At 44.7% G+C, this 404,895-nt stretch overlaps 10 protein-coding genes, 2 long non-coding RNA genes and 3 pseudogenes across 23 annotated transcripts; 7 read left to right on the top strand and 8 right to left on the bottom strand.

Moving 5' to 3' along the window:
* Positions 1-12,556: 12,556 nt before the first annotated feature.
* Positions 12,557-43,403, bottom strand: LOC121291231 (zinc finger protein 208-like). The gene is made up of 3 exons (XM_041212309.1): positions 43,269-43,403; positions 32,020-34,445; positions 12,557-16,050 (listed from the first exon to the last, which is right to left on the bottom strand). The coding sequence occupies exons 2-3, from the start codon at positions 33,985-33,987 to the stop codon at positions 14,938-14,940; spliced, it is 3,081 nt and encodes a 1,026-aa protein (XP_041068243.1). The 5' UTR covers positions 33,988-34,445; positions 43,269-43,403; the 3' UTR covers positions 12,557-14,937.
* A 469-nt stretch (positions 43,404-43,872) lies between these two features.
* On the top strand, positions 43,873-49,082 carry LOC121291934 (zinc finger protein 271-like). The gene is made up of 2 exons (XM_041213618.1): positions 43,873-43,977; positions 47,145-49,082. The coding sequence occupies exon 2, from the start codon at positions 47,617-47,619 to the stop codon at positions 48,550-48,552; it is 936 nt and encodes a 311-aa protein (XP_041069552.1). The 5' UTR covers positions 43,873-43,977; positions 47,145-47,616; the 3' UTR covers positions 48,553-49,082.
* Positions 49,083-60,082: 11,000 nt separating this feature from the next.
* LOC121291939 lies at positions 60,083-63,969 on the bottom strand. Its single transcript, XR_005946122.1, has 2 exons — positions 63,819-63,969; positions 60,083-62,438 (listed from the first exon to the last, which is right to left on the bottom strand). It is a non-coding gene; the product is annotated as an uncharacterized LOC121291939 (long non-coding RNA).
* A 161-nt stretch (positions 63,970-64,130) lies between these two features.
* Positions 64,131-363,181, top strand: LOC121291937 (zinc finger protein 91-like). Its single transcript, XM_041213621.1, has 3 exons — positions 64,131-64,284; positions 347,287-349,100; positions 360,018-363,181. Exons 2-3 carry the CDS (start codon positions 347,811-347,813, stop codon positions 361,545-361,547), a joined length of 2,820 nt encoding a protein of 939 aa, XP_041069555.1. The 5' UTR covers positions 64,131-64,284; positions 347,287-347,810; the 3' UTR covers positions 361,548-363,181.
* Positions 83,710-98,226, bottom strand: LOC121291938. Its single transcript, XR_005946121.1, has 3 exons — positions 98,009-98,226; positions 96,885-97,038; positions 83,710-83,852 (listed from the first exon to the last, which is right to left on the bottom strand). It is a non-coding gene; the product is annotated as an uncharacterized LOC121291938 (long non-coding RNA).
* Positions 97,051-110,025, top strand: LOC121291936 (gastrula zinc finger protein XlCGF71.1-like). The gene is made up of 3 exons (XM_041213620.1): positions 97,051-97,069; positions 98,564-98,606; positions 106,096-110,025. The coding sequence occupies exon 3, from the start codon at positions 106,539-106,541 to the stop codon at positions 107,226-107,228; it is 690 nt and encodes a 229-aa protein (XP_041069554.1). The 5' UTR covers positions 97,051-97,069; positions 98,564-98,606; positions 106,096-106,538; the 3' UTR covers positions 107,229-110,025.
* On the bottom strand, positions 129,351-129,451 carry LOC121292085 (annotated as a pseudogene).
* Positions 147,778-154,998, bottom strand: LOC121291924 (annotated as a pseudogene).
* On the top strand, positions 157,487-162,370 carry LOC121291927 (zinc finger protein 271-like). 2 transcript variants are annotated; one of them, XM_041213603.1, is made up of 3 exons: positions 157,487-157,609; positions 158,621-158,708; positions 160,415-162,370. In XM_041213603.1, the coding sequence occupies exon 3, from the start codon at positions 160,884-160,886 to the stop codon at positions 162,237-162,239; it is 1,356 nt and encodes a 451-aa protein (XP_041069537.1). In that variant the 5' UTR covers positions 157,487-157,609; positions 158,621-158,708; positions 160,415-160,883; the 3' UTR covers positions 162,240-162,370. The 2 variants fall into 2 exon arrangements, with proteins under 2 accessions (XP_041069537.1, XP_041069538.1); XM_041213604.1 differs by lacking the exon at positions 158,621-158,708 and having other exon boundaries at positions 157,585-157,609.
* On the top strand, positions 170,041-214,767 carry LOC121291232 (annotated as a pseudogene).
* LOC121291930 (zinc finger protein 431-like) lies at positions 220,694-250,825 on the bottom strand. Of its 5 annotated transcripts, XM_041213614.1 has the most exons (6): positions 250,799-250,825; positions 239,976-240,049; positions 234,486-234,648; positions 230,795-233,328; positions 227,743-227,851; positions 220,694-224,348 (listed from the first exon to the last, which is right to left on the bottom strand). In XM_041213614.1, exon 4 carries the CDS (start codon positions 232,844-232,846, stop codon positions 231,899-231,901), a length of 948 nt encoding a protein of 315 aa, XP_041069548.1. In that variant the 5' UTR covers positions 232,847-233,328; positions 234,486-234,648; positions 239,976-240,049; positions 250,799-250,825; the 3' UTR covers positions 220,694-224,348; positions 227,743-227,851; positions 230,795-231,898. The 5 variants fall into 5 exon arrangements, 4 of the variants coding, with proteins under 4 accessions (XP_041069548.1, XP_041069546.1, XP_041069547.1 ...); XR_005946120.1 differs by lacking the exon at positions 234,486-234,648 and having other exon boundaries at positions 233,192-233,328; XM_041213612.1 differs by lacking the exon at positions 234,486-234,648.
* Positions 270,019-285,950, bottom strand: LOC121291928 (zinc finger protein 271-like). 5 transcript variants are annotated; one of them, XM_041213605.1, is made up of 2 exons: positions 285,862-285,950; positions 270,019-275,997 (listed from the first exon to the last, which is right to left on the bottom strand). In XM_041213605.1, the coding sequence occupies exon 2, from the start codon at positions 275,515-275,517 to the stop codon at positions 274,330-274,332; it is 1,188 nt and encodes a 395-aa protein (XP_041069539.1). In that variant the 5' UTR covers positions 275,518-275,997; positions 285,862-285,950; the 3' UTR covers positions 270,019-274,329. The 5 variants fall into 5 exon arrangements, with proteins under 5 accessions (XP_041069539.1, XP_041069542.1, XP_041069544.1 ...); XM_041213608.1 differs by lacking the exon at positions 285,862-285,950 and adding an exon at positions 284,961-284,982; XM_041213610.1 differs by lacking the exon at positions 285,862-285,950 and adding an exon at positions 280,349-280,376.
* Positions 289,902-309,970, bottom strand: LOC121291925 (zinc finger protein 271-like). 2 transcript variants are annotated; one of them, XM_041213602.1, is made up of 2 exons: positions 307,590-309,970; positions 289,902-292,853 (listed from the first exon to the last, which is right to left on the bottom strand). In XM_041213602.1, exons 1-2 carry the CDS (start codon positions 309,525-309,527, stop codon positions 292,056-292,058), a joined length of 2,736 nt encoding a protein of 911 aa, XP_041069536.1. In that variant the 5' UTR covers positions 309,528-309,970; the 3' UTR covers positions 289,902-292,055. The 2 variants fall into 2 exon arrangements, with proteins under 2 accessions (XP_041069536.1, XP_041069535.1); XM_041213601.1 differs by lacking the exon at positions 289,902-292,853 and having other exon boundaries at positions 306,080-309,116; positions 309,639-309,970.
* On the top strand, positions 326,539-332,339 carry LOC121291933 (zinc finger protein 271-like). Of its 2 annotated transcripts, none has more exons than XM_041213616.1 (2): positions 326,539-326,574; positions 330,077-332,339. In XM_041213616.1, exon 2 carries the CDS (start codon positions 330,548-330,550, stop codon positions 331,493-331,495), a length of 948 nt encoding a protein of 315 aa, XP_041069550.1. In that variant the 5' UTR covers positions 326,539-326,574; positions 330,077-330,547; the 3' UTR covers positions 331,496-332,339. The 2 variants fall into 2 exon arrangements, with proteins under 2 accessions (XP_041069550.1, XP_041069551.1); XM_041213617.1 differs by lacking the exon at positions 326,539-326,574 and adding an exon at positions 327,350-327,482.
* A 1,533-nt stretch (positions 363,182-364,714) lies between the features above and the next one.
* Positions 364,715-374,370, top strand: LOC121291929 (zinc finger protein 271-like). Its single transcript, XM_041213611.1, has 2 exons — positions 364,715-364,758; positions 371,817-374,370. The coding sequence occupies exon 2, from the start codon at positions 372,284-372,286 to the stop codon at positions 373,301-373,303; it is 1,020 nt and encodes a 339-aa protein (XP_041069545.1). The 5' UTR covers positions 364,715-364,758; positions 371,817-372,283; the 3' UTR covers positions 373,304-374,370.
* The last annotated feature ends 30,525 nt before the right edge of the window (positions 374,371-404,895 follow it).

Below are 404,895 nucleotides of genomic sequence, written 5' to 3' on the forward strand. Positions count from 1 at the left end.
CCCAGACTGTGAAGTTCCTGGGGATAATTTGGAATAAAGGGGAACGAGAAGTTACCGAGAAGGCCAGGGATAAAATTCAGGCCTTCGCAGTTCCTCACACGCAAAAGGACGTACAGCAATTTATCGGACTATTTGGCTTTTGGAGGCAACATATACCACATTTGGGACAGATACTGAGACCATTATACCAAATTACCAGGAAGAAGGCAGAGTTTGAATGGACTAACAACCATCAACTCGCCTTCGAGATGGCCAAACAAGCGATACAGCAGGCTGTATCCCTAGGAAAAATACAGTCAGGACCGGTCGAATTGCAGGTTTCGGCACAGGGAGACTATGCAAATTGGAGTCTATGGCAAAAACAAGGACGCGTAAGGAAGCCGTTGGGGTTTTGGTCTCGTAAACTACCCCCGGCGGGGGGGAGGTACACCCCCTTTGAGAAACAACTGTTGTCCTGCTACTGGAGCTTGGTGGAAACCGAGGCCCTGACAGCGGGACACGAAGTAATTATGAGAACGGCTATACCCATTCTCCCGTGGGTAATGAGTGATCCCACTACACATAGGATAGGGACGGCCCAAGAAAGTAGTATCATCAAATGGAAATGGTATGTGTCAGAAAGGGTGAAGACTGGGCAGAAGGGGGTGTCAGTCTTACATGAGCAAGTGGCGGAGGCCCCTGAGGGAGGGGAAGTGAGATTCGAGGTGATTGAATACACAGAATCACCTGTGAAACTTGGGAAAAGGTACGATGAGCTGACGTCGGAAGAGCAAGCCACTGCTTGGTTCGTGGACGGCTCGGCTCAATGGAAGTCAGGACGGCGTAGGTGGAAGGCCGCTGCGTATAATCCAAAGCAAGGGATTACATTGGAAGAATTGGGAGAGGGTAAGAGCAGCCAGTGGGCCGAGCTCAAGGCGGTGCATATGGTAATCATGCAGGCCGGAATTATTGGGGTACACCTATTTTCCGATTCATGGTCAGTAGTTAACGGGATGACTCAGTGGATGCCCACATGGCAGGCCAATCAGTGGACAGTGGCCCCGGGCTGCGCACTGACCATTCACACCCGGGTGAATATGTGTTCCGAAGGACAGTGTCATGAGGGTGGTATTGAATGGACTATTATTACCGCCAACGACGAAATGAGGATTACCAATGGGACGCCAATCACTGGCAGAGGCCCAATGGACTGGTTAATCAGGGGAGAGTCTGGCATCCCAAAACATCAACCACCTTCCGACTGCCAGTCATACCCGAATGTAACCCTAAACGGCGACGACGGGCATGGTACGATACCTTGTTAGGAGGGGCAGGGACAGTAATGGGGATATCCAATGCTATAGACTCTGAAATGACCCGTACTAAATTATCCAGTACGGGGCAAGCAACTGCACAAGGCCTGTACACTATTGGCCGATGGATGCCGTCGGCCATGATGACGCAGGAAGAGACTGCACGAATTTTGCTGCATTCCTTAAAATGGGAATTGGACGTGTGGGATTCGACTCAACGGCTGTTCCAAAATTTTACTGTACAGATGAACTGGACAATTTGCGGTATCCAAATGCTGCATGCACATTTGCAAAAAGAACGATTTTTACGAATAGTCACTTCGCCTAATGTTCAGGCCTGGCGAGGGGTGTGGAACGTATCTGAGAAATTATGGATGAACACCTATCCGGACAAAACATGGTGTAATGCAACGCTGTGTAAAGGACATTTTGTAACCTTGAATGTAACTGATTTTGTGACGGTGTGCCGATATTACGTATTGCCGGTCATTACATCTGATGGATATTACTTTCTCAAAACAAAAGGGAATTGGTTCAGTCCGGACACCAATCTTACCTATGACTTGTCCGCGTGTGAGCAGGCGGATCAAGGAAAGGCCTGTCTGTTGATGGATCGATATCGAGACCCGTGCCTTACAGAAGACACGGCTTTGTGTGAATGGATGATTGAGGCACCCCGAGATATGATGTGGCAGATTGGTCCCCATACGCTCTGTGTGGCCACTAGTCATGCCCATGCCTTACTCCCGACGACCCCTTTTTCAGGTTGCCTTACTGGCATCTATCGATGGCGGTGGCAGAACCATACTTACCTATTGACCAATTACAGCGGAACGCAACACCTCACCACTATGCAGTGGCAGGTATGGCTGCACCCTTGGAGTATCTCGCTAGAGCGTTTTAAACAGGCCCTCGATCGCTCGGAAGAGCTAAAGCAGATATTGCGACAATGTTACCCGGGTGACTGTGTCCACCTTTATACATGGCCAAAAGGTAGTACACGCTGCTCATGTAGTAGAGGTGGAATCCGCCCATCACTGGTGGGATCTGTTCAATGGGCTGTCAACTACGGCACGACGTTCCCTATTTCCTCCGTTGTTCATTTTAATCGGAGTTTTAGTGATTCTGACCTGTTGTAATATACTGACCTGTACGTATGTTTGCCGTGTGCGGCAGCAACTGGAACAAAACATGTACATGTTATAACAATGTATTGCTTATTATTATGTATTTGTATAATCGTTACATGTATTGGGCCAATCAGTGGAATGTAATATAAGGGGTTAACATGGTGTCCCAATACATGCAAGATTGGATCCAGGCACCAGTTGACCTTGAACACAAGACGTTGCTAAGAGACTTCCTGTTATCTACTGAAGGGAGTCGGAGCCGAAACCGCATGGGAACAATGCCCAGTACTAAACAATGTGTTGGACGAGTGCCCAACGCGGACTCAGTGAACTCGGCAAGTAGCGCATATATAAGCCTGGAAAGTCCCCAGTTCGGGGAGTCTGCTCCGGGTTAAGCTAATCGCTGAGCGTGGGTCACAGGCGGCACCTCCGCAGAACTGACGGCTCCCAGTTCCAGTAATTCGTGGAGTAAGTATATAGCCAATTATGCCAGACCCGTTGTGAGTATCGGACCTGGTTTCTATCCTATATAGGCTAGGTAGGAAACAAGCAAAATAAAATAATATTATCCTAGCAAGCTAGTCTCCTGTTCTTTGTTTCCGCATCAAACTACCCGCCTGCGAACCTGATCCTCATAATTTCTTAGAACAAACACTGACACCAGAGGGCAGTTGATCTTTGATGAGTTGAATAGCCACTGTCAGGTAGATTGTAAATAGAACGGGGGCGGGGTGGTATCACACAGCCTTGCTTGACACCAGTCTGGATTTTGAAGGCATCTGCTCCAGATTTACCACTCAGGATAGCTGCAGTCATATCATTATGAAGCAATTGCAGGATTGTGATGAAGTTTCTTAGACATCCAAATCATTGAAGCACAATCCACAGAGCCTCGTGATTTACTGAGTTAAATGCTTTGTTCAAGTTGAATGTAATGAAGAGTTCCTGGTGTTGTTCTCAAGAGGTTGAAAGCCTTGTCACAAACAACACACCTAAAGAGTTTGTCCCCTGTTTGAGTCATCTGGTATTTCAGCAGAGTCGAAGACATCATAAAAGTTTTATCATAAACTACACACTTGAAGAGTTACTCCCGTGTGTGGATTCTCTGATGGAGCAGGGAATAGGATGACCTTGAGAAGGATTTGTCACACACCTCACATGGAAATGGCTTCTCCCCACTGTGAATCCATCGATGTAGCATGAGCATTGATGACTGTGAGAAGATTTTATTGCACACCTCACACTTGAATGATTTCTCTCCCGTGCGAATTCTTTGGTGTATCAGGAGATTTGAGGATTGTAACTGCATGACTACATGAGAGAAACCATTCAAGAGTGAATTGTGCGACCAAGCCTGCAAACAGCCATCACCACTCCTGAATCACAGATGCATTCACACAGGAATGAAGCTCTTCAGGTACGAGGTGTGCAACGAATCATTCTCAAAGCTATGGAACCTCAAAGCTATGGAGTCACAAACCTCTCCTGAAGGGTTTCTCTCCTGTGTGAATCCTCTGGTGTTTCGGGGGCTTGAAGGTGTGGTTAAAACTTTGTTGCAAATCTCACACTTGAAGGGTTTCTTCCGTGAGTGGATTGTTTGATGTAGCAGAAGACTCCTGAACTGCATGAAAACTTTGTCACACACCTCATACTTTATCGCTCCTTCCCCTGTGTGAATACGCTGGTGTGCATGGGGATTTATTAACTGTGAGAATGATTTGTCGCAGACCTCGCTTGTGAATGGTTTTTCCCCTGTGTGAATGCATTGATGTTGCCAGAGGGTCATTGGATGTGAGAATGTTTTGTCACATATTGCACCTGAATGGCTCCTCCCCGGTTTGAACATGTTGGTGTCTGCGGAGGTGCCATGAATTCAAGAATAATTGGTTGCATACCTCGCATATGAATGGTTTCTCCCGTGTGAATGCGTTGGTGTTTCCGGAGTACTGATGAGTCTGAGAATGATTTGTTGCACACCTTGCACATGAATGGTTTCTCTGTTCGATGATTGCGAGAATGATTTATTACAGACCATAAGACATAGGAGCAGAAATTAGGCCATTCGGCCCATTGAGTCTGCTTCGCCATTCAATCATGGCTGATAAGTTTCTCAAGACCTCACATGTGAATGGTTTCTCCTCTGTGTGAATGTGTTGGTGCATGAGGAGGTTCCATAGCTTTAAGAATGATTTGTTGCACACCTCGTACCTGAAGAGCTTCACTCCTGTGTGAATGCATCTGTGATTCAGGAGCGTTGATGGCTGTTTGCAGGCTTGGTCGCACAATTCACTCTTGAATGGTTTCTCTCAGGTAGTCATGCAGTTATTTCTCAAATATTGGCCAGGATCTACCTGCGGTGTCTAAACTCTCTGTATTCTCTGGTGTTGTACAGTGCAATCCTTCTGTAAAACATGAAAAGGAAACATGATTTCCTCCAGCTCCCTCTCCTCTTTTGCTGACTCCTCAGTTAGAGATTGTTCCACAGTGAGTGCCAGTCTGCTATTCCCCTGTGTGGGGGATCAGATTGAAGTCCTTTCTTTTTCCTCACTTGACTGTCACACACCCTCTGTTTCCAGCAGGGACACTGGATAGTGACCAGAAGCAGACAATGTGGCTATTTTCTTTCCTCCACCCTGACCCCCATCTTCCCAGGCACCATGAGGGCAATGGAAAAGACAGTGGGGCAGAGTGTAAAACGGGCTATCAATTTACTATGAGTTTGAGTTGTGTTTAATATCAAAATGACTGATGAGAAATGTTAATTCAATGGAAATTTTTGAAATTTCTCCCCTTGTTTTCCAAAATTATTTGAAGGAAACACACTGGGCTGGAAGCGCTAGAAGCTAAGGAAAATCTTGCTTCAGTGTATCTGATTGAAGGGTTCTGGTTTATCCTGGGAAATTAGATACATTGCACTCGCTCAGACTGCACATCCCAAATTCAGTTATCAGGCACAGTACTGGGCAAGACTATCAAATCCAAGCCCAGGCTTTTATGAAAGGCCGAGACCTTCAGGTAAAATCTTTAAAGAAGGCATTAAAAGAGATTTCAATAAATGTGTCTCCAGGTATGGCAGCCGAATTGCTATGGTGCTGGATTAACAACCCAGAAATTGTGAATTCAAATCCAACCAGAGAGTTACATACATAGAATTACAGTACAGAAACAGGCCATTTGGCCCAATTGGTCCATGCTGGTGTTTATGCTTCACATGAGCCTCCTCTCACCTCTCCTCATCTCACCCTTTCAGCGTATCCTCTGTTCCTTTCTACCTCATGTGCGTATCTAATTTCCCCTTAAAGGCATCTTTGCTATTCATCTCACCCACTCCACGTTGTGAAACTGAATTTAATAAAGTTTGGAATTTGAGGAATGGAATCAAAATAAAAACATGAAAACTTTCAGGTTGTCCTAAAAATCCAAATATTCTCCTTCAGGGAAGGGAACCTGCTACAACTGCCTGGTCTGGTCTACATGTGACTCCAGTCTTACGCACCATGGTTGACTCTGAATTGTCCTCTGAAGTGACCCAGCAAACAATGATAAACAATCACGACAAAGTACAATAATTAGAGGAAAATCAGATTTATCTGGACAATCCTGGCATTGCGTCAGAATAAGATTAACGTGATCTTAGCCCAGTGAAATGTGTAAAGTCTCTCTTGCCAAGGTCTGAGGACAAGTACCCAGGTGAGGAGAGCTGCCCCACAGATTGGTCAAGTAGCAGTGATACTGAAACATCCCAGACTCCTCCGTCACCATCCCTGGGTACGTCCCATCCCACTGGCAGGTGGGAAGTCCTCAATATTGGCTCCATCGGCAGCATTTTCCCCCCATTGGGGGGGGTTGCGCGGGTGCAGGCGGGTGGATTCCCGATTAGTGCCCCCAGCTGGGGGTGTGCCGTCATTTTACATAGGCGGGCCAATTAAGGAGGGAGGAGCTGTCTTTCAATTGGGGTGTCAAATCCAGCCCCTTCTGCTTTCTGTAAAGTGGGCGTAAAAAGTCCAATGGCACTATTTTGAAGAACAAGGGCATTATCGCTGGTGTCCTGACCAACATGAATCCCTCAATCAACACCATGAAAAAACAGATTACCTGGTCCTCATCACACTGCTGTTTGTGGGAGCTTGCTGTGTGCACATTGGCTGCCACGTTTCTTACATTACAAATTATTTATTTCTGTAGTGTTTTCAGACATCTGGTGGTCGTGAAAGCTCTATATAAAGAAAAGTCTCTTTTTTTCTTTTCTGAGGAGGTTACAGAGATAGGGGGTGGTGGGAGCTCTTGGAGGGATTTGAAAACACAGGAATCATACAGATCCCAAAACACAGACAGAACTGACCATTCACAGTCCACAGGATAATAACCAGCTCCCAACATGCACACACAGAACCTAACAATAGGAAATCAGTAATAATCCTCAGACACTCGGCACCTCCCAGATAATTACACCTCACCTTCTCATGTTCAGTAATGACCCATCAACAAAACTCAGCCTGTAAGTCAGAAGGGAAATGCTTCCAATAAACACATTTAGTATCCAACACACAGCTCCAGTCAAACAGTTCAGCACAAAGCACCAAGTAAACAGTTCTCTCAGCTGATCTTCTCACAGCATAAGGGGCATTTCCACACCTGATTCCCCACAGGATAGTCAGACTGACTAAACATTAGTGGAATATGATGCTATGCAAATTATTAAAGTTTTGTTCCTTCACTCACCGTCTCCTCACTTGGTTTTCAGTCCCTACAGGAAGTGAACCAGGTGTGGAAGAGGAAGAGGAGAGAATGGGCAGAGTGGGTGGGCTCTCTGATTGACATCTCTCACAGCAAATTCAATAATGGCTGATTTCATTGTAATCGCATTCCTGCCTACCCCCCATAATCTTTCAGCCCGTTTCATATCGAGAATCCATCTACCTCTGCCTTAAAAACATTCAAAGACTCTGCTTCCACCGGCCTTTGAAGAAGAGAGTTCCAAAGACTCATGACCCTCTGAGAGAAAAAGTTCTTCTTGTCTCTGTCCTGAGTGGGCCACTCTTTATTTTTAAACAGTGACCCCTAGTTCTAGATTATCCAACAAGAGGAATCATCATCTCCACATCCACCTTGTCAAGCCTCCTCAGAATCTTATATATTTAAATCGAGTCACCTCTTCGTCTTAAAACTCCAGCAGAAATAAGCCTAGCCTATCCTCTTAAAACTCCAGCAGAAATAAGCCTAGCCTATCCAACCTTTCCTCATAAGACAATCTGCCCATTCCAGGTATTACTCCAGTAAACCTTCTCTGAACTGCCTCCAACGCACTTATATCTTCCTTAAATAAGGTGACCAATACTGTACGCAGTACTCCAGATGTGGCCTCACTCAAGCTCTATAACTGCAGCATAACCTCCCTACATTTGTATTCAATTCCCCTCACAATAATTGATAACATTTATTAGCTTTCCTAATTACTTACTGTACCTGTATACTCACCTTATGCGATTAATGCAATAGGACATCCAGACCCCTCTGAATCTCTCATTATTTAGATAATATGTTTCTTTTTTATTTTTCCTGCCAAAATGGACAATTTAACATTTTACCACATTATAGTCCATGTGCCAGATCTTTGCCCACTCATCTAACCTATTTACATCCCTTTGTAGCCTTCTTGTGTCCTCTTCACATCCTACTATCCTATCAATCTTTATGTCATCAGTAAATTTAGCAACCATACCTTCGGTTCCTTCATCCAAGTCATTTATATAAATTATAAAAGTTGAGGTACCAGCACTGACCCCTGTGGCACACCACTCATTACATCTTGTCAACCAGAAAAAAAATCATTTATGCATACCCTCTGTTTCCTGTCAGCCAGCCAATCTTCTATCCATATCAATATGTTACTCCTTATACCATGAGCTTTTATTTTCCACAATAACCTTTGATGTGGCACTTTATTAAATGCCTTCTGGAAATCTAAGTACAGTACATCCACCGGTTCCCCTTTATCCACAGCACATTACTCCTTCAAAAAATTCCAATAAATTGATTAAACATGATTTCCCTTTTACAAAACCATGCTGAGTCTGCCTGATTGCCTTGAATTTTTCTAAGTGCCCTGTTATAATATCTTTAATAATAGAGTCCAACATTTTCCCTTTGACACATGATAGGCTAACTGGCCTGTAGTTTCCTGCTTTCTGTCTCCCTCTCATTCGCTATTTTTCAATATAATGGAACCCTCCCCGAAGCTAGGGAATTTTGGAAAATTAAAACCAACGTATCAATTATCTGACTAGCCACTTCTTTAAGACCCGATGATGAGGTCCATCTGGACCCTGGACTTGTCAGCTCACAGTCCAACAATTTTCTCAGTCCCACTTCCCTGGTGATTGTAATTTTCCCAAGTTCCCCCCTCCCTTCCATTTCCTGATTTACATCAATTTCTGGGACGTTACTTGTATTCTCTGTCATGAAGATTGATGCTAAATACCAGTTCAATTCATCTGCCATCTCCTTAATTTCCATTATAATTCCTCAGATTTACTTTCTATCAGACCAAAGCTCACTTTATTCACTCTTTCTTTTTAAAATATCTACAGAAACCCTTACTATCTGTCTTTATATTTCTAGCTAGCTTTTTTTCATTCTCTAATTTTTCCTAGCCTTATCAATCTTTTGGTAATTCTTTGCTGTTTTTTATATTTTGTCCAATCTTCTGACCTACCACCCATGTTAGCGTTATTATTTGCTTTTTAAGTTTGATACTATCTTTAATTGTTTTAGTTAACCACAGATGGTGGGTCCTCCCCTTGGAATTTTTATTTCTCGTTGGAATGTATCTATTCTGTGCATTCTGAAATGTTCCCTCAAATATCCACCACTGCATCGCTATTGGCCGAACCTTAACCTAATTTGCCAGTTCATTTTAGCTAGCTTGCTTTCATGCCCTCATAATTGCCCTTAAAGTTTAAAATACTAGTCTTGGACCCACTCTTCTCTCCTTCAAACCGAATGTAAAATTCAATCATATTATGATCACTGCTGCCTAGAGGTGCCTTCACTGTGAGGTCATTAATTAATCCTATCACATTGCACAATACTAGGTCTAGTATAGCCTGCTCTCTAGTTGGTACCAGCACGTTCTAAGAAACTATCCCGTAAACATTCTATGAATTCTTCATCTAGGCTATAGATTTTCCCAGTCAGTATGCAGATTGAAATCTCCCATGATTATCGCCGTACAAGCTCCCCTCACTTCTGCCTTTATACCTAGTGAATGGTTACTGCTAGGCGGCCTGTAGAACATTCCCACAAATGATTGCTTGTATTTATCATTTCTCCCCAAACCATTTCTACATTCTGGTTTCCTGAAATTAGGTCATCCCTCTCTATTGTGCTAATACCATCATTAATTAAAAGAGCCACCCCACCATCTTTTCCTAGCTCCCTGTCCTTCCTAAATGTCACGCATCCTTCAATACTCAGTCAAATCCCAGTGGTGAGAATTTCTGCTTCTAAGAATATGTCCAGCAGATTTATGACCTTCATTTGATAAGTGCCTCTTCACATAGTCCAACTTCCATCCATCTTCCCAATTCCTGCCAGGAGAGAAGTCACTGATATTCCAGCTTCAGCACAAAGTTTCCAGATCAAACTCATATCAGGCACTGGATTGAGATATTCCCCTCAGTTGTTCATGAATCTTGTCTCTAGATCGTTGAGGCTCTGTTTCTATTCTCTCATCCAGCCACTCTCCTTTGAGCATGAGGCAGCATTTCCATTTGGGATTTCCTGCTCTGTTGGTTGATGCTGTTTGCATTTGTTTTGACATGGCTCTTAGTAGGAAACGATGTAAATAACCTTCATAGAGCTATCTAAACCAACAAAATATCCCTCTACCCAGGCTGAAACACATACAAACTGAACCGAATTCCAATCTCCTAATTAGTTCACTAGTTAACAATCAACTGCACTTTAACTGAGAAATTGCTACTCTTGAACTGCTAAAAATTATGGAAGGTTGGTTAAAGTTAGGTATCTGGCATAAAGTGGCATAATGTGACTGGAGGACTGCAGAGTTTCGATGATGTGAGTACTTCCTGAGACTCAGTCTATATCAAAGAACAAATTGACATTGATACAGAACAGAACAAAGACGGTGAGTGAGACGTCCAGAACACACTGTTAACGACCCATTTAATAATGCTCAGAAATGTGAACTGACAGTCAATAAATAATGAGTTTTAGAAAAAGCCTCTCCCATTGACACATTGGGGGAGCAGTAACCCTGTGTTGGTCCTCTGTGATTTTTCTTTGTAAAGAGCTGGAGAGACTTGAACCAGGTGGGGATCCAACAAAGGGGCTTCCACTTCCCCTACTGTGGAGCTCATGTCTCTGTGTTACTGGGGTGGAAGCAGCAGTCACTGTGTGGGGGGAATGGTCAATGGCAGCAGCAGAGCAGACCATGGGATCTCACAGTTTTCACACACTGCTCACTGCCTTTAGTATGAAGGATTCTGTAGATCCTTGTGTTCCCGCTCCACACTGGATCCTTACCCTCCAATTTGATCAGCAGCATCTCTGCTGGACTAACAACAAACCCAGAATTGTATCTCAGAAACAAATATTTGCACCAAAAGAACTCACAGTCCCTCAGAAGCTACTTACTGTTCACAGCGAGTCAGACAAACTCCTCCGATGGCGGCTCCTTTTCTCCACATTCTCCCACTCCCCAAGTGCGCTCTCTTCCTGCACTGTCACTGGACGAGCTGCCAGCCAATCAGGTGTTCCCACATGGCCTGGCCGCATCAAGTGGGATCAGGCACCAGTGGAAATGCAGCCATGTGCGGTATCACATCTGCATGAAGCAACAACTGATGGAGTAGCAGAACACTGTCCACATGCCATGTGAGTGCTGTTAATAATCAAATATGCGGCAGCTGGTGTTCAGCAGCACAGGCGCACAGCTTCGAGGGAGCTTAGGACCTGGGTGTCTATGTAAATAAATCATTCAAGGTGGCAGGACAGGTTGAAAGAGCGGTTAATAAAGCATACGGCATCCTAGGCTTTATCAATAGGGGTATAAGGTACAAAAGCAAGGAAGTTATGTTAAGCCTGTATAAAACACTGATTCAGACACAACTGGTGTATTGTGTCCAGTTCTGGGCACCACACTTCACAAAGGATGTGAAGCCATGAGAGACAATGCAGAAAAGATTCATGAGAATGGTTTCTGATTGGAGATTGGAGAAGTTGGACTGTTCTCCTTGGAGAAGAGAAAGCTGAGAGGAGATTTGATAGAAATATTCAAAATCATGAGGGGTCTGGACAGATTAAAATAAGTTGAAACTGTTCCCATTGGTGGAAGAATCGAAAACCAGAGAGCACAGATTTAAAGTAATTAACAAAAGCAGCAATAGCGACATGATGACAAACTTTTTACACAGCGAGTGGTTAGGATTTGGAGTGCACTGCCTGAGAGGGTGGTGGAGGCAGATTCCATGGAGGAATTCAAGAGAGAATTGGATCATTATCTAAAATGAAAAGTGTGCAGGGCTACGTGGAAAAGGCAGGGGGGTGGCACGAGGTGATTTGCTCCTTCAGAGGGCCAGCACAAACAAGATGGGCAGAATGGTCTCCTGCTCTTTCTGTGCTGTTATGATTCAATGAGAATCAGGACAAGGGAGACCAGGAGCAGGGGTCTGCCTTCTCAGGTGACTGTAAAATATCTCATGACAGTAGGTTGTAGAAGAGCATGACATTCTTGATGTCCTGGCCAATATGGATCCCACAATCAATATCACAAAAACTGGTTATGTGGTCATCACCACTTTGCTGATTGTGGGAGCTTGCTGTGCACAAATTGGCTGCCATGTTTCCTACATGAAAAGTGACTACACTTCAAAAAGCACTTCATTAGCTGTAAGGTGCTTTCAGATGTTGTGTTTATGAAAGTTGATATATAAATCCAAATCTTTCTTCCTTAGGGAAATGTTATGCTTCCTGTGAACTAGGAATTATAAACCCATTGATGAAAAATGTGTACCAGCCCAGTGACATTGACCAATTTTTTGTGTACTAGACTCTTAATGTAGGCTCCTGAGTGTTTCAGTGAATAGGAACACACCATGCTGACAAATCAGGTAGATTGGGTTAAGCTAAAATAGATGAAATTATTGTGAGTTATGAATCTATACAGACAATTGATTAAACAGCAGACGAACAAAAACACAATATTCAGTTCGCATCAAACTTTGAATCAACCAAAATAAAAAATACATTTGAAAATGACTCAAGATCTTTCCCAGAACATGAAATGAATCTTGAAGAGTGTAAGGTGAACATATCACACCGTTATTACACTGAGGTATGATGGGGACTCAACTTGACTCCCTCATTATACTCAGGATAGTAGTCCTTCCAGACAGGAGAGTACAAACATTCCCCATGGTGTTAGTCAAATGCCTGTCACCTGAAGAGGATCTGTCTCTAATTCAAATCTTCAACTAAAGCAGGGACCGATTTTACCCCATACGCACTCCCAACTGCTGGTTCACTTTACTAACACACAAACACACAACACATTCATATCGGGAATCTGGAAAATATTCACACATCCAAGTCAATTCCAGAACATTGGGCTCAAATAAAGTCAGCTGTACGAAGCTCCTGTGCCCAGTCCATTTGGTTCAAGCTTTGTGGATTCCCAAAGATAAATCCGGAAGGTACAGGACATGTGGTGGGAAGAGAAGCCCAAGAGATCCAACAATATGCTGATCATCATGACATGTGAATCTTTTTTGAAGTCACTGGGGCCAGCAATAGACCAAGGGGACAAAATCCCCTTTGTTGGTATTTCTCTTCTTAAGGATGACAATGCCATCTGTTAATGCTGGAAAGAACATTTTGAACAACACCACAACCATGAATCCACAGTGACAGCTGATACCCTCCAGTCTATCCCCTGTGCCTGTGGTAGAATCCATGGGTAAGTCCCCATCAATGGGAGAGCTGCAACAAACAATCAAACAGATAAAAAACGACAAAGCCTGTGGCCCTGATGGTATTCCAGCTGAGGTCTTCAAAGCTGGTGGACTTCTGCTCACATCAAGGCTCCATGAACTCATCCTACAGATTTGGGAGGAAAAGGAACTCCCTCCGACTTCAGGAATGTGACAATTGTAACTATCTTCAAGACGGGAGATAAACATGCTGCAGAAACTATTAAGGTATTTCCCTCTTGTTCATAACAAAAAGATCCTGACACACATTCTCCTGAATCACCTACTTCCAGTGGCTGAGGAAACCCTCCCAGAGATACAGTGACATCCCCTCCTTATATCTCCTTCTTTGTCTCAGTGTTAATTTTTCTCTGATTATGTCTGCATGAAACACCTTGAGACATTTTACTATATTAAAGGTGCTGTATAATTGCAAGTTGTTGATGAAGGGTTGATGCCCTCTTTCCATCTCATATTCCCTCCAATCCTCAAGGTATCGACCTGGAGGACAGACTGTGGACATTGATTGGCCTCTAGTGCTCTGTTCGAGTGGCCATTCAGCATGTGTAGACCCAGACAGTGAATGTTGTGAGACAATGGAGACTGTCACATCCGAGACACATCCTGCCCTCCCCCTAACTTCCCAGCTGGGGTCACTGATGAGGAACGGGATTCCTGGTTGATTCTCCCCCTCCATATATCAGAGATGCTGAGGTTAATTGAAGTCCCTCCATTACTACCCCAGAAATGGCTCCTCTCCTGGGTGCTTGTGCTGGTAGATCAGAAGCTGAAGCCTTTCTAACCACTGGGTGTTTGACTGCCTTCTTGGTCAGAGTAAGAATCAGTGACTGACTTGCACCTGATGCTGCACTGAAAGGATGCTGAGTTTATACAGGAGCTTCTATACATATTGATGTCTTCTTTTGGTGATGTTTGGTGATCTGGTCTAAGGTTAAATTGGCCTTCTTGAAATGATTGGACTAGTGGTTGGAGAGGTTTGAGACTGACGCTGCTGAGACAGACAGTGCTTTGGAATGACAGCTCCCGTGTGAACACTGGAGGATAAACAACAGCCAACTCTCAGTGTAACGGAAGCAGGTGACCCAGCTCCAGGTCTATATGGGGATGTCGGTGTATGGTGAGAGAGGAATAGATGAAACAATCCTGACACACGTCACACTGGAAGGGTTTGTCTCCCGTGTGGGCTCACTGATGTTCCAGGAGGTCTGGCAACTGTGTGAAGGCTTTATTACAGAACTCACACCGATAGGGTTTCTCCCATGTGTGAGTGTGTTGCTGGCTCAGGAGATACCCTGACTGTGTGAAAACCTTGTCGCACACCTCACATCTGAAGGATTTCTCGCCATTGTGAATCCACTGGTGCTTCAGGAGATCAGAGGATTGGGCGAAAGCCTTTTCATAAACATTGCATACGAAGAGTTCTTCCCTTGTGTGAATCTTCTGGTGTTCTAGGAGGGTCAAATACTTCACCAAATCTTTATCACAAACCTCACACATGGAGGGCTACTTCCCTGTGTGGATTCTCCGGTGGAACAGGAGGTTTGATGACCTCGAGAAGGATTTGTTGCACACATCGCATGCGAATGATTTCACCCCAGTGTGAATGCGTTGGTGTGTACGGAGGGTCGATGACCGTGAGAATGATTTGTCACACACCTCGCACTTGAAGGGTTTCTCGCCTGTGTGAATCCTCTGGTGTGTCAGGAGGTGGAAGGAATGAGTGAAAGCCTTCTCACAAACCTCACATCTGAATGGTCTGTCCCCTGTGTGAATCCTCTGGTGTGTCAGGAGGATCGTAGATGTCACAAAAGCTTTATCGCAAACCTCACAAGTGAATGGCTTCTCCCCTGTGTGAATGCGTTGATGCACACGGAGGGCTGATGACCAAGAGAATGTTTTGTCGCACACTTTACAAGAGAATGGTTTCTCCCCTGTGTGAATGCGTTGGTGTGCGAGGAGAGTCGCTGAGTCCAGGAATGATTTGCTGCACACCTCACAAGTGAAGGGTTTCTCCCCTGTGTGAATGCGCTGGTGTGCGAGGAGGTTCGATGACCCAGGGAATGATTTGTTACACACTTCACACTTGAAGGGTTTCTCCCCTGTGTGAATCCTTTGGTGCGTTAGGAAAGTTGAAGACGTCCGAAAAGCTTTATCACAAAGCTTGCATGTGAATGGTTTCTCCCCTGTGTGCATGCGTTGGTGTACACGAAGGTTTGATGACTGTGAGAATGATTTGTTGCAAACATCGCACGTGAATGGTTTCACCCCAGTGTGAATGCGTTGGTGTGTGCGGAGGTTCGATGAGTGTGAGAATGATTTGTCACACACCTCACATGTGAAGGGTTTCTCCCCTGTGTGGATGCGTTGGTGTGCACGGACAGCCAGTAACCACGAGAATGATTTGTTGCATGCCTCGCACCTAAATGGTTTCTCTCCTGTGTGAACGCGTTGGTGTCTCCTGAGGGTCGATGTGTCCGAAAATGATTTGTTGCATCCCTGACACGTGAATGGTTTCTCTCCAGTGTGGATGCGTTGGTGTTTCACGAGTGCTGATTTGTGTGTGAAAGCCCGGGCGCACAGCTCACACTTGAATGGTTTCCCTTCCATGTAGGCGTCCTTGTGTTACAAGTGATACAACCGATGCACCTTGTGCATTGGGAGATTTTATGAGCCCTTGGCTTAACAGTGGCTGTAAGAGATCCGCCTTACGTGTTAGGAAGTCTTATGAGCTTTTGGAGCCCTCCTCACACACTTCACACTTGAACAGCCTCTCACCTGTAGGAATGAGTCAGTGGTCCCTGAGGTTCGATGAATGATTGAATCTCTCACCACACTTGGAACCCACTCACACTTCTTCCCAGTCTCACTGACCAATTGCCCACAGCCGAACCTTCAAAAAGGTTGGTTCTGATGGAAGACTCCACACCACTGACCAGTTTCAGATCTGATGATCTGTCAAAGCTCCCCTGACCCGACTGATTTCCAGATGATGGTTTCACTGCCCAACCTTCTCTGTGTTGAGCAATGCTGTGAAGGGACTGGATGTCTTCCCACAGTTGTGCAGTTGTTCCTTGGATGATAGTCAGGATCTATCTGTGGTGTCTATCCTCTCTGTAATCTCTGGTGTAGTATGGTGCAATCCTTCTGTAAAACAGAAAAGGAAACATGATTTAATCCAACTCCCACTCCTCCTTTGTTGAAGAGGCTGACTCCTCAGTTAGGGACTGTTCCACAGTGAGTGCCAGTCTGCTATTCCCCTGTGTGGGGGATCAGATACAAGTCCTTTCTTTTTCCTCACTTGACTGTCACACATCCTCTGTTTCCAGCAGGGACACTGGATAGTGACCAGGAGCAGACAATGTGGCTACTTTCTTTCCTCAACCCAGATTCTCATCTTCCCAGGCACTGTGAGGACAATGGAAAAGACGGTCGGGCGGAGTGTTAAACAATTCACTGCCAATTCGCTATGAGCTTGCGTCACTCAGGAAAAATGTTAATTCAACGGAGATTTTAAAATTTCTCCCCTTGTTTTCCAAAATGATTTGAAGAAAACACACTGGACAGGAAGTGCTAGAAGCTAAGGAAAATATTCAGTCAGTTCAGCCCAATTGGTCCATGCTGGTGCTTATGCTTCACACGAGCCTCCTTTCAACACCTCTTCATCTCACCCTATCAGCATATCCTTCTGTTCCTTTCTCCCTCATTTGCTTATCTAGTTTCTCCTTAAAGGTGTGTACGCAGTTCACCTCAACCACTCCATGTTGTGTAACTGAATTTAATAAATTTTGGGATTTGTTGATTAGAATCAAAATAAAAACATGAAAACTTTCAGATTGTCCTCAAAGCCCAAATATTGTCCTTGAGGGAAGGGAACCTGCTACAACTGCCTGGTCTGGTCTACATGTGACTCCAGTCCCACACAACATGGTTGACTCTGAACTGCCCTCTGAAGTGGCCGAGCAAACAATGATAAACAATCACTACAAAGTCCAATAATAAGAGGAAAATCAGATAAATCTGGACAATCCTGACATTGTGTCAGAATAAGATTAATGTGATCTCAGCCCAGTGAAATCTGTAAAGTCTCTCTTGCCAAGGTCTGAGGACAAGTACCCAAGTGAGGAGAGCTGCCCCATAGACTGGTCAAGTAGCAGTGATACTCACTGAATCGTATCAATCTGGAAACATCACAGACTCCTCCGTCACCATCCCTGGGTATGTCCCATCCCACTGGCAGGTGGATAAATCTCAATATTTACTCCATGGAGTCTCATGGCTTCAGGTCAAAGAAGTTCAAGGAAAACTACCACTCCCCTCCCAACTGATGAATGAATACTTCACCATGTTAATCATCACTAGGGAAGTAGACCAAGGGCAGATCCCAAAACTGGGTATCCAAGAGGTGCAGTGAGCCATCAGCAGCAGCAGGATTATATTCCACCACAATCTCACAGCTTGGCACAGCCCTCATTCCATAATTATCATCAAACCAATAGATCGACATGTCAGGAGCAGCATTGGTTCCCTCTCTGCTGCTTGCCTCTCTGCCCACTGCCTCCTCTCTATCTGGGCTGAGATCAAGAACTACCCCCAGCCCCACCTCCCACTCTGTCCATGCAGGGAGGGGGACTGCGCCTGAAGGTGCATCCTTCAGTGCTCCTTAACATGCTGAGTTTGAGCTAGTGTGCAGCCATTCCTATCCTGCTCTGCTGCCAGTTATAGGTTATAACCCTATCTCCCTTTACAATAAGTCTGCCCCTCACTGGGAGACTGCTTCAGAGTGAGCGTCAATGGGATAATGAACCATGAGGGGAATCATGCTGCTCCTATTGAACACCTGCTCACTTTCTGTCTTTTTACACAACGAAAATCAACAACAACAACTTGCATTTATATAGTTCCTTTAACATAGCTCCATGACCCAAGGTGCTTTGCAAGAGCATTAAAAAAATTTGGGAGCTTGCTGTGCACACATTAGCTGCCACGTTTCCTACATGACAAGTGACCACACTTCAAAAATACTTCATTGGCTGCAAAGATCTTTGGGGCATCTGGTGGTTGTGAAAGGCTCTACATAAATGTTAGTCTTTTTTTATTATGTTTTCTGAGGAGGTTACAGAGATAGGAGGGTGGGAATTCTTGAAGGGATTTGAAAAGACAGGAAATATCCAGATCCCATCACACAGACAGAACTGACCATTCACAGTCCACAGGATAATAACCAGCTCCCAACATACATACACAGAACTCAAGAATAGGAAATCAGTAAAAATCCTCAGACACTCTGCACCTCCCAGATAATTACACCTCACCTTCTCATATTCAGTAATGACCCATCAACAAAACTCAGCCTGTGAATCAGAAAGGAAATGCTTCCAGTAAACACACTCAATATCCAACACAGCTTCAAACAGTTCAGCACAAAGCACCCAGTAAACAGCTCTCTCAGCTGGATCTTCTCACACAGCATAAGGGGCATTTCCACACCTGATTCCCCACAGGATAGTAAGACTGCCTGAACATTAGTGTGGATATTATGTGTTGCAATTATAATAAATTCTGTTCCTTCACTCACCATCTCCTCACTTGGTTTTCAGTCCCTACAGGAAGTGAACCAGCTGTGGAAGAGGAAGAGGAGGGAATAGGCAGAGTGGGTGGGCTCTCTGATTGACGTCTCTCACAGCCAATCGTAATATTTCTGGTGCAACACGAGTTTCCTGAAATTTGGGAAACTGACCAGTGAAACGGAGGTGACTTTGAGCAGCAGATCAGGCGGGGATTTAAACTTGTAATTGTACCATCTGAATAAAACCTCACTTATTTCAGCTGCTGTCTCAGTTCCTTCTGGTAAATGTTTGACAGAGATTTCTAGTGTGGGAATAGTATTCTTCATCCTCAGAGACTTTCAAACTGACAACATCAGTGTAGGATGTGTAGCCTCGGATGTGTTTGACAGCAGATCAGAAGAGGAAGCTACAGCATCCAAGGCTGTGATGACTTGCAATGGCAGGATCAGCACATGCACATACTTACCTGGCAGGGGAGAGACCTTCATCACGGTTCTGCCAGGGAAAGAGAAACGGCTATAACCAGTCAAACTCCTTACCATGGGGTACCTAACACCATCCGAGTCATGGTGAAGGGCAGCGAGCAAGGAACAGGAATGGATAGGACCTTCTTCACCAAGAGGATCCTATTCAAGCTGTGTGGTTTCGAGGCTACGGAGATCGACTGCCTACTGGATTTCCCCAGCGCAGGTTTCTTTGATGTGACCTTCAAGCAAGTGGCAGCTTGTGTCAAACTCCTGAAGGTGTTTGAGGAAAAGAAAGACCTGCCAGAAATGAAGATCCTGACGGCGGAACCGCTCTTTGCTCTACCGTTGCAACGAGAACGGGTTGTGACGGTGCATCTGTACAACCCCTACGTCCCTGTCACTGACGTGCTCACCTTCCTTACCAGGTACTTTGATAAGGTTGGGAGCTGCACTGAGGTTAAAGATAATTTGGGGATCTGGACATGTAAACGCCAGGTTAAAGTAACGCTCAAGACCGACGATAAGGGAGCCGTCTTCCACCCCCCTTCCAGATTCACTATCGGGGGAAGCCGTGGCTACCTTGTCTACGCTGGGCAACCCAAACTTTGTCACTCATGCGGCAAGTCTGGTCATGTGGCGGCCAACTGCAGTGCTGTCCTCTGCAAGAACTGCAAACAGGAAGGGCACCAGACAAAAGATTGTAAACAGGCTAAGTGCTGCAACCTGTGTGGCGAGGCAAGTCACCTCTACAAGACCTGCCCCAAACGTTGCCGTACTTATGCACAGGCAGCCAAAGCCAACATGGGGGAAGCAGAAGAAATGCCTCGTGTCACTCCAACTACCAAGGCCCCCAGGGAGAACAACGGGACAAAGGAGGACACAGAGAGAGACAAGGTGAAGGAAAAGATTGAGACAACAGAGGGCCAACCAACAGCACTGCCCCCTGAACCTCCCAATCCTCAGGAGACCGAATCAACGGAGGAGGAGGAGGCAGCAGTGGGAAAGCAGCAGGGGGAGTGGCAGCTGGTGAAGAGAGCCAAAAGGAAGAAGGGGCTAAAAAGAAACCAAGCCACTTCCCAGACAAGAGTCAAGAGGCGTCTCCTATCCGACACAGATAACAAGAGCAGCAGCTCTTCGGACGAAGAAGGACCAGGGCGGCGCCAACAGAAGAAGCGGCAAAACGCTAGGGAGTTGGAGGATGAGACACCCGAGCTCCAGAACATTGGAGACAATGAGGAGACCTGCGCACTCCAACTTTGCCCACAACCCGAAGAGGCCAGTGCATCACAACCCCAGGAATCTGGGAACAATGAGGCGCTCAGCGCACCCCAGCTCCGGGAAGCCGGGAGCAGCAACGCCCCAGAGGGGGAGAGGATTGGAGAAGCTTCTCCAACAGAGGACATTTCAAACCCCGCTCTCTGCACGGACCCCCAGATGCCACCCGAGCAGAACACCGCCAATGGGGAGGTTCAGGACGCTTTCCTCAGCCCATCCAAAGTGAAGCAATTTGAGCACACTACGGGCATGAAGGAGCAGACCAAAGGTCTGGAACTCTCAGAGACAACAGGTTTGGTAAGCGACTAACTGCTTTAAAATGGGTGTAAAGATTGTATCCATAAATGTGCGTAGCATTAAATCTACTACGCGATGTGTTGCGACCTTGGACTACCTTGCCAAGGTCAAAGCTGACCTGTTGTTTCTGCAGGAGTGTGCGATACCGCACCTCAGCTCCTACAGGCAGTGGTCACGATGGTGGTCCCATGGGCCATCGATCTGGTCGGGAGGAAACGACTCTCGTTCCTCCGGCCTGGGTATTCTGCTGCAGGGAGGCAGCTTCACCGTCTCCCAGGTTAAGGAGGTGTTGGCGGGCGCCTCCTCGTAGCAGACATAATGTACAAGAATGCTCCACGTCTACGCCCCGTCACAAGGGGCTGAGCGGCTGGAGGTTTTTCAGCAGCTCCCACTGCTGCTGGCAACCTCCAGGCCGGTGATTCTGGACGGTGACTTCAACTGCATCGTCGATGCGGCTGGACGAACCGGCAGGGCTGACAGCAGATTGGACGCTACGTCCAGATCCCTGATGGAAACAGTAAAGGATGCCAAGCTGCACGACGTCTTCAGCAACCCTGCAGACGGAGCGCAGCGTAGATACACCTGGTCACGGCCTGACGGGTCCGTCTGTTCCAGGATAGATTTCCTGTTTCTGTCCCATGCATTCGCAGTCAGATCTACTGACGTCAAGCCGGTGTTCTTCTCTGACCACTGCCTCCTACTGGCTGACTGTCACTTAGAGAAGGACCAGAGGGTTGGCAGGGGGGCATGGAAGCTAAACGTGAAACTGCTGACCCCAGAGAACATTGAGGAGCTCAAGAGGGATTACAAAGGTTGGAGAACCATGAAACCCCACTTTGAGTCACTGACACACTGATGGGAAGCGATCAAGGGAAACATCAAGAGGTTTTTCATCGTCAAAGGCACCCAGAAAGCTAGAAAGGAACAGAGGGAAATGTCCCGACTTCAGAAAAACATGCAGAATCTGCTCCGGCTGCGGTCGATGGGGGTCGATGTCAAGGAGGAACTCCAAGAGGTGAAGAGCCAGCAAGCCTCGCTCTTTGCCTCGGAGGCCTCCAAGATCATCTTCCGTTCCAGAGTCCGCTCTGTGGAGCAGGACGAGACATGCTCACGTTTCTTCTTCCAAAAGGCACACAGAGAGAGCTCTGTGATTAGCAGCCTGAAGGAAGAAGATGGCTCAGTAAATTCATCGCAGTCCGACATTTTGAGGATCAGCAAATCCTTCTATGCCAGATTATATGACGTAAAGCCCACAGACAGCACGGCCTCCCAGTCCTTCCTGTCCTCTATCACGGAGGTCTTAGATGACAGTACACGGGAGAGTCTGGACAAAGCGCTAACTCCTGACGAACTGACTGAGGCCCTTGAGTCCTTTGAGAAGAATAAAACTCCTGGAAGCGACGGCTTGCCAGCGGAATTGTATTCGGCTCTGTGGGACTGGATCAGCCCGGACCTGCTAGAAGTGTATGAGAGTATGCTCTTGGCCGGCAGTATGTCAGAATCCATGAGGAAAGGCATTATCACCCTCATCTACAAGCACAAGGGGGAAAGGGAGGAAATTAGAAATTGGCGACCCATTTCATTGTTGAATGTGGACTATAAGATTTTGTCATCGCCATTCGGGTCAAATCCGCTCTGGAATTGGTGATTCACCCTGACCAGATCTGCACTGTGCCGGGCAGGAAGATCTCTGACAGCCTCGCGCTGCTCAGGGATATGATTACCTATGTACAGGACAGGGGCGTGGACACCTGCCTCATCAGCCTGGATCAGGAGAAGGCCTTTGACAGAATATCGCACACCTACATGGTGGATGTGCTCTCCAAAATGGGGTTTGGGGAGGGAATTCGCAATTGGATCCAACTGCTCTACACTAACATCAGTAGTGCAGTCTCAATCAATGGGTGGGAATCAGATAGCTTTCCTATTAAATCTGGAGTCAGGCAGGGCAGCCCCCTCTCGCCTGTTCTTTTCGTGTGTTGCATAGAACCCTTTGCTGAGTCCATCAGGAAGGATCCGGGCATAAGAGGAGTGACGATCCCAGGTAGTGGAGGAACTCAGATCAAAGTCTCCCTGTACATGGATGATGTCGCCGTTTTCTGCTCAGATCCGCTGTTGGTGCACAGACTTATCCACATCTGTGACCAGTTTGAACTGGCCTCGGGAGCCAAGGTAAATCGTGGGAAGAGCGAGGACATGTTCTTTGGGAAATGGGCTGACCGATCCTTTGTCCCCTTCGCTGTCAGGGCTGATGGCCTGAAGGTGCTGGGGATATGGTTCGGAGGGACCAGGGCACGCGTTAGAAACTGGAAGGAGCGAGTGTCTATGGTGAAAAGGAAACTGGGCTTGTGGGTGCGACGCTCCCTCTCCATTGCAGGTAAGAACCTGGTCATCAGGTGTGAGGCACTCTCGCTGTTGCTGTACGTGGCACAGGTCTGGCCCATTCCACACTCCTGTGTGGTGGCGATCACCCGAGCCATCTTCCACTTTATCTGGAGGTCGAAAATGGATTGTGTCTGCAGGGAAACAATGTAAAAGCCTCTAGATAAAGGGGGAAAAAACGTGCCCAACATCGCCCTCATACTGATGGCCACCTTTGTGTGCGGCTGCATCAAGCGGTGCGTAGACCCTCAGTATGCAAACACCACTAAATGCTGAGGTCCTACCTGTCCCCAGTGTTGCGAAGGATGGGTCTGGCCATGATGCCGCGGAACGCTCCAAGTAGTTGGACCGCGCTGTACCACCTGTCCCTCGTGGGAAAATTTATGCAGAGAAACACCTTTGACCACAAGTCCATCAGGCAGTGGTCGGCATGTAACATCTTAGAGGCCCTGAGGGAAAAGGAGAGGGTGGATCCTGTGGGATGGTTCCCTGAGCAGACTGACAGAGTCATTTGGCAGAATGCCTCATCACCAGAACTTTCCAACAAACACCAAGATGTAGCTTGGCTGGTGGTGAGAAAGGCCCTCCTTGTAAGATCCTTCCTACACGCCAGGAGTCTCACTCCCTCTGCACGTTGCCCTCGAGGTGGCTCTGGTGGGGAAGAGACCGTTGTTCACCTCCTTGTAGATTGTATCTTTGTGAAGAAGGTCTGGAGAGAGACGCAGTGGTTTCTGTCGAGGTTCATCCCGAGCAGTTCTGTGACAGAGGACTCTGTGCTCTACGGGCTGTTCCCAGGGACACACACCGAGACAAACATCAACTGCAGCTGGAGGATCATCAACTCAGTGAAAGACGCTCTTTGGTCTGCCCGAAACTTGTTGGTCTTCCAGCGCAAAGAGTTGTCCCCGACCGAGTGTTGCAGACTGGCACATTCCAAGGTCCAGGACTACGTGCTGAGGGACACGGTTAAGCTTGGGGCAGCCGCCACAAAGGCGCAATGGGGAAGGGTCGCTGCCTAAGACCTTTCTGCCACAGTGCACTGAGGGGCTGGGAACTGTAAAGAGCCCCTCAGGTTGTACAGCTTAAAATGAATGTCTGCCAATGATTGTAATATTCATTGTTTGTACTGATACAACTTGTGATTCATGTTGTAAAAGTTGAACCGGATTGTATTTTCGTAATGGTGATTTTGAAATGGTTCGAAATGTTTTTGAAGATTTCTGAATAAAGTATATTTTTGCAAAAAGAAAAAAATCAGCACATGCACAGGAGTGAGGGAAACAGGAGAGAGGTGCTGGGGAGGGAGGGTTGAGGGGGACACAAGAGGGGCACTTGAAGGGGAGAAAGAGAGAGGAGAGTGGCTGGATGCTGGGGGTGTCTCTGTGAGTTGCAGTGATTCAGTAACTCAGAGAGAAAAGTAGGATTAGTCCACTTCTAGTGCATTAGAAGTAGTGCAAGTCCACTTCCCATGATAAAAGCAAAATACTGCAGATGCTGAAAATCTGAAACAAAAACAGTAAGTGCTGGAAAAACTCAGCAGGTCTGACAGCATCTTCAAGAGAGAAACAGAGTTGATGTTTTGAGTCTGTGTGACTCTTCTTCAGAGCTAAAGAGAAATAGAAATGTGATGAAATTTATACCATTTAAGAGGGTTGGAGCATGTGAAGCTGGATAGGTCAGTGATAGGTCGGGGCAAAGGAGAGATTGACAAATATGTCATGAACCAAAGGACAAGGGAGTGTTAATGGTAATGGAGGAGCTAAAAGAGGTGCCGATAGTGGCAAAGGTAAGAAAGCAAGATGTGATAATAGCAGAACAAGGGTAAGCACTCTGAAAAGAACATGAACAAGTAATAGATGGCCCTTGTGGGCGTTGGGGCCAAAAGGATCGAAAATGGGATAAAACAATGAATTAATAAAAATAAATAAAAAATAATTTAAAAAATAAAAATAAGTGGATAAAAAATAAAAATGAATTTTGAAAAAAAGAAATAAGAAGGGCTTGGGGATGGAGGAGAGAGTTCATGGACTGAAGTTGTTGAACTCAATGTTAAGTCCAGAAGGCTGTCAATTGGAAGATGAGATGCTGTTCCTCCAGTTTGCATTGGGCTTCACTGGAACATTGCAGCAAACCATGGACGGGTATGAGAGCAGGATGGGGTGTTGAAATGGCAAGTGACAGGAAGATCTGGGTCATGCTTGCGGACAGACTGAAGGTGTTCCGCAAAGCGGTCACCCACTCTGCGTTTGGTCTCCTCAATGTAGAGGAGACCACATTGGGGGCAGCAAATGCAGTAGACCAATTGAAGGAGATACAAGTGAAGCACTCCTTCACCTGAAAGGAGTGTTTGGACCCTTGGACGGTGAGTGATGAGGGAGGGAGGAGGTGGTGCGCCTTCTGCCATTGCATGGGTAGGTGCCGTGGGAAGGGGATGAAGTGGAGGAACTGGAGGAACAGCACCTCATCTTCCGATTACACACTTTACAGCCTTCCGGACTTAACAGAGTTCAACAACTTCAGACCATGACAATTCTGTTCTCTATCTTCACCCCTTTTTTCAAAACTCATTTTTATTTTTTATCTACTTATTTTTTTTATTTTTTATTCATTGTTTTATCCCTTTTCTTAATCCCCCTTTTTATCCCATTTTCGATTATTTTCCCCCTCCACCCCACTGCCCCAAGGGCCATCTATTACTTGTTCGTGTTGTTCTTTTCAGTGCTTACCCTTGTCCTGCTATTATCATATTCTGCTTTCTTGCCATTGCCACTATCAGCACCTCCTTTAGCCCTTACCACTACAATTAACACTCCCTTTGTCCTTTCGTTCGTGGTATCTTTGTCAATCTGTCCTTTGTTCCCACCTATCTCTAGCCTTCTATCCAGCTTCACCTGCTCCATCCCCCCTTAAACAGTATAAATTCCATCATATTTCTACTTCTCTTTAGCTCTGAAGAAGGGTCATACAGACGTGAAACAATGTTTGTTTCTCTCTCCACAGATGCTGTCAGGCCTGCTGAGTTTTTCCAGCATTTTCTGTTTTTGTTCCATATCCCATGAGTTGATAGCTGACAGTCCTGCTCTGTCCAGGCTTTGCTTCCTCTGGTGGTTCAGCTCCCCTCCGCTCCAGTTTGTGATTCATAGTATTCACATCATCTGATTCCTCTCCCGGGATGCCCTGGTCCATTCGCCTCTCCCGGGACGCCCCAGTCCATTCACCTCTCCCGGGATGTCCCGGTCCATTCGCTTCTCCCAGGACGTCCCGGTCCACTCCCCTCTCCCGGGATGTCCCAATCCACTCACCTCTCCTGGGATGTCCTGGTCCATTCACCTTTCCCGTTTCCTCTCCTGGACTGTCCCAGTCTAGACCTTGTTTGAGAGTGATATTGTTCAGTGTGCAATACATGAGGATGATTGTGACCATTCTCTCTTCTGCTCTGGGGAATACTGCAATCCACCCCCAAGTGTAGCCAGTACCTGAAACAGTTCTTCAACATCCCACTAGCTTCTCTCTGTGAGCTGCCTCAGAGAGGCATTAATAAACAACACCACCTCCTCAGTGTGTGGTGCATGAAATGGTGACATCAGCCATGGAAGAAAGGGATGGACCTTGTTCCTAATCAGCTGAACATCAGGTCATTCACCTTACCCGAATATGGGTCTGATGTCCGAGTCCCTGACAATGAAAGCATTGTGGGATGATCCAGTGTGAGTGACGTTCACATGGAGTATTCTGATGGACATTACACACTAAACGAAGGAGGGGAATTGTTTTCTGTTTAGGTAGCTCTGTGAGTCTCCTCGGGTGACCTTCAATGTCATGTGAGTGTTATCAATCACTCCCAGCACCTTGGGGAAGCAGCTATTCTATAAAACTCCAGTCACCTCTGCTGCTGCTCTGAGTTTTGTATTGAATTTAATGGTCAATTACTCTGCGGAGTCATTTACTCTCCTCTTCTCCCCTTCCTCTTTCTTTCTCCTCTCTCACCTCTTCCTAACTCTTCACTTCATTCTCAACCTTTTTTCTCCTCTCTTCCTCTTTCCTCCCATTCCTCTCTCGCTCTATTTTTCCTCCTCCAATATTACAAAGATGAAAGGAATAGAGAGAAAGTTCACCATTTTAAACTCTATCATAAATGAAAAAACAAAGCAGAAACTCCATACAATATTATTGAGATAATATAATTATGACTATATTAAAGTATTGTGAACTATTTCTCCTGTTTATGGGACACAACTGAAATAAACTATTATCTGTGGGCCTGTAGTTTGCTGAAATATTTGCTGGCCATATCATGTTGACTAGAGCCATGAATATGACTGACTGTTGGTGCCTGAATGCCCAAAAACCCTGAGTGTAATTTGAAGAGCCGCCTCAAACAAGGGCAGCAGGTGTATGGGAACACCATCACCTACAAATTCCCCGCCAAGCCACTCACCATCCTGAAACTTGAAATGACTGTCATAACCCATTTTTTGCAATTTGTATGTTTCGAGATGCAGGCTTTGAATCCAGTATTAATCAGACCACCAAGTCTCAAGAGGTTTTTATAAAACTAAATTAAACATTTATTAATACAAGGAAGATTGTAAGCACATACATATGTCTACAAAATTACCACAATAATAACTACAAAAATCTCTCAATTAATCTGACTCCCCGTTACACCTCTGTTAAGGCCAAAGTAAAACACAGATTTAAACAGACCCCTGGAGAAGCACATTCTGGATAGTCGCATTCAAAATGAGTTTCTTTCAGCTCTGGTACCTTGCAAACAGCAGTTTGAGGCTTACAGGCTGGAGGCTTTAGATCTTAGAATCCCTTCTCTTTTTCCAACAGCTTTCTCTTCCTTTGTACATATTTTCCTCTTTGAATGCAAATTCTCATTGTATTACTAGGTTTTTTGAACTTTACCTCTTCTAATAAAACTCTTTCATAACACCAATTATATTAGTAAGCTTTGGGAAAAGTAAATACATTGTTTGACTTCATCTGGCTAGGTGTAATATTGCGCTCATTTTTTTGAATGATTTATTTAAAAATGAAAATTGCCCCCTTCACACTTCACTTTGTAACTTCCCTATGTTTACCGAATTACCATTTCAAACCAACTTTTCTTTTATACATCAAAGCCTTCAGACCAGCTGGCATTAATCCAATTAAGACACACACACCTATACTTAGACACAGACACCACTAGAACTCTATTTTTAAATAATTTTCAATAACATTATTATATCTTATTGATACCATACTCAGCGTATTCCTCCCAGACAGGACAGTACAAACATTCCCCATGGTATTAGTCAAACACCGGTCAACTGAAGAGGATCTGTCTATAATTCACATCACCAACTAAAGCAGGATCTGATTCTACCCCATACCCACTCCTGAGAGCTGGCTTACTTTACTAACACACACACTCACATCAGGGGAAACTCTCTCAGAATACTGCAGACAGAAGTTTCTTTAAAATCCCTGTGCTCTCAATTCCAATGGTCAAAAATGACACCGAACTTTAGTGACAAAGGATGGAGTTCATTTCCATCTTACAAACACTGAAGAGATCAAGAAAGGTTTGCAAATCTGGTGCACTGCAGTCACTGCAAACTGTCGATCATGTGTATCTGTGGTGGTCAGTTTAGTTTTGGCACGGAGGTGACTGAGGTAAATGAGTTTCCCATCTAGATAGTATTTAATACTGACACCAGAGGGCAGTTGATCTTTGTTGAGGTGAACAGTCACTGTCAGGTAGATTGTAAATAGAATGGGGGCTACAACACAGCCTTGCTTGATACCGGTCTGAATTTTGAAGGCTTCTGTTTCAGATTTCCCACTCAAGACAGTTGCAGTCATATCATCATGAAGCAATTGCAGAATTGTGATGAAGTTTCTTAGGAGCACAAATCATTGGAGCACAATCCATTGAGCCTTGCAATTTACTGAGACAAATGCTTTGATCATGTTGATGAATGTAATGAAGAGTTCCTGGTGTTCTCGACATTTTTCTTTTCTTTATTTGTCAGTGAGATGTGGGCGTTGTTGGCTGGGCCAGCATTTATTGCCCAACCTTAACTGCCCTTGTTCAGAGGGCATTTAAGAGTCAACTACACTTTTGTGGGTCTGGACTTATATGTAGGCCAGATCAGGCAAGAATTTCCTTCCTTAAAGGACATTAGTAAACCAGATGGGTTTTACAACAATCAGCAATGGTTTCATTAGACTTTTATTCCAGATATTTATTGAATTCAAATTCCACCATCTGCCATGGTGGGATTCAAACCCGGGTCCCCAGTGACAGTACCACTATGCCACTGCCTCCTCCATAAAGGGGGGATTTGTCTGGAAACAAAGGCCATATTAGAGGTTCCTTTGGAAGGTCTAAAGCCAAGTCAAAGTTCTCAGTGATGTCTGTATCACTTGATCCATGTGGGAGACTGATGCCCGCTGGACAGATCATCGACTTGTTCGATTGGTGATGAACAGGCACCCAGCAACAACACATCACGAGGTCCAAAAGTCCAAGAGGAAGTAGATTAATGTTTCAGCCCTAAAACAGCCCGACCAAAGAGAGGAATTCGAGGTGCAGCTCATGACCAATCTGGAAAATCTTCACACATCCAACTCAATTCCCAAACAGTGGGATCAAAATAAAGTCAGTTGTACTAAACTCCTGTGTCCAGACCATTGGGTTCGAGCATCGTCATCACTGGTTCCACGAACATGATGCTCAAATATGTGACCTCCTGGAACAAAAGCAATCAGCCTTCATTGCCTGGCAGAACAACACAAAGTCACAACTCAAGAAGGCAGCATTTCAACAGCTCAAGGCTGATGCCCAAAGATAAATCTAGAGGACAAAGGACATGTGATGAGAAGAGAAAGCTCGAGTATCCAGATCATCATGACATGTGAAGCTTTTCTTTCGAAGCCACCAGGGCCATCTAGAGTAAAAATAAAGTGCTACAGGTGCTGGAGACCTGAAATAAAAACAAAGTGCTGCAGAAACTCAGCAGGTCAGGCAACATCTATGGAGAGTAAAATTCGCACAGATGCTGCTTGACCTGCTGAGTTCCTCCAAAATTTTCTGTTTTCATTTCAGGGCCATCTATAGATTAAGATAAATGGGAAAAGTCTCCTTCATTCACAGGATGGTGTTTCTCTTTTTAAGGATGACAATGCCATCTGTTAACGCTGGACAGAAGACTTGGAACAACTCCTTAACCATGAATCCACAGCGCCAGCTGATAACCTCCAGTCTATCCCTCAGTGCCTGCGGTAGAATCCATGGGTAAGTCATCATCGATGGGAGAGCTGCAACAATCAAACAGATGAAAAACAACAAAGCCTGTGGCCCCGATGGTATTCCAGCTGAGGTCTTCAAAGCTGGTGGACTTCTGCTCACATCAAGACTCCATGAACTCATCCTATGGATTTGGGAGGAAAAAGAACTCCCCCAACTACAGGCATGTGACAATTGTAAGTATCTTCAAGAACGAAGATAAATCATGCTGTGGAAACGATTGAGATATTTCCATCTTGTCCATAGCAGGAAAATCCTGGCATGCATTCTAATGAATTGACTGTGAATAGAAGCTCAGAAGCTACATATATTCTATGAGAAGCTACATATATTCACACACTGGGCCCTGTCCTTTGAAGACAAAAGGAGCATTGTGTCTTTTCCAAGTAAACAAAAGCTCAGGGTACAGCCATTCCCTGGTTGGTTCTCCAGGGTAATCCCATGACCAGAGTCACCCTGCCTGGTTTAAATTAAGCAAAGTTTGGCAGTTAACTATCATTTACTGTTGCATTCTCCTTGGCAACACTTCAACCAGAGTACACTTGCCAACCAATCAGCACTTCCTTCTCATGAGTATAAATTGTTGTTCCCTTTGCAATTTGGGGTTCTTGTGAATTGCTCTGATGAGTGCAAGAGGAAACGCTTCGACAGCATGTCTCCTTTCTCAACAACACAGTGAATGTTGCGGGACAATGGAGACCACCACAGCCGAGACACATCCTGACTTCCCAGTCTTCCCAGCTGGGGTCACTGATCAGGAATGGGATTCCTGGCTGATTGTCCCCTTCCATTGACCAGAGACATTGAGGCTAATTGAAATATCTCCATTACTACCTAAGGAACTCATACGAATCGGGTTTCTCCCCTGTGGAAGTACGTTGATGGACCAAGGGACACTGACTATGTGAAAGCCTTGTCACACACCTCATACCTGAATGGTTTCTCACCAGTGCGAATCCACTGGTGCTCACAAACATCGCACCTGAAGGGTTTCTCCTCTGAGTTCGCTTGTGTTCCAGGATGTTTGAAGACTTCAAGAGAATTTTATTTGTAAATCTCACACTTAGAGTCACTCCTGTGTGTGAATGTCTGATTGACCAGGAGGTTCAATGAGTTTGTGAAGGCTTTGTCACACACCTCATTCTTGAATGGTTTCTCTCCAATATGAATGTGTGGTGATTCACCAGGCCTGAAGATTGTGCAAAGCCTTCATTACACACCTCACGCTTGAACAGATTCTCCCTGTGTGAATATGTCACTGTTTCATGAGCATTGTTTACGGTGTGAAAGCTCAGTTGCACACCTCACGCTTGAACAGCTTCTCCCTTGTGTGAATGTGCCGGTGACTTAACAGGCCTGATAACTGTGCAAAGCCCTTATTACACACCTCACACGTGAACGGTTTCTCCCCTGTGTGAAGGCGGTGGTGTTCACAGAGAGTTGACAACCGCGAGAATGATTTGTCACACACTTTGCATGTGAATGGTTTCTCTCCAGTGTGGATGCGTTGGTGTACAAGAAAGTGAGATGAGCGTGAGAATGATTTGTCGCACACCTCACACTTGAATGGTTTCTCCCCAGTGTGAATGCGTCGGTGTTGCACAAGCGCCGATGACTGCGTGAAAGCTCGGTCACACAACTCACATTTGAATGGTTTCTCCCCAGTGTGAATGCGTCGGTGTTGGACAAGCGTCGATGACTGTGTGAACGCTCGGTCACACATCTCACACTTGAAGGGTTTCTCCCCTGTGTGAACTCTCTGGTGCGACAGGAGCTCAGACGATTGGATGAAAGACATATCACAAACCTCACACCTGAAGGGTTTCTCTCCTGTGTGAATGCTCTGATGTCTCAGGAGCCTCGTAGATCTCACGAAAGCTTTATCGCAAATATCACACTTGAAGGGTTTCTCCCCTGTGTGAATTCTCTGATGATCCAGCAGACTTGATGACCGTGAGAATGATTTCTCACACACTTCACACTTGAATGGTTTCTCTCCAGTGTGAATAATTTGGTGTTCACGGAGGTATGATGGCTGAGAGAATGATTTGTCACACACCTCGCATCTGAACGGTTTCTCCCTTGTGTGAATGCGTTGGTGGACATGGAGGTATTTTGACCTTGAGAATGATTTGTCACACACCTCACATCTGAATGGTTTCTCCCCTGTGTGAACCCTGTGATGCTCCAGGAGATTTGATGACGTCAAGAATAATTTGTCACACACCTCGCAGCTGAATGGTTTCTCCCCGGTGTGAATGCGTTGGTGTGTGCGGAGGTTCGCTGATGTCGAGAATGAACTGTCACACACCACACACCTGAATGGTTTCTCTCCTGTGTGAATCCTCTGATGCTTCAGGAGATGTGATGACTGAGAGAACGATTTCTCACACACTTCACACTTGAACGGTTTCTCCCCTGTGTGAGTGCGTTGGTGTTTACGGAGGTTCCCTGACGTTGAGAATGATTTGTCACACACCTCACATGTGAATGGTTTCTCCCCGGTGTGAAGGCGTTGGTGTGTGCGAAGGTTTGCTGATGTTGAGAATGAATTGTCACATACCACACACGTGAATGGTTTCTCCCCAGTGTGAATCCTCTGATGGTCCAGGAGATGTGATGACTGAGAGAATGATTTGTCACATACTTTGCAAGTGAATGGTTTCTCTCCTGTGTGAATCCTCTGATGCTGCCGGAGACTCGATGCCTGAGAGAATGATTTCTCACACACTTCACACCTGAATGGTTTCTCCCCTGTGTGAGTGCGTTGGTGTTTACGGAGGCTCCATGATATTGAGAATGATTTCTCACACACCTCACATGTGAATGGTTTCTCGCCTGTGTGAATACGTTGGTGTTTGCGGAGATTTGATGAATCCGAGAATGATTTCTCACACACCTTACACATGAACGGTTTCTCCCCAGTGTGAATGCGTTGGTGTGTGCAGAATTCCGAGGATGACAGGAATGATTTGTCACAGACCTTACACCTGAAGGGTTTCTCCCCTTTGTGAATGCGTTGGTGTGTGCGGAGTTTCGACAACTGCGAGAATGATCTCTCACACACCTCACATGTGAATGGCTTCTCTCCAGTGTGAGTGAGCTGGTGTTTCACTAAGCCTGGTAACTGTGCAAAACCCTTGTTACACACCTCACATTCGAATGGCTTCTCCCCAGTGTGGCTGTGTTGGTGATTCTCGAATGTTGATGGATGTGTGAAAGCTCGACCACACACCTCACACTTGAATGGTTTATCTTCCATGTAGCTGTCGTGTTACTGGTGGGACAACAAATGCACCTTGCGTGTTAAGCGATCTTATGAGCCTGTGGAGCCCTCCTCACACTTGAACCTGTAGGAATGGGTCAGCGGTTCATGAGGCTCGATGAATGTTTGAAGCTTTTACCACATTTGGAGCCACTCACACTTCTTCCCAGCCTCACCCTGACTGATCGCCCACAGCCGAACCTTCAGAAAGGTTGGTTCTGATGGAAGGTTCCACACCACTGACCAGTTTCAGATCTGATGATATGTCAAAGCTCCCCTGACCCGACTGATTTCCAGATGATGGTTTTACTGCCCAATGTTATCTGTGTTGAGCAATGCTGCGAAGGGACTGGATGTCTTCCCACAGTTGTGCAGTTGTTCCTTGGATAATGGTCAGGATCTATCTGTGATGTCTATCCTCTCTGTATTCTCTGGTGTAGTATGGTGCAATCCTTCTGTAAAACAGGAAAAGGAAACATGATTTCTTCCAACTCCTTTTGTTCCTTTGTAGAAGGTGCTGACTCAGTTTTTTATGTATAGTTTCATGGAATGTGGGTGTCACTGGCTTAGCCAGAATTTATTGTCCATCCCTAATTGCCCTTCTCAAGGAGGCAGCAAGCTGCCTTCTTGAACTGCTGCACTCCGTGTGGTGTAGGTACACCCAAAGTGCTGTTAGGGAGGGAGTTCCAGGATTATGACCCAGCGACAGTGAAGGAATGGTGATATATTCCCAAGTCAGGATGGTGAGTGGCTTGGAGAAGAACTTGAAGGTGGTGGTGTTGCCATGTATCTGCTGCCCCTGTCCTTCTAGACGGAAGAGGTCACTGGTTTGGAAGGTGCTGTTGAAGCAGCTGCAGTGAATTCCTACAGTGTATCTTGTAGATGGTACACACTGCTGCCACTGTATTGGTGGTGGAGGGAGTGAATGTTTAAGGTGGTGGTTTGGGTGCCAATCAAGCGGGTTGCTTTGTCCTGGATGGTGTTGAGCTTCTTGAGTGTTGTCGGAGCTGCACTCATCCAGGCAAGTGGGGAGTATTCCATCACACTCCTGACTTGTGCCTTGTCGATGGTGGACAGGCTTTGGGGGTCAGGAGGTGAGTTACTCACCACAAAATTCCTAGCCTCTGACTTGCTATTGCAGCCACTTTTTTTAGTATGCCTAGTCCAGTTCAGTTTCTGGTCAATGGTATCTGCTAGGATGTTGATAGTGGAGGATTTACAGTGATCCCACAACCAGCAGATCAAATTTAAGCTCTGTAGTCCTGCCACCTCCAGTTGTGAATGGTGGTGGTCAATTAAACAACTGGTTCCACAAATATCCTGATCCTCATTGATAGGGGAGCCCATCACATCATTGCAAAAGATAAGGCTGACGCATTTGCAAAAATCTTCAGCCAGAGCTGCAGAGTGGATTATCCATTTTCGCCTCCTCCAAAGGTCTCCAGCACATCACAGATGCCAGTCTTCAGCCAATTCGATCCACTCCACATGATATCAAGAAATGGCTTAAGGCACTGGATACTGCAAAGGATATGGGCCCTGACAATATTCCGGCAACAGTACTGAAGAGTTGTGCTCCAGAACACTGGAGAGGGTGCAGAGGAGATTCACCAGGATGTTGCCTGGGCTGCAGCATTTCAGCTATGAAGAGAGGCTGGATAAGCGAGGGTTGTTTTTGTTAGAGCAGAGAAGGCTGAGGGGGGACCTGATAGAGTTATACAAAATTACGAGGGGCATAGGGTAGATAGGAAGAAACTTTTCCCCTCAGCGGAGATGTCAATAACCAGGGGGCATAAATTTAAGGTAAGGGGCAGGAAGTTTGGAGAGGATTTGAGGAAAATTTTTTTCACCCAGAGGGTGGTTAGAATCTGGAATACACTGCCTGAGGGGGTGGCAGAGACAAGAACCCTCACAACATTTAAGAAGTATTTAGATGAGCACTTGAAACGCCATAGCATACAGGGCTACGGACCAAGTGCTGGAAAGTGGGATCAGAATAGATAGATGCTTGATGGCCAACATGGACACGATGGGCCAAAGGGCCTGTTTCTGTGCTGATAACTCTATGACTCTAACTAGCTGCTCTCTTATTTGAGCTGTTCCAGTACAGCTACAATTAATCCCAATAATCTGGGAAATTGCCCACCTATGTCCTGTCCAAAAAAAGGCAGAACAAATCAAGCCCGGCCAATTACCACCCCATCAACCTACTCTCAATCATTAGCAAAGTGATGGGAGGGGTCATCAACAGTGCTATCAAGCGGCACTTACTCAGAAACTCACTGACACTCAGTTTGGGTTCTGGCCAGGCTACTCAGCTCCTGACCTCAATACAGCCTTAATCCAAACATGGACAAAAGAGCTCAGTTTAAGAGGTGAGGTGAGAGTGACTGCCCTTGAGTTCAATGCAGCATTTGACCGAATGTGGCATCAGGGAGCCCGAGCAAAACCGGAGTCAATGGGAATCGGGGGGAAACTCTCTGCTGGTTGGAGTCATGCCTAGCACAAAGGAAGATAGTTTCGATTGTTGGAGTCAATCATCTCAGCTCCAGGATATTCGCGCCACACAATAAACCATCTCTAACAAGAGAGAATCTAACCATTACCCCATGACATTTAATTCCATTACCATCACGAAATTCCGAGGGAATACCATTGACCAGAAAATGAACTGGACTAGCCATATAAATACTGAGGCTACAAGAGCAGGTCAGAGGCTAGGAATCTTGTGGCGAGTAACTCACCTCCTGACTCCCCAAAGCCTGTCCACCATCTACAAGGCCCAAGTCAGCAGTGTGATGGAATACTCCCCACTTGCCTGGATGAATGCAGCTCCATAAATATCAAGAAGCTTGACACCATCCAGGATAAAACAGCCTGCTTGACTGGCACCCCATCCACCACCTTAAACATTCATTCCCTCCATAGGGGCAGCAGTGTGTCCCATCTACAACAACTCACAAAAGCTCCTTCATAAGTAACTTCCAAACACACAACCACTACCACCTAGAAGGACAAGGGCAGGAGATCCATGTGAACACCAATACCTGCAAGTTCCCCTCCAAGCCACTCATCTGACTTGGAAATATATCGCCATTCCTTCACTGTCGCTGGGTCAAAATCCTGGAACTCCCTCCCAAACAGCACTGTGGGTGTATCTACACCAACATGGCCTGCAGCGGTTCAAGAAGGCAGCTTACCACCACCTTCACAAGGGCAATTAGGGATGTGCAATAATAATGGTGGATTAGCCAGTGACACCCACATCCTGTGAAGCATTTTTTAAAAATAGCGATGATAATGCTAATGAACATCAAAGGGAGATGGTTAGATTCTCTTTTGTTGGAGAAGGTCATTGCTTGGTGCTTGTGTGAAGTGAATGTTGTTTGTGAATTATCAATCCTGAATGTTGTGCAGGTCTTGCTGCATATGGACAGACTGCTTCAGTATCTGAGGAATCATGAATAACACTGTACAATCATCAGTGAACATTGCCACTTCTGACCTTATGATGGAAGGAAGGTCATTGATGAAGCAGCTGAAGATGGTTGGGCCGAGGACAATACCTTGATGAACCCCTACAGTGATGTCTAGGGAGTGAGGTGATTGACCTCCAACAACCACAAACATTTTCTTTTATGCTAGAAATGACTGCAGCCAATGGCAAGTTTTCCCTCTGATTCCTATTGGCTACACTTTTGTTAGGGGTCCTTGATGCCACAATTGGTCAAATGCTGGCTTGATGTCAAAAGCAGTCACTTTCACCTTCCCTCTTGAGTTCAGCACTTTTGTCTATGTTTAGACCTGTAATGAGGTCTGGAGCTTTTTAGCTCTGGCAGAACCCAAACTGAGCATTAGTGCACAGGTTACTCATAGCACTGGTGATGACCCCTTCCATCACTTTGATGATGATCGAGAGTGTACTGATGGGGCAGTAAGTGGCCAGGTTGAATTTGTCCTGCTTTTTGTGGACAGGACATATGTGGGTAATTTCCCAGATTGATGAGCAGTTGCCAGCGTTGTAGCTGTACTGGAACAGCTTGGCGAAGGGCACAGCAAGTTCTGGGTACTACTGCCGGAATGTAGTGTCCACTGCCTTCAGCCATTCTTTTGCTATCATGTGGAGTGAATCGAATTGGCTGAAGACTGGCATCTGTGATGCTGGGGACCTCCGGAGGAGCCTGAGGTGGATCATCCACTCGGCACTTCTGGCTGAAGATTGCAGCAAATGCTTCAGCCTTGTCTTTTGCACTGATGTACTGGGTTCCCCCATCATTTGATGGTAAGGATAGTTGTGGAGCCTCCTCCTCTGGTTAGTTGTTTAATTGTCCATCAGCATTCATGACAAGAGGTTGCAGGACTGCAGAGCTTAGATCTGATCTAATCTATTCCTTGTGGGATCACTTAGCTCTATCTCATGCTGCTTATGCTGTTTGGCATGTAAGTAGTCCCGTGTTGTAGTTTCATCAGGTTGACACCTCATTTTTAGATATGCCTGGTGCTGCTACTGGCTTTCCCTCCTGCACTCTTCATTGAACCAGGGTTAATCACCTGGCTTGACGGTAATGGGAGAGAGGGGATATGCTGAACTATGAGTTTACAGATTGTGGTTGAGTGCAATTCTACTGCTGCTGATGGCCCAAGTGCCTCTTTTGAGTTGTTCGAAATCTATCCCATACCTAGTACAGTGGTAGTGCCATACAACACAATGGAGGGTATCCTCAATGTGAAGACGGGACTTGGTCTCCACAAAGTCTGTGCGGTGGTCACTCCTACCAATATTGTCATGGACAGATGCATCTGTGTCTGCTAGATTGGTGAGGAAGAAGTCAAGCTGATTTTTCCCTCTTGTTGGTTCCCTCACTACCTACCACAGGCCCAGTCTAGCAGCTATATCCTTCAGGATTCAGCCAGTCAGTCTCTACTGGTGCTACAGAGCCATTCTTGGTTATAAAAACAAAAAACTGTGGATGCTGGAAATCCAAAACAGAAACAGAATTACCTGGAAAATCTCAGCAGGTCTGGCAGCATCGGCGGAGAAGAAAAGAGTTGACGTTTCGAGTCCTCATGACCCTTCAACTGTTGAAGGGTCATGAGGACTCAAAACGTCAATTCTTTTCTTCTCCGCCGATGCTGCCATTCTTGGTTATGCTCATTGAAGTCCCCCACCTAAAGTACATTCTTTGCCCTTGCCATCATCCAATTGGTCAACTTGTATTCAACATGAAGGAAGCACTGATTCATTAGCTGAGGATGGGGGCGGTGGTGGCAGGGGGAGTGAGGGTGTGGGGTGTGGTAGGTTGTAACCAGCAGGAGGTTTCCTCACCTACATTTGACCTGATGCCATAAGAATACATAGGATTGGAGTCAATTTTGAGGACTCCCAGGGTAAATCACAACTGACTATATCCCGCCGTGCGTGTGACTTCTGGTGGGTCTGTCTTGCCAGTGGGACAGGACATATCCAGGGAGAGTGGTGGTGATATCTGCGATATAGTCATACGCACTGAATCAAGCACTGCAATGTCAGGCTGTTCCTTAACTCGTCTGAGAGAGAGAGTACACCCAAGTTTGGTACAAGCTCCCAGATGTTACAGAGGAGGACTTTGCAGGATCGACAGGGCTGGGTGTGCCATTGTCTTTTCCAGTGCCTAGGTTGATGCCAAGCGGTCCACCCAGTATCATTGCTTTGTGATTTTGTGGTGGTTTGTTACAACTAAGTGGCTTGCTCAGCCATTTCAGAGGACAGTTCAGGGTCAACCACATTGCTGTTGGTCTGGAGTCACATGTAGGCCAGACCAGGTAAGGATGGCAGATTTCCTTCCCTAAAGGACATTAATGAACTAGATGATTTTGTATGACAATTGATGATGGTTTCATGGTTAACATTACTGAAACTAGCGTTTAATTCCGGATTTATTAATTGAATTTAAATTCCACCAGCTGCTGTAGGGGGAGTTTGAAACCAGGTCCCAGAGCATTCACCTGGGCCTCTGGATTACTGGTCCAGTGACTACACCACCCACCACCGTCCAGTTAGAGACTGTTCCACAGTGAGTGCCAGTCTGCTATTCCCCTGTGTGGGGATCAGATACAAGTCCTTTCTTTTTCCTCACATGACTGTCACACTCCCTCTCTTTCCGGCAGGGACACTGGATAGTAATCAGGAGCAGACAAAGTGGCTACTTTCTTTCCTCCGCTCAGCCCCTTAATTCAATGAAGATTTTGAAATTTCTACCCTTACTTCCCAAAATTATTTGAAAAAAACAGACTGGACAGTAAGTGCTAGAAGCTAAGGAAAATATTTCTTCAGTGTAGCTGGTTGAAGGGTTCTGGTTTATCCTGGGAAATTAGATACACCGCACTCGCTCAAACTGCACATCCCAAATTCAGCGAACAGCCACAACACTGGGAAAAACTACCAAATCCAAGCCCAGGCTTTTGGGAAAGACCAAGGCCTTCAGGCAAAATCTTTAAAGAAGGCATTAAAAGACAGTTCAATAAATGTGTCTCTGCACATCCCAGATAATTACACCTCACCTTCTCATATTCAGTAATGACCCATCAACAAAACTCAGCCTCTAAATCAGAAGGGAAATGCTTCCAATAAACACACTCAATATCCAACACACAGCTCCAGTCAACCAGTTCAGCACAAAGCACCCAGTAAACAGTTCTCTCAGCTGGATCTTCTCACACAGCATAAGGGGCATTTCCACATCTGATTCCCCACAGGATATTCAGACTGCCTGAACATTAGTGTGGATATTATGTGATGTAATTATTATAAATTCTGTTCCTTCACTCACCGTCTCCCCACTTAGTTTTCAGTCCTTACAGGAAATGAACCAGCTGTGGAAGAGGAAGAGGAGAGAATGGGCAGAGTGGGTGGGCTTTCTGATTGACGTCTCTCACAGCCAATCCAAATATTTCTGGAGTTTCCTGAAGTTTGGGAAACTGACCGATGAAATGGAGGCGACTTGAGCAGCAGATCAGGTGGGGATTTAAACTTGTCATTGACCCATCTGAATAAAACCTCATTCATTGCAGCTGTTGTCTCAGTTCCTTCTGGTAAATGTTTGACAGAGATTTCTCACGTGGGAACAGCATTCTTCATCCGCAGAGGCATTCAGACTGACAACATCGTGTGGCATGTGTAGCCTCGGATGTGTTTGACAGCAGATCAGAAGGCAACGATTATGTGCAGTGTTGGGAGCAGCACATGAACAGGAGAGAGGGGCACAGGAGAGAGCAACAGAGAAGAGACTGATATTAAGATTCAGCCAGTGTTAGTGGAGTCACCCTGTTGCTCAGGGATTGAGTCTGACTTTGGGATTGACTGAGTTCTCAAAACATAACCTATGCTTGGGAAGTGATTGTCACATGGAGATTGACTCCATGGTGACCAACTCTGTGGAAATAACATAAGGGACAGTTCAACAGTGGGACTCGTGGGAGGTTGGAGGGGAGTGCTTGTGTGAGCAGAGGGTGCTGAGAGCAGAGGATGAGCAGACGGGGGCTGGCAGTGAGCTTGGAGGGGAAAGTGAGAGCAGAGTGGGGACGCTGGGATCAGAGGGTGGCTGGGGTGGGTGGCCAGTGAAAGTCACGGTGTGGTGACAGCGGAGCTTGTTCTCCGACAAAAGGAACATCCAAACGAGTTTCCAATGAAAGATCATCTCGAGCTGAAATGTGAACTCTGTTTCACTCCACAGATGCTGCCTGACCTGCTGAGTATTTCCAGCATTTTTTTGTTTTGATGCTAGTTTTTAAAGTACATAAACAGACCATTCGGCCCAACTGCTTTCCACCGGTGCTCGTGCTTCACGAGCTTTCTCCCTACCTATTTTACCTCACCCCGATCAGCATTTCCTTCTATTCCTTTCTCCCTCATGTACTTAACCGTGTTTCCCATCAAATACATCAAAACTATTTGCCTCGACCCTTTCCTATGGTAGCAAGTTTCACATTCTAATCATCTCTTGGGAAAGCAGTTTCTCCTGAATTCCTCATCGGATTTATTATTGACAATCTTATATTTCTGGCCCCTAGTTTTGGACTCCATCAGATAAGTGGGAACATCTTCTCTCCATTTACCCCCAATTCTTAATTTTATAATTCATAATTTTAAAGATTTCTATTATGTCATCCCTCAGCCTTCTCTTTTCGAGGGAAAAGAGTACTAGCCTGTTCAGTCTTTCCTGATAGTTACAGTCTCTCAATAACATCCATATAAATGTTTTTGCACCTTCTCCAGTTCCTTTATGTACTTTTTCAATATGGAGAACAGAACTGTGCACAGCTCTCCAAGTGTGGTCTAACCAAGGTTCTGTACAAGTTCAACATGACTTCTCTGGTTTCAATTCTATTACTCAAAAAATGGACCCCAGAGCTATTGATTGATTTTTGATATAAAATGACCTTGTTGACCTGCCTTGCTGATTTTACCGATTGATGAATCTGTAGTTCTGCACTTGAACAACTTGTAAATACGAGCTTTGGTCCTCCCTAATCAATCCAATGGAAATAATCTGTCCACATGAAGTCGTGAACACAGACTGTTGTTATTTTAAAACCGTCATTAAATCACTCCATAGTCTACACTGCCCTAAAGTGCCCACACCCAGCTCTTCAAATACAATGGCAAAATACGGTGAATGCTGGAAATCTGATATATATTCAGAAGATGCTGGAAATACTCAGGTCAGGCAACATCAATGGAGAGAGAAACAACCTCTCTGCAGCCTGTGACATGCCCGACCACACTATCCTCCTCCTCCAACTCTTCTCTGTTGTCCAGTCAGTGGGACTGTTAACACTTGGCCCACTTTTGCCTCTTCACTTGTAGCCAGAGAATTTCCTGCAATGATTAATCTTCCCACCCCCATCGCTCTGGAGTCCAAGGGTCTATCCTCAGTCCCCACCTATTTCTCATCCACACGCTGCCCCTGTGTAAAACCACCTGATGACCTGATGTCAGATTCACAGAGGGTCTCTTACAATCTGTCCCATTTTACCTCGAGTCAGAAAGAAATGCCCCTCACCACCAGACAAAACAGAAAACTAGTAGTAAAGGAATGGCAAGCAGACAGCTTCAAGAGGGAGAGAAATGATTTGAGGACCGGGCCATGGAGCGGAGCACCTTAGATCTACAATCTTAACTGGGGCAGGGTCTAAATGGAGGACAGGCCCTTCAGCACCAGTAAGGGAGATGGAGTCAAAACTGGGAGAGTCAAACTTTTATACTTTTACTCCACAGTCTGGAGAAAACAGTCTCTCACCTGTCACAGAAAACCAATGTAGTCCCATGTTATCCATTTAACCAAGTTGATGGGAAGAGGTTAAACTACTGCGACCCTGGTCCCCGCCGCCTGGGGCTGGGATTTACAGGTGCGAACCTCCAATTCCAGCCCAGCCCAGCCCACGTGACAGGCGCTCAGTCTCGCGCTATCTCAGGTTCGAACTCCCGAACGCTGGGCGCCAACCACCGCTGCACGAGTCAAAACTACAACCCCCATCATGCACCGCGACTGAGTCACCACCATTTCACACCGCCGCTCCTCAGTGCGCAGCCGCTTAATCGCATGCGCCATGGGTAATGTAGTCTGGACCAGGTGATCGACTGCCTCCATAGTGCCTGCGCAGAAAAGCCGCAGGCAGTTAAAAACCCGCCCCTTTCTCTGATTGGTTTGGACGAGTGATTGACATGTTAATTAGCTCGATATTTCTCAGATCGAAAATACAAGCCAAATACTGGTTGAAAAAGCACTGAAGAAGATTAAATGGACTTGAAATGTGCACTCTGTTTTTTTCTCCGTAGATGCTGTTAGGCCTGCTGAGTTTTTCCAGTATTTTCTGTTTTTATTCCTCAGTTCTAATTGGCTGTGAGAGACGTCAATCAGAGAGCCCACCCACTCTGCCCATTCTCTCCTCTTCCTCTTCCACAGCTGGTTCACTTCCTGTAGGGACTGAAAACCAAGTGAGGAGATGGTGAGTGAAGGAACAGAATTTATAATAATTACATCACATAATATCCACACTAATGTTCAGACAGTCTGACTATCCTGTGGCGAATCAGGTGTGGAAATGCCCCTTATGCTGTGTGAGAAGATCCAGCTGAGAGAGCTATTTACTTGGTGCTTTGTGCTGAACTAAGATAAAAGCAAAAAACACATTCCAAGGTCCAGGATGACTTGCTGAGGGACGTACTAAAGCTTGGTACCCCGCAAAGGTGCAATGGGGAAAGGTCACTATCTAAGACCTTTCTGCCACAGTGCACCGAGGGGCTGGGAACTGTTGAGAGCCCCCCAGGCTGTACAGCTCAAATGAATGTACGCATTGAATACTAATTGTATTATAAATGTATTGAAGCACCTCAGAGTGCAACATTATGTATGTTGATAATTCCAATACCATTATATAAAAATAAAAACAAAAAAACTGCGGATGCTGGAAATCCAAAACAAAAACAGAATTACCTGGAAAAACTCAGCAGGTCTGGCAGCATCGGCGGAGAAGAAAAGAGTTGACGTTTCGAGTCCTCATGACCCTTCGACAGAACTTGAGTTCGAGTCCAGGAAAGAGCTGAAATATAAGCTGGTTTAAGGTGTGTGTGTGGGGGGCGGAGAGATAGAGAGACAGAGAGGTGGAGGGGGTTGGTGTGGTTGTAGGGACAAACAAGCAGTGATAGAAGCAGATCATCAAAAGATGTCAACGACAATAGAACAATAGAACACATAGGTGTTAAAGTTAAAAGTTGGTGATATTATCTAAACGAATGTGCTAATTAAGAATGGATGGTAGGGCAAAAGCAATGAAGGTGAACAAGGCAACAGAGAGATCCGGAAATCTTGTCGCAGAGAGGAACATACCATCCATTCTTAATTAGCACATTCGTTTAGATAATATCACCAACTTTTAACTTTAACACCTATGTGTTCTATTGTTCTATTGTCGTTGACATCTTTTGATGATCTGCTTCTATCACTGCTTGTTTGTCCCTACAACCACACCAACCCCCTCCACCTCTCTGTCTCTCTATCTCTCTGCCCCCCACACACACACCTTAAACCAGCTTATATTTCAGCTCTTTCCTGGACTCGAACTCAAGTTCTGTCGAAGGGTCATGAGGACTCGAAACGTCAACTCTTTTCTTCTCCGCCGATGCTGCCAGACCTGCTGAGTTTTTCCAGGTAATTCTGATTCCAATACCATTGTCTGATTGTCTGCATTGACCATATTGAAATGATTGTAATATTCATTGATTGTATTGAGGCACCTTGTGATACATGTGTAAAAGTTGAATCTGATTGTACTTTTGCGATTGTGATTTTGGAATGTTCTTCTAGATATTTTATGAATAAAATATATTTTTTTAAAAAATGATAAAAGCAAAAATCTGCGGATGCTGGAAATCCAAAACAAAAATAAAAATACCTGGAAAAACTCAGCAGGTCTGGCAGCATCTTTTTACTTAGTTCTGTTGAAGAGTCATACGAACTTGAAATGTTAACTGCGTTCCTCTCTACAGATGCTGCCAGTCCTGCAGTTTTTCCAGGTATTTTAATTTTAATTTTTGCTTTGTGCTGAACTGTTTGATTGGAACTGTGTGTTGTATATTTAGTTTGTTTATTGGAAGCATTTCCCTTCCCTTCTGTTGATGGGTCATTATTGAATATGAGAAGGTGAGGTGTAATTATCTGGGAGGTGCAGAGTGTCTGAGGATTCTTACTGATTTCCTATTGTTGAGTTCTTTGTGTGTTGGGAGCTAGTTGTTATCATAGATTCATGGAGTTATACAGCATGGAAACAGGCCCTTTGGCCCATCATGTCTGTGCTGGCCATCAAGCACCTATTATTGTAACCTGACCTCATTATAGCCTTCGTTCAAACATGGACAAAAGAGTAAACTCTTGAGGTGAGGTGGGAGTGACTGCCCTTGACATCAAGGCCGTATTTGACTGAGTGTGGCATCAAGGAGCACTAGCAGAACTGGAGTCAATGGGAATCAGGGGTAAAACTCTCCACTGGTTGAAGTTATACCTAGCACAAAGGAAGATGGTTGTGTTTGTTGGAGATCAATCATCTCGGCTCCAGGACATCACTGCAGGAGTTCCTCAGGGTAGTGTCCTCAGCCCAACCATCGTCAGCTGCTTCATCAATTAACTTCCTTCCATCATAAGGTCAAAAGTGGGGATTTTTGCTGATGATGGCACAATGTTCACCATTCGTGACTCCTCAGATACTGAAGTAGTCCATGTCCAAAAGCAATAAGACCTGGACTATATCCAAGCTTGGGCTGACAAGTGGCAAGTAACATTTGGGCCCCACAAGTGTCAGGCAATGACCATCTCCAACAAGAGAGAATTTCACCATCGCCCCTTGACATTCTATGGCATTACCATCAATGAATCCCCCACTATCAACATACTGGTGGTTACCATTGACCAGAAACTGAACTGGACTAGCCATATAAATACTGTGGCTACAAGAGCAGGTCAGAGGCTAGGAATCGTGTGATGAGTAACTCGCCTCCTGACTCCCCAAAGCCTGTCCACCGTCTACAAAGCACAAGTCAGGAGTGTGATGGAATACTCCCCACTTTTCTGGATGAGTGCAGATCCCACAACACTGAAGAAGCTGAACACCATCCAGGACAAAGTCCATATGGACAAACGTTCACACTCTTCACCACTGATGCACAGTAGCAGCAGTGTGTACCATCTACTAGGTGCACTGCAGGACCTCATCAAGGCTCTTTCAACAGTACCTTCCAAATCCACAACCTCTACCATCAAGAAGGACAGGGACAGTAGATGCATTGCAACACCACCACCTGGAAGTTCCCTTCCAAGTCACATACCACCTAACTTGTAATGATATTGCTGTTCCTTCACAGTCTCTGGGTCAAATTCCTAAAACTTACTCTGTAAGAGCACTATGGGTGTACCTACGCTAGATGAACTGCAACGATTCAAGAAGGCAGCTCATCATCACCTTCTCAAGGGCAATTAGGGATGGACATTAAATGCTGTGGCCTAGTTAGCGATGCCCACATCCCGTGAAATTAAAAGTTTAAAAATTGTGTGGAGTCATCCCCTGCAGCAAAGGAGGAGAGGGAGTTGGAGTAAATCATGTTTCCTCTTCCTGTTTTACAGAAGGATTGCCCCATACTACACCAGAGAATACAGAGAGGATAGACACTGCAGACCGATTCTGACCATCACTCAAGGAACAACTGCACAACTGTGGGAAGACATCCAGTCCCTTCACAGCATTGCTCAACACAGAAAAGGTTGGGCAGTGAAACCAACATCTGGAAATCAGTCGGGTCAGGGGAGCTTTGACATATCATCAGATCTGAAACTGGTCAGTGGTGTGGAGCCTTCCATCAGAACCAATCTTTCCGAAGATTTGACTGTGGGCGATCATTCAGGGTGAGGCTGGGAAGAAGTGTGAGTGGGCTCCAGGTGTGGTGAGAGCTTCAATTATTTATCGAGCCTCATGAACCACTGACTCATTCCTACAGGTGAGAGGCTATTCAAGTATGAGGAGGGCTCCATAGGCTCATAAGATCTCCTAACACAGAGGGTGCATCTTTTGTACCACCTGCAACACAAGGACAACTACATGGAAGAGAAACCATTTGAATGTGAGGTCTGCAATCGAGCTTTCGCACATCCGTCGACATTTGAGAATCATCGACGCAGTCACACTGGGGAGAAGCCGTTTGAATGTGAGGTGTGTAACAAGAGTTTTGCACAGTTATCAGGTCTGGTGAAACACCGGCTCATTCACACTGAGGAGAAGCCATTCAAATGTGACGTGTGCAATAAATCCTTCTCTCAGTCATGGGCCTTTGATGCACACCGACGTATTCACACAGGGGAGAAGCCATTCACATGTGAGGTGTGTAACAAATCATTCTCGTTATCATCAACTCTCCGCAGGCACCAACGCATTCACACAGGAGAGAGACCATTCACCTGTGAGGTGTGTGACAAATCATTCTTGGAGTCATCTGAACTCCGCAAACATCACCGCATTCACATGGGGTTGAAACCATTCATGTGTGAAGTGTGTGAGAAATCATTCTCGTCGTCATCAGATCTCCGCAAACACATACGCATTCACACAGGGGAGAAACCATTTACCTGTGAGGTTTGTGAGAAATCATTCTCGTCATCGTCAGATCTCCGCAAACACGAACGCATTCACACAGGAGAGAAACCATTCACATGTGTGGTCTGTGACAAATCATTCTTGAGATCGGAGAATCTCCGCGATCACAAACGCATTCACACACGGGAGAAACCATTCAGGTGTGAAACGTGCTGCAAATCATTCTCACAGTCATCGCATCTCCTCCGGCATCAGAGGATTCACACAGGGGAGAAACCATTCAAATGTGAGGTGTGCAACAAATCATTCTCAGATTCATCGACTCTCCGCAAACACCAACGTGTTCACACAGGGGAGAAGCCATTCAGGTGTGGTGTGTGTGATAAGTCGTTCTCGATGTCATCCAGCCTCCTGCTCCATCAGAGGATCCACACAGGGGAGTAACCATTTAAGTGCGAGGTTTGCAATTAATGCTTATGATGACTTTGATTCAATGTGACACCAGAGCTTTCACACAGGGAAAATACTCTTCAGGTGTGACACATGTACGGGAGTCCCCCGATTTTCTGAAGCAACGGTGGATCCACACTGATGAGAAACCATTCAGGTGTGAGGCGTGTGACAAGGCCTCACCGATGATACAACGGATGGTAAAGGCCGAGATGTTCAATCCCAGAGGGAAATATGAAACAATGTCATAACCCATTTTTTGCAATTTGTATGTTTCGAGATGCAGGCTTCAGTAATTCAAGACCACCGAGTCTTGAGAGGTTTTTATAAAGCTAAATTAAATATTTATTAATGCAAGAGAAATTGTAAACAGATACATACGCCTACAAAATTACTGCCATAATAACTACAAAAATTCCCTAATTAATCTGACTCTCAGACCCCTGGTAAGGCAACAGTAAATCTCATAGATTTAAAGAGACACCTGGCAAAGCACAACCTGGACAGTCGCATTCAAATTAGTTTCTTTCAGCTCTGGGTCCTTGCAGACAGAACTTGAGGCTTCTCACACTTGTTGAATCTTAAAATGCCTCTGCCTTACACACAATCTTCTTTCTCCTTAATACATATCTTTCTCTTTGAATGTAAATTTTCCATTGTATCACGAGGCTTTTAATTTTACCTCTTCTAACAATAACATCCATTCATTCCATTGAAAAAAAATAAACACATTGTTTGGCATCTTCTAGCTAGGTGCAAGATTTCACCCATTCTTTTGAATGGTTTATTTAAAAATGCAAATTGCCCCCTTGATACCTATGTTTCTAAACTTCCCCATGTTTGTGTAATTACTATTTCAAACTTACTTCTTTCGATACACCAAAGCCTCTAGACTATCTGGCTTTAATCCAGTTAAGACACACACACATCGACACAGGCCCCACTAGAACTCTATTTTAAAATAATTTCCAATAACATCATGATATCTTCTTGAGAAGACTCAGCCAGCGTATCTCTTGGTCCATTAATACACTCACACAGGAAAACCCCATTGGTGTAAGTTCTGTAATAAAGCCTTCACACAGTTGTTAACCTCCTGGAACATCAGCAAACCCACAAAGGAACTATCTAACCAAGTTTGAGCCAATCTGTCATCGGAGTGTTAATCCCTACACAACTCACTGCAAAGTAAGTTCAGTGGTATTGGGGCACAGAACAAGAAGCAGCTTTCACTCACGTGAAACAACTAGTGACGACAAACCAAGTGCTGAGGTACAAATGTCAATGGTGAAGTTGCCCTGCAGTGAGATGCCAGTGAAACAGGACTTGGAGCAACCCTCATGCAGCAAGGACAACCAGTTGTGTTTTTATCCAGAGCATTAACACAAACTGAAAGACGCTATACACAGATTGAGAAAGAGAGCCTGGCTTTTGTCTTTGCTTGTGAGCATTTCAACCAGTACCTGTTTGGGAGAGAGAAAGTGATGGTGCAGCCTGACCACAAGCCACTTCAAAGCGTTTTTGTCAAACCACTTCCATATGCTCCAAAATGTTTACAAAGATGTTACTTTGTTTGCAACAGCACGACATGCTCTGGAAGTCATCAACCCAGCAGAGACACTGAATCTGACAGACACAAGCGTCTTGCTCAGATCAAGAAAACTACACAATAGGATGCAGCTCCTCAAATGTTACAGGAAGTTGTGATGAAAGGATGGCCTGAAAGCATCAAGGTCACACCTGTTGCTGTAACAGAGTACTGGACAGAGATTAAGTGATCACCCAAGATGGCATCTTGTACAAAGGGACTGGGGTCATTATTCCTAAAGAGATGAGAAAAGAGATGCTGATGCACATCCGCAAACATTAAACGCACTCGTTAAAAGTCAGCTCGCTTGGCAACTTGGGTCCTGTGTGGAGAAGTTGTTACCTTGATCATACACGGTGAAAGTGAAGGACCAGATCTATCATCACAACCACAGACATCTACGTGCAACCGGAGAAGCTGCTCCTTCACAGCAGACAGCTGATGAGGCAGATCTGATTTCACCAACTGAGCAAGGAACTGAATGACCATCAGTGCCAGAGGTCAACCATTCCCCAACAAATGCAACAGATCAGTGGCAACAATTACCACAGCAACAACACTTGCCACGGCAACAACATTCCCCAGAGAGATAATGTCACCTCAGGAACCAGCGGACACTGGATGAACAGCCAACAACAACTCACGCACGTACCATAAGAAAACCTGAACACTTTAAAGATTGTGTGTGTGTGAGGACAGACGGAATTGGAACAGACCAGAAAGAAACAAAGTGTTCATGTGTGAGAATTTTCTTTATGGACTATGGCTGTGGAGTAACTTGTAAATGATAGTGCATGCAATTTTTTTTTCTTTTTAAGAACGGGGGTATATTTGGATAAATCCCTTTTTACATTGTAGCTTCCTACATTAATGTGACATCTGATGTCACTATATGTAAATAAAAGTTTGAGGACAGTCACCATTTTACACACCACATGGAACATTGTTTAAAATTCAAATGGCTCCAAATATTTCTGGAGTAACATGAGTTTCCTGAAGCTTGGGAAACTGACTGGTGAAATGGAGGTGACTTTGAGCAGCAGACTAGGTGGGATTGAAACCTGTCCTTGTCCCATCTGAATAAAACCTCACTTGTTGCAGCAACTGTCTCAGTTCCCCCGTAAACATTTGAGAGAGATTTCTAGTGTGGAAATAGCATTCTTCATCCTGGGAGGCTTTCAAACTGATGACATCAGTATGGGATGTGGAGTGGTGGAATCAGCAGATGCGCAGGAGAGAGTAATTTACTCCTCTGCTCTCTTCCATTTCTCTACCTCACATCTCTCCTTCCTCTCCAATCCACCTCCCCTCTCTCTCTCTCTCTCTCTTTCATCCTTGTCCTCTATCCTAACACTGCTTCCTCCTCAATCCTCTCTCTCCTCCTATCTCACTTCCCCTATCTCTCCCCTCCAGCAATAGGCAGAAATTTGCCACTCTCATTATTCCCGTCAGGGACCATGATCATTTACAAAAACAGAATTACCTGGAAAAACTCAGCAGGTCTGGCAGCATCGGCGGAGAAGAAAAGAGTTGACGTTTCGAGTCCTCATGACCCTTCGACAGAACTAGGTGAATCCCAGGAAGGGTTGAAATATAAGCTGGTTTAAGGTGGGGGGGGGGGGGGGGGGGGGGGGGGTTGGGTGGGGGGAGGGAAGTCGAGGGGGGTGGTGTGGTTGTAGGCAAAGCAGTGATAGAAGCAGATCATCAAAAGATGTCACAGACGGTAGAACAAAAGAACACATAGGTGTCAAAGTTGGTGATATTATCTAAACGAATGTGCTAATTAAGAATGGATGGTAGGGCACTCAAGGTATAGCTCTAGTGGGGGTGGGGGGAGCATAAAAGTTTTAAAAATATTTAAAAATAATGGAAATAGGAGGGAAGAAGAAAAATCTATATAATTTATTGGAAAAAAACAAAAGGAAGGGGGAAGAAACAGAAGGGGGGTGGGGATGGAGGAGGGAGGTCAAGACCTAAAGTTGCTGAATTCAATATTCAGTCCGGAAGGCTGTAAAGTGCCTAGTCTTAAGATGAGGTGTTGTTCCTCCAGTTTGCGTTGGGCTTCACTGGAACAATGCAGCAAGCCAAGGACAGACATCTGGGCAAGAGAGCAGGGTGGGGTGTTGAAATGGCAAGCGACAGGGAGGTTTGGGTCATTCTTGTGGACAGACCGCAGGTGTTCTACAAAGCGGTCGCCCAGTTTACGTTTGGTCTCTCCAATGTAGAGGAGACCGCATTGGGAGCAACGAATGCAGTAGACTAAGTTGGGGGAAGCGCAAGTGAAATGTTGCTTCTCTTGAAAGGAGTGTTTGGACCCTTGGACGGTGAGGAGAGAGGAAGTGAAGGGGCAGGTGTTACATCTTTTGTGTGGGCATGGGGTGGTGCCATAGGTGGGGTTTGGGCATTAGGGGGTGATGGAGGAATGGACCAGCATGTCCCGGAGGGAACGATCCCTATGGAATGCCGACAGTGGGGGTGAAGGGAAGATGTGTTTGGTAGTAGCATCATGCTGGAGTTGGCGGAAATGGCGGAGGATGATCCTTTGAATGCAGAGGCTGGTGGGGTGATAAGTGAGGACAAGGGGGACCCTATCATGTTTCTGGGATGGAGGAGAAGGCGTGAGGGAGGAGAAGGCGTGAGGGCGGATGCGCGGGAGATGGGCTGGACACGGTTGAGGGCCCTGTCAACGACCGTGGGTGGAAAACCTCGGTTAGGGAAGAAGGAGGACAAGTCAGAGGAACTGTTTTTGAAGGTAGCATCATCGGAACAGATGCGATGGAGGCGAAGGAACTGAGAGAATGGGATGGAGTCTTTACAGGAAGCGGGGTGTGAGGAGCTGTAGTCAAGGTAGCTGTGGGAGTCGGTAGGCTTGTAATGGATATTGGTGGGCAGTCTGTCACCAGAGATTGAGACAGTGAGGTCAAGGAAGGGAAGAGAAGTGTCAGAGATGGACCACGTGAAAATGATGGAGGGGTGGAGATTGGAAGCAAAATTAATAAATTTTTCCAAGTCCTGACGAGAGCACGAAGCAGCACCGAAGTAATCATCGATGTACCGGAGAAAGAGTTGTGGAAGGGGGCCAGAGTAGGACTGGAACAAGGAATGTTCCACATACCCCATAAAGAGACAGGCATAGCTGAGGCCCATGCGAGTACCCATAGCCACACCTTTTATTTGGAGGAAGTGAGAGGAATTGAAGGAGAAATTGTTCAGTGTGAGAACAAGTTCAGCCAGACGGAGGAGAGTAGTGGTGGATGGGGATTGTTCGGGCCTCTGTTCGAGGAAGAAGCTAAGGGCCCTCAGACCATCCTGGTGGGGGATGGAGGTGTAGAGGGATTGGACGTCCATGGTGAAGAGGAAGCAGTTGGGGCCAGGGAACTGGAAATTGTTGATGTGACATAAGGTGTCAGAGGAATCACAGATGTAGGTGGGAAGGGACTGGACAAGGGGAGAGAGAAGGGAGTCAAGATAACGAGAGATGAGTTCTGTGGGGCAGGAGCAAGCTGACACGATCGGTCTACCGGGGCAGTTCTGTTTGTGGATTTTGAGTGGGAGGTAGAAGCGGGCCGTCCGAGGTTGGGCGACTATCAGGTTAGAAGCTGTGGGAGGAAGATCCCCAGAGGAGATGAGGTCAGTGACAGTCCTGGAAACAATGGCTTGATGTTCAGTGGTGGGGTCGTGGTCCTGGGAGAGGTAGGAGGAAGTGTCTGTGAGTTGATGCTCAGCCTCCGCGAGGTAGATGTCAGTGCGCCAGACAACAACAGCACCACCCTTGTTGGCGGGTTTGATGACGATGTCAGGGTTGGACATCGGTTGAGAGAATGGAGTGCAGTAAGTTCAGCGAGAGAGAGATTAGAATGGGTGAGAGGAGCAGAGAAATTGAGACGATTAATGTCGCGCCAACAGTTCTCAATGAAAAGATCAAGAGAAGGTAAGAATGCAGAGGGAGGGGTCCAGGTGGAGGGAGAATATTGGAGGTGGGTGAAAAGATCCGTTGAACTGGGAGAGGACTTCTGCCCAAAAAAGTGAGCCCGGAGACGAAGACGGCGGAAGAAGAGTTCAGCATCGTGCTGAGCCCGAAATTCATTAAGGTGAGGGCATAGGGGTATGAAACTAAGTCCTTTGCTGAGCACTGAACGTTCAGCATTGGAGAGGGGAAGGTCAGGGGGTATAGTGAATACACGGCTGGGGCTGGGATTGGAAGATGGGGTGGGGACGGAGGGACAGGCAGGGGTACCCTTTTTCAAAGCTGCGCGTGCCCCCAGTTTCATTTTATTCTTCGGCTCATCCGACGCCTCAACAAGAAACTCTTTCTCTTTCTCTCAAGTGCTAAGGAACGCAAGCTCCAACAACTCATCGACACCAACACCCGTCTAGGACCCTCCACCCCTGCCTGTCCCTCCGTCCCCACCCCATCTTCCAATCCCAGCCCCAGCCATGTATTCACTATACCCCCTGACCTTCCCCTCTCCAATGCTGAACGTTCAGTGCTCAGCAAAGGACTTAGTTTCATACCCCTACGCCCTCACCTTAATGAATTTCGGGCTCGGCACGATTCTGAACTCTTCTTCCGCCGTCTTCGTCTCCGGGCTCACTTCTTTGGGCAGAAGTCCTCTCCCCGTTCAACGGATCCCTTCACCCAACTCCAATATTCTCCCTCCACCTGGACCCCTCCCTCTGGATTCTTACCTTCTCTTGATCTTTTCATTGAGAACTGTTGGCGCGACATTAGTCATCTCAATTTCTCTGCTCCTCTCACCCATTCTAATCTCTCCCTCACTGAACTTACTGCACTCCATTCTCTCAGGTCCAACCCTGACATCGTCATCAAACCCGCCGACAAGGGTGGTGCTGTTGTCTGGCGCACTGACCTCTACCTCGCGGAGGCTGAGCGTCAACTCACAGACACTTCCTCCTACCTCTCCCAGGACCATGACCCCACCACTGAACATCAAGCCATTGTTTCCAGGACTGTCACTGACCTCATCTCATCTGGGGATCTTCCTCCCACAGCTTCCAACCTGATAGTCGCCCAACCTCGGACGGCCCGCTTCTACCTCCTACCCAAAATCCACAAACAGAACTGTCCCGGTAGACCGATCGTGTCAGCTTGCTCCTGCCCCATAGAACTCATCTCTCGTTATCTTGACTCCCTTCTCTCTCCCCTTGTCCTGTCCCTTCCCACCTACATCCGTGATTCCTCTGACACCTTACGTCACATCAACAATTTCCAGTTCCCTGGCCCCAACCGCTTCCTCTTCACCATGGACGTCCAATCCCTCTACACCACCATCCCCCACCAGGCCCGAACAGAGGCCCGAACAATCCCCATCCACCACTACTCTCCTCCGTCTGGCTGAACTTGTTCTCACACTGAACAATTTCTCCTTCAACTCCTCTCACTTCCTCCAAATAAAAGGTGTGGCTATGGGTACTCGCATGGGCCTCAGCTATGCCTGTCTCTTTATGGGGTATGTGGAACATTCCTTGTTCCAGTCCTACTCCGGCCCCCTTCCACAATTCTTTCTCCGGTACATCGATGATTACTTCGGTGCTGCTTCGTGCTCTCGTCGGGACTTGGAAAAATGTATTAATTTTGCTTCCAATCTCCACCCCTCCGTCATTTTCACGTGGTCCATCTCTGACACTTCCCTTCCCTTCCTTGACCTCACTGTCTCAATCTCTGGTGATAGACTGTCCACCAATATCCATTACAAGCCTACTGACTCCCACAGCTACCTTGACTACAGCTCCTCACACCCCGCTTCCTGTAAGGACTCCATCCCATTCTCTCAGTTCCTTCGCCTCCGTCGCATCTGTTCCGATGACGCTACCTTCAAAAACAGTTCCTCTGACATGTCCTCCTACTTCCTTAACCGAAGTTTTCCACCCACGGTCGTTGACAGGGCCCTCAACCGTGTCCAGCCCATCTCCCGCGCATCCGCCCTCACGCCTTCTCCTCCCTCCCAGAAACATGATAGGGTCCTCCTTGTCCTCACTTATCACCCCACCAGCCTCTGCATTCAAAGGATCATCCTCCGCCATTTCCGCCAACTCCAGCATGATGCCACTACCAAACACATCTTCCCTTCACCCCCACTGTCGGCATTCCATAGGGATCGTTCCCTCCGGGACACGCTGGTCCACTCCTCCATCACCCCCTACTCCCCAACCCCCACCTATGGCACCACCCCATGCCCACGAAAAAGATGTAACACCTGCCCCTTCACTTCCTCTCTCCTCACCGTCCAAGGGCCCAAACACCCCTTTCAAGTGAAGCAACATTTCACTTGCATTTCCCCCAACTTAGTCTACTGCATTCGTTGCTCCCAATGCGGTCTCCCCTACATTGGAGAGACCAAACGTAAACTGGGCGACTGCTTTGCAGAACACCTGCGATCTGTCCACAAGAATGACCCAAACCTCCCTGTCGCTTGCCATTTCAACACCCCACCCTGCTCTCTTGCCCACATGTCTGTCCTTGGCTTGCTGCATTGTTCCAGTGAAGCCCAATGCAAACTGGAGGAACAACACCTCATCTTCCGACTAGGCACTTTACAGCCTTCCGGACTGAATATTGAATTCAACAACTTTAGGTCTTGACCTCCCTCCTCCATCCCCACCCCCCTTCTGTTTCTTCCCTCTTCCTTTTGTTTTTTTCCAATAAATTATATAGATTTTTCTTTTTCCCTCCTATTTCCATTATTTTTAAATCTTTTATGCTCCCCCCACCCCCACTAGAGCTATACCTTGAGTGCCCTACCATCCATTCTTAATTAGCACATTCGTTTAGATAATATCACCAACTTTGACACCTATGTGGTCTTTTGTTCTGCCGTCTGTGACATCTTTTGATGATCTGCTTCTATCACTGCTTTTGCCTACAACCACACCACCCCCCTCCGCTTCTCTCCCTCCACCCAACCCCCCCCACCTTAAACCAGCTTATATTTCAACCCTTCCTGGGATTCACCTAGTTCTGTCGAAGGGTCATGAGGACTCGAAACGTCAACTCTTTTCTTCTCCGCCGATGCTGCCAGACCTGCTGAGTTTTTCAAGGTAATTCTGTTTTTGTTTTGGATTTCCAGCATCCGCAGTTTTTTGTTTTTATCACCATGATCATTTCTCTGGTTGGTACCAGCTCCCTGGGTAATTTTTAATAAACCAGCGTTAAAAATCCAGAACGTTCACTTTATACTTGATGAAACTTACATTTAAAATTTCTGATACGGTCAATTTCAGCTGGATTACACTGATAAAATCAACACAAACTGGCATCAGCTCCTCAGCCACAACCTGTGCACTTGTGGATGTTGCGTGGTTTGTCAAGGAGTTTCACAAAAATAGACTTTTTTTAAAAAAACTGAGACCAATTGAAGCAGTTTTATTTAAGGCTGGTACACTGTGATCTAATTGGCTTCATGATCAATGCAGTGTGTAAATATCTACAGGAAAATTTCTTCATTTTACAACATGTTTGTGTTTCAATAAATGGTGGGTGGGGTTTGTACAGGGAGCCCAGAGCCTGAGGAATTATTCATGTGGCCCTGACAACAACTTTAATCCATGTTCATGGAATAATCCATCTGGACCCACTTGTTCTCTGAGTCAGAGGGTTGTGGGTTCAAGTCCCACTCCAGGACTTGAGCACAAAAAAATCATGGCTGACACTCCAGTGCAGGACTGAGGGGTGGAAGAGATTAAAGAGATAGTGAAGGGAGAGGCCATGGAGGGATTTGAAAACAAGCTCAAAAACTTCACTAAAACTAAAACTGAGCTTTCCTGTGTGGGCTAGAGTGGGCTATTCCTCGAGTTTTATTCCTGACAGACAGTTAGAACTGTGCCTAAACAATAGAACTTTCATGAGTGAATGAAAGCAGAATGGTTAATCAGCAGTACTGATTGAAGACAATCCCTTAAGATGTCCATTCCAACTGACACCAGGGACTTTACCACCTTTCACAGCTTCAGGAACCCAGACACAAAGACACACTGACACCTGCAGCTCTAACTAGTTACCACTTTAAATCAAATCAAACTTTCAGGCTGCCAGTTTACAGAGGGAAAGGCATTCTGTACACAGATTTGAACATATGAACAAGGAGCAGGAGTAGGCCGTTCTGCTCCTTGAACCTGCCCTGCCATTTAATAAAATCATGGCTGATCTGACAGTAACCTCAAATCTGTATCCTGCCTACCCCCGATTACATATCATCCCCCTTGCTTACCAAGAATCTGTCCATCTCTGCCTTAAAAATATTAGACTCTGCTTCCACCGCCTTCTCAGGAAGAGAGTTCCAAAGACTCACAACCCTCTGAGAGAAAAAAAAATTGCCTCATTTCCGTTTTAAATGGGCAACCGTTTATTTTTAAACAGTGACCCCTAGTTCTAGATTCTCCCACAATAGGAAACATCCTCTCCACATCCACCCTGTCAAGACCCCTGAAGATCTTATATGTTTCAACTAAGTTGCCTCTTACTCTTCGAAACTCCAGCATATACAAGCCTAGCCTGTCCAACCTTTCCTCATAAGACAACCTGCCCATTCCAGGTATTAGATTGGCAATCCTTCTCTGAACTGCTTCCAACGCACCTACGTCCTTCCTTAAATAACGTGACCAACATTGTAAACAGTACTCCAGATCTGGTCACGATAGTGCTCTGTATAACTAAAACATAACCTCCCTACTTTTATATTCAATTGTCCTTGCAATAAATGATAACATTCTATTAGCTGTCCTAATTACTTGCTTGAAACTTAACGCCTTAGAAATGAATGTAGTACAACAGAAATATAAGTTATTATCAGCCATTGCTTATTTAGCACTTTCGTGTCTGAATCAGAAAGTTGTGAGTTCAAGTCTCAATCCAGGGACTTATGTACTGAGTCTGACACTCCAGTGCAGTACTGAGGGAATGCTGCACTGTCAGTGGTACCATCTTGCAGATGAGTTAAACCAAGGCCCTGTCAGGTCAATGTAAAAGATCCCATGACACTATGCTATGGGGGGGTGCGGTGGTTACCCCTGAAATTCTGGCCAATAATCTCACAATTAACGTCACATAAACAAATGACCTGATCATTATCACATTGCTGTTTGTGGGAGCTTGCTGGACACAAATTGGCTGCCATGTTTCCTACATTACCACAGACAGTACATTTCAAAAAGCTCTTCATTGGCTGTAAAGTGCATTTAGAAATCTTGAATTTGTAAAGTTGAGATAAAACTGGATTTTTTTCTTTCTTGGGGAAATCAGTGACATTGACCAATATATTGTGTACAGAACTCTTACTGTCAGCTCCTGAGTGTTTCACTGAATAGGAACATACCCTGCTGACAAATCAGGTAGCTAGAGTTAATCTAAAAAGTGAATTTATTGTGAGTACAGAAGATTGATAAACAGCAGCCAAACAATATTCAGTTCACACCAAACTTTGAATCAACCAAAATAAAGCATTTGAAAATAACTCAAGATCTTTCCCAGAACTTGAAATGGATCTTGGAAGAGTGTAAGGTGAATATATTACACCATTATTACATTGAGGTATGATGGGCTGATGGAACTCAGGCCCCCACTCCCTCACAATTCTCAGGACAGTAGTCTTCCCAGACAGGAGAGTACAAACATTACCCATGGTATTAGTCAAACATTCATCACCTGAAGAGGATCTGTCTATAATTCACATCACCAACTAAAGCAGGGTCCGATTCTACCCCATATCCACTCCTGAGAGCTAGCTCACTTTACTAACACACACACACACACACATCAGGGGAAACTCTCTCTCAGTACTACAGACAGAAGTATCACAGACGCTTTAAAAGGTGTTACCCGAAAGTTGCCAATGAACAATATATTTCTATGTGAGAGTGTATTTCTCATCCTTGGAGTGAGAAAGTCAATTTACAATAACTCGGCAGCAAAGTCTTTTGTACTTGAAAAGGATAGGTTAGTTTATTTCAAAACTCTTGCTCTGGAAGTTCCTTAAGGAAAAATGATACAACTCACAAATACACACAAAGATTAATTACAGATTAAGATAAAACAATACTTATAAACATTGGTTCCATTTAGTCTATATTCGGTACAGGCCTGATAGGTTTTGAAATCGAGATGTTGCATTGTCAGAAGTGAAGGTCTTGGTATTGTAGAGATGTCTCTGCAGCTATGATGGTTTCTACTGTCAAATTGCCTGAGATTGCTTTAACAGGTGAGATTTGTAGGTGGAATCTGATTTACAGGGAGGAGAGAAGGTTCCTTCTGCTGGTGTGGCACATTTAGCTACCTAATTACTTTACATCAGACGAGGATCTTTCTTAGATGCCTTTCTCTGTCTCTCCCTAGGTTGAACCATCTTCAAGGTGGATCTGCCTTTACCAGCCCTTTTCAATGCTTTTTGCAGGCAAGACAAGATGACCACTATTACCATGTGACCTGTACAAGAAAGCCCAGTCACTTTCCAAAAAGGCATGTGGTAATTCCATTACAGTTATCCGAAGTCTCCTTACCCCGTGAAGTGATCAAAGGGCCAAGGTTGTTCACGCTTTACAGTGACTTTTTAGTTTTTTTGTGTTTGGTGGAAAAGCCATCAAGTCAATGAGCTTCTCTTTACTCTTTTGGACCACTCATTGAATTTTAAAGGTATATGTCTGAGGATGCCTCCTCTTTGTCTGGCTGAAGGGGTTACAGCCCGAATCCAAAAGGAGAAAATCACATGACACTTGGAGTTTATTTTGGAAACAGTTTTAAAACTCAGTCCAACATTTACAAAATGTGACTTTCAAAACAATTCTTCTAAAAATTTGTAACATCAAAACTAGACATTGTAACAGTAATGGAAATCTGGAACTCCACAGAAAAATTTGACCTGGAAGTCAATTGAAAATTTTAAAACTGTGATTGATAGAATTTTATTAGGGAAGGTTCAGGGCTACAGAGCCAAGGCAGGTACAGATCAGCCATGATATACCTGAATTACTTAAAAGACTGGAGGGATTACTCAGGTTCCAACATTTTTTAAAGTCCTCTCCGTTTCCCCTCCAATCTCATCTCCAACAATATTTGTTCTATTCAACCTCCAACAGAGCTTCTGAACCCATACCCTCTCTATCACAAAGATCACTTCCTTCCCCCTGTGTGAGTGTGTTGATGGACCAGGAGATACGCTGACTGTGAAAGCCTTGTCTCACATCTCACATTTGAACAGTTTCTCTCATGTGAATCCTCTGATGTAGCAGGAGCTTCGATGAGCTCGAGAAGGATTTGTTGCACACATCGCATTTGAATGGTTTCTCCCCGGTATGAATGCATTGGTGTACGTGGAAGGTCAACGACATGGAGAATGATTTGTTGCACACCTCACAAGTGAATGGTTTCTCCCCTGTGTGAATACGCCAGTGACTCACCAGGGTCGATGACTGTGCAAAGAGCCTGTTAGAAACCTCAACGCTTGAACGGTTTCTCCCCAGCGTGGTTGTGTTGATGATTCATGAGTGTTGATGATTGGGCGAAGGCTTGGTTGCACATCTCACACTTGAATGGTTTCTCTACCATGTAGCTGCAGTTGTGTTACAGGTGATAAAACAGATGCACCTTATATGCTAGGAGATCTTATGAGCCAGTGGATCCCTCCTCACACACATCACACTTGAACAGCCCCTCACTTGTAGGAATGAGTCAGTGGTTTATGAGGCTTGAATGATTGAAGCTCTCACCACACTTGGAGCCCACTCACACTTCTTCCCAGCCTCACCCTGACTGATCGCCCACAGCTGAACCTTTGGAAAGGTTGGCTCTGATGGAAGGTTCCACACCACTGACCAATTTCAGATCTGATGATATGTCAAAGTTCCCCTGACCCAAACGATTTCCAGATGATGGTTTTACTGCCCAACCTTCTGTGCTGAGCAATGCTGTGAAGGGTCTGGATGTCTTCCCACAGTTGTGCAATTGTTCCTTGGTTGATGGTCAGGATTTATCTGTGGTGTCTATCCTCTCTGTATTCTCTGGTGTAGTAAGGTGCAATCCTTCTGTAAACAGGAAAAGGAAACATGATTTCCTCCAACTCCCTCTCCTCCTTTGCCGAAGGGCTGACTCCTCAGTTAGAGATTGTTTCACAGTGAGTTCTAGTCTGGTATTCCCTTGTGTGGGGGAATCAGGTGCAAGCCCTTTCTTTTCCTTACATGACTGTCACACACCCTCTGTTTCCAGCAAGGTCACTGGATTCTGACCAGGAGCAGACAACGTTGTTAATTTCTTTCCTCCACCCAGCCCCCATCTTCCCAGGCACTGTGAGGACAATGGAAAAGACAGTCAGGCGGAGTGTAAAATGGGCTGTCAATTCACATGTGCCATGCTGGTGAAAACCAGTCTTACTCTTAGACTATGTGTTTAATATAAGACACTCAGGAGAAATATTAATTCAATAGAGATTTTGAACTTTCTCCCCTTGTTTTTCACAATTATTTGGAGAAAACACACTGGACAGGAAGTGCTAGAAGCTAAGGAAAATATTGCTTCAGTGTAGCTGATTGAAGGGTTCTGGTTTATCCTGGGAAATTAGATACACTGCACTCGCTCAGACTGCACATCCCAAATTCAGCTTTCAGCCACAGCCCTGGGCAAAACAATCAAATCCAAGCCCAGGCTTTTGGGAAAGGCCAATGCCTTCAGGTAAAATCTTTAAAGAAGACATTAAAAGGCACTTCAATAAATGTGTCTCCAGGTATGGCAGCCGAATTGCTATGCTGCTGGTTTAACAATCCAGAGATTGTGAATTCAAATCCAACTATGGAAAGTTACATACATAGAATTACAGTGCAGAAACAGGCCATTCAGCCCAATTGGTCCATGCTGGTGTTTCTGCTTCACACAAGCCTCCTCTCATCCCTCTTCATCTCACCCTATCAGCATATCCTTCTGTTCCACGCTCCCTCAAGTACTTATCTAGTTTCTCCTTAAAGATATCTATGCTACTTCTCTCAAGTATGATGTACCTACAACCTTTATTAATATTTGAAGTTTATTCAAAGTCTGATGTACCTTCTGTTTCATCTCACCCTATCAGCATATCCTTCTGTTCCTTTCCTCCTCATGTGCTTATTGAGATTCCAGCAAGGGGCTAGCAGACAGGTCTGCTGAGGGGTGAGGGACCATTCCCAAAGTAACCTCCGCAGTCACAGAGTGATGATCCCAACACAGAGTCATTCACAGATCACAGTGTCATTTCCCAAATCACGGATTCAATCACCGTTCTCCCTCTATCTCTCTAACTCTCCCTGTTGTCCCTCTTCCCCTGTCTCCTGTGTCCCTCTGTCCTGTGTCCCTCCCTACTGTGTCTCTCTCTCTCCACTGTGTCTCTCTCCTGTGTCTTCCTCTCTCTTGTTACCCTCTCTTCTGCGCCCCTCTCTCCTGTACATGTGCTGATCCTACCACTACATATCATCACTGCCTTGGAATGCTATGGGTCTTCCTCTTCTGATCTGCTGTCAAACACATCCGAGGCTACACATCCCACATTGATGTTGTCAGTTTGAAAGCCTCCGAGGATGAAGAATGCTATTCTCACACTAGAAATTTCTGTCAAACATTTACCAGAAGGAACTGAGACAGCAACTGCAATAAGTAAGTTTTTATTCAGATGGTACAATGACAAGTTTAAATCCCCACCTGATTTGCTGCTCAAAGTCGCCTCCGTTTCACTGGTCAGTTCCCCAAGCTTCAGGAAACTCATGTTACTCCATAAATATCTGGATTGGCTGTGAGAGATGTCAATCAGAGAGCCCACCCACTCTGCCCATTCCCTTCTCTTCCTCCTCCACAGCTGGTTCACTTCCTGTAGGGACTGAAAACCAAGTGAGGAGATGGTGAGTGAAGGAGCAGAATTTATAATAATTATTTCACATAATATCCACACTAATGTTCAGGTAGTCTGACTATCCTGTGGGGAATCAGGTGTGGAAATGCTCCTTATGCTGTGTGAGAAGATCCAGCTGAGAGAGCTGTTTACTGGGTGCTTTGTGCTGAACTGTTTGACTGGAGCTGTGTGTTGGATATTGAGTGTGTTTATTGGAAGCATTTCCCTTCTGATTTACAGGCTGAGTTTTGTTGATGGGTCATTACTGAATATGAGAAGGTGAAGTATAATTATCTGGGAGGTGTAGAGCATCTGTGGATTCTAAATAATTTCTTATTGCTTAGTTGTGTGTGTGTGTGTTGGGAGCTGCTTATTATCCTGTAGACTGTGAATGGTCAGTTCTGTCTGTGTTTTGGGATTTGTATGTTTCCTGTCTTTTCAAATCCCTCCAAGACCTTCCACCACCCCCTATCTCTGTAACCTCCTCAGAAAAGAAAAGGCTGGCGTTTATATAGATCCTTTCACAACCACCAGATGCCCCAAAATGTTTTACAGCCATTGAAGTACTTTTGAAGTGTGGTTGCTGTTGTAATGTGGGATGCCTGGCAGCCAATGTGCGCACAGCAAGCTCCCAAATTTTGTTAACGCATTTACAAAGTGCCTTGGGGCATTAGACAATGTTAAAGGTGCTATATAGATGCAAGTTGTTGTTTTGTTGTTGTGTAAAATGTAAAAGTGACCAGGCGTTCAGTAGGAGCATGGTTCACTATCCTACTGGCCCTCGCCGTGAAGCAGTCTCCAGTAGTGAGGGGGCAGACTCATTACAAATGGAGATAGGGTTATAACCTCTATCTGGCAGCAGGTCAGGGTAGGAATGGCTGCACTCGAGTTCAAATTCAGTGTGTCAAGGAGCACTGAAGGATGCACCTTCAGGCTGTAGACCCCTCCCTGCATGGACCGGGTGTGGGGTGGGTTTGAGGGAAGCTCCTGATCACCAGGGAAGTGGTACTGAGCCAATTTTTGCAGCTGCTGGCTAATAAGTCCCCAGTTCCCGATGCACTTCATCCTAAAGCCTCAAGAGAAGTGGCTAGTGAGATGGTTGACGTGTTGGTTTTAATTTTCTAAAATTCCCTACGTCCAGAAAGGTTCCATTAGATTGGAAAATAATGAATGTAACTCCTTTATTCAAAAAGGGAGTCAGAAAGCAGGAACCTACAGGCTAGTTAGCTTAATATCTGTCATTGGAAAAATGTTAGAAGCTATTATTATATCAGGGCACTGAGAAAAATTCAAGGTAATCAGGAAGAGTCAACATGCTTTTGTGAAAGGGAAATCATGTTTAACCAATTTATTGGAGTTCTTTGAAGAAGTAACGTGCTGTAGATAAAGGGGAACTGGTGGACGTCCTGTACATAGATTTCCAGAAGGCATTTGATAAGGTGCCACATCAAAGGGGACTGCAGAAAACAAAAGCTCATGGTGTAGTGTGTAACATATGGCATGGATAGAAGATTGGCTAACTAACAGGAATCAGAGAGTAGGCATGAGCGAGTCATTTTCTGGTTGGCAAGATGTAATGAGTGGTCTGCCACAGGGATCAATGCTGGGGCCTCAACTTTTTACAATATATAGAAATCATTTGGATGAAGGCACCGAAGGTATGGTTGCTAAATTGGCTGATGACACAAAGATAGGTAGGAAAGTAAGTTGTGAAGAAGGCATAAGGAGGCTACATAGGGAAATAGTTAAGTGAGTGGGAAAAGATCTAACAAATGGAGTATAATGTGAGAAAACATAAAATTGTCCATTTTGGCAGGAAGAATAAAAAAGCATTTTATCTAAATGGTGAGAGATTACAGAGCTCTGAGATTCAGAGGGATCTCAGTGTCCTCGTGCATGAATCACAGAAGGTTAGAGTGCAGCTACAGCAGGTAATTAGGAAAGCTAACAGAATGTTATCATTTATTGCGAGAGAATTTGAATATAAAAGTAGGGAGGTTGTGCTTCAGTTACACAGGGCATTGGTGAAACCACATCTGGAGTACTGTGTGCAGTATTGGTCTCCTTATTTAAGGAAGGATATTAGTGCATTGGAAGCAGATTACTAGACTTATGCCTGGAATGGTCTTTTGAGGAAATGTTGGACAAGCTAGGCTTGTATGCTGTGGAGTTTAGAAGAGTAAGAGGTGATTTGATTGAAGTGTGTAAGATACTGAGGGTGAATGTGGAGAGAATGTTTCCTCCTGTGGGAGAATTTAGAACTAGGGGTCACTGTTTCAAAATAAGTGGGCACCCAGTTAAGACAGAGATGAGGAGAATTTTTTTCTCTGAGGATCATGAGTTTTTGGAACTTTGAGCTGTACCTCAAAAGGAAGAGAGTCTTTGAATATTTTTTAAGGCAGAGGTAGATAGATTCTTGATAAGCAAGGGGGTGAAAGGTTATCGGGAGTAGGTGGGAATGTGGAGTTGAGGTTACAATCAGATCAGTCATGACCTTACTGAATGGTGGGGCAGGCTTAAAGGGCCGAATGGCCTCCTCCTGCTCCTAACGCATATGTTCATATATGTCTCAGCCCAGATAGGCGGCAGTGGACAGAGAGACAAGTGGCAGAGAGGGAGCCAATGCTGTTCCTGACATGACTACCGACTGGTTTGATGATAATCATGGAATGAGGGCTGTGCCGGGCTGTGAGATTGTGGTGGAATACAATCCTGCTGCTGCTGATGGCTCACTGCACCTCATGGTTACCCAGTTTTGGGATCTCTCCATCTACTTCCCTGGTGATGATTAACATGGTGAAGTACTCATTCATCAGTTGGGAGGGGAGTGGTAGTTTTCCTTGAACTTCTTTGACCTGAAGCCATGAGACTCCATGGAGTCAATATTGAGATTTCCCCACCTGCCAGTGGGATGGGACATACCCAGGGATGGTGATAGAGGAGCCTGGGTGTTTACAGATTGATATGATTCAGTCAGTATCACTGCTACTTGACCAGTCTGTGGGGCAGCTGTCCTCACTTGGGTACTTGTCCTCAGACCTTGGTAAGAGAGACTTTACAGATTTCACTGGGCTGAGATCACCTTAATCTTAATCTGACACAATGCCAGGATTGTCCAGATCTATATGATTTTCCTCTTATTATTGGACTTTGTGGTAATTGTTTATCATTGTTTGCGAGGCCATTTCAGAGGGCAGTTCAGAGTCAACCATGTTGTGTGGGACTGGAGTCACATGTAGGCCAGACCAGGCAGTTGTAGCAGGTTCCCTTCCCTGAAGAACAATATTCAAGTTTTTCAAACAACTTGAAAGTTTTCATGTTTCTTAAAAGAATTTATTTCACAAATTCCAAAATTTATCCAGTTTCTCAACATGAAGTGGTTGATGTGAATAGCAAAGATATCTTTAAGGGGAAATTTGATAAGCACTTGAGGGAGAAAGGAACAGAAGGATATGCTGATAGGGTGAGATGAAGAGGGTTGAGTGGAGGCTCATGCGAAGTAGAAACACCAGCATCGACCAACTGGGCCGAATGCCCTGTTTCTGTATTATAATTCTATGTATGTAACTTTCTGTGTTTGGATTTGAACTCTCAATCTCTGGATTGTTAATCCAGCACTAGAGCAATTTGGCTGTCATATGTGGAGACACATTTATTGAAATATCTTTTAATGCCTTCTTTAAAGATTTTACCTGAAGGCCTTGGTCTTTCCCAAAAGCCTGGGCTTGGATTTGATAGTTTTGCCCATGGCTGTGGCTGATAGCTGAATTTGGGATGTGCAGTCTGAGCGAGTGCAGTGTATCTAATTTCCCAGGATAAACCAGAACCCTTCAATCAGCTACACTGAAGCAATATTTTCCTTAGCTTCTAGCATTCCTGCCCAGTATGTTTTCTTCAAATAATTTAGGAAAACAAGGCAGAAGTTTCAGAATCTCCATTGAATTAACATTACTCCTGAGTGTTTTTTATATTAAGCACATACTCTAAGGGTAAAACAGGTCTTCACCAGCACGTCTGGAGCTCACAGTGAATTGAGAGCCCATTTTACACTCTGCCCGACTGTCTTTTCCATTGTCCTCATGGTGCCTGGGAAGATGGGGGACTGGGTGGAGGAAAGAAAATAGCCACATTGTCTGCTCCTGATCACTATCCAGTGTCTCTGCTGGAAACAGAGGGTGTGTGACAGTCAAGTGAGGAAAAAGAAAGGACTTGTATCTGATCCCCCACACAGGGGAAAAGCAGACTGACACTCACTGTGGAACAGTCTCCAAATGAGGAGTCAGTCCCTTCAGCAAAGGAAGAGAGGGAGTTGGAGAAAATCTTGTTTCCTATTCCTGTTGATCAGAAGGATTGCACCGTACTACACTAGAGAATACAAAGTGGATAGACACCGCAGATAGATCCTGACCATCACCCAAGGAAAACTGCACAACTGTGGGAAGACGTCCAGTCCCTTCACAGCATTGCTCTACACAGAGAAGGTTGGACAGTGAAACTATCATCTGGAAATCAGTTGGGTCAAGGGAGCTTTGACGTGTCATCAGATCTGAAACTGGTCAGTGGTGTGGAACCTTCCATCAGAACCAACCTTTCTGAAGGTTGGTGCAGCAGTCTGGGAAGAGTGTCCTGCAGTCAGTTCTTGTTGAAAATAACAAGAATGACACCACAAGATAGCACGAGAGAGCGGTGGAGAGATTAGAACCAGTGCGAGTGCTGGCAGGCTTCAAAAAGTGACATCAGCACAAAGATGAGAGCTGATTGGTGAATAGTTGATGTATTTTTCTCCAGTTTCTTTCTCCAGTTTAAAATAGACTAAGCTAAGGAAAGATAAGAGTTCTAATTTCTATTCAAGTTCATAAATAATTTAACTTTTTTCTATTGTATTTAACTTAAAGTAAGGGGTTTTTTTCAACTAGAGACATGGCAGGGTAGCTTAGTCCCATGTTATGTACCGCCTGCAAGATGTGGGAAGTCCTTGACACTTCTTGCATTCTGATCGACCATATGTGCAGGAAATGCCACCAGCTACATCTACTTGAGCTCCGAGTTTCGGAGCTTGAGCGGCAGCTGGACGCACTGAGGTACATCCGTGAGGCTGAGAGTTTCGTGGATAGCACATTTTTAGTCGTGGTCACCCCCCCACAGCTGACAGAAGTGCAGACAGAGAGGGAATGGGTGACCATCAGTCAGATGAAAGGTGTCAAGCAGGTAGTCAGGAAATCCCCAGGGTGCATCTCGCTCGAGAACCGTTTTTCTGTGTTGGAAAACGATGAGAGTGACAGTTCCTCTGGGGAGTGCAGCCACGCTCATGGCACTGTGAGTGGCTCAGTTGCACGGGGGTGGGGGGGGGGGGGAGGAAACAGAGGGGAAGAGCAATAGTGGTAGGAGACTTGATAGAAAGGGGAACAGACAGGCATTTCTGCGGCCATAAATGTGACTCCAGGATGGTATGTTGCCTCCCTGATGCCCAGGTTAAGGATGTCACTGAACAGCTGCAGGGCATTCTAAGGGGGGAGGGCAAACAAACAGATATCGTGCTATAGATTGGTACTAGCAATGTAGGTAGAAAGAGGGATGAGGTCCTGCATGCAAAATTTAGGGAGCTAGGAAGCAGATTAAAAAACAGGACCTCAAAGGTAGTAATCTCTGGATTACTTCTGATGCTATGTGCGAGTGAGTATAGGAATAGGAAGTTAGTCCAGATGAATGCATGACTGGAGAGATGGTGCAGGAGGTAGGGCTTTAGATTTCTGGGACATTGGGACCATTTCTGGGGGTGGTGGGACCTGTACAAGGCGGACGGGTTGCACCTGAACTGGAATGGGACCAACATCTTTACGGGGAGATTTGCTAGTGCTGTTGGGGAGGGTTGAAACTATCTTGGCAGAGGGGTGGGATCCTGAGAGGAGGTTCAGCAGGGGAAGATGCACAGCCAAAATTAGAAGAGAGAGCAAGTGAATCTGGAAGGTGGAGAAATTATAGGCCAGTTAAGGCACAAGAGAGTTTGGCAAGGTTGGATGGTATTTATTTTACTGCAAGGAGTCTGACAAATAAGGCAGATGAGTTGAGGGCACAAATTAATACATAGAAGTATGATGTCATTGCTGTCACAGAGACATGGTTGAGAGAGAGGAGCAGGATTGGCAGCTCAATATTCCAGGATACAGAGTCTTCAGGCGAGACAGGAAAGGAGATATCCCAATATTGATCAAGGAATCAATTACAGCAGTAAGGAGGGATTACATCTTAAAAGGCTCCTCAAATGAAGCCAGATGGGTAGGACTTAAAAACAAAAAATGAGCAATCACATTGCTGGGAGTGTACTATAGGCCCCCAAACAATCAGAGAGAAATAGAAGAGCAGATATATAGGCAAATTTCAGAGAAGTATAAAAATAGTAGGATAGTAATAGTGGGGGATTTCAACTTCCCCGACATTAACTGGGTTAGTTATAGTGTGATAGGTTTGGAGGGAGCTGAATTCTTAAATTGCATCCAGGAGAGCTTTTTAAGCCAGTACGTAGAAGGTCCTACAAGAGAGGGGACAGTCCTGGACTTAATTTTAGGGAATGAAGCCGGGAAAATGGTAGAGGTATCAGTGGGGGAGCATTTTGCAGATAGTGATCATAACTCCATTAGATTCAAGGTTGTTATGGAAAAGGACAAGGATGGGCCAGAAATCAGAGTTCTAATTTGGGGGAAGGCTGATTTTAATAAGATCAGATATGATTTGGCCAGAGTGGACTGGGAGCAACTACTTTTAGGTAAATCTGCATCAGAGCAGTGGGACTCATTCAAGAAGGAAATAGGGAGAGTACAGGGCCAACATATTCCAGTAAAGATAAAGAGTGGGACCAACAGATCCAGGAAACCCTGGATGTCGAGGGATATACAGGATTGGATAAAGAGCAAATGGGAGGCTTATGGCAGATACCAGAGGCTCAAAACAGCGGGAACCCTAGAGGAGTATAGAATGTGTAGGGGGGAACTTAAAAAGGAAATTAGGAGAGCAAAGAGGGGGCATGAAAAACATTGGCAGGTAAAATAAAGGAAAATCCAAATTTATTTTACAAGTACATTAAGAGTAAGAGGATAACTAGGGAAAGAGTAGGGCCCATTAAGGACCATAGTGGTAATTTGTGTGTGGAGCCGGAAGACGTAGGTGGGGTTCTAAATGAATACTTTTGTTGGTGTTCACAAGTGAAAGGGAAGATGTGGGTATGGAAATCAGGCAGAAGGACTGTGATATAATTAAAGAAATTAGCATAGAAAGGGAGGAGGTTCTAAGTGGTCTGGCAAGCTTAAAAGTAGCTAAATCTGGATTAAATGTATCCCAGGCTGCTGAGTGAGGCAAGGGAGGAGATAGGGGTGCTGGCAATAATTTTCAACACCCCTCTGGCCACAGGAGAGGTGCCAGAGGACTGGAGGACAGCCAATGTGGTAACGTTATTCAAGAAGAGAGGAAGGGATAAACCAGGGAACTGCAAGCCAGTCAGTCTAACCTCAGTGGCGGAGAAAGTATTGGAAGCAATTCTGAGGGACAGAATTAATCTACATTTGGAGAGGCAGGGATTAATCAAGGACAGTCAGCATGGTTTTGTTAAGGGGAGGTCATGTCTGACAAATTTGATTGAATTTTTCGAAGAGGTGACCAGGTGTGTAGATGAGGGCAATGCATTTGATGTTGTCTACTTGGACTTCAGCAAGGCTTTTGATAAGGTCCTGCATGGGAGACTGATAACGAAGGTAAGAGCCCATGACATCCAAGGCAGTTTGGTAAATTGGATCCAGAATTGGCTGAGTGGCAGGAACCAGAGGGTGCTAGTCGAGGGGTGTTTTTGTGACTGGATGCCAGTGTCCAGTGGGGTTCCACAGGGATCGGTGTTGGGTCCCTTGCTGTTTGTGGTACATACAAACGATTTAGACTTGAATGTAGGAGGGTTGATCAGTAAGTTTGCGGGTGACATGAAAATTGGTGGGGTGTAAATAGGAAGGAGGATAGCTTTAGATTACAGGAGGATATGGACGGTCAGATGGGCTGATCAGTGGCAAGTGGAATTTAATCTGGATAAATGTGAGGTGATGCGCTTGGGCAGGACAAACAAGGCACGGGAATACATGATGAATTGTCGGACTCTGGGAAATACCAAGGATCAGAGGTAGTGGGACAGCTGGATAAGGTGGTTAAGAAGGCAAATGGGATAATTGCCTTTATTAGCTGAGGCATAGAATATAAGAGCAGGGAGGTTATGCTGGAACTGTATAAAATGCTGGTTAGGCCGCAGCTAGAGTATTGCATGCAGTTCTGGAATCCGCATTATAGGAAGGATGTGATTGCACTAGAGAGAGTGCAGAGGAGATTTACCAGGATGTTGCCTGGCTGGAGAGTTTTAGTTATGAGGAGAGATTGGATAGACTGGGGTCATTTTCCTTGGAGCAGAGGAGAGTGAGGGGGGACATGATTGAGGTGTATAAAATTATGAGGGGCATAGATAGGGTAGACAGGAAGGAACTTTTCCCCTTGGTGGAGGGATCAATAACCAGGGGGCATAGATTTAAGGTAAGGAGCAGGAGGTTTAGAGGAGATGAGGGGAAGAATTTTTTCACCCAGAGGATGGTGGGAATCTGGAACTCACTGTCTGAAAGGGTGGTAGAGGCAGAAACCCTCATAACATTTAAGAAGTATTTGGATGTGCACTTGTGACGCCATGGCATACAAGGCAATGGGTCTAATGCTGGAAAATCGGATTAGAATAGTTAGGTACTTGTTTGACTGGCGCAGACTCGATGGGCTAAAAGGCCTTTTTCTGTGCTGAAGATCTCTATGACTCTATGAGCTTTGGCTGTGGGCTATCAGTCAGGGTGAGGCTGGGAAGAAGTGTGAGTGGGCTCCAAGTGTGGTGAGAGCTTCTATCATTCATTGAGCCTCATAATCACTGACTCATTTCTACAGGTGAGAGGCTGTTCAAGTGTGAGGTGTGTGAGGAGGGCTCCACAGGTTCTCATGAACACACAAGGTGCATCTGTAACAACCTCTATTAAGACAAGGGAGCCAATGGAAGAGAAAAGATTCAAGTCTGAGGCTTGTGATAAAGCTTTTGTGACATCTTCAAGACTCCTGACATGCCAGAGAATTTACCTGGGATCGAAACCCTTCAGGTGTGAAGTTTGTGAAGTGACTTTCACCAAGTCCTCCAATCTCCTGAGACACCAGAGGATTCACACAGGGGAGCAACCATTCACATGTGAGGTGTGTGACTAATGATTCTCACAGTCATCCAACTTCCTCAACAACCAACGCATTCACAGTGGGGAGAAACCATTCACATGCAAGGTATGTGACAAATCATTCTCGCGATTATCGGACCTGTGTGTCCACCAATGCATTCACACCGGGGAGAAACTATTCACATGCGAGGTATGCAACAAATCATTTTCAGAATCCTTGGCTGTCCGGGAACACCAACGCATTCACACAGGGGAGAAACTGTTCAGATGTGAGGTGTGCAACAAATCATTCACGCATTTATTGACCCTCCGCACACACTAACGCATTCACACAGGAGAGAAACCATTCCAATATGTGACAAATCATTCTCACAGTTAGCGAAACTCCTGCTCCACCTGACAGTCCACGCTGGGGTGAAACTGTTCCCATGTGAAATGTGTGCAAATCATTCGAACCCTCCACGTATATCAACACATTCACACACAAATGACAGTTCAAGTGTGAGGTATCCGACAAAACCTTCACAAAGTTATCGAAACTCCTGGTCCATCAGACAGTCCACACAGCAGAGAAACCATTGAAGTGTGAGATGTGCAACAAATCATTCTTACAGTCATTAAAACTCCAGCTCCATCAGAGGTTCCACACAAGGAGTAACAATTCAAGTGTGAGGTTTGTGATAAAGCTTTCTTGACATCTTTGGTGTGAGATATCGGTGTGAGTTCTGTCAGAAATCCTTCACACAATTGTTAGTGAACTCACACTGGATCTACCTAGCCAGGTTCTAGCCAATCTGTCATTGGAGTGTGAATGTCTACATTATCTCACTGCAAAGGATGTTCATTGCTCTTGGGGCACAGAACAAGAAACAGCATTCTCTCGCATCAAACAACTCGTGATGACAGCGCCAGTGCTGAGGTACTGTGATATCAATGATGAAGTCATCCTGCAGTGAGATGCCAGTGAAACAGGACTTGGAGCAACCCTCATGCAGCGAGGACAACCAGTGGTGTTTGCATCCAGAGCATTAATACAACTTGAATAATGCTATGCTCCATCAGTCTACTCTCAATTATCAGCAAATTGATGGAACAATGTTGACAATGCTATCAAGCAACACTTAGTCAGCAATAATCTGCTCATGCTCAGTTTGGGTTCCGTCAGGGCCACTCAGCTCCTGACCTAGTTACAGTCTTAGTTCAAACAATGACAAAACAGCTGAACTCCAGAGGTGAGGTGAGAGTGACTGTCCTTGACATCAAGGCTACATTTGACTGAGTGTGGCATCAAGGACCCCGAGCAAAACCTGAGTCAATGGGAATCAGGGGGAAAATCTTCCACTGGTTGGAGTCATACCTAGCAGAAAGGAAGATGGTTGTGGTTGATTGAGGTCAATCATCTCAATTCCAGGACATCACTGCAGGAGTTCCTCAGGGTAGTGTCCTAGGCTCAACCATCTTCAGCTGCTTCATCAATGACCTTCCTTCCATCATAAGGTCAGAAGTGGGGATGTTCGCTGATGATTGCACAATGTCCGACACCATTCGCGGCTCCTCAGATGCTGAAGCAGTTCATGTCCAAATGCAGCAAGACCTGGACAACATTCAAGCTTGAGCTGATAAGTGCCAAGTAACATTCGTGCCACATAAGTGCCAGGCAATGACCATCTGCAACAAGAGGGGATCCAACCATTACCCCTTGACATTCAATGGCTTTACGATTGCTGAATCCCCCACTATCAACACCTTGGGGGTTACCATTGACCAGAATCTGAACTAGACTAGCCATATAAATACTGTGGCTGCAAGAGCAGGTTATGGTCTGAGAATTCTAGGGTAAGTAACTCGCCTCCTTACTCTCCAAAGCTGGTCCATCATCTACAAGGCACAAGTCAGGAATGTGATGGAATTTTCTCCACTTGCCTGGATGAGTGCAGCTCCATCAACAGCCAAACAGCTTGACACCAACCAGGACAAAGCAGCCCACTTGATTGATACCCCATCGACCATGTCCAATGTCCATTCCATGCACCACCGACGCACAGAAGCAGCAGTGTGTACCATCTAGAAGATGCATTGCAGCAACTCACCAAGGCTCCTTAGACAGCACCTTCCAAACCTGCGATCTCTACCACCTAGAAGAACAAGGGTAGCAGATACATGGGAACACCACCACCTGCAAATTCCCCTCCAAGCCACTCACCATCCTCACTTGGAAATATATCGCCATTCCTTCACTGTCGCTGGATCAAAATCCTGGAACTCTCTCCCTAACAGTACTGTGGATGTACCTACACCACATGCATTGCAGCGTTTCAAGAAGGCAGTTCACCACCATCTTCTCAAGGGCAATTAGGAATGGGCAATAAAAGCGCTCTCAAGGCCAGTGACACCCACATCCTGTGAAAGAATTTTAAAAATTGAGAAAGGCTGCCTGATTTTTGCCTTCCCTTGTGAGCATTTCAACCAGTACCTGTTTGGGAGAGAGAAAGTGATGGTGCAGTCTGACCACAAGCTACTTCAAAGCATCTTTTTCAAACCACTTCTATCTGCTCCAAAATACTTGCAAAGGATGTTACTTCATTTTCAGAGATATTTGGAAGTGAAACCAGAACACTTTAAAGATTGTATGTGCAATTCATTTGTGGGACAGACAAAATTGGAACAAACTAGAAAGAACAAAGAATTTTTTTTGTTCATTGTGATCATTTCCTTTATTGATTATCTATGTGGAGAGACATACAAACAAAAAGGGAAATGTTTGGATAAATCCCTTTTTACTCTGTGGCTTCCCATATTAATGTGACCTCTGAGGTTATCATTTGTAAATAAAGATTTGAAGGCAGTAACCATTTTACACACCACATGGAACATTGTTTAAATTATTTGGCTCCAAATATGAAGCTTGGGAAAATGACCAGTGAAACTGAGGTGACTTTGAGCAGCAGATCAGGTGAGGATTAAACTTGTCATTGCCCCACCTGAATAAAACCTCACTTATTGCAGCTGCTGTCTCAGTTCCACCTGGTAAATGTTTGACAGAGATTTCTAGTGTAGGAATAGCATTCTTCATCCTTGGAGGCTTTCAGACTGACAATATCAGTGTGGGATGTGTAGCCTTGGATGTGTTCGACAGCAGATCAGAAGAGGAGGACCCACAGCATCCAAGGCAGCGATGACTTGCAGTGGTGGGATCAGTACACGCACAAGAGAGAGGGAGACTGGAGAAAGGGATAATTTCCTCCTGGTTCTCTTCCTCTCTCTCTTTCTGTAGATCATTTTGAGGGTGGTTAGAATTAGTTTTGAATTTTCTGGAATCAGGTTTTATTAAAATCATTAAAGCCAAGAGTGTTGAATGAATTAATAAAGCAAGGTCAAGGAAGCCCTTTTGAGACACAGGATAGTGGCTTCTTCAGCCATTTTGTATCCTACATTATTGTGTCACTGTCTTAAAATTAATTCAAAGCATTGCATAAGCCTTGATTGTTTTATGTATTTAATAAGTTATTAGCAAACTATGTAATTGATTTGATTGATGTATTTTTAGTTATCCATATAATAATCAAACAACAGGAGTGATTAATTGATTTTGAGGAATGTAAGTTTTAAACTCTCAATTTTGCAAATGCGAGCAGTTTTCAGTTAAAGTATGAGGAGGACATTGCAAGAAAACCCCATGAGGAAGGAACACCAAGATACTGAGGTATCTAGTCCTAATGAAAAGGGCTTTGTTCAAAATCATATTAAACCTGGTAGAGTAAAGACGCCATTGTTCTTTATGGATGATACATTGCCATCCTTTTGAACTGGGTGTTATCAACTGGAAGATGTAATTAAAAACCAATTAAATCAGCTCAGTGACAGTCAGGTCCAATGGCCTGGCCAGTCATGGCCTGACAGTCACTGGGGTGAGAATCAGAAAAGAATAGAAGTATGAAGTTTTGCAAAGTTGGAGGGGTTCCAAGAGAAAGACTGAGGATTTAAGAAGGCATGAAAAGACATTTCAATAAATGTGTCTCCAGGTATGGCAGCCAAATTGCTATGGTGCTGGATTAACAATCCAGAGATAGAGAGTTCAGATCCAACCAGGGAAAGTTACGTACATAGAATTACAGTGCAGAAAAAGGCCATGCAGCCAAATTGGCCCATGCTGGTGTTTATGCTTCACATGAATCTCCTCTCACCCCTCTTCATCTCACCCTATCAGCGTATCCTTCTGTTCCTTTCTTGCTCATGTGCTTATCTAGTTTCTCCTTAAAGATATCTATGCTACTCCCCTCAAGTGTGGTGCACTACAACCTTTATTAATATTTGAAGTTTATTCAAAGTCCAATGTGCCTTCTGTTTAATTCCTGTCAACTTCAGTCAGAGGGAGCTAGCTTCAAGGACACGTAACTGGGTTATGAGTCCTGCTCAACCTCTGAATAAAAGATTGAAACCAACCAGAATTATTACCTTCACCTTGACATTTTTTACAATTATTTCTTAAATAGATTGTAATTTCCTGGATATTATAAGGGCCGGGGTGAAACTCTTGAGTAAATGTTCTCGCCAACTGCAGTAGGGCTCTTGACACTTGAATACAGAACTTGAAATGAAGATGATTAAAGACTTAAGCACACACAAATTTATTCTAAGAAGAAAGCATGGAACTGTGATCACTATATAAATAGTATAAATCCTGAAGAGAACAATTAGCTAGTTGTTATTTCTTTAGGAGATTCTGACGTTTAGACTTTACTTTTTATAGCATTTCAAAAGAAAGTCAGGATATCCGCCAAACATTAAAGTAATATTACCTTAATCCCCGCATATATGAGATTCACTTGGTTTAGAACAGGTCAGAAGTCAATCTACAAGAATCTAATGAATCTGAAAAATTGGGTTTGGGTTGAAATATTTATAATGAATTTTGCAGTTGTATAATTGATGTTCATTGCATCAATAATAGACCCCCTCTAATTAACATCCCATATCTGGTGAAAAGACTACCTATTATAATCAGGGTGCCCACTCAGTTTCTAGGAAATGTTATTTTGAATTAATTTGTGAAAACAAGACTTTATGTAACAATCATGTTAGTCAATGTTGCTTTGTCAGGCTAGTGTCCAGCAAGATAATAAGACTTGAGGCCGAGCATTATTTTATCTGACTGTGGTTTCAATTATCAGGGATAGCATTGTACTAGTGTAATGACAAGAACCATAGGATTATAGGTGTGTGTATTTCTTTTTGGTGAATTCACATTGTTGTGAAGGGAGTTAACCTTCCTGTTTTGGCAAACTAGTTTGGACTCCTGTTAAGATATGTTTTACTGTGAGTTTACCCAAAGTAACTGCTAATCTCATACTCCTGGATTAATTCCATCTCATTTGACTCTTATTCCTTCACACAACCACTCCTGTTGTGAAACTGAATTTAACAAATGTTCGAATTTGTGGAATAAAATCAAAATAACATGAAAATCCAAATATCCTTCAGGGAAGGGAAACGGTTATAACTGCCTGGCCACAGGAGAGAGAGAGGGAACACAGGAGAGCGCGAGGGGACACAAGAGACAGGGTGTCATGCTATGACTCTGGGAGTGACTCTGTTTTTGGGGTTTAAGCTGCACTTGGGGAGTGACCCAGGGACTGGGGGAGAGTCTATAACTGAGAGATTGACACTGTGACTGGGGGGAGTGACTTGAGGAGTCATCCCTCACCCCTCACCAGATCTCTCTGCCTGATGCCACCTCCCTTGCCTGACCCCTCGCTCTGCCCCTCACCCCTCACCTCTTGCTTGACCTCATGTCCCTTTCCAGGATTTGGGAGGCAACACCACAAGAGGATTTTGGAGAGGAAAGGGAGGTTGGAGATGGGATGGTAGTTTGCAAGGTCAAGGGTTGGTTTTTTTTTGAGGAGTGGGTGATAACAGCAGATTTAAAGGAGAGAGAAAGCATTTGAGGAGGGAGAACCATGAGCAATGTCAGCTAACATGGGGACCAGGAGGGGAAGTTGGGTGATCAGTTTAGTGAGAATAGGATCGAGCGAAACGGAGTTGGGTCTCATGGACAAGATGAGTTCAGAGGGGGTATGAGGGGAGATAGAAAAGAAACTAAGAAAGATATGAGTTCAGGGCTCGGGCAGGGAAAGCATTAATGGAAGTTTGTCCAGGTGGACTAGTGGAAGGGAGGGAAGTGGCAGAGGCAGCTGATGTGATTATTTCAATCTTATTTCCCTGAGTAGATAAGTCAATAACCGGGTAGCAGAGATTTAAAGTAATTGATGGAAGGATTAGAGGGGAGTTGAGGAGTAATTTTTTCACCAAGAGGGTGGTGAGGATCTGGAACTCACTGCCTGAAAGGGTGATAGAGGAAGAAACCCTCATCAATTTTAAAAAGACATTGGGATATGAACTCCTCCACATTTAAAATGGGGATGGAATAAATTCTCCACGTTGACACTGTCCCATCAAACACTCACTGAGAAGTACGCACGGGTTAGATACAGAGTCAACCTCCGTCTAAGCTGTCCCTGGAGCGTCGGATTAACCTGGCTCACTCACACACCCGGATAAGGATCAAGACTCACCTGCCTCAGTTACTTAGACACTCCTGAATGACTGATCTTAATTTCATCGGATGGTGTGCCTGGGAGGTGGACCCACGCTGACAGGGGGAGAGAGTCCTCCAGACACAAGGGAGCAGCAGTGAATTCGCCCTCAAAACGTCACAAGTAGCCTCAAAAAAGCAAAAACGGCATCGAAAAGTTCAAGAAAGGTTTAGGGTGTAATATGATTGGAGGAGCTGCAGCACAGAGAGACAGAATCTGTGATTGGAGGAGCCGGAGCACAGGTGAGTCAGAATCTGTGGTTGGAGGAGCTGGAGCACAGGTGAGTCAGAATCTGTGGTTGGAGGAGTTGGAGCACGGGAGATACAGAATCTGTGATTGAAAGAGTTGGAGCATAGGAGAGACAGAATCTGTGATTGGAGGAGCTGGAGTCCGGGAGAGACAGAATCTGTTTGGAGGAGCTGGAGTCCGGGAGAGACAGAATCTGTGTTTGGAGGAGCTGGAGCATGGGAGAGACAGAATCTGTGATTGAAGGAGCTGGAGCACGGGAGAGACAGAATCTGTGATTGGAGAATTAAAACCAAAAAATTTGCAAGTTGAAGAGAGAGAGAAAGAGACGGAAACATTTCTCTTTAGAGAGCAGAACCTCAGAGTTTGGAGTCAATGCATAGTTGACACTTTTCTCCCCTCCCTTTGGAATGATTATTTTTTAAAATCCTTTTTGAGTTGTGTGTTTTTTATTGATTGGGGGGGAAGGGGCTTTTCTGGCAGCAGCCGGTGAGGATGCACTGAGGTGGGTCTTTTAAAAATTATTTATAAATAATCACTCCCTTTCCCACCCAACCCCTCTCCCAGTTAGAACAGCCCTGCTACTTCTATAGAAAAGAAACAGAAAAGATGAGACTTGGGATCTCGGCACCGTCATCAGTGGATCTGGAGAAGGGAGGGAGGACAAGATGGTGGGGGATCCAATGCAGATAAAGCAGCTCCGGCTCCGACTGAGGGAGAGAGGGAATCTGAGAGGGGCAAAGGGAAAGGAAGAGAGAACGAATACGATAGGGAGGGAAAGGGAATGTGAAAATGAGTGAGGGACGGTAATGGAGTGGAGGAATATGAAGGTGGCGAGAGAGAGAATGTGAGAGAGAGGGACCAAGAGAGAGAAAAGGAATGTAGGAGGGAGGAAGAGAGTGAGCGAGCCAGTGTGTTTGTGAGATAGAGGGCAAGAAGAGACACCGAATAAGGTGGGGGGGGGGTGGCATTTCCGGGGGAAGACAGAGACAGAGGCAACTTTTCTGATCTGCTGTGAAACACACCCGAGGCTGCACATCTCACACTGATGCTGTCAGTTTGAAAGCCTCCAAGGATAAACAAGGCTATTCCCATACTAGAAATCTCTGTCAAACGTTTACCAGGTGGAACTGAGACAGCAGCTACAATAAGAGGTTTTATTCAGATGGGACAATGACAAGTTTAAATCCCCACCTGATCTGCTGCTTAAAGTCGCTTCCGTTTCACCGGTCAGTTTCCCAAACTTCAGGAAAGTCATGTTACTCCAGAAATATTTGGATTGGCTGTGAGAGACAAAAACAAAAACAGAATTACCTGGAAAAGCTCAGCAGGTCTGGCAGCATCAGCGGAGAAGAAAAGAGTTGACGTTTCGAGTCCTCATGACCCTTCGACAGAACTTGAGTTCAAGTCCAAGAAAGAGTTGAAATATAAGCTGGTTTAAGGTGTGTGTGTGGGGGGCGGAGAGAGAGAGAGAGAGAAGTGGAGTGGGGTGTGGTTGTAGGGACAAACAAGCAGTGATAGAAGCAGATCATCAAAAGCTGTCAACAACAATAGTACAAAAGAACACATAGGTGTTAAAGTTAAAGTTGGTGATATTATCTAAACGAATGTGCTAATTAAGAATGGATGGTAGGGCACTCAAGGTATAGCTCTAGTGGGGGTGGGGAGAGCATAAAAGATTTTTTTTAAAATTAAAAAAAATTTTTTTTAAAAAAAATAATGGAAATAGGTGGGAAAAGGAAAATCTTTATAATTTATCGGAAAAAAAAAGGGAAGGGGGAAACAGAAAGGGGGTGGGGATGGGGGAGGGAGCTCATGACCTAAAGTTGCTGAATTCAGTATTCAGTCCGGAAGGCTGTAAAGTGCCTAGTTGGAAGGTGAGGTGTTGTTCCTCCAGTTTGCATTGGGCTTCACTGGAACAATGCAGCAAGCCAAGGACAGACATGTGGGCAAGAGAGCAGGGTGGAGTGTTAAAATGGCAAGCGACAGGGAGGTTTGGGTCATTCTTGCGGACAGACCGCAGGTGTTCTGCAAAGCGGTCGCCCAGTTTACGTTTGGTCTCTCCAATGTAGAGGAGACCACATTGGGAGCAACGAATGCAGTAGACTAAGTTGGGGGAAATGCAAGTGAAATGCTGCTTCACTTGAAAGGAGTGTTTGGGTCCTTGGACGGTGAGGAGAGAGGAAGTGAAGGGGCAGGTGTTGCATCTTTTGCGTGGGCATGGGGTGGTGCCATAGGATGGGGTTGAGGAGTAGGGGGTGATGGAGGAGTGGACCAGGGTGTCCCGGAGGGAGCGATCCCTATGGAATGCCGATAGGGGGGGGTAAAGGGAAGATGTGTTTGGTGGTGGCAAGATGCTGGAGTTGGCGGAAATGGCGGAGGATGATCCTTTGAATACGGAGGCTGGTGGGGTGATAAGTGAGGACAAAGGGGATCCTATCATGTTTCTGGGAGGGAGGAGAAGGCGTGAGGGCGGATGCGCGGGAGATGGGCCGGACACGGTTGAGGGCCCTGTCAACGACCGTGGGTGGAAAACCTCGGTTAAGGAAGAAGGAGGACATGTCAGAGGAACTGTTTTTGAAGGTAGCATCATCGGAACAGATGCGACGGAGGCGAAGGAACTGAGAGAATGGGATGGAGTCCTTACAGGAAGAGGGGTGTGAGGAGCTGTAGTCGAGATAGCTGTGGGAGTCGGTGGGTTTGTAATGGATATTGGTGGACAGTCTATCACCAGAGATTGAGACAGAGAGGTCAAGGAAGGGAAGGGAAGTGTCAGAGATGGACCACGTGAAAATGATGGAGGGGTGGAGATTGGAAGCAAAATTAATAAATTTTTCCAAGTCCCGACGAGAGCATGAAGCGGCACCGAAGTAATCATCGATGTACCGGAGAAAGAGTTGTGGAAGGGGGCCGGAGTAGGACTGGAACAAGGAATGTTCCACATACCCCATTAAGAGACAGGCATAGCTGGGGCCCATGCGGGTACCCATAGCCACACCTTTTATTTGGAGGAAGTGAGAGGAGTTGAAGGAGAAATTGTTCAGCGTGAGAACAAGTTCAGCCAGACAGAGAAGAGTAGTGGTGGATGGGGATTGTTTGGGCCTTTGTTCGAGGAAGAAGCTAAGGCCCCTCAGACCATCCTGGTGGGGGATGGAGGTGTAGAGGGATTGGACGTCCATGGTGAAGAGGAAGCGGTTGGGGCCAGGGAACTGGAAATTGTTGATGTGACGTAAGGTGTCAAAGGAATCACGGATGTAGGTGGGTAGGGACTGGACAAGGGGAGAGAGAAGGGAGTCAAGATAACGAGAAATGAGTTCTGTGGGGCAGGAGCAAGCTGAGACGATCGGTCTACCGGGGCAGTTCTGTTTGTGGATTTTGGGTAGGAGATAGAAGCGGGCCGTCCGAGGTTGGGCGACTATCAGGTTGGAAGCTGTGGGAGGGAGATCCCCAGAGGAGATGAGGTCAGTGAGATTCCTGGAAACAATGGCTTGATGTCCAGTGGTGGGGTCATGGTCCAAGGAGAGGTAGGAGGAAGTGTCTGCAAGTTGACGCTCAGCCTCCGCGAGGTAGAGGTCAGTGCGCCAGACAACAACAGCACCACCCTTGTCAGCGGGTTTGATGACAATGTTGGACCTGAGAGAATGGAGTGCAGTAAGTTCGGAGAGAGACAGGTTAGAATGGGTGAGAGGAGCAGAGAAATTGAGAGACGACAATCAGAGCTCACCCACTCTGCCCATTCTCTCCTCTTCCTCTTCCACAACTGGTTCACTTCCTGTAGGGACTGAAAATCAAGTGAGGAGATGGTGAGTGAAGGAGCAGAATTTAGAATAATTATATCACATAATATCCACACTAATGTTCAGGCAGTCTGACTATCCTGTGGGGAATCAGGTGTGGAAATGCCCCTTATGCTGTGTGAGAAGATCCAGCTGAGAGAGCTGTTTACTGGGTGCTTTGTGCTGAACTGTTTGACTGGAGCTGTGTGTTGGATATTGTGTGTGTTTATTGGGAGCATTTCCCTTCTGATTTACAGGCTGAGTTTTGTTGATGGGTCATTACTGAATATGGGAAGGTGAGGTGTAATTATCTGGGAGGTGCAGAGTGTCTGAGGATTCTTACTGATTTCCTATTGTTGAGTTGTGTGTGTGTGTGTTGGGAGCTGGTTATTATCCGATGGACTATGGTCAATTCTCTCTGTGTGTTGGGATCTGGATGTTTTCTGTCTTTCCAAATCCCTCCAAGATCTCCCACCGCCCTATCTGTCTAACCTCAGAAAAGAAAAATAAGACCTGCATTTATATAGAGCCTTTCATGACCACCAGATGTCCCAAAGTGCTTTCCATCCATTGAAGTACTTTTGAAGTGTGGTCACTGTTGTGTTGTAGTAAACGTGGCAGCCAATGTGTGCACAGCAAGCTCCCACAAACAGCAATGTGCTAATGACCAGCTAATCTGTTTTTAGTGGTTTTGATTGAGGGATTAATGTTGGTCAGGACATCAGGGATAAATCCTCTGTTCTTCTTCAAAATAGTGCCATGGGATCTTTTACACCTATCTTAGAGAGAGCAGAAGGGGTTTCGTTTGAGATCTCATCTGAAAGACGGCACCTTTGACAGTGCAGCACCGCCACATTCCTTTTGTGCCGTACTATTCTATGATTCTGTGTGACTCTATGAAGGTTCTTGGTTACCATCCCTGGCTCTCACTGTCATTTTCCTATGTTTGTCAGGAATAGGGACACTGTGCATTGGAAGAGGTACAAGCTCCACTCACAGGAGAGACCAGTGACAGGAGAGACCAGTGACACCCTGCCTCAGCTCATCTCCTGCTGAAACCCTCATCCATACCTTTGTGGGCTCTAAAATCAACTATTCCAATGCTTTCCTGGCTGCTCACATCTTGCACTGTAAACTTGAACCCCTCCAAAACTCTGCTGCCCTTGTCCGAACTGGCACCAAGACCCATTCACCAATCACCCCTGTGCTCTGATCCTGGTCAAGCAACATCTCGATTTTAAAGTTCACATCCTTGTTTTCAAATCTCTCCATGGCCTTGCCCCTCCCAATCCCTGTAATCTCCAGAGGAATTCGGCTGCCACATTTGGAGACACATTTATTGAAGCAAACACAGAAAATGCTGGCAAAACTCAGCAGGTCTGACAGCATCTGTGGAGCGAGAAACAGTGTTGACGTTTCGAGTCAGTATGACCCTCCTTTAGAGCAACAGAGAAGTAGAAAGTGGGGTGGAGCAGGTGAAGCTGGATAGAAGGCCCGTGATAGGTGGAGACAAAGGAGAGATTGACAAAGACAAAGGGAGTGTTAATGGTAGTGGTAAGGGCTAAAAAAAAAGGGTGCTGATAGTGGCAAAGGTAAGAAAGCAGAATGTGATAATAGCAGAATAGCTGAAAAGAACGACATGAACAAGTAATTGATGGCCTTTGTGAAGGTGGTGAGGAAAAAAGGATCAAAATGGGATAAAAAGGGGGATAAAAAATAAAAATTAATTTTGAAAAAAGGGGATAAATAAGAGGTGAAGATAGAAGAGAGAATTCATGGTCTGAAGTTTTTTAACTCAGTGTTAGGTCGGAAGGCTGTAAAGTACCTAATCAGAAGATGAGGTGCTATTCGTCCAGTTGGCATTGGGCTTCACTACAGCAAACGCAGCAAACCAAATTGAAGGAAGTGCAAGTGAAGCCCCAAGGAGGGTTTGGGCCCTTGGATGGTGAGGAAGGAGGAGGTAAAGGGGCAGGTGTTGCACCTTCTGTGATTGCATAGGAAGGTGCTGTAGGAACGGGATGAAGCGGTAGGGGTGATGGAGGAGTGGACCAGGGTGTCCCAGAGGGAATGGTCCCTACGGAATGCTGAAGGGTGGGGAGGGGGGGGTTGAAGGGAAGATGTGTTTGCTGGTTGCATCATGCTAGAGTTGGCAGAAATGGCGGAGAATGATCTTTTGAATGTGGAGGCTGGTGGGGTAAAAAGTGAGGACAAGGGGGTACGTATCATGGTTCGGGGAGGAAGGGAAAGGGTGAGGGCAAAGGTGCGGGAGATGGGTCGACACAGTTGAGTGCCCTGTCAAACACAGTGGGTGGGAAACCTTGGTTAAGGAAGAAGGAAGACTTGTCAGAAGCACCGTTTTGGAAAGTGGTCTCATCAGAACAGATGCGATGGAGGCAAAGGAACTGAAAGAGTGGGATGGAGTCCTTACAGGAAGCAGGGTATGAGGAGCTGTAGTTGAGGTAGCTGTGGGAGTCTGGGTTTGTAATGAATATTGATGGACAGTCTATCACCAGAAATTGAGACAGAGAGGTCAAGGAAGGGAATGGAAGTGTCGGAGCTGGACCATGTGAAGTTGATAAAGGGGTGGAAATTGGAAGCAAAATTGATTAAAAAAATTTTCCAGGTCCAGATGAGAACATGAAGCAGCACCGAAAGTCATCGATGTACCGAGAAAAGAGTTAAGGGAGGGGGCCTGAGTAGGACTGGAACAAGGAATGTTCCACATTCCCCAAAAAGAGACAAGCATAACTGGGGCCCATGTGGGTATCCATATTTGGAGGAATTGAGACAAGTTTAAGGAGAAATTGATCGATGAGAGACTAGTTCAGCCAGATGGGGGAGAGTGATGGCAGATGGGGATTGTCTGGGCCTCTGTTCAGGGGAGAAGCGGAGAGCCCTCAGACCATCCCGGTAGGGTATGGAGGTGCATAGGGGTAGGACATTCATGATGAAGAGGAGGTGGTTAGGGCCAGGGAACTGGAAATTGATATGGCGTAGGGCATCAGAGTAACTGCAGATGTAGGTGGGAAGAGACTGGAAAAGGGGAGAGAGAACGGGATCTCTCTGTTTTTGAAATTTCTTTAAATGCAATAAAGATTTTACCTCGGCCTTTCCCAAAAGCCTGGGTTTGGATTTGATAGTTTTGCCCAGTGCTGTGGCTGACAGCTGAATTTGGGATATGCAGTTTGAGTGAGTAAAGTGTATCTAATTTCCCAGGATAAACCAGAGCCCTTCAATCAGCTACACTGAAGCAATATTTTCCTTAGCTTCTAGCACTTCCTGCCCTGTGTGTTTTCTTCAAATAATTTTGGAAAACAAGGGGACAAATTTCAAAATCTTCTTGAATTACCATTTCTCCTCAGTGTTTTTATATTAAACATACTCTAAGGATAAACTGGTCTTCACCAGCATGACTCAAGCTCATAGTGAATTGATAGCCCGTTGTACACTCTTTCCCATTGCCCTCACGGTGCCTGGGAAGATGGGGTCTGGGCGTAGGAAAGAAAGTAGCCACGTTGTCTGCTCTTGATCACTATCCAGTGTCCCTGCTGGAAACAGAGTCAAGTGACAGTCAAGTGAGGAAAAAGAAAGGACTTTCATCTGATCCCCCACACAGGGGAATAGCAGACTGACACTCACTGTGGAACAGTCTCTAACTGAGGAGTCAGCCCCTTCAGCAAAGGAGGAGAGGGAATTTGAGGAAATCATGTTTCCTTTTACTGTTTTACAGAAGGATTGCACCGTACTACACCAGAGAATACAGAGAGGATAGACACCGCAGATAGATCCTGACCATTACCCAAGGGACAACTGCATTACTGTGGGAAGACATCCAGTCCCTTCACAGCATTGCTCAACACAGAGAAGGCTGGGCAATGAAACCATCATCTGGAAATCGTTTGGGTCAGGGGAGCTTTGACATATCATCAGATCTGAAACTGGTCAGTGGTGTGGAGCCTTCCATCAGAACCAACCTTTCCGAAGGTTCGGCTGTGGGTGATCGGTCAGGGTGAGGCTGGGAAGAAGTGTGAGTGGGCTCCAAGTGTGGTGAGAGCTTCACTCATTCATCGAGCCTCATGAACCACTGACTCATTCCTACAGGTGAAGGGCTGTTGAAGTGTGAGGAGGGCTCCACAGGCTCTTGCAATATCCTAACATGCAAAGTACATTTGTTTACCACCTGTAACACAAGGGCCGCCACATGGCTGAGAAACCGTTCAAATGTGAGGTTTGCGACTGGGCTTTCACACAGAAATCAGTGCTCGTGAATCACCGACATGTTCACACTGGGGAGAAGCCGTTCAAGTGTGTGGCCAAGCCTTTGCAAACTCTTCGACACTCGTTTATCACCGATGCATTCACACTGGGGAGAAGCCATTCACGTGCGAGGTGTGTGACAAATCCTTGTCGAAATCATGGAACCTCCGCAAGCACCAACGCATTCACACAGGGGAGAAACCATTCACGTGCGAGGTGTGCAACAAATCATTCTCACAGTCATCGGCTCTCCGTGTACACCAACGCTTTCACACAGGGGAGAAGCCATTCACGTGTGAAGTGTGCGACAAATCATTTTCAAATTCCTCTCACATGCGCACACACGAACGCATTCACACAGGGGAGAAGTCATTCACATGTGAGGTGTGCGGCAAATCGTTCTCACGGTCATCGACACTAATTGACCACCAACGCATTCACACAAGGGAAAAACCATTCACGTGCGGGTTGTGCAACAAATCATTCTCGCGGCCAACAACCCTCCTCGAACACCAATACATTCACACCGGGGAGGAACCATACACCTGTAAAGTGTGCAACAAATCATTCTCGGACTCATCGACTCTCCTCGTACACCGACGCATTCACACAGGGGAGAAGCCATTCACATGCGAGGTGTGTGACAAATCATTCTCACAGTCAGCAAAACTCCGGAAACACCAGCGGATTCACACAGGTGAGAAGCCATTCAGGTGTTAGGTTTGTGAGAAAGCTCTCACCCACTTCTCTGATCTCCTGATACACCAACAGGTGAATTATTTGATGTGCACACATGAATGCATTCACACAGGAGAAATATTCACGTACGAGGGAAGAAATCATTCACGTGCAAAGTGTGCGACAAATCATTCTCGCTGTTAGCGAACCTCTGCGCACATCAACACATTCACACAGGGGAGGAACCGGTCACGTGTGAGCTGTGAGACAAAGCCTTCACACATATAAGAAGCTGACTGCACCATCAAATAATTCACATGTGAGAGAAATCCTTTAAGAGTGATGTTTGTGATAAAGCTTTTGTGACGTTTATGAGCCTCCTGAGACACCAGAGGGGAGAAACTATTCCGGTGTGAGGTGTGTGACTAAACCTTCACACAGTCATCAAACCTGCAGGAAAACCAAGGCATTGGTGTGATGTGCACAACAAATCCTTCTTAAGTTCATCATACCTCCTGCTCCATCACAGGCTCCACAGAGGGGAGTAATCCTTAAAGTGTGAGGTTTGTGATGAATCTTCGCCCCTCCTGGGACACCAGAGGATTCATACAGCAGAAAAGCTCTTCAAATGTGGTGTTTGTGACAAAGTTTAAACCAAATCTAACTCATAAACCACCAGTGGATCCATTCTGGTGAGAAACCATAGAGGTGTAAGGTGTGTGTCAAGGCTTTCTTCCAGTCAGTATATCTCCTGGTTCATCAAAGCACTCAGCAGAGAAACCCTATTGGTGTGAGTTCTGTAATAAAGTCTTCACACAGTTGTCAAACCTCCTGCAATATCAGTGAACAAAAACTGGAGACAAACCCTTCCAGTCTGATGTGTGACAGGATTGTTTCACCTACTCCTCTCGCCGAATACCAATGTTTCCACATGGGCTTGGAGCCAGGTCACCTACTTTCATTACAGAGAGTTGTCTGTGTTGTTTACCCCGTTGTGCTCACACAGGGGAGCTGTCATTCCAAAGCACTGTCTGTCTCAATAGTGTCCGTCTCAAACCTCTCTCACCATCACTCCAATCGTTTCAAGAAAGCCAAGTTAACCTTTGACCAGATTGCCAAATATTACCAAAAGAAGACATCATACAGGAGCTTCTATACATAATAAACTCAGCATCCTTTCAGTGCAACGCCAGGTACAAGTCACCCGCTGACTCTCACTCTGACCAAGAAGGCAATCAGATAATCAGTGGTAAGAAAGGCTTCAGCCTCTAAACTACCAGCACAAGCACCCGGGGGAGGAGCCATTCCTGGGGTAGTAATGGAGGGAATTCAATTAGTCTCAGCATCTCTGGTCTATGGAAGGGGAGAATCAGCCAGGAATCCCATTCCTCATCAGTGACCCCAGCTGGGAAGTGAGGGGGAGGGCAGGATGTGTCTTGGCTGTGACAGTCTCCATTGTCTCACAACATTCACTGTCTGGGTCTACACATGCTGAATGGCACTCAAACAGAGCACTAGAGGCCAATCAATGTCCACAGTCTGTACTCCAGGTCAGTACCTTGAGGATTGAAGGGAATGTGAGATGGGAAAGAGGGCATCAACCTTTCAACAACTTGCATTCATATAGCACCTTTAATATAGTAAAACATCCCAAGTTGTTTGGGATAATCAGATTGACATAATCAGATAAAAATCAACACTGAGACAAAGAAGGAAATATGAGGAGGGGATGTCACTGTGTCTCTGGGAGGGTTTCCTCAGCCACAGGAAGTAGGCAATTCAAGAGAATGTGTGTCAGGACTTTCCCTGCTCTGGACAAGAAGGAAATATCTCAATAGTTTCCACAGCATGATTTATCTCCCTTCTTGAAGATAGTTACAATTGTCACATTGCTGAAGTTGGGTGGAACTATCTTCCTCCAAATTCAGAGGATGAATGAATGGAGTCTTGATGTGAACAGAAGTCCACCAGCTTTGAAGACCTCAGCTGGAATACCATTGGGTTCACAGGCTTTGTTGTTTTTCATCTGCTTGATTGTTTGTTGCAGCTTTCCCATCGATGGTGACTCAGCCATGGATTCTACCACAGGCACTGGGGGAATAGACTGGAGGGTATCAGCTGTCACTGTGGATTCATGGTTGAGTTGTTCAAAATATTCTTTCCAGAGTTAACAGATGATATCGTCATCCTTAAGAAGAGAAACACCATCCTGTGAATGAAGGAGATTTTGTCCATTTGACCTCAGTATATAGATGGTCCAGATTTGCATGTCATGATGGTCACAATATTGTTCTAACTCTCAGGCTTTCCCATCCCACATATTCTTTATTCCGGATTTGTCTTTGGGCATCAGCCTTGAGCTGTCGAAATGCTGCGTTCTTGAGTTGTGACCTTGGGTTGTTCTGCCAGGCAATGAAGGCTGATCGCTTTTGTTCCAGGAGATCACTTATTTGAGCGTCATGTTCGTCGAGCCAGTCCTGGTGATGATGATGCTCGAACCCAATGGTCTGGACACAGGAGTTTAGTACAGCTGACTTTATTTTGATCTTACTGTTCAGGAATTGAGTTGGATGTGTGAAGATTTTCCTAATTGGTCGTGAGCTGCATCTGGAATTCCTCTCTTCAGTCGAGCAGTTTTAGGGCTGAGACATTGATCTTCTTCCTCTTGGACTTTTGAGCCTTGTGATGTCTTGGTGCTGGGTGGATGTTCATCACCGATTGAACAAGTTGATGATCTGTCCAGCAGGCATCAGTCTCCCACATGGATCGAGTAATACAGTCATCACTTAAAACTTTGACATGGCTTTAGATCTTCCAGAGGAACCTCCAACATGGTCTTTGTTTCCAGACAAACCCAAAAAAAATGTCGAGAACAACACCAGGAACTCTTCATTACATTTATCATCGTGACCAAAGCATTTAACTCAGTAAATCGTGAGGCTCTGTGGATTGTGCTCCAATGATTTGGAAGTCCAAGAAACTTCATCACAATCTTGCAATTGCTTCATGATGATATGATTGCAGCTGTCTTGAGTAGGAGATCTGAAACTGAAGTCTTCAAAATCCAGACTGGTGTCAAGCAAGGCTGTGTGATAGCCCCCATTCTATTTACAATCTACCTGACATTGGCTATTCACCTCATCAAAGATCAATTGCCCTCTGGTGTCAGTATTAAATACCATCTAGATGGGAAACTCATTTACCTCAGTCACCTGTGCCAAAACTGAACTGACCACCATACATACACATGATCTACAGTTTGGAGATCACTGAGGTGTTGTTGCCCACTCTGCAAACCACTCTCAATCTCTTCAATTCTGCATGTGTTTGTATGATGAAAACAAGCTCCATCCTGTGTCACTAAAGTTCGGTGTCATTTCTGACGATCGGAATTGGGGATCAGACTAAAGCACAGGATTTTAAAGAAACATCTGTCTGTAATATTCTGAGAGAGTTTCCCCTGATCTGTATGTGTGTGTGTGTTAGTAAAGTGAGCCAGCTCTCAGGAGTGGATATGGGGTAGGATTGTACCCTTCAGTTAGTGATATGAATTACAGACAAATCCTCTTCAGGTGACAGATGTCTGACTTATACCATGGGTAATGTTTGTACTCTCCTGTTTGGGAAGACTACTATCCTGAGTATGGTGAGGGAGTAGGAGGTTAGTCTCTACAGACTCGAGTTCCCTCAGCTCATCATACCTCGATGTAATAACGTTGTGATATGTTCACGTTACACTCTTCCAAGATTCATATCATGCTCTGGAAAAGATCTTGAGTCATTCTCAAATGCTTTGTTATTTTGGTTGATTCAAAGTTTGTTGTAAGCTGAATATTGTGTTCTTCCTTGTCCGCTGTTTAATCAATCTTCTGTATAGGTTTGTAACTCACAATAAATTTACTTTTTAGCCTCACTCAAACTATCTGATTTGTCAGCATGGTGTGTTCCTATTCACTGAAACACTCAGGAGCCTACATTAAGAGTCCTGTACACAATATATTGGTGAATGTCACTGTGGGCTGGTATACTTTCTCCATCAATGGGTTTATAATTTCCAGTTCACAGGAAACATAATATTTCCCAAAGAAAGAAACCAGCATTTATATATCAACTTATAGAATCTCAGAGTGTCCATAAGCACTTTACAGCCAATGAAGAGCTTTTTTGAAGTGTAGTCACTGTTGTAATGTAAGAAACGTGGCAGCCAATGTGTGCACAGCAAGCTCCCACAAACAGCAGTGTGATAATGACCAGATAATCAATGAAGTTGATTGCATATTGACATCAGGGATTAAATTTACTGTCTGAGCCACACGAATAATCCCGCAGATTTTGGGCTTCCTGTACAAACCGCACCCATCATTTACTGAAACACAAACACGATGTAAAATGAATAAAGAAATTAGACTGTAGATGTTTACACACTGCATTGATCATGAAGCCAATCAGATCACAATGTACCACCCTTAACTAATAACTACATTATTCCTCCATCAAAGTCATTGATCAATATAATGAAAAGCTGAGTCTCCAGTACAGATCCCTTGGGAACACCACTGGGCACATCCTGACAATCGGATAACATTCCCTTAATCCCTACTCTCTGTCTCCTATCTCCCAAACATATTGTCAATCCATGTCACAATGTTCTCTCCAATTCATGCACATTCATCTTGGTGAACAATCTCCTGTGCAGAACATGATCAAATACCTTCTAGAAGTCCATATAGACAAACCTCCATAGGCCCTGTCCAGCATGTTAATGATCTCCGCAAATTGTTTTATAAAATTGGTCATATTGGTTACAATGACTTGCTGCACAAGAATACAATAACAGCGATAACAATCCAGAGAACATGATGAACCTAAGAAATAGGAGCAGGAGTAGGCCATTTGGCCCCTAGTGCCTGCTGCACCATTCAGTATAATCAAGGCTAATCTACCTCAATCCTACCTTCCCACACTATCCCCATAATCCTTATTCCCTCAGCATCGAGAAATCCATCAATTTCAGTCTTAAATATATTCAATGACTGAACATCCACAGCTCTCTGGGAGAGAGAATTCCAAAGATTCGCAACCCTTTCAGTGAAGACATTTCTCACCTCAGTCTCATCGACTGACCTCGACTTCTGAAGCTTAAATGACAGGTCGAAACAAACCTTCTACAGCAACAAACTCCCAAGTGTCAGCTAGCGAGTGATATTTCCGCTGTCACAGTCAGTGCAGTTCCCTTTCCTTCACTCAAACTGGTTGTGCAGTCTCCTGCCTCACAATGACCCCGTTTATAAACTATTGTGATGTCTGATCTCATTGGGAAATGTGAGGGTGAGCCTTGTCCTGTGATTGCATGGTTTGACCCATCCACTTTGATTAAACAGAGCTTGATTTCAGTGACAATGACTCATTGTGCTCAAATACAATAACAGGTTTCCACTCCATTCCAACCCAGAGAACAGGGTGCATGGGTGATGACAGGGATGGGATTGTTTGATTCCTACCAATGATGTTACGTTGTTGTACATATTTACAGCAACAGGAGGAGGCCATTCAGCCCCTTGATCCTGGTCCAATTTAATTCCATGATGGATGATCTGCATCTCAATCCATTTCCCCATCTTTTGATCCTCATCCCCTGATAAACCTAAGAACATCAGATCAGGAAGTTGGTATTCAGCCCCTCAAGTCTGTTCCACCATTCAATTTGATTGTGGCTGATTTGCATATTAACCCCATCCACCCCATTTAGTCCCATATTTCTTAATACCCTTCCTGACATCCATCTCTCAATCTAACTTTACATATTATCAGTGGACATTTCAAAGTACTGACTATGTTTGAGGTGTGTAAATTGAAGACAGGAGTTAAAGGGACAGTATTTGCGTGGAAAGTGGAGGTGACATTGTTCCCTGAGCGTTGGGATGGTGCACAGCTTGGGAGAAACATTGCATTGGTTTGTGTCAGTGCAAAGCCAGTGATAGAGTGGGAAGGGGCCAGATGAGAAGTTAAACAGAAAGTACCCAGATTGTCACAGAATGTGACACTGTTTAGAGAAAGAGTTTTGACATTTGTTTCGGGACCAAAGTTTACTCCGCCCCAGATGGACTGGAACCCACAATCCCTGGCTTAGGAAGCCAGTGCCTTATCCATTAGGTCACTGGGGCTGGACAAGATGGGATTGGTGATTGTAACTTTGACCCTTTGTCTCGATGTAATCGCTGCCAAATTTGATGTCTTTTTATGGGCCGGCCCGTTCTTTTCATCCACAACCAGATTGGATCAATTCCAAACATTCCAGCAATGAGCTGACAGGATCGAGATTTGCTTTTTTGTGTGTCAGTAATTAATGCTGGCAAAGTGAAGATTGTCTGTGAGAAGCAATTGTCTTTCCAAAAGTTTCCTTGCTGGCCCTGACTCGAAGTTGGGGTTTCCCTAACTCAGATTCCCGGCCAACTCCTTGACCTCGCTGTCTCACCCGGTCTCACGACTCTTATTGTATCGATCACAGAGAAGGCAATCGCTGATCACTTCCATGTGTTACTCAGCACCCACATCCTCCTTCCACATTCCAGGTCTACCTCCTTCTGTATCCGTCCCTGGTAAAAAACTATCCCCAATTCACTAACAACTGCACTCTCCAAATCCCAACTGTCTAGGCCTTTGGGCCTCCATTCACCACAACATTTCTGCAACTACTGATTTAGTCATCCCCCACCCTCACTTCCACCTGAGATGCCCAAGTCCCCAATAAAACCATTCCCGTCTCAAACTGGCCCTTTCGTCGGGTACAGACTTCATATCCACTACCTTAAGTCCAAGAGACACAGACTTGAAAGGTTAAAGTGCACAATTGGTTAACCATCCACTGCCAGTGGACATCCAGGGACAGTTTAGATGGAGCTTGACTCTGTAGCTAACCCTTGCTGTACCTTCTCTGTGAGTGTTTGATGGGACAGTGTCAACATGGAGAAGTTACTCCATCCCCATTTTAAAAATGAGAAGTTATTCCTTCAGGTTCATATCCCAGAGTTTTTTAAATGTGATGAGGGTTTCTGCCTCTGTCACCCTTTCAGACCGTGAGTCCCAGGCCCTCATCACCCTCCGGGTGAAAAAATTACTCTTCAACTTCCCTCTAATCTTTCCATCAATTACTTTAAATCTCTGCTGCCCGGTTATGGACCTCTCTGCTCAGGGAAATAAGTTTAAACAATCCCATCAGCTGCCTCTGCCATTTCCCTCCCTTCCACTAACCCGCCTGGACAAACTTTCATTAATGCTCCCCCTGCCCTAGTCCTAAACTCACATCTTTCTCTAGTTTCTTTCCTATCTCCCCTCATGCTCTCTCTGAGCTCATCTTGTCCGTGAGACCCACCTCCTGTTCCCTCAACCCTATTCTCACTAAACTGCTGATCATCGAATTTCCCCTCCTGGTTCCCATGTTCGCCAATATTGTTCACGGTTCTCTCTCTTTTAAATCTGCTGTTATCGCCCCTCTCCTCAAAAAAGGCCATTGCTCCCTCTGTCGTTGCAAACTACCATGCCTTCTCCAACCTCCCATTCTGCTCCACAGTCCTTTAACATGTTGTCGCCTCCCAAAGCCTGGAAAGGGACATGGGGTCAAACGAGGGGTAAGGGGTGAGCAGCAGAGTGAGGGGTCAGACAAAGTGGGGGTGGCATCACGCGATGGGCGAGAGGCAAATTGAGAGGTCTGGTGAGGAGGGAGGAATTTTTTTCCAAGTCACACCGACAGTCAGAGTCAGTCTCTGACTCACTCCCCAAACACAAGTTGCGCACTTGCGCAAGACTGTTGCTGTCTCCTCTGCGCCTCCCTACCCTCCAGTGCACATCTCTCTCCTGCTGATCCCACCACTGCACGTCGTTGCTGCCTTGCATGCTATGGGTCTTTCTCTTCTGATTTGTTGTCAAACACATCCGAGGCTACACATCCCACACCGATGTTGTCAGTTTGAAAGCCTCCGAGGATGAACAAGGCTATTCCCACACGAGAAATCTTTGTCAAACATTTACCAGGGAAACTGAGACAGCAGCTGCAATAAGTGAGGTTTTATTCAGATGGGACAATGACAAGTTTAAATCCCCACCTGATCTGTTGCTCAAAGTCGCCTCCATTTCACTGGTCAGTTTCCCAAGCTTCAGGAAAGTTGCTCCAGAAATATTTGGATTGGTTGTGAGAGACGTCAATCAGAGAGCCCACCCACTCTGCCCATTCTCTCCTCTTCCACAACTGTTCACTTCCTGTAGGGATTGAAAACCAAGTGAGGAGACGGTTAGTGAAGGAGCAGAATTTATATTAATTACATCCCATAATATCCACACTAATGTTCAGGCAGTCTGACTATCCTGTGAGGAATCACATGTGGAAATGCCCCTTATGCTGTGTGAGAAGATCCAGCTGAGAGAGCTGTTTACTGGGTGCTTTGTGCTGAACTGTTTGACTGGAGCTGTGTGTTGGATATTGTGTGTGTTTATTGGGAGCATTTCCCTTCTGATTTAGGCTGAGTTTTGTTGATGGGTCATTACTGAATATGAGAAGGTGAGGTGTAATAATCTGGGAGGTGCAGAGTGTCTGAGGATTCTTATTGATTTCCTATTACTGAGTTCTGTGTGTGTGTGTTGGGAGCTGGTTATTATCCTGTGGACTGTGAATGGTCAGTTCTGTCTGTGTATTGGAAGCTGGATGTTCCTGTCTTCAAATCCCTCAAGGAAACCTGCTCCAACTGCCTGATGGGCACAAGACATGGGTTGTCGCGCTGTGACTGCAGGAGTGACTTGGGGAATGACTCTGTGATGGGGGCAAAGGAGTGTTTGGGGGAAACACCCACAAACATGAGCTGGGGAACCCATCCCCCCATTTCTCATCCACGCGCTGCTCCTGTGTAAAACCATTTGATGACCTGATGTTAGATTCACAAAGGGTCTCTTACAATCTGTCCCATTTTACCTCGAGTCAGAAAGAAATGCCCCTCACCACCAGACAAAACAGAAATCTAGTAGTAAAGGAATGGCAAGCAGACAGCTTCAAGAGGGAGAGAAATGATTTGAGGACCGGGCCATGGAGCGGAGCACCTTAGATCTACAATCTTAACTGGGGCAGGGTCTAAATGGAGGACAGGCCCTTCAGCACCAGTAAGGGAGATGGAGTCAAAACTGGGAGAGTCAAACTTTTATACTTTTACTCCACAGTCTGGAGAAAATAGTCTCTCACCAGTCACAGAAAACCAATGTAGTCCCAAGCGGAGGTGGGGAAGAGGTCAATGGGGTTAAACGGCTGAGATCCTGGTCCCCGCCGCTGGGTTTACAGGGGCGCACCTGCAATTGCAGCCCCGCCCACGTGACAGCCGCTCGGGGTCGCGCTTTCTCAGATTCGAACACCTGAACGCTGGGTGTGAACCGCTGCTGCGCGCGTCAGAACTACAACTCCCATCAGGCATCGCGGGCTGCGTCGAACCTCATCCAATTCTGTCCATCCTCACTGCGCAGGGTAATGATCCGACTGGGTGAGAGCCTGTCTCCACAGGGCCTGAGCGGAACCGGATGACCCATCGTTGGAAAACAAAAACAGAATTACCTGGAAAAACTCAGCAGGTCTGGAATTCTGTTTTTGTTTTGGATTTCCAGCATCCGCAGTTATTTTGTTTTTAATCCATCGTTGGATTGGCTGAACCGAGTGATTGACATATTAATTGTGGGCGGACTTCGCTGGAACCTGTTTCCGATTGGCTGTGAGAGACATTCTGTCTTTTCTCTTCCTCTTCCACAGCTGGTTCACTTCCTGGAGGGACTGAAAACCAAAGGAGGAGATGGTGAGTGAAGGAACAGAATTTATAATAATTACATCACATAATATCCACACTAATGTTCAGGAATTAATATCCAGTGATTGAATGAGCAGGGTTTATACAGGTTGTATCCCATAATATCCACACGAATAAGAACATAAGAAATAGGAACAGGTGTGGACTGTTCAGCCCCTCGAACTTGCTGCGCCATTCAATAAGATCATGGCTGATCTTGTCTTTTGATTTCCACGTTCCCATCTAACCCCCATAACCTTTGATTCCCTTACCTAACAAGAATCTATCTACAACAAAAACAGAATTACCTGGAAAAACTCAGCAGGTCTGGCAGCATCGGCGGAGAAGAAAAATGTTGACGGTTCGACTCCTCATGACTCTTCAACAGAACTGAGTAATATTAGGAGAGGGGTGAAATATAATCTGGTTTAAGGTGGGGGGAGGGAGAGGGGAGAGAAGTGGGGGAGGGGGTGGTTGTTAGGACAAGCAAGCAGTGATAGGAGCAGATAATCAAAAGATGTCACAGACAAAAGAACAAAGAGGTGCTGAAGGTGGTGATATTATCTAAATGAATGTGCTAATTAAGAATGGATGGCAGGACACTCAAGGTACAGCTCTAGTGGGGGTGGGGTGGAAAGACTAACAGGGCATAAAAGGTATAGATTTAAAAATAATGGAAATGGGTGGGAAAAGAAAAATCTATATAAATGATTGGAAAAAACAAAAGAAAGGGGGAAGAAACGGAAAGGGGGTGAGAATAGAGGAGGGAGTTCAAGATCTAAAGTTGTTGAATTCAATATTCGGTCCGGAAGGCTGTAAATTTCCTAGTTGGAAGATGAGGTGCTGTTCCTCCAGTTTGCGTTGGGCTTCACTGGAACAATGCAGCAAGCCAAGGACAGACATGTGGGCAAGAGAGCAGGGTGGAGTGTTAAAATGGCAAGCGACAGGGAGGTTTGGGTCTTTCTTGCGGACAGACCACAGGTGATCTGCAAACCGGTCGCCCAGTTTGCGTTTAGTCTCTCCAATGTAGAGCAGACTGCATTGGGAGCAATGAATGCAGTAGACTAGGTTAGGGAAATGCAAGTGAAAGGCTGCTTCACTTGAAAGGAGTGTTTGGGCCTTTGGAGCATTTCCCCCAACTTAGTCTACTGCATTCATTGCTCCCAATGCGGTCTCCTCTGCATTGGAGAGACCAAACGCAAACTGGGGACCGCTTTGCAGAACACCTGCGGTCTGTCCACAAGAAAGACCCAAACCTCCCTGTCACTTGCCATTTTAACACTCCACCCTGCTCTCTTGCCCACATATCTGTCCTTAGCTTGCTGCATTGTTCCAGTGAAGCCCAACGCCAGCTGGAGGAACAGCACCTCATCTTCCGACTAGGCACTTTACAGCCTTCCAGACTGAATATTGAATTCAACAACTTTAGATCTTGAACTCCATCCCCACCCCCTTTCCGTTTCTTCCCCCATCCTTTTGTTTTTTCTAATCATTTATATAGATTTTTCTTTTCCCACCTATTTCCATTATTTTTAAATCTATACCTTTTATGCCCTGTTAGTCTTTCCACCCCACCCCCACTAGAGCTGTACCTTGTGTGTCCTGCCATCCATTCTTAATAAGCACATTCATTTAGATAATATCACCACCTTCAACACCTCTTTGTTCTTTTGTCTGTGACGTCTTTTGATTATCTGCTCCTATCACTGCTTGCTTGTCCCTACAACCACACCACCAACCCCCCCCCCCCCCCGCCCTTCCCCCCCACCTTAAACCAGCTTATATTTCACCCCTCTCCTAATATTACTCAGTTCTGTTGAAGGGTCATGAGGACTCGAAATATCAACTTTTTTCTTCTCCACCGATGCTGCCAGACCTGCTAAGTTTTTCCAGGTAATTCTGTTTTTGTTTTGGATTTCCAGCATCCACAGTTTTTGGTTTTTATATAAGAATCTATCTACCTCTGCCTTAAAAATATTCAATGACCCCACCTCCACCTCTGAGACAGAGCGTTCCAAAGTCGCACAATCTGCTGAGAGAAAAACAATCTCCTCATCACTGTTCTAAAAGGGTGACCCATAGTTCTGGACTCAACCACAAGGGGCAACATCCTTTCGACATCCACTTTGTCAAGGTCATTCAGGATCTTGTATACTTCAATCAAATCACCCCTCACTCTTCTAAACTCCAGTGGAAAGAAGCCCAGTCTGTCCAACCTTTCCTCACAAGACTACCCACTCATTCCAGGTATCGATCTCGTAAACCTGCTTTGAACCGCCTCCAATGCATTTACACCCTTCCTTAAATAAGGAGACCAGAATTGCACACAGTATTCAAGGTGCAGTCTCACCAATGCCCTGTATAACTGAAGCATAACATCCTTATTTTTATATTGAATCCCTCTGGTAATAAAGGACAGCATTCCATTAGCCTTCTTAATTATTTGCTGTACCTGTATACTAACATACTAAAGAGTGACTCATGTACTAGAACATCTAGATCCCTCTACACCTGAGAATTATACAGCCATTCTCCATTTAAGTAATACTCTGCTTTTTTGTTCTTCCTGCCAAAGTGAACAACTTCACATTTTCCCACATGAAACTCCATTTGCCAGATCTTTGCTCACTCACTCAACCTATCTATATCCATCTGCAACTTCCTCATGTCCTCTTCACAACATACTTTCCTACCTATCTTTGTGTCATCTGCAAATTTAGCTACCATGTCTTCACTCCCCTCATCTAAAACCTTGATGTAAATCGTAAAAGTTGGGGCCCCAGTCCAGACCCCTGTGGTACTCCACTCATCACATCTTGCCAATCAGAAAAAGACCCATTTATGCATGATCTCTGCTTTCTGCCAGCCAGCCAATCTTCTACCCTTGCTAATACGTTACCCACTACACCATGCACTTTTATTTTCTGTAATAATCTTTGATGTTGCATCTTATCAAATGCCTTCTGCAAATCCAAGTACAGTATGTCTACAGGCTCCCTTTTATCCAGTGTGCATGTTACTCCTTCAAAAAACTCCAATAAATTGGTTAGACATGATTTTCCTTTCACAAAACTATGCTGACTCTTTCCGATTGCCTTGAGCTCTTCTAAGTGCCCAGTTATAACCTCCTTAATGATCAATTCTAATAACTTCCCCACGACAGATATCAAGCTGACTGGCCTATAGCTTCCTGTTTTCAGCTTCCCTCCCTTCTTGAATAGATTATATTTGCTATTTTCCAATCTGATGGAACCTTTCGAGAATTAGCAAATTTTGGAAAATTAACACCAACTACCTCATTAGCCACCTCTTTTAAGACCCTAGGATGTAGTCCACTGGGACCCGGAGAATTGCCAGCCTGAAGATCCATCGATTTGCTCTGTACCGTTTCTCTAGTGATTTCAATTTCACCAAGTTTCTTTCTCTCATTTACCTGATTTACAGCTATTACTAAATATTATTTGTATCCTCTGTGGTGGACACAGAGCAAAATATTTGTTCATTCTTCCGCCATTTCCTTACTATTTACTATTAACTCCCCCCTGTCACTATCTAGAGGACCAACACTCACTTTACTTACTGTTTTCCTTTTTAAGTACCTGTAGAAACTCTTGCTATCCATTTTTACATTTCTAGCTAGCTTCCTCTCATACATTTCTTTCTTCTGATTAACCTTTTAGTCATTCTCTGCCATTCTTTATATTCTGTCCAATCATCTGTCCTGCCTCTCATTTTTGCGGAGTTGTATACTTTCTTTAACATCTCCAGTTAACCACGGATGGTGGGTCCTCCCCTTAGAATTTTTCTTTATAGTAGGAATGTACTTATTCTGAATACTCTGAAATATCCCCTTAAATGTCTGCCGCTGCTTCTCTATTGATCTATCCTCTAGCCTAGTTTCCCAGTTCACTTCAGCTAGCTCAGCTTTCGTCCCCACATAATTGCCCTTATTTAAGTTTAAGGTATTAGTCTTAGACCCACTTTTCTCCCTTTCAAACTGGATGTAAAATTCAAACATATTGCCGTCGATGATACCTAGGGGTGTCTTTACTCTGAGGTCATTACTTAATCCTGTCACGTTACACAATACCAAATCTAATATAACCTGCTCTCTAGTTGGTTCCACGACATGCTGCTCTAAGAAACTATCTCAAAAACATTCGAAGAATTCCTTTTCCAGGCTAATACTTCCAATCTGATTTTTCCAGTTTATGTGTAGATTAAAATCATCCATGATTATTGCCATCCCTTTATCACAAGCACACAATATTTTATCTTGAATACTTTGTCCTACACTGTGGCTACAGTGGCCTATAGACCACGCTGACTAATGACTTCTTCCCCTCCTATTCCTTATCTCCACCTAAACCGGTTCTGCATCCTGATCTCCTGAACCAAGGCCATCTCTAACTATTGCACCAATGCCTTCTTTGATTAACAGTGCTATCCTTCCACTTTTACCTAGCATCCTATTCTTCTTGAATGTCATGTACCCTTCAATATTATGTACCTAATCATTGTCGTCCTGCAGCCACGTCTCTGTAATTGCTATCAGATCATATTTATTTACTTCAACGTGGGCCATCAATTCATTTACTTTGTTATGAATGCTACATGCATTCAGATAGAGAGCCTTCAGTTTTGTCTTTTTGTTACCTTTGTAACATCTAGTCTTGACTGTTGATATATTCATAGGTTTTTTTCGCTCTGTCCCTTCCTGCCATTCTCTGACCCTCATTTCTCAAATTACTATTTTGCTCTCCTGTCTTGACTCTACACCTTGAATTGCTACTTCTACCCAAACTTGATCCTTCACCCCTCTTGTTTAATTTAAAGCCCTCTCTACTTCCCTAGTTATGTGATTTGCGAGGACACTCGTCCCAGCACGGTTCGGGTGTAAACTGTCCCAACGGTACAGCCCCCACTTTCCCCAGTACTGGTGCCGTTGCCGACAAACTGGAACCCACTTCTCCCACACCAGTCTTTGAGCCACGCATTTGTCTCTCTAATCTTATTTGCCCTATGCTAATTTGCACATGGCACAGGTAATAATCCAGAGATTATTACCTTTGAGGTTCTGCTTCTTAATTTGGTGCCTAGCTCCTCATACTGACTTTGCAGAACCTCTTTCCTCATTCTACCGATGATATTGGTACTTACATTGACTATGACAACTGATCCTCCCCCTCCCACTGCAAGTTCCTTTCCAGTCCTGAGCAGATGTCCTGAACCCTTGCACTGGGCAGGCAACATAGCCAATTTTCACTCTTTGCTGCAGAGAACAGTGTAAATCCCCCTCACTTTACCATCCCGTACGACCACTACATTCCTTTTTGCTCCCCCCGCTTGAGCGGCTTCCTGTACCACAGTGCCATGGCCAGCCAACTCATCCACTTTGCAGACACCGCTTCCATCCACACAGGTTGTGAGCACCTCAAACCTGTTTGACAATTGCAAAGCCTGAGGTCCCTCCACTACTGTCTGCTTGGTCTCATTATTTGCCTCACTGACAGTCATGTGCTCCTGTCCCTCATTGCTGACCAAAACAGATGACCCTCTTCTAAGACTGTCTTCTGGAACAAAGTGTTCAGGTATTTTGCCCCCTCCCTTGTGTTGCGCAGTGTCTGCATTTCAGCTTCCAGATCAATAATCCTGATCTGGAATTCCTCTGGCTGCTTATACTTCCTGCAGACATGTCTGCCATGGATCACCTTGGCGTCCAAAAGCTCCCACATCTCACAGCTGTAATATAACACCTGCCCCGCCATCCTACCTTATGTTATTTAGTTGATTTACTTTAATTACTTTCTTCCTATGTATTCTACAATTTACTGTGTTTATTGAATACAAGTAACACTGACAACTAAAGGTTATACGCTTCTTAACTACAAGTTATGTGTTTTAGATGTTTCTTTAAATTACTTTATTTTTATTGCATTTTTTATCTTGTTTGATTTTAATTTTAAAGTTTTCAAATTTTGGTTTATCATTTTAAAGTTTTAGTTCTTTTCATTAATAGATCTACCTTAACTCACCTGTCCTAAGCTGGTTTCTCACACACTGTGCCTTAGATTGAGCACTTAACGGCCAATCAACTTACTAGTTTCCTGTGATGTCACAGTTGCTGTTTTCTTTGTTCCCTGACTGCGCCCTTTTCAAACTGAAGCCCCCGCCGTAATGTTCAGGACTGAATATCCAGTGAGTGAAGGAGCAGAATTTATAGAGATTGTATCCCATAATATCCACACTAATGTTCAGGATTGAATATCCAGTGAGTGAAGGAGCAGAGTTTATACAGATTGTATCCCATAATATCCACACTAATGTTCAGGGCTGAACATGCAGTGAGTGAAGGAGCAGAATTTATACAGATTGTATCCCATAATATCCACACTGATGTTCAGGATTGAATATCCAGGGAGTGAAGGAGCAGAGTTTATACAGATTGTATCCCATAATATCCAAACTAATATTCAGGACTGAATATCCAGTGAGTGAAGGAGCAGAGTTTATACAGATTGTATCCCATAATATCCACACTAATGTTCAGGACTGAATATCCAGTGTGATTGAAGATTGCAGTGTCAGGAACTGGGGCTGATGAATAAGCCGAAAGCAAGACCATAAAATTGGCGCCAAGTCGAAACATGAAGCAAAGAATATGATTTAGTAAAGTGGCAGTAAGTAAATAAACGTAAAATACTACGGATGCTGGAAATAGAAATAAAGGCAGGAATTAATAGTTTAATAGGTTATACTTCCCTGTTTCACCTATGGACAAGAGAGTAGGCAAAACCTAGACTGGATTTTGGCTTGTAGGTTTATCTTTTGTGTGCTTTTTGGACTTAGGGAAAGCCAGCTTCACTGGGGCTGTTTAATTCTGTTTACTACCAGCTATTCTTGGTTTTAAACCTGCATGTAGTCCTCTGTACTGCGTTCACTTGGTTCAAATTGGACAGTGTTGACTGTGGCATGCCTGAGTGAGTGCAGTGTATCCCTTTTCCCAGAGTAAGCCGCTTCAACCTGATGCAAGGTTTTCTTGCACTTAGTGCCCAGCGTGTTTTATACAAATAATTCTGGAAAATGAGGGGAGAGATTTCCAAATGTTCATTGAATTAACATTTCTCCTAAGTCTTCTTTATATTGAACACACATTGTAAGAGTAAAAATGGTCTGCTACAGCACGACATGAGCTGATAGTGAATTGATAGCCAGTTTTACACTCCACTTGACTGTCTTCCTTGCAACACCTGGGACTGGGTGGAGGGAAGAAAGTAGCCACATTGTCTGCTCCTGGTCACTATCCAGTGTCCTTGCTGGAAACAGAGGGTGTGTGACAGTCAAGTGAGGAAAAAGAATGGACTTGCATCTGATCCCCACACAGGGGTATAGCAGATTGACACTCACTGTGGAACAGTCTCTAACTGAGGAGTCAGCTCCTTCAGCAGACGAGGAGAGGGAGTTGGAGGAAATTATGTTTCCTTTTCCTGTTTTACAGAAGGATTGCACCAGAGAATACAGAGAGGATAGACACCACAGATAGATCCTGGCCATCATCATCCAAGGAACAACTGCACAACTGTGGGAAGACATCCAGTCCCTTCACAGCATTGCTCAACACAGAGAAGGTTGGACAGTGAAACCATCATCTGGAAATCGGTCGGGTCAGGGGAGCTTTGACATATCATCAGATCTGAAACTGGTCAGTGGTGCAGAACCTTCCATCAGAACCAATCTTTCTGAAGGCTGGGCTGTGAGCGATGAGTCAGGGTGAGACTGGAAAGGAGTGTGAGTGAGTTCCAAGTGTGGTGAGAGCTTCAATCATTCATCAAGCCTCAAGAACCATTGACTCATTCCTACACGTGAGAGGCTGTTCAAGTGTGAGGTGTATGAGGAGGACTCCACAGGCTCATAAGATCTCCGAACACAAAAGGCAGCGACATGGAAGAGAAAACATTCAAGTGCGAGGCGTGTGATCGAGCCTTCACAAAGTCATCGACGCTTGTGAAACACCGACGCATTCACACTGGGGAGAAGCCTTTCAAGTGTGAGATTTGTAACAAGGGCTTTGCAGAATCATGGGGCCTGATGAATCACTGGCGCATTCACACTGGGGAAAAACCATTCACATGCGAGGTATGCAACAAATCATTCTCAGACTCATCAAACCTCCACGCGCACCAACGGATTCACACAGGGGAGAAACCATTCAGGTGCGAGTTTTGTAATAAAGCTTTTGTGACATCTTCGAGCCTGCTGATGCACCAGAGGATTCACACAGGTGAGAAACCATTCAGGTGTGAGGTTTGTGAGACCGCTTTCACTTACTCTTCCGAACTTGTGTCGCACCGGAGGATTCACACTGGGGAGAAACCCTTCAACTGTGAGGTGTGTGACAAATCATTCACCCGGTCGTCAACCCTCCGTGCACACCAGTGTATTCACACAGGGGAGAAGCCATTCATGTGCGAGCTGTGCGACAAATCATTCTCGGATTCATCAAACCTCCGTAGGCACCACCGCAGTCATACAGTTGAAAAGCTGTTCACATGCGAGGTGTGTGACAAATCGTTCGTGGAATCATCAGATCTCCTGCTGCATCAGAGGATCCACATGGGAGTAACCCTTTAAACGTCAGATTTATGACAAAGTTTTTGTGATGTCTTTGACTTCCTGGGACACAAGAGGTTTCACACAGGGGAGAAACTCTTCTTGTGCGATGTTTGTGACAAGGCTTTCACCCACTCCTCCAATCTCCTGAATCAACAGCAGACCCAGACTGATGAGAAACCATTCAGATGTGAGGTATGTGACAAGGCTTTCACACAGTGTATCACCTGGTCCATCAATACGTTCACACGGGAGAAACCCTATTGGTGCGAGTTCTGCAATAAGGTCTTCACGTGGTTGTTGGACCTCTTGGAACATCAGTGAACCCACGCGGGAGACAAACCCTTCCAGTGTGTGTGTGTCAGGATTGTTTCACCTACTCTCCCTCTCACCATACACCAAGATTTCCACACGGATTTGGAGTCGGGTCACCTGCTTCTGTTACATTGAGAGTTGTTTGTGCTGTTTACTTTCCAGTACTCACACAAGGGAGCTGTAGTTCCAAAGCACTATCTGTCTCAGCAGTGTCTGTCTCAAGCCTCCCCCATCATCAGTCTATAAATTTCAAAAAGGCCAAGTTAACCGGATTGCCAGACATCATCAAAAGCAGATATCAATATGTATAGAAGTTCCTGTTTATGCACAGGTGTCATCACCTTTGGGAGGATTTCCTCAGCTACAGGAAGTAGGTGATTCAGGAGAATGTGTGTCAGGATTTTCCCTGATATGGACAAGAGGGAAATATCTCAATAGTTTCCACAGCGTGCTATATCTCCCTTCTTGAAGATAGTTACAATTTTCACATTCCTGAAGTCAGGATGAGGAGAGTTCATATTCCTCTCAAATATAGGATGAGTTCATGGAGTCTTGATGTGAGCAGAAATCCACCAGCTTTGAAGGCCTCAGCTGGAATCGGGGCCACAGCTTTGTTGTTTTTCGTCTGTTTGATTGTTTGTTGCAGCTCTCCCATCAATGGTGATTCACCCATGGACTCTATCACAGGCACAGGGGGATAGACTGGAGGGTGTCAGCTGCCAATGTGGATTTATAGTTAAGGAGTTGTTCAAAGTGTTCTTTCCAGCTTTAACAGATGGCATTGTCAACCTTAAGAACAGAAACACTCTCCTGTGAACGAAGGGGACTTTGTCCATTTGACCTTGTCAAATTGGCCCTGGTGACTTCTAAAAAGATTTGCGTGTCATGATCATCAGCATATTATTGGACCTCTTGGGCTTTCTCTTCCCACCACATGTCCTTTATCTTCTGGATTTTTCTGAGGGTGTCAGACTTGAGCTGTTGAAATGCTGCCTTCTTGAGTTGTGACCTTGGGTGTTCTGCCAGACAATGAAGGCTGATTGTTTTTGTTCTAGGAGGTTACATATTTGTCATGTTTGTCAAGCCAGTCCTGGTGATGAAGATGCTTGAACCCAGTGGTCTGCGCATAGGAATTTAGTATAACTGACTTCATTTGATCCCACTGTATGAGAACTAAAATTGATGTGTGAAAATGTTCCAGATTGGTCACTAAATTCCTCTTTTCCATTGGGCAGTTTTAGGGCTGAGACATTGAACTTCTTGTTGGACTTTTGGGCCTTGTGATGTCTTGGTGCTGGATGGATGTTCATCACCGATCAAACAAGTCGATGATCTGTCCAGCAGGCATCAGTCCCCGACGTGGATCGGGTGATACAGACATCACTTAGAAATTTGACTTGGCTTTAGACTTTCCAGAGGAACCTCCAACATGGTCTTTGTTGCGAGAAAAATGTTGAGAACAACACGAGGAACTCTTGTTTATATGTTGCGACATGATCAAGGAATTTAACTCAGTAAATTGCAAGGCTCTGTGGATTTTACTCCAATGATTTGGATGTCCAAGAAACTTCATCACAATCCTGCAATTGCTTCATGATGATATGACTGGAACTGCCTTGAGTGGGAGATCTGAAACAGAAGTCTTCAAAATCCAGTCTGGTGTCAAGCAAGGATGTGTGATAGCCCCCATTCTATTTACATTCTACCTGACAGTGTCGAATCACTTCATCAAAGATCAACTGCCCTCTGGTGTCAGTATTAAATACCATCAAGGTGGGAAACTCATTTACTTCAGTCGCCTCCCTGCCAAAACTAAACTGACTACCATAGATACACATGATCTACAGTTTGCAGATGACTGCAATGTAGTCCAGTCCACAACAGATTTGCAAACCTCTCTCGATCTCTTCAATTCTGCATTTGTTTGTATGATGGAAATGAGCTCCATCCTGTGCCTAAAGTTCAATGTCTTTCTGACCATCCGAATTGAGAGCCAGAATAAGGCACAGGGATTTTAAAGAAACTCTAGTATTCTGAGAGAGTTTCCCCTGATGTGAGCGTGTGTGTGTTAGTAAAGTGAGCCAGCTCTCAGGAGTGGGTATGGGGTAGAATCTGACCCTGCTTTAGTTGGTGATGTGAATTATAGACAGATCCTCTTCAGGTGATGAGTGTTTGACTAATACCATGGGTAATGTTTGTACTCTCCTGTCTGGGAGGACTCCTGTCCTGAGAATTGTGAGCGAGTGGGATGATTCTCTACAGACCTGAGTTCCCTCAGCCCATCATACCTCGATGGAATAACAGTGTGATATGTTCACCTTACACTCTTCCAAGAATCATTTCTGGGAAAGATCTTGCATCATATTCAAATGCTTCGTTATTTTGGCTGATTCAGAGTTTGGTGTAAGCTGAATATTGTGTTGATGTTTGGCTGCTGTTTTAGCAATCTTCTGTATAGATTTATATCTCCAAATAAATTCATGTTTTATAAGTTCCACTTAAACCATCAGATTTATGCGCATGGTGTGCTGCTGTTTTATCAATGTTCAATATTGATTTATAACTCTCAAACTCACTTTTTAGCTTAACCCAAACTACCTGATTTGTCAGCATCGTGTGTTCCTATTCACTGAAACATGCAGGAGCCTACAGTAAGAGTCGAGTACACAATATATTGGTTAATGTCACTATGGACTGGTACACTTTCTCCATCAATGGGTTTATCATTTCCAGCTCACAGGAAGCATATTGTTGCCGTAAGAAAGAAAGAATTGTTTTATATCAACTTTTAGAAACTTGAGGCATCTGACAGTACTTTACAACCAATGAAGTGCTCTTTGAAGTGTCATCACTGTTGTCAGTTTGAAAGCCTCCGAGGATGAAGAATGTTATTCCCACACTAGAAATCTCTGTCAAACATTTACTGGGGGAACTGAGATAGCAGCTGTGATAAGTGAGGTTTTATTCGGATGGGACAATGACAAGTTTAAATCTCCACCTGATCTGCTACTCAAAGTCACCTCAGTTTCACTGGTCAGTTTCCCAAGCTTCAGGAAACTCATGAGAAAAGCAAAATACTGCTAGAAATCTGAAACAGAAAATGTGGGAAAAACTCAGCAGGCCTTACAGCATCTTGTGGAGAGAAAAATAAGAGTTAACGTTTCAAGTCTGTATTACTCTTCTTCAGAGCTAAATAGAAGTAAAAAATGTGCTGAAATTTATACTGTTTAAGGGGATGTGGAGCAGGTGAAACTGGATAGAAGGCCAGTGATAGTTGGAGGCAAATGAGAGATTGACAAAGATGTCACGAACAAAAGGACAAGGGCTGTGTTAATAACAGTGGTAAGGGCTAAAGGAGGTGCTGATAGTGGCATTAAGGTAAGAAAGCAGAATGTGATAATAGCAGGACAAGGGTAAGTACTCTGGAAAGAACAACATGAACAAGTGACAGATGACCCTTGTGGGGCTGGGGTGGGAGGAGGGGATGGTGGTGGGGAAGAAAGATCAGAATTGGATAAAAAGTGGGGATAAAACAATGAATAAAAATAAGTGGATAAAAAATATAAAAATTAAAAAATAGAAATGAACATTGAAAAAAGGGAGTAAAAACAGGGGTGAGGATAGAAGAGAGAGTTCATGATCTGAAGTTGCTGAACTCATTGTTACGTCTGGAAGGCTGTAAAGTGCCTAATCGAAAGATGAGGTGCTATTCCTCCAGTTTGCTTTGAGCTTCACTGGAACATTGCAGCAGGCCAATGATGGACATGAGAGTATGATGGAGTGTTGAAATGGCAAGCGTCAGGAAGGTCTGGGTCATGCTTGCAGACAGACGGAAGGTGTTCCAGTATGCGTTTTGTCTCCAATGTCAGGGAGACTGCATTGGGAGAAACCTCCCGACACTTCTGACACTTTCTTTCCTTGACTTCTCTGTCTCCATTTCTGGTGATAGACTATCCACCAATATTCATTACAAGCCCACCGACTCTCACAGCTACCTCGACTACAGCTCCTCACACCCTGCTTCCTGTAAGGACTCCATCCCATTCTCTCAGTTCCTTTGCCTCCATTGCATCTGTTCCGATGACGCCACTTTCCAAAACGGCACTTCTGACCTGTCTTCCTTCACCGAGTTTCCCCCCCCCATTGTGGTTGCCAGGGCCCTCAACCGTGTCTGACCCATCTCCCATGCCTCTGCCCTCACACCTTCCTCTCCCTCCTAGAATCATTACAGGGTCCCCCTTGTCCTCACTTTTCACCTCACCAGCCTCCGCATTCAAAGAATCATCCTCCGCCATTTCCACCAACTCCAGCATGATGCCACCACCAAACTCATCTTCCCTTCACAACCCCCCTTTGTTCGCATTCCGTAGGGACTGTTCCCTCCGGGACACCCTGATCCACTCCTTCATCACCCCCAGCACCTCATCACCACCTCCCCACCCCCCATGACACCTTCCCAGGCAATCACAGATTGTGCAACACCTGCCCCTTTACCTCCTCCCTCCTCACTGTCCAAGGCCCCAAATACTCCTTTCAGATGAAGCAGCGCTTTACTTGCACCTCCTTCAATTTGGTCTACTGCATTCGCTGCTCCCAATGTGGTGGTCTGAACATTGGAGAGACCAAATGTAGACTGGGTGGCTGCTTTGCGGAACACCTTCGGTCTGTCTGTAAGCATGACCCAGACCTTGCTGGCGCTTGCCATTTCAACACTCCATCCTGCTCTCATGCCCACATGTCCATCCTTGGTCTGCTGCAATGTTCCAGTGAAGCCCAAAGCAAATCGGAGGAACAGCACCTCATCTTATGATTAGGCACTTTAGAGCTTTCCGGGCTTAACATTGAGTTCAGCAACTTCAGACCATGAACTCTATCCTCTATCTTCACCCCCTTTTTCAATATTAATTTTTACTTTTTATGCATTTTTGATCCACTTATTTTTATTTTTCATTTTATTCATTTATTCATTGTTTTATCCCCCACCTTTGTCCTATTTTTTATATTTTTTCCCTTCCCCCTTCCAACCCACCCCTACAAGGGCCATCTGTCACTCGTTCATGTTGTTCTTTTCAGAGTACTTACTCTTGTCCTGCTATTATCACATTCCACTTTCTTACCTTAATGCCACCATCAGCACCTCCTTTATCTCTTACCACTGCCATTATGTCCTTTTGTTCATGACACCTTTGTCAATCTCTTCTTTGCCCCCATCTATCACTGGCCTTCTATCCAGCTTCACCTGCCCCCCACCCCCCCTAACACACACACACACACACACAAACAGTATAAATTTCATCACCTTTTTACTTCTCTTTACCTCCGGAGAAGAGTCATACAGACTTGAAACGTAAACTCTGTTTCTCTCTCCACAGATGCTGTTAGACCTGCTGTGTTTTTCCAACTTTATTTGTTTTTGTTTCAGGAAACTCATGTTGCTCCAGAAATATTTGGGAATTGGCTATGAGAAACATCAGTCAGAGAGCCTACCCACTCTGCACATTCTCTCCTCTTCCACAGCTGTTTCACTTCCTGTCAGGTCTGAAAACCAATTGAGGAGATGGTGAGTGAAGGAACAGAATTTATTATAATTACATCACATAATATCCACACTAATGTTCAGGCAGTCTGACTGTCCTGTGGGGAATCAGGTGTGGAAATGTCCCTTATGCTGTGTGAGAAGATTCAGTTGAGTTTCTGTGTGTGTTGGGAACTGGCTATTATCCTGTGGACTGTGAATGGTCAGTTCTGTCTGTGTGTTGGAAGCTGGATGTTTCCTGTATTTTCAAAACTCTCAAGGAAACCAGCTCCAACTGCCTAATGGGCACAGAAAGAGGGGGCACAGGACATGGGTTGTCATGCTGTGATTGCAGGAATGACTTGGGGAATGACTCTATGCTTGGGGAACGACTATGACTTGGAGATTGACTGTGATTGGGGGAGGACTGTGACTCGGAGATTGACTCTGATTGGGGGAGGACTGTGAGTCGGAGATTTACTCTGTGACTGGAGGAGTGACTGTTGACTCAGAGATTTACTCTGACTTGAGGAATGCCTGTCATTCAGTGATTGATTCTGTGACTGGGCAGAATTTTCCCATCCTGCTCATGGTGGGTGCAAGTGGAGGATCTAACGGTAACCAAAAAAAAATGTAATCCTGCCAATGTGTAAACGTTTATCCTGATGGCAGGTTAATGGCGGGTCAGGTATCCCGCTGACCAGTGGCGTGAACACCATTTCCTTTCATTACCATCTCATGAATGCTCATTAAGTCTGCTGCTTGCTGGAATCATGTGTCATCTTCCAATCAAGCAGGAAATTGCTCCAGTCTGAACCACATTTGAAAAAGGGTGGCATGCAGCGGTTGGACCTCACTTAGCCCACGACTTCAAGCTGAGTGCAACACAAATAGCTGACCTGTCCAGTCTTGTGATGCCAGTGGAATGCCACACTGCTGGCAGTGTCAGGTTGGACTGCTCCCGGTGGATGTCTCTATAGTCACAAGAACATCACTGTTCACCGGGACTCAGACAGGGCTCAACATTCAGCCAGAGACCAGCATTTCGACTGGAGTAAAAGGGATAACGGACACTTGGGGGGCAAAGGGACAGGAAGGCATTAAAAGGGCCTGGGAGAGAGGGCATGATGGAAGGCAGAGGGGCAGGAAGGCTTTGCAAGGGGATGGAGGAGGGAAACAAGGGAAGGCAGAGGGGAGACCAAGGCCAGGGGTGGGGGAGTTGGTGGGGAAGCTGGAGCCCGACAAGGGATACTGAAACACTGACAAACATGAGGTTGGATGGGAAACGACATGAATAAATGGATGCACGCAGACTCTGGAATAGGAAAAGAAGTGGGGGTGCGTATGTGTATTAATTTGTTGTTTGGCAACAGATGAGGCACATAAGGGATGGGTCACACTGAGACTCATGAAGGAGAGAGTGGGTGGGAAAGGAGACAGTGTAGTGCTCAGTCATGAGGGCAGTGGGAAACTCATTGAAAATCATTGTCCTTGATCTATTAGTTACAAGTGTGACAAGTTTTCTGGATGGTGCCCAATTGGAATCGACCTAATTCACCAGTAATTGGTTTTAACTTTTGGGTTCGACTGAGGCTTTAAACCAACAGGATAAGACAAGAATGTTCAAGTAGCAACTTCAAAGAAATTTTATTTAAAGAGAAAAATAAATTGATACAGATTTGTAACATAGAATTATGAAGTTATATTATATTATATAAGAATTAGTTAAGTCGAAATATATAAGAATCATACAATTAAACTTTCACATTTTTAATACATAGAGCATGTGTCTGTAATTACAATCATTTGATGTCTTTTTCCTTCACTAGATTAATTTTTATCACTATAACTCAAACGAAAACAAAGACATACTTATCAGATCCAAAAGACCTCTGTAACTTTCGATGGGGTGATCAATTCTACGGAAATGTGTATCTCCTTCCACCTTTTGAATAAGTATCCTTCAATCAGAATATGCTAAACTAACAGTGTCCCTGGAGGTGGGATTTTTAACCCCCAGGGAAAGTTCAAGACCCTCCCTCCCCATGTGTTAATGTGATCTTGTCACCCTTTGATTGGCTTTAACTTAATTAGTCTTGGCCTTTGTGTGTAATTAATCTTGATGATAGAATAATTAACTTTTCAATATGTTACCTTAATCTGATTTCAAACATAGAACATTTTTACAAACTTTTGGTTTCTAAATTTTCTTCTAAACTGCTTTAACGCATTCTTTTCAATCATTTTTAGTTTAATTTATATAAGAAGCCTTTATATTAATTTTTAACATAAAATCCCTTTAAGAACGTACCTAGTATTTACTCGTGTAAGTTTGAAAACCAACCAAAACTACTAATTAATTAATAATTCCTCAATTATAATTGTAACTGAGGCTCAATCTTAATTTTTGGGCTCGAGTCCAACTATTCATATGAGCTGATGGATCAAGGTCATTGATAGTGGTCCTTATCTGTTACCAGAGCTACATACATACTGGTGCAGATCATTGTCTTTAAACTGTAGGTGTAATCGTATTGATGTAGATAAATTCTAGAAGGCTGACCTTCCTTCCATCGTAAGTGGCAAGTAACAATCACGCCACACAAGTGCCAGGCAATGACCAAGTGGAACAAGAGAGAATCTAACCATTGACGTTCAATGGAATTACCATCTCTGAAACCCCACTATCAACATCCTGGGGGATACCATTGACCAGAAATTGAACTGGACTAGCCGTATAAGTACTGCGGCTACAAGAGCAGATCAGAGGTTAGGAATTGTGTGATGAGTAACTCATCTCCTGACTCCCCAAACCTTGTCCACAATCTACAGGGCACAAGCCAGGAGTGTAATGGAATACTCCCCACTTGCTTGGATGAATACAGCTACCACAACAATGAAGAAGCTCAACCATCCAGGACAAAGTAGTCCACTTGATTAGCACCCTATCCACAAACATTCGCTTCTTCCACCATCGACGCACAAAATGTACCATCTACAAGATGCACTGCAGGAATTCACCAAGGCTCCTTCATCAGCACCTTCCAAACCCATGATCACTACCATCTGGAAGGACAAGGGCAGCAGATCCATGGGAACACCATCACCTGGTAGTTCTAACGGGGCTTTATGCACCTGCTTGGTTGTCTGCCCCTTCTGATGGAATTAGACCATATTCACGCAAGCCATGCATTCTGGGTAGAATGGCCGCCATTATCCCCATGGAACAACTTAGAAACCGGCCATTCGACTCTTTGCACGTCCAGCCGATTAGTTGCTGCCCCTTCCTCATAAACTGCAGTTTTTTTATTTTTCAGGTGTTGATGTGATTCCCTGTTGAAAGTGGGAATATTGCTCAGTGTCAATTTCTCTCTGATTTACGCTCTTCTGATCTGACTTGGAATATTTTACTGTATTAAGGTGCTATATAAATGTCAATAATTGGTAGCTACAAGGAGCTGAGATAGAGATCAGCCATGATCTAACTGAATGGTGGAACTTTCTGGAGGGGCTCCTCCTGTTCCTATTGTCACACAGGTAGATTGGGCACATGAATCTCATATTGGAGCAAAATTGTTGACTGTAGAATTGAACCCAGCCAGAGTCAGTAACTTCTGGGGAGGAGAGGGACAGTAACTAGTCAGTGTAAAACTTAACCCAGTCAACGTCGGCAACTTATGGGGATGAGAGGGACGGTAACCTGTGAGTGTAAAACTCAACCCACTCAGAGTCAGCATCTTCTGGGGTGGGAGAAAAATTGACCAAAAAGAAATATCTTGCAGATTCTGTGATGGGTTTGGATTTCAGCACAGGGGGGAGGGAGAGTGTGTGGGATAGAGATTCACAGCACTGGGTGTACAAGAGAGGAAAGAATGTTCCAGAGAAACTAGATTTGTCTGTTCTGAGCTTCTAGCCTTTGTAGCAAAAATAATGTTTAATAATTAATTTTTAACCCAGTTATGTTTGATAATCAAGCAATCAAATTATTAATCTAATAACAATCTTATATTCTATTTAATTGTAATCAATGTCACACTCTGTTCCCATGTGACTGCATCTTTGTCTGTGAAGATGTAGCTGTAGCTGTATTCCTTTCTGACAGGTGTAACATACCACATAGTCTAGGCCCATGTGCAAAACTATGGTTCTGTGGTTCAATTACAGTTATTTCTGTGTAGACAATCAAGGTTGAATAGTCCGGTGCCTGAGCTGGGACCGGACACAATCTCCCTGACTATTAAAACTGGCCATTGAAACTGCTCTGTGACATCATTCCTGGCCACTGTGTAATTGTCCTTTGTGATTTCACTTGGAGACAGGTTTCTGCCCCTGGTTACGCCCCATCAGTGTGATGTCACCCTGGGAGTTTGGATTTCAGTGTCGATGTGATGCCAGGTACGTAGGCTGTACATCCCAGCGACTGGCTGATTGAATCAAACAACATGCTCCTTTGGCTGTTCATAATAGGCAGATGGGATTCAACCAGCCCGGGCTTACAAAACCCAAAAGAAAATGTTTACTGTCAGATGTGATTCTGCGATTAGATAGCACTTGCTGAACAATCCTGAGTGTGCTAATAGCAACTGTCAGGTAAGGTATGGCATACTCATAATTTAAAATATGGACCTTATTCAATATGGACATTGAACAGAGAAGCTGTTCAAATATTTGGTTAGAAAGAAGGTCACTGTTTCCACAAAATGTCCACTGACCATCAGGCGACACTACTGTGTGGATTCCAGAACCCAGTCAGGGAATTGACTCTCTGTCTCACAAAGAGAAAGGATTGTGTCTGTCAACAGTGGCAGCCTGAGTGAAGCAGCAGCTTCTAGAACAATCTGAGCAGAATCAGTGTCAGTTTAAAAAAATATAAAAGCCATTAAACTGCCGTTCTGACCGCAGCCTCTGAAGCTTCAGGACACAGTAAGAAGGAGCCACATTCTACAGACAAACCAAGGAGCAGATGACTCTCCACATGAACATCAACACACACAAGAACTGACTCCATCAATTAAAGAAATTACCAGAAACCAACTTCATTCCTTCAAGAGGATTCCTACAAACCTCCTGTACCCCGGCAGTTGAAATCCCTCAATTCTCCTCCCACCCCCACCCCCCAATTCCCCCCACCACCTTAAACCAGCTTATATTTCACCCCTCTCCTATTTTTACTTAGTTCTGTTGAAGGGTCATGAGGACTCGAAACGTCAACTTTGTTCTTCTCCGCCGATGCTGCCAGACCTGCTGAGTTTTTCCAGGTATTTCTGTTTTTGTGTTGAAATCCCTTAATTGATCCTTTGACTAAATAAGAACTTTCATTAGAGCTGCAACTTTGAACATCAGGCAAGTGATATTTGAACAATTCCCTTTTTTATAATTGTAACACTATCTTTTACCCCTGTACTTGTCTAGAGTGTTAATATGAGTGAATGTGTGAGTGGGTGAAGTAGTATCCATTTTTGGGCTTTTAGTTTTATTGTTTAAAAATAAACAATCATCTTCCTTTCCTAAAAGAAAGAATTCCTGAATGTCTGCTGCAATTCTTGATGACACACTCATGTACCATTCCTATTCTTTAACTTCATTGATCACGGGCAGTTTGAAAAGGGAACAGAAATTGTCAGCAGTTTCCCTTCCAACCTGACCATGACACTGCACTAACTACAACTTTAAGATAATCAGTCAAACACGTAATGTGGCTCATTTATACCTGCTACAAGTGCCATACTTTCATACGGAGGGACTCTTCTCTGCAAACATAAGGAATATGTTAAAGTCTTGCACCATTTTTGAATTACCCAGAATGTTAGGGAGCCAATATTTCCCCATGTATTCTCCATGGCAACGTCTTGACCAACCAGAGTTGACCTGCCAACCAATCAGTGCCCTTCTCTCCTATAGTATGAATTGTGATCATTTGAAATTTGGCATTCTTGCATTTGTCCTGAATTTAAGATGAAAAGCTTCGCAACATGTCTCTCTTTTCAGCAATCTGGAAATATTCTCTGTCATGTTCGTGCCCACAGGCAGTGTGTGTGACAAGATGGAAACCTTACAGGTGGGAAGCTTGCTTCACAAGGCTGAAGCCTATGAAAACAGGTAGGTATATTGAGGGAGAGAGAGAGAGAGATCGTGTAAGTGAATCCCAATACTTGGGGTGGAAGGAGTTGGTTCATGATTTCTGGAGTTGTGGCTGGGAGGCACAGGGAGATAGTGTGCAGGGGAGGAAATGGTGGTTGGGTAAGAGAAGACATCACTGATTGTGAGGACAGGGAGCAGTTTATACTAGGTAGTTTTTTTGGGCCTGGAGCAAACATTCCTTCTCCTCCCCTGATCCACAAGCAGTGCTGTAAAGACAATCACCTCATGGATTCAATTCTTCTCACCACTTAGCCAAACCTTTGACCTGGGAAACCCGGACATTCTTTCCCACAGCTGTTGCTGCAGCAATCGGAGGGACTTCCCAGCCTGCCCCAGGAAAGTTCCCTGATGGCAGGAATGCATTCGGGAGCCAGCCCAAGGAAGATCCACCCCCCCCAATATTCCCAGCTTTCCCAGTTCCAAGCCCTCCAACACCGGGCCGGTAAAATTTAGCCCAACGTGTCAGCCTCCAGGCCCATCTCAGCTCCACTCCTGGGGCTTGAGTTGCCTTTGTGACCAAAGCTGAGGCCAGGTCTCAGTGGGAGCCCCTCCCTGCAGCTGTGTTCTTGGAGCCCTGAGAGACGACATGACTGGATTTCACACAGCCTGCTGGGAATGAAGGAAATGGCCTCTTGGTCATGATAAGGATGACAACTCATTAACATGTCATTCTAAGTTATAAATATGTAAATAGGAGAGTTTGACATTGGAAGTTCCTCCAAGCACCGTTGTCCCTTTCTAGCCATAGGTTTCTGGTGCTCTACTGCTGGATGAAACACTAGAGTACAGCAAATTTCATTCCTTTTGAGATACAAACACCTCTTGTTCCCAATATTCTCCTGCGATCAGTCCCTGTCCACTCCCGTCCTACTTTATCATTTCCTTGTGGAATGTTGGGAATATTGGGATTTCCCACCTTTATCCCTTCAATTTCTTTATTTCAGCTCATCTTTAAACAGCTGGATTGTCCAACAGATATTCATGTATTTCCTGCCAGCACATTTCCAGGAGTGTACAAGAGACAAGAGAGTGACAGCAAAGAGGTCGGACATGTCCACTCACACTCATCACCATCCATCTTGTCCACACCTCTTGCTGTGCTGGTCAGATGGGGAAGTGCTGGTCAAATGGGGAAATGCTGGATTTCCCCTGAAATTGAGATACCGGCAGGTTTGTTGCATCAGAGAATCACTCGGAGTGAAAGATGATGAAGGAAAGGATCAGAAAATGTAAAGCTTTGAGGAACTGGATTCTGAACAAAATGAGGCTCCTCACTCAATCCAGAACACGAGGCCTGTTCCAAAGGAATTGGAAAGCAAACAGCATGAAGAGAACTAGCACAGAAATATTGAATAACAGGAAGATGTGAATTGTAGACATGAGATGAAATTTGACCCTGCAGGAAGGAAGGAAGGAAGATGTCAATCTGTAATAACTGGGACATTGAAGCTCGAATGTGCTGAGTCATGGACTGAATAGAATGATCACTTTTCCCACTCTTATATGATCTACTTTCCCACTGCTGTTTATGGAGTGGCTCGGCCCCATTGGATGGGTTTACAGTGAATCTCAGCATTTGTTCCTGAGACCCAATTTGTTGAAATTTAGTTGATGATCACATTCCCTCTCCAGAGGCGGGTGGCACAGAGCAGACCAATGTACGGACACTGGTCAACGCTGAATCACTGAGCTCATTTGTAGAGATTATTTTCTCCTCTTATACCTCACCCAGAGCTCGATGGAGACACAAGGGACAACTCCTGGTCCCTTCAGTCACCATTCCAGTAAATGCTGAGCCTGATGGGGGAACCGAGGCCCTGTCCCTCTGAAGTACTTTGATGACATCTCCATAGCCGTGGAAAGCTTCATCTGACTGATGGAGAATCCAGTCTCTGGCACTTCATGAGTGGGAGGACGATGCCCTCAAATGGACCAACACTGCCCTTGTGTCTGTTTCTCTCACCAGCAGCAGGACATCCCTTTCTAATCTCCTGGATCAAAAACCAGGCTGACCTTACTGATTCCTGGGATTCCTTTCCTTAGTTTCCAGACTTCCCTGCATTCTGTTGTGAAGCCAGGTGCAGGCTCCAGACCCAGTGGAAGCAGAGTGGGATTGAGGGGCAGGGCAATTTGTTGGGACAAACCTCAGGAACTGAGGAATAAGGTGAATGTGGGGAATTTTGGGAGGTTTGTTCAGTGAAATATCCAAGAGAATCTTTGGGTTCTTGAGGAAATGTACATCTGAGAGGGAGTGATCTTAGTCACATTGCGCAAGGGAGGATTTACTGACAAGCTATTGGATAGACACTTTCTGCAGTTCACTAACGTGGTGGTGGAGAGGCATGAGGGAGGGGCTGGAGGTTGGGAAGTGGGTGGTTTGAGTCGGGGAAGGGAAGTTATGATGGGGTGGGGGGGAAAGATGGGGTTTGGAAAAGAAGGGGAAGGGGTGGGGAGGAGAGGGGAAGTGGGGAGAGCTGAGCCCCCCATGCCGTGAGGCTGGCCCCCGTGTGGAGGGCTGGCTGGGCCCCTGTGTTGTGACGCTGGCCCCCCATGCAGAGTGCTGGGCCCTGTGCTGCATGCTAGCTGGACCCCCATGTTAAGGGCTGGGCTCCTGTGCTGAGAACTGGGACCCTGGGCTGAATGCTGGGCACGTGCTGCAAGCCGGGCCCATGAGCTGTGAGCCCAGCCCCTGAGCTGCAAGCCCAGCCACTGTACATTGTGCTGCACTGTATCCACATGGTGCAAGCTGCCCACCACACCCCCTGGCCTCCCCCCACCGCCCATGAGTGCTGAGTGCCAGGCAGAACACCGGGCTGCGAGCCAGTTGCCCAGGCTGCGAGCGGGCCTGGCCCCTGTGCAGTCAGCTGCCCCCCAACCACCATGCTGCGTGTTGGGACTCCGTGCTGTGAGCCAGGCTGGGTCAGGCCTCCATGCTGCTTGCAGGAGTTCGACAGAAACGGTACACAGTACAGGAGGTTTACAGACCTTGGAAAATGTTATTTAAGTAGTTTAATAGAAGAATGTAAGATTTGATATTATACTTGTGGAGAGATGTAGAGTAAAGGGTTAATGGTCAAGTTAATGAGACCATGATGATATAAATGATGTAACTGTGACATCAATAGTCAGATGACCAAGAGGCTCCAAGAGAGCTTGGTACAGAATAGTCTGTATCCTGAATACCAGGTGCTTACCCTGAGGTCTTTGTAAATGGTTCTTAATAAACTGTTTGAAGTGAAACTATATCGATTATCTCAAGTCTGTCAAGCAAAATCTCATCAAGGTACGGTAAAACCAGAAAGTATAGGAATAGTAAAACCTCACTAAAGCTCAGCAATCGCATCAAAACAACTCCCTTTCCTCCTTTGCTGAAGGGACTGACTCCTCAGTTAGAGACTGTTCCACAGTGAGTGCCAGTCGGCTATTCCCCTGTGTGGGGGATCAGATGCAAGTCCTTTCTTTTTCCTCACTTGACTGTCACACACCCTCTGTTTCCAGCAGGGACACTGGATAGTGACAGAGCAGACAATGTGGCTACTTTCTTACCCCACCCTGACCCCCATCTTCCCAGCAGCCGTGAAACTTCAGGTTTATCCTGGGAAATTGGATACACTGCACTCACTCAGACTGAACATCCCAAATTCAGTTATCAGCCACAGCGCTGGCCAAAACTATCAAATCCAAGCTCAGTGGGAAAAGCCGAGGCCTTCAGCTAAAATCTTTAAAGAAGGCATTAAAAGAGTTTTCAATAAATATGTCTCCAGGTATGGCAGCCGAATTGTTCTGGTGCTGGATTAACAATCCAGAGATTGAGAGTTGAAATCCAACCACGGAAAGTTACAAACATAGAATTACAGTGCAGAAACAGGCCATTCAGCTCAATTGGTTGATGCTGGTGTTTCTACTTCATACGACCCTCCTCTCACTCCTCTTCATCTCACCCTGTCAGCAGATCCTTCTGTTCCTTTCTCCCTCATGTGCTTATCTAGTTTCCCCTTAAAAACATCAATGCTATCCATCTCAACCACCCCATGTTGAGAAATGGAATTTAATAAATGTTGGAATTTTTGATCAGAATCAAAATAAAAATATAGAAACTTTCAAGTTGTCCTAAAAACCCAAATATTGTCCTTCTGAGATGAGAACCTGCTACAGCTGCCTTGTCTAGTCTACATGTAACTCCAGTCCCACACAACATGGCTGACTCTGAACTGCCCTTTGAAGTGGCCGAGCAAACAATGATAAACAATCACTATAAAGTTCAATAATAAGAGGAAAATTAGATCTGGACAATCCTGACATTGTGTCAGAACAAAATTGTGATCTCAGCCCAGTGAAATCTGCAAAGTCTCTCTTACTAAGGTCTGAGGACGTATCCAAATGAGGAGAGCTGCCCCACAGACTGGTCAAGTAGCAGTGATACTCACTGAATCGTATCATTCTGGAAACATCCCAGACTCCTCCGTCACCATCCCTGGCTATGTCCCATCCCACTGGCAGATGGGGAAGTCTCAATATTGACTCCATGGAGTCTCATGGCTTCAGGTCAAACAAGTTGAAGGAAAACTACCACTCCCCTCCCAAATGATGAATGAGTACTTCACCATGATAATCATCACTAGGGAAGGAGACTAAGGACAGATCCCAAAACTGGGTATGCATGAGGTGCAGTGAGCCATCAGCAGCAGCAGGATTATATTCCACCACAATCTTACAGCCCGGCACAGCCCTCATTCCATGATTATCATCCAACCAACAGATACATGTCAGGAGCAGCATTTAGGAGTCCAGACTTGAACCTAGTGAACATATTACAGAGGACTACATGCAGGCTAAACAGCAAGAGTAGCAGGTAATAAACAGAGCTAAACAGTCCAACAAGCAACAGATCAGAGCAAAGCTCTGTGGTCCTACCACATCTTGTCGAGAATTGTGGACAACCAATCAAGTAACAGGAGAAGCAGCTCAATGATCACCTCCATTCTCAACCATGTTGGAGCCCAGCACGAATGTAAGACACAATCATGGAAAGTTTATGGCACAGAAAGAGGCCACTTGTCCCATTGCGTATGCACTAGCTGAAAAACAAGCCACCCAGCCAAATCCCACTTTCTAACATTTGGTCTATAGGCCTGCAGGTTACGGTATTTGAGTTGCATATCCAAGCAATTTTTAAATGGGTTGAGGGTTTCTGCCTCTACTACCCTTTCAGGCAGTGAGTTCCAGACCTCCGCTACCCTCTGGGTGAAAACTGTTCTCCTCCTCTCCCTTCTAATCTTTCTACCAATCACTTTAAATCTATGCCCCCTAATCACTGACCTATCTGCTAAAGTAAATAGGTCCTTCCCATCCACTTTATCCAGGCCCCTCATGATTTTGTATGCCTCAATCAAATCTCCCCTCAGCCTCCTCTGTTCCAAGGAGAACAACACCAGGCATTCCAATCTTTTCTCATAGTTGCAATTTTCCAGTCCTGCAACATCCTTGTAAATCTCTGCATCTCTCCAGTGCAATTATATCACTTCTGTAATGCGGTGACCAGATGTGCACACAGTTCTCAAGTTGTGGCCTAACTAATTATTTATACAATTCCAGCATAATCTCCCTGCTCTTATGTTCTAGGCTTATAAATGAAAGGATTCCATACGTCTTCTTAGCCACCTTATTGACCTGTCCTGACACCTTCACGGATCTGTGGACATTCACGCCAAGGTCCCTCACTTCCTCTACACCTCTTAGTATTCTCCCATTAATTGTGTATGCCTTTGCACTGTTTGATCTCCCCAACTGCTTCACCTCAGTCTTCTCCGGGTTGAATTCCATTTGCGACTTTTCTGCCCACCTGACCAGTCCATTGATATCTACCTGCAGTCTACAGCTATCCTTCTCGCTATCAACCAAGTGGCTAGTTTTTGTGTCATCTGCAAACTTCTTGATCACACCCCCTACATTTACATCCAAATCATTACTATGTACCACAAAAAGCAGGGGACCTCGAACTGAGCCTTCTGGAACCCCAATGGAACAGTCTTCTAGTCACAAAAACACCTGTTAGCAATCATCCTCTGTTTCCTGCCACAAAACCAATCTTGTATCCAGCTTGCTACATTTCCCTGGATCCCATGGACTTTTCTGTGGGACCTTGTCAAAAGCTTTGCTAAAATTAAGGCTGACTAAAGTTGGACAGTACTGAAATTAATTGCTGGAAAGCAAATGTTAAAGTGACATTTGTTTCAGGGCAGTGAGTGTTGGAGTGACAGTTTCTTAGGACAGGATTAATTCCCAAGATTGTTCATTAACGTGACAGGAACATTAACCAACTAATCGACAGAGCCAAGGCGGAGATTTAAAATGAGTAGTGACCTGGCTCTCACTCTGACCTCCTCCTGCTCGATCTGGTTTTTCACTTGTTTTTCTTTTCAGAAGTCAGTTGTTCATCAATCTGCCATTCACACCTCCTCCAGACACAACTTTTTCTTCTTTATTGTTCCATTGCTCTTTCAGAGAGCTGACAAGGATATGAGGGACAGAATGGTCTCACTCTGTGCTGTAACCATTTTATGATTCTGTGTTTTCCACTCCCTGTGGCTATTTCACATACAGTATTTGTCTGATGCAGATTCAACAGGTATAAAAAAAAGATTGTTAAATTTTGAAATGATGACTCAGTTAAAATCTCACTTGGTCATTACTCAAACAAGAACCAGGTCCCCAAGCCAACTGGAATTAATAACTACCCTGTGTAAACATCATCCGTGTGAAAACCCACCCATCTGAAACCCACTCCTCGGTTTGAATCTCACTGCGTGTGAAAGACCCCTTTTTGAAACACCAACCCTGTGTGAACAGCCTCCATTGAGAAACTACCCCCTGTCTGAACTAACCCCCGTGTGAAACATCAGTGTGTGAAAGAACTACCCTATGTATAACTGCCGCTGTATAAAACTTACCCCTGCCCTGTGAAACTCACCCCCCACCATGTGAAACACACTCCTAAAATCTTTATATTAGAGCGTAAGAAGCAGAAGTAAGCCATTCAGCCCATCGAGTCTGCTCCACCATTCAATGAGATCATGACTGATCTGATAATCCTCAACTCTACTTTCCTGCCTTTTCCCCATAACCCTTGATTCCCTTACTGTTTAAAAATTTATCAACCTCAGCCTTGAATATACTTAATGACTCAGCCTCTACAGCCCTCTGTGATAAAGAATCACACAGATTAACTACCCTCTGAGAGAAGAAATTCCTCCTCATCTCTGCCTTAAATGGGTGACCCCTAACGCTGAGATGATGCCCTCTGGTCCTAGACTCTCCCACAAGGGGAAACAACTTCTCAGCATCTACCCTGTCAAGCTCCCTAAGAAACTTATATGTTTCAATAAGGTCGCCTCTCATTCTTCTAAACTCTAATGAGTACAGACCCAACCTACTCAACATCTCATAAGAAAATCCCTCCCTACCCGGGATCAACCAAGTGAACCTTCTCTGGAATGCCTCCAATGCCAGTATATCTTTCCTTGGATAAGGGGACCAAAACTGTTCACAGTATTCTAGGTGTGATCTAACTCATGCCTTCTAAACTGTTAGCAAGACTTCCCTATTTTTATAGTCCATTCCCTTTGAAATAAAGGCCAACATTCCATTTGCCTTACCTATTACCTGCTGAACTTGTATCTTAGCTTTTTGTGATTCATACACAAGGACACCGAAATCCCTCTGTGCTGCAGCTTTCTTCAGTTTTTCTCCATTTAAATAATATTCAGCTCCTCTATTCTTCCTGCCAAAGTCCATAACCTCACACTTTCCCATATTATATTCCAGCTGCCAAGTTTTTGCCCACTCACTTAACCTGTCTCTATCCCTCTGTAGACACTTTGTGGCATCCTCACTGATTGCCGTCCCACCTATTTTTGTGTCATCCACAAACTTAGTGATAGTACATTCACTTCCCTCATCCAAGCCATTAATGTATATTGTAAATAATTGTGGCCCCAGCACTGACCCCTGTGGCAATCCACTAGTTACAGGCTGCCATCCTGAAATTGCCCCCCTTATCCCAACTCTCTATTAGTTAGCCAGTCCTCTATCCTTGCTAATATACTACCCCCAACACCATGGGCTCTTATGTTATTAAGTAGCCTTATGTGTGGTATCTTTTCGAACACCTTTTGGAAATCCAAATATATTACATCTACTGGTTCCCTTTTATCTATCCTGCTTGTTACCTCCTCAAAGAATTCTAATAAATTTGTCAGGCATGATTTCCCCTTCATGAAGCCATACTGACACTGTTTGATTATATTATACATTTCTGAATGCTCTGCTATTACATCCTTTATAACAGACTCTAATATTTTCCCAATGACAGATGTTAAGCTAACTGGCCTATAGTTACTTGTTTTTTGTCTCCCTTTTTGAAAAAGGGTGTTACATTGGCAGTTTTCCGATCCTCTGGGACTTTCCCAGAATCTATGAATTCTTGCGAGGTTAGTACCAGTGTATCCACTATTTCTGTAGCTACTTCCTTTAATATCCTAGGATGCAACCCATCAGGCTCAGGGGACCTATTGGCCTTTAGCCCCGTTAATTTCCCTGGTACTTTTTCTCTAGTGATAGCTATTGTATTTATTTCCTTATTCCTTTTTGCTCCTTCATTATTTAGTATTTTGGAAACTCAGTCTGAAACTCACATAGCGGAAACAACTGCTCATTGTCTACCTTGTCAAGCCCCTCAGAACCTTATGCGTTTCAGCAACATCACTTCTCATTTCTTCTAAACTCCAATGAGCATAGGCCCAACCTGCTCCACCTTGCTTCTTCTGACAGCTGGTTAATTGCAAGAATCAACCTAGTGAATCTTCTTTGAATTGCCTGCATTGCAATTATATTCCTCCTTAAGTAAAGATACCAAAACTGCACATAGAGAAACAAGGTTAACATTGAAAGCGGCTGACCGTCCGTCAGCCTGCAACAAAATATGACAGACGCTGACTAATGGCGTCAGCAGTTCCCACAATCCCCAGCGCCCCAGAAACCGCTCTATCATTTTCCCCAGGCGCTGGGAGTGCGCATGCTCCCCAGGCGACCCTGATTCAGCCTCTGAAACCCAAAACAAAAACAGAATTACCTGGAAAAACTCAGCAGGTCTGGCAGCATCGGCGGAGAAGAAAAGAGTTGACGTTTCGAGTCCTCATGACCCTTCGACAGAACTTGAGTTCGAGTCCAAGAAATACCCGCATTCGTTGTTGCTGAGGCTGCGCTCGGCCCCGCTCAGTTTCCTGAAGCCGCACCGAATGCGCATGTTCTGTGCTGTCAGGTGGCCAGCGGGGGTTGGGGGTGGGGTTGGGGGGGGGTGGTGGGAGGTGAGGGAAAATGCCCTACCTACGCTTGCGCGGTGCGCCCGTTTTGATGGAACTAGACCGTATTCACCCACGCCATGCTTTCTGGGTAGCATCATCCTCCATTATCCCACCTTGAAATAATTTAGAAACCGGCCGTTCGGCCCTTAAAGCCAGAAGTCATTTCAGAAGCAATTGGCTGCTGCAATAGTGGATCATTTGTATGGGCGAATAAATTAAAAAAGGTTCAAAGCGTCTCTTCCTCAAACCCGTTTCTCTATCTCATGACCCTCTGCTGGCGGACGTACACTATTCAATAAGAGGGAGAGCAGCATCTCACAGCATCAATCAATGACAAATGACAAGGAAGAAAAACACGCCGTTTTAAAAGTCATAACGTCGATCTGTTCAGAATCTGCTGCCACTCCAACAGAGCAACTCTTCCCAAGTATTGCAGTACATGCTTGAATTGCCCTTGATAGAAAAGGCTGCATTGGTACAGAGGCTTCCGTGCTTAACTGCTGTTTCTCCCTTCACACAGATGTTGTCAGACCTGCTGAGTATCTGCAGAACTTTCTGCTTTCATTTCACTCCCAGAGTTTTGGGCGCTTTCCTTATCCTCACACCTCTGTGACTGTTCTTGTGTGTCTGTACTTTGCAAAGTGGAGTGTTGGATGCAATTTTGATAAACTTGTAGTTGCAGTGGATAAAACGTGAAAATTGAGAGAGTTGGTGGGGGAAATTACTTAGTCATTGCACAGTTGAATGCATTTGAAGGAAAACTTTCACATACAAGCACTTTGCTGCACATTAAATAATTTTAATCATAAGCAAGGGAGAGCACAAATGCAGTCCCCCACTACCACAAATTTTGCAGTCGAGTATCCCACATTTGGAAACATCACAGGCATCAGTATCTGCAAGAACATTACAAAACATTTCAAAATGACCATCACAAAAAGTGAAATAATATTCATGTTTTCCACATAGATCATGCTTAAATACAATCAAGGAACATTACAATCATTTCATAATGGTCATAACAGACAGTCAGACAGTGCAGTGGTATTTAAGTTGTCTACATAGATCATGTTGCACTTTGAGGTTCTTCAATTCAATTGTGATGCATATAGTATTCACTGCATACATTCATTGTGAGTCATAGAGCCTGAGGAGTCTATACAATTCCCAGCGCCTCGGTGTACTATGGCAGAAAGGTCTTAAACAGCGATCTTTCCCCATTGCGCCTTTGTGGCAGCTGTCCCTAGCTTTAGTGCATCCCTCAGCACCTAGTCCTGAACCTGGGAATGTGCCAGTCAGGGACAACTCTTTGCACTGGAAGACCAACAAGTTTTAGGCAGACCAAAGAGCGTCTTTCACCGAGTTGATGATCCTCCAGCTGCAGTTGGTATTTGTCTCAGTGTGTGTCCCTGGGAACAGCCTGTAGAGCACAGAGTCTTGTGTCACAGAACTGCTCGGGATGAACCTCGACAAAAACCACTGCATCTCTCTGCAGACCTTCTTTGCAAAGGCACATTCCATAAGGACCTAAACATCTGTCTCTTCCACACCACAGCCACCTCGAGGGCAATGTACACAGTGGGTGAGACTCCTGGTGTGTAGGAAGGATCTGACAGGGAGGGCTTTTTTCACCACCAGCCAAGCTACATCTTGGCACTTGTTGAAAAGTTCTGGTAATGAGGAATTCTGCCAAATGACTTTGACAGTCTGCTCAGGGAACCATCTGACAGGATCCACCATCTCCTTTTCCCTCAGGGCCTCTAGGTCATTACATGCTGACCACTGCCTGATGGACTTGTGGTCAAAGGTGTTTCTCTGCATAAATTTTCCCACGAGGGACAGGTGGTATGGCACGGTCCAACTACTTGTAGCATTCCACAGCAGCGTGGCCAGACCCATCCTTCGCAACATCAGGGACAAATAGAACCTTGGCACATAGTGAAACTAGGTGTTTGCATACTGAGGGTCTACGCACCGCTTGATGCAGCCGCACACAAAGGTGGCCATCAAGATGAGGGTGATAAAGGCAAAATGCTGTGGATGCTGGAAATCTGAAATAAAAACAAAAAATGCTGGAAAAACTCAGCAAGTCTGACACCACCTGTGGAGGGAAAGACAGAGTTAACACCTTGAGTCCATATGACTTTGTCAAAGCCTTCTTCTTGAGGGCGATGTTGGGCACATTTTTCCCCCCTTTATCTCGAGGCGAACACCACCACACAGGAGCAAGGAACGGGCCTCATTCTTGCAGAAGCAACCATGATCATGGACTCTCCACTGCCAGGTAAAAATTGATAAGAACAGAAATTACACTTGAACTTAACCAAAAGACCATGAGGCTTTTGCAGATAGTTTCACATACATGCATCTTCTGTGCATGTTCAATAATTTTAATCAGTCTGGAAAACACAACTCTCCGTATCATTGTTTCCCTCCTACCAGGTAAGTATATTTTATTAGGTTCACATGCTGCCAGCCCTCATCGAGCACTGCCTCTCACAGTCACACACGCTCAGTTTCAAATCATAACCACATCCCGTTCAGAAGCTGTTGCCACTCCTAAAGGCCAATTCTGCACGGCAATTGCAGTTGTATGCTTGACTGTTCCTTTAGAGAAAAGGCTGCACTGATAGAGAGCCTTCCAACCTTATTTGCTGTATTTGTTAACTGTATTCCTCTCTGCAGATGCTGTCAGACCTGTTGAGTTTTTCCAGCCATTTTTGTTTTTGTTTCAGATTTCCAGCATCCGCAGTATTTTGCTTTTATCTTATTTGCAGATTGCCCTTAAAAGGAAATGAACCGCCCTTAAAAGGCAATGAATGCTGCCTGCAATACGAAGATAAAAGCAAAAAACTACGGATGCTGGAAATCCAAAACAAAAACAAAAATAACTGGAAAAGCTCAGCAGGTCTGACAGCATCTGCGGAGAGGAACACAGTTAACGTTTCGAGTCCGTATGACTTTCGAGTCTGTATGACTTTTCAACAGTTCTGTTGAAAAGTCATAGAAAAGTCATACGGACTCGAAACGTTAACTGTGTTCCTCTCCGCAGATGCTGTCAGACCTGCTGAGCTTTTCCAGGTATTTTGTTTTTGTCATGCAGTACCAATATTGTCTATTAGGTGTCGCCGCTCCCTCACCTCTCAGGTTGAGTTCTGTCGAAGGGTCATGAGGACTCAAAACGTCAACTCTTTTCTTCTCCGCCGATGCTGCCAGACCTGCTGAGTTTTTCCAGGTAATTCTGTTTTTGTTTTTTTTTTGACTCCTCACTCTCCTGACAAGGCAAAGGACGAGAAAAATCTCAATCTGTTTATACATTGTTTTTAATATAGAGACAGAACAGTTGATACAGCAACACTGCTTAAACCACATGGACAAAGAACTTGAAAAATCTGTCATGAAAATATAATAATTTTAATATTATTGTGATTTATTGTAAAGGTAAGTTAATCGTGGGGTTTTGATTAGTTTCTCTGTGTGGATGTGTGTGCGGGCGTTTTAATTGAATTGCAGAAAGCTATCTGGAGCTTTTGACCTATCAAAAGAGAAGCTAGGTTTGAAATATAAATACATAAACATGGTTGAAGTTTCAGGATGTGAGGTGTGAAGAACTTTTGCATTTTTAGATAAACCAGAGTAGTTTGAATTTCAAAGAGATGATGGGGATGTTACAACTAGCCATAAACGAGGTGTTTATTTTCCGAAAGATTACTGATAATATGAGTACTATGGAAGATTTATTTTATTGGAAAAGTAAAGTTGCAAAGACATATTGGAACAATGGAACTTACATTAAAAAGAGAAAAACCTGTATAAAGGAGATGAGGCTTTCCATAAGGAGGAAGGCATTCTAAGATCTGACAAGTGTGAAGAGCCTCCAGCCTGCATGTATCAAGTTTCTGTCTACAGGAACCGAAGCTGACAAAAATCACTGCAAATATCACTGTACAGGTGTTGTGTGTTGCTTTGCCTGGATCTGTTGCAATCTATTTTGTTTTACTGTTGCCTTAATGGAGGTGTAACTGGGAGTCAGATTAATTAGGGGAGTTAGGAGTTATTATAGTAGTAATTTGTGGACCTGTGTGTGTGTGCTTAAAATCTTTTCCACTATTAATCAATGTTTAATCTACTTTTGTACAAAACCCCTAAGACTTGGTGGACTTGTTACTACTGGATTCAAGCATGCATTTTGAAATAAAAATACAAATTGTGAAACAGTTGTGGCAGCTGTTTTAAATTTCCGTCTGGGGATTTGTGCATCTCAGCGTTTACCATTCACTGTGCCATAACATTTTATTCTGTTTTTGCATTTTTTTAAAATGTAGAGATAGAACAGTTAATGCAGCAACCCTGCTTAAACCACATGGACAGGCAGAATTGGTTTGAACCGTATGCTTGTAAAAACCTAATCTCTTGTTCACATTGTCAGGGATAGACGTTGGGGAAGGATGTGAAACTTTAGATAATAGAACAAGATTAACACTTTCAACTCGGGCTGTATTCCCTGGGGTTTAGTGCGTTGACTGGTGATTTGATTGAAGCTTTCAGGATATTAGCAGCAATAGATGGTGTCTCCTATTGACATGTAGGAGCAGAATGAAAGAGTGCTGTTGTTCTTGGTGTGGAATCAGTAAATAAAAGCTGAGAAATGAAGAAAGACTTGACTTCAGTGATCTGTCATTCACCGCCCGGCCATCTGAGCTTTGACAGCCTGGCTGATAGATACAAGATGGGATGACTTGTCACAGAGTCATCATGTTCTGGTAGAAACGTTGGCAATATGAGGTGAGAGTGGGGTCACTCCAGCCTCTTCAATGAAAATGTGACCATTTCCTGAGAGAACATTGTCATTTCCAGGGAGTTCGAGGTTCGGTTCCATTGGAATGTGACTATCCTGGAGCCTCAGGGAGTAGGGGAGGAATTGCCGAGAGTTTTCCTGAAATGGTCACATTCCAAGAGACAGCATTCCTAGGTGGTGGGACAGCAGCGTGAGTTGATGCTGTCTGCCGGATGAGACAAGCTTGATGGATCTGATAGAAATGTACAAAATGATGGGTAAGTGAAGAGTATGTGCAGACTGTGCATTGTATCTGAGCCCTGCCTGGTGTGTGATTCAGAGATTTCACCCAGTCAGTAGCTGAGCCCAGTGACAATCCCCAGACTGTAATTCCTCCATTAGAGAATTCAGCTCTTCCTCCATCTGTTCCTCACTAGGATTCGTGTACAAATCGGACGACTCGCACAGTTTGTTAATTTTCCTTCCATGTTTAATTCCCGATTTTAAACTTCTCACATTTAAGTCACTGAAATAAAACATAAGAATATATGAAAAATTACAGACAGGAAAAGATACTCTGGTCCGTCCAGCCTGTCCCGCATAAATGCAGCAAAATATATCGACTTCTCCAGCCCAACCGAGACTGTTACCTCCTGGGAGAGACCAGAAAACAGATTCAAAACCAAGGTTCATTTCAGAGAAAACTTTCTGGGGAATTTGTAAGCTGTCCAAGGTTTTATATTTTATTTTAGTCGGCTTTTGTGTGCTTGCTTAATTTGGCCATTTTATACTCACATCAGGTGACCAGAAAAAGAAGCAATGTTATTGCTGTTAACCATTTACAACAAACTAACCCAAAACAGTGTTACAAAGCAGTCGCTGACTAGTGTAAGTTTTAGGTCCTATTCAACCTTAAATTCCAATTTTGTTCATTTGATACTTAACCATACAGGCAACAGGAGACAATCTGGTGAAATAATGCAGGAAACTTTACTTCAGTTATAAATTAATACGCAACAAAGCAGGGCAGCAACATGACAGGCGTACTACTATTCTCGCTTCCTGATTCGGCTTAGGGCAACACTTGGTTTCTGTTCTCTCCCAATCTTCTGCTTCCCTGCGGACAGCAGGTTCTGCAAACTTCAGTTTCAAACTTGGTGCGTGCCCTGGCCAGAGAAAGCTGCTGCTTATTAACTCTTTCCAAGCCACAACATACAATATGATCAATGATGTCATTGCATTCTGATTGGTCTATATGAGGAGAGGCTATTTCTTAATTGGCTTAAGGGGTGCATGGTCAATCTGTGATTGGCCCCAAGGGTGATGGTCATCAACTGATGTCACTTCCCATTATCCCCTGACTGGTTCCTTAAAATGCCAATTACTTATAGGGCCATCCTCCTCATTAAAATTTGTTTCTGTTATTTTAATAATGTCTTGCCAAAATAAAAGAATGTTTTATGATATCTTCCTTGCCCATTTGTTCAGGATAAGGGGAAGTATGCTGTTATGCCCTCATGAATGATACCTTGAGCTTATTGTCTCAGACTTTGCTTAATTGGTGCAGGTTCCTCATTAAATCAGAACCTTTCTCAATGACTGTTTTCGAGGCCATTTGCAAGGTGATGTATTTCTCTCTGTGGTTGCTGGTAATTGGAATTAGTTATTTTACTTTAAAACAAAGGATACAGTAGAAAAGTTGCTTATAACCTTAAAACTGTGTAAACCTAATACAGAAGATTACATAATACTAATACAAAAGCTTACAAAGTAGGTAGTATTTAAAAGTTATACAGTGTGTATAAAATACAAGTGCATAGCAATAATTAGTGTCTAAAATGTGAAGTAGTAAAGTCTCCTTATACATTCAGTTAATACATGGTCTTGAGTGATAAAAGTCAAAGGATTATGCAGTTGCAAGACTAATCTTACACTGTTACAAGTTAACTCTATTAAAGAGAATACATTGAGGCAAATGTAATTGCTTTCTTCTAAAACACTACAAACTAAAACTAATTTAATGTAGAACACAGGTGTTGTTATTCTTTCCTTGTCTCCACACAATAAATCCCTTCTAACTTTCCTTTGTTGATAACATCAGGTTTTGATAAGGATTGAATGATGTGACAGGATGTAAACTCACCTGATCAACCTAGAAGGCTGCATGTTCTCGCAATGTGGCTCTGTGATAGAGATAAGTACAAAAGGGGCCTCTGCAGAAGTTGTCTTGTAATTAATTTATTAGTGTGTTACATTTCTTCTGTCTAAAATCCTGTGATGCACCTCTGTTAAGTGAAGCTTAGCAGAGTCATATGATATTAAGATATTAAAGTCCTCCATTGGTTTGAGTTTAAACAGAGTAATATATTAGATTAACTGATTAATATACTTTGTCTGTAAGCTAAACCAAAACTAATCATTAAACATCAATTTACCTACATTAGCATCAGATGATTTCATTAGAATGAAGTGACTCAATTACTTGGGTAATTGAACAATAAGTAATTAATAATCGGTAGTTAATTAGAAGTCGCTTTATGTAATTTCTATATTTCTCCATTAGCATTTCTTATGAGAGAATTAAAGTGCTGTAACAGCTGGGAGAGAAAAGGCATAAGTCTTGGACTCCCTCTCTAGCAGGAACACACACTGTCTTTGACTGTTGAGTCTGTTTTAATGAATGGGACTCATGTAAAAACATCAAGAGACATAGCTTAAAGGAAGGCTTTGTTTAAGTTTAAGACAAAGTGCATAATTAGCCAGAACTAATGGAGTTAACCCTTATCAGATTATTGACAAATTATAAACCAATTAGCCATTTCCAACAATTTGGCTAAAGTGAGATTATAACATTTCTTGAATATAATAAAAGGATTGTAGAAACCATCTTTATGTAAATCAAGTGTGGAAGAATTGGTTTAGATCTTCAGAGGTAGGTGAGCGTCCTCCTGTCAGCGTGAAGGTTGTTTCCAACAAACCTCAGGGACAGGTGAGTATTGAGTGTGGTTATTCCTGGGACTGGTTCACTGACGGATTACCTGTCAGTAGAAATCCCAGTAAGGTGTAGTGCTTCTCAGAGGCAGTGACAGTTTCTCTGTTGGTGTGAGAAGCTGAAGCTGTTGTCCACTTCTCTTGGATTGATCACCCATTTGAAAATGTGGAGTTGGTAGAATTTCATTGATAAGTAAACTTTATCATTCAATAATATCATGTCTGATCTGATTGTAATCTCAACTCCACATTCCCGCCTACCCTAGAGAGCCTTTCACCCCCTTGTTAATCAAGAATCTATCTACCTCTCCCTCAAAAACATTTAAAGGCTCTACTTCTACCACCTTTTGAGGAAGAGAATTCCAGAGACTCACAACCCTCTGAGAGAAAAAAATTTCCTCATCTCAGTCTCAAATGGGTGACCCCTTATTTTTAAACAGTGACCCTTAATTCTAGATTCTCCCACAAGAAGAAACATCCTTTCCACATCCACCCTGTCAAGCCCCCTTAGGATCTTCTATGTTTCAATCTCAGTCCCTCAGCACTGGCGTTGTTGTCACTCATTGATTGATGTGAGTGAAAGCTGCTCCTTGTTCTGTGAGCATCCTTTGCTTGTGTAGAAACTCAGAGTCTGATGACAGATTGGCTAAAGCTTGGTGAGGGAGACCCTGTGTGGGTTCACTGATATTCCAGGAGGACCAACAACTGTGTGAAGTTTTTAATACAGAACTCACACTTATAGGGTCTCTCCCCGGTGTGAGTGCATTGATGTGCCAGGAGATACACTGTGTGAAAACTTTGTCACAAACATCACACCTGAATGGTTTCTCCTCGTGTGAATCCTCTGGTGTTCCAGGAGGGTCAAAGAAAGCTTCATCACAAGCCTCACACTTGAAGGGTTTCTCTCTTGTATGGATCCTCTGATGGGGAGGAGGTTTGATGACTGTGACAATGATTTGTCGCACACCTCGCACGTGAACGGTTTCTCCCCGATGTAAATGTGTTGGTGTCTCAGCAGCCTCGAAGATATTGGAAAAACGTTTTCACAAACCTCACACTTGAAGAGAGTTTCTCCCCTGTGTGACTCCTCTGGTGTATCAGGAATCTCATAGATGTTGGAAAAGATTTATTGCAAATCCCACAATCCTCTGATGGAGCAGGAATCTCAATGAGTCAGAGAATGATTTGTCACAGACCTTACACTTGAATAGCCTCTCACATGTAGGAATGAGTCACTGGTTCATGAGGCTTGATGAATGATTGAAGCTCTCTCCACACTTGGAGCCACTCACACTTCTTCCCAGCCTCACCCTGACCGATTGCCCACAGATGAACCTTTGGAAAGGTTGGTTCTGATGGAAGGTTCCACACCACTGACCAGTTTCAGATCTGATGATATGTCAAAGCTCCCCTGACCCAACCGATTTCCAGATGATGTTTTCACTGCCCAACCTTTGTGTTGAGCAATGCTGTGAAGGGACTGGATGTCTTCCCACAGTTGTGCAGTTAGTCCTTGGGTGATGGTCAGGATCTATCTCCGGTGTATTTATCTGGTGTAGTATGGTGCAATCCTTCTGTAAAACAGGAAAAGGAAACATGGTTTCCTCCAACTCCCTCTCCTCCTTTGCTGAAGGGACTGACTCCTCATTTTGTTTTTATTTATACTTTCACAGGATGCAGGGGTCGCTGGCTAGGTCAGCTAATTGGCTTTGAGATGGTGGTGGTGGTGGGCCACATTCTTGAATCACTGCAGACCATGTGGTGTAGGTACACCTAGGGCCATGGAGAGAAATCATGGGCCATGGTACTTCTCCTGTTTCTGGGCCCCTAATCTCTGCCATAACCACCCCCTTTAACCCTCCCCCTCACACCCTTCAGGCACCCAGAACTGTGAACCATAGTCACAGTGGGGTCAAACTGTTTCAAATAGCTCTATAAAAACCTCTTGGCTTTTGTACTCTACACATCTATTTAAAAAGCCCATAGAAAGCTCAGGTTTCAGCATGATAGATGTTACAATCATGGCTTTTTCAGACAATTACACACAACTTGGTTCTTCATACTATGCAACCAACTCCACTTCTTTGACCCTGCCCCTATGAAATATCTGGACAGAAATATCCAGAAGACTTGAACCTAACAAGAGCCACAAACAACAATCCCATGTAAAGTGAGAATATCAGAACTAACAGTGACATATTCTATTGGTCAATGATTCCAGCTTTCACTTCCAAGTTTAAAAATTGCAAAGCCTTCCAGTAAATTAGCATCAACCAAGTCACCTGTAATAATGTGCTATTTCTATCCACACAAGGGGGCTTTGTTAACAGAAAAATTACACTTTACATTGAGTGATAAATATTTTCTAATTTTAAATTGAAGCTAACCACACTCAAATGCCCAGAATGGAGAATATAATAGGAGAGAAAACTACTGCAGAAAGCTATAAATCTGAAACATAAACAGAAAATACTAGAAATACTCAGCAGGCCAGGCAGCATCTGTGGAGAGAGAAACAGAGTCAATGTTTCAGGTCCACGATCTGACGATGGCTCACTCACTACTCTGTCTTGTGCAGATGCCATACATGCTGAACATTTCCAATACCTCCAATTTCTATTAGAGCAAAAATAACCCATTTCACCAGCTCTCCAAAAAGCAATCAGATTCCTGTGAGCCCCTCATTCCCCTTCAGCAAAACTCCCAGCAGCAGCTGCCTGAGATCTGGCTTGGAACAACACTAAACATCAATTACAAAATACATTAAGATGTGAAGAAAACATAAACAACCTGCTGGGCAAAAACAAAATCAATGTCAAAGCAATAAGTTGATCATTTTAAAAAATGAGTAGCCAATAAAAATGTGCATTTAAAAACTGTCAAGCAGCAGAGCGAAATAATAAAACCTTTTTTGCCTTCTCGCTTAAGAAGAAGAGCTGGAAGAGAGAGCGAGAGAGAGATAGAGCTAGAATAGGCCCCAAGTCCTGGTCACAGGGAAGGGGGAGGGGACCAGGGCTGAGCTAAGGAGTTGGGTTTAACTAACATTGAACTTGTGTTTGTTTCTAGTGGCCCACACTCTGAGGTGGCCTTGGCAGAATTCCTATGAAAGTGGGGGTCGGATGTTCAGCCTGGATGATCGTCCTCTCCCGGCCTGGTCTGTGGATAGGTTTTTGGGGAGGGAGGAAGAAGAGAAGGGGGTTGGTGCGTGTCCTCACACTGAGCAGACTTGTGTGTATCTGGTTTATTCCCAATCTCAGGGTTCTCTCACTCACTTACACACTCTCTCTGTCGCATTGACACATGTGCACTCTCTCACCCACACACTCACTCTCTCCCACACTCTCGAACACACTCTCTCAATGTCTTTCACTCACGCTCTCTATCTCATTTACTCCTTCACTATCTCACTCACGCAGGGGAAGCCAGGGCTACAGCCACCAATGACTGAAGGCAGACTCAGTGAGAGGTAAGGGAGGGATGGAACAGAGGCCAAGGCATCCAGAACTGAGGGCAGTCTGGGTGGAGAGGTCGGGATGGGAAGGGCCAGGGTCACAAACACCACCAACTGAGGGAGAACTGGGTGGAGAGATTGGGGTGGGAAGGGCCCTGTGAGGGTAAACTAAACATAGTGTCAGGAAATTGGGATAGTTTAAGTAAGTTATATTTGTAGTTGTAGGTGTTAGCAATGAGCTTTAGCTTTAAAGTTTAAGTTTGATTTATATTGCTGTATGTGTTTTAAGAAAGGTCAAATTGAATTTTAGTTTCACTTTAAAAGGGTGCTTACATTTCTAATGACGTTTTTATGACTCCTAAGCAGAAATTAAACAAACACAACAGTAGAAAACTGGTTGTTGCCTAGCAACAGGGGTCCAGAGAGGCAGGTCTCACCCACAGACACGCACACACACAAAGCTACACACACAAAGTTCGTTTTGGAAGCTGTTGGAGTTCAGCCAGTTTTGAAGATAGCTGCCGGAGAAGCAGGCTAGAAGGGGCAGATATCCAGCTGTAAGCTAAAGTTGGTTGCAAGTAGCTGTCAGAGAGAGACTGGAGCAAGAGGGCGCAGATAGCCAGTCTCAAGCTAAAGAAAAAACCTGTGAATTCAGGGGAGTGGAACAGGAGAAAGTCCAAAGTAGACCTTCCAGTCAAAGAAAGCACAGGAACCTGGAAAAGATCCTGTTAAGAGAAGTTAAGAGTGAGGGGCAGAGAGAAAGGCTCGAAGCTTTAAAGAGTCAAAAGCTGCAGAAAACAGTTTTAAAGCAAGAACAGCTTGCAAGAGGCCAGAAGGTCCAAAGAGACAACTGAAGGTCTGCAACTCTTTGCTATGGGCATGTGAAGCAGTTGCTGACAGTTGAGTTGGTGATAGCGAGTGTGTGGGAGACAGCTTAAATACATGTGGTGACCCAGGGAAGAGGAACATCGGAAGGAGAGTTCAAATCCCTGGGGGTGAACCCTTGCGGAAGGCGTCTGAGGGAAAGCATCAGTTTGGTAGAAGATTCCAAAGCGAGTTCTTGGAGAGTGGAGATTGGAAAGCCTTGTGTGAAGGACAGAGTTCAGTGAGTCTGGTTGGCTCACAGTGTGACAAGGATCTGGGGAGAGCTGAGGAGAGATCCAGAACATCTGGTTGGGGTGGCATCTACCACTTGATTTCAGAGTGTGGTGTATCTGACTCCAGATTGCCTATTGGTAAATGGACTGTGTATTTACTGTGTACATTAAAGTGTAAGATAGCTTTGTACCTTGTGTTATCCTTACAAATTTGTATCTATCCATAAAGGAATAGTCGTGGATGGAGTATTGTAATATAGTTTATCTTTTCTTGTTTGAGAAATGTTTTATTCTTTTGTTAAAAGTTAATCAGCTGATTCCTCTGACTCTGTTCAGGAGCTACTCTCCATGTATCTAAACAAACGAAAAAAAGTTAGTATTTTATCAAGCTGTGTTCCATTCTGGGGTCAGGCTTGTCCAGGAGTAACCTTAGCTGGGATCGTAACAACTGAGGCACTAGGGGTTTTACCTGACCTTGTTCTCCACCAGCTCTGAAGAAGAGTGAAGAAAGGATCAGCTGACATCACCCAGGCAAAACGCTGCAGATCAGCAAAAAAGGAGGAATCGACAAAAATGGCACCTCCTACTCAGCACCTGATTGGCTGCTGTTCAGAACAAGAGCAATCATTGGCCAAATGGCATTTCAATCAGGATGGTTTATGCACCAGATTGGCTGCTTTCAATAATGACCATCCCGATTGACAGGCTATTGGCCAATGTGTCCAGGAACCTCTATAGGCTCAGGCCCCAGTGATCAGCACCGTCTGTACCCGCCTCACCTCGACCCAGCTTCTCATATTTAGTAATGACCCATCAACAAAACTCAGCCTGTAAATCAGAAGGGAAATGCTTCCAATAAACACACTCAGTATCCAACTCAGCTTCAGTCAAACAGTTCAGCACAAAGCACCGAGTAAGCAGCTCTCTCAGCTGGATCTTCTCACACAGCATAGGGGGCATTTCCACACCTGATTCCCCACAGGATAGTCAGACTGCCTGAACATTAGTGTGGATATTATGTGATGTAATTATTATAAATTCTGTCCCTTCACTCACCATCTTCTCACTTGGTTTTCAGTCCCTACAGGAAGTGAACCAGCTGTGGAAGAGGAAGAGGAGAGAATGGGAAGAGTGGGTGGGCTCTCTGATTGACATGAAATGGAGGTGACTTTGAGCAGCAGATCAGGTGGGGATTTAAACTTGTCATTGTCCCATCTGAATATAACCTCACTTATTGCAGCTGCTGTCTCAGTTCCCCGATAAACGTTTGACAGAGATTTCTAGTGTGGGAATAGCATTCTTCATCCTCGGAGGCTTTCAAACTGACAATATCAATGTGGGATGTGTAACCTTGGATGTGTTTGACAGCAGATCAGAAGAGGAAGACCCACAGCACCCAAGGCAGAGATGACCTGCAGTGGTGGGATCAGCACATGCACAGGAGAGAGGGGCACAGGAGAGAAGGGTACACAAGAGATGAACAAAGAGATGGGGGAGGAGATTGATCCACACTTCGGGGAGTGATTACGTGTTGGGGGTATAACCTGTTTTTGCAAGTAGCTGTGACTTGGAGATTGACTCTATGACTGCTGGAGTGACTTGAGGAGTGATCCCTCACCCCTTGCCAGACTTCTCTACCAGCCTCTTGCACATTGCCTAATGCCACCCCTCACTCTGCCACTCACCCGTCACCTCTCACCTGACCCCATGTCCCTTTCCAGGATTTGGGAGGCGACAACACATTCAAGGACTTTGGAGAGGAAAAGGAGGTTGGAAATGGGACTGTAGTTTGCAAGGACGGAGGGATCAAGGGTTGTGTTTTTGAGGAGAGGGGTGATAACAGCAGATTTAAAGGAGAGAGGGACAAAATCTGAAGAGAGAAAACTATGAACAATATCAGCTAATGTGGGGACCAGGAAGGGAAGTTGGGTGATCAGCTGTTTAGTGAGAATAGGGTCAAGGGAACAGGAGGTGGGTCTCAATGACAAGATGAGCTCAGAGAAGGTATGAGGGGAGATAGGAAAGAAACTAGAGAAAAATATGAGTTCAGAGCAAGGGCAGGGGGAACATTAATGGAAGTTTGTCCAGGCGAGCTAGTGGAAGGGAGGGAATGGCAGAGGCAGCTGGTGGGATTGTTTCAATCTTATTTCCCTGAGCAGAGAGGTCAATAACCAGGGAGCAGAGATTTAAAATAATTGATGGAAGGATTAGAGAGGTTTTGAGGAGTAATTTTTTCACCCAGAGGGTGGTGAGGGTCTGGAACTCACTGTCTGAAAGGGTGATAGAGGCAGAAACACTCATCACATTTAAAGAACACTGGGATATGAACTTGAAGGAATAATTTCTCCACGTTGACACTGTCCCATCAAACACTCACACTGAAGGTACAGCACAGGTTAGATACAGAGTCAAGCTCCATTAAAACTGTGTTGACGTTTCGAGTCCTCATGACCCTTCGACAGAACTAAGTAGAAATAGGAAAGGGGTGAAATATAAGCTGGTTTAAGGTGTGTGTGTGTGTGTGTGTGTGTGTGTGGTGGGGTGGGGGGGCGGGGTGGGCCTGAACAAGAACTGCCCAGATTGTCTAAGAAGCTAAACAGAAAGTTCCCTTACTATCACATTGTCGAGAGAAGGAGATTTGTTTCAAGACCAAACTTTAATCCATCCCAGATGGGACTTAACCCATAATCCCTGGTTTAGGAGGCTAGTGTCGTATCCATTAGGCCACTGGGGCAGGACAAGATGGGGTTTGGTGATTGTAACTTTGACCCTTTATCTCGATGTAATCGCTGCCAAATTTGATGCCTTTTTGTGGACCGGCCCTTTCTTTTCATTCACAACCAGATTGGATCAATTCCAAACGTTCGAGTAATGAGCTGACAGGATCGGGATTTGTATTTTGTGTGTCAGTAATTAATGCTGGAAAAGTATAGATTGTATGTGAGAAGCTATTGTCTTTCCAGAAGTTTCCTTGTTTGCCCTGTCTCAAAGTTTCAATGATTTCCCCAACCCAGATTCCCGGCTGCCTCCTTGACCTCGCTGTCTCACCTGGTCTCACTACTCTCATCATATCAATCACAGAGAAGGCCATCTCTGATCACTTCCATATGTTACTCAGCACCCACATCCCCTGCACCGTCCCCCCCCTCCACCCCACACACACACACACACACACACACACACACCTTAAGCCATCTTATATTTCACCCCTTTCCTATTTCTACTTAGTTCTGTCGAAGGGTCATGAGGACTCGAAACATCAACTCTTTGCTTCTCCGCCGATGCTGCCAGACCTGCTGAGTTTTTCCAGGTAATTCTGTTTTTGTTTTGGATTTCCAGCATCCGCAGTTTTTTGTTTTTATCCATTAAAACTGTCCCTGGATGTCCACTGGCAGTGGATGGTTAACCAGTTGTCCACCATAGCCTTTCAAGTCTGTGTCTCTTGGACTTAAGGGAGTGGATATGAAGGCTGTACCCGGGGAAAGGGCCAGAGTGAGAGAGGGGAGTGGTTTTATCGAAGACTCAGGCATCTCAGCTAGAGGATAGGGTGCGGTTGAGTAAATCAGGAGCTGCAGAAATGTTGTGGTGAACGGAGGCCCAAAGGCCTAGACAGTTGGGATTTGGAGAGTGCAGTTGTTAGTGAATTGGGGAAGTTTTTTTCCAGAGATGGATACAGAAGGAGGTAGAGCTGGAATGTGGAAGGGGGAATGTGGGTGCTGAGTAACATATGGAAGTGATCAGAGATGGCCTTCTCTGTGATTGATATGATGAGAGTAGTGAGACCAGGTGAGACAACGAGGTCAAGGAGGTGGCCGGGAATCTGGGTTGGGGAAATCACTGAAACTTTGAGACAGGGCAAACAAGGAAACTTCTGGAAAGACAATAGCTTCTCACATACAATCTATACTTTTCCAGCATTAATTACTGACACACAAAATACAAATCCCGATCCTGTCAGCTCATTACTCGAATGTTTGGAATTGATCCAATCTGGTTGTGAATGAAAAGAAAGGGCCGGTCCACAAAAAGACATCAAATTTGGCAGATATTACATTGAGACAAAGGGTCAAAGTTACAACCACCAAACCCCATCTTGTCCTGCCCCAGTGGCCTAATGGATACGACACTAGCCTCCTAAACCAGGGATTATGGGTTAAGTCCCATCTGGGGTGGATTAAAGTTTGGTCTTGAAACAAATCTCTTTCTCTCGACAATGTGATAGTCAGGGAACTTTCTGTTTAGCTTCTTAGCCAATCTGGGCAGTTCTTGTTCAGCCCCTTTCTCATTCTGTCTGGCTTTCCAGTGACACAAACCAATGCAAGTTTCTCCCAAACTGTGTACCATCCCAACACTCAGGGAACAATGTCACCTCCACTTTCCAGGCAAATACTGTCCCTTTAACTCCTGTCTTTCGTTTACTCAACACCCAAACACAGTTACTACTTTGAAATGACAACTGATAATATGTAAAATTAGCTTGAGCAATTTATGTCAGGAAGGATATTAAGGAATATAGAGCCAAGTGGATGGATGGGGTTAATATACAAATCAGCCATAATCTAATTGAATGGCAAAACAAACTTGAGGGGCTGAATGGCCTCCTGTTCCAATGTTCCTAAGTTTATGAGTGGATCAGGATCAAAAGATGGGGAAATGGATTTGAGCTACGGATGAACCATCATGGGATTGGGCTTGAGGGGTAAATGTCCTCCTCTTGTTGCTGTAAATGTGTACAGCAACATAACATATTATTAGGGGACAAACAATCCCATCGCTGTCCATCACCCGTGCACCCCTTTCTCTGGGTTGTTACTGAGTTTGAGTAAAATAGGATTTATAAGAAGGGAAGAATTAGAGTACGAGAGAAAGCTTGCTGGAAATTTAAAAACAAATCATCAGATTTTGTTAATTCTTTTCTTATTTAAATATATATGCAATGTAAGTGTTGGTCCTATAGAAAGTGAGTCTGGAGAAGTAATAATGGAAAATATGGAGATGGCAGATGACTTGAACAGGTATTTTGCATCGGTCTTCACTATAGAGCATACAAGTAACATCACAGAAATAGCTGGAAATCAGAAAATGGAAAGGAGAGAGGAACTCAGGAAAATTACAATCACCAGGGAAGTGGTACTGAGCAAGTTGTTGGAGTTGCAGATTGGGTCCTGATCGATTTCATCCTATGGTCTTAAAAGAAGTGGCTAGTGAGATAGTTGATATGGTAGTTTTCATTTTCCAAAATTCATTGGATTCGGGAAGGTTCCATTTGATTGGAAAATAGCGAATGTAACTCCTTTATTCAAAAAGGGGAGACAGAAAGCAGGAAACGACAGGCCAGTTAGCTTAACATTTGTCATAGGGAAAATATTAGAACCAATCCTCACTCTGCACCAGATTTGTACAGTATTGATCTCCTTATTTACTGAAGGATGTAGATGCATTGAAAGCAGTTCAGAGAATGTTTACCAAACCACTACCTGGAATGGAGGGGCTGTGTTTTGAGGAAAGGTTGGACAGGCTCAGCTTGTATTTGCTGGAGTTTAGAAGAGCAAGAGGCAACTTGATCGAAACAGATCCTGAGGAATCTTGACACAGTGGATGTGGAGAGGATGTTTCCTCTTGTGGAAGAATCTAGAACTGGGGGTCACTGTTTAAAAATAAACAGTCACCCATTTAAAAGAGGAGATTTTTTTTCTCTCAGAGTCTTTGGAACTCTCTTCCTCAAAAGGCAGTGGGAGTCTGTGAATATATTTAAAGCAGAGCTAGATAGCTTCATGATAAACAAGAAGGTGAAAGGTTATTGGGGGTCGGTGGGAATGTGAGGTTGAAGTTACAATCAGATCAGCCATGACCTTAGTGAACGGCGGAACAGGCTTGAGGGGCTGAGTGGTCTACACCTGCTCCTAATTTGTATGCTCATATGTTAAATATGGCACCAGGATCTTTTACAGCATGAGGGGTGGTGCCTTCCTGCTTGATTAATTATGCATTTGCGAGAAGCATAGCCAATGAGCTCAACAGTGGAAGATTGCAAGTGTTTAAACATCCTGTCACCCAGCAGGAATCACACCGACTTTCCCACCCACCACCGGACTTAAGACTCCAGTCCTGCCCATGAATTTCGATTCTCTCTTTATTGATGCTGCCAGAAATGCGGAGGTTTCCAGCACTTTCTATTTTTATTTCAGATTGCCAGCGCAGTATTTTGCTCTTCTTTGATGAAAGCAAACCTTTACTTAAAAATTGTGACCAATTGAAGCAGTTTCATATAAGGGTTGTACAGAGGGCTCTGACTGGCTTCATGATCAATGCAGTGTGTAAACATCCACAGGATAATTCCTTTACTCATTTTACAACGTGTTTCAATAAATGGTAGGTGGGATTTGTACAGGGAGCCCAGAATGTGTGGGGCTCAGACAATATGTTCAAACCCTGATGTCCTGGCCAACATGGATTCCGCAATCAACATCACAAAAACAGATTATCTGATCAATATCACATTGCTGTTTGTGGGAGCTTGCCGTACACAAATTGGCTGCCACATTTCCTACATTATAACAATGACTACACTTCAAAAAGCACTTCATTGGCTGTAAAGTGCTTACAGATGCCCTGAGTTTGAAAGTTGATATATAAAGGCAAAACTTGGGCTGGAATTTTTCGGTCCCATCACAGTGGGGACAGGGCCATAAAATGTGGCGAGCCATTCTAAATTCCATTGACTTCAGCAGGAGGGTAAAATCCGGATACAGTAAAATTCTTCCCTTTCTCTCTTTCTTAGGGAAACATTTTGCCTCCTGTGAACTGGAAATTGATAAAGTATACCAGCCCACAGTGACATTGACCAATATATTGTGTACAGGACTCTTGCTATAGGCTCCTGTTTCAGTGAATAGGAACACACCATGCTGACAAATCAGATAAAAAAGTGAATTTATTGAGAGTTATAAATCTATACAGATGATTGATAAAGCAACATGCAAACAACAGAGTATTCAGTTTACATCGAAATTTAAATCAATCAAAATAACAAAGCATTTGAAAATGACTCAAGATCTTTCCCAGAACATGAAGTGAATCTCAGAAGAGTGCAAGGTGAACATATCACACTGTCATTACATTGAGGTACGATGGGCTAAGGGATCTCAGGTCTGTAGAGACTCCTCCCCAGTCCCTCACCATACTCAGGATAGTAGTCCTCCCAGACAGGAGAGTACAAACATCCCCCATGGTATTAGTCAAACACCCGTCACCTGAAGAGGATCTGTCTATAATTCACATCACCAACTAAAGCAGAGTCCGATTCTACCCCATACCCATTCCTGAAAGTTGGCTCACTTTACTAATACACACACACTCTCACCACAGGAAACTCTCAGAATACTACAGACAGAAGTTTCTTTAAAATCTCTGTGCTTTAGACTGACTCCTAATTCCAATGGTCAGAAATGACACCGATATTTAGTGGCACATCATGGAGCTTGTTTTCATCATACAAACAAATGCAGAATAGAAGAGATCAAGAGTGGTTTGCAATTCTGTTATGGAGTGGACAACAACACTGCAGAGATCTCCAAACTGTAGATCATGTGTATCTATGGTAGTCAGTTTAGTTTTGGCACGGAGGTGATCGAGGAAAATGAGTTTCCCATTTTGATGGTATTTAATACTGACACCAGAGGACAGTTGATCTTTGATGAGGTGAATAGTCACTGTCAGGTAGATTGTAAATAGAATAGGGGCTATCACACAGTCTTGCTTGACACCAGTCTGGATTTTGAAGGCTTCTGTTTCAGATCTCCCACTCAAGACAGCTGCAGTCATATCATCATGAAGCATTGGAGCACAATCCACAGAGCCTCACAATCTACTGAGTTAAATACTTTGATCACGTTGATGAATGTAATGAAGAGTTCCTGGTGTTGTTCTCGACATTTTTCTTGGGTTTGTCTGGGAGCAAAGACCAAGTTGGAGATTCCTCTGGAAGATCTAAAGCCAAGTCAAAGTTCTAAGTGATGTCTGTATCACTCGATCCATGTGGGGGACTGATGCCTGCTGGACAGATCATCAACTTGTTCGATCGGTGATGAACATCCACCCAGCACCAAGACATTACAAGGCTCAAAAGTCCAAGAGGAAGATCATCAATGTCTCAGCCCTAAAACAGCCTGACCGAAGAGAGGAATTCCAGGTGCAGCTCACGACCAATTTGGAAAGTCTTCACACGTCCAACTCAATTCCTGAACAGTGAGATCAAATAAAGTCAGCTGTACTAAACTCCAGTGTCTGGACCATTGGGTTCCTCCTGGAACAAAAGCGATCAGCCTTCATTGTCTGGCAGAACAACCCAAGGTCATAACTCAAGAAGTCAGCATTTCAACCGCTCATGGCTGATGCCCAAAGACAAATCCGGAAGATAAAGGACATGTGCTGGGAAAAGAAAGCCCGAGAGATCCAGCAGTATCTGGATCATGACATGTGAAGCTTTTCTTTCGAAGCCACCAGGGCCATCTAGAGTAAAAATAAAGTGCTACAGGTGCTGGAGACCTGAAATAAAAACAAAGTGCTGCAGAAACTCAGCAGAAAAATTCCCACAGATGCTTCTTGGCCTGCTGAGTTCCTCCAGCATTTTCTGTTTTTATTTCAGGGCCATCAATAGATCGAGATAAATGGACAAAATCTCCTTCATTCACAGGATGGTGTTTCTCTTCTTAAGGATGACAATGACATCTGTTAACGCTGGAAAGAACATTTTGAATAACTCCTCAACCATGAATCCACAGTGGCAGCTGATACCTTCCAGTCTATCCCCCAGTGCCTGTGGTAAATCCATGGGTGAGTCACCATCGATGGGAGAGCTGCAACAATCAAACAGATGATAAACAACAAAGCCTGTGGCCCCGATCGTATTCCAGCTGAGATCTTCAAAGTTGGTGGACTTCTGCTCACATCAAGACTCCATGAACTCATCCTATGGCTTTGGGAGGAAAAAAACTCTCACCGACTTCGAGAATGAGACAATTGTAACTATCTTCAAGAAGGGAGATAAATTACACTGGAAACAATTGAGATATTTCCATCTTGTCCAAAGGAGGAAAATCCTGCCACGCATTCTACTGAATCGACTGTGAAGAGAAGTTCAGAAGCTACATATATTCTATGAGAAGCTACATATATTCACACACTGGGCCCTGTCCTTTGAAGACGAAAAGAGCATTGTGTCTTTTCCAAGTAAACAAAAGCTCAGGGTATAGCCATTCCCTGGTTTATTCCCCAGGGTAATTCCTTGACCAGAGTCACTCTGCCTGGTTTCAAATTAAACAAAGCTTGACAGTTAACTGTCACTTACTGGTGCATTCTCCATGGCAACACTTCTACCACAGTACACTTGCTAACCAATCGGCACTTGCTTCTCATGCATTATAAATTGTTGTTCCCTTCACAATTTGGGATTCTTTCGAATTGCTCTGATGAGTGCAAGAGGAAACACTTCGACAGCATGTCTCCTTTCTCAACAATACAGTGAATGTTGCAGGACAATGGAGACCATCATATCCGAGACACATCCTGCCCTCCCAGCTGGGGTCACTGTTCAGGAATGGGATTCCTGGCTGATTGCCCCCTTCCATAGGCCAGAGATACTGAGGCTAATTGAGGTATCTCCATTACTACCTAAGGAACTCATACCAATAGGGTTTCTCCCGTTTGAGCATGTTGATAGACCAGGAGACGCTCTGACTGTGAAAGTCTCGTCACACACCTCACACCTGAATAGTTTCTCCCCCATGTGAATCCATTGGTGCTTCAGGAGATCAGACGCGTGTTAAAGCTATCTTACAAACATCGCATTTGAAAGATTTCTCCCCTGTGTGAGTTCATTCGTGTTCCAGGATGTTTGAAGGCCTCAAGAGAATTTTATTTGTAAATCTCACATTTAAGAGTCACTCCCATGTGTGAATCCCTGATGGACCAGGAGGTTCGAAAAGCTTGTGAAGGCTTTGCAAAAAAATCTCATACTTGAATGGTTCCTTCTGATGTGAATGTGCTGGTGATTCACCAGGCCTGATGATTGTGCAAAGCCCTCATTACACACCTCACACTTAAACTGATGCTCCCCAGTGTGAAATCATTGGTATTTCACGAGTGTCTCTGACAGGGTGAAGGCTGAGTCACAAAACTTACACTCAAACAGCTTTTCCCCAGGGTGGATGTGTCAGTGTTTCATGAGCATTGCTTACTGTGTGAAGGCTCAGTCAAACATCTCAAGTGTGAACAGCTTCTCCAGTGTGAATGTGCTGGTGACTTAACAGACCCGATAATTGTGCAAGGTCCTTATTACACACCTCACACGTGAATGGTTTCTCCTGTGTGAGTGCGTTGGTGTCTGCGGAGATTTGATGAATCCGAGAATGATTTCTCACACATCTCACACGTGAATGGTTTCTCCCCAGTGTGAATACGTTGGTGTTTGCAGAAATCCGATGATGTTGAGAATGATTTCTTGCACACGTCACAGGGGAATGGTTTCTCGCCGGTGTGAATACGTTGGTGTGCGCGAAGGCTCGATGACTGTGAGAATGATTTGTCACACACATCACATGCAAATGGCTTCTCCCCTGTGTGAATGAGCCGGTGATTTAACAGGCTAGATAATTGCACAAAGCCCTTATTACATACCTCGCATGTGAATGGCTTCTCCCCTGTTTGAAGGCGTTGATGTATACGAAAGTGAGACGACCGCGAGAATGATTTGTTGCACACCTCGCACTTGAACGGTTTCTCCCCAGTATGGATGCGTTGGTGTCTGCGGAGGTTTGATGATTCTGAGAAGCATTTGTCGCACACCTCACACTTGAACGGTTTCTCCCCAGTGTGAACGCGTCGGTGTTTCACGAGTGTCGATGACTTTGTGAAGGCTTGGTCGCACACCTCACACTTGAAGGGTTTCTCTCCTGTGTGATCTCTCTGGTGTATCAGGAGATCAGACAATTGGATGAAAGCCTTCTCACAAACCTCACATCTGAAGGGTTTCTCCTCTGCGTGAATCCTCTGGTGTGTCAGGAGCCTCGTGGATTTTGCGAAAGCTTTATTGCAAATCTCACACTTGAAGGGTTTCTCCCCTGTGTGAATCCTCTGATGAACCAGGAGATTCGATGATGTTGAGAATGATTTGTCACACACCTTGCACCTGAACGGTTTCTCTCCTGTGTGAAGGCGTTGGTGTGTGCGGAGGTTCGCTGACGTCGAGAACGAATTTGCACACACCTCACATGTGAATGGCTTCTCCCCTGTGTGAGTACGTTGATGTTTACAAAGATTCCCCGATGATGAGAATGATTTCTCACACACCTCACACTTGAAAGGTTTCTCCCCTGTGTGAGTGCGTTGATGTTTATGGAGATTCCCTGATGATGTGAATGATTTCTCACACACCTCACACTTGAACAGTTTCTCCCCTGTGTGAGTGCGTTGATGTTTATGGAGGTACCCTGATATTGAGAATGATTTCTCACATACCTCACACGTGAATGGTTTCTCGCCTGTGTGAATGCGTTGGTGTACGCGGAGATACAATGGTGAGGAGAATGATTTCTCGCACACCTCACATGCGAATGGTTTCTCACTTGTGTGAATGTGTTGGTGTCTGCGAAGATTCGATGAATCTGAGAATGATTTCTCACACACTTTACACGTGAATGGTTTCTCCCCAGTGTGAATCCGTTGGTGTGTGCAGAATTCCGATGATGATGAGAATGATTTGTCACATACCTCACAGGGGAATGGTTTTTCCCTGGTGTGAATGTGTTGGTGTCTGTGGAGGCTCGATAATTGCAGGAATGATTTGTCGCACACCTCACACACGAAGGGTTTCTCTCCTGTGTGAATGAGCCGGTGTTTCACCAGGCCTGATAACTGTGCAAAACCCTTGTTACACATCTCACATTCGAACGGCTTCTCCCTGATGCAACTGCATTGGTGATTCCCAAGTGTCGATGAATGTGTGAAGACTTCGTCACACAAATCATATATGAATTGTTTCTCTTCCATCTCGCAGTCCTTGTGTTACTGGTGGGATAACAGATGGACCTTGCGTATTAGGAGATCTTATAAGCCTGTGAAATCCTCCTGATACACCTCACACTTGAACAGCCTGTCACCTGTAGGAATGAATCAGTGGTTCACGAGGCTCAATCAACCGTTGAAGCTCTCAACACACTTGGAGCCCACTCACACTTCTTCCCAGCCTCACCCTGACTGATCACCCACAGCCAAACCTTTGGAAAGGTTGGTTGATGGAAGGCTCCACACCACTGACCAGTTTCAGATCTGATGATATATCAAAGCTCCCCTGGCCTGACTGATTTCCAGATGATGGTTTCACTGCCAAACCTTCTCTCTGTTGAGCAATGCTGTGAAGGGACTGGATGTCTTCCCACAGTTGTGCAGTTGTTCCTTGGGTGATGGTCAGGATCTATCTGTGATGTCTATCCTCTCTGTATTCTCTGGTGTAGTACAAACAGTCCTTCTGTAACACAGAAAATGAAACATGATTTCCTTCAACTCCCTCTCCTCCTTTGCTGACGGTCTGATTCCTTAGTTTTTTATTTATACTTTCACAGGATATGGGTTTTGCTGGTCAGGCCAACATTTATTGCCCATTCCTAATTGTTCTTGAGGTGGTGGTAGTTAGCCACCTTGTTGAACCGCTGCACTCCATGTGGTGCAGGTACACACACAGTGCAGTTTGTGGTGGGGGGAAGTTCCAGGATTTTGAACCAGTGACAGTGAAGGAACAGTGATATATTTCCAAGTGAGGATGGTGAGTGACTTGGAGGAGAGCTTCCAGGTGGTGGTGTTCCCATGTATCTGCTGTCCTTGTCCTTCTAGATGGTAGTGGTCATGGGTTTGTAAAGGACTGTGTAAGGAGCTTTGGTGAGTTGCTGCAGTGCATCTTATAGATGGTAAACACTGCTGCCACTATGCGTTGGTGGTGGAGGGAGTGAACGTTTGTGGTTGGAGTGCCAATAAAGCTGACTGCTTTGTCCAGGATGGTGTCAAGCTTCTTGAATGTTGTGGGAGCTGCACTCATCCAGGCAAGGAGAGAGTATTGCATCACACTCCAGACTTGTGCCTTGTAGATGGTGGAAAGGCTATGGGGAGTCAGGAGATAAGTTTCTCACTTGACTGTCACACACCTTGTTTCCAGCAGGTACACTGGATAGTGACCAGTGGCTACTTTATTTCCTCCACCCAGCCCCCCCCATCTTCCCAGGCACTGTGAGGTCAATGGAAAAGACAGTTGGGCAGAGTGTAAAATCAGCTATCAGTTCACTATGAGTCCAAGTTGTGCTGGTGAAAACTAGTTCTACCCTTAGCAAATGAGTTTAATAGAAAAAACACTCAGGAGAACTATTAATTTAATGGGGATTTTGAAATTTCTCACCCTTGTTTTCCAAAATTATTTGAAGAAAACAGACTGGACAGGAAGTGCTAGAAGCTAAGGAAAATATTGCTTCAGTGTAGCTGACAAGGGTTCTGGTTTATCCTGGGAAATTAGATACACTGCACTCGCTCAGACTGCACATCCCAAATTTAGCTATCAGCCACAGCACTGGGCAAAACTATCAAATCCAAGCCCAAGTTCTGGGAAAGGCCAAGGCCTTCAGGTAAAATCTTTAAAGAAGGCATAAAAAAACTTTCAATAAATGTGTCTCTGCACCTCCCAGATAATTACACCTCACCTTCTCATTTTCAGTAATGACCCAGCAACAAAACTCAGCCTGTAAATCAGAAGGGAAATGCTTCCAATAAACACACTCAATATCCAACACACAGCTCCAGTCAAACAATTCAGCACAAAGCACCCAGTAAACAGCTCTCTCAGCTGGATCTTCTCACACAGCATAAGGGGCATTTCCACACCGGATTCCCCACAGGATAGTCAGACTGCCTGAACATTAGTGTGGATATTATGTGATGTAATTGTTATACATTCTGTTCCTTCACTCACCATCTCCTCACTTAGTTTTCAGTCCCTACAGGAAGTGAACCAGCTGTGGAAGAGGAAGAGGAGAGAATAGGCAGAGTGGGAGATTGATGTCTCTCACAGCCATTGAGCGATCGAACTCGTTGCAATCCCACCCGTAATTAACTCAATCACTCAATGCAGCCATTCGGAGACGAGAGGGCGCGACTTTATCGATGCAGGGCTCCTCCCGGCTGTTGCAGATAGACAGCGGAAACTACATTCCCTTAGCAGCATGTGGCCCCGCGCCTGCGCAGTGAGGAGCGGCAGGATGGAATCAGAGGGAAACACAGCCCGCGGAACCTAATGGGAGTTGGTGTTCTGACGCGCGCAGCGGCGGTTGGCGCTCAGCGTTCGGGGGATTCGAATCTGAGAAAGCGCGAGACCGAGCGGCTGTCACGTGGGCGGGGCTGGAATTGGAGGTGCGCACCTGTAAATCCCAGCCCCCGGGCGGCGGGAACCCCCGTTGGACCCCCTTCACCCTCTATTCCCCCCCATCAACATTTTTCAGGATAATATTCAGAATTGAGAGATTGTAACTATCAGGTAAGATTGAACAGGCGGATCCCCATTTCCCTAGAAAAAAGAAGGCTGAGGGGTGACATGATAAAAACCTTTAAAATGATGAAGTATAAAATTAAGAATTTGGGGGTAAATGGAGAGATGTTCCCATTTGTGAGGGGGAGTCCAAAACTAGGGGCTAGAAATAAATCCAATAATGAATTCAGGAGAAACTTCTTCACCTAGAGAATGATTAGAATGTGGAACTTGCTCCCACAGGGAATGGTTGAGGTAAATAGTTTCAATGGATTTGATAGGAAGCCAGTAAGTATATGAGGGAGGAAGGAATAGAAGGATCTGCTGATAGAGTGAAATAAAATAGGGAGAAAGCTCATGTGGAGCATGAACACCAGTAGAAAGTAGATGGGCCAAATGATCTTTCTGTGCTTTAAAAACTAGAATCAAAACAAAAAAAAATGTTGCAAATACTCAGCAGGTCAGGCAGTATCTGTGGAGAGAAACAGTTAACATTTCGGCTCGCGATGACCTTTCATCAGAAACTCGGTTGCATGTTGGGCAACTCTTCCTTTTGTCAAAGAGCAACCCCCGGTCTCACCACCCTCTCCCGCTCTCACTGCTCCTGCCTCCTTACCTTCACTGCAAATCCTGCTCAAAGCAGCAACCCCCCTCCCGCCGACCCCCCAGGTCCCATGGTCTAAATGTCCCTTATTTGGTTTTCTCAGATTTGGTCACCCTGGAGTCAGTCTCAAGTCACAGTCACTCCCGAAGCACAGTGTTACTCTCTGAGCACAGAGTGAATCCCAGAGCACAGAGACGTTGCCAAAGTCACTCCACAAATCCAGCTGTCACTCCCCAAGACATACCCAAAATCCCCAAGTCAGAGTCACCCCCAGACACACAAGCCAGTCCCCAAAGATTGGCTCAATCTCCTCTCTTACTCCCTCCCATGCACCGTCTCCCATGCCTCTAAACCTCCTGTACCCCTCCCTCTCCCATGCCCCCCTCTCTCCTGTGCTCCCCTCTCTCTCTCCTGTGCCCCTTTCTCCCTGTGCACGTGCTGAACCCATCACTGCACATCATCGCTGCCTTGGATGCTGTGGGTTTTCCTCTTCTGATCTGTCAAATACACCCGAGGCTACACATCCCACACTGATGTTGTCAGTTTGAAAGGACCAAAACACTCCTTTCATGTGAAGCAGCATTTCACTTGCATTTCCCCCAACTTAGTCTACTGCATTCGTTGCTCCCAATGCGGTTTCCTCTACATTGGAGGACCAAACGCAGACTGGGTGACCGCTTTGCAGAACACCTTCGGTCTGTCCGCAAGCATGACCCAGACCTCCCTGTCACTTGCCATTTCAACACTCCACCCTGCTCTCTTACCCACATGTCTGTCCTTGGCTTGTTGCATTGTTCCGGTGAAGCTCAACGCAAACTGGAGGAACAGCACCTCATCTTCCGACTAGGCACTTTACAGCCTCCCGGACTGAATATTGAGTTCAACAACTTTAAATCTTGACCTCCCTCCTCCATCCCCACCCCCTTTCTGTTTCTTCCCTCTCCCTTTTGTTTCTTCCAATAATTTATATAGATTTTTCTATTCCCACCTATTTCCATTATTTTTAAATGTATTCCACCCATGGTTTATTTCACCCCACCCCCCACTAGAGCTACCTTGCTTATCGTGCTCTCCAATCTTAATTAGCACATTCTTTTAGATAATATCACGACCTTTAACACCTCTTTGTTTTTTTGTCTGTGACATCTTTTGATTATCTCCTCCTATCACTGCTTGCTTGTCCCAACAACCCCCCCACCCTTCTTCCCCCCCCTTAAACCAGCTTACATTTCACCCCTTTCCAATTTCTACTTAGTTCTCTTGAAGGGTCATGAGGACTCAAAACGTCGACTTTGCTCTTCTCCGCCGATGCTGCCAGACCTGCTGAGTTTTTCCAGGTATTTCAGATTTTTTTCGGGAAACTTATGTTGCTCTAGAAATATTTGAATTGGCTGTGGGAGACGTCAATCAGAGAGCCCACCCACTCTGCCCATTCTCTCCTCTTCCTCTTCCACAGCTGGTTCACTTCCTGTAGGGACTGAAAACCAAGTGAGGAGATGGTGAGCGAAGGAGCAGAATTTTGCATCCCATAATATCCACGTTAATGTTCAGGCTGTTGTTGGTGGGTCATTACTGAATCAGAGAAGGTGAGGTGCAATTATCTGCAAGGTGCAGGGTGTCTGAGGATTCTTAGTGATTTCCTATTGTGGAGTTCTGTGTGTGTGTGTGTGTGTGTGTGTGTGTGTGTGTGTTTGTGTGTATTGGGAGCTGCTTATTATCCTGTGGACTGTAAATGGTCAGTTCTGTCTGTGTGTTGTGATCTGAATGTTTCCTGTTTTTTCAAATCCCTCGAAGAACTCCCACCACCCTATCTCTGTAACCTCCTCAGAAAAGATTTAAAAATATTTAAAAATAATGGAAATAGGTAGGAAAAGAAACATCTATAATTTATTGGAAAAAACAAAAGGAAGGGGGAAGAAACAGAAAGGGGGTGGAGATGGAGGAGGGAGCTCAAGACCTAAAGTTGTTGAATTCAATATTCAGTCCGGAAGGCTGTAAAGTGCCTAGTCGGAAGATGAGGTGTTCCTCCAGTTTGCGTTGGGCTTCACTGGAACAATGCAGCAAGCCAAGGGCGGACATGTGGGCAAGAGAGCAGGGTGGAGTGTTAAAATGGCAAGCGACAGGGAGGTTTGGGTCATTCTTGCGGACAGACCACAAGCCTTCCGGACTAAATATTGAATTCAACAACTTTAGGTCTTGAGCTCCCTCCTCCATCTCCACCCCCTTTCTGTTTCTTCCCCCTTCCTTTTGTTTTTTCCAATAAATTATATAGATTTTTCTTTTCCCACCTATTTCCATTATTTTTAAATATTTTTAAATCTTTTATGCTCCACCCACCCCCACTAGAGCTATACCTTGAGTGCCCTACCATCCATTCTTAATTAGCACATTCATTTAGATAATATCACCAACACCTATATGTTCTTTTGTTCTGTTGTCTGTGACATGTTTTGATGATCTGCTTCTATCACTGCTTGTTTGTCCCTACAACCACATCACCCCCCTCCACTTCTCTCCCCCCACCCAAACCACCACCACCACCCACCAAACCACACACACGCACACCTTAAACCAGCTTATGTTTCACCCCTTCCTAGGATTCACCTACTTCTGTTGAAGGGTCATGAGGACTCGAAACGTCAACTCTTCTCCGCCGATGCTGCCAGACCTGCTGAGTTTTTCCAGGTAATTCTAGGAATGGCTGCATACTAGTTCAAACTCAATGTGTCAAGGAGCACTGAAGGATGCACTGTCAGGCTGCAGTCCCCCTCCCTGCATGGATGGGGTGGGGGGGTGGTGGGGCTGTGGGTAGTTCCTGATCTCAGCCCAGATAGAGAGGAGGCAATGGGCAGAGAGGCATGTGGCAGAGAGGGAGTCATTGCTGCTCCTGACATGTCTTTTGATGATAATCATGGAATGAGGGCTGTGCCAGGCTGTGAGATTGTGGTGGAATATAATCCTGCTGCTGCTGATGGCTCGCTGCACCTCATGGATACTCAGTTTTGGGATTTGTCCTTAGTCTACTTCCCTACTGATGATTAACATGATGAAGTACTCATTGATCAGTTGGGAGGGGAGTGGTAATTTTCCTTCAACTTGTTTGACCTGAAGCCATGAGACTCCGTGAAGTCAATATTGAGACTTCCCCACCTGCCAGTGGGATGGGACATACCCAAGGATAGTGACGAAGGAGTCTGGGATGTTTCCAGATTGTTACGATTCAGTGAATATCACTGCTACTTGACTAGACTGTGGGGCAGCTCTCCTCACTTGGGTACTTGTTCTCAGACCTTCACAGATTTGACTGGGCTGAGGTCATCTTAATCTTATTCTGACACAATGCCAGGGTTGTCCAGATCTATCTGATTTTCCTCTTACTATTGGACTTTGTATTGATTGTTTATCATTGTTTGCTCGGCCACTTCAGAGGGCAGTTCAGAGTCAACCATGTTGTGTGGGACTGGAGTCACATGTAAACCAGACCAGGCAGTTGTAGCTTGTTCCCTTCCCTGAAGGACAATATTTGGGTTTCTCGGACAACCTGAAAAATTTCATCAGTTTGTTTTTATTCTACTCCACAAATTCCAAAATATATTAAATTCACCTTCACAACTTGCAGTGGTTGAGGGGAATAGCAAAGGTGTCTTTAGGGGGAAACTAGATAAGCACACAAGTGAGAGAGGAACAGAAGGATAAGCTGATAGGGTTAGATGAAGAGGAGTGAGAGGAGGCTCGTGTGAAGCATAAACACCAGCATCGAACAACTGGGCCGAATGGCCCATTTCTGCACTGTAATTCCAAGTGTGTAGCTTTCTGTGGTTAGGTTTGAATTCTCAATCTCTGGATTGTTAATCCAGCAGCATAGCAATTCACTTGTTATACCTGGAGACACTTTTATTGAAATGACTTTCAATGGCTTATTTTAAGCCAATGTGTTTTCTTCAAATAATTTTGGAGAACAAGGGGAACAATTTCAAATCCTAATTGAATTAACATTTCTTCTGAGTGTTTTCTATATTAAACACATACTCTAAGGGTAAAACTGGTCTTCGGCAGCGCAACTTGAGCTCATAGTAAATTGAGAGCCCGTTTTACACTCTGCCTGACTGTTTTTTCCATTGTCCTCATGGTGCTTGGGAAGATGGGGGCTGGGAGCAAGAAAGAAAGTAGCCATGTTGTCTGCTCCTGGTCACTATCTAGTTTCCCTGCTGGAAACAGAGGGTTTGTGACAGTCAAGTGAGCAAAAAGAAAAGATTTGTCTCTAATCCCCCACACAGGGGAATAGCAGGCTGGCACTCTCTGTGGAACAGTCTCAAATTAAGGAGTCAGCCCCTTCAGCAAAGGATGAGAGGGAGTTGGAGGAAATCATGTTTCATTTTCCTGTTTTACAGAAGAATTGCACCGTCCTACACCAGAAAATACAGAGAGCATAGACACCACAGATAGGTCCTGACCATCGCCCAAGGAACAACTGCATAATTGCACAACTGTGGGAAGACATCCAGTCCCTTCACAGCATTGCTCAACACAGAGAACATAGGTGAAACTGTTATCTGGAAATTGGTTGGGTTAAGGGAGCTTTGACATATCATCAGATCTGAAACTGGTCAGTGCAGAATTTCCATCAGAACCAACCTTTCTCAATGTTCAGCTGTGGGTGATTGATCAGGGTGAGGCTGGGAAGAAGTGTGAGTGGCTCCAAGTTTGGTGAGAGCTTCAATCATTCATCGAGCCTCATGAACCACTGACTCATTCCTACAGGTGAGAGACTGCTCAAGTGTGAGGAGGGCTCCATAGGCTCGTATGATCTCCTAACACATAAGGGGCATTTGTTGTAGAACTGTTCACAAGGAGAGCTACATGGAAGAGAAGCCATTCAAGTGTGAGGTGTGCAACCGAGCATTCCCAAAGTCATCAGGTCTGGTAAATCACCAACATGTTCACACTGCGGAGAAACCATTTACATGCAAGGAGTGTAACAAATCATTTTCACAGTCATCAAATCTCCTAAAACACCAACGTGTTCACACAGGGGAGAAAGCATTCACGTGTCAGGTCTGTGACAAATCATTCTTGCGTTTATCATGCTTCCGTGTACACCAACATATGCACAAAGGCCAGAAACTGTTCCAATGTGAGGTGTGTGACAAAGCTTTCACACAGTCATCAGGCCTCTTGGCCCATCGGAGGATTCACGCAGGGGAGAAACCTTTCAAGTGTGAGGTTTGTGATAAAACTTTTCCGATATCGACAAGGTTGCTGAAACATCAGCGCATTCACACAGGGGAGAGACCCTTCAGATGTGAGATGTGCGACAAACCATTCTCACGGTCATCGAACCTCCACAGACATCAACGCATTCACACAGGGGAGAATCCATTCACATGTGAGGTGTGCAACAGATGCTTCTTGCGGTCAGCACACCTCCGCATGCACCAACGCATTCACACAGGGGAGAAACCATTCATGTGCACAGTGTGCGACAAATCATTCACTGAGTCATCGAACTTCCGTGTACACCAACGCACTCACACAGGGGAGAAACCATTCACATGTGAGGTTTGTGACAAAGCCTTCACACAGTCATCGAGCCTCCTGGTCCATCAGAGAATCCATACCAGAGAAAAACCCTTCAAATGTGAGGTTTGTGATAAAACTTTCATTACATCTACAAAGCTCCTGATACACCAAAGTGTTCACACAGGAGAGAAACCCTTCAAATGTGAGGTGTGTGATAAAGCTTTCATTACATCTACGAAGCTTCTGATACACCAGAGGATTCACACCAGGGAGAGACCCTTCAAGTGTGAGGTTTGTAAGATGTCTTTCACCAAATCGGCCAAACTCCTGACACACCAGAGGATCCACACAAGGGAGAAACAACTCAAGTGTGAGGTGTGTGCCAAATCATTCTCGCAGTTAACACATCTCCGTGCACACCAACGCATTCACACAGGCGAGAAACCATTTGTGTGTGATGTGTGCAAGAAACCATTCTCGCAGTCATCAAACCTCCGTGCACACCAACGCATTCACACAGGGGAGAAGCCGTTTACCTGTGAGGTGTGTGACAAATCATTTTCGCATTTAACAAATCTCCGTGGACACCAACGCACTCACACAGGGGAGAAGCCGTTCAGGTGTGAGGCTTGTGACAAAGCCTTCACGCAGTTATCGAGCCTCCTGCGCCATCAGACAATCCACACAGGGGAGTAACCCTTTAATGTGTGGCTTGCAGCAAAACTTTTGTGCATCTTCAACCCTCCTGGGACACCAGAGGATTCACACAGGCGAAAAACTCTTCAGGTGAGATGTTTGTGGCTTTCACCCACTTCCCTGATCTGCTGAATCACCAGATCCATACTAGTGAGAAATCATTTCAGGTGTGACAAGGCTCTCACACACTCAGTGTATTTCCTGGTCCATCAATATACTCACTCAAGGGAGAAACCCTATCAGAGTTCTGTAACAATGCCATCATTATTAAGTTGTTGGACTTCCTGGAATATTAGTGAACCCACACGGAGACAAATCCTTCCAATGTGACGCATGACAGGATTGTTTCACCTACTCCTCTCTTGCCACACAGCGACGCCTCCACACAGACTTGGAGCCAGGTCACCTCCTTCCGTTACACTGAGAGTTGTCTGTGTTGTTTTCCCACCCCCCCCCCCACTGTATTTACACAGGGGAGCTGTCGTTCCAAAGCACTGTCTGTCTCTACGGTGTCTGTCTCGAACCTCCCCCACCATCAGTCCACTCATTTCAAGAAGGCCAATTTAACCTTAGACCAGATCGCCAAACATCACCAAAAGAAGACATCAATATGTATAGAAGCTCCTGTATAAACTCAGCATCCTTTCAGTGCAGCATCAGTTACAAATCATTCACTGACTCTCAGTCTGGCCAAGAAGGCAATCAGATGTCAGTGGTTAGAAAGGCTTCAGCTTCTGATCTATCAGCACAAGTATCCAGGGGCGGAGCCATTCCTGGGGTGGTAATGGAGGCACTTCAATTAGCCTCAGTATCTCTGGTCTATGGAGGGGGAGAATCAGCCAGGAATTCCGTTCCTCATCTGTGCCCCTAACTGAGAAGTCAGGGGAGGGGCAGGAGGTGTCTTGGCTGTGACAGTCTCCATTGTCTCTCAACATTTACTATCTAGGTCTGCTGAATGGCTACTCGAACATAGCACTAGAGGCCAATCAATATCCACAGCCTGTACTCCAGATCAGTACCTTGAGGATTGGAGGGAATGTGAGAGGATAACAGCTTTTATTTATAGAGCACTTTAATATAGTCAAACATACCAAAGTGTTTCATAGAGCTGTAATCAGAGAAAAATTAACACCAAGACAAAGAAAGATATTAGGAAGGGATGACCAAAAACATGGTCAAAGAGGTGGGATTTAAGGAGGGTTCTAAAAGAGGGGAGAGAGATAAAAATGCAGAGAGATTTAAGGAGGGAATTCTAAAGATCTCTTAACACCCAAGGTTCTCCTGTTACAAGGACTGAACTCACTCCTCTTTCTCCATGACCTGGGCAGCAGCATCTTCCTTGATAAAGACAGATGTAAAATATTCATCCAATACCTCAGCTATGTCTCATGCCACCAGGCAGAAATCCCTTTTTGGTCCCTAATTGGCCCACTCCACTTCTTACTATTATATGCCTTTAGAAGACTTTTTTGTTCTCTTTTAAGTTAGCTACCAGAATTTTCTCATGCTCTCTCTTTACTTCTGATTTACTTTTTCAAACCCCCTCTGAACCTTTGATATTCAGCCTGGTTCTCTGTTCTATTCTCCACTTGACATCTGTCCTAAGCACACTATTTCCCTCTTCATCTTAATCTCTATCTCTGTCATCCAGAGATCTTTGGATGTGATTGAAAGTTTACGGCACAGAAAGAGGCCCATGTTGTCTGTCCTGGCTGAAAAATAAACCACCAACCTAATCCCACTTTCCAGCATTTGGTCTGTAGCCCTGCAGGTTATGGTACTTGAGGTGCCTATCAAGACACCTTGTAGATGAGTTTGCCCTGCCTTTCCTCTTCAGGGGAATATACCTTGGGCAGAATTGTCCGTGCCCACTGGCATCGGGCATGTTTGGTGGCATGAGCGGACAATATGGCGAGAAGGCCAAAAATCGGTATCTCAAAGTTTGCAATTGTCCGCTCAGCACATCCATGGCAGGCATATTTCTATTAACAGACATCGGGAACCTCATTGTAATACATCAGCGTATCATTATAAGGCTAGCCTGCCGGACTCATCCCCTGCTGCTGGATCATCCGCCTACATCGGTGTGATTGTATGCCAAGGTGTTTTACAACATATAAAAGGCATGCACTTGGTCACCTGCACTTTGAGGGGAACTTGGAGGTGAGTACACAGTAATGTGCGGAGCGCTCACATGCAACGCCTGTTGGACTTCAAGGTTGAGGCGTGTTGGGGGGATGACAAAAGGTGCCCTGCGGGCGAGGCAACTATGGGGCAGGGGGCAAAGGTGGCCCTGCGGTTAAAGGTCACGCATAAGCACACGGGGATGGGCGAGGGAAGCAGCCACGCATTAGGATGCCTTGTATAAAGTGACCTTTGCTCTGCAACTGAGACAGTTCAGGCACAGCCATTGATATGATTGGAGTCAGGCTTCTAGTTGATCTGCCCACTCAAGCAATGCAGAGGCATCCAAGTGTCACCAAATGCTCCAGGGCTTTTCACCCCTTGGGCACAGACTGCAAACTAATGAGGTTTTTAGTGGACTGCAGAACAGTTGGACGACTGGGCATATTGTACAATCTCCTCGCTAAAGCTGGCCATGGAGCAGTCACTGGTGGAGGTGCTCACAGCCCCTTGCAATGTCATCACCCCAGTTTGGAGCTCCCCATGTTTCAAGCTAACAGTGCAGACTTGCAATGCGGGTTAGGGGAATGCCTGCGCCTAAGCTGAGAGCACAGCTTGCAGTCCAATGGGCAAAGCTGCCACCAATCGATCGGGTGGAGTGGGGCAGAGGAATGTGGGGTTTTGAGCAGCAGTGCAGCACACTAATCTCTGGCCATCCAAGTGACTAGCATTCTCCAGGACGTGTTAAGTGGCCTTCAGACTTAACCAAGAGAGGTTCTTAGTATACCCATGCCAACCCATGCATCTCTTATTTTCATCCTGAGTACATTAGGATCATGGAACCTGGTGAGCTAGTTGAATGCCTTGTGGTGTACAGAGAACGAAGATGATAGAGAAGAGAACGACTGAGGCGTCTGGCTGCACAGAGTGGGGAGCAGCACTCTCTGGAAGAAGGGGCTGCTGCAGCTCCTGCACACGCTGCCGAAGACCCACAGCGAGCTGTTGTTGGTCAGGGCCTAGCTAGACCCAGGATCAATAGATGCTGCCTTTCATTCCTGTCGATGACCGAGAACCAGTGTCGCCGAAGTGTGCACATTTCTGGGAAACTGGTCACATCTGCCAGCTGCTGCAGGATTTAGCGCCACGGGGACATGGAGGGCATCCACTGCCAGTGGCCATGAAAATGACAGTTGCACTCAATTTTGACACCAGTGGCACCTTCAGGGCTCCACAGGTGACCTCTGTACGATCTCACAAGCCTCCAACCACAAAGGCATCCATGTGGTCACGGTTGCCATTTTGACGAGGGCACACAACTTTGTGTATTTCGCCTGGGACCAGGAGAGCCAGGATGCAAGAGCGATTGGATTTTCCCAGAACTTAGGTTTCCCACAAGTGCAAGGTGCCATCCACTGCGACTCACATGGCGCTCAGATCTCTGTCACAACATGTGGCCAACTATGGGGTTCCATTTGCTGAATGTGCTGCTTGGTGTGCAACCACCACAAACGCATCCTACAGGTCTGAGCATGGTTCCCAGGGAGTGTATTTGACTCCTATATTCTCAGCAGGACTCAGAGCCCTGATGTCTCCCAGGGTGCACAGAGACTGCAGGGCTGGCTCCTCGGGGCCAAGGACTATCCACAGAGGATGTGGCTGATGACACCTGTGCGGTGGCCTCAAACAGCAGCGGAGCTAAGGTATAACGAGGTTCATTTGCAACTCGCAACTTGGTGGAGCAGATCATTGGGATGCTGAAAATGAGGTTTCGTTTTCCTGAACTGGTATGGTGGAACCTGCAATACAGTTCACAGAGGGTGTCACGCATTGTCGTTGCCTGCTGCGTCCTTCACAACCTGGCAATGGGGAGAAGAGCTGGCTGAGGAGGATCTGGAGGTCTCCTCCAGTGAGGAGGATGTCGACGGTGATGAGGATGACCAGATCCTCAAAGACGATGATGAAACCCTTGTACTGGCCAAACAAGGCAGGCGCACTCGGGAGGCCCTCGTAGCTGCTAGATTTATGGAGGATGATGAAGACATGCAGTGAGATCCTCACATTGCATCTGAGAATGTCTGACTCCTGCCTGGCCATGGGCAACTCGCTTGTGCTCTGTGATCAGGGTTATATCATCGAGGTGCAGCCATGAAACTTCAAACGCACCTGATCCTTTGTCCATGTTCAGCACCTGAGCCCTTCAGGAGCACAGCATCACTGGTCACAGGTGCTGAAGAGATGGGGGCCAGCCCCATCTTAAGGGTGCTGAGAGCACACTGAGAGAATGATGGAACTCTGTGACACCTGCCCACGCCATTCTGGCAACAACGACAAGCACCTTCGAGGTGCAGATATCAGTAATGTGTCCAGGGAGCGTGAGGCCGGACCATCACTTTGGTCTGAAGGCTGAACAAAGCACAGGGAAGAGGCCCTGGACTGAGACACCTGCCTTATTTTGTGTAGAAAGGTTTCACATCTGAGTGACATGAACACTGCTCATCAGAATATAAGGAGCCAAAGGCAGGGAGTTCTTGGGAGTTTATTGACAATAGTGAACATTATGTACAAGTGATTAACACCCGTGCCCAGGCTGTGCTTCCAGATTAGTCTCAAGTTCTGGTATGATAGCCAAGTGGTTATGGTACTAGGCTTGTAACCCCAAGATCAAGAGTTCAAATCTCACCATGGCAAATTATGAAACAATTTAATTTCATCTGGGCAGGGAAAAGATCCAGATTAGTCTCAAGTTCTGGTATGATAGCCAAGTGGTTATGGTACTAGGCTTGTAACCCCAAGATCAAGAGTTCAAAGAGCTTGGCCTAAATAGCCAAGTGGTTATGGTACTGGGTTTGTAACCCCAAGATCAAGAGTTCAAATCTCACAATGGCAAACTATGAAACAATGTAACTTCATCTGAAACAGATGGAAACATGTTTACTCAAAAGAGTATCAAGAGTTCAAATCTCACAATGGCAAACTGTGAAACATGTAACTTCATCTGAAACAGATGGAAACAGGTTTGTACTCGAAAGAGTATCAAGAGTTCAAATCTCACCATGGCAAATTATGAAACAATGTAATTTCATCTGGGCGGGGAAAAGATCCAGATTAGTCTCAGCTGCAGCTTGTTACTGCCTGAACTGTGTGCTGTTGCTGTGGTTGTGCTTGGTGATGGCTGTGCTGATGCTGCTGCTGCTGCTATGGGGTTTCTAGTGGCTGTCCCTGCTGCTGTGGGGTTTCCAGTGGCTGTTCCTGCAGCTGTTTTACTGTGGCTGTTCCAATTATTGTGTTACTGCGTTTTCTCAAGCCTTCTTCCATCCTCTGTTGTTTGGGGCCTGGAGGGCCTGAGGCCTGCAGGAAAGAGAGAGAGAGGAGGTGCTGCTGCTGCAGGATAGGGAGACCAGGAGGCAAGGACTATTTGGTTTAACATCCGAGGTGGGTGTCTGGACTTTTGTTTGGTGGGGGCTGAAGGCAGTTGTGTGTTTTGTAGAGAGAGGAGAGAAGACTGCTGCAGAGACTTGGGGGAGAAGAGGTGTGAGTGTTATTTAAAATCTTGCCAACCCCCCTGTCTCACTCTGACCATGTCTGAGTCCAGATAGCTGGTGCTTCCTGGTGAAGAGGGACAGGGCTGATTCCTGTGTGCCAGGCAGTATCGGCTGCCTGGTGAAGACATCGCCTGCCTGGTGAAGGCATCGCCCTCCCCCTATGGAAAGAACATTGAGGCCCCCCACTCACACTCCACTTCACTGTGTGATACTCACCTACCCTTTACCTTTTCCTTCCTGTGTTTCCCTGTCCTTTACCCCTCTCCCTCCTTTCTCTTTTCGTCTTCCCGGATGGGGAGGTTACACCATCCTTTCCCCCTCTCCTTAGAGTGGGATATTGTGGAATATATAGCTCAGGGTGGGTGTGGCTCATCCCCTTTGGCTGCGACAGGGTCACCTGTAGCTGGGCCTTCCCGGGTGACTGTGGAGGCAGTGACGTCACCAGTGGCAAGGCCCCCCAAGAAATCTTATGCGAGTGCAGCTGCTTCTGTGGCCCTGTCACCTTTCCAACTCCTCACCAAGGCCCTGTGGATGAAGAGCTACACCCATCCCGAAATGACGATCAAGGCATGAGTAAAGGCTATGGCTGGGGTTGTCGGCCACTCGGCCATCGTTGTGGCCTCGAAGATGTACGAGGTCAGAGCAGGCGGTGCACCTGGCCCTATAAAAGAGACTCACTGTGGGTGGGATGTTTCTGGCGGTGGACCCCTTGGAGGCCACTGCCCAGAGGATCATCATTTCCAATATCCCGCCCTTTATCCCCCAGTGAGCCTCACCTCTCATCTGTGGGAGGTTAGGTCAGGGGTTGCACCAATCCCACTTGGTCTCAAGGATGTCCCCTCCGACACGTGTATTCCTTCTGGCGCCAGGTTTTCGTCTGCCTGGCCCAGGAGGAGTGTGTGGAGGGTGCCTTTAATGTGGAATATGAGGGGGCTGCCTATGAGTCTTCTGGACTGCGGATGGCGTGCGGTGCCATGCCTGCAAGGAAGTGGGACACATCTGTAAGAACTGCCCCGCCTCCAAGGCTACCAGCACCATCCAGGCGGCTGTCGCTGGCACCACCGCTCCTCCCCTCTGCCACTGCTCCATCTTCCTGCAAGGGGAGGTGCCACCAGCAGCCACCGCCATCTCGGCAGTGGTGAGTCGGAGGGGAGAGACCCTGCGCCATAAGAAGGCCTGGAGGATGACCCACCACCTGGAGGCATACCCCACCCCAAATCCACCCTGATCCCCAGAACCATGAAAACACCGGCATGGAGGTAAAAACATCATCCGGCCCTGGCAACATGTCTGCGCTTGCTCCCGGGCCCGTGTACGACTCATGTGCTTGGCCTGGCATCGTCCCCGTGCGGGTTCCCTGGCCCGTGTGCGCCTCAGCACCATGTGCTGGGCCTGGCATCGTCCCCGTGCGGGTTCCTGGGCCCATGTGTGCCTCAGCACCATGTGCTGGGCCTGGTATCGTCCCCACGCATGCTCCCGGGCCTGTGTACGACTCAGCACCATGTGCTGGGCCTGGTATCGTCCCCGCGCATGCTCCCGGGCCTGTGTACGACTCAGCACCATGTGTTGGGTCTGGTATCGTCCCCGTGCGGGTTCCCTGGCCCGTGTGCGCCTCAGCACCATGTGCTGGGCTTGGTATCGTCCCGCGCATGCTCCCAGGCTTGTGTACAACTCAGCACCATGTGCTGGGCCTGGCATCGTCCCCACGTGGGTTCCCGGGTCTGGTGGCAGTGGGGCGTGCGACCTCGAGCCGGTGGTCTTACTAATGACCTAACCCCAGAGGGTGGAGTGTCTGGAGGAGCTGGATGATGCGATGGAGGTCTCCTTAGCCCCAGCCTACCCTGGAAGAGATGCCACCCCTCGGAGGGGGAGGACCTTGCGACTTGCCAGGCTGGATTTGTCCCCTCCCCCAGTGAAGTGGTGGTGGCATCTCTGCCTTGTAAGTCCTCGCTCTGCCCTCTAAGGGGAGCCCAAACCCTCGTTCCCTTGCTGCAGCCTCCTGAGTAGGGCCCCTTGGGGGCCGGTGAGGGTAATGCCCTTGTGGTGGTGACCCAACCCAAACCATCTTGTGCCTCCAAGATGCCATCTGGCCTGCCAGGGGACTGTGGGAATCCCTTCATGGCCCCTGCTGGGCGATGGTGCTGAGGAAGACCTCCCAGTTGCCTCCCAACCTTAAGCAAGGCGCCTCCGTCCTAGGTCTGGAGCTTTTTCTGGACTCGCCGAGCGTTATTGGTGCCTGGGGGAAGCAGGGATTTGAGCTGCTGCTGCCCTTTGGCCCATATTCTCAAGAGGAGACCAGAGAGGACCCCTCTGCCCTTGATCCTGGTGGAGCTGACTGGCAGCTCTGAATCAGCCCATGTATTCAATACGGGAGGGGTTAACAGGTCCAGGTAGCAGGCAATCAAGGGCGTCGTCCGACCGGACTGTCTGCCCCTCTTCCATGGCTATGTTCTCTGCCTGGTTTCCCTAGAGAGGGAGCATGCGGTGTCCGCTGGCACCGTCGAGGCCTTCCATGCTCGGTGGGGACTGGGATGCTTTATAGACCTTTTAATCACGTTTTGATTTGATATTGGTAAGTTTCCTTTGCATTTTGTCTTTTGTTTTAGTAGTTCCCCTTTAAGGGGCTGCTTTTACTTTGTCCCTGATTTTGTTAATTTGGTTTAATAGTTTTGACTCAAAGGAGTTACATTTTCTTAACCTTTCTAACCCTGCCACTACATCTTGGTGCTCCCGGAGCATGCACAATGGAGGTGGGGGCAGCCTGCTGACTGTGATGACCTTGATGGGCGTCTTCTGGAGGGCCGAGACCTGGGGCCTGCTTTCGGGGACCCTCCTCGGCTTGTGGAGCAGGAGCTGCTGGGGTCACAGGAAGAGGGGATTCAGATGGACCAGCCATTCTTGGGTGGATGGCCCCGGGGTGTGTACCTGCTGATTCGCCTCCCTATGGGTGCCCAAGTGCTTAGCTGACTCCTTGAGGAGAAGGGGTAGCTGGAGTGAGATCAAGCTGTCCCGTACTCCTTTCATGTACACACTGTTGGAGGCCAATTATGATGTCAGCGATGGAGTTCAGCCCGCACAGCAGTGCAGGAGCGATGTCCTGGACCAAGATCTCCATGGTGGCCGCCATCCTACCAGTGTTGATCTCAGTGCGTTGGCATTCCAGCACTCTCACCTCAGCCTGAAGATGGATGGACTCCTCCATCGTGCCTTGCAATCTGAGGAGTGCAATGAATATCACTTCCTGATGTTCCTGAGCTTGCCTTTGCAGCTCCAGCAACTGTGAGATGACCGAGCCCAGAGGCTTGTCATCTAACTCAGACTCAGCAAATTTCTGGCCTCCAGCAGTCTTCCGAGTGCCGGACACCTGGGAAGTCCCTACCGCCACTTGCTGTGGATCAGACAGTGCAATGTGCTCACCAGGTTGTGATCCCAAGGCACTCTAAAGCTCGGTCCCACTGAGGTGTGTCTCTGCGCTGGTGGAGGGGTGTAGGTACCTTCAGATTCCTCTTCAGAGGTTTCTTCAGGGCTTGATTGGAGGCCCTGGGTCATGGACTTCAATGATTGTTTCCCCATTGTGCCTGCGAAAGCAAGGAGAGATAATTAGTGCATGGCAGTAGCCTGTGAAATAGGACACATCATTCATAGCATGGTTGTTGATGAATGTTGCACTGCTGGATCCTCACTTGGTAGAGCACCGCCGACCTCACTGTCAGCGTAGAAACGGTCCGATTCATCGCTGGCCTGCTGGATGGCTCTGTTTTCAAGATCCGTGAGGACCTTGATTTCAGGCATTCCTCCACTTGTAAGTGACCTCTCCCCCTTGTGTGCCAGCTTGTCCTGCATGAATTGAGATGGAGATAGTATAAGGAGGATGGCTGCCAGGTCAGATGATAAGTATGCCTGGCAAGTGTAGGTGGTGAGTGGTCTCATTGACGGGATGAGGTCAAGGAAGGTGTTGTGAGAGAGAGTGAATAATGATATCCCTTGAACTGGCATTGAGTGATGTGTGATGGGTTTGTGAGTGTGTGAGCTGAGAATGACAAGAATAGTGACTTACCCTGGCGGAACGGAGGCGATCTCTCATTCTCTTGTGGCACTGGGTGGCTATTCTCTTTTGCAGGGTATTGGCGCTGACCGCCATTGCTACTGCCTTGCGAGCTGGATTTTAGTGATGTTGCTGCCCACCCTGTGGCCAGGACGGTGTAGAGGACATCATAACGAGATAGAGGATCGGCCATGATCATATTGAATGGTGGAGCAGACTTGAAGAGCCGAATGACCTAATCCTGCTTCCATTTTCTATGTTTCCATTATGTCCAAAAAGCGCTCGAAGGACGCGTCATTGAACCTGGGGGCTGCAGTCTTTTTGTCTTTCAGGGCCATGTCTTCTTTGCAGCAGTCGTGGACTAGAAGCACTGAGAGGTGTACGTGTGGCTACACTGAGAGGTGTACGTGTGGCTGCACTGTAAATATGGCGCCCGGCGTGAAGAAGTGGCAAGCTGATGGCGTCGTGGTTGAATGAGAGCCCGCCTGCCATGGAAACGGCGTGTTTCCTGGGAATGCATAATTAATGCAGCAGGTTTGGGATGATACCCACCTGCTACTGCACTTGGTACACATCAGGGACAGTTCTGTCCCTTGACTCTGCCTGATCTATCTCACCTTCAAAGACAGCCCATTGTTCAGCTACAGTTTTTTCTTGCCAACCTTTGATTCTAATTTATCTGGGTCAGATCTATTCTCACGCCATTGAAGTTGGCTTTCCCCCAGTTAATTATTCTTGCTCTGGATTGTTCCTTGTCGTTTTCCATAGTCAACCTAAACCTTATGATACAATGATCACTGTCGTCAAATGTTCTCCAACTGACACTTGATCCACTTGGACTTCTCATTCCCAGGAACCAGGTCCAGCAATGCCTCCTTTCTCATTGGAATGGAATCATACTGCAATGGAAAATTCTCCTGAACATATTCTAGGAACTCTTGATTTTCTCTCTATCTATCCCAGTCTATATTCAGATAATTAAACTCTCCCATTCTAATTAGTCTAGAATTCTAGCATCTCTCCGTAATTTCCTTGCAATTTTGTTCCTCTACATTTTTCCCACTGGTTGGTGACCTATAGACTACACGGAGCAATGTAATTGCACCTTTATTGTTCCCTACCTCGAGCCAAATAAGATTCTGTCCTTGAACCTCTGGGACATCCTCTCTCTCCAGCTCTGCAATTTTCTCCTTAATCAGTACTGCTGTGCCTCCTTCTTTCCTTCCTTCCCTGTCTTTCCTGAACACCTTGTATCCAGGAATATTTAACACCCAGCCCCACCTTCCTTTGAGCCACACCATATTTCCGCGTGGCAATCTGCACCGGCAGCTCACCAATCTTATTTACCACACGCTGCACATTGTCATACATGCACTGTAACCCTAATTTAGACTTTATTATTTTCCCTCTTACTCTGAAGCCAGCTAATAACTTACTATTTCCTACTCTAGTGCTACCTGTCTCTCCCAGTACTCTCTGCACCTTAGTGTTCCTCTCTAGTCTATCCTCCTGGTTCGCACATCCCAGCCAAGTTAGGTTAAACTCTGTCCCCAGTGGGACCAGCAAATTGCCCGCAAGGAAATTGGTCCCGGCTCTGCTGGGGAGTAACCCACCCGGTCTGTACAGGTCCCATCCCACCCAGAACTGATCCCAATGTCCCAGGAATCTAAAGCCCTCTATCCTGCTCCATCTCCCCAGCCACACATTCGTCTGATTTATCCTCCTATTTCTATACTCATGACTTTTACTGGGATTGATCTAGAGATTAGTACTTTTGAGGTCCTGCTTGCTGATTTCCTAACTAGCTCATTAAATTTTGACTGCAGGATCACATCCCTCTTTCTACCTGTGTTGTTGGTACTGATGTGGATCATGGCCTCTGGCTGTTCACCCTCCCACCCCTTAGGGTGCTCTGCAGCCATTCAGTGACATAATTGACCCTGGCAGCAACGAGGCAACATACCATTCTGGATTCACACCTGTGGCCACAGGAACGTCTGACTGTTACCCTAACTATCGAATCTCCCATCGCTATTACTCTTTCAGTCTTCTATGTGTCTACCTGTACAGCTGAGCCAGCTGTAACACCATGGACTTGGCTCTGGCTGCACTCCCTAGATCAACCATAACTTTTGTCAGCATTCAGGACTGAATACTGGTTGGAGAGTGAGATATACTAGTGGACTCCTGCACTAGCTATCTTCCTGTCACATCTTCCCTGAAAACCCTAACTCTAATTTCACTGTTAAGCCCTCAGTGCTGGTAAAGAAAGCCAGATTTCAGGAGTGGGTATGGGATACAATCAGACCCTGCTTTAGTTGGTGATGTGAATTATAAGTAGAACATCAGGTGACGCATGTTTGACAAATATCATGGGTGCAGTTTGTACTCTCCTGTCTGGGAGGACAGCTATCCTGAGAATGGTGAGGGAGTTGGGGTGAGTCTCTACAGTCCCGAGTTCCCTTAGCCCATCACACCTTGATGTAATAATATTACACTCTTCCAAGATTCATTTCGCATTCTGGGAAAATCTTGAATCATTTTCAAATGCTTTTGGTTGATTCAAAGTTTAGTGTAAGCTGAATATTGTGTGCCTATTGGTTTCGTAATCTTCTGTATAGATTTATAATTCACAATAAATTCATTTTTAGCTTAACCCAAACAACCTGTTCTGTCATCATGATGTGTTCCTCCTATTCACTGAAACACTCAGGAGCCCACAGTAAGAGCCACAATATATCCATCAATGGGTTTATAATTCCCAGTTTACAGGAAACATAACATTTCTCTGAGAAAGAGAGAAAGAATTGCATTTATATATCAACTTTCACAATCTTGGGGCATCTAAAAGCACTTTACAGCCAAGTACTTTGAGAAGTTTGGTGTTTTGAATCTCTGATTCATCAGTCATCTGCTCCAACAATGTGGCAATGTGTCAGCCTCAGTGCTCAAGACTCTGGAGTGAGACTTGAACCCTCAACCTTCTGATTCAGAGACGAGAGTGCTAACTAAGCCATGGCTGACAACTTATAATATTTCTGTATTAGATTCACTTTCTAATGGGTAAAGTCTCAAGACTGTATACAGAATGCTTTTCGCCCTATATACTGGCAGCCTGAAAGTTTGATTTGATGTAAAGTGGTGACTAGATAGACTTGCAGGTATCAGTGTTGTTTTTGTGTCTGGGAAGATGGGGGGCTGGGTAGAGGAAAGAAAGTAGCCACATTGTCTGCTCCTGGTCACTATCCAGTATCCCTGCTGGAAACAGAGGGTGTGTGACAGTCAAGTGAGGAAAAAGAAAGGATTTGCATCTGATCCCCCTACACAGGGGAATAGCAGACTGGCACTCACTGTGGAACAGTCTCTAACTGAGGAGTCAGCCCCTTCAGCAAAGGAGGAGAGGGAACTGGAGGAAATCATGTTTCCTCTTCCTGGTTTACAGAAGGATTGCATCGTACTACTTTAGAGAATACAGAGAGGATAGACACCGCAGATAGATCCTGACCAACACTCAAGGAACAACTGTGGGAAGACATCCAGTCCCTTCACAGCATTGCTCAACACAGACAAGGGTTGGGCAGTGAAACCATCATCTGGAAATCGGTCAGATCAGGCGAGCTTTGACAAATCATCAGATCTGAAACTGGTCAGTGGTGTGGAGCTTTCCATCAGAAGTAGACCAGGTGAGAGCTTCAATCATTCATTGAGCCTCATGAACCATTGATTCATTCCTACAGGTGAGAGGCTGTTGAAGTGTGAGGAGGCCTCCACAGGTTTCTAAGATCTCCAACACAAGGTGCATCTGTTACAATCACTGTTAACACAAGGGCAGCCACATGGAAATGAAACAATTCAACTATGACATTTGTGTTAAAGCTTTGGTGACGTCTTCAAGACTTCTGAGGCACCAGAGGATTCACACGGTGGAGAAATGCTTCAGGTGTGATGTTCCCATCTTCTATCGCACCAGAGGAGTCACACAGGTGAGAAACCCTTCACGTGCGAGATGTGTGGCAAATCATTCTTCAATTCATCGACCCTCCGTAAACGACACATTCACATGGGAGAAACCATGTGTGAGGTGTGTGACGAGACTTTCATGCAGTCAGCTTATCTCCTGGTCCAGCAACACACTCACACAGGGAAGAAACCCTGTCAGAATGAGTTCTGTAATAAAGCCTCCACACAGTTGTTGGACCTCCTGGAACATCAGTGACCCCACATGGGAACTACTGAAACCAAGTTCTTGCTCAAATTGTCGTCAGAGTGTGAACCTCTACGCAAGTTCACTACAAAGGATATTCAGTGATATTGGGGCAGAGAACAAGCAGCAGCTTTCATTCACATCAAACAACTAGTGACAACAACACCAGTGCTGAGGTATGACGGTGTCAATGGTGAAGTTGCCCTGCAGTGAGATGCCAGTGAAACAAGACTTGGAGCAACCCTCATGCAGCAATGACAACTAGTTGTGTTTGTATCCAGAGCATTAAAACAAACTAAATGACGCAATGCACAGATTGAGAAAAAGAGCCTGGCTATTGTCTTTGTTTGTGAGCATTTCAACCAGTAGCTGTTTGGGAAAGAGAGAAAGTGATGTTAGAGTCTGACCACAAGCTACTTCAAAGCATCTTTTTCAAGCCGCTTCTATCTGCTCCAAAGTGTTTACAAAGGATGTTACTTCGGAGGACAATAGGAAATATTAGGAGGGGGTGACCAAAATATATGTTCAAAGAAGTGAGATTTAAGGAGGGTCCTAAAGAAGGGAAGATATGTAAAAACACAGAGAGGTTTAAGGAAGGAATTCTAATGATGGATCCTGATTGGTAGGGATATCAATGGTCAGGTTAAGGGAGTGGGGGATTTAGGAAACAACAAAATTGTGGAACACAGATCTCAGGGGGAATTGGGGCTAGAGATGACAGGGGTAGGCAAGGGGTGAGGTCATGAAGCAACTTGTACTTGAGCATGATAATTTTAGATTGGAGGGACTGGGAACCAGTGTAGGTCAGCGAGCACAGGGGTGATAGGTGTGTGAGTTAGGATAGAGACGGTAGAGTTTTAGCTGACCTGAAGTTTATGGAGTGTGGAAGATGGGAAGCTGGACAGAAGAGTATTGGAATGGTGTAGTCCAGTTTAGAAACAACAACAGTATGACTGAGGATTTCAACAACAGATTGACTAATATGAGGGTGGGGGTGTTGGAAATGGGTAATGTTACAGAGCAGGAGAAAGTGATGAAGTTGTTTCTAACTACTCTATCAACTTGTTTAATCACCTTTAACACCTCAATTAGATTATGCCTTAATTTTCTACATTCAAGGGAATGCAAGTTCAGTCTTTGCAACCTCTCCTCAAAATTTAACCGTTTTAGCCCCAGGAATATTCTGGTGAAACAAAAACAAAAATACCTGGAAAAACTCAGCAGGTCTCACAGCATCCCTGGAGAGGGAATACAGTTAACGTTTCGAGTCTAAATGACTCTTCATCAGAACTAAGGAAAAATTGAAAAGAGGTGAAATATAAGCTGGTTTAAGGAGGGTGGGGGTGGGACAAGTAGAGCTGGATAGAGGGCCAATGATAGGTGGAGATTGCCAAAAGATGTCATAGACAAAAGGACAAAGAGGTGTTGACAGTGGTGATATTAGCTAAGAGATGTGCTAATGGTGACATTAAGAGTAGAAAGCAGGACGAGCAAGGTACACATAGTCCAAGTGGGGGTGGGGTGGGGGGAAGGAATCAAAATAGGCTAAAAGGTAGAGATAAAACAATGGATGGAAATACATTTTAAAATAATAGAAATAGGTGGGAAAAGAAAAATACATAAAAATTATTGGAAAAAGGTGAGGGGGGGGTGGTGGTGGGGATGGAGGAGAGAGCTCATGATCTAAAGTTGTTGAACTCAATATTCAGTCCGGAAGGCTGTAAAGTGCCTAGTCGGAAGATGAGGTGCTGTTCCTCCAGTTTGCGTTGAGCTTCACTGGAACATTGTAGCAGGCCAAGGATGGACATGTGGGCATGAGAGCAGGGTGATGTGTTGAAATGGCAAGCTACAGGGTGGTCTGGGTCATGCTTGCAGACAAACCGAAGGTGTTCTGCAAAGCGGTCACCCAGTCTGCGTTTGGTCTCTCCAATGTAGAGGAAACCGCATTGGGAGCAGTGAATGCAGTAGACTAAATTGAGGGAAGTGCAAGTGAAATGCTGCTTCACTTGAAAGGAGTGTTTAGGCCCATGGACGGTGAGGAGTAGGGAAGTAAAGGGGCAGGTGTTGCACCTTCTACGGTTGCAAGGGAAGGTACTGTGGGAGGGGGTTGAAGTGTAGTGGGTGATGGAGGAGTGGACCAGGGTGTCCCGGAGGGAACGATCCCTGCGGAATGCCACCGGAGGGGGTGAAGGGAAAAATGTGTTTGATGGTGGCATCATGTTGGTTTTGGCGCAAATGGCGGAGGATGATCCTTTGAATGCAGAGGCTGGTGGGGTGATAATTAAGGACAAGGGGGACCCTATCATGGTTCTGGGAGGGAGAGGAAGGTGTGAGGGCGGATGCGCAGGAGATGGGCCGGACATGGTTGAGGGCCCTGTCAACCACCATGGGTGGAAAACCTTGGTTAAGGAAGAAGGAAGACATGTCAGAGGAACTGTTTTTGAAAGTGGCATCATCGGAACAGATGCGATGGAGGCGAAGGAACTGAGAGAATGGGATGGAGTCCTTACAGGAAGCGGGGTGTGAGGAGCTGTAATCAAGGTAGCTGTGGAAGTCGGTAGGCTCGTAATGAATATTGGTGGACAGTCTATCACCAGAAATTGAGACAGAGAGGTCAAGGAAGGGAAGGGAAGTGTCAGAGATGAACCATGTGAAAATGATGGAGGGGTGGAAATTGGAAGCAAAATTAATAAATTTTTCCAGGTCCAGACGAGAGCATGAAGCAGCACCGAAGCAGTCATTGATGTACCGGAGAAAGAGTTGTGGGAGGGGGCCGGAGTAGGACTGGAACACGGAATGTTCCACATACCCCATAAAGAGACAGGCATAACTGGGGCCCATGCGGGTACCCATCACCACACCTTTTATTTGGAGGAAGTGAGAGGAGTTTATGGAGAAATTGTTCAGCGAGAGAACAAGTTCAACCAGACGGAGGAGAGTAGTGGTGGATGGGGATTGTTCGGGCCTCTGTCCGAGGAAGAAGCGAAGAGCCCTCAGACCATCCCAGTGGGGGATGGAGGTGTAGAGGGATTGGTCGTCCATGGTGAAGAGGAGACGGTTGGGGCCAGGGAATTGGAAATTGTTGATATGATGTAGGGTGTCAGAGGAATCGTGGATGTAGGTGGGAAGAGACTGGACAAGGGGAGAGAGAATGGAGTCAAGATAGCAAGAAATGAGTTCCGTGGGGCAGGAACAGGCTGACATGATCGGTCTGCCAGGACTGTCCTGCTTGTGGATTTTGGGTAAGAGGTCGAAGCGGGCCGTTCGAGGTTGGGAGGGTACGAGGTTGGAAACTGGAAGGAAGGTCTCCAGAAGAGATGAGGTCAGTGACGGTCCAAGAAACAATGGTTTGATGTTCAGTGGTGGGGTCATGGTCCAGGGGGAGTTAGGAGGAAGTGTCTGCAAGTTGATGCTCAACCTCTGCGAGGTAGAGGTCAGTGTGCCAGACAACAACAGCACCACCCTTGTCAGCAGGTTTGATAACAAAGTCAGGGTTGGACCTGAGAGAACGGAGTGCAGCAAGTTCAGAGAGAGACAGGTTAGAGTGGGTGAGAGGAGCAGAGAAATTGAGATGACTGATGTCACGCCGACAGTTCTCAATAAGAAGGATCAAGAGCAGGTAAGAATCCAGAGGGAGGGCTCCAGGTGGAGGGAGAATATTGGAGACGGGTAAAAGGATCTGTCGAACGGGGAGAGGACTCCTGCCCAAAGAAGTGAGCACAGAGACGAAGGCAGCGGAAGAAGAATTGAGCATCGTGCTGAGCCCAAAATTCATTGAGATGAGGGCGTAAGGGTATGAAACTGAGTCGTTTGCTGAGCACTGAACGTTCGGCATCAGAGCGGGGAAGGTCAGGGGGTATGGTGAATACACAGCCGGGGCTGGGATTGGAAGACGGGTTGGGGACAGAGGGACAGGCAGGGGTGAAGGGTCCTGGATGGGCGTTGGTGTCGATGAGTTGTTGGAACTTGTGTTCCTTTGCATCTGAAAGAAAAAGACAAAGTTTCTTGTTGAGGCGTCAGATGAGACAAAGAATAAAATGAAACTGGGAACAAGAGCTGCTTAGAAATAGGGTGCATCGGTGCTGCTGGAGGGACAGGTTGAATGTGTTCATATGGTGGCGCATTGCGCTGAGTGTGGATCTCAGGATGCGACGAGAACAGCAGTCTGAGGAGCGTTTATGTCCCGGAGATACGTGTAATCCTGGGTGGGTTCGAAACATGAGGGATGGAACTTAAGTTGAAATCCACGTGGGGTAAGTCGGAGAAGGAGACAGTCACTGAGGAAGGAAATATGGCTGTGAAAGCGAGTTTTAGTAAACACCTTGTCAAACACCAGGAGAGAAATGGAAAACAATGAAGGTGAACAGGGCAAAAAAGAGAGGGGAAATCCTGTCGGAGAGAAGAGCAATACTTCTTCAAGGTAGGCATTCCTTGAAGAGAAGTGGCAGTCAATTAAACACTAAGATAAAAGCAAAAAACTGCAGATGCTGGATATCCAAAACAAAAACAAAAATACCTGGAAAAACTCAGCAGGTCTGACAGCATCTGCGGAGAGGGATACAGTTAACGTTTCAAGTCTGAATGATTCTTCATCAGAACTAAGGAAAAATAGAAAAGAGGTGAAATATAAGCTGGTTTAAGGGGTGGGGGTGGTGGGACAGGTAGAGCTGGATAGAGGGCCATGATAGGTGGAGATTGCCAAAAGATGTCATAGACAAAAGGACAAAGAGGTGTTGACAGTGGTGATATTAGCTAAGAGATGTGCTAATGGTGACATTAAGGGTAGAAAGCAGGACGAGCAAGATACAGATAGCCCAAGTAGGGGTGGGGTGGGGGGAAGGGATCAAAATAGGCTAAAAGGTAGAGATAAAACAATGGATGGAAATACATTTAAAATAATGGAAATACGTGGGAAAAGAAAAATATATATGACATCTTTTGGCAATCTCCATCTATCACTGGCCCTCTATCCAGCTCTACCTGTCCACCCCCCCACCCCCACCCCCCCAACCCCCAGCCCCCCGCTTAAACCAGCTTATATTTTATCTGTTTTCTATTTTTCCTTAGTTCTGATGAAGAGTTATTCAGGCTTGAAACGTTAACTATTCCTCTCCGCAGATGCTGTCAGACCTGCTGAGTTTTTCCAGGTATTTTTGTTTTTGTTTTGGATATCCAGCATCCGCAGTTTTTTGCTTTTATCTTAATATTCTGGTGAATCTACGCTGCACTCCCTCCGAGGCCAATATATTCTTCCTGAGGTGCAGTGCCCAGAACTGAGTTCTCCAGATGAGGCCTAACTAGTGTCTTGTACAAGTTCAATATGACCTCCTTATTCTGTCCTCCATGCCCCCGTTAATAAAGTCGAAGATTTATTAACCGCTCTCTCAACATGCCCTGCCATCTTCAGTGACTTATACACATATACACTGAGGTTCCTCTGTTCCTTCACCTCCTTTAGAGTTTCTCCCTTTATTTTATACTGCCAAAATGAATCACCTCACACTTCTCTGGATTGAATTTCGTATGCCACTTGTCTGCCCAACCCACCCACATGTCCATGTCCTTTTGAAGTTCAAGACTATCCTTGTCGTAGTTGACAATGTTTCCAATCTTTGTATCATCTGCAAATGTTGAAATCATGCCCTGCAGACCACAGTCTAGGTCATTAATATATGTCAGGAAGAACAAGGGTCCCAACACTGACCCCTGGGGAACTCCACTACAGACCTTCCTCCAATCTGAAAACCAACCATTTATCACTACTCCCTGTTTCTTGTCACTCAGCCAATTTCTTATCCAAGTGCCTACTTTTCCTTTTATTTCATGATCTAGAATTTTGCTCAGATGTCTATTGTGTGGCACTCTATCAAATGCCTTTTGAAAATCCATATATGCCATATCAACAGGGTTGCCCTTATCAAACTTCTATGTTACTTCCTCAAAAAACTCCAAGTTAGTTCAACATGATTTTCCTTTAATGGAAATATATCACTTTTCCTTCACTGTCGTTGGTTCAAACTCCCTCCCTAACAGCATTGTGGGTATACCTACACCACATGGATTGCAGTGGTTCAAGAAGGCAGCTCACCACCACCTTCTCAAGGGCAATTAGGGATGGGCAATCAATGGTGGCCTAGCCAGTGATGCCCACAACCAATAAATGAATAAAAGAAAATGAATCCATGCTGGTTTTCCTTAATTATCCTGTACTTATCTAAGTGACTCTTGATTTTATTCTGTACTATAGTTTCCAGAAGTTTCCCTACCACTGAGGTCAAACTGACCTGTCTGCAGTTGCAAGCTTCATCCTTGCACCCTTTTTTGAACAAGGGTGTAACATTCGCAGTTCTCCAGTCCTCTGGCACCACCCCATGTCGAAAGAAGACTGGAAGGTTATCACTCGTGCCTCTGTAATTTCCACTCTCACTTCACTCAGTAGCCTTGGATGCATCTCATCCAGTCCTGGTTCCTTATCAACTTTAAGTAAAGATAGCCTTTCTAACACCTCCTCCTTCTCAATTGTAAATTATTCAAGTGTACCAGTTACTTTCTCTCTCACTTCAGCCTGGGTAGCATCTTCTTCCTTTGTGAAAACAGATGCAAAGTACTAATTTCATACCATCACTATTTCTCCTGCCTCCACGTGCAGGTCCTTTTTTTAAATCCCTAATTGGCCCTACTCTTTCTTTTACCACCCTTTTCTGATTTGTGGGGAGTGAAGACATGGTAGCTAAATTTGTAGATGACACAAAGATAGGTAGGAAAATATGTTGTGAAGAGGACATGAGGAGTTTGCAGATGGATATAGATAGGTTGAATGAGTGGGCAAAGATCTGGCAAATGGAGATTAATGTGGGAAAATATTGTTCACTTTGGCAGGAAGAACAAAAAAGCAGAGTACTACTTACATGGAGAATGGCTGCATAATTCTGAGGTGCAGAGGGATCTAGGTGTTTTAGTACATGAGTCACAAAAAGTTAGTATGCAGGTACAGCAAGTAATTCAGAAGACTAATGGAATGCTAACCTTTATTATGAGAGAGATTGAACATAAAAGTAAGGATGTTATGCTTCATTTATACAGAACATTGGTGAAACAGCACCGCGAAAACTACCTGCAGTTTGGTCTCCTTATTTAAGGAAGGATGTAAATGCATTGGAGGCGGTTCAAAGCAGGTTTTGAAGCATACAAGATCCTAAACAGCCTTGAGAAGGTGGATGTCAAAAGGATGTTTCCTCTTGTGAGTGAGTCCAGAACTAGGGGGCACTGTTGTAAAATAAGGGGTTGCCCTTTTTAGGACAGAGGTGAGGAAAAAATTTTTCTCTTTGAGGGTTGTGTGACTTTGGAATTCTCTACCTCAGGAGGTGGTGGAGGTGGAGTAATTGAATATCTTTAAGGCATAGGTAGTTAGATTCTTGTTAGGTAAGGGAATCATAGGTTATCGGGGTTAGATGGGAATGTGGAAATCGAAACACAAGAAGATCAACCATGATCTTATTGAATGGTGCAGCAGGTTTGAAGGGGCTGAATTATCTACCCCTGTTCCTATTTCTTATGTTCTTATTTGTATGCTTATTTAGCTGCATGACAGAGTGTCATGGGATCTTTTCAATTCACCCGAGAAAGCAGATGGGGCCTTGGTTGAACTCATCTGACGATGGTGTCTCTGACAGTGCAGCACAGTACATTTTTTTAATTCATTCGTGGGATGTGGGCATCGCTGGCTAAGCCAGCATTTATTGCCCATCTCTAATTGCTCTTGAGAAGATGATGGTGGCTGCCTTCTTGAACTGCTGCAATCCATGTGATGTAGGTACACCCACAGTTCTGGGGAGGGAGTTCCTGGATTTTGACCCAATGACAGTGAAGGAATGGCAATATATTTCCAGGTCAAGATGGTGTGATACTTGGCGGAGAATGTGCAGGTGGTGGGTGTTCCCATGCGTGTGCTACCCTTGTTCTTCTAGATGCTAGCAGTCGTGAGTTTGGAAGATTCTGTCTAAAGAGGCTTGGTGAGTTGCTGCAGCACATTATGTAGATGGTACACATTGCTGCTCCTGTGCGTTGGTGGCAGAGTGAGTGAATGTTTGTGGAGTGTCAGCCTCAGTGCTCAAGTCTCTGGAGTGAGCCTTGAACCCACAACCTTCTGACTCAGAGACAAGAACCCACAACCTTCTGACTGAATCTAATACAACAGAAATATTATAAGTTATTGTCTGCACCTGACAATAACTTATAATATTTCTGTTGTATTAGATTCAGTTTCATAGAGGTTAAGTCCCAAGGCTGTGTACAGAATGCTTTTCCTCCTGTGAACTGACAGCCTGAAAATTTGATTTGATTTAAAGTGGTAACTAATTAGAGCTGCAGGTGTCAGAGTTGTCTTTGTGTCTGGGTTCCTGAAGCTGTGAAAGGTGGTAAAGTCCCTGGTGACAGCTGGAATGGACATTTTAAGGGATTGTCTTCAATCAGTACTGCTGATTAACCATTCTGCTTTCATTCGCTCATGGAAGTTCTATTGTTTATACACAGTTCTAACAGTATGTCAGGAATAAAACTCAAGGAATAACCCACTCTTCCCAGGAAAGCTCAGTGTTAGTTTTAGTAAGGTTTTTGAGTTTGTTTTCAAATCCCTCCATGATGTCTCCCCTCCCTATTTCTGTAATCTCCCCCACCCCTCAGTACTGCACTGGAGTGTCAGCCATGATTTTTTGTGCTCAAGTCCTGGAGTGGGACTTGAACCCGTAACCCTCTGGCTCAGAGAACAAGGTTGTGGGTTCAAGTCCAACTCACGATGGATTATTCCATGAATGTGGATTAAAGTTGTTGTCAGGGTCTCAAGAATAATTCCTCAGGCACTGGGCTCCCTATACAAACCCATCCACTGTTTATTGAAACAAAACATGTTGTAAAATGAGTGAAGAAATTATCCTGTAGATGTTTACACATTGCATTGACCATGAAGCCAATTGATCATGAAGCAAGAGTTAGGAGAGTGGAAGAAAATGAAAATGGAGAGTGGGAGGAAGATAGCGCAGAGATAGGAAAGAGGAAGAAGAGAGAGAGGGAGACGGGAGTTAGGATAGGCAGGAGAGGTAGGAGGATGAGATGAGGTGGATACCAGGGGCTTTAAATTATTCTTGTCCTCTCCCTTTTTCCTGCATCCCTCTCTCCTGTGCCCCTCCCTCCTGTGTCCTTCCGTCCTGTGCATATGCCGATCCCACCACTCCATGTCATCACTGCCTTGAATGCTGCAGGTCTTCCTCTTCCTGATCTGCTGTAAAATACATCTGAGGCTGCACATTCCACACTGATGTCAGTTTGAAATCCTCCGAGGATGAAGAGTGCTATTCCCACACGTGAAATCTCTGTCAAACGTTTGCCAGAAGAACTGAGACAGCAGCTGCAATAAGTGAAGTTTTATTCAGATGGGACAATGATAAGTTAAAATCCCCACCTGATCTGCTGCTCAAAGTTGCCTCCATTTCACTGGTCAGTTTCCCAAACTTCAGGAAACTCATAGATAAAAACAAAAAACTGCGGATGCTGGAAATCCAAAACAAAAACAGAATTACCTGGAAAAACTCAGCAGGTCTGGCAGCATCGTCGGAGAAGAAAAGAGTCGATGTTTCGAGTCCTCATCTATGGAAGGGTCATGAGGACTCGAAACGTCAACTCTTCTTCTCCACCAATGCTGCCAGACCTGCTGAGTTTTTCCAGGTAATTCTGTTTTTGTTCAGGAAACTCATGTTGCTCCAGAAATATTTGGATAGGCTGTGAGAGATGTCAATCGGAGAGCCCACCCACTCTGCCCATTCTCTCCTCTTCCTCAGCTGGTTCACTCCCTGTAGGGACTGAAAACCAAGTGAGGAGATGGTGGAGTGAGAGGATAGGCATCACAAAGAGATCCTGACCATCATTGATGGCAAAACTGCACAGTTAGATGGATGAGAAACCATTCAAGCATGAGGTGTGTGACCAATTCTGCACACAGCCATTGACATTCTTGAATCATCAACGCAGGTGAAAAGCTTTTCAAGTGCGGGGTGTGCAACAAATCATTCTTGAAATCATGGAACCTTCGTTTGCACCAATGCATTCACACAGGGGAGAAACCATTCACGTGAGGTGAGTGACAAGTCATTCTCATTGGCATTGACCCTCCATGCACACCAACACATTCACAAGGTAGGGAAACCATTCCCTTGTGAGGTATGTGACAAATCATTCTTGCAGCTAACGAGCTTCTGTGTACACCAATGCGTTTACACAGGCGAGAAACCATTCTCCTGCGAGTTATGTAACAAATCATTCTCCTTAGTCATCTCAACTCATGCCCTAACGTGTGCATGCTGGGGAGAAACCATTCACATATGAGGTATGTAACAAATCATTCTTGGACACATCGTTCCTCCACATGCACCAATGCATTCACACAGGGGAAAAACCATTAACATGTGATATGTGTGACAAATCATTCTCATTTTCATCGAGCCTGCTGGGAGCACCAACGCATTCACACTGGGGAGAAACCATTTATGTACGAGGTGTGCAAGAAATCATTCTCGTGGTTAACAAACCTACGTGCACACAAAAACATTCACACAGGGAGGAAGTGGTCAAATGTGAGTTGTGTGACAAATCCTTCACACAGGTAAGGAGCCTCCTGCAACATCAGGCAATCTGCACAGGAGAGAAACCCTTCAAGTGTGAGGTTTGCAATAAAGCTTTTGTGAGGTCTTCGAGCCTCCTGATACACCAGAGGATTCATACAGGGGAGAAACCATTCAAGTGTGAGGTTTGCAGTAAAGGTTTCTCAGTATCTTGGAGCCTCCTGAAACACCAAAGGAACCACACAGGGGAAAAACCCTTCAGGTGTGATGTTTGTGAAATGGCTTTCACCCAACCCTCTGACCTCCTGAGACACCAGACGATTCACAGAGGGGTGAAACCCTTCCAAGTGTGAGGTGTGTGACCAATCTTTCACACGGTCATCAATACTTGTGCAACACCAACGCATTCACACAGGGGAGAAACCATTCGCATTAACGTGTGCAAAAAATCCTTCACACAGTCATCGACACTTGTGCAACACCAATGCATCCACAATGGGGAGAAACCATTCAAGTGCGTGACAAAGCCTTCACAAAGCGTTCGAAGCTCCTGGTCAACAATCCACACAGGGGAGAAACCCTTCAAGTGTAAGGTGTGTAACAAATAATTCACGGAATCAGCGACCTTTCGTGTACATCAACGTATCCACACGGGAGAAACCATTTATGTGCAAGGTGTGTGACAAACCATTCTTGTGGTCTTCGGCCTTCCATGTACACCAACGCATTCACACCAGGGAAAAACCATTTGCGTGAGAGGTATGTGACAAATCATTTTCTTAGTTATCAAACCTCCAGAGTCACCAACATATTCACACAGGAGAAACCATTCAACTGCAGTGGGCAACAAAGCGTTGAGTCAATGTCCCTCCTGCTACATCAGAGGAACCACGCAGTGGAGTAACACTTCAAGTGTGAGATTTGTGATAAAGTTTACGTGAGATCTTCAACTCCCCCGAGACACCAGAGGATTCACATGGGAGAAACTCTTCATGCGCAGTGTTTGTGACAAGGCTTTCGCTCACTCCTCTAATCTGCTGAAGCACCAGCAGATCCACACTGGTGTTAAACCATTCAGGTTTGAGCTGTGTCAGCGGTCAGCATGTATCCTGGTCCATCAACACACCTACACCGGGAGAAACCCTATTGGTGTGAGTTCTGTAATAAAGCCCTCACATAGCTGTTGGACCTCTTGGAACATCATGGAACCCACATGGGGGACAAAACCTTCCAATGTAACATGCGCCAGGATTGTTTCACCTACTCTCTACACCCTACACCAATGTCTCCACAGGGTTTTGGAGCCAGGTCACCTGCTTCCATTACACTGAGAGTTGTCTGTGTTGTTTACCCTCCAGTGCTCACACAGGGGAGCTGTCGTTCCAAAGCACCGTCTGTCTCAGCAGTGTCTGTCTTGAACCTCTCCCACCATCAGTCCATAAGTTTCAAGAAACCAATTTAACTGGATTGCCAAACATCACCAAGAGAAAATATCAACATGCATAGAAGCTCCTGCTTATGCACAGATGTCACTGTGTCTCTGGGAGGATTTCCTCAGCCACAGGAAGTAGGTGATTCAGGAGAATGTGTGTCAGGAACCTCCCTGTTATGGACAAGGCAGGAATATCTCAATAGCTTCCACAGCGTGATTTATCTCCCTTCTTGAAAATAGTTACAGTTGTCACATTCCTGAAGTTGGGGAGAGTTCTTTTTCCTCTCAAATCTGTAGGGTGAGTTCATGGAGTCTTGATGTGAGCAGAAGCCCACCAGCTTTGAAGACCTCAGCTGGAATACCATCGGGGCCACAGGCTTTGTTGTTTTTCATCTGTTTGATTGTTTGTTGCAGCTCACCCATTGATTGTGATTCACCCATGGATTCTACCAAAGGCACAGGGGGTTAGACTGGAAATAACACAGCTGCCACTGTGGATTCATGGTTGGATTGTTCAAAATGTTCTTTCCAGGGTTAACAGATGGCATTGTCATCCTTAAGAAGAGAAGCACCATCCTGTGAATGAAGGGGATTTTGTCCATTTGACCTCGGTCTATAGATGGCCCTGGTGAATTCAAAAAAGATTTACATGTCATGGCAATCAGCATATTGTTGGGCTTCTCAGGCTTTCTCTTCCCACTACATATCCTTTATCTCCTGGATTTGTTTTTGGGTGTCAGCCTTGAGCTGTTGAAATGCTGCCTTCTTGAGTTGTGACCTTGAGTTGTTCCGCCAGGCAATGAAGGCTGATCGCTTTTGTTCCAAGAGGTCACATATTTGAGTGTCATGTTTGTCGAGCCAGTCCTGGTGATGACAATGCTAGAACACAATGGTCTGGGCACAGGAGTTTAGTGCAGCTGATTTTATTTTGATCCCACTGTTCAGGAACTGAGTTGGATGTGTGAAGATTTTCCAGATTGGTTGTGAGCTGCACCTGGAATTCCTCTCTTCGGTTGGGCTGTGTTAGGGCTGCGACATTGATCTTCTTCCTTTTGGATTTTTGGGTCTTGTGATGTCTTGGTGCTGGGTGGATGTTCATTAGCCATCGAACAAGTTAACGATCTGTCCAGCAGGCATCAGTCCACCACTTGAATTGAGTGATCACTTAGAAAGTTGACTTGCCTTTCGACCTTCCAGAGGGACTTCCAATATGGTATGTGTTCCCAGAAAAATCAAAGAAAAAATTTGAGAACAATACCAGGAACTCTTCATTACATTCATCGATATGACCAAAGCATTTGGCTCAGTAAATCATGAGGCTCTGAGGATTGTGCTCCAATGATTTGGATGTTCAAGAAAATTCATCACAATCCTGCAATTGTTTCATGATGATATGACGGCAACTGTCTTGAGTGGGAGATCTGAAACAGAAATCTTCAAAATCCAGACTGGTATCAAGCAAGGCTGTGTGATAGCCCCCATTCTATTTACAATCTATCTGACAGTGGCTATACACCTTATCAAAGATCAACTGCCCTCTGGTGTCAGTATTAAATACCATCTAAATGGGAAACTCATTTACCTCAATTGCTTCCATGCCAAAACGAAACTGACCACCATAGATACACATGATGTACAGTTTGCAGATGACTGTAGTGTCGTTGTCCACTTTGCACCAGATTTCCAAACCTCTCTTGATCTATTCATCATGATAGAAGCTCCATCCTGTGCCACTAAAGTTCAGTATCATTTCTGACCATCGGAATTGGGAGCAACTTCTGTCTGTAGTAGTCTGAGAGAGTTTCCCCTGGGGGGGGTGGGGTGTGTTTGTATGTGTGTGTGTCCGTGCGTGTGTGCAAGTGTGGTGAATCTGGGAGGACGACTATCCTGAGAATGGTGGGGGAGTGGGTGTGGGTCTCTACAGACCTGAGTTCCCTCAGCCCATCATACCTCGATGTAATAATGGTGTGATATGTTCACCTTACACTCTTCCAAGATTCATTTCATGTTCTGGGAAAGATCTTGAGTCATTTTCAAATGTTTTGTTAATTTGGTTGATGCAAGGTTTGGTGAAAGCTGAAGACAGTGTTGTTGTTTGTCTGCTGTTTTATCAACCTTTATGTATAGATTTATAACTCACAATAAATTTACTTTTCAGCGTAAATCAAACTTCTGATTTGTCACTTAATCTATCAATGTCCCATTGCAACTTTCCACTCCCATCGATGTTACTGAATGTGTCACCCAACTGAGTGTCATCAGTAAAGTACCCAATACTATTCCTCCATCAAAGTCATTGATCAATATAATGAAAAGCTGAGTCTCCAGTACAGATCCCTAGGGAACATCACTGGCATGTCCTAACAATCAGAGAACATTTCCTTTATCCCTAATTGGGATAATATCCCTATTCCTTGTGGGATTTGAACCCACAATCCCTACTCTCTTGTCAGGACTGGGAGCTAAATATCCAAGGATATACATCCAATTGAAAAGATAGGCAGGTTGGCAGAGGGGGTGGGGTTGCTTTATTAGTAAGAAATTAAATTAAATCAATAGCAAGAAATGATGTAGGGTCAGATGATGTAGAATCTGTGTGGGTAGAGTTGAGGAACCGCAAAGGTAAAAAAACCATAATGGGAGTTATGTACAGGCCTCCGAACAGTAGTCAGGATATGGGGCACAAGATACATCAGGAGATAGAAAAGGCGTGCAAGAAAGGCAAGGTTACAATGATCATGGGGGATTTCAATATGCAGATAGTCTGGGAAAATCTGGTTGGTAGTGGATCCCAAGAAAAGGAATTTGTGGAATGTCTACAAGATGGCTTTTTGGAGCAGCTTGTGGTGGAGCCCACTAGAGAACAGGCAATTCTAGATTTAGTGATGAGGCAGATTTGGTAAGAGAGCTTAAGGTGAAGGAACCCTTCGGAGGAAGTGACCATAATATGATAGAATTCACCCTGCAATTTGGAGGGAAAAGCTGGAATCAGATGTAACGGTATTACAGCTGAATAAAGGTAACTACAGAGGCATGAGGGAGGAGCTGGCCAGAATTGACTGGGAGATGAGCCTAGCAGGAAAGATAGTGGAACAGCAATGGCAGGAGTTTCTGGGAGTAATTTGGGAGACACAGCAAAAATTCATTCCTAGGAAGAAGAAGCATACTAAAGGGAGGACAAGACAACCATGGCTGACAAGGGAAGTCAGGGACAGCATAAAAGCTAAAGAGAAAGCACACAATGGGGCGAAGAGCAGTGGGAAGCCAGGGGATTGGGAAGCCTACAAAGACCAACAGAGGACAAATAAAAAGAAACACGGAGGGAGAAGATTAAATATGAGGGTAAACTAGCCAATAATATAAAAGAAGATTGCAAGAGTTTTTTTTAGATATATAAAGGGTAAGAGAGAGGCAAAAGTGGACATTGGGCCGCTGGAAAATGACACTGGAGAAGTAATAATGGGGAACCAGGAAATGGCAGAGGAACTGAATAGGTACTTTGCGTCAGTCTTCACGGAGGAAGACATGAGTAACATCCCCAAAATTCAAGCGAATCGGGTGGGGGCTGGAGGGGGGGGGGGGGGGGGGGGGGGGTGAGGGGGGTTGGTGGGGTGGTTGGTGCAGAGATGAGTATGGTGGCATTAACCAAGGAGAAGGTGCTAGGAAAACTGAAAGGTCTGAAGGTGGATAAATCACCTGGACTAGATGGATTACACCCCAGAGTTCTGAAGAAGATAGCTGAAGAGATAGTGGAGGCGTTAGTGGTGATCTTTCAGGAATCACTGGAGTCAGGAAGGATCCCAGAGGACTGGAAGATCGCTAATGTAACACCCCTGTTTAAGAAGGGAGTGAGGCAAAAGACAGGAAATTACAGGCCAATTAGCCTGACCTCGGTTGTTGGTAAGATTTTAAGTCCATTATTAAGGATGAGATTTCAGAATACTTGGAAGTGCATGGTAAAATCGGGCTAAGTCAGCATGGTTTCATCAAGCCTGACAAATCTGTTAGAATTCTTTGAGGAGGTAACGAGCAGGTTAGACAAAGGAGAGCCAATGGATGTTATCTATTTGGACTTCCAGAAGGCCTTTGACAAGGTGCTGCACAGTAAGATAAGAGCCCATGGTGTTAGAGGCAAGGTACTAGCATGGATAGAAGATTGGCTGTCCGGCAGGAGGCAGAGAGTGGGGATCAGGATGGAGGCCGGTGACTAGCGGAGTTCCGCAAGGGTCAGTGTTGGGACCACAACTTTTCACTTTATACATTAATGATCTGGATGAAAGAGCTGAGGGCATTCTGGCTAAGTTTGCAGATGATACAAAGATAGGTGGAGGGACAGGTAGTATCGAGGAGGCGGGGAGGCTGCAGAAGGATTTAGACAGGTTAGGAGAATGGGCAAAGAAGCGGCAGATGGAATGGGGACGTGTGAGGTCATGCAATTTGGTAGGAAGAATAAAGGCATAGACTATGTTCTAAATGGGGAGAGAATTCAGAAATCTGGAGTGCAAAGGGACTTGGGAGTCCTAGTCCAGAATTCTGCTCAGGTTAACTTGCAGGTTGGGTCTGTAGTTAGGAAGGCAAATGCAATGTTGGCATTTATTTCGAGAGGACTAGAATATAAAAGCAGGGATGTGCTGCTGAGGCTTTCTAAGGCTCTGGTCAGACCACATTTAGAATATCGTGAGCAAGGTTTGGCCCCGTATCTCAGGAAGGATGTGCTGGCCCTGGAGAGGGTCGAGAGGAGGTTCATGAGAGTGATCCCAGGAATGAAAGGCTTAACATGAGGAATATTTGAGGACTCTGGGTCTATACTCGATGGAGTTTAGAAGGACGAGGGTGGATCTGATTGAAACTAACAATACTGAAAGGCCTGGATAGAGTGGATGTGGGGAAGATGTTTCCATTAGTAGGAGAGACTAGGACCCGAGGGCACAGCCTCAGAGTAAAGGGAAGACCATTTAGAACAGAGATGAGGAGAAACTTCTTTAGCCAGAGAGTGGTGAATCTATGGAATTCATTGCCACAGAAGGCTCTGGAGACCAGGCCATTGAGTGTATTTAAGACCGAGATAGATAGGTTCTTGATTGGTAAGGGAATCAAAGGTTACAGCGAGAAGGTGGGAGAATGGGGTTGAGAAACTTAACAGCCATGATTGGATGGCGGAGCAGACTTAATGGGACGAATGGCCTAATTTCTGCTCCTATGTCTTATGGTCTCCTGTTTCCCAACCAAATTATCAACCCATGTCACAAGGTTCCCTCCAATTCCCTGCACGTTCATCTTGGTGAATAACCTCCTGTGCAGAACATGATCAAATACCTTCTGGAAGTCCATATAGACAAACCTCCATAGACCCTGTCCAGCATGTTAATTATCTCCTCAAATTGTTTTATTAAATTGATCATGTTGGTTACAATGACTTGCTGCACAAGAATGCAATATAAGCTATAGCAACCCAGAGAACATGATGAACGTAAGAAATAGCAGGAGGAGTAGGCCATTCAGCCTTGACTGGCTGCTGCACCATTCAACACAATCACGTCAGGGTTAATCTTCTATCTCAAACCCACCTCCCCACACCATCCCTATAACCCTTATTCTCTCTGCATCCAGAAATCCATCAATCTTGGTCTTGAATATATTAAATGACTGAACATCCACAGCTCCCTGGGGGAGAGAATTCCAAAGATTTGCAACCCTTTCAGTGAAGACATTTCTCATCTCAGTCCTCATTGACTGACCTCGAATTCTGAAGCTTGAATGACAGGTCGAAACAAATCTTCTACAGCAACACACCTCCAAGTGTCAGCTAGCGAGTGATATTTCCATTGTCACAGTCAGTGCAGTTCCTTTCCTTCACTCAAACTGATTGTGTAGTCTCCTGCCTCAAACTGAGCCCGTTTATTAACTGTTGTGATGTCTGACCTCACTGGGATGAGCAGAGTGAAGGTGAGGCTTGTCCTGTGATCACACGATTTGACCTGTCCAGTTAAAGGGCCTTCACTTTGATTAAACAGCTTGTCAAACCCTTGGGCTTCATTTCGGTGACAATGACTCATTGTGCTCAAATACAATAACAGGTTACAACCCAGAGATCAGGGTGCACGGGTAATGGACAGGGATGGGATTGTTTGTCTCCTAAACAGCAACAGGTGGAGGCTATTCAGCCCTTCGATGCCCGTCCCAATTTAATTCCATGATGGCTGATCGGCATCACAAACCCATTTCCCAGCCTTTCGATTCTGATCCTCTGATAAACTTAGGAACATCGGAACAGGCGAAGGCCATGCAGCTCCTCAAATCTGTTCCACTATTCAATTAGATTATGGCTGATTTATATATTAACCCCCGTCCATCCACTTGCTTACATATTCCTTAATACCCTTCCTGACATAAATTGCTGAATCTAATTTTACATATCAGTTTTCATTTCGAAGTAGTGACTATGTTGGGGGTGTTGTGCAAATTGAAGACAGGAGTTAAAGGGACAGTATTTGCCTGGAAAGTGGAGGTGACATTGTGCCCTGAGTGTTGGGATAGTGCACAGCTTGGAAGAAACATTGCATTGGTTTGTGTCAGTGGAAAGCCAGTGACAGAGTGAGAAGGGGGCTGAACAGGAACTGCCCAGATTGGTTGAGAAGTTAAACAGAAAGTTCTCTGTCACAGAATGTGACAGTTTATTTCTGAACCAAACTTACTCCACCCCAGATGGGACTTAAACCCATGATCCCTGGCTTAGGCTTACCCATTAGGCCACTGGGGCTGGGCAAAATGGGGTTTGGTGATTGTTACTTTGACCCTTTGTCTCAATATAATCGCTGCCAAGTTTGATGCCTTTTTGTGGGCCAGCCCTTCCTTTTCAGCCGCAACCAGATTGGATCAATTCCAAACATTCCAGTAATGAGCTGACAGGATTGGGATTTATATCTTGCATGTCCGTAATTAATGCTGCAAAAGTATAGATTGTCTGTGAGAAGCAATTGTCTTTCCAGAAGTTTCCTTGCTGACCCTGACTCGAAGTTTCAGTGATTTCCCCAACCCAGATTCCCGGCCACCTCCTTGACCTCGCTGTCTCACCTGGTCTCACTACTCTCATCCTATCAATCACAGGGAAGGCCACCTCTGATCACTTCCATATGTTACTCAGCACCCACATCCCGCTTCCACATTCCAGCTCTACCTCCTTCTGTATCCATCCCTGGAAAAAAACTATCCCCTAACTAACAACTGCACTCTCCAAATCCCAACTGTCTTGGCCTTTGGGCCTCCGTTCACCACAACATTTCTGCAGCTACTGATTTACTCAACTCCACCCTCACCTCCACTTGAGATGCCCGATTCTTCAATAAAACCACTCCCCTCTCTCACCCTGGCCCTTTCCCTGGGCACAGACTTCATATCCACTCCCTTAAGTCCAAGAGACACAAACTTGAAAGGTTATGCAGGACAACTGGTTAACCATCCACTGCCAGGGACAGTTTAGACGGAGGCTGTCTCTGTATCTAACCCGTGCTGTACCTTCTATGTGAGTGTTTGATGGGACAGTGTCAATGTAGAGAAGTTATTCCTTCAAGTGCATATCCCAGTGTTTTTTAAATGTGATGAGGTTTCTGCCTCTATCACCCTTCCAGACCTTCACCACCCTCTGGATGAAAAAAATTACTCCTCAACTCCCCTCCAATCCTTCCATCAGTTACTTTAAATCTCTGCTCCCTGGTTATTGATCTCTTGCTCAGGGAAATAAGATTGAAACAACCCCACCAGCTGCCTCTGCCACTTCAATCCCATCCACTCACCTGCCTGGACAAACTTCCATTAAGGCTCCTCCTGCCCAAGCCCTGAACCCACATCTTTCTCTAGTTTCTCTTTGATCTCCCCATAGCCCCTCTCTGAGATCATCTTGTCCATGAGGCCCACCATCTGTTCCCTCGATTCTATTCTCATTAAACTGCTGATCACCAAGCTTCCCCTCCTGCTCTCCATGTTAGCCAACATTGATCACGGTTCTCTCTCTTCAGATGTCACTCTCCTTTAGACTGCTGTTTTCACCCCATCCTCAAATCACCAATCCTTGATCACTCCTTCCTTGCAAACTATCATCCCATCTCTAACCTCCCTTTCCTCTCCAACGTCCCTGACTCCTGGAAAGGGACATGGGGTCAGGCGTGAGGTGAGGGATGTGGGGCAGAGCAAGGGGTCAGGCATGGAGTGTGGCACTGGCGACAGGCCGACAGATGGATCTGATACAGAATGAGCCATCACTCCCCCAGTCACAGAGTTAATCTAAGACTCACAGTCACTCCCCCAGTCACAGAGTCATTCTCTGAGCCACAGTCACTTTCACAGTCACGGAGTCAATCTGAGTCACAGTTACTCCCCCGCCACAGAGTCAATCTCTGAGCCACAGTCACTTTCAGTCACAGAGTCAATCTCAGAGTCGCAGTTACTCCCCGAGTCATGGAGTCAAACTCCAACTCAGTCACTCCCCCACTCACAGAGTGAATCTCCAAGCCACAGTTACTCCTCAGTCACAGAGTGAATCTGCGACTCACAGTCACTCCCCAGTCAGAGTCAATCTCCAAGTCACAGTCACTCCCCCAGTCACAGAATCAACCAATGAGTCAGTCACTTCCCCAGTCACAGAGTCGATCTCTGAGTCACAGTCACTCCCCCAGTCACAGTATCAACCTCCGAATCACAGTTACTCCCCCAGTCACAGAGTCAAACTGCGACTCATAATCACTCCCCCAGTTATAGATTAATCTCCGAGTCAGTTTCTCCCTCAGTCATAGAGTGAATCTACAACTCATAGTCACTCACCCCATCAGAGTTAATGTCCAAGTAACAGTCACTCCCCTAGTCAGAGTCAATCTCTGAGTCACAGTCACTTCCCCAGTCAGAGTCAACCTCCGACTCACAGTCACTCACCCACTCATAGAGTCAATCTCCGAGTCACAGTCACATCCACAGTCAGTCAATCTCCGACTCACAATCATTCCCCCAGTCACAGAGTGAATCTGCAACTCACAGTCACTCCCCCAATCACAGAGATAATCTCTGAATCACAGTCATTCCCCAGTCCCAGAGTCAATCTCCAACTCACAGTCACTTTCACAGTCATAGAGTGAATCTGCAACTCACAGTCACTCTCCAGTCACCAAGTCAATCTCCGAGTCACAGTCACTTCAACAGTCAGAGAGACAATCTCCAAGTCACGGTCACTCCTCCAGTCACAGGGACAACCTCCAAGTCACGGAGTGAATCTGCAACACACAGTCACTCCCCCAATAACAGAGATAATCTCTGAATCACAGTTACTCCCCCAGTTACGGAGTTAATCTCCGAGTCACAGTTACACTTCCAGTCACAGAGTGAATCTGAAACTCATAGTCACTCCCCCAGTCAGAGTCAATGACCGAGTAACAGTCACTCTCCTAGTCAGACACAATCTCTGAGTCACAGTCACTTCCCCAGTCAGAGTCAAACTCCGAGTCACAGTCACTCCCCCAGTCACAGAGCCAATCTCCGAGTCACGGTCACTCACCAGTCACAGAATCAATCTCCAAGTCACAGTCACTCCCCCAGTCAGAGTCAACCTCTGAGTCACACTTACTTCCCCAATCAACCTCTGACTCACAGTCACTCCCCCCTTCACAGGGACAACCTCCAAGTCACAGTTACTCCCCTAGTCACAGAATCAATCTCTGAGTCACAGTCACTCCCACAGTCAGAGTCAATCTCTGAATAACAGTTGCTCCCCCAGTCAGCCTCAATCTCCGACTCACAATCACTCCCCAAGTCATAGAGTCAATCTCCAAGTCACAGTCATGCCTCCAGTCACAGAATCAATCTCCAAGTCACAGTCACTCCCCCAGTCAGAGTCAAACACCGAGTCATGCTCACTTCCCCAATCAATCTCTGAGTCACAGTCACTCCCCCAGTCACAGAGTGAATCTTCAACTCACAATGACTCCCCAGTCAGACTCACAATCACTCCCCCAGTTTCAGAGTCAATCTCTGAGTCACAGTTACTCCCCCCAGTCAGAGTGAATCTCTGGGTCACAGTGACTCCCTCAGTCTGAGTCAATCTCCAAGTCAGCCACTCTCCCAGTCAGAATCAGTTTTGAATCCCGGTCACTTCCCCAGTTACAAAGTCAATCTTCGACCCACAGTCACTCCCTCAATCACGGAGTCAATGTCCGAGTCACAGTCACTTCCCCAATCACAGAGTCAATCTCTGACTCAACAGTTACCATCCTAGTCACAGAGTCAACATCTGAGTCATAGTTACTCCCTCAGTCAGAGTGAATATCTGACTCACAATCATTCCCCCATTTACAAAGCCAATCTCTGAGTCACAGCTACTACGCCAGTGAGAGTGAATTTCTGAAGTCACAATGACTCCCTCAGTCTGAGTCAATCTCCGAGTCAGCCATTCCCGTCAGATTCAATCTCTGGCACACAGTTACTCCCCCAGTCACAGAGTCAATGTCCGAGTCACAGTCACTTCCCCAGTGACAGAGTCCCCCACCGAGTCATAGTCACGTTTCCAGTCACAAAGTGAATCTGGAAATCACAGTTACTCTCCCAGTCACAGAGTGAATCTTCAACTCACAATGACTCCAGAGTCAGAGTCAATATCCGACTCACAATCACTCCCCCAGTCACAGAGTCAATCTCTGAATCACAGTCACTGCCCCAGTGACAAAGCCAATCTTCGAGTCACAGTTCCTCCCACAGTCACAGAGTCAATCTCCAAGTCACGGTCACTGCCCCAGTCAGATTCAAGTTCTGGGTCACAATCACTCCCTCAATTACAGGGTCAATCTCCAGGTCACAGAAACAGTTACTCCCACAGTCACAGAGTGAATCTACCACTCACAGGCACTGCCCCAGTCAGTGAATTCACAAATCACAGTCACTCCCCAAGTCACAGATTGAAACTCCAAGCCACGATCACTTCCCCAGTCAGAGCCAATCTGCGCGTCACAGTTACTGCCACAGTCACAGAGTCAATCTCCGAGTTAGATTACTCCCCCGGTCACAGAGTCAATCTCTGAATCACAGTTACTGCCACAGTTACAGGGTCAATCTCTGAGTCACAGTCACAGTTACTCCCCCAGTCACAGAGTGATCTGCAATTCACGGGCACTGCCCCAGTCAGAGAATGAATTCACAAATCACAGCCACTCCCCCAGTCACAGAGTCAATCTCTGACTCACAGTTACTACCCCAGTCACAGAGTCAATCTCCGAGTCACAGTCACTTCCCCAATCACAGAGCCAATCTCCGAGTCACGGTCGTTCCCCAGTCACAGAATCAATCTCCAAGTCACAGTCACTTTCACAGTCATAGAGTCAATCTGCGGTTCACAGTCACTACCCTAGTCAGAGTCAATCTCCGAGTCACAGTCACTCCCCAGTCACATGGTTATTCTCCGAGTCATGGTCACTTCCCTCCTCAAAGAGTGAATCTGCGACTCACAGTTACTCCCCCAGTCACAGAGCCACTCTCCAAGCCACGGTCACGCCTCCAGTCATAGAGACAACCTCCGTGTCACAGTCACTCCCCTAGTCACAGAGCGATTCTGCAACGCACAGGTAATCCCCCAGTCAGAATCAATCTGCTACTCCCAGACAATCCCCCAGTCACATAGTCAATCTCCGAGTCACAATCATTCCCCGAGTCACAGAATGAATCTGCACCTCACAGTCACTCCCCCAATCACAGAGATAATCTTTGAATGACACTAACTCCCCAGTCACAGAATCAATCTCCGAGTCACATTTACTTTCACAGTCATGGAGTGAATCTGCGACTCACAGTCACACCCCAGTGAGAGTCAACCTCTGAGTCACGCTCACTTCCCCAATCACAGAGTCAATCTCTGACTCACAGTCCCTCCCCAAGTCACAGAGTCAATCTCTGAATCACAGTCACTGCCCTAGTGACAGAGTTAATCTTCGAGTCACAGTTACTCCCACAGTCACAGAGTCAATCTCCGAGTCACGGTCACTACCCCAGTCAGATTCAATCTCCGGGTCACAATCACTCCCTCAATTACAGGGTCAATCTCCGAGTCACGGTCACTGCCACAGTCAGAGTCAATCTCCGGTTCACAATCACTCCCTCAATTACAGGGTCAATCTCTGAGTCACAGTCACAGTTACTCCCCCAGTCACAGAGTGAATCTGCAATTCACGGGCACTGCCCCAGTCACAGAGTCAATCTCTGACTCACAGTTACTACCCCAGTGACAGAGTCAATCTTCGAGTCACAGTTACTCCCACAGTCACAGAGCCAATCTCCGAGTCAGATTACTCCCCCAGTCAGTGACAGTCTCTGGGTCACAGTCACTCCCCCCAGTTAGAGTCAATAGCCGACTCAATCACTCGCCCAGTCACAGAAATAATCTCCGAGTCACAGTTACTTTCACAGTCATGGAGCGAATCTGTGACTCAGTCACTCCCCCACTCAGAGTCAATCTCCGAGTCACGGTCACTTCCCCAATCACAGAGTCAATCTCTGAATCACAGCTACTCCGCCAGTCACAGAGTCAATCTCTGAGTCATGGTTACGCCCTCAGTCAGAGTGAATCTCCGAGTAACTGTGACTCCTCCAGTCAGAGTCAATCTCCGAGTCAGTCACTCCCCCATCAGAATGAATCTCTGAAATACATTCACTCCCCCAGTCACAGAGTCAGTCTCTGACTCACAATCACCCCCTCAATTACAGAGTCAATCTCTGAGTCACAGTAACTCCCCCAGTCACAGAGTGAATCTGCAACTCACAGTCACTGTCCCAGTCAGAGAGTAAATCCACAACTCACAGTCATTCCCCCAGTCATAGTCAATCTTCGTTTCACAGTCACTCCCCCAGTCAGAGTCAATATCCGAGTCACAGTAACCCACCCAGTCAGACTCAATATCCGACTCACAGTCACTCCCCCAGTCACAGAGTCAATCTCCGAGTCACAGTCACTTCCCCAGTCACAGAATCAATCTCCAAGTCACGGTCACTTTCACAGTTACAGAGTGAATCTGTGACTCTCAGTCACTACCCCAGTCAGAGTCAATCTCCGAGTCACATTCACTCCCCAGTCACATGGATATTCTCCGAGTCATGGTCACTTCCCTCGTCACAGAGTGAATCTGCGACTCACAGTTACACCCCCAGTCACAGAGCCATGCTCTGAGTCACGGTCACGCCTTCAGTCACAGAGTCAATCTCAGAATCACAGTTACTCCCCTCAGTCACGGGGTGAATTTGCGATGCACAGTCACTCCCCAAGTCACAGAGTCAATCCGCGACTCACAGTCACTCCCCCAGTCATAGAGTCAATCTCCGAGTCACAATCATTCCCTGTGTCACAGAATGAATCTGCAACTCACAGTCACTCCCCCAATCACAGAGATAATCTCTGAATGACACTAACTCCCCAGTCACAGAATCAATCTCCGAGTCACATTTACTTTCACAGTCATGGAGTGAATCTGCGACTCACAGGCACTCCCCCAGTGAGAGTCAACCTCCGAGTCACGCTCACTTCCCCAATCACAAAGTCACTCTCTGACTCAGAGTCCCTCCCCCAGTCACAGAGTCAATCTCTGAATCACAGTCACTGCTCCAGTGACAGAGTCAATCTTCGAGTCACAGTTACTCCCACAGTCACAGAGCCAATCTCCGAGTCACGGTCACTGCCCCAGTCAGAGTCAATCTCCAGGTCACAATCACTCCCTCAATTACAGGGTCAATCTCCGAGTCACAGACACAGTTACTCCCCCAGTCACAGAGTGAACCTGTCACTCACAGTCAGTGAATTCACAAATCACAGTCACTCCCCAAGTCACAGACTGAATCTCCAAGCCACGATCATTTCCCCAGTCAGAGTCAATCTGCGCGTCACAGTTACTGCCACAGTCACAGAGTCAATCTCCGAGTCAGATTACTCCCCCGGTCACAGAGTCAATCTCCGATTCAGATTACTCCCCCGGTCACAGAGTCAATCTCCGAGTCACGGTCACTGCCCCAGTCAGAGTCAATCTCCGGTTCACAGTCACTCCCTCAATTACAGGGTCAATCTCTGAGTCACAGTCACAGTTACTCCCTCAGTCACAGAGTGAATCTGCAACTCACGGGCACTGCCCCAGTCAGAGCGTGAATTCACAAATCACAGCCACTCCCCCAGTCACAGATTGAATCTCCAAGCCACGATCACATCTGCAGTCAGAGTCAATCTGCGGGTCACAGTCACTCCCTCGGCCAGAGTCAATCTGCTAGTCACAGTCACTCCCAAGTCACAGAGTCAATCTCTGAATCACAGTTAATCCCCCCAGTCACGGGTGAATTTGCGATGCACAGTCGCTCCCCCAGTTACAGAGTCAATCTGCGAATCACAGTCACTTCCCCAGCCACACAACCAATCGGCAAGTTACGGTCATGCCTCCAGTCACAGGGACAATCTCCAAGTCACAGTTACTTCCCTAGTCACAGAGTGAATCTGCAACTCACAGTTACTCCCCCAGTCAGAGTGAATCTCCGGGTCACGGTTACTTTCCCCCACTCAGAATCAATCTCCGAAACACAATCACTTCCCCGGTCAGAGTCAATCTCCGAATCACAGTCACTCCCCAGTCACAGAATCAGTCTCCAAGTCAGTCACTCCCCCAGTCACAGAGTCAATCTCCGAGTCACAGTCACTTCCCCAATCACAGAGCCAATCTCCGAGTCACGGTCATTCCCCAGTCACAGAATCAATCTCCAAGTCACAGTCACGTTCACAGTCATAGAGTGAATCTGTGACTCTCAGTCACTCCCTCAGTCAGAGTCAATCTCTGAGTCACGGTTACTTCACCAGTTACAGAATCAATCCCTGAGTCACAGTCACTCCCCCAGTCACAGAGTGAATCTTGAACTCAGTCACTCCCCAGTCAGAGTCAATATCCGAATCACAATCACTCGCTCGGTTACAGAGTCAATCACTGAGTCAGGTTGCTCCCCCAGTCAGAGTGAATCTCTGGGTCACAGTGACTCCTCCAATCAGAGTTAATCTCCGAGTCAGCCATTCCCCCAGTCAGGATCAATCTCTGAATCCCGGTCACTAAGTCAATCTTCGACTCACAGTCACTCCCCAGTCACAGAATCAATCTCCGAGTCACAGTTACTTTCACAGTCATGGACCGAATCTGCGACTCAGTCACTTCCCCAGTCAGAGTCAATCTCCGAGTCATGGTCACTTCCCCAGTCACAGAGTCAATCTCTGAGTCACAGTCACTCCCCCAGTCACAGAGTGAATCTTCAACTCACAGTCACTCCCCAGTCAGAGTCAATATCTGACTCACAGTTACTCCCCCAGTCATAGAGTGAATCTGAAACTCACAATTACTCCCCCAGTTATCGAGTCAAAATCTGAATCACAGTTACTCCCCCCAGTCACAGAGTCAAACTCCGGCTCACAATCACTCCACCAGTCAGAGTCAGTCTCCGAGTCAGTCACTCCCCCAGTCAGAGTCAATCTCTGAATCACAGTCACTCCCCCAGTCGCTGAGTCAATCTCCGACTCACAATCAATCCCCCAGTCGCTGAGTCAATCTCCGAGTCACACTTACTCCCCCAGTCAAAGAGTCAGTCTCCGGATTATAGTCACGTTCCCAGTCACAGAGTAAATATGGAACTCACAGCTACTCCCACAGTCAGAGAGACAATCTCCAAGTCACAGTTACTCCCCTAGTCACAGAATCAATCCCTGAGTCACAGTTACTCCCCCAGTCAGAGTCAATCCCTGACTCCCAGTCACTCCCCCAGTTACTTACCCATTCACCGACTCAATCTCTGAATCACAACCACTCCCTCACTCACAGAGTCCATCTCTGAGTCATAGTCACTCCCCCAGTTACAGAGTCAATCTGCAACTCACTGTCACTCCCCCAATCAGAGTTAATCTCTGACTCACAGTTACTACCCCAGTCACAGAGTGAATCTGAAACTCACAATTACTCCCCCAGTCACAGAGTCAAAATCTGAATCACAGTTACTCCCCCTAGTCACAGAGTCAAACTCCGGCTCACAATCACTCCACCAGTCGCAGAGTCAACCTCCAAGTCACACTTACTCCCCCAGTCACAGAGTCAATCTCCAGGCTACAGTCACGTTCCCATTCACAGAGTAAATCTGGAACTCACAGCTACTCCTGCAGTCACCGAGACAATCTCCAAGTCACAGTTACTCCCCTAGTCACAGAATCAATCTCTGAGTTACAGTTACTACCCCAGTCAGAGTCAATCTCTGACTCACAGTCACTGCCCCAGTTACAGAGTCACCCTCCGACTCACAATTACTCCCCCAGTCGCAGTGTCAATCTCTGACTCACAGTCACTCCCCCAGTCACAGAGTGAATGTGCAACTCACAGTCACTCCCCCAGTCAGAGTCAATCTCTGACTCACAGTTACTCCCCCAGTCATAGAGTGAATCTGAAACTCACAATTACTCCCCCAGTTATAAAGTCAAAATCTGAATCACAGTTACTCTCCCAAGTCACAGAGTCAAACTCCGGCTCACAATCACTCCACCAGTCAGAGTCAATCTCCGAGTCAGTCACTCCCCCAGTCAGAGTCAATCTCTGAATCACAGTCACTCCCACAGTCAGAGTCAATCTCCGACTCACAATCAATCCCCCAGTCGCTGAGTCAATCTCCGACTCACAATCAATCCCCCAGTCGCTGAGTCAATCTCCGAGTCACACTTACTCCCCCAGTCAAAGAGTCAGTCTCCGGATTATAGTCACGTTCCCAGTCACAGAGTAAATATGGAACTCACAGCTACTCCCACAGTCAGAGAGACAATCTCTGAGTCACAGTCACTCCCCCAGTCACAGAGTGAATCTTCAACTCACAGTCACTCCCCAGTCAGAGTCAATATCTGACTCACAATCACTCCCCCGGTTACAGAGTCAATCTCTGAGTCACAGTTACTCCCCCAGTCAGAGTGAATCTCCATGTCACAGTGATTTCCCCAGTTAGAGTCAATCTCTGAGTCAGCCACTACCCCCGTCAGAATCAATCTCTGACTCACAGTTACTCCCCCAGTCACAGAGTCAAACTTCAACTCACAGTCACTCTCTCAATCACAGATTCAATGTCCGAGTCACAGTTACTTCCCCAGTGACAGAGTCCTCCTCCGAGTCATAGTCACGTTCCCAGTCACAAAGTGAATCTGGAAATCACAGTTACTCCCCCAATCACAACGTGAATTTGCAACTCACAGTCACTCCCCCAGTCACATGGTCAATCTCCGTCTCACGGTCACTCCCCCAGTCAGAGAGTCAATCTCCGAGTCACAGTTTGTTTCACAGTCATGGAGTGAATCTGCAACTCAGTCACCACCTCAATCAGAGTCAATCTCCGAATCTCTGACACTTTCCCAATCACAGAGTCAATCTCCGAATCACAGTTACTCCCCCAGTCACAGGGTCAAGCTCCGAGTCAGATTACTCCCCCGGTCACAGAGTCAATCTCCGAGTCACGGTCACTGCCCCAGTCACAGAGTAAATATGCAACTCACAGTCACTCCCCCAGTCACGGAGTCAATCTCCGAGTCACAGTCACTCCCCAGTCACAGAGTCAATCTCCGAGTCACAGTCATTCCCAGTCACAGAGTCAATCTCCGAGTTGTGGTCACTCCCCAGTCACAGAATCAATCTCCAAGTCACAGTCATCTTCACAGTTATAGAGTGAATCTGTGACCCACAGTCACTAACCCAGTCACAGAGCCACTCTCCAAGTCACCGTCTCGCCTCCAATCACAGAGCCAACCTCCGAGTCACAGTTACTCCCTTAGTCACAGAGTGACTCTGCAATGTGCAGGCACTCCCCCAGTCAGAGTCAATCTCCTACTCACAATCATACCCCAGCCACAGAATCAATCTGCTACTCACAATCACTCCCCCAGTAAGAGTCAACCTGCGAGTGACGCTCACTTCCCCAATCACAGAGTCAATCCCCGAATCAGATTATGCCCCCGGTCACAGATTGAATGTCCGAGTCACAGGCACTGCCCAGGTCATGGAGTGAATCTGCAACTCACAGTCACTCCCCAAGTCACAGAGTGAATATCTGAGCCATGATCACTCCCCCAGTCAGAGTCAAATTCCGAGTCACAATCACTCCCCAGTCAGTGTCAATCTCTGAATCACAGTTACACCGCTCTGTCACGGGGTGAATTTGCAATGCACAGTCACTCCTCCAGTCACAGAGTCAATCTCCAAGTCACAATCATTCCCCGAGTCACAGAATGAATCTGCAACTCACAGTCACCGCCCCCCCAATCACAGAGATAATCTCTGAATGACAGTAACTCCCCAGTCACAGAATCCATCTCCAAGTCACAGTAACTTTCACAGTCAGAGTCATCCTCCGAGTCACGCTCACTTCCCCAATCACAGAGTCAATATCTGACTCACAGTCCCTCTCCCAGCCACAGAATCAATCACTTAATCACAGTCACTGCCCCAGTGACAGAGTCCATCTCCGAGTCACAGTCACTCCCACAGTCACAGAGTCAATCTCCGAGTCAGATTACTCTCCTGGTCAGAGTCAATCTCCGAGTCACGGTCACTGCCCCAGTCAGAGTCAACTCTGGGTCACAATCTCTCCCTCAATTACAGAGTCAATCTCTGAGTCACAGTCACAGTTACTCCCCCAGTCACAGAGTGAATCTGCAACTCACAGGCACTGCCCCAGTCAGAGAGTGAATTCATAAATCACAGTCACTCCCCAAGTCACAGATTGAATCTCCAAGCCACGATCACTCCCCCAGTCAGAGTCAATCTGCGGGTCACAGTCACTCCCTTGGTCAGAGTCAATCTGCAAGTCACAGTCACTCCCCAGTCACAGAGTCAATCTCTGAATCACAGTTACTCCCCCCAGTCACGGGTGAATTTGCGACACACAGTCACTCTCCCATTCACGGAGTAAATCTCCAAGTCACAATCACTCCCCCAGTCAGAGTCAATCTCCGAGTCACAGTCACTTCCCCAGTCACAGAGTCACTCTCTGAGTCACGGTCGCACCCCCAATCACAGAGTGAATCTGCAACTCACAGTTACTCCCCCAGTCAGAGTGAATCTCTGACTCACAATCATTCCCCCTTCACAGAATGAATCTGCAACCCACAGTCACTCCCCCACTCACAGATAATCTCTGAATCACAGTCACTCCCCAGTCACCGAGTCAATCTCCAAGTCATGGTCACTTCCCCAATCACAGAGTCAATCGCTGAATCAGATTGCTCCCCTGGTCACAGAGTCAATCTCTGAGTCACAGTCACTCCCCCAGTCACAGAGTGAATCTGCAACTCACAGTCACTCCCCCAGTCAGAGTCAATCTCTGACTCACAGTTACTCCCCCAGTCATAGAGTGAATCTGAAACTCACAATTACTCCCCCAGTTATCGAGTCAAAATCTGAATCACAGTTACTCCCCCCAGTCACAGAGTCAAACTCCGGCTCACAATCACTCCACCAGTCAGAGTCAATCTCCGAGTCAGTCACTCCCCCAGTCAGAGTCAATCTCTGAATCACAGTCACTCCCACAGTCAATCTCCGACTCACAATCAATCCCCCAGTCGTTGAGTCAATCTCCGACTCACAATCAATCCCCCAGTCGCTGAGTCAATCTCCGAGTCACACTTACTCCCCCAGTCAAAGAGTCAGTCTCCGGATTATAGTCACGTTCCCAGTCACAGAGTAAATATGGAACTCACAGCTACTCCCACAGTCAGAGAGACAATCTCCAAGTCACAGTTACTCCCCTAGTCACAGAATCAATCTCTGAGTCACAGTAACTGCCCCAATTACAGAGTCAACCTCCGACTCACAATTACTCCCCCAGTCGCAGTGTCAATCTCTGACTCACAATCACTGCCCCAGTTACAGAGACAATCTCCGAGTCACAGTTACTCCACGAGTCACAGAGTCAATCACTGAGTCACAGTTACTCCCCCTGTCAGAGTCAATCGCCGACTCACAATCACTCCACCAGTTGCAATGTCAATCTCTGACTCACAATCGTTCCCCCAGTCACAGAGTCAGTCTTCAAGTCACAGTCACTCCCCCGGTCATAGTCAGTCTCCGAGTCACAGTCACTCCCCGAGTCACTGAGTCAATCTCTGAGTCACAGTTACTCCCCGAGTCACAGAGTGAATCTGCAACTCACAGTCACTCCCCCTGTCACAGAGTGAATCTGCGACTCACAGTCACTCCCCCAGTCACAGGGTCAATCTCTGGGTCACAGTCGCTCCCCAAATCACAGAGTTAGTCGTTTCTCCTTTCTGTTTGCTCCCCTGTGTCTCTTTTTCCAGGGATCCTGTGTGCTGTGCCCCTCCCTCTTGTGCCTCTCTCGCCGCTCTACCCCTCTCTCATGTCTCCTCTGCCCCCTCTCCTATGTCCCTGCCTTTCTCTCTCTCTCTCTCCCAAGTTCCTCTCTCCTGCCTGCTTCTCTCCTGTGTCCCTCCCTCCAATCCATGTGTTGACCCACTATTGCACCTTGGATGTTGTGGGTCCTCCTCTTCTGGTCTGCTGTCAAACACATCCGAGGCTACACATCCCATACTGATGTCAGTTTGAAAGCCTCCAAGGATGAAGAATGCTATTCTCACACTAGAAATCTCTGTCAAATGTTTGCCAGGGGAACTGAGACAGCAGCTGCAATAAGTGAAGTTTTATTCAGATGAGACAATGACAAGTTTAAATCCCCACCTGATCTGCTGCTCAAAGTCGCCTCCGTTTCACTGGTCAATTTCCCAAGCTTCAGGAAACTCATGTTACTCCAGAAATATTTGGATTGGCTGTGAGAGATGTCAATCAGAGAGCCCACCCACTCTGCCCATTCTCTCCTCTTCCTCTTCCACAACTGGTTCACTTCCTGTAGGGACTGACGGTGAGTGAAGGAGCAGAATTTATAATAATTACATCACATAATATCCACACTAATGTTCAGGCAGTCTGACTATCCTGTGGGGAATCAGGTGTGGAAATGGCCCTTATGCTGTGTGAGAAGATCCAGCTGAGAGAGCTGTTTACTGGATGCTTTGTGCTGAACTGTTTGACTGGAGCTGTGTGTTGGATATTGAGTGTGTTTAATGGAAGCATTTCCCTTCTGATTTACAGGCTGAGTTTTGTTGATGGGTCATTACTGAATATGAGAAGGTGAGGTGTAATTATCTGGGAGGTGCAGAGTGTCTGAGGATTCTTACTGATTTCCTATTGTTGAGTTCTGTGTGTGTGTTGGGAGCTAGTTATCAACTTGTGGACTCTGAATGTTCAGTTCTGTATGTGTGTGTGTGTTTGGACCTGGGTGTTTCCTGTCTTTTCAAATCCCTCCAATACTTCCCACCACCCTATCTCTTAATTTTGGAGAGGGTAGGGTACAAAAGATTTACTAGAATGGTTCCAGGATTGAGGGATTACAGTTACATGGATAGGCTGGAGAAGCTGGGATTGTTTCCCTTAGAGCAGAGAAGGCTAAGAGGAGATTTGTTAAAGATGTTTAAAATCATGAAGGGTTTAAAGAGAAATTGTTTCCATTGGCAGAAGGATCAATAAGTAGAGGTTATAGAGAAAAGATGATTGGCAAAAGAATCAGAGGCAACTTAATGCAAAACCTTTCTACACAATGTGTGGTTAGGATTTGGACTGCACTATCTGGTAGGATGGTGGATGCAGATTCAATAGTAACCTTCACTAGGTGCAAACCTGGAGTCTAATGTATATGCAGTGCTGCTCCTGACATGCCCACCTACTGGTTTGATGAAAATCATGGAATGAGAGCTGTGCTGGGCTGTGATATTGTGGTGGAATACAATCCTGCTGCTGCTGGTGGCTCACTGCGCCTCAAGGATACCCAGTTTTGGGATCTGTCCTTAGTCTACTTCCCTACTGATGATTGGCATGGTGAAGTACTCATTCATCAGTTGGGAGGGAAGTGGTAGTTTTCCTTGAACTTGTTTGACCTGAAGCCATGAGACTCCAAGTAGTCAATATTGAGATTTCTCCACCTGCCAGTGATAAGGGACATACCCAGGGATGATGCCGGCGGATTCTGGGATGTTTCCAGATTGATACGATTCAGTGAGTATCACTGCTACTCGACCAGTCTGTGGGGCAGCTCTCCTTATTTGTTTACATGTTCTCAGACCTTGGTAAGAGAGACTTCACAAATTTCACTGGGCTGAGATCACTTTAATCTTATTCTGACACAATGCCAGGATTGTCCGGATCTATCTGATTTTCCCCTTATTATTAGACTTTGTAGTGATTGTTAATTATTGTTTGCTCAGCCACTTTAGAGGGCAGTTCAAAGTCAACTATCTTGTGTGGGACTGGAGTCACATGTAGACCAGACCAGGCAGTTGTCGCAGGTTCCCTTCCTTGAAGGACATTATTTGGGTTTTTAGGACAGTCTGAAAGTTTTCATGTTTTTATTTTGATTCTATTCAACAAATTCGAAAATTTATTAAATTTAGTTTCACAACTTGGAATGGTTGAGGTGAATGTCATAAACTTCTTTAAGGGGAAACTAGATAAGCACATGAGGGAGAATGGAACAGAAGGGTATGCTGATAGGGTGAGATGAAGAGGGTTGAGTGGAGTCTGGAGTGAAGCATGAACTCCAGCATGGACCAATTGGGCTGAATGGCCTGTTTCTGCACTGTAATTCTATGTATGTAAATTTTCATGGTTAGATTTGAACTCACAATCTCTGGATTGTTAATCCAGCACCATAGCAATTTGGCTGTCATACCTGGAGACACTTTTATTGAAATGTCTTTTAATGCCTTCTTTAAAGATTTTACCTGAAGGCCTTGGTCTTTCCCAAAAGCCTGGGCTTGGATTTGATAGTTTTGCCCAGTGCTGTGGCTGATAGCTGAATTTGGGATGTGCAGTCTGAGTGAGTGCAGTGTATCTAATTTCCCAGGATAAACCAGAACCCTTCAATCAGCTACACAAAGCAGCATTTTCCTTAGCTTCTAGTAATTTCTGTCCGGTGTGTTTTCTTCAAATAATTTTGGAAAACAAGGGGAGAAATTTCAAAATCTCAATTGAATTAAGATTGCTCCTGAGTGTTTTTCATATTAAACACATACTCTCAGAGTAAAACTGGTCTTCACCAGCACGTCTCCAGCTCAAAGTTAATCGATAGCCCGTTTTACACTCCGTCCGACTGTCTCTTCCATTGCCCTCATGGCAATTCGGAAGATTGGGGGCTGGACGGAGGAAAGAAAGTAGCCACGTTGTCTACTCCTGGTCACTATCCAGTGTCCCTGCTGGAAACAGGGTGTGTGACAGTCAAGTGAGGAAAAAGAAAGGACTTGTATCTGATCCCTCACACAGGGGAATAGCAGACTGACACTGTGGAACAGTCGCTAACTGAGGAGTCAGCCCCTTCAGCAAAGGAGGAGAGGGAGTCTGAGGAAATCATGTTTCATTTTCCTGTTTTACAGAAGGATTGCACCATACTACACCGCAGAATACAGAGAGGATAGACACCGCAGATAGATCCTGACCATCACGCAAGGAAGAACTGTGGGAAGACATCCAGTCCCTTCACAGTATTGCTTAACACAGTGAAGCCATCATCTGGAAATCAGTTGGGTCAGGGTATCTGAAACTGGTCAGTGGCGTGGAGCCTTCCATCAGAACCAACCTTTCTGACGGTTCGGCTGTGAGCAGTCAGTCAGGGTGAGGCTGGGAAGAAGTGTAAGCGGCTGCAAGTGTGGTGAGAGCTTCAATCATTCATCAAGTCTCATGAGCCACTGACTCATTGCTACAGGTGAGAGGCTGTGAGGTGTGTGAGGAGGGTTCCATCGGCTCATAAGGACTCCTAATAGACAAGGTGCGTCTCTAGTCCCACCTGTTGCATAAGTGGAGCTTCATGGAGGAGAAACCATTCAAATGTGAGGTGTGCGACCAAACCTTCACACGTTCATTGACGCTTGTGGAACACCGACGCATTCACACTGGGGAGAAGCCATTCACATGTGAGGTGTGTGACAAATCCTTCTCGCAGTCATCAATCTTCCGCTGTCACCGGCGTATTCACACAGGGGAGAAACCATTCACGTGTGGTGTGTGTGATAAAGCCTTCACGCATTTGTCGAACCTCATGCGCCATCGGGCAGTCCACACAGGGGAGAAACCCTTCAAGTGTGAGGTTTGTGATAAAGCTTTTGCAACATCTACAAGGCTCCTGAGACACCAGAGCATTCACAGAGGGGAGAAACCCTTCAGGTGTAAGATTTGTGAGGTGGCTTTCACACAATACTCCCATCTCCTGAGCCACCAGAGGATTCACACAGGGGAAAAACTTTTCAAGTGTGAGGTCTGCGACCGAGCCTTCACACAGTCATCGACGCTTGTGCAACACCGACGGATTCACACTGGGGAGAAACCGTTCACTTGTGAGGTGTGCAGCAAATCATTCTCGGATTCGTCGACTCTCCGTGCACACCAACGCATTCACACAGGAGAGAAACCGTTCACATGTGATGTATGCAACAAATCATTCTCACAGTTAGCGAACCTCACTGCACACCGGCGCACTCACACAGGTGAGAAACCATTCACGTGCAAAGTGTGCAACAAATCATTCTCGCGGTCATCAACCCTCCATGACCACCAACGCATTCACACAGGGGAGAAACCATTCATCTGTGAGCTGTGTGACAAAGCCTTCAGACGCTTGTCGATGCTCCTGGTCCATCAGAGGATCCACACGGGGGAGTAACCCTTTAAGTGTGAGATTTATGAGGAAGTTCTACTGAGATCTTCACACCTCCTGAGCAGCAGTGGATTCACACAGGAGAGAAACCATTCAGGTGTGAGGTGTGTGACATGGCTTTCACATAGTCAAAGTATCTGCTGGTCCATCAACACACTCACACAGGGAAGAAACCTTTTCAGTGTGAGTTCTGTGATAAAGCCTTCACATAGTTGTCAGACCTCTTAGAAAATCAGCGAACCCACACAGGAGACAAACCCGTCGAATGTGACCAATGCCGGGATTGTTTCACCTACTCCCCGTCTCTCGCCATACACTGACATCTCCACAAGCTCTTGGAGCCGGGTCACCATCTTCTGCAACAGTGACAGTTGTCTGTGTTGTTTAACCTCTAGTGCTCACACAAGGGAGCTGTTGTTCCAAAGCATTGTCTGTCTCAACAGTGTCTGTCTCAAACCTCCCCCACCATCAGTCCAATTGCTTCAAGAAGGCCAATTTAATCTTTAACCAGACCGCTAATCACCAAAAGAAGACATTAATATGCATAGAAGCTCCTGTATAAACTCACCCACTCAGTGCAGTATCAAGCACAAATCACTCATAGACTCTCACTCTGAACAAGAAGGCAATCAGATACCCAGTGGTTTGAAAGGCTTCAGCTTCTGATCTACCAGCACAAGAACCCGGGGGGAGGAGCAATTCCCATGATAGTAATGGAAGTACTTCAGTTAGCCTCAGCATCTTTGGTCTCTGGAGGGGGAGAATCAGCCAGGAATCCTGCTCCTCATCAGTGACTCCAGATGGGAAGTCAGGGGGAGGGCAGGATGTGTCTCGCCTGTGACAGTCTCCATTGTCTTACAACATTCACTGTCTTGGGTACATGTACTGATTGACCACTCGAACAGAGCACTAGAGGCCAATCAATGTCCACAGTCTGTACTCCAGGTCAGTACCTTGATGATTTGAAGGAATGTGAGAGGACAAGAGCTTGTATTTATAGAGCACTTTAATATTGTCAAACATCCCAAAATGTTTCATAGAGATGTAATCAGCGAAAAATTAACACCAAGACAGAGAAGGGGATGACCAGAAATGTGGTCAAAGAGGTGGAATTTAAGGAGGGCCCTAAAGGAGGGGAGAAAGATAAAGATGCAGAGAGGTTTAAGGAGGGAATTCTAAAGATCTCTTTATACCTAAGGTTAACACAAGGACAGCCTTCAAGTGTAAAATTTATGTTAAAGATTTCGTGGTGTCTTCGAGCCTCCTGAGATATCAGAGGAATCACAAAAGGGAAGAACCTTTCAGGCGTGAGGAGTGTGACCAAGTCTTCACATCTAGTACCACTTCCCAGCATTCTCCCCATAGCACATTCTTCCTTTTTAGATAATACAATTCCCTCTTGAATTCTCGATTGAACCATTGAACTTGCCTCCACCACATTCTCAGGCAGTGTATTCCAGATCCTAACAATTCACTGCGTGAAAAGTTTTTCCTCATGTTTCCATTTCTTCGTTTGCCAATTACCCTAAATCTGTGCTCTCTGGTTTTCAACCCTTCTGCCAATGGGAACAGTTTTCACCTATTCTGTTCTGTCCAGACCCCTCATGATTTTTAATATTTCTATCAAATCTCCTCTCAACCTTCTCTTCAAGGGGAACAGACCCAGCTTCTCCAATGTATCTATATAACTGAAGATCGTCATCCCTGGAACCATTCTCATGAATCTTTTCTGCACACTCTCTATTGCCTTCACATCTTTCCTAATTTGTGGTGCCCATAACTGGATGCAATACTTAAGTTGAGTCTGAACCAGTGTTTTATACAGGTTTAACGTAACTTCCTTGCTTTTGTACTCTCTGCCCAGGATGTTGTATGCTTATTAACTGCTCTCTCAACCTGTCCTGCCACCTTCAATGATTTTGCACATATACCCCCAGGTCCCTCTGCTCCTGCATCCCCTTTTAGAATTGTACCCTTTATTTTATATTGTCTCTCTGTGTTCTTCCTATTAAAGTACTTCACCACACTTCTCTGCATTAAATTTCATCTGCCACTTATCTGCCCTTGCCACCAACCTTTTGAAGTTCTTCACCATCCTCCTCATAGTTTACAATATTTCCAAGTTTTGTATTGTGTGAAAATTTTGACATTGTGCCCTGTACACCAAGGTCTTGGCCATTAATAGGTATCAGGAAGAGCTGGGGTCCTAACACTGATGCCTGGGGAACTCAACAAACCTTCCTCCAGTCCAAAAAACATCCATTATCCATGACTCTGTTCCCTGTCACTCAGCCAATTTTATATCCATGTTGCTATTGTCCCTATTTCATGAGCTCTAACTTTGCTTACAATCTGTGTGCAGCACTTTATCAAATGCCTTTTAGAAGTCCATGTAGACCACATCAACAACATTACCCTCATCAACCCTCTCTGTTACTTCATCAATAAACTCAAGCTAGTTAGTTAAACATGATTTACCCTTAACAAACTTAAGCTGGCTTTCCTTACTTAACCAACATTTGTCCGTGTGATTATTAATTTTGTCCTAAATTATCATTTCTATACATTTCCGCACTTCTGTGGTTAAACCGACTAGCCTTTTGTTGCTGAGCTACTCTTTACACCTTTTTTTGAACAAGGGTGTAACATCTTCAATTGTCCAGTACTCTGTCATCACCCATCAGTTACAGAAAATTGGAAAATTATGGCCAGTAGCTCCGCAATTTGGGCTCCCACTTCCAATCCTGGTGCCTTATCAACTTCAGTACAGGCAGCCTATCCAATACCTCCTCCTTATCAATTTCAAACTTTTCAAATGTCTGAACTGCCTCCTCTTTCACTGTGACCTGGGCAGCATGTTCTTCTTTGGTAAAGACAATGCAAAGTATTCGTGAAATACCTCAGCCACACCCCTTTCCTCCATGCAGAAATCCCCTTATTGGCCCTAATTGGCCCCACTCCTCCTTTTACCATCCTTTTACTATTTATATGCCTATAGAAGACTTTTGGATTCCCTTGTTATGACAGCAATTGATAAAGGCTGAGTTGTTTAAATCCCAGTGGGAAACTTGAATAACTGTCATAACCTTTATTTTCATTTGGTATGTTTGAGATGCAGCTCTGAATTCAGGAATAAAACCACTGACCTCAAGAGGTTTTTTTATATAAAACTAAATTAAACATTTATTAATTTAACAACAAATTAAACACAAACACATGTCTACAGATTACTACCATAATAACTTTTAAACAAATCCCCAAATTAATCACTCCCAGGTAAATCTTCACCAAGGCAACAATAACCTATAGACTTTAAACAGACACCAGGCAAAGCACAGTTGACCTTACGAATTCAAAATGAGGTTCCTTGCAATGTGGTTCCTTTGCAGACAGAGTTGTAGGCTTACAGGCTGGTTAGATCTTAAATGTCTCTGCCCTGCACACACAAAACTCCTTTCTGTTTATACCTGTCGTTGAATGTAAATTTTCCATTGTATTATTAGGTTTTTTAAATTTTACCTCTCCTAACAATAATCCTTTCATTCCACCAATATTATTAGTAATATAAACACATTGCTTGGCATCTGTCAGCTAGGTACAGATTTTATCCATTCTTTTGAATGGTTTATTCAACAAATGCAAATGTACTCTTTTCCTTTTATCCTTATTGCTGTTTACCCAATTAACATCTCAAACGACTATACATCAAAGTACCCAGACTATCTGACTGCAGTTAAGCCACACACACAGATACAGACCCTACCACAATTCCAATTTAACAGTAGTTTCCAATAACATTATAGACATTAACATCTCTTCATGACACCCTTTTACATTAGCTTCCAGAATCTTCTCATACTCTCTCTTTCCATCTCTTAACTGGTTTTTCAATTCCCATCTGAGCCTTCTATCTTCAGCCTGGCTCTCTGTTGTATTATCCACCTGACATCAGTCACAAGCATACTTTTTCTTCTTAATTTTAATCTCTATCTCGTTTGTCATCCAGGGAACTCTGGATTTGTTTGCCCTATCTTTCCCCTTTGTGGGAATATCCTTTGACTCTACCTGATCTATCTCCTCTTCAAAGACAGCCCATTGTTCAGTTACTGTTTTTCCTGCCAACCTTTGATTCCAGTTTATCTGGGTCAGATCCAGTCTTACCCCATTGAAGTTGACTTTCCCTAGTTAATTATCCTTAATCTGGATTGTTCCTTGTCCTTTTCCATAGCCAACTTAAACCATATGATACAATGATCACTGTCCATAAATGTTCTCCCACTGACACTTGATCCACTTGGACCTTTTATTCCCAAGAACCAGATCCAGCACTGACTCCTTTCTCATTGGAGTGGAATCATACTGCAATGGAAAATTCTCCCGAACACACTCTAGGAACTCTGTCCTTTGCATCACCACTATTCCTGTCAGTATTCAGATAATCAAAGTCTCCCATTGTAACTAATCTATAATTCTTGCACCTCTCTGTAATTTCTTTGCAAATTTGTTCCTCTACATCTTTCGCACTAGTTTGTGGCCTATGGACCACACTGATTACACCTTTTTTTTCCCTACCTTGAGCCAAATAGATTCTGTCCTTGACCCTCTGGGACATCCTATCTCTCTTTCCAGCATTTCAATGTTCTGCATAATCAATACTGCCACCCCTCCTCCTTTCCTTCCTTCCCTCTCTTTCCTGAATAGCTTGTATCCAGGAATATTTAATGCCCAGTTCCACCCTCCTTTGAGCCACAATATATTTCCACATGGCAATCTGCGCCGGCAACTCACCAATATTATTTAATACAATCTGCACATTCACATAGACTTTGTTCCTTTCCCCCCTTACTCTGACCTCACCTACTACTGTAGTGCTATCTGTCTCTCCCAATACTCTGTGTACATTGGCATTCCTCTCTAATCTGACTTCCTGGTTTCCATTCCTCTGCCAAGTTAGATTAAACCCCCCCTATACAACCAGCAAACCGCCCGCAAGGAAATTCATCAGGGTTCTGTTTAGGTGTAACCCGCCTGGTCTGTACAGGTCCCATCTCCCCCAGAACTGATCCCAATGTCCCAGGAATCTAAAGCCCTCCATCCTGCTCTTTCTCTCCAGCCACACATTCATCTGCTGTACCTTATTTCTATAACACTATGCGTGTTACCAGAAGATAGGTCCTGTTTGCCGATTTCTTACCAAGCCTCCTAAATTCTGACTGCAGGACCACATCCCTCTTTCGACCTGTGTTGTTGCTACCGATATGAACCAAGACTCCTGGCTGTTCACCCTCCCTCCCCTCAGGGTGCTCTGCAGCTGTTGACCCTGGAATCAGGGAGGCTTCATACCATCCCGGATTCACATCTGCAGCTGCAGAAATGCCTGTCTGTTCCCCTAATTATTGAATCTCCTATCAATATTGCTCTTTCAGTCTTCTTTGTGCCCCCTATACCGCTGATCCAGCTGTGGTGCCATGGACTTGGCTCTGGTTGCTCTCCCCAGATCAACCATCACTTTTATCAGTATTCAGAACTGAATACTGGTTGGAGAGTGAGATACATTTAGGGAGTCCTGTACTACCCGCCTTCCTGTTATTTCCTGACATCTTCCCCGAAAAACCTAGCTCGAATTTTAATGCTGTGCCCCATGTGCTGGTAAAGTGATCCAGCTCTCAGGAGTGAGTATGAGGGAGAATCGGACCCTGCTTTAGTTGGTAATTTTCAAATGCTTTGTTATTTTGGTTAATTCAAAGTTTGGTGTAAGCTGAAAATTGAATATTGTGTTGATGTTTGTCTGATGTTTTATCAATCTTCTGTGTAGATTTATAACTCACAATAAATTCATTTGTTTAGCCTCACCCAAACCAGCTGATTTGTCAGCACGGTGTGTTCCTATTCACTGAAACAGTCAGGAGGCTACAATAAGTTCTGTACACAATATATTGGTCAATGTCACTGTGGGCTGGTATACTTTTTCCATCAATGTGTTTATAATTTCTCGTTCACAGGAAGCAGAACATTTCCCTGAGAAAGAATGAACAACTTTAATAAACTTTGTGCTGAAAGCACTTTACAACCAATAAAGTTCTTATTGATGGGTGGTCACTGTTGTAATTAAGCAAAAGTGGCAGCCAATTTGTGCACAGCAAGCTCCCACAAATAGCAATGTGATAATGATCAGATAATCTGTTTTTGTGATGTTGTTTCTGGGATTCATATTGGCACCACGGATAACTCACCTGCTTTTCTGTAACGTAGTGTCATGGGATCTTTTACATTCACCTGAGTGGGTGACAGTGCAGCACTGCCTCAGTACTGCACTCGAGTGTCAGCCTCAGTGCTCAAGTCTCTGGCAGAGTGAGACTTGAACCCACAACCTACTGACTCAGAGACGAGAGAGCTAACTCAGTCACGGCTGACAATAACTTATAATATTTCTGTTGTATTAGATTCAGTTTCTAAGGGGTTAAGTCCCAAGGCTGTGTACAAAATGCTTTCCCACCTGTAAATTGGCAGCCTGCAAGTTTGATTTGATTTAAAGTCGTAACTAGTTAGAGCTGCAGGTGTCAGTGTTGTCTTTGTGTCTGGTTCCTGAAGCTGTGAAAGGTGGTAAAGTCCCTGGTGTCAGCTGGAATGGACATCTTAAGGGATTATCTTCAATCAGTACTGCTAATTAACTATTCTGCTTTCATTCACTCATGAAAGTTCTATTGTTTAAGCACAGTTCTAACAGTCTGTCAGGAATAAAACTCGAGGAATAGCCCACACTTCCCAGGAAAGCTCAGTGTTAGTTTCAGTGAGGTTTTTGAGCTTTTCAAATCCCTCCATGGCCTCTCCCCTCCCTATCTCTTTAATCTCTTCCACCCCTCAGTACTGCACTGGAGTGTCAGCCATGATTAGTTCTGGAGTGGGACTTGAACCCACAACCATCTGACTCAGAAGACAAGGTTGTGAGTTGAAGTCCAACTCCAGATGGATTATGTTTGTTCATGGGAATTTGAATGTCGCTGGCTAGGCCAGTATTTATTGCCCAATCCTAATTGCCCTTGAGAAGGTGGTGGTGAGCTGCCTTCTTGAATCGTTGCAGTCCATATGGTGTAGGTACACCCACAGTGCCATTATGAAGGGAGTTCTAGATTTTGACCCAGTGACAGTGAAGGAAAGGCAATATAGTTCCAAATCAGGATGGCTTTGAGGGGAACTTGCAGGTGGTGGTGTTCCCATGTGTCTGCTGCCCTTTTCATTCTTTATGGTAGCGGTTGTGGGTTTGGAAGGTGCTGCCTAAGGAGACTTGGTGAGTTCCTGCAGTGCATCTTGTTGATGGTACACACGGCTGCTACTTTGCATCAGTGATGGATGGTGTGCCAATCAAGTGAGCTGTTCGGCCCTGGATGGTATCGAGGTTCTTGAATATTATTGAAGCTGCACTTATCCAGACAAGCAGATAGTGTTCCATCACACTCCAGATCTATTCCTTGTAGATTTTGGACAGATTTTGGGGAGTCAGGAGGTGAGTTACTTGATTATTCCATGAGCATGTGTTAAAGTTGTTGTCAGGGCCTTACAAATAATTCCTGAGGTCCTGGACTGTCAGTAGAAACATTGCTCCAAAGTCACCCTGGTTTATTGAAACACAATGTTGTAAAATGAATGAAGAAATTATCCTGTAGATTTACATACTGCACTGATGACGATCAAAATGTACCACCCTTAAATAAACTAGCTTCAATTGGTCTCATACAATTTTTTTAATGTTTGCCTTAGTAAAATTCCTTGACAAATATGCAACAACTTCAAGCACACAGGTTGTGGACAAGAGTTTACACAAGTTTGTGTCGGTTTTACTCGCGTAATCCAACTGAAATTGACTGTATCAAGAAATTTAAATGTAAGTTACATCAGCCCTCAACGGAACTTTTTTGATCTTTAACACTGGTTTATGAATCATCATCCAGGATGCTGGTACCAACCACAGAAATGACCACGGCCCCAGATGGGAATAATGAGAGTGGCGAGTTTCTGCTGATTCCGCCTGTTTGAGGCGGCTCTTCAAATTATACTCAGGGTTTTTGGGTGTTCAGGCACCAACACTCAGTCATATCCATGACTCCAGTCTACATGATGAGGTCAGCAATTATTTCAGGCCCACAGATAATAGTTTGTGTCACATAGACAGGAGGAATAGTTAATAATACTCAGTAATATTGTAAGGAGTTTCTGCTTTCTGTTTTCATCTAATGATAGAGTTTAAAATGGTCAATTTTCCCTCTATCCCTCTCATCTTTATAATGCTGGAGGAGGAGAGATAAAAAAGGTAAAGTGAGATGTAGAGGATTGAGGAGGAGGTGATCAGGGACCAGGTCCATCCCTTCCTCCTGTGGCTGGGGCTGGATCACAATATTCCCCAGAGAGAGAGAATAGTCACAATCATCCTAGCGTTCTGCATGCTGAATAATAGCACTCAAACAAGGTCTGGACTGGGACAATCCAGGAGCGGAACTGGGAGAGGTGAATGGAGTGGGACATCCTGGGAGAGGAACCGGATGAGGTGAATGTTGAGCATCAGAAATTGGAGCTGAGGGAAGCTGAACTTCCACAGGAGGCGATACTTGAACAGGGCAGGTCTGACAGATAACAACTTACGGGCACATACACAATGAACCCACCTCATGCCCTATGGTCTGGTCCCCCTCCCAGATGGAGAGTCTAACAACACTAGGACAGATTTAAACAGAGAAGATTTGTTACGATCTCCAATTATTAACTTTTAACATTAAATGGAATTGTCCAGTTCCAAAATTAGAGACAAATCACCTGTTACAGCATATTAAAAATGTAAATATTTCATAAACATTCTAATAACAAGACTCTGCTCAGTGAGTTTCTGCTGCTGCCCTCTGCACTGTGTACCAGGCACTGTGCTCAGTCAGTTTCCCTGCTGCCCTCTGTGTTGTGTGCCAGGCACTGTGCTCAGTCAGTTTCCTTGATGCTCCCTGTGCTGTGTACAGGGATCAGCAGAACTCTTTGCTGGTCCTATTTATGTCATTGGTACCCACATCCACCATGACTAATGGATGCTTCCCCTCCCATTCCAAGTTACTCTCCAACCCTGAGGAGAAGTCCTTAACCTTAATCTTCCAGCTTCTGTTCCTCACAAAATTCTACTGAGAATAAGCCTCACTCGTCTTTCATGTGGTCAATGATGATGTTAGTGTTTTACTCTGCTTACAGTGCAGGTCTGTCTAACTGTCATTTATTTTAGCTAACTTCTCTCAATGAGCTGCAAACCACGAGGTCCAAACTGTGACTAAAATCTCTCCTAGAAAACTCCCAGATAAATTGAAACCAGAGAGCCTTCCTAAGCTCCATCCATCTCCGTGAGGATGTAGCCTGCTCTGGGCTGTCCTCAAACTGACCTTTAAATTAATTGTGCCTTATTTACAATTTCTTCTTTGTGCTGAACCTACCAGGGTTCACAATGTTTTTAAACTAATTTAGCTCTAACTTCCAAATCAAAACAATCTCTCTGGACTGTCTTTACTGCAAGGTGTGCAGACATCACGTCTCCAGCTCTCCAGGTATGTAAGCCCACCTGCTGTTTTATTGCTCTCTCTATTCTGACCTTTTTAACCCACAATCTAAAACTTATATTCCTAAAACTAAAAATTATATTCTAAGAAATATGAACCATGAACTAAGGATTCACAACACTCCCCACCTGAAGAAAATGAAAATGTGTCACCAGTTGATGTGTTTTCATTTACACCGTGTAGAATATTACAACTTACAATATGTTATAAATCTTAACAATTATCAGACCACATGCAATACACACAATAATCATCCTCCCATTGTCCAATCAACTTCACCACCTCATCAGCTACCTGCTCAATTCCATGGCCAATTTAAGATGTAAAATATTACTTTTTGTGATGTTTTCTGATAGTTTTCTTCTTACAATATTTATTGACCAGAGTTCCTACTGCAAAAGGAGATTTTTCATTCTTATTCACAGGTAAATTTTCAAACTCAGTCTTGTTTTTGTTTAAAACAGTCTCTGCTGATTTCAGCTTTTGAATCTCACTGGTCTCCATGTCTTTAGATTTCTCATCTTTAAATTCTACAAAGAATGTCTCAGTTAAGTCCATAGTTAAATTGTCTCCTTCTTCTTTAGCTGTAGGCACATCCTCATTTCTAAGTTAATTATCCAGACTCAAACATTTTAAATTCTCGTTTTGAGATAACAACTTCAAAATAACTTCTTTTTGTACCAACAACTCATTCCTTCTTTCAACAAAATCATTTTAGCTGGTCCAAGGATGTGATTTACAATTTCTTCTTTGATCTGATGAAGTGCATGTGTGCAAAGTGGTTCAGCTTCTTGCAGTTAGAGCACAGCTTTCCCACGCTAAGCTCACAATTAAAGACTCACTCCCCTGTGTAGATCCTCTGATGGAACAGGAGCTCCGATGACCTCAAGAAGTATTTGTCACACACCTCGCATGGGAAAGGTTTCTCTCATGTGAATCGGTTGATGTGCTCAGAGGGACGATGAATCTGAGAATAATCTGTCACTCACTTCACACGTGTATAGTTTTGCTGCAGTGTGAATGTACCAATGTTTCAGCAGGGCTGATGATCCTGCAAAGCTCTTGTCACACACCTCACACTTGAATGGCTTCTCCCCAGTGTGAAGGCATGGTGTGTACAGAAGGTCAAGGAATGCGAGAACGACTTGTTACACACTTTGCAAGTGAACAGTTTCTCCCCAGTGTGAATTTGTTGGTGTCTGTGGAGGTGCGATGATTCTGAGAATGATTTCTCACACACCTAACACTTGAATGGCTTCTTCTCAGTGTGGATGCATTGATATTGCACAAGCCTCGATTGCACACCTCACACTTCAATAGTTTCTCTTCCATGGAGTTGCTCTTGTGTTAACAAGAGATGCACCTTGCATATTCGGAGTTCTTATCGGCCTGTGGAGCCCTCCTCTCACACCTCACGCTTCAACAGCCTCTCACCTGTCGGAATGAGTCAGTGGTTCATGAGGCTCGATGAATAATTGAAGCTCTCACCACACTTGGAGCCCACTCACACTTCTTCCCAGCCTCATCCTGACTGATCGCACACAGCTGAATGTTCAGAAAGGTTGGTTCTGATGGAAGGCTCCACACCATTGACCAGTTTCAGATCTGATGATATGTCAAAGCTCCCCTGACCTGACCAATTTCCAGATGATGGTTACACTGCCCAACCTCTGTGCTGAGCAATACTGTGAAGGGACTGGATGTCTTCCCAAAGTTGTTCCATGGGTCATGGCCAGGATCTATCTGCGGTGTCTATCCTCTCTGTATTCTCTGGTGTAGTACGTTGCAATCCCTCTGTAAAGCAGGAAAAGGAAACATGTTTTACTCGAAATCCCTCTCCTTGGCTGACTCTTCAGTTAGAGACTGTTCCACAGTGAGTGCCAGTCTGCTATTCCCCTGTGTGGGGGAATCAGATACAAGTCCTTTCTTTTTCCTCATCTGACTGTCACACACCCTCTGTTTCCAGCAGGGACATTGGATAGTGACCAGGAGCAGACAATGTGGCTACTTTCTTTCCTCCGCCCAGCCCCCCATCTTCTCAGGCACAGTGAGAACAATGGAAAAGACAGTCGGGCAGAGTGTAAAGCAGGCTATCAATTCAATATGGGCTTTAGTTATGCTGGTGAAAACCAGTTTTATCCTTAGAGTTTGTATTTAATGTAAAAAACACTCGCAGGAAATGTTAATTCAATGAAGGTTTTGAAATTTCTCCCCTTGTTTTCCCAAATTATTTGAAGAAAACACACTGGGCAGGAAGTACTAGAAGCTAAGGAAAAGATTGCTTCAGTGTAGCTGATTTAAGGGTTTTGGTTTATACTGGGAAATTAGATACATTGCACTCGCTCAGACTGCACATCCCAAATTCAGCTATCAGTCTCAGCACTGGGCAAAACTATCAAATCCAAGCCCAGGCTTTTGAGAAACACCCAGTCTCTTCACTTCCTAACTCCCTTCCTGTGGATGTACCTACACCACTTGGACTGCCAAAGTTCACCACCACCTTCTCAAGGGCAACTGGGAATGGGCAATAAATGCTGGCCCAGCCAACGAAGCCCACATCCCATGAATACTTTGAAAAAAACCCACAGCATTCCATATACCTGAATGTAGATCAGCGAGCACAGGGGTGATTGGTGAATGGGTCTTGGTGTTAGTTCGGACATGGGCAGCAGAGTTTTGGAGGGGCTCAAGTTTACAGTGCCAGATTTGACAGCAGCCAGGAGAGCATTGGAATAGTTGAGTCAAGAGCCTACAAAGGTATGGATGAGGGTTTCAGCAGCAGATGAGCTAAGGCAGGATGTTACTGCTCTCTCCTGTGAGTGGAGCTTGCAGCTCTCCCTTTGCAAGTGTCCCTATTCCTGACCAACATAGGGAGATGACAGTGAGAGCCAGAGATGGTAACGGAGAACCCTTCATAGAATCATACAGAATCATAGAATGGTACAACACAAAAGGAGTGTGGCAGTGCTGCACAGTCAGAGATGCCGTCCTTCAGATGAGATCTCAAACGAGGCCCCTTCTGCTCTCTCTAAGGTGGATGTAGAAGATCCCATGGCACTATTTTGAAGAACAGGGAAGTTATCCCTGGTGTCCTGACCAACATTTTGTGGGAACTTCTTGTGCGCACATTCGCTGCCACGTTTCTCACATTACAACAGTGACCACACTTCAAAAGTACTTAATTGGCTGTAAAGAGCTTTGGGACATCTGGTGACTGTGAAAGGCTCTATATAAATGAAAGTCTTTCTTTTGTTTCTTTTTTGAGGAGGTTACAGAGATAGGGGGGTTGGGGAGTCCTGGAGGGATTTGAAGAGACAGGAAACATCCAGATCCCAATGCACAGACAGAACTGACCATTCACAGTCCATAGGATAATAACCAGCTCCCAACACACACGCACAACTCAACAATGGGAAATCAGTAAGAATCCTCAGACACTCTGCACCTCCCAGATAATTACACCTCACCTTCTCATATTCAGTAATGACCCATCAACAAAACTCAGCCTGTAAATCAGAAGGGAAATGCTTCCAACAAACACACTCAATATCCAACACACAGCTCCAATCAAACAGTTCAGCACAAAGCACTGAGTAAACAGCTCTCTCAGTTGGATCTTCTCACACAGCATTAGGGGCATTTCCACACCTGATTCCCCGCAGGATAGTCAGACTGCCTGAACATTAGTGTGGATATTATGTGATGCAATTATTATAAATTCTGGTCCTTCACTCACTATCTCCTCACTTGGTTTTCACTCCCTATAGGAAGTGAACCAGCTGAGGAAGAGGAGACAGTGGGCAGAGTGGGTGGGCTCTCTGATTGACGTCTCTCACAGCCAATCCAAATAAATACTGCAGCAACGTGAGTTTCCTGAAGCTTGGGAAACTGACCAGTGAAACGGAGGTGACTTTGAGCAGCAGATCAGGTGGGGATTTAAACTTGTCATTGTCTCATCTGAATAAAACCTCACTTATTGCAGCTGCTGTCTCAGTTCCCCCGGTAAACGTTTGACAGAGATTTCTAGCGTGGGAATAGCATTCTTCATCCTCGGAGGCTTTCAAACTGACATCAGTGTGGGATGTGTTGGACAGATCAGAAGGTGAAGACTCACAGCATTCAAGGCAGTGATGATGTGCAGTGGTGGAATCAGCACATGCACAGCAGATAGGGACATAGGAGGGAGGGACAGTGGGACAGGAGGGAGAAGGAAGATTGACACAGTGCTCAGGGACTGACTGTGGTTCGGCAAATGACGCTGTGCTCCGTGAGTGATCCTGTGTTCGGATCGTCACTGTGTGACTGCGGGAGTGCTTTGGGAATGATTCATTACCACGCACCATACTTCTCTGCCCTCTTTTTGCTGGAAACTAGATAAGCACGTGAGAAAGGAACAGAAGGATATGCTGATAGGGTGAGATGATGAGGGGTAAGAGGGGGCCCATGTGAAGCATAAATAACAGCATGGGCCTTTTGAGCTGAGTGGCCTGTTTCTGCACTGAAATTCTATAAAATCCATGGTGGATTTTAAAGAAACCTCTGTGGTATTCTGAGAAATCTTCCCCTGATGTGAGCATTAGTAAAATGAGCCAGCTCTCAGGGGTGGGTGTGGGGTAGAATTGGACCCTGATTTTGTTGGTGATGTGAATTATAGATAGATCCTCTTCAGGTGGCAGGTGTTTGACTAATAACATGGGTAATGTTTGTACTCTCCTGTCTGGGAGGACTACAATCCTGAGTATGGTGAAGGAGTGGGAATGAATCTCTACAGACCTGAGTTCCCTCAGCCCATTGTACCTCAAAGTAATAATGGTGTGATATGTTCACCTTACACCCTTCCAAGACTCATTTCATATTTTGGCAAAGGTCTTGAGTCTCTTTCAAATGCTTTATTATTTTGGTTGATTCAAGGTTTGGTGTGATCTGAATATTGTATTGTTGTCTGTCTGCTGTTTCATCAATCTTCTGTATAGATTTATAACTCTCAGTAAATACATGTTTTTAAACTTAACCCAAACTACCTGATTTGTCAGCATGGTGTGTTCCTATTCACTGAAACACTTAGAAGCCTACAGTAAGAGTCCTGTACGCAATAGATTGGTTAATGTCACTGTGGGCTGGTATACTTTCTCCATCATAAAAGCAAAAAACTGCAGATGCTGGAAATCCAAAACAAAAATAAAAATACCTGGAAAAACTCAGCAGGTCTGACAGCATATGCGGAGAGGAACACAGTTGACGTTTCGGCTCCATCAGTGGGTTTATAATTTTCAGTTCACAGGAAGCATAATGTTTCCCTAAGAAAGAAAGAATTGCAGTTGTATATCGTCGTTCACAAACTCAAGGCATCCAAAAACACTTTACAGCCAATGAAATACTTTTTGAAGTGTAGTCACTATTGTAATGTAAGAAATGTGGCAGCAATTTGTGCACAGCAAGCTGCCACAAACAGCAATGCGATATTGACCAGTTGATCTGTTTTTGGTGATGTTGATTGAGGGATCCTTATCGACATCATGGATAACTGCCCTGGTCTCCAATGAGGTTGTGTCTTGGGATTTTTTACATTCACCTGAGAGGGCAGATGGAGTCCTAGTTTAACTGATCTGGAAGATGATATGTCTGACAGTGCAGCACTCCCTCAGTACTGCACTGGTGTGTCAGCCTCAGTGTTGAATCCACAACCTTCTGACTCAGAGAAGAGAGTGCTAACTAAGCCACGGCTGACAATAACTTATAATATTTCTGTTGTATTAGATTCAGTCCCAAGGCTGTGTACAGAATGTTTTTTGCTCTGTAAACTGGCAGCCTAAAAGTTTGATTTGAATTAAAGTGGTAACTAGTTAGAGCTGCAGATGTCAGTGTTGTCTTTGTGTCTGGGTTCCTGAAGCTATGAAAGGTGGTAAAGTCCCTGGTGTCAGGAGAAGTGAAACTGATGGAGAAATGTGGGTAGATTCCAGGAGTGAGGAACAACCTACAGACTCGTTACTGATAGAGGATCCCCATATCAAGCAAAAACCCAAACATCCTAAATCCCACTGACTCAAATAGAGCCACACTCCAGAACAACCATCTTCTTCTTGAATTCTTTGCCCAAAGGCAGGTCCAATCCACATTGCCATGAGCTCCACCACAGGAATGGCAAAGAGGCAGTTCCCGAATCCACCCCAGCTGAAACGGAGATCGAACCCTGTGCTGTTGGCACTGATCTGATCCACACCAGCTGTCGAAGTAGCACCCCTGAGAGCAGGAGTAGGCCATTCAGCCCTTCGAGCCTACTGCACCCTTTAACTCAATCATGGCTGATCTAACTCAATACCATCTTCCCGCACTATTCTCATATCCCTTGATGTCATTGGTATTTAAAAATCTATCAACCTCTGCTTTGAACATACTCAATGACTGCATCTCCACGTCCCTCTGGGGCAGAGAATTCCAAAAATTCACCACCCTCTGAGTGAAGAAATTTCTCCTTATCTCAGGCCTAAATGGCCTGCCCCTTACTCTGAGACTGTGTCTTCTGGTTCTAGACCCCCAAAATATCCTTCCTGTATCTACCCTGTTGAGCCCTCTAAGAATTTTGAATGCTTCAATGAGATCATCTGTCATTCTTCTAAACTCTAGAGAATACAGGCCCAGTCTCCTCAGTTTTTCCTCTTGGACAATCCTGCCTCATAGGGATTAGTTTGGTGAACCTTCGTTGCACTCCCTCTATGGCCAGTATATCCTTCTTTGGGTAAGGAGCCCAAAATTACACACAATACTCCAGGTGTGGTCTCCCCAAGGCTTTATACAAATGCAGTGAGATTTCCTTACTCCTGTACTCAAATCCCCTTGAAATAAAGGCCAACATCCCATTTGCCTTCCTAATTGCTTGTTGCACCAGCCTGTTGGCTTCAGTGGCTTATGAACAAGGACATCCAGGTCTCTTTGGAGATCAACATTTCCCAATCTATTCCCATTTAAGAAACACTCTGTTTCTGTCTTTACGACCAAAATAGATAACTTCACATTTTTTCTACATTATATTACAGCTGCCATGTTCTTGTCTATTCACTTAGTCTGTCTAAATCCCCTTGAGACCTGTTTGCATCCTCCTGACAACTCACATTCCCACCAAGTTTTGTACCATCAGCAAACTCAGACATGTTACATTTGGTCCCCACATCCAAGTCATTAATGGGTCTGAATTGCTGTGGCAACATTCACGTTTACATGCATGTTGTAGTCTGGAGCTATGGCTGTGATGGCAAAGGTTCCAATTTCTGTCCATTACATGGCTGACCAGGAATCTCTCCCACCTTTACCACCTGCAATTGCCGTGTGTTGGAAGGATTTACAAGTTCATTTTCAACCTGTTTGGTTGTGTTATGAACACAGCTTCCTTGGCTATGAAGCCTTGGAGTGGAACTTGAACCCAGAGCTTCTGGCTCAGAGGCAGGGTCGCTCCTCACTGTGCCTCAAGACCTCCGTCCAATAACCATCTACTGTCTGACAATCCTTGATATTCCTGTGATATTAGTCTGCAGTGCACCCTTCTACCACTAAATGTGCTGTGTCTGGAGGACTCTCTCCCTATTATAAAGCTGGCTGGGCTATAGTGTACCCCCATCACGAGATGTGCTGTGTCTGGGGGACTGTCCATTATTATCAAAGGGTTAGGCAAAGGGTGAGAGGCAGAGGAAAGGGATGTTGCAACAGGTGAGGGCCGAGAGGCCGGTAGATAGGTCTGGTGAGGAGTGAGGATCACTCTTCAAGTCACTCCCCAGTCCCTGAGTCATTCCCCAAGTCACTCCTGCAGTCACGGCAGGACAACCCATCTCCTGTGTTCCCACTCTTCTGTGTCCCCTCCCTCCTGTGTTGCCTCTCTCTCTCTCGTGTCCCCTCTCTTTCCTGTGCCTGTCCCTCCTGTGCCTCTCTCCTGTGCCCCCCTCTCGTGTGCCCCCTCCCTCCTGTGCTCCCTCTCTCCTGTGCCCCTCTACCCTGTCCATGTGCTGATCCCACCACTGCACATTATCACTGCCTTGGATGTTGTGGGTCTTCCTCTTCTGATCTGCTGTCAAACAGATCCAAGGCTACACGTCCCACACTGATGTTGTCAGTTTGAAAGCCTCTGAGGATGAAGAATGCTATTCTCACACCAAAAATCTCTGTCAAATGCTTGCCAGGGGAAACTAAGACAGCAACTGCAATAACTGAGGTTTTATTCAGATGGGACAATGACAAGTTTAAGTCCCCACCTGATCTGCTGCTCAAAGTCGGCTCTGTTTCACCGGTCAGTTTCCAAAGCTTCAGGAAACTCATGTTGTTCATATCTGGAACCATTTGAATCTTAAACAATGTTCCATCTGGTGGTAAAATGACAAGTGCCCTCAAACCTTGATTTACATTTGATGACATCAGAGATCACATTAATATGGGAAGCGACAGTACACAAAGGGGTTTATCCAGACATCCCCTTTTTGTTTGCAAGTTACTCCACATAAACAGTCCAAAAAAAAACTATCACACACTTGATCAAAAAAACCCTTGTTCTTTGTTCTTAGTTTGTTCCAATTTTGTCTGTCGCTACATACGCATTGCACATATAACCTTTAGAGTTTTCAGGTCTTCACTTCCAAATGATATCTCTGCAAATGAAGTAACATTCTTTGCAAACGCTTTGGAGCAGATGGAAAGGGTTTGAGAAAGATGTTTTGAAATGGCTTATGGTCAGATTCTAATAGCACTTTCTTGCTCCCAAACAGGTACTGGCTGAAATGCTCATAAGGAAAGATATTAGCCAGGCTCTCTTTCTCAATTGTGTTAACGTTCTGGATACAAACACAACTGGTTGTCCTTGCTGCATGAGAGTTGCTCCAAGTCCTGTTTCACTGGCATCTCACTGCAGGGTGACCTCATCATTGACATCATCATACCTCAGCACTGGTGTTGTTGTCACTAGTTGTTTGATGTGAAAGCTGCTTCTTGTTCTGTGCCTCAATACCACTGAACATCCTTTGCAGTGAGTTTGCACAAAGCTTCACACCCTGATGACAGATTGGCTAAAACTTGGCTGGGTAGTTCCTGTGGGTTCGCTGATGTCCCAGGAGGTCTAACAATTGTGTGAAGGATTTCTTACAGAACTCACATTGATATCTCACATAGAAGATGTCCAGAAAGCATTGTCGAAAACCTCACACTTGAATGATTGCACCCTTGTGTGGATCCTCTGATGGAGCAGGAGTTCAGATGACTGTAAGAATGAATTATCTCACACCCCACACTTCAATGGTTTCTCCCCTGTGTGCACTGTCTGATAGACCAGGAGCTTCAAAAACTTTGTGAAGGATTTGTCTGATACCTCACACTTGAACAGTTACTTCCGTGTGAATATGTTGGTGTGCGCAGAGGGTCTGAGACTGTGAGAATGATTTGTCACACACCTCGCATGTGAATGGTTTCTCCCCTGCGTGGAGCCTCTGATGGGCCAGAAGCTTTGATAACCGTGTGAAGGCTTTGCCACACGCCTCACACTTGAATGGCCTCTCCCCAGTGTGAATGCGTTTGTGGCAACGGAAGCTCGATGAATCAGAGAATGATTTGTCACACACCTCGCATGTGAATGGTTTTTCCCCTGTGTGAATCCTCCTATGGATCAGGAGCTTCGACAATCGCGGGAAGGCTTTGCCGCACACCTCACACTTGAATGGTCTCTCTCCTGTGTGAATACGTTGGTGTGTGCGGAGGCTCGATGAAAATGAGAATGATTTTTCGCACACCTCACATGTGAATGGTTTTTCCCCTGTGTGAATGCGTTCATGGCCACGGAGGCTTGATAAATCTGAGAATGATTTGTCACACACCTCGCATGTGAATGGCTTCTCCCCGGTGTGGATCCTCTGATGCTCCAGGAGATGCGATAACCGCGTGAAGGCTTTGTCACAAACCTCACATTTGAACGGTCTCTCCCCCGTGTGAATGCGTTGGTGTGTGCGGAAGTTTGATGAATCCGAGAATGATTTGGCACACACCTCACATGTGAATGGTTTCTCCCCACTGTGAATACGTTGGTGTATACGGAGATATGATGACTGCGAGAATGATTTGTCACACACCTCACACGTGAATGGTTTCTCTCCTGTGTGAATACTCTGGTGTCTCAGGAGCCTTGAAGATGTCACAAAAGCTTTATCGCAAAACTCACACTTGAATCGTTTCTCTCCTGTGTGGATGGTCTGATGTAGCTGGAGGCTCCTTAACTGTGTGAAGACTTTATCACAAACCTCACACTTGAATCGTTCCTTGTTCATGTAGCTGTCCTTGTGTTAACAGTGGTTGTTACAGTTGCACCATGTGTGTTAGGAGGTCTTATGAGGTTGAGGTGCTCTCCTCATACACCTCACACTTGAACAGCTTCTCACCTGTAGGAATGAGTCAGTGGTTCATGAGGTTCAATGAATGACTGAAGCACTCACCACACTTGGAGCCCACTCACACTTCTTCCCAGCCTCACCCTGACCAATCACCCACAGCTGAACCTTCAGAAAGGTTGGTTCTGATGGAAGGCTTCACACCACTGACCAGTTTCAGATCTGATGATATGTCAAAGCCCCCCTGACCCGACCAATTTCCAGATAATGGTTTCACTACCCAACCTTCTCTGTGTTGAGCAATGCTGTGAAGGGGCTGGATGTCTTCCCACAGTTGTGCAGTTGTTCCTTAGGTGATGTTCAGGGTCTATCTGCGGTGTCTATCTTCTCTGCATTCTCTGGTGTAGTACTGTGCAATCCTTCTGTAAAACAGGACAAAGAAACATGATTTCCTCAAACTTCCTCTCTTCCTTTGCTGAAGGTGCTGACTCCTCAGACAGAGACTGTTTCACAGTGAGTGCCAGTGTGCTATTCCCCTGTGTGGGGGATCAGATACAAGTCCTTTCTTTTTCCTCACTTGACTGTCAGACACCCTCTGTTTCCAGCAGGGACACTGGATAGTGACCAGGAGCAGACAATGTGGCTACTTTCTCTCTCTCTCTCTCTCTCTCTCTCTCTCTCTCTCTCTCTCTCCCCCCCCCCCCCCCCCCCCCCCCCACCTTCCCAGGCACCGTGACGGCAATGGAAAAGACAGTCGGGTAGAATGTAAAACAGTCTACCCATTCACTATGAGCTCGAGTTGTGCTGGCTAAGATCAGCTTAACTCTTAGAGTATGTGTTTAACATCAAAAATGTTAATTCAATGGAGATTTTGACATTTCTCTCATTTCCAAAAACACTGTCTCCTGTCAACACAAGATGGCCACCGATACCCATCTGCGCATGCGCAGAAAAGCAATGGCATCATTTGCAGGAGGTATAGTGCCGGTTGGACCTTATTCGGATCCTGAAGCCATTCACCCAGATTTTGAGTCCCGTGGCGGGCGGGCAGTCAAGGCATGGCCTACCAGCATTTTCTGGGGATCGGCATGGGGAGAGAGGGGAAGCTTCTGATCCACCCAGTGAAAGCTGCAATTCCAAATTACAATCTCCATATCCCACGTTTGCAGTTCCGGGGCTTCTTCCCGGTGACAGGCCTGGGTTAAGGGGAACAGACATCGGATCGGGAGATTCAGAAACTACGGGAAGGCTGTACCCCGACTGCCCGCCCACTGCGGGGCTTGGAAACTGGGTGAACAGGTACAGGATCTGAATAATATCCAACCAGAAGAAGCCCCGGAGCTGCAAACACATTTCAATAAACGTGTCTCCAGGAATAGCAGCCAAATTGCTACGGAGATTACAGGGATCGGGAGGGGCAAGGCCATGGAGAGATTTGAAAACAAGGATGAGAAATTTAAAATTGAGGTGTTGCTTGATCAGGAGCCAATGTCGATCAGAGAGCACAGGGGTGATTGGTGAAAGGTCTTGGTGTCAGTTAGGACATGGGCTGCAGAGTTTTGGAGGAGCTCAAGCTTACAGTGCAATATGTGTGAGCAGCCAGGAGAGCACTGGAATAGTTGAGTCTAGAGCCTAGAAAGGTATGGATGAGGGTGTCAGCAGCAGATGAGCTGAGGCAGGGCATCATTGGTCCTTCCTGTGACTGGAGCTTGTAGTTCTTCCTATGCACGGTGTCTCTATTCCTGATCAACATAGGGAAATTATAGTAAGAGCCAGGGACGGGAATGGAGGACCCTTTGTAGAATCATACAGAATCATAGAATAGTACGGCGCAAAAGGACAACAAGCAAACATACGAATTAATAAAGAACAAAGAAAAGTACAGCACAGGAACAGGCCCTTCGGCCCTCCAAGCCTGCGCCGATCATATTGCCCGTCAACTAAAACATTTTGCACTTTCGGGGTCTGTATCCCTCTATTCCCATCCTATTCATGTATTTGTCAAGCTGCCTCTTAAACACCACCTTCCCTGGCAGCGAATTCCAGACACTCACTACCCTCTGCGTAAAACACTTGCCCCGCACATCTCCTCTATAGTTTTCTCCTCCCACCTTAAATCTATGTCCCCTAGTAATTGACTCTTCCACCCTGGGAAAAAGCTTCTGACTATCTATTCTGTCCATGCCACTCATAATTTTGTAAACTTTTATCAAATCGCCCCTCAATCTCCGTCGCTCTAGTGAGAACAATTAGGAGCAGGAGTAGGCCACTCGGTGCCTCAAACCATCTCTGCCATTCAGTAAGATCATGGCTGATCTGATCGTAACCTCAACCCCACATTCCTGCCTACCCCCTGATAACCTTTCACCCCCTCGTTAATCAAGCATCTATCTAGCTCTGCCTTAAACATATTCAAAGACTCTGCTTCCACCGCCTTTTGAGTAAGAGAGTTCCAAAGACTCACGACCCACTGAGAGAAAAAAATTCTCCTCATCTCTGTCTTAAATGAGCGACACCTTATTTTTAAACAGTGACCCCTAGTTCTGGATTCTCCCACAAGAGGAAACATCTTCTCCACATCCACCCTGTCAAGACCCCTCAGGATCTTAAAGGTTTCAATCAAGTCGCCTCCTACTCATCTAAACTCCAATAGATACAAGCCTAACCTGTCCACCCTTTCCTCATAAGACAATCTGCTCATTCCTGGTATTACTCTCGTAAACCTGCTCTGAACTGCTTCTAATGCATTTACATATTTCCTTAACTAAGGAGACCAACACGATACACAGTACTCCAGATGTGGTCTCACCAATGCCCTCTACAACTGAAGCATAAACTCCCTACTTTTGTATTCAATTCCCCTCACAATAAATTATAACATTCGATTAACTTTCCTAATTCCTTGCTGTACCTACATACTAGCTCTTTGTGATACATGCACTGGGACACCCAGATCCCCCTGAATCTCAGAGCTCTGTAATCTCTCACCATTTAGATAATAAGCATTTTTATTCTTCCTGCGAAAATGGATAATTTCGCATTTACCCACATTCTACTCCATTTGCCAAATCTTTGCCCACTCACTTAACCTATATCCTTTTGTAGCCTCCTTATGTCACAGAATCACACAGTGCAGAAGAGGCCCTTCGGCCTATCAAGTCTGCACCAACACGTGAGAAACACCTGACCTACCTACCTAATTCCATTTACCAGCACTTGGCCCATAGCCTTGAATGTTATGAAGTGCCAAGTGCTCATCCAGGTCCTTTTTAAAGGACGTGAGGCAACCCGCCTCCACCACCCTCCCAGGCAGTGCATTCCAGACCGTTACCACCCTCTGGGGAAAACGTTTTTCCTCACATCCCCCCTAAACCTCCTGCCCCTCACCTTGAACTTATGCCCCCTTGAGACTGACCCTTCAACTAAGGGGAACAGCTGCTCCCTATCCATGCCCCTTATAATCTTGTACACCTCGATCAGGTCGCCCCTCAGTCTTCTCTGCTCCAACGAAAACAACCCAAGTCTATCCAACCTCTCTTCATAACTTAAATGTTTCATCCCAGGCAACATCCTGAAGAATCTCCTCTGCACCCCGTCCAGTGCAATCACATCCTTCCTGTAATGTGGAGACCAGAACTGCTCACAGTACTCCAGCTGTGGCCTCACCAAGGTTCTATACAACTCCAACATGACCTCCCTACTTTTATAATCTATGCCTCGATTGATAAAGACGTGTCCTATATGCCTTTTTCACCACCCCACTAACATGCCCCTCTGCCTTCAGAGATCTATGGACACACACGCCAAGGTCCCTTTATTCCTCAGAACTTCCTAGTGTCATGCCGTTCATTGAATTCTTCCTTGTCAAATTACTCCTTCCAAATTGTATCACCTCACACTTTTCAGGGTTAAATTCCATCTGCCACTTATCTGCCCATTTGGCTATCCCATCTATGTCTTCCTGTAGCCCAAGACACTTAACCTCACTGTTAACCACCCGGCCAATGTGTCATCCACAAACTTACTTATCCTACCCCCCACAAAGTCATCTATGTCGTTTATATAAATGACAAATAATAGGGGACCGAGCACAGATCCCTGTGGTACATCACTGGACACTGGCTTCCAGTCACTAAAGCATCTTTCTAACATCACCCTCTGCCTCCTACAACTAAGCCAATTTTGAATTCACCTTATCAAATTACCCTGTATCCCATGTGCCTTTGCCTTCTTTATAAGTCTCCCATGTGAGACCTTGACAAAGGCTTTGCTGAAATCCATATAAACTACATCAACTGCACTACCCTCATCTACACACTTGGCCACCTCCTCAAAAAATTCAATCAAATTTGTTAGGCATGACCTCCCTCTGACAAAGCCATGCTGACTATCGCTGATCAAATTTTACCTCTCCAAGTGGAGATAGATTCTCTCCTTCAGAAATTCCTCCAATAGCTTCCCTACCACTGACATGAGACTCACTGGTCTGTAGTTCCCCGGCTTATCTCTACAACCCTTTTAAATAGCGGAAACACATTAGCTGTTCTCCAGTCTCTGGCACCTCCCCCATGGCCAGAGAGGAATTAAAAATTTGGGCCAGAGCCCTTGCGATCTCCTCCCTTGCCTCCCTCAGCAGTCTGGGACACAAATCATCCTGACCTGGAGATTTGTCCACTTTTAAGCCTGCCAACAGCTCCAATACCTTGTTACTCCCTGTATCAATTTGCTTAAGAACCTCACAGTCTCTCTCCCCGAATTCGATACCTTCATCCTCATTCTCTTATGTGAAGACGGACATGAAGTATTCATTCAACACTCTAGCGATGTCCTCTGGCTTCACCCATAGATGCCCCCTTGGTCCCTAATGGGCCCTACTCCTTCCCTGGTTATCTTCTTCCCACTGATATACTTATAGAATATCTTGGGATTTTCCCTACTTTTACCAGCCAGAGCTTTCTCATATCCCCTCTTTGTTCTCCTAATTGCTTTATTAATTCCACCCTGCACTTTCTGTACTCCACTAATGCCTCCTCTGATTTGCCCCCCTTGTACCTGCTAAAAGCATCTCTTTTCCTTCTCATTGTATCCTGAATATCTCTGGACATCCAGGGTTCTCTGGGCTTGTTCCTCCTTCCTATCACCCTAGAGGGAACATGTTGAGCCTGTACCCTCCCCATTTCCTTTCTGAACGCTCCCCCACTAAAATCCGTTCTCCCCCAATCCAAAATATTTTTTGGTGACTTGTCTATTTCTTTGTCTATAACAAGCTTAAATTGTACCATGTTGTGCTCACTATCACTAAAATGCTCCCTCAGTCACCTGTCCGGCTTCATTCCTCAGAATTAGGTGCAGCACTATGCCATCCCCTGTTAGACCATCTACATATTGACCTAAAAAGTTCTCCTATACACATTTCAAGAAATCCATTCCATCCAAGCCTTTAACACTATGTCTATCCCAATTAATGTTGGGAAAGTTGAAATGACCTAATTACCTTATTGTTATTGTTTTTACACACCTCCGCGAATTGTGCACATATTTGCTCCTCAATTTCCCACTGACTATCTGGGGGTCTATAATAAACACCTAACAATGTGGCTGCCCCTTTTTTATTTCTAAACTCTACCCACAAAGCTTCATTCGATGCCTCATCCAAGATGTCATCTCTCCTTCCTGCAGTAACTGACTCCTTAACTAAGAATGCAATGCCTCCTCCTCTTTTATCCCCTCCCCTGTCTTGCCTGAAGATTCTATATCCCGGAATGTTGAGCTGCCAATCCTGCCCCTCCCTCAACCACGTTTCTGTGATGGCTACTGTATCACAATTCCACATGTCAATCCTCATCCTTAACTCATCCGTTTAACCTATAATACTCCTGGCATTAAAGTAGAGGCCATCCAGCCTTGCCTTACTCCCTTGAAACTTAATGCAACTGTACCCCCTCTTGCTTGATTGTTTTACTGTATTATGATGTGTCCCTATTCTGCTAACATTCTGTGTCCCCTCCCCCTGCTGAATTAGTTTAAATTCTTCCCAACAGCACTAGCAAACCCACCCACAAGGATGTTAGTCCCGCTCTGGTTCAGATGTAGACCATCCCGCTTGTACAAGTCCCACCTTCCCCAGAAATGATCCCAGTGATCCAGGAATCTAAAACCCTCCCTCCTGCACCAACTCTTAAGCCATGTTTTCATCTGCGCTATTCTCCTACTTCTGTGCTCGCTAGCACGTGGCACTGGGAGTAATCCAGAGATTACAACCCGAGAGGTCTTGCTTTTCAGTCCACTGCCTAACTCCCTGAATTCTTGATGCAAGACCTCATCCCGCTTTCTACCTATGTCATTGGTACCAACATGTACCATGACCTCTGCCTTAATACCCTCCGCCTTCAGGATGCCCTGCAGCCGTTTAGTGACATCCCGGACCCTGGCACCAGGGAGGCAACACACCATCCTGGAGTCATGTTGATGGCTACAATGGTGCCTATCTGTTCCCCTGACTATATAAACCCCTATTACTATTGGTCTTCCTCCCCTCCTGTACGGACAGGCTGCTTGTGGTGCCAGAAGCTTGGTTCTGTCTGCACTCCCTGGAGGAACCAGCGCCCTCATCAGCCTCCAAAATGGAATACCAATTTGGGGCCCCAGGGGACTCCTGAACTACCTGCCTGTTTCTCTTGGACTCCCTTCCTTCATCAGGTCCCTTCAGCTGCAGTTTGACCACCTCTCTAAACATGCTATCCATGATGCTCTCAGACTCACTGATGCTCCACAGTGTCCCCAGCCGTCGTTTCTCCTCTGAAACCCGAGCTTCCAGGAACTGCAGCTGGACACACTTCCTGCACACATGCTGGTCCTGGGCATTGGAAATGTTCCCGGCTTCCCACATGGAGCACAAGGAGCACACCACGGCTTTGAGCTCTCTGCCATGACTTATCCTTTTAAATTAAATCTTTTAAATCAATTACTCCAGGGCCCTTCTTTCCTGATCCTCGTTACTACAGAATATACAAACTATAAACCAGAAAAAGACCTTAAACTATAAGTGATAAAAGAAGTAAATACTTACCGACCTTACCCACTCCTCACCAGTCATTTCTCTCCCTTGTAGCCTCTCCTGCTGCACCAGGGCGAGACCACTCTCTGAAGATTTAAGAAGTTGGATAGCCAAGAAAAAATGCAAAGAGCACCTCTTCCCCTCTGTACCGAATTCCTACTGTGCATCAAATTGCCAATACCCACACTCACTCTGGCTGTGTCTCACTCAGGATGAGGTCTTTCCCCTGCTCGTGTGTAAGCTCACTTCTCTTCACAGTTTGCTTTCCTACCTAACTTTGTGTCATCAGCAAATTTAGCAACTGTTCCTCCATTTCCTTCATCCAAGTCATTTATATAAATTGTAAAAAGTTGAGGCCCCAGCACTGATCCCTGTAGCACACCATTCCTGCCAACCAGAAAAAAACCCATTTATGCCAACTCTACTTCAGGTTAACAAGCCAATCCATGCCAATTTGTTACTCCCTATACCATGATCTTTTATTTTCCGCAATAACCTTTGATGTGGCACTTTATCAAATGCCTTCTGGAAATCTAAATACAGCACATTCACCAGTTCCCTTTACACACAGAACATGTGACTCCTTCAAAGAACTCCAAATAAATTGGTTAAGCATGATTTCGCTTTCACAAAACCATGTTGACTCTGCCTGATTACCTTGGATTTTTCTAAGTGCCCTGCTATAACATCTTTAATAATAGCTTCTAATATTTTCCCTATGACAGATGCTGAGCTAACTGGCCTGTAGTTCCCTGCTTTCTGTCTCCCTGCCTTTTTGAACAACGGAGTTACATTTGCTATTTTCCAATATAATGGAACCTTCTCTGAATCTAGGGAATCTTGGAAAATTAAAACCAGTGCTTCAACTATCTCACAAGCTACTTCTTTCAAGACCTTAGGGTGAAGTCCATGCAGACCTGGAGATTTGTCAGTCCGCAGCCCCAACAATTTGCTCAATACCACTTCCTTGGTGATTGAAATTTTCCTGAGTTCCTGCCTCCCTTCCATTTCCTGATTTACAGCTATTTCCAGGATGTTACTTGTGTCCTCTATAGTGTAGACTGAAGCAAAATACCTGTTTAATTCATCCGCCATCTCCCTACTTTCCATTATCAATTCCCCAGACACACTTTCTATAGGACCAACACTCACTTTGTTAACTCTTCTTGTTTAAATATCTTTCGAAACTCTTATTATCCGTCTTTATATTACTAGCTAGCTTTCTCTCATACTCCAATTTTTCCCTCCCGATTAATCTTTTTGTCATTCTTTGCTGTTCTTTATATTCTTTCTAATCTTCTGACCTGCCAAGCACCTTTGCATAATTATATGCTTTTTCTTTAAGTTGGATACTGTCTTTCAACGTTTTTTAGTTAACAATGGATGGTGGGCCGTCCCTTTGGAATTTTTCTTCCTCATTGGAATGTATCTATTCTATGTATTCTGAAATATCCCTTTCAGTTTTTGCCACTGAACCTCTGTTGACCTATCCCTTAACCTCATTTGCCAGTTTACTTTAGATAGCTCTGCTTTCATGTCCTCATAATTGCCCTTATTTAGGTTTAAAATACTAGTCTTGGATGCACTCGTTTCTCGCTCAAAATGAATGTAAACTTCAATCATATTATGATCGCTGCTACCTAGAGGTGCCTTCACTATGTGGTTTTCAATTAACCCTATCTTGTTGCTCAATATCAGGCCTAGTATAGCCTGCTCTGTGGTTTGCTCCAGAACATGTTGTTCTAAGAAACTATCCCGAAAACATTCTACAAACTCCTTATCTACGCTACCTTTTCCCATCTGATTTTTCAGTCTATATGTAGATTAAAATCCCCCATGATTATTGCTGTACCTTTCTGACAAGCTCCCAATATCTCTTCTTTTATCCTCTGTCCTACTGTGTTGTTACAATTAGGGGGCCTGTACACCATTCCCACAAGTGACGTCTTGCCTTTATCATTTCCTGAACTTGGGTTATCCCTCTCTAATTTGCTAATACTACAATTAATTAACAGAGCCACCCCCTACACTTTTTCCGAACTTCCTGTCCTCCCTAAATGTCACCAACCCTTCAATATTCAGGTCCCAATCTATATTATCCTGTAGCCATGTCTCTTCATGGCTATCAGATCATACTTATTCATTTCTATTTGCACTATCAGTTCACCTGTTTTGTTTCAAATGCTACCTGCATTTAGACACAGAGTCTTCAGTTTTGTCTGTTTATAATTTTTGTAGCTTCTAGCCTTATCTGCTGCTGTACCCCTAGATTTGTACTCTCTGTCCCTTTCTGTCTTTTATCATTTCTCGTATTAAAATCTTTCTCTCTTGCCTCGTCTCTACTCTTTGGTTTACCACATCTTACCAAATTTGATCCCTTGCCCCCACTATTCAGTTTAAAACCCTCCCTAGTTATGCAGCTCACGAGGACACCAGCCCCAACACGGTTCAGGTGTAGATCCCACTTTCCCCAACACTGGTGCCAGTGCCCCACAAACCAGAACCCACTTCTCCCGCACCAGTCTTTGAGCCACGCATTCATTTCTCTCATCTTATTTGTATGGCAGTGCTGCACTGTCAGAGGGTCCGTCTTTCAAATCTCAAACGAAGCCCCTTCTGCTTTCTCTAGGGTGGGTATAGAAGATCCCAGGGTACTATTTTGAAGAAGAACAGGGGAGTTATCCCTGGTGTCCTGACCAATATGAACCCCTAAATCAACATCACTAAAAAACAGATTATCTGGTCAATATCACATTGATGTTTGTGGGAGCTTGCTATGTACACACTGGCTGCCACATTTCTCACATTACAGCAGTGACCACACTTCAAAAGAAAATTATTTCTGTAAAGCACTTTGATCTGGTGGTTATGAAAGGCTCTATATAAATGTAAGTCTTTCTTTTTTTCTGAGGAGGTTACAGAGATAGTGGGGGATGGGGGTGGAAGGACTTGAAGGGATCTAAAAAGACAGGAAACATCCAGATCCCAACACACAGACAGAACTGACCATTCACAGTCCACAAGATAATAACCAGCTCCCAACACACACACACACAGAACTCAACAATAGGAAATCAGTAAGAATCCTCAGGCACTCTGTACTTCCCAGATAATTACACCTCACCTTCTCATATTCAGTAATGACCCATCAGCAAAACTCAGCCTGTAAATCAGAAGGGAAATGGTAATGATTGTAAGTTAAACAATTTCTTGCTGTTATGGCAATTGTGTGACTGTATAGACCAATCAGCCCTAAACATGGGGAATCTTAGGGGTGGAATTTTTTAGCCTGAGTTTTGGAAAAAGCATATAGCCTCATCTGAAGTCTGTTCATAAGTTCATAGTTTCTTACAAGAAATCTCTCCTGCACTCTCTAAGTTTATTACAACTGGTGACGAGGATAAAAAGTGCCCACACAGCACCTTGCCTTCTGACAGTGGGTATTCCAATATTTTAAGGGGAGAAAAGAAAAGAAGTATACTCACCAGCAATGTCTCACTTCGGTAGAATTGACCTGTTCAAGTCATCCTTCGAGGACTGGAGTTAATACATTCAGCGATTAGGTTTCTACTTTGTAGCTAACGACAGAGGAGAAACAGAAGGCAATTCTCCTCAGTGTCTGTGGGAGCAAAACCTATAGTTTAATCTGTAGCTTGACGGCTCTGAATGTGCCAAATTCCAGATCCTTCACTTTGCTGGTCAACTTCATGAAAGGACATTTTCAGCCTAAACCCTCAGTGATCATGCAAAGATTCAAGTTTAACTCTCGAGTAAGGGCCCCCGGTGAGTCAATCGCAACGTGCACCGTGAAGTTAAAAGTTAACGGAGCACTGTGACTTTGGTGATACTTTAAACAGCATGTTGCGTGATCAGTTGTTTTGTGGCATAAACAACACCATTCAACGCCGATTTAAAGAGGCAGAAAGCCACATTACTGCCACAAACAGTGCAGAGCTCGATCAAGGCAGTTATTCAGACATCAGGTCAAGTTAAATGAAGTGCACAATATAGAAAAGCCAGAAGTTACTGAGGCTGATGTTATTCCCTGCTGAAGGTGGAAGGAACTCAAACAAAACTGATGAGGAATTTTTCAGGTCAAGACAAATCCTGAGTTGACAAGGGAATATGATGGTGTCTTTTGGAACGAGACAGAAGAACTAAAGGACCTTCACAGGAAGCAAGGATCCCTCAGGTCAGAGTTAGTTCTACAAGAAAATGATGGAAAGAGGCTGAACAAATGCAGGACCACTCTGAACCAACTGAAGAAATAGTAGGAAGGGAAAAACCAACAACGTTCAATGTTCCAAGAGGAAGCTAAAAGATACAAACAAGAGACAGAAGAACTGCAGACTCAGTTGATGGAGACAAAAAAGGCATTATAAGGAAAAATCATGGAACTTTCCAAATTGCAAATGGGTAACTCAAACTCGAACTGAACCAAGTTAATATTTCACCAGAGAGAAAATTGGCCGATGTGAAATCAGAATGAGGATGAGACAAAACCCTGTGGCAAACACAAAAAAAGGCAGAAATCAAAGCTGAAAAGCCAGTTGGATATGTGTCCAGAACCCTTTTCTGCAGCCGAGAAAGGTTACTCGCAAATTGAAAGAGATGGTCTTTAATTTTGTCGGTATACAGGCACAGTTTTATGCTCCGTCCGGGTGTGCATATAGCAAATGCAGATGCCCTCAATCGTCTCTCCCTTTGCCCGACAGTATTATACATGTTCCATACCTCAAGAGGTAATACTTGCATTAAATTTCCTGGACTCCTGACCAGACTGCGCAAGGCAGATAAAGAATTGGACAAATCAGGATCTAATTTTAGCAAGAGTCAGTGAACAAGTGTTACAAGGATGGTCAAATGCACAAGTTGCTGAAGAATTGTAACCATTCTTTGTACCGAGTGATCCGAACTGAGTTGTCAAGATGGTGTCTTATTATGGGGAGCAAGAGTCATCATCCCTGTGCAAGGAAGAGAAATATTATTAGAAGAATTTCATAGTGCACATCCTGGTATTGAGAAAATGAAGATGCTCACGCAAAGTTATATCTGGTGACCAGTTATAGACAGTGACATAGAAAAAATGGTGAAACACTGTCTCCATTGTCAGCAACAGCAGAAGTTTCCCGTTTCAGCTCCACTACATCCGTGAGAGTGGCCTGGTCGACCCTGGGGTAGACTACATATGGACTATGTAAGTCCATTTCTAGATACCATGTTTCTCATGATTATCGACACACATCCAAATGGATGGATGTGTTTGAAGTGAGATCACCGTCTGCAACATTGAAAAATTGCGACAGGGTTTCATTGTTCATGGTTTACCTGAAGTTATTGTGTCAGACAATGGTATAGCTTTCATTAGCACTGAATTCCAAAGATTCGTGAACCTAAATGGGATTAAACACATCAGAACAACACAGTACCATTCCTCATCTAATGGCTTAGCAGAAAGAGTGGTACAAACCTTTAAAACAGGCATGAAGAAACTATCAGAGGGAACATTAGGGACATGAATTTCAAGATTCCTGTTCAGCTATCGCACAACTCCTCATGTGATCACTGATTTAACACCATCAGAATTATTAATGAAGCGCTGACTTGGTATGAGATTGAGTCTAGTATTCCCTAATTTAGAGGGGAAGGTGGAGAGGAACCAAGAGAATCAGAAAGTAAATCATGATGTTCACAGTAAAGGGCGAGAGTTTACTGTGGGAGAGACAGTTTTTGTACAAAATTTTGTAACTGGACCGAGAGGGAGTCCCTGGTACAATCACCTCTGAAACAGGACCATTAACTTATCAAGTAGAAATGGAAAACAGGAATGGTTGGAAACATGTGGATCATCTCCGAAGTGGAAAAACTCTCCAACAACCAGTTAATAAGGAAAAGTGTCCTGCAGTCAGTTCTTACTGAAAATAACAAGAGTGACGTAACAAGGCAGCGTGAGAGAGCAGGGGAGAGATCAGAACCAGCGCGAATGCGGGCAAGCTTCAAAAAGTGACGTCAGCACAAAGTTAAGAGCTGATTGGTGAATACATGTTTTTCTCCAGTTTTTTCCCCCAGTTTTAAATAGATTAAGCTAAGGAAAGGTAAGACTTCTAGTTTTTATTTAAAGTACATACATTATTTAATGTTTTTTTACTGTATTTCACTTAAAGGGTTTTATTTCTCAACTAGAGGCATGGCAGGGCAGTTCAGTCCCACATTATGTACCGCCTGCAACATGAGGGAAGTCCTAGACGCTCCTTGTGCTCTGATCAACGATGTGTGCAGGAAGTGCCACCAGCTGCAACTACTTGAGCTCCGAGTTTTGGAGCTTGAGTGGCAGCTAGAGGCACTGAGGTGCATCTGCGAAGCTGAGAGTTTCGTGGATAGCACGTTTTTGGACATGGTCACCCCACAGCTTACGGTTGCAGACAGAGAGGGAATGGGTGACCATCAGTCAGAAGAAAGGTGTCAGGCAGGTAGTCAGGAAATCCCCAGGGTGCATCTCGCTTGAGAACTGTTTTTCTGAGAGTGACAGTTCCTCTGGGGAGTGCAGCCACTCATGGCACTGTGAGTGGCTCAGCTGCACAGGGGGGTAGGAAAAAGAGGGGAACAGCAATAGTGGTAGGAGACTCGATAGTAAAAGAAACAGACAGGTGCTTCTGTGGCTGTAGACGTGACTCCAGGATGGTCCGTTGCCTCCCTGGTGCCAGGGTCAAGGATGTCACTGAACGGCTGCAGGGCATTCTAAAGGTGGAGGGCAAACAGACAGAGATCATGGTACATATTGGTACCAACGACATAGGTAGAAAGAGGGATGAGGTCCTGCAAACAGAATTTAGGGAGCTAGGAAGCGATTAAAAAACAGGATCTCAAAGGTAGTAATCTCTGGATTACATCCGGTGCCACGCATGAGCGAGTATAGAAATAGGAGGTTAGTCCAGATGAATGCATAACTGGGGAGATGGTGCAGGAGAGAGGGCTTTAGATTTCTGGGACATTGGGACCGTTTCTGGGGGCAGTGGGACCTGTACAAGGCGGATGGGTTGCACCTGAACCGGAGTGGGACCAACATCCTTGTGGGGAGGTTTGCTAGTGCTGTTGGGAGGGTTTAAACTAACTTGGCAGGGGGGATAGGATCCTGAGAGGGTATTCAGCGGGGGGAGGTGAACAGCCAAAATTAGAAGAGGGAGAGCAAGTGAGTCTGGAAGACATAGAAATTATAGGCCAGTTAAGGCACAAGGGAGTTTGGCAAGGTTGGATGGTATTTATTTTAATGCAAGGAGTCTGACGAATAAAGCAGATAATTAACACATAGGGCACAAATTAACACATAGAAGTATGATGTCATTGCTGTCACAGAGACATGGTTGAGAGAGGGGCAGGACTGGCAGCTCAATATTCCAGGATACAGGGCCTTCAGGTGAGACAGGGAAGGAGGTAAAAGAGGAGGGAGTATCGCAATATTGATCAAGGAATCAATTACAGCAGTAAGGAGGGATGACATCTCAGAAGGCTCCTCAAATGAAGCCATATGAGTAGAACTTAAAAACAAAAAGGGAGCAATCTCGTTGCTGGGAGTGTACTACTATAGGCCCCCAAACAGTCAGAGAGAAATAGAAGAGCAGATATGTCGGTAAATTTCAGAGAAGTGTAAAAATAATAGGGTAGTAATAGTGGGGGATTTCAACTTCCTAAACATTAAACCTAACACACTGTGACTAACCCAGTTAGAGGGAGCGGAATTCTTAAAATGCATCCAGGAGAGCTTTTTAAGCCAGTACGTAGAAGGTCCTACAAGAGAGGGGGCAGTCCTGGAATTTTAGGGAATGAAGCCAGGCAAGAGATAGAGGTATCAGTGGGGGAGCATTTTGCAGTTGGTGATCATAACTCCGTTAGATTCAAGGTTGCTATGGAAAAGGACAAGGATGGACCAGAAATCAGAGTTCTAAATTGGGGAAGGCCGATTTTAATAAGATCAGATATGATTTGACCAGAGTGGACCGGGAGCAGCTACTTTTAGGTAAATCTGTGTCAGAGCACTGGGACTCATTCAAGCAGGAAATAGGGAGAGAACAGGGCCAACATATTCCAGTAAAGATAAAAGGTGGGACCAACAAATCCAGGAAACCCTGGATGTCGAAGGATATACAGGATTGGATAAAGAGAAAAAGGGAGGCTTATGGCAGAAAACCAGGGCTCAAAACAGCGGAAGCCCTAGAGGAGTATAGAATGTGTAGGGGGGAATTTAAAAAGGAAATTAGGAGAGCAAAAAGGGGGCATGAAAAAACATTGGCAGGTAAAATAAAGGAAAATCCAAAATTATTTTACAAGTACATTAAGAGTAAGAGGATAACTAGGGAAAAAGTAGGGCTTATTAAGGACCACAGTGGTAATTTGTGTGTGGAGCCAGAAGACGTAGTTAGCGTTCTGAATGAATACTTTATGTCGGTGTTCACAAGTGACAGGGACGACGTGGGTATGGAAATCAGGTAGAAGGACTGTGATATAATTAAAGAAATTAGCATAGAAAGGGAGGAGGTTCTCAGTGGTCTGGCAAGCTTAAAAGTAGATAAATCTCCAGGCCCAGACGAAATGTATCCTAGGCTGTTGAGTGAGGCAAGGGAGGACATAGCAGGGACACTGGCAATAATTTTCAATACCTCCCTGGCCACAGGAGAGGTGCCAGAGGACTGGAGGACAGCCAATGTGGTAACATTATTCAAGAAGGGAGGAAGGAATAAACCAGGGAATTACTGGCCAGTCAGTCTAATCTTAGTGGTGGGAAACTATTGGAAACAATTCTGATGGACAGAATTAATCTACTCTTGGAGAGGCAGGTATTAATCAAGGACAGTCAGCATGGTTTTGTTAAGGGGAGGTCATATCAATCAATTTGATTGATTTTTTCGAAGAGGTGACCAGGTGTGTAGATGAGGGCAATGCATTTGACACAGTCTACTTGGACTTCAGCAAGGCTTTTGATAAGGTCCCACATGGGAGACTGATAATGAAGGTAAGAACCCATGGGATCCAAGGCATTTTGGCAAATTGGATCCAGAATTGGCTGAATGGCAGGTAGCAGAGAGTGATGGTTGAGGGGCGTTTTTGTGACTGGATGCCAGTGTCCAGGCGGATTCCACAGGGATCAGTGTTGGATCCCTTGCTGTTTGTGGTATAAAAAACAATTTAGACTTGAATGTAGGAGGGTTGATCAGTTTGTGGATGAGACAAAAATTGGTGGGGTGGTAAATAGTGCAGAGGATAGCCTTAGATTACAGGCGGACATAGACTTGCTGGCCAGATGGGCTAATCAGTGGCAAATGGAATTAAATCCAGATAAGTGTGCGGTGATGCACTTGGGCAGGACAAACAAGGCATGGGAAGACACGATGAATGGTAAGACCCTGGGAAGTACTGAAGATCAGAGGGACCTTGGTGTGCATGTCCACCAGTCCCTTCAGGTGTGGGGACAGCTGGATAAGGTGGTTAAGAAGGCATATGGGATACTTGCCTTTACTAGCCGAGGCATAGAATCAAAGAGCATGGAGGTTATGCTGGACTGTGTAAGACGCTGGTTAGGCCACAGCTAGAGTATTGCATGCAGTTCTGGAATCCGCATTACAGGAAGGATGTGATTGCACTAGAGTGCAGAGGAGATTTACCAGGATGTTGCCTGGACTGGAGAGTTTTAGTTGTGAAGGGAAATTGGATAGACTGGAGTTATTTTCCTTGGAGCAGAGATTTAAGGGGGACATGATTGAGGTGTATAAAATTATGAGGGGCATAGATAGGGTAGACAGGAAGGAACTTTTCCTCTTGGTGGAGGGATCAATAACCAGGGAGCATAGATTTAAGGTAAGAGGCAGGAGGTTTAGAGGGGATGTGAAGCAGAAGTTTTTCACCCAGTGGGTTGTGGGAATCTGGAACTCACTGCCTGAAAAGGTGGTCGAGGCAGAAACCCTCATTTAAGAAGTATTTGGATGTGCACTTGCGATGCCATGACATAGAAGAGTATGGGCCTAGCGCTGGAAAATGGGATTAGAATAGTTAGGTAATTGTTTGACCGACGCAGACTCGATGGGCTGACGAGCCTTTTTCTGTGCTGTAGACCTCTATGACTCTAAATCAAAATCAAAACTTTGACACCTCAGGTGTCAGATCGACAGAGAATTGACATACCTGATGTCTCTGCTGAAGTAAATAACTCTGAACTACCAGTGTCTGGGGATGCCCCTGAAGCAGCAGTTCCTGGGCAAGTCGATCGAATGAAAGAACCTCCGGTTGTAGAGTTGCGTCCCCTACGTGAATCTGAAAACCTCCTCAAAGACTAAATTTTTAATGTCATGAACTGTATATTATTGTATATAATATGGGTTAAGATGTTTTGTAAATAAGAGGGCAAAACAACAGTAAAGGGGGCGGAATGTAATGATTGTGTTAAACCAATTCTTAATGTTATGGGGATGGTGTGACTGTATAGGACATTCAGCCCTAAGCACGGGGAATCTTAGGGGCAGAGCTTTTTAGCCTGCATTTTGGAACAAGCATGTTGCCTCATCTGACATCTGTTAATAAAGTTTACTGTTTCCTACAAGAAACTAGTCCTGCACTCTCCAAGTTTATTACAGAAATGCTTCCAATAAACACAATCATATCCCACACACAGCTCCAGTCAAACAGTTCAGCACAAAGCACCGAGTAAACAGCTCTTTCAGCTGGATCTTCTCACACAACATAAGGGGCATTTCCACACCTGATTTCCCACAGGATAGTCAGACTGCCTGAACATTAGTGTGGATATTATGTGATGCAATTATTATAAATTCTGTTCCTTCACTCACCATCTCCTCACTTGGTTTTCAGTCCCTACAGGAAGTGAACCAGTTGTGGAAGAGGAAGAGGAGAGAATGGGCAGAGTGGGTGGGCTCTCTGATTGACGTCTCTCACAGCCAATCCAAATATTTCTGGAGCAACATGAGCTCCTGAAGCTTGGGAAACTGACTGGTGAAACGGAGGTGACTTTGAGCAGCAGATCAGGTGGGGATTTAAACTTGTCATTGTCCCATCTGGATAAAACCTCACTTAATGCAGCTGTTGTCTCATTTCCTCCAGTAAACGTTTGACAGAAATTTCTAGCGTGGGGATAGTATTCTTCATCCTCGGAGTCTTTCAAACTGACAACACCAGTGTGGGATGTGTAGCCTCGAATGAGTTTGACAGCAGATCAGAAGAGGAAGTGAACAATGTAGCCTGTTATTCACACTCTCCCTCCCTCTCTCCCTCTTGCCCTTCGCGACCTCCTTCTCCCCCCCAAATCCTCCCTCTCCTTTCTCAGTATCTTGCTCTGTTCCTCCCTCTCTCTCTCTCTCCCCCTTCCCCCTCCATATACCCTCCCCCCACCTCCACCACCCCTCCCCTCTCTCTCTTTCTCTTCCCCCTCCCCCCATATACCCTGCACCACACCCCCACCATCCCCCTCACTCTCTTTCTCTCTCTGAATCTCTTACCTTTCTTTAATAGGAGGTTTGTTGTAACTGGGAGAGGGGTAGGGCTGGGCAGGGGTCTGGTTATTTATCTATAATCTGTGAAAAACCCACCTCAGTGCATCCTCGCCGGTCAATGCCAGAAACAACCCCTCCCCCCCTCAATAAGAACACACAATTCAAAAAGGAGGAGAAGGAGTTGAATCATGTTTCCTTTTCCTTTTTTACATCAGGATTACATTGCACTACACCAGAGAATACAGAGAGGATAGACACCGCAGATAGATCCTGACCATCACCCAAGGAACAACTGCACAACTGTGGGAAGACATCCAGTCCCTTCGCAGCATTGCTAAACACAGAGAAGGTTGGGCAGTGAAACCATCATCTGGAAATCGGTTGGGTCAGGGAAGTTTTGACATATCATCAGATTTGAAACTGGTCAGTGGTGTGGAACCTTCCATCAGAACCAACCTTTCTGAAGGTTCGGCTGTGGGTGATCGGTCAGGATGAGGCTGGGAAGAAGTGTGAGTGGCTCCAAGGGCATCTGTTGTACCATTTGTAACACAAGGGCAGTTTCATGGAAGAGAAACTGTTCAAGTGTGAGGTGTGTGATCAAACTTTCGTCAAGTCATCGAAGCTCATAAAACATCGACACGTTCACACCGGGGAGAGTGAGGTTTGCGATAAAGCTTTTGTGATGTTGACAAGCCTCCTGAGACACCAAAGTATTCACAGAGTAGAGAAGCCTTTCAGGTGTGAGGTTTGTGAGAAGGCTTTCACCTAATCCTCTGATCTCCTGAGGCACCAGAGGATCCACACAGGGGAGAAATCCTTCAAGTGTGAGCAGTGTAACCGAGCCTTCGCATGTTCATCAACGATTGTGAAGCACCAACGTATCCACACAGGGGAGAAGCTGTTCATTTGTGATGTGTGTAATGAAGGGTTTGCGCGATCATCAGGCGTGGTGAATCACCGGCGTGTTGACACAGGGGAGAAACCATGCATGTGCAAGATGTGTGACAAATCATTCTCACAGTCATTGACCCTCCACGAATACCAAGGTATTCACACAGGGAAGATGTGCATGTGAGGTGTGCGACAAATCATTTTCGCACTCATCTCACTTTCAGCTACACCACCGCATTCACACAGGGGAGAAACCATTCACATCGAGGTATGTGACAAATCTTTCTTGTGGTCATCAACCCTCCACACACACTAAAGTGTAAACAGGGAAAACAACATTCAAATGTAAAGTGTATGACAAAGACTATACAAATTCATCGAAGCTCCTGCTGCATCAGAGGATCCAAACGGGGAGTAATCCTTAAAGTGTAAGATTGGGATTCAGTTTTTCTGAACGAGACTCCTGGGATACCAGCAGATTCACACAGGTGAGAAACCATTCAGGTGTGAGGTGTGTGACAAGGCTTTCACACTATCAGTGTATCTCCTGGTCCATCAACGCACTCATACATGGGAGAAACTCTATTGGTGTGAGTCCTGTAGTAAAGCTGTCACTCAGTTTTTGGACTTTCTGGAACATCAGCGAGGTTGAATACCATTGGGTCCGCCGGCTTTGTCATTTTTTTATCTGTTTAATTGCTTGTTGCAGCTCTCCCATCATTGGTGACTCACCCATGGATCCTACCATGGGCAGTGGGGGATAGACTGAAGAGTATCAGCTGCCACTATGGATTCATGGTTGAGGAGTTGTTCAAAATGTTCTTTCCAGCGTAAACAGGTGACATTGTCATCCTTAAGAAGAGGAACACCATCCTGTGGACGACGGGGATTTTGTCCATTTGACCTTGGTCTATAGATGGCCCCATTGAGTTCAAATCATATGTGCATGTCACAATGATCAACATGTCGTTGGGGCTTTCTCTTCCCCTGCATGTCCTTTGTCTTCCGGATTTGTCTTTGAGCATCAGCCTTGAGCAGTTGAAATGCTGCCTTCATGAATTGTGACCTTCGGCTGCTCTGCCAGGCAACGAAGGTTGATCGTTTTTGTTCCAGGAGGTCACATATTTGAGCGTCATGTTCGTCGAGCCAGTCCTGGTGACGACGATGCTGGAACCCAATGGTCTGGACACAGGAGTTTAGTAAAGCTGACTTTATTTGACTCACTGTTCAGGAATTGAGTTGGATGTGTGAATCTCTTCCAGATTGGTCATGAGCTGTACCTGGAATTCTCTCTTCAGTAAGGCTGTTTTAAGGCTGAGACATTGATCTTCTTCCTCTTGCTCTTTTGGGTCTTGTGATGTCTTGGTGCTGGGTGGATGTTCATCACCGATCGAGGAAGTCGATGATCTGTCCAGCAGGCATCAGTCCCCCACATGGATTGAGTGATACAGACATCATGTAGAACTTTGACTTGGCTTTAGACCTTCCAGAGGAACCTCCGACATGGTCTTTGTTACTAGACAAACCCAAGAAAAATGTTGAGAACAACACCAGGAACTCTTCATTACATTCATCAACATGATCAAAGCATTTAACTCAGTAAATCGTGAGGTTCTGTAGATTGTGTTCCAATGATTTAGATGTCCAAGAAACTTCATTACAGTCCTGCAATTGCTTCATGATATGACTGCAACTGTCTTGAGTGGGAGATCTGAAACAGAAGCCTTCAAAATCCAGACTGGTGTCCAGGAAGGCTGTGTGATAGCCCCCATTCTATTTACAATCTACCTGACAGTGACTATTCACCTCATCAAAGATCAACTGCCCTCTGGTGTCAATATTAAATCCTTAAGAAGAGGAACACCATCTTGTGAACGACAGGGATTTTGTCCATTTGACCTTGGTCCATAGATGGCCCCATTGAGTTCAAATCATATTTGCATGTCACGATGATCAACATGTTGTTGGATCTGTTGGACTTTCTCTTCCCCTGCATGTCCTTTGTCTTCCGGATTTGCCTTTCAGCATCAGCCTTGAGCAGTTGAAATGCTGCCTTCATGAATTGTGACCTTCGGCTGCTCTGCCAGGCAACGAAGGTTGATCGTTTTTGTTCCAGGAGGTCACATATTTGAGCGTCATGTTCGTCGAGCCAGTCCTGGTGACGACGATGCTGGAACCCAATGGTCTGGACACAGGAGTTTAGTAAAGCTGACTTTAGACGGGAAACTCATTTACCTCGGTCACCTCCGTGCCAAAACTAAACTGACCACCATAGATACACATGATCTACAGTTTGCAGATGACTGCAGTATCATTGTCCACTCTGCAACAGATTTGCAAACCACTCTTGATCTCTTCAATTCTGCATGTGTTTGTACGATGGAAATGAGCTCCAATCTATGCCACTAGAGTTCGATTTTATTTCTGACCATCGGAATCAGGAGCCAGACTAAAGCACAGGGCTGTTAAAGAACCTTCTGTCTGTAGTCTTCTGAGAGTGTCCCCAGATAAGAGCATGTGTGTGTGTTAGTAAAGTGATCCAACTCTCAGAAGTGGGTATAGGGTAGAATCGGACACTGCTTTAGTTGGTGATGTGAATTATAGACAGATCCTCTTCAGGTGTTTGACTGATACCATGGTTAATGTTTGTACTCTCCTGTCTGGGAGGACTACTATCCTGAGAATGGTGAGGAAGTGGAAGTGAGTTTCTTCAGACCTGAGTTCCCTCAGCCCATCATACCTCAATGTAATAACTGTGTGATTTGTTCACCTTACGCTCTTCCAAGAGTCATTTCATGTCTGGGAAAGATCTTCAGTCATTTTCAATTGCTTTGTTATTTTAGTTGATTCAGAGTTTGGTGTATGCTGAATATGTCATTGTTGTTTGTCTGCTATTTAATGAATCTGCTGTATAGATTTATAATTCAATAAATTATTTTCTGACCTTAACTCTTGCTACCTGATTTGTCAGCGTGGTGTGTTCCATATCACTGAATCATTCAGGAGTCTACAGAGTCCTGGACAGAATTTATTGGTGAATGTCACTGTGGGCTGGTATACTTTCTCCATCAATGGGTTTATAATTTACAGTTCACAGTAGGGAAATGTTTCACTAAGAGAGAAAGGCTTGCATTTATATATCAACTTTCACAAACCCACAATGTCTAAATCCACTTAGACCTAAGTCCTCTGTTCCGATAGACAGATTTTTTGTTAGACAACGGAGTCAAGGGTTATGGGAGTAGACATGAAGGTGGCGCTGAGACCATAACCAGATCAACCATGATCTTTTCGAATGGCAGAGCAAGCTCGAAGGGCTGAATGGCCTTCCCCTGATCCTAAGTCCTATGTTCTGAGAGCATGATGATGATAATCGTAATTATATTATTACCTCAATAATATTGTATGGAGTTCCTGCTTTGTTTTTTTGTTTATGATAGAGTTTAAAATGGTGAACTTTCTCTCTATACCTCTAACCTTTATCTTACTGGATGAGGAGAGAGGAAGAGAAAGAGAAATGGGGGGTGCGGGGTAACAGAATGATAGGAAGAAGTGACAGAGGAGAAGAAGGAAAGAGAAGCAAATGGAGAAGAGGAGAGGAGGAGAATAAATACCTTCGCAGAGTAAATGACTTCATTAAATTTAATACAACACTCAGAGAGCAGCAGCAGAAGTCACTGGAGTTTTATGGAATAGCTGCTTCCCCTAGGTGCTGGGAGTGATTGATAACACTTGCATGGCATTGAAGGTCACCTGAGGAGACTCACAGAGCTACCTGAACAGAAAGCACTACCCCTCCTTCATGTAGTGTGTAATGTCCCTCTGAGAATACTCCAGGTGAACGTCACTCACACTTTCTGACAATGCTTTCATTGTCAGAAACTTGGACATCATATATATTCGGGGAAGGTGAGTCACCTGATGGTTAGCTGATTTGGGACAAGGTCCATCCCTTCCTTCCAAGGTTGATGTCACCATTTCATACACCACACACTGAGGAGGAGGTGTTGTTTATTGACACCTATGTCTCTCTGAGGCAGCTCACAGAGAGAAACTTGTGTGACGCTGAAGAACTGTTTCAGGTACAGGCTACACCTGGGGGGTTGGTTCGCAGTATTCCCCAGAGAGAGAGAGAATATTCACAATCAATCCAGTGTACTGCATGTTGAACAATATCACTCTCAAACAAGGTCTAGACTGGGACAGTCCAGGAGAGGAACTGGGAGAGGTGAATTGACTGGGACATCCTGGGAGTGGTGAATGGACCAGGACATCCCGGGAGAGGTGAATGTATTGGGCTGTTCTGGGAGAGGTGAATTTACTGGGAGGTCCAAGGAGAAGAACTGGACAAGGTGAATTTTGAGCCTCAAACTTGGAGCTGAACCTCCATAAGAGGCAACCCCTGAACAGGGATGAAGTGTCATATATCAACTCATGGGGCATCTACTCATACATTGAGCCCCACTTCAGTCCCTGAGTCATAGTCACTTGCCGAACCACTGAGTCACTCCTTGAGCACTGGGTCAATTTTTTCTCTCATCCCTCTTGTGCACCTCTCTCCTGTTTCCCTTGCCCTGGTGTCCCTTTCTCCTGTGTCCCTCCATCCTGTGTGTCTCTCTCCACTGTCCCTCTCTACTGGGAATGTGCTGATCCCACCACTGCACGTCATCGCTGTCTTGGATGCTGTGGGTCTTCCTCTTCTGATCTCCTGTCAAACACATCCAAGGCTGCACATCCCACACTGATGTTGTCAGTTTGAAAGTCTCCGAGAATGAAGAATGCTATTCCCACATTAGAAATCTGTCAAACGTTTACCAGGGGAACCGAGACAGCAGCTGCAATAAGTGAGGTTTTATTCAGATGGGGCAATGACAAGTTTAAATCCCACCTGATCTGCTGCTCAAAGTCGCCTCAGTTCCACTGGTCAGTTTCCCAAGCTTCAGGAAACTCATGTTGTTCCAGAAGTATTAGGATTGGCTGTGAGAGACGTCAATCAGAGAGCCCACCCACTCTGCCCATTCACTCCTCTTCCTCTTCCACAGCTGGTTCACTTCCTGTAGGGACTGAAAACCAAGTGAGGAGATGGTGAGTGAAGGAACAGAATTTATAATAATTACATCACATAATATCCACACTAATGTTCAGGCAGTCTGACTATCCTGTGGGGAATCAGGTGTGGAAATGCCCCTTATGCTGTGTGAGAAGATCCAGCTGAGAGACCTGTTTACTTGGTGCTTTGTGCTGAACTGTGACTGGAGCTGTGTGTTGGATATTGAGTGTGTTTATTGGAAGCATTTCCCTTCTGAGTTTTGTTGATGAGTCATTACTGAATATGAGAAGATGGGGTGTAATTATCTGGGAGATGCAGAGACACATTTATTGAATCATCTCCTGAGTGTTTTTTATATAAAACACATTCTCTAAGGTTAAAACTGGTCTTCACCAGAACAACACGAACTCATAGTGAATTAATAGCCCATTTTACACTCTGCCCGACTGTCTTTTCCATTGTCCTCATGGTGCCTGAGAAGATGGGGGTCTGGGCGGAGGAAAGAAAATAGCCACGTTGTCTGCTTCTGGTCACTATCCAGTGTCCCTGCTGGAAACAGAGGGTGTGTGACAGGCAAGTAAGGGAAAAGAAAGGACTTGCATCTGATCCCCCACACAGCAGAATAGAAGACTGACACTCACTGTGGAACAGTCTCTAACTGGAAGGTGGCAGTGGTGTAGTCACTGGACCAGTAATCCATAGACCCAGGCGAATGCTCTGGGACCTGGGTTAAAACTGCCCATACAGCAGCTGGTGGAATTTAAATTCAATTACTAAAGCTGGGATTAAAAACTAGTCTTAGCAATGGTGAACTTGAAACCATTGTCGATTGTCATAAAAACCCATCTGGTTCATTGATGTCCTTTATGGAAGGAAATCTGCCGTCCTTACCTGGTCTGGCCTACATGGAACTGCAGATCGACAGCAATGTGGTTGATTCTTAAATGCCCTCAGAAATAGCTAAGCAGGTTGTATTAAACCACTACAAAGTCACAAAGCAATGGGCAGAATTTTGCAGCCCCATTGTGGCGGGGGTGGGACTGTAAAATATGGCAAGCTGGTCAAAAGTCCATTGACGTCGGCAGGACCATAAAATCCTGTCTGAGTAAAATTCCACCCAATGAAATTGGGCAGATCATTCGGCATCAACCTAGGCTCCTGAAACGACAATGGCAAACCCAGCCTTGTCAACCCTGAAAATTCCTCTTTACTAACCTTGTGCCAAAATTGGGAGCACTCTCACAGACGAGTCAAGCAAAAGCCTGACATAGTCATCCTCATTGAATCAATCCCTACAACAATGTTCCAGACTCCACCATCCTGGGTATGTCCTGAGCCACCAGCAGGACAGACCCATCAGAGGTTGTGAGCACAGTGGTATATTATCAAGAGGGAGCTGCCCTGGGAGTCCTCAATATTGACTCTGAACCTCAGAAGTCTCATGGCATCAGGTCAAATATGGGCAAGGAATCCTCCTGCTGATTACCACATACCACATCCCCCAATCCTCCCACCACCTCAACTGATGAATCAGTGCTTTCTCCATGTTGAATACCAATTGGAAGATGACAAGGGCACAGAATGTATGTTGGGTGGGGGCCTTTAATGTCCATGAGGGGGCTCGGTAGCATCACTACTGACCAACTGGCTGGGTCCTGAAGGACATAGCTGCTAGACTGGTTCTGCGGCAGGTGGTGAGGGAACCAACAAGAGGGAAAACCCAACTTGACCTTGTCCTCACCAACCTGCCTGCCACAGATGCATCTGTCCATGTCAGTATTGGTAGGACTGACCACTGCACAGTCCTTGTGGAGACTAAGTCCCATCTTCACATTGAGGATACCCTCCATCATGTTGTATGGTATTACCACTGTGCTAGGTATGGGATAGATTTTGCAGAGACCTAGCAACTCAAAATTTGACATTCAAGAAGTGCTGTGAGCCATCAGCTGCAGCAGAATTGTACTCAACCTCAATCTGTAACCTCATGGCCCGGCATATCCCCCACTCTACCATTACCATCAAGCTGGGGGAATCAACCCTGGTTCAATGAGGAGTGCAGGAGGGCATGCCAGGAGCAGCACCTGGCATACCTAAAAATGAGGTGTCAACCTGTTGAAGCTACAACACAGGACTACTTGCATGCCAAACTGCAGAAACAGCAAACTTCCCACAAGGAATGGATCAGATCAGATCTCAGCTCTGCAGTCCTGCAACTCCAGTCATGAATGCTGATGAACAGTTAAACAACTAACTGGAGAAAGAGGCTCCCCAAGTATCCCCATCCTCAAAGATGGAGGAGCCCAGCACATCAGTGCAAAAGACAAGGCTGAAGCATTTCAACCACCTTCAGCCAGAAGTGCCGAGTGGATGATCCATCTCAGCCTCCTCTGGAGGTCCCCAACAACACAGATGCCAATCTTCAGCCAATTAAATTCACTCCATGTGATATCAAAGGAATGATTGAAAGCAGTGGATACGGCAAAGGCTATGGGCCCTGACATCATGCCAGCAAAGGTACTGAAGACTTGTGCTCCAGAACTTGCCACGCACCTAGGCACGCTCTTCCAGTACATCTACAATACTGGCATCTACTCATCACTCTGAGAAATTACCCAGACGACCAGTCCACATAAAAGCAGGACAAATCCAGCCTGGCCAATTATGCCCCATCAGTACACTCTTGATCATCAGCAAAGTGATGGAAGGGGTCATTGCCAGTGCTGTCAGTAACCTGTGCAATAACGCTCAGTTTGGGTTCTGCCAATGGCAATCAGCTCCAGACCTCATTACAGTCTTGGTCTAAACATGGACAAAAGAGTTGAACTCAAGAGGGAAGGTGAGAGTGACTGCCCTTGACATCAAGACAGCATTTGACCTGGTGTAGCATCAAGTAGCCCTAACAAAACTGGAGTCAGTAGGAATCAGGGGAAAGCTGTCCGTTGGTTGGAGTCATTCCTAGCGCAAAGGAAGATGGTTGACGTTGTTTGAGGTCAGTCATCTCACTCCCTGGACATCACTGTAGGAGTTCCTCAAGGTAGTATCCTCGGCCCATCCATCTTCAGCTGCTTCATCAATGGCCTTCCTTCCATAATAAGGTCAGAAGTGGGGATTTTCACTGACAATTGCACAATGTCTCCTCAGATATTGAAGCAGTCCACGTTCATATGCAGGAAGACCTGGACAACATTCAGACTTGGGCTGATAATTGGCAAATAAGATACCCATCACACAAGTGCCAGGCGGTAACCATCTCCAACAAGGGACAATCTAACTATCTGCCCCTGACATGGCATTACCTTTGCTATTTGTTTTAATTCATGGGATGTGGGTGTTGCTAGCTAGGCCACCATTTTTATTGTCCATCCCTAATTGCCTTTGAGAAGGTGGTGGTGAGCTACCTTCTTGAACCACTGTAGTCCATGTGGTGTACATCCACAGTGCTGTTAGGGAGGGAGTTCCAGGATTTTGACCCAGTGACTGTGAAAGAATGGCTACATAGTTCCAAGTACAGGATGTGTTAGGTTTGGAGGGGAAATTCCAGGTGCTGGTGTTCCCATGCATCACTGCCCTTGTCCTTCGAGGTAGTAGAGGTCATGGGTTTGGAAGTTGCTTTTTGAAGGATCCTTGGTGAGCTTCTGCAGGGCATCTTTTAGATAGTACACACTGCTGCTACTGTTCATCGGTGGTGGAGGGAGTGAATGTTTCAGCTGGTGGATGGGGTGCCACTCAAGTGGGCTGTTTTGTCATGGATGGTATCGAGATTTTTGTGTGGTTAGAGCTGCACTCATCCAGGCAAGTGGGGCATATTCCATCACACTCCTGACTTGTGCCTTATAGATGGTGGACAGGCTTTGGAGTGTCAGAAGGCGAACTCACTGCAGGATTCCTAACCTCTGACCTGATCTTGTAGTCACAGTCTTCATATGGCTCTTCCAGCTCATTTTGAGTAACCCCAGGATGTTGATAATGAGGGATTCAGCAATGGTAATGCCACTGAATGTCAAGGGGCAATAGTTAGATCTTCTCTTGCTGGAGATGGTCGTTGCCTGTCACTTGTGTGGTGCGAATGTCCTGGAACTGAGATTATTGACTTCCAATAATCACAGCCATCTTCCTTTATGTAAGATATGACTCCAACCAGCGGAGGGTTTTCCCCTGATTCCCATTGACTCCCGTTTTGCTAGGGCTCCTTGATGCCACACTCCATCAAATGCAGCCTTGATGTTAAGGGCAGTCACTCTCACCTCACCTCTGGAGTTCAGCTCTTTTGTCCATGTTTGGCTTAATGAGGTTGGGAGCTGAGTGGCCCTGGCAGAACCCAAACTGAGCATCAGTGAGCAGCTTGTTTCTGTGTAATTGCTACTTGATAGCATTGACGCCTTCCAGTGCTTTGCTGATGATCGAGAATAGACTGATGGGGCAGTAATTGGTCGGGTTGGATTTGTCCTGCTTTTTGTGTCCAGGACGTGTCTGGGCAATTTTCCACATTGTCGGGTATATGCCAGAGTTGTGCCTATACTGGAACAGCTTGGCTAGGGGTGTGGCAAGTTCTGGAGCACAAGTCTTCAGTACTATTGCCAGAATATTGTTAGGACCCATAGCCTTTGCAGTATCCAGTGCCTTCAACCATTTCTTGATATTACATGGAATGAATTGAATTGCCTGAAGACTAGCATCTGTGATGCTGGGGACCTCTGGAGGAGGCTGAGATGTATCATCCATTCCGCACTTCTGGCTGAAGGTTTTTGCAAATGCTTCAGCTTTGTCTTTTGCACTGATGTGCTGAGATCCTCCATAATTGAGAATGGGGATACTTGTCTAGCCACATCCTCCAGTTAGCTGTTTAATTGTCCACCATCATACACAACAGGATGTGGCAGGATTGCAGAGCTTAGATATGATCCATTAGTTGTGGAATCGCTGTGAATCCCCCACTATCAACATTCTCTGGGTCACCATTGACCAGAAACTGAACTGGACCAACCATATAAATACTAGAGCTACAGGTCAGAGGCTGGGACTTCTGTGGACAGTAACTCACCTCCTGACTCCCCAAAGCTTGTGCACCATGTACAAGGCACAAGTCAAGATTGATGGAATACTCTCCACTTGCCTGGATGAGTGCAGCTCCAACAACACTCAGGAAGCCCAATACCGTCTGTAAGATTTATGGAATTGAGGGCCACAGACACCTCAGTAAGCAGTCAATAAGTAAATTTAAGATGGTTTATTAAGAAACAACAGTTTGAATGTGATTCATTAACTAATTAGGCAGAAAAAGTATATGGCCCGTAACAGTTGGGAGTGGTTTACTGATTCCAGAGGACAGACAAACGGGTGGCACAGTGTGTCTCGATCCCACTTTCCTCCTCCTCCCCCTCGTCCATCTGAAGAAGGCGGCTGCTAACGAGCACTGCCACCTCACCAGGAATTCACCAGTAAACATGCCATAATAGTCTACCACCCCTGTGCCTGAGCACATGTTCATAAACCCTTTTTCTGGGGGCTGGTAGCTCACTCACTGTCAATCATCTATCCTAACTATTCTGACCAATGGATACAGGGCAAGTACCCAAACTGACAGTAGTTACCACCTTCCCTGTTGTAACCCTGCTTGAAGTCAGCTTTTTAGTTTATATCTTGCTGAGGGCCATATCCTGGTCCTTTCTAAACAATTGCATAGATAAAGGGTTACACAGGACACAATCTTACCAGCTTAGGAATGTCAACATGGCAGCCTGAACTGAGTGACCTTGATGTTTCTACAGGCTGTTTAAAAATTGCTACCTTTTGAGCAACCTTTTATAGGGGTTTTTTATTATGCATGAAATACCTTTTTATTAAATAACCCAATTTCTTCCATCCAAGACAAAGCAGCCGGCTTGATTGGCACCCCATCCACCACCTTAAACATTCACTCCTTTCACCATTGAAGCACAGTGGCAGCAGTGTGTACTACTCACATGATACACTGCAGCAACTCACCAATGCTGCTTTGACAGTACCTTCCAAACCAGCAACCTCTACCACCTAGGACGAACACTATCACCTGCAAGTTCCTCTCTAAGACTCACACCACCCTGACTTGGAACTAAATCGCCATTCCTTCACTGTCACTGGGTCACAATCCTGGACAATCCTTAACAACAATGTGGTGCATCTAGAACACATGGACTGCAGCGGTTTAAGAAGGCAGTTCACCATCAGCTTCTCAAAGGAAATTAGGGATGGGCAATAAATGTTGGTCCAGCCAGTGATGCCCAAATCCCATGAAAATATGAACAAAAAGCTGATGATCAGCCCCTTCAACAAGGGAGCAGAAAGAGTTGGAGGAAATCATATTTCCTTTTCCTGTTTTACAGAAGGATTGCACCGTACTACACCAGAGAATACAGAGAGGATAGAGACCACAGATAGATCCTAACCATCACCTAAGGAACTCAACTGCACAACTGTGGGAAGACATTCAGTCCCTTCGCAGCATTGCTCAACACAGAGAAGGTTGGGCAGTGAAACCATCATCTGGAAATCGATGGGGTCAGGGGAACTTTGACATATCATCAGATCTGAAACTAGTCAGTGGTGTGGAGCCTTCCATCAGAACGAACCTTTCCGAAGTTTGGCTGTGGGTGATCAGTCAGGGTGAGGCTGGGAAGTGTGAGTGGGCTCCAAGTGTATTGAGAGCTTCAATCGTTCATTGAGCATCATGAACCACTGACTCATTCCTGCAGTTGAGAGACTGTTCAACTATGAGGTGTTTGAGGAGGGCTCCACAGGCTCATAAGATCTCCTAGCACATAAGGTGCATCTATTGTTTCACCAGTAACACAAGAGCAGCCACATGGATGAGAAACCATTCAAGTGTGAGGAGTGTGATCAAGCTTTCGTACATACATCAAGACTAGAGAATCACCGACGCAGTCACACCGGGGAGAAGCCATTCGAATGTGAGGTGTGTAACAAGGCCTTTGCACAGTCATCAGGCCTGGTAAAACACCACGCACTCACACAGGGGAGAAGCCATTCACCTGTGAGGTGTGTGACAAATCAATTTCGTGGTTATCGACTCTCCGCACACACCAACGCATTCACACTGGGGATAAACTGTTCACCGTGTGAGATGTGTGACAAATCATTCTCATGGTTATCGAACCTCCGCATACACAAAAGCATTCACACAGGCGAGAAACTATTCACATGTGAGGAGTGTGAGAAATCATTCTCACTATCATCAGATCTCCGCAAACATGGATGCATTCACACAGGCGAAAAACCATTTGTATGTGAGGTGTGCAACAAATCATTCCCGTTATCATCGGATCTCCGCAAACACGAACGCATTCACACAGGAGAAAAACCATTCACATGCAAGGTGTGCAACAAATCATTCTTGACATCCTCGTGCCTCCTGGTCCATCAGAGGAGCCACACAGGGGAGAAACCATTCAGATGCGAGGTGTGTGACAAATCATTCTCGCAGTCAACGCACCTCCGCACACACCAACGTATTCACACAGGTGAGAAACCATTCACATGAGGTGTGCGACAAATCATTCTCAACGTCCTCGTGCCTCCTGGTCCATCAGAGGATCCACACAAGGGAGAAACCATCAGGTGCGAGGTGTGTGACAAATCATTCTCGGAGTCTGGGCACCTCCGCACACATGAACGCACCCACACAGGGGAGAAACCGTTCATATGCAAGGTGTGCAACAGATCGTTCCAGAGGTCCTTGAGCCTCTTGTTCCATCAGAGGATCCATACAGGGGAGAAACCATTCAGGTGTGTGATGTGTGACAAATCATTCACGTTGTCATCAAGACTCCTGCTCCACCAGAGGATCCACACAGGGGAGTAACCCTTCAAATGTGAGGATCATGATAAAGCTTTTGTATCATCTTCAACCCTCCTGAGATACCAGTGGATCCACACAGGGGAGACACTCTTCAGCTGCAATGGTTGTGACAAGGCTTTCACCCACTTCTCCAACCTCCTGAAGCACCAGTGAATCCACACTGTGAGAAACTATTCAGCTGTGAGGTGTGCAGCAAGGCTTGCACACAGTCAGCGTATCTCCTCTTCGCACACAGGGGAGGAACCCTGTTGGTGTGAGTTCTGTAATAAATCCATCAGCCAATTGTTGGACCTCCTGGAACATCAGCCACCCCACACGGGGGCCACCTGACCAAGTTCTTGCCCAGTTTCTTGCCATAGTGGAAGTCTCTCTGCAAACTCACCGCAAAGGGTGTTCAGTGGTATTGGGGCACAGAACAAGAAGCAGCTTTCACTCACACCAAACAACTAGTGACTGAGGTACGATAATGTCAATGATGAAGTCACTCTGCAGTGTGATGCCAGTGAAACAGGACTTGGAGCAAAACCTCATGCAGCAAGGATAACCAGTTGTGTTTGCATCCAAAGCATTCACACAAACTGGACAACTTTATGCACAATTTGAAAGACATTGCCTTGCTATTGTCTTTCCTTTTGATCATTTCAACCAATACCTGTTTCAGAGAGAGGAATTGATGATAGAGTCTGACAACAAGCCACTTCAAAGCATCTTTCTCAAATCACTTCTCTCTGCTCCAAAGCAATTGCAAAGGAAGTTACTTTGTTTGCAAAAAATATCACTTGGAAGTGAAGTACAAGCAAGGGAAACAGATGAACATCACCAACATGCTGTCGAGAGCTGCACTCTCTTTGAATGAAGTTGATGATGCTAGTACAGAGTGTGAAATCTTCCAGATTCAACAAGAAGCAACAGCACGACATGCTCTGGAAGTCATCAACCCAGCAGAGACATTGAATCTGACAGACAAGTGACTTGCTCAGATCAAGAAAACTACACAACAAGATACAACTCTTCAAATATTACAGGAAGTTGTGATGAAAGGATGGCCTGAAACCATCAAGAACATATCAGTTGCTGTAAGAGAGTATTGGACTGACAGAGATGAAGTGATCTCCCAAGATGGCATCTTGTACAAAGGGACTCGGGTCATTATCCCTAAAGAGATGAGAAAAGAGATGCTGAAGCGCATCCACACAAACCATCAAGTCTAGTCTGAGGGAGGGAAGAGAAGTGCTTTACTGGCCAAACATGAGCAATGAAATTAAGGACCACATCAGCCAGTGCCATGTTTGTAATGAACATCAAGCTAAGCAAGATAAAGAGCTGCTCATGACTCATGGCATCCCAGACATACCATGGATGAAACTTTTCACTCAGTGGAACTGATTATCTCCTCACAGTCGACTATAATTCAGACTACTGGGAGTTAAACCAGCTGACATCAACAACTACCAGTGAGATTGTAGAAAGCCTGAAAGCACACTTCAGTCGTCATGGCATTCCTGACATTGTGATGAGTGACAATGGCCCTCAATTCACGAGTGAAGAATTCAGACACTTGATGAATGATTGGGAAATTCAACGCCACACGTCATCTCCACACTATCCCCAGTCAAATGGAAAGGCTGAAGCAGCAGTGAAAATTGCCAAAGGGATCATCAAAAAATCGACTAGACCCAGCATAGATGTGTTCAAGGCAATCTTAGAATGGAGAAACACACCTACTGAAGGCATGGAAAGTTATCCAGTCCATTGGCTAATGTCACGCTGCATCCAGACTACTCTTCCAACAGCTAAAAAAACTAGAGGCCAGAAGTAGTAACAGGGGGTGAGTGACAAGATCAAAGTGAAACAACAGACAAATTTCACTTTGATAAAGCTGCCACATCGTTGTCAGAGCTGAGAGTTGGAGAGCCGCAGAGTAAAAACATTCAACACACTCAACAAAAGTCAGCTCACTTGGCAACTTAGGTCCTGTGTAGAGACATTGTTACCTCGATCGTACACAGTGAAAGTGAACAACCAGATCTATCGTCACAACCGCAGACATCTACATGCAACCGGAGAAGCTGCTCCTTCATAGCAGACAGCTGATGAGGCAGATCTGATTTCACCAACTAAGCTAAGGAACTGAATGACCATCAGTCTCAGAGGTCAACTGTTCCCCTATAAATGCAGCGGATCAGCAGCAACAATTACCACAGCAACAACACTCACCACGGCAACAAGATTCCCCAGAGAGACAACGTCACCTCATGAACCAGCAGACACAGGATGACCAGCCAACAACAACTCTCACATGGACCATAAGAAGAGCTGAACACTTTAAAGATTGCATGTGGGGACAGATGACATTGGAACAGACTAGAAAGAAAAAACAGTTTTTTAATTCATGTGTGATAATGTTCTTTATGGACTATATCTGTGGATTAGGTTGTAAATGATAGAGCATGCAATATTTTTCTTTTTATTAACGGGTACATTTGGATAAATCCCTTTTTACATTGTGACTTCCCACATTAATGTGACCTCTGATGTCATAATATGTAATAAACATTTAAGGGCAGTAACCATTTTACACACCACATGGAACATTGTTTAAAATTCAAATGGCTCCAAATATTTCTGGAGTAACATGAATTTCCTGAAGCGTGGGAAACTGACCAGTGAAATGGAGGCGACTTTGAGCAGCAGATCAGATGGGGATTTAAACTTGTCATTGTCCCATCTGAATAAAACATCACTTATTGCAGCTGCTGTCTGTTTCCCTGGCAAATGTTTGACAGGGATTTCTAGGGTGGGAATAGCGTTACTCATCCTTGGAGGCTTTCAAACTGACAACATCAGTGTGGGATGTGTAGCTTCGGATGTGTTTGACAGAGATCAGAAGAGGAAGACCCACAATATCCAAGGCAGTGATGACAGGCAGTGATGGGATCAGCACATGCAAAGGAAAGAGGGCCACAGGAGAGTGGGACACGGGAAATAGGGACATGGGAGAGAGAGGGGCACAAGAGGGAGGGGAACCGGAGAGAGGGATGCCAGAGGGAGGGGAGTAACTTATTCTGAGGGCTCTCCTCCATTTCTCTCTTTCTCTACTCCTCCATCTCTCTGTCTCTCTCTCTTATCTCCCTCCTCCAGCAATCGGCAGAAAGTCACCACCCCTTATTCCCATCTGGGGCTGTGGTCATTTCTGTGGTTGGTACCAGCTTCCTGGGTGATGTTTAATAAAGCAATGTTAAAGATTGTGAAAGTTCAATTTATGCTTTACGTAACTTACATTTAAAATTCCTCATATGGTTAATTTCAGCCGGATTACACTGATAAAACCAACACAAATTAGCAAAAACTCTCGTCCACTATCTGTGCACTTGTGACTGTTGCATATAATTGTATGTGACCAATTAGAGCAATTTTATTTAAGGGTGATACGTTGTGATCTGATTGGCTTCATGATCAGTGCAGTATGTAAACATCTAAAGGATAATTTCTTCACTCATTTTACAACATGTTTGTGTTTCAATAAATGGTGGGTGGGATTTGCACAGGGAGCCCAGAGCCTGAGGAATTATTCGTGGAACCTTGACAACAACTTTAATCCATGTTCATGAAACAGTAATAATTGGAAGTTGGACTTGAACCCACAGCCTTGCTCTCTGAGTCAGAGGGTTGTAGATTCAAGTCCCACTCCAGGACTTAAGCACAAAAAATCATGTCTGACATTCCACTGCAGGACTGAGGGGTGGAAGAGATTACAGAAATAGGGAGGGGAGAGGACATGGAAGGATTTGAAAACAAGCTTAAAAACCTCACTAAAACTAACACTGAGCTTTCCTGGGAAGAGTGGGCTATTACTCGAGTTTTATTCCTGACATACTGTTAGAACTGTGCCTAAACAATAGAACTTTCATGAGTGAATGAAAGCAGAATGGTTAATCAGCAGTACTGATTGAAGACAATCCCATAAGATGTCCATTCCAGCTGACACCAGGGACTTCCTCACCTTTCACAGCTTCAGGAACCAGACACAAAGACAACACTGACACCTGCAGCTCTAACTAGTTACCACTTTAAATCATATCAAACTTTCAGGCTGCCAGTTTACAGGGGGAAAAGCCTTGGGACTTAACCCCTTAGAAACTGAATCTAATACAACAGAAATATTATAAGCGATTGTCAACCGAGGCTTAGTTAGCACTCTTATCTTTGAGTCAGAAGGTTGTGGATTCAAATCTCACTCCAGAGACTTGAGCACTGAGGCTGACACTCCAGTGCAGGACTGAAGGAGAGCTGCACTGTCAGAGGTAGCATCCTTAGATAAGTTAAACCAAGTCTGCCCTCTCAGGCAAATGTAAAATATCCCATGACACTACGTTGTAGAAGTGCAGGGGAGTTATCCCTGATGTCCTGGTCAATATGGATCCCACAATCAATGTCACATAAACAGATTTTCTGCTCATTGTCACACTGCTGTTTGTGCGAGCTTGCTGCACACAAATCGGCTGCTACATTTCTCTTCTTACAACAGTGACTGTACTTCAAAAAGCACTCATTGACTGTAAAGTGTTTTTGGACATCTTGATATCAAACTGGGGTTTATTTTAGGAACATTCTGCTGCCTGTGACTGGAAATTATAAACCCATTGAAGGAGAAAGTAGGCCAGCCCACAGTGGCACTGACTAATATATTGTGTACAGGACTCTTACTGTAAGATCCTGAGTGTTTCAGTGATTAGGAACACACTATGCTGACAAATCAGGTAGTTTGGGTTAAGTTTAATGTATGATTTTATCATGCGTTATAAATCTATACAGAAGACTGATCAAACAGCAGACAAACAACAACACAATATTCAGCTCACATCAAAATTTGAAACAACCGAATTAACAAAGCATTTGAAAATGACTGAAGAACTTTTCCAGAACATGAAATGAATCTTGGAAGAGTGTAAGGTGAATATATCACATCGTTATTACATCGAGGTTTGATGGTCTGTGGGAAACTCAAGTCTGTAGAGACTCACCCCCATTCTCTCACCATATTCAGGATAGTAGTCCTACCAGACCCGGAGAGTACAAACATTACCATGGTATTAGTCAAACACCCGTCACCTGAAGAGGATCTGTTTATAATTCACATCACCAACTAAAGCAGGGTCTGATTCTACTTCATACCCACTCCTGAGAGCTGGTTCACTTTACCAGCACATGCAGCTTAGCCTTAAAATTCGAGCTAGGGTTTTTGGAGAAGATGTCAGGAAGTGACAGAAAGGCATGTAGTGCAGGAGTCCCTGAGTGTATCTCACTCTCCGACCAGTTTTCAGTTCTGAATACCGATGAAAGTGATGGTTGATCTGAGGAGTGCAGCCAGAGCCAAGTCCATGGCACCACAGCTGGATCAGCTGTACAGGGGGCAAAAGATGACTGGAAGAGCAATAGTGATGGGAGATTCAATAGGTAGGATGACGTCTACTCAGGGTTGTGAGTTTCTGCTGTGAGTTTTCATGTGACTGATCAGACTGATTCTTGACCCATAGATGTTTGGATATGTGGGACATCATGTCCTGTGGAATTCAGGGGGCAGAATTTGCTCCTTTTCTTTCCTTCTCTGCCACCATGCTGCCTCATCATTAAGGCATTGGGACTCAAAGCGAGATGCAGCTTGATGGACAAGTTGTCACCATTCTGAATGATTGATCGCAAACTCCTCCCAGTAATTAAGGTCGATGACACTGCTTCAAGGAGAGTGTCTTTGAAGAGTTTTCTTTCTCCTGCCTGGAACGTTGGCCACTTGAGAGAACAGGGCCTGTGGGGAAGATGGTTTTCAGCTATCTGGACATAGTGGCCAGTCAATTGAAGGTGATTTTGCAGGACATTTTCCTGAATGCCAATGGACCTGGCTTTAAGAAGGACACTGGTATTCATTTGATTCTCCTCCTATTGAATCAGGAGGATGCAGCAGAGGTATTGCTGATGGAATTTCTCTCGTTCTTATGTGCTGTTCATACACAGGCTGGGTCTCGCTGCAGTATAGGAGCGTGGTGACAACAGCTGCTCTGTGCACTTGAGGTTCTGTTCACTTGACAAAGAGCCATCATTGCAATTTTTCTATTCCTTCATGGGATGTGAGTATCAGTGACAAGGCCAGCATTTGTTGTTCATCACTAACTGCCCTTGAGAAGATGAGCCACCTTCCTGAACCTCTGCAATCCAAACTGCTGGAGTCAGACACTCGCTGCCTTAGTTTGTCGAAGGCTGAACTGTCTCAGCTGTTCCGGTGTTGGATCTCCTCGTCACTGGTGACCTTTTGAGAGAGGTGGCTGTCGAGGTTTGGGAAATGCTCAACATATTCCAGAGTCTCTACTCCAACATTTATGGGAGGTGGAATATTTGGCTGACCAGGTGTGGGTTGATACATGAGTTTTGCTTTGGCGTTCAAGGATAAGCCAAGTTTCCTGTATTCAGAATTGGAGAGAATGAGAGTGGTCTGTAAATCTCGTACAGAGTGGGCAATGACATTGCAGTCATCCGCAAACTGTAGATCTATGTAACTATGGTGGTCAGTTCAGTTTTGGCGCGGAGGTGTCCAAGGTAAATGAGTTTCCCATCTAGATGGTATTTAATACTGACACCAGAGGGCAGTTGATCTTCAGTGAGGTGAATAGCCACTGTCAGGTTGATTGTAAATAGAATGGGGATTATCACACAGCCTTGCTTGACACCAGTCTGGACTTTGAAGGCTTCTGTTTCAGATCTCCCACTCAAGACAGTTGCAGTCATATCATCATGAAGCAATTGCAGGATTGTGATGAAGTTTCTTGGACATCCAAATCATTGGAGCACAATCCACAGAGCCTCACGATTTACTGAGTTAAATGCTTCGGTCACATCAACGAATGTCATGAAGAGTTCCTGGTGTTGTTCTCGACTTTTTTGTGGATTTGTCTGGCAACAAAGACCATGTCAGAGGTTCCTCTGAAAGGTCTAAAGCCAAGTCAAAGCTCTAAGTGATGTCTGTATCACTCGATCCATGTGGGGGACTGATGCCTGCTGGACAGATCCTCGACTTGTTTGATTGGTGATGACTATCTACCCAGCGCCAAGACATCACAAGGCCCAAAAGTCCAAGAGGAAGAAGATCAATGTCTTAGCCCTAAAACAGCCCGACCAAAGAGAGGAATTCCAGGTGCAGCTCACGACCAATCTGGAAAATCTTCACACATCTAACTCAATTCCTGAACAGTGGGATCAAAATGAAGTCAACTGTACTAAACTCCTGTGCCCAGACCATTGGATTTGAGCATCGTCGTCACCAGAACTGGCTCGACAAACATGACGCTCAAATATGTCACCTCCTGGAATAAAAACAATCAGCCTTCATTACCTGGTGGAGCAACTCAGGAAGGCAGCATTTCAACAGATCAAGTCTGATGCCCAAAGACAAATCTGGAAGATAACGCACCTGTTGGAAGAGAAAGCTCAAGAGATCCAACAATACGCAGATCATCATGACATGTGAATCTTTTTTGAAATCAACAGGGTCATCTATAGACCGAGGTCAAATGGACAAAATACTCGTTGTTCACAAGATGGTGTTTCTCTTCTTAAGGATGACAATGCCATCTGTTAATGCTGGAAAAAACATTTTGAACAACTCCTCAACCATGAATCCACAGTGACAGCTGATACCCTCCAGTCTATCCCCCTGTGTCTCTGGTAGAATCCATGGGTGAGTCACCATCGATGGGAGAGCTGCAACAAGCAATCAAACAGATGAAAAACAACAAAGCCTGTGGCCCACATGGTATTCCAGCTGAGGTCTTCAAAGCTGGTGGGCTTCTGCTCACATCAAGACTCCATGAATTCACCCTACAGATTTGGGAGGATAAACAACTCCCCCCAAATTCAGGAATGTGACAATCTTCAAGAAGGGAGATAAATCACACAATGGAAACTATTGAGATATTTCCCTCCTGTCCAGAGCAGGGAGAATCCTGACACATTCTCCTGGATCAGCTACTTCCTGTGGCTGAGGAAATCCTTCCAGAGATGCAGTAACATCCCCTCCTCATATCTCCTTCTTTGTCTTGGCATTAATTTTTATCTGATTATGTCTGTATGAAACACCTTGGGATGTTTTACTATATTAAAGGCACTGTATAAATGCAAATTGTTGTTGAAGGGTTGATGCCCTCTTTCCCATCTCACATTCCCTCCAGTCCTCAAGGTACTGACCTGGAGTACAGACTGTGGACTTTGATTGGCCTCTAGTGCTCTGTTCGAGTGGCCATTCAGCATGTGTAGATCCAGAGAGTGAATGTTGTGAGACAATGGAGACTGTCACAGCTGAGACAAATCCTGCCCTCCCCGACTTCCCAGTTGGGGTCACTGATGAGGAACGGGATTCCCAGCTGATTCTCCCCCTCCATAGACCAGAGATCCTAAGAAAGGACTTGTATCTGATCTCCACACAGGAGAACAGCAGACTGGCACTCAGCCCTTTCAGGAAAGGAGGAGAGGGAATTGGAAAAATTGAAGTCCCTCCCTTACTACCCCAGGAATGGCTCCTCCCCTGGGTGCTTGGCCTTTTTGTTGAATGGTCTGATGGGTGGAGAGGTTTGAGAGAGATACTGCTGAGGCAGACAGTGATTTGGAACAACAGCTCCCCTGTGCAAGCAATGGAGGGCAAACAACACAGACAACTCTCAGTGTAATGGAAGCAGGTGACCCGGCTCTAAAGCCATGTGGAGACGTTGGTGTATAGCGAGAGAGGAGTAGATGAAACAATCCTGTCACATGTCACACTAGAAGGGTTTGTCTCCCATGTGGGTTCGCTGATGTTCCAAAAGGACCAACAACTGAGTGAAGGCTTTATTACAGAATTCACACTGATAGGGTTTTTCCTTTGTGCGAGAGTGTGTTGATGGACCAGGAGATACACTGTGTGAAAGCCTTGTCACACACCTAACACCTGAATGGTTTCTCACTAGTGTGAATGCTCTGGTGCCCAGCGTGGGTTGGAGGGTCAAAGATGTTACAAAAGCTTCAATCACAAACCTCACAACTGAAGTGTTACTCCCTTGTGTGGCTCCTCTGATGGAGCAGGAGATTCGATGACTTCGAGAATGATGTGTCACACAGCTCACACATGAATGGTTTCTTTCTTGTGTGAACGCGTTGGTGTCTGTGGAGGGACGATGACCATGTGAATGGTTTACCACACACCTTGCACGAGAAGGGTTTCTCACCTGTATGGATCCTTTGGTGTATCAAGAGATCAGAGGAGTGGGTAAAAGCCTTCTCACAAAGCTCACACCTGAATGGTCTGTCCCCTGTGTGAGTGAGTTGGTGTCTGCGGAGCGCTGTTGACGCTGAGAATGATTTGTCACATACCTGGCATCTGAATGGTTTCTCTCCTGTGTGAATCCTTTCGTGGAGTAGAAGTCTCGATGACCTTGAGAAGGATTTGTCACATGCCATACACATAAATGGTTTCTCCCCGGTGTGAACATGTTGGTGTGCACGGAGGTTCGATAACTGCGAGAATGAATTGTCACACACTTCGCAATTGAATGGTTTCTTTGGTGTGTGAATGTATTGGTGTGCGCAGAGGGTCGATGAGTCCGAGAATGATTTGTTGCACAACTCACACGTGAATGGTTTCTTCTCTGTGTGAATGTGTTGATGTGTGCGGAGCTTTGATGGCTGAGAAAATGATTTGTTGCACACCTTGCACGTGAATGGTTTCTCCCTTGAGTGAATGTATTGGTGCCTGCGGAGGGATGATGACCACGTGAATGATTTGTCACACACCTCGCATGAGAAATGTTTCTCCCCTGTGTGAATTCTCTGGTGTATCAGGAGATCATAGGATTGGGTGAAAGCCTGCTCACAAACCTCACACCTGAAGGGTTTCTCCCCAGTGTGAACGTGCTGGTGTCTGCGGAGGGCCGATGACACTGAGAATGATTTGTCACACACCTCGCACGTGAACGGTTTCTCCCCTGTGTGAATGCGTTTGTGTATGCGGAGGTGTGATGAGTCAGAGAATGATTTGTCACACATACTGCATGTGAATGGTTTCTCCCCTGTGTGAATACGTCGGTGTACCCAGAAGTGCGAGGACCGAGAGAATGATTTCTCACACACCTCACACTTCAACAGCTTCTCCCCTGTGTGAACACATTGGTGTTTCATGAGCATCGTTGACTGTGCGAAGGCCTGATCACAGACGTCACATTTGAATGGTTTCTTTTCCATGTAGCCGCCCTTGTGTTACAGGTGGGACAATGGTTGCAACTTGTGTGATAGGAGATCTTATGAGCTTGTGGAGCCCTCTTCACACACCTCACACTTGAACAGCTTCTCACCTATAGGAATGAGTTAGTGGTTCATGAGGCTCGAAGAATGATTGAAGCCCTCACCACACTTGGAGCCCACTCACACTTCTTCACAGCCTCACCCTGACCAATTGCCCACAGCCAAACCTTCAGAAAGGTTGTTCTGAAGGAAGATTCCACAACACTGACCAGTTTCAATCTGATGATATGTCAAAGCTCCCCTGATCTCACTGATTTCCAGATGATGGTTTCACTGCCCAACCTTCTCTGTGATGAGCAATGCTGTGAAGGGACTGGATGTCTTCCCACAGTTGTGCAGTTGTTCCTTGGGTGATGGTCAGGATATATCTGCGTTGTCTATCTTCCCTGTATTCTCTGGTGTAAGAATGGTGCAATCCTTCTGTAAAACAGGAAAAGGAAACATGATTTCCTGAAGAAAAGACTGTTGATGAACACTGGCAGACATTTAAGAAAATAGTTCATGACTCTCAACAAAGATATATCCCAATGAGTAAGAAGGATTCCAACAGAAGGCAGTAGTGAGAAGTGACTGAGAAGCATTCTGGGGGAAGGCAGCACAGTCACTGCAACTCAGAAGGGGATCGAGGAGGAACCACAGTCAAAGAACGGAATAGCCCCAAACATTACATGCTGTATTATTTCCATCCCTCCCTCCCTCCTCAAACCAAAAACAAAGAGAGAGAGAGGGAAGTACCTTCAGGAGTGCACCAAACCGGCGAGGGACACTCTTCTGCAAGTGGATTTTTAAAAAAGCAGCTCATTGGTGAGTAAATCCTGGTGAGTTTTTTTTTCAATCTATTAAAGTAATTTGTTGCTTAATACTGAGGTAGGAGTTAAAAATAAAGTAGAGTAGTACTATGCAAGTATAATTAGTCAAGGAACAAGGTTCCTAGCTAACATAAATAAGGCCCCAAGCTAGTGTATTTTTTAAGGGAGTAACTAGCTTAATCCAGAAGGACGTCATGGTAGGACAACTCAGACCTCCTGCAGGATGTGGGAAATGAGGGACGCTTCCAGCATCCCTGATGAACAAGTATGCGGAAGGTGTGTCCGAATGCAGCTTCTAGCTAACCGGATTTCGGAGCTGGACCTGCGGGTGGACTCATTGTGGAGCATCCGCGATGCTGAGCAAGTCGTGGATAGTACGTTTAGCGAGGCGGTCACACCGCAGATGAAGATTACACAGGCAGAAAGGGAATGGGTGACCATCAGGAACAGTAAAAGACTCAGGAAGAGAGTGCAGGAGTCCCTGTGGTCATCCCCCTCTCTAACAGATATAATACTTTGGATACTGTTGGGGGGATGGCCTCTCAGGGGAAAGCAGCAACAGCCAAGTTCATGGCACCGTGGGTGGCTCTGCTGCTCAGAGGGGCGGGAGGAAAACAAGTGGCAGGGCTATAGTGATAGGGGATTCAATAGTTAGGGGCACAGACAGACACTTCTGTGGCCGCAAATGTGACTCAAGGATGGTATGTTGCCTCCATGGTGCCAGGGTCCAGGATGTCATGGAGCGGCTGCAGGACATTCTGGGGAGGGAAGGTAAACAGCCAGTGGTCGTGGTACACATTGGTACCAACAACATAGGTAAACTAAGGGATGAGGACCTGCAAGCTCAGTACAGGAAGTTAGGAGATAAATTAAAATGCAGGACCTCAAATGTAGTGATTTCAGGATTACTCCCAGTTCCACATGTTAGCGTGAGTAGGAATAATGGGATAGACCAAACACGTGGCTGGAGAGATGGTGTAGCTGGGAAGGATTCAGATTCTTGAGGCACTGGGACCGGTTCTGGGGAAGGTGGGACCTATACAAACCGGACGGGCTGCACGCAGGCAGAGCTGGGACCAGTGTCCTTGCGGGGGCTTTTGCTAGTTCTGTTGGGGAGTATTTAAACTAATGTGGCAAGGGGATGGGATCCCAGGAGTAGGATCGGACAGGTCAGATTCAGATCAGAAAAGTTGAGATACAATATTAGCTGGGGACGTTGCGATAGACATGGAGTTACAGGAGAAGCAAAGTTTACAAAGTGTCCAGCAAAGGAAATTGACAGGGTTAAACTGTTTATACTTCAATGCAAGGAGTATTACAAACAAGGTAGATGAGTTAAGGGCACAGGTAGACACATGGCAGCAGGATGTCAATGCTATAATGGAGACCTGGCTAAAGGATGGACAAAATTGGCAGCTTAATATCCCTGGTTATAGAGTCTTCAGACACGTTAAGAGTAGGAGATGAAAAAGGAGAGTGGGGTAGCACTAATGGTTAAAGAATCAATTCCAGTTGTGAGAAGGGATGATATACTAAATGGGTCAACAAACGAGGCTTTATGGATTAAGCTTAGAAATAAAAAAAGGGGCAATCACACTACTGGGAGTATATTACAGACCCCCAAATAGTGAAAGGGAGATAGAAGAACAAACATGGAGGCAAATTTATGCTTGTAAGAACAATAGGGAAACAATAGAAGGAGACTTCAACTATCCTAATATCAACTGGGATTCAAACAATATTAGGGGCACTGATGGAGAAAAATTCAAGCAGTGTGTCCAGGAAAATCTTTTCAACCAATTAGTGACAAACCAAATGAGAGGAGATGCAATTCTAGACCCAGTCTTGGGGAATGAAGAAGGGCAAGTGGGTGAAGTGACAGTTGGTGACCATATCAGGGACAGTGATCACAATTCAGTTAGATTTAGCATTACCATGGAAAAGGACAGAGATAACGCAGGAGTAAAAGTCTTGAACTGGGGAAGGCAAATAGAAATGAGAAGAGACTTGGCTGAGGTGGACTGGTCGGCACTGCTGGAGGATAAAACAGTGGAAAACCAGTGGGAAGCACTAAAAAGCGAGATCTTAATTGTACAAAGTAGACATATCCCCTACAAAAATAAGAGTGGGACTGCCAAATCTAGACCCCCCTGGTTGTCTAGAGGAATACAGGGGAAGATCAAACAGAAAAAGAAAGCGTACGATAGGCACAAAGGACTAAGCACTGCAGATAGCTTAGACGAATATCGAATGTGCAGGGACGAAGTAAAAAAGGAAATCAAAGAGAGGGTATGAGAAAAAGATTAGCAAGTAAAGTTAAAGATAACCCAAAGATGTTTTACCAATACATTAATGCTAAAACGTTAGTTAAGGAAAAAGCCAAACTTATCAAAGATGAAGATGGAAACTTGTGTGTAGATACAGAAGCTGCGGGAAGGGTTTTGAATGAATATTTTGTTTCCGTGTATACAAAGGAAAGGGAGGATGTAGATATAGTAGTCCAGGAGGAACATTGTGAGATATTGGACAGGATAGTCATAAAGAGAGAGGAAGTACTCGAAGGGTTGAAATCCTTGAAAGTTGATATGTCACCAGGGCCAGATGGATTGTTTCCGAGGCTGCTGAAGGAAGTCAGGGAGGAGATAGCAGATGCTCTGAGGATGATTTTCCAATCTTTACTAGATACAGGGGAGGTAACGGAGGACTGGAGAAATGCAAACGTAGTTCCATTGTTTAAAAAGGGATCAAAGGAAATGCCAAACAATTATAGGCCAGTTAGTCTTACATCGGTGGTGAGAAAACTATTAGAAACAATCCTGAGAGTTAGAATTAACTGTCATGTGGAAAGGCATGGACTAGTCAGAGATGGTCAGCATAGATTTGTTAAAGGAAGGTCTTGCTTCACAAATTTGATTGAATTCTTTGAGGAAGTGACAAGAAGGGTTGATGAAAGTAGTGCAGTGGATGTTGTGCACATGGATTTTGGCAAGGCATTTGACAAGGTCCCACATGGCAAATTGGTCAGGAAAGTAAAAGCCCATTGGATTCAGGGTAATGTGGCAAACTGGATAAAAGGTTGGCTTTGTAACAGGAAACAAACGGTAATGGTCGATGGATGCTCTTGCGAATGGCAAGTTGTCTCAAGTGATGTTCCACAGGGCTCGGTGTTGGGACCCTCGCTGTTTGTGTTATATATTAATGATTTGGACGTGAACGTTGGGGGCGGTGGGGGATAGCCATAATCTCCAAAACGATATAGATGGGTTGGTGGAGTGGGCAGTAAAGTGGCAGATAGATTTTAACATAGAGAAGTGTGAGGTCATACATTTAGGGAGGTCAAACAGTTACAGGGATTACACAATAAATGGGAATATACTAAGAGGGGTAGATGAAGTGAGAGATCTTGGCGTACAAGTACACAGGTCCCTGAAGGCAGCAGTTCAAGTAGACAAGGTTGTAAAGAAGGCATATGGAATGCTCTCCTTCATTGGCGGAGGTATAGAATATAAAAGGAAATAATGTTGGAATTGTATAAAACACTGAGGCCATAACTGGAGTATTGTGTGCAGTTCTGGTCACCACACTTCAGGAAGGACGTAGTAGCTCTGGAGAGAGCGCAAAGGTTTACAAGAATGTTGCCAGGGTTAGAAAAGTGTAGCTATGAGGAGAGATTGGATAGGTTGGGGTTATTTTCCTTAGAGCAAAGAAAGCTGAGAGGTGACTTGATTGAGGTGTACAAAATTATGAGGGGAATACACAGAGTGGGCAGGATAAAATTGTTTCCCTTGGTGGAGAATTCGAGAACCAGGGGACATAGATTCAAGATAAGTGGCAGAAGGTGTAGTGGGGTCATGAGGAAGAACTTTTTTATGCAGAGGGTAGTGGGTGTCTGGAATTCGCTGCCCAAGTTGATGATAGAGGCAGAAACTCTAAACTCTTTTAAAAAGTACCTGGATCTGCACCTTAAGCGCTGTAAGCTGCAGGGCTATGGGCCGGGTTCAGGAAGGTGGGATTAGAACGGGCACCTGGGTATCCTTGGGCTTGCATGGACAAGATGGGCCGAATGGCCTCCTCTGTGCTGCAGCTTTTCTATGGTTCTATAGTTCTGTGGATTCAAGAAAGGAGATAAACCAACCATAGTTAACCAAGGAAGTTAAGGATAGTATCAAAGTGAAAGAAAAAAACATACAACATAGCAAAGATTAGTGGTAAGCCAGATGATTGGGAAAGTTTTAAAAACCAACCAAAGATGACCAAAAAAACAATAAAGAGGGAGAAAATAAACTTTTGAGGGTAAACCAGTAAATAATATAAAAACAGACAGTAAGAGCTTCTTTAAATATATAAAAAGGAAGACAGTGGCCAAAGTGAACATAGGCCCCTCAGAGAATGAGGCTGGGGAAATAATAATGGGGAACCAGGAAATGGCAGAGGAGTTGAATAAATACTTTGCTTCAGTCTTCACAGTTGAAGATACTAATAGTATTCCAAAAATACTAACTAATCAAGGAGCAAAAGGCGAGGAGGAAATAAATAAAATAACTATCACTAGAGAAAAAGTACTAGGGAAACTAAGTCCCCTGGACCTGATGGGTTGCATCCTAGGATATTAAAGGAAGTAGCTACAGAGATAGTGGATACACTGGTAGTAATCTTCCAAGAATCCTTAGATTCTGGAAAAGTCCCAGAGAACAGCCAATGTTTAAACAGCCCTTATTCAAAAAGGAAGGGAGACAAAAAACAGGTAACTATAGGCCGGTTAGCTTAACATCTGTCATTGGGAAAATGTTGGAGTCTGTTATAAAGGATGTAATAGCAGAGCATTTAGAAATACATAACCTAATCAAGTAGAGTCAGCATGGCTTCATGAAGGGGAAATCATGCCTAACAAATTTATTAGAATTCTTTGGAGAGGTAACAAGCAGTACAGATAAAGGGGAACCAGTAGATGTAATGTATTTGGATTTCCAAGAGGTGTTCAATAAGGTACCGCACATAAGGCTACTTGAAAAGAGTCCATGGTGTTGGGGGTAGTACATTCGCATGGATAGAGGATTGGCTAACTAATAGAAGACAGAGAGTTGGGATAAGGGGACCATTTTCTGGATGGCAACCTGTAACTAGTGGAGTGCCACAGGGATCAGTGCTGGGGCCTCAATTATTTATAATATATATTAATGACTTAGATGAGGGAAGCGAATGTACTATAGACAATTTTGTAGAAGACACAAAAATAGGTGGGAAGGCAAGTGGTGAGGCTGACACGAGTAGCCTACAGAGGGATATAGACAGGTTAAGTGAGTGGGCAAAAACTTGGCAGATGGAATATCGTGTGGGAAAATGCGAGGTTATGCACTTTGGCAGGAACAGTAAAGGAGCTGAATATTATTTAAATGGAGAAAAGCTGCAGCACAGAGGGATTTGGGAGTACTTGTGCATGAATACCAAAAGGCTAACATACAAGTTCAACAGGTAATAGGGAAGGCAAATGGAATGTTGGCCTTTATTTCAAAGGGAGTGAAGTATAAAAATAGGGAAGTCTTGCTAAAACGATACAGGCACTAGCTAGATCACACCTAGAATACAGTGAACAATTTTTGTCCCTTTATCTAAGGAAACATGTACTGGCATTAGAGGCAGTCCTGAGAAGGTTCACTAGGTTGATTCTGGGTATGGAGGGATTTTCATATGAGGAGAGGTTGAGTAGGTTGGGCCTGTAATCATTGTAGTTTAGAAGAATGAGAAGCAACCTTGTTGAAACATATAAGATTCTTAGGGAGCTTGACAGGGTAAATGCTGAGAGGTTGTTTCCCCTTGTGGGAGAGTCTAGGACCAGAGGGCATAATCTCAGAGTAAGGGGGTGCCCATTTAAAACAGGGATGAGGAGGAATTTCTTCTTTCAGAAGGTAGTCAATCTGTGGAATTGTTTTTCACAGAGGGCTGTAGAGGCTGGGTCATTAAGTATATTCAAGGCTGAGATAAACAGATTTATACTCAGTAAAGAAATCAAGGGGTATGGGGACAAGGTAGGAAAGTGGAGTTGAGGATAATCAGATCAGCCATGATCTCATTGAATGGCAGAGCAGACTCGATGGGCCAATGGCCGACTTCTGCTCCTATGTTTTATGGTTTTATGGTTTCCAACTCTCTCTCCTCCTTTGCTGAAGGGAATGACTCCTCAGTTAGAGACTGTTCCACAGTGGTGCCAGTCTGCTATTCCCTGTGTGGGGAATCAGATACAAGTCCTTCTTTGTACTCAGTTGACTGGCACACACCCTCTGTTTCCAGCAGGGACAACTGGATAGTGGCCAGGATAAGACAACATGGCTACTTTCCTTCCTTCGCCCAGCCCCCATCTACCCAGGCACCATGAGGGCAATGGAAAAGGCAGTCAGGCGTAGTGTAAAATGGGCTATCAATTCACTATGAGCTTGAGCCGTGCTGGCGACTTAAGAGTATGTGCTTAATATAAAAAAACACTCAGAAGAAATGTAAACTCAATTGAGATTATGAAAATTCACCCTTTGTTTTCAAAAATTATTGCTTCATTGTAGCTGATTGAAGGGTTCTGGTTTATCCTGGGAAATTAGATACACTGCACTCGCTCAGACTGCACATCCCAAATTCAGCTATCAGCCACAGCCCGGGGCAAAACTATCAAATCCCAGCCCAGGGTTTTGGGAAAGGCTGACGCCTTCAGGTAAAATCTTTAAAGGGGCATTAAAAGACATTTCAATAAATGTGTCTCCAGGTATGGCAGCCAAATTGCTCTGGTTCTGGATTAACAATCCAGAGATTGAGAGTTTAGATCCAACCATGGAATGTTACATACATAGAATTTCAGTGGAGAAACAGGCCATTCGGCCCAATTGGTCCATGCTGGTGTTTATGCTTCACACGAGCTTCCTCTCATCCCTCTTCATCTCACCCTATCAGCATCTCCTTCTGTTCCTTTCTCCCTCATGTGCTTACCTAGTTTCCCCTTAAAGGCATTGATGCTAGTCACCTCAACCACTCCATGTTGTGAAGGTGAATTTCATAGAGTATAGAATTTGTGAAATAAAATATAAAATAAACATGAAAACTTTCAGGTTGTCCTTCAAAACCCAAATATTGTCCTTCAGGGAAGGGAACCTGCTATAATTGCCTGGTGTGGGCTACATATGACTCCAGTCCCACACAACATGGTTGACTCTGAACTGCCCTCTGAGGTGGCTGAGCAAACAATGATAAACAATCACTACGAATCCAATAATGAGGAAAATCAGATCCATCTGGACAATCCTGGCATTCTGTCAAAATAAGATTAAGGTGATCTCAGCCCAGTGAAATCTGTAAAGTCTCTCTTACCAAGGCCTGAGGACAAGTACCCTAGTGAGGAGAGCCGCCCCACAGACTGGTCAAATAGCAGTGATACTCACTGAATCGTATCAATCTGGAAACATCCAGATTCCTCCGTCACCATCCCTGGGTATGTCCCATCCCAGTGGCAGGTGGGGAAGTCTCAATATTGACTCCAGTCTCATGGTTTCAGGTCAAAGAAGTTCAAGGAAAACTACCACTCCCCTCCCAATTGATGAATGGGTGCTTCACCATGTTAATCATCACCAGGGATGTAGACTAAGGACAGATCTCAAAACTGGATATTCATGAGGTGCAGTGAGCCATCAGCAGCAGGATTGCATTCCACCACAATCTCACAGCCCAGCACAGCCCTCATTCCGTGGTTATTATCAAACCAGTAGATCGACATGTCAGGAGCAGCATTGTGTATACCTTCGTGTTCAGGTTTGGACCTAGTGAAGGTTATTATTGAATCTTCATCCACCGCCCTATCAGATGGTGCATTCCAAATCCCAACCACACGTTGTGTAAAAAAAATTTTCCCCAAGGTACCTCTGATTCTTTTGCCAAACATCTTTTATTTGCAATACTAGTTATCAACCTTCTGCCAATGGAAACAGTTTCTTTTTGTTTACTCCCCCTAAACCCTTCATGATTTTAAACATCTCTAACAAATCTCATCTTAGCCTTCTCTGCTCTAAGGGAATCAATCCCAGCTTCTCCGGTCTATCCAAGTAACTGTAATCCCTCAATCCTGGAACATTCTAGGAAATCTCTACTGTCCTGTCTCCAAAATTCAGAGATGGGGGGTTGGGAGGTATTGGAGGGATTTGAATACACAGGAAACATCCAGATCCTAACACACAGACAGAACTGACCATTCACAGTCCACAGGATAATAACCAGCTCCCAACACACACACAGAACTCAACAATAGGAAATCAGTAAGAATCCTCAGACACTCTGCACCTCCCTTCTCATACTCATCAACAAAACTCAGCCAGTAAATCAGAAGGGAAATGCTTCCAATAAACACACTCAATATCCAACACACAGCTCCAGTCAAACAGTTCAGCACAAAGCACCCAGTAAACAGGTCTCTCAGCTGGATCTTCTCACACAGCATAAGGGGCATTTCCACACCTGATTCCCCACAGGATAGTCAGACTGCCTGAACATTAGTGTGGATATTACATAATGTAATTATTATAATTCTGTTCCTTCACTCACCGTCTCCTCACTTGGTTTTTAGTCCCTACAGGAAATGAACCAGCTGTGCAAGAGGAAGAAGAGAGAATAGATAAAGTAGGTGGGCTCTCTGATTGACATCTCTCACAACCAATCCGAATATTTCTGGAGTAACATGAGTTTCCTGAAGCTTGGAAAACTGACCAGTGAAACGGAGGCGACTTTGAGCAGCAGATCAGGTGGGGAATTAAACTTGTCATTATCCCATCTGAATAAAACCTCATTTATTGCAGCAGCTGTCTCAGTTTCCCTGGCAAACATTTGATAGAGGTTTCTACTGTGAGAATAGCATTCTTCATCCTCGGAGACTTTCAAGCTGACAATATCAGTGTGGGATGTGTAGCCTTGGATGTGTTTGACAGCGATCAGAAGAGGAAGACCCACAGCATCCAAGGCAACAATGACGTGCTGTGATTGTGCACAGGAGGGAGAGGGATAGGCAGGAGGGACATAGGAAAGAGGGACACAATAGGAAGGTGTAGAACAGAGGAACACAGGAGAGGCACAGGAAAGAACGGGCACAGGAGGGATGGGGCACAGGAGAGAGGGCATAGGAAAGAGGAACAGAGAAGAGAGTGGACTGTCACTCCACGCCAGACCACTCTGCTGGTGTCTTGCCCCTCTCCTGTTATCACCACTTTGTGCCTGATCCCTCACCCTGCTGTTCATCCTTCACCTCTTGCCTGGCCTCCCATTCCGAGATTTGGGAGGTGGCAACACAATCCAGGACATTGGAGAGGAAAGGGAGGTTGGAGATGGGACAGTAGTTTGCAACGATGGAGGTATCAAATGTTGGTTTTTGAGGAGCGGGCTAATAACAGCAGATTTAAAGGACAGAGGAACAACATCTAAAGAGAGAGAATGGTGAACAATATCGACTAACCCGGGTCACTCGTGTAACCAGATCAGGATCAGCTGCCTTACTCACTCAGACGCCCCTGTATCACTTAATGTCATCGGATGCCGTGTTTGGGAACAGGACGAAGACAAATAGGGGGAGATAGTTCTCCAGACGCAGCACATCTAGTGGTGGGAGGATGCACTGCAGCCTTGCCAGCTTTAGCATGAGATAGTGCTCTAGATATAGCATATCTAGTGGTGGGAGGATGCACTGCAGCCTTGCCAGCTTTAGCATGAGATAGTGCTCTAGATATAGCATATCTAGTGGCGGGAGGATGCACTGCAGACCAGTCGCACTCAGGAAACCCGGGATTTTCAGACAATCGATGGTTGTTCTGGAGTGTGGCTCTATTTGAGTCAGTGGGATTTCGGATGTTTGGTTTTTTTGCTTGATGTGGGGATCCTCTGTCAGTACCAAGTCTGTAGGTTGTTCCTCAGTTCTGGAGTCTACCCACTTTTCTCAATCAGTTTCACTTCTCTAAACTAGCGGCTTTACCACCTTTCACAGCTTCAGGAACCCGGACACAAAGACAACACTGACACCTGCAGCTCTGACTAGTTACCACTTTAAATCAAATCAAACTTTCAGGCTGCCAGTTTACAGGCGGAATAGTATTCTTTATAGGAGCAGGGAAAATGCTGGAGTCTATTGTAAAGGATGTGATGACAGGATATTTGGAAAACATCAATGGAATTAGACAAAGTCTACATGGATATCTGAAAGGGAAACATGCCTGACAAAGATACTGGAGTTTCTTTGAGGACGTAACTAATAGAATAGATAAGGGAGAACCATTGGATGTGGTGTTTTGGATTTTCAGAAAACTTTTGATAAAGTCTCACATAAAAGGTTAGTGTGCAAAATTAAAGCCCATGGGATTGGGGGTAATATATTAGCATGGATTGAGAATTGGTTAGCAGACAGGAAACAGAGTAGAAATAAATGGGTCTTCTTTGGAGTGACAGGCAGTGACTAGTGGGGAACCACAGGGATCAGTGCTTGGGTACCAGTTTTTCACAATATATACCAATGATTTGGATGAGGGAGTCAAGTGTAATATTTCCAAGCTTGCTGACGACAAGTGAGTGGTGAGAAGGGTGTTAAGAGACTTCAGGGTGATTTTGAGAATTTGAGTGGGCAAGTATATGGCAGATGCAGTATAACATGGATAAGTATGAAGCTATGCACTTCGGTCGGAAAAACAGAATGGCAGAGTATTATTTAAATGGTGATAGATTGGCAAATGTCGATGTACAAAGGGACCTGGGTGTTCTTGTACACCAGTCACTGAAAGCAGGTGCAGCAAGCAGTTAAGAAGGCAAATGGTATGTTGGCCTCGCTGTGGTATGCAGGTGGAATTTGCCAGATGAACCAAATCCACAAGGGAAAATTGGCCACACTATTGTAACAGTTTTGCAATTTGTATTTATTATGAGAAGGTTTGTGCACTGAATTCAGAAGTAATGAGTCCACTAACAACTTTTTACACTTAATTTTTTAAATCTCTACATTTATTAACAAAATAAAGGAATAAAACACATACAGAAGATTTCAGTTACACAGTTACTTAGTCTTAACAGTTCCCAAAATTCCTAATTAATCTGACTCCCACTTTAAGGCAACAGTCCAAAATAGATTTTAAAGTTATAGCGACAATCCAGCAAGGTTAACACAAGCACCCACTTGACAGTGGAATTCTAAAGGCTTTTAACACAGCTTTGGTTGCTGGAACAGCAGACTTCTGAGAATTGGCGAGAGGGTTTTCCCCAAGGCTGTTTCACATGCTGTACCTTTCGATCTCACACGTCCACATCTTCACAGCCTTCTATTCTTCTTTCAATATATTTCTCGATCTTTGATTTGTAAATCCCATTGTTCCCTTATGTCTTTCAAAATTACTTTTCTCATACTATAAAAAGTTCCCATGCTGTCAATATGGCCTTTTCGTTTTGGGGAAAAATAAATGTAATAACCTTGCCTTATTTATCTTGTCAGTTGTAAAACTTTATCATGTTTCTTTTAAAATCTAACAACTTTTCCCCTTAACTAAAAATGCTAAATTTCATTCATACCCTATCTACTGACTTTACCCTAGCTCACTCATTAACATTTCAAATGCCTTTTTACACCTAACTTTTTTTATAAGTTAAACCTTCCAGTCTAATTGTCTCTAATTAAATCAGCCACACACACACTTCCATAAGCCTACTTTACAATATCCCACAATAATATTATGAAAAATATGTCAGTTTCGTGACAGCCTTCATTATGACAGGAGTTGAGTACAGGAGCAAGGATGTCTTACTGCAGTTATAGGGCCTTGGTGAGACCACACCTGGAGTATTGTGTACAGTTTTGATCTCCTTACCTAAGAAAGGATATACTTGCCATAAAGGGAATGCAGTGAAGGTTCACCAGACTGATTCCTGGGATGGCAGAATTGTCGTATGAGGAGAGATTGGGTTGACTAGGCCTATATTCACGGGAGTTTAGAAGAATGAGAGGAGACCACTGAATCATATAAAATTCTGACAGGGCTGGACAGACTGGAAGCAAAGATGATGTTTCCTCTGGCTGAGGGGTCCAGAACAAAGGGTCACAATCTCAGGATATGGGGTCGGCCATTTAGAACTGAGATGAGGAGAAACTTCTTCACTCATAGGGTGGTGAACCTGTGGAATTCTCCACCATAGAGGGCTGTGGAGACCAAGTCACTGAATATATTTAAGAAGGAAATGGATAGATTCCAAACAAGTCAAGGGGTATGGGGAGAGAGCAGGAGTATGGTGTTGAGATAGAGGATCAGCCGTGATCATATTGAATGGCGGAGCAGGCTCAGAGGGCTGAATGTCCTACTCCTGCTCCTATTTTCTATGTTTCTCTGTACACAGCCTTGAGACATAACCCCTGAGTAAATGAATCTAATACAACAGAAATATATGTTATTGTCAGCTGTGACTTAGTTAGCAATGTCATCTCTTGAGTCAGAAGGTTGTGGGTTCAAGTCTCACTCCAGAGATAGTACTGAGGGAATGCTGCACTGTCAGAGGTACCAAGGCCTTGTTAAGCCAAGGTCCCATCCGCCCTCTCAGGTGAATGTAAAAGATTCCATGACACGAGGCAGCAGAAGAGCAGGGGAGTTATCCCCAATGTCCTGGGCAATATGGATCTTGCAATCAGTGTCACAAAACCAAATTGTCTGGTGAATATCACATTGCTTCACAGCTTCAGGAACCCAGACACAAAGACAACACTGACACCTGCAGCTCTAACTAGTTACCACTTTAAATCAAATCAAACTTTCAGGCTGCCAGTTTACAGGGGGAAAAGCATTCTGTACACAGCCTTGGGAAGTAACCCCTCAGAAACTGAATCTAATATAACAAATATTATGTTATTGTCAGCCATAGCTTAGTTAGCATTCTCTTCTCTGAGTCAGAAGGTTGTCGGTTCAAATCTCACTCCAGAGACTGAGCACTGAGGCTGTCACTCCTGTGCAGTACTGAGAGAGTGCTGCATTGTCAGATGTATTATCTTTCAGATCAGTTAAACCAAGGCCTCATCTGCCCTCTCAGGTGAATGTAAAACATCTCATGACATTACATTGTAGAAAAGCAGGGGAATTGTCCCTGATGTCCTGGTCAACATGGATTCCACAATCAATATCATAAAAACAAATTGTCCGGTGAATATCACATGGCTGTTTGTGGGATCTTGCTGTGTACACATTGGCTGCCACGTTTCCATCATTACAAGTGACTACATTTCAAAAAGCAATTCATTAGCTGTAAAGTCCTTTTGGACACTGTGTGTTCATGAACGTTGATATATAAAAGCGAGTCTTTCTTTCTGAGGGAAACATTATGCTTCTGGTGAACTGAAAACTATAAACCCATTGATGGAGAAAGTATACCAGCCCACAGTGACATTGACCAATCTATTGTGCACAGGACTCTTACTGTAGGCTCCTGGGTGTTTCAGTGAATAGGAACACACCATGCTGATAAATCAGGTCGTTTGAGTGAAAGCAAAAAGAATGAATTTATTGTGAGTTATGAATCTATACAGAAGATTGATAACACAGCAGAAAAACAATACAATATTCAACTTACACCAAACTTTGAATCAACCAAAATTACAAAACATTTGAAAATGACTCATGATCTTTTCCAGAACATGAAATGAATCTTGGAAGAGTGTAAGGTGAACATTGAGTACAATGGGCTGAGAGAACTCGGGTCTGTGGAGACTCACTCCCACTCCCTCACAATACTCAGGATGGTAGTCCTCCCAGACAGGAAAGTACAAACATTCCCCATGGTATTAGTCAAAACACCCGTCACCTGAAGAGGATCTGTCTGTAATTCACATCACCAACTAAAGCAGGGTCTGATTCCACCCCATACCCACTCCTGAGAGCTGGCTCACTTCACTAACACACACACACACTCACATCAGGGGAAGCTCTCAGAATATGACAGACAGAAGTTTCTTTAAAATCCCTGTGCTTTAGTCTGGCTCCCAATTCCAATGGTCAGAAATGACACCGAACTTTAGTGGCACAGGATGTAGCTTGTTTCCATCATACAAACCCATCAAATGGTTACAGAGATCCAGTGGTCACATGGGTCCATGCACCAATCAGTTTCCGTTCCTGGAAGACACTTTTCCACCACGTGAGTTGGACAGGGCTTTCTAATTCCCAACTCTCTGCCCTTTGGCCCTTCATTCACCACAATGCATCTGTAGCCGTCAATCTGGTTTAACCACGCCCTCATATCCACCTTCTACACCATTGTTCCCAAAATTACCTTTACTTTCTTTCTTCCCGATTGATGTCCCTGTTGCTTAAATCCAAGGGGTAAAGATTTGAGCGTATCTGGTACACAACTGGTTTAGCCATCCAACACCAGATCTGACTGGACCACATCAAACACTAGTGATCCTGCTTTCCTCTGCCAAAACTGCTCATTACTCCAGGAACATCCTGAAGAGAAAAGGTAATCCACAACTTCTCCTTCCCAGAACCAACTGTGTCCTTGTGGAAGTTATGTTCCAGCTGTACAGAGCTCTGTTTAGACCCTATCTGGAGAACTGTGTTCAGTTCTGGGCACTGCACCTCAGGAAGGATATCCTGGCCTTGGAGGGAGTGCAGTGTAGATTCACCAGAATGTTCCTGAGGCTAAAAGGGTTAAATTATGACAGGTTGCACAGACTGAACTTGTATTCTCTTGAATATGGAAAATTAAGAGGTAATCTAATTGAGGTGTTTAAGATGATTAAACAGGTTGACCAAGTAGTTAGAGAGAAAATATTCCTCTGATGGGAGAGTCCAGAATAAGGGGGCATAGCATTAAATTTCGAGCCAGGCTGTTCAGAGGTGATGTCAGCAAACACTTCTTCACAAAAAGGGGACTGGAAATCTGGAACTGTCTCCCCACAAAAATCTGTTCAGGCTGTGGGGTCAACTGAAAATTTCAAAACTGAGATTGATAGGTTTATTGTTAGACAATGGGATTAAGGGTTACAGAGCCAAGGCAGACAGACAGAGTTAAGATATGGATCAGCAATGATCTAACTGAATGGTGTAACAGGCTCAAAGGATTACTCCAGCTTCTACATTCCGTAAATTCCTCTCTGTTGTTCCTCTTTATTACATCATTCAGACTGATGAGGCTTCTCCCCAGTGAGTTCAGTGATCATGAACCGGGAGACAAAGTGACTGAAAACTTTGTCACACATCTCACACCTAGAGGATCTCTCTCCTGTCTGGAACCGTTGTGTCTCAGGAGGGTCGAAGACTTCAGGAGAACTTGATTGTAAATCTCATAATTGAAGGGTTTCTCCCCTGTGTGCATTCCCTGATGGAGCAGCAACATTGGTCGGTTTGGAAGCCTTTGTCACACACTCACCCCTAGATGGTTTCTCTCCAGTGTGAATGTCTCACAGATTCACCAGGCCCATTGATTCTGGAAAGCCCTCATTACACACCTCACACCTGAACAGCTTCTCCCCACTGTGAACGTGTCATGTTTCATGAGTCTCACTGGCTGTGCAAAGCCTCAGTCACAATTGAATGGTTTCTTCTCCATGTGAATCGTCTGGTGTATCAGGAAGGACATTTACCTTGTGAAAACTTTGACATACACCTCAGACTTCTGATCAGTGTGAATGTGTCAGTGCTTCATGAGCAGTGATGGCTCGATTGCACACCTCAGGCTTGAATGGTTTCTCCCCTGGTGATTCACCAGGCCCGATAATTGTGCAAAGCCTTTATTACACACCTCACACTTGAATGGTTTCTCCCCAGTGTGAATGCGTTGGTGTGCACGGAGATTTGACGACTGAATGAATGATTTGTCGCACACTTCACATGTGAATGGTTTCTCCCCAGTGTGAATGCGTTGGTGTTGCATGAGTGTTGATGACTGTCTGAAGGCTCGGTTGCAAACATTACACTTGAAGGGTTTCTGCCCCGTGTGAATCCGCTGGTGTGCCAGGAGGTCAGAGGAGTGGGTGAAAGCTTTCCCACAAACCTCACACCTGAATGGTTTCTCCCCTGTATGAATCCGCTGGTGTGTCAACAGATCAGAAGATTGGGTGAAAGCCTTCTCACAGACATCACACCTGAACGGTTTCTCTCCCGTGTGAATCATCTGATGTCTCAGGAAACTTGTAGACGTCACAAAAGCTTTATCACAAACCTCACACTTGAAGGGTTTCTCCCCTGTGTGAATTGTCTGGTGGTCCAGGAGGTTCGAAATCCGGGTAAAGGTTTTATCACACACCTCACACTTGAGTGCTTTCTCTCCAGTGTGAATGTGTCGGTGATTCGCAAGTGTCGATGAGTGTGTGAAGGCTTGGCCACACACCACGCACTTGAATGGCTTCTCTCCGGTGTGAATGCGTCTGTGATTCACTAGTGTCGATGAGTGTGTGAAGGCTCGGCCACACACCACACACTTAAATGGTTTCTCTTCCATGTTGTTGTCCCTGTGTTAACAGTTTTACAACAGATGCACCTTGTGTGTTAGAAGATCTTACGAGCCTGTGGGTCGCTCCTCTCACACCTCACACTTGAACAGCCTCTCACCTTAGGAATGAGTCAGTGGTTCATGAGACTCGAAGAATGATTGAAGCTCTCACCACACTTGGAGCCACTCACACTTCATCCCAGCCTCACCCTGACCGATTACCCACAGCCGAGCCTTCGGAAAGGTTGGTTCTGATGGAAGGTTCCACACCACTGACCAGTTTTAGATCTGATGATATGTCAAAGCTCCCCTGACCCAAACGATTTCCAGATGATGGTTTCACTGCCCAACCTTCTGTGTTGAGCAATGCTGCGAAGGGACTGAATGTTTTCCCACAGTTGTGCAGTTGTTCCTTGGGTGATGGGTCAGGATCTATTTGCGGTGTCTATCCTCTCTGTATTCTCTGGTGTAGTACGGTGCGGTCCTTCTGTAAAACAGGAAAAGGAAACATGATTTCCTCCAACTCCCTCTCCTCCTTTGCTGAAGGGGCTGACTCCTCAGTTAGAGACTGTTCCACAGTGAGTGTCAGTCTGCTATTCCCCTGTGTGGGGGATCAGATGTGAGTCCCTTTTTTTTTCCTCACTTGACTGTCACACACCCTCTGTTTCCAGCAGGGACACTGGATAGTGACCAGGAGCAGACAACATGGCTACTTTCTTTTCTCCGCCCAGACCCCATCTTCCCAGGCACCATGAGGACAATGGAAAAGACAGTCGGGCAGAGTGTAAATCAATTCACTATCAATTCGCTATGAGCTCAAGTTGTGTTGGCGAAGACCAGTTTTACCCACAGAGCCTGCTTTTTATATTAAACACACTCAGGAGAAATATTTATTCAATGGAGATTTTGAAATTTCTCTCCTTGTTTTCCAATAGTATTTGAAGAAAACACACTGGGCAGGAAGGGATTAGACAGAGTAAATAAAGAGAAACTGTTTCCATTGACAGAAAGGTCAGAGGACAAATACCCGTGAGGAGAGCTGCCCCACAGAATGGTCAAGTGGCAGTGATACTCACTGAATCATATCAATCTGGAAACATCCCAGACTCCTCCGTCTTTCATCCCTGGGTATGTCCCATCCCACTAGCAGGTGGGGGAAGTCTCAATATTGACTCCATGGAGTCTCATGGCTTCAGGTCAAACAAGTTCAAAGAAAACTACCACTTCCCTCCCAACTGATGAATGAGTACTTCACCATATTAATCATTACTAGGGAAGTAGGCTAAGGACAGATCCCAAAACTGGTTATCCATGAGGTGCAGTGAGCCATCAGCAGCAGCAGGATTGTTTTCCACCACAATCTCACAGCCCGGCACAGCCCTCATTCCATGATTATCATCAAACCAGTAGATAGACATGTCAGGAGCAGCACTGGGTATAGTTTAGAGTCCAGGTTTGAACCTAGTGACGGTTATTATTGAATCTGCATCCACAATCCTATCAGACGGTGCATCCCAAATCCTAACCACACGTTGTGCAAAAATGTTTTTCCTCCAGTCACCTGTGATTCTTTTGCCAATCACCTTTTATCAGTAACCTCTAGTTATTGACCTTTCTGCCAATGGAAACATTTTCTCTTTATTTACTCTGTCTAACCCTTAATAATTTTAAACATCTCTAACAAATCTCCTCTTAGCCTTCTCTGCTCTAAGGGAAACAATCCCAGCTTCTCCGGTCTATCCACGTAACTCAAATCCCTCAGTCCTGGAACATTCTCGTAAATCCCTTCTGTACCCTTCCAAAATTCTTCCTTGGACCTCCCCCAGGCCACCTCAGCCTCTCTCTAACAGACAGGCTGAATGGACAGTCTTAATGAGCAAGACGCAGTCTGCAAACCAACCAGCTGTTTTCAGTTATGCAAGACAACTGAATGATCAGAAAACAGTACAAGGCAGTGCATCATACATTTCTCTACATCAAATCAGATTCCACTCACCTCCTCCCTACACATCAATTTCAAAGCATAACCTCACCTCTGAGTGTTAAGTTCCAATACGTGTTTAGAAATGAAGACCGAAACCAAGACAGAATCCTTCAGGCAGAGTTTTATTGCTCATCATAAAACTCTCCACAGACCGCATTAGTCTCAGTTGTTATCCCTTTTACTCTTTTGAATAACCAATAAACTAAATTAAAGAAAACGAGGACAAAGTAAGAAGCAGCCACTTAAAGGGGTACTTCAAAAAAAAACTAATCTTAAAGGAAACTTACAACATCAAATTAAAATATGATTCAAGGGGCTGTTATTCCCTTTTATATAAGCAAATGGGTGCTTCGTTAAACAACATAACAATTAGCAATTGAACTTCTTTAACTGTTTCCTTTCTTCACAGATTCCCCATTCTTAAAAAGAAAGTAACCCTTAAGTTTATATAATCACACAAAAAAACTATGGTAATAACAAACATCAATATATATTTTTCCATTCAATAAATTGACCATATTCCCCTCCTAGGGAAAAAAAACGTGTAGATATGTCCACACAAAAAAAGTATTTTTTTCTAAAAGAAAAAGATGTCCCTCTTTGAGGATCTCTGGTAACTTCTTGGAGCTTGCTCCCCTTTTGCTGAAGCAGTCAGATAATTGGTAGCTGCTATCAATCCATTTGATCTTGGCAATCTCCTTATTCTTGAGCATCTGTTTTAAGCTTGCAATGTCAATCCGCAATCTCTTCTCATTAACGCACTTCTTAGCATGAACATTTTCCCAAAGTGACCTATTATCTATAAGATATTCCATAGGTACCATTCCCAAATACCTTTTCTGTTTAAAACTTCTGCCAGTATCTTTTATATAAAGAATGCCACATCCACCACCTCAACAAAGGCGAGAGTCTCACTGCTAACGTTCTTTTTACAACTCTTCGTATCTTTTTAGATTCCCATGCCAAAGGGTAGCATTTGCCTTTTTCCCCCATGAGAAATGTTATAAATCCTCCCGCACTCGAAAATCCATCACATAGATTTGCATAAGACACATCACTGAACTTGTTTGATTGCCTAGCCAATTCAGTTGCCCAGTTAGACTCCTGAATTCCTCTTTTTCTGTTTCAGGAGCCGCTGTATCTTTCTGGGAGGCCCTATTACAACTGATTGCAATGGAATTGACATTCTCTAAATAGATACCTGAATTGTCTAGTTACAATGTTGTGAAATGACTGTTTCACCATCTTTACCTATAATCTTTCCTGGGCCTTTCCACTCATTAAGTCCTTCTCTTTTATCGTATACTATGTCTTCAATGATTGAAAATTGTTTCCGATAGATGTACATTGTGTCTTAGAGCTCGCCGAATTCTTTGTGAAACCTCGGCCTTAAGAAATGCTCTTCTACTACGTGTAGTGCGTTTAAATGCTCAGAAAAGGTAGAGCTAATCATAGTTCCCTCCCAAGCTGGGGGATGATCACTCAGGATGATAGAATTTTTGGATTTCTACCAAAAACCAATTGATATAGACTACAGCCCCCAACCATTTGCAGTGAATTCTTGGTATGGACAGCTCGTGCTACAGCTGATGTTAATTTACAGCTTAGTCTATCCACCAATATTTTATGAAGCATCGCATCTATAACCACGTGATTCCTTTCACACAGTCCATAACTAAAGGGGCTTTCAGCTGTGGTAGTCATAACTATTATATTCATGTTTTTGCACATATCCCAAAACTCCCCCCCATTAGGTGAGGAATTTCGCTGGTGGTCGCAAACCGGTCCCTATCCACTTCTCTATTACCTGGTCCACAATTATTTTCTTTTCTTTACTGTGTATGGTTGTCGACTTGCTAAACCTTGTTGCCAAATCCATGAAATGTGAAATAAAAATGTTCTTTTCTTTATCCCACACCTTTAAATCCATCACTACAACTTCATTGAAATCCCTCGCTAAGGGTAGACTCACTATCGGCCGGGACAGTGTCCTTCTGTATTTCTTACATATATGACATCTATCACTTATCTCCTCTAAGTTAATGTACTCTCCATCCCTTTATTCCTGCATCCCTTAGCAATTTTTAAAATCTTTGCAAAGGTGGGCAAGCTGCCCATGCAACTTTAACACCATTTGCTTTTTGTCTTTCAAATTCCTGTCTCCTAAGCTAATAACACTTCTTTAATCTCCTTCCTGGAAAAGTTAGTTTTCATTAAAGGAATACAGTAGTGTCCAGATTGCGTAACTTGTAAATCCACAAGTTTTCCAAATACAATGGCCTTGTCATTTTCCACGTCCAGCTTCATTTGTACTTACTTCATCGATGGTCTGCTCAACAGTAATGGTATTTTGCTAGATGCTGATGAAATGATTGACTCCAGCTATCTTACAGGGAATCAATTACATTTTTAAAGATTTCAGGGTATTATCATCTCCAGATCTAAAACTGGTGGAACTCTCAAATTCTTTAACCTTCTTCCGATCTTTATCATTTAAGGAATCCCGGTAGCACTTTAACCAGGGTATTCCACAGACTGTAGACGTGCAATTGCTATCTAGCACCACACAGTTGAAGGACTCTGCCACCAATACATTCATCACTGGGTTGAAACTTCTTGTAACTAATACAATGCCCTCTCTTTGGTCAATATCTCTATCATCTTCTTCTGACTCATGTTTAATTTCAAACACCTTATTATATCGTTTAGGACAGTTCATTGCATAATGGTATTTTAAATCGCATCTTAAACACCGATTGACCACACCCTGGGCATTCCTGGGGTTCATTCTTTTGCCGTAAATCCCTAATACTTTTTTCTTGCCATAATTGTCTAAGGTGTTTCTGTCCCCATTGTTTCTAGTTACAAATCTCGTTTTGCACTGATGCCTTGGTCCTGTTTCTCAGCGATCTCGCCATCCCGTTAACATTGTATCCTCCATTTTCTGTCTTACCACTGAATGGCTCATTTGCACCATGAACGCTACAGAAAGGAATGTTTTCTGAGGAATTTTTTTTAGAGCTTCTGACATCTGTTCTAGCAGTGTGTGTCTGTCATGAAGCTTTTAATGTATATTATTGGAAATTATTTTTCTTTTAAAATAGTGGTTTAGTCTGTGGGTGTGTCTTCATTGGATTAAAGCCAACTTGTCTGGGTGCTTTGATGTATACTAGTTTTGAGATGTAAGATAGGTAGAATGCATTTGCATTTTGTTGAATAGAGCATTCAAGAAGGGGAGTGAAATCTGACACCTAGCTGGCAGAGATCAAGCAATGTTTACATTACTAATAAAATCGGTATTATGAAAAGGGTTTTATTGTTAGAAGAGGTGGAGTTCAAAGGGGCTGGTGATACAATGAGAATTTACATTCAATGAGATGTGCTAGGTATAACAGAGGGCAGTTTTGTGTGTGCAGGGCAGAGGCATGAAACATCAAAGCCTGTAAGCTTACCACTGTGTCTGCAAAGGAACCAAAGTGAAAGGAACCTCATTTTGAATTTGTGAGGTGAAAATGCTTTGCCTGGTGTCTGCTTAAAATCTATGGGTTGCTGTTGCCTTCGTGGAGATTAGTTTGGGAATTTGTTAAAAGTTATGATAGTAGTAATTTGTTGCCATTTGTAGCTATGTGTATATGTTTAACTTGTGTAAATTAATAAATGTCTCATGTAGTTTGATATAAAAACCTCTCAAGAACTGGTGGTCTGATTCCTGAATTTAGAGCAGCATCTCAAACATAACACTTAAAAATATAGGTTATGACAGTTGTTTAAAGCTTCCCTCTGGGATTTTTAAATAACTCAGTTTTACCAACTGCTGTGTCATAACAGTGTCTTTCTGCAAACTTAACCCCCATTAGAACTAGAAGCCTGTCCATATTTGATACTTTGGCACAGTCTCGTAACTTGAAAGCCAGCACCAATTGGGGAATTTCTAGACGGAACTTTTGCAATCTTGCATATAGTCTGAATTCCATTATGTAATTTTCTATGGAATTTTCTTCCAACTTTCTAACTTTGTCAAAATCGGACCATGCTTCGTAAGCACTTAACAAATCATCTTTTTGATAGATCTTATTCTTAAAATCTAATAATGTGTCCAAACCTTCATCCATGCATTTAGCATTTAGCTCAGGTTGCAACTCTGAAAATGCATTGCTTTGTATTTTGCTTTTGTATGGTAACGAATGTGTCAAGGCTGTTCCCTCTTTTTTATTCTGCAAGAACATAAGCAGCGTCCATGTAGTTACGTCATTCTTCCATTGCTCATAGAGTTCACTCTCAGAAAACATCGGTGGGTAATCATACCCCAAAAGACGACATTTTGATTCAGCCATTCTCCTTCTTTTGTTTGAGTGACTCCAAACCACTCTGCTCTTAAAGTTAACTCCAAATACAGTCTTTTGTCCAAAGAAAGCTTAGTTTCCAATCTTTTACTAACAAACAGCAACCCTCCTCTGCTACCACTGTTAAATTCCAATCATTGTTTAGAACTGAAGACTGAAACCAAGGCAGGCTCCTTCGGCAGAACTTTACTGCTCGTCATAAAACTCTGCGCAGACCACACTAGTCTCAGCTGTTATCCCTTTTACTCTTTTGAGTAACCAAATAAACTACACTAAAGTAAACAAGTGACAAAGTAAGACGCAGCCCCTTAAAGGGGTACTTCAAAAGGAAAAACTAATCTCAAAAGAAGCATACAACATCAAATTAAAATATGACTCAAGGGGCTGTTACTCCCTTTTATATAAGCAAATGGGTGCTTCGTTAAACAACCTAACAATTAGCAATTGATCTTCTTTAACTAATTCCTTCCCTAATGCTGAGCACTGACCCAGCTCTTCAGCTGGTCACAATGAACTCCAGTATTAACCTCTGGAACAGCTGGCTGTAAAACCTGAAGTAAGGACGGTCGAGTTAAACACACGAAGTTCAATATAATCCTGAATCAGGAAGCTGGCCACCGTGCTGTCAAGCAACAACAACGTCCTGGATTTCTACAGCACCTTTAACATTGTAAAAGTCCAAAACACTTCAACATGCTTTATCAGACAACATTTGACAGTGTGTCACATAAGGAGATATTCAGAGAGATGAGCAAACACTTGATCAAAGAGGTAGGTTTTAAAAAGTGTTTTAAAGAAGGGGAGAGAGGTAGAGTGATGGAAAGGATTAGGGAGGGAATTCCAGAGCTTAGGGCCCAGACAGCAGAAGGCACACCCACCAATGGTGGAATGGTTAAAATAGCAGATGCTCAAGAGACCAAAATTGGAGGAGTGCAGAGGTCTTAGAGGGTTGTAGGGCTGAGGTGATTGTCAACCTTGGCACAGGAGCTGGCATTCTCACCTCTGAGTCAGAAGGTTGTGGGTTCAAGTCTCACTCCAGGACATGAGCACTGAGGCTGACACTCCAGGGCAGTAGTGAGGGAGTGTTGCACTGTCAGAGGAACCAGCTTTCAGATGGGATATTAAACAAGGATCCTTCTGATCTCTCTAAGGTGGGTGTAAAAGATCCCAAGGCACTATCTTGAAGAAGAACAGGGAAGTTATCCCTGGTGTCCTCTCCAACATTAAACCCTCAATCATCACCATTAAAAAACAGATTATCTGATCATTATCACATTGCTATTTTTGGGAACTTGCTGTGCACAAATTGGCTGCCACGTTTCCTACATTACAACAGTGACCAACTTGAAAAGTTCTTCACTGGCTGTAAAGCGCTTTGGGACATCTCTTGGTCATGAAAGTCTCTATATAAATGCAAGTCTTTCTTTTTTTCCTGAGGCTGTTGCAGAGTTAGGGTGGTGGGAGATCTTGGAGGGATTTGACGAGGCAGGAAATTTCCAGATCCCAACACATAGACAGAGCTGAACATTCACAGACCGCAGGATAATAACCAGCTCCCACCACACACACACACACACACACACATACAGAACTCAACAATAGGAAATCAGTAAGAATCCTCAGACACTCTGCACCTCCCAGATAATTACACCTCATCTTCTCATATTCAGTAATGACCCATCAGCAAAACTCAGCCTGTAAATCAGAAGGGAAATGCTTCCAATAAACACACTCAATATCCAACACACAGCTCCAGTCAAACAGTTCAGCACAAAGCACCCAGTAAACAGCTCTCTCATCTGGATCTTCTCACACAGCATAAGGGGCATTTCCACACCTGATTCCCCACAGAATAGTCAGACTGCCTGAACATTAGTGTGGATATCATGTGATGTAATTATTATAAATTCTGTTCCTTCACTCACCATCTCCCCACTTGGTTTTCAATCCCTACAGGAAGTGAACCAGCTGTGGAAGAGGAAGAGGAGAGAATGGGCAGAGTGGGTGGGTTCTCTGATTGACGTCTCTCACAGCCAATCCAAATATTTCTGGAGCAACATGAGTTCCTAAAGTTTGGGAAACTGACCGATGAAATGGAGGTGATTTTGAGCAGCAGATCAGGTGGGGATTTAAACTTGTCATTGTCCCATCTGAATAAAACCTCACTTATTACAGCTCCTGTCTCAGTTCCCTGGTAAACGTTTGACAGAGATTTCTAGTGTGAGAATAGCATTCTTCATCCTCGGAGGCTTTCAAACTGACATCATCAGTGTGGGATGTGTAGCCTCGGATGTATTTGACAGCAGAGCAGAAGAGGAAGGCCCACAGCATCCAAGACAGCGATGACGTACATTGGTGGGATCAGCACATGCACAGGAGAGAGGGGGGCAGGAGAGAGGGACACAGATTGGGGAGAGAGCTATAGAGAGATTGACCGGGTGCTCTGTGAAATGTGAAGTGACTCTGTGACTTGAGGACTGAGTTGGGGCTTATTGTGTGAGTAAATGCCTCATGAGTTGATATCTGACAGCCCTGCCCCATCTAGGGGTCACCTCCTGTAGATTTCAGCTCCCCTCAGCTCCAGTTTCTGAGACTCAACATCCACCTCATCATGTTCCCCTCCTGGAATATCCCAGTACATTTACTCTCCCGGGATGTGCTGGTTCATTCATCTTTCCTAGGATGTCCTCATCCATGTTACTCTCCTGGGATGTCCCAGTCCTCCTCCCTGATTGGACATGGCGGGGTTGAGGGTTGTTCCTGTTGCAGTCTGAATGAGTGCAATGTATCTAATTCCCCAGAAACCAGAACTTTTCAATCAGTGACACTGGAGCAATATTTTACATAGCTGGTTTTCGCCAGCATGACTGAGCTCAAAGTGTAACACAATCTATCAATCCACTCCATCTGGTTGTCTTTTCAATTTCACTCAGAGAAACTGAGAAGATGTTTGGTTGGCCAGGGGAGGTGGCGGGTTGGGTGCTGGGCAGAGGAAAGAAAGTAGCCACGTTGTCTGCTCCTGGTCACTATCCAGTGTCCCTGCTGGAAACAGAGGGTCTGTAACAGTCAAGTGAGGAAAAAGAAAGGACGTGGATCTGAGAGTTGTCTGTGTTGTTTACCCTCCAGTGCTCGCACAGGGGAGCTGTCTTTCCAAAGCACTATCTGTCTCAGCAGTGCCTGTCTCGAACCTCTCCCACCATCAGTCCAATTGTTTCAAGAAGGCAAATTTAACCTTTGACCACATCAACAAGCATCACCAAAAGAAGACATCAATATTAAGGAAAGAATTAATGAGCACAGAGCCTGGATGGTTGCGGGTTAAGTCTTCTCTTCAGGATGGTCCTGGAGTAATGAGCAGTTTTGGCAGAGGAAAGCAGGACCACCAGTGCTTGATGTGGTCCAGTCAGATGGTGATGGATGGCTGCACCAGTTGTGCACCAGATATACTTAAATCTTCACCTCTTGGAGTTTAGAAGCAGGGAGATCAACCAGGAAGGAAGAGAATAAAGGTAATTTTGGGAATAAGAGTGTAGAAGGTGGATATGAGGGAACGATTAAACCAGGTTGACGGCTGCAGAAGTACTGTGAATGGGGGGTCTTAGGGCAGAGAGTTGGGAATTAGAAATGCTGTCCAACTCACCTGGGGAAAAGTGTGTTCCAGGATTGGAAACTGATTGGTCCATGGACCCATGTGACCACTAGATCTCTGTAACTATTGGGTGGGTTTGTATGATGGAAACAAGTTATATCCTATGCCACTAAAGTTCGGTGTCTTTTCTGACCATCGGAATTGGGAGCCAGACTAAAGCACAGGGATTTTAAAGAAACTTCTGTCTGTAGTATTCTGAGAGAGTTTCCCCTGATGTGAGTGCGTGCGTGTTAGTAAAGTGAGCCAGCTCTCAGGAGTGTATGGGGTAGAATCAGACTCTGCTTTAGTTGGTGATGTGAATTATAATTAGATCCTTTAGGTGTTTGACTAATACCATGGATAATGCTTGTACTCTTCTGTCTGGAAGGCCTACTATCCTGAGTATGGTGAGGGAGTGGGGGTGAATCTCTACAGACCTGAGTTCCCTCAGCCCATCGTACCTCGATGTAATAACGGTGTGACATGTTCACCTTACACTCTTACAAGGTTCACTTCCTGCTCTGGGTGCGATCTTGAGTCATTTTGAAATGCTTTGTTATTTCGATTGATTCAATGTTTGACGCAAGCTGAATATTGTGTTGTTTGTCTGCTGTTTTATCAATCTTCTGTATAGATTTATAACTTAAAATAAATTCAGTTTTTTAACTTAATCCAAACTACCTAATTTGTCAGCATGGTGTGTTCCTATTCACTGAAATGCTCAGGAGCCTACAGTAAGAGTTCTGTGCACAATATATTGGTCAATGTCACTGTGGGCTGGTATACTTTCCCCATCAATAGGTTTATAATTTCCAGTTCACAAGAAGCAGAATGTTTTTCTGAGAAAGAAAGACTTGCATTTATATATCACTTTTCATGAACACAGGGTGTCCAAAAGGGCTTTACAGGCAATGAAGTGCATTTTGAAGTGCAATCACTTGTAATGAAAGAAACGTGGCAGCCAACGTATATACAGCAAGATCCCACAAACAGCCATGTGATGCTCACCAGATCATCTGTTGCTGTGACATAGATTGCAGGATCCATATTGGCCAGGACATCAGGGATAACTCCCCTGCTCTTCTACAAGATAGTGTCATGCGATCTTTTACATTCACCTGAGAGGACAGATGGGGGCATTGGTTTAAGATGGTACCTCTGACCGTACAGCACTCCCTCAGTACTGCACTGGACTGCCAGCCTCAGTGCTCAAGTCTCTGGAGTGAAACTTGAACCTACAAACCCCTGACTTAGAGATGAGAGTGCTAACTAAGCCATGGCTGACAATAACTTATAATAGTTCTCTAAAATTAGATTCAGTTTTTAAGGCGTTAGGTCCTAAGGCTGTGTACAGCTTGCTTTCCCCCTGTAAAGTGGCAGCCTGAAAGTTTGATTTGATTTGAAGTGGTAGTTAGAGCTGCAGGTGTCAGAGTTGTCTTTGTGTCTGGGTTCCTGAAGCTGTGAAAAGTGGTAAAGTCCCTGGTGTCTGGAGAAGTGAAACTGATGGAGAAAAGTGGATAGACTCCAGGAGTGAGGAACAACCTACAGACTCGGAATTGACAGAGGATTCCCACATCAAGCAAAAACCCAAACATCCTAAATCCCACTGACTCAAATAGAGCCACATTCCAGAACAACCATCTTCTTCTTGTGTTCTCTGCCCAAAGGCAGGTCTGACCCACAATGCCACAAGCTCCATCAAGGAAATGGCAAAGAGGCAGATCCTGAATCCACTCCAGCCGGAACAGGAATCGAACTCCGTGCTGTTGGCAATGATCTGATCCACACCAGCCCCCAACCCAACTGAGCCCACAGCCCTCCCAAGGAGTCTGAGTTTTGGTAGCAACATCCATGTTTAAATGCATGTTGTAGTCTGGAGCTATGGATAGTGATGGTCGAGGCTCCAATTTCTTTCCATCACATGACTGACCAGGAATCACCATTCCCCTTACCACCTGCCATTGCTATGTGTTGGAAGGATTTACAAGTTCATTTTCAACCTGTTTAGCCGTGTTATGAACACACCTTCCTTGGCCATGAAGTCTTGGAATGGGACTTGAACCCAATCAATAACCATTGACAGTCTGACAACCCTTGGTATTCCTGTGTGATATTGGTCTGCAGTGCATCCTCCCACCACTAGATGCAGTATAACTGGAGGACTGATCCCCCATCATAAAGCTGGGAAGGCACATTAGGCCAGGTGAGGGGTCAGGCCATGGATGTAGCATCAGGTGAGAGGTAAAAGACCAGCAGAGAGGTCTAGTGAGGAGTGAGAATCACTTTACAAATCACTTCCCCAGTTACAAAGTCAATCTCCAAGTCACATTCACTTCCCAAGTCACTTCTACAATCACAGAATGACAGCCCATGTCCTGCGCCCCCTCTCTTCTGTGCCGCCCTCTCCCACTTTCCTGGCCTCCCCATCTCTCCTTCATCCACTCTCTCCTGTGTCCCTCCATCAGGCAGCTGTAGCAGGTCCCCTTTTGTGAAGGACAATATCTGGGCTTTGAGGAGAATCTGAAAGTTTTCATGTTTTTATTTTGATGCTATTTAGCCAATTTCATTTATTTTTAATTGACTTCATTACGTGGAGTGGTTGAGGTAAATGTCATAGATGCCTTAAATAGGAAACTACACATGAGGGAGAAAGGAGCAGAAGGATATGCTGATACGATGAGCTGAAGAGAGGTGAGCGGAGGCTTGTGTGAAGCATAAACACCAGCATGGACCATTTGGGCCAAATGGCCTGTTTCTGCACTGTAATTCTATGTATGTAACTTTCTGTGGTTGGATTTGAACTCACAATCTTTAGATTGTTCATCCAGCACCATAGCAATTCTGCTGCCAAACCTGGAGACACAATTATCAAAATGTCTTTCAATACCTTCTTAAGGCCCCAGCCCTTTTCTTCAAACCCTTCCAACTCTGCAAGACTTTATATTTCCATTCTTTTCTGATTCTCACCCCAGTGACTGTCAGGCCACGACTGGCCAGGCCATTGGTCATGACTGTCACTGAGCTGTTTTAATTGGTTTTTAATTACATCTTCCAGTTGATGACACCCAACTGTATCACCCATAAAGAACAATGGCTCCTTTACTCTACCAGGTTTAATCTGATTTAGAACAAAGTCCTTTTCATTCGGACTAGATACCTCAGTGTCTCGGTATTCCCATCTCAAGAGGTTTTCTTTCAATGTCCTCATACTTCAACTGAAAACATTTTCAAAATTGAGAGTTTATAACTTACATTCCTCAAAATCAATGAATCATTCCTATTGTTTATTATGTGGATAAATCAAAATACATCAGTCAAAAATCATCAATTACATAGGTTGTTAACATAACTTATTATTTACATAACTCAATCAGGGCTTATTCAAAGCTTTGAATTGATCTTAATACTGTGACACAACAATGCAGGATACAAAATGACTGAAGAAGCCACGATTCTTCATCTCAAAATGGCCTCCCTGACCTTGTATCTTTAACTCAATCAAAACAATTGGCTTTAATGGATTTACTTTAATAAAAATTGAACCCTTTAGTGAAAATCTAATTCCAACCTCCCCAAAACTACCTACAGACGGAGAGAGAGGAAGGAGAGAATTACTCCCTCTCTCCCTCCTGTGCATGTGCTGATCCTACCACTGCACGTCATCGCTGCCTTGGACCCTGTGGGTCTTCCTCTACTGATCTGCTGTCAGAAACATCTGAGACCATACACCTCACACTGATATTGTCAGTTTGAAATCGTCTGAGGATGAAGAATGCTATTCCCACACTAGAAATCTCTGTTAAATCTTTACTGGGGGAACTGAGACGGCAGCTACAATAAGTGAGGTTTTATTCAGATGGGACAATGACAAGTTTAAATCCCCACCTGATCTGTTGCTCAAAGTCGCCTCCGTTTCACAGGTCAGTTTCCCAAGCTTCAGGAAACTCATGTTACTCCAGAAATATTTGGAGCAATTTGAATTTTAAACAATGTTCCATGTGGTGTGTAGAATGTTTACTGCCCTCAAACCTTTATTTATATATGATGACTTCAGGTCATATTAATATGGGAAGCCACAGTGTAAAAAGGGATTTATCCAAACATCTCCCTTTTTGTTTGCAAGATACTCCACATAATTAGTTCATTAAGAAAATTATCACACTTGAACAAGCAAATGCTTTGCTCTTTCTAGTCTGTTCCAAATTTCTTCTGTCCCTACACACACATTGCACATATAATCTTTAAAATTTTCAGGTCTTCACTTCCAAATGATATCCCTGCAAATGAAGTAACATCATTTGTAAACACTTTGGACCAGATGGAAGATGTTTGAGAAAGATGCTTTGAAGTGGCTTGTGGTCAGATTCTAATATCACTTTCTCTCTCCCAAACAGGTACTGTTTGAAATGCTCAGAAGCAAAGACAATAGCCAGGCTCTCTTTCTCAGTCTGTGAATAGCGTCATTCAGTTTGTGTTAATGCTCTGGATACAAACACAAATGGTTGTCCTTGCTGCATGAGGGTTGCTCCAAGTCCTGTTTCACTGGCATCTCACTGCAGGGTGACTTCATCATTGACATCATCGTACCTCAGCACTGGCATTGTTGTCACTAGTTGTTTGATGTGAGTGAAAGCTGCTCCTTGTTCTGTGCCCCAATATCACTGAACACCCTTTGCAGTGAGTTTGTGTAGATATTCACACTCTGATGACAGACTGACAAGATCTTGTTCCCATGAAAACTTCGTGAATGTTTGTCAGACACCTCACACTTGAACAATTACTTCTGTGTGAATGCGTTGGTGTACATGAAGAGTTCGAGGCTGTGAGAATGATTTGTTACACACCTCACACGTGAATGATTTCTCCCCTGTGTGAATGCGTTGGTGTGTGCGGAGACTCGATGACCGCGAGAATGATTTATCACAAACCTCACACGTGAATGGCTTCTCCCCAGTGTGAATGCGTTCGTGTGTGCGGAGGTACGATGAATTAGAGAACCATTTGCAGCACACTTCGCACATGAATGGTTTCTCCCCTGTGTGAATGCGCTGGTGCACACGGAGCTCCGTTGACTGGGAGAATGATTTCTCACACACCTCACATGTAAATGGTTTCTCCCCTGTGTGTATGCGTTGGTGTACATGGAGGTTCGATGACAGCGAGAATGATTTGTCACAAACCTCACATGTGAATGGTTTCTCCCCAGTGTGAATGCGTTGGTGTCCCTGGAGGGCCGATGAATCCGAAAACGATTTGTCACACATCTTACAAGTGAATGGCTTCTCGCCCGTGTGAATGCGTTGGTGTACATGGAGGTTTGATGCCTGTGAGAATGATTTGTCACAAACCTCACATGTGAATGGTTTCTCCCCTGTGTGAATACGTTGGTGACCTCGGAGGGCCGATGAATCTGAGAACGATTTGTCACACATCTTGCACGTGAATGGTTTCTCCCCTGTGTGAATGCGTTGGTGTGTGCGGAGACTCGATGACCGCGAGAATGATTTATCACAAACCCCACACGTGAATGGCTTCTCCCCAGTGTGAATGCGTTCGTGTGTGCGGAGGTACGATGAATTTGAGAATGATTTATTGCACACTCCGCATTTGAATGGTTTCTCCCCTGTGTGAATGCGTTGGTGCACACGGAGTTCCGTTGACTGGGAGAATGATTTATCACACATCTCACATGTGAATGGTTTCTCCCCTGTGTGGATGCGTTGGTGTACATGGAGGTTCGATGACAACGAGAATGATTTGTCACAAACCTCACATGTGAATGGTTTCTCCCCTGTGTGAATGCGTTGGTGTCCCCGGAGCGCTGATGAATCCGAAAATGATTTGTCACACATCTTACACATGAATGGCTTCTCGCCCGTGTGAATACGTTGGTGTACATGGAGGTTTGATGCCTGTGAGAATGATTTGTCACAAACCTCACATGTGAACGGTTTCTCCCCAGTGTGAATGCGTTGGTGACCTCGGAGGGCCGATGAATCCGAGAACGATTTGTCACACATCTTGCATGTGAATGGTTTCTCACCTGTGTGAATGCGTTGATGTACACGGAGATTTGATGCCTGTGAGAACGATTTGTCACAAACCTCACATGTGAATGGTTTCTCCCCAGTGTGAATGCGTTGGTGTCCCTGAAGAGCTGATGAATCCGAGAACGATTTGTCGCACACTTCACACATGAATGGTTTCTCCCCAGTGTGAATACGTTGGTGTACACGGAGGGTCTGGGACCGCGAAAATGATTTGTTGCACATCAAACACATGAATGGTTTCTCCCCAGTGTGGACTGTCTGATGGAACAGGAGTTTCAATGACTGAGAGAATGATTTGTTACACACATCACACTTGAACGGTTTCTCCCCTGTATGAATGCGTTGGTGTATGCGGAGGTTCGATGAGTCAGAAAATGATTTGTCACAGACATCACACGTGAATGGTTTCTCCCCTGTGTGAACACGTTGGTGTACACGGAGATTTGATGACTGTGCAAATGATTTGTCGCACACTTTGCATATGAACGGTTTCTCTCCTGTGTGAATCCTCTGGTGTCTCAGAAGCTTGGAGGAATTGGTAAAAGTCGCCTCACACACCTCACACCTGAGGAGTTGCTTCCCCATGTGAATCCCCTGGTGTATCAGGAGACTCGAAGATGTCACAAAAGCTTCATCACACATCTCACACTTAAACCGTTTCTCTTCCATCTGGCTGCCCTTGACGTAACAGTGGTTGTAAGAGATGCACTTTGTGTGCTACGAGATCTTATGAGCCCATGGAGTCCTCCTCACACACCTCACACTTGAACAGCCTCTCACCAGTAAGAATGAGTCAGTGGTTCATGTGGCTCGATGAATGATTGAAACTCTCACCACACTTGGAGCCACTTACACTTCTTCCCAGCCTCACCCTCACGATCACCCACAGCTGAACCTTTGGAAAGGTTGGTTCTGATGGAAGGTTCCACACCACTGACCAGTTTCAGATCTGATGATATGTCAAAGTTCCCCTGACCCGACCGATTTCCAGATGATGGTTTCACTGCCCAACTTTCTCTGTGTTGAGCAATGCTGTGAAGGGACTGGATGTCTTCCCACAGTTGTGCAGTTGTACCTTGGGTGATGGTCAGGATCTATCTGTGGTGTCTATCCTCTCTGTATTCTCTGGTGTAGTACGGTGCAATCCTTCTGTAAAACAGGAAAAGGAAACATGATTTCCTCCAACTCCCCCTCCTCCTTTGTTGAAGGGACTGACTCCTCAGTTAGAGACTGTTCCACAGTCTGCTATTCCCCTGTGTGGGGGATCAGATACAAGTCCTTTCTTTTTCCTCACTTGACTGTCACACACCCTCTGTTTCCAGCAGGGACACTGAATAATGACCAGGAGCAGACCACGTGGCTACTTTCTTTCTCCCACCCAGTCCCCCATCTTCCCAGACAACGTGAGGACAATGGAAAAGACAGTCGGGTGGAGTGTAAAACGGGCTATCAATTCACTATGAGCTTGAGTAGTGCTGGTGAAGACCAGTTTTACCATTAGAGTATGTGCTTAATATAAAAAACACTCAGGAGTAATGTTAATTCAACAGAGATTTTGAAATTTCTCATCTTGTTTTCAAAAATTATTTGAAGAAAACACACTGGGCAGGAACTGCAAGAAGCTAAGGAAAATATTGCTTCAGTGTAGCTGATTGAAGGGTTCTGGTTTATCCTGGGAAATTAGATACACTGCACTCACTCAGACTGCACATCCCAAATTCAGCTATCAGCCACAGCACTGGGCAAAACTATCAAATCCAAGCCCAGCCTTTTGGGAAAGGCTGAGACCTTCAGGTAAAATCTTTAGAGAAGGCAATAAGAGGCGTTACAATAAATATGTCAACAGGCACAGCAGCCGAATTGCTCTGGTGCTGGATTAACAATCCAGAGATTGAGAGTTCAAATCCAACCACAGAAAGTTACAAACATAGAATTACAGTGCAGAAACAGGCCATTCTGGTTTTTCTGCTCCTCTCACCCTTCATTTCACCCTATCAGCATATCCTTCAGTTCCTTTCTCCCTCATCTGCTTATTTAGTATTCCCTTAAAGGCATCTGTGCTATTCAGAGCCCAAAACTGGCTATCCTTGAGGTGCAGTGAGCCATCAGCAGCAGCAGGATTGTATCCCACCAAAATCTCACAGCCCGGCACAGCCCTCATTCCATGATTATCATCTAACCAGTAGATCAGCATGTCAGTAGCAGCATTGGCTCCATCTCTGCCACTTCCTCTCTGTTCACTGCCTTCTCTCTACCTGGGCTGAGATCAGGAACTACCCTCAACTTCACCTCCGAACCCATCCATGCAGGGAAGGGACTGCAGCCTGAAGGTGCATTCTTCAGTGCTCCTTGACACACTGAGTTTGAACAAGTGTGCAGCCATTCCTACCCTACTCTACTGCCAGTTATAGGTTATAAGCCGATCTCCCTTTACAGTGAGTCTGCCCCCTCATTGGGAGACTGCCTCACAGTGAGGGTCAGTAGGATAGTGAACCATGAGAGGAATCACGCTCATTCAATTGAATGCCTGGTCACTTTCTGACTTATTACACAACAATAATAAACAACAATAACTTGCAATTATATAGCACCTTCAACATTGTTCAACGTCCCAAGGTGCTTTGCAAGAGCGTGAACAATATTTGGGAGCTTGTTGTGCACATACTGGCCACCAGGCTTCCTAGGTTGCAACAGTGACTGCACTCTTAACATGTAAAGTTTTAAAGTTGTAAAGAGCTTTGGGGCATCTGGTGGTTGTGAAAGGCTCTATATAAATGCAAGTCTTTTTTTCTTTTCTGAGCAGGTTACAGAGATCGGGTTGTGCGAGGTCTTGGAGGGATTTGAAAAGACAGGAAACATCCAGATCCCAACACACAGACAGAACTGACCATTCAGTCTACAGGATAATAACCAGCTCCCAACACACACACACAGAACTCAACAATAGGAAATCAGTAAGAATCCTCAGACACTCTGCACCTCCCAGATAATTACACCTCATCTTCTCATATTCAGTAATGACCCATCAACAAAACTCAGCCTGTAAATCAGAAGGGAAATGTTTCCAATAAACACACTCAATATCCAACACACAGCTCCAGTCAAACAGTTCAGCACAAAGCACCGAGTAAACAGCTCTCTCAGCTGGATCTTCTCACACAGCATAAGGGGCATTTACACACCTGATTCCCCACAGGATAGTCAGACTGCCTGAACATTAGTGTGGATATTATGTGATGTAATTATTATAAATTCTCTTCCTTCACTCACCATCTCCTCACTTGGTTTTCAGTCCCTACAGGAAGTGAACCAGCTGTGGAAGAGGAAGAGGAGTGAATGAGCAGAGTGGGTGGGCTCTCTGATCGACGTCTCTCACAGCCAATCCAAATATTTCTGGAGTAACATGAGTTTCCTGAAGTTTGGGAAACTGACCAGTGAAATATAGGCGACTTTGAGCAGCAGATCAGGTGGGAATTAAACTTGTCATTGTCCCATCTGAATAAAACCTCACTTATTGCAGCTGCTGTCTCTGTTCCCCTGGTAAATGTTTGACAGAGATTTCTAGTGTGGAAATAGCATTCTTCATCCTTGGAGGTTTTCAAAATGACAACATCAGTGTGGGATGTGTAGCCTCGGATGTGGTTGACAGCAGATCAGAAGAGGAAGACACACAGCATCCAAGGCAGCGATGACATGCAGTGGTGGGATCAGCAGATCTACAGGAGAGAGGGACACAGGAGACAAGGGGCCCAGGAGAGAGGGGGCACAGGAGAGAGGGGGTACATGGGAGAGAGGAGGACACGGCAGGGGGGCACATGAGAGAGGGGGCATGTCAGAGAGGGGGCAGGAGAGGGAGAAGGGGACATGGGAGAGAGGGTCAGGGGAGAGGGAGGGGGACATGGGAGAGAGGGGTGACGGGAGAGAGGGGTAACCAGGAGAGGGGGTAAGCAGGAGAGAGGGGTCACGGGAGAGAGGTGTACACGGGAGAGAGGGGGACATGGGACAGAGGAACAGAGAGTGGCAAGGAGATTTAGCTAGTGCTGGGGGAGTGATTCTGTTTCTTGAGGAGTGAATCTGGGACTTGTGCAGTTACTCTGACTAGGGGAGTGATTCTGTGCTCTGGAACTGACTCTCTGCTCAGAGAGTAACACTGCGACCTGGGGAGTTACTGTGACTCTGAGATAGAAACATAGAAACTAGGAGCAGGAGTAGGCCATTTGGCCCTTTGAGCCTGCTCCGCCATTCATTATGATCATGGCTGATCATCCGACTCAATAGTCTGTTCCCGCTGTCTCTCCATACGCTTTGATCCCCCTTTCACCCCAAGAGCTATATCTAACTCCTTCTTGAAAACATACAATGTTTTGGTCTCAACTACTTTCTGTGAAAATGAACTTCACAGGCTCACCACTCTCTGGGTGAAGAAATTTCTCCTCATCTCAGTCCTAAATGATCTACCTCATACCCTCAGACTGTGATCCCTGCTTCTGGACTCCCCCACCATCGGGAACATCCTTCCTGCATCTACCCTGTCCAGTCCTGTTAGAATTTTATAGACTTCTATGAGATCCCCCCTCATTCTTCTGAACTCCAGCGAATATAATCATAATCGACTCAATCTCTCTTCATATGTCAGTCCCGCCATCCCAGGAATCAGTCGGGTAAACCTTCGCTGCACTCCCTCTGTAGCAATACATCCTTCCTCAGATAAGGAGGCCAAAACTGCAAATAATATTCCAGGTATGGGCTCACCAAGGCCCTGTACAATTGCAGCAAGACATCCCTGTTCCTGTACTCTAATCCTGTCGCTCTGAAGGCCAACATACCATTTGCCTTCTTTACTACCTGCTGCACCTGCATGTTTACCTTCAGCGACTGGTGTACAAGGACACCCAGGTCTCGTTGCACATTCCCCTCTCTCAATTTATAGCCATTCAGATAGTAACCTGCCTTCCTGTTTTTGCTACCAAAATGGATAATCTCACATTTATCCACATTATACCGCATTTGCCATGCATTTGCCCAGTCACTCAGCTTGTCCAAATCACACTGAAGAATCTCTGCATCCTCCTCACAGTTCACCCTCCCACCCAGCTTTGTGTCATCTGCAAATCTGTAGATATTACATTTAATTCCCTCATCTAAATCATTAATATATATTGTGAATAACTGGGGTCCCAGCACCGATCCCTGTGGTACCCCACTAATCACTGCCTGCCATTTGGAAAAAGACCCGTTTATTCCTACTCTTTGTTGTCTGCCAACCAGTTTTCTATCCATCTCAATACACCACCCCGAATCCCATGCGCTTCAATTTTACATGCCAATCTCTTATGTGGGACTTTGTTGAAAGCCTTTTGAAAGTCCAAATAAACCACATCCACTGGCTCCCTCTCATCAACTCTACTAGTTACATCCTCAAAAAATTCCAGTAGATTTGTCAAGCATGATTTCCCTTTCATAAATCCATGCTGCCTCTGTCCGATTCTGCCACTGTTCTCCACATGCTCAGCTATTAAATCTTTTATAATGGACTCTAGAATTTTCCCCACTACTGACGTCAGGCTGACTGGTCTATAACTTTCTCTCTGCCTCCCTTTTTAAATAGTGGGGTTACATTAGCTACCCTCCAATCTGTAGGAACTGTTCCAGAGTCTGTAGAATCTCGGAAGATGACCACCAATGCATCCACTATTTCTAGGACTACTTCCTTAAGTACTCTGGGATGTAGATTATCAGGCCCCAGGGATCTATCAGCCTTCAATCCCATCAATTTCCCCAATACCATTTCCCTACTAATACTGATTTCTTTCAGTTCCTCTGTTTCACTAAACCCTGTGTTCCCCAACATTTCTGGTCTGTTATTAGTGCCTCCTTTGTGAAGACAGAACCGAAGTATGTATTTAGTTGGTCATTTCTTTGTTCCCCATTATAAATTCCCCTGTTTTTGACTGTAAGAGACCTACATTTGTCTTCACCAATCTTTTTCTCTTCACACGCCTACAGAAACTTTTATAGTCAGTTTTTATGTTCCCTGCAAGCTTACTCTCATACTCAATTTTCCCCTTCTTAATCAATCCCATGTCCCTCTTTTGCTGAATTCTAAACTGCTCCCAATCATCAGGTTTGTTGTTTTTTTCTGGCCAAGTTGTAAGCCTCTACCTTACATTATTATTATCTCTAATTTCCCTTGTAAGCCATGGTTTGGCCACCTTCCCTGTTTTACTTTTGCACCAGACAGGAATAAACAATTGTTGCAGTTCACCCATGTGCTCTTTGAATGTTTGCCATTGCCTATCCACTGTCATCCCTTTACGTAATGTTTCCCAATCCACCATAACCAACTCGCACCTCATACCATTGTAGCTTCCTTTGTTAAGATTCAGGACCCAAGTCTCAGAATCAACTACGTCACTCACCATCTTGATGAAGAATTCTATCATATTATGATCGCTCAACCCAAGGGGCCTCGCACAACTAGATTGCCAATTATTCCGTTCTCATTACACAATACCCAGTCTGGGATGGCTTGTTCTCTTGTTGGTTCCTCAATGTATTGGTCCAGAAAAACATCCTGTATGCACACCTCTTCTATGGTATTGTTACTAATTTGATTTGCCCAATCTATATGCATTAAAGTCACCCATAATTACAGATGTTCCTTTATTGCATGCGTCTCTAATTTCCTGTTTAATGCCATTCCCAACATCACCACTACAGTTTGGGGGTCTATATACAACCTCCACTAATGTTTTTTTTGCCCCTTAGTGTTTCTCAGCTCTACCCATACAGATTCCACATCGTCGGAGCTAATATTTTTCCTCACTATTGCGTTAATTTCCCCTTTAACCAGAGATGGAGTCCAGAGTGACCAACTCTCAGGAAATAAATTCAAGGACACTTCGACCGTGGAGCAAGAGGGACAGTCCTGCTGGGATGAGCAGGATGCCGGGAGGGGGGAGGCGAAATGGGGGCTGGGCAGTGCTGGTCAGAACGGGGTGTGTGGGTGCTGGTGAGAGCAGGGGTTGCTCTCCGACAAGAGCCGCCCAAAAACTAGTTTCTGATGAAAGGTCATCTCGAGCTGAAATGTGAACTCTGTTTCTCTGCACAGATGCTGCCTGACCAGCTGAGAATTTCCAGCATTTTTTGTTTTGATTCTAGTTTTTAAAGCACAGAAACAGACCATTCGGCCCATCTACTTTCTACCAGTGCTTATGCTCCGCATGAGCTTTCTCCCTCCCTATTTTATCTCCCCCTATCAGCAGATCTTTCTATTCCTTTCTCCCTCATGTACTTACCTGGCTTCCCATCAAATTCATCAAAACTATTTGCCTCAACCTTTTCAGAGGATTTCTCAGATTTGAACTCCCGAACGCTGGGCTCCAACCACCATTGCGCGCGTCAGAACTACAACTCCCATCAGACACCACAAGTTGGGGCTCTCTTTTTCAGATTCACAGAATTTTAACCGCACAGAATTCGGCCCATCATATCTGCACTGGCTTGCCAAATGAGCATTATGACCCAGTGCCATTGCCCTGCCTTTTCCCCATTCCCCTGATATTGCATCTATTCAAATAATCATCTAATGTCCTCTTGAAAGCCTCGATTGAACCTGCCCCCACCACACTTCCAAGCAGTGCATTCCAGACCCAAGCCACTCGTTGTGTGAAAAAGTTTTTTCTCAAATCACATTTGTATTGTGTGATTGCACGACAGAGGGTAGAGAGGAGATTTACAGAGGATATTAGGTGGAATGGCGAATTTCAGCGATGAGGAAAGATTGGGCTGGGTACTTTCTTTGGGACAGAGGAGGCTGAGGTGAGATTTAATTGAGGTGGATAAATTAATGAGGGGGCATAACTGGTGGTGGGTGGGGCGGGGGGAGGGCTGAAATTGAAATTGGTAAAAGTATTAGCAGGGACTTGAGGAGAACTCATTGCCCGAAAGGTGGAAGAGACCGAAAGCCTCATCAGCAGGTTCACATGCAAAATGGAGGTTCAGTTCTTCATATTTGTTCATGGGATATGGGTAATGGATAATGGGCAGAAAAGAAAGGGTCGGAATAAACAGGACATTTTCAGGTTGGCAGATTGTAAGGAGAGGGATAACACAGGGATTAGTGCTGGGTGCTTCCACAATTTTCAATCAACATCAGTGACTTCAATGAGGGAACTGCATATAACGTATCCAGGTTTACTGACGATACAGAGATAGGTGGGAAAATAAACAGTGAGAGAGATGCAAAGACACGGGAGGGGGGTAGAGACAAGGTTGGGTGAGAAGGTGGCAGGTGGAATGCAGTGGAGTGAAGCTCGAAGTTATTCACTTTGATCTGATAAATGAAAAAAAAGCTGAATAATGTTTCACAACGGAGAGCGATTGGGAAATGATTGTGTTCAGAGGGATCTGGGTGTCCTTGTATATCAATCCCAGAAAGTTAACATATAGGTATGGTCAGCAGTTAGGAAGATAACTCGTACATGAGCTTATCAGGGACTGCAGGGAAAAGGTTAAAAGAGAAGTTGTACTATAACTCCACAGTGCAGCAAAGTAAGTTGCATTTACAATTCACAACCGCCCGACATCTCTCAGCACCTTTGCTGCCAATGAAAGGCTTTGGAAATGTAGTCATTGCTGTAATGTAGGAAATGTGGCAGCCAACTTGTGCACAGGGAAATTCCAACACAGAAATAACCAGTTCATCTGTGTTTGTGATGCTGACTGAAGGATAAATATTGGCCCTCTTCTTTTAATCTTTGTTCCCTCTTTTTTATCTCTTTCTCCAGCTCCCATTCCATCCTGCTGCTCCTCACTGCACAAGCGCATGGGTAATGTTTTTTTGCCCCTTAGTGTTTCTCAGCTCTACCCATACAGATTCCACATCGTCGGAGCTAATATTTTTCCTCACTATTGCGTTAATTTCCCCTTTAACCAGAGATGGAGTCCAGAGTGACCAACTCTCATGGGTAATGTAGTTCCTGCCGGGTGAGGCTGTCTCCACAGCGCCTGTGCAGGACCAGCAGGTGCAGCTCATCAGAAAAAGTAAAAACAAAAAACTGCGGATGCTGGAAATCCAAAACAAAAACAGAATTAGCTGGAAAAACTCAGCACATCTGGCCGCATCAGCGGAGAAGAAAAGAGTTGATGTTTCGAGTCCTCATGACACTTCATCAGAAAAGGTCTGCCCGCTCCTCTCTGATTGGTTCATCCACCTGTAGGTGGGGTTTCAACAAATTTCTAGTCCCTGGATTGACTGTGAGAGGCGTCAACATGTGAGTCCTGGACAAAACAGAATTACCTGGAAAAACTCAGCAGGTCTGGCAGCATTGGCGGAGAAGAAAAGAGTTGACGTTTCGAGTCCTCATGACCCTTCAACAGAACTAGGATGTGAGTCCCAGCCCCGCCTTCCTCCTCCTCAGTGAATCCCTGTTGGGACTGAAAATTAAATGAGAAGACAGTGAGTGAAGGAGCAAAACTTATATAGGCTTTATCCCTTAATATCCACACTAATATTCAGGACTGAATATCCAGTGAGTGAAGGAGCAGAGTTTATACAGATTGTATCCCATAATATCCACACTAATGTTCAGGACTGAATATCCAGTGAGTGAAGGAGCAGAGTTTATACAGATTTTATCCCATAATATCAACAATGTTCAGGACTGAATATCCAGTGAGTGAAGGAGCAGAGTTTATACAGATTGTATCTCATAATATCCACACTGATATTCAGGACTGAATATCCAGTGAGTGAAGGAGCAGAGTTTATACAGATTGTATCTCATAATATCCACACTGATATTCAGGACTGAATATCCAGTGAGTGAAGGAGCAGAGTTTATACAGATTGTATCCCATAATATCCACACTAATGTTCAGGACTGAATATCCAGTGAGTGAAGGAGCAGAGTTTATACAGATTGTATCCCATAATATCCACACCAATGTTCAGGGTTGAATATCCAGGGTGAAGGAAGATTTTTGTGATGTATCGTCTCTGGATAGTTTCCTGGTGGTGGAGAGGATTGGTATTGAGTCTCATGGTAGCAGCTCTGATGACGGGAACGGCTGTGTTCTTGATCCTGTCGAGACTCTTCAGTGTTGTTGCAGATCTTTCCACCCAGGTAATTGGTGCCAGGGTTTTCCTGATGTATCTGATTTTCCTCTTATTATTGGACTTCATAGTGATTGTTTATCATTGTTTGCTAGGTCACTTCAGAGGGCAGTTCAGAGTCAACCATGTTATGTGGGACTGGATTTACATGCAGACCAGGCCAGGCAGCTCTCTGAGGATCCCTTCCTTGATGGGCAATATTTGGGTTTTGAGGAGAACCTGAAAGTTTTCATGTTTTTATTTTGATTCTATTCCACAAATATCAAAGTGTATTAAATTTAGTTTCACAATATGACGTGGTTGAGGAGAATAGCATAGATACCTTTAAGGGGAAACTAGATAGGAACATGAGGGAGAAAGGAACAGAAGGATATGCTGATAGGGTGAGATGAAGAGGGGTGAGAGGAAGCTCGTGTTTAGCATAAACACCAGCATCGACCAACTGGGCTGAATTGCCTGTTTCTGCACTGCAATTCTATGTGTGTAACTTTCAGTGGTTAGATTTGAACTCTCAATCTCTGGATTGTTAATCCAGCACCATAGCAATTTGGCTGTCATACCTGGAGACACATTGATTGAAATGTCTTCTAATGCCTTCTTTAAAGATATTAACTGAAGGCCTCAGCGTTTCACAAAAGCCTGGGCTTCGATTTGATCGTTTTACCCAATGCTATGGCTAATAGCTGAATTTGGGATGTGCAGTCTGAGCAAGTGCAGTGTATCTAATTTGCCAGGATAAACCAGAACCCTTCAATCAGCTACACTGAAGCAATATTTTCCTTAGCTTCTAGCACTTCTTGCCCAATGTGTTTTCTTCAAATAATTTTGGAAAACGGGGAGAAATTTGAAAATCTCCATTGAATTAACATTTCTCCTGAGTGTTTTTCATATCATACACATTTTCGAAGGGTAAAACAGGTCTTCATCAGCACAACTCAAGCTCAAAGCAAAATTATATGAAGTTTGTACTTCATCAAAAATATTTTTTTGCTGCTAAGAAGATGAGGGGCTGGGCAGAGGAAAGAAAGTAGCCATACTGTCTGCTCCTGGTCACTATCCAGTGCCCCTGCTGGAAACAGAGGGTGTGTGACAGTCAAGTGAGGAAAGAGAAAGGATTTGTATCTGATCCCCCAAAAAGGGGAATAGCAGACTGGCACTCACTGTAGAACAGTCTCTAACTGAGGAATCAGCCCCCTCAGCAAAGGAGGAGAGGGAGTTGGAGGAAATCATGTTTCCTTTTCCTGTTTTACAGAAGGATTGCACCGTACTACACCAGAGAATACAGAGAGGATAGATACTATCTGACGGTCAGATCGATCCTGACTTTCATCCAAGGAACAACTGCACACAACTGTGGGAAGACATCCAGTCCCTTCACAGCATTGCTCAACATAGAGAAGATTCGACAGTGAAACCATCATCTGGAAATCGGTTGGGTCAGGAGAACTTTGACATATCATCAGATCTGAAACTGGTCAGTGGTGTGGAACCTTCCATCAGAACCAACCTTTCTGAAGATTTGGCTGTGGGTGATTGGTCAGGTTGAGGCTGGGAAGAAATGTGAGTGGGCTCCATGTGTGATGAAAGCTTCAATCATTTATCGAGCCTCATGAACCACTGACTCATTCCTACAGCTGGGAATCTGTGGAAATGTAAGCTGCCTGACGAGGGCGCCTCAGGCTCATAACATCGCCGAACGTTCAAGGTGCAACTGTTGTACCAGCTGGAATGCAAGGGCAGCCAAATGACAGAGAAACCATTCAAGTGTGAGATGAGTGACCGTGCTTTTGCACAGTTATCAGGGCTTGTGAATCACCCAATGCATTCACACTGAGGAGAAGCCATTCATGTGCGAGGTGTGTGACAAATGCTTCTCAAATTCTTGGATGCAAGCATGGATGCTTTCACACAAGGGAGAAACCCTTCATGTGTGGTTTGTGTTAAATAATTCTCGCAATCAGCGACCCTTCGTATGCGCTCACACAGGAGAAACCTTTCATGTTTCAGGTGTATGACAAAGCTTTCACACAGTCATCAAGCCTCCTGGTCCACCAGACAGTCCATACAGGGGAGAAACCCTTCAAATGTGAGGTTTGTGTCAAAGCTTTCACAACATCTGCGAGGCTCCTCATACATCAAAGCATTCACACTGGGGATAAACCATTCACATGCAAAGTTTGTGACAAGCCCTTCTTGAACTCATCAACCCTCTGCACACACCAACACCTTCACACTGGGGAGAAACCATTCAAGTGTGAGGTTTGTAATAAGAGCTTTGCACCATTACCAGACCTGGTGAGTCGCCAGTGCATCCACAGGGGAGAAAAAAAGCAGTAAAATATAAGCAAAATACTGCAGATGCTGGAGATCTGAAATAAAATCAGCAAGTGCTGGAAAATCTGAGCTGGTCTGGCTGTGGGGAGAGAAACAGATTTAAAATCTCGAGTCCAATATGACACTACTTCAAAACTGCAACTGAGAAGAAAACATTCACATGTGAGATGTGTAATAAGGGCTTTGGTCAGTTATGAGGCCTGTTGGATCACTGTCGCATTCACACAGTGGGAAATCCAAGTGAGATGAGTGACTGAATCTTCACACAGTCAGCAACGCTCATGAAACACTGATATATCCACACTGATGAAGAGATGTTTCAGTCAGAGGTGTGTGACAATGGTGCATTGAATAGCATAGGAGGCCATTCTGCCTGTCATGTGTATGCTGGCCCTCTGAAGGATCAATTCACCTATTGCCACTCCCCTACCTTTTCCCCATAGCCCTGTACATTTTTCCTTTTCAGATAATGATCCAATTCCCTCTTGAAAGCCTCGATTGAACCAGCCTCCTCCACATTCTTTCAGGCAGTGCATTCCAGATCCTAAAAAATCACTGCATAAAAAGGTTTTTCCTCATGTCTCCTTTGCTTCTTTTGCAAATCTGTGACCTCTAGTTCTCAATCTTTCCAGCAATTGGAACAGTTTTCACCTATCTATCCTGTCCAGACCCCTTTTGAATTCCTCAACATCCTCTTCTCCAAGGAGAACAGTCCAAATTCCAATCTATCTAAGTAACTGAAGTTTCATCCTTGGAACCATTCTCATGAATCTTTTCTGCATTCTCTCTAATGCCATCACTTCCTTCCTAAAGTACTGTGCCCAGAACTGGACACAATATTCCAGCTGAGTCTGAATCAGTGTTTGATACAGGTTTAACATAACTTCCTTGCTTTTGTACTCTATGCCCCTATTGATAAAGCCCATGATGCTGTTTGTTTATTAACCCCGTTCTCAACCTATCCTGCTAACTTCGATTATTTATGCACATATTCACCCAGGTCCCTCTGCTCCTGCACTCCTTTTAGAATTGTGCCCTTTATTTTATATTGTTTCTCTGCATTCTTGCTATCAAACTGAATCACTTCATACTTTCTGCATTAAATTCCGTCTGCTACTTGTCCGCCCATTCCACCAACCTATGTCCTTTTGAAATTCTACATTTTCTTCCTTACATTTCACAATGCTTCCAAGTTGCGTATTGTCTGCAAATTTTGAAATTATGCCCTGTACACCAAGGTCTCTGCCATTAATACCGAACGCTGACTTTCAGATACAGTGACAATGGAGGCACTTGGGCCCTTTCTCAGGTTATGATCTCCATGGAGACCGATAACTTTTAAAGAGAAATTTGGATTTCCAGTCAATAGCTGAAAGGATGACACTTCAAAATTTCATGTTTCAAAACTTTTACTGTATCAAATGACCAAACAAAAACACTATTGACTCAACACTATTTTCTTTTGTAGACAACTTATACTCTCAACTCTGGAAATGTTTTACTTATCACACGTCACATTCTACATGGAGTTAAAGTTCTTGTAACAAACAGTTCACGGTTCCTCCAGCTTCCAAAGGGGTTGCTTCCTTTATACTTTCTCAGCCAGGTAACTTCTAATCCGAGAACTACCTTTCACTATGAGGATTACATTGTTTATTCCTTACTCTAGCTCTAAGCTAGGCAAATCTTCCAGTCTCTTTTAACTCCTCACGAACATGCGTTCTGCATTGTGAGGTTTTAGAGTCAGCATTTTCTTTGCTTAAGATGAGGCGTAGATCTGCTGATGTCTTCAGAGATCAAAAGTTTAGGTGAAGGACTTGTCACAAACATTACACCTGAAGCGTTTTTCCCCTGTGTGGATCCACTGGTGTCCCAGTAGGATCCCAAAGACACCAAGAAAGCTTTATCAGAAACTTCACACCTGAAGGATTACTCCCCTGTGTGGATCCTCTGATGCAGCAAGAGATTGGATGACCACGAGAAAGATTTGTCACACACCTCACACTTGAATGGTTTCTCCCCGTGTGAATGTGTTGATGTACGCGGTGGGTCAATGAGGTCAACAATAATTTGTTACACATCTTGTAGGTGAACAGCTTCTCCCCAGTGTGAATTTGTTGATGTGCATGGAGGTTCGATGACTGTGTACGCTAAGTCGCACACCTCACACTTGAAGGGTTTCTCCCCAGTGTGAATCCTCTGGTGTATCAGGAGGCTTGAAGATGTCACAAAAGCTTTGTCACAAAACCTTTATCACAAACCTCACACTTGAAGGGTTTCTCCCCTGTGTAGATCTTCCGATGGACCAGGAGGTTCCCTAACTGTGTGAAGGTTTTGTTACACACCTCACACTTGACTGGTTTCTCCCTGGTGTGAATGCGTTGGTGCGCACGGAGAGTCGATGACTATGCAAATGATTTGTCACACACCTTGCATGTGAATGTGTCGGTATTTGTGGAGGCACCATGATTTCACAAAGGATTTGTCGCACACCTCACACGTGAACAGCTTCTCCCCGGTGTGAATGCGTTGGTGTACACAGGTCGATGACTGTGAGAATGATTTGCCGCACACCTCACATATGAATGGTTTCTCCCCTGTGTGAATGTGCTGGTGAATCACCAGGCCTGATGACTGTGCAAAGCCCCTGTTACAAACCTCACACTTCTCCACAGTGTGGATGCGTTGGTGATTCACGACGGTTCATGACTTAGTGAACTCGGTCACACACCTCACACTTGAATGGTTTCTTTTCCGTGTGGTTGTCCTTGTGTAAACAGTTAGACAACAGATGCACCTTGTGAGTTAGGAGATTGTATGAGACTGTGGAGCCCTCCTCACACACCTCACATTTGAACAGCCTCTTACCTGTAGGAAGGAGTCAGTGGTTCATGAGGTTCGATGAATGATTGAAGTTCTCACCACACTTGGAGCCCACTTACCCTGACTGATCGCCCATAGTCAAACCTTCAGAAAGGTTGGTTCTGATGGAAGGCTCCACACCACTGACCAGTTTCAGATCTGATGATATGTCAAAGCTCCCCTGACCCAACTGATTTCTAGATGATGATTTCACTGTTCAACCTTCTCTGTGTTGAGTAATGCTTTGAAGGGACTGGATGTCTTCCCACAGTTGTGCAGTTGTTTTTTGGGTGATGGTCAGGATCTATCTGCGGTGTCCATCCCCTCTCTATTCTTTTGTGTAGTACGGTGCAATCCTTCTGTAAAACAGGAAAAGGAAACATGATTTCCTCCAACTCCCTCTCCTCCTTTGCTGAAGAGGCTGACTCCTTAGTTAGAGACTGTTCCACAGTGAGTGCCAGTCTGCTATTCCCCTGTGTGGGGGATCAGATGAAAGTCCTCCACACACCTCATGAGGAGCCCGGGTTTGATCACCCACTTACTATTTTTGGTTGAAGACACTTTTGTGTCTTGCTCTCATGTGCTGGGCTCCAACATGATTGAGAATGGAGGTGTTCAATGAGCCACCTTCTCCTGTTACTTGACTGCTTGTCCACAATTCTCGACAAGATTTGGTAGGACTACAGAGCTTTGTTTTGACCTGCTGGATTTCGGGCTGTTTGATTTGTTTATTAGCTGCTACTCTTTGTGTTTAGCTGCATGTACTCCTCTGTATTACTAGGAGATAGAGAGGGGGAAGAGGAAGATGTAAAATAGGAGGTGATAAGAAGAGGTAGATCATAAAAAATAGGAGCAGGAGTAGGTCATTCAGCCCATCAAGCCTGCTCCTCCATTAAAGAAGATCATGGCTGATCTGACTGTGGCCTTATCTCCACTTTCCTGCCTGTCCCCCATAACCCTTGACTCCCTTGTAGATCAAAAATCTGTCTTACTCAGCCTTGAATCTATTTAATGACCCAGCCTACGCTGCTCTCTGGGGAAGAGAATTCCGGAGACCAACAACCCTCGAGAGGAGAAATTCCTCCTCATCTCAGCCTGAAATGGGAGACCCCTTATTTTTAAACTGTGTCCCCTCATTCTAGATTCGCTCAACAAGGAGCGATAGACAGGTGGAGAGTGAGAGATTTGGAGAGACAATGAGATTGAATGTGGAGCGACCGGAGGAAAGCAACACGATGAGAAATAGGGGCAGGAAAGAGATAAGGAGAGGTAGGTAAGGGAGAAAGGATGAAAGAGGAGGGAGAGGAGGAGGAGATGATATGAGGAGAGGAGGAGAGTTAATGACTCCGCAAAGTAATTGACTTCATTAAATTTAATACAACACTCAGAGAGCAGCAGCAGAGGTCACTGGAGTTTTATGGAATAGCTGCTTCCCCAAGGTGCTGGGAGTGATTGATAACACTCATTTGACATTGAAGGTCACCTGAGGAGACTCACAGAGCTACCTGAACAGAAAATGATTCCCCTCCTTCATGTAGTGTGTAATGTCCATCTGAGAATACTCCATGTGAACATCACTCACACTGGATCATCCCACAATGCTTTCATTGTCAGGAACTCAAACATCAGACCCATATTTGGGGAAGGGGAGTGTCCTGATGGTCAGATGATTAGGGACAAGGTCCATCCCTTCTGGGGCTGATGCCACCATTGCATACACCACACACTGAGGAGGAGGTGTTGTTTATTGACGCATGTCTTTCTGGGAGACACTCTCCAAACATTTGGACAATCTTTTTCTCCCTCCCAGGTGTCCCTATTCCCTATACCATGTGCCGATCTCCCCTTTGCCCCTTTCTGCTGTATCCCTCCCTCCCATGCCCTGACCCTCCTGGGCCCCTGGCCCTGCTGTCATCCTTTCCCTCCCGTGTCTCTCTCCTGTGCCCCTCTCTGCTTTGCCTGTGCTGATCCCACCACTGCACGTCATCACTGCCTTGGATGCTGTGGGTCTTCCTCTTCTGATTTGCTTTCAAACACATCCGAGGCTACACATCCCACACTGATGTCAGTTTGAAAGCCTCCGAGGCTGAAGAATGTTATTCCCACACTAGAAATCTCTGTCAAACGTTTACCGGGGGAACTGGGACAGCAGCTGCAATAAGTGAGGTTTTATTCAGATGGGACAATGACAAGTTTAAATCCCCACCTGATCTGCTGCTTAAAGTCGCCTCCGTTTCACTGGTCAGTTTCCCAAGCTTCAGGAAACTCATGTTACTCCAGAAATATTTGGATTGGCTGTGGGGGATGTCAATCAGAGAGCCCACCCACTCTGCCCATTCTCTCCTCTTCCTCTTCCACAGCTGGTTCACTTCCTGTAGGGACTGTAAACCAAGTGAGGAGATGGTGAGTGAAGGAAGAGAATTTATAATAATTACATCACATAATATCCACACTAATGTTCAGGCAGTCTGACTATCCTGTGGGGAATCAGGTGTGGAAATGCCCCTTATGCTGTGTGAGAAGATCCAGCTGAGAGAGCTGTTTACTGGGTGCTTTGTGCTGAACTGTTTGACTGGAGCTGTGTGTTGGATATTGAGTGTGTTTATTGGAAGCATTTCCCTTCTGATTTACAGGCTGAGTTTTGTTGCTGGGTCATTACTGAATATGAGAAGATGAGGTGTAATTATCTGGGAGATGCAGAGTGTCTGAGGATTCTTACTGATTTCCTGTTGAGTTGTGTGTGAGCGTTTTGGGAGCAGGTTATTACCCTGTGGGCTGTGAATGGCCAGTTGTCTGTGTTTTGGGTTCTGGATGTTTCCTGTCTTTTCAAATCCCTCCAAGGTCTCCCAAGAATTTCTCTGCGTGAATTTGTCACAAGACCAATGCGCTGTGATTTTTACATCGTCTGCTGCTTCTGATAACACTCCTTTGTGTGATGTGAGGCTAAACACTCAGCAACAACAATTCTGAGTGGAAATTGAGGTTTGAAGTGAATGCTTGCTTTTCTCTGTTTGTATGAAGGTCTGTAAACTGACCTCCCATCTGGTCAAGATTATTTAACTGACAACTCAAAACAATCTTTGCAAGATCCTGACTGTGGGGATTTGATCTGTAGCTTTACTAGTTAACACCTCAGGGAGTAAACTTCTGGGAAAATAATGAGCGGTACAATGAGCAGTAATCACGGTACAACGTGATTTGATCAAGAAGAAAGTTCTGGTGAAAAAACCAAGCCTCAACACAAATGAACATCATAGCTAAGGGAGTTGCTCCTGTCTCCTGGGATCACTCAATCTGGACTTCAATATAATGTGAGGTGAACTCCATCAAGCTCCAGTGATCTTATTATAATCATCTACGATTCAGTTATCAAACAAACAATCAGCCCTGAGTCACAAAAGGAGATATTAAGACAGATTATCAAAAACTTGGTCAATAAGATAAGTTTTAAGGAGTGTCTTAAAGGAGAAGGGTGATGCGGAGAGGTTGAGGGAGGGAATTCCAGAGGTTGGGGTCGAGGCAGCTGAAGGCACGGCCACCAATGGTGGAGCGATTAAAATGGGAGATGCTCAAGAGGCTGGATTTAGAGGAGTGCAGACATGTCGGAGGGTTGTCGGGATGGAGGAGATTACAGAGATCAGGAGGAGAGCCAAGGAGGGATTTGTAAACAAGGATGAAAATTTTAAAAGTGAACTGTTGCCAGACTTGGAGCAACTACAGTGAGCACAAGGATGCTGAGTGAATGGGACTTGGTGTGAGTTAGGATACAGGCAGCAGTGTTTTGGACAAATTCAGAAGGTGTCAGACTCTGTGAAAGATGAGGCTGTGGTTGTTACACATGCAGCAATCTTCCTGGTGAAGGTCTGATTTTCTAATTGCAGGCTCCTGGGGTGGAGGCTCACCCAGTGGGAGTGGATACAGACATTCCCATGCTGGGTGAGGGCAATGTGCTCTCCATTCATTTTAAGAGGATAATTGGCACCGAGATTTAACCCCCAGATTCCTTCCATTTCCCTATAATCTTACCTTGGTTTCCTTCCATTTCCCTATGGTATTGAAGTGTTACAGTTCACTCAGGGAGTCCACAAAGCTGTGGCAACATCCACATTTACATGCATGTTGTAGTCTGGAGCTATGGATAGTGATGTTCGAGTCTCCAATTCCTTTCCATCACGTGGCTGACCAGGAATTTCCCCCACTCTTACCACCTGTCATTGGTGTGTGTTGGAAGGATTTACAGGTTGATCTCAAACCTGTTTGGCAGCATGAAGAATGCACCTTCCTTGGCCATCTAGTCCTGGAGTAGGATTTGAACCCAGAGCTCCTGGCTCACAGGCAGGGATTCTACCCACTGCGCCACAAGACCTCCCACATGTTCCCTATAACCTGAAATTCCTTTCGCCTTCTGGTGGTTCAGGCCTGGATTTATACAGTTCATCTGAGGGAATGTTACCCTGTTGGAGCGGCAGTGCTGAGGGAGAGCTGCGTCCTTGGAGGGACAGTACTGAGGTAGAACTGCCTCCTTGGAGGCGCAGTACTGAGGGAGAACTGTCTGCTTGGAGGGATAGTACTGAGGGAGAGCTGCCTCCAAGGAGGGACAGAACTGAGGGAGAGCTGCCTCCTTGGAGCGACAGTACTGAGGGAGAACTGCCTCCTTGGAGGCGCAGTACTGAGGGAGAACTGTCTGCTTGGAGGGATAGTACTGAGGGAGAGCTGCCTCCTTGAAGGGACAGAACTGAGGGAGAGCTGCCTCCTTGGAGCGACAGTACTGAGGGAGAGCTGTGGAGAGAGAAAAAAAGAGTTAACATTTTGAGTCCATATGACTCTTCTTCAGAGCTGAAGAGGTGGAAATATGATGAATTTTAAACTGTTTAAGGGGTGGAGAGGTGGAGCAAAAGAAAAGGTCAAGGATAGGTGAGAGCTCAGGAGAGATTTGTCAAAGATGTCATGGACACAAGTCAAAGGGAGTGTTAGTGATCATGTTAAAGAGTAAAGAAGGTGCTAATAGTGGCATAAAGTTAAGATAGCAGAGTATGTCAATAGCTGAGTTTTTCCATTTTGTTTTTATTTCAGAGTTCCAGCATCTGCAGCATTTTGCTTTTATTTTAGTACAAATTTTATTAAATTCAGCTTCACAACATGAAATGGTGAGGTAAATAGCATTATTAATCCAGTGTCAAATCATTTTTGCTGCAATACCTGGAGACACATTTATTGAAATGTCTTTTAATGCCTTCTCTAAAGATTTTACCTGAAGGCCTCGGCCTTTCCTAAAAACCTGGGTTTCGATTTGATAGTTTTGCCCAGTGCTGTGGCTGATAGCTGAATTGGGGATGTGCAGTCTGAGCGAGTGTGGTGTATCTAATTTCCCAGGATAAACCAGAACCCTTCAATCAGCTACACTGAAGCAATATTTTCCTCAGCTTCAAGCACTTCCTGCTCAGTGTGTTTTCCTCAAATAATTTGGGAAAACAAGAGGAGAAATTTCAAAATCCCAATTGAATTAACATTTCTGCTGAGTGTTTTTTATATTAAACACAAACTCTAAGGGTAAAACTGGTCTTCGCCTCACGACTCGAGCTCATAGTGAATTGATAGCCCGTTTTACACTCCGCCCGACTGTCTTTTCCATTGTCCTCACGGTGCCTGGGAAGATCAGGGGGCTGGGCAGAGGAAAGAAAGTAGCCACATTGTCTGCTCCTGGTCACTATCCAGTGTCCCTGCTGGAAACAGAGGGTGTGTGACAGTCAAGTGAGGAAAAAGAAAGGACTTGTATCTGATCCCCACACAGGGGAATAGCAGACTGACACTCACTGTGGGATAGTCTCTAACTGAGGAGTCAGCCCCTTCAGCAAAGGAGGAGAGGGAGTTGGAGGAAATCATGTTTCCTTTTCCTGTTTTACAGAAGGATTGCACCCTACTACACCAGAGAATACGGAGAGGATAGACACTGCAGATAGATCCTGACCATCACCCAAGGAACAACTACATAACTGTGGGAAGACATCCAGTTCCTTCACAGCATTGCTCAACACAGAGAAGGTTGGGCAGTGAAACCATCATCTGGAAATCGGTCGGGTTAGGGGAGCTTTGACATATCATCAGATCTGAAACTGGTCAGTGGTGTGGAGCCTTCCATCAGAACCAATCTTTCCGAAGTTTCAGCTGTGGGCAATCAGTCAGGGTGAGGCTGGGAAGAAGTGTGAGTGGCTCCAAGTATGGTGAGAGCTTCAGTCATTCATCGAGTCTCATGAACCACTGACTCATTCCTACAGGTGAGAGGCCATTCAAGTGTGAGGTGTCTGAGGAGCAATCCACAGGCTCTCAGGTTCTCCTAACACATAAGGTGCATCTATTGTATCAGAAGAGCAGTTACATGGAAGAGAAACCATTCAAGTGTGAAGTGTGTGACCGAGCTTTCGCACATTCATCAACACTCGTTCAACATCGACACATTCACGCTGGGGAGAAACCGTTCACGTGCGAGGTTTGCAAAAAATCATTCTCGCGCTCATCTCACTTTCACGTACACCGACGTATCCACACTGGAGAGAAACCATTTACATGCAATGTGTGTGACAAATCATTCTCGGACCCATCTACACTCCGCATACATCAACGCATTCACACAGGGGAGAAACCATTCACATGTGAGGTGTGTGACAAATCATTTTCACGGTCATCAATCCTCCGTGCACATCAACGCATTCACACAGGGGAGAAGTTGTTCACATGTGAACTGTGTGACAAAGCTTTCACATTGTTATCAAACCTCATGCGCCATCAGACAGTCCACACAGGGGAGAAACCTTTCAAGTGTGAGGTTTGTGATAAAGCTTTTGCAATATCTACAAGGCTCCTGAGACACCAGAGCATTCACAGAGGGGAGAAACCCTTCAGGTGTGAGGTTTGTGAGCTGGCTTTCACCCAATACTCCCATCTCCTGACACATCAGAGGATTCACACAGGGGAGAAACCTTTCAAGTGTGACATGTGTGACCGAGCCTTCACACAGTCATCGACGCTCAATCAACACCGACGCATTCACACTGGGGAGAAACCGTTCATGTGTGAGGTGTGCAACAAATCATTCTCACAGTTAACAAACCTCCATGCACACCAGCGCATTCACACAGGGGAGAAACCATTCACGTGTGAAGTGTGCAATAAATCATTCTCGCGGTCTTCAACACTCCGCGTACACTATCGCATTCACACAGGGGAGAAACCATTCACGTGCGAGCTGTGTGATAAAGCTTTCACAACCTCATCAACACTCCTGGTACATCAGAGGATCCACAGTAGAGTAACTCTTCAAGTGTAAGATTTAAGATGAAGTTCTCCTGAAGTTTTCGAACCTCCTGAATACCACCTGAAAATAGTAAACATCCCATAGCGTTTCATTGAGATGCAATCAGAGAAAAATTAACATAAAGGTGTAATCAGAGAAAAATTAACACTGAGACAAAGTAGGAAATATTAGGAGGGGATGACCAAAAATAATGTCAAATAGGTAGGATTTAAGGAAGTCCTAAAGGAGGGCAGAGAGATAAAGATGCAGAGAGGTTTAAGGAGGGAATTCTAAAGATCTCATAACACCCTAGGTCCATTTGTTACCAGCTCTGTTAACACAAGGGCAGCGACATGGAAGTGTGAGATTTGTGTTAAAGCTTTTGTGGCATCTTTAAGATTCCTGAGATATCAGAGGAATCACACAGGGGAGGAACCTTGCAGCAGTGTGGTGTGTGACTGAGTCTTCATACCTCGTGCCACTTCCCAGCATTCTCCACATTCTTCCTTTTCAGATGATTGTAAAAAACATATATTTTTATTTCTGTTGGACTGTGGATCAAAATTACAATGGCTGCAGTTTGAAGGACATATCTGCAGGGACAATGTGAGGGGTATATACAATGCTGCTGTCCTGGAACAGAATGTGCCCTGAAAGACAGGATGGTACTGAGGAGGAGTGTGGTCTAATGGGAAACTGCCTGGCAACAACATTTTAATTGGCTCCTGACCAGGTGACTAGGGTTTGTGTGAGAGCAATGCATAAGAATAGCTCCTAACCTGAAAGGAAAAAGACCTAAAACGTCTCTCTCCTGTGTGTATAAGATTCCAGTAATTCTACAATAATAGCAAGCTGGCTTTGTCTCCTTATATCTCTATAACCTGCTCTCTCTCTCTGAAAACCCCTGACAAGAGGCAAAGGGGAAAATCTCTGTTAGAGACATTGAAAGGCAAGTGCTCAACCAGTGGCTAAAGACTGAAAGTGCTGGAAGACTACTTTGTGTTATCAACAAAGAACTGAAAGGAATTTGGAAGACAGCGATCAAAATCAACCCATCAAATTCTGTACTCAGGCATTGGCGCTTTGCACTGCTTTATCCCACCTTAAAAATCCATGTTTTTGTGTGTCTTATGTGTCTTATATATATGGGAGATTTAAGAAGGGGTAAAGTTTAGGTTGTCGAGTTAGAAATTAGCAGTTCATATTTCTTTCTTTTGCTACTGGTTAAAGACAATCTGTTCAATAAACAGTTAGTTACTTATTAAGCTTACAAACCTGGTGCTCGTATTCTGCTAACCTAAATTAAACAGTTAGGTGAGTTGATCAAACCTTCTCACATTTGTTGCGGCTCAGGAAGTAGTGGGGCTTGATATTGCCGTGCACTATCCCCAGTGACCAAGTTTGGGGGCTCGGGTCTGTGATATTTTGGAACAAAATACAACGATGATTTGTGTGCTGATTTCGTAAGTAGTAAAAGCTAAAAGGAAACACCAGGTTTGTACTATCAAAAATAAGATGGTACTTGAAATTGCTAAAGCTTTCTTGTAGGTGAAAGAGATGTGCCTGATGATTTTACAAGGGATCTGAAAAGCCAGGTTATTCGAATTGGCAAGTAAATTAAGAGTAGAATTGCCTGTCAAAGCTAGGAAGGCAGAGAGAGTTGAAGGGATTGCACAGCATTTGAAATTGTAAAGAATACCCAAGAGACAGAGTTCTCCAAGGGGTGGTTCATTGGAATGGTTGTAAATAAAAATATTAGAACAAGAGGCAGAAGAAAAGAGAAAGGGCATTCCAAAGGAAACAGCAGAAAAAGAAAAAGGAAAGAGAAAGGGCAGTTCAAAAGGAGGTAGAAATGGCAAAGTTAGAAAATGAGGCAAGAGAGAATTGCAGCTTAAAATGCTAGCAGTTAAAAAAGAGACACCAGTAGGTGAGGCAGGACCCATCTCCAGATCAGAATCCAGTGGGTAGATGTTTAAATTTGTACAAATTTCCAAAGTTTGAGGAAAGGGATGTTGAAACATTCTTTAGTTCATATGAGAAGATAGCTAAACAGATGAACTGCCCAAAGGAAAACTGGACATTGCCCATGCAGAGCAAATTGACAGGTACAGCACAGGAAATTTAGTCAGAGAAGGTTGCTGGGGAATATGATGTGGTGAAAAAGGCCATTTTGAGTGCATCTAGTTGGTCCCTGAAACATACAGACATAAGTTTTGAAATTTAAGGAAAGAGACTGGGCAAACTTGCTTTGAATTTAAAAAGATTAAGCAAAGTAGTTTTGACAGGTGGATATAGGCATCAGGAGTTGAAACTACCTATGAAGTTCTCAGAGAGACCGTTCTCTTGGAAAAATTTAAAAACTCCTGACCTTCTGTAATGAGAACCCATGTGGAAGACCAAAGGATTGTAACTGCCAGACAGCAGTAATGGCTGACGATTATGAGCTGATACATAAAACTTAACCTTTTTTCCATCACCTCCATAAATTTGAAAAGGATAGAAAGTGGGAGAGTGAAAGGAAGGCAAGTAGCCAGGGTAAAGAATGGATAGCTGGGAATACCTTGAGACCTCCTCCCCAGATCCAAGAAGGAAGGTACTGAGGGTGGAGGTGAAACTCTAAGTGTTTCCATTGTAATAAAGTGGGACACATTCGCTGGAAGTTGCGAGGGAAGCCCATGGGACTTATTGAAGTTCACAAGAGTGAGTCCAAAAAGGGAACTCAAAAAGAAAATGCGATGGATCAAAGTGTAGGTTTAACTACAAATAAGGGACTGGAGGTAACCACTGTTGTGATTGCAGGTGAAGTGAATAAGGTAGATGAGAGATGTAAAGGGTTTTTGTCGAAAAGAAAGATAATCCCTTTTTCATCAAATGATGCAGCTAAACCCATAATTATATCGAGGGACACAGGAACTACTCAAACTCTTTTGCTGGAGAAGGACTTAGTTTTCCCTCCAGAGAGTTCAATGGAAGCTAAAGTATAGGTAAATGGGATAAGTAGAGAGTATATCCCAGTTCCATTGTACAAAATGCAATTGGAGTGTGATCTGTTGTCTGGATCGGTAGTTGTAGGAGTGGTTAAGAAATTACCAGTGGATGGAGTTGATTTACTCCTGGGGAGTGATCTGGCAGGAGTGAAGGTTATAGCTTCGCCCATGATTACGGAAAGTCAGAGAGAGGTTAAAGAGACGGAGCAGTTGCACGACAAGTTCCTGGTATTTTTCCATTGTGTGTGGTGACCAGAGCAATAGTTAAACAAAGTCCATCACCAGAGGTCAATGTAATACCACGAGCAGATGTTAAAGTAGCCGAAACCTTCTTTAATAATGAGGATAATTCAAAGGAAGTGTTTGGCATGTCTTCAGTAATTGAGGCTCAGAAAGCATATCCAGAGTTAAACAAGTTAGCACAGTCTGCTCACAGTGAAGCTGAGGCTGAAGGAGTTCTAGAGTGCGATTACATTAAAAGCAGAGTTCTGATGAGGAAATGGAGACACCCTCACAATTTTGCCGATGAGGAATGGATGGTTGTTCATCAGATAGTGGTACAGCCCAAATATCATAAGGAGATACTGCGAGTAGCACATGAAATTCCTATGACAGGACATGTAGAAATATGGAAAACTCAAGCATCGATAAACAGGCATTTTACCTGGCCAAGACTTCATAAGGATGTAGTGCAATTTTGTATAACGTGTTATATATGTCAGGTAGTAGGTAAACCTCAACATGTAATCAAACCAACACCTTTAATACCCATAGCACTTTTTGAAGAACCATTCAGTCAGGTATTTGTAGATTGTGTAGGACCATTACCCAAAACAAAAGCAGGACATCAGTATACCCTTACAATCATGGATATGACGACTCGATTTCCAGAAGCTATTCCTTTAAGGACAGTTACAGCTAAGGTGGTAGTGGAAAAGTTAACTCAGTTTTTCATTCGTTATGGCCTACTGATTGAAATACAATCTGACCAAGGTTCTAGCTTCATGTCTAAAATTTTCCAGGGCATTATCAGCATTTTGAGTATTAAACAATTAAAGTCTACCGCCTATCATCCACAGACACAGAGAGCTTTAGACTCTCAAAACCATGATTAATACCTATTGCCATGAATACCCAAAGGATTGGGACAAAGGATTACATTTCTTACTATTTGCTACCAGAGGTTCTCATTTAAATTGATCTATCGTCATGAAATAAGAGGTCCATTAAAAGTGATTAAGGAAAAGTTCCTAAAGCGGAAAGACAAATCCTCCATGTTGGATTACGTGTCCATGTTTCTAGAAAGACTCACAGGAGCATGTAAAATAGTGCTAGAGCATTTAAAATTTCCTAAGCAAAAATGAAAGAATGGGCAGACAAACGTGCTACAACTAGAACATTCCAAGCAGGAGACGAAGTGTTGGTTTTATTACCTTTTTTAAGGTAAACCCCTGAAAGCAAAATTTGGTGGCCCCTACAAGGTAGTTGGGAGAGTTAGTAAAGTAACTTAGCTGATAGATACTCCTGAGTGTAGGACTATGAAACGGTTATGTCACACAAACATGCTGAAGCAATATCATCGCAGGGAAGATGATCAGAAAGAGCAAGTGTGCCAGGTGGTAGGTGTAATGGAGGATGACAGAGACAGTAAAAGTAAGGTAGAGGGAGAAGTAAACAGTGCACAGAGCGAAGCTCCTACAATTTGACCAGCCAATACGAAAATACTAGGACAGTTAGATACTGTGTTCTCATATTTAGAGGAAGGACCACGGGAAGATTTAAAAAGGTTACTGAGGAAGTGTAAGGGAATTTGTAGGGATACACCTGGATGTACTACGTTGGCTGGACATGATGTGAAAGTAGGAGACTCAGTGCCAATAAAATAACATCCTTATTGGCTGAGCCCCAAGAAACAAGCTTAGGTAGAAACAGAGATCCAATATATGCTGGAAAATCAATTGATTGAGTCCAGCCGAAGCAGCTGGAGTTCACTGGTATTGTTGGTCCATAAGCCGGATGGATCCACTAGATTTTGTATAGACTACAGGAAAGTGAATGCAGTAACAAGGACAGATTCGTACCTAATTCCTTGTTAGAAGATTGCATTGATAGGACTGGCAGTGCCCCATTACTTTCTAAAATTGATCTATTGAAGGGTTACTGGCAAGTGCCATTAACATCAAGGGCTAAAGAAATATCCGCCTTTGTTACACCAAGTCCATTGTATCAATGTCGAGTTATACCATTTGGGTTTAAAAACACCCCAGCTATATTCCAGAGACTTATGAATCAGGTCATAGCTGAAGTACATAACTGTGTGGTTTATTTAGACGATATCGTAATATATAGTAACACATGGGAAGAACATGTAATGCAATTAGAGGACCTGTTTAAGCAATTGCAGTTGGCTGGCTTAATCATAAATCTGACCAAAAGCAAAGTTGCAAAAGCAAGGGTAACTTACCTAGATCACAACTTAGGACAAGGGCAGGTGTTGCCAAGAACAGCAAAAGTGAATGCTCTAATAAAATTCCCTAATCCTAAAACTAAATGAGAAATCATGAGGTTTTTGGGAATGTGTGGGTTTTATAGGAAATTTGTGCCTAACTTCAGCACAATAGCTGTACCTCTCACCAATAAGAGAACAGGTAAAAGTGGAATAGTCAGCAGAGTGCTAAGCAGCCTTTGAAAAGCTGAAGGCAATCTTAATAAATGAACCTGTGTTGGCCGCCCCTGATTTTTCCAACCTTTTAAAACAGCGGTTGATGCCAGTGACTTGGGTGCAGGTGCAGTCCTCCTACAAGATGATAAATTAAGGATAGAGAAGCCGGTGGGGTACTTTTCCAAGAAACTAAATCAATATCAGAGGAGGTAGTCTACAGTAGAAAAAGATACACTAGCATTGTTGTTGTTTCTTCAACACTTTGAAGTTTATGTCTAATGCGATAACAAAGAAACACTAATCTACATTGACCATAATCCACTGGCATTCACTGAAAAGTTTAAAACTCAAAATGCGAGACTGTTTAGATGGAGTCTGTTGTTTCAATCATTCACTGTAAAGATTGTTCAAATTGCCGGCAAAGATGCATTGTCACGGGTGTAAATACTAAAATAAATTAAAGGGGTAAGAAATGCTGAAGATTGTATAAGATTATATAAGGGGAAGGAAGGTTGAATGGAAGTAAGTCTCATGTTTTATTGTCCATGTGTCACATACCTTGTGATGAAACACATTTTTGAAATGGCGTTTCATCTCTTTTAAGGGTAGAGGCATGTGAAAAACATATCGTTTTATTTCTGTTGGACTGTGGATCAAAATTACAATGGCTGCAGGTTGAAGGACATGTCTGCTGGGACAGTGTGAGGGATGTATACAATGCTGCTGTCCTGGAACAGAATGTGCTGTGAAAGACAAGATGGTGCCGAGGAGGAGTCTGGTGTAATGGGGAACTGCCTGGCAACAACATTTTAATTGGCTCCTTACCAGGTGACCAGGGTTTGTATGAAAGCAGTGCAGCAGAATAGCTCCTAGCCTGAAAGGAAAAATACCTACAACTCTCTCTCCTGTGTGTATAAGATTCTAGTAATTCCACAATAATAGCAAGCTGGCTTTTTCTCCTCATAAATCTATAATCTGCTCTTTCCCTGAAAACCCCTGTCGAGAGGCAAAGGGGAAAATTACTGTTAAAGACATTGAAAGGCAAGTGCTGAACCAGTGACTAAAGACTGAAAGTGCTGAAAGACCACCTTGTGCCATCAACAAAGAACTGAAAGGAATTTGGAAGATGTCGATCAAAATCAAACCATCAAATCCTGTGCTCCAGATTTGGTGCCATTCTTAAAAATCCATGTTTTTGTGCGTCTTATGGTCTTGTATAGGTGTGTATAGGGATTTAAGAAGGGGTAGACTTTATGTTATCGAGATAGAAATTAGCAGTTCATATTTCTTTCTTTTGCCAATGGTTAAAAACAATTTGTTCAATGAACAGTTATGTACTTATTTAGTTTACAAACCTGGTGCTCGTATTCTGTTAACCTAAAACCTAAATTAAACAATTAGGTGGGTTGATTGAACTTTTTCACATTTATCGTGCCTCGGGGAGTAGGGGGACTTGATATTGCGGCACACTATTCCCAGTGAGTTGTGACACATATAACTCACTCTTGAAAGCCTCGATTGAATCTGCCTCTACCACACTCTTGGGCAGTTTATTGGAGATCCTAACCACTCGCTGTGTGAAAAGTTTATCCTCATGTCTCCATTACTTTGTCAATTACTTTAAATTTGTGCCCACTGGCTCTCAATCCTTCCACGCATGGGAACAGTTTTCACCTATCTGTTCTGTCCAGACCCCTCATGGTTTTGAATACTTATTTCAAATCCCCTCTCAATCTTCTTATCTCCAAGGAGAACAGTCCCAAATTCTCTAATCTTTTTATGTAACTGAATTTCCTCATCGATGGAATCATTCTTGTGAATCTTTTCTGCACTCTGTCTAATGCCTTCATATCCTTCCTAAAGTGTGGTGCCCAGAACTGGACACAATACTCCAGTTGAGCCTGAATCAGTGTTTCATACAGTTTTAACATAACTTCCTTGCTTTTGTACTTTATGCCCCTATTGATAATGCCCAGGATATCATATGCTTCATTAACGTGCTCTCAACCTGTCCTGCCACCTTCAATGATTTATGCACATGTACCCCCAGGTCCCTCTGCTCCTGCATCCCCTTTTAGAATTGAACCCTTTTTTTTATATTGTCTCTTTCTGTTCTTACCAAAATAAATCACGTCATACTTGTCAGCATTAAATTCATCTCCCATTTGTCCGCCTATTCTACCAACCTGTCTATGTCCTTCTGAAGTTCAACACCATCCTCCTCACAGTTCACAATACTTTCAAGTCCTGTCTCATCTGTAAATTTTGATTTTGTGCCCTGTAAACCAAGGTCTTTGTCATTAATATTTATCAGGAAGAGCTGGGGTCCTAACACTGACCCCTGGGGAACTCAACTACAAACCTTCCTCCAGTCTGAAAAACATCCATTAACCATTACTCTGTTCCCTGTCACTCAGCCAGTTTTGCATCCATGTTGCTTTTATTGCATTGTCCCTTTTATTCCATGAGCTGTAATTTGCTCACAAGTCTGTTGTGCAGCACTTTATCAAATGCCTTTTGGAAGTCCATGTACATGATATCAACAGCATTATCCTCATCAACACTCTGTTACTTCATCAAAAACTCAAGCAACTTAGTTAAACATATTTTTCCTGATCAAAAACTCAGGTTAGTTAGTTAAATGTGATTTTCCCTTAATATATTCTTTATATTTGTTCGTGGGATGTGGGCATCGCTGGCAAGCCAGTATTTATTGCCCATCCCTAAATAGCCTTGAGAAGATGGTGGTGAGCTGCCTTCATGAACCGCTGTGGTCTATGTGTTGTAGAAATACCCACAGTGCTGTTAGGGAGAGAGTTCCAGGATTTTGACCCAGCGAAGGTGAAGGAATGGCAATATAGTTCCAAAAGTCAGGATGGTGAGTGGCTTGGAACGGAACTTGCAGGTGGTAGTGTTCCCGTGTGTCTGCTGCCTTTGTCCTTCTGTTGGTAGAGATCGCAGGTTTATTTGCCCTGCCTTTCCTTAATCAACCCGCATTTGCCCAGGAGATCATTAACTTTGCCTTGAATTATCGTTTCTAGAGGTTTCCCCGCCACTGAGGTTAAACTGACAGGCCTATTGCTGGCCTTTACACCTTTTTGAACAAGGGTGTAACATTTGCATTTCCCCAGTCGTCTGGCTCCACCCTGAGTCTAAGGAAGATTGGAAAATTATGGCCAGTGCCTCTGCAATTTCCACTCTCACTTCCCTTAGTATCCTTGGATGCATCTCATCCGATCCTGTGTCTTATCGACTTCAGTACAGCCATCCTATCCAAAACCTCCTCCTTATCAATTTTCAATCCTTCAAGTGTCTCAACTACCTTCTCTTTCTCCATGACCTGGGCAGCAGCTTCTTCCTTGGTAAAGACAGATGCAAAGTATTTATTTAATACCTCAGCCATGCCTCCTGCAGAAATCCCCTTTTGCTCCCGAATTGATCACACTCCTCCTTTTACCACCATTTTACTATTTATAGCTGTGGAAATTTGAGGTCCAGTTTGTTGATTTCCTATCAAGCTCCGTAGATTCTAACTGCAGGTCCAAATCCCTCTTTCTACCTGTGTCATTGGTACCAGTATGGACCATGACCCCTGGCTGTTCACCTTCCCGCCTCAGGGTGCTCTGCAGCTGTTCAGTGACATCCTTGACCCCGGCATCAGGGATGAAACATACCATCATGGATTCTCATCTGCAGCTGCAGAAATGTTTGTCTATTCCTCTAACGATCAAATCTCCTCTCATTATTGCACTTCCTGTCTTCTTTGTGCCCCATGTACAGCAGAGCCAGACATTAAAATTCGAGCTAGGGTTTTCAGGGAAGATGTCAGGAAGGCAGGTAGTGCAGGAGTCCCTGAGTGTATCTCACTCTGCAACCAGTATTCAGTCCTGAATACTGATGAAAGTGATGGTTGATCTGGGAAGTGCAGTCAGAGCCAAGTTCATGTGCAAGGGTATGAGGAAAAACAGGACAAAGGCACAAAGTCATGATACTCATTTGGAAAGCAGGTGCAGACATGATGGGCTGAATGGCCTCCATCTCCAACAGAAGGAGTTCACAGAATCTCGGAATTGTTATGGTGCAAAAGTTGGCCATTCAGCCCATCGTGTCTGCACCTGCTCTCCAAATGAGCATCATCACTTTGTGCCTTTCCCCTGCCTTTTCCTCATACTCTCGCACCTTGGTTTCTATTCAAATAATCATCTAATGCCTCAATTGAACCTGCCTCCACCATACTTCTGGGCAGTGCATTCCAGACTCAAACCACTCGCTGTGTGAAAAAGTATTTTCTCACGTCACATTTGCTTCTTTTGCAGATCATTTAAAATCTGTGCCCTCATTCTCAATCCTTTGAGAAGCGGGAACAGTTTCTACCTATCTACTCTATCCAGTCCCCTCATGATTTTGGACACCTTTATAAAATCTCCTCTTAGTCTTCTCCTCTCCAATGAGAACAGTCCCAACCTCTCCAATATATCTCCATAACTGAAGTTTCTCATCCTTGGAATCATTCTTGTAAACCTCTTCTCATTCCCTCCAATGTGTTCACATCCTTCTTATGATGTGGTGCTCAGAACTGTACACAATACTCCAGCTGAGGTCTAACTGGTATCTTATACAAGCTCAGCATAGTCTCCCCGCTCTTGTAGTCTATGCCCCTATTAATAAAGCCCAGGATACTGTATACATTATTAACTGCTCTTTCCACCTGTCCTGCCACCTTCAATGATCTATGCATGCATACTTCCAGGTCTATCTGCTCCTGCATACCCTTAAGAATTGTACCCCTTAATATACACTGTCTCTCCATGTTCTTCCAACCAAAATGAATCACCTCGCACTTCACCGCATTGAACTTCATCTGTCAGCTACCTGCCCATTCCATCAACTTGTCTACGCCCTTTTAAAGTTCTATACTGTCTTCCTCAGAGTTTGTGAGTTCCCTCAGCGATGTGATGTGTTCACCTTATACTCTTCCAAGATTCATTTCATGTTCTGGGAAAGATCTTGAGTCATTTTCAAATGCTTTGTTACTTTGGCTGATTCAAAGTTTGGTGCAAGCTGAATATTGTGTGCCTGTAATTTTATCAATCTTCTGTATTGATTTATAACTCTCAAATTCACTTTTAGTTGAACTCAAACAATCTGATTTGTCAGGGTAGTGTGTTCCTATTCACTGAAACACTCAGGAGCCTACAATAAGAGTCATGTACACAATATATTGGTCAATGTCACTATGGGCTGCTATACTTTCTCCATCAATGGGTTTATAATTTCCAGTTCACAGGAAGTGTAACATTTCTCTGAGAGAAAGAACTGCTTTTATATATCAACTTTCACAATCTCAGGGCATCCAAAAGTACTTTACAGCCAATAGAGTGCTTTTAGAAGTGTAGTGTTTTAAATTTGTGATCTCATAATTCATCTGCTCTCACAAACAGCAATGTGTCAGCCTCAGCGCTCAAGTCTCTGGAGTGAGACTTGAACCCACAACCTTCTGACTCAGAGTTGAGAGTGCTAAATTGTATTAGATTCAGTTTCTAAGGGGCTAAGTCTCAAGGCTGTGTACAGAATGCTTTTCCCCCTGTAAACTGGCAGCCTGAAAGTTTGATTTGATTTAGAGTGGTAACTAGTTAGAGCTTCAGCTGTCAGTGTTGTCTTTGTGAAGAGTTTCTGCCTCTTTCAGACAGTGAGTTCCAGACCCTCACCGCCCTCTGGATGAAAAAATTATTCCTCAACACCTCTCCAATCCTTCCAGCAATTACTTTAAATTTTTGCTCCCTGTTTATTGACCTCACTGCTCAGGGAAATAAGATTGAAACAATCCCATCAGCTGCCTCTGCCACTTCCCTCCCTTCCATTAGCCTGCCTGGACAAACTTCCATTAATGCTCCCCCTGCCCTAGCCCTGAACTCACATCTTTCTCTAGTTTCTCTCCTATCTCCCCTCATGCCCCCTCTGAGCTCATCTTGTCCATGAGACCCACCTCCTGTTCCCTCGACCCTATTCTCATTAAACTGCTGATCACCCAACTTCCCTTCCTGGTCCCCATGTTAGCCGATATTGTTCTTGGTTCTCCCTCCTGATGTTGTTCCTTTCTCCTTTAAATCTGCTGTTTTCACCCCTCTCCTCAAAAAACCTGAACTCTAAACTCCTCACCAACTATCACCCAATCTACGACCTAACTTTCCACTCCAAAGTCCTCTCCTGTTGTCACCTCCCAGATCCCAGAAAGGGGGACATGGGGTCAGACGTGAGGTGAGGGTCAGAGCGAGGGGTCAGGCAAGCGGTATGGCACCAGGAAGAGGCCGGCAGGGACATCTGGTGTGGAGTAAGGGATCACTTCCCAAGTCACTACCCCAATCAGAGAGTCAGTATCTGACTCAGTCACTTCCCCCGTCACAGAGACAATCTCCAAGCCACAGAGTCAGTCGTTTCTTCCTTTTGTTCGCTCTCCTGTGCTCCTCCCTCCTGTGTCTCACTCCCCTGTGCAGCTCTCCCCTGTGCATGTGCTGATCCCACCATTGCACATCATCACTGCCTTGTATGCTGTGGGTGTTCCTCTTCTGGTCTTCTGTCAAACACATCCAAGGCTACACATCCCACACTGATGTTGTCAGTTTGAAAGCCTCCGAGGATGAAGAATGCTATTCCCACACTAGAAATCTCTGTCAATTGTTTACCGTGGGAACTGAGACAGCAGCTGAAATAAGTGAGGTTTTATTCAGATGGGACAATGACAAGTTTAAATCCCCACCTGATCTGCAGCTCAAAGTCACCTCCATTTCACCGGTCACTTTCCCAAGCTTCAGGAAACTCATAGATAAAAGCAAATATAGATTTTTCTTTTCCCACCTATTTCCATTATTTTTAAATGTATTTCCATCCATTGTTTTATCTCTACCTTTTAGCCTTTTTCAATTCCTTCACCCCACCCCCATTAAAGCTATCTGTACCTTGCCTATCCAGATTTCTACCCTTAATTAGCACATTCCTTAGATAATATCACCATCTTCAACACCTCTTTGTCCTTTTGTCTATGACATCTTTTGGCTATCTCCACCTATCACTGGCCCTCTATCCAGCTTTACCTGTCCCACCCCCCCTTAAACCAGCTTATATTTCACCTCTCTTCTATTTTTACTTAGTTCAGTTGAAGAATCATGAGGACTTGAAACATTAACTGTGTTCCTCTCTGCAGATGCTGCCATACCTGCTGAGTTTTTCCAGGTATTTTTATTTTTGTTCAGGAAACTCATGTTGCTCCAGAAATATTTGGATTGGCTGTGAGAGACGTCAATCAGAGAGCCCACCCACTCTGCCCATTCGCTCCTCTTCCTCTTCCACAGCTGGTTCACTTCCTGTAGGGACTGAAAACCAAGTGAGGAGATGGTGAGTGAAGGAAGAGAATTTATAATAATTACATCCCATAATATCTACACTAATGTTCACGCAGTCTGACTATCACATGGGGAATCAGGTGTGGAAATGCCCCTTATGCTGTGTGAGAAGATCCAGCTGAGAGAGCTGTTTACTGGGTGCTTTGTGCTGAACTGTTTGACTGGAGCTGTGTGTTGGATATTGAGTGTGTTTATTGGAAGCATTTCCCTTCTGATTTACAGGCTGAGTTTTGTTGATGGGTCATTACTGAATATGAGAAGGTGAGGTGTAATTATCTGGGAGGTGCAGAGTGTCTGAGGATTCTTACTGATTTCCTATTGTTGAGGTCTGTGTGTGTGTTGGGAGCTGATTATTATCCTGTGGACAGTGAATGGTCAGTTCTGTCTGTGTGTTGGGATCTGGATGTTTCCCGTCTTTTCAAATCCCTCCAAGACCTCCCACCACCCCATCTCTAAAACCTCATCAGTAAAGAAAAAAGAAAGACTTGCATTTATATAGAGCCTAGAAAAAAGAAAGACTTGCATTTATATAGAGCCTTTCACAACCACCAAATGTCCCAAAGCACTTTACAGCCAATGAAGTGCTTTTGAAGTGTGGTCATTGTTGTTATGTATGAAACGTGGCAGCCAATAGGCACACAGCAAGCTTGAAAATTTTGTCCAGTCTTGCAAAGCAGCTTGGGACATTGAACTGTTTTAAAGGTGCTAAATAAATGCAAGTTGTTGTTGTTTATTGTTGTGTAAAAGGTCAGAAAGTGACCAGGCGTTCAGTTGGAGCAGTGTGATTCCCCTCATAGTTCACTATCCTGCTGATTCTCGCTGTGAAGCAGTCTCCCAGTGAGGGGCAGACTTATTGTAAGTGGAGATAGGTTATAACCTATAACTGGCAGCAGAGCAGGGTAGGAATAGCTGCACATTAGTTCAAACTTGAGGAGCACTGAAGGATGCACCTTCAGGCTGCAGTCCCCCTCCCTGCATGGACGGGGTGGGGGGTGGGTGTGGGGCTGAGGGTAGTTTCTGATCTCAGCCCAGATTGAGAGGAGGCAGTGAGCAGAGAGGCAAGTGGCAGAGAGGGAGTCAGTGCTGCTCCTGACATGTCTACTGGTTTGATGATAATCATGGAATGAGGGCTGTGCTGGACTATGAGATTGTGGTGGAATACAATCCTGCTGCTGCTGATGGCTCACTGCACCACATGGATACCCAGTTTTGGGATCTGCCCTTAGTCTGCTTCCCTAATGATGATTAACATGGTGAAGTACTCATTCATCAGTTGGGAGGGGAGTAGTAGTTTTCCTTGAACTTCTTTGACCTGAAGCCATGAGACTCCATGGAGTTAATATTGAGACTTCCCCACCTGCCAGTGGGATGGGACATACCCAGGGATGGTGACGGAGGAGTCTGGGATGTTTCCAGATAGATACAATTCAGTCAGTATCACTGCTACTTGACCAGTCTGTGGGGCAGCTCTCCTCACTTGGGTACTTGTCCTTAGACCTTGGTAAGAGAGACTTTACAGATTTCACTGGGCTGAGAAGACCTTAATCTTATTCTGACACAATGCCAGGATTGTCCAGATCTATCTGATTTTCCTCTTATTATTGGACTTTGTAGTGATGGTTTATCATTGTTTGCTTGGCCACTTCAGAGGGCAGTTCAGAGTCAACCATGTTGTGTGGGACTGGAGTTACATGTAGGCCAGACCAGGCAGTTGTAGCAGGTTCCCTTCCCTGAAGGACAATATTTGGGTTTTTAGGACAACCTGAAAGTTTTCATGTTTTTACTTTGATTCTATTCCACAAATTCCAAAATTTATTAAATTCTGTTTCACAACATGGAGCGGTTGAGGTGAACAGCATAGATGCCTTTAAGGGGAAACTAGATAAGCACATGAGGGAGAAAAGAATAGAAGGATATACTGAGAGGGTGAGGTGAAGAGGGGTGAGAGGAGGCTTGTGTGAAGCATAAACACCAGCCTGGACCGATTGGGCCGAATGATCTGTTTCTGCACTGTAATTCTCAATCACTGGATTGTTAATCCAGGACTAGAGCAATTTGACTGCCATACCTGGAGACACTTTTATTGAAATGTCTTTTAATGCCTTCTTTAAAGATTTTACCTGAAGGCCTCGGCCTTTCCCAAAAGCTTGGGCTTGAATTTGATAGTTTTACCCAGTGCTGTGGCTGATAGCTGAATTGGGGATGTGCAGTCTGAGCGAGTGCAGTGTATCTAATTTCCCAGGATAAACCAGAACCCTTCAATCAGCTACACTGAAGCAATATTTTCCTTAGCTTCTAGCACTTTCTGCCCAGTGTGTTTTCTCCAAATAATTTTGGAAAACAAGGTGCGGAATTTCAAAATCTCCATTGAATTAGCATTTGTCCTGAGTGTTTTTTATATTAAACATATATTGTCAGGGTAAAACAGGTCTACACCAGCATGACTCGAGCTCACAGTAAATTGATAGCCCATTTTACACTACGCTCGACTGTCTTTTCCATTGTCCTCACGGTACCTGGCAAGATGGGGGTCTGGACGGAGGAAAGAAAGTAGCCACGTTGTCTGCTCCTGGTCACTATCCAGTGTCTCTGCTGGAAACAGAGAGAGTGTGACAGTCAAGTGAGGAAAAAGAAAGGACTTGTATCTGATCCCCCACACAGGGGAATAGCAGACTGGCACTCACTGTGGAACAGTCTCTAACTGAGGAGTCAGCCCCTTCAGCAAAGGAGGAGAGGGAGTTGGAGGAAATCATGTTTCCTTTTCCTGTTTTACAGAAGGATTGCATCGTACTACACCAGAGAATACAGAGAGATACACACCACAGATAGATCCTGACCATCACCCAAGGAACAACTACACAACTGTGGGAAGACATCCAGTCCCTTCACAGCATTGCTCAACACAGAAAAGGTTGGGCAGTAAAACCATCATCTGGAAATCAGTCGGGTCAGGGGAGCTTTGACAAATCATCAGATCTGAAACTGGTCAGTGGTGTGGAACCTTCCATCATAAGCAACCTTTCCAAAGGTTCAGCTGTGGGCGATCGGTCAGGGTGAGGCTGGGAAGAAGTGTGAGCAGCCCCAAGTGTGATGAGAGCTTCAATCATTTATCGAGCCTTATGAATCACTGACTCATTCCTACAGGCGAGAGGCTGTTCAAGTGTGAGGTATGTGAGGGGGATCCACAGACTCACATGCACTGCCAAAAGAGGGTTCATCTATTGTAGAACTGTTAAAACAAGGACAGCAACATGGATGGGAAGTGATCCACGTGCGAGTTTTGTGTCAAAGCTTTTGTGATGTCTTCGAGCCTCCTGACACACCAGAGGATTCACACAGGAGGGAAACTATTCAGATGTGAGGTGTGTGACAAATCGTTCTCCAAGTCATGGAGCCTTCTCGTGCACCAACGCAGTCACACAGGGGAGAAACCATTCACGTGTGAGGTGTGCAACAAATCATTCTCACAGTCATCGGCCCTCCATGTGCACCAACGCAGTCACACAGGGGAGAAGCCATTCAGGTGCGAAGTGTGTGACAAATCATTCTCTAACTCATCACACCTCCGGGTACACCAATATATTCACACTGGCAAAAAACCGTTCATGTGCAAGGTATGCAACAAATCGTTCTCAATGTCATGGGCACTGCTCAACCACCAACGTACTCACACAGGGGAGAAACCATTCACGTGCGGGATTTGCAAGAAATCATTTTCGCGTAAAACAACCCTCCTTGAACACCAATACATTCACACCGGGGAGAAGCCTTACACGTGTGAAGTGTGCAACAAATCATTCTCATACCCATCGATTCTCCGTGTACACCGGCGCATTCACACAGGGGAGAAACCGTACAAGTGCGAAATGTGTGACAAATCATTCTCACAGTCAGGAAAGCTCAGGACACACCAGCGGATTCACACAGGGGAGAAACCATTCAGGTGTGAGGTTTGTGAGAAGGCTTTCACCTGCTCCTCTGATCTCCTGATGCACCAGAGGATTCACACAGGCGAGAAACCCTTCAAATGTGAGGTGTGTAACAGATCATTCTCAAAGTCATCAAACCTCCTCCAACACCAACACATTCACACAGGGGAGAAGCCATTCACGTGCGGGTTATGCAACAAATCATTCTCGTGGTCAACGACTCTCCTCGAACACCAATACATTCACACCGGGGAGAAACCATACACCTGTGAAGTGTGCAACAAATCATTCTCCATCTCATCGACTCTCCTCGTACACCGACGCATTCACACAGGGGAGAAACCATTCACGTGTGAGGTGTGTCACAAATCATTCTCAAAGTCTTCAAACCTCAGGAAACACAAACGCATTCACACAGGGGAGAAACCATTCAGGTGTGAGGTTTGTGAGAAAGCTTTCACCCAATCATCTGATCTTCTTATACACCAGAGAGTACACACAGGGGAGAAACCCTTCAGGTGTGAGGTGTGCAACAAATCCTTCTCAAAGTCATCAATCCTCATTGAACACCAACGCAGTCACACAGGGGAGAAACCATTCACATGCGAGCAGTGTGACAGATCATTCTCACAGTTATCGAACCTCCGCAGGCACCAACGCATTCACCAATGAGGTGCACAACAAACCATTCTCGAGGTCAACAAAACTCCTGCTCCACCAGAGAATCCCATATGTGAGAAACCCTTCCAAGTGTGAGGTTTGTTGTCAGGATTTTGTGATGTGTTTGACATCAAAGGATTTACACAGGAGAAAAAGTTTTCAAATAAAATGTTTGTAACAAAGTTTTAACTAAAGGTTTTCAATGTCCTAAAGCACCAGTGGATTCACACAGGCGAGAAACCATTCAGGTGTGAGGTGGATGACAAGGCTTTCAGCATATTTCCTGGTCCATCAACGCATTCACACAGGGGAGAAACCCTATTGGTATGAGTTCTGTAATAAAGCCTTCACATGTTGTCGGACCTCCTGGAACATCAGCAAACCCACATAGGAGACAAACCCTACCAGTGTGATGTGTGATAGGATTGTTTCACCTACTCCTCCTCTCTTACCATACACTGATGGCTCCACACGGACTTGGAGCCGGGTCACCTGCATTCCACTGAGAGATGTCTGTGTTGTTTACCCTCCAGTGTTCACACAGGGGAGCTGTCATTCCAAATCATTGTCTGTCTCAGCAGTGTCTGCTCGAAGCTCTCCCACCATCAGTCCAATCGTTTCAAGAAGGCCAATTTGACCAGATCACCAAACATCACCAAAAGAAGACAACAATATAGAACAACAATATAAACAACAGTATAGAAGCTCCTGTATAAACTCAGCATCCTCTCAGTGCAGCATCAGGTACAAGTCACTCACTGACTCTCACTCTGACCAAGAAGGCAATCAGATACTCAGTGGTTAGAAAGGCTTCAGCTTCTGATCTACCAGCACAAGCACCTGGGAGAGGAGCCTGGGGTAGTAATGGAGGGACTTCAATTAGCCTCAGCATCTCTGGTCTATGGAGGGGGAGAATCAGCCAGGAATCCCGTTCCTCATCGGTGACCCCAGCTGGGAAGTCAGGAGGAGGGCAGGATGTGTCTTGGCTGTGACAATCTCCATTGTCTCACAACATTCACTGTCTGGGTCTACACATGCTGAATGGCCACTCAAACAGAGCACTAGAGGCCAATCAATGTCCACAGTCTGTACTCCAGGTCAGTACCTTGAGGACCGGAGGGAAAGTGAGATGGAAAGAGGGCATCAACCCTTCAACAACAATTTATTGCTTTTATCCAGAACCTTTAATATAGTCAAACATCCCAATGTGTTTCATAGAGAAATAATCAGATAAAAATTAATATTGAATCTAAGAAGGAGATATTAGGAGGGGATGACCAAAAATATGGTCAAAGAGGTGGGATTTAAGGAGGATCCTAAAAGAGGGGAGAGGGACTAAGATGTTTAAGGAGGGAATTCATGAGCATGGAGCTTGGATGGCTGAAGACACAATCGTCAATGGTGAAGTGAAAGAAGGCAGATGTACTCAAGACCAGAATTGGAGGAGTGCGGAGACCTTGGAGGGAGATGGGGCTAGAGGTGACAGGGATAGGGATGGGGTGAGGCCCTGGAGCAATTTGTACTGGAGCATGAGAATTTTAAATTGGAGGCACTGGGGATCTGGGAACCAGTGCAGGTCAGCGAGCACTGGGGTGATAGGTATGTGAGGATAGAGAGCGCAGAGCTTTAGCTGACCTGAAGTTTATGGAGGGTGGAAGATGGGAAGCTGGACAGGAGAGCATTGGAATGGTCTAGTCTAGTCTAGAAGCAACAACAGCATGGATGAGAATTTCAACAGCAGATGGACAAATGTTGAGTTGGGGTTGTTGTTAATGGGTGAGGTTATAGAGAAGAGAGGAGGTGATCTTTGCGATGGAGAGGGTTGTGGGGTCAGAAGCTCAGCTGGAGGTTGAAGAGGATGATACTGACTAATTGTTAACAAAAACAGAATTACCTGGAAAAACTCAGCAGGTCTGGCAGCATCGGCGGAGAAGAAAAGAGTTGACGTTTTGAGTCCTCATGACCCAACTAATTGTTGTTGGAGATGAGAGTGGAAAGGGCAATGGAGAGGAATTTAAGGAATGTAGGAACCGGAGTAATCCCTTGAGCCTGTTACGCCATTAAATTAGACCATGGCTGATCCGTATCTGAACTCTATCTACCTGCCTTGGCTCTGTAACACTTAATCCCTTATCTAACAATAAACCTATCAATCTCAGTTTTGAAATTTTAAATTGACTCCCAGATTTTTGTGGGGAGAGAGTTCGAGATTTCCAGTCCCCTTTTTGTGAAGAAGTGTTTGTTGACATCGCCCCTGAACAGCCCAGCTCGAATTTTAATGCTATGCCACCTTGTTCTGGACTTTCCCACCAGAGGAATCATTTCTCTCTAACTACTCTATCAACTCGTTTAATCATCTTAAACACCTCAATAAGATTACCCCATAATTTTCCACATTTAAGTGAATGCAAGCTCAGTTTGCGTAACCTGTCTTCATAATTTAACCCTTTGAGCCCAGGAACATTTTAATGAATCTACGCTGCACTCCCTCCAAGGCCAATATATCCTTCCTGACGCGCGGTACCCAGAACTGAACTCAGTTCTCCAGATAGGGTCTAAACAGAGCTCTGTACAGCTGGAACATAATTTCCATAAGGACACAGTTGGTTTTGGGGAGGAGAAGTTGTGGGTTATCTTTTCTCTTCAGATGGTCCTGGAGTAATGAGCAGTTTTGGCAGAGGAAAGCAGGACCACTAGTGCTTGATGTGGCACTGTCAGATCTGGTGATGGATGGCTAAACCAGTTGTGTACCAGATACACTCAAATCTTCACCCCATGGACTTGAGAAGTAGGGACATCGACCAGGAAGGAAGAAAGTGATGGTAATTTTGGGAACAAGGATGTAGAAGGTGGAGGTGAGGGAGTGATTGAACCAGATTGACAGCTACAGAAGCATTGTGGTGAATGGAGGATCAAAGGGCAGAATGTGGGAATTAGATGTGTGTGTGTGTGTTAGTAAAGCGAGCCAGCTCTCAGGAGTGGGTATGGGGTAGAATCGGGCCCTGCTTTAGTTGGTGATGTGAATTATAGACAGATCCTCTTCAGGTGACAAGTGTTTGACTAATACCATGGGGAATGTTTGTACACTCCTATCTGGGAGGACTACTATCCTGAGTATGGTGAGTGAGTGGGTGTGAGTCTCTACAGACCTGAGTTCCCACATCCCATCATACCTCAATGTAATAACGGTGTGATATGTTCACCTTACACTCTTCCAAGATTTATTTCATGTTCTGGGAAAGATCTTGAGTTGTTTTCAAATGCTTTGTTATTTTGGTTGTTTCAAAGTTTGGTGTAAGTTAAAAGTGTTATTGCTTTATTAATCTTCTGCATAACTCTCAATAAATTCACATTTTTTTAGCTAAACCCAAATTACCTGATTTATCAGCATGGTGTGTTACTATTCACTGAAACACTCAGCCTACAGTAAGAGTCCTGTACACAATACAATGTCAATGTCACTGTGGGCTGGTATACTTTCTCCATTACTGGGTTTATAATTTCCAGTTCCAGCAATATGATAATGACCAGATCATGTGTTTATGTGATGATGATCACAGGATCCAGACAGGTGAGGACATTAGGGATAATTCCCCTGCTCTTCTACAACCTATTGTCATGGGGTATTTTACATTCAGCTGAGAGGGCAGACGGCGCCTTGGTTTAACTCATCTGAAAGATGGTACCTCTGACAGTGCAGAACTGAAGGAGTGCTGCATTGAGTACTCATACCTCTGGAGTGAGACTTGAACCCACAACCTTCTGACTCAGAGATGAGAGTGCCAACTAATGGCTGACAATAGCTTATAATATTTCTGTTGTTTTCGATTCAGCTTCTAAGGGGTTATGTCCCAAGACTGTGTATAGAATGCTTTTCCCCTTGTAAATTGGCAGCCTGAAAGTTTGATTTGATTTAAAGTGGTAACTAGTTAAAGCTGCAGGTGTCAGTGTTGTCTTTGTGTCTCGGTTCCTGAAGCTGTGAAAGGTGGTAAAGTCCCTGGTGTCAGCTGAAATGGACATCTTATGGGATTGTCTTCAATCAGTAATGCTGATTAACCATTCTGCTTTCATTTACTCTGAAAGTTCTATTGTTTATGCACAGTTCTAACTGTCTGTCAGGAATAAAACTGGAGGAATAACCCACTCCTCCCAAGAAAGCTCAGTGTTAGTTTTAGTTAGGTTTTTGAGCTTGTTTTCAAATCCCACCAAGGCCTAGCCCCTCCCTATCTCTGTTAGGGTGAGCAAAAGAGCGAGGAGAGTGCAAGAGAATGAAAGTGCAGAAGGGGGAGGAAGAGAACGCAGAGGTAGGAAAGTGGAAGGAGAGATAGCGAGGGACAAGGAGGATACCAACGGGAGTAAATTACCCAGTCCCTCTGTCCTGTCTCTCTCTCTCCTGTGAAGGTGCTGATCCCACCACTGCACGTCATCGCTGTCTTGGATGCTGTGGGTCTTCCTCTTCTGATCTGTCAAACATCGGAGGCTACACATCCCACACAGATGTTGTCAGTTTGAAGGCCTCAGAGGATGAAGAAATGCTATTCTCACACTAGAAATCTCTGTCAAACATTTACCGGGGGAACTGAGACAGCAGCTGCAATAAGTGAGGTTTTATTCTGATGGGACAATGACAAGTTTAAATCCCCACCTGATCTGCTGCTCAAAGTCACCTCCATTTCACTGGTCAGTTCCCCAAGCTTCAGGAAACTCATGTTCTTCCAGAAATATTTGGATTGGCTGTGAGAGATGTCAATCAGAGAGCCCACCCATTCTGTCCATTCCCTCCTCTTCCTCTTCCACAACTGGTTCACTTCCTGTAGGGACTGAAAACCAAGTGAGGAGATGGTGAGTGAAGGAACAGAATTTATAATAATTACATCCCATAATATCCACACTAATGTTCAGGCAGTCTGACTATCCTGTGGGGAATCAGGTGTGGAAATGCCCCTTATGCTGTGTGAGAAGATCCAGCTGAGAGAGCTGTTTACTGGGTGCTTTGTGCTGAACTGTTTGACTGGAGCTGTGTGTTGGATATTGAGTGTTTATTGGAAGCATTTCCCTTCTGATTTACAGGCTGAGTTTTGTTGATGGGTCATTACTGAATATGAGAAGGTGATGTGTAATTATCTGGGAGGTGCAGAGTGTCTGAGGATTCTTACTGATTCCCTATTGTTGAGTTCTGTGTGTGTGTGTTGGGAGCTGGTTATTATCCTGTGGACTGTGAATGGCCAGTTCTGTCTGTGTGTTGGGATCTGGATGTTTCCTGTCTTTTCAAATCCCTCCAAGACCTCCTACCCCCCCCAATCTCTGTAACCGCCTCGGAAAAGAAAAATAGCAAGACTTGCATTTATGAAGAGCCTTTCATGACCACCAGATCTCCCAAAGCATTTTACAGAAATGAATTTCTGTTGAAGTGTGGTCACTGTTATAATGTAGTAAACGTAGCAGCCAATGTGCACACAGCAAGCTCGCACAAACAGCAATGTGACAATGACCAGATAACCTGTTTTTCAGTGGTGGTGACTGAGGTATATTTACGAGCCCCATAGAGACTAATAACTTTTAAAATAGACAGTTTAAAGGCATTGCCTAATACAATTTCAAATGTTAAGACTTTTACTCTAAGAAACCAGCCAAAAGCAACTGACTAAACAATACCATGTCGGCATCTACCACACTAAACTACAGAAAAGATATCCCACTGTTAGCACAACTGAACACCCCACGCCACAGTTATACTTTGACTCTGCAGTTATCAGAACGTAGAGTTTTTACAGAAACCCATCCATATGACCCTCAGCTTCCAATGGGTTCGCTTTTTCCCATCTTGCTGAATCGTAACTTTGAGTGACTGTCAAAGGGCATTTTACTGAGTTTCCAGAGAAGTTCCAAACCGACTGTCAACGCTGAGGCCCCTTCCAGTGCTTCCAGCCCTACCCATGCCATGATGAATCTTCCGGATTCTAGATTGCCTTGGGATGAGTCTCTTTGACCAGAGGCTCCCCCCTCCACCTCAGGAACACACCAAGACGCCTTAGGCAGCACCTTCCAAACTCATGACCACTACAGTCTAAAAGGTCAAGGGCAGCAGCCACATGGGAACACCACCATCTGGAAGTTCCCCTCTAAGCCACTCACCATCCTGACTTGGAAATATATCACCGTACCTTCACTGTCGCTGGGTCAAAATCCTGGAACTCCCTCCCTAACAGCACAGTGGGTGTACCTACACCACATGGACTGCAGCGGTTCAAGAAGGCAGCTCACCACCACCTTCTCAAGGGCAGTTAGGGATGGGCAATAAATGCTGGCCCAGCCAGCGATGCCCACATGCCATGAATGAATAAAAAGAACCATTCTGCCTGACAGCCCACGGAAAGGACACCTTCTCCTCTCTGCTGACCGCACTGGCTGCAGTCCTTGGTATCTCTGTGAGACCTGTCTCTCTCGCTCTCTCTTTCTTTCCTTCTGTCCCAATTCTCGGAGACAGAACATCTGTCCAGTCAGCTCCAGCTGCTCTTGCCTTTGTTTTCAGGTGTGATAACTGTGTATCTTCCTCAGCAAATCCCAACCTGTTCCCACGGTAACCAAGCCACCTGGCTTGTTGCTGGGCAGAGTCATACAATATCCTACCAAACCCACCCAACCCAACCCCCCCCCCCGTCCTTTTCCAGGTTGTTCTGTTTTAACTTAAAACATGAGGATGGCATAAAACATAACAATCCGACAAACTTTGCATTCATAACACACTCCTGACTTGAGTCTTCTCAGCAGATGCTGAAATAGTAGATGCATTGGTTCTAATTTTCCAAAATTCCCTCGATTCTGGAAAAATGCCATCAGATTGGAAAATACTCTATTCAAGTAGGAGGAAGACAGTAAGCTGGAATTTACAGGCCAGTTAACTTAACATCAGTCATGGGGAAAGTTCTGGAATCTATTATTAGGGAGCTTATAGCGGGACATTTAGAAAATCTCAACGCAATCAGGCCGAATCAACATAGTTTTGTCAATGGGAAATCATGTTTAACTAATTTATTAGACGACTTTGAGGAAGGAACTAGCAATGTGGATAAAGGGGAACCTGTGAATGTGCTGTACTTAGATTTCCAGAAGACATTTGACAAGGTGCCACATCAAAGGTTACAACACAAAGTAAGGGCTCATGGTATAGGGGGTAACGTCAGCATGGTTAGCATTTTGGTTAGCGAATAGGAGCAGAGATTGGGAATAAATGGATCATTTTCAGGTTGGCAAGATCTAAAAAGTGGAGTGCCACAGGGATCAGTGCTGGGGCCTCAACTGTTTACAATCTATAGTAATGATTTGGATAATGGGAACGAATGTATGGTTGCTAAATTTGTGGATGACTCTAAGGTAGGTAGGAAAGTAACTTGTAAAGAGGACATAAGGAGTCTTCAAAGGGAAATAGGTTAATTCAATGAGCAAAAATCTCGAAGATGGAGTATAATGTAGGAAAATGTGAACTTGTCCGCTATGGCAAGAAGAATAAAAAAGCAGCATATTATTTAAATTGAGAGAAATTGCAGAACTCTGAGGCACAGAGAGATCTGGGTGTCCTGGTACATGAATCACAAAAAGTTAGTATGCAGATACAGCAAGTGATTAGGAAACCATATTGAATGTTGTTGTTTATTGAAAGGAGAATGGAATATACAGTTAGGCTATTTTGCTACAGTTGTACAGGTTTTGGAGAGACCACATCTGGTGTACTGTGTACAGTTTTGGTCTCTTTATTTATGAAAGGACATAATTGAATTAGATTAGATGCATTTCAGAGAATGTTCATTCGACTGATTTCTGGGATGAGGGGCTTATCCTATGAGGAAAGGTTGGACAAGTTGGGGCTGTATCCATTGGCGTTTAGAAGAATGAGAGGTAATCTTATTGAAATCTATAAGATCCTGAGGGCACTTGACAGGTGGATGTGGAAAAGCTGATTCCCCTTGTGGGAGAGACTAGAATTAGGGGATACAATTTAAAAATTGGGGGTCTCCCATTTAAAACTGAGATAAGGAGAATTTTTTTCTCTCAGAGGGTTGTAACACTCAGTAGGTCGTAACTCTGTGGATCTCTCTTCCCCAGAGATCTGTGAATGAATATTTTTAAGACTGAGTTAGATTGATTTTTAACTGACAAGGGAGTCAAAGGGTAGAGCAGCTAAGGAGAGTGCAATTGAGGCCACAATTATATCAGCCATGATCTTATTGAATGACAGAGGAGGCTCAAGGGGCCGAGTGGCCTACTCATGCTCCTAATTTGTATGTTTATACGTTTTATCTAACAGTAGAAAGGATTTGAGTAGTCTGGAGGGGAATTCTCCCACCACCTCAGGAGGAGCCCGAGTTTGATATTTTTGCCTGAAGACACTTTAGCATTGTGCCTTGCAATCGTGTGCCGGGCTCCAAGGTGAGTGAGAATGGAGGCGTTCATGGAGCTGCCTTCTCCTGTTACTTGACTAGTTGTCCACAATTCTTCACAAGATGCAAGAGGACTACAGAGCTTTTTTCTGATCTGTTGGTCACAGCGCTCTTTAGCTCTGTTTATTACCTGCTACTCTTGGTGTATAGCCTGCATGTACACAGTACTCCAGATGTGCTCTCTACCATATCCTGTACAACTGTAGCAAAACATCCCTTTTATGTTCCATTCCCCTCACTAGTATGCTCACTAGGTTCAAACCTGGACTCTATAGTATACCCAATGCTGCTACTGACATATATCTGTTGGTTTGATGATAATCATGGAATGAGGGCTGTGCCAGGCTATGAGATTGTGTTGGAATACAATCCTGCTGCTGCTGATGGCTCACTGCACCTCATGGATACCTAGTTTTGGGATCTGCCCTTAGTCTACTTCCCCAATGATGATTAATATGGTGAAGTACTCATTCATCAGTTGGGAGGGGAGAGGTAGTTTTCCTTCAGCTTGTTTGACCTGAAGCCATGAGACTCCATGGAGTCAATATTGAGACTTCCCCACCTGCCAGTGAGATGCGACATACCCAGGGATGGTGACGGAACAGTCTGGGATGTTTCCAGATTGATATAATTCAGTGAGTATCACTGCTACTTGACCAGTCTGTGGAGCAGCTCTCCTCACTTGGGTACTTGTCCTTAGACCTTGGTAAGAGAGCCTTTATAGATTTCACTGGGCTGAGGTCACCTTAATCTTATTCTGACACAATGTCAGGATTGTCCAGATCTATCTGATTTTCCCCTTATTATTGGACTTTGTAGTGATTGTTTATCATTGTTTGCTGGACCACTTCAGAGGGTAATTCAGAGTCAACCATGTTGTGTGGGGCTGGAGTCACATGTAGACCAGACCAGGCAGTTGTAGCAGGTTCCCTTCCCTGAAGGACAATATTTGGGTTTTTAGGACAATCTCAAGTTTTCATCTTTTATTTTGCTTCTCTTCAACAAATTTCAATTTTGTTATACATTAAATTTGCAACTTGGAGCGATTGAGATGGACAGCATAGGTGCCTTGTAGGGCAATCGAGATAAGCACATGAGGGAGAAAGGAACAGAAGGATATGCTGACAAGGTGAAAGAGGGGTGAGAGGAGACTTGTGTGAAGCATAAACACCAGAATGGGCCAATTGGGCTGAATGGCCTGTTTCTGCACTGTAATTCTATGTATATAACTTTCTGTGGTTGGATTTGAATTCTCAATCTCTGGATTTTTAATCCAGCACCAGAGCAAATTGGCTTCCATGCCTGGAGACACATTTATTGAAATGGCTTTTAATGTCTTCTTTAAAGATTTTACCTGACGGTCTTGGCCTTTCCCAAAAGCCTGGGCTTGGATTTGATAGTTTTGCCCAGTGCTGTGGCTGATAGCTGAATTTGGGATGTGCAGTCTGAGCGAGTGCAGTGTTTCTAATTTCCCAGGATAAACCAGAACCTTTCAATCAGCTACACTGAAGCAATATTTTCCTTAGTTTCTAGCACTTCCTGCCCAGTGTGTTTTCTTCAAATAAGTTTTGAAAACAAGGGGAGACGGTTCAAGATTTTCATTGAATTAACAATTCTCCAGAATGCTTTTTCTACTAAACACATACTCTCAGGGTAGAAGTACCTGGGAAGATGGGGGTCTGGGCAGAGGAAAAAAAGTAGCCAAGTTGTCTGCTCCTGGTCACTATACAGTGTCCCTGCTGGAAACAGAGGGTGTGTGACAGTCAAGTGAGAAAAAGAAAGGACTTGTATCTGATCCCCCACACAGGGGAATAGCAGACAGGCACTCACTGTGGAACAGTCTCTAACTGAGGAGTCAGCCCCTTCAGCAAAGGAAGAGAGCAAGTTGGAGGAAATCATGATTCCTTTTCCTGTTTTACAGAAGGATTGCACCGTACTACACCAGAGAATACAGAGAGGATAGACACCACAGATAGATCCTGACCATCACCCATGGAAGAACTGCACAACTGTGGGAAGACATCCAGTCCCTTCACAGCATTGCTCAACACAGAGAAGGTTGGGCAGTGAAACCATCACCTGGAAATCGGTCGGGTCAGGGGAGCCTTGACATATCATCAGATCTGAAACTGGTCAGTGGTGTGGAACCTTCCATCAGAATCAACCTTTCCGAAGGTTCAGCTGTGGGTGATCGGTCAGGGTAAGGCTGGGAAGAAGTGTGAGTGGCTCCAAGTGTGGTGAGAGCTTCATTCATTCATCGAGCCTCATGAACCACTGACTCATTCCTGCAGGTGAAAGGCTGTTCAAAGGTGAAGTGTGTTAGGAGGGCTCCATAGGCTCATAAGATCTCCTAACAGACAAGGTGGATCTGTTGTCCCACCAGGAGCACAAGGACAGCCACATGGATGAGAAACAATTCAAATTTGAAGTTTGCGGACAAGTCTTCGCACAGTCATCGACGTTCAAGAATCAACAACACATTCACACTGGGGAGAAACTGTTCAAGTGTGGGGTGTGTGACAAATCATTCTCAAACTCATCGTCCCTCCGAACACACCAACGCATTCACAAACAAGAGAAACCGTTCGCGTGCGAGGTGTGTGACAAATCATTTTCGGGGTCATCAAGCTTCCGCAGACATAAACGCATTCACACCAGCCTGAAGCCATTTAAGTGTGAGGTGTGTGACAAATCATTCTTATGTTTATCTGCCCTCAGCGCACACCAACGCATTCACACAGGGGAGAAACCATTCAGGTGTGATGTTTGTGAGGTGGCTTTCATCCACTCCTCCGATCTCCTGATCCACAAGAGGATTCACACAGGGGAGAAACCATTCACATGCGAGGTTTGCAGCAAGTCTTTCTCACGGTCATCGAGCCTCCATGCACACGAACGTATTCACATTGGAGAGAAACCATTCATGTGCCAAATGTGCAACAAATCGTTCTCAGCCTCATCAACCCTTCGAGTACACCAACGCATTCACACAGGGGAGAAACCCTTCATGTGTGAGGTATGCAACAAATCATTCTCACGGTCAACCACACTCCGCAAACACCAGTACATTCACACAGGGAAGAAACCATTCATGTGCAAGTTGTGCAACAAATCATTCTCGGCCTCATCAGCCCTCCGTATACACCAACGTAATCACACTGGAGAGAAACCATTTGTGTGCGAGGTGTGCAACAAATCATTCTCAGACTTAGCAATCCTCCGCGCACACAAACGCATTCACACCGGGGAGAAACCATTTACATGCAAGATATGTAATAAATTATTTTCACGGTCATCAAACCTCATTGCACACAAACGCATTCACACCGGGGAAAAACCATTCACGTGTGAGCTGTGTGATAAATCATACTCCTGGTCATCAGCCCTCCGTGCACACCAGCGTATTCATACAGGTGAGAAACCGTTCACATGTGAGCTGTGTAATAAATCCTTCTCGGACTCATCGGCCCTCTGTGCACATCAACGCATTCACACAGGGGAGAAACCATTCACTTGTGAGGTATGCAACAAATCATTCTCGTGGTCGTCAGCACTCCATGCACACCAACGCATTCACACAGGAGAGAAACCCTTCAGGTGTGAAGTTTGTGAGACTGCATTCACCTATTTCTCCGATCTCCTAACACACCAGAGGATTCACACAGGCGAGAAACCATTCACGTGCGAGGTGTGTGACAAGTCATTCTCACGGTCATCGAACCTGCGTGTACACCAACGCATTCACACAGGGGAGAAACCATTCACATGTGAGGTGTGTGACAAATCATTCTCACAGTCATCAAAACTCCTGCTCCATCAGAGAATTCACACAGGGGATAAACCACTCACATGCAAGGTTTGTGCCAAACCATTCTCGGAGCCATCAAACCTCCGCAGACACCAACACATTCACACAGGGGAAAAACCATTCAGGTGTGAGGTGTGTGACAAATCGTTCCTGCAGTCATCGAAACTCCTGCTCCATCAGAGGATCCATATAGTGGAGTAACACTTGATGTGTGAGGTTTGTGAGAAATCTTTTGTGACACTTTCAATCCAACTGGAACACTAGCAGCTCTACACTGATGGGAAACCATTCAGGTGTGAGGTGTGTAACAAGGCTTTCACACAGTCAGCGTATCTCCTGGTCCATCTACACACACACAGGGGAGAAATCCTATCGGTGTAAGTTCTGTAATAAAGCCATCACACAGTTGTCAGACCTCCTGGAACATCAGGTGAACCCTCACAGAAGACAAACCTTTTCAGTGTGACATGTGACAGGATTGTTTCACCTACTCCTCTCTCGCCATATAACGACGTCTCCACACGGACTTGGAGCCGGGTCACCTGCTTCCGTTACACTGAGAGTTGTCTGTTGTTTACCCTCCAGTGCTCGCACAGGGGAACTTTCGTTCTAAAGCATTGTCTGTCTCAGCAGTGTCTGTCCCAAACCTCTCCCACCATCAGTCCAATTGGTTCAACAAGGCCATTTTAACCTTTGACCAGATCATCAAACATCACTGATGAAGGCATCAATATGCATAGAAGCTCCTGTCCCATAGAAACTCAGCATCCTTTCAGTGCAGCATCAGGTACAAGTCACTCATTGACTCTCACTTTGACCAAGAAGGCAATCAGGTGGTTAGAAAGGTTTCAGCTTCTCATCTACCACATATATATTTCTATCATCTCTGCTTTGTGCTCCAACGATTGGATATCCAAGAAACTTCATCACAATCCTGCAATTGCTTCATGATGATGTGACTGCAACTGTTTTGAGTAGGAGATCTGAAACAGAAGCCTTCAAAATCCAGACTGGTGTCAAGCAAGGCTGTGTGATAGCCCCCATTCTATTTACAATCCACCTAACAGTGGCTATTCACCTCATCAAAGATCAACTGTCCTCTGGTGTCAGTATTAAATACCATCTAGATGGGAACTCATTTACCTCGGTCACCTCTGTGCCAAAACTAAACTGACCACCAAAGATACACATGATCTACAATTTGCAACTGACTGCAGTGTCGTTGTCCACTCTGTAACCGGTCTGCAAACAACTCCCGATCTCTTCAATTCTGCATGTGTTTGTATGATGGAAACGAGCTCCATCCTGTGCCAGTAAAGCTCAGTGTCATTTTTGACCATCAGAATTCGGAGCCAGACTAAAGCACAGGGATTTTAAAGAAACTTCTGTCTGTAGTATTCTGAGAGAGTGTCCCCTGATGTGAGTGTGTGTGTTAGTAAAGTGAGCCAGCTCTCAGGAGTGGGTATGGGGTAGAATCAGATCCTGCTTTAGTTGGTGATGTGAATTATAGACAGATCCTCTTCAGGTGATAGGTGTTTGACTAATTCCATGGGGAATGTTTGTACTCCCCTGTCTGGGAGGACTACTATCCTGAATATGGTGAGGGAGTGCGGTGAGTCTCTACAGAACTGCGTTCCCTTATCCCATCAAACCTCGATGTAATAACAGTGTGATATAATCACCTTACACTCTTCCAAGATTCATTTCATATTCTGGGAAAGATCTTGAGTCATTTTCAAATGCTTTGTTATTTTGATTGACTCAAAGTTTGGTGTGAGCTGAATATTGTGTTTGTCTTCTGTATTGTTTTTATAACTCAATAAATTATTTTCTTAGCTTAACTCTAGCTGCCTGATTTGCCAACACGGTGTGTTCCTATTCATTGAGACACTCAGGAGCCTACCGTAAGAGTCCTGTACACAATATATTGGTCAGTGTCACTGTGGACTGATATACTTTCTCCATCAATGAGTTTATAATTTACAGTTCACAGGAAGGATAATGTTTCCCAAAGAAAGAAAGACTTGCATTTATATATCAACTTTCACAAACCTGGATCATCTAAAAGCATTTAGTTCTCTGTTGTTATGGACAAATTTTTTGGTAGAAAAGAGAGTCAAGAGTTATGGAGGTAGACATAAAAGTGATGTTGACACCATAACCGGATCTGTCATAATCTTATCAAATGGCAGAGCAGGCTCAAGGGGCTGAATGGCCTTCCCCTGATCCTAAAGCAGATGTTCTTAGAGAATGATGACGGCAATCATAGTTACATTATTATCTCAATAATATTGTATGGAGTTTCTGATTTGTTTTTTCATTTATGGTAGAGTTTAAAATGATGAATTTCTCTCTATCCCTCTCACCTTTATCATACTGGATGAGCAGAGAGAAAGGTGGAGGAGAGAGGAAGAGAAAGAGAGAAATAAGGGAGTTGGGTAGAAGAATGAAAGTGGAAAGATTTGAAAAGGAGGTGGAGAAGGAGAATAAATGACTTCGAAGAGTAAATGACTTCATTAAATTTAATACAACACTCAGAGGGCAGCAGCAGAGGTCACTGGAGTTTTGTGGAATAGCTGCTTTCCCAAGGTGCTGGGAGTGATTGATAACACTCACATGGCATTGAAGGTCACCAGAGGAAACTCACAGAGCTACCTGAACAGAAAGCAATTCCCCTCCTTCATGTAGTGTGTAATGTCCATCTGAGAATACTCCATGTGAACATCACTCACACTGGATCATCCCACAATGCTTTCATTGTCAGGAACTCGGACATCAGACCCATATTCGGGGAAGGAGAGTGATCAACTCATGGGCCATATACTCACACATTGAGCCGCATTTCAATTCCTAAGTCACACAGTCACTCCCCGAACTATTGAGTTACTCCCGAGCACTGGGTCAATTTCTTCTCTCCTCTCCTGTATTCCTCTCTCTGGGTATCCCTCTCTCCTGTGATTGTGCTGATCCCAGCACTACCCGTCATCGCTGCCTTGGATCTTGGATGCTGTCGGTCATCCTCTTCTGATCTGGTGTTAAACACATCCGAGGCTACACATCCCACACTGATGTTGTCAGTTTCAAAGCTTCTGAGAATGAAGAATGCTATTCTCACACGAGAAATCTCTGTCAAATGTTTACCAGGGGAACTGAGACAGCAACTGCAATAAGTGAGGTCTTATTCAGATGGGACAATGACAAGTTTAAATCCCCACCTGATCTGCTGCTCAAAGTCGCCTCCATTTCACTGGTCAGTTTCCCAAGCTTCCGGAAACTCACGTTGTTCCAGAAATATTTGGATTGGCTGTGAGAGACGTCAATCAGAGAGCCCACCCACTCTGGCCATTCTCTCCTCTTCCTCTTCCACAACTGGTTCACTTCCTGTAGGGACTGAACACCAAGTGAGGAGATGGTGAGTGAAGGGGCAGAATTTATAATAATTACATCACATAATATCCACACTAACGTTCAGGCAGTCTGACTATCCTGTGGGGAATCAGGTGTGGAAATGCCCCTTAGGCTGTGTGAGAAGAGCCAGCTGAAATAGCTGTTTACTCGGTGCTTTGTGCTGAACTGTTTGACTGGAACTGTGTGTTGGATATTGAGTGTGTTTATTGGAAGCATTTCCCTTCTGATTTACAGGCTGAGTTTTGTTGATGGGTCATTACTGAATATGAGAAGGTGAGGTGTAATTATCTGGGAGGTGCAGAGCATCTGAGGACTCTTACTGATTTCCTATTGTTCAGTTGTGTGTGTGTTGGGAGCTGGTTATTATCCTGTGGACTGTGAATGGTAGTTCTGTCTGTGTGTTCGGATCTGGATGTTTCCTTTTGTCTTTTCAAATCCTTCCGAAACCTCCCACCACCTCCTGTAACCTCTTCAGAATAGAAAAAGAAGCAAGGACTTGCATTTATATCGAGCCTTTCATGACCACCAGATGTGCCAAAGCACTTTACAGAACTAAATTTCTTTTGAAGGGTTATTACTGTTGTAATGCAGGAAATGTGACAGCCAATGTACACAGAGCAAGCTCCCACAATCAGCAATGTGATAATGACCATATAATCTATTTTGCTTTTATCTTAATGTTGTTTAGTTGTGTTGACTGAGGGATTAATGTTGATGAGGACACCAGGGATAACTTCCCCATTCTTCAAAATAGTGCCATGGGATCCTTTCGACCCACCTTCGAGAGAGCAGAAAGGGCTTTGGTTTAACATTAGATCTGAAAGACAGCACCTCTGACAGTGCAGTATTCCCTCACTATTGCACTGGAGTGTCAGCCTCATTGCTCAAGTCCTGGAATAGGACTTGGTTCCCCCACAACCTTCTGACTCAGAGGTGAGAGTGCTATCCTTTTTTTCCAGGTAATTTTGTTTTTGTTTTGGATTTCCAGCATCTGCAGTTTTTTGTTTTTATCTTTGATGCTCCTGACATATCTATTTACTGGTCTGATGATGATCATGGAATGAGGGCTGTGCCAGGCTGTGAGATTGTGGGGGAATACAATTCTGCTGCTGCTGATGGCTCACTGCACCTCATGGATACCCAGTTTTGGGATGTGTCCTTAGTCTACTTCCCTAGTGATGACTAACATGGCGAAATAGTAATTCATCAGTTGTGTTAGGAACTAGAGATAGTATAAGTTAGTTATATTTATATTCTGTGTGTTAAGAATGAAGTAGTAGAATGCAGTAGTTTAATCTCTCTAGCTGACATACTGGCAGACTGCTGTGGAAAGTAACTCTAAGAATCTTAGATGAATTGCTCTAGAGATAAAGTAACAGTGAATGTCAAGTGAGTTCTAGATCTCGAGGGAGATACCAAGTTGTTGGCTGTCTACTGGGAGAGGTAACTGCAGGAAGCAGGTCCGAAAGGAAAAAGAGAGTGGCCCAAGAAGACCTTTCAGTTAAGTCAAAGTACAAGGACAGGAATCTCCTGTTAAGAGGAACTTAAAGCAAGGAGCAGACAGGAAGGCTCTGAGCTGAAAGGGAGAAAGCTCCAAGTTGAAGCAAAATAGACTTGTGAGAAGCCAGAAGATCCAAGGAGACAGCTGAGGGTCTGTAACTCTTTGAGCAAAAAAAGAAGTGGTGTTCTGTCAGCACAGCTAAGTCTGAGAGCGCATGGAAGGAAGCTTGAATGCATGTGGTGATCCAGGAGAGAGGGATATCAGAAGGAGAGTTCAAAACCCTGGGGGTAGACCCTTGTGGAAGGCATTTGAGAAAAGGTATTGTTTTGAAGAAGATTCCAAAGCAAGTTCTTCGACAGTGGAGATTGGAAACCCTCGTGTGAAAGACAGAGTTCAGTGAAGCTGGTTGGCTTATGGTGTGACAAGCGTCTGGGGGGAGTTGATGAGAGATCTGTAGTGCCGGTTTGAGGTGGCATCTGTCACTTTGTTTCAGACTGTGGTGTCTGACCATAGGTCGCCTATTGGTTTACATGGACTATTATGATATGGCAGGTGATACATGCCAGGTGGACCAAATCCAAAAGGGAAACTTGGCCACCCTGTCACAACAGTTTTGCAATTTTTAATTATTACCAGAGGCTTATGCACTGAATTCAGAAGTAACAAGTCCGCTAACACCTTTAGAGATTTTAAAGGTAAATTAAAACATTTATTAACAAAAGAAAAAAAACAAAATAAACACACACAAGATTACAGTTATTTAGTCTTAACAGTTCCCAAAATTCTTAATTAATTAAACTACACACCCCCTTTAAGGCAACAGCTCAAAACAGATTTGAAATTTAAATAAGCAATCCAGCAAAGTTACCACAGCACCCACTCGACAATGGAATCCCAAAGGCTTTCAACACAACTTTAGTTACTGGACACAGCAGACTTCTGCAAAAGAAGCTAGAGGCTGTTTCCCACGTCTGTTTCACACGGCATACCTTTTGGTCTTACATGGCCACACACACATAGCCTTCCATCCCTCTTTACATGTTTTCTCCATCTTTAATCTGTAAATTCCATTGTTCTACAGGTGTTTGGAAATGTACTTTCTCCATAATATAAAAATCTTTCATGTTGTCAATATGGTCAGTACTGTTGGGAAAACTCAATGTAATAACCTTGCCCTATTCATCTTGCCAATCATAAAATCGTATCATATCTTCTTCGAAAGTCCAACAGCCTTTCCCCTTGTCTAAAAATACAAATTTTATTCACACCTTATATGCTGCCCTCATCCATGTTTACTCATTAGCATTTCAAATACCCTTCTTACACCTAACTCCTTTTGATAAGAAACAGAAATACCTGGAAAAAGTCAGCAGGTCTGACAGCATCGGCGGAGGAGAGCACAGTTGATGTTTCGAGAAACGTCAACTGTGCTCTCCTCCGCCAATGCTGCCAGACCTGCTGACTTTTTCCAGGTATTTCTGTTTCTATTTTTGTTTTGGATTTCCAGCATCCGCAGTTTTTTGCTTTTATCCTTTTGATAAGTTCAAGTTTGCAGTCTATCTGACTCTAATTCAATTAAATCATCTACGCACATAGAACCATCCACATTCACAACCATAAACCTACTTTACAATAATCCACAATAATATAATGAAAAATATGATAGCTTCATAACAGGACAATGTACTCACTGTGATCATGACAGCATAAGATAGCTTTTGTAGCTTGTGCTACCCTTACAATCTGAATATAAGGTATAGGTATGGGTAAAAGAGTATTGTAATATGGTTCATCTTTTCTTGTTGAATAAATGTTTTATTCTTTTGTTAAAAGTTCATCAGCTGACTCCCGTGACTCTGTTCAGTAGCCGCCCTCCACGTTTCTAAATAAAAAATAAAAGTTAGGATCTATCAAGCCGGTTTCCACCCTGGAATCTGGCTGAGCCAGTAGTAATATCAACTGTGATCATAACAGTTAGGAGTGGTAAATTTCCTTGCACTTGTTTGAGCTTGTGAGAAGAGATGTTATTTTAAAAAATATTTTTGGGGAATATTGTGTTATTCTGGAAAGAAGGTTGTGTGTGTGTGTGAGAGAGAGAGATTTAATTAAGCTGGGCAAGAGATAGATAGGAGTCAGGTTGTCTGGGGGTTTGAAACATGAAAAGGATAGAGGTGTTAAGTTTGAGGTACAAGTAAATAGGTTAGATCTAAGATTTGCATTTTTAGATAAGTTGAGAGTTTGTTTTGTTATGACATGGCAGGTGATATCCAGCTAATTGGATATCAGCATCTTTCCTCTGCCTTTTACATTTTTCCTCTTCCGGTTACAACATGTGAGTTTATGATCTCATTACTACACAATCTGGAAACAATCCAGGCTGTTCTTCCTGCAACACATCTGTTGAAAACTCCTCCACAGGCTGCTTGACTACAGTAGGTACCACCAACATCTGTGACCCAGCTATATCATTACCTAAAATAAATTGAAGCCCTGCAATGGGCATTTTTTCCACTACTCCAACAATCAGTTCACCTGTTTTTCACTTACTCTTTAAATTAACCTCCCCATGAGTTTAGATCCATCATAATCATCAGCGATCTCTGCTGCTTGTCTTATCATTTTAACACTCCACATGAGTTCTCTCTACCGAAGGAATTGAATCTTTAAATTCTTCCAAAAGAATTACTTCTCCAAGAGCTGCATATGTTGTCTCTACCTTTAATGCCCACGTACAACTGTCAAAATTACTTTGTTTTACTCTCTCAAACTCAATATAAGTCTGACCAGGCTGTTTCCTTATATCTGTAAATTTCTGCCTGTATGCCTCAGGAACCAATTCATATGCACTCAAAATAACCTTTTTTATCGTTTCATAATCCGGTGACATCTCTTCTGACAGTGATGCTTATACCTCACGAGCTCTACCTACCGACCTACCTGTAACCGGATTTCTTGTGGACATTTCATCTGTTTAGTTATCTTCTCAAATGAAATAAAGAACGCCAATATATCCCTTTCCTCAAACTTCAGAAGTACCTGCACAAATTTAAACATCCCCATTGGGTTTTAGATTGGAAGTGGTCATTTCATCCTCAGAACCTCCCTCCGCCTCTGAGATCTCTTTTTTAACTTCCAGTTTTTTAAGCTGATATCCCCTTTCTCTTTCCTTCATCGCTAATTTCTCCCTCTGAGGATCAAGTTTTCTCATTTTCGTTTCCCTTTGAAACGCTCTCTCTTTTTCCTGTTTCTTTTCTTTGCCCTCCAACTCAAATTTTTTCAGTTCCTTTTCATGTTCAAGCTGCTTCATTTACAATTGGATCTTAACTAATTCAACTGACTCTCCCCCTAAAGAACCTGGTCTCTCTAGTATCCCTTCCAATTTCAAATGCTGTGCCAATACTTCAATTATGTCTGCTTTCTTTGTGTCTACAGTTAACCTCAACTGCAACTTATCTGCCAATTCTGTTAATTTAACCTTAGTTAATTTTTGTAAACCAATCAGAAATATATTCCACTCCCAGAAAAGTCTTAGCTATTGATAAAGCCATATTTGCAATCTTAACACTTTAAATTCTCTCACACTAACTCCTGAGTTCAATGTGCTTCTCATACTCATTGCCTTAAGATTCATCAACTCCAAGCCAATCAAGGAATTTTCAAAAATCCTGCAAAGAGCCCCCAGTTTTGTTATGACATGGCAGGTGATATGTGCCAGACAGATCAAGTCTACAAGGGAAACTAGGCCATGCTGTCACAATGGTTTTGTAATTTGTATTTATTATGAGAAGGCTTATGCACTGAATTCAGGAGTAACAAGCCCTCTAACACCTTCAGAGACTTTTTAAAAGTAAATTAAAACATTTATTAACAAAAGAAAACAAAACAAAACAATAAACACACAAGATTACAGTTACACGGTTATTTAGTCTTAACAGTTCCCAAAATTAAAAATTAAACAGGCTCCCAACTACACGCCCCGTTTAAGGCAACTGCCCAAAAATAGATTTTAAATTTAAATAAGCAACCCAGCAAGGTAACCACAGCACCCACTCAACAGTGGAATTCCAAAGGCTTTTCATACATGTTTAATTACAGGACACAGCAGACATCTGCAAAAAGTGGCTAGAGGCTTTTCTCCAAGGCTGCTTTACAAGGTGTACCTTTCAAGATGTTACACGGCCACCCCCTACATAGCCTTCCATCCTTCTTTAAATGCATTTCTTCATCTTTAATCTGTAAAATACATTGTTCTACATGTCTTTGGAAATTTACTTTTTCCCATAATATAAAAATCTTTCATGTTGTCAATATGGCCAGTACTTCTGGGAAAAATCAATGTAATAACCTTGCCATCTTTCATTGTGCCAGTCGTAAAACCTTATCATGTCACCTTTGAAATTCCAACAACTCTCCCCCTTATCTAAAAATGCAAATTTCATACACACCCTACATGCTGCCCTCATCCATTAGCATTTCAATTGCCTTTTACACCCAACTAATTTTGATAAGTTCAACCCTGCAGTCTGTCTAATCAGTCACACAGACAACATAAGCCCACAATAGTATAATGAAAAATATGATAGCTTCATGGCAGTTTGAATATCAAAGGGGAGTCAGAGAAGCAAAGAAGCATGTTTGCATCTTACAGGAGTTCCATAGGTAATAGTAGTGGCAAAATTATATTTTATTGGCTCAAAAACAAAGACAAGTTAGAGACATAAAATATTGTATATTTGGAAGGATTTGAGTTTCAAAGAGGTGTGAGAACAATGGAACTGGAGATGAAAGGGGAAGAAAAGTATCTTAGAGTAATTGAGGAGAGTTTAGCTAGAGATAGCTGGAGCTGAACTGGGAGCAGTCATCTCTGGGTTGGGAGGAGTTGCAGTTTGAATCAAACACCAAGTCAAGCCAGAAAAATCTTGGGCTGCAACAAGCAGTTTTATTCTGAAGTGGATTCCACCGCAGAGTGGATGAGGGTAGAGGTCATGTGGTATGCTTTTATTGAAGCTACAGCATTTCGCCTTGTGTAGTATTGCTGAATTTCTTTTATAGTTAATACCTCTCATGGTGTGTTGCCTGGAGGTATTTACTTGTGGTCTGACCAAGTAGAGAGTCTTTTTGGGGAATCTTTTGTAAGACTAATCTTAATTGTGTAACAGTAATCTTGTGTGCTTAAGTTTTCTTTTATTTTTGTTAATAAAACTTTTACTTTCAATTTTTAAAATCCCAAAAGTATTACTGGAAATCCTACTGCTGAGATCAGTACACCTTATTCTCATTTGTGGAATATTAAAAATAAAGCTACGGCTCATAAGCCAAGTTTCCCTCTGGAATTTGGTTTGCACAACAATTAACACCGGCTGTGGTCATAAAAGAGCTGAAGCCATGATACTCCATGAAGTTAATATTGAGGACTTTCCCACCTTCCAATGAGATGGGTCATACTCAGGGATGTGATGAAGGAGTCTGGGATGTTTCTAGATTGATATGATTCAGTGAGTATCACTGCAGTTGACCAGAAGGAATTGAAGGAAATCATGTTTCCTTTTCCTGTTTTACAGAAGGACACCATACTACACCAGAGAATACAGAGAGGATAGACACTGCAGACAGATCCTGACCGTCATCCAAGGAACAACTGCACAACTGTGGGAAGATATCCAGTCCCTTCACAGCATTGCTCAACACAGAGCAGATTGGGCAGTGAAACCATCATTTGGAAATCGGTCAGGTCAGGGGAGCTTTGACATATCATCAAATCTGAAACTGGTCAGTGGTGTGGAACCTTCCATCAGAACCAACCTTTCTGAAGGTTCGGCTGTGGGCAATCAGTCAGGGTGAGGCTGGGAAGAAGTGTGAGTGGCTCCAAGTGTGGTGAGAGTTTCAATCATTCATCGAGCCTCATGAACCACTGACTATTTCCTACAGGTGAGAGGCTGTTCAAGTGTGAGGTGTGTGAGAAGGACTTCACAGGTTCAAAAAAGGGAAGATGCAACTGTTGGACCACCTGTAACACTAGGAAAGCTACATGGAAGTGAAACCATTCAAGTGTGAGGTGTGTGACCGAGCCTTCACACGGCCATCGACACTCGTGCAACATCGACGTATTCACACTGGGGAGAGGCCGTTCAAGTGTGAGGTTTGTAACAAGTGCTTTGCACAATCTTCTGGCCTGGTGATTCACAGGCGCATTCACACAGGGGAGAAACCATACACATGTGAAGTGTGCGGAAAATCATTCACACAGTCATCGATCCTTCGTGTACACCAACACATTCACACAGGGGAGAAACCGTTCCCATGCAAGTTTTGCCACAAATCTTTCTCAAAGTCATCGCAACTCCTCATGCACCAACACATTCACACAGGGGAGAAACCATTCATCTGTGAAGTGTGTGACAAATCATTCTCACGGTATTCGTCGCTCCGCATGCACAAACGCATACATACTGGAGAGAATCCATTTACGTGTGAGGTGTGTGTCAAATCATTCTCAAACGCATCGTCCCTCCGTGTACACCAACGCATTCACACTGGCAAGAATCTGTTCATATGCGAGGTGTGTGAGAAATCATTGTCAACCTCATCATCCCTCCGTAGACACCAGTGCACTCACACAGGTAAGAAGCTGTTCACATGCAAGGTGTGTGACAAATCATTCTCACGGTCATCGACACTCTGCGAACACCAACGTATTCACACAGGGGAGAAACCATTCACATGCGAGGTGTGTGGCAAAGCCTTTACACAGTTATCGCACCTCCTGGTCCATCAGACAATCCACACAGGGGAGAAACCTTTCAGTTGTGAGGTTTGTGATAAAGCTTTTGCAACATCTACGAGGCTCCTGATGCACCAGGGCATCCATACAGGGGAGAAACCCTTCAGGTGTGAGGTTTGTGAGATGGCTTTCACCCAATCCTCTGATCTCCTCAGGCACCAGAGGATTCACACAGGGGAGAAATGCTTCATGTGTGAGGTGTGCGACAAATCATTCTCACGGTCATGGAACCTCCTGCTCCATCAGAGGATCCATACAGGGGACTAAACCTACAAGTGTGAGGTTTGCAATAAATCTTTCATGACATCTTTATCCTGGGACAGCAGATGATTTGCACAGGGGAGAAATCCGTCTGTGAAGTGTGTGACAAATCATTCTCACGGTATTCGTCGCTCGGCATGCACCAACGCATACACACTGGAGAGAATCCATTTACGTGTGAGGTGTGTGTCAAATCATTCTCAAACGCATCATCTGTGAGACAGACTTCATCCAATCTTTCGATCTCCTAAATCACCAGCAGATCCACAGCGGATGGCTGAAGATTTTCCAGATTGGTCATGAGCTGCACCTGGAATTCCTCTCTTTGGTCAGGCTGTTTTAGGGTTGAGATATTGATCTTCTTCCCCTTGGACTTTTGGGGCTTGTGATGTCTTGGTGCTGGGTGGATGTTCATCACCAATCGAACAAGTCGACAATCTATCCAGCAGGCATCAGGCCCCCACATGGATCGAGTGATAAAGACATCACTCAGAACTTTGACTTGGCTTTAGACCTTCCAGAGGAACCTCTGACATGGTCTTTGTTTCCACAGAAATTTGAGAAAAATATGAAGAACACCAGGGACTCTTCATTACATTTGTCGACATGGTCAAAGCATTTGACTCAGTAAATCGCGAGGCTCTGGATTGTTCTCCAATGATTTGGATGTCCAAGAAACTTCATCACAATCCTGCAATTGCTTCATGATGATATGACTGCAACTGTCTTGAGTGGGAGATCTGAAACAGAAGCCTTGGAAATCCAGACTGGTGTCAAGCAAGGCTGTATGATATCGCCCATTCTATTTACAATCTATCTTATAGTGATTATTCACCTTATCAAAGATCAACTGCCCTCTGGTGTCAGTATTAAATACCATCTAGATGGGAAACTCATTTACCTCGGTTGCCTCCATGCCAAAGCTAAACTGACCACCATAGATACACATGGTCTACAATTTACAGATGACTGCAGTGTCGTTGCCCACTCTGCAACAGATTTACAAACCACTCTCGATCTCTTCAATTCTGAACAGAAAGAACTCAAATAAAAACATTAATTGCTGGAAAAATCAGCAGAATCTGTGGAGAGAGAAAAACACAGTTAACGTTTCAAGTCCAATATGACAATTATTCAGAACTTCTTCAGAAACTTCTGAGATGAGAGCGCTAACACAGCTGACAATAACTTATAACAAAAACAGAATTACCTGGAAAAACTCAGCAGGTCTGGCAGCATCGGCGGAGAAGAAAAGAGTTGACGTTTCGAGTCCTCATGACCCTTCGACAGAACTAGGTGAATCCCAGGAAGGGTTGAAATATAAGCTGGTTTAAGGTGGTGGTGGTGGTTGGGGGGGGTTTGGGGGGGGGGTGTTTGATGGGGGGAGAGAAGTGGAGGGGGATGGTGTGGTTGTAGGCAAAAGCAGTGATAGAAGCAGATCATCAAAAGATGTGTGAACAAGGCAAAAGAGAGATACGGAAATCTTGTCGCAGAGACGAACAGAACTTCTTCAAGGAAGTAGGCATTTCTTGAAGAGCAGTGGCAGTTCTTCTCCACCGATGCTGCCAGACCTGCTGGGTTTTTCCAGGTAATTCTGTTTTTGTTTTGGATTTCCAGCATCCGCAGTTTTTTGTTTTTATCTCTGACAATAACTTACAATACTTCTGTTGTACTAAATTCAGTTTGTAAAGGGTTAAGTCCCAAGGCTGTGGACAGAATGCTTTTCCCCTTGTAAACTGGCAGCCTGAAAGTTTGATTCGATTTAAAGTGGTAACTAGTTAGAGCTGCAGGTGTCAATGTTGTCTTTGTGTCTGGGTTCCTGAAGCTGTGAAAGGTGGTAAAGTCCCTGGTGTCAGCTGGAATGGACATCTTAAGGGATTGTCTTCAATCAGTACTGCTGATTAACCACTCTGCTTTCATTCACTCATGAAAGTTCTATTGTTTAGGCACAGTTCTAATAGTCTGTCAGGAATAAAACTTAAGGAATAACCCACTCTTCCCAGGAACGCTCAGTGTTAGTGTTAGTGAGGCCTCTCCCCTCCCTATCTCTGTAATCTCTTCCGCCCCTCAGTCCTGCACTGGAGTGTCAGCCATGACTTTTTGTGCTCAAGTCCTGGGGTAGGACTTGAAGCCACAACCCTCTGACTCAGAGAACAAGATTGTGGGTTCAAGTCCAACTCCAGATGGATCATTCCATGAACATGGATTAAAGTTGTTGTCAGGGCCACACGAATAATTCCTCAGACTCAGGGCTCCCTGTACAAACCCCATCCAACGTTTATTAAAACACAAACATGTTGTAAAACGAGTGAAGAAATTATCCTGCAGATGTTTACCCACTGCATTTATCATGAAGCCAATCAGATCACAATGTACCAACCTTAAATAAAACTGTTTCAATTGGTCACACACAATTCTTTCAAATGTTTGCTTTTGTAAAACCCTTTGGCAAATATGTAACAGCCACAAGGACACAGATTGTGGCCAAGAGTTTATACTAGTTTGAGATGGTTTTATCTGCTTCCTTTTTTCCTTTTAGATAGAGTTTACAATTTTGAACTTTCTCTGTATCCCTCTCATCTTTATAAAACTGGATGAGGAGAGAGAGGAAGAGGAGGAAAGATGGGAGGAGAGAGAATGAGAATGAAAGTGGAGAATTAGGAAGAGGACAGCGTCAAAAAGGAGGAGTGAAGAGGAAGAGGAGAAGGAGGAGAGTAAATTACTCCATAGAGTAAATGCCTTCATTAAATTTAATACAACACTCAGAGCACAGCAGCAGAGGTCACTGGAGTTTTATGGAATAGCTGTTTCCCCAAGGTGCTGGGAGTGATTGATAACACTCACATGGCATTGAAGGTCACACGAGGAGACTCATAGAGCTACCTGAACAGAAAGCAATTTCCCTCCTTCGTGTAGTGTGTAATGTCCATCTGAGAATACTCCATGTGAATGTCACTCAGACTGGATCATCCCACAATGCTTTCATTGTCAGGAACCCGGACATCAGACCTATATTCGGGGAAGTGGAGTGACCTGATGGCTGATTAGGGACAAGGTCCATCCCTTTCTTTTGTGGCTGACGCCACCATTTCATGCACCACACACTGAGGAGGAGGTGTTGTTTATTGACACCCATGTCTCTCTGAGGCAGTTCACAGAGAGAAGCTAGTGGGATGTTGAAGAACTGTTTCAGGTACTGGCTACACCAGGGGGTGGATTGCAGTATTCCCCAGAGAGAGAGAATGGTCACAATCATCCTCGCGTACTGCACACTGAACAATATCACTCAAACAAGGTCTAGACTGGGACAGCTCAGGAGATGAACCAGGAGAGGTGAATGGACTGGGACGTCCCAGGAGAGGTGAACGGACTGGGATCTCCCGGGAGAGCAACTGACAAGGTGAATATTATGACTCCAAAACTGGAGCTGAGGGGAGCTGAACCTTCACTGGAGGCAATCCCTGGACGGGTCAGGCCTGTCAGATATCACCTCAAGGGGCATCTACTCACACAATGAGCCCCATCTACTTTGCGAATCACTGAGTCACCCACAGAGTATTGGGGTAATTACCACTATCCCTCTCTCCTGTGCCCCTCCCTCCTGTGCTCCTCTCCCATATGCCTGCACTGACTCTCTCTCTCTCTCACCTGTATCCCTCCCTCCTGTGCCCTTTTCACGTGTGTCCCTCTCTCCTGTACATGTGCTGATCCCACCACTGCACGTCATCACTGCCTTGGATGCTGTGGGTCTTCCTCTTCCGATCTGCTGTCAAACACATCCGAGGCTACACATCCCACACTGATGTTGTCTGTTTGAAAGCCTCCCAGGATGAAGAATGTTATTCCCACACTAGAAATCTCTGTCAAACATTTACCAGGGGGATGGAACTGAGACAGCAGCTGCAATAGTGAGGTTTTATTCAGATGAGACAATGACAAGTTTAAATCCTCACCTGATCTGCTGCTTAAAGTTGCCTCCGTTTCACCGGTCAGTTTCCCAAGCTTCGGGAAACTCATGTTACTCCAGAAATATTTGGATTGGCTGTGAGAGGTGTCAATCAGAGAGCCCACCCACTCTGCCCATTCTCCTCCCTTCCTCTTCCACAGTTGGTTCACTTCCTGTAGGGACTGAAAACCAAGTGAGGAGATGGTGAGTGAAGGAAGAGAATTTATAATAATTACATCACATAATATCCACACTAATGTTCAGGCAGTCTGACTATCCTGTGGGGAATCAGGTGTGGAAATGCCCCTTATGCTGCGAGTAGTAATTATAGCTTTGAGAAATGTAGGACTGTAGCCTTAAGAATATTCCTGTGTTGTAAGATCACATGATCTGTGTAAGCCAATGAGTTAGCAGTGCTGGGAACCTCAGGAGAGAGTTCTTATTTCGTTATGGAGTTTGATGTACATGTATAGTTGCTGCTGCCGTCTTGTAAATAAAGTTAAATGTTTCCACCAAGAAAAGCTGTCTGAAGATCAACTCTATAGCAAACTGGCAATGAGGATAAATCAGATCCGTTGAAGTACCTTGCCCAGTGATTGTGAATATATAAGTTCATTAAAAAGAAAGGAAGTTATACTCACCCGAGATGCCACAGTTTGGCAGAATTGATCCCTTTGAATCAGCCACAGATGACTATTCTTAATATATAGAATGTCTTGTGTTCTTCTTTCAAGCCAACAAAATCACAGGTTAAAAAAAAGAGGAGAGCGATTCTCACGAGTATTTGTGGGAGCACTAGTTTAATCTGAAAATTGACAGCCCTGGTGCCCCAGATTTGAAGACTTTCAGTGAATTAGTGGACCTCGTTAAGGGATATTTTCAACCCAAGCCCTCAGTCACAATGTAGAGGTTCAAATTCAATTCATGGAATAGAGTCCCGGGGAGACCATCGATACCTGAGTAGCGAAATTAAAACAACTAACAGAATATTGTTATTTTGGTGAAACCCTGAATGAAATGCTCAGGGATCGTTTGGTATGTGACGTGCAGGAAGATGCTATTCAGCGAAGATTACTGACTGAAGTGAATCTTGAATTTAAGAAAGCTTTCGAAATAGTGCTTGTGACGGAAAGCACTGTAAGGGATTCAGAGGCAATTCAAGGGGCACAAAATGGTGCTATTCTCCTAGTTGGGTGGGAACAGTCGGTCAAAAGTGACACGAAAAGCCAGGACTCCACCACAAAGCTAACCAGAAATTGAGAAGAAAGAGCTTAGCAGCAAAGTCGAAAACTAATTTTTAGCGACGTAGAAACTATCATATTCCTAACGGTTGGCAATTTTAAAAAAGTGTTATTTTTGTCACAGAAGTGGAAACATATTTAAACATTGCAAAGCAATGTTTAAACAGGCTTCCAGACAACAATTGGAGTCCGATGAAGTATATGGTATAGAAGAGCCAGAAAAAACCAATTTTGACATTTATTCATTGTTCAACATGAAAGGTGGGAAGACAGAGCCAATTATTGTCACAGTGCCAGTGAATGGTAAACCTTTAAAAATGGAAGTAGACGCAGGTGCTTCTACCACTGTAATAGGAGAACATGCTTTCAGATATTTTAATAAAGGTAAGCAACAATTAAAGTTGGAACAAATATCTGCCAAGTTGAAAATGTACACAGGCAAAGAAATCCAGGTAAAATGTATCATCAAGGTAACTGTTCATTATAGACACCAATCGGCACAACTACCCATGATGGTATTAGAAGGTAGAGGACCAAGTCTTCTCAGTCAAGATGGTTGAGGGGAATTAACCTTGATTGGCCAGTGAGATTTCAAAAGGAAGCTGGAAGGGTTCGTGAGTTGAAAAAGGTACAAGGCAAGGTACTTCAGAAAGAGCCTGGAGAGTCCGAGGACCATGACTGGATGAAAAAAGGAGTGCGTAAGCATTCAGCAACCTGAAGAAATGAAGACTGTCTTAACAACATGAAAGAATAGCAGAAGAAACCCAAGGAGTCTTCTGAATGACAGAATTTAAGATGAAGTGAGTGAGCTTCGCAAAGAAAAGGAAAACCTGTTGAAAGACCTTCACACACGACAAGGATCCCTCACGTCAATGTTTGTACCTCTGGAACGTTACGAAGAGAGACAGGAAGAATGTTAACATCTCTGAACAAACTGAAGAACCAGTTGTCAGAAAAGATGCAGCAATGTTCAATGTTCCAGGAGGAAGTCAACAGATACAAGAAGGAAACAGAAGAGTTGAAAAGTCAGCTGAATGAAGCTAAAGAGGCTTTGAAAGTAAAAGTCGTAGAACTTTCCAAGATGCGAGCAGATAATGACGTCATGGGTAACTCAACTACTGAACTAAGACAGGTTGAGATTGCATCTGAGAGAAGTCTGGCCGACAGTGAAGTCAAAGAGAAGGCCGTGACTAAATTCTGTGGTAGAAAGAAGGAGACACATAGAAAGAGGATGCAGAATTACTGATGAGGCGCCATCTTCGGACAATACCAAGGCTGATACTTGCCAATTTGGAGGGCAAGGTGGAGAAATGTCAAGGCAACCAAAAAGCTACTCATGATTGCATGGTCATGAACGACAGTTTATTGTTGGAGAAGCAGTGTATGTAAGGAATTTTGGTGGGGGATCTAAGTGGTTACCCGGTAAAGTAAGCACTGTGACCGGACCATTGTCATACCACCTGGAAGTGGAGGGCTGGATCACCTGTAAGCATGTGGATCATTTAAGAAAAGTAGAGATACCCCAACAAAATGAAGTCCCACCTGTAACCATTGCTGAACCAGTGGTTCCTATTGAAGATGCTCAACCAAGGACAGACATGCCCGATGTCTCTTCAGAATGGAAGACACTGAACTGCGTATGCCTACTGAGGTACCTGATGTTAATGCGATTTCAGAGAATGTGTTTCCTACAGAAGAATCTGAAGTCGTGGAGCTGCGACATTCCACATGGATCAGGAAGCCACCTGAAAGACTGAACTTGTAATTTCATGATCTGTGTAAACATTGTAATGCCATGAGATAAATATCCTCATAAATACAAAATATACAGAAAAGTTAAACAGGAGGAATGTAGTAGTTATAGTTCTGAGAAATGTAGGACTATAGCTTTAAGAATAATCCTGTGTTGTAAGATCACATGATCTGTGTGTAAACCAATGTGTTAGCAGCTCTCTACAAGAGAGTTCTTTAGTTCTGGAGTTTGATGCACGTGTGTAGTTGCTGCTGCTGTCTTGTAAATATAGTTAAATGTTTCCACCTACAGAAGTCTGAAAATTAACTCTACAACACTGTTTGAGAAAATCCAACTGAGAGAGCTGTTTACTCAGTGCTTTGTGCTGAACTGTTTGCCTGGAGCTGTGTGTTGGATATTGAGTGTGTTTATTGGAAGCATTTCCCTTCTGATTTACAGGCTGAGTTTTGTTGATGGGTCATTACTGAATATGAGAAGGTGAGGTGTAATTATCTGGGGGTTGCAGTGTCTGGGGATTCTTACTGATTTCCTATTGTTGAGTTCTGTGTGTGTTGAGAGTTATTTTTTGTACTGTGTGGATTGAAATTTATACAGTCCCTCTGACGGGATATTGCCCAGTCGGACCGGCAGTGCTGAGGAGGAGTTGCCTCTTTGGAAGCATTTTTAAAGATTTTTTGAAGGCCTCGGCCTTTCCCAAAAACCTGGGCTTGGATTTGATAGTTGTGCCCAGTGCTGTGGCTGATAGCTGAATTTGAGATGTGCAGTCTGAGCGAGTGCAGTGTATCTAATTTCCCAGGATAAACCAGAACCCTTCAATCAGCTACACTGAAGCAATATTTTCCTTAGCATCTAGCACTTCCTGCCCAATGAAGATTCAAAATCTTCATTGAATTACCATAGCAGACTGGTGCTCTCTGTGGAACAGTCTCTAACTGAGGAATCAGCCCCTTCAATAAAGGAGGAGAGGGAGTTGGAGGAAATCATGTTTCCTTTTCCTGTTTTACAGAAGGATTGCACCGTACTACACCAGAGAATACAGAGAGGAGAGACACCGCAGATAGATCCTGACCATCATCCAAGGAACAACTGCACAACTGTGGGAATCACAGTCCCTTCACAGCATTGCTCAACACAGAGAAGGTTGGGCATTGAAACCTTCATCTGGAAATCAGCCAGGTCAGGGGAGCTTTGACATATCATCAGATCTGAAACTGGTCAATGGTGTGGAACCTTCCATCAGAACCAACCTTTCTGAAGGTTCGGCTGTGGGTGATCAGTCAGGGTGAGGCTGGGAAGAATTGTGAGTGGCTCCAAGTGTGGTGAGAGCTTCAAACATTCATCGAGCCTCATGAACCACTGACTCCTTCCTACCAGTGAATAGTCATTCAAGTGTGTGGAAGGCTCCACGCAGATAAGATCTCCTAACAGATAAGGTGCATCTGTTGTCCGGTCTGTAATACTAAAGAAGCTACATGGAAGAGTAACTATTCAAGTGTGAGGTGTGTGACAAATCATTCTCACACACATCTTACTTCCATGTACACCAACACATTCACACAGGGAAGAAACCGTTCACATGTGAGGTCATAGAGTCATTGAGTTTTACAGCACAGAAACAGGCCCTTTAGCCTATCATATCCATGCTGGCCCTCAAGCACCTGTCTATTCTAATTCCGTTTTCCAGCACTTGGTCCGTAGCCCTGTATGCTATGGCGTTTCAAGTGCTCATCTAAATACTTCTTAAATGTTGTGAGGGTTCTTGTCTCTGCCACCCCCTCAGGCAGTGTATTCCAGATTCTAACCACCCTCTGGGTGAAAAAAATTTTCCTCAAATCCCCTCCAAATCTCCTGCCCCTTACTTTAAATCTATCCCCCCTGGTTAGTGACACCACTGCTAAGGGGAAAAGTTTCTTTCTATCTATCCTATCTATGCCCTCTATAATTTTGTGTACCTCTATCAGGTTACCCCCCTCAGCCTTCTCTGCTCTAAGGAAAATAATCCTAGCCTATACAGTCTCTCTTCATAGCTGAAATGCTCCAGTCCAGGCAACATCCCGGTGAATCTCCTCTGCACCCTCTCCAGTTCAATCACATCCTTCCTATAGTGTGCAATCAGAACTGCACACAGTACTCCAGATGTGGCCGAACACAGCTCCTTCATAACCTCCCTGCTTTTGTATTCAATGCCTCAACTAATAAAGGCAAGTATCCGATATGCCTCCTTAACCACCTTATCCTCCTGTTGCCTTCAAGGATCTTTGCACACCAAGGCCCCTCTGATCCTCTGTACTTTCTAGGGTCCTATCATTCATTGTGTATTCCTGTGCCTTGTTTGTCCTCCCAAAATGCATCACCTCACACTTCTCAGGATTAAATTTCATTTTCCACTGTCCTACCCATCTGACCAGCCTGTCTATTTCGTCCTGCAGTCTAAAGCTTTCTATCTTACTATTTACCACACCACCAATTTTTGTGTCATCTGGGAACTTACCGATCATGCCTCCCACTTTCTTGTCTAGATCATTAATGTACACTACAAACAGCAAGGGTCCCAGCACCAAACCCTGCGGTATGCCACTGGACACAGTCTTCGAGTCACAAAAATAACCTTCGACCATCACCCTCTTCTTCCTGCCACTAAGCTAATTTTGGATCCAATTTGCCAAATTGCCCTGGATCTCATGGGCTCTTACCTTCTCAATTAGTCTCCCATGAAAGACCTTGTCAAAAATCTTACTGAAGTCTTACCTCAACTGCACTACCCTCATCTACACAACTAGTCACCTCCTCGAAAAATTCAATCAAATTTGTAAGACATGATCTGCCCCTGACAAAGCCACGCTGACTATCCTTGATTAATCCTTGCCTCTCCAAGTGGAGATTAATTGCGTCCCTGAGAATTTTTTAAAAAATTTTCCTACCACTGATATTAGAGGTGTGTGACAAATCATTTGCACAGTCATTGTACCTTCGCAGACATCAACGCATTCACATTGGGGAGAAGCAATTCAAATGTGAGGTGTGTAACAAGGGCTTTGCAGAATTCAATTCACATGTGAGGTGTGCAACAAATCATTCTCAGTGTAATCAAACCTCTGTGCACACCAACGCATTCACACAGGGGAGAAACCATTCCATTGTGAGGTGTGTAACAGAGGCTTTTCAGAATTACCGAGCCTCGTGAATCACTGGCACATTCGCATGGGAGAAACTGTTCACACGTGAGGTGTATAACAGCGGCTTTGCACAATCATTGGCTCTGCTGGGTCACTCACATTCACACTGGTGACCAGCCATTCGTCTGTGAGATGTGAAACAGATCATTTGCAAGGTCATCAACTCTCCGCGCACACCAACGCATTCACACAGGAGAAACCATTCACGTGCGATGTGTGTGACAAATGCTTCTCCAGGTCATCACAACTTCTCCATCAGAAGATTCACACAGGAGAAAACCCATTCAAGCATGAGGTGTGTGACAAGGCTTTCACACTCTCATTGACACTTGGAAATCACCGATGCATTAACAGTGGGAGAAGCCGTTCAAGTGTGAGGTGTGTGACAAATTCTTCTTGAAGTCAACATCTCCATGTACACGATTGCATACACTTGGGGGAGAAACCTTTCAGGTGTGATATTTGTGACAAGGCTTTCACCCACTCTGATCTTCCAAAACACCAGCAGATCCACATTGGTAAGAAGCCATTCAGATGCGAGGTGTGTTATACATCATTCATTCACTCATCGACCCTCTGCGCACACCGATGCATTCATACAGGTGAATAGATGTTCACGTCCAAGGAGTGCTACAAATCCTTCTCAAGATGATCAAAACTGCTTCATCAGAGGATACACACATGGATATTAACCCTTCCAATGTGATGCTTACATTGAAGCTTTTGTGACATTTTTGTTCCTCCTGGGACATCAGTGGATCCACACAGGAGAAACTCTTCATGTGCAATGTTTGTGACAAGTTTTCACACAGCGTACCTTCTGGTCTATCGATGCACTCACACAGGGGAGAAACCCTATTGGTGTGAATTCTCTAATAAAACATTCACAGATGTTGGACCTCCTGGAACATCAACGAATCCACATGAGGAAGGCAAACCCTTACAGTGTGACGTGTGTCAGGATTATTTCACCTACTCCTCCTCTCTCACCCTACACCGATATCTCCCCACAGACTTGGAGCCGGGTCACCTGCTTCCGTTACACAGAATTGTCTGTGTTGTTTACCCCCCGAGTCCAATTGTTTCAAGAAGACCAATTTAATCTTTGACCACATAACTAAAAGAAAACCAATGTATCCACACCGAGGAGAAGCCATTCAATTATGAAGTTTGTAACGAGGGCTTTGCACAGTTATCAGGCCTGGTGAGTGACTGATGTTTCCACACTGGGGAGCAGACGTTCAATTGTGTAGTTTATAACGAGGGATTTGCACAATTATCGGGTGGTGAGACACCCATACATTCACACTGGGGAGAAACCATTCATGTGCGAGGTGTGTGACAAACCATTCTTGGAGTCATCGATCCTGTGAATAACCTCTACCAGCCTGAATACAAACAAAACCAGACATCCTCTTCAAACCTCAATGTCCACTTATCGAGCAGGGATGGAACCAGACTGGTTGCCATGGTGATTTGAAGTATTAATCAGACACCCAGCGGGAGTTCCCTCTGATTCAGAACAACATCAATTCTGATTGGCCATTCCCACTGTTTAATCAATCACCCACAAGATTTCAGTCAAAGATTGTGTTTCCTCAATATTAATCACTCACCTTTTTTGGGTGAATTTCCTGTAATTTTAAAGGAGGTTCCAATCTAGCAAGACCTTGTGATTGACAGCTGAGTGGGCCAATGGCCCTCTTCTCCCAAACACAGACAAAGAGTGAGTGAGAAACTCCAGTAACCAGGAACTAAAGTCAGGAGTGACACACTACCTCAGCTCAGCTGCTGATAAAATCCTCATCCTTACCTTTGTAGGCGCCAGATTCAACTATTCCAATGCTCTCCTAGCTGATCTCACATCTTGCATTGTAAACTTGAGCTCCCCCAAAACTCTGCTGCCTTACTTATACCAAGACCCATTGCCCAATCACTCCTGTGCTCGCTGATTGACATTGGCTTCTGGTCAAGCAACACCTCGATTTTAAAATTCTCATCTTTGTTTTCAAACCTCTCCATGGCCTTGCCTCTCCCTATCCGTGAGGTCAACAGAGGGCAGTAGAGAGAAGTGACTGAAGCATTCTGGGAGAAGTCACCGCAGACACCGCGACTCAGAAAGGGATCAAAGAGAAGGACTCTTGCACTCAACAGGAGGAAGAGCATCCAGTAGAAGCCGGTAGAAAGAAGTGACTGAAGCATTCTGGAAGAAGTCATCGCTTCTCGGCTTTTTGGCTAAGATCAAGTGTAGTTGTGAAGCGATGGCTATAACCAGTCAAGCCCCACACCATGGGGTAAGTAATACCGTTCGGGTAGCGGTGAAGGACAGTGAAGGACGAGCCCCCATGGATCGGGCCTTCTTCATCAAGTGGATCTTGTTGAAGTTATGTGGATTTGAAACTGCGGAGATCTACTCCCTGCAAGACTTCCCCAGCACTGGATTTTTCGACGTGACCTTCAGGAGTGTGGCAGCTTGTATCAAGTTCCTGAAGGTGTTTGTGAGAAGAAAAACCAGCCAGAGATGAAAATCCCGACGGCAGAGTCACTCTTTGGTCTGCCATTGCAACGGGACTGAGTGGTGACGGTGCATCTCTGCAACCCCTACGTCCCTGTCACCGATGTGCTCACCTTCCTCGCCAGGAACGTCGACAAGGTTGGAAGCTGCACCAAGGTTAAAGACGTCTTCCAGATTTGGACATGCAACCGCCAGATCAAGGTCACACTGAAGGCGGATGGTAAGAGAGCCACCTTCCACCCTCCTTCCAGCTTCACTGTCGGGGGAAGCTGGGGCTACCTTGTCTACGCTGGGCAGCTCATGCGGCAAGTCTGGTCATGTGACAGCCAACTGCAGCGCTGTCCTCTGCAAGAACTGCAAACAGGAAGGGCACCAGACAAAGAACTGCAAACAGACTAAGTGCTGCAACCTGTGTGGTGAGGCAGGCCACCTCTACAGGACCTGACCCAAACGCTGCCTCACTTATGCACAGGCAGCCAAAGCCAACGAGGGGGAAGCAGAAGAAACGCTTTGTGTCACCACTACCAAGGATACTTGCAACCCCCCAACAACCAAGGCCCCCAGTGAGAACAATGGGGCAAAGGAGGACAGAGAGAGAGACAAGGTGGAGGAAAAGATTGAGGCAGCAGACAGCCAATCAACTGCACTGCTTTCTGAACCTCCCACTCCTCAGGAGAGCGAATCAATGGAGGAGGAAGTAGCAGAAAATCAGCGGGGGGAGCGGCAGCTGGTGAAGAGAGCCAAAAGGAAGAATGTGCTAAGAAGGGACCAAGCCACTGCCCAGACAAGTGGCAAGAGGTGTCTCCCATCTGACATGGATGACAAGGGCAGTTGCTCTTTGGATGAAGAAGTGCAATGGCGGCACCTACAGAAGAAGTGACAAAGCTCTAGGGAATTGGAGGACAAGACACCTGAGCTCCAGAACATTAGAGACAATGAAGAGACCAGCACACCCCAACTTTGCCCACAACACGAAGAGGCCAGCGTACCCCAGCCCCAGGAATCTGGGAGCAGTGAAGTGCTCAGCGTACCCCAGCTCCGGGAAGCCGGGAGCAGCAATGCCCCAGAGGGGGAGAGGATTGGAGAAGCTTCTCCAACAGAGGACATTTCAAATCTCATTCCTTGAACAAACCCCCAGATGCCATCTGAGCGGAATATCTCCAATGGGGCGGTTCAGGACAGTTTCCTCAGCCCATCTAAAGTGAGGCAATTTGTGAACACTATGGGTATGCAGGATCAGACCAAAGGTCTGGAACTCTCAAAGACAACAGGTTTGGTAAGCGACTAACTGCTTTAAAATGGGTGTAAAAATTGTATCTATAAATGTGCGTAGCATTAAATCTACTACGCGATGTGTGACCTTGGACTACTTTGCCAAGGTCAAAGCTGACCTGTTGTTTCTGCAGGAGTGTGCGATACCGCACCTCAGCTCCCACAGGCAATGGTCACGATGGTGGTCCCATGGGCCATCGATCTGGTCGGGAGGAAACGACTCTCGTTCCTCTGGCCTGGGTATTCTGCTGCGGGGAGGCAGCTTCACCGTCTCCCAGGTTAAGGAGGTGGTGGGCGGGTGCCTTCTCATAGCAGACGTAATGTACAAGAATGCTCCACTCCGGTTAATTAACGTGTAAGCCCCGGCACAAAGGGCTGAGCGGCTGGAGGTTTTTCAGCAGCTCCCACTGCTGCTGGCGACCTCCAGGCTGGTCATTCTGGGCGGTGACTTCAAACTGCATCATCGATGCGGCTGGACGCTCTGGCATGGTCGACAGCAGATTGGACGCTACATCCAGATCCCTGATGGAAACAGTAAAGGATGCCAAGCTGCACGACGTCTTCAGCAACCCTGCAAACAGAGCGCAGCGTCAATACACCTGGTCGTGGCCAGACGAGTCCGTCCATTCCAGGATAGATTTCCTGTTTGTGTCCTGTGCATTCACAGTCAGATCCACTGACGTCAAGCCGGTGTTCTTCTCTGACCACTGCCTCCTACTGGCTGACTGTCACTTAGAGAAGGACCAGAGGGTTGGCAGGGGGTCATGGAAGCTAAACGTGAAACTGCTGACCCCAGAGAACATTGAGGAGCTCAAGAGGGATTACAAAGGTTGGAGAACCGTGAAACCCTTCTTTGAATCCCTGACACACTGGTGGGAAGCAATCAAGGGAAATATCATGAGATTTTTCATCCTCAACGGCATCCAGAAAGCTAGAAAGGAACAGAGGGATATGTCCCGACTCCAGAAAAACATGCAGAATCTGCTCCGACTGCAGTTAATGGGGTCAATGTCAAGGAGGACCTCCAAGAGGTGAAGAGCCATCAAGCCTTGCTCTTTGCCTCGGAGCCCTCCAAGATCATCTTCCGTTCCAGAGTCCGCTCCGTGGAGCAGGATGAGACGTGCTCACGTTTCTTCTTCCAAAAGGTACACAGAGAGAGCTCTGTGATCAGCAGCCTGAAGGAAGAAGTCAGCTCAGTAAAGTCATCGCAGTCTGACATTTTGAGGATCAGCAAATCCTTTTATGCTGGATTGTATGACGTGAAGCCCATAGATAGCCCAGTCCTTCCTGTCCTCTATCATGGAGATCTTAGACGACAGTACACAGAAGAGCCTGGACAAACTGCTAACTCCTGATGAACTGACTAAGGCCCTTGAGCCCTTCGAGAAGACTAAAACTCCCGGAAGCGACGGGAGTTGTAGGCGGAGTTGTATTCGGCTCTGTGGGACTGGATCGGCCCAGACCTGCTAGAAGTGTACAAGAGTATGCTCCTGGCCGGCAGTATGTCAGAATCCATGAGGAAAGGCATTATCACCGTCTTCTACAAGCACAAGGGGAAAGGGAGGAAATTAGAAATTGGCAACCCATTTCACTGTTGAATGTGAACTGTAAGATTCTGTCCAAGGTCTTCGCCAATCGGGTCAAGTCCACTCTGGAATTGGTGACTCACCCTGACCAGACCTGCACTGTGCCAGGCAGGAAGATCTCTGACAGCCTCACGCTACTCAGGGATACGATTGCCTATATGCAGGACAGGAGTGTGGATACCTGCCTCATCAGCCTGGATCAGGAGAAGGCCTTTGACAGAATATCGCACACCTACATGGTGGATGTGCTCTCCAAAATGGGGTTTGGGGAGGGAATTTGCAAGTGGAGCCAGCTGCTCTAAACCGACATCAGTAGCGCAGAATCAATGGGTGGGAATCAGATAGCTTTCCTATTAAATCTGGAATCAGGCAGGGCTGCCCTCTCTCCGCTGTCCTGTCTGTGTGTTGCACAGAACCCTTTGCTGAGTCCATCAGGAAGGATCTGGGCATAAGAGGAGTGATGATCCCAGGCAGTGGAGGTACTCAGGTCAAAGGCTCCCTGTACATGGATGATGTCGCCGTCTTCTGCCCGGATCCGCAGTCGGTGCGCAGACTGATCCACATCTACGACCAGTTTGAACTGGCCTCGGGAGCCAAGGTAAATCATTGGAAGAGTGAGGCCATGTTCCTTTGTCCCCTTTACTGTCAGGGCTGATGGCCTGAAGGTGCTGGGGATATGGTTCGGAGGGATCGGGCATGCGTTAGAAACTGGAAGGAGCAAGTGTCTATGGTGCAAAGAAAACTGGGCATGTTGGAGCGACGCTCCCTCTCCATTGCGGGTAAGAACCTGGTCATCAGGTGCGAGGCACTCTCACTGTTGCTGTACGTGGCGCAGGTCTGGCCCATTCCACACTCCTGTGCGATGGCAATCACCCGAGCCATCTTTCATTTTATCTGGGGGTCGAAAATGGATCGTGTCCGCAAGGACGTGATGTACAAGCCTCTAGATAAGGGGGGAAAAAACATGCCCCACATCGCCCTCAAACTGATGGCCACCTATGTGTGCGGCTGCATCAAGCTGTGCGTAGACCCTCGGTACACAAACACCAAGTGTCACTGTGTGCTGAGGTTCTACCTGTCCCGGTGTTGTGAAGGATGGGTCTGGCCATGCTGCCGCGGAACGCTCCAAGTAGTTGGACCGTGCCATACCACCTGTCCCTCGTGGGAAAATTTATGCAGAGAAACACCTTTGACCTCAAGTCCATCAGGCAGTGGTTGGCACGTAACGTCTTAGAGGCCCTGAGGGAAAAGGAGAGGGTGGATCCTGTGGGATGGTTCCCTGAGCAGACTGACAAAATCATTTGGCAGAATGCCTCATCGCCAGAACTTTCCAACAAACACCAAGATGTAGCTTGGCTGGGGATGAGAAAGGCCCTCCCCATCAGATCCTTCCAATGCACCAGGAGTCTCACCCCCTCTCCACGTTGCCCTCGAGGTGGCTGTGGTGGGGAAGAGACCGTTGTTCACCTCCTTGTGGATTGTGCCTTTGCAAAGAAGGTCTGGAGAGAGATGCAGTGATTTCTGTCGAGGTTCATCCCGAGCAGTTCAGTGACACAGGATTCTGTGCTCTACGGGCTGTTCCCAGGGACACACACCGAGACAAACATCAACTGCAGCTGGAGGATCATCAACTCGGTGAAAGACGTCTGGTCTTTGGTCTGCCCCCAACTTGTTGGTCTTCCAGCGCAAAGAGTTGACCCCGACTGAGTGTTGCAGACTGGCACATTCCAAGGTCCAGGATTACATGCTAAGGGATGCACTACAGCTTGGGGCAGCTGCCGCAAAGACGAAATTGGGAAAGGTCGCTGTCTAAGACCTTTCTGCCATAGTGCACCGAAGGGCTGGGAACTGTTGAGAACCCCTTGGTCTGTACAGCTCACAATGAATATATGCATTGAATACTAATTGTATTATAAATGTATTGAAGCACCTCAGAGTGCAACATGATGTATGTTAATAACTCCAATACCTTTGTCTGATTGTCTGCAATGACCATATTGAAATGATTGTAATATTCATTGATTGTATTGATGCACCTCGGGACCCATGTGTAAAAGTTGAATCTGATTGTCCTTTTTGTGATGGTGATGTTGAAATGTTTTGTAATGTTCTTCCAGATATTTTATGAACAAAGTATATTTTTCAAAAAAAAAAATTCTGGGAGAAGTCACCACAGACACCGCAACTCAGAAAGGGATCGAAGAGAAGGACTCTTGCACTCTACAGGAGGAAGAGCATCCAATAGCGGGCGGTAGAGAGAAGTGACTGAAGTATTCTGGGAGAAGTCACCACAGACACTGTGACTCAGAAAGGGATCGAAGAGAAGGACTCTTGCACTCAACAGGAGGAAAAGCATCCAATATCAGGCGGTAGAGAGAAGTGACTGAAGCGTGCTGGGAGAAGTCACTGCAGACACCGCGACTCAGAAAGGGATCAAGGAGGACCCACTGTCAAAGAGAAGAATTACTCCCAGTTCCACATGCTAGCATGAGTAGGAATAAGGGGATAGACCAAACACGTGGCTGGAGAGATGGTGTAGCTGGGAAGGATTCAGATTCTTGAGGCACTGGGACCGGTTCTGGGGAAGGTGGGACCTATACAAACCGGACGGGCTGCACCCAGGCAGAGCTGGGACCAGTGTCCTTGCAGGGGCTTTTGCTAGTTCTGTTGGGGAGTATTTAATCTAATGTGGCAGGCTGATGGGATCCCAGGAGTAGGATCAGATAGGTCAGATTCAGGTCAGAAAAATGGAGATAAAACATTAGCTATGGATGTTGTGATAGACATGGAGTTACAGGAGAAGCAAAATTTAAAAAGTGTCCAGCAAGGGAAATTGATGAGGTTAAACTGTCTATACATCAATGCAAGAAGTATTACAAACAAGGTAGATGAGTTAAGGGCACAGGTTGACAGATGGCAGCAGGATGTCATTGCTATAACGGAGACCTGGCTTAAGGAGAGACAAAACTGACAACTAAATATCCCTGGTTATAGAGTCTTCAGACACGATAGAGTAGGAGATAAAAAAGGAGGGTGGGGTAGCACTAATGGTTAAAGAATCAATTCCAGTTGTGAGAAGGGATGATATACTAAATGGGTCAGCAAACGAGGCTTTATGGATTGAGCTTAGAAATAAAAAAGGGGCAGTCACACTACTGGGAGTATACTACAGACCCCCAAATAGTGAAAGGGAGATAGAAGAATAAATATGTAGGCAAATTTATGCTTGTAAGAACAAGAGGGCAATAATAGTAGGAGACTTCAACTATCTTAAGATCAATTGAGATTCAAACAATATTAGGGGCACTGAGGGAGAAAAATTCAAGCAGTGTGTCCAGGAAATTTTTTTCAACCAATTAGTGACAAACAAGAGGAGATGCAATTCTAGACCTAGTCTTGGGAAATGAAGTAGGGCAAGTGGGTAAAGTGACAGTTGGCGACCATATCGGGGATAGTGATCACAATTCAGTTATATTTAACATTACCATGGAAAAGGACAGAGATAAGGCAAGAGTAAAAGTCTTGAACTAGGGGAAGGCAAATTTTGCAGAAATGAGAAGGGACTTGGCTGAGGTGGACTGGTCGGCACTGCTGGAGGATAAAACAGTGGAAAACCAGTGGGAAGCACTAAAAAGCGAGATCCTAATTGTACAAATTAGACATATCCCCTACAAAAATAAGACTGGTACTGCCAAATCTAGACCCCCCTGGTCGTCTAGAGGAATACAGGGGAAGATCAAACAGAAAAAGAAAGCGTACGATAGGCACAAAGAACTAAGCACTGCAGATAGCTTAGACGAATATCGGAAGTGCAGGGGCGAAGTAAAAAAGGAAATAAATTCAAAGAGAGGGCATGAAAAAAGATTAGCAAGTAAAGTTAAAGATAACCCAAAGATGTTTTACCAATACATTAATGCTAAAAGGTTAGTTAAGGAAAAAGCCGGACCTATCAGAGATGAAGATAGAAACTTGTGTGTAGATGTAGAGGCTGTGAGAAGTGTTTTGAATGAATATTTTATCACCATATTTACAAAGGAAAGGGAGGATGTAGATATAGTAGTCCAGGAGGAACACTGTGAGATATTGGACAGGATAGTCACAAAGAGAGAGGAAGTACTCAAAGGGTTGAAATCCTTGAAAGTTGATAAGTCACCAGGGCCAGATGGATTGTTTCTGGAGCTACTGAAGGAAGTCAGGGAGGAGATAGCAGATGCTCTGAGGTTGATTTTCCAATCTTCACTAGATACAGGGGAGGTACTGGAGAACTGGAGAAATGCAAACGTAGTTCCATTGTTTAAAAAGGGATCAAAGGAAATGCCAAACAATTATAGGCCAGTTAGTCTTACATTGGTGGTGAGAAAACTAGTAGAATCAATCCTGAGAGATAGGATTAACTGTCATGTAGAAAAGCATGGACTAGTAAGGGATGGTTAGCATGGATTTGTTAAAGGAAGGTCTTGCCTCACAAATTTGATTGAATTCTTTGAGGAAGTGACGAAAAGGGTTGATGAAGCTATTGCAGTGGATGTTGTGTACATGGATTTTAGCAAGGCATTTGACAAGGTCCCACATGGCAAATTGGTCAGGAAAGTAAAAGCCCATGGGATTCAGGGTAATGTGGCAAACTGGACAAAAGGTTGGCTTTGTAACAGGAAACAAAGGGTAATGGTCGATGGAAGCCCTTGCGAATGGAAATTTGTCTCAAGTGGTGTTACACAGGGCTCGGTGTTGGGACCCTCGCTGTTTGTGTTATATATTAATGATTTGGATGTGAACGTGGGGGGCACGATTGGGAAATTTGCAGATGACACAAAGATTGGCCAAGTAGTGGATAGTGTAGAGGATAGCCATAATCTCCAAAACGATATAGATGGGTTGGTGGAGTGGGCAGTAAAGTGGCAGATAGATTTTAACATAGAGAAGTGTGAGGTCATACATTTAGGGAGGTCAAACAGTTACAGGGATTACAAAATAAATGGGAATATACTAAGAGGGGTAGATGAAGTGAGAGATATTGGCGTACAAGTACACAGGTCCCTAAAGGCAGCAGTTCAAGTAGACAAGGTTGTAAAGAAGGCATATGGAATGCTCTCCTTCATTGGTAGAGGTATAGAATATAAAAGTAAGGATATAATGTTGGAATTGTATAAAACACTGGTGAGGCCACAACTGGAGTATTGTGTGCAGTTCTGGTCACCACATTACAGGAAGGACGTAATAGCTCTAGAGAGAGTGCAGAGGAGGTTTACAAGAATGTTGCCATGGTTAGAAAAGAGTAGCTACGAGGAGAGATTGGATAGGTTGGGGTTATTTTCCTTAGAACAAAGAAGGCTGAAAGGTGACTTGATTGAGGTGTGTAAAATCATGAGGGGAATAGATAGAGTGGACAGGATAAAATTGTTTCCCTTGATGGAGAATTCTAGAACCAGGGGACATAGATTCAAGATAAGTGGCAGAAGGTGTTCGGGGGACATGAGGAAGAACTTTTTTTATGCAGAGGGTAGTGGGTGTCTGAAATTCGCAGCCCAAGTTGGTGGTAGAGGCAGAAACTTTAAAGTCTTTTAAAAAGTACCTGGATCTGCACCTAAGGTGCTGTTAGCTGCAGGGCTATGGGCCGGGTGCAGGAAGGTGGGATTAGAAAGGGCACCTGGGTATCCTCAGGCTGGCATGGACAAGATGATCCGAATGGCCTCTTTCTGTGCTGTTACTTTTCTATGGTTCTATGCTTCTATCTTTGTAATCTCCACAGCAATTTGGTGTTATACCTGGAGACACATTTATTGAAATCTCTTTTAATGCCTTCTTTAAGATTTTACCTGAAGGCCTCGGCCTTTCCCAAAAGCCTGGGCTTGGATTTGATAGTTTTGCCCAGTGCTGTGGCTGATAGCTGAATTTGGGATGTGCAGTCTGAACGAGTGCAGTGTATCTAATTTCCCAGGATAAACCAGAACCCTTCAACCAGCTACACTGAAGCAATATTTTCCTTAGCTTCTAGCACTTCCTGCCCAGTGCATTAGCTTAAAACAATTTTGGAAAACAAGGGGAGAAATTTCAAAATCTCCATTGAATTAACATTTCTCCTGAGTAGTTTTTATATTAAACATACTCTAAGAGTAAAACTGGTCTTTGCCAGCACAACACAAGCTCATAATAAATTGATAGCTCGTTTTACACTCTGCCTGACTGTCTTTTCCATTGTCCTCATGGTGCCTGGAAAGATGGGGGCTGGGTGGAGGAAAGAAAGTAGCCACATTGTCTGCTCTTGGTCACTATCCAGTATCCCTGCTGAAAACAGAGGGTGTGTCACCGTCAAGTGAGGAAAAAGAAAAGACTTACATCTGATCCCCCACACAGGGGAATAGCAGACTGGCACTCACTGTGGAACAGTCTCTAACGGAGGAGTCAGCCCCTTCAGCAAAGGAGGAGAGGGAGTTGGAGGAAATCATGTTTCCTTTTACAGAAGGATTGCACCGTACTACACCAGAGAATACAGAGAGGATAGACACCACAGATAGACCCTGACCATCACCCAAGGAACAACTACACAACTGTGGGAGGACATCCAGTCCCTTCACAGCATTGCTCAACACAGAGAAGGTTGGACAGTGAAACCATCATCTGGAAATCGGTCGGGTCAGGGGAGCTTTGACGTATCATCAGATCTGAAACTGGTCAGTGATGTGGTTAGTGGAAACTTTCCAAAGGTTCAGCTGTGGGTGATCAATCAGTGTGAGCCTGGGAAGAAGTGTGAGTGAGCTCCAAGCATGATGAGAGCTTCAATCATTTATTGAGCCTCATGAACCAGTGACTTACTCCAACAGGTGAGAGGGTGTTCAAGTGTGAGGTGTGTGATGAAGTCTTCACACAGTTATCGACACTCGTGAGACACCAACAGATCCACTCTGGGGAGAAGCTATCCAAGTTTGAGGTATGTCAGAAATCATTCTCAGATTCATCGAAGCTACATGCACATTTATGCATTCATGCAGGGGAGAAGCCCTTCACATGCAAAGATTGTGACAAAGGCTTCATGTGGTTATCGAGCCTCCTGGTCCATCAGAGAATCCACACGGGAGAAACCCTTCAAATGTGAGGTTTAGGTTAAAGCTTTTACAACATCCACGAAGCTTCTGTTACACTAGAGAATTCACACAGGGGAGAAACCCTTCAGGTGTGAGGGCATTTCACTGAATCCTCTGTATTCCCGAAGCACCAGAGGATTCACACAGGGGCAAAAATATTCACGTGTGAGGTTTGTGACAAATCCTCCGCATTCACCAACACATTCACACAGGGGAGAAACCCTTCAGGCGTGAGGTGTGTAATAAGGGCTTTGTATGATCAGCAGAGCTGGTGAGACACCAACACATCCACACAGGGGAGAAGCTGTTCATGTGTGAGGTTTGTGACAAAGCTTTCACACAGTTATTGAGCCTCCTGCAACATCAGACAATCCACACAGGGGAGAAACACTTCTAATGTGTGGTTTATGATAAAGCTTTTATGCATCTTCAAACTTCCAGGGAAACCAGAGAATTCACACAGGAGCGAGACTCTTAAGATGCGATGCTTGTGAAAAGGTTTTCACTCCTCGGATCTCCTGAAGCATCAGCGGATTCACACAGGAGAGAAACCTTTCAGGTGTGAGGTGTGTGACAAGGCTTTCACACAATCAGTGTATCTCCTGGTCCATTACTGCACTCATATGGGAGAAACCCTATCGGTGTGAGTTCTGTAATGAAGCTTTCACACAGTTGTTGGACCTCCTGGAACATGAGCGATCCCACAGGGGAGACAAACCCTTCCAGTGTGACGTGTGCAAGGGTTGTTTCACCTACATCTCCTCTCGCTATACACGGACTTGGAGCCGGGTCACCTGCTTCCGTTACACTGAGAGTTGCCTGATTTCTTTATCCTCCAGTGCTCACACAGGGGAGCTGTCTTTCCAAAGCACTGCCTCTCTCAGCAGTGTCTGTCTCAAACCTCTCCCACCATCAGTCTAATCGTTTCAAGAAGGCCAATTTAACCTTTGACCAGATCATCAAACATCACCAAAAGAAGACATCAATATGCATAGAAGCTCCTGTATAAACTCAGCATCCTTTCAGTACAGCATCAGGTACAAGTCACTCACTGACTCTTGCTCTGACCTAGAAGGCAATCAGATACTCAGTGGTTAGAAAGGCTTCAGCTTCTGATCTACCAGGGGGAGGAGCCATTCCTGGGGTAGTAATGGAGGGATTTCAATTAGTCTTAGCATCTCTTGTCTATGGAGGGAGAAAATCAGCCAGGAATCCTGTTCCTCATCAGTGACCCCAGCTGGAAAGTCAGGGGGAGGGCAGGATGTGTCTCAGCTGTGACGGTCTCCATTATCTCACAACATTCACTGTCTGGGTCTACACATGCTGAATGGCCACTTGAACAGAGCACTAGAGGCCAATCAATGTCCACAGTCTGTACTCCAGGTCAGTACCTTGAGAATTAGGGGGAATGTGAGAGGACAACAGCTTGTATTTATGGAGCGCTTTAATATCGTCAAACATCCCAAAGTGTTTCATAGAGATGTAATCAGAGAGAAATTAACACCGAGACAGAGAAGGAGATATTAGGAAGGGTTTCGAAAAACTTGGTTGAAGACTTGGGATTTAAGTAGGGTCCTAAAGGAGGGGAGAGAGATAATGATGCAGAGAGGTTTAAGGAGAGAATTCATGAGCATGGAGCCTGGATGACATGGGTGTCTATGGTCAAGTGAAGGGAGTGGGGGTGGGAGGATGGACTAAAGGCCAGAATTAAAGCAGTGCAGAGATCTCAGAGGGAGATGGGGCTAGAGCTGACAAAGATAGGGAGAGCATGAGGCTATGGAGCAATTTGTACTGGAGCCTGAGAATTTTAAATTGGAGGCACTGGGGATCTGGGAACCAGTGTTGGTCAGTGAGCACAGGGGCGATAGGTGTGTGATTTAGGATACAGACTGCAGAGTTTTAGCTGACCTGAAGTTTATGGAGGGTGGAAGGTCGGAAGCTGGACAGGAGAGCTTGGAATAGTCCAGTCTAATCTGGAAGCAGCAAAAGCATGGATGAGGATTTCAACAGCAGGTAATCTAATGTTTGGGGGTGCGGGTGTTGGGAATAGGCAATATTACAGAGGGGAAGTAGGTGATCTTAGTGATGGAACTGCTTCTCTCTAACTACTCTATCAACTCGTTTAATCATCGTGAACACCTCAGTTAGATTATGCCTTAATTTCCTATATTCAAGGGAATACAAGCTCAGTCTGTGCAACCTGTCCTCATAACTTAATCCTTTTAGCCTCAGGAACATTCTGGTGAATCTGCTACCTGCACTCCCTCCAAGGCCAATATATCCTTCCTGAGGTGTGGTGCCCAGAACTGAACACAGTTCTCCAGATGGGGTCTAAAAGAGCTCTGTACAGCTGGAACATAACTTCCACAAGGACACAGTTGGTTTTGGGGAGAAGTTATGGTTTATCTTTTCTCTTCAGGATGGTCCTGGAGTAATGAGCGGTTTTGGCAGAGGAAAGCAGGACCACTAGTGCTTGATGTGGCCCAGTCAGATCTGGCGATGGATGGCAAAACCAGTTGTGCACCAGATATGTTCAAATCTCCACCCCCTGAAATTGAGAAGCAGGGAGATCAATCAGGGAGTAAAGGTAATTTTGGAAACAAGGGTGTAGAAGATGGATACAAGGGAGTGATTAACTCAGTTTGATGGCTACAGAAGCATTGTGGTGAATGGAGGGTCAAAGGGCAGAGAGTTGGGAATTAGAAAGCGCTGTCAAATTCACCTGGGGGAAGAGTGTCTTCCAGGAGTGGAAACTGATTGGTCCATGGACTCACATGACCACTGGATCTCTGTAACCATTGGTGGGTTTGTATGATGGAAATTAGCTCCATCCTCTGCCATGAAAGTTCGGTGTCATTTCTGGCTATCAGAATTAGGAGTCAGATGAAAGCACAGAGATTTTAAAGAAACTTCTGTCTGTAATATTCTGAGAGTTTCCCCTGATGTGAGTGTGTGTGTGTTTGTAAAATGAGTCAGTTCTCAGGAGTGGGTATGGGGTACAATCGGACTCTGCTTTAGTTGGTGATGTGAATTATAGACAGATTCTCTTCAGGTGATGGGTGTTTGACTAATACCATGGGTAACCTTTGTACTCTCCTGTCTGGGAGGACTATTATCCTGAGTATGGTGAAAGAGTGGGAGGTGAGTCTCTGCAGACCTGAGTTTCCTCTGCTAATCATACATCAATGTATGTGATAAGTTCACCTTATACTCTTCCAAGATTCATTTAATGGTTTGGGAAGGATCTTGAGTAATTTCCATATGTTTTGTTATTTTGATTGATTCAGTTTGGTGTAAGCTGGATATTGTGTTGCGGCTTGTCTGCTGTGTTATCAATCTTCTGCATAGATTTATAACTCACAATAAATTCCATTTTTAGTTTAACCCAAACTACCTGATTTGTCAGCATGGTGTGTTCCTATTCACTGAAACACTCAGGAGCCTGCAGTAAGAGTCCTATACACAATATATTGGTCATTGTCACTGTGGGCTGGTATACTTTCTCCATCAATGGGGTCATAACTTCCAGTTCACAGGAAGCATTAAATTTCCCGAAGAAAAAAGAAAGACTTGAATTTATATATCAATTTTTATGAACTTAGGGCATCCTTTCTTCCTCATGTGTTTATCTACTTTGGCAGGAAGAATAGAAAAGCAGTGTACTATTTAAATGGAAAGAAATTTCAGAACTCAGTGGTACCAAGCAATCTGAGCATCTTGGTACACGAATCACATACATTTAGTATGCATGTACAATTAATTAGGAAGGCAAATGGACTGTTGTCATTTATTGAAAGGGGAATGGAATATAAACGTAGGTAAGTTTTACTATATCTGTACAGGCCATTGGTGAGACCACATCTGGAGTACTGTGAACAAATTTGGATCCTTATTTGAAAAAGGATATAATTGCATTAGAAGCATTTAAAGGTGAGGGGTCACTTCATTGAAGTATATAAGATCCTGAATGGTATTGACAAGGTGGACATGGGAAGGATATTTCCCCGTGAGTGAATCCAGAACTAGGGGACATTGTTTTAAAATTAGGGGTTGGCCTTTTAGGACAGAGATGAGGAGAATTTTTTTCTCTAAGGATTGTGTGACTTTGGAACTCTCTGCCTCAGAAGATGGTGGAGGCAGGGTCATTGAATATTTTGAATATATTAAATAGATTCTTGTGAGGCAAGGAAATCAAAGCTTATTGGAACTGATGGGAATGTGGAATTCAAAACACAAACAGATCGGCCATGATCTTATTGAATGGCAGAGCAGGCTCGAAGGGCCAAATGGCCTACTTCTGCTCCTGTTTTGTATGCTCGTGGTTCAGAGAAGGTTCACTAGACTTATTCCTGGGCTCATCTTATGAAGAAAGATTGAACTGGTTGGACCTTGTTATGACCGATGTAGTTGGTAAAGTGGAGTTATTTAAAAATCCCAGAGGGAGACTTTAAACAACTGTCATAACCTATATTTTTAAGTCTTATGTTTGAGATGCAACTCTAAATTCAGGAATCAGACCACCAGTTCCCAAGGTTTTACATTAAACTAAATGAAACATTTTATTAATTTACACAGGTTAATATATATATATATATATATATATATATACATACATACACACACACACACGGCTACAAATTACTTCTTTCATAACTTTTAACAAATTCCCAAACTAATCTCCATTAAGGCAACCCATAGACTTAACCAAACACCAGGCAAAGCATTTTCACATTATGAATTCAAAATGAGGTCCTTTTCACTTTGGTTCCCATGGAGCCAGTTGGAGGCTTGCAGATGCCTTTTGAGCTCACATTGCCTCTGCTCTGCACACCCAAAACAGTTGTTTTGTTATACCTACCACTGCCCATTGAATGTTAATTTTCATTGTATCAGGAACCTCTGAACTAAACCTCTCTAACAATAATTGCCCTTTCATAGTACCAAGTTTATTAGTAATATAAATATTTTGCTTGGTAACTGTTAGATAAATGTCCATTTTCACCATACTTCTTGAATGCTCTATTCAAAAAATGCAAATACATGCTATCTCTCTTACATATAAAAACTAGTACACATCAAAGCACCCAGACTAGCTGGCTTTAATCCAATTAAGACACATCCACAGACTAAACCTGTATTTTAAAAGAAAAATATTTTCTAAAATATTATATACATTAATAGCTTGATGACATCCTCCTTAATGAAAAATGAACCATCATAACTCTAAAAGATGGCTTCATTTTAATAACCCATCTTACACTATCTCCTATACTCATTACACTGTTACATTACCAGATGCATGCATTAACATAACTATATATTTATATATATATACATAAATCACTCCAGTTCAGTGTCCAGGTTTTTTTTTAATGTCCCATTTTCCTTTAAGCTTCAACCTCTTGATAATGCATCTGTGAGCAGACTTTCTCTTCCAGCAATATGTATATGTAGCTTAAATGGTTGTAATGATAGACTCCATCTGAAAAGCCTTGCACTTTTGTCACATAATTTGTCCAAAAACTTCAAAGGATTACGGTCTGTATGAACAATTGTTTCTGATGAATTGTGTAAAGTCTCTTTTTCGATCGTTGAATATCTTCTCTGTTGCACATTCAGCTTCCATGACAAATACCCTATCGGTTTTTCAATTCCAGTGTCGTCATCTTGTAACAGTACAGCCCCAATGCCCAAATCGCTTGTGTCATTGGTCAACTTGAATTGCTTGGCAGAATTGAGTACTGCCAAAACTGGTGTCGTAGTTAATACAGTTTTCAAACTATTGAATGACTTCTGACACTCAAGTGTCCATTGAAACTTGTTCTTTTTTAATAGTTCAGTCAGTGGAGCAACCACTTGGCTAAAATTTGGTACAAATTTCTGCTAAAACCCACTCATGCCCAGAAATCTCAAAACTTCTTGTTTTGTTGTAGGCACTGGGAAATCCACAATAGCCTTGACTTTCGCATCTCTCGAAGCCCTCTTGCCATGTCCAATGGTGTGGCCTAGATACGTAACATGAGCTTTTGTAAATTCACATTTAGCCAAGTTCATCACCAAACTAGCTTCTTGTAGTCGAGTAATTCTTCCGATGTAAATGCTCCCCCCGCGTCTGACTGAAAACAATTGGATCATCAATGTGAACCGCACAATTGCTTAGACCTGTAATTACTTTGTCAGTCTTTGAAATGTCACAGGTGCATTCTTCATACCAGATGGCATGACTTTAATCTGGTATAGTCCACTTGGCATTACAAAAGCTGATTATCTCCTTTGCTCTCTCTGACAATGGTACCTGCCAATATCCTTATATCACAAAGATATTGTGATATATTTCGATTGTCCCACTTTCTCAATGCAATCCTCCAACCACGGTAAGGGATAAGAATCTGCTTTTGTTACCACATTCACCTTTCGATATTCCACACACAGTCTTTATGTTCTATCCTGTTTCGGTATCAGTACAATAGGTGAACCCCAGTTACTGCGACTAAACTCAATTATATCATTTTGAAGCATGAAATCAGTTTCTTTTTGCGTTTGTGGTAACTTTGCCAAATTTAACCTATTAGGTTGTTGCCTTATTGAAGATGATATTTCTATACATACATCATGTAAAGCTAAATGTATCTTTTCCAACTTATTTCCACAAATAGGTTTGTGTGGTTGCAATAGCTTTTCCAAATCACTTGGAAGGTAACTAAATATTTCATTTAAATTTTCAAGCACTCCTTCTTTATCCAATTTAATTAGCAGAAAATCAATTTCAGAGTCTCACACTTCAACCTGTGTCTCATTATCCACCATCACTAACACCTCTTTTTGTTAAAAGCAAAATATTGCGGATGCTGGAAATCTGAAACAAAAACAAAAATTGTTGGAAAAACTCAGCAGGGCTGACAGCATCTGTAGAGAGGAAGACAGAGTTAACATTTCGAGTCCGTATGACTGTTCATCAGCACAGCTCTTTTTGTTCCTCTTCCCTGTCAAAGTACTTTTTAAGCATATTTACATGACATACCCTCTGCTTCTTTCTTCTATCTGGAGTTTTTATTAAATAATTTACTTCACTCAATTTCTTTTCAATCCTGTAAATCTTGCATTTAATGTATCACCTAGAACTGGTAACAAAACTAGTACTTTCTCTCCAGAAACAAAACTATGAATTTTAGCCTTCTTATCTGCTTTCACTTTCATCACTTGCTGTGAGATCTTTAAATGTTCCCTAGCCAGCTCACATGCTCTGTTCAATCTGAAATTTGATACATAATCCAGGAGGGTAGTTTCTGAATTTTGACCCACTAATTTCTCCTGAATCAATTTCAGTAGTCCTCTTACCTCATGACCAAAAACTAGTTCAAAAGGGCTAAAACCAGTCGATGCATTTGAACTGTCTCTAATAGGAAATAACAAAAATGGAATTCCTGTATTCCAATCCTGTGCATAAATTTGACAGAATGCTCTTATCATAGTTTTTAAAGTTTGATACCATCTTTCCAAAGATCCTTGTAACTCTGGAGGATAAGCTGTTGACTTAAACTGTTTTATCCCCAAACTGTTCATTACTTCCTTAAACAGCTGTGACATGAAATTTGACCCCTGATCTGATTGTATTTCTTTAGGTAAGCCATATCGTGTGAAAAATTGAATTAACTCCTCCACAACCATCTTAGTTGTAATATTTCTTAAAAGTATAGCTTCAGGAAACCTACATTATTATCAATAAATACTGATTTCCACTTTTAGTTTTAGGGAGGGGTCTACACAATCAATCATGACCCTGATAAAAGGTTCTTCAAATGCTGGTATTGGGATTAAAGATGCTGGCTTAATCACTGCTTATGAATTTCCTGTTACTTGACATATATGACAGGTTCTACAGAATTTGACTACATCCCTATGCAATCCTGGCAAAAAAAAAAAGCCTCTGTATCTTTTCCTGTGTTTTCCTCATTCCTAAATGTCCCCCCATTGGAATTTCATGAACAATCCTCAAATCTCATTTCTATACCCAAATGGGATAACAATCTGATGCACCTCCCTCCAGATTTCATTTGCTGAGTCATGATCTGGCTGCCACTTTCTCATTAAAATATTCCCTTGAAGTTAATAACATATTGGAATACATTTTGCTTCAGTTTCTGAATAAGCGTTCTGATATAACTGTTTTAATTGCAAATCATTTTTCTGCAATTCCATTAACGTCCTGGAGTTAAACACTTTAGCTGAACTGTCCTGCATTCCTTCCTCCTGAACAATGTAATCAAATACAGTGCCAGTTAATTGGATTTTGACACCTTGTTCTTCCCTTTGAACAGCCTGCTCATCTTGATAATTTTGTTCTTCCCTATGGGCCTTTGATCTTGTTATAACACAATCAGGAAACCATCCAGGATGTTCCTTCTGTAGCACTTCTATTGAAAACACTTCTACAGGCTGCTCAACTACCATAGGCAGCACCCACATTTGGAATCCAGCTATATCATTACCCAGAATAAATTGAACCCCTTCAATGGGCAATTTTTTCCACCACTGCAATGACAACTTCACCAGTCTTCCATTTGCTCTTTAAATTTACCTTCCTCAATGGAATAGATTTTGCATCTCCATGAAACTCTTATTATCACCTGTTCCTGCAATACACCCTCTGAACAACAAATATCAATGTCCCACAACATTAAGGATTAAATAGCCCGTGTCTCTTAAAGTTTTAACATATTTACCCACTCCACCCTGTACACATGGAAAGACTTTCCCTTCACAAAATCTTTAAACATTTCTGCGACCTGCTCCCCAGAATTCTCGAGTAAACTGTGAACACAATCCCACTTCTTTACCTTTCATTGACTCTCTCTGCTTCACTTGTACACAAACCACTGGTTTCTCCTGTGCCTGAAGCTCAGAACCCACAGTACTTATACTTCCAGAGCTTTTCTGTACCCCAATAAATCCTACAGATTTTCCCTGCAACCTCCAACACACTGACTTCATGTGCCCCACTTTATTACAATGAAAACACCTCAATTT

This window comes from Carcharodon carcharias, chromosome 19 (genome assembly GCF_017639515.1).
Source record: "Carcharodon carcharias isolate sCarCar2 chromosome 19, sCarCar2.pri, whole genome shotgun sequence".
Taxonomy (NCBI): Eukaryota; Metazoa; Chordata; class Chondrichthyes; order Lamniformes; family Lamnidae; genus Carcharodon; species Carcharodon carcharias.

Bases quoted from the DNA above. Each gene is read 5' to 3' on its own strand.
- LOC121291930 (XM_041213613.1), bottom strand. From the start codon at position 232,846: ATGAACAAGGAACGATTCAAGTGTGAGGTTTGTGATAAAGTCTTCACA.
- LOC121291929 (XM_041213611.1), top strand. From the start codon at position 372,284: ATGGAAGTGAAACCATTCAAGTGTGAGGTGTGTGACCGAGCCTTCACA.
- LOC121291934 (XM_041213618.1), top strand. From the start codon at position 47,617: ATGGAAGAGAAACCATTTGAATGTGAGGTCTGCAATCGAGCTTTCGCA.
- LOC121291927 (XM_041213603.1), top strand. From the start codon at position 160,884: ATGGAAGAGAAGCCATTCAAGTGTGAGGTGTGCAACCGAGCATTCCCA.
- LOC121291231 (XM_041212309.1), bottom strand. From the start codon at position 33,987: ATGGAAGATAAACCATTCAAGTGTGAGGTGTGTGGTCGAGCTTTCACA. The intron at 16,051-32,019 runs TGAGCTTTCACA...TTGTAACACAAG, and splicing joins TCAAGCGTGAGGTGTGCAAC to GACGCCTACATGGAAGGGAA.
- LOC121291936 (XM_041213620.1), top strand. From the start codon at position 106,539: ATGGAAGAGAAAACATTCAAGTGCGAGGCGTGTGATCGAGCCTTCACA.
- LOC121291925 (XM_041213602.1), bottom strand. From the start codon at position 309,527: ATGGAAGAGAAACGGTTTAAGTGTGAGATGTGTGATGAAGCTTTTGTG. The intron at 292,854-307,589 runs GTAATTGTTCAA...AACATGGAAGAG, and splicing joins ACCAACGCATTCACACAGAA to AAACCATTTAAGTGTGTGGT.
- LOC121291937 (XM_041213621.1), top strand. From the start codon at position 347,811: ATGTCTTCGAGCCTCCTGACACACCAGAGGATTCACACAGGAGGGAAA. The intron at 349,101-360,017 runs ATTCACCAATGA...AATCAACAACAC, and splicing joins ACCTCCGCAGGCACCAACGC to ATTCACACTGGGGAGAAACT.
- LOC121291933 (XM_041213616.1), top strand. From the start codon at position 330,548: ATGGAAGAGAAACCATTCAAGTGTGAAGTGTGTGACCGAGCTTTCGCA.
- LOC121291928 (XM_041213605.1), bottom strand. From the start codon at position 275,517: ATGGAAAAGAAACCATTCAAATGTGACGTCTGTGATCAGGCCTTCGCA.